This window comes from Arvicola amphibius, chromosome 12 (genome assembly GCF_903992535.2).
Source record: "Arvicola amphibius chromosome 12, mArvAmp1.2, whole genome shotgun sequence".
NCBI classification, from domain to species: domain Eukaryota; kingdom Metazoa; phylum Chordata; class Mammalia; order Rodentia; family Cricetidae; genus Arvicola; species Arvicola amphibius.
The window spans coordinates 14,940,929-15,517,644 of NC_052058.2; the positions used below are offsets into that span (position 1 = coordinate 14,940,929).

Consider the following 576,716-nt stretch of genomic DNA (forward strand, 5'->3'; position numbering starts at 1 on the left):
CCAGATGCACAGGTTCCATCGTAAACTCAAACAAGTAAGACAATAATACCCTTCCTCCAAATATTGGCATGCAGACTGTCATATTCCCTGAGAAAAGCAATTTAAGTGGCGCCCAAGACAACAATTACAAAAAAAAAAATTCTGAGCATGTTCAAGGACCTGAAAAAGCATATAACCTAATGCCTTAATGAAGATCATGAAAACACCGTAGAATGAACTAATAAAAACAATTTAAAATATAAAAATAGAATTTAACAAAGAAATAAAATTGCTAAAGAAAACTAAAACTGATAAAAAAAAAAAACCTTGAAATGTATAACTAAAGTCAAAACAATATGAGGAAAGTCTCACCAAGAGACTGGATGAAAGAGAGAATGTCAGGCCTTAAAAACAAAGTAGAAGAAATGTATCACTTGATCAAAGAAAATGTTAAATTGAAAAAAATCAGGAACAAAACATCCAAGAGCCAGGCGGTGGTGGTGCACGCTTTTAATCCCAACATTCAGGAGGCAGAGGCAGGTGGATCTCTTGAGTTCAAGGCCAGCCTGGTCTAGAAGAGCTAGTTCCAGGGCAGATTCCAAAACTACACAAAGAAACCCTGTCTCGAAAAACCAGGAAAAAAAAAAGGAAAGTAACCAACCAAGAAATCTGGGATACTCAGAAAGAACCAAATCTATCTATGAATAATTGGGGGGGGGGAGGAGAAACACCAGTTAAAAGCACAGAAAATATTTTTAATGAAATCATATGAGAAAATTTCCCCAGTCTTAAAAAAGAGAAGCCTATCATCAAGAGGTAAAGAAATATACAGAACACCAAATAGACAAGACAAAAAGAACTCCCTTCAATACATAATAATCAAATATTAAATGTAGAAAGAAAGGATATTAAAAAGCTGCAAGAGAAAAAGACCAAATCTCTAGTAAAAACTAGCCCATTAGAATAACACATGACTTTTCAATTGATATTTTGAAAGTCAGAAGGGCCAGGGCTGATGTTCTACAAGCCTTAAGAGACTAGAGAAGTCAGTCTAGACTACCATACCCAGCAAAAGTATCAGTCATAACTGAAGGGAAAAAAGTGTTTTCTTGATGAAAACAAATTTTAAGGAATTTATTTATGTTCACCAATCCAGCTCTACAGAGGAAACCAGAAGGAAAGCATCAGTCTAAAGAAGTAGTTAACCACATTGAAGAAGATACAATAGGTAATCTAGAATAGATAACCAGAGTCTTAAAGAATATAACAAAATGACAAGAATTGGTGAACGCTGTTCACTAACTCTCAATACAAATGGTTGTGGCTCCTCCAAACTCACAAACTAACAGATTGGATTAGGAAAAAGGACCCATCTTCCTGCTGTCTCTCCAGAAGCACACCTCATCATCAAGAACAGATACCACTTTAGAGTAAAAAGATGAAAACAGGATACTTCAAGCAAACAGAACCAATTTGAAGCAAGCAGGCTTGGTTATTTCAGTATCTAACAAAATAACTGCAATTCAAAATTAGTTAGAAAAAAAGACATTACACACTCATTAAAGGAAAAAAATCCACGAAGAGGAATTACAATTTTAAATATTTATATACCAAAACAAAGGCACCCAAATTCATAAAAGAAGCACTATTATATAAAATCATATCCTGACCCTAACTCATTGATGATGAGTAAATTCAATGCTTCACTTTCATCAATAGAAAGGTCATCCAGACAAATACTGCATAGAGAAACTCTAGATTTAAATAATGTAAGTGACAAACATCCACAGAATATTCCACCCAAACACTGAAAAATACACTTTCTTGTAAGTCACCTATAGAACTTTCCCCAAAAATTGAATGCATATTAGGATACAAAGCAAATCAGAACAAATATAGGAAAATTTGAATAACATCCTGACCACCATTGATTAAAGCTGAATATCAACAATAGAAACCAGCAGAAAGTACACAAAATAACTGAAATTAAACAACTCACTAATGAATGAAAACTGAGTCAATAAGGAAATTAAAAACTTTTAGAATTGAATGAAAATGAAAACATAACATCTATGGAAAACAATGAAAGCAGTTTTAATAAGAAAGTTCACAGTATAAAGTGCCTATATAAAAGAAAATGGAAATATATTTGTAACTTAATAATACAGTTGAAAGCTTTAGAAAAACAAGAATCAACCCCCAAAAAGTGTAGACGGGAAAAAATAATCAAACACAGGTCCGAAATTGATGAATGAGAAATGGGGCAAAAATACTAAGAACCAATGAAACTGAGTTAATCCTTTAAAAAGAAAATCAACAAACTTAACGAACATTTAGCCAAATTAACAAAAAGAACAAGAGGATCCAAATTAATACAACTAGAGATGGAAAGGAAGAGATTATAACAGATATTGAGGAAATTCAGAGAACCATAAAAATACTTTTAAAAATTGTATTCTACAAACTGGAAAACTTAAAGGAGTGGATTTTTAATATGTATATACAAATCTAATCAAAGTTAAAACATCAAGATAAAAGAATTTAAACAAATCCAGAACCCTTCATGAAATAAAAACAATAATTGAAAGTCTTCCAACTTAAAAGAAAGACAGGGCTAGATAACTAACGTCAAAAGAAATGGAAGGAACATTTCCAAACTCTTTTATGAAATCACTATTACCCAAATACCAAAACTATACAAAGAAACAACGAAAAAGAAAAATATGGACCAATATCCCTTATAAGCATAAATTCTCAATAAAATACTTGCAAACTGAATCCAAGAATACATAAAAAAGATCACCCACAATGATCAAGTTGACTTCATCCCAGAGATGCAAAGATAGTGCAACATATGCAAATCAATAAATGTAACCCACCATATAAACAGACTGAAAGACAAAAACCACATGATCATCTCATTAGATGCAGAAAAGGCCCTTGACAGAAGCAACATCCCTTCATGATAAAAGTCCTGAAGAGACCAGACAAACAAGGACATATCTCAACATAATAAAAGTAAATTACAGTCAACATCATTATACATGAAGAGAAACTCAAAGTATTTCCACTAAAATCACCAACAAGACAAGGATGTCCACTCTCTTCATACCTGTCCAATATAGTACTTGAAGTTAGCTAGAACAATAAGGCAATTGAAGGAGATCAAATGGGATACAAACAGGAAAGGAAAGAGCCAAAGTATCTTTATTTGCAGATATGACTGTACACATAAGTGACCCTAAAAATTCCACCAGTAAATTCTTACAGCCCATATACACTTTTAGAAAAGTATCAGGATACAAAATCAATATATAGAAATCAGTAGCCTTCCTATATACAAATGACAAATGGGCTGAACAAGAAATGGAAATACCACCTCTCACAACAGCCTTGAAGGAAAAAAAAAACAGCACCACACCTCGGAATAACTCTCACTCACTGTGCAAGTGAAAGATTTGTATGCTAAAAACTTTAAGAGATTAAAGAAGCCATCATAAGGAAAATGGATAACCTCTCATGCTCATAGATTGTATCAATGATATTGCGAAGCTGTCCATCACACCAAAAACTTCAGATTCTATGCAACTCTCTTCAAAATTCCAAAACAATATTCTGAGATTCTCGGAGGCAGGATCGCCATTTCAGACTGAGATAGAGGTAAGAGCCAGTGACTGGATGTTTTGCTTTTCTGACCTTCAGATTGAACCCCCCTAAAAAAAAATCCAAAACAATTCTACCTAGAAATTAAAAATATAATCTTAAACTTCACATGGAAATACAAAAAAAAACCAAAAAGTAAAACAAAACAAGAAAGCAAAAAAAACCCCATAAACAATAAAAGAGCTGCTGAAGATATTACTATGTCTTATTTTAAGCTGTGCTACAGAGCTATAGAAATAAAGACAGTGGTATTGGCCTAAAAATAAACACACTGATCTATGGAATAGAATTGAAGTCTAGGCATAAGTCCATACATATATAGCCATCTGACTTCTAACAAAGAAGCCAAAAATATACAGTGGAAAAAAAGAGAGCATCTTCAATAATTGGTGCTGGTAAATCTGGACAGCTGTATGTTAGAAAAATGAAAATAGATTTTTATCTAATTCCCTGCATAAAACTCAATCCCAAATGGGTCAAAGACCTCAATATAACTTTGAATACCCCAAGTCTGACAAAAAGAGAAAGCAGAGAGTATTCCTGAACACTGTGGCAAAGGAAAAACTTTCTGAACAGGCATTAAGACTAATAAATAATAAATAATAAATGGGACCTCGTAAAACTAAAAAGGTTTTGTACAGCAAAAATTACCAACTATTTGAGTAAGAAGACAGTCTACAGTATGGGTAAAAATCCTTACTAATATATACTTGATAAGGTTAGTGCAATAGTATATACAAAGAACTAAAAAAAGAACTTCAAAAAAAACCCATATAACCCAATTAAAAATGTATTATAGCACTCCACAGAAAGATCTCAAAAGATGAAACACAACTGGATGAAAAACAAAGAGAAAATGTTCAACATCCTCAACCATCAGGGAAATGCAAATTCAAACTACTTTTGAGATTTTTTCTACCCGAATCAGAATGGTCAACACTAATAAAATAAATGACAGCAGATGCTGGTGAGAATGCAGGGAAAACAGAACTCTCACTGCTGGCGAGAGTACAAACTGGTACAGTCACTGCACTATGTAGGTTTCAATGATAATGTTCCACAGGCTCTTATGTTTGAATGCTGGTGGAACTGTTTGGAAAGGATTAGGAAGTAGCCTTGTTGAAGGATGTGTGTCACTGAGGACAGGTGTTAAAGTTTCAAAACCCTACATCATTTCCAGTCAGCTCTCTGCCTTATAGTTGTGTCTCAAGACAAAAGCTCTCAGGTACTTTTCCAGCATCACGCCAAGCCTGGCTGGCTGCTGCTGTGCTCCTTGATATGATTATCAGGAGTTCTTCTAACCTCTGAAACCGTAAGTCCCAAATTAAACACTTTCTTTTATAAATTACCTTAATTATAGTGTTATATCACAAAAGAAAAGTAATTAAGATAGTCACTATGGAAATCAGTTTGGAGGTTCCTCAAAAAAGCTGCCAATCCAACTATATCACTCTTAGGCATAAATTCAAAGGACCACAGAGATACTTGCTGTTGTTTATTGCTGCTCTTTCCATAACAGCCAGAAACTGCAAACAGTCAAGACACCTATCAACTCAAGAGTCAATAATGAAAAAGTAGTACTTTTATACAATGTAGTATTTTTTTGGATGTTAAGAAAAAATATGATATGAAATCTTTATGTGAATAGAGAGAACCAGAAACAATAATGCTGAGTGAAGTAGCCCAGTTCCAGACAGACAAAGGTTGCATACTTTTCCTTATATGTGGATGTTAGCGTTATGTGTGTATTTAGAATATCCACAAAGGTTAGAACTAATAAAGAACTGGGGAGGGGTAAGGGGCAAATCTTCCAAGAAGAAAAGAACATACTGTCATAAAAGGATAAAGAGATAATTACAGCAGGAAGATTAAATGGGGTGGTGAATGGGAGGTCAGAAAAGGGGGATAATGGGGAGGGATAACTATCACTAAAAGCTTTTTTAAAAGCCATATGGAAACCTTTCACTGTAGAAGCTCCCTAAAATATATAAAAGGGATTAAAATGGAGTTAGCATACATGGGAAAGCCAATACCCCAACTAGACATCACGTGCTATGAAATAAAACCCAGTACCAGGAAATAGTTATATATTTTTAAGTAATTGATCAAAGGGATCATCCATAGGCCACCACCCCTCAAAGATTTACAGGCTATTACAAATATTACTATTACCCCCACACAACTACTGCTGAAGACACCACATAAATATGGCATAAAATATGAAGAAGTTGAGTTGGTTCCTACTAGAAGCTTCATCTCTACTAGCTAGCATTCAGTGCTGGAAGGTGCTATAAGCTAACAGAAAAGAAAAGTAGTCATCAACTTCACCCAGTTATAATCCTGTGAACTATAATAACAATAATAACCTTCCTGCAAGATATACCAACTGATACAATAATGGGATTAAACAACACTTTTTAAAAATTAGATTAAAGGCCTTCTCCATGAAACATAACCCATACCTGATACTGTTAATGAGGCTAAGAACCTGAAACTAGAGAGATCATGGCCCTAGAGAGAAACCCATTGCTGTTATTCTGATAAGTGAACATAGCAATAAAATGACTTATAATGACATACTGCTATACCCAGTATAGCACTCAACCCTCATCAGAGAAGCTTCTTTCAGTAAGATGGTAATTAACACAGGACCCCACAACTGGCCAAGGTGCAGACAGTAAGAACTTTGGAGTGCTCAGCATTAAATGGTACATCTAAATCACATCTCTCCATTCAAGGATCTATGCAGAAGAGGAGGGAAAACTGATAGATGATCCAGACACAATAGAGCAGATACAAAAATGTTCACAAAAACTGTAATAGCATGCAACAAGCTCAAGCCACACAAAAATCTCAGCATGGAAGAGAAAAAATAGGCACAAAGCTCCACCCCTAGCCAGGAAATTTTGTTAACAGCTGCTGGGAGAGGGAAAATCAGCTTTCTTCAATGCAGGACCATTGCTCATGAGTAGTTTCCAATGTAAATCTGATTCCATCTTTTGTTTGTGTTTTAGTTTGATTTTAGGTTTTTTTTTCTTTTTAAGAGGGAGAAAAAACATGAAGTTGGATGGGTAGGAAAGTGGGGAATGTTCTGGAAAAAGTTGGAGGAAGGGAAATATGATCAAAATATATAAAATTGTCAAAGGATAAATTAAAACATTTTTAAAACTAGTATAATAATTAGAAATTGCAAACCTAGCTTTTGAGCCTCTGCTTGTAATCCCAACTACTCAAGAAGCTGACACAAGTGGATTATCTGAGCTACAAAGTGAGTTTAAAGCTTGGCTGGGCAGCTTAGGGAGACTGTGAACAAACTAAAAGTAAGGAAGAATACAACTAGGATGAACGAGTCCCTAGGTGTATGAGCCGAAGTACATGTAAAGTTCCCATCTCTCTTCTGAAGTTATAAATCATATTATAATCAACCCAAAGAAGGATGGGTAATAATTCTTTGGTTGATCTGTAACTCTGATATTCTAATGAAAGAAATCCTTTTTTAAGTCAACAAGCTGGTTTTAATATTCATGCAAAGAAAGGAGAGAGAACATTAATATGCCTCTACTGACAGTGTGGAAGATTGGACAGATGCCATGAATGACTTTCCTAAAATCATAAATGTATAATCTAGGAAAATTGTGATAGAAGAAACTAAGCAACATCAAAACAGCATGTATCTATGAACACTGAAGAACTAGCAAACCTGCAAGTAAGTGTTAACCATGAAAGTTTGCGTCAAGACAGAATTCTCACTTTGGTGGTAATAATCCAAGTAGAAACAGGAAATAAGAAAAAGTAACAACTGAAGTTGAACTAAATATATTAAAACTCTTTCAAGCCTAATTAACAAGCAGATTTATAAAGATTATAGATTATAAAAACCCATAAACAATAACAAAAGCAAAACAATCAGCAAATCTATGCATTAGTAAATGGTAGTTAATACTGCAATTGGCTTTTTTTGCAATTGGCATTTTTAAAATCTGAGACATTCAACAATTCTACACGTTTCGGTGGTTTTGAAATATATGGCAGATTGTGATGGATTACAGTCATCCTAGTTCCTACCCTACCATCTTTGGGTTCTCATTATCTAAGTGTTGTCCAAGGTTTCTGTCCTACCTGGTTTCCACAGTCATTAAGTCCCAAAGAAATCACACAGAGGTCTACATTAGTTATAAACTGATTGGCCCATTAGCTCAGGCTTCTTATTAACTCTTATAACTTATATTAGCCCATTATTCTTGTCTATGCTAGCCACGTGGCTCAGTACCTTATTCAGCGAGGCAGTCACATCTTACTTCTTATGTGGTTGGGTCACAACTGCAGACTAGGACTTCTTTCTTCCCAGAATTCTCCTGCCTCTACTTCCTATCTGGTTGTCGCACCTATACTTCCTGCCTGGCTACTGGCCAATCAGCGTTTATTTAAAATATAACTGACAGAATACAGACCACTGTCCCACACCATTTAAGCAAACTTTCTCTACTCTCATCCCATTCTCGTACTTTAGTGACCACTATTTCTTATCTTTCCCTCTCTTCTTTTTCTCCCCTTCTTTCCTATTCTATGAACTGAAACTTTTTAGCTTTCACTCATGACTGAAAACAATGTTTTCTGTGCCTGGTGTATTTCACTAAGAACAATGTCCCCAAGTTCCATCCATGTTGCCACAAGTGACAGCATTTCATTATTCTTGTGTTTGATAACATCACAGTGTGTGTGTGTGTGTACATGTGTGCTAGCTAATGCACACCCATGTGCTTGACATTTCCTTTAAATATTCATCCATCAGTTAGTTCCTGATCTTGGCTAGTGTGAACATACTGTAATGCAGGTATCTCTGTACTATGTTGAGTTTATTTCTTTTAGATAAGTATCAAATGGGACTGCTGTTTAGAATGACAATTCCATTTCTGGTTTTGTTTGTTTGTTTGTTTGTTTGTTTGTTCTGTGCAACCTCTACACTGTTTTCAGGAAAGGCTACACTAATCAAATCCATATCAAAATGTGTCAAAAACTTCTCATTTCTCTACATCCATTGAGCGTTTGCAAGTTTTATGTCATTCTGGTCCTAGCCCTTCTAAGATGTTATCTTATCAGGACCCATAGGTGCAATGGGTATGTAAAAGACGAATAGTGGACTTATATACCGTTATTTCTCTCAGTACTGGGTAATATAAAGCTTTATATAATATAAAGCACATGCACCCACACACCTAGTCCTTTTTCCTTCCACCTTGTGATACAGCCAAAAACACTCACTACCAGTTAACTGGACAGATTTTAGATTTCAGCCTCCAAACTATGACTTTTACTTATTCAGTATGCAGTTTCAGTTATTTACATCACATATGAGCAACATTTCAATGGCTCCCAACATCCTGAGGATGGAGGCAGGAATATACTTTTGAGTACAGCCAAGTGTCCAAGCCTAGCTACACTGCTTCCTAGATGATAAACTTTCTGGTGACAGGATCCACAGCATTCTTCCAAAGCAGAAATCAAAGTTCTTATATATAAGAATTTACTGGCAGATGAAGCCTTCAGTGTATATGCCGACTTCCTGCAGCTCAAATCTGAAGTAGCTACATGAAGTAAACAAACTGTCAAGAGACCAAAACCACTGGCAACCTACTGATGGCTAGTTGCCTGCTCCTAGAATTGACTGGGTAATCAAGGTATTTCCAAGAAAATAGCTACTATACAATCAAACTGGGCATCCTAGTTAGAATCCACAAGGTCTGGAAAAAGTCAGGGTCTACCACAGCCCTCAAACAAGACTTCCAAGCATTTTAACTTACATATGACAAGTTGGATTAGCATGGTGATGAAAATGGGAATTTCTGATCCCCATCTATCATCCCCACCAACAGACAACATCTCAGAATACAGACCAAGCTGGACTCAAAGTCTCCTGTCTCAGCCTCCTAAGTACTGGAATTAAAGGTGTGCACCACAATTCCTTGCTTTGTTTTTCATTAAATTTCTTTCAGTTCAGATAGTATTCAAGAAATTACACAATGACTAATGGGGTTTCTGGAGCAGAAGCTCTGGACTAGACCAAACCTTATGTTAACAATTTGAGTTGATCTCATGTGAGACACACACAAAAATAACTCTAACTCCTGGCTTATCCATCAGCCTCCTCCTAGGACTGACCCAAACTGCTGACAAAGCAGAGCGACCTTTTAAGTTTCCTAATAAGGACTTTCATATATACTAGCATTCTAAGCAGTGCCTGCTGCTCCAAACACTCCCCTGCCAACACATCACTACAGAGCAAAACTGAGTGAGAGGCTGAAGGATGTGACTTCACCTTTTCCTAAGTATAATATGGAATTCTTAGCAGCCCACAGTTTCTCTTAATAAGTAGCTACTTTCTAGATGTGGAATGAGGTAAGAGGAGAGATGGGCAGGCACCATATTAAATAAAGAAAGTACTTTCTGAAGTGACTAGATCTGTTGAGACTCCAAGGGCACACCCTCTCTCTGTTCTGTAGAATAAATACAATTTTTTAAATACAAGATTCATTACTGGTGTACCAGAGCTGACCGTGCAAAAAAAAAAAAAATAATTCTAAACATAGCTAGAAATATGTTAATTGTAGACTTTATATTCCAATAGGGTAACTTCAAATAAAGGTGGATAGCCACTACCAAAAACAAAGTTGATTCAATGACAACTAATTTCTATCTACTGGTAAAAACCAGCTTTTACTGTTTTTAAAGGACACTGCTTTATTATAATAACAGTTTCAACATGGAGTGAAATAACTTTCATAAAAAGGTTTACCTACAAAAAAGAAACAGTCCTAAGTATTGGTATGTTCATCTGCTTTACTTACAATTTCTAATATTGCATAGGAAAAAGTTTTAGTTTTGTTTGATTTTTTGTTTGGTTTGTTTGGTTTTGGTTTGGTTTTTCAAGACAGGGTTTCTCTGTGTAACAAACCTAGCTGTCCTGGAACTAGCTCTTGTAGACCAAACTGGTCTTGAACTCACAGAGATCTGCCTGCCTCTGCCTCCGAAGTTCTGGGATTGAAGGCGTACAAGGAACGTTTTCTTAAAAGCAGTGCCATTGTCCTTGACTTCTCAGTCAGCTCTCATTGTCCACCATGTTCGGAGAGTCCGGTTTGATCACATGCTCCATCAGTCCCAGTCCAGCTGGCCTTGGTGAGCTCCCATTAGATCAGCTCCACTGTCTCAGTGGGTGGACACATGCCTCAAGGTCCTGACTTCCTTGTTCATGTTCTCCCTCCTTCTGCTCCTCATTTGGACCTTGGGAGCTCAGTCCAGTGCTCCAGTGTGGGTCTCTGTCTCTATCTCCATCCATCGCCAGATGAAGGTTCTATGGTGATATGCAAGATATTCATCAGTATGGCTATAGGATAGGGCCATTTCAGGCTCCCTTTCCTCAGCTGCCCAAGGAACTAGCTGGGGACATCTCCATGGACACCTGGGAACACCTCTAGAGTCAAGCAGATTTATCCATATCCTCTTTAAAGTAATAGCTATTTTGTTGTCCATTCATAATAGCTATTCTGTCATAATCCAGCTATATTGCTATATTTCTCTTGACCTACTAGAGTAGGGTTGTTTGGCTTTAGTGATGACATACTGTTCTTGCTGCTTTTATGATAGATTTGGGGCATCTGGATTTGGGATGATTGTAATTCTAGGTGCTGGTTGGTACCCAGTCTTGTCTTTGTTGGGTGGGTGTTTTGTTGCTTGGTTTCTGTTGCCATCTCCAGTTCATTGGAGTTTGGTGGCTTTGAGTTGCCTGGTAGGAAATGTTTCTAAGATCCTGCCAGGTGTGGCCACTGGAGGTCCTGGTAGAAAATGATTCTAGGTATTGGGAACTGATACTACTGAACAGGAATGGGGTACGGGTGGCTGAGAGAGTCCACATATGAAGGAAAGCAGGGTGGTCCAGGATCTGCACAGACCCCTGGGGTGGGGACAGAGAGGAAGGGGAAAACAAAGCAGAAGGTCTACTACAAAGCTGGGAATAAGAGTGAGGGAAAGAAATTGGAGGGGAGAAGGGAAAGTGAAGATCAATAAAACAAAGAGTTCATTCTCTCAGAAAAACTAGTAAGATTGACAAACCCTTGTCAAACTTTATGAAAATGTGGAGAGAAAATCCAAATTACCAAAATTAGAGGCAAAGGGGGGACATAACAAGAGACACTGTGGAAATCCAAAGAATCATAAGGATATATTTTAAAAATCCAGGACAGGCTCTAAAGCTGCAGAGAAACCCTGTCTCAAAAAACCAAAAAAAAAAAAAATCTGAACTCCACTGAATTAGAAAATGTAAAGGAAATGAATAATTTTCTTGATATAGAAAAGTTAAATCAACAATAACCCATGTAAGCATACCTATAGCCCCTAGTGAATTAGAAGCATTAAAGTCTGCCATAAATAAATAAATAGATAAATAAATAAATAAATAAATTGCCCAGAGCCAGGTAGTTTTAGCACAAAATTCTATCAAATCTAAAGAAGTAATGCCAATACTCAATTTATTAAAAAAAAATAGAAACAAAAGGAACACTACTCAATTCTTTTCATGAGGCCAGTTACCCTAATACCTGATACCTTTCATGACCCAACAGAGAAAGAGAATTACTGTGGAATGATTTTTGTACACTGTAAATATGTACTACTCTCATTGATTAATAAAGGGCTGGTTGGTCAATGGCTAGGCAGGATAAGGTTAGGCAGGAGAACCAAACAAAGAGAATGCTGAGAAGAAGAGGAGAGGGAATTTGAGTAAATGCCATAAGACACAGAGTGAGCAGGTTGGAAAGTAAATATAGGACATAAATGAGCCTCAGAGTAACACAAAGATTAACAGAAATGGGTTAATTTAAGTTCTAAGAGCTAGCTAACAACTAGCCTAAGCTATCAGCTGAGCATTTATAATTAATAGTAAGTTTCTCTGTGGTTATTTGGGGAGTGGCTGGTGGGACATAAAAGTCTGCCTACAGAGAATTACAGACCAATTTTTCATATGAACACAGATGCAAACATTCTCAATAAAATACTTGCAAACTAGCCGGGCGGTGGTGGCACACGCCTTTAATCCCAGCACTCGGGAGGCAGAGGCAGGCGGATCTCTGTGAGTTCGAGGCCAGCCTGGTCTACAAGAGCTAGTTCCAGGACAGGCTCCAAAAAAGCTGCAGAGAAACCCTGTCTCGAAAAACCAAAAAAAAAAAAAAAAAAAAAAAAAAAATACTTGCAAACTGAATCCAAGAATACATCAAAAAGTTCAACCACTATAATCAAGTAGATGCAAGGATTGTTCAACATATGCAAATCAATAAATGTAACCTACTATATAAACAAACTGAAAGACAAAAACCACATGATCATCTCATTAGATGCAGAAAAGGCCCTTGACAGAAGCAACATCCCTCATGATAAAAGTCCTGATGAGACTAAGCATACAAAGACATATCTCAACATAATAAAAGTAATTTACATGGATCTAAGAACATGAAGCCTTGGAAAAGAGGATCTTCTTTTGTTTTCACAGAAGATAACACCCTGTGGATTGCTTCTATTCCAATATGATATGATAGACCATGCCCTCCTGAAAGGTTGCTGTGAATACCCTCAAAAATTACTTCACTCGACTGCTGACTGAGATAAACCTGGCACACAGGTTACACCATGAAAGATCTGATTAACAGCCCCCCCTCCCCATTCAGCAGGAAGCAGTTTGGAGAGAAAAAACTGCACCCATTTTCCCAAATATTATTTATAAATGTTCTTTTTTTTTTTTCGAGACAGGGTTTCCCTGTAGTTTCTAGAGCCTGTCCTGGAGCTAGCTCTTGTAGACCAGGCTGGCCTCGAACTCAGAGATCCGCCTGCCTCTGCCTCCCGAGTGCTGGGATTAAAGGCGTGCGCCACCACCGCCCGGCTTATAAATGTTCTTTTACATTTAAAGGGGGATATGATATAGATATGAATAATTTGCATTGGTATAGATTTTAAGGTCAATTTTATTATATGTATATATATTTCTGATATTAAGGTATTTTGATTGTGTAGTTCATTTAAAAAACTGTAATGTATAATTAGGAAATATAGGTTGTTACTGGATAGTCATCGATAATAATAAAACTTGTAGTTATGTTAATTAGACTTTCTAGATATATAGAGATATATTTCAGTTAGGCATTCTTTATATCTTTTAAAGGCTACAGAATATGGCATTTTAAATGTTTTAATAACTTAGGGTTTTCATGACAATGAGACACGTCTGCTCCTGGCAACACCAATCTACTTCAAAAGGAAGATGGGCATTGAAGAGGCTCCTTATGGAGTTTGATAGCCATTTGGGCAAGAAACTGCTCTTGCCTGGACTGTTGCATAAACTTGACACAAAGAACCCACAGAGAGAGGACTGCTGAACTTGCCTAAGGGTGAGATGGTCTTTTGGGGTTCCTGATTCGTGAGGGAGTCTGCAAGACATTCTACAGGACACAACAGAAAGTGACTGAACTGTCTTTGGAATTTTGTGCTTCATGGAAATGTCTGCTGGATACTATGGGCCTGAAGGCCGAAGATGGATGCTCCAATGGTACAGAAGAACTTTGGGTGACTGTCCAGATGAGTTGTCTCTGTCATTTCTAGAATTTAAAAGTTGCATATTTCTTGTTTACTTAGATAGTATTATATCCTTCTGGAGTCTTGATGGAATTGAAGAATAAATAGATAGTTATAGCTTTCCTTAGTTATGGTAAAAGATAAAATAGATCTAAATATTGTAACTGTAATTCTTGCTTGATAACTGTTTTGTTATATGTAATTTTGCTATGTTAAAGTTAAAGCCTTCTTTTTTTGTTTAAACAGAAAAAGGGGAAATGATGTGGGAGAGTCTTCTGTTTGTGTTGATTTCATTTGTTAATAAAGAAACTGCCTTGGCCCATTTAATAGGCCATCCCTTAGGTGGGTGGAGTAGACAGAACAGGAAGAAGGAAGTGAGGTAAATGGCTCAGGCAGTCGTCATGCCTCTCCTCTCTGAGATGGATGCAGGTTAAGACCTCTCCTGGTAAGCGACCACCTCGTGGTGCTACATGGATTATTAAATATGGGTTAATTAGCCAATAAGAGGCTGAAACTAATGGGCCAGGCAGTGTTTAAAAGAGAAAAAAAAAGTAATTTACAGCACGCCTACAGTCAGCGTCATTATACATTGAGAGAAACTCAAAGTATTTCCACTAAAATCAGCAACAAGACAAGAATGTCCACTCTTTCCCATACCCATATTATATTAATATAATACTTAACGTCTTAGCTAGAGCAATAAGACAACTAAAGGAGATCAAAGGAACACAAACAGGAAAGGAAAGAGCCAAAGTATCTTTATTTGCAGATATGACTGTACACATAAGTGTCCCTGAAAATTCCACCAGTAAATTCCTAGGCCTATACACACTTTTAAAAAATCAGTAGCCTTCCTAAATACAAATGACAAATGGGCTGAACCAGAAATCAGGGAAACACCACCTCTCATAATAGCCTCAAGTAATATAAAATATCTTGGGTTAATTCTAACCAAGCAAGTGAAAAACTTACATAATTAAAACTTTAAGAAACTTAAAAAGATATCAGAAGATGGAAAGATCTCCCATGCTGCCAAAAAGAATCTACAGATTCAATACTATCCCCCATTAAAATTCCAGCAAAATTATTTACAGAACTTGAAAGGACAATTCTTGACTTCATGTGGAGAAACGTGCGTGTGTGTGTGTGTGTGTGTGTGTGTGTGTGTGTGTGTGTGCGCGCGCACGCACACACACATACACATAAGCAACAAAAAAAAACAGGATAGCGAAAACAATTCTGGATAACAAAAGAACTGCTAGAGATATCACCATCCCCCATCTCAAATTGTACTTCAGAGCTATAGCAAGAAGGATGGCAGAGTACTGGCACAAAAATACAGACATATTTATCAATGGAACTAATTGAAAACCAACATATAAATCCACATACCTATGTACAGCTAATTTTTAATAAAGAAATCAGAAATATACACTGGTAAAAAGCAAACATCTTTAACAAATGGTGCTGGTCAAATTGGAAGGATGCATGTAGAAGAATGCAAGTAGACCCATAACATATCACCCTGCACAAAACTCAACTCCAAATGGATCAACATAAGACCAGACATACTGAATCTGACAGAAGAGAAGGTGGGGAATAATCTTGAACTCGCTGGCACAATAAAGACTTTCTGAACAGAACACTGATAGCACAGACACCAAGACCAACAATTAATAAATGGAACCTCATGAAACTGAAAAGGTCTGACAGCAAAAGACACCATCATTTAGAAAAAGCAGCAGGCTACAGAACTGGGAAAATTTTTGACACCTACACATCCAGTGGAGAGCTAATATTCAAAATATATAAAGAACTCAAAAATCTGGACATAAAGAAAACAAACAACTCAATTTAAAAATGTGGTACATGTCTAAACAGAGAATTCTCAAAAGAGGAAATGCATATGGTTGAGACTATGTTACAGAAATGTTCAACATCCTTAGTCATCAAAAAAATGAAAATCACAACGTTAAGATACCATCTTACACCTGTCAGAATGGCTAAAATCAAAAACACCAATGATAGCCTTTGCTGGAGAGGATGTGGAGTAAGGGGTACACTCATCCATTGCTGGTGGGAATGCAAACTTGTGCAACCGCTTTGGAAAGCAGTGTGGAGGTTTCTCAGGAAATTTGGGATCCACCTACCCCAGGACCCAGCAATCCCACTCTTGGGAATTTACCCAAGAGATACCCAAGCATATTACAAAAGCATCTGTTCAACTATGTTTATAGCAGCATTATTTGTAATAGCCAGAACCTGGAAACAACCTAGATGCCCTTCAGTGAAAGAATGGTTGAAGAAAGTGTGGAATATATACATGCTAGAATACTACTCAGCGGTAAAAAAAAATGACATCTTGAATTTTGCATGCAAATGGAGGGAAATAGAAAACACCATCCTGAGTGAGGTAACCCAGGCCCAAAAAGATGAACATGGGATGTACTCACTCATAATTGGTTTCTAGCCATAAATAAAGGACATCGAGCCTATAATTCGTAAAAATCCTAGAGAAGCTATATAAGAAGGTGAACCCAAAGAAAAACATATAGTTATCCTCCTGGATACTGGAAGTAGACAAGATTGCCGGACAAAAAAATGGGAACATAGGGGTGGGGTGGGATGGGGGGAGGGGGGATGGGGCGAGAAAAGTGTGAAGTGGAGGATGGGAAGAGCTTGGGGGAATAGGATGGTTGGGATATAGGAAGGGTGGATATGGGAACAAGGAATTATATATCTTACTTAAGGGAGCCATTCTAGGGTTGGCAGAGGCTTGACTCTAGAGGGGTTCCCAGGTGTCCAGGAAGACACCCCCAGCTAGGTCCTTGGGCAGCTGAGGATAGGGTGCCAGAAATGTCCAGATCCTATTGCCATACTCATGAATATCTTGCATATCACCATAGAACCTTCACCTGGCATTGGATGGAGAAAATGACAGAGCCCCACATAGGAGCACTGGACTGAGCTCCCAAGGTCCCGATGAGGAGCTAAAGGAGGGAGATCATGAGCAAGGAAGTCAGGACCATGAGGAGTGTGTTTACCCATTGAGATGGTGGGACAGATCTAACGGGAGACCACCAAGTCCAGTTGGAATGGAACTGATGGAACAGGGGACCAAACCGGGCTCTCTGAATGTGGCTGACAGTGGAGGAGGACTGAGAAACCAAGGACAACGGCAATGAATGTGAACTCTACAGCATGGACGGGCTCACTGTGAGCCTTAACCTTCACCGGGCGATGGATGGAGATAGAGACAGAGCCCCACATTGGAGCACCGGACTGAGTTCCCAAAGTTCTGATGAGGAGCGGATGGAGAGAGATCATGAGAAAGAAAGTCAGAACCATGAGGGATGCGTTCACCCACTGAGACGGCAGGACAGAACTAATGGGAGACCACCAAGTCCACTTGGAATGGGACTGATGGAACATGCGACCAAATCGGACTCTCTGAGGGTGGCTGATGGTGGAGGCTGACAGAGGAGCCAAGGACAATGGCGATGGGCTTGGTCTCTACGACATGGACGGGCTCTGTGTGAGCCTTGTCAGTTTGGTTGCTCACCTTCCTGGACCTGGGGGGTGTTGGGAGGACCTTGGACTCAACATAGTGTAGAGAACCCTGATGGCTGTTTGGCCTCAAGAGGGAGGGAGTGGGGGTGTGGGTGGAGGGGAGGGGAGGGAAGGGGGAGGAGGAGGGGAGGAGATGGCAATTTTTAATAAAAAATAAATAAACTGGAAAAAAAAAAAAGAAAAGGCTGCTACCAAACCATGCTTAACTCTGTTCTTTTTGTGTCTAGGATTCCTTTTTAAGCTTTCTCAGGTTTTTACATGGATTTAGTCAACCACGTTGGAGAGACAATTTGTTGTAATGAGGCCACTTATTTGTTTCCCGGCTGCCAGGAAGCTCAGATTCAAAATATATATTATATTTAAATATATATTATTTAAATCAATGATTGGCCCATTAGCTCTAGCTTCTTATTGGCTAACTCTTACATATTAACTGTTATTTGTTTAATTTGTTCTATTCTGGTTTGTTTTGGTTTATATTATTACTATTATTTAAATGCCTGTTTTCTAATTAGAGTCAGAAAGGTGTGGATTCAGATAGGAGGGAAGGTGGAGAGGATATAGAAGGAGTTGGGGAGGAGAATTGTAATCAGAACATATTGTGTAAAAAATCTGACTTCAATAAAATAGAAAAAATAAAATTTATAACTTTTATAATTTTTAATGATGGATATAAAATTTAAAATATATATACAGAGAATTAGACATGATTATAAAGTGCACAATGAATGAAAGCTAGATCAAGAAATACAGTCTTGCAGCAAATCAGAAATGCAGCTAGGTTGCACACTAACCCAGGAATACGCCTATATGCACAGCCCAGAAACACTTCTATGTGCACTACAACCCAGAAGTGTTCCTACGTGTGCTAAAACTCTACCGTCCCAAAAGAAAGTCATATCCTTGACTTTGGTGATATGTAGTCCTTTCTGTGTTGCTTCCTTCACCAAACATATTGTCAAGTTTTAGAACAAGGTTGGTTACTCTAGTCTCAAAGTGAACTGGGCACTGTATCCCTCTATCTAATAACCAACAAAGTTACAATGATTAAGAGAAATTGCAGATAAATTCACCTCAAACTGCAAGGTTCTTTTATATGACTTTCCTCTTCTATCTTCTGAGGCTAAAATATGTTAAATATTTCTACATATATATTTATTAGTGAATATATATATTCACTAATTATATTATATTATATTAGTGAATATATATATATATTTCTCTTATAGTTGTAGTATGTTTCATTACTATTTTAGGTTTATGTCATCTTAGGATAATATTGCTGTTTGGTGGGAGTTGCCTAACTCGTACAATACCCTGAGCAAAATGCCCAGCATAATAGGGGAAGTGTGTATATAGCACCACACTTGTAAACTGTGCAATTAATCGATGGCAATTCTTCCTAACTTTCACACTCATAGTATAAACAGTCCAATAAAAGTACAGATATTAATGGGATGTATTAATATGCAAAACATAACTGCATACATCTACAACAGATTTAAGTACAACTGCTAAAAGACAGGATTCAAGCCATAGGAAAGCTGACTAATAGCAGGAACCAAGTACAAGATATGAAATATTGCCTTACATAAAAGTCCATAATGATGAGCATCAAGAAGACATAGTTACTTTGAATGTGCACGTACCTCCTATAACAATTTTCAAAATCAGGGAATATATATAACTATAGGAGAGAAATAAACATACCTTTAGTCACTGACAGAACTAAACGATGATCAGTAAATCATGGAAAATCTTAATAACAACATTGATTATCTTAATAACAACATTGATTATCTCAATCACACTGCCATTGCTAAAACGCAGCAAGAAATAAATGTAGAATAAATATTATTTTAAGGACATGTGAAGTATTCATTAAAATAGTTCATATTCTGATAAAAAACAAATTATGAAATTATAGAAAAATCAAGAGTATATTATCTCACTGTATGTAACTCAAACAACCAAACTTTTAAAAGCAAAGAATAACCTCCTGAATGGAGGTTTAAATAGTATTTAGACATCAATAATAATATAAAATAATCTTTGGAGGCCAGGAGGTAATGGTGCAGGCCTTTAATCCTAGTACTCTGGAGGCAGAGGCAGATAGATCTCTATGAGTTCAAGGCCAGGCTGCTCTACAGAGTGAGTACCAGGACAGCCAGGGATACACAGAGAAACCCTGTTTTGAAAAAAAAAATAATGATAATAATAATCTTTGGGATGAACTTAATCACCATTATAAGCAGAATCTATGCTTCTGTGCTTAAACTGGAATGTAAAAGAAGCAAAGATCTAGATTTGTCTCTTGAGAAGGTAGAAGACAAATGAGTAAACTAAATCTAAAGAAAAGGGGAAGTCCTGCTCTGGCCTCTAAATACATGCACAGACATGCACATCTGCACATTCACATGCAATGCACACACAACATGCATATGAGTGCATGTGTATACACACATAGAGAGAAAACTCATACAGACAAAAGTAGCTTTGATATTTACTTGCATTGAAAAACCTCTAGTAAGACTCAAGGAAAAAGATAGCATGCACTATTATCGTGAAAGAAGGAACTTCACCTCAGACTCTGTAGACAGTAAAATTAATAAAAGGATATTTTAAACAATCTCATGATAACAAACTTGATAGTTTAAATGCTAGCAGACATAGTCCATGAAAAATAAATCATACCAAAGCTAACGCCAACTAAAACAGAAAAAACTAACTAACTCCATAACATTAAGTGTTAATCAACTATGAGTATTTAAAACCCAAGTACACACAGTTGCAACATTAAATTCCACCAAACATTTAAGGAAAAAGACAGTGCTGTACAAAGCCTTCAAACAATAGGGGGAAAAACACCCCCCCAACTCCTTACTTAAATACATCACAACCCTAATATCAATGCTTGAAAATGATAACAACAAAAAGTTATAGGTCAATGTTCTCCATGAACACACATGTAAAACTAACAAAATACTGATTAACTGAAGAGAAAAACATCTTGAAAGACAATCCATACCTAATTGATCCCATACCAGGAATTGCTTTAATAGTTGCAAAATCAAAGGCATTAATCCATGAATATAATTAGTAAAAAGAAATTTATCTAAAAAATTCTGTAATACAAAAGGTAATGTTGAAATTTGCATGGCAAACACATACACACACACTCTCTTCAACAAAAATCAATGCAGCAAGTACCACAGTACCTAACTTCAAGTACACTACAGAGCTGTCTTAGAGTTTCTATTGCTGCAGTGAAACACCATGACCAAAAAGAAAGTTGGGAAGGAAACGATTTATCCGGCTTACAGTTCCACATTGTAGTCCATCACTGGGGAAGTCAGGGCAGGAACTTAAGCAGGGCAGAAACCTGAAGGCAGGAGCTGCTACAGAAGCCATAGAGGGAACTGCTTACTGGCTTGCTTCTCATGACTTTCTCAGTCCGCTTTCCAATAAAATCCAGGACCACCATCCCAGGGATAACATCACCCACAATGGGCTGAGCCCTCACGCATCAATCACTAATTAAGAAAATGTTCTACAGCTGAACCTTATAGAGGCATTTTCTCAATTGAGGTTACCCGCTTTCAGATAACTCTACCTTGTGTCAAGCTGACAAAACTAGCCTGGTCAAGTGTCATACTTAACTATTAAAATAATATAGAGGAACCAGCACCAAACCTTTGCAGCTATAGCCATCTAATATTCTGCATAAATACCAAAATTTACTCTGGAGAAAAGTACAGTCTCTTCAACAAATGGTGCTAGGAATACTAGATATTCACGTGGAGAAAAACAAGACTGGATTTGTAATTCTCATCCTGCATAAAAAATCCATTACAAATGGGTCAAAGTCCTTAAGGTAATGTCTGAAGGAAAACTAGAAAAATACTTCAAAATATTGACACAGCCAAGGGTTTTGTGAATAAGACTCTTAACAGCTCATGAAATAATCTAAGTCATGACAGATGGGGCTGAATCAAGTCAAGATTCTGCACAGCAAAGGAAACATTACATACAAAGGGAAGGAGGGGAGTATTGTCAGCTATCAATCTGATGGGATTCATAACAAGAATATATAAAGAACTCAAAAAACTAAATACATATACACAAAAACACCAAATAATAAATTAATAAGTGGCTAAAAATCAAAATAGATCATTATAGTAAGTTAATAAAAGGGGAAATCCATACAACTATTTCAGTAGATGCACTGATTAATGATTAAAATTTTAAAACTCCAGAAACTAGTATTTAAACACATTTTTTAAACAGGACACATCTACCAAAGCACCTACAATTAGTATCCATATTTAACACTGAACACTGAATTATTAAAATCTTAAAAATACTTAATCCTAAATCCTTTTTAAAAAAATCCTTCACCCTAAATTTCAGTGGAGGGTAAGTATATCCATCTCATGACGTATGCACAACACTGCATTAGCCACCTAAGTAGCTGACATAAGAAGAGACAAGGAAATGGGATGTATAGTCTGGAAAGTTAAAAAAGAAACTGTTCTTCTCAAACACATTACCAAAACATGACATCAGGAAATAAAAGGCAGACATAAAAATCAATAGTACCTACATATCAGAAACATAATACTTGATATAAAAATTTTATAGGAATCTGCCATCAAATCAAAAAACATCAATACTTGGGAATAAATTGAACAAATGATGCATAATACCTACAATCTAAAATTTAAATAAATCAGACCTTAAGAAACAAGAAGGCTGAGAAAATGGCTCAGTGGGAAAGGTTCTAACCATGCAAGTATGAGGACCAGAGTTCAAATCACTAGGACCCAGGTAAAGTTGAGCTAAGAAGCAATCTGTGATCTCGGTGCTCCTATAGCCAGTAGGGAGGTGAAGACAGAACCCCTAGTAGCTCACAGTCTGCTAGTTGAGTATAGAAGCAGCGAAAAAAAAGAGACCTGGTCTCAAACAAGGAGGAAGGCAAGATTTGACACTGAGATTCAAACCTGTCTACACACACACACACACACACACACACACACACACACACACACACCACTACACAAGTGCTCCACCATACACACAGATTTTTTTTAAAAAGAAACTCCTTGTCTGTGAACTAGATTTAATAATATTAGATGTCAGTTTTCCTGAACTCTATCTCTATACACTCAATGGCTCAACTCCATCTAGCAGGCATGGATGGAAACTGAACATGCTGGTTCTAAATCGCAAACGCCCTAGAATTACTAACACAACCCTACACTCCCACGCTATTGACTGAATGCTCTAAACTTTTTAGTATAAAGTCAGGGGAATCAATTTTCTGTGCTGCTGGCACAAGCAAGACCAAGTGATAAACAGAACAGGCAGCACACAACACATACACACTTATAAAGCCAAGTGAATTTCTTTTCTTTATCTAAGTGCTAGCAAATTTGTTTCAATAAAAGCAAAGTATGTTTAAATAATACTTCAGAAAACAAAGAATAATCAATACCAATTGAATCACAGAAACAGATCTAAATGGGAAAGGTTTTTTAAAGATTACAGAAAGAATTTCTCTTTGTGGAGGGTGGACGGGGAGGAGGGTTGAGACAGGGTCTCATGTAGTCCAGGCTAGCCTCAAACTCACTAGGTATCCAAGAATGGTACTTAATTCTTGCCTCCCCCTTCCAAGTGTTGGGATTACAAGTGTACATCATCGTGCTTGCATTTTATAGGAAGAATTTCTAAAAAGATGAAAGTAGGTAGGATGATGGATTAGAACTTAAAAGCACTTACTGCTTTTGCAGAGCGCTGGTTCCAGTTCCCAGCACCCACATGGAGGTTCACAACCTTCAGTAACTCCAGTTTCAGAGATCCAACACCATCTTTTGACAATTTCAGGCACTATGGTGTACATACATACATGCAGACAAACCATTCACACAATTAAATGAAAAATAAATGTCTTTTTTAATGAAATAAAAATATTAATAATCTTCAGGTTAGTAAAAAATTCTTAAACACAAAAATCACTGATCATTACAGTTTAATTACTGAATTTAATTTTAATACAAGACCTACCTGGAAAAAGACAAACCCACTTTTTGTACATATATATCCATGAAATAATTTACATCCAGAATATATCAATAATATCCAACTCCTACCTCCCTAATCCAAAAATTTATCTTGTCCAAAGGATATCCACATGATATGATACAAAAAGTTACTGAATTTTAATGACTTAACAGGAAATGCAAAATGGAGTCACAATGAACACCACTACACACCTACCAAAAATGGCTTACGTTAGGAAAATGAGACTAGTGAGAAAGTGAGATGAGAGAGTATAAGTGTGACTCAGTACTTAGAAAATTATTTGGTACTGTCTACTAAAGCTAACTATGCCTACCCTAGGACACGGGAATTTCACTCCTAGGTTTATACAAAATATAAATGAATGCTTATATGTCACCAAAGATGTAAGTAAGAATGTTTCTGACAGCAATATTCTGAATAGCCAAAAACCATAAGTAATTTTTGTAATCAACAATGCTATTATAAATGAAAAACATATGACATATAATGTGGGATTCCCCTCTGCATGCTATGAATATGTTTTACTGCCATTGGTTAATAAGGAAGTTGCTTTTGGCCAATGGCTTCACAGAATATAGCCAGGCTGGAAAAGATATATAGAGAGAGTAGGCAGAGTCAGAGAGAATCCATGTAGCTGCAGAAGAAAGATGCCTGTTGAAGTCCACCAGAACCTTCCTGGTAGGCTGCGACCTCGTGGTGATGCACAGATTAATAGAGATAGGTTAATTTAAGATGTAAGAGTTAGCTGGAAATATGCATAAGCTATTGGCCAAGCAGTAATTTAATTAATACAGTTTCTATGCAATTATTTTGGGTCTGGGTGGCTGGAAATGAACGAGCAGACTCCATCAACAGGCATAGTCATACAAAGAAATATGGTGAGCTAGTTAGTGGAAAACTAGAATATGGAGCCAGTATGACAGCTCAATGGGTAAAGGCATTTTCTGCCAATCCTGATGATCTGAGTTTAGTTTCTAGAACCCACATGGTGGAAAGTGAGAAATGACTCTACAGTTGCCCTCTGACCTCCACATGTCCACATGCATGCCATGGCACATCCACACACATACATGCATGCATATGCACACATACAGAGCAGAGACACACACAAATAAAGACATAAAAGTTAAAGAACAGACAAAAAGAAAAACAAGGGTGTGACAGATAAGTATAACCTAATAAATTCCAATCATATAATATATGCTATCTGATCACTTTATAGCTCAAAAGCAAAAACAGAGTCAGAAAATCCTCAAGGCACTTAGAAACAGAAGAACTTCTAAAGTCACAGATAAAACAGAACAAACTGAACTGTAAACCACACTGGGAACTGGAGTGGACAACAGTGGAGCATGACAGCACTGCTCGGAGGAAACAGCCTGATGCACATTTTAAAAGAAGAAACCAATATTCTAAATTGTTTACATCAGTAAATTAGAAAAATGGACAATAGGTTAATACCAAAGAAAATAAATTATTGAAGAGTGGGAATTTAATCTACAACAGCAAAACTAACTAAAGAAGCTAAAAGTCAACTCATTGAAAAACAAAGAAAACTGACCAACTCCCTAACAAGACTAAGAATTAAGAATGAGATCAACCAGTGATCATATGAATCAGTAACTTCTAAAAGTTACATGAGGTGAACAAACCGACACATAATTTTTTAAAACTCCATTGTAAAAATTAAATATAATGACTATCTCAGTCAAACTCCAGGCTCAGAAGGCTTCACCTGTGAAACATGAGAAGCATGTAAAGAAAATGGCAACCACTCCAGAAGCTTGCAGAAAGCAGTGAGAGAAAACACTCCTCCCAAGAGACCAGCAGCACCAAAACCCCAAAATCTGATAGAGGTATTAGAAGAAAATAACAGGCCAATTTCTGTTAAAAAAATTCGTGAAAAAATTAAATACACACATATTTTTAAAGCATGCCAAATCAACTGATGCAAAGAACAATAATACTTTAGATATTATAATACTTATAGATAAATGGAATCATTTAATAAAATTAGTTTAACATTTGAAATTAACAAGTGGAGCTCAACACATTAATTAATTAAAGGAGAAAACTGACTGGTGTCTCAACTGATACGATGAAGCATTTTATTAATACTCAACACATTTCATTATTTTAAAAGTAAAATTAATACAATTACTGGCCATGAGGTTAATAAATAAAATTCAGGTAATTGCAATATTTGTATTTTCAACAATTAGAAAATGAAACAAAGCCATTTTAATTAAAATAACCTCAGGAATACCAGACATCTAGTAAACCAGCTAAAAGATGTGGAATCCTTTGTACTAAATGAAGTTACAATCTTATAAAGTCCTAAATAAAGGAGACATATATTATGTATATGTATTAGCTGACTCAATCTTAAAATTTCAATTAATTATTAACTCATCTCCAGTTTTAATGAGATCCTATCCCAAACTTCAGATCTCTCTAGTTACCTGCTTCCTCTCTTCCCCCCCACCTGTGTGTGTGTCTGTGTCTGTGTGTTTGTGTGTCTGTGTGTGTGTGTGTGTGCATGTGTGAAAACAAGATTCTAAAATAATATGAAAACACAAGGAAGGAAAGACAGGATCAGGAGGAAGAAACTCTACCAGACACACCAAGACTTCTTAGGAGATGAGGTAACATGAGATAGTGTGGCCTTGTCACAAGAAGGAAACAGACTAGAAACAAAATTCAGTACACATGAAAATGTGAAGCATCATAGAAAGCAATCCATGCAAAATGCTTTATTCACAACTTTAATCTATTTTCTGATAAGTCATATCAATTATAACAGCAAATAGATATCGCTCACCATTGTATTCTAAAACAATTAGCAAACATTCTATAAAATCATCTCTTACCTCCCCAAAGGCTCCTCGACCAATCACCTTTAATATTTCAAAGTCCTCTCTGTGTAATCGCATTTGTTTCACTTTAGAAGTAAATGGTTTAGCTGAAACAAAAAAAAAATCAGTTACTTTCTTAATGAAATGTGATGCAAATTAGATGTACAACAGATGAGCATTTCTTAAACAATAAAAATTCAAATTATAATTAAGAACTAAACCAAAGCATTAGAGCAAAAACAAAAGTTCAACTAATCATAGTAAGATGATAAACATGTATGTACCCAATAATAAAACCTCAAAATGCATAAAGCCAAAACAGAATAAGCACAGTTTCCTGGAAAGACATTTTATTTCAAAACTCTGTGTAACTGACACCTCAAACAGACCCTAAAATAACAATATATTTAAATAACAAACATACACATATAGCACTGTAACTGCTGGACAATATTATCTTCAAACACATTCAATTCTATAGATTTTGGTAATATCAAGTCATAAAACAACTGCCAAAAAAATTCAAAATTCAAAACATGAAAGCCAAATCATATTATATCATGCAATTAACCATAAAGCAATAAAAAATAAACAGTGCTTACAAAAAATTAATAAAAAAAACAAGCCTGAAATAGTCTACTTTTAAAAGGGTAGGTTCCAGAACACAGAACCAGCCTGCACAGCACAGTAAGACCTGTCTGTGCCCCACACACACCAATAGAATTCAAAACATAAAGAGAAAGCAAAGTGATTTAAATTGCTTAAATTGAAAATAAGCACATAATAGAAAGTCTTGGAACTGGCCTTAATGTCTAAGAACCCGTACTGCCCTTCCATAAGACTCAAACTTATATCCCACCATCCAAGCTAGGCAGCTCACAACTGCCTGTAATTCCAGCTCCAGGAGAATCAAATGCTTCTGGACTTTGAAGGCACTAGCATTCTTAAGCACACACCCACAAACAGATATACACACAGGAATTCACAAAATAATTTTTTAAGTAAGGGCTTAAAAAGTTATTAAAAGTGAATTTTTAAAAATACCACAAATAAGAAATTAGACAAAATTACAATATTACTGAGATTATGGTATGGGAGGTACTTCTATGTGCTGCTTTTATTGGTTAATGAATAAAGAACTGCTTTGAGCCAAAGGCAGGGAAAAACAGAACTAGGCGGGGAAAGCTAGGCTGTATGCTGGGAGAAAGAAGGGCAGAGTCAGAGAGAAGCCACGGAGCAATTGGAAATACATGTCGGGAACTTTTACCCAGTAAGCCACAGCCATGTGGTGATATACAGATTAATAGAAATTGGTTAAATTCATATGTAAGAGTTAGCCAATAAGAAGCTAGAGCTAATGGGCCAAGCAGTGATTTGATTAATACAGTTTCTGTGTGATTGTTTCGGGGCTGAGCAGCTGGGAACAAACAAGCAACCTCCCTCTAACAAGATTAACAAAATTGTCATAAGCAACCTGTGTTGCCAAATTTATTGTGACAAACTGTCCTTACAGAGTAGCTAATTGGTTTTCAAAACTGAAAGTGTAAACCATTGAATAAATAAATTAAATAAGTATGTTAGGCTTCCACAAAGAAACCAATAGTTAACACCTTTACAAGTTCTAGTAAAAAAAAATGTACAAGCCATGACACACTCTGAAGGCACAGAAGAAATCACTGGCACACAGGTATCTCCCAGGAACAAGAAAATATACAGTATCCAAAATGGAGCTTTCTAATTATCATTCTTCCAGAAGACTCATGGCCCTGGAGAAATAGTTACAACTAGCACCATGCAGAAGAAAGCGGTGACTCCAAGTGGGGAGCAGTAGCAAGCAATACAACATCACTGTGGACCCTGCACCTGCCCAAGGCAAACCAACGGACTCCTGAGGGAACAAGACTACAAGACAAGTGACTTGTGGAATAACAAGTTTCAAAATAGAACAATGAAAGATGAAAGATGACGCCTGCTGTTCCTAATGAGACAAGCAACTAAATGCAGGGAATAACTACAGACTGGATTCTGAATCAAAACATTAAAAATGGAGGTTGCTGTAAGTATATTATTGGGACAATAGTTAAATTTCAACATTGGATGAAGAATAAACAAAATTATTATACCAGATAAAATGGCTCAGTGGGCAAGGGCACTCTTCACCAAGCCTGACAACTGAGTTCAATCCCCAGAAACCACATTGTGGAAAGAGAGAACAGACTCCAGCAAGTTGTCCTCAGACTCCACACAAGTCACTATGGCACATAAATGGAGCATGTGTGTACACACACACACACACACACACAGACACACACACACACACAAACTGAATGTAATTTTTAATTTTTTTTCCGAGACAAGGTTTCTCTGTAGCTTTGGAGCCTGTCCTGGAACTCGCTCTGACCTCGAACTCACAGAGATCCACCAGCCTCTGCCTCCTGAGTGCTGGAATTAAAGGTGTATGCCACCACTGCCCAGCATAATTTTTAAAATTTTTAATTATTACAAAGTTAAGTGTTAAGTTGATAATTATACTACACAGTAATGGAAGACAGTATCTTTATTCTAGGGAACTAGGTGAAAAACTATGTAAAATTACAGAGTCTGAATATAAATAATTTATCCTTAGAAAGTTCAGCCAAAATAATGTATTCATGTTTGTGAACAGAGAGAATAAAGAGCAGCACAAATACGACACAATGTCCAAAACCAAAGCCAAACAGATAAATATAGAAAAGTATATGGAAGTTCATTAAGCTGTTTTTGCAACTTTTAACCCCTCAATTTTTTTAAGAAGTCTATAGTTGCTTTACCTGACAAACATATATACTGTTTGCAATGGCATGTAAATAGTCATTTTGTGGGACATTCCTTCAAAGGGATATTATTCATATGCACAAAAGAAATGAAGGATCGAGTCACAGACAGATATGAAGGACTCTGCAATGCATACTGTTGAGTCTAAGACTGATTTCAACAACACATCCTGCTCACAAATCTTCAGTAGATAATAATACATTATCATGGTAATTTTCAAAATATAAAGTTTTAAAATAAGACTCAACACTTATAAAAAGTAAAGAAAGTATTAAGAAATCAAACATACGTGTGAGGAATAAAAATCTGAAATATCAAATAATAGAAAAATTCAAATTCGCTGCTCATGCAGTTACAAAATATCACAGTTAATGGAGAAAAAATTCCCCAAGATCAGAAACATGGAAAGAATGCCTGGCTTTGGACACTTCTATTCAGAATGAGAGTACAAGTTAAAGGCTGAGCAAGTAAATCAGAAAAAAAATGAATAAATAATGGAAGTTATCTAAACAGAACAGGAGAAAATGTTCGCAGGAGACATGGAAACACTACAGAATACGTACAAAAGTGAAAAGTAAATACAGGAATTCAGCAAAGCTATAGGATATAAAATCAATACATAAAAGTCAGCTGCATTCCATACTTTACATGATCCCATTTTAACAAAATAGACAAACCCATAAACAAAACAGTAAGTTAGTTGCTGCTTAGGAGCTAATGCTATTTATATGACAACTAATGGATGTAGGATTTTCTTAGTATGTGGTAAAAAAAAATTAAAAAGCCTAAAATTGAGCTGTGGTGATAATAACACAACCACCGTAAACACATTAAACTGTATACTTCAAATCAGTGGATTCTGTCAAATCTAAATGTAAATCTCATTAAAACTACTTTAACAATCAGTTTGTAAAGGCAGGCTAGCGGGACAAGCCTGCATAACTACACAGAGGGCTGAGGACCAGAAGCCTAAGGCTTGCCTGGGCTATAGACTGAGTTCAAGCCAGCCTGGACAACTTAAACTTTGACTCAAGAAGTAAGGTGAAGAGTGCGTTTACCCACTGAGACGGTGGGACAGATCTAACGGGAGACCACCAAGTCCAGTTGGAATGGGACTGATGGAACAGGGGACCAAACCGGACTCTCTGAATGTGGCTGACGGTGGAGGAGACTGAGAAACCAAGGACAATGGCAATGAGCATGAAATCTACAGCATGGACGGGCTCACTGTGAGCCTTGTCAGTTTGGTTGCTCACCTTCCTGGACTTAGGGGGAGCTGGGAGGACCTTGGACTTAACATAGTGAAGGGAACCCTGATGGCTCTTTGTCTCGGAGAGGGGCGGAGTGGGGGTATGGGTGGAAGGGAGGGGAGGGAAGGGGGAGGAGGCGGGGAGGAGATGGAAATTTTTAATAAAAAAATGAGGGGAAAAAAGACCAAAAAAAGAAGTAAGAGGATGAATGGAGATTTTCTACATGTTTGCAATAAACAATTAGAAAATATTTAAGTTACATTTGCAATGAAATAAAAAGCAATAAAGCAGTCAAGTGTGGTGGTATATATCTTTAATCACAGCGTTAGGTAGGCAGAAGTGGGCTGGTCACTCTGAGTTTGAGGCTAGCCATGATTATATATAAGAGAGGTTCAAGTCAACCATGTTTACATAGTGGGAACCTGTCTTAAACAAGCAAAAACAATAAATTAATTAGAAATAAATTTAACAAAAAATATGAAACACTTAAATACTGAAAAGTGTAAAATGTTGTTTAAAAATTAAATGCAGCCTGAATGAATGGAAAGACAGTCCATATTCTGAATTGAAAAGATTTAATACTGCTAAGATGCAATACACCCAAGCAACTAACTGAGTCAGGACAATACTTACAACGCAATAATGGCACTTTTAGTAAAAACAGAAAAATCTATTCTAAAATCTATGAAATCTCAATGTAGACTGATAGCCAAAACAATCTGTAAATGAGAGAAACCTCACATCATAATATTAAAACTCACTACAAAACTACAATAGTCAAAAGAGTATGGTGCTGGTATAAAGACAGTGCCAGGACAATCCAAAGAGAAAAAGAAAGTCAATATATTTGAGCATATACATGCATTAATAACATTTCAAAATAATGTAAATGATGGTTGAAGATACATGACATTAACCTCTGACCTCCATGTGCACCTGCACACATACATGCACAAGCATAAACACGCATGCACACATCCGTGCTCTCTCTCTCTCTCTCTCTCTCTCTCTCTCTCTCTCTCTCTCTCTCTCTCTCTCTCACACACACACACACACACACAAAATGAACTTAGGTCCTTACTGTGTATTATACACAAAACTAAATTGAAATAAATCAAAGACCTAAAATGAAATAATATGGAATTGGGTGAGTGGGGAGAGGAAGAGGATCTGAGAGGAGTTGGAAGATGGGAAAGTATGATCAGAATACACTGCATGAAATAAATTTCAATTAAAAAAATTTAAAGCTGAAACTATAAAAGTCTTAGAAGAAAACACATGGGAAAATCTGTATGACAACAGATATGACAATAATTTCTTATATAAAAAACAAAATAGCTGTACCAGGAGATCCATCAGGAGGGGTAGGTGTGTGCCCGACCGCCAGCTGGATGCCCCAGGAACAGAGCACAGGCACCCTCCAATCCCCTAAAACTTTCTGGCCATTCAGCGGGGCTTCTCCCTGGCTACTGCCTTTCTCTACTTATCCCATCCTAGCTTTCCCCTCAAGCTCTTCTTTCCATCTGCAGGGACCTTAGATCCACCACCACAGCCTACTTCAGGGTGGAGAGGATCTGAGAGCCAACTCCAGAGCTGAGGGGACATAAGAGAGGGCAAACCAAGAAAAACTCCCAAGTACACAGTTACCCCACCCGCAGCAAAGATCAGACCAAGCCGCCAAGACTCTCTGAACAGCATTTAAAGAGATGGGCAGGAGCCAATGCAAGAATTCCTCCAACAATCTGAAAAGCAACATAATAACACCAGAATCCAGCGAACATACAACAGAAGACTTGAACACCCTAATCCAGAAGAAGTAGAAGAAACAAAACATAACATTATGAAAGTGTTAGAGACCATTAAACAGAATGTGGAAAACTCCTTTAAAGAAATGGATGAGAAGACTAACAAAAAGTTAGAAAAAATGAATAAATCCCTCAAAGATACCTAAGGAAACCAAGAAAAAGCAATCAAACAGGTAATGGAAACAGTTCAAGACTTGAAAACTGAAGTGGAGGCAATGAAGAAAACACAAACCGAGAGATGGAAGGATATGGAAAATCTGGGTAAACAAACAGAAACTACAGAGACAAGTATAACCAACAGAATACAAGAGATAGAAGAAAGAATCTCAGATGCTGAAGATACTATAGAGAAAATAAACACACTAATCAAAGAAAACAGCAAATCTAACAAATTCTTAACACAAAACATCCAGGAAATCTGGGACACCATGAAAAGCCCAAACCTAAGTATAATAGGAGTATAAGAAGGAGAAGAATTACAGCTCAAAGGCCCAGAAAATATATTTAACAAAATTATACAAGAAAACTTTTCCAACCTAAAGAAGGATATTCCTATGAAGATACAAGAAGCGTACAGAACACCGAATAGACTGGATCAAAAAAACAAAACAAAACAAAAACCATCCCCTCGCCACATAATAATCAAAACACAAAACATACAGAATAAAGAAAGAATATTAAGAGCTGCAAAGGAAAAAGGTCAAGTAACATATAAAGGTAAACCTATCAGAATTACACCTGACTTCTCTATGGAAACCATGAAAGTCAGAAGGTCTTGGATAGATGTGTTACAGACACTAAGAGACCATGGATGCAAGCCCAGACTACTATACCCAGACAAGCATTCTTTTACCATCAATGGAGAAAAAAAAATATTCCAGGATAAAAACAAATTTAAACAATACATAGCCACAAACCCAGCCTTACAAAAAGTAATAGAAGGAAAATCACAACCCAAGGAAGCCAACAACACCCACAATAACTCAGACATCTAACAACCCTCCACTAGCACAACTAACTCAAAGAAGGGAAACACACAAACTCTACCACCAAAAAAATAAAATAAAATAAAATAAATAACTGGAGTTAACAACCACTGGTCCTTAATATCACTTAATATCAATTGACTCAATTCACCTATAAAAAAAGCACAGGTTGGGGCTGGAGAGATGGCTCAGCGGTTAAGAGCATTGCCTGCTCTTCCAAAGGTCCTGAGTTCAATTCCCAGCAACCACATGGTGACTCACAACCATCTGTAATGAGGTCTGGTGCCCTTTTCTGGCATGCAAGCATACACACAGACAGAACATTGTATACATAGTAAATAAATATTTTTTTAAAAAAGAATAGCTTTTCAAAAAGAGCACAGGTTAAGAGAATGGACATGAAAACAGGATCCAACATTCTGCTGTTTACAAGAAACAAACCTCAACCACAAAGACAGACATTACCTCAGAGTAAAGGGTTGGGAAAAGGATTTGCAATCAAACGGACGTAAGAAACAAGCAGGTGTGGCTATATTAAAATCTAACATAATTAACTTCAAACTAAAATAAATAAGAAGAGATGAAGATGGACACTTTATACTCATAACAGGAACAATTCATCAGGATGAAGTCTCAATCCTGAATATCTATGCCCCTGATATAAAAGCGACCACTTATGTAAAAGAAACATTACTAGAACTCAAAGCACACATCAAACCCCACACACTAATAGTAGGAGACTTCAACACTCCTCTCTCACCAATAGACAGGTCAACCAGACAGAAACCTAACAGAGAAATAAGAGAACTAAATGGAGGTAATGAATCAAATGGACTTAACAGACATCTATAGAACATTCCACCCAAATAGGAAAGAATATATCTTCTTCTCAGCATCTCATGGAACTTTCTCAAAAACCGATCACCTACTTGGTATCAAAGCAAACTTCCACAGATACAAAAAAAATTTAGTAACCACCTGTGTCTTATCAGATTACCATGGAATAAAGTTAGAATTTAACAACAATTCTACCCCCAGAAAGCCTACAAACTCACGGAAGCTGAACAGTCAACTACTGAACCACCCCTGGGTCAGGGAAGAAATAAAGAAAGAAATTAAAGTCTTCCTGGAATTCAACAAAAATAAAGACACAACATACACAAACCTATGGGACACTATGAAAGCAGTGCTAAGAGGAAAGTTCATAGCACTAAGTGCCCACATTAAAAAAAAAAAACGGAGAAAGCTCACATTATAGACTTAACAGCGCAGCTGAAAGCTCTAGAAAAAAGAAGAGAAGGAGGAGGAGGAGGAGGAGGAGAAGGAGAAGAAGACGGAGAAGAAGAAGAGGAGGAGGAGAAGGAGAAGAAGACGGAGAAGAAGAGGAGGAGGAGGAGGAGGAGGAGGAGGAGGAGGACGAGGAGAGGAAGAGGAAGAGGAAGAGGAAGAGGAGGAGGAGAAAAGAAGAAGAAGAGCAGGAGGAGGAAGAGGAGGAGGAGGAGGAGGAGGAAGAGGAGGAGAAGGGAGAGGAGGAGGAGGAAGAGGAGGAGGAAGAGGAGGAGGAGGAAGAGGAGGAGGAGGAGGAGGAGGAGGAAGAGGACAAGGAGTAGGAGGAAGAGGAGGAGGAGGAGGAGGAGAAGAAGAAGAAGAAGGAGGAGGAGGAGGAGGAGGAGGAGGAGAAGGAGAAGAAGAAGAAGAAGAAGAAGAAGAAGAAGAAGAAGAAGAAGAAGAAGAAGAAGAAGAAGAAGAAGAAGAAGAAGACTCACCCAGGAGGACAGGAGGAGTAGAAGACTGGAAATAATCAAACTGAGGGCTGAAATCAACAAAGTAGAAACACAGAAAACAATCCAAAGAATCAATGAAACAAAGAGCTGGTTCTTTGAAAAAAATCAAGATTGGCAAACCCCTATCCAAACTATTCAAAAGGCACAGAGAGAACACGCAAATTAACAAGATCAGAAATGAAATGGGGACATAACAACAGACACTGAGGAAATTCAGAGAATCATTAGGTCTTACTACAAAAAGCCTATATACCACAAAGTTGGAAAATGTAAAAGAAATAGACTTGTTTTTAGATAAATACCATATACCAAAATTAAATCAAGACCAGGTGAACAATTTAAATAGACCTATACGTCGCAAGGAAATAGAAGCTGTCAAAAAAAAAAAAAAAAAAAAAAAAACTCCCAACCAAAAAAAGCTCAAGACCAGATGGTTTTAATGCAGAATTTTACCAGAACTTCCAAGAAGAGCTGATACCTATACTCCTTAATGTGTTTCACATAATAGAAATTGAAGAGACATTGCCAAATTCTTTTTATGAAGCTACAGTTACCCTGATACCAAAACCACATAAAGACTCAACCAAGAAAGAGAATTACAAACCAATCTCGCTCATGAACATCGATGCAAAAATTCTCAATAAAATACTGGCAAACCGAATCCAAGAACACATCAAAAAAAATTATCCATTACGATCAAGTAGGCTTCATTCCACAGATGCAGGGCTGGTTCAACATATGAAAATCTATCAATATAATCCATCATATAAATACTGAAAGAAAAAATGATCATTTCATTAGATGCTGAAAAAGCATTTGACAAAATTCAACACCCCTTTATGATAAAGGTCTTGGAGAGATGAGGGATACAAGGATCATATCTAAATATAATAAAAGCAATACACAGCAAGCTGACAGCTAATATCAAATTAAATGGAGAGAAACTTAAAGCCATTCCACTAAAATAAGGAACAAGACAAGACTGTACACTCACTCCATATCTCTTCAACATAGGGCTTGAAGTTCTAGCAATAGCAATAAGACAACATAAGGAGATCAAGGGGATTCGAATTGGAAAGGAAAAAGTCAAACTTTTGTTATATGCAGATGATATGATAGTGTACATCAGTGACCCCAAAAACTCTACCAAAGAACTCCTACAGCTGATAAATACCTTCAGTGATGTGGCAGGATACAAGATCAACTCAAAAAATCAGTAGCCCTCCTATACACAAAGGATAGAGAAGCAGAGAGGAAATCAGAGAAACTTCACCTTTCACGATAGCCACAAATAGCATAAAGTATCTTGGGGTAACACTAACCAAGGGAGTGAAAGATCTATTTGACAAGAACTTTGAGGCTTTAAAGAAAGAAATTAAAGAGGACACCAGAAAATGGAAGGTTCTCCCTTGCTCTTGGATGGGTAGGATCAACATAGTAAAAATGGCAATTCTACCAAAGGCAATCTATAAATTCAATGCAATCCCCATCAAAATCCCCCAAAACTTCTTCACAGACCTTGAGAGAACAATAATCAACTTTATATGGAAAAACAAAAAACCCAGGATAGCCAAAACAATCTTATACAATAAAGGAATTTCTGGAGGCATTACCATCCCTGACTTCAAACTCTATTACAGAGCTACAATAATAAAAACAGCTTGGTATTGGCGTAAAAACAGAGACATCACCAATGGAGTCGAATAAAAGACCAGGATAGTAACCCACAAACCTATGAACACCTGATTTTTTGACAAAGGAGCTAAAATTATACAATGGAAGAAAGAAAGCATCTTCAACAATTGGTGCTGGCATAACTGGATGTCAACCTGTAGAAGAATGAAATAGATCCATATCTATCACCATGCACAAAATTCAAGTCCAAATGGATTAAAGACCTCAATATAAATCCTACCACACTGAACCTGATAGAAGAGAAAGTGGGAAGTAGACTGCAACACATGGGCAGAGGAGACCACTTCCTACGTATAACCCCAGTAGCACAGACAATAAGAGCAACAATGAATAAATGGGACCTCCTGAAACTGAGAAACTTCTGTAAAGCAAAGGACACTGTCATTAAGACAAAAAAGGCATCCTACTTAATGGTAGAAGATCTTCACCAACCCCACATCAGACAAAGGTCTCACCTCCAAAATATATAAAAAAAACTCAGAAACTAGACATTAAAATTCTAATTAACCCAATTAAAAATGGGATACTGAACTGAACAGAGAATTCTCAACAGAAGAAGTTCAAATGGCCAAAAGACACTTAAGGTCATGTTCAACTTCCTTAGCGATCAAGGAAATGCAAATCAAAACATCTCTGAGATACCATCTTACACCTGTCAGAATGGCTAAAATCAAAAACACCAATGATAACCTAACCTATGCTGGCGAGGATATGGAGTAGGGGAACACTCATCCATTGCTGGTGGAAATGCAAACTTGTGCAACCACTTTGGAAATCAGTGTGTCAGTTTCTCAGGAAATTGGGAATCAACCTACCTCAGGATCTAGCAATACCACTCATGGGAATATACCCAAGAGATGCCAAATCATACTACAAAAGCATTTGTTCAACTATGTTCATAGCAGCATTATTTGTAATAGCCAGAACCTGGAAACAACCTAAATGTCCCTCAATGGAAGAATGGATAAAGTATATATACACATTATATATACACATTAGAGAACAGCTCAGCTGGCGGGGGGGGGGGGAGAACGACACAATGACATCTTGAATTTTGCATGCAAATGGATGAAAATAGAAAACACTGTCCTGAGTGAGATAACCCAGACCCAAAAAGATGAATATGGTATGTACTCACTCATTAGTGGACTCTAGCTATAAACAAAGGACATTAAGCCTATAGTTCACAGCCTAGAGAAGCCAAATAACAAGGTGAACCCAAAGAAAAACATATACAGACCCTCCTGGAAATTGGAAGCAGACAATATCGCCGGGCAAAAGTTGGGAGCATGGGGGTGGGGATAGGGGTGAGGACGGGGTTGGGGGAAGGAGAAAGGGGGAGAGGGAAGGGAGAAGGGAAAGACTGGGAAGAGCTTTGGGGAGTGGGAGGGTGGAGATGGAGGAAGGGCGGATATAGGAGCAGGGAAGAAGATATCTACATTAAGGGAGCCATTTTAGGGTTGGCAAGAGACTTGGCTCTAGAGGGGATCCCAGGTGTCCACGGGATGTCCCCAGCTAGGTCCTTGGACAGCAGAGGAGAGGGTGCCTGAACTGGCCTTGCCCCACTATCACACTGATGATTATTTCGAATATCACCATAGAATCTTCGTCTGGTGACAGACAGACACAGAGACCCTCATCAGAGCAATGGACTGAGCTCCCAAGGTCCAGTTGAAGGGCAGAAGGAGGGAGAAGATGAGCAAGGAAGTCAGGACCACAAGGGGTTGGTCCACCCACTGAGTCGGGGTGCCTGATCTAATGGGAGCTCATCAAATCTAGCTGGACTGGGACTGAATGTGCATGTGATCAAACCAGACTCTCTAAATGTGGCTGCCAATGGGGGCAGACTGAAAAGCCATCAATAATGACACTGGGACCTGTTTCTACTGCATGTACTGGCTTTTTAGGACCCTAGTCTATTTGGATGCACAACTTCCTAGGCCTGGATGTAGTGGGGAGGGCCATGGACTTCCCACAGGGCAGGGTACCCTGCCCTCTCTTAAGGAGGGAGGAGGAGGAAGGAGGGTGAGTCGAGGAGCAGGAGGGGAATGGGAGGAGGGGAGGAAGTGTAAATTTTTTAATGGAAAAATAAAAAAACAGATGGTTATGAGATCTGTAGTAGTGAGAGCGAGCAGTGGGCTGCATTCCCACCTGGTGCCTGCATAGCAAGCTTAGCCCCAGAAATAACAACACACAAACTGTATTCATTTAAACACTGCCTGGCCCATTAGTTTCAGCCTCTTATTCACATCTTGACTAACCCATATCTAATAATCCATGTAACACCACGAGTGGTGTCTTACTGGGAAAGATTCAGCATGTCTGACCTGGCGGCTGGCTCCATCGCATCTGTCTCAGAGCGGAGAGGCATGACGACTGCCCGAGGCCTCTGCCTCATTCCCAGCATCCTGTTCTATCTACTCCACCTATCTAAATCCTGCCCTATCAAAAAGCCAAGGCAATTTCTTTATTAACACATGAGAGTCCGCCATCAGAGATCAAAAAAAAAAAAAATGAAAAAGAAACAAAATAAACCAGCAAAAAGAGAAACAGGATTTCATCAAAATTTAAACTTTTATTGTAAGACACTATTAAGATATTGTCAAGAGAGGAGGAAAGGTCCAAAACAAAAGTAAAAGCATTTCAAGAAATATATCAAATAAAGAATTAATACTAGAACATGTAAAAATACAGTAACAAAAATATCCAATTCAAAATCAGGCTAAGTTTGAATAACATTTCTCCAAACAAGGTACATATAGCCAACAAATCCATACAAAGATGTTCACCACCACTAGTCATTAGAGAAATGCAAATCTAACCACAACGATCTATCACTTCACACTCTAGTTTTATTAAATAATTAAACAAAATTAAATCAAAAATAGCAAATGTTTGCAAAGGTGTAAAAAACTCAGAATGTTGCTAGTGGGACTACCTAGGGTACTGTTGCTTTGAAAAAAAAAAAAAAACAAATGGCTCCTCAGAAAGCTAAAAATAGGTTCACCATATGACCCAACAATTCCACTTCTAGATATCCAAAAGAATTGAAAGAAAAATTCACCCTATCTGCTCACCAATGTTCATTACATGGTTATTCACAAAAGCCAAAAGTGGAAAATAATTCAATCTATCACAAATGAATGCATAAGGAAAATGCAGGATAACACAAAACACATACAGCAGAATTATCATTAAGCCTTAAAATAAAATAAAAATCTGATATGTGCTACAATATAGCTGAATCTTGAAAAAATTCTAACTAAAATAAGTCAGACATCAGATATTATGTTATGTGATTTACTTTTTATTAAATACTAAGGATGGGAAAATTCATAGAGACTGAAAATAGAGTTTACTACCAAGAGTCAAGGAGCAGGAAAAACAGGGAATTATCATCAAAGTATAGTATTTCACTTTGCTATAATGATACAATTTTTTGGAAATAAGACAGCAATAACAGTTGTTCAATGTCATGTATGTTGTTGGAGCCTGCTCATTCGTTCTCTGGCAGCTCAGACCCAAATAAACATGCAGAAACTATATTTGCAATACTGTTTGGCCAATATCTTAAGCATATTTCTAGCTAGCTCTTATATCCTAACCTAACCCAATTAATCTGGGCATCATCACGAGGTCATGGTCTACTGGCAAGGTTCCAGTGTCTGTCTCCTCCGGTGGCAGCTACATGGCATTTCACTGACTCTGCCTTCTATCTCCCTGCATTGTTTGATTTTCCTGCCTAGCTCTACTCTGCCCTATCACAGGCCAAAGTAGCTTCTTTATTCATTAACCAATAAAAGCAACACATATACAGAAGGACTTCTCACATAACACATATACACTGTCTCTGAAATGTACATTTTAAATGGTTACAGTGGAGTCAGGCACAGTAGTGCACACCTGAAATCCCAGCATTTACGAAGTGGAGGCAAGAGGATCAGGAACTCAGAGTCAAACTCAGCTTTGTAGCAAGTTCAATGCCTACTTGTGATACATGAGACTGTCTCAAAAAACACCACCAGCCATAAAATGAAAAAACTGGCAAACTTACATTATATACATTTTATAATTTTTTAATTCATAAGATATCAAAACCACTGAATTATAAATTTCAGATAGATGAGCTATTAATCCACAAACCAAACATCGATAAAAACTTTTAAATAAAACTATAACAAGTTTGATAAGGAAAACTGACATATACAAGACTTGTTAGAACTGAAAACAAAAGCTAACCCTAAAAAATTATACCAGTTACAGTAAGCAGCGAGTTTAACCTCAACTATATCACAGAATCACAAAACAAGCCTTTATTAATTTTATCCTGAGGTTGAATTAAAAGGAGGGGAATGAAGAAAAATGTATAGCTCAGTAAAAACGATAAAAGAAAAAGAAAAAAAGAAGTCCAAAAGAAAGAATATTGAAGGACACTTTAGATTAAGTATACGTTTAGCTATTGACTATTCTAATTCTGATTTTTTTTTTAAAAAAAAAAAAGGAACAAGAAACAGCCAATACCTATTGACTATTCTAATTTCTGATTAAAAGGAACAAAGAACAATAACTAGTAAATGTGTATATATGGGCATACAGTTATCTTATTATTATCTATTAGCAATATAAAGAAAATGAACCACAACACAGCTGAGAGTTATAAAATTACTGAGAACTCTATCACAATGCCTAGAAGAATTAAAAGACTATGTCTTTAAAGCTGAGCATTTAGAAACTCAGTAGTAGAACCATGAGACTGACATGTCAATTACTTGAATGTTGCCTATTTCTCCACTGCATTTGAAAAACAATTCACTTCTAAAGGTCACCAGCAATGTTTAACAAAAATGTCTTATACAAATACATGTACATCTTTAAAACTACGAGAAAACTTACTAAAATTCTGCCAGGAACTTTACTGATGAGAATAACTAGATACTAGTGACAACTTGCAAAAAACACCCTAAAAAATGACTTAAAAACTGAAAAAGATTTAATAATCACTACACCATCAAAGAGATTCACTGGGTCTGTTCTACTGACAGACAAATTAATGCTTTTCTGACTACATGTTGTACTTAATGACATTTGACAAAGTACTTACTACATCAGCTAATGATGGCAATACCTTGACCTTTCTAGTGCAGGCAAGTTAAGCACCTTCACTTGTGGCATATACTTTTTGAAGGCTTTGCAATGCTCCCTCCCCTCTGAAAATTTTCCATCGATTCTTAAGGATGCAAGTGTATATGATGAGGCCCTACTTTACTTGCCAGAGTTATGTGAACCAGTGTGAAAAAATTACCCTAAGTTGGAGAACAAATAATTCAAAACTGAGCTCCATTTCTGCAGATGTCCCAAGAATTAACATACAAGTTTAAAGAGTACTAGTGCAAACATTCTACCATGAGACTAAAAATTAAAAAACAGTTGTGCAAAGTGAGGCAAAGTTAAAGCAGAAAGGAAGAATGGAGGGCTCAGGGCACTCTGATGTCCCCGCTCCAGGAGCAGGTGCAGTACCAGATGAAGGCACTGAATCCCCTCAAACTGAAGTGACAGGCAGTTGTGAGCCACTATGTGGGTGCTGAGAACTGAAACTGGGTTCTAAGGAAAAGTACCCAGTGCTCTTAACCACTAAGTCATCTCTCCAGCCATTCTCTCTTATCCTTTCTAGCATATGTTTTACCTTATGGCTGCTGATGTTAATCTTCAGTGGAATACTAAAAATTAAAGATAATGCAAAAATAAAAAGAGAATAAACCATGCTAAGGAAGATGAAGAGCAATGAAGAACAATTAAAAGAAGAGTAATTACCAAAGCCATATTAATAGCTAGATGTGGTGACACAGACTTCTAATATCAGTTCCTAGAAATGCTAACACATAACAGCACAGCATGGGAGGGGGGATGCATATGCTTAGCCTATTGAGGGAAAAACTTTATGTTCTTAGACTATAATACAGGATTCTGAAATGTATCACAACCATATTACAACTGGCTGTCTTACAAGAGAACCTGGGTTTGATGCCCGGCATACAAATGGTGGCTCACAATCATTTGTACCAAGAATAAAGTTACAGCGGAGCAGTGGTGGCACACGCTTTTAATCCTAGCACTCGCGGAGGCAGAGGCAGATGGACCTTAATGAGTTCAAGGACATCCTGATCTACAAAGTGAGTTCCAGAACAGTCAGGACTGTTACACAGAGAAACCCTGTCTTGAAAAACAAACAAAGTTACAAGTTTCTGAGATATTTGGCAATGATGGTGCTTAAGTTAAAACTATTTTATTCATCTTTCAAAGTGGATACTAAAAAAATCGTTTGATAAGAAATCACTGAACAAAGCTTTAAAAAAGAGTCCATATGTATATAAGGTTTTGTCAATAAACCTTATTATATAGAATAAGCAGAGGTAACAAAGATCAGCACACACACAAGACACAGAAATGCTAAATATGAGGCTGGGGTGATGGCTCTGTAGGTAAAGAACAAGCCACACAAGACTTAAAACCTGAGTTCAGATCCCTGAAACTCACAGAAAGCTGTGCATGGTGCACAGATTTGTAACCCAGTGTTTCTACAGCAAGATTGGGAACAGAGATAGGAGACTCCCAAGGAGTTCACCATCAAGCTAGCCTGGTGTGTGCAGCAGCTAACAAAAACAGATCCTGTCTCAAACAAGATGGTGGGCAAAAACCCTGAGGTTGTCACCTGTCCTCCATATGTGCACTGTGCCAACATTCACAATCACAATATACACACAAGAAACGCTAAGTTAAATGAACAACCATAAAAAAATTAAATATAAGATGAAAAGTATAAGAGAGGAGCCCCAACACAGAGGTTAATTTAAAGTGTCAACTTGAGTGAGAGATGCTGAATTAGTAAAGTATACTTCTAGTGTATCTGTAAGAGTGTTTCCTGAAAGACTAGCATGTGAATCAGCTAAGTGGGAATGACTAGCCCTGATTATGGGAAGGCACCATGCAATTCGCTGGGCACCCAGATGAAAAGGAAAGTGAGAGAAAGGTAATAATTACCATGCCTATATAATCTCTTGCTTTCTCATCTCTCTCTCTAGCTCTAACTTCCAGAACTTTTTTCTGCTGCTGCCATCACCATCATTCTAGTACATCATTTTGGGTTCCTTGATCTTTATATCTGAGATTTAGACCAACTTCACCTCCCATGCTGACCCAAAGGACTCTTGGGTCTTTAGTCTTGATTCAGAACTGTATCATCATCCTCCTTCATTCCAAGGCTTTGAAGTTTAAAGACAATTCCATAACTGGGTTCCCCAGCTATCCAGCCTGCAGGCAGTCATCACAAAATATTTCAGCCTCTACAGTTAGTAATTATTTAAACTAACTGAACAAATCCAGACACTGACACAGATAAAATAGATAGAAATCTGGACACTGACACAGATAAGACAGACAGACAGACACAGACACAGACACACAGAGACACACACATGCACGCACCTTGTGACCCAATCTAACAATATATGACATTTCTTTTTCTCTATCAACATGGACTAATACAACCAAGAAGCAGAAATACATACAGGCAAAACATGTACGCACATTAAGATAAAAAACAATTAATTTAAAACCTAAAGGACTACTGGTCCTGGCACACCCTAAAATCTAGAACCACAAAGAAATGAGAGAATGCTGGTGACCTACAAGGGAGAGAACTGAAATCAGCAACCCCATTAAAGGAAGACCTTATAACACTTTCTTCAGATAATGAGATAATATCAATTCTAATCCTCAAGGCCTAGGACAGAACAGCGGTGCCAAAAGAGATGAACATATATATGAGTTTGTAGGCATGATGATACACCTTAGCAATTCTGTTACTGGGAAGGCTGAGGTAGAAAAACTATGAGTTCGAAGCCAGCCTGGGATATATAGCAACCACTTGTATTAAAAATAAAACCAATCTGATAATCCAGTGAAAGATTCTTTGAGCTGTAAGACTTACAAGCACTCTGGGGACTAGGAAATGCCTAAGCTGAGGCTACAACTCAATGATAGAATGCTTGCTTAGGATGTGTAAGGGTCCTAGGTTCCAGTCTCAGCACCACCAAAGATAAGCAGTGGAAAGGAAGAAAAACTAATTCTCATGAATTCAGGGGATCTTGCTTACCACTGGTCTGTTTGCTACTTTAAAGCCTAAGTCATGTGCCAGGCATGGCAATCACTTTCCTCTTGTCTAATAGTAAAGTCTAAGTGTAAAACTTGTTTTCTATCACTTGAACCAATGAGATAAAAGGACTTGAGAGCTCCTAGAAGGGCCTTCCCAGAGGAGTAAAAACAAGGACTTTTCCAGAGTCACTTTTCTTTCCACTTAAGATGCTACTATAATGATGTGGTCTTTATGAGCTAGTTGTCTGTGCCAAGTAACAGAACTAAGGAGACTTCACAGATCTGCTAATCCAGTACTCTGGTTGGCTGAGCTAGTGAACCAAGTCTGGGACCACCTGCCTCAGAATTTCATCCTTAGTGATAAATGTCCTGGGTTTGAAGCCACTGTCAGCTGGACTCTTTAGAACTTACAATCAAGCACATCCAGTTACAAATACTAAAAATAAACTCAAAATGTAATTTTCTCTCTCCTGTGACAGACAACCTATAAAAGCTCTGGCAACTTTACATTGGTCAAAAATTTGTTTCCATGTATCTAAACAGAAACTACATGTTTGAGCATTTTTCTAATTTCTTCTTACTTAGAATAGAACTAACTCATCATTTTTCAGACTCAGTCCTTATCTAACAAACTCAGTATATTTTATATTCATTTACCTGCTATGTAGATTTTTAAAAATTCAAAGCATAACATAACCTCTATTGTACCTCTACTTCTAAAGGACTGTAATATAAGCACACTAAATTGAGACAATGCTTCAAACTCTGCACAAGTAATTCTTAAACAAGAAAACTCAGTGATGATACTAATAGTGACCAGGACATAAAAGAATGCCCACTGAACAGTCAAATAATGAGGGGCAATTTCTGTAATGGAAAGAGTAAATAGAGCCTCTATGCGAAGGGAATTCTATTTTTACTACTGAAAACACATAAACCCCAAGTTTTTAGTTTCAGCCACTAAGATGCAGTTTAAGGGACAGGAATGCTGGTGTGTAGGAAGAGGAGGGAGACAAAGACATGGGAGAAAAAAGGAGAGATGGAAACAGGAGGAGATGAGTGGATTCCACGTTTTAAAAATCTTACAGAAAGACTACTGGTACTAGATAATTTTGGCTTTACAGTAGTTGATATATGTACCTCCTAAAACAGCTGATAAACAACGTAAGGTGGGAAGGTGGATGACGAGTGGGGTACAGAGAAGGGGGAAGTCCCTTAGTGGCCGCACTGCTACAAATTCTTTCATTCTACTCTTTACAAGAGCTGTGATCCAGCAGTGAACATTCCACCCATGTTATCCCAATCATATTCTGTCTTCCCAATTAAAAGAAACAGAGTAGGAGTTATGAAACAGGAGTCTCGGAAAAAGCCTAAGAGACAGCAACTGACCTTACACCCACAACATATATGTGCAAGCTTTGACTGGCTGACCACTAGAGGGAGAAAATGCCAAATAATCAAAAAGGAAAACTGGATCTGGAAAATACATTGAATTAATCAGTATGTACAAAAGGAAATACAGAAAACTTATTTAAATGATAAAATGTATGTTCACATGAATTTGTACTTCCAATAAATATAAATAGTTTGCATGTACCAGCTAAAAATATAAAGATTTCACACTGAGGAACAAATAATATCCAGTTATATGCTATTTCCAAAAGCCACTCATATTCAATAATACAAAAAAAGCAAGAAAATGAAAGGGTTTGAAAAGCCAAATGCATAATAATAAAATAAAGATATATTACTTAGATTTTTTTAAAAGATAAAAGATGAAGTTTATAGCGAAAACCCCACTACACATGATCATTAAATAAAAAGTGCAATACACCAGGAAAAATAATCATTCTACAAATTATGGATCTAATTACTCTTGCCTCAAAATGTACGATGAAAAAACTGAAAATTACATAGAAAACTGGCAAAGCTTACATTGTATACTTTTTTTGGTTTTTTTGGTTTTGGTTTTTCTGTAGCTTTAGAACCTGTCCTAGAACTCGCTCTTGTAGACCTCAAACTCACAGAGATCTGCCTGCCTCGGCCTCCTGTGTGCTGGGATTAAAAGCATGTGTCACCACTGCCTGGCTCCATTTTATACCCTTCCATTTTAATACACACCTCTCAGTAATTGGCAGATAAAGCAAACAAAAATTTGAGCAACCTAAGCAACAAGCTAGATCTAGAAGACAAGAAGTAAAAGAAAACTAACTAGAATAACTTTATATCAAATAAAGAGATAGATTTTAATCTAATCTCCAATCATCCCAAAAAGAACATTCAAGGATGAGATAGATTTGGCACTAAATTCTTTCAAAGTTCCCAGTATTGATTTGTTTTGCTTTGATTTTGAGACAGGGTCTCATTATGTAGCCCTAGCTGTCCTGGAACTCACTTTGTAGGCCAGGCTGGCCTTAAATTCACAGAGATCTGCCTGCCTCTGCCTTCCAGGTGCTGGGATAAAGGCATACAACACTATGCCTGGCTTCCCAGTATTGTTGAGAAAGGATACTTGCTGTGAGACAATAGTCTTTTATCCTGTCACTTATATTATTTTGAATAAAATGCTGATTGGCCAGTAGTCAGGCAGAAAGTATAGGTGGGACAACCAGGCAGGAAGTAGAAGAGGGGCAACGAGAATTCTGGAAAGAGGGAAGTTTAAGTCTGTAGTCGTAACCCAGCCTCAGAGGAAGCAGGATATGACTGCCTCACCGAAAATGGTATCAAGCCACATGGCTAACTCAGACAAGAATTATGGGCTAATGTAAGTTAAAGAATTAGTTAATAAGAATCCTGAGCTAATGGGCCAATCAGTTTATAACTAATATAGACCTCTGTGTGATTCTTTAGGACTCAACGGCTGCAGGACCAGGTAGGACAGGAAAACCTCGGTCAAGAGATACTAACATTATTTGGAGAAATGTGTCCTCTTTTATTTCTTTGGTTTTCCGAAACCAATGTCAAAATTGAGAAAATTTGTAGAAACACATCTTTAATTCTTTACTCAAATAAATGTATTACCATATATAGCCAGGATCCCAAGTAGTACCAGAGTTTCCAGGGAGATAGATGCTAGGGCTTGGCCACTAACTATCAAAATAAAACAGAGATTCAAGACTTGACAGCAGCTCCTTTTTCGTTTACCTTCCCTAGAGAGTTAGTATTTTCAAACAGTCCCTTCTGTTTCACACCCCCACATCTTTCAGAAGCAACATGGATCTCAGAAGTAGCTGCCTGAGGGCTCCTACAGCAGCCCAGAGCCTCCAGATTTGTCTACCCCAATGCCGAGACCTGTGGCAGGTTCCTGCCCTGCTCTGAGGCAGAGATTTGGCTCCAAAGCAAGGTACCACATATAGCCCTTATTGAAGATGGGTGGAAAGTATGCTTTACTTTACAAAGTGGGAGATGGGCAAGTCAAGCGGAGGTAGAAAAATCAGCTGATTTCAGAGTGCTCTCAAGCAGATGGGTTTTTAAAAAGAGTACTTAAGGAAGTGGAAGATTTATAAATTGACACCCTTAAAAACTCTGTATACCCACATATGCCCTCAGAAGTCTTCACATACCATGGCTAGAAATACTTCACTGGGAAGATACACAGGATTATTTCCTGACCATTGGTAGGTATTTTAAGAAGAAATTACCAGTTTATATTTTAATTTAATTTTAACTGACTCAGATACAAATCAATGACAATACCTTAGAAATAGACTCCAGAGGGTTGTTTCCCAGTAGAGACATTTACAGTATGTGGGGCATATTATTTCACATGGAAGTGAAGAATTTTTTTGGTCTGTCTCTCTTTTCCTCACCCTAAGGAAAAGCTTCCCATAAAGGGGACCGAGTACAGCAACTACAGTTACCACCACCTATCTAGAACTGTGTCTCTATCTGCAGAGGTTCAGACCCTACCAGTGCTGCCCGGTGCCTGTCCCACAGACAAGATACTCAGCCAGACCTGCTGCTTCTCACCTCATCACCTTCTCTCAACTTCCAGTCCTCTCTGCCAATACCATGGCCTGGAGGAGGCTGGAGAACACTGACTGTGTATGAAAATGTAGGCCACCCCAAACTGAAGAAGTCATTTTCATACTCTCTCAAACCTTTTAAATGCTACAATATTCTATTTTCTAAGTCATTTTAATCATTAGAATTTTTTTCCTGGTTGGTTATTCTGGTTTTATCCAGAATCAGATGGAGGTGGTAGATTCCATGCCCTAACCTTCAGCCTTTTTTGTCCACAACCATTCAAGAGAAACCCCCAAAGTACCTCAGACCACAGATCAAGTACATCATCAAGCTGAAATCCCACAAGCTATCAGCCAAAGACTACTACTAATCTTGACCCAACCTTACAATTCCAAGAAAAGGCCCCTCTCTTGAACCTGACAATCCAGAAGAAACATAACTCTCAGAAGTAGCAGTCTGAGGGCTTCTTGGGCAGCCTAGAGCCTCCACACTTGCCTATGTTCTTTCTGAGTCCAATAGCAGGTTCCTGGCCTACACTGAGCCTGAGCAGGTGAATCCTGGAAGACCTGAACACCTGGCAATAATTAAGATTCCACGCGTGACGAGTAAGCCTGAGCTAGGTCCTCTGAGGGTCCTGGCGCACCCAAGTCTGGGACCTCCGAGGGAGCAGATCGGAACCAGAGACTTTTGCAGGACCAACCTCAAGTCAGGGACCTCCGCAGGAGCAGATCCAGACCAGGGATATTTACAGAAACAGGTCTGAGCCAGCAACCTAGACCAGAGCAGGCCTGAGACAGCAAACTCCACAGGAGGAAAGCAATTCTGGGAGCATTGAGCGGCTTCCAGGAACATGGAGTGACCAACGGTAACTAGAACCATGGCACTGACTGTACCACAAGGAACAACCATCTGAGCCTTGGATCCACTGGCACCTAGAAGATTAATCACCAGAGTCACAGACAGCCCCAATCACAACAATTAGGGATAAAAATGAGTAGACAAGATAAAAACACACTTGATACCACAAAGAGCAACACGACACCAGTAAAATCTAGAGACCCTACAACAGCAAGACTTGAACAACCAAATATAGATGAAGCAGAAGAAAATGACCTAAAAAAATAACTTCAGGAGAATGTTTGAGACTCCTAAAGAGGAAATGAGAAATTCCCTCAAAGAAATGAAGCAAAAGACAAACAAAAAATTGGAAGACATCAGCAAATCCTTTAAGAAAACCAAGGAAAGCAATCAAGCATGTGAAAGAAACTATTCAAGACTTTAAAAACTGAAATAGAAACAGTAAAGAAAATACAATCCGAGGGAATTATAGAAACAGAAATCATGGGAAAATGATCAAGAACCACAAATGCAAACATAAACAGCAGAATACAAGAAATGATAGACAGAATCTCAAGCGCTGAAGATGCAATAGAGGAAATGAGATTCATCCGTCAAAGAAAACATTAAATCTAACAAGAGCTTAACAAAAAACTATCCAGGAAATATGGGACACCATGAAAAGACGAAATCTAAGAATGATGGGTAGAAGGAGAAAAAGTTCAACTCAAAAGCACAGAAAATATATTTAACAAAATCATAGAAGAAACCTTTCCCAGTCTAAAGATAGATAAACCTATGAAGATTCAAGAAGCCTACAAAACACCAAATAGGCTGGATCAAAAAAAAATGTCCCCTCACCACATAATAATCAAAACCCTAATAATACAAAATAAAGAAAGACTATTAAAAGCTGCAAAGGAAAAAGGCCAAGTAACATATATAGGCAGACATATCAGAATTACATCATTGAAGACAATGAAAGCCAGATGGTTGTGGCCAAGCGTTATGCAGACATTAAGAGACCATGGATGCCAGCCCAGACTACTATACCCAGCAAAACTTTTAATCACCATAGAAGAACAAAACAAGATATTCCATGACAAAACCAGATTTAACCAATACCTACCCACAAATCCAGCCCGACGCAAAGTACTAGAAGGAAAACTCCAACCCAAGGAAGTTGGCTACATCAACAAAAACACAGACAATAGATGATCTCACAGCAGCAAATCCCAAAGAAGGAAAAAACATAAAAATTAATATCACCACAACCAAAACTAAATTAACAGGAGATAGCAATCACTGGTCATTAACATCCCTTAATATAAATGGACTCAACTCACCTATAAAAAGACACAGGCTAACAGATTGGATACAAAAACAGAATCCATCCTTCTGTTGCATACCACTGATGAAGAAATAAAAACATACATCAAAAATCTCCCAACCAAAAAGAGGTCTGGACCAGATGGTTTCAGCTCAGAATTCTACAAGATTCTCAAAGATGAACTAATACCAATACTCCTCAAATTGTTCCACACAATAGAAACAGAAGGAACATTGCCGAACTCTTTTTCTGAGGCTACAATTACCCTGATACCCAAACCACATAAAGACATTACTAAGAAAGAGAATTACCAATCTCACTCATGAACATTGATGCAAAAATACTAAATAAAATACTAAGAAACTGAATCCAAGAACACATCAGAACCATCATCTACCATGATCAAGTCAGCTTCATCCCAGAGATGAAGGGATGGTTCAACATATGAAAATCTGTCAGCATAATCCATCATATAAACAAACTGAAAAATAAAAACCACATGATCATCTCATTAGATGCCAAAAAACCTTTCAACAAAATACAACATCCCTTCATGATAAAGGTCTTGGAGAGAGCAGGGATACAAGGAACATACCTAAACATAATAAAGGCAATTTACAGCAAGCCAACAGCCAACATCAAACTAAATGGAGAGAAATCCACAGCAACCCCCCGAAGTCAGGAACAACACAAGGTTGTCCATTCTCTCCATATCTATTCAATATAGTTCTTGAGATCCTAGCTAGAGCAATAAGACACCAAAAGGAGATCAAGGGATACAAATGGGAAAAGAAGTCAAACTCTTACTATTTGCTGATGATATGATAGTTTACATAAACGACTCCAAAAATTCTACTAAGGAACTTCTACAACTCATAAACACTTTCAGTAATGTAGCAGGATACAAGATAGCCCTCCTGTACACAAATGATAAATGGGCTGAGAAAGAAATCAGAGAAACATAACCCTTCACAATAGCCACAAATACCATAAAATATCTTGGAGTAACTCTAACCAAACAAGTGGAAGACTTGTATGACAAGAACTTTAAATCTTTGAAGAAAGAAATTAAAGAAGACAACAGAAAGTGGAAAGATCCCCCATGTTCTTGGGTAGGTAGAATTAACATAGTAAAAAATGGCAATCTAACCAAAAGCAATGTACAGATTCAATGCAATGCCTAGCAAACTTTTTCACAGACCTCGAAAGAAAAGTACCCAACTTTATATGGAAAAGCAAAAAACCCAAGATAGCCAAACAAGCCTGTACAATAAAAGAATTTCTGAGCCGGGCGGTGGTGGCACAAGCCTTTAATCCCAGCACTCGGGAGGCAGAGGCAGGTGGATCTCTGAGTTCGAGGCCAGCCTGGTCTACAAGAGCTAGTTCCAGGACAGGCTCTAGAAACTACAGGGAAACCCTGTCTCGAAAAACAAAAAACAAACAAACAAAAAAAGAAATGCAAATGGATGGAGCTAAAAAACATCATTTTGAGTGAGGTAACCCAGACCCAGAAAGACAATTATCATATTACTCACTCATAAGTGGTTTTTAAACATAAAGCAAAGAAAACCAGTGTAGAAATCACAATCCCAGAGAACCTAGACAACAATGGGGACCCTAAGAGAGACATACATAGATCTAATCTACATGGGAAGTAGAAAAAGACAAGATCTCCTGAGTAAATTGGAGCATGGGAACCTTAGGAAAGGGTTGAAGGGGAGGGGAGAGGCAGAGAGAGGCAGGGACAGGAGTAGAGAAAAATGTAGAGCTCAATAAAAATCAATTTTAAAAAAAAGATTCCGCATGTGTGAGTGATTGAGCACACATACACACACTATACAGACTTAGAATTTTTGCAAGTACTTCCCATTAAAAACAACTGAACGAAGTCAAAGCCTGAAGCAATCAGAGGAGGAGAAATAGTGTGCCAGACTCAGTACCCTAACTTCTCTTCTGGCCCCTAAGAACTCTTAAAAAAACAAAACAAAACAAAAAAAACTGGGCAGTGCATGCTTCTTTTTAAGAGAGTATGAGGGAGGTTGGAGTAGTTCCATTCGCAGCACCCACCTCTGTATCTCTGTAACTCCAGTTCTAACGGATCCAACACCCTCTTCTTGCCTCCACAGGAAATGCACACATGTGGTTCACAGACATACATGCAGGCAAAATAACCATACATGTAAATTTAAGATGAAAATAAGGGGAAGGATGAGAGAGACTACCTGGCAACTAGAACACTCAGGAAAATGACTTCTGAGTCAGGGCAGGAATTCAAGATCGGATCCTGAAAGCAAGAACTGAAGGAGAGACCATGGAGGTTTCCTGTTTACTGACTTGCTCTCTCTGCTCACTCAGGTTGCTTTTCTTTACAACCTAGGACCACCTGCCTAGGGGTGGCACGGCCCACAGTGGGCTAGGGCCCTCCAACATCAATCATTAATCAAGAAATGCTACAAGTCAATTTAATGAAGGCATTTTCTCAACTGGGGCTACTTCCTCCCAGATGACTCTAGCTATATCAAGTTGACAAAAAAAAAAAAACTAACAAACATGTACACGTAACATTTATTTTGCACAAGAAATTTATTAAACTGATTTTAAACAAACCCCCTAACTACAGCATCTATAGTTATCACTAACAATAAAAACGTTGAAATTTGTGCTAGACATGATATGACCCTAGTATGACATATATTAAAAAGACAATTAATAATCCAAGATTCATACTGCTGGCCAAAGAAGCACTATAAGGAAGTTTTATAAGCATTCAGAGGAAGAATAAATCGACAAAAAAAGGCAAGACTGTGAAAAGTAACATTTCAATGAACATTTGCAATTTTTAATTAAAATTTAATCACAGATATTTTGAATGCATTCCATTCTCTGTTCCACATAGCAGCCCTGGCCCAGAATCCCTAGAACAAAAGTATATTATTAGAGAAGGCATCTCTTATAGGTGACCAGGAAAAGGCAAAAAGTAATTTCAAACTTTATGTAGCACTAATAATTTCTAATGAAAATGCCTCAATAAATGATAAACCACAAAGCCCAATTGCAGTAGAGACTGCCTGTGTCCTAGACAGAACCCAGATTATCCTCCTAATTAAAATTCTAATTTGTGTATTGCTACACATATATGTGTGTATTGTACCTATGTATTTATGCAAGACTATGTGCATGCATGGAGAGGCCAGAGGTCTACGTTAGGTGTATTCTACAATCACTCTCCTCCTCTTTTTCATTTTTTCTTTTATTTTTAAGGTTATAAATAATTACATCATATCTCCCTTCCCTTTCCTTCCTCCAAATCCTCCCATAATTTTTGACAGGGCTTCTCACTGAAACTGGAGCTCACCAATTTGACTAGAGTAACTGGCCAACACACTCTGGGGTCTATCTGTGTTCTACCCATTTTCTGCTGCTATCTCAAAACACTGACTGAAACCTACAAAAGGAAGAAAGAATTTATTTCACCTTACAGCTTATAGTCCCCATCACAGTCCATAATTGAAGGCAGCTGAAACAGAGGTCAGGGAGAGATACTCCTTCTTGGCTAGCTTTCCAGACTCACATAGTTACCATTCTTTTATGTCCCAAGCCCACCTGTACACAAGTAGCATTGCTCACAGTGGCTGGGCCTTCCCATACCAATCATTAATCATGAAATGTCCCACACACTTGCCTGCAGGACAATCTGATGCAGCATTTTTTCAATTGAGGTTCTCTCTTCACAGATGACCCAGTCTGTGTGAAGCGGAGAAAAAAAGCCTAACCAGCATAACCTATCTAAACCACACACCACTTCATCCCTTATCCCTGAGTGCTGGAGTGTACAAATGCACACATGCCTGGCTTTTACATGGGTGCCCAGTATCCAAACTCAAGTTCTCTTATTTGCATAGCAAGAACTTTAAATAAATGAAACATCTCACCACCTCCCTAGATTCTAAATTTGTTTAAAAATCTTATTCTTCCTTCACACAGCTCAAGTACCTCAACAATCCCATCACCACTAGCATAAAGACTGCCTCACAAATACATAGATCTAATTCTGGCTATTTGAGACCAGAGCAGAAGTTTTTCTGGGTATTGGGAAGTCATTTCTCTTTCCTTCCCCACCTAACTTTGGAGTTTGCGGCTCCAGTGCCATCCTTTGGGAAGTGGTAAAGAATTCTACATTGCAGTAGATTCTCAGAGCCTGGATATTTGCTGAACCTGGATATTTGGACTGAACCAAAAGGCTCAATCCATCTTTGTTCTTGATAGGTCAGCAAAAAGTAAAACTTTTCTTACCTTTGAAACCAATTTGCATTGAATTTTCACTCACTTATAACCCAAAACATAATTTACATCATTTATGTGATTCATTTTGTCTTTACTGCTCTGTTGGAATTCATTTACTAGGTGTTTGATTCCATAAACAGCTTAGATTATATATGTGCCTTGTATAACTTTAGAAGTAGCTATGTAAACGTTTAAAAGCATATTTAAAGGATTTAACCTACATAGCTTTTTCCCAGAATAAACTACCTTCCTAAATTAGATAAGAGCTACTTACAATTGCCATCTGAACAGAGCAATCACTAAAAAAAGAAAAAACACTGATCTGCTCAAAAAATATACTCAATATTTTTTTCCAAGACAGGGTTTCTCTGTATAGCTCTGGCTGACCTGGAACTCACTATATAGACCAGGCTGGCCTCAATCTCACAGAGATCTGCCTCCCTGAGTGCTGGGATTAAAGGTATGCATTACCACCTCCCGGCATACTCATGAATTCTAATACAACTATATTCACACTGTCCAGTTTTGACAACTTAGCTGCAAAACTTGAAGTAACTCAAAAAGGAAAGAATTTCAAAATAAGACCAACAAGGAAGTATTAAATAACTGTACTTTTTAATTCTATAAAGGCTAAAACTATGTCTTAACTTTTCATTTTTATCCATTATTCAGAAATAGTCATTACTTAAGACTTAAGGCAAGTATCAGGTCCTAACAACCCCCCCAATATAATTACAGTATAATTTTGGTTAGATCTATATTCAATGCCTCCACTACTAGTAACCATGTAAATTACTGTTACTTTTTCCTTCCTTCACAATTCTTTTCTTAACAGCTCTTTTTCAACTTGCCTCATTTTCTAAGCAACTTTAAATTCTCCCCGAGGTGTTCGACATTTGAAGTCTGCACTGTTCTATGCCTGGTGTCACTCAACCCAGAAGAGCAGATTGTCTTGAGAAAGAGAGCAGGAGCTCTAGACTTCTGTCTCTGAACAGCTTAGTTGGTCCCTGTGTCTCAGCCATGCCCACATCTCAACTTCCAGGACATTCTGAAGACATCAGCTTCTACAACTACTCATCTTCTATTAACTCCTGCCAATTTAGCAGGGCAGGTCCTCGGCTTCACTCACTGCTGACTTAGATCGATGTTCTCAGGTCTCCGAAGTTGGGGTCACTCGTGTTCTCAGCATCACAAATGGAACTGCTTTAAGTCTCCTTTTGGAACACTTATGACTATTAAAAATCTTTATTATAGTTTTAGTAGGGCTCCAGAGAAAATAAAATTCAATTTATATGTTTAATTCATCAATACTAGGCTCTGAAGTTTATTCTGGATACAGTGCAAATAAGGTCAAACACAGACTTGCTGAAAGAAAACGCTGATTGACAAATTAGGCTGTCTGCATTTACCCTAGGCCTTACTCAGTCTCTCATTACCTCAGTCTACTAATTATTTATAAACTGTCAACTGCTATGAAGGAAATCATAAACCATCATTTAAGAACTCACTTTCTAATCTTTATTTGCCCATTAAAATTAATTAAGTTTTTTAAGGAAAAAATCACTTTTGAAATAAAACAGGGTAAATAAAAGAGGTAACAAGTTCCTGACATGAGTTTCAAGCAATGTTTCAAGATTAGATAGATGGCTTATAGCCTTGGGTATAACAAGTATGATGGCATTACCAAATTTCAGATATGTGCTATGCATTTGCTATGATAGGCAAGGGGTAGCAGAGGGAGTTAAAGAGTCTCTTTTTAAAAAATTAAATACAATCTTTTCTCATTTTACATAGCTATCCTGTTCCCATTCTCCCCCCCTCCTCCCACCTTCTCCTCACCTCCCCATCCACTCCTCAGAAAGGGTAAGGCTTCCCATGGGGAGTCAACAAAGTCTGACACTTCACTCTGAGGCAAGACCAAGGCCCTCCCCCTATATCTAGGCTGAGCAAGGTATCACTCCAAAAAGAAGGTGCTCCTAGATGCCAGTTCAAGCACTCGGGATAAATCCTGGTCCCACTGCCAGTGGCCCCACAGACTGCCCAAGCCTCACCACTGTAAACATTAACCAACATGTAAAAACTCATAGACTAGCCAGATGTTCCTTAATTACTAGCAGTTTTCCTTTATAGCTAAATAATAGCTGACTGTAGTACAAAAGGGGAGCAACAAGAGAACTGTGGAACTGATACAAACTGCTCCATACTTTAGTCATATTAGCTGCCCCACGATTCTGCATTTGTTGAAGCTCGGAGGAGCTACATCAAAAAGATTGCTATATTTTATAAATTTTTAAAGGATTTCTCTTAAATTTTTTAAGTAGGGGAAGCAGACACGGCACTGCATGCCTGTAACTGGCTGTGAAAGAAAATTTGAGCTCAAAACCAGCTTAGGCTTTTTAGTAAGATTCTAGCTCTCAAAAAAAGGTTATAAATAAAATTATACACATATACATATATGCATATAACTGAGCATTGCTAGATGACAGTCATCTACAATAGTGGCCCCACATGACTGTATCATCTGGTGACATCTATGCATCTTTAGTCTGTAAATGCACTCCATGAAGTTCATGCCACAAAATCATTCAATTAAACCTTTCTCAGACCCTGTTCCTATTCTAAAGAGGCATGAATTAGGTAAATAGCCATTCCCTCTTCCTCACACCCAAGGCCAATAGGCATGGCAGATCAAAGTAGAGAAAAAAGAAGTCATAGCAGATCACAGTAGGTGCTACTAGCTGAGCTCATGCACAGAAAATCCACAAAGGGCTTACTGGCACTGGGAATGTCAGAGCCTATGGAACACAAAGAACACCCAAGGGTGAAGGAAAGTCTGGGATGAAAAGAGAAGCTTGGTGTGGTGGTCAGACGGAACACAGAGAGGAGCATGGCTTCTTTAGAGACAAGAATAGCAGCAATCCAGCAGAGTGAATAAATTATCTGGATGAGGGAGGGAATGAAGTATTGATGAGTGATCACTTAAATACTCACAGACAAGTAAGTGGGGCTGAAGAGATGACCCAACACTTAAAACACCTACTGTTCTAGCAGAGGGCCTGAGGTCAATTTCTAGTACCTACATCAAGCACCTCACAATTGCCTTTATCTCCAGTTCCTGGGGGATTCGATACCTCTAACCTCTTAGAGAGTATCTTCCACTCATCTATATTCCCTCTCTCTCTCTCAAAAAAAATTACAGATAGATTAGATAGATAGATAGATAGATAGATAGATAGATAGATAGATAGATAGATTGATTCATGTTTCTCACTGGCTGCTGGCAAGGAGATTTAAAACACAGAAAAACAAGACAAAAGAAGCTAGAATGAACCCTGTAGTGTGTTAGATTGGAATTAGGGATACTGGTGCAAATAATGATCTTTCCCATATAATAAAGATAGAAACTAGTATCTACCAAAGTAAATTCAGATCTGTAATACAGATAGAGATATATACATAAAATTTGTAGACAACTAGGTAGTGCAACAGATCTAGACAGGCTAAAGAAAGACAGCACTGTTTACAAGAAGAGCAGCAATGACACAGGGAGACCTTCTTCTGTTGCCTACTGAGTAACTTCATCTACTAAAAGGTGCCAGGAGTCCTTAAAAACTCGCTGACTCTCCAGGCGGTGGTGGCGCACGCCTTTAATCCCAGCACTTGGGAGGCAGAGGCAGGCGGATCTCTGTGAGTTCGAGGCCAGCCTGGTCTACAAGAGCTAGTTCCAGGACAGGCTCTAAAACTACAGTGAAACCCTGTCTCAAAAAACCAAAAAAAAAAAAAAAAAAAAAAAAAACTCGCTGACTCCTCCAAGACAGGGTCAAGGACAGAACAGGACAAGCCTAAGGCATTGTTTATACCAGAAAGCAAAAAAAAAAAAAAAAAAAAAAAAACCTGCTCAAGAAGTGGCGACATGTCTGTCAAAGGGCACACAATTCAACTTGAAGGGGTTCCTATTGACTCAATCTGGGTCAAATCTCCATAATGAAGCTGACAGCTTTCAGAATAACATTTAAACAGTTGAGTATGGCATATACAACTCATATATGGTCCTTGGCTACTTCACTTTAATTTTATTTGAAATATTCTCAGACATAGAAAAACTGCAGGTACAGTATAAGGTGTTCTTTCCTGAAGCACTTGAGGGTTATTCCTCTTGTAGGGAAGGGTTGCTACACTTGATATAAGCTACACTAGATATAAGCACAATTTAATGAGCCAAAGAGATACACAATTTAAAATACCTCTCCAATAGCTATAATAGGAAAAAAAGTAACTTGTTTTGTCATGATTTAGTTTTTGTTTTGTGTTACTTTAGTTAAGATGAGGTTTCACTATGTTGCCCTGGCCTTCCTCAGACTCACTTATATAGCCCAGCAAACCTTTCACTCATGATCCTCCTACCTCAGCCTCTTTAGTGCCAGGATTACAGGCATGTGCCACCACACCCACCCAAAGAATAACTACCGTGGAGAAACCCTGCCAGTGCCGGCATAACAAGTAATAAGGCAGCATGGAGTCTGTGCCTCATTTGATGGGACTGCAACCAAAAGAACAAAACATCATTTCTGTGATACTGACAAAATTTTGTCTAAATCTAACTGTGAGGAAAATTCAAATAGAGTTACTGCAAATGACCTGCAATCATTAAAAGAGCCAAAGTTGAGAAAGTCAAGGAAAACTTAAAGACCTGGCTCAACCAACACTGCAAAATAAAATATTCACATCTGACACAGGATTCCAGACTGAATCCTTCTGCTGTAACAAAATGATTACAGCAACTGTTAAAACTCAAATAAAGTTTTAAAGGTCAGATGACAGTATCTCATCAACGCTAATTTCTTGATTTTAACAGCTACATTATAGTTATATAAAAGTATGTAGATTATATATACAAACACACTGGGAAGGAACGGACATCAGTAAACAAATTATTCTCAAGGTTCAGGATAAAAAAGTATACTATACTTGTATTTTTCTATACATTGTGGTTATTTCAATTTTTAAAAAATATGCTAGCTCCAGGACAGGCTCTAGAAACTACAGGAAAACCCTGTCTCGAAAAACCAAAAAAAAAAAAAATATATATATATATATATATTTTTTTTTTTTAAAGTTAAATATATAAGGTTGTAGATAAGAAGTATATAAAAGTTGTGACTGGGTATATATACCTGTAATTTTAGCACTCAGAAGACAGAAGGAGCACAAGTCAAGGCCAATCTGAACTATAGAGGGAGACCATGTCTCAAAAATACAAGAAAAAGTATGTACCATGTTAATAAGTTTAAATAAAGATATCCTGAGAAGCTTTCCATAGTCACTGAAGGATATTAAGCATGTTAACGTAATTTTAAAAATCATGTATAAATTTGTGTGTGTTTTATTAAATTCTGGGATGTGTAAGAACCTCATATTTTCAAAGTAAAGACACATATGTGTTAAAGGCTACTTGGCATTTGAAAGAAAAACTAAGTGCAAACAGTAAGACCCTGGAATGTACAAATCCATATTTACAAGTTTAATACAAATAAATCAAGCCAGGTGCACAGAAACAGAAAAAAGCTGGGATTAACTCATGCAGTACTTAACCGGTGCAACCTCACAGTAACCAAGGCAAAAGAAACCATATAATGATCGCATCAGTCACAATTTCAAGCAACTACCACAAAAACACACTTCTGGAAGAAGCTGTTAGCTTCTCAGAAACAGTGACACATTACAAAGGCATGCAGTTTTTTTTTTCTTGTTAAGTCAGTAAAAGAAATTATGCTAATTTCAAAATACTGTAGTTCTAACCATAAACGCTAAGAAGATGTAAGCATGCATATAGAATGCTTTCCGGTGCCACATTAATATGCAAGGATCGCCATATACCTGAGCTCTTAGTCTGCTTTTAAATGTCTCTTTATGGTACTTTTTGGTCAGGACAAAACCACAGGGAGTTCAAGATGCAATTTCAAATGAGGATTTAGTCACACCAAGCAAGAATTTTTTTCTAAGTAGGGCTGACTGCTTTTCACCATATATGGGTTAACTTGGGGTATTAGCCACCCCTAGTAAGTGCTGACACTTAAGGACAAGATTCTTGCTATCACTGGACAATTATACCACTTTTACAAACTTATCATAAAATCCAATTAGCTTTGTTCTACTTTACAGTTTCTCTGTACCAGTGACTAGAACATGACCGTGCTTTACTGGAAAAAAAAAAGAAAGAAAGAAAAAACAAAAACAAAAAATTCACTATGTTAGAAGAAGCAACTCTGCAAACCAGAAGCTGCATGTATGAACTTCCCAACACAGGTAAGAGCCTCCTGTCCAGGGCTGAAACCCATCCCAACTTAAATCCGGCTACCCTGGTTTCCAGATGACATAAATGAGCCAAACTCTCACCTGTGCTTGTGCTCTGAGTACACTGTGACAATATTTTTTAATATGCTTTTATATAACCTGCTTAAAGACTCTGGACATTGCCTGTATTTTCCTAATGTGGCCACAATGTCTCAAATTCAGTCAGTGTTCCTCTCATAGTTCCACAGTTAAAATAATGTGGGCCAACTGTACACAACGAAGTTAAGGTTTCTGTTCAGAACTTTTAGAAACTTTTTCTATGATAATGTGCTTTGTAAAAAGGCATGTCTCAAAGCACTATTCCCTGGCCTTACACGTCCAATTAACCCATAATTTGTGGAATATTCAGTATGTCTCTTGAAATACAGTTTAGGAAATACTTGTGGAAAGTGTTCATTTTCTTCATACTTACTGAAAGACCACATGAATCTGTGGGTGCTGCATAATTTTAGTCCATAAAAGGTACTATGTGAACAACACATCAATAAAAATTTTTAAGCTTCTGAGTTGAGGTTTAGAACTCTACCACTAATTTGCAGATTGAAGCCATAAAAATACAAAAATAAAGTGTAACTAGTCACTACATAATAGCTGTTACTGGTGGTGGAAAGACTGTGTGTTAGTTTAATATTTACCCCCCAAATTTCTTAGCTAAAAAGAACAAAACACTAATGCAAAGTATCCTAAAGTAATGCCTAAGACTGTTTGCACAGTCATGCAAAGAAAGACAGCAGCAATAAATACAATTTTAGAGGGTCTGAAGCCTTCCTCTGGCCTCTGTGGGCACCAGACATGTACATAGTGCACAGAAATGCATACAGGTAAAATATACATGCACATACAATTAAATAAAATTTAAAAGTAACAACAATAACTTAATAAGATATTTTTAAGACGATGCAAATGATTGGCAGTAAAGTGAATTTATTTATGTACTTTCTTTTTTTTGGTTTTTTTTTTTTTCAAGACAGGGTTTCCCTGTAGTTTCTAGAGCCTGTCCTGGAACTAGCTCTTGTAGACCAGGCTGGCCTCGAACTCAGAGATCCGCCTGCCTCTGCCTCCCGAGTGCTGGGATTAAAGGTGTGCGCCACCACCGCCTGGCCTATGTACTTTCATTAGTATCACTATACACTTAACTTGAACTTAATCCCCAAAGTGGCATTTTAGTTGTTCCTTCGTTTTAAGGCTAAATAGAATAGAAATTTAAAAATCAGAATGGAAGCAAGGGATATAACTCAGTGGGTAAATTGCTTGCCTAGCATACACAAGGCCCTGGGTTCAATTTCCAGCACCACAGAATCCAGACATGATAGTGCACAACTCTAGTCCTAGCACTTAGGAAGTAGAGACAAGAGAATCAGAAGCTCAAGTCATATTAAGCTCAAGGACTCCATGAGACCCTGTATCAAAAATGAAAAAAAAAAATCAAAGTGGGACTGAAATCAACACTGGCTTTCATCTTTTGGTAAATATTGTGATAATGTCCATTTCTTTAGAGCTGATATATAGATTCAAGAGATTAAGCAACTTTCCTAGATAACCTAGCCAATATTAAAGGATTCCGTTTAAATCCAAAGCTCTTCACTTGTTTTTAAACCATCAAGTTGAACTGTCCTCCAGTATTATTATCTGCCATGGTATATAACTCAGAATAAAACTTTACAGCAATCACAATGTTCTAACTGTTCACACAAAATAACACCAGTTATATATGGTTTCTCCTTTATTAAAAGGAGAGAATGTCTGCTTTCTTTATAATACATATATACAAAGAGATGCTGTCACATAAAAACTATAAAATTAAAGTGAGAATTTCTGTATTTAATGTAGTAAAAATGCCACTACAGGGGGAGGAAGCTCAAATTAGAACAAGGGTGGCATAGAAACATCCACCATCCAGGAGCTGTCAGCACAGGCTCACCAGGATACTGCCCATAGGTGTGACTCAACAGCATCGCCACTCTGCCACCATTAATTTTACTTCTCAGGTCACATGGCTTTCACACACAAACACTTAAGTCTACAGGCACTAAGTAACATATAACTTCCTCAAAATTAGATTCTCCTTCTAAACTACAAGTTTCTCAAAATTTCTCTCTAACTCCAATAAGGAGTTTACAAAGGAAACAACACTTCCCTAAGAATATGCATTAGAATACTGATTGCCATTTACCCCACAGATACTCTTCAAAATGATGATTCTATAATCTGATAAACCTTGTAAATTCAAGGATAACCTGCAATATTTTACTTAAGTTGTATCTGCGATAATTTTCCAAACTTATAAGCCTCTGTGCTCTGTGCACATTCACTCACTCACACACACACACACACACACACAGAGAGAGAGAGAGAGAGAGAGAGAGAGAGAGAGAGAGAGAGAGAAAGCACTTAGTAAAAGCCCATTTATAAGACATACTTTGAAACTAGAGAAGAAAACCAGATGAAAAAAGCCCTGATTCCAAAATAGAAGCAAGTAGTTCACGAGGAAGATGTCAACAGAGTATTGAGAATGAGGAGCCAGGTCCATGTGCTTCCTGTTTTGATGAAAACCAACGCAGCTCTATCCCAGTGGCAGATCCAAGACCACCAGATGAGAGGCTGATCAACTGGAGGCTAGCCATTCTCACCTACTGCCCCATAAAAGGAATGAAAATCATCTAGCAAAGTGTGAGAAGCTTGAGAGAAGAGCAGCCCTGGAAATCTGAGCAGCATCAATGGGGAAGAAACAAAGATCCCTGCATCTGGGCGTTTTCTATGCAATGACAGCAAAGGACACTCATTCTTGACTCTAGAATAGCTTATACTTAAGAGTACAGGCCATTCATAACAAATCATTTTAGAAAGAATTTAACTTAGGCAGACTCCGCTAAAACAGCTGAGCAATTCACAGTCTTCAATACTTAAAACACGAAATCATTTTCACTGATAGTCTGTGAGGGACAAAAATGAGAACGCTGGCAAATTCTCACGCATTCACCTGGAATAGGAAAAGCTAGCTAAGACACTACTACCATTATCCCTCAAGTTCAAAAAGCTAATAAACTTCTGACAATCAAAGGCAATTAATCACTGCCACAAAAGAAAAATAAAAGAGGCTATAACCATTTTTAATAACACAAAAGATTGAGATTAATTCTTATATCCAGTATATTCCTCTAAATTAAAAATACCCAATCATTCAGTCAGACTGAAGTAGCAATGTTGGAACACAAGGCAGTCGCTCTCACTCCTTCTCACTCATTCATTCCTCTCCCCACAAGCTCTCCTCTGCCTCTTCCCTCTCCCTTTCCCACATCTTGTCCCTATGCACATTCCCCTTCGTTAAATTATCTATTTGCTGTCCTGAATCTACTACATGTACTTTCTGAAAATGGAAACATGCCTCTGATATTTTCATTATTAGCTAATATACATATCTTCATCACACAACATTTCAAACTCCTTTGGTCTCAATCTGTAAGATGTAAGAGTAAGAAATAAAAAACAGCATAAATGATTCACATAACATTATTTCCTCTTTCTGCGTATAATGAACTTGTTTTCTATTTTAGTCTAACTTTTAAATGTTGGTTTGATTTTTGAAACTATCACAACCAACAGGATAAAAAAGAACAAGCTTTACATACAATTTCCTGGCCCTAAGTCTACCAGACAAGAAAACCTCTGAGTAGCATACTAAAACTGCATCAAGTTCAGTTCTTTACCATGGGATAGACTGGGCTTACTGGGGAACAGCAACCACGACCTAAGATTTATGGGATAGTTCATAAAATTTCCAACATATTACATATTTATTTTCACAATTCTACAATAAGATATGCCTTACATTTCCATATAAAGTACTTCTAAAATTCTTAAAATATTAATCTTGATATACTGTTCTCACTCACAAAACAATACTGCTTTAAATCACTTATTAACCAAGTAATCCATACTTCAAGATGGCGCAGTAACCAATATTATTGGTAACTACCTCAGGGAGAAGGAAAGGAGAGAGAGAAAGGAGGAAGGGAGGAAATGGTACAGCAGCTCCTACCACTCACTATGTTCCCAGTGTGTTCCTCAGGTGTCAGCACTGCCTCAGCTAAACCACATGCATTCTTAAAACAGAATAGGACATGTCTAGTGTAAAGGAAGCAAGTATTTCGTACCTACATTTTCAATACATTTACAATGATCCCAAATGAAGACATTTTAAAATAAATTTAATCATCTGTATTCAATGATTATCTTAATTCTGTGTGATTAATAATTCTACACAGAATAACTTAACAGTGAGGAAAAGCAGACACAAAGAATAAATAAAGTATTCTAGAAACAATTCAATTCCTTCCAATCAAGCCATCATTATTCCAACTCACATAAGAAAAAAATGATACTAAACTTTAAAACAACTCTAACAAAAGGAAATGTTTATACCACAATACCTGTTGACCTGTCCTAGGAATAAGTTTAATAATCAGATTATTCTCTGGGTTTAGCATAAAATCTGATTTAAGCTATAAAACAGTTATATAATGAAAACTTACATGAAATGTTATAAAATCAGGATCAGAAAGAATTGAAAATTAATCCACATACAGAGAATGCTGCCAGTTCCTTTTGTACTGAGTAATATTATCCTACATCCTTTTAAATAAATTTTTTAATATTTAAATTTCCCATTTCAAAGCAGAGGGAAACCAATTTAATGAGCAGTAAATGTACTAGTCATCACTAACAAGCTAGTTTATAATGTCACAACTACTTTACTTCTATAGCTCCGCTATAACTTAAGAGTCCTACTACTATTATATAAACAAACATAGAAACCATAATCTTTCCAACAACTTAAAAAAAATCAAAGAAGGCTTTCAAATATTACTGACTATAATAGATATCTTTTCAACAACATAAAAAATCAAAGGAAAGAAAGCTTTTCAAATATTGCTGGCTGTAACTAGAAAATAATATACACTATTAAACTCGGAAGTGACCTATGGTCTTAGGATGCTGTTATCCTCTTGGGCTAGCACTCGCCAACTTAATTCCTTCTTCCTCTCTGCTGCTCCTACTTTTCTCCTTCAAGTAATCAACACCAAAACCAAGAAATGCTATAAAAGAAAAACAGCATGCCTGACTCAGAATAGTCAGTTTTCTTACTGAGGACTGTTAATAACAAAATATTAACTGTACCACTACAAAGATGAAATGAACCATAACAAGGAATCAAATGAAATTGATGGAAGCGAAATACATACAGGCTCTTGACTACATATTTAAAAGTAACCAATCATCCCCTTATAAAAATATGGAGTGCCCAGGTAGTATTTCCATTAATGCAAATACCAAACAAAACTATTTAGCATGTAATATGGAATATTCAACTATATTATGCTATTTCAATTACTGTGTCTTTTAAAGAGTTAAAGACAATACTTTGAATTATTAAAATCAAACCAAAGATGACATCTTGAAGTAAATTTAAATTGTCAAATTTAACCTTAATGATATTCCTGTAAATTTTCATCCCCAAAAGTTAATGATTCATTAAAAAATTAAACTGAAGTCACTTTACAATCTTAAACCCTAACCTATATAATCTAGATATTCTTACACATTTTTTGCAACAGGAATGAAATAGAACATTTTCCAAAAATGTAGTGACAGACTAATAAATGAAGAAGGAATGATTCGTTGCAATACTTTAGTGAAAAGATACTATATCCTTCATCTAAATTCCCCAAGAGCTTGAAGACAGTAAATGAAACCACATATGACGCGTCTTTTGAAACACCTCCACGCTTTAATTCTTATGGAGGGAAGAACATGTCAGAGGCTTACGAGTCCAAACTATACAAAACAATTCCTTAAAAATTCCATCATCTCTTCCCCAGGAAAGAGCACACCAATTGGTCATCCAAAACCAAAGGTTCAGCCCTGAAAGCATACATAGAAGTAACATTATGCAGACTAAGCATGCTGTAATTACGAATTTAGAAATACATGAATTTGAAAGAGAGTAAGAAATATAAAGGAATGGGTTGGAGGGAGGGAAAAAAGGAGGAAATGATGTAATAATAATCTAAAAACATGAAATAATTTTTTAAAAAATTTTAAACTACTTTCTTGAAGAGATGGTTCAGTAGCTTAGAGAGCTTAGAGGACCTGAGTTTGAGTCCCAGCACCCATGTCAGGAAGCTCACGACCACCAGCATCCGGCTCCAAGGGGATGATCAGATGTCTGGGGCTTTCTCCAGAGTTCACACTTACAACACATACCTACACAAAGACCCATACATACATACATAATTTAAAATAATAAAAGTAACCATTTCTTAAAACTCCAATGACTGTTTATGAGACTGATTCATGACACTATATATCAGACAACAAAAAAGGTAAGACAAGAAATTATTACTAAGAATACAGGGAATGTGGACTGGGGCTGGAACTCAGTACTTGCCTAGCGTGAATAAAGCCTTTGGTTTAGTCCCCAGCACTGTATCACCTGCACATGGCGGTGCATACCAGTAATGTTACATAGCATCTCAAGACCACCCTGAGCTACATATTATGATCATCTCCCAAAAAATATAATATAGTGAATGCAGTCAAACACTTGGTTTTTGTTTAACTTTCTGGTGTAAATAAATATGTGTTTACAAAGTGTTCATAAACATAAGAAAACAAGATTCAAGAAAAGATACTTAATGGAAGATACACAGATTATTTTAATAATGTGACAAAATATTCCACGGCATAAAACTACTATATAACAGGAAATCAGCAAATACAGCTTTCTCTGTACACTATTTAACTTATACTTGCCACAGGGACATACAAAGAGTTCTCCTACTGTTTTGCAAATGAAAAAGATATTAAATGACAATCATAATCACAGACTAGAGTATCACTAAGGGGCCATAATTCAAGGACTCACATTCCAACCCTAAGAGTACTGAAACCTTTTAAGTCTTCAAAAGAGAAACAGTACAGAATTCCTAAGTTTATGAAACACTGGGTGTAAAATTCCATCTGCTTCCTCAAGTACTGGATCCTACACATCAAAAGGCAGGTAGCCACAGACAAAGCCGCACCAACGGCAAAGTCCCTACTCTCAAGAGAGAAGCTGCCTGAAAAACGGTTAAGATTTCTTACATTAGCAGCAAGACGCCAGCCAGCTGTTTTGTAAAATCATTCCATGCACATTTACACATCTTTTTAACCTTGCAACATCAAGCTGCGAGCAATCAATCTTCAAATACTGGCAAGTTGTAGAATTAAAATTGCTTTGTGTGGTCATTCTTAAATTGGGGGTTGACCTAAGAGACAAATTTTGAATTAATTTGAAAACCAAAACAACAATGGGCACTTTTTACTTCAGAAAATAAAGCTTTACTTGGAAACAAAGATCTTCAATATAAAAATGATTTAGCTAACTAAAAGTATTTCAACAGCACACAATTCTAGATGGCCAAAATCCTTCCAGGTCTGCCGTACCACTCACTACCAGGCTGGGCAATGAGGGCAACTGCTAGACGTCAGACTCCTTCATCCAAGTGAGTGACATCAGAGGCACAGCACTTCAGCCAAGCCTTCTAGCTTGAAGGTCATAGGCAGAACTGCTGGCATCACTGATCCAGTCCTACTACGGGTCATCCGGGTCACATCTACACTTAGAAGACTGGGAGCCCAAACTCTCAGTAAATGCAAGTTCATTTTAGAGTAAAATCTAACGCAGGTGGAGCTGCCTCCAAAAATTCTCCAACTACTGTCTGTACACACACACACACACACACACACACACACACACACACGAAACACTTTTATTATTTCATCTCAGGAACCTAGTAATTTTTGGAAAGTCCATGTTTAGTAGTTTCCCTTGCTTGTGCTATATAGAGATGAAATTAAACCCACAGATCACCACCTCCACAGTCCTGCTGTCCTAAAATAAGCAGACTTCAACATCTCCTCCCATCTCCTGCGATTTCCAAAGCCTAGGAAGGAATGTTTTAACCAACAAATACCTTCCCACTGAATGGCTGCTGCCCGGCCATGCGCGAGACAACTGCGCTCAGTAATCCACCTCTGCTAGCCCCAGCATTTGTTTTAAAGCTCTTACGGCTGCCCGAAAACGCAGGGAGTCCACAAACAGCGAGGCCACACACCAAGGCAACAAAGACACACAGCTTTACTCCTGGCAAAAAGTCACCGAAACTAGGGGAGAAAAGTCTTAACTAACTGGCGTTTGTTCTTTTGTTATGTATTTATACATATTTCTTCATTATAATTAATAATGCTCATGCCAGCTACACATTAAGAGTTAAAAAAAAACTTACCCCATTCTAGATATTCAAGAATGTTCTTCTCTCTTCTCAACGGAGAATTATTGCATTCATCATAGAGACAGATGAGTATGTCCAGTAGAGTCTCCACACTGAAGCACTGCCCATTGGTCTGCGCTGGCCCATCCAAAATAAACTGTTCCAACTGCCTCAAACGCACTTCTCCGGACATGGTTGCTTCGATTGCTGCTGCAGGCTTTCTCTTAATTGCCCTTACGATGTCTACTGTCACTATCTGAGCCTAAAATTTTAAAGGTGTGGTTTTAAAAAATAAACCACTTGTTATTTCAACAATTGTCATGCAATGCCGGTGCTGAATTAAACATCCAACACGCCAGTCACCTCACTTAACGGAAGCGTCTTCGATTTCACCCATAAACATATATATCTTGAGGGTGTTTCCATAAAATATAGATTTAATATTTGTAAGAGAATAATACAATTAAATTGTATGCTTAAATAAAATAATAATTAAAAGTACAACGAACTAAAGAGTCAACACTTCTTTCAAAAAAAAAAAAAAACTCCTTCATTCAAAATTCAATTCGTGCAACATAATCCTGAAACGAATCCGGTTGCATCATTAATGAATAAAGTCCTCTCGGCATCGGCAATCCACTTCCCGGGAAGAAGAAAAATTGGAAAAGGGGGAGGAGGAGGGAGAGAATGTATGGAGGGGGGGGAGGGAAAGCCCAAATTTCTGCTGCAAATGCTCCCAACCTCCACTCGGAGAGCGCCTGGGCGAGTCCTCCGCGGGCAGGGAGGGCAGCTCCCGGAGCGGCTGTCTCCGCTCCCGAGCCCTTTCTCTCCTAGGGCTCTGCGGCGAGCCCTGCTAGCAGGCAACTGCGGAGAGGACGCGTCATCTTCTTCCCGGCTTCTCCAGGGCCTGGCCGGCGGCGCGGCCGGGATGTGGCGGGAGGACTGCGGGCGGCTTTCGCGCCGGGCCCCGGGGGCGGCGGCTACTGGGTCTCGCGAGCCGGCTCCATGCCGGAGGCCGCTGTGGGGCCGCGCCGTGCCGCCGGGAGCAGCGCCCGGACTCCCGCTCGCGCCCCGCGCCCGCCGCCGCCGCCGCCCCTCGGCGGAGGGGCTGCGCTGACAAATTCAAAGGACGCGGGCGACAGCCGCGGCGGCGGCGCTTCGGACGGCGGCTCCAGTCCCTTCTTCACAGCCCTGGGCTGAGGGCATCTTTCCTGACGGACGCCGGCGGCGGAGGCGCGGGAGGAGGGGGGCGCTGCCGCCGCTGAGGACACCGGAGGCTGCCGCAGCCCGGTTCCCAACCACTCCCTTCCTCCTCTGCCAGCCTCTCTCCCTCCCTCCCCCGCCTGCCCGCCCTCCCTCCCTCCCGCGCCGCTCGCGCCCGCGCCCTGTGCTCCGCGAGGCCGCTCCCGGCGCCGCGGCGCGCAGGCGGAGGCTCGCGGACCGTCCGGATCCAAAATGGCGGCGCGCCCCGCCCCCCCCTCCCCAGCCCGCGCGGAGCCGAGCGGCGCGCTGCGGCCCAGCCGAACCGGGGACCCGCGGGAGGGGGGGACTGCCTCGCTCGTGGCGCTGCGGCTGCGGCAGCGAGGGGAACCGGGAGCCCGGAGGACTCCGGTGTGCGACGGGATGTCCCGGCGAGGCACGGGCTGGGAACTGCGCCACGCTGCCTCGCCGCCGTCCCGGGTCCTCGAGGTGTCTACGGACCAATCCCCAACCGGGCTGCTTCCACGTCTGCGGAGATGCTGCCCGTCCTTCCCGGGTACCCTCGGCTTCCAACCTCTATAAGAAAACTGTTTACCTGCCCACCCTGCCCCCATTCAGCTTTCCCACGCCCCGGAGTCCTATTTCTTGGGTTCCTAATTGACATCACTTGTGTCATTTCCCAGGCTTTAAAAGATAATAAGAGCCTGCTCTGCTCCACCATCCGGATCGTGCATACGTGATCTCAAAGGAGAGAGATTCCCATTTCTGATTCCCCAAAGTTTCCCAATGTGAAGCCTGGCGTTTTCTCCTCCGGAAATATACTAGATCACGCCTATAATTCTTCAGGCAAGGTTACAGCCTACCGGGGACTGTTCACCACTGTCATCAAACCAACAGTCCCCTCCGTCAGCACTCTTTCAGGTATGCGCACAGCCGCTCTGCAACCCAGAAGCACAATGCAGCAAAAGCACCTGCTGCCTGTGGAGCCCTTTCAGGGTTTCTTGGTTTTTGAGAGAGACTTCCCTTTAAAATGCTCCTGGAAGATGCTACTTTTGATCCAGCTAAACTGGGTCATAGCATTTCTGTTTACCCCCCCCCCCCTCCTGCCACACTGCCATCTGTGATGGTCTTCCAAAACGTGATTAGTTTATATTCCTTCCCCACAGCCGTTTTCTTCCCCACACTCGTTTTCCATGGCAATGCTTATAATGATTCATTTGTACATCTCGGTAATACAAACACAGAGGAAGAATTAGAAATGAAGGCCTAGACATGAAGGCTGAGGTAAAGTTGCTGTGATTCACAGAATAGTGAGATTCTTTCCTGAAATTTCTACTTTCCAAATCAATTCTTGCCTAGCACGAATAAGGACAGCACTATTTTCAATGTGTTCTTGACATGAGTGATATTTAAATAGGTTCAGACAAAAAGCTAATCGTCCCCAGCCATGACATCTTTATATGTGTCTGTTCTGTAATTGAACAAGTAACGAAACTGTAAACGTGAAATGTAATTCTAAACTAGATAATCTTATTTGATATCAGTCACTAGTGTTATGTCATTGCCATTGGTGTGTATACTTTTTTTACATGCTTTAAGGAAAGTGTTTCATAGTGAAGGACAGTTTTATACTCTCTGTAATTATCTAGGTCCAGACATGTTCTTCAGCCACCAAGTTTTTAGGATGAAGTCACCACATTTTTAACAATTTACCCATAAGAGTAAGTAATAAAGAAGGGCACACACAGACCAGATGGTTCAGCAAGAAAAGTACCTGCTGCCAAGTCTGACAACCTGGGTTCCACCTCCGGACCAACAAGATAGAAGTAGAGAATCCACCGAGCAGTGGTGACACGCATCTTTAATCCCAGCACTTGGGAGGCAGAGGCAGGTAGATCTCTGTGAGTTCAAAGCCAGCCTGGTCTATAGCACAAATTCCAGGACAGACTCCAAAGCTACACAAAGAAACCCTGTCTCGAAAAACCAAAGAAGAAGAAGAGGAGGGAGGAGAAAGAAGAAGAAGAAAAAGAAGAGGAAAGGAAGAAGAAGGAGGAGGAGGAGGAGGAGGAGGAGGAGGAGGAGGAGGAGGAGAAGAAGAAGAAGAAGAAGAAGAAGAAGAAGAAGAAGAAGAAGAAGAAGAAGAAGAAGAAGAAGAAAGAAGGAATCAAATTTCCACTTACTGACCTCTGACATCCACACTCCTGCAGTGGCATGCACATACACATATAAAATGAAGCACAATTTTTGTTTTTGCTTTTGCTTTTTCAAGGCAGGGTTTTTCTGTAACTTTGGAGCCTTTCTTGGAACTACTAGCACTTGTAGACCAGACTGGCCTTGAACTCACAGAGAGCTGCCTGTTTCTGCCTCCTGAATGCTGGGACTAAAGGCGTGCACCACCACTGTCTAGCTAAAAGTATAATTTTTTAAAGTCTAAAGATAATTAAGAGAGGAAGGTAAAACCTGTCAGTTCTCTTTAAATGTGTAAATGATAATAGGAATGTATGAATTGCAGATGCTATTTTTATAGGACTTGGAATGGAATACAGGGTGGCAACGACACTCTGCCCACTGAGCCACCCGCCAGCCCTAAACACAGTTCTTAACAAAAGATTCAAGCTGTCTGTCCTCTCTACCTATTCTATTAACACATGGGTACCACCCACAGACCAGGGTATTGAAACTTATTAAAAACCTTTCCAAATTATTTAGAGAGTAGAGGAGAGATTTTTTTAAGCACAAAGAGAAGGAAGAAGGTTGAACCCAATCAATTTTGCTTGAATAATTCAAGGTTGGAGACTTAATAATTAACCAAACACTAAACACATTGTGCGGGTGTTATTTTAAATGTTCCAGTTGAAGTGTGAACGTGCTTGTTAATGAAACTGAGCTCAAGCCAAAGAAAGGGGCAGCCCCAGTGGTGCTAGTACAGCCCTTGAAGTGCCACAGCAAGATGCAGGCTGTCTGGCAGGGCACTCATTGGGAAAAGAGCCTGGGGGAAGGTCTTTGTGAAATTCAGCTTAAGAATCCAGAGTTAAACATGTACCATAACACACACACACAGGACTGCTGAAGTAACCAGAGAGTTTTATGAAGATGTTGAGAATTAACCCTACCGGTTATTCAGAAAAGAAAAGACAGAAGACAGACTATAGAGTGGTTAAGAAAGGGCAGACATGATTAAATGGTCCCCAATGTAGGCTTTCCAATTAATTCTCCAATTCAGGGCTTAGAATAAAAAAAAAAAAGTCATGTACCAATTAATATTTATAACAACCAGTCGTATGCTTGGTACATCTTACTCAGGAATAAATATAATTTCAATAATGGAGAACGGGGCCTGGAGAGCTAGCTCTGTAGACAGAGTAGTGCCATGCAAACATGAGGGCTGTGTTCAGTTCCCCAGAATGCATATAAAAAGCTAGCACAACCATAGACACTTGGAATCTCTGCATAAGGAAGGCAAAGTCAGAGAGCTCCCTGGGGCTCACTGGTTTGCCAGACTAGCCTACTTGACAAGTTCCATGCCAGTGAGCCCTTACAATCTTCACACAAATGTACACCTGCATACATGGAGCACATATGTTAATAATAACCGGGTCAAAAGCGAGGTTCACACATAGTAGAACTTAATGTAAAGTCAGACTTCCATATTTGAAGGTTTATGTCTGCAGTGTCAACCAACCACAGATAGAAAATATATTAACAACTTTAATATTAAGCACTTTGATGTTTGTCGGTATTCCATAAACAACTCAGTATAAGAACTAATTGCACAGCATTTTTATTATACTAGCTATATGATGGATTACATTGATAGATTTTCGTATGTTGAACCAGCCCTGCATCTCTGGGATGAAGCCTACTTGATTGTAATGGATAATTTTTCTAATGTGTTCTTGGATTCGGTTTGCCAGTATTTTATTGAGAATTTTTGCGTCAATGTTCATGAGTGAGATTGGCCTGTAATTCTCTTTCTTGGTTGAGTCTTTGTGTGGTTTAGGTATCAGGGTAACTGTAGCTTCATAGAAGGAATTTGGCAGTGACTCTTGTGTTTCTATATTATGAAATACCTTAAGGAGTATAGGTATTAGGTCTTCTTGGAAGTTCTGGTAGAATTCCGCATTGAAACCATCTGGTCCTGGGCTCTTTTTGGTAGGGAGGTTTCTGATAACAGTTTCTAATTCTTCACGACTAACAGGACGATTTAGAGCATTTACCTGGTCCTGGTTTAACTTTGGTATATGGTATTTATCTAAAAAACTGTCCATTTCTTTTACATTTTCCAATTTTGTGGCATACAGGCTTTTGTAGTAAGATCTAATGATTCTCTGAATTTCCTCTGTGTCTGTGGTTATGTCCCCCTTTTCATTTCTGATCTTATTAATTTGCGTGTTCTCCCTCTGCCGTTTGATTAGTTTGGCTAAGGGTTTGTCAATCTTGTTGATTTTCTCCAAGAACCAGCTTCTTGTTTCATTGATTCTTTGGATTGTTTTCTGTGTTTCTATTTTGTTGATTTCTGCCCTCAGTTTGACTAGGGTGTCACTTGAGTATATGTTTGACAGAATTCAGTCCCCAGCAACAATAATGAAAAATCAAAATTAAAAATTGACTTTAAAAATGGCTCTATTTCTAACCAGCCACTGTGCAGACTTTTAATTATCATGGTTTTAATGGGAGCAGTTCTTCTATTTAACATTTATTTTGTTTTTATCTGTCTGTCTGCCTCTTTGCTTTGTCTCTGTCTCTCTGTCTCTCTTGTGCACACGCACATACGTGTGTGTGTGTGTGTGTGTGTGTGTGTGTGTGTGTGTGTATGTATTTGGTTAACTTGGGTTCACAAACTAATATTTCCCATGGCTTGTCAGCAGATCTTGCCCGTTTTGTACTATCTTTTCATCTCTCATTAAAACCTCTACATAAACAAGCTCTCCTACAAACAAAATTTTTAGAACTATTTATGGTCAAACATAATACAGATAGTATCCTCTGTCAGAGCTACTTAGTAAGTTTGAATGCTGAAAAGATAATGGGAAGCAGGGAACGTTGGGAAGACAGGCTCCTATGTGGTGAGAGAATCAAAGCAGTGCCTTTCCTCTTGGTCCTGAGGCAGGGTGGAAGAGGTGCACCTGGAAGCTAGGTGCTTAAATTACATTCATTTGGCCTCTCTAGACAATAAAGCTGTCTCTTCAATCATCAGATATGTGACCAAAGATGGTGTTTTTGTTAGGGCTTCCATTTCTGTAATAAAACACTTTGACCAAAAGCAACTTGAGGAGGAAAGGGTTTATTTCAGTTTTCAGTTTTAGCCTACCATGAAGAGAATTCAGGACAGGAACTCAAGACAAGAACCTAGAGGCAGGAACTGAAGAAGAAGCCCATGGAGGACTGCTGCTTGCTGGCTGATGTTCATGGCTCATGCAGCTTGCTTTTCTGTTTAACCCAGGACTATCTGCCTGGGGAGGGCACTACTCACAGTGGACTTGACCCTTCCACATTAATCAAGAAAATGCCCCATAGGCTTGCCTACAGGCCACTCTGATCAGGCATTTTCTCAATTGAGGTTCCCTATTCTCTGATGGCTCTAGCTTTGTGTTAACTGACACACCTACTATTGTTCACAAGACCTCCATGATCTGGTCCCTGACTGATCTCTCCCCCCCCCCCCCCCCGCCAACTTCATCTACCACCATTCCCCAGCTTCTTATTCTGTCATCAGCTTCCCCTACCCACATTCCTGCCTCCAGTCTCTGCAGCTTGCCATTTTCTCTTCCTGGAAGATTCTTTGCCCATATATAGCATAGCCCCATTCAAGGTTTTGCCCAAACATCACTTCATCCACCCACCACTTCTTGCCATTTTATATCCCCTTATACTCTTTCATAACACCTTATGTATTTATGGCATCATACATTATTTGTTTGTGTGAGTGCCTGCTTATTCCCTGGATTTTTCCTCTACACAGTGGCCCTGTGAAGGTAGAAATGGATACCCGCTGTTCACCCAGCCCAGCGGCTTCGCCTACATTCTGCTTTGTCCTAGTCTTTGTGTAGCACGGAAACTCCCTCAGAGAACCAGGAGCTGGAATTGTCCATCTCTCCCTCAGCCAAGAAGACAGGCTGCCTGCTGCCCTGCCTGGCTTCTAAGGATTTCCCCGTTTCCTTTGTGCTACCTGTATGGAACCTAAGGCCTCTGTATGCTAAGCAAGCACTCTGCCACTCAACCGCACTGCCAGCCCTAGATTGTTTTTAAGTTTAGGAAAACCAGGTGTGTTGGCAATGTCTTTTCTTACACAATGACTGTCAAACAGCAGTAACGACAGCTAACATGTATTGAGCAATCCTCTCTGCTAAGCACCTGGCACGATATAGTCCCTGAGCTCTCTTTGAGATCTTACAGCATATAGAGACCGAGCTTAACGGTGCATGCCTGTAGTCACAGAACTCTAGGACAGTCGTGAATTTAAGGCTGGCCGAGAGCTACACAGCAAGATCCTGTCTCAAAGACAGTCTAGGACCTAGGAGATGGTTCTGTACGTGAACCACCTGCTGCACAAGAGTGAGAAACTGAGCTCAGATATCAGTCAATCCTATAAAATGCCAGGCACAGGGACATGTGCTTAAAATTGCAGCCCTGGGGAGACAGAGAGAGAAGGGTCACTAAGGATGGATGGCCAGTCAGTCGAACCAGATTGCTGAGCTCCAGGTTCAGCGAGAGATCCTGTTTCCAAAAATAAAGATGAGATCAACTAAGAAGGCACTCAGCATTGACCTCTGCACCCACCACTTGCCCCATTCCCTCCACCAACCTCCTCCTCTCCTGCCCTAGCTGCACATACACACATGCATGCATGCACACATGCATACACAAACATACAAACACACACACACACATACACACAAATTGAGCATACAACAGCGGTTACCACAAGATAGAGTAAGTAGAAGGGGTTGATCAGTAAATGTTAAGGTAAAATTATATAGAAGCAAGGAGTTCCCACAAGAAGGTGACTGTAGATACATACTGTAGACTATAGAGACTATGTATTATATATTTTAAAGCTGAGAAAGAATTCTGAATATTTCTACCGTAAATAACTGATGAAAGTTTAAAAAGATAAAAATGCTTGAACTTAAACATTGTACATTGTATATACATATCAAAGTGTCACATGGTACTTCATTAACATGTATAATTTTCATGTTTTTTTAAAAAATAATCTTTTCTCATTTTAAATACCAATCCCAGTTCCCACTCCCTCCCCTCCTCCTGCTCCACCCACATTCTCCCTACCCACTCCTCAGAAAGGGTAAGGCTTCCCATGGGGAGTCAACAAAGCCTGGCACATCACTTTGAAGTAGGACCAAGGCCCTCCCCCTTACATCTAGGCTGAGCAAGGGGCCTTTCTGAAAAGAATGAACTCCAAATAGTTCAAGCACTAGGGATAAATCCTGGTCCCCATGCCAGTAGCCCCACAGACTGCCCCAGACATACACCTGTCACCCATATTTAGAGGGTGAAGTTAGGTCTTATGCAGGTTCCTCCACTGTCAGTCCAGAGTCAGAGAGCTCCCACTAGCTCAGATCAGCTATTTCTGTAGGAATCCCCATTATGGTCTTGACCTCTCTACATGTCTCCTCCCTCTCTACAACTGGACTCTAGAAGCTCAGCCCAGTGCTTAGCTGTGGATCTCTGCATCTGCTTCCATCAGCTGCTGGATGAAGGGTCTATGATGACAATTAAGGTAGCCATCAACCTGATTACAGGGGAAGGCCAGTTCAGGCACCCTCTCCTCTTAGGGTCTTTGCTGGGGCCATCCTTGTGTATTGCTGGACATTTCCCTAGTACCAGGTTTCTCACTAGGCCCATAGTGACTCCTTCAATCAAGATATCTTAAGTCTGTTAAAAAATTATTAATATGAGGCTTAGTAGTACAAAACTATAGTATCAGTATATCTCAGGAGTCTGAAACAGAAAGATAATGAATGCAAGACCAGTCTGGGCTATGTAACAAGACATAACACAAAAACCAAAACTCAATTAAATTAAACTAATGAAAGAAATGTTTGTGGGGCTAAGGAATTGACGGAGTGGGTAAGAGTGTGCATTGCTCTCGCAGTGGACCTGAGCTGGGGTACCGGCACCCACACTGGACAGATCACAACTGCCTCTAACTCCAGTTCCAAGGGCTCTGATACTTCTTCTGTCTTCCTGGGGCACTGCACTAACATGCACAAACCAAGCTCACGCATGCATATATACACACAACTTAAAAATAAAAGTAGAATCTTCATAGTGAAGTTTGTGCACTTTGAGCGAACACTGTCCTAACATAGTCCATAATAATGTAAAAGAAACTACCAATTATCAATTGATCATAGACTATGCCTTATTATCAAACCGGAAAAAAAAAAAAAAACAGAGAAAACCCAAATGAGTTGACTGTAACCTTGGAGCACAGAAAACATTTTCCTGCAGAGGTTTGTGTCAACTGTTTTCCTTCTTAAAGATAAGCAAATTAAAGAGAACTATATTCTTTAGAGAAGATTGATTTTACACAGACCAAAGGGGAAACTCTCAGTTATCAAGCTTGTGAATTCCAAAATCAGACAGAGACTGTGGGACTGTAGTCCCTGAGGAACTTGCAAGTGCACACTTCAGTTCTAGCCGGCATCCTCTCAGATGTCTCAGAAACCGCATGCCAGAAGGGAAAGGGATGAGAACAGATGCTCTCTGCAGGCCCCATTCAGTGACAGGGTTCAGTGTCTCCGCACCAGTATGGGGGACTAATTAAACTCACAGTCAGATGCTGGAGCCAGCGATTACGCTTCAGAATAGACCATGACCTCTTTCTGACCCAGAGGATAGCAGTATCAGCATTTACAAGGCGAAGAAATACTGTGCCATCAGCGATGTACTTTTCAATGAGAAATGTAATGAAGAATAATACAGCAGTAACAAGTACCAAGGCAAAACTCAGACCCAGGAATTATGTCATGAGTACCTGTTATTCTTGAGAATGAGAGAAATGAAAAAATCGATCTGAGAGCTTGACTGGGGACTCCCTCAAATAAAAAAGGCCCCAAACATTGTAGAACATAAAGAAAAAATTAGGCAGAGGGTACAAAATATTGTAAAATAATTTATAATTAATAGATGTGGTACCTTATTCCAACCTCTTGCTCAGATCCTGGAATGGCTGAGGCCAGGTTAAAAACCTAGAGAACTGTATCAAGGAATGATATTAGAAGAAAAAAATATTTTTCTTTGTGGAGACAGTGTGTTAGCTTTCCATCATTATAACAAATGCTTGAGACAATTCATTTATAAAGGGAAAATGTCTAACTCACTAAGTATTGAAGCTGTCCGTCTGTGGTTGGCGGCACTGCTGCTTTGAGCCTGTGGTATCACATCATGGCAGGAATGTATGGCAGAGCAAAGTTACTCAGCTCAAGGATAGAATGTAAAAGAAAGAAAGAGGAAGGTATTGGAGCCCCGAATCTCACTTTAAGAGCTCACCCTCAGAGGGTTCATGCTAATTATTTTGCTTGTTGCTGTGACAAATTGCCTGGCAGAAGCAACAGATGGAGCAAAAGGTTTGTTTTGGCTGATGATTTCCGAGAGATTTCCGTCCATTACACCAAAGAGATATGGCAGTCGGAGCAGCGCCATCAATGCCGGCAGGAGCACATGGTGTTGCTGTTGACGGGACAGTAGCTGTTGGCATAGTACAGCCAAGGAAGCAGAGGAAGCAAGTCCAGAACCTAGGCAGCTACAACCCTCAAAGACGGACATCTAGGCTCCTACTTCCACAAGCCAAGCTCCACTTTCTGCAGACTCCACCAGCTGGGGACCCAGCCTTCAAACCTTGAGCCTCTGAGGGACATTGCAGATTCACACTGCAACAACCTCCCTGTAAGCCCCATCTATTAAAGGTTCTATCTGCCCTCATACTTCCTCCCTGGGGAGCACAAGCCTCTACCACAGGGACCTTTGGAGGAACCTTTTAGATCCAAAGCACAGCAATTAGACTTTCCAGTTCTTTGAAACTGTGTCTCCTAATGGCAATGGGTTGTCCCATAGAAACAATTGTTCATTACAGGATCATTTTCTGAGCAGTGGGCCTGAGGGATGCCTGAACTATCCACATCCTTTCCCTCATGCCGCCTTATAAGGACACAATGTACTTAACAGCCTTGAGGTAAAATATCATGTGTGACTAGGAAGCAAACGTTTCCTCTACCTAAAGATTCAAAGGGGCCAGCTCCCACTGTTGTCCTCTGACCTCCACACATGTACTATAATGCATACACACACATAAATAAATAAATAAAAATAAATAATAAAAAGTAAAAAAAATTTAAACAAAACTGTCTAGACAGTGATAAAACTACCAGCTTGCTCTCGTTAAGTAATTCGTGCTTAAGACAGTAATTAATGATCCCACAAAAGTCTTGACTAGTCACCAGTAAATGCCAAATTATTTTAACAGGATTTATTTATAAATTACATCTGTGTATATGTGTGTGTGCGTGTGTGTATGTGTGTGTGTGTGTGTGTGTGTGCATGCTCGTGACACACACATGAGCACACGTACCTCGAGAGTACAGAAGAGAACATTGGATCCCCTGGAGCTGGAGCTACAGGCAGTAGTCAACTTAGGTTGGTTTGGACTTGGGTCCAGGGAACTAAACCTGGGTCCTCTGCAAGAACCCCAAGGGCTCTTAACCTCTGAACCATTTCTCCAGCCCCCACATTGTTTTTTAAAAGATATTTCTAAAGGCTAAGAGTGTAGCTTAATGGTAGAGTGTTCATCTACCAAGAATGAGGCCCTTAGTCCCATCCACAGTACTGTTAAAAAAATAAACATAAATAAATTACTATCAAGATGGCTTAATTCCTTCAGTTATCCACAAGTACTTACCAAACCTCCAATTTCTATCAGGCACAGAGAACAAGGTATATGTAGATGATGCCCAGAGATATACTTTACTTACAGATTAGAAGCCAATGTTATCAATGTCCTTTTAGTTGGAAAGGGAAGCTGATAGTAGAAATGGATGAAGCAAAGAATTTCCCTTGAGAAGATGAGTGAGAATACACCTTTGGAAACCCTTGAAGTACACATAGAGCAGAGAAACTGTCAGAGGGTTTTTTTTTTTCCAAGAAAAGAATAAAACAACATTTATGCTGTAGGTCCCTTTAAGAGAGGACAATGGTACAGATGACCTAACCTAGCAAGCCTAACTTATGTTGCCTGTGGGTAATTGAATATTTAAAGGCCCAATTATCTGAGGACAGAGCTGGGTGGAGTCGCTTTTGAGAGGAGACAGCTGTGGCTGTCTGGTGGATTAGGGGTGTTATACACGATCGTGATTATTCCAGGTGAGAGCAGCATTGATGGCTAAAAGAGGAAGAAACCCAGGAGAGGCTCCAGGATTCGGTCAACGGGTTCAGTCTCAGCAGGGAATTGGAACAGAAACCAAGCTACAAGAGCTTTTACACACACACACACACACACACACACACACACACACGCTAACCAGGGGAAAGAACCGGGGTTAGTCAGGAGCTCTCTGAGCTGCCTGGGGACTGAATGTGGCTCTGCAGATTATGGAAGCAAAGGCCATTTTCAGCATCTTACAGACCGATGGTGTGATGAAGGAGGGTCTTCTATCAATCTGTTGATTTCATTGGTTAATTAATAAAGAAAACTGCTTGGTCTGATAGGTCAGAACATAGGTGGGTGGAGTAGACAGAACAGAATGCTAGGAAGAAGTGAAGTGAGTCAGATGCAATGAAGCTCCGACCCAAGATGGACGTAGGCTAGAATCTTCCCGGTAAGCCTCCCCTCGTGGTGCTACACACATTACTAAATATGGGTTAATCAAAATGTGAGAGTTAGCCAGTAAGAGGCTGAAGCTAATGGGCCAAGCAGTGTTTAAAAGAATACAATTTGTGTGTTGTTATTTCGGGGCATAAGCTAGCTAGGCAGCCCGGAGCCAGGCAGGACAAAAAGCAGGCCTGCCTGCTGCTCCACACTACAATGGTGCGTGCCTGAAATCCCTGCACTGGAAGCCTAGAGCAGGAGGGTCATAAGTGTGGAGCCAACTTGCCCTACACAGAGAGAAACTCATATCAAACAAGAAAGAAAAGGAAAGAAATAAAGAAAGAAAGAAAGAAAGAAAGAAAGAAAGAAAGAAAGAAAGAAAGAAAGCAAGCAAATAGGGCTAGCGAGGTGGATCAGTTAGTGGAGGACCTGAGTTTGGATCCCCAGAATCCACTTAAAAGCCAGGCACAGTAGTGCACAAGAGTAATCCCAGCTCAGGGGAAGCAGACAGAAGATGCTTGGTGCTGGCAGACTAGCTAGTCAGGTCAAACTGTGGAGCTCCAGGCTCAGTGGTAGATCCTGTCCCCTCCCCCAACATAAGGTGGAATGATTGCGGGAAACATCTGATGTTGACTTCTGACCTTTACACACAACACACACATTCACACCCACACACCCACACACTTGCATTCATACTTGCATAAGCATTTGCACACACATACATGTAAACACATGTGTACACGCACGCGCGTGCGCACACACACATACACAAATAAACAGAAAGGCATCTTGCTACATGTTGGTCAGAGTTCCTACTGTGAACATAAAATCAATCAAACCCTAGCCTAGGTCCTCTATGGAATAAGGGCTGAAGGTCATCACTGCTGGTATCTGGTTGAAACCAGAACAGCTATTGATAAATATCATCAATCTAGAACTATCTCCCTCACTACCCTGGCATGATGCCTACCACATGTCACATCTGGCCACCGTTCTGTGTGAGTCACGTCTGGGAACCTCTTTCACAGACTGCACACAATAGAAAGCTTGGGTTGGCCTGTCCGCTACCGCACCGGACTTTGGTCACTGGAGCTAAGAGAAGAGAGCTTTCTCCCCTGCCTGGCTACTGTGGAGACTGTCCACAGCGGAACCCTGAGAGTGAAATGAGGAACTATTATAGAACCATGAACTGTGGTTTACAAGCAAATTAGCTTTGTAAGGGAAAGACTCTTGAAGAGCTAGGAAAGGGATAAGGCCCTCTTCAAGGGACAATAAGGTGGCAATTAGATGCTATGGTTTTGACACTTTACTGCAGCTATTCACAGGCTCTCTCTCACACACACACGCATGCGCACGCTCATTCAGCTAACATACACTGAGCACTGACTGTATTCCAGACAGCGTGGTAGATGCTTCAGTCTCTGTGAAGTCTGAGCATCAACCCATCCTCCTCTCTCCATCTTTCTCTCATTCTCCCCATCCTCGCTTTAATCTGTGGCTACATCTTTCTGTAGCAATTTCCTCTATCCTCTTTTCTAGTCTCTCTTCCTCCTCCTCCTCTTCCTCTCCGCCCCCTCTCTTTTCTCTTCCTTTCTCCCCCTCTTTCTCCCTCTCCCTTTCTCTGTTGCATAGCCTATGCTGGCCTCAAACTCTCAATGTTCTTGCCTTGGCCTCCTGAGTACAGAAATTATAGGCTCAGACACTTCGCCCAGCTCTCTCTCTTTATTTAATTCCCTTACCTTCCCTTTACACTCTTTCCCCCTTAACTTCTCATAATTCTGAATGGAAAATAGATTAAAAGCAGTTACTATGTAATCGGTCTCAATTATTTAGAAAAAAATTTCCTCTTCAGGAAGTTCCTGGTAGATACATTAAGCTTGGGGAGTGGGGACAAATAACACAATGGGAACACTTACCAGTCTACTTCTGTGGATTGGATGAGCTAGCTACCTACAGAGACTGGATGCTGAAGGAAGACAATGAATGCCAGGGATGCATTTGCTGGCAACTGGTGGGGACAGGTGGATAAGGGAAGGCTTTACACAGGGGACTTTCCACAAGGACAGTGGGAAATGGCTCATCGATGCACATTCCACAGGGAGTCTGTCCCAAGTAAATTTCCTCTCACAACTTGTTCTGATTCCCACAACACAGCTAGGAGGGAGGCAACAGGCGAAGAAGGTAAGAGGGTGGAGCTGGAACTGGTCTGTCTGAGACCAAAGCCCACTGTGACTAAAGAGGACGGTCCTGAACCAAACAGCTCAATTTGCTAGAACTAAGTCAAGTTGTAAAAGGGGACCACCTTGCGGGGTTCTGAGGGCTTGTGGCCACAGCGTGCTACTCTCAATCAACTCTGCGCACAAGGTCCCTGGCACAGACACGTCAATAAAAGATTATTGGATGCATAAGCAGGATTCAAAACAGCCAAGTACCAGAAGCCTCTGAACTGGAAAAATCATTAGTGCACCGATTAGGGTTGGTTTTAAAGTCAACTTGTCACAAATTAGAGTCACCTGTGTAGGGAAACTGCACCTGGAAAACCATCCTGCTCACCTTAATTGATGTAGGAAACCCCACCCAATTGTGGGTGGTGCCTTCTGGTAGCAGTCTGGGTAAAGAGGAGCACAGAAGGAAGGTCTTTTGCTTGCTTGGCCTTCATGTGTGTCTTGGAGTTGAGTTGCCTTGCTGCTGCTGCTGCTGCTGGTGATGATGATGACGATGACAATAATGATGATGACGATGGTGATGGCTACTCCTTTACAGTGGCTACTCCTTCACGGTGTCGGAACCAGATTTTCTAGGCTTTCCTTATGAACTAATGACCACCAGCTCTCTAGAAGCCTTCCAGGTTTGGGGCACTAGCTTGTGAGTGTTGAGGCGCCCAGTCTTGTGGGCCAAGCAACTATTAGGTTCTCATTCCTTTCGGTGTCAGACAGCCATTGTAGGATTATTCCAATCGCTGGGACTACCAGCCTTTCACAACTGAGCAACTAACAGGCTCTTAGCACCTCAGGGGATTCATCTGTTGCTACTATTTACATGTAAGCTAACTTAACAAACTATTTAACATATACATGCCTATATGTGTGTGCATGTTCATCCCATCGGTTCTGTTCCACTAGAGCAGTGGTTCTCAACCTTCCTAACACTGTGACCCTTTAATACAGGTCCTCAGATTGTAGTGACCCAAACTATAAAATTGTTTTTGTTGCTACTTCATAGCTGTAATTTTGCTACTGTTATGAATCATAATGTAAATATTTTTGGAGATGGAGGCTTATCAAAGGGGTCGTGACCCACAGGCTGAGAACCACTGCTCTAGAGACTCCTGACTCATACAAAACCCAGATCAGGAAACAGGAATGCACAAACACTCCCAAGACAATCCTATAAAACGAGTCACAGCATGACCACATTTCCAAAACACGTCTGGGGAGCTTATGCATACAGAAACCTTAAGAATCTGCTCATTTTTATAAAAGCTCATATCATAAACTCTTAAAATTTATCAGAATGGAAACATACATGTGTTTTTGTGAGTCTTGATATCATGGACTAGTACATTATTCCTTTTCTTTCAGAAAACACTGAAATATTTTGAATAGCTAGCAAACAAGCCTATTTTTCTGAAAATGACACCTGTTAAATATGCCTGACCACCTGTAAAAGCCACTCTCTCTACAGCTATTCTTTGAAATTAATTTTATTTGTTTGACAGTACTGGGCAATCTAACCCAGCACTAATACATATTAGGCAAGCATTGTACCACTGAAACACATACCCAGATCCCGTAAATGTTAAATATTCACAATTCTTTTTCAGGCTTCTGTATAGATACAAACTTCAAAGTATTACATTAGTATGTATCTACAATAATTAAGTCAGTTTGATCATGTATGTTCTAACCTGATTATTTCTTCAGTGAAATGTTTACTTGGGGATACTCATGCCTTGAGTGACACATTTGCTATGATATTTCCCCATGTGACAGTGTTTTATAGTTATAGTAGGTCTGGAGCCCTCAACTCTTTCAAAGGGACATTTGATTAGTTTATACCAGGTCTGAAGATAGAGAACTATTTTGCCTATTTTACCATTCAGTTTCTATTAAACAAATACAAAACTAAAACTCGAGAGTAAAGGAAGAGAGAAATGCTAAGGAGATGAAACTGTGCCTTCAGAACATGCAACCTACATACGTTGGAATATGTTTCATTCCTTAAATATTACATGATTAAATTGTTTAAAGGTAGATTGAAAGAATTAACCTGGGGTCTAGCCACAACCATGGGAAGATAACTATGACTTTGAGGTTCAAGTCTGCTGTTCAGAATCTATCACATAGATTTCCACATATGTGCCAAGTTGGGGAACTGGAGAGATGGCTCAGCAGTACTTTGTCCTCTTCCAGAGACCTAGGTTTGAGTCCCAGCACCCACATAGCAGTAACTCCAGGTCCAGGGAATCGGATGCCCTCTCCTGGCCTCTTTGGGCACTGCATGCATGTGGTGCAGGCAAAACACTCATGTTATTTAAAAATTTAAAAAAGTCAACAATCACCTGTGGTTTTGTTTTCTGTTTTCATTTTTTACATAGAGTTTTACTATGTTTCCCAGGCTAACCTCAAATCCCTGAGATCAAGCAATCTTTGTACTTGGCTCCTGAGCGCCAGGACAGCAGGTATGTGTCACCACACCTCGATACTAGTTGGCTTCATGAGTCCAAGAAACTCAATAGATTCTTTATTAATTTAGGAATATTTTAATAGTAATGTTCAAAGTTTTATTCTTGTGCATAAGAAAATAACATGCTTTTCTATATTTGAAATAATAGAACAAAACCATCACACTGCAGACTTTGAGAACTATAGAATTATAGAATTGAAAAGCTCACTCACAGGCCCAGTATGGGAATCATAAAGCTGCTTGGAGATCCCACTGTTAAAGGTTTTAACACTTTACAAGATTGCCTTAATCATCCAAGCAGTCTAATTTTCCTGCACAATAACCTACAATGTCAGTTAGCTATTGCATGACAAGTCACTTTGTAGTTGGGTGGTTTGGCCTGTCATTCATTCCTGGTCATGCATTGTGTAATGAGATGGCTACATTCACGGATGTGTCATTGGGTGAGTTCATCACTATGTAAACATTGTAGAGTGCACTTGCGTAAGCCATGATGCCCACGTCAGCAGGTGATAGAATTAATGGGACCTCTATCATCTATGCAGCTCAGCATCGACTAAGACGCCATCATGTGGCACATGATCACAATATGTATCTGCGAATCTTTGCTGATAGCAGTTTCTCTGTGGGGCTCTTTTATGCATCAGTGCTCAACTACACATTGGTTTAGCCAACCTGGAGCCTCACTGGGACAAATGAGCTGACTCAGATCTCATTCACCTGGTCTTGTTTCCTCAGCAGGACAGCTTGAAGTTGCTCACATGGCAAATTTGAGGGGCCCAGAAAAGCAGGTAGCAATGCACAAGACCTCTAAAAGTCCACGATTGGATTTGATATGCCCTCACTTTTACCAGGTTACAGTAACCAAAGCAAGAATCACATGCCCAGCTTAGATTCAGGGAGCAGTGAAATGGACTTTATCTCTGAATGGAAGAAGATATGCTTGCATTTAGCTTGTATTTAGCACAATATTGAGATGATACTCCAAAGGACAACTAGTAGGATGTGAATACTACCCAATCACAATGTGTGACAACTGTAAATAATAGATATAGCCAAATGAGTATCTATGAATAACAAGAAGGTTGTGCTGTTAAGGATGGAATTGCCCAGAAAGCCAGCACTACCCAAATTCTATTTTTTCCACGAGGTGCCCAAGAGATACAGCAAGTCACTCTATCTTCATCTGGAGCTCTGACCAACGTCCTGCAAAGAACTCAAGATCAGTCTGATATCCCCAAAGCAAAGTAAGCAGAAAAGGAAGTCTAGCCTTGAGTTTCACATCATCTTGCTCTCTGCATGAATGAGTCCGCTCTACCAGGTAAGACTGAAACAGGAGATACGAAAGGGGAGAGGTAGAAGAAAGCATATGTTCCAAAAGTTAACCCTGTCTCTGGTCTTCTCAGATCATGGTTCAAGCATTTCTCAGGGTAATCAGAGAATGAAGAGGGGCAGAGCAGATGTGTGGTGAGCATCCTGATGAGAGGTAGCTTCTTAACCCTTTAGGGAATGAGGTTTCTCTTCTCTGGGTTTCTGTGAGTCTCTCTCTCTCTCTCTCTCTCTCTCTCTCTCTCTCTCTCTCTCTCTCTCTCTCTCTCTCTCTCTCTCTCTCTCTCTCTCTCTCTCTTTTTCTCTGTCTGTCTGTGTGTCTTGTCTATCTATCCATCCATCTATCTATCGATCTATGTATCGATCTATCTATCTATCCATCCATCTATGTATCGATCTATGTATCTATGTATCTATCTATCTGTCTGTCTGTCTGTCTGTCTGTCTGTCTGTCTGTCTACTATCATTTGTAGTAGGAAGTAAACCCAAAGCCTCATGAATGTTGAGCAGGCATTAGATGCAAGAGTCCAGCAGAGTCATCCTTAGTACAGTGACTGACAGATTGCATCCACTTGCACATCAGCCTACAATTCAATGTGTGTGTCTCCATTACTATTAAAGAGTTATTTGTTAAAGAATAATGGGTCATGTAAAAGGGAGTCATAAAGAGCAGAGAGCTGCTAATGCATAGCACTTACCTTACAAGTTCATTTAAAATATTTTGTATTCCCAACCTGTGTCCCTCAGGCCCCCTGGTGAAATTTACTTTAATTTCAAGTTTGCACAAAGGGTTCTTCGTCCGTTCATGAGTGCCTGTTGAGGTTCTGTGCTTGCAAGCCAAAGAGAGTAACTTTAACTTAGGACTTTACTAGTTTATAAGACAACATACAATCAGTATAGTAATACCAGAATAAACGGTCTTTTCTTCCAGGTATCAATGGCAGAATAAATCAGCTCCATCATTTCTGGCCCTTCTCTCATATGATACAGGAGCCAAATCTCATGAAAGACTTAGCTAGCCCATCTAGCCAAATACTAGCCCAGTTGTATTCCATGCTCATTCAGGGGGCAGACAAGGGCACAGAACTAAACAAAGAAATTTGAGGACAGAGGAAACTTCTCATTTCCCAAAAGAGCAGAAAAAAATTGCTGAGCCATCTGAAACCAATCGCTATGATGTCATAGCCACACCATCATGACAGCACTTAGTGAAGACATATAGTGAGGACAAAGTGGCCCAGAGACTGCCGTGTGGTAATAGGCTGATGGGCAACCTCAGGACGTATGTTCAGTTGGGACCATATATATGAATAATTGGCACATGCAGGACACTTAGAATACTATTACTCTATAAATACACCCAAGACTTATGGTGAGCGGGTACAGTGAAACACAGACCCATGTAAATAACTGCCACAGAGGAGGGAGTCACCATTCTCAGGTTTTCCAGGAGCAGGAGGCATGACGTAACATACAAGGTCACCATGGGAAACACTGACACCCAGGAAGCAGACAGGGAGGGAAAAACTGTGGGTAGACGATGCTGTCATGGTTTAGGCAGCTAGGGATGAAGGGGGCAGGCAAGTGAGCTCTATAAGCATGTGCTGAGAGTTTGAACAATTCCAGTGGGCTCTGGACTGCAGGGGTGGCTCCCACGTGCTTGGTAGCTGGCAGGGGATAGTGTTCCTGAGTGTAGCTGTCTGATGAAAATAGAATGAGAAATACAGGCTGGATTGGTTGGTTTGTTCATCAAAGGAATGCTGACAGATGAGTTTGATCTCGGTGGGATTTAGTTAAGCCTAGGACAGATGATGCTTAGGTCCACAACGTCCCCACCCCCAGATGTCAGAGCACCAAGAAAGCACACAATAGGCCTGAGTGTGGTGCATGCCGGTAATATTAGCACTTGTATGGCGGAGGTGAGATTGAAAGTTTGAAAGTATCCTGGGCAACATAGCATGACCCTGTTCCAAAACAAACAAGCTTTTTATAAAACAGAAAAAGAATATGGAAAACAGGAAAATATAATCAGGTGGACAAAAGTCATATGACAATACTAGATAAGTTATATGAAGTGTAGAATGAGGTCTACAGAACCTCACTCATGGCTGTCATGTTATACTGACCATTCAATATGCGACACATCACCTGCCGCATCTCCTTCTCTCTGTATACTCTCACCTTTTCCTCTACCCTTCTTCACCGTGCACAAGTGTTGGGGCTTGGCCAAATCATTTCTATGACCATAATTAGTATGTGAATCAATTTTTAAGCATGTCAGAATGGTATGTCCATTTGGTATGATCAAACATGATAATTTTTTAAAGTCAGGGTCGCATACACCCCAGGCTAGCCTTGAACTTCTGATCCTCCTGCCTCCACCCCTCAATCTTGGAATTACAGGCATGGACCACCACCCATTTTCATGCCGTATTTTAATTTTAAAATATAGCTCTTGATTATTGTACAGCACAACGGACGCATGACTGATGTCAACATATAATGAATTTCCAGGCACTGAAAATGTTCAGCTTATGAAACACATCCAGGTCTCTGTTTCTGCTTTTGTGGTGCCTGGGGGTTGAACTCGGGGCCTCACAGATGCTGGATGTGCACCCTACCACTGAGCTGTGTCCCCAGCCCCAGTTCTATGTTCTTTACTGTGTCTCAAGCTCCACATTTGTCTCCCTTTCTCTGCTAGTGCTAGAATCATATTCGTATTTATTTTCTCTGCATGCATTCTTGGAATGTTTCTGCTCAGTAGAGATGTAATATCAAACTTTGCCCTTTTATTAAATATATCAGACAACAGATTCTCTGGATGGTGAGCCCAAAGTTGCCAGAGGGTATGTGTCTTTTGTCTGTTGTGAGTTATGCCAACAGGCTCAGCAGAGCAGCAAAGACTGTTTTATATTATCAGCTGAGTATGCTAGAACTGGCCCTCCCAAGGATCGAGTTGTCTTCTATCTCTCCACCACCATCAGGAGAAATTTAAGTCTTTTCGACTTTTTCCATAGACCAAGTGTGTGTTTCCTTTGGCTTCCCTTCTGTTGGGTTTGGTTAATCCCTCCTAAACCAAAGAACTCAGACTTAAAGCATGGACTCCTCACTTTGCACTCTTCAATGCCTTTCATTTACTTGCCCTCTGCCCATCTGTCATGTTGAGTGTGCTCACACAAACTGTTCGGATTTCTATTTAACCATACTGCATTGCACTTGTGTTTCTGAGCCGGTTGCTTAGTTTTCCACCGCAGTAGAAAGTGAGTTGGCGTCGTACTTCAAATGATCTCTTTCATAAATAGTAATGATGGAATGCTCCCACACAACTGCCACCTTTGAAGTTGTTTAGTTTTCATGTTGATAAGGAAGGGAGCTGCTGACATTGGCTTTCTACACTTCAGATCAGTTCTCCGGGATCCTCATATGACTGTAAGTCTCCTAAATTCCAAGCTTTTCAAGTCTGATTCTTAAACTCATTCATTGCACAAAGCTGAATAAATTGCGTTTTTTTTTAAAAAAAAAAAATTTCCATTTGTCCTGAAATAACAGCGTGAATTAGTGTCACCCCACAGAGCTCATTGTGAAATTCACTGGGAAATCACAGATCTGTGGCATTCGAGGAGAGCTTCATGAATGATGGGCTGTACCCATCTCCCTCCAAACTCTGCTCTCTCAAACCCACAGTTCTGACCCATATTTCTGCAGACCCGTCTCAAGTCTTCGTTCATGATACGCCCATTCCCCATGAAGTTAGCCATAAGCTTCTTATTTTTTTTCAGCATCTCTGATTCCTACATAAAGGTATGAAATGGCTTCAACATTAAAATTCTAGGGACTGCAACAAACTGATAAATAAAAGAAGCCTTAGTCAATTGTAGGACTGCTCCACTTTCCCCAAACTGTAGAATGCCAACTTTAAAAGAAATACAGGGAACATCTGGCCCTATCTTTGTATTTTTGTACATGGAAAAGAAAGCTCATGAGAATTTGAAGAATCTTGAGAGGCAACTGAAGTGACAAGCAGATCCTCATAAATGTTTATACATGCATGATTCCAAAAATATGAAATATTAATGCTAATGTTATTTGGATTTATTCCTTTTAATAAAAACATCTTCAGACTTATGTAGATGGTTAGTCTTTTAAAATCTCAGAACATAAACTGAGCACGATGGCTCAGGTGTGTGTTCCTAAGCTGTTTGGGCAGCTAAATCAGGAGCACTGTGAGTTCAGGGCCAGCCTGAGAGACTCAGAGAGCTTCTGTCTCAAAATAAAAGAAGGGCTAGGAATGTGGCTCAGTAGTAGAATGCTTGTCAAAGATGTGCGGAGTCCTGAGTTTGATCCCTAGTACTGAAAAGAACAGTTGGAATAACCTAATTTACCTCATTTATTTGCCAAAAAATTATAATTGAGGCTTCTGTCTTTTAAAAGTAAAAAATAGGGCCAGGGAGATAGCTCAGTAGCATCTTCTGTACCCTTCCACCCAAACTGATGGTTTCTCAGAAATGGTATATTCAGAGATTATTTAAATATATTTAATGTCAGCTCAGCATGGGCATCTGTTAACAACTGATACATCTGTTTTGGTTCTAACCAGCTTCATGCAAGCCTGAACGTGTTACTATAAAATACATGTCTCGTGTTAGAAATAAGAAGTAATCTTCTTGGAGAGCCCAGGCTAGCCTCAAACTCATTGTGTAGCTGAGGATGACCTTGAATTTACGATCCTCCTTCCTTCACCTCTCAGTGCTGGGATTACAGACCTGCAACACCACACCAGTTTCCTGCAGTGCTGGAGACCAAACCCAGGACTTTCCGGATACTGGACAAGCACCTGACCCTCTGAGCATCATTCCCAGCCCACAAGAAGTGACCTTAAAGATGACGGCCTCCAGTAAAAATCTGACAGTTCCACGCTGTACTATCTTCAGGACTGTTTGTTCCACACAATGTATTCTCTGTCAAGAATTGAAAGGGCAGCCGGGTGGTGGTGGCGCATGCCTTTAATCCCAGCACTCGGGAGGCAGAGGCAGGCGGTTCTCTGTGAGTTCGAGACCAGCCTGGTCTACAAGAGCTAGTTCCAGGACAGGCTCCAAAGCCACAGAGAAACCCTGTCTCGAAAAACCAAAAAAAAAAAAAAAAAAAAAAAAAAAGGGCAAATAGGATTTTCTTTCCCTCTCAGTATTTCTAGCAGATGAACCACCATAGTGATTGGCAATGAACTAGAACTGAACCCTGGAAGCTGACAAAACCGATTACTTCCTCAAGTTAAGACTTTTAATACCCTCGAACATGAAGCCTGGCTGTAGCCACCCATGATCATTCAGAGTTGTTATATTGATTTTAGAGAGTGAAGGCAAAACAGTAACTTTATTAGCAACATTAACCAGAGTCTCGGTGTCTGCAGGCTTAATACAAAACTTTATGAACAATATGGAGATGCGCAACAGGATTTTCTTAACTGACGTGTAGCAGGACCTGTTTCAGTGCTTCTGGGTTATTTCAAAAACAAACAAACAAACGAAGAGGCACATCCCTGACATGTAACCTAGCTGCGTCTTGCATGTTATCTATGTTGGGGAGCTCATTGCTTAAGGAGATAGTCTCAAGAGCATGAGGTGCTACACGGACCTGTGTTAATACTTCATGAGGGTTTCAGAAAGTGTGGCCCCCTGACACAGCAGTAGTAGCATCACCTAGAACCTTGTCAGACAGAAATGTTATTGACCCCTCCCTTGCCAGACTTCACAAATCAGAAAGTCTAAGATAAGTTTCAACCATGTCGCTAGGTGAAACTAATACACGCTAAAGTTAGAGAACCATTGCCTTTTCTATAACTCTACAGAACCAATTTAACAAGGATACTATAGATATCAGAAATTATAGAATAGTCCCTTATATTGTATGAGTATATGTTACTGTGGTTGATTTAATAAAGAAGCTGACTGACCAATAGCTAGGCTGGAAAAGGTTAGGCGGTAGAACCAGACTAAGAGGATGCTGGGAAAAAGAACGGGACCTTGGAAGTTGCAAGAGACACAGAAAAACAAGCTGGATTCGCCATTTTGAAAAGTGGTACTGCTATGTGGCAGAATGTAAATAATATAAAATATGGGTTAATTTAAAATGAAAGAGCTAGTTGGTAATAAGTTTGAGCTATCAGTCAATCATTTATAATTAATAATAGATTTCTGTGTGGTTATTTGGGAACTGAATGGCAGGACAGACAAGTCTGCCTACAAGAAATAACTACATTTAAATATTTAAATAGCGAAAAAATATACATTTGAATTCTACAGTCCCTCTACAAATTTTTGAAATGGAACAAATATAGTAGCTTTCCTAGATATTATCCTATTTTCATTGTGATTCAGCCGCTTCTAGGGTTATTTCTAGCATAAGGCATTCTTGGTTCATATTTTATGCAGTGTGCAGATGGGACCCTAGGCCATCCAGGTTCATGTACAGCTGGTAAAATCAGGACAAACACAATGATCGTTAGCATAAAACAATGTCTTGGTGTATTAGCCAAGATCAAAAAATAGGATTTTCAGGATCTGCATTTTGTGGGTCTTTGTGCTCACTCATGAATGCACACAGGGACTCTGTCTGCCATCACCCAATGAACCTACAAGCTGTTGACCATTTCTCTCCCTCCTGGCTTATGACCCCTTCCACTGCAGACAAGCTTCTGCTGGTGGTGGGAAGATGGTCACCTCTTCACACCCTCTACCTGAACAGGAAGATGGCTGCCCCTTCACGCTCTCTACTTGCACAGGAAGATGGCCGCCCCTTACACACACACACACCCACTTGCACAGGAAGATGGTCGTCCCTTTACACCTTCCACCTGCACAGGGAGATGGCTGCCCCTTTCACACCCTCCCCTGCACAAGAATATGGCCGCCCCTTCACACCCTCTAGCTGCCCATATACCCCGCCTGCCTCCAGAATCTGAATTGCTCTTCTACAAAGAAAGGCGTTGTTACCAACCAATTCCCGAAACAAGCTGTCCCAGGAACGGACTGACTCGTAGGGCAGGAGGGGCTGGGAAAGCTTGCTGGGCAGACAAAATAGCAGCAGCTATGATAACCTGTTACATAAACTGTTGTCACTGTAACAGTGAGAAGACATTTAGGAAGCCCAGCTGCCTTGCCCAAATTGTTCAAGTCAGTGAAAACTGAAACCAGAAATTTTTAAAGCAATAACATTAACAATATCATCTTTCCTCATTCACTAAAGGCCTCCCTAGAAAATTTTAGTTTGGGTCTTAAGTCAACATATTTGAATTAAACTTTCTCTTTTCTGAAAAAAATATTTTATAAAAATAGTTGCATACATCTACAATAAAACAAGAGTTACAAAAATCTTAATTTTTCCTGTCCAGACAGACGGCTGAAATGTTTTTGGCATTCAGAAATGATTGTTACAAACTTCCAACTTGGCAGACATGTACTCCCATCAGAGGAAGAGGGAACAATCCAGCCAATATAAAGTCATGAGGGTTTCAGTGATGAGAACAGAAACAAAATGGAACACTTAGTGGATTTTTGTTAAAGCTGTGACCCAAGGCTTCCTGGTTGAAAATTTTTCACGAATGGCTCCTACTTAACATGATTATTTTTGTTAATGTGACTTCTACCTAACCACAGGGAGAGCAGATATTATTGAAGCAGACAGACTATGGATACACATAATCAAGAAAATTCAAAGGTTTGCATCATAATACTCAGTGCTCTCTCCAGCTATGATCTGCTTCTCCTATTTTCCCTTTGAACAACATCATAATATTATAATTTATATTCCTAAGGCATAATCGACACTATACTGTGTGCCCCATGAAGCTGGACCTACATAAAAATTGTCACCCTAGGACCTCCTGGCGTTTCCATATCTAAACTGACAGTGCTGGTGTAGTGTGCTGAGAGTGGATGGTTTCACTGAAACAAACATCAGTCTGAGTATGGTGTGATCTTTTCAGGCTTGCATGGCCTTCCATCAGGTGAGTCCCTGTAACTGTTGCCTGTTTATGTGGTGCTAAAGCAGAGTTCAGGTAATCGTCTGCACAGCAGAGATTCCGAAATTCAAGTCCTTGTCAACGTTCAAAGAAGATTCTAGATGAAGGGATTTTTTTTCTTAAAATTATTGTTGCCTCTTCTTCAAAATTCTGTCAAAGAATCAAACAGGACATAAGGCTGTTGCAAAAGCAAGGAGCATTATTGGGCCTTAGGCAAAGGTCAGATCTTGGTAAAACATGAGCACTCTATTTTTTCATGACCTTTTGCAATAAATGTTAAGTTTGAAAATGTAGACGAGAGGAATTAGACTTGGCTACCCTTTGCTCACAATTCCATCTTAGTAGATAGCTGAGCAAAATAAGTTCGGGGAAGCTTCACTCTCTTCTCTACATGAGATGTGAAGTATGTCCTCATATATCTGTGTGTATGCGCGTGTGTGTATACATGAGAGTGGGTGTGCATAAGTGTGTGAGTATGTATGTGTATGAGTAAATGTGAGTATGTGTGAGAGTGTGTGCAAGTGTGTGTGTGTATGGGTGCACGAGTGAGTGTGTGAGTGTATGAGTGTGTGTGTGTATGACAGAGTGTGTGTATAAGTGTGTGAATGTGTATGTGTATGAGTATATGTATGTGTCTGGGTGTGCATGAGTATGCAAGCATATGTGCATGAGTGAGTGTGTGAGTGTGTATGTGTATGAGTGTTTGTGTTTGTATGTGTGCATGAGAGTGTGTGTGTGTGTATCTGTCTGTGTGTCTATGTACGTATGTCTAGCGCCCAGAGGACAATGTCATCTCTTCTCAGGTTCTATTCATCTTGATTTTTAAGACAGGTTCTCTGACTGGCCTGAAATTCTCCCAGAAGGCTAGGCTGGTTGGCCTGAGCCCTGGGGATCCTCCTGTCTCTGCCTCCATGGTGCTGGGGTTACGAGCACACCACCATATCAGCTTTTGGAATCAGCATTCCTCTGTGGTCTCTGTTCAGTTCCTGAATCCAGGTTCCCACTTTGAGCTCCTGTCCTGGCTTCTCTTGATGATGGACTATAACCTGTGAGCCAAACAAACCCTCTCCTCCCACAAGATGCTTTTGGTCAAAGGGTTTATCTCAGCAACAGAACACTAACTAGGACAAGGTCCATAAAGGGAAATGCAGTATGTGGGTCAGTTGTCGCTGATGTCACATGAGTGAGGCTATAGAGCTCTTCGGAGGAAAAGGAAAGCCAAGCTAAACCTAACCTGGTTCTGGATTCATGGCAGCAATGCATCACTTCTCGGGGAGGGGGGGGAGATAAAGTAAAAGAATAGTACTGAACGCTAGAGAGATGACTCAGTTGTTAAGGGCATGCATTACAGAGGACCCGAGTTCAGTTCCCAGCACCCACATTGTAGCTCACAACCTGTAATTCCAGCCCCAGGAAGAAGACAAACACCCCAAGCCGCCGTGTACACCGGCACCAAGATGTACGCAGATATCACACACACACACACACACACACACACATACACACACACATAATCAAAAATAATTTCTAGCTGGGTGGTGGTAGTGCACACCTTTAATCTCAACCCTCAGGAAACAGAGGCAGACAGATCTCTAAGTTTGAGGCCAGCCTGGTCTACAGAGTGAGTTCCAAGATAGCCAGGACCACACAGAGAAACTGTGTCTTAAAATAAATCTAAAACATTTAATAATATTGAAGATTCAAATAAAAGAAACAGAATCACAGAAAAGATATTTTACCATCAAATTCCTTTTACAAATTCAATGTAATCTGAAGGAAACAGTACTGTTTTTCATTTACAGATGAAAAATAATTTTTCAAGCAATCATCTTATACAGCGTGATGCTATTTGTATTCAAACAAAGTATGTACACAAAACCTGTGGACAGCAAATATCAAAACTAGTAATGGCATTTTTTAATATCTGAATGGTAGAATTATGGGCATTCTTTCCTCTTAGCTAATTTGTAAATTTCTAAAATGCCTAAAATGAACAAAACTAATATTTCTAACAAAAATTATGGAAATTCTTTCTTGTTTGTTTGTTTTAAGATGGGGTCTCACTATGTAACACTGTCTGGCTCAGAATTGGCTATGTAGACCAGGCTGTCCTGGAATTCTCTATGTAGACCAGGCTGGCCTTGGACTCACAGAGATCTGCCTGCCCCTGTCTCCATAGTGCTGGGATTAAAGTCATGTACTAATGTGTCCATCCTTGAAAATTACTTTTAAAAGCAATATTTAGGACAAATTGTCATTTTGTTTTCTGAACTTAAATTTGCAACTGGGAAAGGTGCTAGAAAGCTTTTTAAGATGTATCAACCTTTTAAAGATTGGTGTCACTCAGCCCTGCAATGCTCCATTTAAAATGCTGCAGACTCAGCATTGAATGTTTTCCATTCTTTCAGCTTTGCATGAGACTGCATCTCTATCTTTGTGATGCCTCTCTGCCACCTCTTTTATTTTGTTCTTTTGCAGTGATGGAGATGGAACTGAGGGTCCTGCACCAGCTAGGCGAGTCTCTATCAGTGGGCCACATCACAGTCCTTCCTCACGTGACCTTACCCACAATCCCATGATTGCTGATGCTTCACTTGGTCCAGCTGTTTCTCCCTGCTTTTCACATCTCAGGCAGTCGTGTTTCCCTGGGGCCCACTGTCCTGCCGGCATTTGCATTCCCTCCCATCTTACAGTGCCAGCATCCACACCCAGTTGCCTCCCGCCTATGGTTTGTCATACCTTCATTTGTGTGATTCTCTCAGCCATAACAAGGACTGCTGGCTGTGTGTAAGATAATAACATTGTTTTGGTTTCCTTGCAGCCCCAACCAGAAGACTAAGTTCTTCCGCTGGAAATTCTAATGTGAGCTGGGTGTGGTGGCACATTTATAACGCCAGCACTGAGAGATGGAGACATGTAGTTCTCTGGGGCCCCATGGCCCTCCAGCTTAGCTTACTTGGCAAGTTCTAGATCAGCAAAATACCCTGTGTTATAAACAAGGTAGATGGCATTTAAGGATTGACATCCAAGACTGTCTTCTGGCCCCACACGCACTCACTCAGAGATGAACTCCTTTCTTGCACAGACGTGAACATGCATACATCCACACAAAGATTCTGGTGTATGCCATGGGCAACTGCCCTGTCCAGTATCACTAGCATTCCAAGCAGAAGCTAGACCTAGTTGCACTTCTACTGAGTTGTCCCTGACACCAAGGCCTGAAATCTTTGAAAGAAGGTAAAAACGAGGCATTCGTTCCCATTCTGTGACCACATGGCAACAACGTGCTCTCCTCTGAAGCCCTAGAGGCCACCTGTATTTGTACACGGTGAAAAGTGGGAACGATGGGATCTGCCCCTTCTCCACCACCCATATCAACTAGATCACCTGCTAATACCAGGACTGACGGAGTTTAGCAAGTGTACAGGATGTCTTTTGGAAGCCTTGGGAGATAATCCCCAAATCCAACCTAAACAAGCTGTGGTTTTCATCCCATCACACCACAGAACAAAGAGAATGTGTTACAATTCTTCACAGACTTTAAAAGAACAATACTCAACTTCATATGGAAAAACAAAAATCCCAGGATAGCCAAAACAATCCTGTACAATAAAGGAAATTCTGGAGGTATCACCATCCCTGACATCAAGCTCTATTATAGAGCTACAAATAGTGAAAACAGCTTGATATTGGCATGAAATTGGGAGCATGGGAATTGGGGGAGAAGGGAAAGCAGAAGGGGAGGAGGATCGGAGAAGGGGAAGGAGAACTTGAGGGAACAGGATAGTCGAAATGGAGGAAGGACAGAGATGAAGAGCAAGGAAAGAAATATTTTGATTAAGGGAGCCATTATGGGACTAGCAAGCAACCTGGTTCTAGAGAAATTCCCAGGAATTCACAAGGATGACCCCAGTTAAGACCCTAAGCCATAGTGGAGAGGATGCTTGAACTGGCCTTTCCCTGTAGTCAGATTGGTGACTATCTTTATTTTGGTTTTTCAAGACAGAGTTTTTCTGTGTCTTTGGAGCCTGTCCTGGAACTATCTCTTGTAGACCAGGCTGACCTCAAACTCACAAAGATCCGCCTACCTCTGCCTCCTGAGTGCTGGGATATGCGCCACCACCACCCAGTGACTATCTTAAATGTCACCATAGAACCTTCATCCAGCAACTGATGGAAACAGAGCCAGAGACCCACAGTGGAGCACTGATCTGAGCTTCCAGAGTCCAGTCAAAGAGTAGGAGGCGTGAGAATAATTGCAAAGAGGTCAAGACCATAATGGGGTCACCCACTGAAACAGTTTACCTGAACTAATGGAAGCTCACGAACTCTAGCCAGACAGGGAAGGAACCAGCATAGGACCAAATTAGACCCTCTGAATGTAGGTGACAGTTGTATGACTGGGGCAGAATGCGGGGCCACTGGCAGTGGCACCGGGATTTATCCCTACTGCTTGTACTGGCTTTTTGGAACCCATTCTTTTTAGATAGATACCTTGCTCAGCCTAGATATAGTAGGGAGGGCCTTGGACTTCCTCAAAGCAATGTGCCTACCTTCTCTGAGGAGTGGATGAGGGGTGGGGTAGGGGTGGGGAAGGCGGCGGGAATGGGCAGAGGGAAGGGAGTGGGAATTGGGATTGGTATGAAAAAAACGATAGTTTGTTTTCTTTTTTTTTTTTACAAAATTTTAAAAAAGAAATCTCCAGTGTACAGAGAGAGAGAGAGAGAGAGAGAGAGAGAGAGAGAGAGAGAGAGAGAGAGAGAGAGAGAGAGAGAGAGAGAATGTGTTAGGCAGGGACAAATTCAAGTTCTCTGACAATCCACATGTGGGGCTTTACCGCCTTTAATCCAGATGAAGTTGAAAACTAAAAGCAGCTCACCCCAGATGGCTGCAGGGTGAAACGTGTCTGGCTGTGACTCCCTTGACAAAGAGCAGGCACCCTTCTCCTGAGGGCTGCCTCCTTGAGAGTGGACTCCGCCAATAGATCCTATCTCCTGCCCGAGCAGGAAGAGCAGCTGAGTTGTGAGGACACTACTGGAAACCTAAAGACACCCAGTGACCACACACAGCTGTGCACTGCCCTCTGGGGACCTTTGCCCTCTCTGATCGTTGTCTCCAGTGGGTGGATTCCACTAATCTCTGGACCTACCCTCAGAGGCACCTTCAGGACTGCTGTGAAAGTTGCTACAGGCTGGGCTGGATCCTGTGGTCCTCCTGCCTCCACCTCTTCTGCGTCACCTCTGCAATTGGCTGTGAAGTCTGCTATAAATGCTCAGGGCTTGTCTGTAACTTACACACTCCCATCCCGAAACCAGCAGAGCACCAACTTCCTGCTCTCTGACACACATTTTTATGAGGGCATCCAATGCTGTCACCAGTTCCTGCTCACTGAACTCAAAATGAGCGCAATGCCACTGAATTCAGTGTGATATTCTGCTTCCACAAAAAGATTGAAATGGCCAAGGTCCCTAGTGATGTGGTGGCAGAAATGGCCTAACTGCGAAAAGACAGTGAGTGTGTGACCACACTTCTGCAGCTTACAGGCATGGAAAACTGTGCGTGCATGTTTGTGTGTCTGTGTGTATGTGTGCATTTCTGTATGTCTGTGTGTATGTCTGTATGTGTACGTGTGTGTGTATGTGCATGTGTGTGTGCATGAATGAATCTGTGTGTGTGTCTGAATGTGTCTGTGTGTACACACAAGTGAATGTGGAAGTCAGACATCAGATGCTAGTGTCTTCCTTAGTATCTCTCCACTTCGGTTTTGAGTCACAGTCTCTCACTAAACCTGGAGCTTAATGGTTTGACTAGACCGACTGGCCATGGAGCTTCAGGAATTCTCTTGTCTCTACCCCTGTTTCTCAGCTCCTTTCAGTGTGGCACACTCTTTTATACTCTGTTTACATCTGTAACTACCTGGCTTGATCCATGTGCCTCTGACAAGGGTTTATACAGGTGAATTAAATGGTGCTGTGTTTGGAGTTGCCACCCTCGCATCCCTTTGCCCATTGCCACCCCCCTTCTTGAGATACAGTACTGCTTCTGTTTAGCTCACAGCTTGAGAGGACAATAGAGCATGGTGAGGAAGGCATAGCACATGGCACTGGCCATGTTACATCGATGGCCAGGGAACAGAGAGCAGTGACTCTTGGTCCCCAGCTCACTTTATTTATTTTTTTATTTTTTTACTAAGGCCAAGTCCACAGCCTACGGGTAATGCTGCCAATACTCAAAGTGGGTCTTCACTGTTCATTACACCTTTCTGGGAACACCCTCAGGTAAACGCAGAGGTGCGTTTCCATGGTGATTCTAAATCTTACCAAGTAGACAATAAAAATTAACTCTCACAGTCATGGCTGTGGGCAACCGGAGTTATCACTTGGGCATTGTGCCAAGATTCTCCCTTTCGTTTGTTACACAGTATGATCCTTTTGCCTTGGCCAAGGGCTGCTACAGGAAATGAAATCCCCTAATAAGTTTGCATAGCCACTGTGTCAGAGTGCCTGTCCAACTTCAACAGACAGTTTCGGGGCAGAACATGAGAGCAATGAACAGGAATGTGATACCGCAGAGGCAAGGTGCTGATGGACGACACTGATGGATGACGCTGATGGACTTGCTATTGGTGAGGACATCAGTGTGGCAATGTGGATCACAGCCAGAATTCCCCCAGGCTTTCCCAGAGGTACCCGGCATCCTTGTTAGGATCTGTCAGTCCTGCCAACTGACAGGAATTTTGTTTTGTTGATGTGGATTATGGGGATGATGAGTTCTAATATCAAAGGGTAGGTCTGCACTATAATGAGAAAGCCATTGTTGCTATACCTTGTAATACTACCAACACCAACCCGTAATGGCAGAATTAAACTGTGAGCCAACATACCGAAGGTCTTAGGTATGGCTTAATGGTTGTCCCTGAGTGTCATTCCCAAACCTGCAAGAGAGAGACAAAGGAGGGGAAGGGAAGGGATGAGAGGGGGAAGGGAGGGAGGGAGGGAGAGAGAGAGAGAGAACATACAAAAAGAATCCTTACCATCTCTCATAGAGCATTGGCTCCCCTTACTCCCTTGGTCCAACCCTGTATGTCACCATGCATCCCTGTGATTGTTTCAACATGAGGTTTTTCTCAACCTGTAAAGTTGACCCAACTCAAATTATCCAGCTTCCCTTTAGATGCCTTTGTGAATGACCAGATGTCCTTCTTCCAGCTGCTTCTCATGTGATTCAACTCTCTCCATATATAAATTTTCATAAATTGGGGCTGAAGGTATCTGAGATCAGGTACCCTTGAGGCACAGCTTCAGAGTCTGGTATTCATGTGACAAAGTCCATTGGGGATGAACACTAGTGGGAAGGAATCAGGACTGGGTAGAAGAAAGTGCTATGTTGGGCAGATGCAGCAAAAACCAGGCTGCAGCCAAAGAGGAGCTCAGAACAGCCTGTCTGCCCTGCATCCATGGACAATTGATGGAGAACCAGAGCAGGGCTGAGAGCACTGTATTAAAGAGCAGCTAAGAACTGAAATGGCCAGCCCTCTCAGCAGCTGGCAAAACAGATCTCAACCTTGGAGAGAGGCTCTGAACAGCAATGCTTCCCAGAACTCCTACCCTCCACCCTTTCTGCCGCTTAGCCTGATTCCATAAATTATGTCCTGTAAACAATTCCTCTAGGGCTCCAATATTTTTGTTGCTGCTGCTCTAGGAAATTTTAAAGTATTCTGTCACTACAGAAATGGATCCTAGGACACCACCACCAGCCTTGTCTTTTTCTTTTCTACTACCCATTTCAGATTTCCCATACCCTTGCCAGTATCTCTGCTCCTCTAAGTGACTTACCCAGTGGGAAGACCTAGACTTCGTCACTGCTGGTCTGAAACCTTGCAAGCCTTGTCCTCTCAATCTAAAATTGTGGCACGTGTACACTTACCATCAGAATGGTAAAGGAAGTAAAATGAGACTTGCTGAATGCCACACCTATTTTTCCTGGTGCCAGTGTACATCAGCTGTCCCACTTTCTCCCGATGACTACAATCAGTCACCCATGCTGTGTCCCCAGGTTGACACACCCTCAGAATGATAACTCCTTTTCTTCTCTTGTTTATTACAACAAACTTTAGGCAATGGAGCAGCATCTGCAGTGTTAAAGTTCAATGGGCTGAGGGTTGTCACTAATGGGAGCAGTTTCCCTTCAGCAATAAGACCTCCAGATGCACAGGGTGCAGGTCCAGGATGCATGAGTGCTGGCAGCAACAACAAATGCAACCACCTCTGTTTCTACCTTGTCTCCTCAACCTAAGTACTCTTCCTACTGGGGGCACAGCATCATACAATGGCATCTGACGTATACTGTGCTCTAAAACCTGGATGATAGTGCCCCATCCTTTCAGGTTATCATCTAAGGCTGAGCATCTGTGATCATTTCAAAGGCCATTCTATCCCATTAATAGTCTGTCAGGATCAGAGTGGTATCATATCTATAGAATCAGTTGGTTGTGGGGTCTTGTATTCACATTTACTATATGTACCCTTGCTGTAAATTAGGTCCCTTGAATGGGTACAGTGTCATGGCGTAGTATACCACATCTGTGAATCAAGTACTTGGTAATCATTCAGAAAATGCTGGCTGCTACCAGAAGGCATGAAAAGCAAATTTATAGCCATATGTGTCTCAGTTCAGGATTTTATTGCTGTGAAGAGACACCATGATCACAGCCACTCTTATAAAGAAAACATTTAACTGGGGTGGCTCGCTTACAGTTTCAGGGGTTTAGTTCATTATCATCATGGTGAGAAGTATAACAGCATGCAGGCAGATGTGGTGCTGGAGCTGAGAGTCCTACATCTTGCAGGAAACAGGAAGTTGGCTGACCCACTGGGCAGAATCCTGAGCATAAGAAACCTCAGAGCCTGCCCCCACAGTGACATACTTCCTCTAACAAGGTTATACCCACTCCAACAAAGCCACACCTCCTAATAGTGCCACTCCCTATGAGATTATGGGAGCCAATGACATTCAAACTACCACAGTATGTATTAATTCTTATCATGATTAATTGCTGACCTTTCCAATGCAAAAAAAAAGGATCCAAAGTTGCCACTGAAATGGCCTCTACATTGAATATGCTAGGTGATTTGTGTAAAAGCTAAGTCAGACACTGGGCAGTAGCAACAGCTAGATCAGCATTGCTAAGTGGGAGTCCATGCCATTAGCCTGGGTAAAGCCCAAATCCTCTGCCACTAAAGCCACTCTGTCCTGCGCCCATGCACAGGGTAGCTGATGACAAGGTAGACCTCTACAAGTCCCATCCCCAGTGACCTCCTTCTTCCAACTAGGCATCTTGTCCCAATAATGCCTCCACATTATTAATCTACCAAGGGCTTAATCCTTTGACTAGGACAGAATCCTATCAACTTGCAACCAAACCCTCAACAAAGGAGTCTAGGAGTACTTTACTGCATTACTTTATCATTGATGGCTCTGATGGTTTGGAAGAAAATGGCCCTTCAAAGAGAGTGACACTATTAGGAAGTGTGGCTTTGTTGGAGTAGGTATGGCCTTGTTGGAGGAAGTGTGTCACTGTGGAAGCAGGCTTTGAGGTCTCATATGTGCTCAAGCCACCTCTGGTGTCTTAGACCACTTCCTGTTGCCTGCAAGTCAAGATTTAGGACTCTTAGCTACTTCTCCAGCACCATGTCTGTCTGCATACCACTATGTCCCACTAAGATGATAATGAATTGAACCTCTGAACTATAAATTACCTCCAATTAAATGTTTTCCTTTTATAAAAATTGTGTGGTCATGGTATCTCTTCACAGCAGTAGAAATCCCAACAAAGACAATGGCCTATTTCAACTGACATCTAGGAAGAATTTTGCCAATTGCATGGCCCCAGGGTGATAAGCACTATCCCTGCTTCACCAACCACTAGTGGTGGTATTATCCTTGCTCACAACCTGTGGGTAATACAGCTGTAAGACCTACCTGAAAGTTGGCTCTCTCAGACCATTCCCAGAGCTGCCAACTGCCTTAGATACCACAAGAAAAGTAAGCTTTGAGATGGTAACACTGAGGGAAGTCACCAGACATGCATGAATAGAAAAAGAGTCTGACCCAGGGGAGGAAATGAATTGCATTCAACTCACACGAAGACTTAGCTGAAACCACAGAGGTTTCTGGGCTATATGTGGGCCTCTTCAAAGAGACTTTGTGAGTTGAGCAAAGTGGCTTTCTTTAGTTACTGGCAAATTATAGGAAATAATTCAGCTAAGTGCAGCCAGTCAGTTACCACCACTCCTAACAGCTGAGTGAATCAGGCTCTCAGTTTTGAACAGGCCTGTTGGCAGCACACCATTGCATCCACCACATAAAGCAAATTCTTCCTCCAATAAAAAGAACTAATAACACATAAGTTCTTCTACTGTAAGAAAGGAGACTTAGCCCAGATGAATTAGGCCTAAAAATATCAGTAGTATTATTAGTATGGTCATTATGTATGACTTCACAGATCAAAGGGGGGGAAAGTGTATCCCTCTACGACCTGAAGGGTGCTCTTTGTATGTTTTGTGTAGCCTTTCCTGAAATAACAGCTTGATGAAGGAAGAAACTCGGCCTTCTGAACTTCTCGTGGACGTGTACTGTCACCATCTGTGAGGAGACATTGTTCATCTGACACAACCTAGAAATAGATGGGAAGAGGGAGCCCCAATCGAAGAATTGCCTTGGTCAAACAGACCTTTTTCATGTCTGTGGGCAGTGAGCAGAATTGTCAGCCAGCGGGCAGCGTCAGCCAGTGGGCAGCATCAGCCAGCGGGCAGCATCAGCCAGCGAGCAGCATCAGCCAGCGGGCAGCGTCAGTCAGTGAGCAGTGTCATCATGCCTGACTCCATACATCCTTCATAGATGTATTCTCCAGCCAAGTGCTTCTGGCAGAATTGAGAACTGGTTATCTTTTCTTCTTTTCTTCCTTTCTTCGCCCTCCCTCCCTCCCTCCGCCTTCCTCCCTCCCTCCCTCCCTCCTTCCCCCTTCCTCCCTCCCTCCCTCCCTCCCCCTTTCTCCCTCCCTTCCTCCCTCCCTCCTTCCCCTCCTTTTCTTCCTTCTTTTCTTTTCATTTGATTTTTTTTCTGAGACAGGATCTCACTATGTAGCTCTGGCTGTCCTGGAACTCACTATGTAGACTGAGTGGGTCTTGAACTCACAAAAATCTCCTTCCTCTGCCTCTCAAGTGCTGAGATTAAAGGTGTGCACCACCACCAGTTCTGGCTCACTTTTCTACATAACCCTTCTCTGGATGAGCGGTACTGCCTTCACACTGTGTGCCTTTGCAAATTCGGTCAGAATGACCTCTCTTACCCCTTGTCTTCCTCCGGAATTCTATTCATTCTTCAAGACTCTGAGAGCTTATTCATCTGTAGCATTGCTAGATTTAGTAAATAAAAATACAGGACATCCAGTTACATTTCAAATAAACAACAAATAATTTTAGCCCAAGTCTACCCAAATTTCCCATGGGAATATTTATTCCCATATATCTTATTTAGCAATCCTATTTCATTCTTCAAATATTTGTTAATCATCTACCATATGATAGTAACTACTGAGCACTGGGACTAGTACCCAATAAATAAAATAACTCCAAAATCCTGCTGTCATTGAGTTTACATTCTAGTGGATGGAGTTAGGCCATAAATAAGCAGGAAAGTAAATACTCGAACGTATCATTAAAACATAGATACCGTGCAGAACAGAGTGAGGGCGGGAGAACGGGACATGTTGGTGGGAGTAGGTGTTGCCCTTCTACTGAGATCTCATGGAGACAGTGAAATCTAGCAGAGCCCTGACAGAGAAAGCACGCAAGATTAGGGGAGTGCACGTTCCAGAGCACACACTCCCTGAGATGGAGACCTATTTGGCATATTAGTGGCCAGAAAGGAGACCAGAGTAACTGAAGAACAGTGACCAGAACAGTTAACTAGGAAACAAAGTCAGAGGTGATCACTCTAGATGCTTCTGCATTAACTCTGGAGAGACAGAGCAGACATGAGATTTGGTTTCGTATTTTAGACAAAGTCAATATTCAGCTAACAGATTTGTTAAATAAGTAACTTCTATGCTGAAAACTGACTCTCTCTGTGGGAACAGGCAGGTAGGAAAGTAACAAGCAGACCAATCATGGGATCAATACTGGATCCCCAAAGAGAAATGCTAATGGCTGATGGCTGGTAGCTGGCACCATGGTTGTAGAGACAGGGCTTCCAAGTGGCTGGATCTGGATCTGAATCTACTGAAGAAGTACATTTGATAGAACTGGTTGATGATTATATGTGGGGTGTGCTATTATTTAGATCTGGAACAAGCCCCCAAAATGCAGTCCCTAGCCTGTTGTCGGGAGCTGGTAAACCCTCTGAGAGGTGGTACCTAGTGGGAGACAGTGGGTCATCTCTGTCTCTCTGTCTCTGTCTCTCTTTGTCTCTCTGTCTGTCTCTGTCTCTCTCTGTCTCTGTCTCTCTCTCTATCTCTCTCTGTCTCTCTGTCTCTCTCTCTCTCTTCAGTGTCTCCCTGTGTCACTTAGGCTGGTCCCTAACTCTTAGACCATTTTCTTCCTCACCCCCTGAGTAGCTAGTACTACAGATACATGCCACAGATCAGCATCCAACCTGATTCATTCTATATTGAATGAGGGAGATAGACAGACAGAGAGTCAGAGAATAGAAAGACGATGCTTTTAAAAGGTTTGTTTATAAAATAGGAATGATCCCATAAGACTCAGAGGGAATAATGTCATTTAAAACAAGGGTAAGAAGGCCCAGGGGCAAAGTCCAGGAGCAGGGGAGACAGGAAGGGAATTGGTGCCAAAGTGGAGAATCTGGCCAAGGTCAGGAACACAGAAAGCCCCACATTCGGAGCCAGGATGAGCAGAGAATGAAGCTGGAAAGTAGACAGGAGCTTTGGGAGGAGCCATTACAAAGGGTGGTCCTCTGCCTTGGCCAAGTCTGAAGCAAGATAGGGGTAAAGAAGGAAAGAAGGGCCTGTCCAAATACTGGAGAGGGAGCCTATGTAAAGTTGTCAGGGAGGGGAGTGTCCCGTGAACTCACGGGGCAGCCAGACAGCCCTTCGGCTGCTCGGGATCTAAATTCAAACCAACACAGCCTGGTTGTGTGTTTCTTCCATCACAGTCAGCTGTCCAAATGCAGGCAAGGAGTAGGCTGGAAACTGGATAGAGGCAGGGGTGGAATTCTGGCAAGCAAATGTGTCAAAGGGATCAAGAAGCCAGGAAGTCTAATGTGTGGGCAGGGGAATGTTTACAGTGACTGCCCGAAAACTCTAAATTGGGGTGGAGAGAAATGGGGACATCAGGGGGTGGGAAATAACAGACAGGTGGTGGAATTCATAGGCGGCTAGGGGCGGGGGTCCAGTAGGGTTGGAGGATTACCAGACTTGGTGAGAGAATAGAAATAAGAAAGAAAGAGAGCCGAAATAAGAGAGAGTCTGTGGAAAACTTGAGATTATGGATAACTAACCAAGACAGTAACAATCACGACAAGAAAGGAAAACAGGTAAGCAGAGGCTGAGAGATTAAGGTTTCTGTGCACGTGCAGGCACCAGCAACAGTTGCATGTTGGCGAGGATAATGATGAGCCACTATGTCTGTTTTCTAATGTTGCTCTAACAGGCTACCACAACCTTACAGCGCAACACAATACACATGGATTCTCTTCTCATACAGTCTCCAAGGCGTTCAAACCATCAGCAGGCTGGTTCTCAATGGCAGAGCCGTCTGCCTATGTCCAATCCTAGGCACTGCTCCATTTCCTTGGTTTCAGGCTCCTCCTTCACAGTGGCATCATCACACCCTTTGCCACTGCCCAGCCTCTCCTCTTGGTTCTGACACTCTCTTAGATTACTTTGGCTTCATGAAGATACTTCCTGCTCAATACTCTCCACAAAGTCTCCCTTGCTATCCACATAGCCTCAGCTCCTGGAGATGAGGGCATTGATGTTGGTTTTCTGTCTGCTTAGCAGCCACACATGAATCTACTGATATTTTAACTACCTATACCCGCAAGGTCCAGCAGTTAGCTCCCGACCATTCAGATTGTGGCCTGGAGAAACTTCCAGTTGAAGGGGCGTGGTCGATCGGCAATTATGATTAACCAGACTAGCTTTAATATATAATATTCAGCCTTAATAAAGGAAAGAAAAGGGAACTTGCAAAAGCCAAGGTTCCAGCGAGGAGCCCAGGAAAACAAAGAGAGCAAACAAAAGCACACGGCTGTTTTTAAAGGTATTCGGAGCCCCGAGGGGTCACGCCCCTCAGACAAAGAGATGAGTCAGCTCCCCCATCATCCAGTCCTGCTGGCATCGGCTGGGCCATGACTGCCACCACCAAATGTAGTTTTTAACTAAATCTCTATAATTTGATTTGCCAATAAAGACTCGGGAGTCAGATGCCGGGGTGAAAATTTGCTAGATCAGAGAAACTGAGAAGCAACCAGCTGACTTTTTGGCCAGAGACCCAGTCTCTCCAGTCATCCCAAACCAAAAAAGACTTTGAATCTCCAAGTCCCTCCCTACTCCTTCCTGTGCAACTCTCTATCCACATTCCTGGTTCCTCTGTCTAGTTCCTGTCAACTAGTTGCTGGCTCTGCCCCCTGGTCCACAGTAGGCATTATATTATATTATTATATTAACACAGTCTCGGAGTTTCACAGTGGGATCAAATAGCCCATAACACATGGCTATCTTTGGAGGGTCATCCTTTTGCCTCCCTCGATCTGCTTGAAGAGTCTCCACTTCTAGCTGCTCTACCCCACTCCACCCAGACTGCATTTATAAGATTCCCACATACTAGGAGCTGTGCCTTCTTTGAGTATTTATTGTGGTAAGTTTGGGGTTAATTTGCTATTAAGTAGATTCTGATGTCCTAAACATTTCACTCTAATTCTGGGTGTTATTTTATGTCTTTGTCTCTCCAGGGAGACTGCAAATCCAACCAGGACAGAAACCACTCAAATACACCTCTACGCTCCAAGTGCCCAACATGGCGTCTGGCATACAGGACAAGTTAATGGACCTTTCTGAATAAATGAACGAACTCTGGTTGCTTTTAGTAACAAGAGCACATTAAGTGACTTACATATATGACAAGATAAAATTTTTATAATCCTATTTGATTTTATTGTTGTTATTTTGTTTTGTTTCTGTTGTTCAGAGAGGCTCTTACCTCATACCCAGGCTAGCCTCAGATTCACCATGTACTCAGGCTGTCCTTGCACTCACAACAATCCTCCTGCCTCGGTTTCTTGAGTGTTTGGAGGCATATAAATCAAGTCCTATCTGGTTTCTTGAAAAATACTAAATTAATTTGCTGTAATGCATGTAGGTATCATCTCTAGTCTTCACACCCATCCCCCAGATGTCTGAAACCAATGGGATGCTTTTTGTATGTTACGTATTTTTTAATATCCACCAGTTAAATATATCCATTCAAGAGCACTTAGATATGAAAGCTGTCAGTGTTTCTACCAAGGCAAAATTTAGTAACTTAGATTGGGCCATGTCTCCATCTCTGGATCAAACAACAATTAGAGAATGAGAAAATATGAAAGTAATTGAACAAAGTCCCAAATTCCTCCAAAGGAAGCCTGGCAAAGTAATAATATTCCAAACAAAAATCAACTGTGTGGACTGGGGATTAGTTCTTTTGGTGGAGTGTTTGCTTAGCACACATGAAGCTCTGGGTACAATGCTCAGTGCTCTGTGGGGGGGGGGAGCGGAAGTGGTAGTGCACACCTACAATCCTGGCACTTCGAGGTGGAGCCGGGAGGATCAGGATTTGAAAGTCATACTCACTACATAGTGAGTTCAAGGCCAGCCTAAGCTACATGAGGCCCTGCTTCAAAAACAACAACAAAAAAAAAACTGTAGACTTTTATAATATCCTCTTATAAAAATTACCATAAAGAAGTAGAGAACAGAGAGACTCTTATATCTACAGTTACAGATGATGGGAAATTATGTTCTGGGTCACTGAGTCCATTACAAATCTTTCGTAATCCGAATCATCAAAGTATAGGGGTTTTTTTGTTGTTGTTTTTGTTTTTTTGTTTCATCAGACAGCTTGTCTCTTTTGGCTGTGTGATCCCCCTCCTGTGGGGCACTTTGTAGATTATGTAGGCCAGCATCAGAGATGCATCCCAGGGTAGATGTGGCTCACTAGTAGAGCACTTGCCTAACACGTATGAAGTCTTGGGATCTGTCTCCAGCACCACAACTGACCCACCCAAACAACTGATCAGCCACTAAACTGAATAAATGCCAGGAGATTTTTGTTATCAAAATTATTGGGACTCTATCCTAATTTACAAATCCTGCCCTTGCCAAACTGTGCTACCTAAGTATTTCTAAAAATGATAGATCATATAGACACATGTTTTCACACATCACAGTTTAAGGAAATAATCCCTGCATTGGTTGTTCTGCTCATCGCCATCACAAAATACCCTGCGAAAGCATCTTAAGGAAGTGTTTACTTTGGCTCACTGCTGGGGAATAGAGTTCAGCATGAACAAGGAAGCCACAGTGGTAGCACCTTGAGTCGGCCAGCTACAGGCCACTCTGGCTCCACAACACTGGGACTCAGCTCGTTTGCTCCTTTTTATTCATTCAGGGTGGGTCTTCCTACCTCTACCCAGGTTAGACAACATCTCACAGACATGCCCAGAGACTTGCATCACAGGTGACTCTGGATCCTGACAAGTTGACAATAAATATTAAATAGCACACTTCTCAAACTATAAATGTGTATACAAGATATGCCTTAAAAATGCCAGGCCAATTGATTGGAGAGATGGCTTATGAGTGAAGCCACTTGCCACTAAACCTAATAACCTGAGTTGGATCTGCGGACCCACATGATAGAAGGAGAGAATCAACCCCTGCAAACTGTCCTCTGACCTCCACATGCATGCTGCCATGGCACATTCATGCATAAATATAATTTTTAAAATGATAACAGGCCCACCTTTTGTCAACAATTTCTACAGTCTTAGCTTCCAGATTTAGGCCTTGGATAATGCCTAAACACATTTTAGGCATTGGAGGAACACTGGTCACAGGTATTTTGTTTATCTCTTCAAGAAAACCTAAGTGGTTTTCTTCTATCAATCGTTCATCAGGCTTTGATCCATCCAAAGACCGAGCCATGCTGAATTCGAGGCAGGCACTGGTGCTTGGGGAGCACCATCTCGCCATTGCAATCAGAACGAGGCTGGGTACATGCTCCGGAGGAAGGCATGCACGGCCTCGGCAATCTTCTCCAAGTGTTCACTGGAGTGTTGCTGCCAACAACAGAAGCGAATGAGGTCATCTGCCTTTTACCTTTGTGGGAAATGAGAGCCTCCAGGGCTCCTGCGCATTTGACTGTACTCTAGCTTTGATCCAGGGGCTGACTATCCCCATGTCTTAGCTGCTTGGAAATGCATTGAGCTGTGATTTATGCGTATTTGCATACATATGTTATACTTCTATAATAAGGTTAGTAAAAATTGAAAAGAGCAAGAGATTTTTGTTCAACTCTCAGATGTTTCTTTTTTTTTTTTCACTTGTGACAGTAAGGATTGGAGCCTAGGGCTTTGCACATCCTAAATAATTGAGTTACATCCCCAGCCTCTTGCCATGGAGTTAACCTTACTACAGCTCCATCAGATGGGCTCCCTCAGCTACACAGCACTAAGTTCTCATAAGTGTACCCCAGAAAAGCAGATTCTCCCAAACTGAATCAGAAACTGCAATTTAAACAAGATTCCCCCAGCTTAGTTTATTTTGATTTTTTAAATTCAAATTTAACTGGTAGACAGACATATTAAAAACTGAAAGTAGTCACAGAAGAATCACATAATTTTTTTTTCCAAGACAGGGTTTCTATATAAACAGCTCTGGCTGTCTTGGAACTCTCTTCATAGGCCAGGATAGCCTCGAACTCACAGAGACTGCCTGCCTCTGCCTCTTGAGTACTGGGATTAAAGGCGTGTGCCACCACTTCCCAGCTCGCCATATAATATTTTATTATACGTTAACTTTGTTATTGTAAGCTTGGAATGTGGTAGTGCTTCCACTGGTCTCTCGGCTCCTTCCGTTTTTTGTTTGCTTGTTTGTTTATTTAAGGCTGAACTGATGGAAACAGCAGAAATGATGACACAGGCCCTGGCTCACCAGCCACTGTTTTCATGCAGGAATCACTGCCCAGAAGCCCACAGCCCACTCTTCAGTTTGGTTTTGCCATAGGAGTCAGTGCACTGAAATCACTGCTGGCTGACTTCAATTTTGCCAACATTTGCTCAAGCTCAGCAATTCAGAGATTTGAGGCCTCAACGGCCTTCCTTATTTATGGTTTATCATCTTAGGCAAGAGCAGTAACCGATTAAAACCCATTCAGAAGAAGCCTGAATTCTGGGCTAGGAAGTACTGGTGTGTGCCGGCATTCATTTGAAAAGATAAATGGTCTCTATAGCTAGGGACAGAGAAAACTGGGCCAAACACAAGGAGAACGTGCCAGAGGAGGGCTCCGCAAATAATTAGCAACTAATTTTAGCCCACCGGCTTACCTATTTTTTCATTATTCGGTGAAACTGTTTCACAGTTGTGAAATACGATCCTGCCAGAAGAGCGGCCCCAAATAATACTTGAGATCCAGCAACACTGTCTCAGATGACGGGCACCTGAAGCAGGGCAGCATCCCAGGTGCACAGACAGGCCGCTGCCTCTTCTTCGCTTTCTCCAGCCTGTCATCACTATTGCTGAATTTGCTCTTTTTATTTATTTTAAATAAGATTATAAGGAAACAAACTCCTAGTGCACACACTTCTAAGCCCCGTGGAGAGACGATGTCTTGTATCTCTATGGCATACTCTTTAGTTTATCCTTGAGCCACCGGGATTGTTTGCTTAAGAGTGCTGTGCTGCTAACTCGTTTTGCCTGTGCCTCCCTCTGACCTGGGGAACACTTTCTCCTGCATTAGTGGTTCCCCTCCGTCTGCATTTCCGATTCCTCCAGGTTCCCCTGTGTGTTGGTCTCTGCTGAAGCTAAAAGCAGATTCTGTTGTTAATGGACACTTACTGGTATTTCAAAGTCACATTGAGTTCCATTCTGAACATCCAAATTGATGGCATTCTGTCCCTGCAAATGGGTGCCCTTTCCAAATCTGGTGATTTTGAGACCCCTGTCAAAGTTAGTGATAAAATACATTCGACCAGGATGTCCTTAGATTAGCTAATGAAGAAGCTAAAGAGCAGCCTTGCTTAGAGATTCTCAGCAGACTTATCATTACCAGTGGCTCAGCTCCTGGCTTTCGGTCTCCTATGGCATAGAATCAACCACCCTATTCATATTCCCTTAGGTTACTTCACCCCACTGTCTACCACCACCTCCCACCATCATAGATCCTGCCCCTTTAGCGCAAGAGGAAATAGCATTGGTCTGGCATAATCCTCTTTTTACCGAGCCATGCCTTGGCATTCAAAACGTAAGGAAATAGGACCAGTTTCTCTGCCCGCTGGCCAAGGCACTCCGCAGAGAGCCCAGTGTGGTTTCCAAGTGGCATTCCGTAAGTGGGACAGAGAACAGGCAGGGTCACCCGATGCCCAGAAACACGCATGAGTGAAGATATCTGTTAGCAAAACTGGCAAGAATGATTCAAGATCTGAGGTCACAAGGGACCGAGAACAGCAGATTAGGCGGACAGGCAGCCACCATAGATAAAATCTGACCTTTTTCCACAACCCCACTCCACAGTTTTCTCCAGCAACCAGAGAGGAAAGCCACCCTCCACCCCTTCCAATCTAGCCAGCAAGGCAGACAATGGTCATACAAACAAAGCTACCTTACTCTGCAACAGAAGAGCAAGCTCCCTGTGGCTCTGTGTGTTTAAATGATACCTTCAACATGTGTGGGCAGCCCATCGGCGCTAAGTCTACTCTGCTTTAGCTTGTCCTGATAATTTATTTTTTGGGTTAAACACCTATCACTTTCATGGGGTTCTCTGGGGGAACTATTTTCATTCCTTAGAACCATGTCTTTTCGAGAAGTTAAATTTCATTCTTCCCTCTCTGGTTCTGACTTGACCGTGACATACTTCTTGTTTGTTCAAGGTCAAATATCTCCCGTTTATAAGTCGAGCTCCTCTGTCTCTCAGCAAGCAGCCAGACGTCAGGGACTCTGTATTCTTTTCTTAATACGAGTATTCCTCATCCCGTGGCAAAGGGAAATTTTTCTGGTAAATGTCAACACTAGAAAATAAGTAAGAAGACAAGGCTGGGTGTGGTGGGGTTTTGACCAGAGAGACTGAGGCAGGGGGGAGAGAATTTAATTGTTGCCTGGAGGCTCAGTTTCAGGATTTAGAAATTCATTTTTCATTACGATTGGTAGACTGAAAATTGCTGTGGAAAGTATGGCAGGTGGTAGTGGGGGACGCTTGTCCTCCTTCTCAGGGCTGAGCAGCCAGAGCCTGCTCTCTCCCTACCTGCTGGGACTCCTGGCACTGTCACAAAGGCTTCTCCACTCTTCCCAGAGGTCCCAGCCCTTGCTCCTTCACAATTGCCGGGAATCAAGGTCTAGAAAGCAGAAGGTTCTTCCAAGACCAGATGTTTCCCATCTCTTTCTTAAATCCAACAATAAGTTCTCCAAACCTCAGCTCCACTGATTTAGGGGTGTCCCCCTGCTCCCCTGAGGCCCCTCCACTTGCCCTATGTCCACAGGTCCCTTTTCTCTGCCTTCCCTAGAGCTCATCTCCCCAAAGCAGCTCCGATGACACAGACTCACTTTACGGGCAGCTTGGCTGGTGTATATCTGCTTTTCACACTGAATCTCATGATCAATTTGGGATTTAAATCAGTCCTAACAGCTGATCGTTGATTACCCCACAAAGCGGCAGATTTGGCACCATGAAGGACTGCCAAATCCTGCTATGTCTGATAATGTATCTACCCTCAATGGAATCTGTTTAATCCAATTTAGAGTCACCTAAAACGAGTGAGTCTCAATTGAGGAATTGCCTCCATCAGACCAAACTGTGAGCCTGTTTTTGTGGCATTTTTATAATTGCTAATTAAGGTAGGAGGGCCGAGACCCCTGTGGGCAGCACCATCCCTAGGCAAGTAGACTTGAGCTGTATAAGAAAGACAGTTAAGTAAGTCACAGAGAGCAAGCGTTTCTCCATGTCATTGCTTCAGTTCCTGCCTCTAGGTTCCTGCTTGAGTTCCTCCACTGACTTCACTTATAGAAGTATAAGCCAAATAAGTCCTTTCTCCCCACCCTCAAGTTGCTTTTGATCAGTGTTTTTCTTTTTTGTTTGTTTTGTTTTGTCTTATTTTCAATAGCAGCAAAAAGCAAATTATAAAACCTACCAGGTACAAAGCATAGAAGAAACTAAACTATTGCTTTTCTAAGAAGCCTAGAATCATAGAGTCAAATAAATAATAATAATTATACTTAGAAATCGGGGGAAGCAGGGGTCATAAAATGAAAAGGTTTTTTTTGTTTTTTTGAGTCAGGTTTCACGTAGTCCATGTCAGCCTGATACTTGCTACGCAGATGAAGATGTTCTTGAACTTTTTGTGCCCCTCCTGAGTGCTGGAATTGTGCGTGCGCCATCATCCCAACTGTTGCAAAGGGTATTTTGAAGCCTCAAAATAGAACTGTCTCACACAGCCTTAAAAATTCAGGGAAAGTTTCTGGATAAGTCTGGAGTAAGCCCCAAAGTGTTACTTTGTAAGGCAAATCTAGATCTAAGATAGCAAAGCAAAAACAAATAACAGCTCAGAAAATCAAGTTATAATCTCAGTGTGATGGCTTATACCTGTAATCCCAGCACCCAGAAGACTGAGGCAGGAGGATTGTCATGCGTTCCAGACCAGTTTGAGCTGTAGAGTAAGAGCCTGTCTGAAAATAAAAATTACAGTCCCATAAAGGTTCAGCCCCCATATGGAAAGAATTGATATCATATCCTTGACCAAACCCGTCTAGCCAGCCAACCTTCGTGCTGTAAGCACAACCTGACAGTATGGAATGCTGGCCTGTGGCAGTTGCTGTGTCCTGGGGGAAAGGATAGATTGAGGGCTCTAGGTTTATTTTATCCTGTTCTGACTCGCTAAAAATTTTTCATAACAGATCTTCAGAGGATCCAGTAAACCTAAGACTCAGTTGTTGCTAAAAAAAATGTCCTCCCAAGTCAGATAAATGGAATACAGGCTTAGGGATGGATTGTGGCCCAGCTGGCAGAATGGTACCCAAGAACCCTTTGTGTCTAAATGTTCCTTACAGAGAAGCATGAGCTGCCCATGGGTATGTGCAAACAAGTCACAGGCCTGAACTACTTAGGTCTGCTGCTTCCTACAAATAGAAACCAAAAAAAAAAAAAAAAAAAAAAAAAAAGGTAAAACAGCTTCTGGTCTAAATGAGATCAACCCACCTGACCCACAAAAAAAAATCCAATTAATTTACAATAAGACAATTAAGGAAATTCCCATGGAATAAGTGAACTTGGGCTTTTAACTCATTCTAGGTAAAACCTGGAGTGGAGGTACAATTGGTTTTAGGGAACAACATAAATATTTCTGTGTTCATTTGGATTTTTTTTTAATGATTTATTTATCTCTATCTCATGTGCATTGGTGTTTTGCCTGTGTATGTCTGTATGAGGGTGTCATATCCCCTGGAGTTGCAGACACACCTGCGACTCAGGAGGCAGGAGCTCCGAGTTTGGGGTCAGCCTGTACCCACATGCACAGGGAGTTCCAGGGCCGCACAGCAAGGCCCTGTCAAACAAAAGGAGTGTGTGAAATGGCTCAGCAGAAACGGAGGCTTGCTGCCAGGTCTGATGACCTGAGTTCGATCCCCAGGATCCGCACTGTGGAAGGAGGGAACTGACTCTTGAAAATGTCCTGTGGTGCTCCCACCCCACCCCTGCATAAACACACGTACGTAAATAAATAATAAATAAACAAAAGCAACTTAAACTTGCTTTTAATATTTAAAAGAGGAATAAATGTTTATTGAATGAATTTCAAAACCCCATATTTGGAGAGAGGGAGGTTAATCACCCAGTCTGTGTTTGCACAGGGTAGTGACTCACAGACTCCTGGCCTGGTTCCAACCGTCTTAACCCAGAATGTAAGAACAAGCCCTAAGTCCTGCTCAGAATCTCCACCATTTCAAATCGTGTTTGTTTTCTGGGTAGGGTCCGTTATTTATTTCTCTCTCAATTTGTGTTGTTCTCTTTGTCTGTCCTTCAACCTGTTTGTCCATGCTGGTGGACAGCTTGCACAGAGTGGAAGGGACACACGCTTTAAGGCTTCGTGGCACTCGAGTGGGTGCTTCAAGATGATGGTTTGAGCGGAGCCTTTGGGAGATCGTAATGACTGACACTGGCCTAAACAAACTGAAGAACCACAAGAAACAGCCTCTCTCTAGAAGAATATTGAATGACATCAGTAGTGTATGTGTGTGTGTGTTTACATGAAGCACCATCATTTAAGTAAACAGTCTTCACTGCTTTGAAAATCTTTCTCTGTGCTGGGGGTGGGCGGGTGGAAGGGATGGGGAAGTTTAGGGGTGAGAGTTGGGGAGCAGGGGGATTCCCCAATGCTCTGTGCAGCTTCTCCGTTTTATACATTCCATCATCTCCTGCCTAAAGAACATTCTGCACATAGTCAATTAGCATTCTCAAGATAATCCCCCACAGGCGTGCCCAGAGGCTCACCTCTCAGGTGAGTCTAGAGTCAGTGAAATTGACAATTAACTTCAACCACGACACACTGCATTATTGCTTTGTCCCAAAGCCATGGCACTGCTATGTATTTCCAGCATAAAAATGACCACCCTGTGCATACTTCATGAGCCTCCTCTGACAAACCTCCCAGGCCCTGGACACAGGCTAGAACAGCTGGGGACTCTTCAGTTTGGTTGGGCTTCTACCTTGTATAAAGATGGCTGCAATGCGGGGAGGCTCACTGGACAGCATGGGTTAAATCAGCAGTTCCCAAGGGTCCCCAAAGACTGATCCAGGCCCCTGGGGCTCAAGAAGAGCAGCAGCAGCTTGTCAGCTTAGAAGTTCTAGGTGTGCTGATGTTCGTCCAACCATTGGATATTTTTAAATAATTTGATTTGTATGCATGTGGCCATGCATGCCATAGCACATATGTGAGGACCAGAAGATAACGTGAAGGAGGTGGTGTCTCCTTCCATCGTGTGGAACCCAGGATCAAGCTCAGGTTGTCAGGTTTGGTGGCGGGTGCCTTTACCCACTGAGCCATCTCACTGATCACAACGATTTGATTTTACAGGTGAAGAGATTGCAATTAGAAGTGATTTGACCAAGGTCACAGAACAAACCTATGACTGAGCCTCAATTAGACCATTAGAAATCACCTTTTTCACTTTATCCACTAAGGATAGTACATGAATGTTATAAATGACTAATCCTGAATGGAATATATATATATATATATATATATATATATATATATATTCACATATATATTCACATACATATATATATGCGCAAAAAATATGAAGGTCGACCTTCAGAACGCATATGTAAGTTGTGTTACATGTGCCATTTCATGTGGTTTATTCTCACACAAGTGGCTACACAAGACAAAAAACGTCTCCTTTGGTAGTATCTGATTCCAGGATGTACACAATTAAAGCAATTTTTAAGAGCCAGTCAATCATATGTAGAGGGATTTGCAGAGAGAGGGCAGCTAGAAAAGCAGTCAAAAACGGGCTCTCTCCTCTTCCAGCTCCACCCAATAACATTTACAGTTACTTTCTGTATTGTTCTGCTTTCGGTTACTGTAGCAAAACACCCGAGACAGTCAACTTTAAAACGGGAAATGGTTTTTTGTATCTTACTGCTTTGGCGGCTTCAGTGGGCGGTTAGTTGGCCCCATAGTTTTTGGGTCTGTGGGGAGGTAGGAAGTCACCAAGAGAGCACACACTGGAACCAGATGCTGTCCATACAGCAAATAGGAAACGGAAGCGAGAGGAGAGAGCGGGTTTCAGTAGCCCTCCAAGAGCGCTCCACTCGTGACCTCACTTCCTCCACCGGGTCCTCTTAAAGGTCCTGTCACTATTCAAGAGCACCAACTTGAAAACTAAGTCTACAGCACAGGGGCCTCTGAGGGGCTTTCCAGACTCTCCGTTCTAATTGCAGACTCCCACTTCTAGCACCTTCCTTTCCTTTCACCTGGTTCCCTTTGCTGTTGTGTTGCAGTTGGCGAGTTCCTCGTATCGAATATCAATCCGTTTTCTGCTACTATAATGAAGTACCTGAAGCTTGGTGGTGGAAAGAGAAAAAAGCTTCTTTTAGCCCGTGTTTTTTGAGTCTGAGTGTCGAAACGAGACAGTACCAACTCTTACAAAAGTCACCCCAACTCCAACATATCTCTTTATGACGTTATCATGACAGGAGAGACAGGAAGCCAGAGCATAAAGAAAGACCTCATTCTCAGAACTAGCGTCCTCAACAAACTCCCACCAAGTCCCCCCTGTTAATGGTCCCACCAGCTTTCAACATTGCTGCCCCGGAGACCAAGCGTCCAACATATGAACCCCTGGGGGGGGGGGGGATGATGCTCAAGCCACTGTCACACTGGCGCACGGGGTCCTTCAGCCTAGCTTTGCTATGATTCTGCCAAACCTCTCACCATCTCCCCAGCCGACCAGCTCTGTGCCAACTGGATTTCCTGTGCTCTGAACGCTGCCCCCTCTCCTACAGATCTGGTCCTTCACGTTTGCCTATCCGGGGCCTGGAATTCTCCACTGCAACCCTCTGGGATGCTCTCATTCGTCTTCCATTCTCTAACAAACTCTTACTTGGCCAAGATAACTCCAATGAAGCACCATCTCCTCTAAAGGGTACCTCAAGGGTGCTGGGCATAGTGACTCAGTTTGCCTTCCTGGGTCCAACAAATCTCTGCTGGAATTTCAGCTTTTCTTTATATGTATTTGAATCCATGTAGTTGTGGATTAAGGGACCAAGGATAGCCTGCGGCTCTAGTGCTCTTGATAACTGCTGTATGTAACCCATCAGCAAATGCTGGAGAAACACAACACTGAAGCCAATGTCTCCATTACAAACCTTTCAAAACATACTATATTAAGATACAATTTAAAATACCATACAATTCACCCACTTGACATATACAATTAGGCCGGATGACAATGGCACACGCCTTTAATCCTAGCACTTGGAGACAGAGGCAGGTGGGTCTCTTAGTTTGAGGCCAGTCTGATCTACAGAGTAAGTTCCAGAACAACCAGAGCTACACAGAGATGACCCATTTGAACATTGCACAAAGATGGAATCATATCAGATACAACCTTTCATGACTGGCATCTTTAACTTAATGTAACTTTTCAAAGCAGTACCAAAATTTCGTGTGTGTGTGTGTGTGTGTGTGTGTGTGTGTGTGTGTGTGTGTGTGTTTTCATTTTCATGGTTAGGTAGAATTGTTTGGGTGGAATTGGTGGGCCATGTAGAAAGTATGTGTTCAAACTTTTGGAGAGATTTTGGGCCATTGTCCAAAGCAACAGTTGCCATTTTACATTCCCACCAGTGGTGCAGCGGTTTCAATTTCTCTGCAACCTCACTGATTCCTGTTATTGCCCCCTCCCATCACCTCCGCCATCCTGTAGAGTGCGACATGGCATCTGATTATGGATTTTCTCTGCCACTCTCTGTGACTAATAATTCTAAGCACATTTTCATGTTCTTCGTGGCAACTTGTTCATTTTCTTTGGAGAGATATCGCAAATTATTTGCCCATTTTCAAAGTGGGTTATTCATCTTTTTATTGTTGCAAGAATTCTTTTTATGTTTTAGATATGTCTCTTGCCAGACGTGTGGTTTGCAAACGTTTGTCTCTAATTCCATGGATTCTCCTTTTACTTCCCTAACATTGTTCTTGGAAGCACAGAAGTTGTCTTGTTTTTCAAGCCCAATTTATCCAAAGCCTCCAGAAGTACCTTTATTGTATAAGATTTTTTTGGCTATCCTGGGTTTCTTGTTTTTCCATATAAAGTTGATTACTGTCCTCTCAAGATATGTGAAGAATTTTGATGAGACCTTGATGGGGATTGCATTGAATCTATAGATTGCCTTTGGTAGAATTGCCATTTTTACTATGTTGATCCTCCCAATCCATGAGCAAGGGAGATCCTTCCATTTTCTGGTATCCTCTTCAGTTTCTTTCTTCAAAGACTTAAAGTTCTTGTCAAATAGATCTTTCACTTCCTTGGTTAGAATTACCCCAAGATATTTTATGCTATTTGTGGCTATCGTGAAAGGTGATACTTCTCTGATTTCCCTCTCTGCTTCCTTATCCTTTGTATATAGGAGGGCAACTGATTTTTTGGAATTGATCTTGTATCCTGCCATGTTACTAAAGGAGTTTATCAGCTGTAGGAGTTCTTTGGTGGAGTTTTTGGGGTCGCTTATGTACACTATCATATCATCTGCAAATAACGAAAGTTTATCTTCTTCCTTTCCAATTTGAATCCCTTTGATCCCCTTATGTTGCCTTATTGCTATTGCTAGAACTTCAAGCAATATATTGAAGAGATAAGGAGAGAGTGGACAGCCTTGTCGTGTTCCTGAATTTAGTGGGATGGCCTTGAGTTTCTCTCTGTTTAATTTGATGTTAGCTGTTGGCTTGCTGTAAATAACCTTTATTATATTTAGGAATGACCCTTGTATCCCTAATCTCTCCAAGACCTTTATCATAAAGGGGTGTTGAATTTTGTCAAATGCTTTTTTGGCATCTAATGAGATGATCATATGGTTTTTTTCTTTCAGTTTATTTATATGATGGATTACATTGATAGATTTTCGTATGTTGAACCAGTCCTGCATCTCTGGGGTAAAGCCTACTTGATCGTAGTGGATAATTTTTCTAATATGTTCTTGGATTCATTTTGCCAGTATTTTATTGAGAATTTTTGCATCGATGTTCATGAGTGAGATTGGCCTGTAATTCTCTTTTTTGGTTGAGTCTTTGTGTGTTTAGGTATCAGGGTAACTGTAGCTTCATAAAAGGAATTTGGCAATGACTCTTCTGTTTCTATATTATGAAATACCTTAAGGAGTATAGGTATTAGGTCTTCTTGGAAGTTCTGGTAGAATTCTGCATTGAAACCATCTGGTCCTGGGCTTTTTTTTTTTTTTTTTTTTTTTTTTTTTTTTTTTTTTTTTTGGTAAGGAGGTTTTGGATAACAGTTTCTAATTTTTCGCGACTAACAGGACTATTTAGATTGTTCACCTGGTCCTGGTTTAACTTTGGTATATGGTACTTATCTAGAAAAATGTCCATTTCTTTTACATTTTCCAATTTTGTGGCATACAGGCTTTTGTAGTAAGATCTAATGATTCTCTGAATTTCCTCTGTGTCTGTGGTTATGTCCCCTTTTCATTTCTGATCTTATTAATTTGCGTGTTCTCTCTCTGCCATTTGATGAGTTTGGCTAGGGGCTTGTCAATCTTGTTGATTTTCTCCAAGAACCAGCTTTTTGTTTCATTGATGTTTGGATTGTTTTCTGTGTTTCTATTTTGTTGATTTCAGCCCTCAGTTTGATTATTTCCAGTCTTCTACTCCTCCTAGGTGAGTCTGCTTCCTTTTTTTCTAGAGCTTTCAGGTGTGCTGTTAAATATCCAGTGAGTGCTTTCTCCGTTTTCTTTAAGTGGGCACTTAGCGCTATGAACTTTCCTCTTAGCACTGCTTTCATTGTGTCCCATAGGTTTGAGTATGTTGTGTCTTTATTTTCATTAAATTCAAGGAAGACTTTAATTTCTTTCTTTATTTCTTCCTTGACCCAGGTGTGGTTCAGTAGTTGACTGTTCAGTTTCCATGAGTTTGTGGGCTTTCTGGGGGTAGCATTGTTGTTGAATTCTAATTTTAATCCATGGTGATACGATAAGACACAGGTGGTTACTAATATTTTTTTGTAACTGTGGAAGTTTGCTTTGTTACCGAGTATGTGGTTAATTTTCAAAAAGGTTCCATGAGCCGCAGAGAAGAAGGTATATTCTTTCCTATTTGGGTGGAATGTTCTATAGATATCTGTTAAGTCCATTTGGTTCATTACCTCCATTAATTCTTTTAATTCTCTGTTAAGTTTCTGTCTGGTTGACCTGTCCATTGGTGAGAGAGGAGTGTTGAAGTCTCCTACTATTAGTGTGTGTGGTTTGAAGGCTGCCTTGAGTTCTAGTAATGTTTCTTTTACATAAGTGGGTGCTTTTATATTAGGGGCATAGATATTCAGGATTGAGACTTCATTCTGAAGGATTTTTCCTGTTATGAGTATAAAGTGTCCCTTTCCATCTCTTCTGATTGATTTTAGTTTGAAGTCAACTTTGTTAGAAATTAGTATGGCCACACCGGCTTGTTTCTTAGGTCCATTTGCTTGATAAACCTTTTCCCAACCCTTTACTCTGAGTAGATGTCTGTCTTTGTGGTTGAGGTGTGTTTCTTGTAAACAGCAGAATGTTGGATCCTGTTTACATATCCAATCTCTTAGCCTGTGCCTTTTTATAGGTGAATTGAGTCCATTGATATTAAGTGATATTAATGACCAGTGGTTGTTAACTCCGGTCGTCATTTTCTTTTTTTGGTAGTAGAGATTGTGTGTTTCCCTTCTTTGAGATGTGCTGGTGAAGGGTCGCTAGATGTCTGAGTTATTGTGGGCATTGTTGGACTCCTTGGTTTGTGATTTTCCTTTTATTACTTTCTGTAAGGCTGGATTTGTGGCTACATATTGTTTAAATTTATTTTTATCCTGGAAAATTTTGTTTTCTCCATTTATAGTGAATGAAAGCTTGGCTGGGTATAGTAGTCTGGGCTTGCATACATGGTCTCTTAGTTTCTGCAGTACATCTATCCAGGACCTTCTGGCTTTCATGGTTTCCATAGAGAAGTCGGGTGTAAGTCTGATAGGTTTACCTTTATAAGTTACTTGACCTTTTTCCTTTGCAGCTCTTAATATTCTTTCTTTATTCTGTATGTTTTGTGTTTTGATTATTATATGGATAGGGGATGGTTTTTTTTGATCAAGTCTATTTGGTGTTCTGTATGCTTCTTGAACCTTCATAGGAATATCTTTCTTTAGATTGGGAAAGTTTTCTTCTATAATTTTATTAAATATATTTTCTGGACCATTGAGCTGTACTTCTCCTTCTTCCACCCCTATTATTCTTAGGTTTGGTCTTTTTATTGTGTCCCAGATTTTCTGAATGTTTTGTGATGAGAATTTGTTTGATTTGCTGTTTTCTTTAATCAGTGCATTTATTTTCTCTATGGTATTTTCAGTATCTGAGAGTCTTTCTTCTATCTCTTGTATTCTGTTGGTTATTCTTGTTACTTTAGTCTCTATTCTTTTACCTAGACTTTCCATATTCAGCCGGCCCCCGGATTGTGTTTTCTTCCTTGCCTCCATTTCAGTTTTCAAGTCTTGAACTGTTTCCATTATCTGTCTGTTTTTCCTTGGTTTCCTAGGATATCACTTACAGATTTACTCTTCAAACTTTTTGTTATTCTTCTCATCCATTTCTTTAAGGGAGTTTTTCACCTCCTGTTTAAGGGCCTCTATCACTTTCATAAAGTCAATTTTTCTACTTCTTCTTGATTGAGGTGTTCAAATCCTCCTGTTGTAAGATTGCTGGGTTCTGGTGATTTCATGTTGTTTTTCAGATTGTTAGAGGAATTCTTGCATTGGCGCCTGCCCATCTCTTCTTCCAAATGCTCCTCTATGGATCTTCTTTTACAGGATCAGGTGTCCTTGCTTGCCAAGCAGCTCACAGACAAAGGGCCTACCTTGCTGCAGGCAGGCTATTGAAACAAAGAAACTCCCGCCCGCCCGGTTGCACTCCCTATCCAGTCCCAGCGCCCCGATAGGGCTGAGCTGGAGATGTTATGAACCCGAAGAGGGGAGGAAGAGGGGAGGGTTTTTCTGGATGCAAGCTGGGTAGGGTAGGAAGAGAGAGGCAGTAGCCAGGGAGAATAGCCCCAGCAGGAAGAACTACTGTTGCCTTTTCTGTCTAACTCTTACATCTTAAATTAACCCATATCTAGTAATCTGTGTGCCAGCACAAGGCTGTGACTTACTGGTAAGAATTAGGCATCTGTCTCCTTCAGCAGCTACATGACATCTCTCTGACTTCACCTACTTTCTCTATATATCTCTTCCAGCCTGGCCATATTCTGCCTTGCTATAGGCCAAAGCAGGTTCTTTATTAACCAATGGTAATAAAAATATTCATAGCATACAGAGGGGAATCCTGCATCAGAGAGGGAATGAAAATGTATGTTCCTTTGAGTGTATTTATTATTTATGTTAAGAATCACCAAAGGGTATGACTGAGCCTGTAGCTCAGGGGTACATAGCATGCATGAAAGTCCTAGGTTCAATCTTCAGCATTGCAAGGGTTAAAAATAAATAAAAGTGGAAAGCATTTTCTTGCAGTTGCCTTGAAAAGAACTATTCAAACCTGTAAACAACCTAAATGTCCTTCTGCAGGCAAATGGATATACGAACTATGGTAGGTCTACACCACAGACTACTACTCAGTAACAAAGAAGCATATACCATGGAAACACAACACAAATGAATCTCAAAAGCCTTGTAAGCAAAGGGCAAGAAAGAATAACACATGCTGTGTTACTCTACTATAGAACATTCTGGAAAAGGCACTACTTTGAAGGTGGAAGGTAGACTAGCATTTGCCTGTGGCTGGTGCTCGGAAGAGGGATGGACTGTAAGGATATGGGAGAGTATTTTAGGTGGGGCTCTTCTGTAGCTTTGTGGTAGTGGTTACAGAACATACAGATTTGCTGAACTAGGATCTCCAGCCAGGTGAATGATGGTGCTGGTGCCTAACACAAGACTTGCTGGGAGAAGAGCAGGTTTCCAGGGTGTGAACCCTATGGTTCTTTTTCAGGCTGTTGAGTTTTGAAGCCCATTTGTATCTTTCTTTCTGTTCTGTTGCTGTGATAAAATAATTTTCTTTCCTGCTGCAGTGATGATAAAAATAAAATTATCGTGACAAAAGCAACTGGCGGGAGAAAGGGTGTGTTCTGGCTCACAGTTCCGGGGTCCAGTCCATCACAGCAGGGAAGTCACAGCAGCAGATATCGGAGAGAGCTGGTCATGTTACAGCCACAATCAAGAGCATGGAACAACAAATTAATACAGGCAGACTAAGGCTCACCTTGCTCTTCCAATTTTCACAGTCCAGAATCTCCTGCTTAGGGAATGGTTCTACCCACAACGGGCAGGTCTTCCTACCTCAATTATATCCCTCACTGACATCCCCAGAGGTTAATCTTCATCTCAACAATCCTCATAGGTATGCCCAGAAGCCTACTTTTTGGGTGTTAAGTTGATTGTGACCATCAAAGACACCTAAGTGAAAAGTGTATCTGTGACCATAGAATTTAGGTTAGAAGTCCAAAGCAGAATAAGTTGGGAGTTAAAATCATTTTGATAATATTTTTATGACATAACCACACCATCAGCAATCAGCAAGTAACTGTCACCTGTTACTTCTGTCCTGGGCAATAGATATAGACTAGAGAGTGTGTTCTCTTGATCGGTGTTGCTAGAGATGGAGATAAGAGGGAAGCTATTGGCTCAGGGTGAGTATGCATCTAGGCAAAGGCAAACTGCCTACAAACAGAACCTTCACTGTAACCCACTTACTTTGTGAGCACTGAGTTCAAATCAGGAATAAATGCCTCAAAATTTTGAACTACTTTGAGCTAGAGAGGAATGCCACAGTTGATAAGTCTTATGAAAATAATTTATTGTCCATCTGCATATGGTGTAATTCATAAGCACTGCAGAGAAAATTGAAAGCATATTTTTAATGTATGAAAACTGGTAGAACAGATAGTAGAGAAAATAATATACTATATTTTGTGGTGTCGGGAAGTAAGAAAGAAAGAGAAGGCTTTAAGCAAACCCATCCCACATAAATAAAAAAATTAAAGGAAGTCAGTTCCAATTAGTTCTGTGCTTTTACTTTATAGACAAAGCATTTTATGTTTTGTTTTGTCTTGGAATTGGTTCCCTTATATAACACATGTCAAATAGCTGGAGAGATGTGGTTAGCTATTGCCAGCTGAAATTCCTGTCCCACAAGAACACTCCCTTCTGGCCCCTTCTTTTCTTCTCAGACTTTGGACACCGTGAGCTAGTGTTCAGAGAACAGGCCAAAGAACAGCTCCACAGAGAGGGCATTTCCAGGGTTGGCCCTCTAACTCTGAAGCTCTTATTAAGTCCTGCCCGAGCTCAATCAGGACCCGCTGTGTGGGTGTTGAGGACTGCTCACACAAGGTATGGTCAGCAGAGACTTGGTCCTAAGCTGGGTTCCCAAAGAACACAATCTTGCTGAAGTGGGATGAGGGGAAAGAGAAGCCAAAATGTTTTCACAGAGTCGGGTAAAACTAGTTTCTTCTATTTGATTATCTCATCCACCAAAAATAAAGGTGTCATTCAGAATCTTGCTTTAGCTAGGTGTTGGGGCAAGCTCGTAGTCCCAGAACTCAGGAAACTGAGGCAAGAGGAATGCTTGAGCCCAGGAGTTTGGGGCCAGTTTGGGCAGCATAGTGACACCCCAACTCTTAAATGAAAAAAAGAAAAAGAAAAACTTCCCTGAAAGAGAAAGGTTTAAGTCAAGCAGTGGTGGGGCATACCTTTAGTCCCAGCACTTAGGAGCCTGAGGGCAGGTGGATATCTGAGAGTTCAATATCTTCATAGAGTGTTCCAGGATAATGAGACCCTGTCTCAAAAACAAAAAGAAAGGAAAGAAGGAAGAAAGGAAGAAAGGGAGAAAGAAAGAGACAAAGAGAGAAAGAGAAAGAGAGAAAGAGAGAAAGAGAAAGAGAGAAAGAAAGTTTTAAATAAACATACAAATTCTTACCCATTTCCACCAAATGTTCTTTTTTTTTTTTTTGTTTTTTGTTTTTTGTTTTTCGAGACAGGGTTTCCCTGTAGTTTCTAGAGCCTGTCCTGGAGCTAGCTCTTGTAGACCAGGCTGGCCTCGAACTCAGAGATCCGCCTGCCTCTGCCTCCCGAGTGCTGGGATTAAAGGCGTGCGCCACCACCGCCCGGCCCAAATGTTCTTTTAGGCAACTCACAACCTCTCAATTTTTCAGCAAATCTTCTGCAGTGAGACTCACAGACTTGGCCACAATAGGAAAAATGGATAATGACATATGTCTGAAAATTCCTTACTGAAAACTATCACTGGGTGTACTGACTTTAAATATTAACAGGAAAGAAGAAAGTTGGAGCTCTTTTGAGAGAGGAGACCACCCCCACCCTTTTTTTGAGCCCGGATCTCTTATACGCCAGGCTGTCCTCAAACTGGCTACGTAGCTCAGGATAGTCTTGACCTTCTGGTCAGCCTACATCTACCACAAGATGGACGGCAGGGACATGAGAGTCCCCAAGAAGCTCAGGTGCCAGTTAACCTGTAGTATACGATTTCATAGCAAACAATAAAAGAGACTGCCCCAAAAGCAACGTGGAAGGTGAGGACTACCACCCAAAGCTGCCCTTTGACCTCCACAAGTGTGTTGTGCATGCATATGCCCTCACAGAGAAAAACATACACAAAAATAACCAACTAACTAAATAAATAATCTTCTATTTAAAAAGAGAAAAGTTTGAGATTCAAAACAACAGCAAATAGCGTCGGGGTGCAGTTTGGTGGGCGAGCATGAACTGGGCATGCGCAAAACATGGGCCTCAGTGGGCAAGCATAAACCGGGCATGCGCGAGACATGGGTTTTAAAGCTCTGAAAACAACACTGGTAAACAACGGCATACCACCTACACCGCGTCATATCTACACTGCACAAAGCAAACCTGAGTGCGGGGGTCAGGGGAGGCAAGAGCACCTATGAAGCTCCAGGAGCTCGTCTCTCTCCTAGGAAGCCATGAAGAATGTGGAGTTGGGGGCCTGGAGGGTGATGAATCCATATCTTACCAGGCAAGCAAGGTTTAGTTTTTCAAATGAATGCAAAGGAACAAGACAAGAAGACTCGACGACAGCAACAAAAGCCAAGCCAAACAAACAAATGAAAACTCAAGTGCCAAGATAGTCTAAAACTATGATATCTGATGTGGTAGCCACATGTGTGACTTTTTAGAAATAAATCTGTTTAAATTGCATAAAATTAAACTCTCATTTCTTTGATCTCGTGCAATAGTCGCATGCGGCTGCTGTAACACATTGGGTTACACAGATATAAAACATTTTCACTGTTACACAAAGTCCAGAACCACAGAAATGTGGGTACAGCGCCATGAAGGCATAACTTGAAAGGATTCCCTAGTTAACTGGCATGCTGCCGTGCCCGGTTTTATATATTTTCCATGGCCACAAATTATCCAGAATCTGAAAGGCATTCCATTAATTTAATAAGTATACAACGAGTCTCTACCAATATAAGACTAGGTAATATGAGAAGCCCAAGACTGAATAGAATAGGTTCTGGCCTAATAACAGAAAGGAAAACATGATCCACATGAATCATCTTTCTGTTACTAAGACAAATAACTGATATGATCAACTTCTAAAGAGTAAAGGCAGATTTGGGCTCACCGCGCTGGATGTTTCTATCCATGGCTTATTGGCCCCGTTGCTTTGGGGGCTGAGGGTGAAGCAGCACCTCATGGCCTGGGTGTATGGCAGAGCAGAACCACATAGTGAACCAGGGAACAAAGAGAAAGAGAAAAGGACTGGAGCACCACAGTCCTCTTCAAGTGACTTTAAGACTTCACAGTAGGGCCTCCTCTAAAAGATTACATCCCCCCCCCCAGAAGCACCATTCTATGATCAAACCACTATCACACAAGTCTTTGGGGGGACATAGCGCTTGTACACAAATAACTACAGTGCAAAATAAAGAATGATAATCTCCAAAGAGGATAACACCAATAAACATATATGATATATGATATCAAAGAAGGGACAGGCTACTAGGAAGTTCCAAGAAATTCTCTTAGATGGGAATTTTTTTAAGTTGGCCCTTGGGGAAGACAGTTGGTATGGTGGGAAGATCCCAGCAGTGCAGAGGCCATCTCTAGTTGAATCCTGTCCTCTGTGAGGTCTTGGCTCCAGTCCTCAGGTTTTCAGTTGGGAAACGGAGCTTTAGAAGCAATAAATACTCAGATGGAGAGGCTGTTAAAAGCAAAGGCACAGTGACGGATGTGCACACAGGAAACGGAACAGCACATAAGCCTGGAGCCCAGCCATGGCACCGCTCTCTTACAACTGGGCATGATATCAATTCTAGGACAAACTTGTGCAGACAATGAGGTCACCTTTGCAAAAACACAAAAGCTAGATTTGGCAATGCCTTGATTGTTTGGGTCAAATATGGGAAGCACACAGATAGTTTTAAATGTCAACTTGCCATGACTTAGAATTACTTGGGGAAAGAGTCTCTGATAAGGAAGTGTCTAGATCAAGTTGGCTTATGGGAGACAGATTTGATTTGATTGTTAATTGACGTGGGAGAACCTAGGCCATCCTGGGCAGCATTGCCTCAGAGATTGGGTTTTGAATTGTGTAAGAGTAGAGAAAGCTAGCTGAGCAGAGTGAGGGCAAGCAGACCACATGGGTGTGTTCATTTGCTTTGCTCTTGACTGTGGATGTAATGTGACCAGCTGTTTTAAGCATCTGCTTTGATTTTTCTCTCCATGGTGGATGGGGACTTGAAACTGTAAACTAAAATAGACCCCTTTCTTCTCTGAGGTGCTTTTTGTTTGGATATTTATCATAGAAACAGATATGAAACTAGAACACACAGGGAAAAAGGAACCACTGTATTTTCATTTAAATACAGTTTTTAAGAAGAACTGAAGAATAGTGCCATTAATTTTCCCTCCTTTGAGAACAGCCTGTCATTTGTAAAAAAATATGAGCAAGAGAACATTCTAGAACACAATTAAGAAACCTATGGGACATTTCTGAGTGGGGAAGGGAAGTAAATTAGAAGCTGAAGGTGAGGGAGCGTGAATGGACAGACCACTAAACAGTTAAGCTGATGTGGACAGAGCAAAGCCAGAACCACAAGGTGGGAACACAGTGCAGATCAGATGTGGAACACGCTGTCCCTTGCTAAGAAGCAGACAGAAAACAGTGCGTAGGTGAAATGCCAGCTCAGCGGGCTTGCGGATGTCTAATTGGATAGGAATACACGTAGATGAGAGATACTTGCAAACTGAGCTGAACCACAGATCTGTCAGCAATCCCGTTATTATTCCTCCTATGTGCATTTTATAGAAACACTGAAATATTTGTGTAAGTGCGAAGATGTTTTTGGTGTATCCAAATAAAAGAAAGTATTTGCCTAATGATTAGAATTGACACCTCCTAGAATTTTTTTCTAACCCACAGGTCACTGCTGACTATTAGCACCTTTTCCAGTCACTTTTGCTTCTAAAATATTGAAAATGAGATCCAGTGTGAGCCTGGGGAAGAGGCACTGCTCGTGGGGAGGCACTTACCATGCAAGATCTTTAAAACAGCCCTGATGTGCTATTCCCTCCCAGATGAGCACAAGTTGCCCTAAAAATAAACGTGAATCATATGCTGAGTCCACGTCCATATTTGTGCATGTCCCTTAAATTCGACTATGCAACTTCTCGGTGAGCTGTCACTCTAGGGGACCATCCTCACTCTGTGAAGCTACCATAAATCATTAGGCACCACACTCCAGGGAGTAGAATGAATTTTTATTTGGCAAAATCTCTAACTCAATTGCAAGCTCCCTTCTACTTCATTTTTTCACAGTTTAAGAACCAGAAGATAGAAGTCAACATCTAGCTAGACATGATTTCTGTCTGTGGTGGCGCTAGTGATGGAGCCTGGGCCCAGCACATATTCATCAAGAACTCTGCCACTGTGCTTCATCCCCAGCCCTGGGATGTTGACTCTGAACTGTGGTATTTCAGCTCAAATTGATTCTGACTAGACACTACTGGCTAGGGGTGCAGCTCAGTGTCAGAGAACTTGCCTAGCATGCATAACATTCCAAAGCTGATCCCCAACACACCAATAAGTCAAAACAATGACAAAAGAACCCTCATATGTTGGGCAAGACTGTCGACTCACATTTTAAAGAGAAGCGTTTATTAATCTGAGCACAGTGATACATGCCTATAATTTGAGTACTCTGGGTATGGAGTGGAGACAGAAGGATCAGGAGGTCAAGATCATCCTTGGCTACACAGTTCAAGACCAGCCTGGACTACATGAGACCCTGTCTCAAAAAGAAAGAAAGAAAAGCATTCACGTTTTCTAGTTTTTCTCATTGGTTGAGAAGCTATGACTACTAAAGGTGTTCTAGCATCTTCTTCATGCCACAGTGGTTCCTGACTCTTCACACACTGACCACCTTCACGATTCCTGATGTCCATGTGAATCTTTTTGTTTCATTTTTCACCAGACTCATTAAAAATTCTGTATTCACGTTGTATTTCTTTTTCCCAAATAGAATTAGTTAAGTCAGGGTTCAGTCAAATTGGAATATGGTGAGCCCCTAATCTAACATGTCCAATAGCCTCATGAGAAAAGGTAGGGAGGGGGCTTGCAAGATGTCTCACAGGAAGAGCTGCTTGCTGCCAAGACTGGCGACTGGAGTTCATCCCTGGGATCCACGTGATAGGAGAAAAATGACTCCCAAAAGCTGTCCTCTGACTTCCACAGCAGGTTGTGTCACGCATATGAGTGTGCGTGTGCACACACAATCTAAATAAATACATGTAATAGAATATTTAAACAATGGCAGAACATTTACTAGCATGTGTCAGACCCAAGGTTCATTCAATCACAGAAGAAGAAAGAAAGGAGGAGGAGGAGGAGAAGGAGGAGGAGGACGAGGAGGAGGAGGAGGAGGAAGGAGGAGGAGGAGGAGGAAGGAGAGAAAATGTGGACCCAGAAGTAAGGGGGAGTAAGGACACATGGAGAGACGTCCATGACAGGGCCAAGGTGGAAAGATGGCACCACAAGCCAAGGGTGTCATGCGACTATGGAGCTCCAGAAGTCGTGAGAGAGGCATGGGGGATTTCCTTCCCAAGCGCCTGGCAAGGGAGTGTGACCCAGAAGACACCTTGATTTCAAACTCCGACCTCTAGAACTACAGAACAATAAACGTCTGTTGTGTTCTGCCCTCCACCTGTGGCAGCCCTCAGGAACCAATAGGCTTTCTTCTCCATTCTTTAAATTTGGTGTTACCCTGGTGTTTTCCAAAAAGAACTTATTTTGTTTCCAACCTTTTTTTGTCTAGCAACTACAATTAAGGCATACACTTAAGGCATACAATTAAGGCATGCACACGCGCGCACACACACACATGTGCCACCTTATAGGTGAAAAGGTCAGAGGACAACTTAGTGGGGTTGGTTCTCTCCTTTCATTTTTTACGTGAGTTCTGGGGCTGAACCTCTGTCTCCCAGTTTGTGTGACAAAGTGACTTTACTTTCTGAGATATCCTGCCATTGTCTATGCTCATGTCTAAATATTTTTACCTATGAATGTTTGAGTTGTTATTGTTGGAATATCTTCTTCAGCCTCCCGAGGACAGGCATTGTGGAATACACCACCATGTCCAACCTCTTTTTAAACAGTTTCCTTTTTGTTGGGTCTTCCTTTTGTGTTCAGTGCAGAGCCTCACATAAGCACCAGGCAGGTGCTCTACCACTGTGCTGTACTCTCAGCCCCCTGGGTGGGAATTTTACGATTCAAAGTGACAAATTTAAATAATAGCCTTAGTATTAATTTCTTGTTCAAATGAATTACAGCCATGCTATAGTCTATATGATAGCAACTTTTAAAAGAAAAATTTTGCTGAGACTAAATTACATGTGAATTTTTTCTATTATAAAAGTTCTAAATATACTTGAAAACAAAGAACTATATTTTCTTTGGAAGTTTGAAATATTGTATGTATTCAAGATGTGTGTTAAATCAAACCTTTAAATGTAACCTTCCTGTCTTCTTGGTAGTCACTGATTTCATTCATTTTGCTTGACCTATTTTTGGAAATGCCTTTAATTGGCTCATACAATTGGATCATTATCTTTAAAGGTGTGCATTTCATACTATCAGTTATTTTCCCTTGGTGATGTAAAAGACTTATTTCACTGTCTTCTGGTACCAGATTTTGCCAAGGGGATGTCAGCAATCAGTCAGATTCTCATTTCTCTGTTGCGGGAGCTCCTTCTGCTCCTTCAGCCAATAGCCGCTGAGATACCAGCCCATTGGGGCGTGGTCTCTCTTTTTAAAAATGCGGCCACTTCCCTCCGCTCGCTCTCTGGCTTCCGGCTCCGCTTCGGACGACTAGGCTCCCTTCCTGATTGCGCAGACGGCTGTTGTCTGGGACGGTGATCTGTAAGTTTTTTCCCCTTTAAATAAATAACCATTCTATTAATCATAATTCCAAACTGGTGTGGGATTGTTTGTGATTTACACCATCATCTGGCGCCCAACGTTTGGTTTTAGGACCCCTCCTTTCCCGGCTCGGCTGCCTGCCGCCAGCGCGGCTTGGCGCGAGCCCTCCCTCCCTCAGCGGCGGCCTGTGCCTTGTGCGTGGAGACAGCGTTTAATGTAAATTACACACAGTGGCTTTTCTTGCTGAAATTCTTTATATTTTCTCTTTACACACCTCAGATTGACTCCAAGTCCCCACGCACCCTATCGTTTGCCTCCCCACGTGGATTTAAACTCCACAGGCCGGCACAGTCTCTGCCCGCCTGGCCTACTCTTTTCTGAGACGCTTTTAAATCTCCCTTGCAAGTGCAGCGCTTGGGTGGCGCAAACCAGTTTGCAGGCGGTTGCCGAAAAACTGCAACCCCTCAGGGCGACTCTGTCACGTGGAGGCCATACACAGCTGCGGCTTCCAGGTTGCTCTTCTTTTCCCTTGGATTCTGGGTTTCTAGTTCTGTGTGTGGAATTGATTTAATTCCATTTTCTTTGTTGAGCAACTCGCATTTCCCAGTTTTTAACAAATACTTAGGCGGACACTGAAACAGGACCCCGTTTTAATCAACTTTGCAGTGGTTCTAGTCGCGACTCTGCAACAGCACCACCGGCTGGATAATAGGTAATATGGCAGTTTTCGTTTCCAACGCAAATTTTACTGTTTTGTTTATTAATACATTGGACTATATCATGCAAGGTTTATATGATTATGGGGATACCTTAATTTGCTTGTTACTAGGTTTCAGTTTTATTTTCCATATTCTATCATTAAGGAAGAATAAGGCACTCGTAAGAACGATACAATCTCTACGGACTAATAATGAACAACTAGTAGAAAGGATTAAAATTATTGAAAATCAGAGGTTATCTGAACAAGTGGATACTATGATAGACAAAATTGACTCCATATCCAAGGGTACTAGGAAGTTACCTGAAAGGGTTCAGGCTGTTGAATTTGATGTTCAGACGTTATCACAAAGTTTTGATAAGGTAACAGACAGAATGTACCTCCAAGATGGGAATCTACATGATATACAAGAAAAGTTTAAAGAGGACATATTATCTTTGAAGGAAAAAATTAAAACTTTGGAAACACAAGTACAGAATAGAGACCAAAAATTTGATACCTTAGTGAAATCACTAGAAACACATACAGGTCAGGAGATTCAGGATTTAAGAGAGATGATGATAAAAAGATTCGAAAAGATTGAAGAACTTATTGGAGCTGGTGAACATAGTAAGGAGGCACAAGGACAGGCTACAATGCCACCACCAGCTATTAGAACTGGCTTACCCAGGGTTTTAGCGACATACCCTGTAATTAATTCTGACAAAGCATCAACTTCCAAAGGCTCAAAGGGAGTCAAAGATGCTAGATGGAAGCCAATAGAACTGAATGATCTAAAAGAAATTAAGCAGGCTGTTGTTAATTATGGCTTGCATTCTGCATTTGTTAAGGAAATGATAAAGACTTGGGCCTCTAATGTCAGAGCTACCCCCCATGATTTCTCTCAGTTAGTGTCTGCAGTTTTAGATGATGGACCTTCCTTGATGTTTGGAATTTATTTCAGAGAAGAATCCAAACATATGGAACAGCAAGGAAGAGCAAAAGGTGTGGAGGTTTCCCAAGATCAAATTCTTGGTGTAGGAGCATATGCTGATCCACAGGTCCAAGCTCTTTACGACGAAGAAGTATTATGTCTATGTCACCAAGCAGCCTTAAATGCTTGGAATAGAATACAAGATCCAGCGAAAAGGGTCGAATCATATACAAGGATTAGGCAGGGACAGAGAGAACCCTTTATTGACTTTTTGCAAAGATTAATTAAGGCTCTGGACATAGGGGTAACAGACCCAGAAGCTAGACGAATACTTCTTGAATCTCTAGCTTTTGAAAATGCAAATGTAGATTGCAAAAAGATAATTGGGCCTTTAAAGTCTAGATCAGCACCTATGGATGAATGGATTCAGCATACGATGAATGTTGAGACATTTAGCTATAATGATGAATCTTGGGTAGGAGAAGCAATTTCCAAAGCAATGAGGAGACATCAAACTGCCAGGTGTTTTAATTGTGGTAAATTAGGGCATCTGCAAAGGGATTGTAGACAAAGAACTTCTAGGAATAATATCTCTTCTGGGAATGACAAAAATAGGAGACCTCGGCCTTCAGGTATATGTAGGAGATGCGGTAAAGGCCGACATTGGTCCAACGAATGCAGGTCAACAACAGACAGACAAGGAAACCCGATACCATCGGGAAACCCCTTGAGGGGCCTCTCGCAGGCCCCCAAGCCAACAGTGGCCCAGTCATTCCCAGTCACAGTGGAGAACGTGCCTCACCAAGAAAACTAAAAGCTCCAATTTCTGCTGTAAAAAGTAATACTGGTCTAAATAATGAATTACATGTGGAGGACGAGTCAAAAAATCCAGTAGGACAGAGTAAACGTATATTTTGGCAGACTTCTATTAATGATCAAAGACCAAAGCTAAGAGTCTGTATAAATGGCATTTTTATTGAAGGCTTATTAGACACAGGTGCGGATGTAAGTATCATTACTCCAGAATCTTGGCATCCGAATTGGCCTCTTCAAGAGGTAGATGTTCAGTTCCTGGGAATTGGAACCCTGTCTCGTGTAAAACAAAGCACAAGATGGGTCGAATGCATAGGGCCTGAAGGGCAAATAGGAAGACTAAGGCCATATATAGCCAATATTGCAATAAATTTATGGGGCCGTGACCTGCTACAACAATGGAATACCCAGATTAACATTCCTGCAGTCTCAGGAACTCATAATTCTGGGAAGGATGTAATAAAGTACCATGCACAAAGGTCACCAGCCATTCAGGCTGTACAAGAACATAAAGCAACTAACAAACCTTTAGAGGTACCAACAGCCCTACCTTTAAAATGGCTAACTGAGAAGCCAATATGGGTTAAACAATGGCCTTTAGCTGAAGAGAAATTACAGGCATTGGAACAGCTGGTACAAGAGCAACTAGATGCTCACCATATTGAGGAATCAACCAGCCCTTGGAATTCTCCTGTGTTTGTTGTAAAAAAGAAATCTGGTAAATGGAGAATGGTGACAGATCTAAGAGCTGTCAACAAGGTAATTCAACCTATGGGCCCACTACAATCTGGAATTCCTTTGCCTTCTCTATTACCAAAAGGATGGCCTCTTATAGTTATTGATTTGAAAGATTGTTTTTTCACTATACCTTTACAAGAAAAGGATAGAGAAAAATTTGCCTTCACAGTGCCTACTTATAATAATTCTCAGCCTACTAAGAGATATCAATGGACTGTCCTCCCACAGGGAATGCTCAATAGTCCCACATTGTGCCAATATTTTGTAAGTAAGCCATTGGAAATAATTCGTAAACAATTTCCCAAGTCAATAATTTATCATTATATGGATGACATTTTGTTATCTGATTCAAATAAAGATACTTTAGAAAGGATGTTTGAAGAAGTAAAGAAAGTCTTGCCTAAATGGGGATTACAGATTGCCCCTGAAAAAATTCAAAGAGGAAATTCTATTAATTACCTAGGTTACAGAATAGGGTTAGAGAAAATTAAAACGCAAAAGGCACAAATTAGGAGAGACAGGTTACAGACTCTTAATGACTTCCAAAGATTGTTAGGAGACATTTCCAGTCTACGACCAGCTGTTGGGATAACACCTGATCTAATAGTTCATTTAAACAAAACCTTAGATGGTGATAAAGATTTGAATAGTCCCAGAAAACTGACAGCTGAAGCAGAAAAGGAACTGACAATGATTGAGGAAAAATTACAGGAAGCACATGTGGATAGGGTGAACCCAAATCTTAGCTGCATCCTAGTCATCTTGCCTTCCAGAATTTCTCCTACAGGGATTTTAATGCAGAGGGAAGATACTATTTTAGAGTGGATATTTATGCCTAATAAACCAAGTAAAAAATTAAAAACTTATGTGGAAAAAGTCTCTGAATTAATTATAAAAGGTAAGCTGAGACTTCGTCAACTAGCAGGTATAGACCCAGCAGAAATTATAGTGCCTTTTACTTCTGAGGAAATAAAAAAGTTATGGGAAGACAATGAACCATGGCAAAGAGCTTGTGCTAATTTTTTGGGAGAAATTAATAGCAACTATCCCAAAAGTGATAGACTTAACCTCATAAAGAGAACTTCTTGGATTCTTCCTAGAATTGTACGTGATGCTCCAATAACTGGAGCCCGTACGTTTTATACTGATGCGAACAAATCAGGGAAAGCTGGTTACAAGTCAGATGAATTGAGTAAGGTGGAACAAAGCCCTTATAATTCTGTCCAAAAGGCAGAATTATATGCCATTCTTATGGTGCTAAGGGACTTTAAAGAACCTCTTAATATAGTTACAGATTCACAATATGCTGAAAGAGTTATCTTGCATATTGAAACTGCTGAATTTATTCCAGATGACACAGAGTTGACTTCATTGTTTATCCAGGTACAAGATATAATTAGGAATAGGCTTTGTCCAATGTACATAACACACATCCGGTCCCATACGGGTCTGCCTGGTCCTCTAGCACAAGGTAATGCAGAGATTGATCAATTATTGATTGGAAGTGTGTTGAAGGCCTCAGAATTTCATAAAAAGCATCATGTCAATAGTAAAGGCCTAAAGAAAGAATTTTCCATTACATGGCAACAAGCTAAGGACATTATAAAGAGATGTCCTACTTGTTCTTTCTATAATCAAACACCGTTGCCTGCAGGGAGTAACCCAAAGGGTACTCAAAGGAATGAAATCTGGCAGATGGATGTGTTTCACTTTATGGAATTTGGTAAATTAAAATATGTACATCACACCATAGACACATATTCAGGTTTTCAATGGGCTACTGCCCTGAGCTCAGAAAAGGCCGATTCAGTAATCACACATTTATTAGAAGTTATGGCCATCATGGGTATACCTGCACAAATAAAGACAGACAATGGTCCAGCATATGTATCTAAGAAAATGAAACGCTTTTTTGATTATTATAATATAAAACACATTACAGGTATACCAAATAATCCTACAGGTCAGGCAGTTATAGAAAGATCAAATCGTACTATAAAGGATATGCTGAACAAACAAAAAGGGACGGAAAATACCCCTAGAAATAGATTGCATAATGCTTTATTAACCTTGAATTTTCTTAACGCTAATGAGAAAGGAACAACAGCGGCAGAAAGACATTGGATAATGGAAAAGTCTGCTGAACTAAATCAACCAATTTATTTCAAAGATGTGCTGACCTCTCAATGGAAGCCAGGAGATGTGCTACGTTGGGGAAGGGGTTTTGCTCTTGTTTCCACAGGAGAAGAAAAATTGTGGATACCATCAAAATTAATAAAGGTTCGATTTGAAGAGGAGAAGCCTCTTGGAAAGGTGAAATGACAGCTCATCCACAATGATGATATTCATACAGGTGGTAAGAAAAACATATAGAATGGGGGCAGGGTTCTGTTCTTATCTCCACAGGTAAACATTCATCTTTGAAAAATTCAAGGGACCCTGGATGTTTGACTACTGACAGATGGGAAAATAACTGCCCAATAGGGATTATCAAGAAAACTGAATGGATTCTGTAAGTAGAATATACTAAATTATATTTCTAAATTTATAGAGCTGGTTTTGGAGTTGGACTATGGCTCAGTCCCTCTTCAATTCCAAGCCTGTTGATAAGAGATATCTCAGAGATTCTGTCTCAGGTCAGGAGCCATGAAATGGGACAGAATAATAATAGTTATAATAATGATGATGATGATGATGATGATGATGATGATACTTGATAAACTTTCTTTGCCTTTCCTCATATCTGTGTCTGTCTTTATTATACCTTCCATCAAATATATATGTCTGTATATGTCTTTGTAGATAATGTTTACCTTTCCTGTAACAAACAACAAATTTTCCTTCAGTAATCTTTGAAGTTTCCAGGATGAAGATGGGGCCCCACAACATCAATTTCACCTGGTTACTATGACGTCATGTTTTTAATAGCGCTAAAATTAGACCTTTTTTTTTTTTTGGTTTTTTTTGGTACCAACTACACAAGACAGTTTCAAATGGTGTACAATTTTGACAACACTCTGGCCGGACCTCCTCAAAACACTCAGAGGCTAGTTACAATTTCCTCGACCAAATGTTATTCTGGGAATTTTACCATCATTTGCTTTCATGGGACCCCCCTGAGAAGAACGTCGCCCCCATGTCAGCTAGAAGCAATCTTAGAGGACGACGCCCCCTCTCCCAACAGAGTTTGCCCTCTGGTTTAGGGACATCATTTAGTAGTTGGTATAGGGTTGAGGGGATGGGGGAGGTATTATATGGACTCAGGGGTGTTTATGAAAAAAAAAAGGGGGGGAATTACCTGGTTTGATGGGATGATTGGTATTTGTGAATTATTGTTATTAGAAAATTGCATTGGTGTTGATTCTTGTATATTGAACATTGTATGTGAGTATGCTTCTACCTCTATTGTATGAGAGTATGCTTCTAACTCTGTTTAAAACAATTGTCATATTGAGATATTTATCATATTGCAATGTACATTTCTACCTCTGATATTATTTGTATAATGACATTGTTTACATTTGGGGATATTGTCCTCATTTATTGCACAGTTGTTTATTGTCTTAGTCTTTACGTTAGATAGGTATTGAGAATTATATAGATCAGTAGTCATCTATGTTTGTCATTTATAATTAGACTAATCAGGTTCGTTAGATAAATAGAGATTATACTCAGAATAGATAGATAATCTTCAACCTCTTCAAAGAGCTGTAGAAAATGGCCTTTAATTTAACTCAGAGTTCCATGGTAGACAAATAATTTGGTAGTGAGACACAATTGCTCCTGGCAACACCAATCTATTCCCGAGAGAATGTTGAGCACCAAAGACACTCCACGTGGAGCCTTTCTTCTTGGCAGAACTGGCCTTTGGGCAAAGAAATGCCCATACCTCAACCACTGACAGATACAGAGCATCCATAAATGGATAAAACAGGACTGTCATATCCTGCCAAGACAGGGTAAGATAGTTCTGAAAAGTTTCTTGCCTTTGAAAATGGTATGTCAGTTACGTTAGGCCTTAGCCAAAGTTGGTTGCTTCAACGCTGCAAACGTGACTTTGGGTGATTGTCCAGGTAGCTAGTTGTCTCTGTGATTTGTTGCATGTTTTAGAAGTTGTTCGAATGCACTTCCTAATTACTCAGGTAACATTATTTTCCTTCTCAGATCTTCGATGGGGTTGAAGACTATATAAATGTAGTTACTTTCCTCTCATGACTTGGCCAAGTTATTTATTATACAAGACTTAAGCTAGTTGGAATAGGATATTTGTGCTTATTGTATATAATTTCATAGTAGGTTTAGAACTCTCTTACTTAAACAAAAGGGGGAGGTGTTGCGGGAGCTCCTTCTGCTCCTTCAGCCAATAGCCGCTGAGATACCAGCCCATTGGGGCGTGGTCTCTCTTTTTAAAAATGCGGCCACTTCCCTCCGCTCGCTCTCTGGCTTCCGGCTCCGCTTCGGACGACTAGGCTCCCTTCCTGATTGCGCAGACGGCTGTTGTCTGGGACGGTGATCTGTAAGTTTTTTCCCCTTTAAATAAATAACCATTCTATTAATCATAATTCCAAACTGGTGTGGGATTGTTTGTGATTTACACCATCATTTCTCTTCCCTATAATGGCTGTTATGCTTTCTCTTTATCTCTAACACTACATAATTTTACTGAGATGTATAGATTTATAATATATATTCTACTTAGAGTTCTACATGAGACCTCATTTGTGTGTGTGTGTGTGTGTGTGTGTGTGTGTGTGTGTAGCTTGTACACACACGTATGTGAGTTTCTACACCCACATGCTGAAGGAGGATGTTGGGTGTCCTATTCCTTCACTCTCTGACTTATTCCCTTGGAACAGTCTCTCACTGAAACTGAAGCTAGGGTGACAGCCAGCAAATCTGCCTCTTTCCCACAGAACCAAGTTACAGCCACACATGTGGTCACATATGGCTTTTTACATGGGTGCCAAGGATTCAAACTTGTGTTCTAATGCTTGAGCAACACACTCACTCCCTTACACACTGAGCTGTCTCACAAGCCCTCATTTCTTTTTAAATTGGGATTTATTTTAGCTTATGTGTACGAGTGTTTTGCCTGCCCCCATGTGCATGTCTGGTGTCTTTGGAGATGAGAAGAAGGTAGCAGTTCCCATGGAACTGGAGTTATGGATTATTATAAGCCACCATGTGGGTGCTGGGAACTGAAGCCAGGTCCTCTGCAAGACCAACAAGTGCTCTTAACTTAAGTGATCTCTCTGGTCCCTTCTTTTTTTTCAATAATAAAAAGCATATTTACTATGATCGCTTTAGATACTACTTCTCTGTAATCCCATTCATTCCCATCTCTGAAGCTCCTAACAAACACATGTCATATCCTATAGATAAACCCCCAGTTCCCTGACTGCTCTTCTTTGTTTCTCTGCCCTGTTTCCATGGTGAAAGGTTCAGCATTATCATCAATTTTTTAAATTTTCTCTTGAAACTATGTTCAGTCTATAACATATTATCTACTGGATTTTTATTTTAATGAGTATGTATTTCGGACTGAGCCAGACACCTGGGCCAGAGCAGGCCTGGCATGGCGAACTCCACAGGAGCAGGAGCAGATCCAGACCAAGGACATTTACAGAAACAGGACTGAACCAGCAAACTGTGTTGTGATGGGAGTGGCAGGCTGCTTCCCGCCACCCAGCTAGCTTTACCGGAAATAATTACATGGAAACTGTATTCATTTAAACACTGCCTGGCCCATTAGTCTCAGCCTCTTATTGGCTAATTCTCACATCTTGCTTTAACCCATATTTAGTAATCTGTGTAGCACCACGAGGTGGTGGCTTACCAGAAGAGATCTTAAACTGCATCCGACTCAGAGAGGAGAGGCATGGCATCTGCCTGAGGCATCTTCCTGACTCTGCTTTCTTTCTCCCAGAATTCTGTTCTGTCTACTCTGCCTACCTAATTTTCTGTCCTATTAAAGGGCCAAGGCAGTTTCTTTATTAACCAATGAAAGTAACACATAGACAGATGACCCTCCCCCATCATTTCCCCCTTTTCTGTTTAAACAAGAAAGAAAGGCTTTAACTTTAACATAGTAAAATTACATATAACAAATTGTGGGCCAGAGCAGGCCTGAGACAGCGAACTCCACAGGAGCAGAGGAAACCCCAGGAACACCAAGAAACCTCCAGAAACACGGAGTGACCAACAGGATGACTGGAACTATGGCACTGACTGCACCAAGAAGAGAAACCATCTGAGCCTTGGATCCACTGGCACATGGAAGATTGCTGACCAGAGTAACAGACAGAACACACTACATCAATCAGAGGAAAAGATGAGTAGACAAGGTAAGAACAGACAAGAAAGAGCGCATAACACTAGTTAAAACTAGTGACCCTACAGTAGCAAGACTTGAACAACCAAATATAGATGAAGCAGAAAAAAAACTGACCTAAAAATAACTTCACGAGAATGTTTGAGGCCCTTAAAGAGAAAATGAAAAATTCTCTCAAGAAATAGAGGAAAAGAAAAATAAAAAATTGGAAGACATCAACAAATCCCTTAAAGAAAACCAAGAAAAAGCAATCAAACATATGAATGAAACTATTCAAGACTTGAAAACTGAAATAGAGACAAAAAAAGAAAACACAAGTTGAGGGGATTATAGAGACAGAAATCATGAGAAAACAATCAGGAACCACAAATGCAAGCATAAACAGCAGAATACAAGAGATAGAAGAGAGAGTCTCAAGCTCTGAAGATACAATAAAAGAAATAGACTCATCAGTCAAAGAAAACATTAAATCTAACAAAAGCTTAACACATAATATCCAGGAAATATGGGACACCATGAAAAGATCAAAGCTAAGAATAATAGGTATAGAAGAAGGAGAAGTTCAACTCAAAAGCACAGAAAACATATTTAACAAAATCATAGAAGAAAACTCTCCCAACCTAAAGAAAGGTATGCCTGTGAAGATACAAGAAGCTTACAAAATGCCAAATAGACTGGATCAAACAAAAAGTCCCCAAATCACATAATAATCAAAACCCTAAACATACAGAATAAAGAAAGACTATTAAGAGCTGCAAAGGAAAAAGGCCAAGTAACATATAAAAGCAGACCTATCAGAATTACATCTGACTTCTCAATGGAGACAAAGAAAGCCAGAAGGTCTGGTCAAGCATTATGCAGACATTAAGAGACCAGTGATGCCAGCCCAGACTACTATACCCAGCAAAACTTTCAGTCACCATAGACGGACAAAACAAGATATTCCATGACAAAACCAGATTTCACCAATACCTAACCACAAACCCAGCCCTACACAAAGTACTAGAAGGAAAACGCCAACCGAAGGAAGTTGGCTACATCAACAACAACACAGACAATTGATGATCTCACAGCAGCAAATCCCAAAGAAAGGAAAAACATACAAAATAACATCAACAACAGTGAAAACTAAATTAACAGGAGATAGCAATCACTGGTCATTAATATGCCTTAATATAAATGGACTCAACTCCCCTATAAAAAGGCACAGGCTAACAGATTGGATACGAAAACAGAATCCATACATCTACTGCATACAAGAAATGTATCTCAACCCCAAAGACAGACCTCACCTTAGATTAAAGGGTTGAGAAAAATTTTTCCAAGCAAAGGGACCTAAGAAACAAGCTGGTATAGCTACCTTAATATCTAACAAAATAGACTTCAAGCTAAAATCTATCCAAAGAGGCAAAGAAGGACGTTTCATATTGGTCAAAGGCAAAGTCCATCAAGAGGAAATCTCAATACTGAACATCTATGCCCCAAGTACAAGGGCACTCTCATATGTAAAAGAAACACTTCTGAAGCTTAAATCACACATTAAACCCCATACACTAATAGTGAGAGCCTTAAACACTCCACTCTCACTACTGGACAGGTCAGTCAGACAAAAAATTAATAGAGAAATAAGGGAACTAACAGATATTATGACTCAAATAGACTTAACAGACATATATAGAACATTCCATCCAAACATAAAAAAAGATACCTTCTTAGCACCTCATGTAACCTTCTCAAAATTGACCACATATGGGCTGGAGAGATGGCTCAGAGGTTAAGAGCATTGCCTGCTCTTCCAAAGGTCCTGAGTTCAATTCCCAGCAACCACATGGTGGCTCACAACCATCTGTAATGGGGTCTGGTGCCCTCTTCTGGCCTGTAGGTATACACCCAGACAGAATATTGTATACATAATAAATAAATAAATATTTTGTAAAAATTGACCACATACTTGGTAACAAAACAAACCTCAACAGATAAGAAAAAAATTGGAATAACCCCATGTATCTTATCGGATCACCATGGCTAAAATTCAGCAACAACACTAATTCCAGAAAACCCACAAACACATGGAAATTACAATGCTCACCTGAATCATCATCAATGGGTCAAGAAAGAAATAAAAGAAGAAATTAAAGATTTCTTAAAATTCAATGATAATGACCACACAACATACCCAAATTTATGGAACACAATGAAAGCAGTGTTAAGAGGAAAGTTCATAGCACCAAATGTCTAGATAAAGAAACCGGAAAAATCCCACACTAGTAAATTAACAGAACATTTAAAAACTTTAGAAAAAAAAGCAAACTTATCCAAGAGAACTAGACAGCAGGAAATAATCAAAGTGAGAGCTGAAAACAACAAAATAGAAACAAAGAAAACAACACAAAGAATCAATGAGACAAAGAGCTGGTTCTTTGAGAAAATCAACGAAATAGACAAACCTTTATTCAAACTAACTAAAAGCCAGAGAGAGAGAGAATATCCAAATTAACAAAATCAGAAATGAAAAGAAGGACATAACAACAGACAGGAAGGAAGTGCAGAGAATCATCAGGTCATATTTTGAAAACCTGTACTCCACAAAACTGGAAAACTTAAAGGAAATGAACAACTTTCTGGATAAATATCACTTACCAAAATTAAATCAAGACCAGATAAGCAAATTAAACAGACCTATCACTGCTGAAGAAATAGAAACAGACATCAAAAGTCTCCCAACCAAAAGAAGCCCGGGACCAAATGGTTTCAGCTCAGAATTTTACAGGATTTTCAAAGAACTAATACCAATACTCCTCAAATTGTTCCACAGAATAGAAACAGAAGGAAATTGCCAAACTCTTTTCATGGGGCTATAATTACCTTGATATCCAAACCACATAAAGACATTACTAAGAGAGAGAATTACAGATAACTCTCACTTATGAACATTAATGCAAATATACTAAATAAAATACTGGCAAATCGAATCCAAGAACACATCAGAATCATCATCCACCATGATCAAGTCAGCTTCATCCCAGAGATGCACGGATGGTTTAACATACGAAAATCTGTCAACATAATCCACCATATAAACAAACTGTAAAATAAAAACCACATGATCATCCCATTAGATGCCAAAAAAGCTTTCGACAAAATACAACATACCTTCATGATAAAGGTCTTGGAGAGAGCAGGGATACAAGGAACACACCTAAACATAATAAATGCAAGATACAGCAAGCCAACAGCCAACATCAAACTAAATGGAGAGAAACCCACAGCGACCCCACTGAAATCAGGAATAAGACAAGGTTGTCCACTCTCTCCATATATATTCAAAATAGTTCTTGAGGTCCTAGCTAGAGCAATAAGACACCAAAAGGAGATCAAAGAGATACAAATTGGAAAAGAAGAAGTCAAACTCTTACTATTTGCTGATTATATGATAGTTTACATAAGTGACCCCCCTAAATTCTACCATGGAACTTCTAAAACTCATAAACACTTTCAGTAATGTAGCAGGATACAAGATTAACTCAAAAAAATCAGTAGCCCTCCTTTACACAGATCATAAATGTGCTGAAGAAGAAATCAGAGGAACATTACCCTTCACAATAGCCACAAATAGCATAAAATGTCTCAGAGTAACTCTAACCAAACAAGTGGAAGATTTGTATAACAAGAACTTTAAATCTTTGAAAAAGAAATTAAAGAAGACACAAGAAAATGGAAAGATCTCCCATGCTCTTGAATAGATAGAATTAACATAGTAAAAATGGCAATCTTACCAAAAGCAATGTACAGATTCAATGCAATGCCCAGAAAAATTCTTCACAGATCTTGAAAGAAAAGTACTCAACTTCATATGGAAAAGAAAAAAAAAAAACAGGATAGCCAAAATAATCCTGTACAATAAAAGAACTTCTGGAGGCATCACAATCCCTGACTTCAAACTCTACTATAGAGCTATAGTACTGAAAGCAGCCTGGTATTGGCATAAAAACAGACAGGGGGATCAATGGAACCAAATTGAAGACCCGGATATTAATTCACACACCTTCTAACACCTGATTTTTAACAAAGAAGCAAAAAGTATCAAATGGAAAAAAAAGAAAGCATATTTAACAAATGGTGCTGGTATAGCTGGATATTAACATGTAGAAGAATTAAAATAGACCCATATCTATCACCATACACAAAACTCAAGTCCAAATAGATCAAAGACCTCAATATAAAGCCAGCCATACTGAACATCATAGATGAGAAAGTGGGAAGTACACTTGAACTCATTGACACAGGAGACCACTTCCTAAATATAACCCCAGCAGCACAGACACTGAGAGAAACAATTAATAAATAGGACCTCTTGAAACTGAAAAGTTTCTGTAAAGCAAAGGACAGAGTCAACAAGACAAACCGACAGCTTACAGAATGAGAAAAGATCTTCACTAACCCCACATCAAACAGAGGTCTGATCTTCAAAATATACAAAGAACTCAAGAAATTGGCCATCAAAAGAACAAATAATCCAGTTTTTAAAAAAAAATGGAGTACAAACCTAAACAGAGAACTCTCAACAGAGGAATCTAAAATGACTGAAAGACATGTAAGAATATGCTCAACATCCTTAGTCTTTAGAGAAATGCAAATCAAAACAACTCTGAGATTCCATCTTACACCTATAAGAATGGCCAAGATTAAAAACACTGATGACAACTTATGCTGGAGAGGATGTGGGGTAAAGGGAACACTCCTGCATTGCTGGTGGGAATTCAAGCCGGCACAGCCCCTTTGGATATCAGTATGGCAATTTCTCAGAAAATTAGGAAACAACCTTCCTCAAGACCCAGCTATATCACTTTGGGGTATATATCCAAAGGATGCTCAATCGTGCCACAAGGACATGTGCTCAATTATGTTCATAGAAGCATTGTTTGTCATAGCCAGAACCTGGATACAACATAAATGCCCTCGACCAAAGAATAAATAAGGAAAATGTGGTACATTTACACAATGGAGTACTACACAGCAGAAAAAAATAACAACATCTTGAATTTTGCAGGCAAATGGATGGAGCTAAAAAACATCATTTTGAGTGAGGTAACCCAGACCCAGAAAGACAATTATCATATTACTCACTCATAAGTGGTTTTTAAACATAAAGCAAAGAAAACCAGCCTGCAAATCACAATCCCAGAGAACCTAGACAACAATGAGGACCCTAAGAGAGACATAGATGGATCTAATCTACATGGGAAGTAGACAAAGACAAGATTTCCTAAATAAATTAGGAGCATGGGTACCATGGGAAAGGGCTGAAGGGGACGGGAGGGGAGAGGGACAGAGGGAAGCAGGAAAAATGTATAGCTCAATAAAATCAATTAAAAATTGCTATAACAAAAAAATGAGTATGTATTTTATTTCTAAGATTTCTAATTCTTTTCACTATCTATTCTGGTTTCATTGAATTTTTCTCATAATGTTTTGCTTTGCTCAGTGAAAATTATGCTTTCATGCCTTTTCCCCCATCTCTGTGCATGCACACATATGTGTGTGCATGTGCATGTGTGTGTGTATCTGTCAGTGTGTCTTGTGTCTGTGTCTGTGTATATGTGTGTCCGTGTATATGTCTATGTGTCCTCTCGTGTGTCTGTCTGTGTCTGTGACTGTGTTTGGTGTAAGCCTGTATGTGTGTGTATCTGTGTATGTGTGCACCTTCCTACACAGCCCTGTCTGATCTGAAACTCACTGTTTAGAGCAGAACAGGCTGGCCTTAACCTTGTGACCCTCCTGCCTCTGCTTCCTGAGTACTGGATTATAGGTTATAGACCAGAGCCACCACTCCTGTCAGCTGCCTTATATGTCTCGTGCACATTTCTGCATATTTCAAGCTTTTTCTCAAGTTACTCTATAAAATTAATTCCAATAGGAGTGTTGTGGTTTGGGTAAACATGCTTCCCATAGGCTAACATATTTGAATGCTTAGCAACCAGGGTATGGAACTATTTGAAAGAATTGTAAGGACTATGCACCCTTGTTGGAGTGGGTGTGGCTTTTTTGGAGGAAGTGTGTCACTAGGGGTGGGCTTTATGATTTCAAAAGCCTATGTCAGACCCAGGCCTAGTCAGGCTCTCTCCTCTCTCTGTCTCTGTCTCTCTCTGTCTGTCTCTCTGTCTGTCTCTCTCCCTCTCCCCCTCCCTCTCTCCCCTTCCTCTTCCCCTCCCCCTCCTCCTCCACCTCCCCCTCCGCCCCCCCCCCTCTCTCTCCCCCTGTAGATCAGGCTATAGCTCTCAGCTATTATATTAAAGTAAAAATCACGGGTGCTGCCCTGCTCCCACCATGCTTCTCACCATGATAATGGACTAACCTCTGAAATGCTAAGCAAGTCCCCAGTTTTCTTTTGTGAGCATTGCCTTGGTCATGGTGTCTCTTCACCGCAATAGAACAGAGACTCAGACAAGGAGTAAATGCATGTTCTTATATTTTTGTTGTTGACTTTCTTGGCTTTGAATTTGGTTGAGAAGCTCATTTAGAAACTAGGCTTGAATATTCTCTCTCTCTCTCTCTCTCTCTCTCTCTCTCTCTCTCTCTCTCTCTCTCTCTTTCTCCCTCCCTCCCTCCCTCCCTCTCTCCATTCCATCTCTCCCATTAATACCCCCGTCCCAGTTTCCCCTCTGTGTGCAGTGGGCTTGGATTTGCCTTCATTCTACACTTGGTTATAGGAAGCATCCATTCAGACTCCAACCTACTAGTGGTGCTTCCAAGGCCCCACTCCCAGTGACCCAGAAGACAACACAGATTAGGCTGCCTTTCCTGCTGGCCATAGGTGGTAGCTGTGTCCTCCCTGCCCAGTAAGTCCAGGGTTGGCTAATGCTGCAGCCCTGGGCAGTAGTAACTCTCTCTGTCAGCCTCCTTTCGTGAGCTCCTCCTGAAGCCTGCCATTCCTGTGGCTTCAGGCAGCGAGTTTGGCTTCAGTTTCCCATCTGGGCAAGAAGCTCTTTGATTTTCATTTCCTTGGGATGAGCCAAACTCTAGTTAATATTGCCTGGTTCCAGCCCCTGAATCCCACAAGCTTGTGGCTTCCGCTTAGCTCGCAGTTCTGTGTTTCTGTTCCAGATTTGAACTACAGGAGTGTTTATTTAAATTTTAGTCTTGATAAACTTCATCGTTGCTGCATGTTTGGAGTAAAGATCTGTTAAAGAGCAAATTTTCAGGACTGCCTGGACTCCCTTAGCAGACGGAAGCATCTACAATGCCTTCGCTTCTATCCTCAGCTCCCCTTTAGATGACAGCACAATCTAGAATATTACTTCATAAACAAGCAATTCTTTAATAAGCACATGATTACTGTTTAGAAAGAATAATGGCTCTCGGGCTGGGAGAACAGTTCAGTGGTAAAGTGCTTGCCTAGGATGTGCGAGACCCTGGATTTCATCCCCAGCCCTGAGGGGGAAAAAAGCAATAGTTCTTTAAATAATTTTGTCTTTCATCTGCTTATCTAATTAGCTTACCAAATGTTCTAATTCAGTTGTTATGGTATTGAAAATATTAAGCTCTTTACCTTCCAGCTAATCTTCACAGAATAGCACTTTTTTAAAAAAGAAAAATACTGAGGAATATTTCTTAGTCCCTGAGTCCCAGAATTTCCTAATGATTATTTTTTTTTACCATGTAAACAAGCCCAGGAGTAAATGAAATGTGGTTTATTGCTTATACTTCCTGGAATGTCTGCAGCCATTGCAGAATTATAGCATCTCAGTGTTGGGAGACATTCTTCATATGACCACACTGAATCTTTTCTTCCCCTGTTGGTCTGCATTAAATTTGTGAAGGTTAGTCACTAATGGGCTAAGACTGTAGAGAATTCTGTGGCAAAGGTAAAATCCCACTTCAAAGGAAGCTTAGACACCCAGCTGGCCCCTTTGAAGAGAACTTATACCCATGGAAAATCTTTTGAAACTTTCTGATGGAACCTGATAGAGTAAGAAGGCCAGTGCCCCCTCCTCATCGCAAACGGGGCTGGGCCACTCATGACATGCCGGTGCTGTCATGTTTAAGAAACAGCCGTCGAAAAGAACAAGGGGGACTGGAGGGACGGTTCTGAGGTCAAAAGGACTTGACGCTCTAGCAGAGAACCCAGGCTCTGTTCCCAGCACCCACATCGTCGCTCACAACCATCTTACCTCCAGCTCCAAGGGATTTAATGCCCTCTTCTGACCTCCTAAGGTGTCAGGCATCCATGTGGTGCACACACATACATGCAGATGAAATATTCATACACTAAATAAAAAATCTAAACCCAAATTAAAAAAAAAAACACAGAAACAACCAAAAGCTTGGGAAAACATTTGCCAATTTCCATGATGCAAATACTTGCACCATGGCTGAATTCAAGTTATCAGCTTGTCGTTGCTGATTACAGAATTGGGAAGAGGTGCCCACAGTCGGTTCTCTGGGCTGGCAAGAGTCAGTTTCAACGCATGAAATAGCTACGATATGAACTCCAGTTCTCTCCAGACCACCACTTAAGCCCTCAGAGGGATGAGTGGGGTGACCACCCCTCCACCGCCATCGAGTCTTCACGTCACGCGGTCCTCCATTCTCCTAGGCTTGGCTGATGTAAAACCCACTGCCAGGCCTTTCTCCTTGTCTCTGCCTCCACGTGTGTCTCCAAAGAGACGCTCTGCACTCTCTCTGAAGCCCATTTCTCTTCTCTCCCCACGCTTTTCATTGTATCATCGCACCCGGTCCTGTAGCCTTAAACACTGTCAAGCACTGCTAACGAATACATATTTATCTGAGTTCCAGGCTGCTGTAAGCCAACTGGCTGCTCAAATATCTCAGCAACTCATATTTAAATTATCTGAAGCAGAAGTTTTGCTCCTACTCCTCCCATCTTCTTTGTCTAAACAGAATTCCCTCTGGCTGCTCATTTGCTAAGTCCCAGACCTACCAGGGATCTTTTTGGAAAGTTCCCTGCCCATAATAGCCATTATGAAATACTATTGAATCCACTCTCAACAGGCTTCTCAACTCTCTCTGTAGCTCCCCCCATATCATCTCTCCAATGGAACACTGCCATTCAGCACCCAAGCCCCATCCCAACCTCTTCTGCCCTCCTTCCTGTGTCTCCTCCCCACCCACCACCAGCTAGAGAGACTTCAGAGAACATGCTTAAGCCTTTCTTAGCTTCTCATTGCAGTGATTCATTCATTCATTCATTCATTCATTCACATCAGTAGTCTGGAACCCAGTCTCACACACAGTAAGCAAGCACTCTAACACTTGGCTTCTCCCCAGCCTCCACTGAAGAGTTAATTTTCTTTCCCTTTTAGTGTTTGTGAGGGGTATGTCTCACCTTGTAGCTTTGACTGGCCTAGAACTCATTTGTAGACCAGGGTGGCCTTGAACTCACAGAGTTCCACCTGCCTCTGCCTCCCAAGTGCTGGGACTAAAGGTGTGTGTCACCTCATCTGCCTTATTTTAATTTTTCAGCTTCACCTCCTGTCATTTCTCTGTCTACAGCACTATAATCAGTTGAATTGTTTCCTGTCTTAACACATGGTTTCTTGTCTTCACTTACACATCCATTAAGAGCATGGCTACTCCTGCATAGGACCTGAATTCCATTCCCAGCACTCGGGACCCCTCACAACTATTTGTAACTCCAATTTTGGGGACTCTGGTGACCTCTTCTGGCCTCCTCGAGAACTGCACATTTATGGTGCACATACCTTTCTGCTGACAAAATAATCATGCACACAAAATTAGAATAAATCAATCTTCAAAAGCAAAAGAACACCCTCACCATTTGCTTCCAACTTATCTTTTTGGTCTTGGCTCTTGGGTTTTTCTCAGAGATCAAAACATGGTTTTTTCTCATGGTTTCCAACAATGTGGATGGAAATTCATTTCCTTCATGGTGTTTCATATGATTTGCAGTCCTAAGCATTGAACGGTTTATTTCATGTCTTTAGCCCCCTCAGTCAGCTATCAGCACAGTGAGTGCCAGGACTGTGTCTGGTATGCTAGTTGTAAGGTCACAGTATGTCAAGGTCACAGTGAGTGCTCAGTGACAAGGTCATGTGTTAGATGGTAAAAGGGGCAAAGAAGTGAAAAGGATAAAGCATCAGGTTTAGGTTGTAAAACATGAATAGAATTAGTTATTGGCATTGTAGCTTTTAGGGTACTGTCATGGGGGCAAGAGGGAACAATTGAAGTCCCTTTGATGATAGGACTCTTATAACAATGTGAAGTTGGCTTGTTTGTTCCTAGAAAGCAAATTAAGAAAAAGAAAAGGTATGCCAACTATGGTTACACTCAGAACAAAGGATCAAGTAATTTGAATTGATTTCATTCATCAAGTGGGCCCCAGAGACCCTAATAATTATGTTTTACAGCACACAAAGAAAGTTTTAATATGATTTTATGGGAGCAACAGACACAGTCTGAGTGTGAGAGCCCCCTAGGAGAGCTATCAACTGTTAACTTAGACAAAGGCATGAACACAAGAAGCTATAGACAACACAGTGTAGCTCTGACTTTATGATGGGCAGGACCTAGGAGACACTTCTGGCCATTTCTTCCCCTTTGATAGTGGCTCAGAATCCCCCATGACACTCTTCTGAGTTGCACACGGTCCCAGGTCACACACTCATTGTTTATATTCACTGCAAAGAACTCTGTGTCTCGGTCCACTGTAGCTCCTCTAAACAGCCTGGACATGCACACGGGTTCTTGGTGATGCTTATTCCCAGGTCCTTCTGGAGAATTCGCCCTCCGTCTGAAGCACAGAGATCTGCTTTACTCAAAGCTTTCGGTATTTGCCTCTTTCCTGGGAATACCTTTCCCGGTTAGCTTTCTCTGTGTCACATGGTACTGAGATAGACTCTCAAGTTTTGTAAAAGAGAATGCCTTCTGTTTCCCGGGGGTAATCTGTTGGGGAATATTATTTTAAGGTGTGTTGTTTTTGCTTATGCTGCATTTGTTTAACTCTGTGAAGCTGTGATTCTTTGCCTGCCTAAAACACCTGATGGTCTCATAAAGAGCTAATGTGAATAGAGAATAGTGAGGCTGGAGCAAGGGTGGGTGGGGCTGGCAGGCAAAGTATAAATAGTGGGAGAAATGAGGACGAGGAGGAGCAAGAGAACAAGGAGAGGAGGATATCAGGGGCCAGTCACCCAGCTACACGGCCAGCCACGAAGAAAGAAGTAAAGGAAGATATACAGAAATAGAGAAAGATAAAAGCCTAAAGGCAAAAGATAGTCGGGATAATTTAAGATAAGACAAGCTGGCAACAAACAAGCCAATCTAAGGCTGGGCATTCATAACTAAGAATAAGCCTCTACATGTAATTTCTTTGGGAGCAGGGTGGTGGGCCCCCAGAAAAGCCAAAAGACTAAAATATCACATAACAGTAATCATCATTGATTTGTTAAGGGTGTGACATAGGAGAGAGACATGAAATAGACCTTACAATGCATTTTATAGCTGACGTTCACTGACAAGAGTGGGGTTAGGATGAATAGCACTTCCCTGCTCGGTGGTTTGGGATAGGTTGTAAATTAAAATAACTTGTGGTAAGACGATTTAAGTTCTAATCTGCCCCAGCGAGTGTTAATGATTTCACTAAAGCATCCCACATCTGGTCCAGATATGCCCAGGGAGGACTCGTGCCCATGGCTCACCATGCACCTTTGGGCTTCAATGCCTTCAAAAACTTTGCTTTTGTGGACCAGGTTTGCAGAGTTTTGAAGGACGACATGAAAATTACAAGTTCCTGATTCAGAGTCTTCATCCAATTTGCTGGGAGGCCTTCCACGAATCACCTCCCGTCATTCTTTCACCTTGGCCTGTTGTGAGCAGAGGCCAGCCAGCGCACCAAAGGAGAGAACCTGAAAATCTCACAGTCCAGTCACGGCTGCCGACCTACAGCAAGGAGAGACTCAAAGCATGTACGCAGTCCTACCAGAGGCTTGCTTTTTATAAAGAAAGAGAACACTGTCTGAATTTAACAGTCACACATTCCAAGCTACAGTCTTCCAGGCTTTTCTTCCCAGCCAAACCTGATGGCAGGAGCCAGAATAATTAAAAAAAAATTCCAGAAAGCAGATTTTGGCATAGGTTACCTTTAAAATCTTCAGAGAATGAGGTTCAAGCCTTTTTTGTTTTAAATTTTGTTTTCTGTTGTTTCAGAGACCATCTTCATTCCTTCTGTCACGGAATGTCACAGGCTTTGCTTACTTTTTCGTTTTTAGGTCACAGTAAGTAATTTTTTGGTCAGAAGTTAGGAACAGTTCTACCTCTTGATACTCTTTCTTTCTTAAAATTCTTTGTTGGAGCTGAAGTCTGACTCTGTTTTAAGAGGTGTGTTCTTCTGATGTGATCGTTAAATCACTCAGAGAAGGGGGTGCAGTCCAATTCTGACTGCTTGGAGAAAATTTAACACATGCCAAGTGGAAAGGTTTTGGTTTTAATTACCACCCCTGGACAAACAGCCCATGTGGCCAAGGCTCTGCCACCCAGAGACATCAGCGGCCCCTGCTCTGTCTGGGAAAGTTTTATGAACCAAAAACAAAACAAAAAACCACGACGCGTATTCTAGTTTGAGAGGAACGTCCAAGAAAATTGCCCTTCTTCTTCCCTCAACGCAACATGTCATTACAGAAAGATGGAAGCCTGGGCATTCCAGTGAGATTTCCTCATGAGGCTGCAATCCTGAAAGTGTGGCAGTGAGGTAAGGGGCAGAGTCAAAGCGCCAGACTCCCTTTAGGGCCATAGACCTCGTTCTAAAATGGATATTCCTTTGGGCTCCTTGGTGTTAGTCTGTGGGGGTCATGAAATCAATGGGGCTCTGTCTGCCTAAGAACTCTTAAGTTCTGACAATTAGGAACCAACTGGTTTGTCTGGTAGCCAAAGGAGCTGCCTATGTTTTAAAGGTTAGGAGTTCAAATCCTGTGGGCTTGCTCCTGGATTTAGGTATGCACACATCTTAGTTGAAGAAGTCATAACACTGCACCGTGGAATCTGGCTTGCCAACAACTAAGTCCTAGCTATGATTAATTAAACAAATGCTGCCTATGGAATTCTTTACCTCAAAGTTTCTGGACAAAAGGGCCCACATTCCAGAAGGCACCAGAGAGTTGCTTTCCACACTTCCTGCTTCCCACAGAGTACATAGCCTTGACTTTCATCACCTAGACACAGTCTGTATTTCCAGTCTCTAAACTCTGATACAGCAGCAGCCCCAGGCCTTGCCCCACTTCAGTTTCTCATCTCCTGATTGGTCCAGAAAGTAATAATTTACAGATTTGAAAGTATGAGAAACAGGTGTCATAGGCAGAAAGTACAACGTGTTAGAACACGTGATTTTGGCAATTAATATACATACTACCTTGTTTTTATGGTGCTTTACTATTCAGAAGGCATTTTATATAGATGGTCTCCTATCATCATCATAGTTATTGGATAAGGAAATATTGTGCCCATTCCACAGACAAGAAAAATGAGGCAGGGGAATGAGGAAAGGCCAATCAGTAACTATTAAGCCAGATGATAAGTAAGCACAGGTGTTCCATTACACAGCGGTGACCACAGATAGTGACAATATTCCATGTTTCAAAGGAGGCAGAAGATGTGGGAGTGAGACCTCAGACATGTAACCTCAGCACTTGGGGAGCTGAGGCAGGAGAATTGTTGTTAGTTCAAAGCCAGGGTAGGTTACAGTGATACTCAGTCTTGACATTAACAACAACAAAAAGGTAGAAGAAAATATATTGTATATTTTCCTGAGAAGGAAATGAGAAATGAGAAAAAAATGGTTGCTCTCACTGGTGCATTCTGCAATACACACACACGTCAACACACCCCAGGATTATGCACAATGGTATGTATCAATTTTTATAATTTTAAACAAAAATAGGGATCAGGAATGTAGTTCAATTTGTAGCAAGCAGGAAGCCCTGGGTTTGATCTGTAGCACACCATGAACCAGACATGGTGGTGCACACCTAGAGTGCAGCACTGGGGAGGTAGAGGCAAAAAGATCAGAAGTTCAGAGTTATCCTCAGATATATAGTGAGTTCAAGGCCAGCCTAGGATACATGAGACTTTGTCTCAAAAAAAGGAAAAGTTTTAAGAAAATAAGAATAAATTTTTTTTTTAAAAAGGTGAAATTCAGAGAGGTTAGTGAACTTCTTTAGTGGACTGGGGTGCAGCTTGGGGAGTGAGACCTTGCTTGGCATGGACAAGACTCTGCACACCATCCCCAGAATTGCCAGAACATGAGACTAAACTAAAATACCCACAAACTTCCTCAAAATCACAGAGCTAATTAGTGTCAAAGTTCTTGATCTCGGCTTTACCCCTCCTTAAGCTTCCAACAGCACAGAACTATCTTCTTATTTATTTTATTTATCTATGGGGAGAGGGCTGTTGATCAAATCTAGGATCGCACACATCCTAGGCCAGCGTTGTTCCAATGAGCTACATCCCTGCCTTAGAATCACTTCTAGTACAATAAATAAATAAATAGGTAAACAAATAAAAGCCACCAAATTTGAATGCTTCACAGTGTTTTTGTATCCCAGTTTCTGCCGTGGAGCCTGCTTTACTGAGCTGTATTTGCAATGCCCCTGCCTTCTTGGAAAGAAAGAAAAGAAAGGACATACTGACTATCCCTATTAACTCAACAACACACTGCTGAAAGTGAGTTCATTAAGTTATCTTGTACTCAGGTCCTTCCTATACATCACAAATGAAGGAAACAATGAGCCCTCCGTGCCCTCTGGCGCTGAGGATGCCAGAAGTTAGAAATATCCCAGCACCTGGGACCTGGAGCTGCCACTACAGGAAGTCCTGTCTTTTAAATTAAGGCTCCAGCCATTTCCTTTCCAGTGACTCTTACTGCCAATGGGACTTTGGACAGATCACTCCCGTTAAAGCTTTTCCGAAAAGTATGGGATGAAGACAATAGTGTGGCCTGCTCCCTACCTACCCGACCAAAGTGAAGGGCAAAGCAATGTGATAATGTCTGTCACATGCTTTGAATGCATAGAAAGACGGGGTTTAGGAGCAAGGGTGTAATTATATTGAGTCACCAGTGGCATCATCGTCTGTAGTTTACAGATGTGGCTGTTGCCTAAGATGCAGCTGAGTGTGTGGCTACCATGGTTGATGTTTTAAGGACATGAACATGCTACAGAAATTAGCAGAAAAGTTTGTGTTGAGAAAGGCAAATATCCTTTTCTTTTAAATTCCTATACAACCATAATTTATTTAAGGTTATCCGCTTCAGCTCAGCGTGCAATGGGCACCACACCCTAGCTTTGCATAGTCCTCCCTCCATTTCTTTGTCAGGCGATGTCTCCTATAGTTGGGTCAGAATGCCATGGTGGGAGGATGCCCTACGGAAGAAAGAAAATGTATCTTCAAGCAACAATCAAAATTTGGAAGCCCAAATAGTCATGACTTCTATGGCCATGATTCTAGAAACCCTCCGGCTGTAGACTCTGTACCCCAGCAATGTCCTGGCCTATGTCTAAGAGAGCTGAGCCAGGCCGTCCTCTGATAACCCACCATTGGAACTAGCTAAAAAGAATCCTCAAACTTAAAAACCACAGTCCATAACCAAATTGATCATCTCTTGGTATGTGCTGAGGCCATGAGCATTAAATTGTTATTTCCAGAGCTGGGGATATGGTTTTGCTGGTAAAGTGTTTGCAGCACAACCATGAAGACTCAGGTTCAAATCCCCAACACCCATGTAGAAAGGAGTGTAGTGACTCACACAAGTCTGAGCAGAAGCAAGAGGGCCCCAGGCATTTGCTGACAAGATGAATTAACAGAATCAGGGAGCTCTGGGTTCAGGGAGAGGCCCTAACTCAAAATTGATTAATAAAAAGGTAGAGAGCTAGGGAGATGAATCATAAGATGAAGGTGCCTGTCCCCAAGCCTAAAAACATCAGTTTGGTCTCTAGGAGCCATGTGGCAGAAAGAGAGAAAACTAACTCCTGTGGGTTGTCCTCTGACCTCCACATGGGACAACAGCTACTATATATGACCATCCTACCCTGTGCATAAATAAATAAACATGATTTTAAAAAATGACAGGCACAGGCGAGAATGTGGTCCCCTGCACCAAGGATGAAGATGCTGATGGGCACAGGTGAGAATGTGGTCCATACACCAAGGATGAAGATGCTGACGGGCACAGGTGAGAATGTGGTCCATACACCAAGGATGAAGATGCTGACGGGCACAGGTGAGAATGTGGTCTATACACCAAGGATGAAGATGCTGACGGGCACAGGTGAGAATGTGGTCTATACACCAAGGATGACACCTGTCAAAAAAAGGAGGGGGGCATAGAGGGGGAAAAAAAGAAACAGCCTGCTTAGGAGCCCTTGGGTTCCTGTCATGAGATGTACTCTTTTCCCTTCATCTCAACCATTTTCTTGACACAGTCATGACCGACCTCTGTACTAGTTTCCTGCAGCTGCTGTAACAAGCAGTTAAAAACAAATTTATTCTCTCAAGCATTCAAAGATCTAAAACCACTTTCCCTTCACTAGGCCAAGAACAAGGTGCCAACAGGTAGCATCCTTGGCCACTTTGCAGCTCCCCGGACTCACAATCGTCCTCAGCCTGTGGACACATTCATACAATGTTTCTCTGATCACTGTCTTGTCATCTTCTGTTTGGGTCACACACGACTGCTATGAGTCATTGTGAAAACATCTGATAATCAAGAGATCTGATACGTGACACCCCCCCACACACACAACGGGTCGCTACCCACAGGTTGAGAACCACTACTCTAGCTAGATGGGACTGCATTGAGAGACTTGGACTGCAGAAGGTAAACTCATCCTGTAGTCTGCGACCTTTCTTGAGAACACATGCCCTTAACTCATGGACTAGTCAAGGTGAAAGGTGCGATGATTATAAAATTATCGTCTGCTGTATCTACCAGCCGTGCCCCATGCACCAGACACAACAGTCCCCTCCACATTGTTCCCACCCTAATATCCCAGCCCCTTCAGAGATTTCCTTACACAGATACAAAGTTTGGGAGAGGCACCACGCACCTCATCTCAACCTTCCTAGGAATCACTAGGCCCCTATTGCAGGAGGTCCCTGAGTCCTTAGTGGTTTTTCGGTTATAGCCTGGGCATTCTGTCACACTGGTCACTGAACCTTGTCTGCTCAATGGAATCAGCTGCAGTGGGGATTGAGGCCCAGGTGGCCGGCCTCCTGCACACAGCCACACTACAGTTCAAAACCTTCTGCCTTGCTTAGACCCCATCTTCTGCTTCTAACTTGTGTTCCTAGTAAAAACAAGATTCCATGTCAACCCTGTAGGAATACATTCAACCCAAAGACATAGACTTGATTTAGTTTCTTGGTTTTTTTTCTTGTTTTATAATTTTATGTGCATTGGTGTTTTGCCTGCATGTGTCTGTGTGAGGGTGCTGGATCCCCTGGAACTGGAATAACAGACAGTTGTAAGCTGCCATGTGGGTACTGGGACTTGAATCCAGATCCTCTGGAAGAGCAGCCAGTGCTCTTAGCCACTGAGCCATCTCTCCAGCCCCTGATTTGGTTTCTTGTTTTCATTTCTGGTATGCCTATTCCTGGTCCCTAACTGAAGAACCTAATTACCTAGGCTCAGAATCCTTTTCCTACTGGATGTGATGTTGCACTCAGGAGGCTGAGACAAGAGGGTGGTTCCACGAAGGCCAGCCTGGGCTACACTGTGAACCTATGAATGAATGAAGGGATGGGGAGAGAGGAGGAAAAACCCCTCTTCTATGAATATACTTCTGTGATATGATGATCCTCAAAAGGCCCAAAACAACCATAAAAACTGCATATTTACTGACACTGGGAAAGCAGACCACTAGTTTTAAAAAATTATTATAATCCAGAGATTACATAAAGCCAGTATCCCAAAGCTCTCAAATTATACCTCTCCGTGATGTGAATGGATCCCGATCCAGTCCAAAATGACGGGATTTTTCTCATGCAATACTCACTCCCAGTTCCACACCTAAGATTCCACTCTCGTGGGGCCAACCCACTGGTTCCCAGGGGCACAGGCTAGGTTTGCATCTATATTTGGCACCTATGAATCCAGTCAGGGCCACAATAATACCAAGTTTGTCCTTGAACTTCATGTTTTTGGTCTCTGCACTCCACCTCAGTGTTTGGACATTTACAAGCAAAAGATATGTTTCCAAAGAAGGAAGTCAATAAAAAGATCCATGTTTACATTGTCCATGCCTTTCCCATTCCCTGCACTTGCAGGCCCTTCTTTAGGGTCATACCAATCTATTTATTTGGCTTCTCTAAGCTGTGCCTTCATTAAAGAAAGAAAAAAAGGCCTCCAAGCATCCTGCCACTCCTTTGTCTCCCTGGAAAGCCATCCATGCAGCTGACAAACTGGACCTCTAGTTGTTCTGAACACAAAAGCAATTCTTAGTTTATTATTCAGTATGATTTTCATTACGTGAGGTCAGTTCTTCCAAAGAGGGTATTTCCAACCACATGAAAATGGAGGCTTTTCTAAGAGGGATGGAAGTTGAAGAGAAGCCACACTGTCTGTTACTTTCCGGAGGAGGTTCACTACTGAACACAGTTGGTCTGCTTTGGGTCCTGTCTTTCCAAGCTCTTGAACAGCTGAACGTGATGAATTCACATCTTGGTGAATCCAAGCCAACATAAGCACAACTAACACATAACTGAGTAAACATAGGTGTGTTACCCGTAGCAGGCAAGGAACGTGTGGGAGAGGACCTATAAGTATTCATATAGGGATCAGTCTGCTCCATTCCCAGGCATGCTCAGTCTGCAGTCACAAAGATTAAAGTGATGGACAAGAATGCTTCTGGATATGCTCAGTTCACACCATGAAGTTTAGCTAAAAACAAGGGAAGGCTTCTTTGAAAGTACATTAACACAGGCGTCTGCCTTTGACGGTGCGTGCCTTGCCATATACTGCTCTTTAAGTGATACCTAAACCACAGGTACCACTCCACGTACATATATGTATATGTGTATGTGTGTGTACATATACTTGTAATAGTTTGTTATATATAACATACATAAAATCATATATATAATCTATATATACTTATGATAAAGATTTTAGGTTCAGAAATAAATACTAATAATATCTAATACTGAAACAGAATATAATGATACATTATAATAAAGTTTACTTTTAGGATATATAACCTGTTTTTTTCTAGGATTTTCCATTTTTTATTTTTGGATTGTGGTTGACCACAAGTTACTGAAACTGTGGTCACCGAGAAACTGCTGTACATAAATATGCACACTGGTCATTCTTGGCCACCCAGTCTTTAAATGTCCTTCTTCTTTGCAAGCAAGACCCAGAAAAGGAGAGGTAAGACTCCATTACCACTTTAGAAGGCAAAGAGGGCACAGAGCGTTACTCTTGCCCAGCAACTCGGAAGCCAGCACATCGCTGGTGCCCAGTTGGTCAGAGGCCCTGCTGGGATGCAATGGCCCTAGGGAGGCAGAAGTCATCTGTGACGGCTGTGTCAGAGGGATTGTGTGTCAGGCAGCTCTGTGATGAATACACAGGATGCCAGGGACCAGCAACATGATGGCCAAGGTCCAGCAGTGACAGCCCTCCATGATTTCTTTCCTGATCATTTATTGTCTTTTTCTTTAAAAATTAAAATTAAGACATTTATTGTGTATGCATGTGTGAAGGTCAGAGGACAACTTATAGGAGGTAGTTATCTCCTTTTACCGTGAGGGTTCCAGAAATCAGCTTGGGTTGTCAGGCATGGTGACAAGCGCCTTTACCCACTGAACCATCTTAGAAACCTCTAGTTATTCACTTGTATCACCTGGTTCCCTGGCTTTCCCATGGATTCTGAGAGCGAAGTAACATTTCTCCACTAAATCCATCTCCCACTTGAGATTTACACAGTTGTTACCAAGAATTCCAAGCAAGGTCAGAAGGTGGTTGACTCACGCCTTTAATCCCAGTACTCAAGAGGCAGAGGCAGGTGGATCTCTGTGAGTTTGAGGTCAGCCTGGTCTACAGAGCGATTTCCGGGACAGTCAAGGCTACAGAGAAACCCTGTTTTTAAAAACTGAATAATAATAGTAAGGATAATTCCAACTGATATCCAAGAGTGGAACCCTGGAAGCAAGCCTCCTTTGCTGTTGTACTAGACCTTCGAGAAGAGGCCAGAGGGGCTGCAGCTCATAGACCAATATCACAGATTCACACCAGGGAGAAGTGAGAATATATTGCTGCTTGTTCCTGCAGCCTGCCTTGTCTTGGGAAATGTTGCTGTATAATGGGTCTGCTCTCATTTAAGTAGAAAATCCAATTAATTTAATAGACACTGTTCTCACAGACTAAAGGTGATCAGCTTAACGCCACCCAGTATCACTCAAGTACCCCCCCGCAATGACACGACAGTTATGACTATTTTTTTAAGGGAGACAAATGAGGATAAAAGGGAAAAACAGATGAAGAAGGCAGCAGCATCAGAACCATGAGAAGACCCTCAGGGGACCAAAACACTTCCAGGAGAAACCCCTCTTCTGCCCACGCTGGACAGTTTTTCATTGCTATAACAAATGTTTGAAATCAATAATTTTCTGAAGAAGAAAAAGAAAACATGATTTTGGTTCAGGGCTTCAGAGGCTTGGTTCACCGCAGTGCTTTGGAGCCTGAAGGCAGCATACGGTGGCAGAAATTCAGGACAAAGTTAATTACTAGAAAGCCAAAGAGAGAAAGGGGTGTCACCAGGATCCCGCAATCCATAGCCCCGATGACCCATTTCCCTCACATTACACCTGTCTGAAGGTTCCACTGCCTCCTGATAGCCCCATAAACTGGGGAGCAAGCCTTTAACACTGAGTTCTTTGAGGGGTACTGACAATCTAAATGGTAGTACTGTCCCCTCTGTTTCTCAAATGGTCAGACTCCAAATGGAGTCTGCCTCCAAATCTGCCTCCAGCCAGAGTTAAGTATGAAAACATGGCTTCGTCCATCAAGGCAATAACTCTGAAAGCCAAACTGTCATCTGAACGTATATAGGAAATGAGGAAAACAGGAAGTGGGGAGGATCCCTGAAATGGGCGATGTCCCCTCAACAAACATCTCATTCAGCACCTTGCTAGGTCAAAACCTAGCCGCAAGACTACCCGGCACTCCTCGGGCTGGTGGCTGGCGTTTGTGGAGCACGCTAAGTGTTTAGGAAAGTCTGGGAAATCCCAGAATTCAAAAATACCTTCCAGAAGATATGTGGGGCAATTTCCTTTTGCTTCAGGTAAAACTTATATCAAGCTTTTGTTCAGTAGATTTTCAGGTGCCTCCCATAACTGAGCTGCCCCATGAAGGAAATAGAACCTGAGAACCAAAGCTGGAGGGAGCTGCTGCTCATCTCCCCTGGTCCAGCCCCTCTCTGTCTACGGTTGGCAAACGGGGAGCCTGAAGCCCACCCGACATTCAGAGCGTGAATGTGTTTCTCTCCTTTCTATTTTTGTGCAGTGTTCCCATGGCATCCCGCCAGAGTGTCCACACCAGTAATGTCTAGAGGATTTATGAGGCCGGCCAGTCTTTGGGTTTCTGCGCAGACCTAAACAGGAAATCCACACAAGGAAATGCCCTTTCTGTTTGCAGGCCAAATTCCCAGGATGCCTTCACCAGAGTGCCTGGCTGGGACAAAACAAAGGCCTGGTACAATAAATGCCCTTAGATTCAAAGGCTGAGGTGCCCCGACTGCCCCCCGGCACTTCCTCCAAATCCAGGAGACCCTTTGCTCATTTAAGAAGAGCAAGCTTTTCTTTTCTCAACCCTCAGCTGAACCTTGCTCTGGTTGCTGGATGGGATCAGTAAAGAGACACACATGCTCTGACCTCCAGCTAAGTTTCAGGGTGTTTCATCTGACTTGCGCAGAACACATTAATTTGGGCCACGCCTCCGGCTCCATTAGCTGGGCACCCCATCACATATTTCTTGTTCCTTCTTCATATTGCACCTATCACCGTGAGGGAGCTTAAGAAAAAGGTTGATTTGGGTTGGGGTGTGACTCAGCGGTAGAGTGCTCACCTGGCCTATACGAAGCCCAAGGACCCTAGGAAAAGTAAAAGGGACAGCCAGATGCCACTAAGTCCCTCTGTGCTACCACTCTACATTGTGACAGCCGCTCAGCCTTATGCAACGATCTCAGTTTTGCTGCCACTTCAACACATAACATCCTGACGAACCTCTCCTCCCAGCTCAGCCTGTCCATGTGTCCTGAACCCAGCCCCTCCAGCCCATTTTCAAATCTCTTCGGCCCTCCGCGAAAGATTCCAACTTTACAGAGACTGTTACTGAGCTGGACAGGAAGGAAGCTTGTGTCTCTGTCCCAGAATAGGACTGTATTGCTCGTGACCCTCTGCCCCCTGCTCAAGGCATCCCCATGGCTGACCACCAAAAATAGACTCTATCCTCCTTGGTTCTCACCCCCTACCTCCCTCGGGAAAAAGATACAAGCTTCCAAGGAGCCAGCAACATCACCAGGGCTTGACTGTGTTTCAGAAATGACCGGATGTGGGGGAAAGGATAACGTGTGGTTTCCTTTAGCAAATGGTCTGCGCAGCCATGCATTTCCTCTTGAGCCAGCCCGAGGAGAACCCGAGGCAGCGAAATGGAAGGACAAATCACTCTGGCTTCTGCTTCTGCTCGGGATCCTGGCAGCCTCCTCTAGAAGTTTTCAAGTCCAAGCCCTCTGATGTTAGTTGGTCTTTTACTCTTTTGGTTCTTTGAGGGGCCTGTCACCCAGCTCCCCAATAATCACACAGAAACTTATTCTTTCTTATGAATGCCGGGCCTTAGCTTGCCTTGTTTCTAGCAAGCTTTTCTTAAGTTATTCCATCTACCTTTTTCCTCTGGGTTTTTACCTTTCTCTATTCTATATACCTTTCTTTACTTCCTACTCCATAGAGGGCTGTGTGGCTGAGTGGCTGGCCCCTTGCATCCTCCTCTTCTTCTCCTTTTTTTATCTCCCCTTCTTCTCTTTTTCTCCTATTTATTCTCTCCACCTGCCCAGGCCCGCCTATCCTTTTTCCTGCCTAGCTATTAGTTGTTCTACTCTTTATTAGACCCATCAGGTGTTTTAAGCAAAGTAACACAGCTTCACAGAGTTAAACAAATGCAACATAAAAGAATGCAACACATCTTTGCATCATTAAACAAATGTTCCACAGCATAAACAAATGTAATACATCTTCAACTAATATTCCACACCACTCCTTGCTAAGAATTTTATCTCTATTATTTTTGTGGTATTTATTTGATTTGATTTTGGGTGCTGGAAATGGAACCTGGGGTCTTTAGAATGTTGCACACACACTATTGAACTGTATGTCCAACCTGAAGAAAACATTGCCTTCTGTTCATATGAACAAGGACACAGAAGAAGCTGCGATTCAGTGGAGAATTTTGGAGACAAGATAAATATAAGGAAATGAGCTTGTAAGAAAGCAGTGTTGGCGGGTGGCTTCGGGTAGTCAAATTGGTCACCCCTTCTTCTGTATCAGCAACTCTCCATGATGGACCAACAAGGTGATGTTTCTCGGGGTCTTGCCTACCAACCCAGCCCTACCAGGAAGAAGCCCAGCAATCTCTTGCCAAGCTTTCCAGCAGACTGAAATTCTTACTCAAGTTTGAAAGCCACTGGTCCAAACAGATAAAACTTAAGAGATGCCACAGAGCCAAAGGAGCAAGGGCTGATATGAGATGGCTGAGAAGGAAATGTGTCTGGTACCTTGCAGAGGTGGGAAGAAGGTATGCTAACTCGATTTATGTCAACTTGACACAAGCTAGAGTCATCTGAGAGGAGGGAGTCTTGACTGAGACAATGCCTCCATGAGTTCAGGCTGTAGGCAAGCGTGTAGAGCATTTTCTTAATGAGTGATTGATGGGGGAGGGCTCAGCCCATTGTGGGTGGTGCCATCCCTGGGCTGGTGGTCCTGGGTTCTGTAAGAAAGCAGGCTGAGCAAGCCACAAGGAGCAAGCCAGTAAGCAGCATCCCTCCATGGCCTCTGCATCAGCTTCTGCCTCAAGGTTCCTTCCCTGTTTGAGCTCCTGTCCTGACTTCCTTCAAGGATGGGCTATGATATGGAAGTGTAAGACAGATAAGCCCTTTCCTCCCCAGATTGATTTTCGGTCACGGTATCTCCTTGCAGCAAAAGAAATCCTTAGACAACAGGGAAGGAGATAACCCAGAAATGGACACTGACAGAGCTGGGGATGTGGTTCAGTGGTAGAGTACTTACCTAGCATGCACAGGGCCCTAGGTTCAATTCTTCAGTAACACACACATACACACACACACACGCACACACACACACACACCAGGTCATGGCAGAAAACAAAGACATAACTTTATCCATACCTTTACACATACCACACTAATTTACAGCACTTCTAAAATATGGCTTAATAATATAGGGATATTTTTCATTTAATGAAATGTATAATGTGAACCCAATTATTATAAGTAAATATGTGTGTGTCAAATGATATATGGGGAGAATGGAATATTGCACACTGAAAGAGCAGTTTGGCACCGTGGTTTCTACTTGTAACCCCATTACCTGAGAGGTAAAGGCAGGAAGGAGTTCAGGGTCACTCTTTGAGCTACATAGGGTTCAAGGTCAACCTGAGCAACATGAGACCCTGGCTCAAAAAACAAAAACCAAGACTTTTCTGATGATCCCAGTCAACATACTGACTCAGGTAGGGGAAATTTCACAAAGCCCCACCCCTAGATGAAGAGCTACAGGCAACGCATGGCTGCTCAGAGAGGGAGACTCTCCAGGGACAAAGCCACTGGTGATTACCCACTCCCAAGGGATCGGCCCTAAGCATAAGAACACAATAACATTACATAGGCTCAGTAGATTTTATATTTTTCTTATATAGCCCAGGCTGGCCTTGATGTGTGTGTGTGTGTGTGTGTGTGTGTATGTGTCTATCACAATACAATTATTAACTAAAAAGTCATGAGTTTGAGGGGTATGATAAAAATTGGAGGAAGGGTAATTAAGTACAGCACTCACATATGAAATTCTCAAAAATATAAAAATTGTAAACAAAAAAAGAAAATGGATAAAATGACACATTTGTTAAAGTAAAAAAAAGTCAACTGTGATCATTGTTGAGTGATGGGCTATTGTTGAGTGATGGGCTATTGTTGAGTGATGGGCTATGGACAGTTTTGTGAGAAGGGAGTTACTGAGAACTGAAGCCATGGAGTATAAATTTGTTGGAGGGGGTTGGCATATAGGTGTGTGTACGTGCCTAATTTTTACTTCATCTTTATGCTTTCCTGTCGACCCCACCACTGTGCTACTTTACATAATAAATTTTAAAAGGTTAATAAAATGGCAAACTTGTTAGGCAAAAGTGGCCATTTAAACAAATATGTTTAGCCCTCTTCAGGCTCTGCTTCTCCGAGAACTTGTGTCACACAGATATTTTCAGCCCGCCTCTTACACTTGTCCTCATAGGAGTGTGCAAGGACATCGGATTCTGAGGCTCCAGTCGAAACTAGCACAGCAGTGAGAACTGCAGAAAGATGTGAACCTCTGCCCACACCCGCCCCCAGGCACGTGCCCAGGCTGGGGCGGCACCTTCTACCGCCATCTGGGGTGCAGGGTGTTCTCAAAGACCCGGTGGTCACCAGCGGTCGCGCTAGAGCGATTTGCTCAGAAACCTGGCAGCCTCTGGTTTTTACACTCTGATTTCCTGGCAGGGCTAGGCCCCAGGCAAACACAAAACAAAACAAAAACACCTACCCGAAAGAAAGGACAATGGCGTGATGTAAGGGTCGCTGAGCAGCCGGTGACTCAGCGCTTCTGCTCCATCAACACCAGCTGTAGCCTGCGGTGCTGACGGTGGCCTGGCCTGGGCATGGAAAAACAAAATGGGACATACACACACACACACACACACACACACACACACACACACACCGCTGCAGCACATCACATTCCCTGAAGAGTGGCAAAGATACTAATAGTTGTACCATATGGGACCCTGGACCTTAATTCAGTTTCTGTTAACATCTTTCATCAAGATCCCAAAGGCGGGGACACTTGACAGGAGAGCCCAATTCTCCAGACTGGAACCATTTTCTGCCTTCAGGCTCTATCTCATGTTGTTAATTCTCTTGACCTGTCTTATTCTTTTCAAAATCCCACCGGGTGAAATTTGGTTAGTGTGGTAGCTGTCAGGACAGGGTTCTCAAGACTGTGGGAAGAAATTCCCACCCTCTGTGAGTCACGGGGGCCTGAGAGACTTTTGTACAGGCTACAGAAGAGAGTGAGAAAATGCTCTCTGCAAATGTGTGCTTTATTAAAAGATGGTGTCCAGAGGGCTGGTCCCATTTCCTCAGCGCTGCTGCTCCCTCCTGACCCAAGACAAGGAACCCTACAGGTTGGGCTGGTCCTGGCAGGGTCAACAGCTACCACCAAGCCCCAAATCCACCCTTTGGTCTGGCAGTACTCACTGATGTGGACCGAATAAATGGATCCTGTCAGTCACTGCTGCCTTGAGAACTGTCTATGAGAAAGGTTTGTCATTTGATTAAAAACTCCAGGCAAGATAGCTCAGCCTGTAAAGGTGCTTGCTTGCCTCATGACCTGAACTTGACTCCCAGGAGAAGGTGAGAACCAACTTCCAAAAACTGTCCTCTGATCTCACACACAATATAATAATAATAATAATAATAATAATAATAATAATAATAATAATAATAATAATAATACTTTAAGAACTCCAGAGCCTGGAGAGATGGCTTAGCAGTTAAGAGTACTTGCTTTTGTAGAGGACCAGGGTTCTGTTACTAGCAGTCACATGGTGGCTCACAACTATCTGTAACACTAGTCCTCAGGGTCTGACTCCCTCTTCTCTCTTCCCCAGACAGTAGGCATGCATATGGTACACACACATACATGCATACATGCAGACAAAACACTCATGCACATAAAATGAAAATAAATAAATCTTTTAAAAAAAACCTCCAAGGACTTCAGAATTTTCTTGCTCACTCTGAAATATCAGATCACTGTGTGGACATTTAACTTATATGTACATATGTACATATATGTATTTTTATAATGGTTCTAGGGAAGAGCTCGGGTCCTTATGGATGCTACCAGGCAAGACTTTACCACTGACCTCTATCCCCTTTATAGACATTTTCAATCACAAAACATACTCTCTTTTCAGAAATGAGGTATCTCGGGCCAAGCATCCCTATCGCTGCAATATTCCTTCTTAGTCTCCCAGCAATTCCCCTGCCAGCCTAGAGGGAAAATCAGAGCTGGGGGCACACGTTATTGCCCCAGTTTGCATCTCAGACTCCCTTTGGAGCAAATGGAGACTATCTCTCAATCTCTCCATGCCTGAAGGACTCCACTCGTGGACCCCGCTCTCTGTTGAAGCCCAGTGCTTTCACAAATGCAGCCCCACTTCCTCTCCCTCTACCTCTACCAACTCCCTCCCAAGGCCCCTGTGCAGCCTTCTGGGAAGCTCCTCCCAAATGCAGGTCCCAGAGCTATCATACCATGGAAAGAAGCAAAGGCTACACATTAGAAATTTCATCCCATCTTCCCCACCCAAAGCTAACACTTAGCAGTCTTTCACCAAAGGCTGCTGTATCTACAATAAATTTGTTAGCTATTTCCATATCCTATTTCTTTGTGGGCCATGACTAGAGAAAGTTAGGCTCCCTGGTAAAGCCACAATAAAGAGCACAGGAGCCATGCCCTTTCCACTCAGGAAGGTCCCTGCAGCGGCTACCCTGGGTATGATGGAAAGGAAACTCAGTGGATTTCCCAGGGTCTTGAGGAAACCCCTATTTCCTAGGACAGCAATTTCTCAGGAAACGTGGGGAAGGAGTGAGGCTGTATTTAGAGACAGACTGAGTGATCTGGACGGCTGCGCCAATCTAGGACCTAGAGAAGCCTTGGTTCCCACCAGTCTTTCCCAGTGCTCCAAAGCAGGGACAGCATCCTCCAGAGCATCCAGGTGTCTAGCAAGAGACTCCGTGATGGTGACAACCACTTCGCAAGCAAACAGCAGAAAGGGTCTCGGTAGCCACCTGTGATGGCGGACACCATCCTGAAAGCTAGAAGAGCCAGGAGGTTCTTTGCTGTCTGTCCACGGTGGGCATGCAGGCAAGGTTTTCGCTCATTTGCCTTGGCAACTTTCCCACTGTCATGAAATGTACCAGACTAGCAGGACAAGGCCAGGATTGATGGAGCCCCAGCTCAGAACACAGAGAGCCAGTTCCTGGCTGTGATAATGACATGGTCCCTGAAAAGGGTAGCATAACAGTGGAGCCTGTGATCAAACTGAGACACCCTTTGTCAACGGGCTGGTGAGTGGGTGGTTGACAAGCTGAGCTCCTGATTTGTCCCAGCAGGTCTAGGTCCCTCAAGGCCCTGTGAGAGGCCATCACCTTGGTTCCTAAGGCAGGAAAACGTTTATAAATCAAATGCACTCTGTTCTCTCTGTTTCACTGGGTGCCTTTTCTTCTCGGACTCATTTTCTTTTCTGAAAGTAGGTCTAATTGGATTTGTTTCTATTTCCACAGCCCCATTAGCTTTCTAATACCATTAGAGCCTTTCAATTATGTGAGAAATTAAACCAAACGTGCCATTCTTAAAAACCTTTAAACGTCCATGCAAATTCCCTTGACCTAGTTTTCTTGTGTCCTCTACGGACAAGGAATCCCAGACGAGGACACCTTGTGACTCACTGTAGAAAACAAAACGGGAATGTCAAAGGGCAGGTAGCTTGAAACGGAGGAGGAACAAGATCAGGGAAGAGCCATTCCTTTCTTTCCCACATCCCAAATGTGGGAAAGCACTAGCCCTGCTTCTTAAAAGAAACACCAATTTGAGAAAGTATCGACGCAGGGATGGGAAATTAAACTAGTGGGGAAAATGTATAGGATATGAATGTTGGATAAAGAAAGGAGCCCTCTTAAGAGGAAGCAACAAAGTATGTATTTTTAGCAGGGGATGATAGTATGGGACTGTAATTCCACCACTTAGGAAGCAAAGACAGGAGGATCCAGAGTTCAAGGACACCTAGACTATATACTGACACTCTATCTCAAAACACCAAAACCATAAAAGAATTATCCTTCTAACATTTGTATTAAGAAGAATAGCAAAGCCAAAAGTCATGCTAAGATGCCTCACAACAATGCCTCCCACCCCATCTCACCACTCTTGAGTTTAAAGGGTCATTATCCCAAATCTGGGGGGCACCCTAAAGTCAAAAGTAAAATTCTACATCCCCATCTCAGTAGCTGAGTGACTGAATGAGGTCCTGAGTTTCATTCCCAGAACAAAGGAGGGTGGAGAAGAGGAGAAAGGGAAGAAGGGAGGGGAGGAGGAAGAGGGAGTCTACAGTTAAAAGTCTGTACTGTTCTTCCAGAGAAGCCCTGTGAGGATGACCGCACCCACATAGGGACACTCATGACCACCTGTAACTCCAGCTCCAGGGCATCCAAGGCCTCAGTGAGCACCCATACGCACATATTGCATACACATAACTAATTTTGTATATATCTTTTTAAAAATTAGAAGAGAAAGTCCTGTTTCTAACATTCACTTCATCTAACTTGCCATGGAGACTTTCAACAGAGATTTTCGAAGCAAATCTACTTGGCTAAGCTGACAAAGACCAATTTAGAATTCTCTGAACCTATTTAAAGTGAAGGAAGAGGCCAGGCTTGTGTCCCTGGGTTGTTATATCTATTACTATACCACCATCTAATGGTGAGGTACATTAAAACACAAATGTAACCCACATGGGGACTGCTAGTACCCATAGCATCTTTTTACCATGTCAAATGCCAATGCAGACAGCCCCTACCTCCACGATTTTCCAGCTTTATGATTATGTGAAAGCGTGGCCGTCAGTAGACATCTCACTTCTGAGTTTTGAGTTTTGATCTCTCCCTCGCACAGCCCCGGCCTTGACTAGGAAGTGTAATACTCTGCCACAGTGCTGGGCAGGAGCAGGAAGTCGTGGCTCCCCGTCTGCCCCACGATCCTGAGGGTAAACCCCTGTGACTCTAGACATGCTGCCTTGCTAAGCAAGCTGCTTGGTAGGTTAGTAGTCATGGATACATTTTCCAGTCACCATGCTCTCAGCTATCAATGGGTTAATCAGGATATAACCCCATCAGAAGGCGAGAAGCATCCAGACAAACCATTTGCCCCCTTTTCATTTGTGTACATTAACTATACAGAATAACAGGTTTCGTCGTGACATTTTCATACATGCATATAAAGTACTGTAACTACATTTACCCCTCCTTATGAATTTCTTTTGTCCTGGTCCCCTTCTTCTTTCCAAATAGTTCCATTTCTACTTTAATGCCCTTTTTTAAAAAAATGCTTTGCTTGTGAAAGAAATTATGCCGACACCCTCATGGGAAGTCTGGCAATACCTGACACAGAAGGATCCAGAGTTCAAAACCATACTCTGCTCCATAGTAAATTCTGCCCAGTTCAAGGACAGCCTGGGCGCTTGTTCTTTATGGCTAAATAACACTCCAGTGTGTACATACACTATATCTTCTCTGTTCGTTCACCATGGTAGGACCTATGCTGATTGCATAACTTGGTTATTGTAAATAGCACCATGATAAACATATATATGCAAGTATCTCTATTGTATGCTGTAGATTCCCATAGATCATTTTTTAAAATGTAAGAGTCCCAGATCTAATGTCCTTGGAAGGAAGAAAATAATGAAGTCTCTAATTTTATTATGGGGGGGGGGGGGAGGCATGCAACAATAGTGAAGACAAAAAATTTTCTCTAAAAAAAAAACAAAACTCAAAAAAATAAATTTAAAAACTCCAAAGCATACTATAAAAAATAAAATTATCAGTTTAAGACATTGTTTAAGATAGATATGGTGGCTCATGCCTTTAATCTCAGCATTTGGGAGGCAGAGGCAGGTGGATCTCTGTGAGTTCAAGACCAGCCTGGTCTATAGAGTTCCAGAACAGCCAGGAATGTTGCACATAGAAACCTTGTCACAAAACAAAAACTAGAGAAACCCTGTCTCGAAAAACCAAAAAAAAAAAAAAAAAAAAAAAAAAAAAAAAAAAAAAAAAAAAAAAAACCAAAAAAAAAAAAACAAAAACTAAAACAAAAACAAACAAAGAAACAAAACCACTGTTTGATCTTCCCTATAAATGAGAACTTAACAACAATAGAAAGATTAGTACAGTGTAGTGTGTACACAGTATATTATCATAGAAAGAACAACAAATTAAACCCAGCTCTATGCAGAGACTATCCACTAAAATTAAAGACCCAGAGCTAGGGAAATGTCTCAGAGGTTAAGACTGCTTGCTGCTCTTCCAGAAGACTTGGTTCAATTCCTGGTACTCACTTGGAAACTAACAACCATCTATAACTCCAGTTTCAAAGGCTCTGATTCCCTCTTTTGGCCATTGAGGGCACTGGGTATATACATGGTACGCAAACATACAGACAGGCAAAATACTCATACACATAAAATACAATTTAAGGTTTTTTTTTTCAACTAAATTAAAGTCATAGCAAAAATTAGATTGTGTTGTTATATAAGAAGAAAGAGGGAAAATTACCAACAATTTGCCTTCTGTTCTTCTTGGTAAAGAATGTAAACCACAATTTGTTTAGGATCAAAACACTATCTAGGAATTTTCTCCCAGCACCAAATGTTGGCAGTGTAAATGGTCTGGGGAAATTTAGCGACCAATGAAAACAAAGCCCATCTCTCCTGACCCCAAGCTCTCTCTTGTCTCTAAACACAGAGGCTGGACATCCAGGGTTTGCTTTCTAGCTGTTCTTGTAACCCCAACTCTAAACTATGTCAGAAAACAGCAGTATACGCTGAGCCTGGCTGCAGAGAGGGGTCCTCCACGGCTGGGAGAGTGGCATGGAAGATGACAACGGGATACTCATCTAGTTTGTAGAGGAGGAATTGCCATGGGAACAGCAGCAAGATGAGAAAATAAAATGGGGATCCCCTGAAGCACGGCTTCAAACACCAGGTTTACTGTCAAATTCTGAGGCATACTTGTACTTTTTTTTTTTTTTTTTTTTTTTTTGGTTTTTCGAGACAGGGTTTCTCTGCAGCTTTTCTAGACCCTGTCCTGGAACTAGCTCTTGTAGACCAGGCTGGCCTCGAACTCACAGAGATCCGCCTGCCTCTGCCTCCCGAGTGCTGGGATTAAAGGCGTGCGCCACCACCGCCCGGCCGCATACTTGTACTTTTAAAAATAACATACACTCACTGAGTACAGTAGCATAGGCTTGTGGTCCCCGCTACAAGGAAAGCAGAGGCGGAAAGATGACTTGAGCCCGTGAGTTTGGGGACAGCTTGGGCAACACAGCGTGGGAAATGATCTAGGGTGTCATTCTTCAGTCAGGACAACGGGAAGGGGCTGCCATAAGACTAGAGAGCAGCGCTTCTGCGTGGAGTCACACTGGTGCACCTCCCAAGCAGTACCGCCCACTCTCTGTCTGCTAGCTCACAGACTCCACGCAGTTAGAAGTGTGACTAAAACGGAAATGCACAAAGCTACCCAGCCTATCTCTATCTATAATATCTATAATGTTCGTGACATTATTTACACTTTGTTTACTTTTATTTTCATTGCAACAGATAAGACCTAGCCACCAACCATAGAATTGTATCACAACTGGTCTTCTTTTGATGTATGCTTAGCTCTTTTATTTTTTGAGGCAAGGTGTAGCCCCCAGATGGCCTGAAATTTGATTTGTAGATTATATTTGCCTTGAATTTACAATGATCCTCGTAGATTCCCATAGATCATTTTTTAAAATGTACTAGTCCCAGATCTGAAGTCCTTGGAAGGAAGAAAATAATGAAGTCTCTAATTTGATTATGGGGGGAAGCATGCAACAATAGTGAAGACAAAAAAATTACTTTTAAAAAAACAAAACTTGCCGGGCGGTGGTGGCGCACGCCTTTAATCCCAGCACTCGGGAGGCAGAGGCAGGCGAATCTCTGAGTTCGAGGCCAGCCTGGTCTACAAGAGCTAGTTCCAGGACAGGCTCTAGAAACTACAGGGAAACCCTGTCTCAAAAAACAAACAAAATAAAAATAAAAAAATAAAAAAAAACAAAACTTGCTTACAGTTTCAGAGGTTCAGTCCATTATCATAATGGCAAGCAGCATGGCAACATTCAGGCAGACATGGTGCTCGAGGAATAGCTAAGAGTCCTACATCTTGCAGGCAACAGGAAGTAGACTGAGACACTGTGCAGTATCCTGAGCATAGGAAACCTCAAAGCCCGCACCCACATTGACACACTTCCTTCAATAAGGCTATTCCCACTCCAACAAAGCCACACCTCCTAATAGTGCCACTCCCTATGAGATTATGGGAGTTAATTACATTCAAACTATCACATTCCACTCCCTAACCCTCATAAGATTGTAACAATATCATAATGCAAAATGCATTTAGTTCAACTTCAAAAGTCCCCATATTCTATCACAGTCTCAACAATGTTTAAAAGTCCAAAGTTCAAAATCTCTTCTGAGATTCATGAAATCTCTTAACTGTAATGACTTGTAAAAGTCAAAATCAAATAGGAGATCACATACTTCCAACACACAATAGCACAGGCTATACATTACCATTCCAAAATGCAGGGAAGGGAGATAGCGGAGAAATACTGAACCAAAGTAAGACCAAAAACCAACTAGGAAAACCCCAAACTGTGACTCTCCATGTCTGATGTCAAAACACTCTTTAAATTTTCAACTCCATTTAGCTTTGTTGACTGCAACACATTTCTTTCTCTTGGGTTAGTTCCACTCCCTGTTAGCGTCTCTCCTCAGCAGGTGTCCCATGACTCTGGTTCTTTAAGAACATCTGGGTTCTCAAAAGCAATCTAGGCTTTAACTTCACAGCTTCATGCAATGGCCTCTCTACTAGGCCTCCATTCGGGGACACCCCTGACACATGCACATGGCCTTAGCAGCTTTCTTTAGGCACAGAGACAAAGTCCATAAACCATTTCTTACATTCTTAACTCTAAAGTCAGAGTCACATGGCCGAAGCTGCCACGTTCTGCTGCCCCCTTACTCAATTACGTCTCTACCAGTTTCCCGTCACTCACTGCCTAAGCTTGGCTGTCCTGAACTTGCTCTGTAGACCAGGCTGGGCTCAGACTCCTCAGTCTGCCAGTCTCTGCCTTCACAGTGCTGGGATTAAAGGTGTGCACCACCACACCCAGATCTAAGCTTTTCTCTAGTTCCTTTTCACAATTTGGAAACTTAGCTGGGTGGGATCTTGCCCTGACATCACCACTTCCTATATTGTATTTCTTTTGTTTTTTATTCAAGATTTACTTATTCATTTATTATCTATACAATATTCTGCTGGCATGTATGCCTACAGGCCAGAAGAGGGCACCACATCCCATTATAAATGGTTGTGAGCCACCATGTGGTTACTGGGAATTGAGTTTTGGACCTCTGGAAGAGCAGCCAGTGCTCTTAACCTCTGAGTCATCTCTCCAGCCCCTATATTCTATTTCTTAGTCTACCTATCTCGTTGAACACAGAATTTATCTCCATTCCACTTTCTGGTATTCTATTTATCCTCAAATATTTTCCCTTGCTTGGCTTACTCCTTTTCATTATAAATCTTCATTAGAGTTAACACTAATAACCACGTAACAGAGTCTATACTAGGCTGTTTTGAAATTTCCTCTGCCAACATAATTAATGGAAAATTCTTCACTTTAGTCTCAGGCAGACTCTTTAGATGAAGGCAAAAAGTAGCCACTTTCTTCACCAAAATCTCACACGAACAATCTCTAGGCAACAACACTAAAATTCTTCCCCTGTAAGCTCTCTGATCCCCAGTCATCAAATCACACTCAACACCACTGACTTCCACGTTCCTTCCTGTGTGCCCCATTAAACAGCACTTAAAGTGTTCAACTGCTTTTCTAAACCATAGTTCTGAGGCCCATAATCCTTGAAACAAAAGTATAGTTAGGCCTATCACACTAATACCCCAGTCCCTGGTACCAACTTCTGTCTTAGGGTTTCTATTGCTGTGAAGAGACACCATGACCATGGCAGCTCTTATAAGGAAAACATTTGATTAAGGGGGCTTGCTTATAATTTCAGAGGTTCAGCCCATTATCTGTCAAGGACCAGCCTCGACAAAATCACTTCTTACCAGGGTAGGGGCACAGGAATAGAAAAATTATATGACTACACATAAAAATAATAAGACAGGCTGGGCGGTGGTGGCGCACGCCTTTAATCCCAGCACTCGGGAGGCAGAGGCAGACAGATCTCTGTGAGTTCGAGGCCAGCCTGGTCTACAAGAGCTAGTTCCAGGACAGGCTCTAGAAACTACAGGGAAACCCTGTCTCGAAAAACCAAAAAAAAATTAAAAAAAAAATAATAAGACAGAAAACATAAGACAGAATCGGGAGGGTATTTCAAGACTCACGCAGACCCTGAAATCCGCCTGCGTTTATTTTTCCAAAGCTTTTATACCCAAGGTAAACTGGGGGAGAAGGTAACGAAAGACCTCATTAACATGATACAACAAGGTTAATTCACACAGACAACTCTGAGACTTCCCATCACTAGCATTCTGTTGCCTAGGTGACGAGGTACCCCCCCCCTACCTTGAAGACAGCTCTTCCCTGGGTGACCTCATTGTTGCGAGGGAGGGAGCAGAAGTACAGCTGCATTTCCTGACCACCTGCTGTCAGGATCACCGAGCTCCACTTCAGAAAGGGCCAGGCAGCCACCTCCTGAGTTAGAAGGTGCAGTTACACCTGTTAGTCTCAAAAACTCTCTGACCGTTAGACAAGGCGTGTGGGCCTGCACTTCTTGGCCTCCACAATTATCATCATGATGGAGATCATGGTGGCGTGCAAGCAGATGTGGCGCTGGAGGAAGAGCTGAGTGTCCTACATCTTGCAGGCGACAGGAAGTTGACTGAGACATAGGGCCATATGCCTAGCATAGGAAACCTCAGAGCCCACCCCCACAGTGACACACTTCCTCCAGCAAGACCATTTCTACTCCAACAAAGCCACACCTGCTAATGGTGTCACTCTCTATGAGACTGTGGGGGCCAATTACATTTAAACTGCCACACGTATGCAGGTGTGTGTACACCCATGCATGAATGTTCAGAGGCCGGAGGTCAATGTCAGGGCATCTCCCTCCGTTGTTCTCCGCCTTATCTTTTTGTTTAATTTTTTATTACATGTATTTATACATGTATATGTGTGAGTACCTGCATGCCATGGCACATGTGTGGAGGTCAAAGAGCACCTTGCAGGAAACCGTTTCCTTCTTTTGCCATGCAACTGAACTCATGCCATGAACTGAGCTCAGGTTGTCGGGGTGGGCGGCATTTAACCCTGAGCCATCTTGCCAGCCCTACCTTGTTTTTCAAAGGCAGATGCGCTCTCTCATTGAACGTGACGCTCACTGGTGCAGCTACACGGTCTTACATCCAGCCCCAGAATCCCCTGTCTCCACCCCCAGTGCTGATGTGGGTGCTGGGGATCTGAACTCGGGATGCTCACACAGTAAGCATTCACCACGTGCATTCCTGACCCCCAGTCTATTCAGTGGTGCTGAGAGTGTCGTCTCGAATCAGCAACATTTGCATCATCTAAGAACCTGGAGAAAGCGAATGTTCAGGCCTCATCCCTACTGAATCAGGAATTCGGGGATGTGTTTTACAGATTTTCCCATGTGATTCAGACACACTTGTCAGCTTGAGAACCACTATCCTAAAACAAAGGCACGAAGGAAGTAAACGGGTATGACTTGTTAGTTAAGAGATAGCTAATGAGGGTGGTCCCGGTCTCACTCTAACCAGAAGCTCAACACCTTCATCCTGCTTCTGCGGCTCCTCCGCGTGTCAAGCCGTATGCTGCTTCAGCCCAGATCAGTCCATCTGCCTCACAACCTAGTGATTCTGCCTGGGAAAAGGAGCAAGGCCATGGAGGCACAGCTAGTTAGTACCTGTGGTGGAGCTCTGTGGAGAGATCCCTAGGGAGCCTGCATCCCCTCGTTTTGTTTGCTAATCTCTGGGATCGGTGGTTCACTTCCTAGCCTAGCAAGAATGGTTGGCAAGCGTCCGTGGTTTGGTGGGAGAAACTGTGCCTTGGAACACTGAGATCTGACCAAGCACAAAGGAAGCAGTGTGAACCTGCTAACAGCTTGGGAACCGAGATAGCGCAGAACCACCAGCGAGCCCCAGGAAGGAGGCGGGGAGCCATTCATTCTCTGTTCTGATAAATATACAAGTTACAGAAAAAGTGTAAACAATACCATAACTAAAGCCCATATTCCCACACCTAGGACTATGAACTGCCAGCTCACAGCAGAAGCTGTGAGGAGATGGCATCTCGGGTGCTCTGGGGAGAGGGTGGGAGAGCGAGAAGAGAGCCTTCGGGACGGGGAGAGACGAAGTATGCCTGAAATCTTTTTAAATAGAGTCCCCCTTTTATCAGAAAACATTCTGAACAGGAGGCTTCCGCAGTACTAACAACAGCTCAGAAACGTACCTAGTTGGAGGCTAGGAAGTTAGAATTTACACATAAAGATGAGCAGAAAAGTAGCCAGAAAGCAAACCAGCTCCTTTGGGTTCGGGATAATTCAGTTTCGTTTTACAGATCTGGAGGTTGAACCCAGGCCCTTGCATAGGCTAGGCATAGGTAGGCTAGGCCTACCACCGGGCTATATTCCCAGCCCTTTCTGCAATCTGCTTTTGGATCACCCTCACACCCGTCTAAGGGAGAGTGGGAAAGGAATCAGAACAATCCAAAAGAAAATGGCTGAGAAAAGTACATGCTTTTTCCAGTTTTTATGAGGTTGGAGCTCAAAGTTGGACTACCCAGAGGGAGCCATTGCCAATGGTAACCATGACTGCCTGGCCTTGGACTGCTGCACCTTGCTACCCAGCAAAGCAGACAGGAAGCAAGAGCCTGTGCTAAAGGTACCTTATTAGCAGGGTAGGAAAAGGATGAAGGTGAAAACTTGGAGGGCTAGTTTCCACAGAGGACAGAGACGGCTAGTGTAGATCCCGCCAAGGAGTGGGTGGGAGGTGCTATCTCTGCTCCCATCCAACCAGTTTTACAGCCACCAGGCACCACTTAAGGCAATGTCCAGAGCCTCTGAAAAGATACCACCCACATTAGCTGGGCAGTGGTGGCACAGGCCTTTAATCCTAGCACTCAGGAGGCAGAGACAGGAGGATCTCTGAGTTTGAGGCTAGCCTGGTCTACAGAGCGAGTTCCAAGGCAGTCAGAGGTACACAGAGAAATCCTGTCTTTAAAAAACAACAACAAAAGAAAAAAAATTCACAGTATAGAGGTACAGAGGGTACTGTTTCTGATCCTTGATAAGCTCAGTCTATCAAGAAAGCAAGAAAAGCTGGGGAGGGGGGGACAACTCACCCTTCCCTCCCCCATCTCAGAGCCATTTCCCCTGCAGCCAGGGCAACTGTGGTTGAGCGAAATTTACTCTGCTGAACGAGAGACCCGGAGGACTGGGCTGGGGCTGGGGCTCAGCTGGTAGAGAGCTTGCCTAGCATGCATGAAGTCCTAGGTTCAGTCCCAGCACTGCATAGAACTGGGTGCCGTGGAGCACAGGGCAAGGGGATCAAAAGTTCAAGGCAATTCTCAGCTACATAGAGAGCTTGAGGCCTGCTTGGACCCCGTGAGACTGTCTGGTGTTGGGGCGGCGTGGGTCTCATGTTGGAGCGGCGTGGGTGGCAACTACCAACGTAAGAGAGAGAGAATATCAGAAGCTAGGAAAGCTGCACCAGGAACCTCCCCTTGTGTATGTTTGTACTTTTGGATAAATCTAAAATCCTCCTTGGAGATCTGGCCAAGGAAAACGCACAAGGCAGCTGGGTAGACGCAACCCATTTCCCTTCTCCTCTCCCCACCCAAGAGCATCACTGTGCTTTACAGCCGTCAGGGCCACCCTGAAGCATGCTACATGTCTCGTGTACATACTATAGTACATGCTACATGACAGCACAGTCACAGCCTTGTGAGAGAGCTCAGCACACGGACCCCACAGTGGACCCCGCTGGGAGCTATGCTGTTCCCAGGCCCTTGAATCTCCATCAGTGCAAGAGCAGCCTCTTTGCCAGAACAAACCAACAAGGAAGTCTGCAGAAGCATTCAGGCCCATTAGAAACCAGTAACGAGAAATGGATTTTTCACCTGTTTTCCGACGAGAAAAAAAATACTGGGGGAAGAAAATTAAAGTGATGTTCTGTCCACTGTCACTTTAGCGTCCCCCACCGAAAAAAAGGCAGAAAACAAAAACAAAGCAAGGACTAAAACTGCATTTCCAAGCTTTAAATAGCACATTTTCTGTTGTGATAGAGATAGAAGAGAGAACGTGTGAACTGTTTTCACTTCGATACCTTGCCTAGAAATTCATCCTCTCAGGGTCAGCAAGGTGACACCCAACGACCTGAGTGTGATTCCCCCAGAACCCGAAGAGTGGGGAGAAGACCAACTCACAACATCGCCCTCTGACCCTTTCAAACACGCGCTGTAGCATGCTCACACCATCACACAAACACAGACACTCTATACACACAATATTAACAGTAAATGAAATGAAATCCATTCTTTCTGACAAACAGCAATCTGACACCTACACCGTACAAAGCTCTGTGTAAGATCCCGTCAACAAACACGAGCGAGGCAGAATCCTTGACTTCCAAGCGCTCACAATCTGAAATAGAAAAAAAAAAAACCACAACTCATATATAGAAACGGGGGGGGGGATATCATAGTATAAGTTCTATGATAGAGGAGCACTCATCCACTCAACAAAGATTTATTGTGTACAGTACGCCAGCCTCGGGTGTGAGCAAGTAATGTTGAGAGCGCAGAGGCCAAGCAGAATGGCTGCTTCTCTTTTAACCAAAAAGGTGAGGCTGGTGTAGAGCTCAGTGGTTGAATGTGGGCTTAGCGTGTGTTAGGTTCTGAGTTCAAGCCTCAGGACCAACCAACCAACCAAAACACACACACATACACACCATACACAGTACACACACACAGAAACACACACACCCCACACAACACACAGAGATACACACTCACAGAGGAAAGATGAAACAAATGAGCTCCTTCATATAAGCTATTTAAGGGTAGGGCCCACATCTTCTATCTATTTCAACATACTTGCTAAGTATTGGCAAACATTCAAATAAATATTTCTTACTCAGCTGGCATGGCTTACTCAGTTAGCATGGTGGCATGCATCTAGCTACTTAGGAGACTGAGGCGGGGGATTACTTCAGTTCAGGAGACTGAGATCCAACATCAAATAAGGGGGAGGGGCTGGAGATGTAGCTCTGTGGCAGAGTGCTTGCCTTTCGTGCAGAAGTCTGGGTTCAGTTCCCAGCACTGTGTAACCGAGGTGTGGTGGCGTCCACTGGTGATTCCTACACACGAGAGGTGAAGGCAGGAATATCAGAAGAGAACTAATTCCTGAAAACTGTCCTCTGACTTCCACACACACCAGCAGTGGCACACCAGTGCACACATCACACACACAATAACAGTAAAGAAAATAAAAAGAAATAGGCTCCTTCTGCCAATCAATGCTGACATTTGCTGTGTGCCATGCTCTAGAGTCTGTGAAGGAGGATGGGCAGGGCAGCATCCCTGTCTCCAAGAACTCACAATCTGGAAGAGAGAGAGAGAAAAAAAATCACACATCATCCCCAACTACACAGTGACCTCAAGGCTAACCTAGGCAATACAAGACCCTGTCTCAAAATTGTATGTGTGTTCCTAACAAAATACAAAACATAACAAATGAAATAACTGTATGTAAGAAAAGAAAGAAGAAAAATAAACAACATTTGAAAACAAATTTTCTGTTCCATGATTCATTAAGCAATTATTAGCTTATTACAACCCTCTTTTTCCATCTATTCTCAGTTTTATAAACATTTACTGAGCATCTACAACACACTGGAGCAGGGCTACTATAAACAAGAAGCCCACTGGGGATGCACAGCTCTGTGGGAGAGAATGAGGTAAAGCTCAGGGGAGTCTCTAAGGGTGCATGATGTCAGAGGAGGGCATTCAACAGAGGGGAGAGACTGAGAAGGAAGACGATGCCACAGAGCACTTCACTTCCTGAGCTCTGCACCTGTGAAAACTTTTGACAGAGCCATTTGGAGTCTGCCATGCTTTCTTGAGTAAACCAAACACAGGAGATGCTGTACCTAACCAGAATGCCAGTTTCTTAAGCAGTTACTTTGGTGAGCCAGAAGTTCCCATGGCTGTTGGAATCTGGATACACCCTAGACGGCCTTGCAGCTTCTCTCCCGGAGGCTCGCTTCCTCCCTGCACCTCTAGGCTGGATCACCTTCCCTTTTGCACCCGTTTCTTCTCCCTTCTCTGACTCTACCAGCTCTGCAGCTCTTAGCTTCCCACCACCATTCTGTCTATGTGAAACAACAATTTCAATATTCATAATTATTATCTGTGACTCTAATTGCTTTTTATTAAAAAAAAAATATATGATATGGCCTGGTGTGATATCATATAGAGCTAGGCGGGGGGGGGGGACTAAACTGAATGCTGGGAGAAAGAAGGCTGAATTAGAGAGAGGCCATGGAGCCACCAGAGGGGAAAGACACAAGCTGCCAGCTGGAACCTTGCAAGTAGGCCATGAGCCTTGTGGTAAAACATAAAATAATAGAAATGGGTTAATTTAATATGTAAGAGCTTGCTAGGAATATGCTATAGTGATTGGCCAAGCAGTGATTTAATTAATATAGTTTCTGTGTGGTTATTTCAGTCAGGAAATGAACAAGCAGCTTCCTTACACACATTGGCATGCCAACATGGCCAACTTAATCCGTTTAAAACATGAGAGTGCTTAAAAAAGAAATTCTAGACACAAAAGAACAGAGTTTAGCACAATTTCTTGGTAGCCACATTTTTTTTTCTAAATGGTCTCACAGAGAGCAAGAGTGCTGCAGCTGTTTTAAGAGAGGTGCAGTAAAAACTGCACGGCTTCTTTAAAAAATGGCAGCTTCCTGGTTCGCCAGCACAAACGGCTCTGACTATTTTGGGAGGTCCAACTACAGAGCATTTAAATAAGGTTTGTGAGCAGAGTGCTACAACTTGCTTAATGGTGACATAGACCTGCCATGTGCCTGAAAATGGGCTGTGAGCATGGCTCATGCTAAACAGACCTCCACCCCACCATGTTGGACTAGGTAGAGCCAAAAGGCAAAGCAGCCTTAATCTTAGTAAGGATGCTTAGATGCTTAACATGTTAAGAAGTGCTCCTGAATAGAAAAGGATTTCAGTTACACAATAGGACCAATTCAGACATAAGAGACCTCTAAATGAGACACAGTGTGTTTAAAAATTATGTAGGCTTGGGAGAGAAAAGAAAAAGAGTAAAGAGACAGTAAATGCAGTATAAAATAGTAGAGAGGGTCATAGATTAAAGAAGTAAAGATAATAAAATAATTATTAAACTTGTAAGAAAAAGTAATAGAGTAAGAAAAATAAGCCATGAAAAGATGGAATATACACAAAGAGTCTGAATTATGTATACTATTGTGTTTTCTTTTAATTTTTTGATGCAAAAGAGCTAAGTACAGAGAGACATTTCATTGTATGGGCTGCTAAGCTAAACCAACATATATACTTTAAAAGTATCTTATCTTTAAATTTTGGGTCTAAGGATATGTTGCTTTGGAAAAGAAGTTCTTGTTTTGTTTCCACAGAGGATGAGAACCTATGGAATCCTTCCAGGCTAATGTGGTTTGATGGACCAAGATCACCAAAAGGTTGCTGTGAACACCCCCAAAAATGCTTTGCCCAACAAAAAGCAGGAAGCAGTTTGGAGAGAACTATGTCCAAATTCCCTAAAAGATTGTTTATAAATATTTGTTTTCATTTAAAGGGTGATATGCTATAGAGTTGGATACTTTGCATTGGTGCAGATCTTGGTTTATTAATATAAATTTAGGCCAGTCTTATTAAATGTATATTTCTGCTCCTGATTAAGGTATTGTGTTTGTGCAGCTCATTTAAAAATATAATGTATAATTAAGAAATATAGGTTAATAGAGATTCATCTATAATAGCCAAGCTTGTAGTCATGTTAGGTTTTCTATATATATAAAAATATATTTCAGTTAGATAGGTATTCTTCAAATCTTTCAGAGACCTTCAGAATATGGCATTAAAAATGTTTTAAGAGCTTAAGACTTTTCATGACAGTGAGAAAAGAAGGAGAGAGGACTCCTACTATACAGCATGCCACAGAGTAAGAAGTAAAGAAAGGTATATAGACTAGAGAAAGATAAAAGTCCAGAGGGAAATGTAGATAGGATAATTTAAGTTAAGAAAAGCTGGCTAGAAACAAGCCAAGCTAAGGTCAGGCAATTTATAAGAATAAGATTCCATATGATTTATTTTGGGAGTTGGGTGGCTGCCCCACAGAAGGAGCCAAAGAGTAAAACAACCAATAACACCAGAGTTATGGTTTTGGGTTTTTTTTTAAGATTTGCTTATTTTATATGTGCAGGTGTTTTGTTTGCATGCATGTCTGTGCACCATGTGTGTACAGTGCCAGTGGAGGCCAAAGAGGGTGTTGGGTCCACTGGATCTGGCATTATAGGCAGCTGTGAACATCCATGTGGGTACTGGGAATTGAACTCAGGTCCTCTGTAAGAGTAGCCAGTGTTCTTAACCATGGAACCATCTTTTCAGTCACTTTTATTTTAAGACAGGATCTTGTTATGTGGTGATGGCTGGTCTCAAACCTGTGGCAGTCTTCCTGCTTCAGCTTCCTGGGTATTAGCACTATAGACATGCACTAGCACACTCAGTCCAGAGTTAGTCTTTATTTTTAAATTTCATTTGTTTGTTGAGATAGCCCAGGCTGGCCTCACACTTACTTATTGATGAAGATCACCTTTAATTCCCATTCTCCTACCTCTGCTTCTTAAGTGCTGGGACCACAGTATGGGATACTAACTCTCTTAGAGTTTCTATTGCTGCGAAGAGACATCATGACCATGGCAACTCTAACAAAGGAAAACATTTAAATGGGGTTGCTCACTTACAGTTCAGAGATTCAGTCCATTATTGTCATAGGGGAACATGGCAGCATGCTGGCAGACATGGTGCTGGAGAAGTAGCTGAGAGTTCTTCTACATTTTGCAGGCAACAGGAAGTGATCTGAGACACTGGGCATGGCTTGAGCATATGTAAGATCTCAAAGCCCACCTCAATAGTGTCATACTTCCTCCAACAAGGCCATACCTACTTCAACAAAGCCACACCTCCTAATAGTGATACTCCCTTTAGGGACCTTTTTCTTTCAAACCACCACACCCACCCCTACATACAGGCATATCAGCTTTGGTCAGTGTTATCCTTTAAATCCCAGTTTTGATCCCATCCTCCCCTTTTCAAAGTCCTTTAGGATAAAAGCTCGAAACCATTAGAATGGAAGGTATCTGTTGCAAGCTTGCATAAATGAGTCCAGCCTTATCTCTCATTATATCTCACTTGATCTTTGGAGTTTGTGCCGAACAGTCTGCAGTGGCCCAAATATGATACAGTTCTTCCTAGTAATTCTTGATACAAACATTTTCTCCCTCTCTGCTTCCTCTCTTGTCTAACTCAGTGTCATCTCTGGTCCTCCTTCTGGGCTAGGTTCTCCTACTTGTCTCTTAATGTTTCTTTTTTTTTTTTTTTTTTTGGTTTTTCGAGACAGGGTTTCTCTGTGGCTTTGGAGCCTGTCCTGGAACTAGCTCTTGTAGACCAGGCTGGCCTCGAACTCACAGAGATCCGCCTGCCTCTGCCTCCCGAGTGCTGGGATTAAAGGCGTGCGCCACCACCGCCCGGCTTTAATGTTTCTATACCCTGTGGTTAAGGTCAATGGAAAGCTACAAAGACCCAAAGACTGCTAATAACTCAGACCCTTCAGGGACGAAGGCTCCTGTCACTCAACCTGTATGGAATCAAAACCAGTTTTGGTGTTCTTCTGAAGGCAGAGGAGATGCAGACAAGCAATAGAAGGTAGTTATAAACACCAGCCGTGGGAGCTGGAGAGGCAGCTCAGCAGTAAGAGCATTTGCTGCAGTTGCAGAGGACCTGGATTTGGTTCCCATACAGCTCACAACCATCCACAGCTCCAGTTCCAGGGGATTCCAGCATCCTCTTCTGTCCTCTCTGGCCACCAGGCATGCATGAAGTGCACAGCAGGCATCACTCAAGGACTTTACCCTCTCTTCCAGGAAGGGTCAAAGCCTTTTCAATTATATGCAATATAAACATGCCATATTGAGTGGAACAATGACTTTTTAATGCCTTTATTTGGAGATTAAGCATGACTAAAGAGAAGAAGTCGAATGAGTGCCAAGTTAACAGAGGGGGTGACTTAGTTATGATATAGTTGCTGTGTCGGTTTGAGGGATGTCCAGGTAGCCAATAAAGCATTACTTTGGGGTGTGTCTAGAAGAGATTAGCACAGCAGTGCACCCATTCCAAAAGACCCACCCTTCCCAGTGTAGGAGGAAACATCCCTTGAACAGAGTCCTGACTCAAACAAAAGGGTAGAGGAAGGATGCCTTTGCTCCCTTTCTTGCTGCTGTGATAAAATACCCAGACAAAAATATGCTCGAGGGGAAAGGGGATTATTTCCCTGACAGTTCAAGGAGCTAGTGACAGCACATGTGTAGTCAGGAAGCAGAGTGGAACGAAGCCATGCCATTGCTTGTGCAGCTCTTTCTCCAGTTACACAACCCAGGACCACCACCACGGAATGGCTCGCCCACAGCATCTTCCCTGGGTGAGTGCACACACACTCAGACACACATACACATATACCACCCAACACAGGTAAGTGCGTACACGTGCACACACACACACACACAGACACACACACGTTGGTAGAGACTGCTTGTTCATTTCCCAGCTGCACAGACCTGAAATAACCACATATAAACTGTATTAATTAAAACACTGCTTGACCAATAGCATAAGCATCTTTCTAGCTAGCTCTTACATCTTAAATTAACCCATTTCTATTAATTTGTGGATCACCACGAGGCTCATGGTTTACCGGTAAAGTTCCCTAGCATCTGTTTCCTTCAGTGGAGGCTACATGGCGTCTCCCTTTGACTCCGCCTTCTTTCTCCTAGTAAAAAAGGAGTATCAGGAGATCCGGGCTACCAAAACATGAAAATATTATACAAGGCCAGCTAGAGATGACCTGTGAGCATCAGGGTTCAAGATTCAGTAGTCTCTGCCTCTCAGAGTACTTGGACTAAGGGATGGATGGGCCACCACCATAGTTTAAGTCCCTAAAGCTCCTCAAAGGTCTGTGTGTTAGAAACTTGGCCACCAGCCTGTGATGTTGCTGGGGATGGTGGTACCTTTAAGAGGTGGTACCTACTGGAAGGAAGTTAGGTCACCAAGGGTGTGCTCTTGAAGTGGGACCTCAACTCCTTCCTCCTCTGCTTCCCAGATGCAGTGATGTGAATAAAAACCTCCTCCACCATATGCCACCACCATTATGCCCAGTGCCACCAGAGACTCAAAACCAAGGGCTGACAACCATGGACTGAAACTTCTGAAATCATGAGTCCGAGGAACGCTTTCCTCTTTTAAGTGGACTCTCTCTGGTATCTCGTTAGAGTGATGTAGAGGTGACGCACACAGCTGCACACCGCAGATCTTCCTCACTCATTTGACAAACTGGATAGACTAGCAGAGTCCGTGAAAACCGACACTGAAGACTAGGGACGTAACTCTGTTGGTCGAGCACTTCCGTAGATGTAGAGCACGCACGTCTACGGTGGAGCTCTTCCGTAGCACACACAGATCCCCACGCCCAACCCCCAGCGCTGAATAACCCTGGTGCATACCTACAATCTCAGCGCTCAGTGGGTAGAGGCTAGAGGATCAGAAGTTCATAGTGAGTTTGAGGTCCGCCTGGGCTACGGGAGACCTGATAACCAAAAAAGGAGAAGGAGGAAGTAAAAAAAAAAAAGACCTGTCAGACAGGGAAGACATGTCCTGGAGGGGTCATCATACGGTAGGTTCAGATCTGCACGCTGGTCCACAGAAACCAGTCCCGGCGCTAAGGGGAGGCCCTGGATTCTGACATTTGCTTCTCCGGAATAGCCCCTAACCTGACCTCAGGGTTTTTGTCCTTTGTGCAGGGGGGGTGGGGGGAGAAGGTTAGTGGAGCGGGAGGGGTGGAGTTGAGTGGTTAATACTTCTTCATCTGCTACCCAACCCTCTCTTTCTCTGCCCCTTACCCTACTTGATGAATCTCAGTCTGCTGCTGACACACCTTTGAGCCTGTTGACAACAGCCTCTCCTCAGATTCTAACAGGGTTCCCAGATCAGCTCCCGGCTCCGTCATCACCTGGGCTCAGCCTGTCTCATTCTTTGACCCTCAGGTCTGAGTTAGTGAAGGAAGAATGTCCCCGTGGGTCCGTGGCTTGGCTCCGAAAGGACAGCAACCGCCTCACAGGAAGCCTGTGCAAACCGGGCCACAGCCAAAAAGAAAGAGGGAGGCCCCGCCACAAAAATCACTGAGTCAGTCTAGGCCTCTACCCCAGGAAAGATTCGCTGGTTAAGCCATGCCCTCCGCCCTCTGAGGCCGCTCAGAAAGACGGTTTTTAAAGACGTTTTAAAGAAATGTGGGGAAATATCCCAATGAAGCCCAGGGCCAGCGGCGGGAAGCCAGGCTAGGCGACAGCGAAAGTGACCGGCTTGTTTCCGTTTGCTGCCACCTCCCGGGAGAGGTGCGAACTGCAAGCCTGCCATGTGGGAGGTGGTGTCCTGAGGAGCAGAGCCAAGGTAAAATGCACCTTTGTTGGAGGGAGGGTGACAGTCAGGGACCATTTTGTTGCAAAGGGGGAAAGGAAACGTTCAGGCTAGGAGCCCTCCACCTGCAAGAGGTTATCAAGTCTGACATGTGGGCAGAAAACTATATACATAATAATAAATCTTTTTTTAAAAGCAACTAAAGGAAGGAACTGGAGATTTATTCTGGCTCACAGTTTGAGGGCGCAGGAGTGTGAGAGGCAGTTGTCACATTGTTTCTTCAAGGGAGGAAGCACACAGACATGAATGTCCTTGCTCAGCTTGCTTTTCTCTTTTTCTTCAGTCCAGGACCCCAGCCTGTGGAATGGTGCAGCCCGCATTTAGGGTTGGTCTCCCCACCTCAGTTACCCCGTCCTAGGAAACACCCTACAGGCCCACGGAGGAAAGCCCAAGCCCTGCCAGGTTGTCAGTCAGTATAAAGCATGGCAGAGGAGCATTGGTGGATACAGGGGAAATGAAGTGTAGAATCGCTGCAGCATATTTGATCACACTGAGAGCCCCAGGATTGTGTTATTTACTGGAAAAACTCGTTTCTAGTTGTGGTGTGGCTCAACCCTACGACACACCTTTAATCCAAGGGCTTTCTGTTGAATATTGTGAAGAGGGTTAAATAAAGTCAACCAGAGGTCAGGAGGCAGACAAGCAACCAATTGACAGGAAGTGAAGATTAAATTATTTGAAAAACAACAACAACAAAACAGAGAGAAAGACCGAGTCAGGAGGGCAGCTAGGGAGACCGAGTCAGGAGGGCAGCTAGGGAGGTGCCAGGAAGTAGAAGGGAGGGACATTGAGTTTGAGGAGGTTGCTTGGAGACAGTGGAGAAAGAGAGGAGACTTCTTCTTCTGGAGCATCAGCAGAGGAAGAAAGTCAGCTGACTCCTCTCTCTCCTCTCTGAGCTAGCAGGCTTTCACCCCAGCGTCTGACTCCTGAGTCAAATTTGAACAATTGAAATTTTGTTAAAATAGCATAGGATAAATGGGGCAGAGCTGAGCCATGAAGTGATGAGACTCCCGCTGGGCGGATGACTTCTAAAACCCCGACGGGGCCAAGGGTGTAGCTCAGTGGCTGGGTGCTTTGCCAACATGTGTGAGGCCCTGGGTTTAATCCGTGGTACCACAGAAAAAGTCATAAAAGAAAACACTAAAGCCCTCTGCTCTGGCTTAATTCATGTTGCTATGATAAAACATTCTGACCAAAAGCAACTTAGGGGAGGAAAGGATTTATTTGTGACATGTCACAGTCCCTCACTGAGGGAAGTCAGGCAGGGACCATGGAGGGACCCTGCTTGATGACTCACCCTCTCGCTTATACTTAGCCAGCTTTCTTACATAGCCCAGGCCCACTTTCTTAGGGATGGTGCCATCCATGGTGGGCTGAGACCGTCCACATCAGTCATCCCTCCTTCTTACACGCGGTCACAGGCCAATCTGACTTAGGCTATCTATCCCTCAACTGAGGCTCCCTCGGGTGACTCTAGGCTGTGCCAAGCCATAGCTAAAGCTAACGAGGGCACGGCTCAGGTGCTCTCTCCAGGTTTCAGAATTGGCCATGCCATTTATACAGTGGGAGGGAGTCAGACCTGTGTGCCCTGTCCTGAGGCCCAGGCAGGTGGGATTCATTTTCTCTTCTCGAAGTGGTTGTGACTCCTCTCAGACACCAGAGGGCACTCTTGAGACTTTTTCTGGGCAGCTTGTCGAGGACACAGGCACTGAGTAAGACTTGACCGCTGCTGGAGTCAAACCGGTTATCTACGCAATAGGTCGGCACAGGAGTTTGGGAGAGGTGCAGTGTACAGTGGCAGGCAGGTGACTCCACAGACATCTGCAGTGGTTGTTTGCTTTAATTGCTTACTGTGTTTTTTAATCCCCTTCCATTGGGAAAAAAACAGCACCTTACTTTTTGGTTTTAGAATTAATCTTTCCCCCTTATATTTTGGTGGGGCAGTAAATCAAGGAACTTTTATCATAGCCAAGAGGTGGGCAGACAATCTAGCGGAGATGCTCACCAAAGCTCTGAAATGGACTATGTGTGCGCTGTGTGTATGTATGTTAAAAGGTCTGCAGACATATGTGGCATCTGCCTCAATAGCTCCCCACCTTATATTCTGAGATAGAGTCTCTCCATACATGGAACCCCCTAGGAAGGGGAAATAGACAAGATCTCCTGAGTAAATTGGGAGCATGGAGGGGGGGTGAAAACAGAGAGGGGAAGGGAGAAGAAAAGGGGAGAGGAGAATAGGAGGGATCAGGAAGGTTGAGTTGGGGGAAGGACAGAGGGAAAACAAGGAAAGAGACATCTTGATAGAGGAAACCATTATGGGGTTAGCGAGAAACCTGCCACTAGAAAAATTCCCAGGATTCCACGAAGATGACCCCAGCTAAGAATCTAAGCAATTGGAGAGGGTGCCTTAACTGGCCTTCCCCCATAATCCGATTACAATTACTACCTTAATTGACATGATAGAATCCTCACTCAGAAACTGACGGAAGCAGACACAGAGATCCACAACTAACCACTTGGCTGAGCTCCCAGAGTACAATCGAAGAGGAGAAGCGATATTAATTAGAACAAAGGGGTCAAGAGCATGATGGGGAAACCCACGGAATCAGCTGACCCAAACTAGTGGGAGCTCACTGACTCCAAACTGACTACTGGGGAACCTGTATGGGACTGAACTAGGCTCCCTGAAGGCAGGTGGCAATGGTGGGGCCACTGGCAGTGCGACCAGCATCTAACCCATCGCAACTTTGAGGGACCTAACAGGGGGGTGCTAATTGGCAAGAGGAGGAAGATGGGTACACAATCTTTTCTTTAAAAAGATGTGTGTGTGTGTGTGTGTGTGTGTATGAGTGCGTGCGTGCTTGTGTGCGTGCGTGTGTGTGTGTGATGTACATGCATGCCCTTGGAGGCCAGAAGAGTGCATCAGATCCCCTGAAGCTGAAGTCACAAGCAATTATGACACATCCGAAGTAGGTGCTGGGAACTGAACCCTCTGGAAGAGCAGCAAGCCCTCGTAACCACTGGTTCCTAACTATACTATCACACTGAAACTCTCCTACCCACAGAGACAAGCCAGAATCTACGAGCAAGGAAGATTAGAAACAGAGCTCAGAAAATCCCATATTTGTGAGATATTGGGAGACACAGCATTGCAAAGATTCTCAGCCTTCCCCAGGGACTGATGACTGAGATGGCACCACAAGTCAGGATGTCATCAGGCAGATGACTAAGAAAAAAAATGCCCCTTTCTATAATAAACAATGTCTGGTCCTTATTACTGCCAGAGTCAGAGAGTGGGAGGTACCTGAACCCCCCTCCCCAGGTTGAGGAAGTATTGCTTTTTCTCTTTTGTTTTTTCTTTAAAGATTTTATGTATCTGTGTCTACATGTATGTGTATATATGTCTTGCAGGTGCCTATGAAGGTTGAAAGAGGGTACTGAATCCCCTGAAGCTGGGCTAAAAGTGGATGAGTTGGGGCTGGAGAGATGGCGCAGGGGTTAAGAGCACTGGCTGCTCTTCTGGAGTTCCTGAGTGGTGTAGGAGGTCCTTCTGTTTATGTATTGCTTTCATTGGTTAATCAATAAACCATCTACAGTGATACCTGGTGCCCCTTTCTGGTCTGCAAGCATACATGTAGGCAGACCACTATATATAACAAATCAAAAGAATCTTTTAAAAAAAAAAGATAAATCTTTTAAAAACGAAAAAAAAGTGGATGAGTTACCCAATGCAGGTGCTGGGAATAGAACTCCAGTCTTTTGCAGGAGCAGCTAGTGCTCTTAGCTGCTGAATGTCTCTCCAGCTCCAAGTCTTGTATTTTCAATGGCACAGGCTAGAGTAGGTCAAGATGAGCAGAGCCACAGCAGAGACAGAAACAGGAATCTCAGTGGGGTCCCTGAGGTGACAGAATCCCTTGACATAGAGTTAGGCCAGTGGATAATGTCACCAAGCTCTTGCCACACTCCTCCGAGAAGCTAGATGAGAAAAGGGGCCCCTTCGTCAGAGGATTTGTGCTGACCGTGTTGGTGTCCACCAGGGTCCCCCTGGGTCACGATGAAAACCTGCTCTAGCAAGTGAGAGCTTGCTCGTCAGTCTCCCATGTTCTGAAACCACAAATGTGTTGCTGTAAAGAGAATCTCCCAGTAGCCACAAACTGGTAACAGGATCAGGAACTTCGTGGCTGGCACCAGGCCCAGGTTAATCCTGGAAAGACATTGAGCAATACACAGAATTGCTAGAAAGACGGAAGTATCCGAAGAGTCAAAAACAGAAACAAAGATAGACTACTGTACGGGGTCGACAAGAACACTGCTCACCAGGACAGTGGGCAACAAGGCCACCACTGCTGACTCGTGACCCTGGAGGCGGGGTATTACTGTGGTCCTGTCACCATGAGGCCAGACCCCCTTCCTCGCCTCCTCCTCATTCCCATTCGACTCTAACTGCTTCCAATGGTCCCTCTAACTTGCTGAGTCTAAAAGGATAGGAGAACGAAAGGAATGTACAGTAAAATGTCAAATTTCCCTCTTTGTTTGTTGTTGTTGTGGTCCAGGATGGCTTCCAACTAACTCATTCTGCAGCCCAGGTGTCCTCAAACAGGCAGGCTTCGCAATCCTCCTCTTGACTGACAGGGATGCAAACGTGTGCTCCGTACCTCGCTGCCCTCTGCCTACCTTTAATCTTATTCTTTAGGTTTTCTTTACTGGAATTCTTCTATGCTTTTCTTTCTTTTTGTTTTGTTTTTGTTTCTTTTTTGTTTTGTTTTGTTTATCAGGGCATGATTTGTCTGTGTAGCCCTGGCTATCCTTGAACTAGCTCTGTAGACCAGGCTGACCTCAAACTCAGGGATCCACCTGCCTCTGCCTCTCAAGTGCTGGGATTAAACGTGTGCACCACCATGCTCGGCTTCCATGTATTAAAAAAAACAAACAAACAAAATCCAGAAAAACAAAACACAAAAACAAGAGAGTCTTGCTATGCTGGCTGGCTAGGCTGGCCTCAAATTATCCTGCCTTCTCGGCTGACCAGATGGCTGGGACTTATGGGTGGCGGCACACCCCACATTTTGTGATAACCCTGAGAAGGTAATCCAGGTCCTGGGTCACCCATACCATGAGCTCTGCCATGGAGCTGCACTCCCAGCCCACCATGCATGCTTCGTAAGAAAAGCTTTTCACTGCCAATCTGGAGTGGATACCACGGCACCTGGCCAGATCCCCAACCCAGCTGTGTAAATGTCTGTAGCTAACCCATAACAGCTGCTCACCTTTACTTGCCCTCCCCAGGACCACTTTCCTTGGTGAGAAGTTAGGAATCCTTTCTACCCAAGAGAAGTATCAGGGGTGGTGGGGCCAGTCATGAACTGAGGAATATAGGGATATATATATTCTTTGCCTCAGGGTTGGCTGCCCTCACCTGTCAGACTCTAGAAGAAGTCACATCCTTGCTTGATCCCCATTCCTAACCTACTTTCCCTCCTCCCTTGCAGCTTTCCCTAAGACAATTTGCTTCCCCTCCTCCCTTGCAGCTTTCCCTAAGACAACCTTTTCCCCTCCTCCCTTGCAGCTTTCCCTAAGACAACCTGCTTCCCCTCCTCCCTTGCAGCTTTCCCTAAGACAACCTGCTTCCCCTCCTCCCTTGCAGCTTTCCCTAAGACAACCTGCTTCCCCTCCTCCCTTGCAGCTTTGCCTAAGACAGCCCCTCAAAGAACCCCCAATCAACCACTACCCTGTCACAGGTCCCACCTCCAGAGAACAGAGACTTATTCATCCTTGCTGACATAATTGTCAGTCTTCATCACACATACCCCACTCCCCTTCTAGTAACAGCTTTACAGTCTAACTCATCTCTGCTTTCCCAGAAGTCAATCAGCAGGATGCTGGAGCCTCCCTGACCAGTGCCAGGGAGGTGGGCTTTAACCTATAGCCACACAGGTCCTATGCAGGGCCGAGTGTGACACTCTCTGTAAAGGAAAGGTATTTACCACTGCTGGGGAAGGGGAGCCGCCCTAATTAAGAGGTCAGGGATAGTGTCTCTGAGGAAGCAATGATGAACAGTTGTGATAACTAATATTGATTGTCAACTTGATAATTTATCCATTCTAACTCAGTCAGGATTTGATCAAAGGCTTAGTGCAGTCCACAAAGGATTGGGTCTCCCAAATCAATTAATATAAACGAGGCAAGCTCTACAGATGTTCCTGCAGGCCAAACTAATCAAGACAACCGGAAGTTTCTGCAGACCAAACTGATCTAGACAAGCCCATCTTCCCCGTAACTTTAGATTGTGTCAAGCTGACAAGAGGTGCCTTATCTGTGTTCGTGGCTACTCAGGAAGATAAGGTAGAGGAATCATGGAGCCCAGAAGTTTTAAGGCCAGCCTAGGAAATAGAGAAAGACCTTGTCTCAAACATCAAACAAATAAAAGAATGCATAAATAAATACTTTTAAATTAAAGTTCATGATTTAGGACCCTGGCGTTAGGATACCTGTCTGGAGCGGCAACCAGTGTGACTTGCTTCACTGACTCAGCTTTATCTCTCGTTTTTTAAATTTTTTCATATGTATGTGTGTGTGTACACATGAAGGTGAGTATAAAGGGCATGTGTACATTTTTGTATGTGCAGAGAGCATGTGTGAGGATGCATGTCGACACCTCAGGTGTGGTTCCTCAAGAGTCATCTGCCTTGTTCTTTGAGACAGGGTTCCCACTGGCACTGGGCAAACCCTAGAGAGCTTTCTGTTTCTGCCTCCCTGGCACTGGGATTGCAACCATACAGCACCACACCAGGCTTCTGACAGGTGCTGGGGATCAAACTCGGGCCCTCACAGTAAGATCGCTCCCTAGCTTCTTAGCTATTTCTTTAGAATGCTTTCGTGTTTATTTGTTTGTTTGTTTTGCGTGCATAAGTATGTGTGTATTGGGGGGAAGATGAGACAGGGTTTCTGTATGTAGCCCTGGCTGTCCTGGAACTCAATTTGTAGACCAGGCTGGCCTCGAACTCACAGAAATCCACCTGCCTCTGCCTCCCGCCTTTAACTCTGCTGGAATTAAAGTCATGAGCCACCATATCTGGCTGAGTACGTGTATTTAAGCAAATGTCACGGTATATATGTGAAGTCAGATGATAACTTACTTGAAGTCTGTTCCTTCCTTCCACCGTGTGGGCCCCAGGGTTGGAACACAAATCCTCAGACTTGGCAGCAAGTATTTTTACTCACCGAGTCATCCTGCTGGCCTTGTGTTTACTTATTTACTTAAAACAGGGTCTCTTGTAGCCTAGGCTGGCCTCAAACTCATCAAGTATCTGAGGATAACTTTGAATTTCTGATCCCCCTGCCTCAACCTCTCAAGTACTGGGATTACAGGCCTGTGCCGTCATGCCCAGTCTTATGTGGTGCTGAAGATGGAAGCCAGAGTTTTGGACATGCTAGGGGAGCCCTCTATCAACTGAGCCACCTCCACAGTCCCCACCTGTGGTTGATTAAACTTGATTGGCCCCCATAAGCTCATAGGGAGTGGCACTAGTAGGAGGTATGGCTTTGTTGGAGTGGGTGTGGCCTCGTTGGAGGGAGTGTATCAATGTGGGGGAGGGTTTTGAGGTTTCCTTATGTTCAGTATACCGCCCAGTGTCTCAGTCGACTTCCTATTGCCTGCCTATCAAAATGTAAGAACTCTCAGCTCCAGCACCATGCCTACCTGTACAGCATCATGCTCCCCACCATGCTGATAATGGACCGAACCTCTTAAACTGTAAGCCATCCCAGTGAAACGTTTTCCTTGTAAGAGTTGCCATGGCCATGGTCTCTTCACAGCCATAGAAACCCTAAGACAACACCCCTAACTTTTATTTATTTGTTTATTGAATTGCTACAGGCAGAACTTGGTCTTATTAACAGACGTTCAGGCTGTTCCTCTTTGGGTCAGTTATGGTTTCCCAGAATTCCATGCTACTCTACTGTGGCAGTTGATAGACCTTCGAGTCCCTCCCCTCACTTTAACCCATTCTCTTAAGAGAAACCAGAGGGATTTGATCAGGTCTCACCTCTGCTTAAAATCTGTGGCAGTGGTTCTCAGCCTTCCTAACACTGCCGCCCAACCATAAATTACTTCTGTTGCTACTTTATAACTGTAACTTTGCTACTGCTATGGATCATAATGTAAATATCTGTGTTTCCCAGTGGTCTTAGGCAACCCCTGTGAAGGGGTCATGACCCACAGGTTGAAAACCATTGTTCTATGGCTTCCTTATGTCTCAGAATAAAGGAAGATCAAAGGTCTACCCATGCCTTTGAGGCTAGTGTGGGACAGCTCCTGTCCATGTCTGTGATGGACCCTCCCACTCTGGGTTTGATTCTTCTCAACTACACCAACGTTTTAATACACCAGGGCCTCTGGCGTTGAGGTTTCCTTGCCTCTGCATTCTCCTTCCTCTATTCTTTGCCCTCAGCATTTAGTTGAGGTCTCCAGAGAGGCTCTTACTACTTACCCGATCCAAAATTTTGTTTGCCACACCTACATACCACCACCTCAATTATTTTCATTATCCCTAGCACTGAGACCCATCACAGGGGATGAGACACCTACTTCATGGTGACAAAAAAAAAAAAAAGGAAAAAGTATTTACTAAGCACCTAGTATATACCAGAACATATGCTAAGTGCAAATGGCCCTGAGACGTGGAGGCTGTTTTAAGAGGAGGAAACCAACAGTTTAAAAACTAAGCAAATAAATAAATAATCCAGGCAGTGGTGGCATACACCTTTAATCCCAGCACTTGGGAGGCAGAGGCAGGCGGATCTCTGTGAGTTCGAGGCCAACCTGATCGAGTTCCAGGGCAGGCTCCAAAGCTACACAGAGAAACCCTGTCTCAAAAATAAATAAATACATACATACATAAATAAGCAAGCAAACAATAACAAGGCCGGACATTTAACCCCGACACTTCAGAGGCAGAAGCAGACAGATCTCTGTGAGTTCAAGAGTAGCCTGATCTACATAGTGAGTTCCAGGACAGTCAGGGCTTTGTAGAGAGATCCTGTCTATAAATAAATAAATACCAACAATAATTATCTATCCTGTTAAGTCATATAAAGAAACATGTAGCCGGGCGGTGGTGGCGCACGCCTTTAATCCCAGCACTCGGGAGGCAGAGGCAGGCGGATCTCTGTGAGTTCGAGGCCAGCCTGGTCTACAAGAGCTCGTTCCAGGCCAGGCTCTAAAAAGCTGCAGAGAAACCCTGTCTCGAAAAACCAAAAAAAGAAAAAGAAACATGTAGACAGGTGTGGAGGGCCTTCGAGCACTTTAGAAAGAACTGTTGGAGCTGGCAGTGGTGGTGCACACCTTTAGTCCCAGCACTTGGAAAGCAGAGGCAGGCAGATCTTAGTGAGTTCAAACCAGTCTGGTCTATAAAGCAAGTTCCAGGGCAGCCAGAACTGTTACACAGAAAAACCCGGTCTCAAAAAAAAAAAAAAAAAATAGGAAAAAAAAAGGAAAAAGAAAGAAAGAACTTTGGACTTTGGGGATGGGTTGGGGAGTAACTAGTTGGTAAAGTACTTGCCTAGCACATATTAAGCCCTGAGTTCATAAACAGGCACAGACACACAGACACAGACACACACACACACACACACACACACACAGGGAGGGGGCACAGAGACAGACACACGCAGACAGACAGAGAACACACTCAAGGATGCTGAGTGAGTGACTGTTCAGCATACCTAGCAGAAGGGAAAAGCCTTATCTCATTAAGCCGAGAGAATGCACCCCATCAGCTGCATTTCAGGCAGAGGGGAAAGGACCCAGAGGACAGAAAAGGGCTTTCTAAGGAGAAAAGAAATGAAAGCGGTGGGCCTGGAGACCCTTGACATGTGGTCCATAAAGTAGGTAGAGACAGATCACAAAGGCTTTCGTCAAGCTCCATCTATGCACCAGGCCCTGGGCTCCATCAGCAGCACTGAGGGGTGGGGAAGGAAGCAATTATGGTCTAATTAGCATCGTGGGGTTCCATACTGAGACGTCCCAAAACTGTATTAGAAGAATGCAGTTCCTTAGCTGCTCCTGTGTCACCAGGAGTCACATGGAGCCAGCTGTGAGCTAAAGCTCTCACTGTCTTCAAAGGAGCAACAGTCAGGCCTGATTGTCTTTGTTAATCTGAGTAAACGCCTGTTGTCTGCAAGGGCCCGCGTAACCCAAGCAGTGGGTTTTCTTGCTTGCTGTTGTTTTAGTAGGAAAAGGAGGCTCTCTGTGAGAGGAGTGGAACACGCAGGAGTGGGTCTTGAATGCACATTCCACCTGTCTCTTCCACCATGTCCAGCTCTGGCTTCTGCTTCACTCCTGCAGTGACAGCGCCTTCTAATGCACTGAATGCATCTGGCTTGTAGCTTTTCTAACATGCCCTGAACCATCTCGTCATGACCCACAGAAATGCAGTACCGAGCAGGGATCCCCGTCTCCGGAGACATCACCACCAGCCCAACAGTATTCTTATTACAGAGCTCTTGACCTTCAGCTCTGTGGGCTCCTTCCTCCAAACTACTTTTAAGTGTTAATACTCCACCCCCATGTGAACACGCACACTCTGTCCAATAAGAACCCACATCTGACTCCGGCTGTTCTTTGCCATGCTTGGAGAGTTTCTTCCCACATATGTCCAGGTTAACATTGTCCTCTTCAAGACTGCCCTATGAATCGCCATTTGGGTCCTCAACTCTTTGGGATCTGCGTTTGCTCCTACCCCTTACTGTATCAGTTCAAAATCTGCCTCCAGGCAAAAGCTGGGGTGATTGGGGTTGACCCTACCTGTTCCATCTCAGAGATCACACTTGGCACTGACTATGGGTCCTTGTTGGGATACAGTTGCTTCCTGTATGTGTCCAGTTTTCTAGCTGATAATTCCAGAAAGCCAAGTTCCACTTCAAGGTTTTTCACAGACAAGTCTTTGGCTTGACTTTCAGTCCGAATCAATAACTTACCTAAAACACCTATATTAAAAGATGTATATTCTAGCTGGGCAGTGGTGGCACATGCCTTTAATTCCAGCACTCAGGAGACAGAGGCAGGTGGATCTCTGAGTTTGAGGCCAGTCTGATCTACAGAGCAAGTTCCAGAACAGCCAGGCTACACAGAGAAACCCTGTCTCAAAAAAACCAAAAAAAACCCCAGATGTATATTCAGAGAGTTTAGAGACCAGCTCAGTGATGACATATTCACCCAGTGGGCACAAGGTCCTGGTTCAATCCCTGACATAGAAAATATATAAAATTAAGAACCTGATTTCTAATGAGAGCTTTGAAAGCATAGAAACTGAATTATGGGGCATGGGGTTGTATTGATTAATAGTCACTGTCAACTTGTTGGGATTTATCTCTTTTTTTAAGACAGGGTTTCACTATGTAGCCCTGGCTATCCTTGAACTCATTCTGTAGACCACCAGGCTGACCTCCAGCATAAAATTAAAAGCATTCACCACCATGCCTGGTACTTGCTGAGGATTAGAATCACCATGGAAATACACTGTTGGGTGAGTCTGTAATGGCTTTTCCAGGAAAGTTTAACTCAAGGGGGAAGACCCATCCTCCATGTGGGCATCACCATACTCTGGGCTGGGGTCCTAGACTGACTAAAAAGCAAGAAATGAGCTGAGCGTTGGTCTTCATCACTCTCTGCTCTCTGACAGTGGATATGATGTGGCCCACTGTCCCACATCCCTGTCACCATGCCTTCCCTGCTCTGATGCACTGCACCCTTAAACTGTGAGGCAAAATAAAACCCTTCTGCAGCTAGAAGTGATCTCAGGGTATCAATGCAATGTCTAGGTTCTTAGTATCTCAAAAAAAAAGAATTGAGCAGCAGCAATGAAAATATAGATTTACCTAAAGAGAAGATAAAAGCATAGGGTATATTCCTAGGGTAGAAGCAAGCTCAAGCAATTGTATGATTCTGTTATGGGGAACCTAAAGATAAAAACCCCAGAGATGCCTGCCTGAATAAGTCTTATGGCATCTTTATCACCAGGGTGACTGTCCCAAGCAGAGAAGCAGGAAGCTCCCTCTACCCCAGTCTGAGTTTTTAAAGGCAAAACCCACAATTGTGACATGTACAGAAAGGCAGCCCCAGACATCTGCAACAAGCAAGCATTGCTTCCAGCAGCAGAGAGAGCAGTTAAATGGTCAGGCTGTTCTCATAACCGTTAGGTCAGGAACTCGTTGTATAGGAATTTATGGCTGGCCCAGAGACCAATTTGTTCAAGGAATTTATGGTTGGTCTAAGTGACCAGAGACCAATTTACCCAAGATAGTTGCTAGCACTTAAAGTATTCTTGGAATACTTTGGTGAGATGGCATATCTATAGTTCAGTATCCCACTGCATTCAAGAGCCCCACTTACTGGGTCCAAGGCTTTTCATTAGCAAAGGGAAGGGACCAGTCCTCTGAAGAAGTATATCTGTTTCCTTGGTTGTCACAGGTGATGGATTTTCTTTGTTTGCTGGAGGGAAACATACAGTCCTTGGGGTGATAGTCTCAAGTAGTCCCAGGGATCATCTTTCTTCCCCGCTGGAGTCCAGTGTTAACCTTGGTACTTGCAGTCATAAATGCTGGAGCATCTTCCTCCCCACCCCCTCGTCTTCTTAGTCAGATATTTTGTCGCAGCAGTGAGAACAATACACAGGGGACCTTGAAGATGCCCTAAAAGGACAAGATGTTCAGGGTGAGTTCTGACATGTCTCAAATGTTATAAGGCCCAAACAAAACTGATCATCCCTGGAATCTGTCCCTGCAAGTCTTCTTCCCTTACCCAACAGAAGCGCCTTCCAGCGGTGGCTCAGACCCTATGATGTCATCCTCATCACCTCACTTCTTCCCTTACCTTCTATTCAGGTCTTGTCAGACCTATCTCTAAGTTTTAGCCAAAATTCAGCCATGTTCTACCACCCTGGACAGCATTGTGATTGCTGTGTTCAGTGAATGGGGACTGACACGGATCAAGCATTTTATGAATCAGTGAGAGCTGAAGCTGTAGCCGGGGAAGATTGCCAGTGAAGCACGGGCTTTTGGGGGGGGTGAGGGAGCACCAAAGAGGCAAAGAGTGCATATGATCAGGAAATCAGATTAGAAGGGCTATCGGTGGGTTGAAGGTGTGATGGCTGTTATTGGTTGTGAGCTTCACTATGTCTGGAATGAACTACGATCCAGGAATGGAGGGTACATCTGTCAGAGGGGTTTTGTTTTTGTTTTTTTTGGGGGGGGGGAGTCTTGGTTTGAAGTGGGTGAATCCACTTTTAGTTAGGATCTTTGAGGTAGAAAGACACACATCTTTGCTCTGGATCTTGAAGCGGGAAGACACACCTTTAAACTGGGCCACACCTTCTGCTGCAAGTCTATATAAGAACGTGGAAGAAGGAAACTTCTGCTCTTTGCCCTCTTGCTCTGGTCTCACTAGCACACACATTCCTTCACAGGCACTGAAGCCTTCTTCTCTGAAATTCTAGCACACGCTGAAGACCAGCTAAGACTTCCAGCCTTGTAAACTGAGAAACTACAAGATTCTTGGCCTTTCTGTCACTAGCTGGCCACTGTTGGATTAGCTGACTAATACAGAGGGCATGTAGAAATGTGGCCAAGAGCCAGGGCTGGTATGTCAATCTAAAGTATTTGAGCTTCAGTTAAAAGCCAGAAGGAGATACTTGCAAGATGGTTCACTGGGTAAAGGCTCTTGCTGCCAAGTGTAATGACCGAGTTTCATCTCCAAAACCCACACGGTAGAAGACTCCACATTGTGTCCTGACTTCTATATGTGTTCTGTAGCACACATGTACCCATGCACACACAACAAGTAAATGTAATAAAAGCTGGGGCAGGAAGGTGAAGACAGAATATGAAACCTGATCATATTAGTAAATGTAAATTAGTAATTAGTAAAGCCCATTCTCAAAAAACACCAATGGAGGGGTCAAAAGGAGTCAGATATGAAGAAACCAGTTGGTCCTTATTTAAATAATGTTGATCATTGATGAGGTCAATATCCAGAGCTATTCAGCGAAAAGGCTATGGAGTCTGGAGGTCATAAAAAGTGAGACCTTCAGGACCGGGTAGATAAATCCATTGTGAGGTATGAGGCAGAATCTAGGGTAACAACTGTATTTCTAGCCTGGGTCACTTGAGGGTGTCAGAGTCATTCCCTAGACGCTAATTTCAGTCTCATTGGTCATTTCCTGCCACTGGGCTGCAAAGTTCCAGTGATGATGAAGTACAGAGCTTAAGCCACGCATCTGAATTCACCACATGCACACGCCCAGCTGGTGGCAGAAGCCTGACTTAGCACTGTTAGTCAGCAACTTCCTGTCCATTATGAAAGGTCATGCCTATAATACAAACATCATTTGGGGCCGGGTTTTTGTGGTTTCTTGCCCCACCCTTTTTCTAAATTTTATTTAATTTTATTTTATGTTCATTGATTTGAAGGTTCCAGATTCCCTGGAACTGGAGTTACAGACAGTTGTGAGCTGCTATGTAGCAGCCAGAGAAGAATCATGTGCAGGTTTCCCTAAAGAAAGGTTCAGATTTGTGGCAGTGGCATGAAACTCAACCTCCTTGCCTCAAGTCTCCCATGTCCTGGGTTTACAGGCATGCTCCATCAAGCCAACTTTGCTTCTTACTTTAAAGTGTGTGTGTGTGTGTGTGTGTGTGTATGCACGTGCGCACGCACGCACATGTGCATATACACATGTGTGTTTGTTTTATCTATATGTATGTGTCTGTTTTCCACATGTGTTCAGTGCCCACAGAGGACAGAAGAGATGGTTGCATCCCCTGTGGAACTGGCGTTACAGACAGTTGGGAGCCATCATGTGGGTGCTGGGAATTGAACGCAAGACCTCTGAAAGAGAAGGCAGTGCTCTTATCTCTCCGGGCTCTGCTTCTCACTTCTTCTTCTTTTTTGTATTTACATTTATTTTGTCTTGATTTTTTAAAAAATTTACTTATGTATATGAGAGCTCTATCTTCATGTATGACTTTATGCCAAAGACAGCATTAGATCCCACTATAAATGGTTGTGAGCCACCACGTGGTTGCTGGGTGGGAATTGAACCCAGAACCACTGGAAGAATAGCCAGTGTTCTTAACCTCTGAGCCGTCTCCTCTCTGCATCTCCCTCCCCACTTCTTTTTTATATATTTATTTATTTATTATGTATACAATATTCTGTCTGCATGTATGCCTGCAGGCCAGAAGAGGGCACCAGACTCCATTTACAGATGGTTGTGAGCCACCATGTGGTTGCTGGGAATTGAACTCAGGACCTTTGGAAGAGCAGGCAATGCTCTTAACCACTGAGCCATCTCTCCAACCCCCTCCCTCTCCACTTCTTAAGAAGACCTTTTCCCTTGAGTGGTGAGGGGAACAGTTAAAAGGACACTTTGTTAATCTGGTCACAGCAGCCAGAGTCCCTTCACCAGAAAAGCTGAGATAGCTAAAGGTTCTTCCCAGGCTCGGCCGACTGGAGCAGTTGGGTAGGATACTGAGCCCGGGATGGTGGTCATGGACTGAGTAGGATGCACATTTCGTTCACCCAAAGGAGCAGGTTGATGAGAAGCAAGGGGATCTGTCTCGAGTCAGAGAAGTGGGGCTAGCAACAGGCAGTACGTAGGTTTAGGAGGCTGAGTAGCAGACATTTTGGAATCATCTCTGAAAACGTATCTATAAGGAGGAACAGAACTTGAAGATCACTGTCAAAGCTAGTCACTTGGACATAAGTAGTTTATATAGCAATGGCCCTCCCTTTTATGGAGTGGGGGCAGTAATACAGCAGGGCAATAATGGGAGCTCAACTCTTAAAACATACACTGTAAAGAGGTAAAATAATTGCATTCATATACTAAACAGCCTTTATTAAGCTCCTATATGCTTATGGAATAGTAGGTAGTAATACATGATTACCACATGAATGAATAAACAGACCATTATAGGCTAGTGCAGTTGGAGGTGGCTTTTAATGTAATGAGGTGTTATGTGTAGTTATAGGAATGGTATGTGTGTAAATTTTTAATCATGATGCTAAAGATGGCACTTGGAATTAAGCATGTACTCTTTGATTTTAAGAGTGGCTTTGAAATGACTGATTTTTTGACCTTCAGTTGACCCTACAAAGCATGAATCAAGTCAGGAAGTCCACCTTTTTGATGGACATTTAAAAAATAATGAGTGAGTCTAATTGGAGACATATCCTGGTTAGTCCTAGCTACTTAGAAGATGAGACTCGGTGAATTCAAGACCAGCCTGGATAATATGGTGAAACCCTATCTCCAAACAAACAAAACATTCTGAACTGAAAGAGCTTCATAGATCCTTTACTTTTTTAAAGATTTACTTACTTAGGTTTTTTTGGGCCAGGGTTTTTCTGCCTGTCCTGGAACTCCTCTGTAGACCAGGCTGGCCTTGAACTCATAGAAATCCACCTGCCTCTGCCTCCTGAGTGCTGGGACTAAAGGCATGCACCACCACAACCCAAGATTTTATTATTGTGTCTGGGTATGTGTATATGGGGGGGTGTCTGGAGATCAGAGGGGGGCACAGGATGCCCTGGAGCTGGTGTTAAAGCAGTGGGGGGGAACCACTCAGTGTGGGTGCTGGGAAATGAACTCGGAACCTCCAAAAGAACAGCAAGCACTCTTAACCACTGAGCTGCCTTTCCAGCCCTCAAGGTCCTTTGTTTCTCGGAACTATTTGTACTATCTACTGATACAAAACCTGAGTTAGTGGACAGAATGAAAACTTCATGGCTGAGATCTTCTAGGATGGCCTTATCACTTGAAAGGGAACTAAATTATTACACCCAGTACCCTGTCTTGACGGTTCGAGTAAGATAACTGGCATCAGAGTAAGCAGGGGGTCACTGCAAAAAACAAGTATACACTATGTACAGTGTACTATATTGTATAACATTCTATATGCATACGATTTCCCCCAAGTCCTCTTCCCTGCTTGAGAAGGAAGTTTTAGAATGGCAGTGTCAACCTCTGGATATTCCAGACACAGTTCCCTATTTGCTGATATGTTTACAGTTTCTTCAAATGGAAAACAGGAAGTATTACACTCTGTTTCTTACATAATGACATGGCAAAACCTGACAGGAAAAACAAACAATTCTAAGTTAGTTATGAAACTCAGTTTCTTAAATCAGTAACAGACAAGATTTAGGTTCATTTGTTACAGCAAACCAGGATAGTCTGCAGCACAGTTACCTCTTAATGTGCCATGTCTGACCTTTCTCTGACTCCACAGCCGGAAATGCACAGCAAGCTGGAAGGGCCACGCTTTCTGTTCTGGCACTCATGAGGCCGGTGCAGGACGGCCTTGAGTCTGAAATAAGACTGGACTCCATAACAAGTACTAGGGCAGCCTGAACTGCACACCAAGGCTCTGGTCCTCAAGTGTATGCCACCACGCTCAACTGTAGTTTGATTTGGGGCACTTTTGAGACAAGGTAGGTGGCCCAGGCTTGCTAGAACTTACTATGAAACCCAGTCTGGCTTTGTCTTTCATGTATTTGGGTGTTTTGTCTTCATGTATGTCTGTACACCAGAAGACGGTATTGCTGGGCAGTGGTAGTGTATGCCTTTAATTCCAGCACTCTGGAGGCAGAGGCAGGCAGATCTCTGTGAGTTCGAGGCCAGCCAGGTCTACAGGGTGAACTCCAGTAAAGCCTAGGTCATTACACAGAGAAACCCTGTCTCGAGAAAACAAAAAACAAAAAGACAAAAAAAGAGGAGGGTATTAGGCCAGGTGGTGATGGAGCACGCCTTTAATCCCAGCAGTCAGGAGGTAGAGGCAGGCGGATCTCTGTGAGTTCAAGACCAGCCTGGTCTACAAGAGCTAGTTCCAGGACAGGCTCCAAAGCTACAGAGAAACCCTGTCCCGAAAAACAAAAAACAAAAACGAAGAAGAAGGAGGAGGAGGAGGAGGAGGAGGAGGAGGAGGAGGAGGAGGAGGAAAGAGGGTTATGTATAAGGATTATGAGTGATGAAAAGACGGGGAGGTATTGGACCTCCTGTGTTTCTTACGTTCCTTTGCTTCTTTCTTTCTTTTCTTCTCTCTACGTCCTCTTTTCTCCTCCTCCTCCTCCTCCTCCTCCTCCTCCTCCTCCTCCTCCTCCTCCTACGAATGAAAGAAGAAGAAGAAGGACCGCCTCCTCCTAAGAAGAAGAAGAAGGTGGTATTGGATCCCATAAGACAGCAGTTACAGATGGTTGTGAGCTCCCATCTGGCAGGTGCTGGGAATTGAACTCAGGACCTCTGGCAGAGTATCAGTAGCTCTTAACCACCCAGATATCTCTTGGGCCCCCAGGCTTGTTTTGAACTCACAGTAATCCTCCTCATTTAGTCTACTTAGTATTAGGATTACAAGCCTGTGCTACCAGGCTTAGCTCATAGTCTTTAAATCATTTTATAATGAGCTAATATTTTATATACTTTTTATTTTTATTTCATTTTTGGTTTTTCGAGACTGGGTTTCTCCATAGCTTTGGAGCCTGTCCTGAAACTTGCTGTGTAGACCAGGTTGGCCTCAAACTCACAGAGATCCGCCTGCCTTTTCCTCCTAGGTGCTGGAATTAAAGGTGTGACCTGCCAACTTCCCCTCCCCCCAGTTCTTCACAGATCCCCCACAGACCCAACTCCATGCCCTTTCTTCCTCTCTTTAGAAAACAAGCAAGCAACAAACAAAGAAACAAATTAAGTTTAAAAAAAAAAAACCAACTTGAGACAGGGTTTCCCATTGGCCTCTAGCTTAGAGAGTAGGCTGAACCCCAGAAATCCTCGTGCCTCCATCTCCCCAGCACTGAGGTTACAAGTATACACAACCATGCCTGGCTTTAAAAAAAAACAAACAACATGAGTTCTGTGACCACACTAAGGTCCTATGTCTGTGTGGCCACTTTATAGAGTTTATGTTTTAGTTTTTTACTTTCTTTCTTTTTTTTGAGACAAGTCCTTATTATATATAGTTCAGGCTAGACTCTAACTTGCAGCAATCCTCCTGTCTCCACCTCCCAAGTGCTTAGATTATGGGCATGTTGATATACTCATCTTATGTGTAGGCTCTTAATTGCTAAACTATCTCTCCCATTCTTTGCCATAGTTTTATAGCATCTAAGGCATGTTAAGAGAAGCAATAGTAATTAGAATTATTCTATTAGAGTCATAGAATAATATGACATTAGCATGGGTCATTCACCAAAGTCTGGGGACATATATACATGGTGAATAACACCGCCTTTTGAAAATTAAACAAATGAAACCACAGAAGATTAAACAGACAACGTCACAGATACACTTGACCATCAGTGGCTGTCAATCAAGCAACTGAGAGTGTGGGTGGTTGAGAAGCATAAACACCCATCACACTACTGCCAGTGCCCCAAAAACAATCACAAGAGATGAACCTGACTGTGGCTCCATCAGCAAAACCTATCTGTTGTGATGTGCCACATCTCACCAGCCTGGCGCTCAGAATGACCGAGGCACACGCGGTACAGTACAGGAAGTCAGAAGCCTGGAGTTGGCAGTTCACACAGCACAGACTGTTCTCTACTTAGAGGCAACTGTGAGTCATCTGGCTTCCCAGCCCTGGATGAAATCTCCCTCCAGAACAGCCCCCTTCACACTTAGATTTCGTGATCTCCAAGTAATATTTCATTTACTTGGTTTGCTAAGTGTTTTGTGAAGAAAAAAAAAAAAAGCCGTGGATTGAGTGAGCATCTAGGGAAGGTAGGAAATAGCACCAGAATTGCAAATCTGTAGGCTAGATTCCCCATCCACCCAACAGTGCTGGGGATGAAACCTAAATCTCCTGTGAGCCATTGAGCTACACTCCCAGCCTTGGTTTGTTTTGATTTAGGATCTGATCTCACTATGTAATGGAGGCTGGACTTGAACTCACAATCCTATGGCCTCTGCCACCAGAGTGCTGGGGTTAGAGACGCAAAGCACGATGCTGCTAGAATCTTTATACATCAACTTCTAGGATGCGTTAACCACAAGCCCGTGTCCTTGAGACAAGGGAGCTCTGGCAAGCCCTGGAGCCAAAGTTCCAAGTGCAATGGTCTGGATTTCATGCCTAGGAAGGTGGATCTCTACAGGGTCCAGCCCAGCCCAGCATGAGATATAGATTAAAACATAGCTAGTTCCTGCAGGCTCCAATGGACAGTTCCAATCCAACAGCTGCGCAGATGGCCCTGGTTAAACTAAATCAGTCACAGAGCAAAACCAAAAGGCATGAACTTGGGAAAGGGATAGGAGGGAGGGGGTAGGGGTGGGCAGGAAACAGAGGGTATTGGGAGAGTGACTAGAATATATACAGGTACGAAGCTATTAAAATCCTAACTTAATTTTTTTGAACTTAAGAATAGCCAGGTGTGGTGGCACATACATTTAAATTCAGTACTATGGAAGCAGAGGCAGATGGGATCGCTATGAGTTCTAGGATAGCCTGATCTACCTAGTGAATTCCAGGACAATCAGGGCTATGTTTGAGAGAGAGAGAGAGAGAGAGAGAGAGAGAGAGAGAGAGAGAGAGAGAGAGAGAGAGAGAGAGAGAGAGAGAGAGAAAGAGAGAATGAAAAAATAATTGGAGCAGGGAGCCAGACTCATACTATAGTCCTAGCACTTGGGAGCCAATGTCAGAAAGATTTCTGTAAGTCTGAGGTCAGCTTGGAATATATGTTAAGTAGTAGGCAGCCAGGAATACAGTAGAAAGAAAGGGAGGAAGAAAGGAAGGAAGGAAAGAGGGAGGGAAGGAAAGAGGGAGGGAGGGAAGGAAGAACTTAGGGAAGGAAGGAAAGAAGGAAGGAAGGAATCATGACAGATGTTCCACTGTGCCTTTGGCCCCTCCCTATTTCAGGGCAGCAGTCTTGTAGACAGGTGGGAATACCATTCATTAACTACTTTTGCCCAGAGCATCCACTGGATGAGTGTATTGCTGACATCGGATACCTGCAGCGAGTCTATAGCAGCGTGAGATAGTTTTCTGGTTTCTTAAACTGGAAATGCTTTATTTCCTTCTCACATTTTCCGAGTCTTATTTCCACATTATCCTTATTTGTATTTTAAACTGGGCAGGACAATACATTTTACTTATTTTGTTTGCAGTTGTGTGATAAGATTTATTTTAACTAGTAGATGGTGGCACATACCTTTCTTTAATCCAGGCACTTAGGAGGCAGAAGGATCTTTGTGAGTTTGAGGCCAGCCTGGTCTCAAAGCAAATTCCAGGGCAGGCAGGACTACACAAAGAAACCCTATCTCACAAAAAAGAAAACTAAGGAAAGAAAAGGAAAGGAAGAAAGGAAGAAAAAGAAAAAAGAAAATTATGAAAAAAAAGAAAGATTCATTTTCTTTTCTTTTTTTTTTTTTTTTTTGGTGGTGGTGTTTAATCAGGACGACTTACTAACGATACACTCTATACTCTCCCTCTTCCAGCTGCGTGAACAACCATGACCCTCAGGGAACCATGGAGCCTTGCGCTCATCCACCCACCCTTGGTGACAGACTGTTGATAGCCCAATCCTGACAGAAGTTAGTTCAAGAGGGCAGTGGCCTCTTCATGAACATAAAACAGTGTTCCACAACATTCTACCCTTTCTCTTGCTCTTATATTCTTTAAGTCACTGTTTAATTTTTTTTAATCTAAAAAAATGGTTTTGTTTGTTTTTTTGAGAGTGGGTTTCTAGCTATCCTGGAACTCACTCTGTAGACCAGGCTGGCCTTGAACTCACAGAGATCCATCTGCCTCTGCCTCCTGAGAGATGGGTCTAAAGGTGTGCCACTGCATCTGGCCAAAAGAAGAAAAATAAATAAAAATAAAAATAAAATAAAAATTTAACAAACTCATTTATTTCTTCCTGTAGTGCGAAGCGGCGGGCTGACACCCGCCGCCGGCTAGCTTTACACCCGAAATAATTACACGGAAACTGTATTCTTTTAAAACACTGCCTGGCCCATAGTTTCAGCCTCTTATTGGTTAATTCTCACATCTTCCTTTAACCCATATTTAGTAATCTGGGTAGCACCACGAGGTGTGGCTTACCAGGAGAGATCTTAACCTGCGTCCATCTCAGAGAGGAGCAGCATGGAGACTCACTAAGGCGAATGCCTGAAGCGTCTCCCCCACTCTACTTCCTTGTTCCCACAATTCTGTTCTGTCTACTCCACCTACCTAATTTTCTGTTCTCTTAAAGGGCCAAGGCAGTTTTCTTTATTAATTAACCAATGAAAGAAACATAGACAGATAACTCTCCTCCATCATTTCCCCTTTTTCTGTTTAAACAAAAAAGAAAGGCTTCAAATTTAACATAGCAAAATTACATATAACAAAACAGTTATCAAGCAAGTATTACAGTTACAATATTTAAATCTATTTTATCTTTTATCATAACTAAGGAAATCTATAACTATCTATTTATTCTTCAACTCCATCAAAGACTCCAGAAGGATATAATATTACCTAAGTAAACAAGTCATTTGTAACTTATAAAACTCTAGAAATGACAGAGACAACTCACTGCCTGGACAGTCACCCAAAGTTCCTCTGTACCGTTGGGGCATCCATCTTCGGGCTTCAGGCCCACAGTATCCAGCAGACATTTCCATGAAGCAGAAAAATTCCAAAGACAGTTCAGTCACTTTCTGCTGTGTCCTGCAGAATGTCTCGAAGACTCTTTCATGAATCAGGAACCCCGAAAGACCATCTCACCTTTAGGCAAGTTCAGCAGTCCTCTCTCTGCGGGTTCTTTGTGTCCAGTCTATGCAACAGTCCAGGCAAGAGCAGTTTCTTGCCCAAATGGCTAACAAACTCCATAAGTAGCCTCTTCGATGCTCATCTTCCTCTCGAAGTAGATTGGTGCTGCCAGGAGCAGACGTGTCTCATTGTCATGAAAAACCCTAAGTTATTAAAACATTAAATGCCATATTCTGCAGTCTTTGAAAGATATGAAGAATGTTTATCTAACTGAAATATATCTCTACATATCTAGAAAATCTAATAACTTGACTACAAGCTTAACTATTATCAATGATTATCCATTAACAACCTATATTTCCTAATTATACATTACAGTTTTTAAAATGAACTACAATCACAATAGCTTAATCAAGATCAGAAATACATATACATATAACAAAATTGACCTTAAAATCTATACCAATGCAAATTCATATCTATATCATCTCCCCCTTTAAATGTAAAAGAACATTTATAAGCAATATTTGGGAAAATGGGCGCAGTTTTTTCTCTCCAAACTGCTTCCTGCTGAATGGGGGCGCTGTTATTTAGGTCTTTCATGGTGTAACCTGTGTGCTAGGTTCCTCTCAGTTGGCAGTTGAGTGAAGTAATTTTTTGAAGATGTTCACAGCAACCTTTCAGGAGGGCGTGGTCTATCATACCATATTGGGATAGAAGCAATCCACAGAGTCTCATCCTCTGTGAAAACAAAAGAAGAAACTCTTTTCCAAAGCATCATGTTCTTAGATCCAAATCCTGAAGTCATACCGTTAAGATGTCCATTCTGGTCTAGCCTGGCAGCCCATATAATGAAATGTCTCTCTGTACTTAGCTCCTTTACAGTCAAAAAAATCAAAGAAAACACAACAAAATACATAATCCAGACTCTCTGTGAATTTTCCATTTTTACGTGGCTTATTTTTACTCTATCACTTTACTTCTTTTAATCTATAACTATCTGTACTCTGTCTCTTTAAAGACTTTAACCTTTTCTTTTTAAGGCATTAACTTTATTTTTTATATTTTTTTCTTCTCTCAAGCCTACGTACATTTATATGTCTGAATCTGTCCTATTGTGAATCTGTAATTTTTTAATATCCAGGAGCACTTCTTAAAAGGTTAACCACTTTTTAAAAACTTAAGTTGCGCCATGTACAGGTAATATGGTACTGCCTGTTTTCAGCCAAGTCTAAACCTTAACTGCACTGTTATCATGGTAATTACGATAGTTCCTGCCTGAGGTCAGCACAATTCAGCATGGCGGAGCAGAGCCAAAGCCTCTCCTGCCTCAGTCATTTGGTGCCCCTGAGCCGCACACAGTTCCAGGCACACAGCAGTCCACATTGGAGCTGCACTCAGCAGTTTAATTCTGAGACTGAGCATGCAGCACAGAAACTCTTTTCATCCAAGTTACAGCCAAATCTGACACGCAGAGCACCGCGCAGTCTGAAAACATCTCTATGGCGGCAGGAATCCGCCATGCTCTCCCGCTCGCCTAAGCCTGATTCCGCCATCTGCCCAGGTGCAGGAAGGGAGCAGTGAGCCATTGGCATGGTCTCAGAGAACTTTCTTTCCGATCCCAAGTGGGCAAGGTTTTTAAGTGGATTTAGTCACCACGTTGGAGCGCCAATCTGTAGTGGGAAGCGGCGGGCTGCCACCCGCTAGCTTTACACCCGAAATAATTACACGGAAACTGTATTCTTTTAAAACACTGCCTGGCCCATAGTTTCAGCCTCTTATTGGTTAATTCTCACATCTTCCTTTAACCCATATTTAGTAATCTGGGTAGCACCACGAGGTGTGGCTTACCAGGAGAGATCTTAACCTGCGTCCATCTCGGAGAGGAGAAGCATGGAGACTCACTAAGGCGAATGCCTGAAGCGTCTCCCCCACTCTACTTCCTTGTTCCCACAATTCTGTTCTGTCTACTCCACCTACCTAATTTTCTGTTCTCTTAAAGGGCCAAGGCAGTTTTCTTTATTAATTAACCAATGAAAGAAACATAGACAGATAACTCTCCTCCATCATCTTCCTACAGAACAAATGAGAGGATGGACCTTGGGGACCATGATGATTGTCTAGGCTTGCTAATGTTTACATATGATTTTGATCAAAAATCTTGTCGTTGAAACAATTATGATTAGGTGGTTTCTAAGAAACTTTCTGATTCTGCCAATCTATTATTTGTATATGAAACTACACATGAGATGGGTTAACCTTCAAAATCAATGGTCAAGCTGGGTGCAGGGATGCACACTGTGAGGAGGCACTTGGCTGCTAAGGCCGGAGAATCACTTGAGCCTAGGAATTCAAGGACATCTTGAGCAACATAGTGTGACCCTGTGTCTAAAAGGGATGAACAGGGGAAAGAGAGAAAGAGGGGGAGGGGAAATAGAAAAGCAAACAACAAAAATAACCACAAAAAAACTTAGAAGAAGAATGAAGGGCCGGGCTGTAGCTCAGGGGTAAAATGCTTACCTGGGACAGATAGGTCCTGGCTTTGGTCAGTAGCACCACGGAATAAAATAATAAGTGTGCAGATAATACAGTGATAGAATATAGTTCCAGATTTATTAGAACAGTCAGCCAAATGGTGAAGAAAACATTACATTCCATGTTGCCATAGATTGCATTTATTTGTTTGTTTGCTGGCTGGGAGTCGGGGGTAGAATCAAGGGCCCCAAGCTCAAGTGTCATAGACAAGCTTTCTACCACTGCCTGTATCCCCAGTCTCCATAGTCCCCCTGCATCCACACCTCCTCCTCTATGTGTCAGGGTTTTGCTGTGTAAGCCAGGCTGTTCTCTATAGTTCTCTATATAGCCCAGGCCATATACTCCTGACTCAGCTTTCTGAGGGGCTTGACCACAGGTGTGTGCCACCTCGCCTAGCCCCCTGCTCTTGATGGCTCTAATCAGTCAATTCAACAAGCAGATGGTAGCTCTCAGGATTTACTAAAATAGTGACATTTAATCCTTACAGTAGGTAAGGAAACCCTGCCGTGAAGCCCTCTAGCATTGAAGGTGAGGATTCAAACTTAAGCCTTTTTCATCTCAATTCTGTGCATTTTATGACATTTCCCGAAGTGTTTGTTGTCTGTAGTTACAGGGACGGCTGGGTCTGTTGCACTGTGTTACAAATCTGCCCTAGAATATGATTGCTTGTCCGGTCCTGGCCCGTGGGCCTTTGATGATCTGGGGAGACAGAAGGCAGGTGAAGCTAGGAAATAAAAACAGACTGCAGAGGCCAGAAGAGGGACTGGAACCCCTAAAGCTGGAGTTAAAGTCATTATAAGCTACCCATTGGAATGCTGGGAACAGGACTAGAGCTCACTGGAAGAGTAGCAAATACTCTTAACTTCTGAGTCATCTCTCCAGCCGCCAAAACAGGACAATTCTGACTGGTGGATAAGTGAGAGGCTGAAGCCGGTCTCCGTAGCCTGTAACCCTCGCACTTGGAAGATGGAGTCAGGAGAATCAGGGATTTGAAGCAAGCTCTGGTTACACAGTGTGTTCTAGTGCTAAATTCATTCTAGGCCAGTCTAGGCTACAGGAGACCCTTTCTGAAAGAAAGGAGAGAGAGACTGAGTCTTACGACTCAATAGTGTTAAAATAAGTTCAAGAGGTAAAAGAGGCTGAAATTCCATGTACTACACTTGCCGCGAGGTGGTGTTTTAAAGCAGATGACTGGTTTCCTAGGCGGACTATCACACGGTTCTCTTGTCTCTCAATTTCTCGCTGCATCTTTTCCTTACCTAGATTTCCTTAGAGACAGAGTTTTTAGGAAGTAAGCGATTTACAATAAATGAACCAGACTTGCCATACTACAGCCTCAAGGAAGCCTAACTCCCAAGTCTTTGCTAGGATCTGATGTGGCAGTGATTGGAGGCCAGGGTGAGTGGGAGGAGCTAGAGATGGAAAGTAAAAGTGCTGGGGGCAGGCTTCATGGCTCAGGGAAAAAGCAAATATAAATAATATATAAATAGACAAAAAGGAAAGAACTAGAGGAAGTTCAGTAGCAAATAGAAAACAAACAAACAAAAATCAAAATACTGCGATAAATCACTTGATTCATTTATTCCAGCTATAAAACAAGGTCTTTGGTCTAGAATATCTCTAGAGATAGAGAATCTCTAGATTGTGGGGATATCTCACTATCTCACAATGTAGCTCTTGCTGTTCTGGACCTCACTATATAGAGCTGTGATGTGTAAAGATTTGTCACTCAAATTGGTTTAATAAAATGCTGACTAGCCGGGCGGTGGTGGTGCACACCTTTAATCCCAGCACTTGGGAGGCAGAGGCAAGGGGGGGATCTCTGTGAGTTCAAGGCCAGCCTGATCTACAAGAGCTAGTTCCAGGACAGGCTCCAAAGCTACGGAGAAACCCTGTCTTGGAAAACAAAAACAAAAAACAAACAAGAATGCTGACTGGTCAGTAGTCAGGCAGGAAGGATGAGGGGAGGAACAAACTAAGGATGATGGGAAGGAGAAGGGCGGAGTCAGAAGTTGCCATTGAGATGCAGAGGGAGCAGGAGATGAATGTGCCATGCTAATAAAAGCACCACAACATGGCAGAGCATAAATAAGAAATATGGATTAGCTTAAAACGTAAGAGCTAGTTAGTAATAGGCCTGAGCTACTGGCAAAGCATTTGTAAGTAATATTAATTAAGCTTTGTGTTGGTTATTTGGAAGCAAGTGGTCAGAACAGGAAAAGTCTGTTTACAGATCTGCCTGCCTCTGCCTTCTCGGTGCTAGGATTAAAGGTGTGTGCCTCTGCACTTGGCTCTCTTTTGTATTTTTAAGATTTATTTTAAATGATGTGGGGGGGGAAGTGCAGGTAAGTGGAAAGACCCTTGGAGGCCACAGGCCTCTGATTCTCATGGAGCTGGAGTTACAGGAGCTGTAAGCCCCCTGACACAGTGAGTAGAAACTGGGTTCTCTGCAGGAGCAGTAGGCTCTGAGCCGTCTTACTATGTACTTTTTGTTTTGAATGATAAAACTGATACTTGCTCATTTATAAAATGATTACTTTAGCCAACCATTTCACCCTTATGAGAAATGTAACATGAAACAAGAAAAATGGGACTCATTGTTAACCCTGTGAATGGTTAATTGGCAAAATCCCAGATGGGAACCACTTGCTGTGACCCATATTTTCCACAAAAGATGATGAAAATGTAGCTGCTCGAATAAAGACCCTTATCTTTATTTCGGACAGAGCAGCCCTATTTTTGTTGTTAATGATGAAGTAACGGTGCCGTCCCGTTACTTTGCCAAACAAATGGACCTTCATGCACATCCTGTCAATGAGGTTCGAAGGTCTCTCAAATAAGACAGCTGTCAGTCACTCCTGGGATGAAAGGCTGGAACAGAAGCCGTTTCTTGAATCGAATACTTCCGTGGAGGCCCCGGGGCCTGCACCAGCTATTGTCATGTCCTAGGCTGTTCAGCTTTATATTGAACACGGTTACATGGGTGAAAAGGGAGCGGATCAGGAGCATGCTCACTTCTAGTCTTCCTCACAGGCCTGCAGAGGTAACAGTTTCTCTCCTTAGCTGAGAAAATAGTCTCAGAGAGGGAAGCAATCCAATTAAAAGTATGTAGTTAGAAGCAGTGAGAAGCATTACAACTTAGTTTAGCTCCAAATAATCACATTCTTCTGTTTTTCTTTCTTTGTTCAGATCTGGGCATTGAACTGAGAGTCTGGAACAAGCCAGGCAAGCACTCTGCTGCCAAGACATACTCAGCCCTTTGACCATTTTAAAGATCATTTTATTTGTTTGTTTAGACAGGGTCTCAATGTGTACTTCAGGCCATCCTGGAAGTCAAGCTGACCTCAAACCAATGGCAATCCTCCTGCCTCAGACTCCCAAGTACTGGGGTAGTACACATAAGCCATTGCTTCTGGTTTCCTAGCCCTTTTCTTACTTCTGAGTGTTTAAGATCATGGCTCACTAAATTGTCCAAGATAGACTGGAACTCACTTTCAGCTCAGATACAATTCGAACTTGTTATCCTACTGTCTCAGACTCCTGAGTGGCTGGAACTACAGGCCTATGTCCACAGGTTCAGGGGTCACATTCTTACTTCCAAAAGGAGAACACTTTGCAGCTGTATTTGCCCAGTCTATTCTGTGACCCACCAATGACACAAGATCTACCCCAAATATAAGTGAACGTCACAGCCAAGCAATTTTGATAAACACCAAGCATGTCAAAGACATTGAAGTATTATATAAAAGAAACAATTTATTGAATCAGCTTTTCTGTAGTCACTGTTAACTACCAAGCCTATGTTCTTCTCTTTACACTTGACATTTATTACTGCAGATGACTGAAACTAATTAAAATAATCTGGTGTATGCTTAAAGGACTGAAAGACGAGGAAAAGTTGGAGAGCTTTACATTGGAAATTAAGCTTACAAAGTAATTAAGGTTAAAAAGCAACAGGGAAGCATTTTCAAAAGATGCAGTCTGTGCTCCTGGGGTAGCTGTGGGACAGGGTGGTGGGTGGGTGGAGAGAGTCAGAGGCAAAAAGGGAAACAGGCATGAAATAATGCAGCATATTTCCAATGCAAGTTTGTGGTTATGTGGGTTGAAGTGACAGAGAGGATTTGCCATAGAAAGGAAAGCTTGAGCTAGCCAGACGGATATTCAGATTTTGATGTGAGGCCAGGTGTGGTGACATATTCCTGTAATAAGTGGAGAGAAGCAGGGGATCCTAAGTTTACGACCAGTCTAGACAATTAGCAAGAATGTCTCAAAAAACAAACAAATGGAGCTAAAGATGTAGTTCAGTGTTTGTCTAGCATGTGTCATGCCTGAATTCAATCCCTGGCAACACATAAAGCCTCCTGCAGTGGTACACAGCAATAATTCCAACTTGGGGGGGGGGGGGCAGGGAGATCAGCAGTTTAAAGTCATCCCAGGCAACATTAGGAGGTAGAGTCTGTATCAAAACAAACAAACAAGAGGTGCGGATCTGCCGGGTGATGGTGGCTCACATCACACTTTTAAAAAAATCCCAGTAGGTGCTGGAGAGATGGCTCAGAGGTTAAGAGCATTGCCTGCTCTTCCAAAAGTCCTGAGTTCAATTCCCAGCAACCACATGGAGGCTCACAACCATCTGTAATGAGGTCTGGTGCCCTCTTCTGGCCTGCAGGTATACACACAGACAGAATATTGTATACATAATAAATAAATAAATATTTTTAAAATCCCAGTATTTAGAAGGCAGAGGCAGGCAGAGTTGGAGGTCAGCCAAGTCTACAAAATTAGTTCCAGGACAGCCAGGGCTGAAACACAGAGAAACCCTGTCTCAAAAAATAAAAACTAACAAACAAACAAGAGGTGAGGATGTAATTAAGTGGTAGAAAATAAAATAAAATGGGGAAAGAAAAGGATGCAAAAAGGCAAAACATGTTGGGAAAAAAAGGAAAAAAATTATTCTCAGGAGGTTTGTAGGTAAATAGAACAGGTACAGTGCCATGGAATAATCCTCTTGTGCACTGTCAAGATTTGTCACTCAAATTGGTTTAATAAAATGCTGACTGCCTAGTATCCAGGCAGGAAATACAGGTGGGGTAACCAAAGTAAGGATGATGGGAAGAAGAAGGGCAGAGTCAGAGGAGTCGCCAGTCAGCCTCGGAGCAGAAGATGAACGTGCCATGCTGGTAAAGGTACTACCACACGGCAAGGCATAAATAGAAATATGGGTTAATTTAAGTGTAAGAGTTAGCTAGTAATAAGCCTAAGCACTTGTAACTCACATTTAGCCTTTGAGTCAGTTATTTGGAACCAGGTAGTTGGGAAAGAAATTTCCGTTTACAGTATGATTGATTCAGTTATTTGATAGTCAATCACAGAAAAAAAATCAGTCTGTTGTAATGATGGAAGAAAAGATTAAAATCTGAAAGACTGTGTATTGGTCATATTAGGTATGATGGGACAGATTATTGAATTTTAAAATCTAAAGGGATTTTTAATATTTTTAATTTTTTATATGTATAAGTATTTTGCCTGTATGTGTGTCTGTGTACCAGAAGGGTGCCTGGTGCCAGTGGAGGTCAGAGGGAATGCTGGATTCCGGGAACTGGAGTTACAGAAGGCAAGCCACCCTTTGGATGCTAGAAATCCAATTCTGGTCCTCTTGGAGAACAGCCAGTACTTTTAATTGCTGAGCAATCACTCTGTAGAACTCTAGGATAAGTCTGAAGCCATTTCTGACAACTCTGAGGCCATTTCTGAGGCCTCTCAGCAGTAGTGCTCCCCTCTCCTGGGAACCTAATACTGCACTAGAATGTTGGGAACTTTCCATCTCCCTGAGTCCTTGTGAGTGTTCTCCAAATAGAGCTCCGTTCCTGGAATTGGGAAAAGATAACCCACAGATGTCCACAGATGTTTTGACTCAGTCCCTGGGAAGGGGGCAAAGTGACCCTCAGATGTTCCCTCTTACCTCACCTGATCTGGCAACCACTCTCCAGCCAATTATTGTTAATAGCCCTTTGAATAAGCCAATCCCAATAGTTAAAAAACAACCCCTGAGTCCCCCCCCCCCTTGTTTCTATGGCTTTTTGCTTTAAAAATAGCTTGTAACAGTAGTTTGGGGTCTTTTGGCTTCTCGAATGCTGAAAGACCCTGTCGCAACAGAATTACATCCTCTTGCTTTTACATCAACTTCAGTATGAGAGTGTTTTCTTGGGGCAACTCCTCCTCAGTAATTGGACTCTAGGGTCCAACAACTCCAGCTACTTTTACTACCCCGGGACTTTGCTAACATTAATATATGTCAGCCTAAAGAATCAGTCAGTTCTTCACTTTGGTTCCCTTGGTCTTCAGATGATTGACAGCTAAAGCCCAGAAATCAGCTGATTTCCCTGTCACACCAGCAGAATTTCCGGGCTGAAAATCTTTGTCTTCTTCCCAAAGATGGAAATGTAGACTGTGGAGGAAGGCAAGGACAGAAACTAATATGTATATGGGACAAAGGGATGCTTTCTGTTTGAAGAGTCTGTTTAATGGGGCTCAAGGTGATTAGATGTCCTGAGCTCAATCCCCAGCATCAAATGGGTGTAACTCGGTTGGTAGAGTGTTTAGCATTCATGAATTTGGTCCTCAGAAGCACCCAAAACTGGGGATGGGGTGGGGGTACATTATTGTAATCCCAACACTGTGGTTAAGGCCAACGGTACACAAGACAGTCCTTCCTTCCTTCCTTCCTTCCTTCCTTCCTTCCTTCCTTCCTTCCTTCCTTCCTTTCTTTCTCCCTCCCTCCCTCCCTCCCTCCCTTCCTTCCTTCCTTCCTTCCTTCCTTCCTTCCTCCCTCCCTCCCTCCCTTCCTACTTTCCTTTCTCCCTCCCTCCCTCCCTCCCTCCCTCCCTCCCTCCCTCCCTTCCTTCTTTCCTTTCTTTCTCCCTCCCTTCCTTCCTCCCTTCCTTCTTCCCTCCCTCCCTCCCTCTCTTCCCTCCCTCCCTCCCTCCCTCCCTCCCTCCCTCCCTCCCTCCCTCCCTCCCTTCTTTCTTTTCTCTTTTCCCCGAGACAGGTTTTCTCTGTGTCACAGTCCTAGCTGTCTTGGAACTAATTTTGTAGACGAGAATGGCCTTGTACTCCCAGAGATCCTCCTGCCTTTGACTCTCCCCAATGCTGGGATTAAAGGTGTGTGCAATCACCACCTGTCCTAACACAACCCCGTCACCACCAGCAACACCACACCAGTCCACACAGCTCTTACTGTGAAGCCATCCTCTTTAACTTTGTCCTGCCACGATTTAGAATACTACCTTGGGCAAACAAGCACCATGACTTTGTAGCTTGCTGTGGCTAAAGAAAAAATATAAAGGTAAAAATAGTACATTTCTAAGAGGCAGCTTTATCTCAAAAAACACATAGGGAGAAAGTAACAAAGATAGGCTTTACTGATTAAACAGCCCACTAATATCCCCTCCCCACTCTCTTTCCTGATCCCTCTGTTTGTTTGAGACCTGTAACCCTGGAACTCGAAATGCAGAGCAGGCTGGCCTTGAACACATAGATATTCTCCCGACTCTGTCGGAGTTTTCTGCCTCATTATAATTCTTTATTATAACTCAGTATTTGTTTGAAAAGTATTTGGTGCTAGAAGTATCTTTTCAAGGAAAAAAAAACCTAATAATCTACAGAAGAAATCCCTGAGGGGAACTGCCAAAATGATACAGTCTAGAAATGATACAGTCTAGGGATCTTAATTGAGTTCATTTTCACTGCAGTTAAAGAATTAAAATGTGGGCCGGGCGATGGTGGTGCACGCCTTTAATCCCAGCACTCGGGAGGCAGAGGCAGGCGGATCTCTGTGAATTTGAGGCCAGCCTGGTCTACAAGACTAGTTCCAGGACAGGCTCTAGAAACTACAGGGAAACCCTGTCTCAAAAAACAAACAAACAAAAAAAAGAATTAAAATGTGGCACAGGCCTTTAATCCCAGAACTGGGGAGGCAGAGTCAGGCATATCTCTGTGAGTTTGAGGCCAACCTGGTCTACAAAGAAGGTTTAAAGACAGCCAGTGCTGTTACCAGAGAAACCCTGTCTCGAAATAAATAAATAAATAAATAAATAAATAAATAAATAAATAAATAAATAAATAAAAAGGCGAGAGAATTAAAAGGCAAAACGCAACAAGTAGGAGAATTAGCAGTTAAGAAGGGCATTTATTGGGGGCAGAGAAGACACACACATGCAGCAGACACACATAGAAGACGACCCTCTGCAAAGCAAAGGAGGGACTAGTGAAGCTGAAAAATCCACTCCCATCTCGAGGTCAGAGTTTTTTTTTTTGTTTTGGTTTGGTTTGGTTTGGTTTTTCTAGACAGGTTTTCTCTGTAGCTTTGGAGCCTGTCCTGGAACTAGCTCTTGTAGACCAGGTTGGCCTCGAACTCACAGAGATCCGCCTGCCTCTGCCTCCCGAGTGCTGGGATTAAAGGCGTGCAACACCACGGCCCGGCTCAGAGTTTTTTTTTTTTTTTTTTAAGGCTATATGTAAACCGGGCAGTGGTGGCACACGCCTTTAATCCCAGCACTTGGAAGGCAGAGGCAGGCGGATCTCTGTGAGTTCGAGGCCAGCCTGGTCTACAAGAGCTAGTTCCAGGACAGGCTCCAAAGCTACAGAGAAACCCTGTCTCGGCAGGAAAAAAAAAAAAAAAAAAGCTATATGTAGTCTTCCTCCCTAGGGTCAGTCAGTTTGAAGACAGACAAGACAGTTGATTGCCTGATCCCATATGGTTGTGTGATGTGTCCTAATCTGGCCTTAACTTTACCAAACCAGGCCATCGGCATGGGGTTGAGGAAGAAGCTGGCTCCTTGGAAATTCGCCACAGCCATTCTCCCTATCTGTCTGCCTACTAAGGAGTCTAATCCTGGTCTCAATACTAACAAATGAAAAAACAAATCAAAAAGGCAACATAGGTTTGGCGTCTTGGAACCCAGAGCTTCGTGCAAGCTAAGCACGTGCGCTAGCAGAATACACCCAGGATCTGATAGATGACAATAAAGATTAGACTTTTTGAAAAAAATGAGTAAACGTTTCTTAGGTCTGGGGTATGCTTTTTGCATGAAAAGTCGGAGCACAGGATGGCAAACACGAGGCAAGTGTAGCATAGCAGTCAAAGAGGAAAGATGATCACTTGGCTGCCAGCAGAAACCGCCGCCAGAACACCCGGGGCCACGAGCTTGGCGAAGCCTGCCACTCCCTACGCCACGCCCATCACGCAGAGCACCATGGGACTTGTAGTCTTTCTCCCATCCACTCCTAGGAGGCGGGGAGACCCTGCCTTTTACGTAAATGAACCTTTCTTCCCAAAGCAGTCTGCCATTTCTCCCTTTCCGCAAGGCCAGCAGGGAGAGTTTGAAAATTCCCGCGGAGTGGGCACCCGAGGCCGGAACCCTCGCGAGAAGTCCGGGCCCCGCAGCGCGATCTGCGCTCGGCTCCCCGCCCTGGCCGCGATCCTTCTCTCGGTGGAGTGGCGGTGTGTGGGGTTCGGGCAGTGCGCCCGGGGTAGTGCGCAGAGCGCGGCCCGCGCAGTGCCAGCCCAGTAAGTCGAGTCGCCAGCGGCGCGGACGCGGCGCGGGCAGCGACCGAGTTCGAAGCCGGGATTGGACGGCCGGGCCGAGGCGCTCCCCGGGGCCTGAGGGGGTTGGAGAGTGGCTGAGCGAGAAGCGGCTTCCGCGGGCGGGGGCGCGCGCCGGGCCGTGTCTCCCGGGAGATGCTGTGACGGACTGCACGGAAGCAGCAGGCGCCTCGGCTCTCGGCGGCCTGGCCCGCGGGCTCAGGTAGGACGGGGAGCCGCAGGCCCGCGCGCCGAGGGCGGGGCGGGCGGGACGGTGAGGCCCGGGCCTAGGCCGGGCGCTCCGCCGCGCGGGGAAAACGGCGTCCGCGAGCCGCGACCGGTGCGGCTCGTTCCGGCGCTCGGGCGTTAGTTACATAACCTCGGTGGCGAGCGCTGGCACATGGCGGCAGAGTCGCGGCTCCGCGCTTATCTCCCGCGCCTGTGGTCCGGATCTCCGCTGCCCGGGGCGGGCCTGACTCAAGACCCCGACCCGTCTTGGAGCGGGTCGATGGAGACCTTTGTGGGGCGTTCCCCGCGAACAGCGGCGGGCGCTCTGAGTCTCTCCTACGTTGGCGTGTGCTCCACATGGTCCTGTGCTTGGCTCCGGTGAGTCCGGGGCGGGGAAGAAAGTTTGACTCGCGGTGGCGGGTCGTGCGGGCCCCAGGAGTGAATGGATCTGGTACAGCACCTTTAAGATGACCGTGTCAAGACCCAGTCTGCGAGCTTTAGGGGCGATTACTTTTGCCTTTGGTTGACTTTTCGGGGAGTCGGTTATATTTGCTTTTAGAATTGATAGGTGGACGCGATCTGTTTGAGACAGGTGGTTTTTGTTGACTTTGTGGAACAGTTCTTTTTGATACCGTGGAGGATCGCATTCTGGTCCTCACATGCCAGGCAAGCCCTCTGCCATTGAGTTGTGTCCCCAGCATGGGATCGGTTGATTTTGGGTTCCCCAAAGGAACGGCATTCATTCTAGAGATGTGTTGTTGTAGGAAAATGAGCGTTGTTATTTTGTTTATTTTTGATGCCAGTGATCGAAAAGCTACCACCTCGCGCATGTTAAGCACGCGCTCCGCGCTCCACCACCGATCTCTAATTCAAGCCGCTGGCTTTTTGTTTTTGTTTTTAAACAACTTAACAGTTGGAGACACATTTTAAAGAATGTGGGTTGTTTAGAACGAAACATAATTTGACTCTTGATATCCTAAAGAATCCGCGGGATTTAAGAACTGTCTTTGAGCTTAAACTGTCAGCTTCTTGGAAGACGGAAGTTACTGGAGTGAGTTTACTTATTTCATGTGGTGTTGGACAAACGCTATGTGAAGACTATTCTGTGATTTATTTTGTACTTTTGGTGGTTCTGGGGATTGAATCTATGACCTCACACTACACTGCTAGGCGCAGGAACCACCATTAAGCTACTTTTTTTACTTTTCTCTCTCCTTTTAGAGACAGTCATCCTACGTAGACCAGGCTATGCACTCCCCTTCGCTCATCCTGGGAAATAGTGGGGATTACAGGCGTGAGGCACATAGTAACTTAGTATTCAAATGTTACCAATTTGTAAGGCAGCCTAATTACTTTGTAAACATTTAAAGTTGGGGCATATATTTCCATTTAAATAAAACATTGCCCTTTTAGATCCTAACTTCATAAATTACAGGACTCCAAGAATGAAGTGTTCTCCGGTCTTGCTTGTCTGTGAGCATCTCTGTAGCCAGTCTATTCCGGCCAGCCTTAACTCACGTATTTTCTATTTCAGCCGTACAGAAGCAGCACCAGTCCTAGGCTCGCATTCTTCAAAAGGTGTTTGACCTTCAGTTTGGCATGCCAGCTTAACTTTTTTAAATTCTCACGTTTTAAATCCTGCCCCTAACTACCATCTTTTGGCTGTATTTTTTTTTATCTCAGTTTGTTTCTTTCACAGCATATGTATCTCTATTGTAGCATTTATTCCTGTGTCTGCTAGTGTGATTATGAATGCCCTCTTGTAGAATGTGAACTTCTGGAGGCCAGGATGTAGATCTCTGCCCTGGAGTCTACTTTTCCCAGCACAGTGTTTTCAAAGTTGATGCTAGGAATGATGGTGGGAATTAGAGTTCAAGTCCAGCCCTGGCTTCATGAAATTCCGCCTGAAAATGACAAGCAAAAAGTAAAGCAGTGGGTGATTAATATTTGGATTAAAATAGAACTGGTTCACTTGCTTTTAGATCAGATACTGTCTTTGGTGGTAGAATTTATTTACTTTGGAGATGTATATATTTCACTTCAAAAACTGGTTTGTGGTATTTTGTTTAAATGTCTTAGCCTTATAGATTTTGTTCTTCATAATAAAATAGTGATATTTAAAAATAAAAGAAGCCAGGCAGGGGTGGCACACTCCTTTAATTCCAGCACTCGGGAGACAGAGGCAAGCAGATCTCTTGAGTTTCGAGTTCAGCCTGGTCTTCAGAATGAGTTCCAGGGCAGGCTCCAAAGCTACAGAGAAACTCTGTCTCAAAACACCAAAAGTAAATAAATAAAAGTAAAAGAAGCTAAATATTGAGGGTTTTTAAAATTACATTTATAATTTATTTTGACACATACCTTTAATCTCAGTGGTTAGGGGGCAGGAGGAGGTTATCTGAGAATTTGAGGACAGTTTGTTTTACAAAGCAAGTTCTTTCTCCCTTTTTTTTATCTGATTATACATAGTAGGCTGCTTCAGATTGGATTCTAATTCACCCTGCCCTGTCTTTTTCCTGTTACGAGTCTTGAAATTCGTGAATGAAAATCTAGTGTATTTTTCCCCTCTCTACATTAAACTTAGTCTTGCTGTCTCTTTCAAGTAATTTTTTTTTAAAACCTGCTTCTTTACCTTTTGGACATTGAAGCTGTTGCTGAAGCAGCAAGCTTGTATATTAATTTTGACAGCATAGACTGGCATTAATAGTTTTGAACTTTATTTTTAGCTAAGGTCTTGTAGTACATCCTTAGCTGGTCTAAAACTTACCATCTAGGCCAGACTGACCTGGAAGTTGTGCCTCCCAAACATCAAGATTATAGGTCGGTGACACCAGGTTTAGCCTGAGGAGTCTGCCTCTTTGGAACTCAGAGTGCATTAAACAAGATAGGCTCACCAGGACTAGATTTGATAAGTAATATTCAAGACCAAAGCCAACTTGTCTCGGGCTTCTATTGTCTATCCCCCTATCCTCTCTGCTTTTCATCTCAATCATTCAGAAAGATGCTCTTGTATTTAACCAGAATTTTTGGTTTTATTTTGTATGTATGGGTGTTTTGCCTGCATGTATATATGTGAACCACAGACGTGCTGCAAACCTGGTGCCTGTGGAGGTCAGAAGAATGCATTGGATCCCCTGGAACTGGAGTTGTATTGGTGGTTGTGAGCCACCATGGTGGTACTGAGAACCAAACCTGTGTCTTCCCCCAAAAGCAAAAAGTGTTCTTAACCACTGAACTGTATATCACAGCCCTACTTTTTGGTTATTTACAACAGAAGTCACAAAGGGACTTTAGTCTTGTATAAGAAATTAAAGATAGGGCTGGAGAGATGGCTCAGAGGTTAAGAGCATTGCCTGCTCTTCCAAAGGTCCTGAGTTCAATTCCCAGCAACCACATGGTGGTCACAACCATCTGTAATGGGGTCTGGTGCCCTCTTCTGGCCTGCAGGCAAACACACAGACAGAATATTGTATACATAATAAATAAATATATTAAAAAAAGAAATTAAAGATAATTTAGATTTTTTTCCTTTCTATCTAGTAAAAGATAGATATTAGATTCAATTTTTGAGGTTTTGCTGGGGATTCTGAACATTACAGAGTCCCCCCCCCTTTTTTTTTTAAACTGAAAAATTAACTTTTTCAGGGTTGAAAATGTTAGTTCAGAGGTATTGGGTTCAATTCCCAGCATATTAAAAGGAAAAGGAAAGAAGTGTGGAAAAGTGGTAACTCCTTGGGATCATCCCCTATTTACCTGAAATATTTTTTTAGGACGTAGATTTTTATAGGCGAGACTATGTTAGACCCATATGTACACACTTACCTTACTTTGTTTACTTTTGTATGTGGTTCACTTTCCCTCACTTTAATCTGACAAAAAATAATGAAATGTTCAATAGAACAAATATACTGATTTTATTTTTAAAAAAATATTTACAGTGGAAGCATGCAAGACTTAACAGCTCATGTGACAAGTGATCTCCTGCATTTCCCAGAAGTGACTATTGAAGCTCTTGGAGAAGATGAGATAACATTAGAGTCTGTGCTTCGTGGAAAGTTTGCTGCAGGTAAATAACATCGGTGAAGATTCACTATTTTGGGACTACAGCTCAGTGGTAAAGCGTTTGCTGCCTGGCTCTACTCACAGTCCTAGATTTAGTTTCCATTACACCTCACACGGCCATGCACACCTATACATACATGCGCATACATATACACATAACACACATGTGTTCACACAAATGACCGCATGCACGAATACAGAAGGGTCTCAATCAACAGTTAAGAGCACTTGCTACCTAATCATGAGATCAGAAGGTGGGATGTTGGGCCACTCATAAACCAATAATTTCAGCTTCAAGAGATCTGACTTTCTTTTGGCCTCCACTGGTAATCCCATACTCTCACACAGAGACAAATACACCCACACATAAGAACAATAAAATTAGTCTTTGTTTTTATTTTTCAAGACATGGTTTCTCTGTGCAACAGCCCTGGTTGTCCTGGAACTAGCTCTTGGAGACTAGGCTGGCCTCGAACTCACAGAGATTCTCCTATCTCTGCCTCTTGAGTGCTGGGATTAAAGGCATACGCCACCACTGCCTGGCTAAATCTTTTTTTTTTTTTTTTTTTTAAGAAATTTACCAGTTAACTTTGTAAAAAAGTATTTATTAGTATCTATTAAAAAAGCAACTTAGAATATTATGTAATATCTATAGTTATGTATGTAAAACTATATTCTTTGGAACAATCATTAAATTTATGGGGCAGTGTATTCTAATTGTTTTTCTTTTTAAGACTCAGTGGAATGGGGAGACAATTTATTATAGGCATGAAGACCTGAGTTCCAAATCTGCAACATATATGTAAAAGTAGGGCATAGTAGTATATACCTAATCTCAACATTGCTGTGAGGAGACAGGTCCTCCCCAGCCATTGTAGTCAAAATGGGGAGCTCCAGATTCAATGAAAGACACAAAAATAAAGTGGAGAACCGTAAAAGATACCCATAGTTAACTCCTGGTCTCCTTATGAGCAATTACATCTACACACATATATATACACATGCCTAGCTATACACCTATAACCCTGGCGCTGTGTGGGTGGGGGCAGAAAGATCACTGGGGCTTGCTGTCTGTCATCCTAGTGCCAAATTCAGTGAGAGGCCTTGTCCCAGTACCTTTCTCTGGCTTATGCACTCATTGATAATGTGCAAATGCCTATAACCTCATTTTCTTATCTGGGAAGAAGTTAATAGTTCTAAAAATATTTCCCTGCAAAAAATTAGAATGCTTATTATAAATTTTTAGGGTTTTTGTAGTTTTTATTATAAACTTTTCTAGGAAACTCTTAGTTTATTTTTGTTAGGGTGCCTTAAATCTCAGGAGTCCACCTGCAGCTGGCCTTCCAGGGAACAAGGCCATTTTGGCTTCTTAACATAGGTACATTTTAACATTTTCTTCTCTCAGCAATAGAAGAAGAAATGACAAATGAAACAAAACCAACTAAACATCCAAAACTAAAGGATATACCAGCCACCTGACATTGTCATATTCATTTCCTGAAGAGACTGTATGTCAAAATGTAATAGGTGTGCATTTATTTCAAATGGTACAAAGTAACGCTAGATTCAAATTAGAAGATGGCCGTTCATCATGAATCTCTAAAATTTCCACTGAGAAGAACTATATATATGGATTTATTTGTTTAGGGGTTTTGGGGATAGGAGTGTCATGTGCCATGACATATATGTACATGGAGGTCAGAGGACAGCTTGTCAGAGTAGTCCTGTTATTCTAAATGTGAGTCTCAGGGATTGAAATCAAATTGTCAGGTCTTTACACACTGAGTCATCTTACCAGCCTGAAAATTCTCTCTTTAAAAAGCCATTTTTGCTTTTATCTCTTTAGTTCGATACTAGACTGGTCTACATAGTGAGTTCCAGAAGAGTCAGGACTACATAGAGAAACCCTGTCTCAAAACAAAACAAAAAGCCATTTTCTTTTCTCCACCCCTTCCCCCCGCCCAACCCCCACGACAGGGTTTCTCTGTAGATTTGGAGCCTGTCCTGGAACTAGCTCTTGTAGACCAGGCTGGCCTCTAACTCACAGAGATCAGCCTGCCTCTGCCTCCTGAGTGCTGGGATTAAAGGTGTGCACCACCACTGCTCAGCAAAAGCCATTTTCGATGGTGTTGTCAAAAAAATTGAGTCTTATTTGCTATGGGATGTCTAATTAGACACAGTAGCTAGTCATACATAAAGATTTATTTTTTATGTTTTGAATGTTTTAGATGTATATATGCATGTGTACAGTGTCAGTACAGGGCCCTTGGAGGTCACAATTTGCTGGTGACTCCTTGTCAGATCTTCTGGTCAGAGTCTCCCCAGCAGTTTTAGCTTTCCCTACTGAGTACAGCTTGTTTACTTCTTTGAATCCCCTGGGGATAGGGTTTCCATTAGAAGAAGATTGTTACAGGGTAAGAATGGGCATTTCCATGGTGGTAGTAAAGTTACCATCATTCATCTTCTTACTCACATGAAAGTGTAGGATCTGTTTAGTTTGGGTTTTGTTTTTCCTTGACACAAGGTCTTACTACGTAGTTCCCTTCTTTGTGTCTCCTAAATACTGGGATTACAAGCATGCCCCACCATATCCAGTTTAGGGTTTATTCTTAATTCTTTTTGTTTGTTTTTTGTTTTTAAGATTTGCTTAGTGGATGAGTAACATTCAACAAATTAGATTGGTATTTACCTACTTTGGGCTACCCAGTGACTTTAAAGACAGAGGAATGCAATTTGGATAGGATTAGGAGACAGGGGATTCTGATATTTTCATTTGTTATCTTCTAAGTTTATAAACTCTAAGATTACCACAGCTCCTGTTTTGTAGTTCTTATTGTCTCTGAAGTGTTGGGTTTTCCAGTTTGTGCCACAATACCTGGTCTTAGGAGCTACTTATGTAGACTTGGTTTAATTTTGTACCTGTATGACTTTAGATAAGTTAAAATGCGTTAAACTTGAGGTTATTTTATGTTCTACTGAGCTGTGATAAGGAGTAAATAAAACGATGAATTTGGGTACCATATGTTCTCTTTAGTGCTTGATTTTATTTATTTGTTTGTTTGTTTGGTTTGGTTTTTTGAGACAGGGTTTCTCTGTGTAGCTTTGGAGTCTGTCCTGGATCTAGCTGTTGTAGACCAGGCTGGCCTTGAACTCACAGAAATCCGCCTGCCTCTGCCTCCCAAGTGCTGGGATTAAAGGCGTGCGCCACCACTGCCCAGCTAGTGCTTGATTTTATATGTTGTAGTTGATCTTTATTTTATTTATATTTGAGGATCGCTGTACTCTGTAAATGCTTTACTTTCCATTCAGTAGGGATTTGTAATTGTTTGTGTAATAAAGTTAAGTATTCATATCTAAAAGAGCTAATTACTAGATTTGTTATATTGCAGTGGCATTGCAATAAACATTGATTTTGCTTTTCTTTTCTCCATAGGGAAAAATGGACTAGCATACTTAGCTTGTGGTCCACAACTTGAAGTTGTAAACTCTCTAACCGGAGAGCGGTTATCTGCGTATAGATTCAATGGAGTAAATGAACAGCCTCCTGTAGTCCTTGCAGTGAAAGAATTCTCTTGGCATAAGAGAACTGGATTGTTAATAGGATTGGAAGAAGCAGAAGGGAGCGTTCTGTGTCTTTATGACCTTGGAATATCAAGAGTGGTCAAAGCTGTTGTTCTTCCTGGAAGGGTATGTACTATTTAAGACAGTTTTGCTCTCTAGACTGAAAGCTTGCAAGATGTGTTTACCTTAAAGACTATTTGAACTGTACCTGTACAATCGATATTTTCATGTAATTATCACCTTCAGTATTAGTTAGGGGTGGTGTGCGTGTGTGCGCATGCATCACATGCTCATGTGGAGGTCAGGACAACCTGTGGGACTCAACCCTCTCCTTTGCCTTTGTGTGGATCCTAGGCATCAGATTCAGGTTGTCAGACTTGTATCATTGTCACCATCTTACCAGCCCCTTCAAAAATTCTAATCTAAGATGATCAGGCATGGTGGTACACACATTTTATCCTCACTCCGGAGCAGAGACAGGTGCACCTCTTGAGTTCAAGGCAAGCCTCATCTATGTATATAGTAAGTTCCAGGTAAGTTAGGGCTACACAGTGAGACCCTGTCTTATAAAAATAAAGTAAAACAATAAAAAAGCTGAGTATAAGTCATTTAGATTGTCTGTACCCCCCTTTTAAAAGATTTTGAAATTTATTCTGAGCAGTGGTGGTGCAGGCCTTTAGTCCTAGCACTCAGGAGGCAGAGGCAGGGGGATCTTTGTGAGTTGAGACCAGCCAGGTCTACAAGAGCTAGTTCCAGGACAGGCACCAAAGCAACACACAGAAACCCTGTCTCAAAAAAACCAAGATTTTGAAATTTAATTTGTTATGACTGTTTTGTATATATGTATGTCTGTATACTATATGCCTGCAATAACCATAGAGGCTAAAAGAAGGTGTTGAATTTTCTGGAACTGAAGTTAAAGGTGGCTATTAGCCATCATTTGGGTACTGGGAATTGAACCCTGCACCTCTGGAAGAGCAGACTAATTAGCCATTTCTTCAGACCTGGTTTTACCGCCTTTGGTAGAAAATACAACAAATATCTTGTCTGGGGTGGTCTGCACATTACATTGGCTCTTTTGCCATTGTGTTATTTGGAAGGTTTCCTAGTCACTGTTCAGTTGTTGTTGTTGAAGAGACACTATAACCAAGGCAACTCTTTTCAGAGGCTTAATCTTTATAATATGGAGGGAGCATGGTGGCAGGCAGGTAGGCATGGGGAAGTATTTAAGAGCTACATACATCCTGATCCATAAGCAGAGAGGAAGACAATCTGAGTCTATTGTGGGCTTTTGAAACCTCCCCATCTCTCCCCTGTGACACCCTTCTTCCTACAAGGCCAGATCCACTCCAACAGGGAAATACTTCCTAATCCTTTTATTCTTTTCAAACAGGTCTACTTTCTGGTGACTAATCAAATAGATGAGTCTGTGGGGGCCATTCTTATTCAAACCACCACAGAAGGTTAAACTAAAATTTTCTGGACTGGTTAGTTTACATTGGGTGACTCTAAAGCGACTGCTTAAGAGTGATAAAATGCAACATAGGTTACGTTGTATAGTTAACAAGTTTATGATTTTTAGGTTTGTGTTACAAGCTTCATTTCATCTTTAAACAGATAATTGTATATAGTTCAGTAAAAAGATTATATAAACATTAAGTGAGCCAATTATTAAATGACAAACATAGACTAAGCTATCAATAAACATCAGTTAATTTTCTTTTATTTGTTTGTTTATTCTGTTTTTTGAGAGAGGGTTTCTCTGTAGCTTTGGTGCCTGTCCTGGTAATTGCTCTGTAGATCAGGCTGGCCTCAAACTCAGAGATCCACCTGTCTCTGCCTCCCAAGTTCTGAGATTAAAGGCGTGCACCACCACTGCCTGGCCAGTTTTTTATTATATTGAAATAATAGCATAATTGTGTAGTATAACTGAGAATTCAACTATGTTTAGAATTTATAAATGTCATGCAGTTATGATTCTATATAATGTTTAAGTCTGTTAAAGTTACTAATATCAATTCTTATTTGTTGTACAGTTGGTTGTATTTCCTCACTTTAGAAAAGCTAACCACATATTCTGGTTCCTAGGTAACAGCTATTGAGCCTATAATTAATCATGGAGGAGCCAGCGCTAGTACCCAGCATTTACATCCAAGTCTTCGATGGCTTTTTGGAGTGGCAGCTGTGGTAACTGATGTTGGACAGATCCTTCTTATTGACCTATGTTTGGATGACTTGTCATGTAGTCAGAATGAAGTAGAGGCATCAGGTAATTGAGTTACTTTTTGGAGGCATGGTTTCTCTGTGTAACCCTTTCTGTCCTGGGACATGCTTTGTAGACCAGGCTGGCATTGAACTTACAGAGATCTGCCTGCCTCTGCCTTCCAAGCCTATTTAATGAGACTTTCTCAAGAAAAATGGAAGGAGATGGTAAAAGATGACATTAGCATTCTGGGAGCTGGAGTTGTATACGTGTGAAGAGAGCTCAGGAACATCTTTGTGGATTCAGTTCTCTTCATCTTGTCTTTATTTTAAAATCTTTTATTTTGTATACATATATGTGTGCATGTATAAGAGGACATGTGTGCCATGGCATACATGTGGAGGCCAGAGGACAACTTGCAGGAGTTGGTTCTCTCCTACCATGTGGATCCCAGGAATTGAACTCAGGTCATTGTTCTTAGTGGCAGGTGTTTTTTATCAGGTGAGCCATCTCGACAAGCCCTGTGTACACCGTTACATGGAGTCTAGGAATTGTACTGCTGGCTCTTACTTAGTTTCTTAATCTTATTTTTTTTTTTTTATTTTAGACCTTGAAGTTATAACTGGTATCCCAGCTGAAGTACCACACATCAGAGAGAGTGTAATGAGAGAAGGGCGCCACCTGTGTTTCCAGTTAGTAAGCCCATCAGGAATAGCCATTTCTACTCTGAGTTACATCAACAGGACAAATCAGCTTGCTGTAGGCTTTTCTGATGGCTACTTAGCACTTTGGAATATGAAAAGCATGAAAAGAGAGTAAGTATAATTCTTTCTCTTAGTTGATTGCTTTTTTTAAAATATGTGTTATTTGAAAATTACTATGAGAAAAATGACAGGATAGTTTTATTGAATTAAGTCATGGTTTGATAAAGGAATTAGTTAACCTGTGAGTTTAGGTTGGTGTGTGTGCATACATGTGTCACAATGTGCATATGACTGTTAGGACAACTTGCAGGAGTCTTTTCTCTCCTTATACCATGTAGATCCTAGGGATTAAATTTAGGCCATCAGACTTCATAATATATTGTCTATAGGCTGAGCCATCTCATAAGCCCATGTCTACTGTTTTTATAATAGAAAATTGATTTAAACCCAAAAGGCAGCTAGTTATGGATGAAGGTCATCATGTCTCTAGCACTGAGGAAATAGAGGCAGAAGGACCAGGAGTTTCAGGCTGGCTAGCTTCAGCTACTTAGCTAATCTGAGAACAGCTTGGGTGACGTGAGACTATCTTGAAAAAGCCGGTGAACAAACAGCAGCGATGATAAAATCCCCAGTGGTTAAGCTGGAATTCTGTGGCAGTTCTAGCTCTCCTACTCTTTGAGGAGTGATATAGTATGGTGTGTATTCATGTGACTCTTAAAAGCTAGTTATCACATAAGTATACGCACGTGATTTAGCCGTTGTCATCCCTGTTCTACCTGGGAGTGATAGATAACTTGGTATTGTCTTACCCTCCCTTGTGTTCTTGAAGGTAAGACGACTTGAGTCCCCAAATCACTGAATTTAGGAACATCTTAACTTCTTAACTCAGATTTTTATACGAGGCACATTTTCCCCAAAGATAAAATTTTAACTTAAAAGTAAGCAATGAATTATTTTGTTTGTTTTAGGTATTATACACAGCTAGAAGGTGGAAGGATTCCTGTCTATGCAGTTGTTTTTCAAGAACCTGAGAATGATCCTCGTAATTGCTGTTACTTATGGGCTGTTCAGTCCACACAAGATAGGTTCGTATGCCTGTGGTTTTTAAAAATACATATCATGAAGTCTGAGGGTGTAGCAGGAGAGGAGTCAAACTGGAACAATTTATTTCTTGTGAAGTTTGAATATATTACTACTGCCAGATGTGATGGTACCACACTTTGTGCTCTGTGCGCATTGTACCTCATTCATTTGGTGTCTTGTTTCATGTCCTTGTTGTACTCTTCTCTTTCGTGTAGAGCTTGCTCTTCTTAGGTAAGAGTGTGGAGGAAAAAGAACATGTCTCTGAAGGGATGCTCTCTGTAGTTGCCATGGGATGGTTCTATTCATACTTAGTGTGGTGCAAAGGAAGGTAGGAAATGCAGTTGATAGTTTTAGGTAGCCATATATTTAAAATATACTTACTGAAGGAGGAATATCCAGTAGACTGCCGCATATTACATTAATTGCATTTTGTACAAACAAGAAAATCTATTCTGTACAACTATAGATGCATTCAATGTGTTAATGTGTTATTGTTATGTAAGCTCCATGTTTTAGTGTTGTGGGTAATTTTTCTTTTTCAGTGAAGGGGATGTTTTGAGTTTGCATCTGCTTCAGCTGGCCTTTGGTGACAGAAAATGTTTGGCGTCAGGGCAAATCTTATACGAGGTAAGTGGTTAATTAAAATATTACCATTTGGGGGGTTTAGTTTTGTTTTCTGTTCTTTGCTTTGTCGTACTGAAGTTTCTTATTCAAATGAAAGTTGTATTTATCCTATAGTGGAAGAAATACTAGGTTAGTGAGCTTGAGCTTTCTAATAGTTTTCACCTAGTTTGCCATTGCAGTTCTCTAAATTTTTCTGAGTATTTTCCCCCCAGAATAGAGAAAATGGACTAGATTGATGTTTGTGACCTAACTGTAATACCCAGCAGACTTTTTCCTAGCAGGTCAAGCAATATATGCCATGGTGTAAACTTTGGGTATAGACATCAGAATGCTCAGGTGACTTTTAAATTTTCTAACAAAATTTATAAAATTGAAAAAGAGGAATGTTACCAATAGCTACATTTTCTCAACTCTTTAACAGGCTTTCAGAACTTAGTGTTTTGGTATCTGAATGGGTTTTAAGGCATCCATGAACTTTAATAACTATGAATTTTCCTGGGAAACATCTCAGCCTTTTGTTAGATCTAAAGAATCTGTCATTTAAGAAAGAATTCTAGCTGGGCGGGTGGTGCATTCCTTTAATCCTAGTACTCTGGAGGCAGAGGCAGGTGGATCTCTGAAGTTGAGGCCAGCCTGGTCTCTAAGAACTAGTTCCAGGACAGGCTCTAAAGATACAGAGAAACCCTGTCTTGAAAAATTAAAAACAATAAACAAAAAAGAGAAAGAATTCTAAGCCTTTAATTCCAGCACTGGGCAGAGGCAGGCAGATCTCTGTGACCTCGAGGCCAGTCTTATCTACATATTGAGTTCCAGGGTAGCCAGAGCTACATAGTGATCCCGTCTCAGAAAAAAGAAAGAGGGGGGGGGGAGTGTTAAAAATTGATCTTGCTTATTGAATAAAAGTTTCTCCTTTGATTAAGAATTAATGTTCCATCTTTTGAGGCAAGGCAAGTTGTAGGATGACAGTCAGGGCTATGTAGTGAGACCTTGTCTCAAAAAAATAAGAAATAAATATAATCCTATTCTTAAGAATTTATATGAGAACACAGAAATAGAGTTGCTGGCCTAGGGTATTCCACTTTATACTCCAGCTGCTAGTGCATGAGTACTCCCAAGTTTTATTCAGCTTTACAACAGTTATTGGTGATTATTTTGAGAGGGGAAATCTAGCTTAATATGTGTATATAATTTTATAAGCCTTCAGAGTGATTAGTTCTTTAAAGCTTTTCTGTGCAAAAACTTTTAGCATGGAAGTACATTATTATAGAACACTTTTATTCAGCTAATGTTAAAATTTGTGCTTTATGTTGCAGGGATTAGAATACTGCGAAGAAAGATATACACTGGATCTATCGGGTGGCTTGTTCCCCTTAAGGGGACAGACTAGCAATACTAAATTGTTGGGATGCCAAAGTATAGAGAGATTCCCATCTCATGGTGACAGGGAAGAAAGTATGAGAGAAGGTTGGTTAAAAGTACTCTTAATATTTTGTGTGATGACTTAAGATTTATGACAGATTTCTAGCTGAAAAATTAAGATTCTGGTTATGTCATTTATTTAGGCTCTTAGGTCTTTCTTGCTTTCTGGATTGCTATACAGAAGTGTTTGACTCTAATTCAACACAAAGACAAGCTCCATTTTAATTAGTGTAACTTGTCTTTGGATGTTTTTCTTTGTGGTTTGTTTTTGTTATTTATTTTTAGCTATGCTGCATTGGCCTTCATTTCCCCCCTTCCCCAATTTTTCTTAATATTTCTTCCTTCTGGGCAAAGATCCTGGGGTAGATTTCTTTAAATGCCACATTGATCCATTTTCCATTTTTTTTTCCCTTAGATGTAGCCTTTGGAGATGCCTCAGGGCCTTTGACTGTACATGTATCTAGATACCTTATTTTAGTGAGTTCATTCATCCCAGAGATGTCCTGGGTCATAGATCGCATATTTTAATTTGTGATTTTGTTTCCACATCCAAATGAACATGTCAGAAACTTAACATTCCATCTCTCTTCTCATTCCCTGTCCACGTCTTCCTTCCTTTTTCAGTTGCCTTTAGGGGTATCTGAGGTTTTTGCTTTTCTCTTCCTGCCAAGTCCCCTTCTGGTGCCGTTCCACTGCCACAGTCTAGGTATTTGTTTGTTTTGCCTTCACCATTTGGCTAGATCTGTCTTTTTCAACTAAGTTCCTCTAAAGAAATAAACCTCAGTAGTTAATGGCTCAGAGGTTAAGAGCACTGCCTGCTCTTCCAAAGGTCCTGAGTTCAATTCCCAGCAACCACATGGTGGCTCACAACTGTCAGTAATTAGATCTGGTGCCCTCTTGAGGAAGAGGTCAGTCGTCCTCATCAACTTAGACCATGAAACCCACTTTGGACAAGTTTCAACAGATAAGGGCTGCCCATGCATGTTGAGCATTGCCAGGGCATAAATTTCAGTGTTTACTTAAAGACATAAATTTGATATATTAGATTAACTTCTGTGCTAGCTGTGTACCATTCTTGGGGAAATATTCTTTGAAATCGCTTTGTATTTTCTACTTTGGTGTCTCAAAATCACTGAAGTATTATTAGCTGAAACAAAGCCTTCTCATGAGAACTTCCTAATAGCTAACGAGGAACATCAGGGTATAAGTGAGACTCAAATGATAGAAATGTTTTTGATAAGTCTATTGAAATATGAATTGAATGTTACAGTGAATTTTGTTTTGGTGTACTTTTAGATTCTTTATTCTGTTTTTGAAAAATAGTTGAGTTTTTTTGTTTGTTTGTTTGTTTGCAGCTCTCTCCCCTGATACTAGTGTTTCTGTCTTTACCTGGCAAGTGAATATATATGGACAGGGAAAGCCTTCTGTGTATTTAGGACTATTTGACATAAATCGTTGGTATCATGCACAGATGCCAGATTCATTAAGGTATGATTTCTGTGTTTTCTCACCCCCTTCTCCCTCAGGTATTGTTATGCATAACTGATCAGTGTTTCAGTACTTTTTAAATTTTCTTTTAGGTCAGGAGAATCTCTCCATAATTGCTCTTACTTTGCATTGTGGTCATTGGATTCAGTTGTGAGTAGAACTGCTCCACATGACATCTTGGACATACTAGTACACGAGAGGAGTTTAAATCGAGGGGTGCCTCCTTCATACCCACCTCCAGAGCAGTTTTTTAACCCAAGTACTTTTAATTTTGGTATGTATTTTCATAATATTTTGAGGAAAATAATGTATAAATGTATGTCAGTTGTATATTGGTTTAGTTCATATAGTGTCATCTGTTCATATCTCATTGGCATTTAACTTAGATAGCTTCTTTAATACACATATTTGCATGTGCATGAGAAATTTAGTGTGTTTGTAAGCTAATGCTATTGTGAATCTTTTAGAATGTCAGTTAATGTGTTAATGATTGTCACTGTCTCAGTAGAAAATATCTGAAGAGGTTTACTTAAGAATTTATTCTTGCTGGGTGTGGTGGCACATGCCTTTAATCCCAGCACAGGCAGAGGCAGGAAGATCTCTTGAACATTTAAGATTCACGTAGAGTTCAGCCTGGTTCACGTAGAGTTCCAGGCCAGCCAGGAATACACAGTGAGACCCTGTCTTTTTTTTTTTTTTTTTTAAAGAGGGTGGTGATTTATTCTATATAATAATTTAGTTACTTGCAGTAAACATTTAATTTGAATTTTAAAATCTTTTTTTTTCTTTTTAAGATGCCACTTGTTTGTTAAACTCTGGAGTTATCCATGTAACTTGTACTGGATTTCAGAAGGAGGTATGTATGAATTAACAACACACAGAAGGAGTGGTAATTGAACTGAAGTTGCATATTAGAATATACATAATTTCATGGTATTTTTATAATCGTACTCATCTTAAATAGTAGTTTCTGCTAGGTTTATGAGGTTAGCATCTTTAATACCTGTTTTAATGACAGCTTTCAAGAAGAGGCACTGAAGTGCTTTAGTAACTTTATGTGGATGTTATCTCCTTGAATGCCAAGTAAGTGAATAGGTCAGGCCGGTGCCTTCTCACAGCTGGGTGGTTGCCTAGGAGACAGTGATGGATGTTCTGGAACTCATAGGTCCTCCCAAGTGCTGGGGTTAAAGACTGCACCGCAACTGTAGCCTATCCTTTGTGTGGTGACCTGGGGAGGGCTTCTCCTTGGTTCTTCTCAGAAATAATACAATGTTGACACGGGAATGATGCAAAAAATAGTTTTGGGGGGGTAACGTGATGTGCAAATGGGGTGGTCAGCCACTCGTAAATAGTTGCTGTAACTTGAGCTTTAGTAATACCATGCTAAAAAAATATTTCTTGTTCAAGAAAGCCTATAAGCCTCTTAACTTGATCCTGAAAGTTAGTCAGTCTTCCATTATTTCCGGTTTTTTTTTTTTTTTTTTTTCAAGACAAGGTTTCTCTATATAACAGCCCTAGCTGTCCTGGAACTAGCTCTTTTAGACCAGGCTGGCCTCGAACTCACAAAGATCCACCTGCCTCTGCCTCCCAGTACTGGGATTAAGGAGGTGCACCACTACTGCCTGGCTTCCTTCCATAGGTATTTTTAAGTTTTACTCAAATTTTAGGTATAAAGTATTTCTTAAATTAGATTTGAATTGATTGTTGGTTGATGTTAGACTAATTTCTCTATTACAGACTTTGACATTTTTAAAGAAATCGGGACCATCTCTCAATGAAGTCATTCCTGATAGTTATAATCGATGTCTTGTTGCTGGCCTTCTCTCACCAAGGCTTATTGACATTCAGCCTTCCAGTTTAAGTCAAGTGAGATATATTACTGTATTCTTTCTTTTCAATTGTATGTTATTATCTCTATTGCAATATAAATATAAATCTTTTTCTTTTTTTTCAAAAGTGAATAATGTGGTACCATGCTCATTTTAGATCCTCATGCTGTTGATCATGCTTGGGATTTGGCTTCCAAGTCACTTAACTTTGCTAGAGAAATGGCTAGTGTAAGAACACTGTTGCTCTTGCAGAGGACCCAGGTTCAGTTCCCAGGATTTTCATATGGTGACTTAGAACCATCTGCAACTCCAGTTCCAAGGGGACCTGATGCCCTCTTTTGACTGCTGCAGGCACCATGAATTCATACACATGGTGCATGTATATACATGTAGGCAAAATACCTTGGTTTTTTTTTTTTTTTGTTGTTGTTCTTTGTTTTGTTTTTAAAAAGCAGTCACACAGGGGTAGGCCTGGCAATGTAAGCATGTAATCCTAATTACTGAGGCAGCAAAATCATGAGTTAAAAGTTGGGCTGGGCCACAGTGAATTCAAGGCTTGCTTGTCCAATTTAGTGAGACTATTTTAAAATAAAAGAGGACTGAGAATATATAGCTCAATGGTAGAGTGCTTGCCTAACATATCCTGGGCTCCAGTTTCAGTGTCTACTGCTGCCAATAAAAGTAAAAACAAGGCCGGGTAGTGGTAGCGCACGCCTTTAATCCCAGCACTCGGGAGGCAGAGGCAAGTGGATCTCTGAGTTCGAGGCCAGCCTGGTCTACAGAGCTAGTTCCAGGACAGGCTCCAAAGCTACAAAGAAACCCTGTCTCGAAACAAAACAAAACAAAACAAAAAGTAAAAACAAACAGCTTTGAATTCCCATAGCTGTCAAGTCTTCGTCCAGCATGTCTTCTGGGTGTTCCGATTGCTGCTTATTACTGTCTGCTTTTCTCACTGTTTTGCCCAGGTTGGCCTCAAACTTGTGATCCTCTCGTCTAAGCCTCCCAAATACTGGATCTAGGCATGTGATTTATTGTCTCTTTGCCTGTAGCCAAACTGGGGAGTCATAACTACTTTCCAGCCTTTCATTGCTTATGATTTCATACTATCTTTTTTCTTTAATATGGTTTAGGAAGAACAATTAGAAGCTATATTGTCAGCAGCAATTCAGACAAGTTCCCTAGGACTTTTGACTGGTTCCATCAGAACATGGATAACAGAAGGTAACAGTTTGACTTTGTAAATACATATTTTTAAAATTACATTTGTGGTTTCACTTTTTTTTTTTTCCCGAGACAGGGTTTCCCTGTAGTTTCTAGAGCCTGTCCTGGAACCAGCTCTTGTAGTCCAGGCTGGCCTTGAACTCAGAGATCCGCCAGCCTCTGCCTCCCAAGTGCTGGGATTAAAGGCGTGCGCCACAACCGCCCGGCTGTGGTTTCACTTTTTAGTAAAACTTTCTGTGAGATAATTGTGAATTCACATAAACTTGCATGGCATAATAAAGTGAATCTGTGTATGCTTTATACCATTTTTCTCCCCTAAGTGAGGAAAGCAATCTAGCAGACCTCTTGATCACATTATCACATCCAAGATTCTGAACATTGCCTTTCATATCTGCTTCCTTCTTGCCCAGTACCTGGGCACTAATCTGTTCAATACTGTTAAAAATTTTGTTATTTCTCATATTCATAAACTGAATCATGCAGTATATAACTTTTATATACTTTTTCTGCTCAGCTAAATTTCCTAGAGATACATTGTATTGTGTGTATCTTTTTTGCACTTTACCATATATATTGTCCTATACCATATATATATATATATATATATATATATGTACATACACATGTGTATACTCTGTCCCCATATTCTGTTATAAACCATTTGAAAGAAAACATTTTTTCTTAACTCATTTCAGTTTTATCTGAAAATAAGGTGCTCATCTATAAAATCTTTGATTTAAAAACGAAGGTTAACACTAATTGAGAACTTTCCAGTTCTGTTATATACCAGAATGTTTTATAGCTAGAGGGGTTTGGAGAAATAGAGCATCTTTTGTGTTTTTGAGTTGTTTGAGGGATTTTGTTTGTTTATTTTTCTAGATATGGTTCCTCTGAGCAGTCCTGGCTGTCCTGAAACACTATGTAGACCAGGCTTACCTCAAACTCAGATTTGAATACTTCAGCCTCCTGAGTGCTGGAATTAAAGACATGGACCTCTATACCTAGCATGTTTTGATTCTTAATATTCCTTAATCTGGTGAAATTTCTAAAATCAAATTTAAAAAACTATAGGCCTCGGCGGGTTTTTTGTTTGTTTCTTTTTTGTTGTTTTGTTTGGTTGGTTGGTTTTAGTTTTTCCAGGCAGGGTTTTTCTTTTAGGGGCCTGTCCTAGAACTCAAACTTGTGTAGACCAGGGTGGCCTCAAACTCATAGAGATCTGCCTGCCTCTGCCATCGAGTACTGGGATTAAAGGTGTGCGCCACCACTTGTTTTGATTTGTTTTTTGGATTGCTTATTGGTCTTCCTCATACGCCTTCTCAACCTCATTAGGTTTTTTTTTCTTTTTTCTTTTTTTTTTTTTTTTTTTTTTGGTTTTTCGAGACAGGGTTTCTCTGCAGCTTTTTTAGAGCCTGTCCTGGAACTAGCTCTTGTAGACCAGGCTGGCCTCGAACTCAGAGATCCGCCTGCCTCTGCCTCCCGAGTGCTGGGATTAAAGGCGTGCGCCACCACCGCCCGGCCCTCATTAGGTTTTGTACCTTATGCAGCACAGTTCATACGATAAAGTGCACTAAGATACATTTGGTACAAATTGTTAAATTCATTAGCTTTGTTAAGGTGCTTCCTGTCTGGTTCCTCCTACAAGGAACTAATTTTCATTTTGGAGTTTGTAATCATTCTTTTCTTTTTCTTTTATACAATAAGAACAACCAAATTCTGCTGCTAATCTTCGATTTGTTCTTCAATGGACATGGAATAAGGTGGTTCTCACAAAAGAAGAATTTGACAGACTTTGTAAGTATAAGTCTGGATTCAGGGCAAATTTTAACAGTTAAAAGCTAATCTTGATTAATGTTTTATTTACAGGTAGGACATTTGTTTGAAACAAGGTTTCAGTAATATAGGCTGTCAGGAGCCTCACTATGTAGTTCATGCTTGCCTTGAACTCGAGCCCTCTAGCCTCCAAGTGCTTGAATTTCAGGCATGAACTACCACATCTAGCTCAAGTAATAGTTTTACTATTTTGGGGATGTAAAATATTAAGATTTACTGTCCTGGAAGAAAGCATTTAATTAAAGTAGTTGAAACAAGTTTAACAAAATGTTTTCCCTGACAGCACATTATTAATCAGCTACATTACCATATCATCACAGCTCTGTGCTGGAGCTGCAGCTCTGTGCCTCCACACCTGCCTGTATGTAACTCAGCTGTTGCTGAACTTTTAAAAGTTTGTCTTGGTTAATGGAAACATTATTGTTTTTTAACCTCTTAAGATAATTCAAATGCAGATACAATGTTACAAAATTTTTAGAAGAAAATTAGAATTTGACTCAGGGGATTTAGAAACTAAAATAGTTGTTTAGATAAATCACATGTTAAATATTGATGGGATTAAATGGTTTTTTGTTTTTTGTGTTTTGTGGGGTTTTTTTTTTTTTTTTTTGGTTTTTTTGAGGCAGGGTTTCTCTGCAGCTTTAGAGCCTGTCCTGGAGCTAGCTCTTGTAGACCAGGCTGGTCTCGAACTCAAGAGATCCGCCTGCCTCTGCCTCCCAAATGCTGGCGCCACCACCGCCTGGCTCTAAATGGTTTATTAAAGTAAAGTCATATCTTACAGCACATAGTAGTTAGGAGGATAAGCTGTAGACCTGTATAGAGTTTAGAATAATTTTACTTTGGCTCTGGTTTTATATTGAAAGCACTTTCTCCAAGTCCCTTGATATTTTCCAATTCTAGCCTATATTTTTAAAGCCTATAATTTGTTAAAGTAATGGAACTTGAAGAAAATGTACATTGCTCTAATTTTGTATTTTATCCTTGGAAGGCACACCATTATTTGATGGTTCATGTCAGTTCATCGATCCGCAAACTATACAGTCTATCCAGCAGTGCCATTTACTTCTTAGCAACCTTAATACAGTCTTGAGCTGCTTTGCAATGGAGGCCCAGGGCATCACTGAAAGAGGTGTGTACTTTATACAAATGAGTGTTTTATTACATTTATTTAATTCAGTTAAAGTTCTTTTTTACTTTGTGAGGCATTGTGTAAAGAGGAAATTATTTCTTCCAGATGGAATATTTTTATGTGTGTGGTGTATGTGAATGTGCATGCACATATGGCATATTGTGCAGGCATCATGACACCTGTGCCTTGGTTCTACTCAAATGGGTGTTAGGGTTTGAACTCAGGTCTCCTGGCTTTTTCAACAGGTGTCAGCCATCTTGCTGTCCTTAGAATTTACAACCAGTAGAATTCGAGGTTAACGTGTCTTTTTTTTTTTATTGAAAAACATGACTTTTTGGTTTTTGCTTTATTTTGCCATTTCAAAAAAAGAAAAAGAACAATTTTATTTATAGGCCTAATTTGAACAATCTATTTTCAGTCTATTTTAATGGCACTTTGTAGAAAACAACTAATTGTAGTTTCCATAAAATGTCTATTTTAGTTATCTTAACATTTTAGAGATTTGCTTAACCTCACGTAGGCTTAATGTATACTAAATGCAAACTAAATTTATATATACACACACACGCGCGTGCGCGCACGCAAATGTATGCACGCTGTTGATTGATTTGTCATTTGTGGTCAATAAAATGAAAGTTAAACAACCAGTGTTAATTCTTTATTATAGGACTGATGGACTTGACCAATAAGCATATGGTTACCCAACTTATCTGTCAATATGCACAAATGGTTCTGTGGTTTTCTCATTCTGGACTTTTACCTGAAGGCTTAGGTAAAGTATTTGATACATTAATATTGATTGAAGCATCCTAACTCCACAATGTTATTGTTCTGTTCTGAGTCTTCATATTATGTTTTCTGGTCTTCATTCTCCCTTTGTACCTTCATCGCCTCACAGGGGCTCTGTGTATGTTCATTGGATTATCATGTAAAATAACAGCAAATTTGAGAAAACGTGGCTTCTAAAATATCACTACCTATAACTTAGACCCTTGGGTCTATGATTTTTATAACCTAATTTGCTTGTTTAGGGCTTTTGTTGTTATTTTGTTCAGTTTTAAAAAATGGTCTCACTGCTTATCCCTATGTGGTCTGAAATTTATGTACACTAGACTAATCTCAGAAATCATAGTTTCATCTGCCTTTAAATGCTGGGATTATAACTAAATGAATTGACCAGGCTGGCTTTGAACTCATAGAGATCTGCCTGCCTCCGCCTTCTGAGTACTGTGATTAAAAGTTCGAGGCCAGCCTGGTCTACAAGATCTAGTTATAGTACAGGCTCCAAAGCTACAGAGAAACCTTGTCACAAAAACAAACAAAAAAAAGTGTATACCCCATTCTGGCATTAATATGGTTTTGTTTTTTTTTTTTTATTGTTTTGTTTGTTTTTGTTTTTTGAGACAGGGTTTCTCTGTAACTTTGGATCCTGTCTTGGAACTAGCTCTTGTAGACCAGGCTGGCCTCGAGCTCACAGAGATTTTTTTACCTCTGCCTTCTGAGTGCTAGGATCAAAAGTGTGTACTCCATGCTGGCATTAGTATGGTTATGCTTTGGTTTGGCCATTTTTTGATTTTTTTTTTGGTTTGGTTGTTTTTTTGTTTTTGGTTGGTTGGTTTTGCCACCACCACCCAGCTCAGTACTGACTTCTATAGAGTTTGTTTACAACAAAGACCAGACTTGTATTTCTAGGAAGTACAGTAGATATGTTCAAAGTTGCCCTGCTTACACATGTGTAATTGTTGGTTATACTCTTTGTTTGCATTCTAACTTGAGTAAATGGTGAATATTACTTGTTTTCAAATGCCTTTTTGTGCTGCAGGAGTAAAATTACGAGGACGACTCTCTAGTCTGTTAAGTCCCATCAGCATCCTTATCAAAACTTCATGAGAGAAGTTTTCCTTACTTGACCATTTAGTTATTTGGTTGTTAGATGTATACTATACATTTTGGTTATATTTAACCTGTGCTCTTTCTCAAACTCCTTTCAGATCCATTTTCCCCACTCCTCCCAACTTTATACATACATACATACATACATACATACATACATACATACATACATATTTTTTTAAAAGATTGTGTTCTTGATTAAATTTTAGCAACATTAGTGGGGGTAGTGGTAGTGCATGCCTTTAATCCCAGCACTCGGGAGACAGAGGCAGGCAGATCTCTGAGTTCAAGGTCAGCTTGATCCTACAGAGCAAGTTTCAGGACAGCCAGGGTTATGCAGGAACTCTGTTTCAATAATAAGCAAATAAATTTTAGCAAGACTAAAAGTTTATTTTGCAATTACAGTAAAATCGATTGGTATAACCTAAATTTTGAGATATTTGGCAATCTTACTAACTTTTTCCCCAACTTTAATAAAACCTCCAGATGATGCTCTGCAGATGTCAAGGCTACGCTACAATTACTCTGTTATTCAGAATTACTATACCAGTCGTCGGCAGAAGTGTGAACGCTTGCCCAGGTACAGTGCAGCCTGACTACACTCAGACTGTAAAATGACTAGTTGAACTTCTTGGTCTAATTTTGTCATAATTGACATTACTAGTTTAGATTGTTTGCTTTAGTTTAATGTCTGTACTTTTTATTGAAATAGTTTTTCATGCAATATATTCTGATTGTTACTCCTCTTCCTGCAACTTTTCCAGATACTCCTATCCTCCTAAATCCACATCTCTTCTTTCTCTATCTCATTAGAAAGCAAACAGACATCTAAAACAAAACAAATAAGATAAAAGCAAAACTGATTAGGACAGAACAAACAAATAAGCCAAATAACTTAAAGAGCCAAAGAAAAATCACAAGAAACACACATTGTCAATCACAGAAACCCTCTAAAAACACACAATTGGGAACTATAATATACAGACAAAAGACATTAGGGCAAGAAGAAAATGCCTAGACAAAGCATTATGGAGCTTGTTTCATGATAGGCATCTACTGCTGGTAATATATAAACATTTGTATATTACCAAAAATCATAAAATTCCAGTAGTAGGACTCTCAAATATCTAACCCAGTCTCATGAAATATTTTCTGCCCCCCCTCAACCTAAGTTTGTATTCTTAACTTAGGATGTGGGGTCTTACAGGTGTTATGATAGTCTTCAGAATAACCCTAAGAATTCCAACAAGTGCCGGGCGGTGGTGGCGCACGCCTTTAATCCCAGCACTCGGGAGGCAGAGGCAGGCGGATCTCTGTGAGTTCGAGACCAGCCTGGTCTACAAGAGCTAGCTCCAGGACAGGCTCTAAAGCTGCAGAGAAACCCTGTCTCGAAAAATCAAAAAAAAAAAAAGAATTCCAACAAGTAAACCATATAGCTAATAAACAGTTTCAATGGCATAGCAGGAGACAAAGCTAATACACAGATCAGTTATCTTCCTTTGTATAAAGTATCTTGGGGTACTTTAGTCAAGCAAGTGTAAGACTTGTATACTAAAAACTTTTTTTTTTTTTTTTTTTTTTTTTTTTTTTTTTTTTTTTTGAGACAGGGTTTCTCTGCAGCTCTTTTAGAGCCTGTCCTGGAACTAGCTCTTGTAGACCAGGCTGGCCTCGAACTCACAGAGATCCGCCTGCTTCTGCCTCCCGAGTGCTGGGATTAAAGGCGTGCGCCACCACCGCCCGGCCTAAAAACTTTTCTTAAGACATTGAAGAAAGAAATTGAAGACAATTCAGAAGCTAGAGCAGTTTCCCATGCTTGTTGATTGGCAGGATTAATGTAGTAAAAATGACTTCCAACCTAATGCCTACACTAAAAAATACTATCATTATTTTCTAAATAAAATGATATTCATGAGTGACTTCTCACAGGCGTTTGTAGACTCACTCTTCTGTTCCCCGGGAATTCTTATTTGGAAAAGAGACCGGAATCTTCAATTCATTGAAAACCTGTAAATACGTAGTGAATTGGTTATTTTAACAATTTTCAAAATTTCAATCTTGTTTTCCTTTTCTTATTTTTTGTAGTTTTCTCTTAAAAGTAAAAAAACAAAATGTATAGCCCAGTTAGTTGCTTTGAAATTTAAAAACTAAAAGTTATGGTAGAAGAAACATTTAGAACCTGAATCCTGTCTGGAATTAGTCTTCCTCAGATTGACCAAGTAGCATTTAGGGTGTGGCTTACAAGCACTGACTCCAGATTTCTTTGGTCAGATTATCCTGGGAATGAGCTATAATTCTAATTTGCTGTGAATTTTGGAAAGCAATCCCTTTAGTGTAATTATTCTAGGATAATGGACATGAGTTTGGGAAATTGTTTGTGTTTTGGGCTTTAATATTCTTTATTCTCTTGTATCTTGAGGCAGTGATTCATGTGTGTTAAAGGCATGCACTATCACCACCCAACTATGATGTAGACCATAACTGTAGCTGAGCATAACCTTAAACTTGATTCTCTGCCTCAAAAATTCTAGATGTGGTTCACGACTCCTGGTTCTGATTAGGCATATTTAAAAGTTTTATAGCCATTATTTTGTAAGTGTATGTTCTTTGGAAGATTTGCTTTATTTGTAAGCTACAATATAAAAATTAAATGTGTAGGGCACTAAGTATGTCTGACTCTTAGGATGGTTTCAGTAAATAAAAACTGCAGCTGCTATTTATAGGTGAGGAAATAGGCAGGGGGAGTATCTGTTATCACATTGAAAGTATTCAGTAATATGTTTTTGAATGAATAAATCAGGATTCAACTCTCGGTTGGAACAGAAATATTTTTTATCACGTGGGTCTGCTAGTAGTTAATTCAGAATGGTGAGAAATACAAGAGTCTCATCCATTTTGCTGGTTAGACCCCATTCTTTCCTAGTATTTAGTCTCTTCACTGGCTGGCTTGGTAATGACTGAACTTGACACAACTTAGAGATTTTTCTGACAAATAATACTTTATTTCTGCAGTCTCATGATACTGAGTGAAGTCTGCTTCTCACCTATCTTCTGATAATTGTATAGTTTTTGAGCATTTGATGCTGACTGTTTTGATATCAAAAGTAAACATTAATGCAGATCATCTTTAATGTTTCCCATATTGCAGAGGGAAGTGGAACCATGATTGCTTGATGATTGATGGATTAGTTTCTCAGCTAGGAGATCAAGTTGAGAAGTTGTGGAAACGGGATGAAGGAGGCACAGGAAAATATCCTCCTGCTAGCATCCATGTAGGTTACAGTAATATGGAATCATTTAAAGAGTCTGAGTGGAGGGAGGAAGAGTTCATAACTGAATGAATTTTTCATGCCTGACAGACTAGAGAAAGTGGGACATGAAGAAAAGTCTATAAAATGCACTGACATTTTTATCTTTTTCTTTTATAGGCACTACTTGACATATATTTATTAGACAACATTACTGAAACAAGCAAACATGCTATTGTATCCTTTAAACTTTTAATAAGTATTTGTATATCATCAAAATCATAAAATTCCAGTAGCAGGACTCTCAAATAGCTAACCCAGTCTCATGAAATGTTCGTCCCCTACCTCTGGCTCTTCTAGAACTCACTCTGTATGCCAGCCTGGCTTCAAACTCACAGATATCCTCCTGCCTCTGCCTCCCTGAGTGCTGGAATTAAAGGCAGCACCACCATCGCCTGGCTATTTCATTCCTTTGTTGTAGCAATAAAATACAGGTTAAAGGAAGTTGGCATGCTACTTACTCCCTTTGCCTATCTGTAATGAACTAAAGCCATAGTTGGATATTTCTAATGGCCTTGTAAACATAAATTTTTAAAACCTCTTAATTCTACATCTATTCCCTATTCTAGGTATACATGTATTTTTTTCATTCTGCTTATTGTCCTTAACCCCTTTTTTAAAAGACCATTTATTTGCTACTTGATATTATGTATTCCTTTCCAAACAAAACGGATACTCCCATTGAATCTTTTCCAACTGCCTTTGCTATTTCTTGGGGCCAAGTTAAGTTAGTTCAAGGATTTTGGCTGTTAGATCACAATGACTATGAGGTAAGTATTTCACTTGGAATATAAGCTTTTGTAAGTTAGTACACAGGAAAGATGTAAAACTAGATTATCTTGACATAAGGTGATGTTGTCTATTTCTAGAGGTGATAGCTTTTTAACTAGTGCTCTCACCCAAGCAGCAAGAATACCAGTTAATAATCTCAGGTTACTTGCTATTAAAAAGGGGATCATACAGATAGATGGTTGGGAATGGTGCAGCACTGACTGTTGTGTTTGGGTTTTGGCATGATCCAAAGAAGACAAAATTTGTTAATGGGGCATGAAATTGGTGTAAAAAGAATTTTATATACGAGATCTCAAAGGTATGACATTTTTGTTCTTTGAACTCTACCATAGATTAGCTCCTTTTAACTTACATTAAACTTACTTAATTTTGATTTCTGTGAATTTTAGTACTACTTGCCCTTTTTAAGGGCCAACTACTTTGTCTAAATACAAACACTTCATCATTTTGCAGAATGGTTTAGACCTTTTGTTCCACCCGGTTACTGCAAAACCTGTGTCGTGGCAGCATTCAAAGATAATTGAAGCCTTTATGAGTCAGGGAGAGCACAAACAGGCTCTCCGGTATCTTCAGACAATGAAGCCCACAGTGTCCAATAGCAGTGATATCATCCTTCACCTCACTGTTTTGCTTTTTAATAGGTAAGTACATCTTAAAAACAGAAGCTCTTGATCACATTTTAATAAATGGAATTGGTTAATAATGTAGAAGCTTTACCCAAAATAGTTACACGGAAACTGTATTCATTTAAACACTGCTTGGCCCATTAGCTCTAGCCTCTTACTGGCCAACTCTTACATCTTGATTAACCCATTTCTATTAATGTGTGTAGCACCACGAGATGGTAGCTTTCCGGGAAGATTATAACCTGCGTCCATCTCGGAGAGGAGAGCTATGGCGTTTGCCTCACTGCCTTCTTCCTCCCAGCATTCTGTTCTGTCTTCCCCGCCTACCTATGCTCTGACCTATCAGGCCAAGCAGTTTTCTTTAATTAACCAATAAAATCAACAGATAGATAAAAAGACCCTCCTCCATCATAATAAATGGAATAAATAGTGAAAAAATAGAACTAGGTGAGGTGGCATATATTTGAATTATGGATTCTAGCCCAGCCCTAGATACATGAGACCCTGCCTCAAAAAAAAAAAAAATTTACGTAAAGGAGAGTGCTTGGCTGAAACTAACACCCCTCTTTGCAGCTCATTGATGACATTTATAGTCTCCTGCAAGAAGAGTTTGTTAGGTATGGACTTAAGAAAAGAGCAACTTTCATACCTTACTGCTTAAACTAGATCCAGATTTGAGCTAATGACCCCCCCAGAGAGCTTTTATTCTTAATTATTTTCATGCTTGTGCATGTACACTGTGTGTTATATATATTTACATATTTTGTACATAGCATCTGTACATGCATGTTAAAGCCATGCACTTCTTGAAGAGGTCAACATTGGATGTCTTCCTTTCCTGCTCCAGACTGAATACTCCGGGATTCAGTCCCCAACAAGGCCCCCTTCCCTCCCTTACCGCCACCTTCATTGCTGGCCTCATAAACCCGGAGTAAAGAGTGACTTGAATGTTGCTAAAAAGTTGGAGAATGTTATGTCAGTGGAGGTGATTGTTCTTTTAAAAATAAAAAATACTTTTAGGAAAAGTAGCTGTAGCTTCACTTAGTGAAATGGGAAGGGATATCTTTATTTCATTGAGCAAGAAACCATTCCTAAGTGTGATCTGAGGAAGAAGACGATAACCACCAAGCAAAGCACATTGCTTTACAGCGAGTTATTCAGTAAAATAAAAGTCCAGGGCGTGTTCTGTGGTAAGCTAATTTTTCCCATCTACCTGTGTCTCTAATCCAAGTGTTTAATCACTAAGTCTTTAAACCATAACAGTTATATTTGGGAAGTTTGAACTTAAAGGTTGGGCCACATAGTAATTTTTCTAGTATTCAAAGCTCAGTGATTGCATAATCATTGTTAAAAATAGCCGGTAGCTAAAAATAATCAGTATTTCAAACATAAGAACAATAACCCCTTTGCTGAGACTGTGCAATACAAATAAGTAATCCTGTGGCTTTTTAACTATATTAGTGCTGCTGCTTATTAGTTATGCTGAATCTTTACAAAGTCCTACTGGGACCAACCAGGTATCTCAAGCCAGCAAAAATGCCTGTTGTGCAAGCCTGATAAACGTGAATTTGATCCCTGGAACCCTCACAAAGGTAGAAGAAGAGAAGTGACTGCACCAAGTTGTTTTGACCTCCATAACACATAGTCCCACATTCACATGTCCCGTATGCACAAATACTCATGCAGTAAGAGGAAAATGTCATTAGAATAGCTACTTAACTATGGCAAAAATTTTAAGAGGATAATCTTTGTACTTGAATAGATTTTAACTCTAAAACTACCACTTTCTCTTGTACATTTGTCATTTCAGCTTTTGGGAAGTTAAGCTAACCACTTTCTAAACTGAAGTTTATACTGCAGGTGTTTCATGAGGTTAATGCCCACCTTGGAATATTCCGAGGGTTCGGTGCATAGTGTCATTACAGCTGTTGGCAGAGTGTGATTCATTAGCAAATGGCAGTAGTGATTGATAGTGGGATCCATGTTAAGTTCCTTTTCTGTGACTGATAGAACACTCTGACTAAGGCAACTTACAGAAGAGTGGTTTGGGGGCTGATGTTTTCAGGAAGTCATCATGGCAGGAAGGTATGGTGGCTGGAGAGTAATGCTAAGAGTTCTTATCCTTTACCATAAGCTGAGAATGGCAGCTCAAGTCTTTAAATATTAAACCTACTTCCTTCAGCCAGGCTGCACCTCCTAGACCTCTCCCAACAAATGCCACTAACTGGTGACCAAAATGTTAATGCCTGGGCCTATGAGAGACATTCTTATTTAAATTACCACAAACACAAGATTTTTACCCCCAGAGTATACAGAATTCCAGGCTGATGTTTAGGAGACTCTGTGTAAGAAACACTTCTTCATTATATGGTGTTACTGCTCACAGAAGAACATTTCAGATCTTCCACTTGATGGTTTGAAGTTGATCCAAGTTTTCCGATTAGATCTTGGTATAGATCAGCGAAAATCACTTATACTCGGGTCTTCACAATTTGTTCCCGTGTTCTGTTCAACCCTGACTTCTGTGTGATGCCACGTAAACCTTCAGTTCTTTCCAGGCCACCTTAAGATTTTGCCACCTTGTCAGCTTTATTTTTTACTACATAACACTTAAATATTGGAAAACTGCCTAAAATTGAGGTTCCCAGTTGTAGCTGGGAATGAAGAGGCAGGCATATCTCTGTGAGTTTAAGGCCATCTTGGTCTACATAGTAAATTTCAGGATAGCTAGGGCTACATAGTAAAACTTCATTTTTTAGGGGAGGGGTGCCCAGTTGTCTTTTTGACATTAGCAAGACTCATTGTGTACGAGTATTAAATAAAAATTTCAAGTATTTTATAATTGCACATGCATATTATCTTTGAAATGCTATAAGCAGGTGACTTTTCTATGTATTATATAGTTCTTTGAATCTTTGTTACCGATTTCAGATGCATGGTTGAGGCCTGGAACTTACTGCGACAGAATTCAAACAGAGTGAATATAGAGGAACTACTAAAGCATGCTTATGAAGTTTGTCAGGAGATGGGCTTAATGGAGGATTTACTAAAGCTACCACTTACAGACACTGAGCAGGTAATCAGTCACCAGTCAGTAAAGACGTAAAGAAATTTACAGTAAATTGATAGTTTACAAATCTCTTTTGTTCTTCCTAGGAATGTTTAGTGAAATTTTTACAATCCAGCACCAGTGTTCAGAATCAAGAATTCCTTCTAGTTCACCATTTGCAGCGTGCTAATTATATTTCTGCCTTGAAACTAAACCAGACTCTGAAGAATACTCTCATGGTATGATTAAAGTTGTCTCATTGTGTGAAATGAGAATGAGGAAAGCTGAAGCCTTTTTTTGCTTGTTTTACAAGAACTTATAGTTTAATGGTCGTTTGCTTTACATTGTCTTGAACTCGGAGAATCCTCATTGTTACGGTTATCACTGGGACCTGGGTATTACTATTTACAGAATTCTGCGTGTGCCACAGTGTTGTGATAGAGACCCCCTCACTTACAGAAAATGAAAGGAAGACTCCTAGAGAGTAGGAGTTGTGTAGTACAGAAAATATTCAGAGGTCAGACTAACTCGTAGCTTGTTCTGTGCACATAGGGCCCCCTTTGAACCTGGTTCTTGATCTATAAAATGACAGTATCTGAGAGTTTGTCTGCCTGGATGCCATATCCAACATGACTCCAGAGATGGACCTTACTGGAGCATTGGGAGAATGAAGAATGATGAAATATACCTAATGACAAGAAAAGCAGGAATCCGGCGGACTGGGCTTTTTTAAGGAGAAATCACTGCACCCTGGAAATTCAGCTTGTTTATTATATGCAGTTAAACAGGGAGATGGGGTTATTGCATATAGCTGAACTAGAAGGTTTGGTTATTATGTATAGATAAATAAGGAAAGGGTAGGGTTTATAGTGTACAACCGAATCAAGGAGAGAGGTTTATTTAAACTTGGTAGAAGCAGTCTTCAGGCCATAAACATCCAGAGGAAGAAAGCTGTATTCTCTGTATACACCATTAACATTCACACATGAACCAGAGGAGGCCTTTGCCTCTATGTGTGTGGTGGGGGTGTTTGCTATCTTCCCATGCACCCTAGGCTTTTGGTTCTTGACATGCCTGTGGCAATGTCAACATTGCACACTCACTCAGAACTTAACACACTCAGGGCTTCCTCTACTCCCCACACATGAAGATGCATGTAAAGGAGTGTATTTCATGGTACATTGTTTATATTCATTGTGAAGGATCAAGGCTTGGTACTGGATATTTGAGTGTATAGATGTGTACACAATTTTAAGGAAGTATATGAAGTCTAAGCTGAAAAATGTAGCTATAAGACACTCATAATTAAAATTTAAGTGATATAGTTATAGCTAACATTATGAAGATAAAATTTTTGTTAATTATAATGTATTCAATAGAGTGATCATGATCCACGTTTGCGGGAGAGATCAGTGGCTCGAAATTCTATATTAGACCAGTATGGGAAAATCCTACCCAGAGTCCAGAGAAAATTAGCCGTTGAGCGAGCTAAGCCTTACCATCTGTCAACATCGTCAGTTTTTCACGAAGGTAAGACTTCATTGCAGATGTACTGGCTTTTTGGGAGCCTAGTCTGTTTGGATACACACCTTTTTAGACCTGGATGGAGAGGGGAGGGCCTTGGACTTCCCACAGGGCTGGGCACCCTGACTTCTCTTAGGACTAGAGGGGCAGGGGGGAATGGGAGGAGGGAAGGAGGGGGAAATTTTAATAAATAAATAAATTTTAAAAAAGAAAAGATTTCATTGCAGAATACTTAGACTCTGGCTAGAAAAGATACTGAATGATTCCCTTCCTGGAGTAACCACCATCATTTCCTCGTGTTGTACATTCATGTTAACTTTTTTCTTTTTATAAAAAGCTTGTTAGGAAAAAAAAAAAGTTTGTTAGAGATGAAACTGAGTCCTGTTTTGTTTATTTTTCAGTTCCTAGGCCCAAGCCATTGTCAGCATTTCCAAAGAAAGCTGTAACTGGAACAGTGTTAACAAGATCTTCTTTCATCAGTAATGTGTTGTCTAAAATTGGAGAGGTGTGGGCAAGTCGTGAACCTAGAAATGGCATTTCATTTTACAATAGGTATTGTTTTTAATTACCTTTACATTTTATGTGTGTGTAGAGGGATAAGGCATGCAGCTCACAGAGCCTGTGTGGAGGTCAGAGAACTGTTTACAAGAGGTGGTTCTTTCCTTCCACCATATTGGTCCCAGGGACCAAACTTGGTGTCAGCCAAGTCCTTCTGTACTCTTTCTAAAAGAGCAGCAGTGTTCATCAGCAAGGCACCCTCATCCTTACCAAGTTTATTATAGAATATAAAAAATGAAACTTCTTTAGTTAGCTACTTTGTTAAAGGATTGTTTTGTCATTAAGTTTGCATTTTTTGTGAGGTAGTTCTCTCCACCATGTGGGTTCTGGAGATTGAAGTCAGTCACTAGGACAGATTTGCCTGCTGAGCCTTCTTTCTAGCCCCATTTCATGTTTTCAGGTGACTATTGTTATTTGTAAACAGTGCAGAGATGTACAGAGTTCAAGACAGAAGCCTTTTCTTCCCTCTCCCATCTAATCTCATAGCATTTTTGCCATAATCCATATGATACATAACTTAAAATTGAATTTTTACTTCTCTGTAGTCCTAAAACAGAACAACCGACTCCTGTAGTACGTCCTTTCCTGCGTCCAGAGCTTCCTGAGGCATTTGTTGGAACGCCAATTTCAAAATCATCCCAGAGAATTTCTAGGTGAGAATTTCTTGGATTGTATTGAAAAAACTGTAATTGTCTTAAGCTTTTAAAAGGTGCAGGCAGACAAATCTCTGTGAGTTCAAGGCCAGCCTGGTCTACAAGAGCTAGTTCCAGGATAGGCTCCAAAGCCACAGAGAAACCCTGTCTTGAAAAAAAAAAAAAAAAAAAAGTAACAAAAGGTGCTATTTTTAAGTAAAAATTTAAATACTTTCTGTTTTTATTTGGACAAGAGTACAGTTATTTTAGCACATTATAAATATCTATTAGTATATTTAACATTTCTGTTTACTTACCTCCTGTGGCTTAGTGAAAATAAGCAAACCATATTAAAACCTTTAGGAAAGCAATCTGTCAAACTTAATTTTGTGTTGTTTATCTTTAAAAGAACGTTGTTTCTATAATTAGTTACAAAATCTTGGTTGACTTGGTGAAGATTTCTCCTGGGCTTCACTCAAGTATCTTGTGTTGCTTAGTTGCAGAGTTGCAGTAATACTTTCATCTTACCTAAATATTTGAAATTATTAAGTTATTAAACTCTTAATGAATGAAATTACCGGACAGAAATAAATACATAATGAATCATCTTTTGAAGAAGTAGAATCAAATAGGTACTATCATTCAACTCTGGCATTTTCTTAAGGCTTACGTGCTGTTTTCTGTGCTTGGTTTTTTTTTTTTTTTTTTTTAATGTATATCCTAGAAAGTCCATTCTTGGATCACACCAAAAAACTTGAAAATATCCCAAGACCTACTATGATGTTTAGCATTTCTTTTATAACATTTCTTAATCAATAATACCTTTTCTTGATTCTTTTTTAAAAGTATAATTTTAGTGATCTGGGGGTGGTGGGAATGGTTTCTCCCAATATTTCCCCCACTAAGTAAAAGTTTGGTGCCCCCTCTAATAATGAGAAGTTGAACCAAATTTTTGGCTGAGGTCACCCTTGCATTTTGGAGGAAATAAATTATGCTGGTTTTTGTTTGTTTTGGTGTATATGTGTGTGTTTTCTAGACAGGTTTCTCCATGTAGCCCTGGCTGTTCTAGAACTTGATCAGTTGACTAGGTTGGCTTTAAATTCACAAAGATCCACCTGTCACTGCCTCCTAAGTGTTGGGATTAAAGGCATGCACTACTGCTACATGGCAGTGATGCTAGTTTTATCATGAAACATTTTAATCATAATCTGGGGTGGAGGTGATTGTATATGCTATAATCTTTGCACTTGGGAGGCAAAGGCTACAGGATCAGGAATTGAAGAGCATCCTTAGCTCTGTACACAAACACACTAGTCACTAAAACATAGCAAGAAGAACCACCTGTACAAGTGGTCCACCATTTATTGTAACCTGGAGGTTGAAGTTACATGTAAATGGAAGGTGGGAAACTGAAGTCTTTGTTTTTAAATTGCTGTTTACAATTCCTAATTCCCTTTGCTTTGGAAAGAACTTCAGACTTTTTAAACTAATACTTTTTTATTACATTACTATACTTGTCTAAAATTATTTACATGTTACGGTGTTTTAGTAGTGAGTGCTCAAATATGAGTAATTGTTTTGAACTTAATAAAGAACTTAATTTTTTTCTATTTAATTTTAGATTACTGGATTTGGTTGTTCATCCTATCCCCCAGCCTTCTCACTGTTTGGAGTTAATTCAGCAAAGTCCCACAAGATCTCCTTTGTGTTTGCTATCCAGTTCATTGCCATTAAGTTCACAACTAAAAAGGCCCCATCAGAATACCTCCAGGCCTGCAGAATTGCTTTTACTTGAAACTCCTCCTGTAGTTAAGGTTAGTATTACCTGTCTGTCGCCCTGCGGCATTAGCATTTTTCTTGTAGCTTGGAGAAATTAAGCTGTTTGTGGCATAACTATGGGAAGTCAAAGGCTTTACTTTTAATTTTTTTTCTTTCAATAAAATTTATATTTATTTATTTTGAGGCAGTGTTTCTCTATGTATCCCTGGCTGTGCTTGAACTAGCTCTCTAGACCAAGCTGGCCTAGAACTTTGGCTTTGCTTATATTTTCAAAGTACTATATAGAGTATAATATAAATCTGTATATGATTACCTTAAAATATCCTTTATAAAGTGCTTTCAGGTTTTTGAGTGATATATAATATATCCTTTATTGCTGATAATTGTCATGTTTATATTTTTTTCTTCCAAATACTTTGGTTTTAGGCTTGTTTTTACTTGTTTTACTTTAAACTACTGTTATAGGTGATCTTTAAAAGACTTTTCTCCCACCATTCTTGATAAATTACTAAGAGAAGAAGAAATCCAACTTGTGATAGTTGGTAGTAATGGGCTTACACATTTTTCATTTTCCAAGTATTTTTGCATATAGTATCTCATCTTTTTTTATTAGTTAAAGAAGAAAGTGTCATGGCCTTTAGAAAGAGTGTAAAAATAATTTTGTCTCACCAACTTAACATAAAGTTCTAACTGAATTTTGTATTTTCCCACCAATCTGAAATAAAATTTTCTACTTGTTTTATGAAGATAAAATTGTATATGCTTTGAAATTACTGTCTGCCCTTGTGGAAGTTACTTACTAACACTAATAATGGGATTCTCTTTGCTCTTCACCATAGAAAGCTAAATCTTTGGCACTGTCAGCTACTTCTTCTGGATTTGCCGAGTTCACTCCTCCATCCATCCTTAGATCTGGTCTTCGAACAACACCTTTAGCATCTCCCTCTGTGTCACCTGGGAGATCTCTCACCCCACCTTTCAGACTGAAAGAAACCAGGATTTCTTTCATGGAAGAAGGCATGAGCACACACTGGACTGATAGAGTAAGTTTATTAACATCACAGGTTTTGTGTGCAATCTGTTGGGTAGTCTTGAAACTAAAAAATCGCCCAGGAAAAAAAAAAAAAAAAACCTTAACATGAACTAAGCCGTCATATCTTCTACAAGTAAAATACAATAGGGGTGTGTGTATGTGTTTTGCTATTATGCTATTAAAGTAAAAGGCCTCAGAAGCTACATGTTTGGTAACAGAAGTAATTCTAAAATATGTGCCTCCTGGTGGTTTGGTTTTCACTCAATATCTTGTTGCTTTTCTTACCTAATTGGTTTATGTATAGAAAGAGTGTCTGTGGAGTTATTAATAGAAGTCTACCCACTTTATAGTTTTTAGTTGTCTTATACATTATATTTTGTTTTAGTTGGTGATAAATTATTGATTAGAGAAATGTTAACAGCAGTTCACTTTTAGTTAAACAACTAAAATATTTTAATTTGAAACATGAATTGTAATTAAGAAAGTTCCAAAAAACATGAAGTATGGAAAAGGTGGGTGGGTGTGATTGGAATGGATAACTAGAGACTCTGCTGCTTTAACTTTCTTCTCATAATCCCAGGCTACAGATGACCATAATGCAAAAGCATTTGTTAGTACATCTTTCCATAAGTGTGGACTCCCTGCAGAGACTGAATGGATGAAGACTAGTGATAAGAATCCATATTTTCCTCTGGATACCCCTGCAAAAGACCATCAGAAAGTGGTTACAGGGACATTGGACACCCACTCTCAAAGTCTGGAGAGACTGGATGTGAACAAGGATGACAGCATTGCTTCAACCAGATCAGACCAGACTTCCTTAGAATATCATGATGCACCATTGCCAGAAGACTTAGAAGATGGTGTTTTTGTGTCCCCCAAGCAAGCAAGTGCTTCTACTGAACTAACTACTAACTCGACTCTACAAATTGAGAAGGAGAATGATAAAGATTTGTTTAAGTCAGAAGGTACTCCTTCAGCTGTGGAGAAGCAAATGGGTAGGAACTCTTTGTACACACTCAAAATTTCATAATAGAGTATTTTCTTCTAGGAAAGCATGAATGCTAAACAATTCTTTTCTCACAGTGTACTATGTCCTAGACAAAGTAAATTTTATTTCAGCTTGGAAAAATGCCTTGTGTTCTTAAGTAGATAAGACATTTGATGGCAAGAGAACTTGTATGTGCTACCTTTTTATTTAGCCATGACATTTGGCAAGCAGCAATAGTAGTGTTTAAGGAAGGGACTTGACATGCTGTAGTCTGCCTTGAAGGTTTTCAGTAACTATGAGAAGTAATAATGCCAACTTTATAGTCTGGGAGTGCACTGTAATTTTAGACTGTCCTAGCAGCCTGTTTGCTAGAAACCAGGAATTTGATTCTGCTCTCTGCCCTCACCTCTGAAGTAAGCACCTGGAGGTCATGAATGTCTTCAGGCCCTTGAATCTATTGTCTTAATACTCATTTATCTATTGAAAATTTTGTTATTTTTCACTGATGGGGATTGTTGTTTGTTTAAAGTTTTGCTTTTTTCTTTCTTTTTTTTTTTTTTTTTTTTGAGCCCCTAAAGTATGTGCTCTAGTAGAAAATCACCTCCCTCCCTACACACACACACACACACAGTAAGTGCTGGCTGCTGACTATCAGTGGTGAGTGCACTAGATAGAATACTTGCCTGCACATTGAGTAGAACAGAGTAGGCCTATTGACAGACAACTTGGTTAATATTTTTTTGGGATATGGGGCCAAGTGAACATCATAAACTTGGCTTAGAATTGGTGGATCAGTTGCCTATTTTACATTAAAGAATTTTTCGAGCAACTTTATGAAAGGTATTTCTTCTGCTCTATAAAATTAAATGCATGCAATAAAAATCTGTCATTTGGCCAGGGGTAGATGTAGCTCAATTGTAATCCCACTTAAGAGGTAGAGCAGGAAAACCAAGTTTCAAGTCCTCCTTGGCTACTTAGTATTTGAAACTAGCTTGGAATATATGAAACTTTACCTCCTTAAAAGAAAAAAGTCTGTGTCATAAGTAGATTCTATTTAATGTTTTAACCAAGGCAAAATGAAGATTTTATAACAGGTGATTGTGTCTATTTAGATTGTGGTGTCTTTAGTGAACATAGGCATTAATTGTTCTAAGTCTTAGGATTTGACTCATAAATAGAAAATGTGTAGAATTTCATGCTGCTTTCTTTTTTTTAATGTGCTTTATTCTTCCAAAATATTTAAATGATCGCCCTTAGATAAGAATACTCATAGCAGTATCTTCATTATTTCTACAATATAGTAAGCAGTCTCGAGTAGAAATCTTTTTGAAGGGATAGCATATAACATTAAACCCTAGACTGTAATAGGTTAAGTTTGAATCTTAGCCCAGCATCTAAACATGGTTTGTGATCTGAGCTAAGCATGTAGCTTTATGCTTCAGATTTTTCTCAAGGCCGGGCGGTGGTGGCACACGCCTTTAATCCCAGCACTCGGGAGGCAGAGGCAGGTGGATCTCTGAGTTCGAGGCCAGCCTGGTCTACAAGAGCTAGCTCCAGGACAGGCTCTAGAAACTACAGGGAAACCCTGTCTCGAAAAACAAAAAAAAAAAAAACAGATTTTTCTCAATTATCTCTTTGGATATTGAGGGTTGAGTTAATTTAGTGGGAGATCACCTGTTAAACCACAAATGAGAAGTAGAAAGTTAAGAGGGGGCCCTTGAGCTAGGCTCAAAGAATTAGAAGCAAATGCTAGCAACCTGATGCCAAGGAATTAAAACAAATTAGAACAAAAGAAATAGGATCAGCAGTTTCTTTAAAGTGATGGTAAGTAAGATATTTCATGTGACATCATCTGTATGGTTTACAGGCAGTGAAGAGGTTGCAGTGGAGGCACTTTCAGAATTCAGTCATTTAAGCCCTGTTCAAAGAGTTGAAGCCTCTGTGTGTGTGACATCAGTCTGTGAAGGGTAAGTTAATGGAAACAAATGAGGGGGTTGAGATAATAACTTAGTGGTAAGGGTATGTACAGCTCCTCCAAGGGACCCAACTTCAACTCCAAGCCACCTGCATTGGGTAGCACAAAACTGCCAGTAATTCCAGCTCCAGACATCTGATGCCTCTGACTTCATTAGATACTCTCACATACCCACCCACAGATAGACACATATTTAAAGTAAATCAGGGCTGGAGAGATGGCTTATCATTTAAGAGCACTTGCTGTTCTTCCGTAGTACCCATGTCCTGTTCCCAGCACCTAATGTATAAGATGCTTCACAGCTGTGTATAAACTCCAGTTTCTGGAGTTCTAATCTCCTGCATCTATATATATATAATATCATAGTGTATGCCTGGATAGAGTACCAGCTACGGACACACAAGAGGATCCTGGGGCCTGAAGGTGATGGTGCATGCCTCTAATCCCAGTACTTGGAAGACAGAGGCCAGCCTGGTCTGTTGAGCAAATTTCAGAGAAACAAAGAAACCTTGTCTGGAAACTAAAAGAAAGGGAAAGAAAAGTATCCTGGAGTCTTACTGGTCCAGCATACTAGCTAGTCATTGAACTCCAGGACTATACACAGAGAAACCTTGTCTCAAAAAAAAAAAAAAAAAAAAAAAAGTGAAAATCATAGACATCTGAAATTGGCCTTCATGTGCATGCAGCTGTACACATGTGTGTACACACACATCCCAAATGGGAACATAATGAAGGTGATGGTGATTAGATAGTTGGTCCATTTAACCCCAGCCCTCGGGAGGCAGAGGCCAGCAGATCTCTGAGATCAAGGCCAGCCTGGTCTACAGAGTGAGTTCCAGGACAGCCAGAGCAGTTACACAGACAAAAATGAATGAGTGAAGAAAAGGAAATTTATGCCCTGGCAATGCTGAAACATGCATGGGCAGCCTGTATGGTGGTTCTATTGAACTTGTCCATATTGAGTTTAATGGTCTAAGTTGATGAGAACATCTGACCAGGTCTTTTTCTCAAGAGGGCACCAGATCTCATTATGGATGATTGTGAGCTACCATGTGGTTGCTGGGAACTGAACTCCAGACCTTTGGAAGAGCAGGCAGTGCTCTTAACCACTGAACCATCTCTCCAGCCCTGTCATGAAAATCAAAACAGCAAAAAATAACAACAAAAACAACAACAAAACCATAAAAGACAGTTGGTCTATTCCCTGTCTCTTCCCGTCTATGTCCTCACCTCCCCCAGTTTTATTCCTATTTGAGTGTGATAGAAGACCCAAAAATGGGTTAGACATGGTAGCATGTGCCTTTAATCTCAGCACTTGACTGTCAGACGCAGGCATATCTCTTTGAGTTAAAGGCCAGACTGGTCTGCATAGTGAATTCCAGGACAGCTAAAGCTACATACATACATGCCTGTGTCAAAAAACAAAAGAAACAAAACATGTGTTTCTGATGGTACTTTGAAAATATGCTTCTAGTGCCAGCAAAGCCAAGGTGTTGAAGATGACATGCATCAGCACTTGAGAGGCTAGGGAGGAGTTCCAGGTCAGTTTGGGTTATTACATGGAACTTGTCTCCAGTAGTGAGAGAGAAAAAAAAAAACCCAGTCTAGCAAATTAGTTGTAGCTTTCAGATTATAGTCAGTTGTAAAGTTACATTAAAATATATACCAGCCTACTGCTTCCACTATTGAAAGTCATTGTTTCAGTTCAACACTTGGAGTAGCCCCGTTGTAGAGCATATAAAACAGTGACAGCTTTAATTCTGTAGAAAAAAATAAGATAAAGTTAATAAAACTAGCCCACATAAAATATGATTTTTTTATAAGATACAAGAATAGTTCATTACTTTGAATAAGCCATGGGTATGACAATACAAGCCATCTACAAAGCTTGGAGTGTCACCTCTATCAAACTCAGCCATATATTTTCTGCTGAGAATAAAAATTCAATAACTAAAATCTTCCAGGACTTAAATTTTTTTAAAAAAAAAAGTAGGAAAAATAAAGGATTTTCTTGTTTTTTTTTAATTGCTTATTTTGTCATTTTTCATTTTAATAAAAGTTAATGTTACTTATTTCAGTAGGTTTAATGGGCAGTAGAAAAAAATCAAAATGCAAATGATCATATCAAGAAAAGTTATTGTCAATGAGAATCTAGGTGAATATTAATATTTTGGCAAGTTAGTTTCTTTTAAGTAAACTTATCGGGAAGGTTGTGGGGATTTATTGTGTATTAGTGATCATTGCTGTAAATATTGTAATCAAGATAATCTCATAAACATCTACAGATATTTATGTACATCAGAAACTGCTTTCTTGGTAATATAGTGTTTGTCCTCTCTTTAAAACTCAGCATACAGCCAGGTGGTGGTGGTGCACGCCTTTAATCCCAGCACTCAAGAGGTAGAGACAAGGCGGATCTTTGTGAGTTCCAGCCAACCTAGTCTACAAGAGCTAGTTCCAGGACACTGAGGGCTGTTACATAGAGAAACCCTGTCTCAAAAAAACGACAAACAAAAAGACTCACCATGCTTTAGTTGGGACTTAGAGAAAAACCAGTAACAGATCACTGCCAGGATATTTACAACTTAATTTTATTTGCTGTCCATTCTGAGTCATTTATCTTAATATTTCCAGTTAGCATTGAAGTGCTGATGCTGAGCCCACCAAGCTGTAGGAAATCCTGTACACCTGATAGATTTATTTGAAAAATATAGTGACTGGTTATTTTTAATGCCTGAAATTAATTTATGTACTGACACTTGGAAATCATCTTACTGTACTTTTAAGACCATACTTTTACTTAAATAGGAAAAACAAGTACAACAGTAATTCTCTGTAAATTTTATAAAACCTTAGCTGTGCTTGATAGTGGCTTCTGAGTTTTGATTTGTAACAAAGTAGCAAGTAGAAAGGAAGAAGGTGGGACATGTGGGTCTCATACACTCAAGTGTGCATTTCTGTTTCTCAAGGAAAACCCCCACCTCAAGATTCAAGACATCAGTTTTGGATGGCATAGTGTCTGTTGAAAGCCGAACCTCCACAGTCAGGGCAGACCACGGGGAATGTACGTATCATTTCAGTGTTTTGAATCAGGACTTCAGTACTTAATATTACTAGATTTTTCTTTTCTCAATTCTCCTCTGGCCAGCTTCCCTGGAGTAAAACATTCTAATATCAAGAGACTTTAAAGAATAGGAATCTCAGCCGAGCATAGTGACACATAGCTTTAATCCCAGCACTCAGGAGGCAGAGGCCCATGGATCTCTGTGACTTCAAGGACAGCCTGGTCTACAGAACAAGTTCCAAGACAGCCAGGAATGTCAAACAGAGAAACCCTGCTTGAAAAACCAAAATAATAATAGGATAAGAATCTCAGTGAATTTTTTTGGACATAGTTTTATACTTTCCTTTGGAACAGGAAGAAATAGCAAAATAAATCACCAGTTTATAGCAGTGTATTCAGGAAATCAGTAAATATATTAAGTACTTAAAATTTTTAATATAGTTTGTTTCATACAAATAAGAGCATGGTATTTTTACTCTGTGGGTTCTAGTCAGATCAAGGGAAAGCAGACATGGAATATCTACTCCCAGACACATTTCACATTTATCAGCTCATTTAATCTTCCTAACACTGCTTTGATGAGGTTGTCCAGGTCTAGAGCTCATACCCCTCCTGACCTATCATAGTATGAGTAATATATGGGGCAAGCATGAGAATTTTGTCCCAAGATTAAGAATATGAAATGCATTGGGCATAGTGTCTCATGCCTTTAATCCTAATACTTTATAAATCCTGGACCATTCTGGATTCTGGATTGTATAATATTTTGTTTGTGTCCTCACAAACAAAAGTTGTTTGGAGGGCAGAGCTTTCACTAATTAACCATAGAGGCCAGGAAGTGGTGTCGCACACCTGTAAGCACTTGGGAGGAGGAAGCAGGGAGATTAGGCGTTAGCTGGGCAGCTGTGTGCATGCCTTTAGTCCCAGCACTAGGGAGTTACAGGCAGGAATATAAGACGCAGGAATATGAGGCGTAGAGAGACAGGATCTCGTCCATTCAGTCTGAGGATTCACAGAGACAGGGCTTGTCCCCATTTGGTCTGAGATTTCTGAGAGGTAAGAAGTCTAGTGGCTGCTGCTCTGCTTCTCTGATCTCCAAGCAAGCCTTATTTGTCAGAATACAAACAAAATATCATACTACACTGGTCTGCATGGTAACTCCAATACAGCCAGGACTATTTCATATAGAGACCCTGTCTGAAAAATAAACAGCAACAACAAAAAGAATGTGAGATGTGATGTATGTTTATTGTAAACTAGTTTAGTGGAAATTCCCAACATGTAAAAGCCAGATTCTTTCGACTCTTTAGTTAGCAATTTAAGTTGTCTTCTTCCTGAACTTCGTTGTTGTGTTTTTCTCCATGTGTGGAAAGAGAAGATAGTAATGTAACTGCAGAACTGGCAGATCTAGCTGAGACTGCTTCAGTTTATTAACTCAGGTCTGTACTGATTGAGCTATTCCTGGGTGTGTTTTGTCTGATGAATATTATTTTCATGTGAAATGTTAGAGTAATGTTTGGCACTCATTAAAAACTAGTGCATGCTACCTGCTATTATGAATATCATTACATCATCAGTACATTGTATTAAACGAAAAAAAACTTTTAGAATATTTAATACTTTTTCCATAGCAGTAATTCACATCTTATTTTGTCCTTTAGTATTGTACCCTGTCATTGAATGAGGATGTTCTATGATAAGTTTAACTAGCTTTTGCTAAACACTTGATCATGATATTTTTGTTAGTTATTGTTTCATTATTTTTTAGTGGGTGTCATATTTCTTTCGGTTAGACATAGCTTAGAGGGTCAAAGACCACACACAGACTTCTGGTATTTTATTGGGTTTTTCTCCCCATAATGGTTGATGTACTTCGTGTATTGAGAGGGGGAGGCGAGTTATGGTGCCAAAGAAGGGTATGAATCATTTCTTGTTGCACTAATAATTACATTCTAGGGATACAAACGCCATTGTGTTAAAAAGTATAGGGGTATTTAATTAGGCTAAATATAGACACCGTTTTCCCCCTTGAGGGTATTGTGTTTTGTATCAGTCACAAATTTCAAGCCTCATACAAAACTTAGATTAAAAGAAAAATGGAAGGGATTTCCTCTGAAGTGGGCCAGAAACTTATGAAGTGCCAAAGAAGACATCTGTGCTTACTTGAGTGCTTCCTACCAAGAGAAGACGCCTCCATTAAGTTCAGGTGCAGATCTCTTGTAGCGTTCTGATGACGCGGTGAGGATGACTGGTTTTCTAGACGTCTGAGTCCCCTTAGAGTAGTTTTCACCATAGTAAACGTTCCCAAGGATTGTCTTCCAGTTGAGGAAGGCCAGTGTGGTTTGCAAGTGTGAAGTTTATCTTCTGTGTTTGCCTTTGTGGGGAGTATGTACATATTGTTTCAACTTGATACTGTGCAAGAAAATGGGGACCCACAGATATGTCTTCCTGAAGATGTCGCAAACCTCCTGACAGCATATTCAGATACTCTCAAATTTAGGTAATCTGTTGCTTTCTGAATTATGTGAATCAAGGTTTTGGTTTGGAATAAGAGAAGTTACTCTTTTGTTTGTTTTTTCCAGCTGTTGCCAACATGGTTGAAGATGGTGAAAGCTCTGGGCCTGCTGCCTCCAAGTGCCCTGTTACCTCTGATCAGAAACAAGCATTGAACCTAAAAGAAGATGATGCAACAGAAGCTGATGTACATGTTGGCTTACCAGAAGAAAACCCTCAAGTTTCTGTCAGTCCTCCTGATACTCAAGAAATTCATGTAAAAATATTAATTTTTTAATGCTTTATAAATTTTCATTTAGTTGGGCTTTAAAGATGATCACTTAAACTTAGTGTATTCATTTGACAACAGCATAAAGATCTGCTCAAAAAATAAATATATAAATATTTTCTGGAATATAAAATAGCATAATCTTTAAGAGATTTTTTTATGAAAAACCAAAGGATTTTTTAAGATACAATTTATCAATTTATTTTTTTGCTTATTTATTTTAAATGGAAGTTTTTTAGCTATTAGTGAACATAGTGATTATTGACATTTAGAGTCCATCTGTGATAAATGAATATAGTGAAACAGGATCTCCTGCATTTCTGTGGGAGAAAGACACTAAGTTTCTTTACTGCTTGATAGGACTTCCTGCTTCCATAAAATCCCTTTCATTATCAAGGGAACTTTCAGTAAATGAATTTGAGATTAAAGGCCAGCTCTTCTAATCATTCTAATTTCTTATAGAAATCTAATTATATGGAATTTGGGGGCATTAGTTATAAATCCATCCACATTTATCTTTATAAGCTTTCTCTCCCTGAAATAACACTGAATTTCCTATTTCTTCAGTTGAGAGGCTAACAGATGTGGGTGTAGTGTAACGGAACTCCTCACTTCTAGGTTGTGTCCAGCCTATCAGCTCACTGTGGGGAGTGGGAAAATGTCTTTGTCTAGGTGGGTGATAATGTCTTCCTTCTTGGTCAGGAGATCTCTCTGTTACTTTCTACCTCCTCCTTTTTCTCCCCTTCCCTTACCAAAAGGTAAATGCAAGGACCATTCCTTCTTCCACCAAACCCTTGCAGGAGAGTTACTGAACTTGACAGCCTTAGGAATTTCATGGTTTGTGCAACCCCAGCAAAGGGAAGAAGATTGAGTCTAGCCCAAGGGAGCTTATGTAGGTGAATCGTTCTTCAACCTTATGGGGATCATGCTGTTTAGAAAAGTGTGGATAGTTAGGTGATTTGGGAATTATTATATGGGGTTATTTCCTTTTTTTCTGATTAAGTTTATTTTTGTTTTTTGTTTTGGATAAGAGTCTAAGTCTTTAATTTTCTTAGAATTTAGCATAGTGATTTTCAAGATTTTATTACTACTATCTTTTTAGCTAAAGAAATGTGAAATTTCTAATTTAATTCCAATCGTAATCTCAATATTTTTTTCTGTGTAGTTATTTTGACTGAGTTTTCATTTCTTAAGTGAATATTTCATGGCGTAAACCCATTAACATATGCCATAAGTATAGTTTGTATTGTAAAATGGACACACAAAGAATGAGATCGTCATTAAAATCCTGTATGCTTTAGGTTAAAATGTATTTTATAGTTCATTAACTAGTTTCTTACCTTTAATTTATTTTAGCAAATTGAACATGAAAAACCTGAAGCTCAAAATTCAGAAGAAGAAGTCAAGAGCGTTTCATTTAATGAGTTGTATCCCTCAGGAACACTTAAACTCCAGTATAATTTTGATACTATTGAGCGGCAGTTTTGTGACATGCCTGACGATAAAGACTCTGCTGAATGTGATATCGCTGAAGTAGATGGGGAACTTTTTGTGGCCCAGAGCAACTTTACCTTGATATTGGAAGGTGAAGAAGGAGATGTTGAGGCAAGTGACTCTTCAGCAATGAATCCATCATCAAAAGCAGCTAACTTAGCAACCAAGGAAAAACTTGTGTCCCGAGCTGAACCTGATAATCAAGAACATGTTACAGATTTGCCATCTGCAGTAATAGGTGACCAAGAATCCCACAAGGTGGAGACTTTACCATATGTGCCTGAACCAATTAAAGTGGCAATTGCAGAAAATTTGTTGGATGTAATTAAAGACACAAGAAGTAAAGAAGCAACTTCAGCAGCAGTGGAACAGGTTGTTCATGAAGAGGTAGTGTTAATAAGCCCAAAGGTTACACGTTCTTCCACGTTAACAGAATCTTCACTGAAGACTATACAGAAAACAGGTGCCGAGACTAAAAACACCAGCCAGGGTGATGATATGGTTTCTAGTAGAACTCGCACAAGAAGGCAGCGTGCCCAAAACTTGGATGTCACATCAGAGCAACAGGAGTCCTCAGCAATTGCTACTCCTAAGAAGAAAGCAAGAAAAGTGAAAGAACTTGCTGGGTCTTATGACAGTGCCTATTCGAGTATAAATGTAACGTCTGAGACCCAGCTAACCTCTCAGAATTCTCTTACTCCTAGGAGAGGAAGGAAGAAAAGGGAAGTTAGCCAAGGCACACTAGCAAGCCTTGGCGCCATAGAGCAGGAGCCACAGGATCCACCAGAGCCAGCCTCTGAAATAACACCTTCTAGAACAGAAGTCAAACTCTCATCTGCTAGAAAAGGGACTCCGAGAAGACTTGAGAAATCTATAGAAAATGGGCAAAGTGCCAAAATTGTAAAAGATACAAACGTTAGTAAAGCAGCAATCCATAGCGGTACTATCAAAAAGATGAGGAATGCTAACTTAGAAGATTCTCAAAATGTGGGATATAAACAAGAGGAGGAACTCAGTGACCAACAACTGCCTCTAAAACGAAGAAGGGTCAGACAAGGAGAAGTCAGTGTGTCGAGTGTGGTAGAAGAGCCTACACTTGATTCATCCCAGTTGCCAATTCAAACAAAATTTGATGTCCCAGCAACACCTAGGAAACGTGGTAGACCAAGGAAGGTAGTGTCATTAGAAGAGGGCAGCTCCACGGATGTTGGGGGACAGACAAGCCCCCAGAAGAAAGAAGTTCCAAGTGTCCGAAGATCTACACGAAACACCCCAGCTAGAAATGTGAGTACTTCAGAAAAATCCATTTTGGTGCCAAATGAGGAAGTTGCTATAGTGATGACCTCGAATAAAAAGCCTAGAAAGAAGTCTGCAAATGAAAGCCAAAAGGGTCTGTTACCAGCAATATCAGACTTCGAGACTGAAACAGCCAACAAAGAGCCAGCTGACCAAGAGGAAAGATTGCTTGCCGCTGCGACTTTGACTAAATCTTCCCGGAGCATAAGGACTAGGTCTAGAAAAAACATGTTGTTGATGGACCTTTCCGAACCCAAAGCTAAGCCGTCATTTTCTCCTCCTTTGGTGAAGGATGCAAAAAAAGTAAAAGGTATCTCATTTTACTCATTGTTATCTTATTTAGAATGCACAGCCTAATATTTGGTAGTTTAAAAGCACTATTTGAGTTCATTATTTGATTTGAAGCATTAAATGTTTTTCCTTAGGAAAAAAAAGTTTGTAATTGAGAGGCAACACCCCCACCCCCAAAAAAATAAACCCTCAGATAAAATTGATCTAAATGTTTGTTTCCTAGTTGATCTTCAGAGTCAAGATTATCCAGAGATGGTCTGTCTAGCTTCCTGTATCCAACAGTCCATTCTACCTAGGCTTTATTTTGTTCTGTTTCTCTTCATTCTGCCCTTAATATCTAAGTGACTTAATTTTGTTTCCCTTTAAATACAACTCTTTTTGAGCTGGATAATGGTGGCACATAGTTTGATCCCAGCTGGTCTCCATGAGTTCAAGGCCAGCCTGGTCTACAGATCAAGTTCCAGGGCATCCAGGGCTTCACAGAGAAACCCTGTCTAGAAAAACTGAGACAGAGAGAGAAGAGGAGAGAAGAAAACCAAGGAAAGGTCTTTTGTAGCCCATGCTAGTCTTGAACTCACCGTGTAACTGAGAATTACTTTGAATTCCTGATCCTTCTTCTGCTTCCCAAGTGCTAGGATTACAGGTATGTGCCACCTATGTGGCCTAGAATCGTCTTTTTGTTGTTGTTGTTGTTGTTGAAATACCATAGTTTTTGGCTTATATCTCAGTGATAGCCACAGATCCAAATTGTTTTGTGGGCAACTATCAACATTTTATGGCTGGATCAACAGAAATAAGTCTGTACTCACTGTTGCCGTGTCTCATGCATAATTTCTCATTGTCTTTAATGAGCATGTCACATGGTTGATGAAACTAGCACTTTCTCAAGGGTGATAACTCTCCTTGTACATCAAGTAAGAAGTAGGTGTAGAGGGTATCTGTGGGAGAAGTGCTGTGCAGATGTCCAGAGGGTGATGAGGAAGAGGCTCAAACTAGTGTAGCTGACCAGCTGTCATTAGAGTAATACTTCATAAAGTTTGTCATACAATATATGATTGTCTCCTGACGTGAATTTCAGAAAAGCAATTGATAGCTGTATTCATTTAAGAACTGTAATAATGTATAAGGCAACTCCTGGGTAGTTGCCGCCTTGCCACGTGGAAAATGAGCTACCATGGACTAATGGAGAGCAAGCTCCTAGACTGCATCCAAGGTACTGAAAGAAGTCCATGATACCTGAGCAGGTTAGGAGACAGGAACAAGCACACACTTTCCCGATGGCATCACACTTTCATGTTGGAGTCTGTTCTGCCTCAAGTTTCTGCCAGCTCTCTTTGTTCTTCTAGCTGATAAAGACCTACATATCTTTCAGGAATTACATCTGAAGGTCACATACCATTTCCTGAGTAAATGGTAAGAAACAGTCATTCCAACAGCTCACAGAGCAGTAAATCCAGATAACCTGTCACATAGCAAGAAGAGAGCACTTTCTTCAAGTTAACTCTCTAATTAATGAACTGCAACCCTCGGCTACAAAGGAAATCTTTGTTATCTGTACAGGTAGCCTTATAAAACTAAACTACTGAGGAGACTAAAAGAAATAAGGATTGTGTGCTAGATCCTATACTTCTAAGTGTATAGCCATCTTAAACACATGGTTAGTGGTCGTAGAGGCCGGACTTTTCTCCAACTGGAGACAATTTACAAAGAGATTGTGTTGTCAGAGCCACGCTGCAGGGCAGGGGGTGGGGCACAAGTGCAGATAAGCCTACTTGACACTCACCAAGGTACAGTGACATTAAAAGCATTTTTTTTTTTTTTTTTTTTTTTTTTTTTGGTTTTTCGAGACAGGGTTTCTCTGTAGTTTCTAGAGTCTGTCCTGGAACTAGCTCTTGTAGACCAGGCTGGCCTCGAACTCAGAGATCCGCCTGCCTCTCCCTCCCAAGTGCTGGGATTAAAGGCGTGCGCCACCACTGCCCGGCCATTAAAAGCATTTTAAATCTTAAAGTATTTTTGTCCTACATGTAACCCTTGATCATAAAAAAAGACTTGTAACTCTTTCTCAGGGCTATGAAGTTAGTTTATATTTTGTTCAGTTAGAGAATCTTTTCTCATGGAATCTGAACAAAGACCAATAAAACCTAGGCAAGACTTTGTACAGAGAAGTAATTGCTGTCCTCTGGCATTGCAGTTAAGTTGCTTCACACTATTTACCTTAGCTCAACAAATCAGACAGCTGGCTACACGTCCTTGTAAATAAGATTGTATTTTTTCTGCAAATAGTTTATCTTAAAACCAATTAGCAAGGCACCTGGTCTGATCTAAAGCTACTTTGAAGTTTTATATCAGTTGATAAGTATATAACTATCTTGGCAACTGGGGAAAATACAGCTGTTTTCTTTTTTTTTTTTTTTTTTTTTTTTTTTGGTTTTTCAAGACAGGGTTTCTCTGCAGCATTTTTAGAGCCTGTCCTGGACCTAGCTCTTGTAGACCAGGCTGGCCTCGAACTCACAGAGATCCGCCTGCCTCTGCCTCCCAAGTGCTAGGATTAAAGGCGTGCGCCACCACCGCCCGGCTACAGCTGTTTTCTTAAGCTTTGTTCCAAGATAGTTCTTAATGGAAACTTATAACCTCTGACTTGGGTAGCATCTTTTTGTATTTATTTTATTCATCAAAATTCTGTATAAGCTGTATGGGCTAACATTATTAATTAATATCAATTAGACAATACAGCTAAGGAGGAGCCACCTTCTTGATAATCTACAGATAAAGATGCCCAGTAGATCAGGATAGTATTCATGAGATATACAGACTACAGACTGGGGATTTCCCCATAGCCACTAGGGAAAGAATGCAATTTAGCATATGTAAAGTTATGGACAGAAGCAAAAGATATTCCTGAGTGTCTATTTCTTGCAGGCTTTGCAAAGAATGAATTTCCTCCATCAGAAGTTATTTCTAGTGAGTTGACACCTTGAATATTAGTTGTGATCTGCTGTAATAAATGATAATGGCTCTCAGCATTAAGCCATTTAAAAATCTTCCATTGTCAGGTGATAGTAGAGCACACCTTTAATCCCAGGACTTGGGAGGCAGAAGCAGGTGGATCTCTGTGAGTTTGAGGCCAGCCTGGTCTACAGAGTGAGTTCCAGGACAGCCAGGGCTACACAGAGAAACTCTTGTCTTGAAAAGGCACAAAACAACAAAGCTAAAAAAAGAAAGCTTGAAAATGAAAAACAGTGAAATTGGTAAAATATTGTTAATATTTGTATTTTATCTAGAGTTTAAAGTATAGGAAATAACATTTTTGTTATGCTAACTTAGAATAATATAACATCTTAGTTATTTTTTGTTATCTTAACATAATTTTCTATATAGCTGTTTTTCTGTTAAAAATAGTACACATCTACTATTGAAAAATAGATAATAAAACATATCTTCTAGTACATGGATGATCTTAGCAGTCATAAATGTTCTTCGCTTAAAGAGTAAACAGAATAAGCCAAGCATGTTACACCTGTAGTCCCAGTGCCGAGACCCTATATGAAAACACACACTGCAGTTTCATGAACACGTGCATTTCCCTTATTTCATCATCTTTCTCAGATACCCATGAAAGAGTTTGCATTTGAGCGGGTTCTCTAGCCTTGTGCAGAGATGGACATTAGGTGCTTTTCCAGTGAACCTGGAGCTAACTAACTGGCTGGTCAGCAGCCTTCGGGATCCTACTATTTTTGCCTCCCAGCACCGGAGTATCGGCACTTAGCACTTTGTCCAGCGTTATAAATGACTGCTGGGGCTCTAAACTCAGGTCCTCGTGCTTGCACAGGTTTACCCCATGAGCCACCTCCCCAGTCCTCAGTTCCAGATAATCATAGTCTTCAAAACCCTGAGCATTTATGGCACTGTGGTTTTGGGGTCTGCTTGGATTTTGTCACACGTGGCATTTAATTTCACTAATATTCCACAGGTGCTTAAACATCTTCCTATTGGATATTTTCATGTTTTGAGGTTTTCTGTGTTGAAAATAGGTACCTTTTATTAGGTAGGTGGAGGTAGTACTGTACATAAAGCATTTGAAAATCAGGGTCTCATTTTGTTCGAAGTTGGTCATAATGGAATCGTTTGACCACAAAAAGTAGTTAATGTTGCCAATCAGAGCTACCTTTTTTCTGCCTTTTCCCAGAGAGCTGTTTCCCAGCACAATACTGGATTTGCATTTTGGTCTTGTAATTTTAGTTTGTTAATCCTAACTAGTCCTGGTTGTCAAAGTGTTTGCCAGATGTTTGAAGAGGTAGATTTGAAGCATTGGCTCACAATATAGTAAAATTTTGTCCATGCCCTAAAAGAGGCATGTGGGAGAAACAGTGAATAGGCCAAACATTTTCATACATGATACTGAATTGTTAAATTTCTCTTCTGAGTCCCAAGAAATGAATGGGGAAACTTAAGTGGACTGTGAGGTGCTCTGAGAAAGCCAAAGTTGTTGTTCCAGGTGGCCTACCTAGGAAGAGCGTTATGAAATCGGGCAGATTTGTATTTTTAGCGGTAGGAAGGGTATCTCACCATTAGTGGCCTGAAGTGAAATTTTGCCTCTTATAAGCTGGAAGTGAGGATGTCAGATGCTGCCAGTGTTTTTCTTTTTTGTTAAGAGCCATGGCTTTTGTGGGCTGGGGAGAGAGCTCAGTCAGTAAAACACTTGACTCTCAAACTTGAAAACCTGAGTCTGGATCCCCACGATCCATGGCAAAAGCTGGCATGGTGCACACACCCAACAGTGGTGAGATGCAGGGGCAGAAACAGGATGCTCCTGTACCTGGTCTAGCTGTGGTAAAGTTCCAGTGAGAGACCTGTGTCAACCAAGATTGTCCTCTGACATCCATAGATGCACACCTACATCCGCACAAGAATATGTAGAGTCATGGCTGGGGTTTGTTTCTGTTGGTTTGGTGAGTAGTGGGGGCATTTGCTTTGTTTGAGGTAAGATCGGGCCAGCTGGGCCCCAGACTTGTCATTTTCTTGCCTCTACTTCCACTGAAACTTTTAAGTATGGACCTTCTTGTCCAGCAAGAGTCACAATAGCAGGATTTGACATCTGATGTTGGTCCACCAGTCCATTGTCTGTGTGCCTGCCGATCATACAGACTTCTTGTTTATAAAGCTCTTGCTATATGCATCAGATTGCTCTGATCTTCTCCTGACAATGCTGAAATCATTGTCGTCTGTATCTGTTTTTTTATTAGCTGAGGCACTGCTAGTGAGTCCAAACTCTGGCAGGTAATGTCTGAGTGGCACACAGCTCTGCTGCTTCCACAGTCAGAGTGTCATGCTAGGGAGACACTATTTCAAAGGTTCAAAGTAGAGTCAGCGTGTACATACTTTAATTGTATGTTGAGTCAATTTCTCTTTAAAATGTCATTAACATGTATTAGTTATACATATGTATTTTATTATATTTTCATATATGTACATAATGTATTTTGATCATATTCAGCCCACCTCACTTACCTTTTTCTCCCCTTTCCCTTCTCAGCTGGTTCCCCTGCTTGTTTTACTTTTTTATTTTTATTTTCTGTGATTCAATTAGAAAGTGGTTTACAGGAACATGACCACCTTATTACCACAGGCTACACCATTGGGTGAAAACTATCTCTACCTCCCCCATCAACTTAAAACCTCAGGGAGGGGTAGGGCCCATGAGCCCCTCCCCCAAATCAATTCTTAAACTAGTCTCCATCTGTGTTACAGCCTCCTGTTTCTCGCTTAACTTTTGGTTGTTCGAGACAGGGTTTTTCTGTATTGCTTTGGAGCCAGTCCTGGAACTAGCTCTTGTAGACCAGGCTGGCCTCAAACTTGCAGCGATCTGCCTGCCTCTCCCGAGTGCTGGGATTAAAGGTATGCGCCACCACCGCCCGGCTAGCTTTTTGCTTTTCTGGTGTGAACTTTTTTGTTGCCCCTGCTTGACTAGACCAAGTAGCTCAGAATAAGGTAGCTAGAAAGAGATTTTAAAGTGAGTCTTTTTTTGCAAATAAAATGCGCTGTGTAATACAAACCTCATCTGGAAACTGAGACTCACACTTTCTCATGGGATTCATGCTTTCCTGAGAGTAGCCAAGGAGTGCTGAGGGTCAAACTAATAGGAATAGTTTATACTGCCTAGAGTCCCATCTTTATGTGGTGGCAATTATTTAGTTTGGAGCCTAAAATATTTATGAACATTTGATTGACATAAGTGATAATGGGATTTTTTACATCATTTCTCTCTGCCGACATGGGTAATAAATTTATATGTTGTACTTTCTTGGTTGGGGATTTTTTTTTCTAGTGTGTATCATTTATTTCAAGATTTTTGATGTATATAATTGCCTTATGTTATCATTGTTTTTAAACCATGTATAGTTATAGGTAAATGTTTTGTTTGTTTCCCATTTGTCTTTAGATAAAAAATTGGAGGCTGCTGCCCAGCTGAAAGAACTGGTATCAGATTTATCTTCTCAGTTTGTTGTTTCCCCTCCTGCTTTGAGAACCAGGAGGAAAAATGTGTCCAGCACATCTAGGCTTCTAGATGAACTGGTAAGAAATGCTTGAATATATATTTATTTAAACATCCTCTATGCATATTTATTATTATTCTGTTTTGTTTATTTGAGATTGACATTATACCTCAGGATTGTCTTGAAGTTATGATCTTGCCTCAGGTTCCTGAGTGTTGAAATTGCAAAAATTTTAAGTGAATTTCTCCTAAGTAAAATTTTTTGAAAAATAAATTTATTTAAGTATAATGTGTGCCGGAGAGACAGCTCAGCAGTAAGCACACTTAGCTATTCTTGCAAGGGACTCAGGTTCAGTTTTCAGCTCACAGCCTCTAGCTCCATCCACTTCTAGGATAGGAGATCCAGTGCTCTCTTTTGGGACACCAGACATGGATGTGGTACACATGTAGGCAAAATACTCAAGACACATAAAATAAAAAAATACATATATTATTTAAGAAGGGTTATTTGCGGCTGGTGGTGGTGCATGCCTTTAGTCCCAGCACTTGGGAGACAGAGGCAGGGGGATCTCTGTGAGTGTAAGGAGAGCCAGCGCTACACAGATAAACCTGACTCAAAAACAAAGAAGAAAGGTAATTTGCATTTATATTAAAAGTACGAAACTCCAGTTTACTACCTTCAGGACAGACCTATGGTGTGTTATTCCAGGCACCCATTAGAATGAATGACAGTTTTAAAATTAAAGTGATTGCCTGGGACGATGACATGCACCCATAATCCCAAGGCTCAAGGCAGACCTAGGCAGCTCTCTTTAGTTCAACTCCAGCTTGCTCTACATACTAAGTCTTATTAGGCCAACCAGGGATGTGTAGTGAGACCACCTCAAAATTATCTGGGTGTTTTTGTAAGATAATGTATTTCATTCAAAGAGTATCCTTAAAGAGAAAGTTTCAGAATTGAGTACACAGCCTTAAGATGGACATTTTTCATAGATTAAATGTCGGTTATTACTTATGTCAGTTCATAAGCATGAATTAGATTATATTCCATGAGCCAGTTACTATGCAACAAAAATAATTGATTAAAATGCAGTTTAATTGACAAAATGAGTAATTTGTTGAATAAAATCTCTCAGCCCAAATATCTCTCTTCATGTATAGGGAGATAGAGGGGATAGGCCTTTCTGGCAGAAAAAGCAACAGCAGGCAGGGATTCAGAAGCATGGCCGGGTGGTGGCTACAGAGCAAGACGTGTACAGGTTTCAGGTAGTTTCTGTACAAAGTATTCTGGGAAGGAAGAAACCCATCTCTGGTGACGGTGAGAGCCTGGAGTTGGAGCTGAAGCTGTGTTAGCTCAGGGAGGTGGACAGTGGGCACATTCCAAGTGAGGCTGTGACAAGTCTTGGGGAGCAAGAGGGCTTTCTAGGACCTAGGGTTTTTAGAGATGGTTGACTCCTCTAAGCAGGATACTTTTTTTTGGTTTGTTTTTATTTTGTTTTTTGTTGTTTGTTTTGTTTTGTTTTCCACGGTTTCTCTGTAGCCCTGGCTGGCCGGGAACTTGCTCTATAGAGCGGACTGAACTCAGACTCAGAGATTTGCCTCTCAAGTGCTATGGTTAAAGGTGTGGGCCAAGCAGGATACTTTTAAAATCAGACTTTAGGTGTTGCCTTTAATCCCAGCACTCAGGGGAGGCAGGTGGATCTCTGGGTTTGAGGCCAGCTTGGTCTACAGAGTAAGTTCCAGGTCAGCCAGAGAAAGAGAAACTGACAGAGAAACCCTGTCTTAGAAATTAAAAACAGAAAATTTTTAATTGCTTAGACAATTTATATTCTAATTTTTAATCCATAGGAGAGTGACCCTCAACCATTAGAAATCATAGAACAAAAAGCAAAAAGAAGCAGGACCATGAAGACAAGAGCAAGCAGGTAAGCAGCTGTGCTCTGTGGTCTCTCCATTCATTGTTAGGGGCTTCTCAGACATGCCTGGCACTAGTAGAGAGAGCCCAGTGCTGATGGGCAGCCTAAAGATAGTTTGTTGTCGACTAGGTGTGATTGGGAGAGAAGACTGTTACCTTTTTATTAGTAAGGAATTATAACTTTAGAATCTACGGTTGTTTTCCTGCTAGCAATATACTGCATCTGTGGTCAAGTTAGATATTTTTGTTTGACCGTGTTCTGTTCCTGTTGTATTTAGGCATGGGAAAATTTAATAAACATACAAATTAATAAATATGATGCAGTTGACTAATAACCCTGCTCACATGTAAAATTGTCTGTGTTTATTGACACACACTCGCCAGTTGCTCCTGTTTTTGAGTACTGTCGCATCCCACCCCATCCCTTTTGTGGCACCCAAAGCTGAGCCCTGTTTCCTTTTGATTTTCTCTAGACTGGGTCTTTAGAACATGTAGCCGTGGCTAGGCTGGAACTTGCTAGGTAAAGCAGGCTAACCTCAGACTTAACAGCTGTCCTCCTGCCTCTCTTACTGAGCACTGGAATTTCATGAGTTCTCTGGCCTGCTGGCTCTCCTTCCGTGAACTAACCATAGGACAGCACAGCAGTGTCTTACATGGACATGTATGAGTATGTCAGCACATACTGGGAAGGGTTGTGGGGTTGACACCTTAACCTTGCCTGCCCTTAGCCTCACCTCTCTGCAGTGCTGCGCTGTGCCTGCTCCTACTTGAGGGTATCTCTCTTTCAGAAACACGGAAAAAGAAAGTTCTTGGTCGCCTCCCCCTGTGGAAATTAAGCTGATATCTCCCTTGGCCAGCCCAGTTGATGAAATAAAGATCAGCAAACGAAGAAAAACTACAGAAGTAGCAGGAAAAACTCTTGGAAGGGGCAAAAAGAAGCTGTCTTCCTTTCCAAAGCAAATTTTACGCAGGAAAATGCTGTAATTTTTAGTCCAAGATTTTAACATGCACCTGTTTGTGATGTCATCAGTATTTGTGTGGGTTATTAAAGGTCACCTAATTTGAAAGGAAATAATTTATATAAATTGTACAATTTTGTAAACAAGTAAATAAGTAAAGTAGCTCCATATGGAGTATGGTTCTTCTAGTCCAGGCATTTTATAAAACTTCATACGTTTATATGATATGTAAATATGGCTTATTATTGGGATGTTAAATAAACTACTGTAAAGTATACACTGTGTGTCGTTAGATTTTTGAGAGGGAATTTGTCTTAGTCGTGATTTTATATGCTACTAGGTATTTGTCCATTTTCTTTCTCTGTTGATACTAGAACCAGTCTTAAATGAGGGTGATTGACTGTTGGTTATTTTTTAAAGTTGCTCTTTTATAATTTATGCACTTTGAACCTGTTACTCAGATTTCTAATCGTCACATGTACTTTCCTGGGCTTTGCCTGGCACTGTGTTGAATTTGGTTTGTGGGCATGTGATTTTGCCTTTTTATAGTTTTACAAATTTTGTGTAATCTACCTCAAAAGAGTAATTTTCCAGTAATGCATTGGTTAACTATAATGCTGGCATTTCTTGTTCAGTAACTTTAAAGACTATCCTGTCTCTCAATTTAGAGACTAGTTATCCAGGTTAGATTGACCGGTTCACTGCTTCTTAGCAACCTCATGAAAGGATTTGAGAAATAAATGTGAATACTCAGTCCACCTGGTGTGTGCCTGGCGTTGAGAAGAGGAGCCCGGACAGACTGTAGACACCCATGCTGTGCAAGCTACGGAATCACAGAAGCCTCCTAGTATTCAGGTTTAAACTGCAATCACCAAGGACCTCAGGCCCAGATCTGGAGAGTGGAAGAGTGTGAGTAGATGTGGAAGGAGAGACAGACGCCCTCTTCTGCAGTGTGAGTGTGCACAAGTTATGGCACTCGATGGAGGCTATGAAATCCATCAATAAATAAGTGTTGTTGAATAATTTATGACAGGTAATTGATAGTGTAATGAATGGACCCTTAATAATTGATACCTAGAAACAGACTGCCTTTGTCAGCTGAGCTTTGGATGTTTTCGTGTGAAGTGTAGCAGTGTGCTTTGTATGTTATTTTTCTATCAAATAGCATTATGGATAATGAGGAAATGGGGAAAACGCCTGTGCGGAGCACGGACAGTGTGAGAGTAGCAGTGCGCGTGCGGCCTTTCAGCCAGGTCAGTCCATGTTCATTGCCTTGGTGACAATAACTGCCTGATTTTATTCATTTTTTAATAACAGTTCCTGAATTTGTATTTAAGCTGCTTGTCATTTATGAAATATTAAACTTATTTAAATGAATTTGTCAAATGAATAACAAAGATCTAAGCATAATTTAGTGAATAATTTCATTCCTTGGTACAAGTAGCACAATAAAAAAAAAACTGACAAGAGAAATACTGTCAAGTTAATAATTATTTAAGCCAATGCAGTTTGGTACATAGAAATGTGTGGTATCTGCTTTTAATACATGTATGGGGGCAGAGATGTAGCTCAGTCAATAGAGTGGTCACCATGTGTTGACCCTAGGGTGACTCTCCAGCACTCTGTCAAACTAGGCATGAGGAGGCAGAGGCAGCCGACTGGAAGCTGTCATCCTTGGCTGTGTTGGGCATTCAAGACCAGCTTGGGTTAGGCTACATGAAGCCCTGTCTCAAAAACACTTTATCTGCTTTCATAAAAGTAGGTCTTGTCATGTGTGGACACATGTGATCCCCACACAGCATACTGAGGTAGGAGAATCAAGTTTAAGACCTAAGTCATAATGAGACCATGCAGAGCCACAATGTTAATGGGTTTGTGTGCAAATTGATAGCTTTTGTGGAATCTGCTGCTCTTGAGATCTCGTGTATATGAGGCCTCCCCTTCCCTTTGGCTGTGCCCCATCCTGCACTGCCCATACCTCACAGATCAGAAGCCTCCAGGCCTAAGCCCCTCTGCAGGAATAGAGAGGATACTGTGCTGTAGTGAGCTTGCCAGGTAGAGAACTGCGCTGTGCCCGTTGTGACCACTGGAACCAGTGAAGTTTTGTTGCTTTACAACTACCAGAAACTGGGTTCCGGGGTGCTGGAGAGATGGCTCCGTGGTTAAGGGCACTGGCTGCTCCTGGAGAAGACCGGCTCCTCCATGGGGACCAGCAGCTCTCTATAACTCCAGTTCAGGACATTTGCTGCCCTCTTTTAACCTCCCTGGGCACCAGGCATGCACATAATACCGGCAAAACACACACAAACAAGTCTAGGAATTTTTAAATCAATAAAGGGTAAGTGTCTAGTGATTTTCTGCTTCTTTCCGAAGCTGGGACCAAAAACCTAGAGGTAATTTTTTGTTCCGTTCTTGCCTGAAAGCCCAGCTCATAAATCTGCAAATGGCGCTAACTTGACTAACTGGCAAGGAGGCACTCGGTTACCTCCTGTGGCGTGTGCCTTTTAAAATGCTTCCTATGGAGACCATCCCAGCCCCATGTGGCTCCTGTTTCATTAGCTCCTGCTGTAGGCATAGACATCACACTACATGAGCAAGGAGGATCTTAAGGGAATGTGTACACCCTGTACATCTTTGCCATACAGGAGATGAGTTCCTTGGGAGGTCTGTGACACCCTCTAAAGCTTATTCTGAGATAAAATCTTGGCTCCACTTCTTATAATATGGAATTGGGAGCCCATTCCTATGCCCCACAAGAAGCTTCATCCTTTGCGAGGTAGCAGACAGGAAAGGTGATTATTACGATTTGGACTTACGTCCCGTCTGCTCAGCTACCAAGATTACACTGGGTTATCTTTTTCCTGGAGTCTGGGAATGGAACAAATCATACACCACCATTCCTGTTCTGTAGCCTACATGCCACCCACCCTCCCTTTTTTTTCCTTTGCATTTTTGCCTGTTCTTTCTATGGTCAAGTTTTATGGCAGGTTCTGCCCAGTTTCTCAAAGGCCACCAATAATAACCTTGTCCACATCATGGAAACTGGGCTTTGTTACTTATGGTGACAAAACACCATGGCCAAGGCCACTTATGAAAGGTAGCATTAAATTTGGGGACTCATGGGACTGGAGCGGTAGCTGAGAGACATTCTAAGACAACAACCACAGGCAGAAGAGAGCCAACCAGAACGATGGGATTTTTGAAATCTCAAAGCTCACCCCGAGTGACACAGCTCCTAAGTCCAAGCAGGTCAAGCATTCAAATGTGAGCCTGTAGGGGTCATTCTCATTTAAAAACCACGTGAGCAGAGGGCGGGGACAGGGTGGGAGCTCTCCATCCTCAGGAAGTAAATGGTAAGCTTGTTTTTCTTCTACTCAGAAAAGTGGCTATCTTGAGCTAGTGAGATGGCTCAGTGGGTAAAGCTCTTGTGCACAAGCCTGATGTCGTGTTTGACCCCTGGGACCCATAGTGGAAGGAGAGAAATGGTTCCCAAAAGTTGTTCTCTGATCTCCACATGCACTGTGGTGAGGGTGCATGCAAGCACACACTCACGCATTCATGTAGTGCATACATCAGACGTACTAATAATAAAATGGAATATAATAAAAATGGTTTTTCCAAACCAAGAAAGGTGGTGGTGCATGCCTTTAATCCCAGCACTTGGGAGGTAGAGGCAGGTGGATCCCTGTGAGTTCGAGGCCAGCCTGGTCCACAGAGCAAGTTCCAGGACAGGCACCAAAGCTACTCAGAGAAACCTTATATTAAAAAATAAATAAAAATTTTTTTAAAGAGTGATTTCCCAGGTTGTTGAATTGCCTGAGTATAAATGGTTTCTCCTATACATGCACAGTTCCCAGAAAATACTCAAGACTTCCCTGAGCTACCTGCCCTGGCACGCCTCTCTCATGGCCGCAAAGATCTGTTCTGCTGTGGACCAAGTTCCTTGGATCTGGCAGGCAGTTTGGATGCTCTTCCTCAGGCCAGATGTTGGGTGATATTACTCCCAAATCAGCTCAGTTTCTTCTCACAGAAATGCCGTTTCCATATCCCGGAGTAGTCACCCAAGTAGGCAAGGTTCTCAGGAATGCTTGTTGAAAAGATTGTGTTAGCCAGGTAGTGGTGGCGCATGCCTTTAATCCCAGCACTTGGGAGGCAGAGGCAGGTGGATCTCTGGCCTGGTCTACAGAGTGAGTTCCAGGACAGCCAGGGCTCCACGGGAAAACCCTGTGATTTTGCTAGCTGTCTAGAAATCCTCCAACAGTGCCATCTTGAAGAGTCCTGATTTTTGTCTCTATTGGCACATTCTACACCTTTAAGTAAGTAGTCACAGAAAAGCAAGAATCCGGTCACAGTCCATTTCCTTCAATGTGTTGATGAGGTGGCGGTTTCCCCCGATTCCATTCCCATTTTTACTGCACAAAGCTGGTCACTGGGATTTTTTTCCTTAATGTCCCAGCCGTCCATTTTCCTAGCATTATGCAGGCTGTAACTCTTTTGAGACAGGGTTTCTTTGTCTCATTTTGGAGCCTGTCCTGGAACTAGCTCTGTTGATCAGGCTGGCCTTGAACTCACTGAGATCCATCTACCTCTGCCTCCCTAGTGCTAGGATTAAGCACCACCACCACCGGGTGCTTTTCTGATTTTTGAGCTCTTTTGTCCCTAGCTATCTGGATAATGGAGGCCATCCAGTCCACAGAAACAACCCCACTACAGTAGCAAGACACTGCCCTTCCTTTTGACAGTGGTGTGATTGGCATTTAGCAAAACAGCTGTTCCAAACCAGCAACGCCTTTGAGGTGTATTCACACACATTACAACGGTCACACATTTACCATACAGAGGACCCCTTCCCATATAAAAATATGTGTCTTATTTGTGTGCCCTCTTGCTCAAGCTTCTATTCTCTTGTCCAGTCTCTCAGTTTTCTGGTTGGCTTGCCAAGTTTTCCAGAAAAAAAATCCCAGCACATGAGAACCAGTCACAAGGTGCCATGAGACAAAAGGAAGCAGAGACTGGTTACCAAGTGAGTCTTACCAGCAGAAGCATGGGGCTGGGCAGATCCTACAACTCTGGTCAGAGAATGAGGCTTTAAATCAGGCTTTCTCACTGTTCTGTTGCTGTGAAGAGACACCAGGGCCAAGGCAACTCATAAAAAAAAAGTGTACAAGCCGGGCGGTGGTGGCTCACGCCTTTAATCCCAGCACTCGGGAGGCAGAGGCAGGCAGATCTCTGTGAGTTCGAGGCCAGCCTGGTCTACAAGAGCTAGTTCCAGGACAGGCTCTTAAAAAAAGCTGCAGAGAAACCCTGTCTCGAAAAACCAAAAAAAAAAAAAAAAAAAAAGTGTACAATCCGTTGCTTATAGTTTGAAAGGGTTGAGTCCATGACCATCAGGTCGGTGGGGAGGGGGAAGCAGGGTGGCAGGCAGACAGGCAGGCAGGCAGGCGTGGCCCTGAAGCAGTAACTGAGAGTTTAACATCAGCAAGTTAGAGGCAGAGAAATGGAAACTGGAGTGGGTGTGGCCTTGTTGGAGGAAGTGGGTCACTAGGGTGGGCTTTAAGGTTTCAAAAGCCCATGCCATACCAATTGGGAACTAAACATTCAAATATGAGTCTATGGGGGCCATTCTCATCCAAACCACCACAAGTGGTCGGGACACGTGACTTCTTCCAGCAGGAGTGCACTATGATTCTGAATTTATAACCCGACTATAGAGAGAGAAGAGCTCTGGAAGCCAATGTGTGATTTCCATGCATTCCCAAAGCACCACCATCCGAGACCCAAAGAACAGAGAGCATCTGAAGACCTTCACCTTTGACCTGGCCTATTGGTCTCATGATGGCTTTCAAAAGGACAAAGATGGTGTCCTTATTCCATCTAATCCGACCAGTAAATTTGCAGGTCAGGTAAGTTGCATAGAAACATCAATGGTAGATTTTGTGGTTTGTGTTTTCCCTTATAATGCACTGTGAACTTTTCAGTATTCAATATCGTCCCTGCCAGAGTAATGAGATGGCTTGGTTGGCAAAGCACTTGCTCCCGGAGCATGAGGACCTGAGTTCAGATCCTCAGAATCATGTGATTGCCAAGCCTTGCTCCTCAGTGTACAGGGCTTTGGAGAGGAGAGACTGTGTAGAAGGAGCTCTGGGTACTAGCATGTCCTTGAAGGAAATGTGGGGACCCCTGCCCCTCCTCTCTCTCACTTTACTTTCTAGCTTCAGGAGACAAGTCTGTCGTATGCTCCTGCCATGGTACATTGTGCCACCACAGATCCACAGCAATGGGGCCAGCTGAGCATGAACTGAAACCATGAGCCCAAACCAATCTTTCCTCCATAAACTGATTATCTTGGGTTTATAACATGGAAAGCCAATTAACAAAGAAGTACAAAATGAAGACAAATCTTCTCTCTGGTCACAGAACGATGTGTTGGAAAGAAACTGGAAATGTAACTCCAAGATGTCCCAGATTTCTCAGCATACAGATTATAGCCACACCACATCCCAGTGGAAGACTACACCCTAAAATGTTTATGAAATGTTTCTATTCTTTACCTAGTACTTAACAAAATGTTGAACTTTCGATTTATGAAAATTAAGGAAAACAGCTGGTGAGATGCCGCCTACACCATATCTGATGACCTGAACTCAATTCTGAGGACCAACATGGTGGGAAGAGAGGACCAAGTCTGACACGTTGTCCTCTGACCTCCACACATGTACTGTGGTGAGCACACGCACCTCCACAAACACAAATACACATGTGCACACAAAATAAATGTAATTTTAAAAATTGCAACTAAGAACAAAAAACTCTAAGATTCCAACAGTGTCATCAAGAAGGAGTCCAGTTACTAAACTTGGCAATCACGTCTGAGGTTTGCTGAGCAGCTGCTAAACCACCAGGCTGGACAGAAAGATGCTGAGCGGGTCGTGGCACTGGCTGCTCTTGCCCAGCACCTGCGTTGAATGGTTTACAATCACCTGTGACTCCATCTCCAGGGCATCCAACAACCCACTCTGGCCTCCTAGGGTACCTGCATACACACACACACACACAAACCTTTAAAAAAAAGAGCTGCAGATAACTTCATTCACTTCATTCAGATACATTCTGAGCAAAAGTACAGACACCGTGTTCTTGAAAACTACAGTCAAATTTCATTAATCCTATAGACCACACAACCCTTATAGTACAACAATTTTTTATTCCTATTTTTGTTTTGTTTTTTGATACAATGTCTCTCTGTGCAGCCCTGGCTAGTGTAGAAGTTATTATATGGACCAGGTTGGCCTCAAACTCACAGAGATCCTCCTGCCTCTGCCTCCTGAGTGCTGGTATCAAAGGCATGCAGCTTTTTATTCCTTCCTATGAGAAACAAATACATTTTCTGTTGTTGGTTTTCTGGTTTTCAAGACAGAGTTTCTCTATGTAGCTCTAACTGTCCTGGAATTAACTCTGTGCACCAGGCTGGCCTCGAACTCAGTGATTCGCCTGCCTCTGCCTCCCGAGTGCTGGGATGAAAGGCTTACCCTGCCATCACCTGGTTAGAAACAAATAGTAGTAAAATTAGTTATTTTCAATTTTGCCTTAGTAGATCATGCTATGTTGGTGTGTCTTTCTCAGAATTAAAAACTATATAAATTCCATAAATGTACATATTGCGACAGATGGATTCCATGATTCTCCCTGTTTTATTCTTTGATAACTCTTGCCGCAGCAGCCATGACCAGAAAGAAAAGGAGCCAGGCCACACTGCCTTTTGAGCAATTGTGGTGCAAGCATCTTTTGATTCCACTTTTAAAAATTGTTCCTTTTTTTTCTGCTCTGTCTCCCAAAGCACTCTACCATCATGCCTGCTTTTCAAGCTTTGTTGTTATTGTTGTTTTCATACATTCTTAGGGGCTGGAGAGGTGACTCAGTGACTGCTCTTCCACAGGACCTGGGCTCAATCCCAGCAGTCACATGATGGCTCACGGTTGTCTGTAAACTCCAGTTCTAGGAGATCTGATGCTCTCTTCTGGTCTCCAAGAACACCAGGCACACATGGGGCACATAAACATACAATGATAAAAATAGAATAATAAAAATTTAAACAGATTTTATAATATATTTTTATTAATTCTTTTAAAATTTCATGTATGCACGCACTGTATTTTTATGGAATTCACCCCTTGCTCCTTCTAAACTAGATCCTCCCCAACACTCTCACACCCCTCCCAATTTTGTCCCTTTCTCTTTTTTTCTCTCTTCCTTCCTTCCTTCCTTCCTTCTTCCCTCCCTCTCTCCCTTCCTCCCTTCTCTCCCTCTTTTCCTCCCTCCCTCCCTCCCTCCCTCCCTCCTTTCTTCCTTTCTTTATCCGTAGAGACCTGTGTTAGCTGTCCATCTATTCAGGAATATGGGGCCATTGACTGGAACCTCTCAACTTACCAGGGGTCATACCCTTAAAGAAAATTTTTCCCCCAGAAGCCATTAACTGTCAGTATCTCCTCGGCTGGGAGTGAAGCTCATGAGCCCCTCTGCACTCGGTGCTGGACTGGCAACTGCTGGCTGTTGTGCGGGTCTTGTGAGTCCTGCCATGTCTTAAATGCACCATTGCTTGCATCCTCCCTGACCTCTGGCTCTTACTGTCTTTCCGCTCCTTTCTCCAGTAGGCACTGAGCACTGAGGGGAGGTTCGTTTTTTAAGGGTGTGTGCATGAGGCAACTTTCTGTTCATATAAAAAAACACCTGAGATAACTCACTTTGAAGAGTCAAGGCCTATTTGTTCATTTCGTAGGCTCTAGCCCATCGCTTTCTCAGCCTGTGGTGAAGCAACGCATCAGAGCAGGGAGTGCTGGGGGAGGCAACACTACAGATCTCACGGCAGGAAATAGAGGCCAGGGTGTTCCCACAGCCTCGGTGTGCTACTAACCTGGGAGGCTAAACCTTTGGGCGGCAACCTGGGTACAAACTACAGTTCTGTGGAGGGGTCTGTGGTGTGTGACTGTTTGCACACGTTCATATGTGTGTTGAAGAAATGCTTTAGAGCCACCGTGGCTGGTGACAGTTACGATTTCCTTTCTAGCTCCATGTCTTCCATGATATTGGACGGGGAATTCTAGACAGTGCCTGGCGAGGCTACAACGCTACTCTCCTGGCCTATGGCCAGACCGGCTCTGGAAAAAGCTACTCCATGATCGGCTTTGGCACAAACAAGGGTATTATTCCAAGGGTGTGTGAAGAGCTCTTCCAAGCCATTAAGATGCAAAAGAACAACATAGAACTCCAGGTGTGCATCCGTTATTCTAGAACCCTTCCTCTTGGGAGCTGAGCCTTTTCTTTTTCCACACGTGGAAGGCCCCAGTGTCTGTATTTTCAGATTGCTGTGTGTGTTGGGGGAATAGTCAATCACATTGGGCCCGAGTTTGCATTTGCGTTAATTAAATAAAATTAACCTTGGGTCAGGAGGCTGTGTTAGCCACTAGTTAACAAAAAATAATTCCAGAGCCTCAGAGGGCATCTGGGAGAGACAGACCCAGAAAGTAGTAGGGTGGGATTTGGAGTAGCGCAGGCTTTTCTGGTTTGGCGAGGAGGAAGCGTGGGTCTTCTATGATGCCAGCAAAGAGAGAGGACTAGCTAGTTGTTACTCAACCTCTCTGAGCTCTCAGATTTTCACCCAGCCTTTGAATCTCTAGTCTTATTCATAATTAGAACAGTAGAGATCTAGTTAAAGCTACCTTTAGTGGCAGCAACAGGGCTGGCGCCTAAGGGAGCAGAATTCTTGCCGGGCTATGGTCTGAGAAAGCTGAAACTCAAACAAACAAATAAACAAAGCAATACAGCTCCTTTAGGAGGACTTACCGTGACGCAGAGCCCTTGAGCAGCCAGCACACAAAGCAGAAATAACAAGCTAAGTAAAACCGCCCGCCAGTGCGGGCACCAACTTCCTAGAGCTGGGGCCGTGAAATGCAGCTACGTAACAGGCACAGTGGTTAGGGATTGGCTCTCACAGACCTGAGAAGGGGGTGGAGCCCAATGCAAAGGGCCTAGCTGTTGCTTAGGTTTAAGATTTTAGCTCATGGGGTCAGAGAATGCCACAGGTACTCAATAAAAAAGACCCAGACTGAAAACCCTTTAAACAGGTTATAGTGTGGACTGGTGCTTACGAAAGAAAAGAAAATGCCAACTACATGTGTGTCCTGAAATAGGTACCTATGTCACATATGGTGATGGGACTTGAACCCAGTCTGATGCTGGCATAAGCACATATTCTACCCCTAAATTACACCTAAGCACCAAGGATGGTCTTACTGTCCCCCACATAGAAGACTCCAGAGCAAACTTTGAATGCTGTTGGCAGTCATTGATGTGACCAGCTCCGGAACACAACAGTAAGATGTCAGGAAACACCTGTAGGCACAGCCTTTGTCTCTGTTCGTCCTAGATGGCAGAGATCAGACTCAAAAGAAAGAAGACAAGAGCCTCAGCGTTTGGTGCAGACGGTGTTTTTATGTGACTGCTTCTGACCCATTGTTGGCTGTGCACACAGATGCAGAACCTGTGGGTTGGTAGTGAGACCCCATTCTAGAAACTACTGGATCACCTGGGTTGGTAGATGAAGTATATACAGTGCCAGTCACTCTGTAAAGCCCATCCTAAAACCTGCCAACAGCACCCAGTGGCAGAAGCCACCTCCTCCCCTCCCATCCAAGCTCTCATGAGTCTTCTGGCCTTAGCCTCCTGAGAGCTGGAACTGCAGGCCTGCCCACAACCCCTGTTTTGTGCATTTTTCTTTTTGTATATGTGCGTGTATGAGTATGTAATATAAAAGTACATGCACATGTATTATACATGCTTCTGTGTCCATGTGTGGAGGCCAGAGGAGGCCATGGGTGTTCCCTCCATCACCCTTCACCTTGTTTCTTTGAGAGAGTGCCTCTCACTGAAGCTGGGGTTTGATGTTTTTTAGATAGACTGGCAGGCAGCAAGCCCAGAGCTCTTCCTGTCTGCACCCCTACCATTGCAGGTGAGCACAGTCCTACCTGGCCTTGTGTGTGGGTGCTGGGGATCCAAGCTCAGGTCCCCATGCTTGAGTGGCCAGTATTCCTGCCCACTGAGCAGCTCCCCAGGCAGGTTTGAGGTTTTTTTTTTCTTTTGAATTTATATTGAGAGGTTTTCCAGTACCATAAGATCCCTTGAGCACCAAGCAGCTTGAAACAGCTTTTGCAGCTAATGTTAGTTAACTTTTCCTTTGCTGAGCGTTTATGTTCTGGCTGCATCGTTCCGGAACTTCAGGACAACACTGACTCTCTGTTCTCTCTGCAGGTCATGTTTAGCATGCTGGAAATCTACAATGAACAGGTAACATCCTGCGTCTCTCTGTCTCTCTGTCTCTCTGTCTGTCTGTCTGTCTCTATCTGTCTGTCTGCCCAGATCCTTGCACACCCTAAGCACAAGCTTTATCACTGAGCCATGCCCATCCCAAGAGTCTGTGCTAACACACACACCTGAGTGAGTCCATGGATTATTAGCACCGAGGACTCTGGTCAGCGGTCATCCCATGTTGGATGTGGCCCACAGGCCTCCCCAGCCCCGTCTCAGATTCCTTGTTCTTCACTGTCAGGAACCTCAGAGTCAGCTCAAAACCAAGACCAAGTTCTCAGCAAGAGAAGGGACAAAGGGCAGCAAACAAGAGACAAAGACATGAACTAGAGGACAAGAGAGAAGAGGAAAGGAACAGAGAAGGGGGAAGGGGTGTTTGTCCTGAGGACAAGGGACTGCCTCTGGGTAGAGAGGACAGATGTGGCCCATAGGAAAACCCTGTGTTAGAATGAGGTGTGTAATTTTGATTGTGTATTTAATTAAAGCAGCCAAAGGGAGCTTTTGATTGCTGAACTTTAATACTTTGATAACTGGACCTTGGTAGTCAGTCTCAGGAGAAGGGAGTGGTCAAATAAGGGAATAGACCTTGCTGTCTAGCTTCAGGTATATAATCTAATGGATTTTAGTAAGGCCATGCTCACCAGGCCTGGGCTGGCCAGAGGCCCTTCATTCACCCTCTATGCCACACACAGCCGCTGTCTCAGTTACTTTCCCACTGCTGTGATAAAATGCCACGATAAAGCAATTTATGGAAGGAAAGGCTTATTTGGGGCTGACAGTTCCAGGGAGGTAAAAGTCCATTGTCACTAATTGGGGGAGCATGACAGTAGGCAGGCAGGCAGGGAAGCTGAGAGCTCATATCTGAACCCACCAATGGGAAGCCAAGAGCACACTAGGGACAGTAGGAGGATTTGGAAGACTCAGAAACCACCTCCTGGTCCTTCTCAAAAGGTCCCACCCACTGGGGACCAACTATCCAAGCATACAAACCTATGGAGGCCATTTTCATTCAAACTATCACAGCGAATCCCCACCTTTCCAGACGTGCCTTTCTCTTAGACTCTGTCCTTTCTCTGCTGCTGAAGAAACCACTTGACCTCCAGGCCGTCGCTCTATGCGCCCTGAAATCTGAAATCGTTATGGTCAATGGGTGAGATGCTGCTGGGGACCAAAAGGAAACTCTTTTTTGTTGTTCTTTGTTTTGGTTTTGGTTTTTTTGGTTTTGGTTTTGTTTTCTTTTGGTTTTTTGAGACAAGGTTTCTCTGTAACTTTGGAGCCTGTCCTGGAACTTGCTCTGAAGACCAGGCTGGTCTCGAACTCACAGAGATCCGCCTGTCTCTGCCTCCTGAGTGCTGGGATTAAAGGCGTGCACTGGCACTGCCCAGCCGTTCTCGTCTTCCTTTTACATTTCCCGGTTTCTTACTTAGCTCACTTACAAGGCTGTCTGGTACCTTTGGAAACTCAGTATTAATTTGACACCTAACACATATTTACTGAGCACCAATTATTTTGCAGGCAGTGATAAGGAAGGAAATGAAATTTTCATATTTTTAAATTGGATGACATTTTTTCTTCTCTTTCCTCCTACAGATAAGAGATTTGCTGTCCAGAACCAAGATTCCTGGAGGGTTAAAAATCAGGGAAGATCAACAGCTGGGGTTTTTTGTGGAAGGTCTAAAGTGGGTGCCTTGTGAGAATTATGCACAAATCGAAAAGCTGATGGAGCAGGCCTCAAAAACCAGGATGACAGCTTCGACCAACATGAATGCCAGCAGCAGCCGGTCCCACATGGTCACCACCATCCAGTTTAAGCAGGTAGGAGTCCTCATATGTGGGACAGGCTCCCAGAGGCAGGGTAGGGGTGGTATGGCGGAATTCATCCAGAGTGGACCAGTGGGCTGAAGTAACTGTTTCCAACCATAAAACACGGGTCTTGGATAGGAAGAGCTGAGGGCCTTGCTCTCCCTGCTTACCCTCCATTATCACAACTGTCACTGCACATGGATGGCACCTTCAGTGACAGCTGCCACTACTTCATTATATTTGGAGTATGTGATATACCTTGAAGAGCCACATAAGATCACGGGACAGTCTGTCTCTGAGGCATCAGTCAACAGCCCAGGGTCTGTCTCTACAGGTTTTCCTGGACACGGCTCTCACCAAACAATCCAGCATCAACATGGTCGACTTGGCAGGGAGCGAGAGGCAGAAATCATCAGGAGCTGAAGGAGACCGGCTGAGGGAAGGATCCAGGGTCAATTTAAGCCTAACCAGTTTAGGGAATGTCATCAGGTATGTGGCCAGCACCCAGATATTCTTGTGTCTTAGTTATGTTTCTATGGCTCTGAAGAGACACCATGACCAAGGCAACTTCCCCTTGGGAGCTGCGCCTTTTCTTTTTCCACGCGTGGAAGGCCCCAGTGTCTGTATTTTCAGATTGCTGTGTGTGTTGGGGGAATAGTCAATCACACTGGGCCTGAGTTTGCATTTGCGTTAATTAAATAAAATTAACCTTGGGTCAGGAGGCTGTGTTAGCCACTAGTTAACAAAAAATAATTCCAGAGCCTCAGAGGGCATCTGGGAGAGACAGACCCAGAAAGTAGTAGGGTGGGATTTGGAGTAGCGCAGGCTTTCCTGGTTTGGCAAGGAGGAAGCGTGGGTCTTCTATGATGCCGGCAAAGAGAGAGAATTAGCTAGTTGTTACTCAACCTCTCAAGCTGCTGCACCTGCCTGGCTTTTAATCACGTGAATATGAGTGCATATATGCAATAATTTTTAACTTCAGGAAAGAGGTAAATAATAGGTTTTCTGTATACCCACCCCCATAGTAAGTTTCTCCACTGATGCAATAAGCCAGATCAAGCTGAATTAAAAATGTTTATCAGCAGGTTTGTCCTGGCCGAGTGCACCGGCCTCATAGATCCAGGCCAGAGAGGTCCTTCACTGGAACTAAAGTAGGAAGATTGTATAGCTTGTGGGCAAGGCAAGCTGGTACTTATTGGCGGGCCCTGCCAAGTTATGTCGTTAAGCGAACGTGCCAGGTGCAACAGATTTAGTCCAAGAGGTTTACTGGGGGAGGGGAAGAAGGGGTGAAAGAGCGAAGGGGGGCAGGCAGGCAGGCAGAGAGAACAAGCGAGAAAGAGGAGCAGCGAGGACAGGAGAGGCAAGAGAGGGAGCTGTGAGGGGCGGGCACTGTTAAAGGGGGCAGCGCATGCAGGTGATGACGGAATCCTTCCTCTGCCCATGTAGGCTGCTGACCACCTGCCCCGGTGGGAACAATGAGGCCCTGTCTGCCACAAGCTGGGTTTGTGCCCAAAGGTTTGGGCAGTGGGAGGCATCATGGAAGGAAGCTACAGTAGGCCCAAGAATGCGGAACTGGGCTTTTTGGCAACTTTTTTGTGTTTAGAGACTCTGAGCGGCGAGGTTCAGAGAGAGAGAGAGAGAGAGAGAGAGAGAGAGAGAGAGAGAGAGAGGACAGGAGTGGGGCTCCAACCGAAGACTAAGATGCTATAATTTTTTTTTCTGAGAGAAACTTTAAAAAACTCTTTAGTTATGGTATGAATCCCAGTGAAGTACATAGTTTTTCCTTGTTTTGTTTTTAGTTTTGAAGTATATACATCTTAAATGCTCCGTTTAATGAATTTATATATATAAGTTCACATACACACACATATAATTTGCACCCAGGTCAAAATGTAGAACACTTTCAGAAGCCACAAGTCTCCATCATACCCTGTCCCCACTGAGGCACACCCCTCCCTGTTGACACACTACCAAAACAAGTGAACCTTTGCCATCTGATTCATCTTTGCTTGACTGTCTTGAGTTTTGTAATTAATTTTTTAAATTATGTGTATGTCTATGTGTATGCATGTGGGTATGTGTACCTGTGAGTGCAGGTACCCATGACAGCCAGAAGAGGGAGCCAGATCCCCTAGAGCTGGAGTTCCAGGTGGCTGTGAACTACCTGTTGTGGGTGTAGGATCAAACTGGAGTTTTCTGCAAGAGCAGGCCATATTCTTAAGCTCAGTGTTGTCTTTCTCTCCAGTCCCTGTGTTTTGAGGGTCTCTGGCTTACGTCCTGTCTTGCCTGGGCATCCTTGTACAGGTGTCGGCTACTCTGTTCTATTATTGCCACAGAGTGGATTAGTCAACTTCTCTCTGACCTGAAGCCGCTTCAGGGAGGAAGGATTTCTCTTGGTGCATGGTTCGAGTGAGGAAAAGCATGGTGGCTCCCTGGAGGCAGAAATAAAGAGTGGCTTACCCACGGTGGGGGGGGGGGGGACGGGACGGGACGGGACCGTCCAACCACACACAACACAGAGCCACCGCAGGGATGTGTGAGCCATCTCTAGTTACCCATGGAGACTCGGTTTCTTCCTAATCCCTTCCATTGATTATTTAATGTTTTCTCCTTCTCGCAGTGCTCTGGCTGACTCAGCCATGGGGAAGAAAGTCCTGCACGTTCCCTACAGAGATTCTGTTCTGACCAAATTGCTCCAGTCGGCTCTGGGCGGGAACAGCCGGACAACGCTGGTAAGATCGCTTTCTTAGAACACCGGATGCTGGCTGAGCTCTTAGTGCTCCGTGGCTAAAATCTAACACACCCAGGACTCGGTGGCGCTAGGCCCCGTCCACTTCATCACCTCACAGCCCTGATGCCTGCCTGCTCCCTGTGGTGTGTGACGAGGCTCCATCACATTGATATCTTATTCTTCGCTGCAGCTTTCGGGGCTGCTACTGGAATGTATATTGCTTTCCATTTTGACTCTGTTTAGTGATGGGGCACAGAAACCAACACCTAACACACACCAGGCAAGTGCTCTGCCACCGAGCCACGCCTCCAGCCTGGTGTTAGGAATATTTTTAAGACAGCCTCTCTGCTGATGCAAATAATTCAAATCAGACCAAATTAGACCAAATAAAAGATGCCTACATTTACGGCAGCGCTCCCGCGTGACTGGGAGAGCATGGGGGCGGGGGAACCACGCAAAACCCCCAAACCACGTGTTTCTTCTCTGGGCAGCAGCCTAAATAGCCTGTGGGAGTGGTCTGCAGCTTGGCGGACTCTTGGAGGTTGTGTCTGGACCAAGACAACTCCCAGGGGGACGGGGCTTCCAAAGATGGATGCTGGGTATTACATTCCAGACTCTGCATAACGGGTAACAGGGAGCTGAGGTGATGCTTATGACCAACATTTTAGGCTCTCTTTGGATAAAGGGGCATTGGCTCAAGTCTGGCTACTTCCTGCGGGCATGAAGTAACATGGGGGAGGGGAGAGCTGGGAGTTGATGGGCTCAAGTTCAGCAAGAGGAGTGGCGGGAGTGGCATCTGGTTTACTGTCATCCTGGAGTCCTCAGGCAGCTGCTTTTTGAGGGAGATGAGAAGGCAGGTGGCTAGGAGAAAAAAAATGTTGTTATTATTGGCCCTATAAAATGGGGTTAGTCATGAGAAGTCATTAACTGCCAGAAAGAATGGGACAGAGAAGTGCCCTTATTGTACAGGTGAGGCTTGTGTGTATACAACCAGATTTTAGTTGGTACACACACACACAGGCAAAACATTCATAGACATAAAAGAATTAAACAAATCCAAAAAGTAAACAATTTAAACTTCAAATAATACTGAAAATTAATTGATATAAGCTGCTTTGTGAAGATTAGTTTTTTTATTAGCATGTACATGTATGAGGTCCATGTATGTACAGGCAGGACTGCGAACGTGTCTCTGTGTGTGCGTGTGTGAAGGCCAGACAACAACCTTGAGTGTCATCCTCAGAAATGTCATCCACTTCCTTTAAGATGGGGTCCCTCACCAGCCTAAAGCTCACAAATTAGACTAGACCACTGGCCAGTAAGCTCCATGGATCCTCCTGCCTCTGCCTCCCAGGGCAAGGATTACAAGTGGGTGCCAGCATGCGTGGCATTTTTATGTGGGTTTTGGCATCAAACTCAGTTCTTCTTGCTTGCAAAGCAAGTACTTGACTGGCAGGGCCATCCCCTCAATCCGATATTAGCCATTTTAATAGCATCAATGTTAAAAAAAATATCCAAAACCCCTGGATGACGAAAGTCTGCATGGATGGTTCCAGATTGCAGCCATAAGCCCAGCTGATATCTGCTATGAGGAAACCTTGTCGACACTGAGATACGCTGAGCGGTAAGTGCTCTGTTGAGCAGCAGCCCGTCATGGTGTTCCGTGTCCTGCATCACAGCTCCCTTGGCACTCTGCTATTTGATGGCTTGGTGTTTGCGGTGGGAGTCCAGGAGGAGACTCAGGTGACTGGTGAGACAGGAATGAGACTATAATGAATGAGAGCAGGAGGAGGGCCTGGAGAGGGGGGTCCGCAGCAAGACACTTACTGTGCCCGCTGCTCTCTCAGGGACGCTCAAAAACTAAAACTACCCGTTGGGCTTCGCGTGGTGGCACACCTTTAATCCCAGCTCGTGGGAGTCAGATGCAGGTGGATCTCTGTGAGTTCAAGAGCTCCATCCAGGTGAGATCTCATCTCAAAAAACAAAACAAAACAACAATAAAACCCGACATTCAGATTATGCCTCCAGTGAACCCACTCTCCTGATCTGCCCTTCAGATACTTCTCAGCCAGGAATCACTTTCCTGGGAGTGAAAACACACACACACACACACACACACACACACACACCCATCCATTCTTCACCGTACTGTTGCATGCCATGCCATTTTCTCCCAGGATCTGAGTGCGAGCTCAGATCTGTAGGTGGAGCTTCTGCTTTCGCAGCATCTAGAATGTTCCCTTTCTCCTGCCTACTGCTGCAATCTTGCTGTCAGCAGATTTCGGGAGGGGTTGTACACAGAGAGACACTGTGTTCTCTAAACTCTGTTCCTGACTTTGTGCTTGGAACAAGCCTCACTGGAATCTTTAAATTTCTTTTGTAAAGTAAAAGGGCAAAGCCTAAAACACCTGTTGGGGTGAAGCCCTGTGGTAAAGCCCTGGTGTTTAATCCTGACATCAAGATAATAATGGCATACGATTCACCGCTAAGTTTGAATTTCTCACAGAGAATAAGTCATGTTATGGTATGTCTGAGCTTTCTGTGGTGACACTGGGAGTAGGGACAGGAACAGAAATCCCTGAGTTGACTGCAGCCTGTTGTAGGATATTATTTTAAGATATATTTTACATTTGTTTATGCTGTGGAACATTCGTTTAATGATGCAAACATGTGTTGCGTTCTTTTACGTTGCATTTGTTTAACTCAGTGAAGCTGTGTTATTTTGCCTGTCCAAAACACCTGGTTGGGCTAATAAAGAGCTAAACAACCAATAGCAAGGCAGGAGAAAGGATAGGCGGGGCTGGCAGGCAGAGAGGATAAATAGGAGGAGACGTCTAGGAAGAGAAGATCAAGGAGCAAGAAAAGAAGGAGAGGAGGTCGTCAGGGGCAGCCACCCAGCTACACAGCCAGCCACAGAGTGAGAAGTAAAGAAAGGAAAACAGAAATAGAGAACGGTAAAATCCCAGAGGCAAAAGATAAATGGGGTAATTTAAGAAAAGCCGGCAAGAAACAAAATAAGCTAAGGCCGGGCCTTTATAAGTAAAAATAGGCCTCTGTGTGCTTTTTTTGAAAGCCGGGTGACGGGCCCCCAAAGAGTTAAAAACAACAACAGCCTCTGGTTTCCAGGGTTTTGATTATTGATGAATCATATTCTTGAATTAGCCAAGTGTGTTCAGGACCCGGGACATTCAGAAGCCTAGCACGGGACTCAGCTGAGCTTTGTGAGTTTGTGGGAATCGTGTAGGTTACTGAGGTCAGTTTGGGTCTCAATGGTTGCAGACATGTCTAGCCTTTGGCCCGTGGGCCCACGATGCGCCCCTGGCTAGTGATGCACGTGGCCCAGGAATTTCTAGATGAGACAGCGGTGAAAGGCTGGGCACTCCTCGTAGTGAAAACTAGCCTGGTTCTGCCTGGGGTCTGGGCTTTCCCGCTGGTAGCCCTGGCTGCAAAAGGGCCTGAGAGAGTGTTTGTCATTGCATGTGACAGGGCTAAAAATGTTCAGAACAGAGCTACGATCAACACGTGCACACTGGTGAGAGCATCCAGGGCTGAGAACAAGCAGCTGCTCAGATCCGGGGGCGCCGGAGCAGAAGGTAAATCAAGTCGGGAGGCTACGCTCAGCCACGCCTGACTCCCAGACACTAGCTGGAAGGACTGAGTGGTGGCCTGTGCAGCAGCTGGGCTGGCCAGGGAGCCCGGGTGGGAGGGAAGGGCCACGTTTTGTTAAGGATCTTCTGGCTCAACCTTGAAACTTTCCAGCTTTGACGTCAGTGTGGTCTTATTTGCCACTGGCATGAAACAACGGCCTTGTGCTTTCCCACACGGCTCAGGCACAGGGCAGACACGCCTACGAGGACGCACGTCCAGGCTTCGTATGCTGCTGACCTGCTGATCTCATGTATTCATGCCAACAAGACGCTGCCTGAATTAGAGCAGACACATACGGTGGCCAGAGTTCTGGATGTGCTGGGTGTCTATACACACGTAGCATCTAATTCTCGCTGTTTATAAACCCAGGCATGAGACATGAAAAAACAAGACAAATCTATTATTCTTTCAAAACCTCTGGGCAGTTGGGAATTCCCAGGTCACATGCCTGCATACGTGAAAAGGAAAAAAGGGGACCTCTGAGCTCCAGGCTTCCCAGTGAATCGTCCTGAGTTACCCCAGGGTACCACCTGCCGCAGAACTGAGCCCATGAGTCTTGGCACAGGAACAGTTCGGTGTCCCCTTCTCCCGGCTCCTCTGCAGTCACTCTACATCTCCCTTTGGATGCCCCATGCTTAAAGTCCCTCCCTCCCTCTAGAGCACTCGACTTGTTTCCTGGCAGAATGGCAGCTGGGCACTCGAACCTGGGCCCACCTGCTGGAGCAGGCACGGAAGGAATGGGAGGAGCAGTGCGTGGCTCTCTCGCAGGTGAGGCTCAGGCTGTCCACGGGTGGTAATCTCTCCACACAGCTGATAGCCTGTGCTGCTGTCAGGCTCCAGCCTGCAGTGAGGGCAGAGTTGGGACCTGAAGGGATCAAAGAGATCATGGCGTACTGGCGAGTGAAGACAGATGTTGGTGATTCAGTTTTGAAGGACTAAGGAGTGTGAATGTCCTCTGGGGACAGCAGATCGGCCTGAGCTATTGCATCCCACCTGGCTAGTATTCACTTTCATGGCCAGTTCCTAACAGACCCTATTGTGCATACAATATTCATTATTTTGGGGTGCTAGGGGTGAAATCCAGGGCCTTGCAAATGCTAGGCAAGCCTCTGTGCAGCATTGAGCCACACCCCAGCTTCTGAGCCAGGCTGTGAACATCATCCACAGGTGAGAAACACGCCCTTCCTGCCTCTCCAGAACCTTATTCTTAGCCACAAGGCTCCAAGCAAATGCCCAAGTCTTGGACTAGACCTGGAACTCTTGAGAGAGAAGGGAAGGTTCCTGAAGCCCAAAATGAAGCCTCAGGGGGTAGAAGTAGAATAGGGTGTGGTCTGTAGCGTCAACAGTCTAAAGGTCTAGGCAAAACTTGGGTGCCAGCGGAAGCTCTATTAAATAGCATCCTGTGGCGGGGTGGCCCTGTGTGACTCCGGGCTTGAGTGGGATTCGGGGTGCAGGTCTACAGAACTTTACTTCAGTGAACTATAACCACCAAGGCTTTCATGTTCTCTACTCTTAATCAGAGGAACTTCAGGGTCTAAACACCACCCTAAGGCACTAGTTCTGCTCGTCCACCCTCTGTGAGCACAGCAGGGTCCCACCCTGCGTGGGAGAGGAAGACTGAAATGTGCTTGGGCACCACTGAGGGAGAATGCAGTGTTTTATTCTTTACTAGACATTCTAGCTGAGGCTTAGTCAGATAGCAGCAAGTTAAGATACCCAGGGAGGGGCCACCCAGAGGGGAGCAAGGGGCCTGAGGAGAAAAGGTGAGGTAGAATAAAGGGCAGAGGAACAGGAGAAGATGACTGGGGGCGGGGGAGACAGGAAGGGAGGCCCCTGGGCCTTGGAACAGGCATGTCCGGACAGCTCCCCTCCCTCTTGAGGACCTGGGGCCTTAGGTATCTACAGGCTTTTCCGTGTCTTCTTAGGAGCAGCAGATGGTGAAGGCGCTCCCACACCTTCTCAATGTCAACGAGGACCCACAGCTCACAGGTGTTCTCAAGTTCTTCATCCATAACGGTACTTGATCCTCCTGCACCCCTCACACACACACCCCCGCCAACCAGGCCAGCTCTAATTCCATTTTCTTCTCCCTCTCTTCCCCCCTTCTCCCTCTTCCCTTCTCCTCTCTCCCTCCATCCCTTTCTCTCCCTTTCCTTTTTTGATGTTTTAATTTTGTATTCCAAAACATCTAACATAAAGCTCACCTCTCTAACCACTCTTGAGTGCACAGTGCATAGGCACTAAATCATCTCTATATTTCCAGAACTTTCCACCATCACCTTATATGGAAACTCTGTACCCATTAAAAGCCAACTCCCCACTCCCCTTCCTGACATGTGTGGTGCCTCATAGCAGCGAGATCACACCACGCTTGTCTTTTGTGCCTGCTCAGTTCACTGATATCATTAAACTTATTCAAGCTGTAGCGTGGTTGGGAATTTCTTTCCTTGCTAAGATAAATGGTCCCTATCATTTACCTATACTGCATGTTATTTATCCACCACCCACACGTGGTCACATCACATGTTTGTCTAGTGATTTCTGAGGAGGTGGCAGCCTTTGGAATGTCTCTCCAATATGGATGCTACTGAATGGGTTGGTATTCAATGCCCAGAGTTGGCCCAATCCCTGTTCTCCCCTCCCTGAGCACTATTCATGGCTAAGCCCTGTGCAGGATGGTGGCTGGAGGACAGCCAGAAGCACCCAGGAGCTGCAGGGGACATGGTACACCCTGAAGGGCTGGTCACCATAGAAACAGAGCTTCTAAGAGCCTTTGCTGTCTCAGCTTCAGTGGGTCACTGAGGACTAAGGACCATGAAAAAGATGGCATTTTCACAAAGTTGGGGATCCTAAGACAAAAAGAGCAGAAAGTAAAACAATTATCCATAAAGCAAGGTCATATCCAGGTGCTGTTATGATTGACAGCTCCAGTGGGGGGGGGGAGACTCTTTGCACACTCTTATTGAAGAAAAAATGTCACTTTCAGACTGTCAAGCACATTACTTCATCAAGGCCAAATGCTGCCAATTGGAAGATAAACTCTCCCAACTCTTTCCAGGCTCCTGTGACGCTGGTCAGGCTGCTTCAAACGCTATCCGACTTCAAGGCCTGGGGTAAGAATAGTGCCCGTCCCAAACTAGAGGACCAGACCTCCTCAACCCAGAGATCTGTCTGTTTGGCATTTTGCTTTTTGTTTTGTTTTGAGACAGGATCTCACTATGTAGCCCAGGTTGGCCTCAAACACGAAATCCCCCTGCCTCCTCCTCTGAGTGTTGGGTTGTCAGGATTGTGCTAACATGATTCACTGGAGTAGATTCTGGAAAGTCATCTGGTTGTAGGTAAGCCACTCCGTAAGTCCTGCTGCATGGACAATATTAAAAAGTCCCCAGACCTCCCTCGGTACCTCCTCCAGTGCTCATGCAGGAGGGCTTGCTGAAGTCCAGTGTGTGGTGCACACCTGTTTCTTCTGCTCATCTTGGGAGAAAAGGGATGGCAGCGGAAATCCTGTAAGGCAGAACCACATGAGCAGAAGTAAGGTGACCCTGCCAAAATCAAGGGGAGATGAAAGGCCAGGCACATCGTGGAGGGTCTTTCATGATTGTATCTTCAGGTGGCTGTCTCCTCAACTGTTTGAAGTCCTTATTTTGAAGCAGCTTTTAAAAATTTTAAGCTAGGCATGGTGGCGCATGCCTTTAATCCTGGCACTTGGAAGGCAGAGGCAAGTGGATTTCTGAGTTCGAGGCCAGCCTGGTCTACAAAAGAGTTCCAGGACAGCCAGTGCTACACAGAGAAACCCTGTCTTGAAAAAAAAAAAAAAAAAAGCAAAAACCAAATGAACAAAAGCAGAAAACAAAAAGTAATTTTAAAGTTACATATATGTTTTAATTGGCACCATAGTTATGTGTATTTGTGCTCTGTAGAGATTTCCAGAACATACATACAATGGCTGGTGGTCAGATGTACTAGGGATTTTAAAACTTTCAGCTAATGACTTTGAGCCTCATAAGCTTATGCTGTAGAATACCAGATGCTCTCTTCCTATTAAGATCTACCCCTGTGGTCATTAACCATTCCTTCACCCCCGGCTATGGCAAGCATTCTTCTGTTCTTCAAGACCAGTGTCTTGACCTCCATGTATGGGTGAGAACATGTGGTTATTTGTCTTTCTGTACCTGGTTGATTTAATAATGCTCTCCAGTTGCACCCATGTTGCTGACATCCTGGGAATCCATTCCTCCTTTCTGGTGGATTGTTTCCCCTGGTGTACACACACCACAGCTCTTTACTACCTTTTGATACACAATCTTGGCTAATGAAACATGTTTTCATTTCTCCATTGCTAGCTGTAGCATTCATGGACTTGTGATGGTCTCAGCAGCTGGTGGTTCCTGGCAGCTGCAGGCCCTCAGCTAGAGTTTGCTCTGTCAATAGAAAAGCATCTTTGTTATCTTCCAACTCCTTGCCCTCTCGGGCCCTGCAGCTTCAGTGTGGGGTGAGGGAAAGTGGGAGCTTCCCCATTGACAGCTGTGGGTCTCATTGTGCAACTCAACCAGCCTTGAAATCATAATCTACTGGGTGACCCTGACAGACTCTTTTTCTTAGGATTTCAGATAAGCACGCTTCCTTCGTGAATCTGGATGGTAAAGTGACAGTCGCACCACATGGCAAGTGCAAGGTGATTGTTAACGGGGTCCCTGTCACCAGCAGGACAAAGCTGCAGCACTTGGTACGTCCCCTGCCCAGCCACAGAAGTGCTTCCATGCTACCTTCAAGATGGTGACAAGGGCGGGGGGTGGGGAGAACAGGACTCTCTTGTGAAATGTCTCCTGTCAACAGTGAGAGGGACTGGCCAGACCTGGGGCTTCCTACCTCTGCCAGATTGCACAGGCTGGGGGCCAGACTGGCTCCCAAACTTACTGTATCTTGGGAACATCCCCTATAACACAAGGAGGGTGGAAACGGCTGTTCTTCAAGACCCTTCTTGGTGCTCACCTTTGAAGTCTGAGGCCTAAGAGAGCCTGCCCCGGGGAAGTGACAAGTTATCTGCCTACATCAGTCCCTCTTTGTTCCCATTTGTCTGCCACCCTGGTTGGAGTCTCTACTGGCTGCCCAAAAGCCTTCTCCCTCCCTCAATCGCTATACACAGAAGCCACAAGCCTCTGAGACAGGCAGGAGGCTCAGTCCCCTTTTAGAAGCGCTGGGTGAGCCCTCCCTAGCTTCACTGTCCCAAGGACTTCCCTTCAGTGGCCCATCAGCAGTGTGGTCAGCCTCACTGAAAAGCCCCCGCATAACGTCTGCACTTAAACCTCTGCCCTCTCAGAGGATCTCCGATAACCTAATCTGAATCAGACCCCAGTGCACGCTACAGAACCCCACCCCCACCCCGTGCTTTTCTTCTGAGACTCAGCCCACACAGATCACGGTGGTTCCACATCCTGGCAGAGGGCTGAATCTGGGTGGTCACGGACTCAAGATTGTTCTCGGCTCTCTCCACTCCTGCTCGAGAAGCCTGGACTCTGGAGCAGGCCAGGCCTTTCCTCCCTACGCTCTCCCTCCCAGGACCGCATCATCTTGGGATCCAACAGTGCCTTCCTCTACATCGGGTTTCCCTCAGAGCGAGGCGAAGATGATTTGAGTAGATACGATTATGACTTCTTCCAGCTGGAGCGGGCAGCTGCTGAAGGAGTGAGTGTGGACATGCTTGGTAAGCATCCTGGACCTGCCTTCCTGGGGACATAAAAGCAACTGCTTCCATGGAGTCAGAGTACAGGATGCAGAAAGTTAAAATCTCAGAGCGCTCTCTCTCTCTCTCTCTCTCTCTCTCTCTCTCTCTCTCTCTCTCTCTCTCTCTGTGTGTGTATGTGTAGCTACATCATCAGCCCCAAAATAGAAATAGAGAAATAGAAATATAGAAAACTGAATAGATGTCAACAGTGTGTTAAGGTCACTGGCCCTTCCCTAGGGATGAGGATGAAGACAGTCCATGATATGAAGCTTGGTATGGGAGCGTGTTCCGTGCAGCAAGTGGAAGCAAGAATGCTGAGGAGATGGGTGGGTTAGATAAAAGCCTTCAGCCAGTGGGGGGGAGCGCTATAGCACACACTGAGAGCCTGCTCTGGCCTGGAGAGATGGGGAGGGGCGAGGTCCAGGCCCTGGTCTGGAAGAAGCTGCAGCTCTGGATTTCTGAGTGGAATATAATCCTTTGCCCCTCAACCCACCCTCCACTCCTGCACTATCTAGGATTCCCACGGGTTCCTAGAGGTTCCACTCTCTGCCCGTCCACCTCCCCTTACTCCTCAGGCAGAGCTCCTTAACACCTTCCCACACCTCCTCCCCCAGCCCCAAGTCATATACACAGAGTTGGCTGGATCCCACTGAGGTCTTTGTGATGTACTGGCTTCTTGGGGCTAGACTCTGTTTACCTTAATAAAGCCACAGCTGAGGGACAGTGGGGTGCTGAGATGACAGGTATGAGCCACCATACTTTGTTTCAGATCTCACGAGGGTACCTAAGGCTAGCTTGAAACTCACTATATAGTGTAAGGTGATCTCAAGGTGTTAACTTGCCTCAGCCTATTGAGAACTGGGATTACCACACACATTCTTCTCAAGTTCTAGATATAAACCCAAGGCTAGGGTTAGCCATGAGGACTTAGAGGACTTAGGTTTATACTGTCATCCACGTAAAGAGCTGAGTGTTGGCTCATGAGGGACAGAGACAAGAGGGTTGTCTGGGGCTTGGTGACTGCTTGTCTAGGTTCATGGATAGATGCTGCCACAGGGGAATAAGGTAGAAAGTGATAGACGACATAACCCCTTTCTTTGTTTGGTCTCTGTATGCACACTGTACACACACACACACACACACACACACACACACACACACACACAGCGCCATAGTAAGACCATCCACAAATAACCCTTTCCATTTAGTTCTCCATAACTGACTGTGCAGATGCCTTCCCAGCATAGGGGCAGTGGTCACAGAAAGTTCGTCAAACCTCAGGCCCTGGGCTGAAGCACTCTGGTCCCGGTGACAATAGCAGGTTCTCAAGGCAGCCTGGTGGGAAGTTCTGAGGCATCGGTGCCATGTGACCCATGGTGGGAAGTCTCTAAGGAGCAGACAGGGCCTAACACGAGGCAGTACTCGCCCAAGTCTGGAGAGGGGCTCAGGACCCCCATAGTCGCTATGACCCTTCCTCCATAGCACCCAGACTCAACTGAAGGAGATCAGATTACTTGCTGGGTCCCGAGGACTCAGCCCTTCCTCTGGCCCATTGGCTTCTACTTCCTTTAACCCTCCTTCCTGGACAGTCCAGAACTACACTGGACTGAGGGCCTTGAAGCCAAGATTTTGAGGCAGTGTAAGTGAACAGCTGAGTGTGTGTGTTTCGTGAAGGAGAAAAGTGTCACTGAACAAACAGACTCACTTCCTCCATGACTCTCGCTAGGTACTGGGAGCCCCGGAGATGGCCAAGCTGACCCCAGCGTCTTAGCTGTGGTCCAGGACTACATCAAACTCATGCCACTGGTTGTGGAGGCAAATCAGATGAGCGAGGAGCTAAAGAAGGTGACCTTTCACCCCCAGTGATGGCAGAACATCAGGTCTCCAAAGGTCTGAGGTTGGAGAAGGATGAGGCTTTTCCCACAGGGCACTGAGAGCTAGGGACAGAGGTAAACTAACCCTCAGGCCTTCCCAGCCAGCTGAGTGCCTGGTACTAGCACCCCAGACCAGCACTTACTGGCCATAACTGACCACCTCTGGAGTCCCTGTGCCCTCCAGCACCTCAGTGGCTGATATACCACAGAGTGGACCTGGGCTGGGGTTAGCTCCTGAGAGCACAAGATCCCAGTCAGCAGGAGCCTTGAAAGGGAGTTAACCAACTTAGGAAGTATAAACGTTAGTTCCAGGATACCACTGGGAGATACTGGTGTTCTGTTTGGTGGGGCAGAAACTCCAAGGAACAGGAAGAGCCAGGCTGTGTTCTTTTACGAAGCCTGGGGCTGGGAAGAATGGGGAAGAGACTGTAAAAGGAATAGGAACAAGGGGATTGTTTAGTGAGCTGTCTCTTTACCAGGGACTTAAAATGGAATTGAAGGTGAAGAACTTGGCATCATCAGATTCCAGGGGCTTCGACCTCCAGAAAGAGGTCATGGTGAAGGTGACCAAACCAATGACTCATGAGGTAAGACCCATCAGTGGGGAGGCATGAGTTGTCTCTTTTTAAGGCAACTTCAGCAGTCATTTTTCTGTGGGTCCTGCAAGTCCAGTTCATACAGCATAATATCAAGTCGTCCAGGCAAGAGCAGTTCCTTGCCCAAATGTCTAACCAACTTCATAAGGAGCCTCTTTGGTGCCCATCATTCTCTTGAAGTAATTTGTGCTGCCAGGAACAGATGTGTCTCAGTGTCAAGAAAAGCCCTAAGTTCTTAAAACACTTTAAATGCCATATTCTATAGTCTTTTAAAAGGTTTGAAGAATAACTATCCATCTGAAATATCTCTGTACATCTATAAAACCTAACTAACATGATTACAAGCTTGACTTTTATAGATGACTTTCTATTAACCTGTATTTCTTAATTATATATTACATTTAAAAAATATTTATTTATTATGTATACAATATTCTGTCTGTGTGTGCCTGCAGGCTAGAAGAGGGCATCAGACCCCATTACAGATGGTTGTGAGCCACCATGTGGTTGCTGGGAATTGAACTCAGGACCTTAGGAAGAGCAGGCAACCTCTGAGCCATCTCTCCAGCCCCTATATATTACATTTTTAAAGGGGCTGCACAAAAATAATACTGTAATCAAGAGCAGAAGTATAATATAACAAAATTGACCTTAAATTTGTATAAATAAACCAAGATCCATAATACAAAATATTCATATCTACAGCCTATCCCCCTTTCAATGTAAACAAACATTATAAGCAATATTTGGGAATTTGGGTGTAGTTCTCTCCAAATTGCTTCCTGTTTTTTGTTGGGTGAAGTATTTTTGGTGGTGGTTGGCCTTTTGTGTGATCTTGGCCCATCAAACCACATTAGTCTAGAAGAATTCCACAGGTTCTCATCCTCTGTGGAAACAAAAGAAGAACCTCTTTTCCAAAATAACATTTCCTTAGACCCAAATTCTGAAGTCCTGATACCTTTAAAATGGGTAGGTTGGTTTAGCTTAGCAGCTCATACAATGAAATATCTCTATGTACTTAGCTCCTTCACAGTCAAAAAATTCAAAGAAAACACCATAATATACATAATCTAGACTTTCTGTATTTTCTGTCTTTATGTGGTTTATTTTTCTTTATTTAATCTATGACTGTATTTTCTCTTTATAGAGTTTTTTTAAATGATTTACTTTTCATAACTCTTTGTACTCTTTTTCTTCTCTCTCCCAAGCCTATGTACATTTATCCAACACTGTGACCCATTTAGGTCTTTTTTATCTGAATCTGTCGTTATTGTGTATCTGTAATTATTTTCTGACCAGAAGCGCCTCCCTTTTTTGATGCTAAGTGGATGTGGCTAGAGCCAACATGGCCCTGCCTGCTTGCTCCGCCCAGTCCAACATGGAGGAAGCATGTTTACAGCCTGGTGGGAGCCATCCTCACCACCTCAACTCTGGGGAGCACCGTGCAGCATATAAGCCCTTTTTATCTGAGTAAAAGCTAAATCTGCCATGCAGCACACTGCATAGCCTGGAAATATCTCTCTGTATGGTGACGGGAATCCACCATGATCTCCTGCCTTTGTAAGCCTTGCAGACCTGATTCTCAGCCTGCCTAGGTGGGGAGTGCTGAGCCATGGGCATGGTCTCAGCTAGTTTCCTACTGACCCTGAGTGGACACATAAGCATCTGGACCTGAAGTGGGTGGCAGGCATCAGCCCCCCAAAAGAGCCACGAATCAGGAAGTCTTTCCTTAAACCGCGCAGTTCTTGCCACTAAAGCTGAGTCAGGAAACCTCTTAAAGGAGCCGTGTCTCTGCTTGCTGCCATCAACAGAGTAAGAAACTGCATTAAACTGTTGTGTGTGTGTCTAGAACTCCTTCCCAAACTCCCTTAGGTTTTAAGTGAATTTAGTTGGCCACACCAATCTGTTGTAAGGAGACTTGTTCATTCCTGGATGCTCAGCCCCAAAATAATCACACAGAAACAATATTATTTAAAACACTGCTTGGCCAATGACTCTGGCATATTTCTAGCATGCTCTTGCATATTAAATTAATCCATTTCTATTTTATATTTTACCATGAGGCTTGTAGCCTACCAACAAGGTTCCAGCTGGCAGCTTGTCTCTCTGGGGGCTCCATGGCATCGCTTGACTCCGCCTTCTTTCTCTCAGCATTCAGTTTAGTCCCTCCCAGCTCTACCCTACCCTATCACAGGCCAAGGCAGATTCTTTATTCATTAACGAGTAAAAATAACACATACAAAAGGACTTCACACACCAAGGCAGTCAGGAATCTGGAGGCCACAGAGGAGTGCTTCTTACTGACCTGCTGCTCATGTCTACTCGGCTTGTTCTCTTATAGAACGCAGGACCACCAGCGCAAGGTGGTCCCACCAACCATGTGCTCAGTCCTCTTATATCAATCACTAGTTAAGAAATGCTCTACAGACCTGCCGACAGCCTGATTCTATTTTTTGAGACAGAGTTTCTGTGTAGCCCTACCTGTAGACCAGAAACCCAAGGTGGTGGTGCACACCTTTAATCCAGCACTCAGGAGGCAGAGGCAGGTGGGTCTCCAAGGCTAGCCTGGTCTATATAATGAGCTCCAGGATAGCCAGCAGGAATAGAGATAATAAAGACCTGACTCAAAAAAAAAAAAAAACCCGGAAGCTTACCCAGATGGTATAGGTAGGTAGGTGAGCATGGGACAGAAACATACATCTCTGTGGTGCTTCCTTGCGTGCCTGGAGGCCAGAGAGACAGAAAAATCTGTCATGCAACTTTCCCATTGAAGGTGATGTTCATGGAGACAAGGCCTTATCCATTGGCTTTTGTTTTTATTCTAGTTGTCAAAGGGGTTGTTGGTTTTACTTCATATCCCTTCTGATATGACATTTTCAGTCAAGAAAATTTCCAACTGGATTTCTCTTAAGTTTCTCTCCATAGCAGGTATTTAAAGAGGCCCTGCTTTTGCCCAGTGAGGCAGTAACTCCTGTCCTGGACTTGTTGCTCACTGGTGAACCCCTGAACAAGAATGGAACCCCCTTTGTGGGCTTCTGAGAAATGGAGCTAACGTGCCTGTGTGCTTAGCTACAGGGAAGGTGGAAGGGGTTGTCCACCCAGCACTTGGCTTTGCATTTGCTGTAGAGCCGCTCGGCTTTCCGGTAGACCAGTTGTTCAGTATTTGTCATCTATCGTCCATGACAAGCGCTGTCACTCACTGACTCCAAGGTCTAACTTAGCTCTCTGTGGGCTGTGAGTCCAACACAGGTCTTGCTGAGCCATGGTGTTCTGTGGAAAACCAGTGGTTAAATCTATTTCCTTGCTTTTTCCAACTTCTAGACACCACCAAGCCGCCTTGGTTCATGGCCTCTCTTTAATCAGCCATAATTATCTCTCTGGCTCTACTGCCATCACTAAAATGTGGTTCTGGTAGGGCCTCTAAAAGTTAAGTTTGATGAAAATAGTATGTGGTCTTCTCAAAACTCCACCCATTAGGAGGCGCAGGCTGGATAAAAGATGGGTTGTTTAAGCAGCAAATGAAGCAGGACATGGCCTGGTGGTTTGGATAATATTGGCCCTCATAGGCTTATGCATGTGAATGTTTAGATTCCAGTTGGTGGAACTGTGTTAGGAAGGATTAGGTGTCTCCCTGTGGGAGGAGGTGTGTCACAGGACGTTCATGCCAGGCCCAGTCTTTCTCTGCCTCCAATTGGTGGATCAGAATGTGACGCTCCAGCTACTGCTCAGGGCCATGCCTGCTGACCTGCTGCCAGCTTCTCCTGATGATCATGGACTAGCCCTCTGAATCCGCAAGGAAGCCCCCAGCTGAGTATGTTCATTTTCAGGCTGCCTCGGTCATGGTGTCTCTTCACAGAAATACAAAAGTAACTAAGATGCTGGGTGACCCCATTTGCATCCCCAGGTATGGATTTGGTCAAAAGCAAAGTTTATCAATAGGAAATTCCTGATGGAGGAACTTTACCAGCACTTTCTAGAGAGTGAAGAGAGCCAGGTGGCTCAGGAAGATGACCCTTTCTGGGACCCTGTGGAAGTTGTCCACTTGGGCTCGGCACACATTTGGCTGCAGTCTCTGGCTTACCGCATGATGCTGGAGGAGCAGGTGGAGTTTCTGAACTGTGACGGGCTGGAGGAGGCAGTATTGCACATCCGCATCACTCCCTGCTCCCCGGAGGGATGGTGAGTCTTGGTCCCCTCCCAGGACGCTCAAAAGAGCCCCATTCTCATGAAGGGGGGAGGGAAATCAACTTGGTCCCTTAAGGGTTTACCCATGAGCTCATTTATGACTTGACCTCGTTGAATCTGATTCTTGCCAAATGGCTAACATTAGAGACAGCTCAGCACTGTCCTGGGGACCCAGGGAATCAGGAGGACATCCCACAAAACAGCAGATGGCGTGAGGAACACAGGACCCAAAGCCTGGGCTGGTCCATGAGGGGACCCTGGGAACGAAGCCTGTGTTGTGGACATCACCCTCAGCCACAGCCTGCTCCTGGCACCTTGCAGGTCTGCCATCCACTCCACAGGGTGTTTGTCACACTTGGCAGGCATCAGGGCCAGAAGCAGAAAGTTGGTTTCTGTTCTCCCGTCTCCATTCTTGGCAGAGGCCAGAGCTTTGCTCCTTGGTGGTGGTGGGGGGAAGGGGGGTCGCTAGGTGTCTGGATCCTTCTGTGCTGTCCCTAAACTCATGTTTTATTATGTTTTAGGCCATAGGATGTTTATATAACAGTATTTCAGCAATTGTAATCACAGAGGCTGACAGGAGTCCTGGGCTGGGTACAAACATCCAATGTGACCTTTTGTCTTGATGAAGAGGAAACCCCCTTGAGAAGGGTGTAGGAGAGTCTTGTAGTTCTGGGTCCAAAAGGCCAAGCTGACCAAAAGCAGTGTCTGTAGGGACTTCAGGCCATTGGCTCGTCACTTGTTTGTGCTAGCCACCTAGGTGCCCAATGGTCACACTGAAAACATGATATTCTTATGTGTGAGTTTCAGCCTTTAAGAGCTTGGTTGTCATAAGAGAGGTCCCAGTCGGAAAGCTGTCCCAGTCAGCTTCCAAGGACAGAGGGATCATGTTGACTCTGGACTCTGACTGACTCACCAAGGCAGATGACAAATTAGGCTGCAGCCTCTGAGCAGACAGCTGGCCCTTCCTCCTCCCCAGTGGGACCAACCATCTTCAGTTTGAGTTTAGCATCTTACCCACACACATTTGCCACACGGAGATGTTTGGCTTCTTCTCTGGGCTGTGAGCTCTCTTTGCCAGAAGCACCATCCAGAACTGGCTCTTTGGTGAATGGATTCTACAGCAAATACTACCATCTAGCCCTCCAGAGCAATTGTCTATCTCTCTTAAGGACTCTTTCATTTCTGTGACATTTGAATGCTAACTAGCCTGAGTCCAGCCTAATCCAGAGACTGATGTTCAACTCTCGTCTGTAGGGCCCGTGGGGAGGAAGATATGGTTATTGATCCCCTGGAGCTACTGGGCAAGAGGCTTGACTTCCAGATTCACATTGTCGGATGCCTTGGTGTCAAATGGCTAAAGGAAGATGCACGCCGGGGCATCCAGCTGGGGTACGGATCCACACTACACGTCCATGAACACACAAATGTGTGGCTCCTGGTAGATGAGTTTATCACAAACTTCTTTTTGTTTGTTCAACTGCAAAATGGCTACTCTCTCCATCACGTAGAGAAGCCACACGGCCCTCCACATGCCTAGGATGGCTGCTGAGTCTCTTATGTGATTAAAGCAACAGGGTCAGATATTTGAAATGCTACAAGAAATATCCACCAAAACCATGTTGTTTAAGAACAGACACAACCAGAAAGGGTTAGATTCGTTCGGTTCAAAGGATATTGAAAGGTAAAGAAAGAATGCTTTGGAGGAGTAAAAAATGTGCTGGGCGGTGGTGGCGCACACCCTAGATCCCAGCACTCAGGAGGCAGAGGCAGGTGGATCTCTGAGTTCGAGCCTAGCCTGGTCTACAGAGTGCATTCCAGGACGGTTCCAAAGCTACACAGAGAAACTGTCTCAAAAAAAAAAATCATACCGAACACTTCCCAAGGAAACCTAGCACTTTAAACACTGATTAACCCCTTCTTGCCTGTTGGACTTACCTACTCGATGGTGATGGTGTTCATGCTGAGTGACAGCGCTGGAGGCGGAAAACCGCTTCTCAACTGCACTGTGACTCTGTGGCTCATCTGCTTATTTTCTTCATAGATATGCCCCTTCTGGTTTTCAATTATGTTTTATATCCTCGGCTCAGGTACAGAATCTATGATCTCCCAAACACTCTGTATACCAAGCCTGTGTGGAAGAGCGTGAACCCCCGGATCGAAGAGACTGTCCACGTTGTAGCCTTGAGTGCATCTCGCAAGTTTCTGGATTACTTACTGACAAATGCCCTGGTCGTTGACTTGTGGGGCCTCCAAGGTACTCTGCTTGTTCATCCTTTCTGAGGTGTGCTGTTCAACCAGATTTCATGCTAAGAGGGAGCGGAGGGAGGCAGGCGGGTCTGGGGAGCAGTGGGTAAGCGTCATCTTCTGCCAGACCTGGGGTTCCACGTTCACTTTAGCTCACTGGGGTCTTTCTGGTCCTCTCTCCCACGCTGCAGAAGGCTGTGCTGAATTAGGCTTTTCTCAGCTGGACAGCCTGCTCCCAGGTGAAGGCCACATTGTGGTAGATACCAAGAAATTGTCCAGTGTGAAGAGTGTGAGCCAGGTGTGTACTCGTGGCAGATGACAAGGGGGAAACAATCTCGGTGACAGCCCCTAAAAATCATCCCTCCTATGAAAGTGTGTCCCAAGGGATTAAAACCTCTCCTTGCCCCTGCCCCCATTCCATCCTTGTTTACACGAGGTGGTATGAACCTCTAGTCTGGAACATTGTGCAGGTAATTCCACAAAAGCTGAGCTGACATATCTTCTGTAGAGCATGTCAAACCAGGTACCAGAAATTTATCAGAAACTGCTCACATTAGAGCGGGAGACGGAGCTGCTCAGAGACGTTAACCGAGCCCTCAGAGAAGAAAACGTGTTTCTCAAGGCATCGCTGGAAAAAACTGGCTCTGCTCAACAGGGTGAGAGACAGTACCATTTGCTGGCTCATCTCATTCCCAAATCCCATATTTGGAATGTGCTATTTGTCTTTAAAACACATTTGCTTATTTTTATGTGTACATGTGTGTGCCTGAGTGCATGTGTGCCCACAGAGGCCAGCAGAGGCTGTCAGGAGCATCACCACCCCACCCCCCCCCGGAACTGCAGTTACAGACACCATGTGGGCATTTGGAATCGAACCTAGGTTCTCTGGAAGAGCAGTCAGTGCTCTTAACTGTTGAGCCATACCTCCAGCTCCAGAAGAATAGAAAATTGTTATGAGTTACTTCATATCTTAGTCCATAAACAAAAAACCAGAACACTTTCTCTTTTGCCCTCTAAGATTTCTTAGAGTGGCTCCAAAGGAAATATGCTGATAAGTGAAAACATAAAATGTCCCCAATGCTGGGCCTGGTGGCACACACCTTAAATCTGAGCACTCAGGAGGTAGAGGCAGAGACAGGTAGATCTCTAAGTTTGATGCCAATCTGGTCGAGGGAGTGAGTTTCAGGACAGCCAAATCTACACAGAGAAACCCATACTTTTTTCTTTTGTACCCCAGCCCAGAGGGCAGATAACCCAGAGGGAGCTGAGGTGAGAGCACAGCTGCCGGCAGTCAGAGAGGCCAAGCAGATGTGTGCTCATCAAGCCGGCTGCGATGCACAGCTGGCCAGAGCCCTGAAGGTGTTCTATGGAGGCATGAGCATGGCCAGACGACAGCTGCTCAGACTGCGGCAGTGCAGACCCCCCGTGAGTACTCGGCCTCCCTGCAACACCCAGACAGCACTCCATTGAGCCTACAGATTTGACGGCACAGAGACGGGAGGTGTATGTGTGAGCAGATGAGCAAAAATAGTGCTTTAACAGTGTGGATCCTGGCCAGGCAATGGTGGCACATGCCCTTAATCCCAGCACTCGGGAGGCAGAGGAAGGTGGGTGGATCTCTGTGAGTTTGAGGCCAGCCTGGTCTACAGAGTGAGTTCTGGGACAACTAGGGCTACATAGAGAAACCCTGTTCAAAAATCCAAAATAAAATAAAATGATATAAGCCGGGCGGTGGTGGCGCACGCCTTTAATCCCAGCACTCGGGAGGCAGAGGCAGGCGGATCTCTGTGAGTTCGAGGCCAGCCTGGTCTATAAGAGCTAGTTCCAGGACAGGCTCTAAAGCTGCAGAGAAACCCTGTCTCGAAAAACCAAAAAAAGAAATAAGAAAAAGAAAAAAAAAAAAAAAAAAAAAAATAAAATGATATAAATAAAGTACCGTGTAACCTATCCTGGTTAGGGTTTCTATTGTTTCCATGAAACACCATGACCAAAAGCAAGTTGGGGAAGAAGGGTTTGACTTACCAAAGGAAGTCAGCATAGGAAGCCAAACAGGGCAGGGTTCTGGAGGCAGGAGATGGAGGCCATAGAGGAGGGGTGCTGCTTACTGGCTTGCTTCCCATGGCTTGCTTTGCCCACCTTCTTATAGATCTTGGGACCAAGAGGGTCCCACCGTGGGCTGGACCCTCTCCCATTGATCACTAAATGAGAAAATGCCTTACAGCTGGATCTCATGGAGGCATTTCCTCAACTGAGGCTCCTTCCACTCTGACGAATCTAGCTTGTGTCAAGCTGACACACAAAACCAGGCAGTGCACCATCTCTGGGGCGTTTATTACCCCTTCCTGTTTATTAAGCATACCTTTTTAGTATGATTAGATCTTTCTATAACTGCTTGTCCTGTAGGATTGTGTAGTATACTTATATGTAATATGCTTTATGTTGTAATGTACAAAAAACTTGATTCATTGTTTCACTTTTACTAGAGACGTATGTTGGAACACTGTCAATCTTAATTTATGCAGGTGTACCCATAATAGCCATAACTTCTAGCAAACATGAGATCACAGAAGTAGCCTTTTCAGAACTTAAAGCAGTTGCCCACTGAAATCCTAAAAATGTATCTCTAGTATGGTGCACATCCGTTAATTTTCCAAACTGCAAAATGAAACACATCATTTGCCAAATTTCATGTCTTTGGGTACCTTTTGGGTTACTTCCTTTAGGTAATGGAGTTTGGTTATACAAAGAACAATTTCCTTGGTTTGTTGCCAAATGATAGAAAACTCTTTCTTTACAAATCTTTGCTATTAAAGTGGTTGCTTATGAAATTGAGGCTTCTAGCCCATTTCCTATTAATGGCTGATCAATTTCATCATTATCTTGTGCTAGAAGACCTGGTAGGCCTATATGGGATCTGATATATGTTATGTACAAAGGATGAATTCTATTTCTGATTGCTTGTTGTAGTTGAATACATAGCAAAATTAATTCTGAATCATCTGGAATAAGTTCTGTTTCTGAATGTTGACAGTCAGTAATTATATTAAGAGATCCAGGAAAATCTATTAATACCCACAAGAATGGCTTACAGATCTGATTTTTGAACCCAATCATAAGGACTTTGAGCCACTTATTTTTCCTGACTCAAAACCTGCCTTTCCTGATTTATTTATTTGCATCAGTATAGAATGTAGGGGGGCTCCAGAAATTGGTATCCATCTTACTATACAAGGGGGAATCCAATTAGTTATTTTTAAAAACTGAAGTCTCTCGCTTTTGGGATATTTATTGCTAATCTCTCCCAAAACTTACTGCAAGCTCTTTGTCAATGTTCAATTTCTGCCCATAATAAGGCACTTTCAGCATTAGTAAAAGGTATCACAATTTCTGCTAGGTTTATTCCTACTAATTGACGAAGTCTTAATTTTTCTTTCAGAATCAGTTTTGAAACCTTTTCTACATAGGTCTTTAATTTTTTTACTATGTTTGCTAATAATAATAATATCAATTCTAAGATATCTTCTCTCTGCAATCTCCTGTGGAAGACCGAGTAGAAGATAAAATAACTAGAATACAGTCAAGCTATGGATCCATGCAATCCACATATGCATCCTGTAATTTCTATTCTACCGAAGCCAATTCTCTCTCAGCCTCAGCTGAAAACTTCCTTGAACTATTTAAATTGTTATAACCTTGTAAGGTTCAAAATAAATTACTTAGCTCTTGAGTTCAATTCAATTGTGGGCCATAGCCAGTTAATATCTCACAGCAATTCTTGAAAATCATGGAGTTTGTAATTGATCTCTCCTGATTTGTACTTTCTATGGTTTAATTTTCTGTAAACCTATCTTATATCCTAGATAACTGATAGGATCTCCTCGTATTTTTTTTTCAGGAGTAATTTGTAATCCCCAGCAAGGCAAAATTCTCTTTACATCATCAAACATTTTTCCTAAGGTATCTGAGTCTGAATCAGCTAGTAAGATATCATCCATATAATGGTAAATTATAGATTGAAGAAACTTTATGAATTAGTTCTAATGGCTGTTGTACAAAATATTGACACAAGGTGGGACTGTTCAACTTTCCTTGTGAAAGAATTTTCCAGTAGTACCTGTTAATATGTTGAACATTATTTTATATTTATTTATTTATCCATTGGTTTTTCGAGACAGGGTTTCTCTGTGTTGCTTTGGAGCCAGTCCTGGAACTAGCTCTTATAGACCAGTCTGGCCTTGGATTTACAAAGATCTGCCTGCCTCTGCCTCCCAATGAACATTATTTTAATTAAGCACTGGGAAGGCAAATTTTCCTTTGTTCTTGTAAAGGCATAGTAAAAAAGCAGTCTTTTAAATCAATATAATAGATCACCCCTTAGGCAATAGAGGGTAAGGGAATTCCAGGCTGTAAAGAGCCCATTGACTGAATCACCTTATTTAGGACTCTCAAATCTGCTAACATTCTCCATTTTCCAGATTTCTTTTTAATGAAGAATATAGGAGAATTTCAAGGACTGGTTGATTATTCAATGTTTATCACTGAGCTGTTCCTGTACTAGATGTTCTAATGCCTGTAATTTTTCTGATGTCAAAGGTCGTTGTTCCACACAGATGGATTTGTCAGTTACCCATTTTAAACAGGGTGGTTGGTACCTTTGAAAGACCAACAGCCACTGTGCTCTGCTTAGGTATAACCTGAACTGTCTGTGACTGTTCCTGATAATACCTTTTACTACTTTTTTTTTCTAGAAGTATTCATTTTATGGTTTGTTTCTGAGATTGGAGGAATAGTAAATCTTTGTTTCCATTGCTGCTACAAATCATGTCCCCATAAATTCATGGCCACGTATGGCTTTACTTTTCCTATCTCTCTTTCTGGCCCTATACACTTGATCATCTTTGACTTTGTTTTACCTGAGATAAAGTTCCAATCCCTAGAAACCAAATATTTACCTCCTGAAGAGGTCAATTTGGATGCCAAGATTTTGGTGAAACTATTGTTACATATGCTCCTGTGTCTGTTAACCCTTCAATTTCAATGTCATTGATTTGTATTTTTAGCTTTGATCTCTGATCATTTATAGCAGCTTGCAGAAATACTTCTTTTCTGGTCTCTCCTGAGTTTTTGTTTTATCTGTTGAAGCTGTTTTGCCCTTGATTATACCCAGAGCAGTGTTGTTTTTTAACAACAGGCTTGTCCATTTTTATGCTCTGTGAATGATTTTCAATGTTGACAGGGAATGACTGAGTCAAATTTGATCTTGGGGCCTGTAGGAGGTTCTTAGGGTACTTCCTGATGGCAGAGATTACCTTGCCTGGTCCTTATTGATCTGCATTCCTTAGTCCAATGCTGGTCTTTACCACACCTTCTGCATATTCCAGAAAAAAAAAATCTCTGGAAAAAAAATACTGTTTCTAGGAATGCCTTGCTTACCATCCCTTTTCAAATGACCTTGCTTACCACAATTAAAACATTTCACATTTTGATTTTTCTTAAAACTTTTAGAAATGCTTCTATTAGAGTAGTATCATAAATGAGAGATCCAATATCAGCCATATTCCTAATCCATTCAACTATTGGTGCTGTTCTTTTAAAGGCCCAATCACCCTTTTGCATACTGAATTAGCATTCTCAAAAGACAAAGATTTGATTGTCGTCTGACTCTGGATCTGATACTAAATCTGTTTATAGCTGAAGTCAATTGTTGCAAAAAAATAGTGAAAGCTTCTTTTGGACCTTGCATAATTTTAGTAAATGATTCAGACCTCTGATTCGTCAACCTTGTCCCAAGCATTTGAAACTGCTAAATGATATAGTGCCACGTCATGATCATCAAATTCAAGCTGCCTTTGTAATTCAGCATACTGACCATCATCTAGCGACTGATCTTGGGGAATATTATTAATACCTCAAGCTCTGATTTTTGTTCTATGACTCTTTTCACCATGTTCATCATTGTAACTGGGGATAGCCTCCAATATTATTGTTGCCAAACCTTTCCAGTCTTGTGAGATACTTCTGCTCCTAGTTGCCTGTGAATTCACCACATAGGGTGAATACATAAAACATGAACAACTGCTTCCTTAAATCTCCTCAAATCTAATAGGACTCCATTTAACTCCCTGATAACCTTAGGGGTGCCTATTGTATATTGGTAATTCTTGTCCAGTAACTGGATAAAAACTAAGGCTGGTTTTCTAACAACCTTGGGCCACCCCTCTTCAGTTTCATCATGAGTACTTTCTTATTTTCATTTATAAATCTTCCTAAGGCTTGTATCCTATCAACCCACTTTCCACATTTGAACACAAAAACCACCCTGCCTCTTAAGGATAAAATATCAATGACCAGACTGGTAGGAATTATAAATTGGTATGTCAATCTCAAGTCAGTCATCTTTTCATTTTCTCTATTTCCATGTCATTTAAAGTAGCCCTATGCAGGGGCCTAACACCCTGAGTATTATGATATTTCCCATTCTTAATGTGGGAAAATTTTTTCCTTTTAGTAGATTTAACTCTCTCCTTGAGGATTTCCCAGGTATCCTACCAAATCTGATGGCTTCTCAGGAGCCAGATGCTGGCATGAAAGCCTACTAGCTCAGAGGCAGAGCAAGCACCCAGCTGACTTTCTTCCTCTGCCAATGTCGCCCCCAAAAGAACCTTGCTCCTATGCCAACTGAACAAAACTCTCCCAACTAGATGTCCTTCCTACTTCCTGTGTCTCTCTCCATCCTCTTGACTTCCTCTTACTGTTTTATTCCCTGTCAACTGGTTACTTGCTCCACCTCTTGACCTATGGTTGGTTTTATTTTACAATATTCAAGCAGAAAGTTCTCGGATTACAGGTGTGTGCTCAGGTAGAGCTAACACCACAACTAGAAGCAGGGTTTTTCCATAAATGATCCAATCTCTGGGTTCACAGTGTGATCAAATATCCTACAACAGGACTGGCACCACTAGGAGGTGTGGCCTTGTTGGAGTAGGTGTGGCCTTATTGGAGGAAGGGTCTCAGTTTTTTGCTCTCTGTGGATCAAGATGTAGAATTCAACTCCTTCTCTAGCACCATGTTGGCCTGTATCCCTCCATGTTTCCTGCCATGATAAAGGAATAAACTGGAAGCCAGCCCCAATTGAATGTTTTCATGTGGGCTTGGTGTGTCTTCACAGCAATAGAAATCCTTCCTTTTTTTTTGAAGGGAAAATAACATCTTCATTTATTTTTTTCAGCATGAAGGAGGAGCTCAGCAAACATGAGTTCTTGTCATCAGTGCCCAGCTGTGAGCAGGCTGGCTTGCTCGCTCAGCACTCAGAATACCCTTTTCTATTTTTTATTTTATTTAAATAACGTTTTCATTTATTTTACATACCAACTGAAGTTCCCCCCACCACTCCTCCATCTTCATTCAGAAAGGGGTAGGCCTCCCAAGGGCTTCAACAAAGCTGGCACAATAAGTTGAGGCAGGACATAGATAGCTCTTCCCTTTGCGTCAAGGTTGGGCAAGGTAATCCAGCATGGGGAACAGGTTTCCAAAAGCCAGCCAAGCATCAGGGACAGGTCCTGATCTTGGAGCCTTACAAAGAGACCAAACTATATAACTCACACACATGCAGAGGGCCTAGGTTGATCCTATGGAGATTCTCTGTTGGTCCAGAATCCATGGGCTCACATGAGCTCAGGTCAGCTGTCTCTGTGGGTTCCCCATCATGACCCCCCTGGTTTGTACAATCCCTCCTTCAAGACTCCCAGAGCTCAGCCCAGTGCTTGTCTGTGGATCTCTATCTCTGCTTCCATCAGTTACTGAACAGAGTACCTCTGATAGCAATTAAGTCACCAATCTGCTTACAGTAAGTGACCAGTTCAGGCATCCTCTCCACTATTGCTAGGGGTCTTAGCTAGGGTTATCCTTTTGGATTCCTAGGGGTTTCCTTGGCACCAGGTCTCTCCCTAACCCCAAATTATCCCTCATCAAGACTCCTTCAATGCTCTTCCCCACCATCCTGTCTCCAACCCACCTCCCACACCCAGCCCAACCAAACCACTCCCTCAAGCTTCCATCCCTCCATTCCTCAGTCCCTTGTCCCCAGTTTTCTAGGAGATCTCTTCTATTTCCCCTTCTCAGGGAAATTCATGCTTCCCTCTTTTGGCTCTCCTTATTATCTAGTCTCTGGGGCTGTGGATTTAAGTTGGTATCCTTTACTTCACAGCTAATATTCACTTATGAGTGGGTACATACCATGTCTGTCTTTTGGGGTTTGAGTCACCTCGTTCAGAATTATTTTTTTTCTAGTTCCATCAATTTGCCTGCAAATTTCATGAAGTCAATTTTTTTTTTTTTTTTTTTTTTACAGCTGGGTAATACTGTTGTGTAAATGTACCAGCTTTTCCTTATCCATTCTTTGATTGAGGGACATCTAGTTTGTTTCTAGGTCCTGGCTATTAAGAATAATGCTGTCATTAACATAGTTGAGCATGTGTCCTTAAAGTATAATTGAATATCCTTTGGGTGAACACCTAAGATCGGTATAGCTGGGTCTTGAAAGTAGGTTGATTCCCAATTTTCTGAGAAACCACCATATTGACTTCTAGAGTGGCTGTACAAGTTTGCACTCCCACCAGCAGTGGAGGAGTGTTCCCCTTACTCTACATTCAACATAAGCTGTCATCACTGTTTTTGATCTTAGCCATTCTGACAAGTATAAGATGGTATCTGAGTCGTTTTGATTTGCATTTCCCTGATGACTTAAGGATGTTAAGAAATTCCCTAAATATCTTTTGGCCATTTGAGAGTTTTCAGTTGAGGATTCTGTTTAGATCTGTACCCCATTTTCTAATTGGATTATTTTGTATTTTGATGTCTACTTTCTTGAGTTATTTATATGTTTTGGAGATCAGCCCTCTGTCAAATGTGGGGTTGGTGAACATCTTTTCCCATTCCATAGGTTGCCGTTTTGTCTTATTGACTGTGTCCATTCCTTACAGAAACTTTTCAGTTTCAGGAGGCCCTATGTATTAATTGTCGATCTCAGTGTCTGTGCTACTGGTGGTATATTCAGGAAGTAGTCTCTTCTGCCAATGTATTCATGGCTACTTCCCATTTTCTCTTCTATCAGGTTCAGTGTAAATGGATTTATGTTGAGGTCTTTGATCCACTTGGGCAGTTTTGTGCAGGACAACAGATAGGGATCTACTTGCAATCTTTTACATGTCAACATCCAATTATGCCAGCACCATTTGTTGTTGTCTTTTTCCTCATTGTATAATTTTGGCTTCTTTCTCAAAAACCAGGTGTTCATAGGTGTGTGTGTGTGGATTTGTTAGGGTCTTCAATTTGATTCCATTGATCCATGTGTCTGTTTCTATGCCAATACCAAGGTGTTTTTTTTTTTTTTTTCTATAGCTCTATAGCAGAGCTTGATTGAAGTCAGGGATGGCGATACCTCTGGAAGTTCCTTTATTGTACAGGATTGTTTTAGGTATCCCAGGTTTTTTGTTTTTCCATATGAAGTTGAGTATTCCTTCAAGGTCTGTGAAGAATTGTGTTGGGATTTTGATGTGGAATGAATAGACTCAGGCCCCATAAATAAAGTTAAGCACTGGAGGCTGGAAAGTTGGCTTAGCCAGTAAAATGCCTACAGCACAAGTATGAGGACCTGAGTTTAACCCCAGGGACCAAATAAAAAGTCAAGCATGGCAGTGACTATGTAAAATTCTAGTCCTAGGGAGAAGCAGGCAGGGGATCCCTGAAGCTCACTGGCCAGTCAGCCTTGCCTATTCAGTGGGCTTCACAGCAGAAATCCACCTCAAAAATAAAACAAGGTGGACTGCTCCTCATGAACAACTTGAGACTAACTCCAGGCTCCCACAGCACACCTGTCAATAACCTCCTCCACACTCTAAGTACAAACCAATTTGTATCATAGGTTGACTATCCCTTATCTAACATGTCTCAGGATTTTTTGATTTGGGGGATATTTTTATGGACTTTAACTGGATGAATGCCTCTCACTCAAAAAGCCAAAGTGCTCTCTAGCATCTGAAATTTCCTGACTGCTAACCCATAACTATCCTCATGGATTAATGTTCAGAATATATAATTAGCTTTGAAATAGGAAAAAGAAACATGGAAAATTCACTGGGGAAATAGTGGGCAAAGGATCCAAACAGGCAGGAATCTACTGATAATCCAGGAAACAAATCGAAGCCCAGTGCCATGTCACCTGTCTGCCCCATCCTCCTCTGCCGATGCTCCCCGGACTCTGGAATCCTTTCTAGGGGTGCTTCCACCGGGCAGGGGAGACAGCAGTAAATGCCTTCGTCTGGGAATTCTTGTGCAAGTCTCAATGTCTGCAGCACTGAAAGAACAGGGCATTCCAGTCTGAAACTGTGGACTTCTATCTCATCCTGTTCCTGGTGGATTCCAACAGCCTTCTGAAGCGCCTGCTCCAGGTCCCCACTGACTGCTCGAAGGGTCCAGTGCAGCTCTTCAGCCACATGGACATTTGCTGGACACCTCGTCCACACGCACCAAGTATTTTCACTCCAGTCATGACATCTACTGTCATTTTTTTCCTTTTATTTTTTAGGAAGACGATCAAATGCTTCGACCTTTTGTGCACCAACGGTCACAGATGCTAAATGATTTGGAGGACCTGCTCGAGTCCAGCTTACGGAGGCTGAAAAATGATGTTGCTTTCATAGTGAAGAAGAAGAAAGAGTATCTACTGCACAGCAAACAGTGAGGACGAGCAAACGACAAACACGCTCTGAGTTCGTGAGCTTCACTGACTCATGCAATTCCATCTCCCATTTTTAGGTGAGATACCTCCACTTGCCTCTTTCCTGATAAGGACCTGCTATATGGACCAGATTGGCCTATCTTGCCTCTGTACACCCTAACCCCCTGGCCAATATGGGGAATCACAGGCCTGTGCCACCACCATGCTGGACCTTAACTGGATTTAAAAATTCTATAAAAATCAATACATATACAGATCTGTCTGGAGACAGATGTCTGTGGTAGATGTTCAGAACCTAAGGCTCTGGGTTTGTGTGCCCACAGTTCAATCCTGGCTAAATCTATCACTCACACATTGTACAACGTGGGGCCACTCACTCACCCTCTTTCCTCATCAATTATCTGGGATGGTTAATGATTACCAACATTTATATTAGTGCTTTCCTGGGAAGTAGCTCACATTCTTTTTTCCTTTTTAAAAAATAATTTTTATGGTTATCTATGTATGTGTGTCTATACATGCGTGTGGTACCTTTTTGGACTAGAAGAGGGAGCTGGATCATCTGGAGCTAGAATTACTGGCAGCTTGCAGCCCCACCCTGGGTACTGGGCACTGATCTTGGGTCTTCTGCGAGACCAGTACATTCTTTTAAGCACTGAGCCACTTCTCCTCAGTTTTCTTTTTATTTTTTTTGAGACAGGGTTTCATCTTAACCTAGGCTGCCCTGGTCCTTGGCTTCATATCCCCAGTGCTACTATTGCAGGTGTGAGACAACATGCCAGGCTTTTCCATTCTACACTTTAAATAAAGCCTGTCTGGTTAGTTTGCTTCTGTTGTCAGAATAGACAATGGTTGGTTCACATTTATTTTGTACTCCTGCTCTGACCAAGTCTACCCGTCCACAAGTTGCCTCCACTTGTTTTCTATTCATGTGCTTTCTGAAACACAACCAGTCGGCTCAGCAGCAGTAGTGCAGTACGCGGTGCAGAGCCAACTGTTGGCAAACTCCCTCCAGCAGACAGCCCGTCCTGTAGTGGACACTGATTCCACCAATGGTTGGTGAGTCTTACAGACTGACAGACACCAAGTACTCTAGGAAGAATCTATGAGGAAACCTTTCAGGGCCAGGGGGACATCTAGTAACAAAGTCACAAGAATAGTTAACCCTTGGGGCTGTAGAGGTGGCTCAAGTGTTTAGAACACTATCTGCTCTTCCAAAAGACCCAGGTTCAATTCTCAGCACCTACATGGCAGCTCACAATTGTCTGTAACTCAAGTTAAAGGGGATCCAACAACACATGCAGGCAAAACAGCAATGCACATAAAATCTTAATTTTAAAAAAGTTTTAAAAATAGTGAGGTGTAACACACATTTACCAGGTACCAGACTCTAATAATCATAATTCCAAACATTTGTTAACTTGTTCAGTTCTCACAATTTTATCACTTAATGTGTGCAGGACTTCCTTGAAGGTTCCTAAAAAAACAGAATTACCTTATGATCAAGCGATCCCATTGCTGCGTGTGTACTCAAAGGGGCTGGAATAAGCATGTCGAAAGCTAGCCATACTTCACATTCACTGCAGCGTTAGTCAAGCTGAGTTAGGGCTTAGGTGCCCACCAATGCACAACCAGGATTTTAAATATGGCGTGTGTGTGCACAAAAAAGCTACTCCACCTTAAGAAAAACAAGATCTTTTAACTAAATTGATATATCAAACCACCTTCTAAATATTCCTATTTATACCTTTGCACAAATGACAATCACAGAGAAGCTTCTCTTAGCAGTGAGTGGTTGTGAATGCAGAGAATCATGGCTGGCCAAAGAGCTGACGTTAAGTGACAATGGAATGCTCATCCCTAAACATAATTCACACCACTCCCCTCTAAAGCTCAGGAACACAGTGGAGGGAGGGGCTGGAAGAGAGGAAGAATGACAGTGGGTGCTGTGTTCTGGGCATGACAGCCACTGCAACCAGGATCACAGAGCTCTGGCTGCCGGCACTGGGCCTGGCAGCTATCAGTCACAGACTGGTAGGTGCTCGCAGGGCCCTGGCGCTCCCTGCTGAACTACTGACAGACTTGGGGCCAGTCACTGTCTTCAGCTGTGGACTCACTGAGAAGCCCCTGGGCTCCAATCCAAAACCATGGGTGCCCAGAAGGCCATGGTCACAGAACAAAACGGAAAGCGTGAGTGTGGGGAAGGGACTGGAAGGGCTGACAGGGTTGAAGGGCAATGAAGAGGTGGGTGAGAGAAACCAGAATGTATTATATACTTGTGTGAAATTGTTAAAGAACAAATAAAAGTTTTCTTTAAAAGTGGGAAATTCTAATTTGTGACAACACAGATAAGCTTAGAGGACATTGTGTTAAGTGAATAATCAAACTATATAGGGAATGCCATTATATAATTTCATATCTACAAAAAATAACTACAGAACGGACAGCGGGATGGTGTCCTCCAGGAGCTTGAGGACTCTGTTGAATGGGGAAAGGAGTCTTTCTTCATCAATGGTACAAGATACAAGGCATGGGTCTGTGTGTTCTGTTCCAGGCTAACTGACCATAGTAAACAGTGTCTAACTAAAGGGGGTTTTGTGTTCTCATCACAAAGAAATGGTAAATAATCTGAGGTGATGGATGCTATTACTTTTATTTGCTTATTCTATAATGTGTGCATGTATTTAAATGCCTCTTTTTTTCCCCCTTCAGACAGGGTCTTACTATACAGCCCTGGCTGTCCTGGAACTTGCTCTGTAGACCAGGCTGGCCTCAAACTCAGAGATCTACCTGCCTCTTCCGTGTACCACCACCCAGCCATCATCCCCAATCTTTCAGCATATGTATCTCAGGTGGTTATTACGAGAGGAAATGCTCTTTTTATTTTAGCGTTTCAGTGCCAACTGTGTCTGAAATGCAAATTCGAGAAAAATTCTGCTGAGGCTGTCAAGATCAATAAAGTCAAAAGTCATTTAAGACTAATCAGTTATGAAATCAGGGACAAAAAGTAAATAGGTCAGGCCACTTTAAGTAGTACCAATGTACAAAAATAAGCATGGAAATCCAAACCAAAAAGCCCACCATTCAACTAACAACCCTTTATTATCCAACTTGGGTAAACAATCCAAATGAGTCCATATAGATGGATGAGAAAGTAGACTAAAATAGAAAAAGTACAGTTTTACTTAGCAAATGCTCACAGACCATGCAGGAGCTCCCAGGGGGGTGAGATTCCACACCACCATGGCAAGGGAACTGCGTGCTGCCTCCCACCAGTGGAACCCCATCACTAAGGATGCTGTCAGCACATAAACAGGGACCCTTCCCTATCTGACTTTCCAGTTCATTTGTCACTAAGCAGAGGAGAATTAGTTTTCTCTTACAAGCAATAAAACCATAAAAACAGCTGAGCTAGGAAGTCTGGAATAAGCTAGTATAGTTTCCTGCTTTTAATGCATAGATATTTAGACTTGACATTTAGACTTGAGTCTTCCACATACAGTCAGATAGGTTTATAGAAGAATTTCACATAATAGCAAATACAGAAGTTGTTCGTGCATTTTATGATTCAGTTAATCTTCGAATGTTTAGACTTCAGAGCTGCTAATGACACTAAATTCAATGCCATGTTGGTTGAGTCTGTCAATCAACTTTGTTCTGGAGAAAGCGGCTCCAGGTGTAAAGACACCGCCCCTGTAAAACAGTAACAAGAGAACACAGTGCCTGTGGCTCCTCTCTAAGATGACTGTCAACTGAGTCACTGCACAACTCCTGAAAACCAGTTCTTCCCTGTTAGCCACTTCTGGCTCCATCCCTAAAACCAGCTAAATGAGCACATGGCATTTACTTCAAAGAAATTAGAGCATGGCTGTTTCTCATGAGACTTCCATACTACAGGTGTGCTCAAGGGGCTCTGAGCATCGCACAGCTGAGATTTCACTCAAGAGGACTAAAAACCACGAATGGGATTCATTCAGCTGGCCAACTATTATTAAACAGCACTTAAACTTCTTTTTCATCAACTTTAACATAATGACCAATAATTTGCAAAAATGCCAATGATGAGTACCAGAAAATTTTAATTACATTTTCTAACACTCCAAATCTATCTGTATTAATACTGTTTGAGTTATAGGTTATGCCTGATTTGCTTTTCAGTCATGGGATTCTGTGCCCTGGTGAGGTTGGCTTTGTCCCAAGGGCACCAACTAAATCCTCAGCACATTCCACAGGCACCGCTGCATGACTCAGTGTTCCATGTGCACCCCCCCACTCAGCCAGGCTCCCCTGCCACCAAGGTGTATGTATACTCAGCACTGATGCGGAGCCGCGGATAACACTGCTAGCCAGCTTATATGGCTCTTATTCACCTTCACAGTAAATCCACCAAAGGCAGATAAGGAACTGTCTTTGGCATTGCTTTAATATTTATTTGGTCCAAAGGAACACAAAAACTTGTGTGTAGACCCAAGACTAAAAATCAACTCAAAAAAAAAAAAAAATCAACTCAAAAGTAGCTAAACTGTCACATGGTTGAAAACACACTTTCTCACTAGAAGAAAGCAAAACTTACCCTTTAGGTAGGTCAGAGGCATCATTCAGAAGAGTCATGGCAGCCTGAACCATGGCTATGGGGGTAGCGATGTATCCAGCCTCTGCAGAAAAAAAAAAGTTCATGAAGTGAGCATCACCATAATCAATAGTGTACCTCATGTCTAGCACAGAAGTTTTTACCAATAAATATTCTGGCCTCTTAACAAAAGTGATTAACATTTATGTAGTTCACGTGGAATATCCTTTATCCAAACTGCTTGGGACTTCTGTACAGACACATACATTAAAATTATTAGCCTGTTTTGTTTTGTAACAGGGTCTTATGTAGGCTGGCCAGTGCCAGCCTGGAACTCAGAGATCTGCCAGCTTTTTTCTTCCTTAATGTTGAGATTAAAGGCGTGTACCACTATGCCTGGCCTTGAAGATAATCTTATAAAATATTTTGAGCACACCTGAAATTTGACATTATGCAGAACCCTGCACTTGTGTCGCTCTTGGTGTTCAACAGTCACAGTGGTCTGATTTTGGAGAATTCCAATGTGGATCTCCAGGTTACAGCTCCCCACCTGTACTTACCATTAGGAACTGCTTGTACTAAGTGCTTAAGAACTAAAATCGGTTTGCACCACAGTTGTATGTGAGCAACACCATTCCATCTCCACTTCACAGGCAGGGCAATAACCATGCGTCATGTCACCTGGTCTCACAAAGCTAAAGCCAAGCAGCAGCTAAGCCAGTCACTCTCAGCCAGGGCTCACCACCCACACTGCTGAGGCCTCTCATCTCTGTTAGTCCTCTAAACTGATCCCTCCTTCCACACTTAACTCAGTATCTTAAAAAAAACCACCATGGGGGCTAGACAGACTGCTCGGCAGGTAAGAGCACCGCTGCTCTTCCAAAGGACCCAGGTTCAGTTCCCAGCACCCACATGCAGCTCACAACTACCTGTAACTCCAGTTCCAGGGGACCCAACACCCTCACATTGACATACATGCAGAGAAAATACCAGTGTACATAAAATGAAAACAATAAAAACTGACTGCATCCAGTAACTCAGTCTATAATGAAGTGAGACACCAGCACTTACAGTCCTGCCAACACCGTCTAAAAGCCAAGCTGTAAATCAAAGTGATGCAGAAACCTGTCACCTGCCTTGACGAGACTGGTGATGCACACTTCTCCTGTGTCGCATGAGGGCCTGTCTGCACAGTGCTCTATCTAGAAAGTTCTTCAGTCTTATGGGCAATGGACACTTAACAACCCATCACAAGTTATTATGCTCCTTTATAAAATGTGTATAAAGCTATTCACAGAATTGGAAACCTTGGGCCAAAGATTTGACTCATAAACAATTACACTAAGATACTGTAGCAGGTAAACATATCAGCTAACTTTCTTATTAATAATAAAATTTGCCATTCTCAAATTTGAATTATTATCATAAAAAAGGTTAGATGTGTTAATAAAATTGGCTAATAACAATGTCAACCCATCTATAGACAGAATAATTTCAAAATACTTAATCCATGCAGATGTAGTTCTAAAACATACCACTTTAAAGTCTAAGACCGTGTAAAACCCTGAACCATCCTTCTGCTGTATGCACAGTACCTGGTCCTTTCACTTGGGTGCAGATTCTGATATTTGGTTTGTTCTTATCAGTACTAAAACCGTGGCTGTATCCTTGCCCGAAGAACGTCATTGTAAATGATGCGCTATCCATCTGGGAAAGAAAAAGCAAACGCTGTGCTTAGTGACAGGTTTCCTTCTAGAACACAAGAGACCCTCTGTCCTTCACATGAGGCATTTTTTTCTCACTAAATTTAATGGGTCTCAAAATCCTGTGACAGATTTTTAGTTATTTCTATTAAAAAGTACTGATTTTGAACACTAATAATGCTAAGCGCTCTCTCTCTCTCTCTCACACACACACACACACACACACACACACACACACACACACACACAGACAGACAATGGCCCACAAAATATTCTCCTTTCCTTCTGAAGGTTTTGTGATGCACGGTATCATAAACCAGGTTTTTACTATTAAACATCAATGGCCAACTGTGACCACTCTTCCAGCACTGATTAACCCTGGGGTGGCAGGTTAGGGATAATATCCACTTAGCCTTCTGAGCTTTCTGGGCAGACCTGGTGACTGTCGGCTCTGCCAGCCTTCTGTTCACACCTTTGACAGCACCACAGCAACTGTTTGCCTCATGTTATGAAAAGCAAAATGGCACAGTGGAGGAGAGTCAGAGAAGCTCTCCACACACATGGGCTTGTTTTGTTTTGTTTTTCAAAACAGAGCTTTTCTGTATAACACTCCTGGCTGTCCTTGAACTCGCAGAGATCTGCCTGCCTCTGCCTCCCAAGTGCTGGGGCTAAAGGTGTGCACCACCATGCCTGGTGCATGCACAAGGTATTTTTTTTACAAGATATTTTTAACAGATAAACACATCAATGTATTCTCTGCCATATGTATCATCTTATAACACGGGGCAAAAATGCCTTCTCTGAACTATAAATTCTTATGATTGGTGTGATGTTAGCGAAGGGAAGGTGACAGGAATGGGTAACAGGAGGATGAGGGCTAGAGAGATGGCTCAGTGCTGGGAGCACTTGCTGCTGTGCCTGGCACTTGTGCTGGGTGGCTCACAACTGCCTGCAACTCCAGCTCCAGGAGATACGATGCTCTCTCCTAGCCCCGCAGGCACCCTCATGCGCATATACCTATACACATAATTAAAAGGAAAACAATTTTAGGATGATTCCTACACAGTGATTTTAAAGAATGGCAGCACTAGTGACCTTGGCAAGAAAAGGTGTTAATGTTTACGTCAGGAGCACAGAGCATGGCTGTGTGGTTTAGAGTCTAGGTGACAAGGCACAAAGAGCAAGCAGTGAGCAGAACTGCAACCGCTGAGAAGACGTCAGAAATCAGCTCAGGCACTGCGTTCAGACGGGCTCTTAGCATCTTTTTACCATCACTAACCCTATGAAAAGAGCGACAAAGATTCTGCCAAGTTTAATACACTTTGACTAAGTATAACTAAGGGTCAAGAGAATAGGTTAGGTCCTGAGATGTAAATATAATAGGTCCTTTCTTACAATGCATTGACAGGACATTTAACAACAAAAGGAGATATGGACTAGCAGAAGTTCAGAAGATGGCATATCAAATCTCTGGGGCAAAGGGCAAGATTTTTAAATGTATATATGTCTTTTTTAAAGATCATTTTAAGTGTATGAACATTTGCCTACATTTCTACAACATGTATCCCTGGCTCCAGCAGAGGCAGAAGATGGCATCAGATCCCCTGGAATTAGAGTTACAGACCACCACTGTGAGCCACCACATGGGGCTGGGAACTAATCGCACTTCTTTTGCAAAAGTAGCAGAGTTTTTAACCACTAGGCCATCTTTCCAGCCTCATATCTTATTTTTGTGTATTTGAAATAGGGTCTCACTATGTTGCCCAAGGCAGACTAGAACTCATGGTCATGCTACCTCAGCCCCCATGTGCTGGGATGATAAATGTTTTACAGTATAGCCCATTAGGGAAGGTCATTTCTGTGGCCTGGATGGAGAATATTCCAAGCTACACAAAGCAGAGTTAATCCAGTTGGACCTGTCAATTGCCTGGTCAAGGGACCACATCTCAGGAAGGTGGGTTCACCTTAAATCATGTAAAGGAGATAGGAGGAATAATTATCCCTTTAATGATACACCATACTTTTCTTCCCAGAATCTCCTTGATTATACTGCCATCATGTAGTTCCATCAAATCTGCCCACTCTTGTGAATTACTCAGAAAAGTTTACCTTCCCCACCCTGTATAGTTTGAATGCAATTGCCCCCCCCCCCTAAGCCCACAGGAAATGGCACAATTGGGAGGTGTGACTTTGTTGGAGTAGGTGTGGCCTTGCTGGAGGAAGTCTGTCACTTGAGGGTCAGGCTTTGAGGTCTCCTTTGCTCAAGTTTTGCTCCCTGTGATAGACCACTTCCTGTTGCCTTCTGAACAAGATGTAGCCAGCACAATGTCTGCCTGCATGTTTCCTTGCTTCCCACCATGACAGTATTGGACTAAATCTCCGAACTGTAAGCCAGCCAACACAATGAAATGTTTTTTTCATAAGTGTTGCCATGTAATGGTGTCTCTTCACAGCAACAGAAATCCTAAGACACACCCTTCTTTCATCTTTTCTCAAAGCATGCTTTCCCCAACATTTGGGCCACATTTTTTCTCTAAAACTTTTCTTCCTGCCATGTGGTGGGCCTCCATGCCAACTTAACTAAATGGCTTTCTTCCCACTTTCCTCAGGGTGGAGGCTGTGACTTCAGCTTGCTACCCTTCAGGTTTTTCTTTTAGCCTCTAACAAAATCATCCTTGAGTGTGTCTGGAGAGACTTGCACTGTGAGGCAGGAAGGACAATCGACAGATGGGGAACATCAGGGCATCACTCAGCCTTCATCAGAGAAGCATCTTCTTTTAGTGGATGGGGATTGAGGGGGACCCACAACTGGACAGTGTGCAGAGTAAGAGATGCTGAAGTGCTCCATCCTAAATGGAGCATCTTCATAAAACCCCTCCCCTCGAGGCTCAGGGATCCTTGTGGAAGAAGAGGTAGAAAGATTACAGGAGCCAGAGGTAGTAGATTATTCCAAGGAAGCAGTCTCTTCCTGATACAATGGAACTGAGACACATATGAACTCAGAGACTGACAGAACTGACAGAACTTATGCAGGTTCAAACCGAGAAGGGGAGGTGGGCACAACGTTCCAACCCTAAGAATCCAACTATGAAGCTATTTGATATTGATAGATACAGGGGAAGTGAAAATCAGTTTTCTGCAATAGAGTGTACCTGTGTATGTCAACCACACTCTAAGGCAGGCACAGGAGTAACTGGCCAATACAAAACTGACTCCATTTAGTGGGTGGGTGACTTTTTCGTTTTTGTTTTTTCTTTGCCCTGTTGGTTCTTTTTTGTTATTTGATTATCATTTCCTATTCTGTTTTGAGAGAAAGCAAGAGAGAACATAAGATTGGGTGGGATGGGAAGAGGAGAGGATCTGGGAGGAGTTTGGGGTAAGGGAAAGAATATGATCCAAGTCTTTAAAAAATTTTTCCTTGAGCTTTCTTCTGATTCCATTCTTAAATATTTTCACTATTGAGATTAAGAGCCTCAGGAGGGACCCTGTTTCTCCTAGAAATATATGGCAACTCTCTAGGATTTCCCAGATTTTCAGTAAGAGATGTATGCTACCCTGTCTGGCAAGACACACTTTAATAAACTGTTAAGTCCAGTCGCATGCACTCATTCCCCAGGGCTCACACGGTGGAAGGAGAGAACCAACTCCAGCACGCTGCTCTCTAACCTCCCATACATACTGTGGCACATGGTACCCACAACACAGACACAAAAAAAACACAAACAAATGTATTAAAGAGAGAAAATTCCAGAAAAAGAATGCATTAATTAAAAGCAAGAAGGGACACAGTAGGACGCTGCATCTGGCAAATATTATTCAAAAGGTACAAACAAAGTCAGGACACACAGGACACACCTGACCCTCCACTGCCGTGTGTGCCACATACACTATATGATCATACCATAGTCCTTCAAGCTAGGCACACATTCAGCCTCAGAACTATTTTTAACATGGTTTCTGAGTTGCTGCTCCAAGTAATCAGAGGTGGATACAAAACGAAACCATCCAGAACCAGATCATGAGGGGCCCAAGGTGGCCTCAAAGCTCGGGAAGGAATTCATTCTAGCAGTGCTCTAGCAGTGCACACACAGGCCGCCCAGACCTGACCAGGAGCTTTCTGCCTCCACAGAAGTGATCTCAACCATTCAGTGCTCCGGCATCACTGGGAGGCTGGCTTCTGAAAACCTCAATGCTCGGTAGGAATCTTTAGTCATCAGCTCAGGATTCTCTCTGGAAATTGAAAACTGCTTTCTGTATTTTGAGGCCCCTCTCCAGATCTACCTAGTGTGGGCTAGGTTAATTCTACTAGAAAAAAGAAGACTCAGACGTGATTCAAATTCAGAACCTCTGCAAAATAGCCAGAAGCAGTGAGTCAGAAGTGTTTTAAACAAGGCGATTAACAAGGCCAAATTTTTGTATGTGTTATATCTTTTGGACAGCAGTGGGAACATGGATTAGAAACACAAGAAAAACACATGAAAAGCTTAGTCCAAGGATAAGGCCTAAAACAGCAAGTTTAAAAAAAAAGCAACACAGAATGGAAGATATTTGCAGATCATCATCTGATAAGAGATGTTTATTTAGAAAATATGTAAGATCTTCTATCCAAACTAACAATGGACAAAGAGGAATAGACATTTCTCCAAAGAAGATACACAAAATGTTCAATCACAGCAGTCATCAGTGAAATGAAAACCAAAACCATGATACCAATGCATACCCACTAGATGGCTGCTGTAAGGGAGAAAAGTAAGCACAGTTGGTAAGGGGGCTGGAGAGACAGCTCAGAGTTAACAGCACTTGCTACTCTTGCAGAGGATCCAAGTTCATTCTCAGCATTCCTGTTAGACAACTAATAACTATCTGTACTCTAATTCAGGGGCACACACACACACACACACACACACACATAGCATATATTTACACAGATATAAACACTACATAAGAGCCGGGCGGTGGTGGCGCACGCCTTTAATCCCAGCACTCGGGAGGCAGAGGCAGGCGGATCTCTGTGAGTTCGAGGCCAGCCTGGTCTACAAGAGCTAGTTTCAGGACAGGCTCCAAAGCTGCAGAGAAACCCTGTCTCAAATAAATAAATAAATAAATAAATAAACACTACATAAAAATAATAATCTTTCTAAGTTGATGAGGCTATGGAGAAGGCAGAATACTGAAGTAATAATGGGAGCTAAGTAATGCCATTTTATCAAAGAGTTAACAGTTCTTCAAAAATTAAAAATAGAATTAATATGTAACCCAGGCACTCTATTTCTGAATACATAGCTAAAAAATATCTGGAGCACAATTTACATAGATATGTGTTCATCCATGTTCATAGCAGCATGCTCACAACAGGTAAAAGCTGGAAGATAATCCATATCCATCCATAGATAAATAAAAAGTAGCATATACATACAGTGAGTTAACCATTCACTCTTAAAAGGAGAAGAAATTCTAACATGTTATACCCTGGATGAACCTTGAGGACTACAGCTAAGAGAAGTAGGCCAGACACAAAAGGACAAGTACTTTATGATTCCATTAATATGAACTATCTAGTAATAGCAAATAAAATGACAGTTCCTGGGGAGCTGGGGGAACTAGGAAATGAGAGTGGCTATTTAAAGAGTATGGTACAGTTTTACAAGACAAAAAAAAGTGGATGGAGGGTGTGGAGGTTGCACAAAAATACAAATGTACTTAATACCACTCAATAATGAGAAATGAAAATTTTTGTTTTGTATATTTTATAATTCGATTTTTTTTTTAAAAAAAAAGGAAACTGGGTCTGAACCAAGGCACATGAGATACATCTAGAGGAAAATCTATAATGACACCTGCTTAAGGCTGGAGAAATGGGTAGTGCCATCGAACAAGATAAACTATAGAGGATGTGTCAGGAGAAAGAACTCTAGATTTTGGCACACTGAACTTCAAGTATCCACAGGATGTGGAACTGCTACAGGTAGACGTGTGCCCTAACCCTGCTCAGAGCTCTGCTGGGAACGAGTACCATGGTTCCCGGGAACCTCCAACCTTTAGGGACGAGACAAGACTAGAGCACAGCGAGCAGAAAAACAATGAGGGAACCTAGAGGAGCCCTATCTCTGACGTCCCCACCCCCAACACAAGGATGGAAAGTTTAGAGACCTAGACATAAAAAAACTATTACCTGTTTTTGTGTTGGACCTTGTTTTGAAAAATAACCAAACGAAAAGAGCCATGGGAACTAAAAGAAAAATAAAACAAAAAAACAAACTTAGTCATATTTTCAAAGCTTCATGGGAATATTTCTAGAGCTCTTATTTTATAAAAAAGCTTACTTACTTTTATGAGAAGGTGTCTTCCAATGCTAAACTTCACAAAGAATAAAAAGAAAAGTCCTGCAAACATCAGCTTAATAACAGAGGTGATGCCTCCCACAGTTACGTAAGCAGCATACTGAACCTAGGTGTACAATACAAAGTCAAGTATTAACCTAGTACAAAGAATAGTGTCTGCGCTACGCTTCTTTAGTTACAAACCGTGAACAAAGTACTTTCCATTTAATGTCTGCATTATATTTTGAAAGTTTGTTCAGAACATGACATTAGGGCCTATGTTTTAAAGGAATTGTTACAAATGGCAATTATCTTGCTCTACTTGAACACCAAAGTTCATATAATCTACAATTTATCTGAGTCTTCTAATAATACATCATTGCTCTCCCTAAGAGACAATACATTTCACCCTTTATTTCACCTTCCATTCCCTTCCCTTTCTTTTTCTCTCCTTTCCTCTCCTCCCTTCCCCTCCCCTCCTCTTCTCTTTTTTGCGGTAGGGTCTCATTCTGTAACCCAGGTTGCTAGTCTTAAACTCACTATGTAGTCCAATGACTACAACCACTGGATTTACTATGTAGCCCAGGCTGGCCTTGAACTCATATAAATCCTCCTGCCTCAGCTTCCTGAATGCTGAAATTACAGGCATAAGCCACCATATCTAGTTCATTCTCCACTTTTTAACCTGAGATAGTTTCCCCTTGACATCTCAGTATGAACAATAAAATACTTCACCAAAAGGAGTATGCTGGTATTCTAGCAGGGGAAAGGAGACCCAAGGGAGGGGGCCAAGACATCTCCAAAACTCACTACAAAAAAAACTTCTAGCAGCTGAAACATGAAGCAGAAAGAGCTGGGTGGTTTTTGCTGACTCTGCAGCAGGCCAGATTTGAATCATACACAAGGCTAGTACCATGGCCATGATCTAACCTTATACACATTATTTACAAACTCTTTTTTTATTTATAAACATGGACATCAAAATCTTAAGATATTAACTTATTGAGGAACTAAGACAAACATAGGCTTACTCCTTATTAATCAATAGGCCATGTTTACTTACTGGGGATTCTTCTAAATTTTCATGTAAGTAACGCTGAGTCCTCTTCACAACAGACATATCAGATCCCAAAAAAGGAATGGAATATGAGTTCAGCTCTCTACAGTAGGAAACTGGCCACCTGCACGACAGAATCATAAAAGTGTTGCATTTCCTCCAATCACTTCAACTTCAGCTAATATATTTCCAGATTTAAAAAATCAGAAACCTTTCTTGGGGTGATTAATAACAATAAGGCAAAGAGTGTGCCTTAATTAAATTGTTTCTAGTAGTTTTCTTTGTTCTCCATGCATACACCTATAGAAGTAACAATGATACTTTGTTATTCTTCATACTGCCCACACATACATGCAGTGCTTGATCCCATCAGCTTCTCACTTATCCTCTGCAACTCTCACATCTCATCTGCTAAAGTTCTCACATACAAGGGCCACTCACATTGATTATGTTAAATGATCACTTGGGGAAGGCTGGTTAGAGACAGACTTTCTCTATCCCTAGAACTCATACTGTAGACCAAGATGGCCTCAAACTCAGAGACCTGCCTGCTTCTGTCTCCTGAGTGCTGGGATTAAAGGCATGTGCCACCACCACCCACCTAAGATGTAATTTTATAACATAAATTGGAACTGTAATTTAATTTTGATGGTGACAATGATGTGCCATAAAATTCAGAAAAAAGTATGTGTGTAAAGTAATATTAAGTACTTAAATTTAGTATAACATGCTAGCTAAATTTTAATTTTGAAAATAATTTGGAACTTATCAAAAGCATCTCCAAGCTTTTCCTAGTAAAACATTAATAGCCAGCCAGGTGGTGGTGGCACATGGCTTTAATACCAGCACTCGGGAGGCAGAGGCGGGCAGATCTCTGAGTTTGAAGCCAGCCTGGTCTGCAAAGTGACTTCCAGGACAGCCAGGACTGTTACACAGATAAACCCTGTCTCAAAAAACAAAATGAAACAAAAAAACCACCCAAACAAAGAAAAAGCATCAATAGCCAGCCAATGGGAATGCAACACATAGACTAAAAATAGTAAAGAATAGATTTTAAATTAATATACCTTCTTTTCAACTTTGAACCAACAATTGGGACAGGTTTCAGACAGGATGCACTCCGTAGTTTTCTTAAAGTACCCTTATCTCCAAATCCATAGATTGCTGACTTCCAGGTACCATCATGAACACATAACCCCTAAGAAAATATTCTACAAGTTAAACATGTCTTATGGGTAATTACTGAAAGGTAAGATCAAGTAACTTAGAGTTATTACATTCCACCTCCATTTGTGCAATTAATAATCCTGACATGAATTTTCACGGCTGACTAGGCAGTGATAATACCCATTGACTTGGTTATATCACCATTTACCCCAACACAAGTTCGTTCTTCTTTCCCGATTATTCATGCTGACTGGCACTAATCTGACAGTCCTCTGAACTGATTTTTATTACAGATAGATGTCTCAGCAGAGGGACCACAATAATTCATGCTAATATATCAGAATAATTCACTATCTTAACTTTCTAAAATTAAGTGACTTTCACACTAAAAAGGACAAACACATAAAATTAAGTCTAAATCTTTTTTGAGAGCCATGTATCATTTGCAAAATATTTTTCTTATTAGCTTGAAAAGAGAGCCAAAACAGGACACTGACCTCCGGTCCTGTGTGGATAGTCAGGAAGCTTTCCACAGCAGTCAAAGTACCTAGAGGAGTAAGAGATGGTAAAGGTCAGATCAAATCAAATCTCCATTGCTCAACCAGAACAAGAAATAAACTGTAAATTTAGGTGGGGATATTTTTATTAAGCTTACAGCTGAAAAAAATCTGAAAATCTGCACAGACAACAGTTTTATTATGTTATTATCCACAGATCAAAACAGTTAAGGCCAGAAGAACTCCCAGAAAGAAGACTTTAGCATGACTCTAACTGGTAGTATTGACAAACTCTCCTGTAGCATTTAAATTAACAATGCTAAGACTTTTCTCCAGATAGACAACAGCTCAACCTGCTCACCCTGGAAGGCTCATTACAGACCTCAGTGGCAATGATTCTGCCTTAAACACCACTGTTTTCCAGGACCTTTCAGAAGTAACTGAAATTTACTGCAAATATTCAGAAAAACACTAAATACTCCTTGTGGTGGCTTCTAAAATACTTAAAACATGGGCTGGGAATATGGCTCAGTGGTAGAGCTCTTGCCTAGCATGTGTGAGGCCCTAAGTTCAATTCCCAGCACCACAAAAAACAAAGACAAAAAAATACTTAAAGCTGTTAAGATAAAAGCATATATAACTGGGCTAGGGATGATGTAGCTCAGGGTAAAGAGAGCACTGGCCTAGTTCATCACGGCTACAAACAAGAGGTTCTTCTGCTGTGAGATTTAAGTACCCTTATTAACCAGTAATTACCGTTCATTTGATTTCTGGTGTATAACACTCCTAGATCTGCTGGAATGGAGTCAAAGCCACTGCTTCCAATGATATAAACCCCTTTCTCTGCAGCTTTCTCATGATACTTCGCATGCATTAGTTCCAGAAACTAAAAAATCCAGGACAAAAATGTGAATCAGAGTTTATAGAAACACCTAGATCAATATTAAATGATTTCTCTTCAAGACAAAGCCATTAAACTGGAAATAACAACATATGATCTGCAAAGCGGTACTAACTGTCCAATGGTTTTCACATATTCTGCAAATACTAACCCCAAGCCACAATGTAACAGAAAGCACAGGGAATGTGCTCGTCTAACTAAAAAAGATGATTATCTTAGGATGTGTTTTGACTATGAGGTAATACCTGTCATAATTTTTTTAAATCAAAAAACTTGTTCAGACTGTATTACCCAAATGAGCTTTCCAGACGTTATCTATACATGGGGAGGGGTGCTAGAAGGGGCAGAAGACGTTATCTATACATGTGGAGGGGTGACAGAGGCAGAGGAATGCCTGTTCAGACCCTGTCCAAACTGTGTGGGTTTTGTTTTGTTGTGTGCTAGGATTGAACACAGGGCTTGCTATGTTAGGCAAGGGCTCTATCACTGGATACAGCTTCAGCCAAACCAAATTTTAGAACAGACTTAGATTTATAGGGGAAAAAAAGATTAGAGAGCTCCATGTTAACTGAAACCCAGTTTCTCCCATTAACACTTTTTATACTGGCATTTGTTAGAAATAATGAACCAAAACTAATACACTGGTAACTAAACCCTTTTATTTAAAAAAATTACTTTCATTTTGCATATGTGTGTGTGTTGCCTGCATGTATGTCTATGTACCACATGTGTGTTTGGTGCCCATGGACGTCAGAAGAGGGCATGAGATTCCCCAGGAACTGGAGCTATAGCTGTTAGCCACCATGTGGGTACTGAGAATCAAACCCAGGTCCTCTGGAAGAAGTCCTCTTAACCACCAAGCCATGTCTCCAGTCCCTCTCCAACCCCTTTGTTAATGGCAGTACTAGGGAACACACTCAGGCAAGTGCTCTACCACTGGAGCTACTCCCTATCCCTCTGTACTATTCATTTTGGCATAGGGTCTCACCACGTTACCAAGGCTGGTCCTGAGCTCACTCTATCTGAGGCAGGTTTTGAATTTTTGATATTCCTGCCTCAATTTACTGAGTAGCTGGGATTACAAGCCTGGTTTAAAGTTTATTCCTAATTTGTTCCTGTAGATTTTACCCAATGTTCATTTTCTGTCCCAAGATTCCATCCTGAATACCACATCACATGTAGATGTTAAGTTTTCCTGGACTCTTTTTGGCAAAAACAGTTTTTTGTGTTTTCATTTATTTTTACAATCTTGGTTGTTTTGAGGAACACAGATCAGCAATTTTGTAGATTATCTATCTACTAGAATTTTCTGCTGTTTTTCTTAAGATTAAACTAGTTTAGGAAGACAACATAACGTATTAACTTACATTTCTAAGTTCACTGTCGTGTGTCTACGTGCATGAGGTAGTGACACATGTGTCACTGTGTGTGTGGAGTCAGTTCTTTCCACCCACCCTTACATGAGATCCAGAGATCAAATGCAGGTCACTAGGCTTTGCGTCCAGCACCTTCACTCACTGAGCCATCTTGTTAGCTGAGCTTCCCTGTGTTCGTGTCAACGTTAGACACCTGGCTGAGGCCTGTGTGTCAGGCTTCTGTGCTGTAGAGATATGCACTCTTCCTGAGGGCAAGGCAGCTGCCTATCTGAGATTCTTGTCTCTTATCTTTTACTCTTTTTCTTTTTTCTTTCTTTCTTCTTTCTTTCTTATTTTTTGTACTGGGGGCTGAACTCAGCACTGAGCTAAATTCTCAACCCTTTCTGTATCTTCTCATCGTTAGTTCTAAACTGGGTTGTGTTTGTATTTTTATATTTCCCTTATTGGTATATAATAGTTCTCCAGGGCTGGAGAGAGGGCTCAGCAGTTAAGAATATTGGCTGCTCTCCCAGAGGAGCCAGATTCAATTCTTAGCACCACATGGCAACTCACAACCATCTATAACTCCAGTTCCAGAGTATTAGATACCCTTTTCTGGCCTCCACAGCTATCAGGCATGGCACACAAATAGTACATAGACATGCATGCAGGAAAAATACCCATACACTTAAGGTAAAATAATCTTTAAAAGTCCAGGATCTTTAAAAGTACATTCTGGACCTTTATTGGGCTTAGGGAGGTTATGTGTGTTTCTGTCTGTTTGTTCTGGTCTTTTTTCAATGCCTCTGAAGCCCCAAGAATGCTATACCCCCTGGACACACTTTATAAATGCATCACAGCTAGGAAAGCAGACTGAGAGGCAGTTCTGAGTGCCAGGGTAATCCCTGATTCTGGACTTGTTTTGCACCAAGTGAATAAACAACCAGAAGCGAGACTGGGACAAAGGGAACGAGAAAGAGAGGGGGGCGGACAAAGTACAGACGTGTTAGCTCTGACACTACTCCTTTGGTAGATGATAAAATAACTTACAAGGCTGTCACCATTTTCTGTTCTCTGGATTATTTTAAACAACACAGAATTGGTTTTTAAGCCACGTGTCCTTTCTGCTCTCATCCAATTCTGATAATTCAAACTTTCCTAGTACTTCCCATCTATAACACCAGTTGATAATTTTTAACCATAGATTATTCAGCATGCTGATGATGATCAGTAGATCATATGAATTTACATTCTGAAGGTGGTAAGGGAAGGTTAGTTCTGTTAACACAGGACTCCCACAGTACGGCAGACCAAATCCTACTTCTATTTACTAGGTATAGGGCAAAGATCAAATTACTTAACCTTCTAAGCTTCAATTTTTTCATCTACAAAATAGGGAAGAAGAAAGTGCAGATATGATTCACAGAGTTATATAAGATGCTTAGCAGTGTTTGGCAAATGGCAAGCATTAAATATGAGACCATTTAAATTTAATTATATAATATATACATTATAACACACACACACATACACACATTTGCTGGGGACTGAACTCAGAACCTCACACAGAATAAGTACATGGCCTACCACTGAGTTAATCGCCTAACCTACATCAGCCCTCATATAAAACTTTTAAGTTGAGAGGATTCCCCTCACTTTTTTTTTTTTTTAAATAGGGTTTCACTGTGTAGCCCTGGCTGGCCTGGAACTTGCTATTTAGACCAGACTGGCCTCAACTCACAAGGATCCTCCTGCTTCCTTTGCTTTTTGTTATTTTGAGTCAGGGTACTTTGTAGTCCATCTTGGGCTTGAATAGGATATCCTTGAACATCTGATCCTCCTGCCTCCACATCCAGAAAGCTAGGATGCTACGCATGTGCCACTATAGCAAGTTTAAGCACTACAGTGAATGGAACCCAAGGTCTTGTGCATGTGAATCAAACATTCTACCAACTAAGCTACCTCCCCAGCCCAGGTGAGGGAACTTCACATCTATTTTTCTGTAATGTTGGAAATGTACCTAGTTTTAAAAAGGGAAATCACAACAAAAAAGTTACTAAGAGACACAGTCTGAGCATTATAACATACTCTATTAATAATTCAGCTTATAGCATCCAGTAACTATAAAAACCAGCACATCCACACACAGAGAAATAACATAAGATGAACAATGAAGCTAAGATCTGACCAGTGCTCTTCCTTGATCTAGGAACAGAACACCAGCTCTAAAACCTAGAAGTGTAGCCATCAGCTTCCAAATGTCTACAAAATGATACTGAATATGCCTGCACTTCACAGAACAATTATGGATTGCTAGTTTTGTTTTCTCCTTTTTGATTTACATACCTGAGGCTCCCCACAGATGTCGATGCAACTTGTTCCATTTTCAATACATGCTTTTACTACAGGTTCTCCATAAAATCGATACTGGGGAAATAAAGAAAACCAATGAATTATTCTCACTTCATAAGCTTAACTGAACCAAAGGTCATTTTACAGCTGGGGAAAAGGCCCAGTCTGTAAGCACCTGCCAAGCATGCATGAAGACTTATGTTCAAACCCACAGAACCCTTGTAAAGAAACTGACATGGTATTGCAAGTCTGTAATCTACAACATTATGTGTATAACCTCAGCGCTCTGACGGTGAAATGAGAGGTAACCAGAGGACGTCTGGAAGCTTGTGGGACGGCTAGCCTGATATGTGCAGTGACAGAAAAGGAACCCTGTCTCAAACAAGGCAGAAGGTTGTTCTCTGACCATAACTGTACATGGTGCATACACACACACACCAAGATTTCACAAGCTAAATGCCACTTTACTCTTGAAAGTACAGTATTAAATTATCAAGAAATCAAATGCTGGGCTTATAAGACAGTTTGTCAGGTAAAAGCACCTGCTGTCAATCCTGAGAACCTGAGTTCAATGCTAGGGACCCACACGGTAGGACAGAATAGTAACATACTGATAAACTGGAAAAATAAGGTAACTGTACTGTACTGCCTCACTACACGTAAAGGCACAATGGAATCAGAGGCATACAGGCTGGAGAGATGGCTCAGAGGCTGAGCATGCTGACTGCTCTTTGAGAGGACCTGGGTTCAATTCCAGCACTCACATGGCAGTTCACACCTGTCTGTAACTCCAAGATCTGACTCTCACACAGAAAGACTGATGTAGGATGTCCTTCTGTATTCTGTGAATGTGTTTCACTGGTTGATGAATAAATATGTTTCGCAGAATAGAGCCAGGCAGGAAATCCAAATAAAGACACACACAGAGAGAAAGCAGAGTCGGGGAGATGGCATGTAGCCACCGAAAGAGTAACACATACCAGGGCATTACCTGTAAGCCACAGCCATGTGGCGATACACAGATTAATAGAAATGGGCTAATTGTTAGAGCCTAAGCCACTGGCCAAATAATTACAATTAATGTTAAGCCTCTGTATGGTTATCTTTTAAGCGGTTGTGGAGACCAGCAGGCAGGAGGAAAACCAGTCCAGTGGGCCTGGTCAAGACAGAGAAAAGCCTCCATTTACAACAAATATACACACAGGCAAAACACCAATGCACACAGAATAAAACAAATAAATTATTTAAAAAAATAAAGAGGAATCTCCAACTAAAGATAAAATGGTCAGTTTACATAAAAAGTAATTTACTTGAGTTAGATCCAAAAGAACAAGGATTTATATTGAAAAAGAAAAAAAAAGTGAAAATATATGAACAGATATAAGAAAAGAGAGCTATTAAAGCTAAAAGCACAGGCTGGTTGAGTCAGAAGTAGTAAGAGATTAGTTTAGAAAGAAATACAAGGCCAGATAAGGAGGGAGCAGGAGTGTGAGTCAGCAGTTTGAACTTCATCTGTACTGGATTACTCAAGTCTCCTGGAAGGTTTTAAGACGGCACACGTGCATGCACACACACGTACACGCACACGCACAGAAAGCTCCAAAACAGCAGCACTTTCTCCATGGGGCTGCTCAGATGAGAAGCAGTACAGGCACACAGCACTCACATTCGCTGTCTTTCCTTTAGTAACAGCATCACTCTGCATACTGTGCTTAGGCTTGAAACCGCAAGTTTTCTTTCAACCCACCTCCCCTGTAAGTCAGCAAATTTTGTCAAATCTGTCTCCTAAAAATCTGTCAAGACCACATTATATTACCTCTCACCTAATTTTCTACACAAAACCCCCAATCACTTCACAGTAACCCATCTAGCCAATTTCCAAGGAAATATCAAATTATTATTTTAAAATAAAAGTCTGATACAACCTCTCCTTTTCCCCCAATTATATTATTTCATCTACCCAGAATCCTTTACCAGCTGTCCAGTGTCTACATTTAAAGTCTACACTTATCTTGTCACAAGTTCTTAAGCAGTTCTAAAGACAGTGCAATGTCACACACAGCGGTGTGTGCTTCCCCACCTGGGACCAGCTCCTCCTCCTCCGCACTGCTGGGCTAGCTCCATGTCTCAGCTGTGTGAAACCCACAAATACTAACAAGCCACATGTGAAGCACTAATAACCACTTAAAAACAGCAACAGTTCTTTAAAGAAAGTGCCCGTTAGCCGGGCGGTGGTGGCGCACGCCTTTAATCCCAGCACTCGGGAGGCAGAGGCAGGCGGATCTCTGTGAGTTCGAGACCAGCCTGGTCTACAAGAGCTAGTTCCAGGACAGGCTCCAAAGCCGCAGAGAAACCCTGTCTCAAAAAAACAAAAAAAAAAAAAAGAAAGTGCCCGTTTTCCTATTGCCACAACACACGCTCCTTACACTGTTTCGTCCCACGCAGCCACTTATCCACTGGGTGATCTGAGAAAGTTCCCACTAACTTATCTCTATTTTACTATGCTGTTAAGAATCTTTCTTTATTGGGACTGGAGAGAAGTCAGTGGTTAGAGCACTTGCTGCTCTTGCAGAGGGACCTAAGTTCAGTTCTAAGCACCCACATCAGGCAGCTTTCAAATTCCTGCAGCTCCAGCTCCAGGGGATCCAACACCCTCTTCTGGCCTCCACAAGATCCTACACACAGTGTACATGCATATACATATAAATAAAAATAAAATAGAGATTTTCTTTATTAGACCCCTGAGTAATAAATAACCTTTGATCTAATCAGTTCTCAACACTGCATGTTCTAAGCCAGTGGGCTCCCAGATAGGTGGACCTCCACCAGGGGTATATAAAATGATCCACTGAGTGTGAGAATAAATATAAGAACATTTATTTATGTGAATTTAGGATATAAAAATGTCATTAATAGTTGGTTTGTGTTTATAATTATTTATTAATTATAAGTATTAATAATTTATTAATAATTGAAATGTGGGTTAACACCTGGGTCACGTCAAGTGGTCAAATACCAAACAGAGGATACAAGTGGTATTCTTAGTAGCATGGGAGAGTTCCATAACACCAAGGGCATCACCGTGATACATCATCCATTTAGCTCTTTCCTCCTGCTGCTACCTAACGCTGCTTACGCATTCTAACAGAGGAGTCTGCTTGAGCTCTGAAGCCTCAGGCACTCGAGAGACAAGATACAAAGACTAACACCGAAGACAGATGAACCTGACAGGTAGGAGAAAAACTAGAAGAGAATTAAAAAATCAAGTAAAGAATGGGGGAAACGAGCCAGTTGTGATGGCTCACAACTGTAATCCTAGCACTCAGGAAGCTGAGGCAGGTGGATTACCATGAATCTAAACACAGCCAAAGTTAATAATGAGTTTCAGGACAGCTGGGGGTTATCAAATAAGATTATATCTTAAAAATTAAAGAAAAATTTAAGAAAAGGAAGAAAATTCCAGAACAAATGGAGAGAGGGGTTCAGGATGAAAGTGAGGTGAGTGCATCTGCAGAGACCTGGAAGAGGCCAGGCCTGGAAGGACTGGTCAGAGCAGGAGCCAGGGAGGCAACAGGAGCGCTTCCAAGGAGCTCGCTTTAAAGAGGGACGCACAAAATCAGAGAGCAAGAAGGGTTTATGAAATCAAGGGGGGTTTTTTAAAAAGAAGACTGATATAACCACATAAGTGCTGACAGAGAAAATCCAACGGGGGCCTGATAACCACCTGAACCCCTGAGAAAATGACTGAATGAACCATGCTGTCACTGTGGACTCCCCTGCCACCGGGATCAGGCCTTTTCTGGCCTGCGAGCATGCGCGCACACATACCACAACACTATTATCTTAAAAAGAAAGAATCCGATAAAAACAAAAAATATACCACTCAATAAAGATAAGAAAACATGTAAACAAAGCCTTCAGATGGAGGCATAAGAGTTTTCTCTTGTGACATGTCAGGGTGCTATGTGGAGGTAGACAAGTCAATATGCAGATCTGGTAGCATGAAAACAAAAACCTTCTGTCCTGGCAGTTTCTAGTTTCATAGGAAAAATGGCTCATTCCTATAACCCTAGCAGTCAGGAGAAACTGTGGCTGAACGATTGTGAATTTGAGGATAATCTGGGCTATACAGCAATATCCATCCAAAGGTAAAAAGGAAGGGCTGGAGAAGAGGAGGGAAAAGAGAGGTGTTGCGGGAGCTCCTTCCGCCCCTTCAGCCAATAGCCGCTGAGATACCAGCCCATTGGGGCGTGGTCTCTCTTTTTAAAAATGCGGCTACTTCCCTCCACGAGCGCTCGGGCTTCTGGCTCCACTTCCAGCGACTAGGTTCCCTTCCTGATTGCGCAGAGGGCTGTTGGCTGGGACCGTGATCTGTAAGTTTTTCCCCTTTAAATAAATAACCATTCTATTAATCATAATTCCAAACTGGTGTGGGACTGTTTGTGACTTACGCCTTCAGAGAGGAGCTGGAAAGTAATCAGGTAAAAGTGAGGGATGGGGTCAGAGTGAAAAGGAAGAGGTGTGAGCCATCCATGTGCTTCAGAGTAGATGAGAACAGGCAGGGGAAACAGACGTTCTCGGGTCCGGGACGTAACACAGTGCTTCTAACTGTGTGATTTAATGCAGGAATTGGCACAGACGGGCTCATGTTCAGGTGAGGAATTCTGTTAGGTTAGGGTTTTCTATAGTACTGAAGAAAGAAGGACAAAGGAATTGTTCCCAGTGTTACAGTGATTACAACAATGTACTTGATAGAATCTAAGCTGGCTAACAACGAGAAAAATATAAACAACATTAACATTTTATGTTTGGTTTTCCAACATATTGTCAATTATGATGGCTTCTTCAGATCAATAAATATTATCAAGTCATCTTGTAAAGGTCAAAAATTTAGAAGTGGCCTTTTTCTTTCTTTTTTCTTTTTTTTAAGAGACAGGGTCTCTGTTTATCCCTGGCTGAAACTCTAAGTAGACCAACTCACAGAGATCCTCCTGCCTCTGCCTCCTGAGTGCTGGAATTAAAGGCATGCGCCACCACTGCCCAGTTCAGAAGTGACCTTTTTCATACCCAATATCTAATATAAGGGCAAGAGCTGTTTTCCTTTGAAAATACTAAAATACACTTCAATCACTTTTTTTTTCTGTCTTGCTAGCTTGAGAAAGAAGCAACTTCGGTCTCCAAAGTGCTGGATTACAAGCATACACCACCAACCACTTTTAACCACCTCTGCTGCTACTACCTCCATGTCTGTCTGGCCTAGATCATCCTGTTGTTGGTCCCTTAGCTACTTTTTGTCTCAGAAACTGAAAAACTTAAAAATGAGGTCTTAAATAACTCTTGCTCACCTTAAAAAAAAAATCTAATTCCTAAACACAACCTGTTAAGAGTGCACAGGACCTAGCTCCACGTATATTCTCCCTCAGCCTGGATGGGTCACGAGTATCCACATATCCTCATACATATTCTCTGTTTCTCTCCCCCCCCCCATCTCTGCCTGTCCCCCCCCTCACCTGGCTACATACATTCTACCTCGGCCTGGTCCCCAGATCCAGCCACAGCATCTTCTCTCACTTTCTTCAGTCTTTCCAAACACAGGCTCATCTGGGACCTCTGTAACTACTCCACAGAACAGGGCTCTTCTCAAATAATCATCCAGTTTTCTCTCTCCCTTCATCTTGACCTCTGTTCAAATGTCAATTCCTTAGAAACATGTCTTGAGAGACTAAGAGAGCTGGTGGCACATGCCTTTAAACCCAGCACTCAGGAGGCAGAAGCAGGCGGATCTCTGAGTTCTAGGCCAGCCTGGTCTACAGGTCTACAGTGTGAGTTCCAGGACAACCAGGGCTACACAGAGAAACCCTATGGGGGGGGGGGGAGAGTAGAATATGAAAAACTATTGTGCCAATTCCTATATCTGATTATTCTGATGCATCTGACTTCCTACTTCCTACTTCTATAATATTATATTCCTATCTGCTCCACAAAATTGTAAACACCACACAGAATTTTCTGTTCATGATTATGTCCTGGTTGCCAGAATAATACACTTTTATATAGTAAACATTAAATAAATTAATCTGCTTTTCGTTTCTACCTAGTCTGTCTTTTAACATGCTATATAATAATACAAGAATTTGAAGATTTAAAATTACATTTGTTTAATGTGTGTGTGTGTGTGCACATGCATGTGCACATGCTATGGTGAAAGTGTGCAAATCAGAGGACAACTTTCAGAATCAATTCTCTCCTTCCACTGTATAGGTCTTAGAGACAGAACTCATCTTTCTGGTTCGTCAAACTTTATATATATTAAAAAAAGAGATGGGTAGGGTAGGGGGATCCCATCAGCATATTCTCCAAAAACAGTGTCACAAAAAGCCTGACACAATTTTGGAAGACTTTGGTCCTATCAATCAAAAGACTGCCCCTTATGCAATCAAGGCCTTCAAACAAGTCATCAGTCTTCTGCCCTTATGTTCCTCTGGAATAGAAAATGCCAGTTTTTGCTAGAAATGAAAGGGCTGTTTGTTCTGACACAAAGAAGGGTTGATTACTTACAGGTCCTACACAGTTGAGGACAAGCGCTGTCTTTGTAGCCATTTCGTCAAGTGAGGCTGGGTTACTGATATCACAGATAATTATTCCAACTTCAGATGGCAGTGTTGGTCGTCCTAAAGTTAAAAAAAGTCATTTCAAGCAAGTTCATGTCAATATGAGACCTCCTAGACCACCTTTCTATCTCAGTAACTGCTAAGTTACTAAATGTACTAACATACTAAAGCTTCCAACCATGACAACTTTACGATCTAGTTTAGGTGCTGAGCGGGTGACTGCTGTCTTCCACACCAGGGTGTTTCTATCACAGAACGAGCTACTACACAACTATATACGATCTAATCATAGGAAGTGGAAGGAGACCATCAAGAGCCAACACCATGAGAACTAAGGAGGACTCAGGCCAATTCACTTTTTAGCATTTTTAAAGACTTTTTAAATTATTTTTGTTTTATCTGAGACAGGGTTTTTCTGTGTAACAGATCTGGTTGTCCTGAAACTTGCCTTGAACTCACAGAAATCCACTTGCCTCTGCTTCCCAAATGCTGAGATTAATGGCATGTGCCACGGATACCACCACCACCTGGCTATTATTTTTCTAATGTGTGTGTATCTGTATGCATGTATGTGCACTTCAGTGCAGGTGCCCAAGGAGACCAGAGGTATTGGGTATTTCCTGAAGCCAGAGTTACAGGGGGTTGTGAATCACTCAACTTGGGTGCTAGGAACTGAACATGGATCCTCAGCAAGATCAGTACATGCTCTTAACTGCTGAGACATTTCTCCGGCCCTGTGAATTCATTGTTAAGTAGTTCAGCCTACATAAAACCATTCAAGTGTATAAGGAAATAACTGGAATCAATCGACTCAACAGAGCAATGCAAGTCTCCATTAACCCCTACTCTCCAGTCACCAAACTTTGGCAATGCAGATGGGTTATAACTATAGATCAGTGGTTCTCCTCCGTCCCAATGCAGTTCCTCTTGTTGTGGTGACCCCCAACCATAAAATTACTTTCATTGCTACTTCACAACTGTAATTTTGCTGCTGTTATGAAGTTATGTGAGTACTTGTGTTTTCCTATGGTCTCAGGTGACCCCTGTGAAAGGGTCATTTACTCCCAAACTGGTCTCAACCCACAGGTTGAGAACCACCACCCCTACTACTACAGAGTCTCACTGACGAAGGAAAATAAAAGGAAGAATGTATTTTAGCAATGATATACTTTCCAGAAAACAATAAGTAAACATCCAAAACGTTCCGTGTTAGCAGTGGCAGCATTAAGCATTGTAATCGTAAACGTCTAACCAGAGAACAAAAGACTGTGTTCTCACTCTAGCCAAGGCTCTAGTGGAACTGCAAGATTAAATAGAAAGAATGCAGAACAAGTGTGGCTTGTCTTAGGTGGACATTTAGTTGCCAAACTCCAAGGCTATTGGGTTCTAAGTCAAGTGCTTAGAACTAGAAGAAGTGTGTGTGTGTGTGTTCTCACTCCCAGTGTGCATGACATAACTCAGGAGCCGGCCTAGCAAGGAAAACACTACTCAATAAATACATGTTGAACAGAAGTCGAAGGAATAAGTAAATTTCCAAAACATAAAAAGCAAAGCGGGATGTCCACATTTTTATGAAGAATAAAATGCCTGCAGGAGGTGTGGCAGTGCTAAGGTCAGCTTTTGGGAAGATGAAGAAAGAGGATCACCTGGTCCAGGCCAGCCTACACTGCCTCAAACAATTAGTATAAGGACGGCGGGAGGATTTCTACACGCAAAAACACAAACTAAAAACCAAAAACACAACAAATAAAACGAGTAGCTAAGTGAGATAACTCAGGAGCACAGTGCTTAGCACATTCAGAGGTGCTGATGAATCCTTATCACCAAAATAAATAAACAGGCGCACTATAATGTGATTGGTACAACTCAAGCTTTCTTTCTCGTTCCCAAACACAAACTCCAAAGGACCTCTGAGAAATCAGTAGCTTATTTCTCTTTCCGACCCAAAGTACCAAGAACCCTCCAAACCCAACAGAACGCCAGAGATGGACCAAGGCGCTACCAAAGTTCTTATTTCGACAGCGGGGCTCCCCAAACTGGGGGAGAAAAGCCTTTCTTTTCTTTCTTTCACTCAGGGGCGGGCCAGGCCGGGGCCAGGCCAGGCGTCCCGTCCGCGGTCAGGGTTCGCTGCAGTCGCACACGGGGAGCCGCACCCCGGCGACATGCGCCCGGCCCAGCCCGGCGCTGCCCAGCCCGCCGCGTTACCCAGCTTCAGGGCCGCCTTCTCCAGCACTTGCTGCAGCTTCTCCTTGGAGCGGCCCGCCACGGCCCAGGGCAGGCGGGAGCTCTGCTCCGCTGCCACCTGCTCCCGGGCCACCTCCTCCGTCACGAACTGGCCGGTGAAGCCAGAGGCGCCGAACACCACCAGGTGGTAAGGCCTCTGCTCCGTCGCCATGACGAGTCCACAGCGAGCCGCAGCCCGGGGCGGACTGAGTCCACCGCGCCTGCGCCTCAGGCCGCGACCCCAGTACCGGGCGCAGCAACCGCCGCTGGCCTGGCCGCCGTCGCCGCGCCGAGAGCGCTCGGCTCCCTTCGGCCCGCGCGCGGGCCACGCCCACGCCCACGGCCACGCCTCCTCGCGCCTCCGCGGCTGCGCGGTCTCCCGGGCCGGCGGCGGGTGCTGCCGGTTGGCCTCGTCGAGCTCGGGCTGCAAGTCGGCGTCGCTGGCTGACAGAAGCGGCCGGCGACCCATGTTGCCCGTGGCGCGGCGACCCGCACGGCTCTGGCCGCCCGAGGCGTCGCGTTCTCTCTGAGGCCGGACCGGGGCGGGCCGGTTATTCCCGCTTCTCCAGGGGATTGCGAAAAGTGGCAGCCGAGGGGTCGCCCACGCTGAGCGCTCCCTGGAGCCCTGGAAGCCCGTGGGCCCCGAGTGTTTGGGAAGCCCGGGTGGAGGCGGAGGTGAAGCGTATTAGCAATAAGGAACGCCGGTGACGGGGCTCAGTGCCCTCGACTGTCATCCAGGCTTTCTGCTGGTGAATTTGTCAGAGACAGTTGCTTTGGACTAGGTTTTTTAAGGAGGAAAAAAAAGTGCATTTACTTGTTCATTTGTGTGTCTTGTCTGTGGACATGTGTCGGAGCTGGAGAACTTTCAGGAGTCAGGGATCAAACTCAAGATGTCAGCCTCAGCAGTAATTGCCTATACCTACTGAGCTATTCTGGGAGCTACTACACACCAAACCCATCCCTGCTAATTGAGATGCATTTATTATACAGATAGCAATATGTCCTTGGGGACAGTAGCTGGGCCAGTTTATATTTAAATGACCCGTGCCTGATGAAGTCACTTATTTTGCTCCATTTACAGTTTTGCTTTATAAATCTCACTTGACTTGAATGCTGTTCTGGGTTTCTTGGAAGCTGTTCTGGTTTTGAGGGCTGCCCAAATTACTGATTATTGTTGAGTGGTTTGTTCGGTGTTTTGTTTTTGCTTTTTGTGTGTCTTAAACTTGCTTAACATTTTGTTGTCCCTTTTGTTTTGAGACACGTTCTGGATCCCAAATGGCCCCAGGCTCTGGGTCCTCTTGCAGCCACCCTTGAGTCCAGGAATTACAAGCTTGTGACCCTTATATTCCCAACCCCCTTCTTCCTCCCCCTTTAAAATGCTTTAGTTGGTTTTCTGTCTGAGAGATGGCTCAGCAATTAAGCACATCGGATAATCTTCCAGAGAATCCAAGTTCGATTCCCAGCAGCACCCGCTTACATGATGTAGACATAAAACACCCACACATACATCAATAACAATAATAGTAATAAAAAAAGATATCTGACAAATTAGCTTGTGAAGAGGGAAATGCTTATTTGGTTTGCAGTTTGTGTATTCCCAGGCTTTAATCTGCTGTGCCTATTGATTTAGGCCTCTGGGCCTCTGCTGGTCATTCTGATGGCAATGACTGTGGCTCAAAGCAGAGAAAATTACTCACTTCATGCCAAGAAACAAAGATAGAAGGGGGTGGCTGCTATGCTCTCCCTTTTAGTCATTCCCCCAGTGATTTAAGGGCGTCAAACCCCCTCCCCCCACAAAGTTTCCACTACCTCCACACAGTTTCCCAGAACCTCAGGCCCAGAGCTAACACAGGCACCCACCATCGGCAGAGATACAAGACTGGGAGGAGGACTTTGAGAGTTCTGTACATACCTACTACCCAGGGCCCACCTTTTAACACAAGGATCTTCGCTGGATGCTCAACACCCAAGCTGTAGATATAAAACTATTCCTAAGCTTAATTGCGTGATTGTGTTATTTGTATTCAGAACATGTAAAAAGTCATTTAAAGCATTCCCAGGGAGCCTCCTGTGTGTTCCCGTTCTGAAACAGGATCTATGAATACATGGCTAAGACAGAGCATTGCTAGCTTTAACTAGGGTGTAGATGGCTTAATTGCTGTATATGTGGCAAATGAGGAGAGGAAGTAACTCTAGGCAGAATAAGCAAGAGAAGGCACTTGTCCCAGGTTGTACTGTTGGTAGTGGCAAGCCCTATGCTGACGACCCTTGTGCTAATTCACTGAAGAAGAAGCCAGTACTGGGCCAGATTAGCAGGGGTTAGATATGAAAAAAAATCAAGAATGAGATCATAACTGTTTGAAGAAACATTTTTTTTAAAAAATCACAATGAACAAATCAAAAATTTAAATAAAGTCAGTGATTCTGAGCCAAGGTTTTCTGCGCAACAAGTGAAGACATCAATAACACAGCATCAGATGTGAACAAAGAGCCACGTGGTAGATCAAGCGAGGAGAGAAGCATGCTCATCAGCCTAGGGGAGAAATGTGTGTTGCCCGAGGTAAGGAGACACCTGGCTAGTTACTGTCTGCTTGTAACAGGGAGGAAAACTGAAGGAAGAAAAGACAGGTGGTGTGGCCGGCACCAGCCGGCGGGGCCAATGCAAACGGAGCGGTGGCTCTCAGGAAAGGCTGGCTGTGTAAGCATGAGGGACCTGAGTTCCATCCCAGCATTCACGGTTGGGTCTGCTGGCCACTGCCGTGGGAAGGTAGAGACGAGGTAGGGCCACTCTAGCTGAAGCTGAGAGTTCCAGGTTCACTGGGGAAAGCACTGCCAAAAGCAAGGCTAGCAAGTTGGTTGAGCAGGTTTTGGCACCTGGCTTTAAGCCTGGACCCTACTTCAATCCCAGAGACATATGGTGGACAGAGAGAACCAACTTTTGTCAGCTGTCCTCTGAGTCACACTCACACGTACACCACACACAATAAATAAGTGTAAGAAATAGAGGCGCCAGAACTGTGAGATGCCTACCATGAAAGCCGCAGACCAGGAGTGTTGAGCAAGAGAGAGGTGTGTTGCAGGGAGCAGAACTCAAAGGACAGAGCCACCCAGGTCCTTTGACATTAGACATGGAGCTACAGGAAGTGGCGTTTTCACTGTTGGACGCATGTAATTTGCCCTTTGATTTTACATGGGGTTCCAATTAAGAAATTGTAGCCGGGCGGTGGTGGCGCACGCCTTTAATCCCAGCACTCGGGAGGCAGAGGCAGGCGGATCTCTGTGAGTTCGAGGCCAGCCTGGTCTACAAGAGCTAGTTCCAGGACAGGCTCTAAAAAAGCTGCAGAGAAACCCTGTCTCAAAAAACCAAAAAAAGAAAAAAGAAAAAAAAAAGAAATTGCTTTGAGTCTTGGGAGAGACTTTGAGTTTGGACTTTAGAACAGCCACTGAGAATGTGAAAGTTGACAGGGACTTTGAAGTTGGACTGAATGCATCTGTATTATGACAGGGCCCTGAGCTATGGGAGCTAAGGAGTGAAATGTGGTGGTTTGCATGAGAATGGCCCCCATAGGCTAGTTTGTTCGAATATTTGGTCCCCAGTTGGTGCCTGTCTGAGAGAGGATTAGGACATGTGGCCTTGTAGAAGGAAGTATATCACTCCAGGTAGGCTTTGAGGTTTCAAAAGACTATTATATTACCATTTTGAGTTCTCTCTGTCACTACTTGCGGATCAAGAAATGAGCCCTCAGCTGTTCCTGCCTCTGTCTCTAGTTGCTCCACTGTCATGAATCCTGAACCTCTAGAACCACAGGACCAGTTAAATGCTTTTTATAAGTAGCCTCCTTGGTCATGGTGGGTTTTGTTTTTTGTTTTTCAGCAATAGAAAAGTAACTAAGGCAGCTGTTTCCTGTTGCTATGATAAATGTCTAAAGCTAAGAACTTTAAAAACAACAAAAATCACTTAGTTCAAGATTAAAGACCAAAAGTTTGCTGGGCCGTGGTAGTGCACACCTTTAAATCCCAGCTCTCGGGAGGCAGAAGCAGGCAGTTTTCTTGTGCATTTGACGCCACCCTGGTCTACAGAGCAAGTTCCAGGACAGCCAAGACTACACAGAGAAACTGTGAGGACATGACTTTGCAAACTCCATTTTAAAGAAGGGGCTTCATCTTAAGCCATACAATGAGCTGGGGGGTGGACGATCTCAGCTCCAGAAATGTGCTGCAACATTTGAACAGATACCCTAAAAATGGCCAATTAAGGAGATAGGGAGCAGGGCCATAAAATTTAACAAGGTCCAGATGTTCTAGTCCTTGAAGATACCTTGTCAGTAATTTATGGCTGTTAGGTTTCGCACCCAAAAACTGACCAATGGTTTCAGAAACTACTCTACCCTATGCCCTCCTTACCCAATTCCAAGGTGACAGGACATGAACTCCCCTGATTACGGCATTTCCCCTTTAAAAGTTTTCCCTCCCAGGGCTCCAGGAACACTTTCTACACCCACTATGCTGGGGTGTGGGAAAGGTATTGGTCCAAACTTAAATTTGATTATTATATATTGCAAATAAATTGTAATTTGCATTGGAAATCCATCTCCATGAATTCATTTGGGGACCAGAAACTTGGTCATAACAAAACCCTGTCTCAAAAAACAACAACAAAAAATAAGCAAACAAAGACCAAACATTCAAGTTCAGGCAGCCCTAACTGTTTAGTCTCTGGCTCAGGTTAGCCATCTGTTTATGTCACGGAGAAGCAGAAAGGAAAATGGCGAGCTAAGAGTTTAACTCTGCATCAGAGTGCTTGCTCAGCATGCATGAGGGGCTCTGAGCTGAAAATAGAAAAAAGAAAAACAGAAGAGTACAGACAAGAGAAAGAAAGACGGGCTTCACTCTGTCCACTCTGATGAGAACTAATAGGAGTTCTCATCAGCTCACTGATCTGCCCGGGAGCGAGGCCTGAGAACCTGGCTCCTGCTGGCTCTGCTTTCCATGGTTTCAACACTTTTCTCATCACTGCCCGTGGACCGAGTTCCAACACAGGAACCCTTGGGAACATGTCCAAACCACATCTAAACCACAGCACAGATAGTGTCTTGTAGTGATGTTTTGTTTGTAATCTAACAAATTAAGTTTGCCTGAAGATCAGAGTGCAGAGCTAAGCCACTAGTTAGCCACAGAGGCCAGTGGGGGTCCACACCTTTAATCCCAGCACTCAGGAGACAGAGGCAAAGGGATTTCTGTGAGTTCAAGGCCACCCTGGCGCAATATTGATCCAGTCTTAAAGAGAAACAGAGCCGTGAGGTGGTGACTGGCACCTTTAATCCCCAGTACTTTCAAGTCCCAGGCTTTTAATCCCAGCACTAGGGAGGTGGAGACAGGAGTGTTAGGGCTGGGCAGAGAGAACAGTATAAGGCAGGAGGAGACAGGAGCTCAAAGACAGTCTGAGGTTTCTCAGAGACAGGATCACCCTCTGGTCTAAGCATTGATAGAGCTAAGAACTCTCTAGTGGCTGGCTGCTCTGCTTCTCTGATCTTCAGTATTTACTAACCCCTATATGTGAATCTGGAGTGTTTGTATGTTTATTTGTTTTTCGAGGCAGGATTTCTCTGTGTAACAGCCTTAGCTGTCCTGGAACTTACTCTGTAGACCAGACTGGCCTCAAACTCACAGAGATTTGCCTGCCTCTGCCTCCCATGTGCTGGGATTAAAGGCGTGCGCCACCACCACCTGGCTCTGACTCTGGGTTTGTTTTTGTTTTTGTTTTTTGTTTTTTGTTTTTTGAGACAGGGTTTCCCTGTAGTTTCTAGAGTCTGTCCTGGAACTAGCTCTTATAGACCAGGCTGGTCTCGAACTCACAGAGATCCGCCTGCCTCTGCCTCCCGAGTGCTGGGATTAAAGGCGTGCGCCACCACCGCCCGGCTGGGTTTGTATTATTAATACCAATTCGAATTCATGCTACAGTGTCTGGGTCTGCTGACATATACTGGCGTCTATTATTAAGAATATCCCTGTTTCCCAGATATGACAGTTACTTGTTATCTGGATGATATTTAAATGAAAATTCTAAATATCCCTAAGACAATTAATCACAACAATGTATACTGGGCTGGCTAGTTTTATGTCCACTGTCACAAACTAGAGTCATTTTGAAAGAGGGAAATTCAGTTGAGAAGATGTCCCCACCAGATTGGCCTGTGGTGAATTTTCTTGATTGATTGCTGATGTGGGAGGGTCCAGCTCACTGAGGTAGGTGTTGCCCCTGGGCTGGTGGTCCTGGGTGCTGTATAAGAAGGCAGGTTGAGGCTGGGCGGTGGTGGCGCACGCCTTTAATCCCAGCACTCGGGAGGCAGAGGCAGGCGGATCTCTGTGAGTTCGAGACCAGCCTGGTCTACAAGAGCTAGTTCCAGGACAGGCTCTAGAAACTACAGGGAAACCCTGTCTCAAAAAACTAAAAAAAAAAAAAAAAAAAAAAAAAAAAAAAAAAAGAAGGCAGGCTGAGCAGGTCATGAGGAACAAGCCTTTAGGCGGCACTCTTCATTCTTCTCCGGGTTCTGCCCCCAGGTTCCTGCCCTGCTTGACTTTCCGCCCTGACTTCCCTCGGTGATGGACTATCATGGACCGTGATGCAGAAGTGTAAGCCAAATAAACCCTTTCCTCCCCGAGTTGCTTCTGGCCTTGGTGTTTTATTGCAGCAATAGAAACCCTTACTAAGACCGTACTTATTTTTATCATATGTTGACTTCAGCTAATTACACACTCCCACCTAGCTGTCAGACACACTATTTCTGAAGTTGCCATCTGTTGCTCCCACATGTGAGTTGCCGAGTTCCATATGCCATGTGACTCATGCTCCTCAGCGAAGACTGTATTTCGTTTGTCTGTCAGTGGCACCCATCTCTGTCTTCCAGGAACATACTCGACAGACAAAGGCTCCAGCCCAGCCCCCCCCCCCCCCCCTGCTTGCCCCAGACTCTGCTATCCATCCCCTAGGTCATAACTTGTAGCGGTTGTGATAGCTCAGGAGGTGCCGGATCCCCCGGCGCTAGGCCTTCCTTTGTCTTTTCTCTTCCACACTCTCGCTTTCTCATACACACAAGTGAATGCTTCACCCCCCAAATAGCTTATGTTTTTCTCTGTGTTACATGAACTTAATAACATGAATGCATGCAAAACCCTAAGTGCCTGTAAGAAGGAAAAGCATAAATATTGTAAAGAATGTTTGAAACGATGCCCGTTCTGTAATTACAAGGGTGATACAGCCTACAGAAAGGGATGGCGCCAATACAGGGGGTCATGTGGTGAGGGCTGGTGTTCTTAAATTAATGAAAACTGTTTATTTGCCAGTGAAGTTTTATGAGCAAAACTTTTCACATAAAATATTTTAGTTCTTTATATATAAAAAACCTTGGGAAAAAAACAAACAACAACAACAAAAAAAACTTGGATTTACACGTGTTAGAGGTCCTGTTTGGAATGCTCTGGGGCTTTGTGTATTCTGGCTCTCATCTGTGACGAGGAATCTTGCTTCCTCTACTGATTTTAGCATGAGAAGAGCTCAGTCACTAGATGGAGCTCTTTGGTTCTCTTTGCCCAAATGCTGTGTTTTCCTTGGCACATACACTTCCCAAATCCTAAGGCCTCCGGGCACTCTCCGACAGCACCTCCCACCAGGCTGATTAGCTGTGGGACTCTGTGCCTGCCCCTGGGCATCCTTAGCCTAAAGTTCCTTAGAAGGCCTTCTGTTTCAATATGTTGGGTCCAGGGGGTCGCACAAAGATGAGAACACCACCAAGTTTAATAAACCAGAAACAAACTTTATTCCAGAAACCAGATCCTAGGAAAACCAGAAGCAAACTAAAAAAAAAAAAAAAAAAAAAAAATTGCTGGGCACAGAAGCTTATCAGCTAGCTAAGACCACAGGCAAAGATGGTGTTTGTTAGGCTGTGGCCAAAGGCCAGTTTCTGAAGCCTTCTTTTATAGTTAAGGCACCAAGCATTAGGTCTGAACAAAGGAATTTTTACAATCTTACCTTGACCCTGCATCAGTCAATGAAGACCCTAAGGAGGGGAGTAAGTTCTAACGTCAGTGGGTAACTAGGCAGCTATCATGAAATATGTTTCAGAGTAGATTACAGCGAAAGTCACTAATTGTAAGAAAACAGATGTCTTTAGCAATAGTCAGAAAAGGGACTGCTAGTAATAGTAGAAGGTTAATAAATTAGAATTAATTGGTTCTTAGGCCGAGAACCTAGGAAGTAGCAGAAAGCTTTTCACACTATTTCAAGGTAAAACTCAGATACAGACTGCCATACTTTACAACCTCTATTATTAGAGCTCATTAGTCAAACCCGTGTTTTCACCTTGTCCACTGTCTCTCCTGGTACCCCCAGGCAGTGTATACTGAAGCCCCATGCCTCCCCTTTGATAGTTCCAGTTTCTCATATCAGAGACAGTGCCTAACCCAGAGGTCAGTATCTCTGTCTCCTAAAGGTTAACTCAGTTCACATCTGTCTTTTATCAAGGATGGCCAGGACATTACTCTCAATTTGAAGGGAGAAGCTCTGGCCCTGTAAATAAAACAGCCAGTTGTAAACTGAAATGACCTAAGCTGATGGGTCTTCCCAAGCATCCGAGAAAATAGCTCACTGTGAATGACTGATCCTTGATCTGCTGAGAAAGCTGCTGACAGACTGTTCTCATTCTCCTAGACTTATAACTTTATCTTTATTTCTACAATCTAATTTTTGGAAACTACATTTTTATTTTCTTATTCTTGGACTCTTCAAGTGCACAGATGACATCTGGTTCACTGTCTTGGAGAGATCAACTTCATAAACTAAGCTTTTCTTTTTTCTCCCTCCTTTCTTCCTCCTCCTGTCCCTTTCCTTCCTCCTTTTACCCCTCCTCTTCAAGACCATTCTCACCATGTAGTCCAGGCTGCCCATTTTTCTGTCTCAGTGTACTAATGCTGGGGTCACATGTGTATGTCACCCCTTCTAACGAAGCACTGTTTAGACCAGCAGAAGCATTGGCTAAACACAAAAGGCCAGTTTTGGCTTTTGGTCGTTTTGCCTATTTGTGTTACTGTGTGAGGGACATATGAACACAGCGTAAGCGCCAGTAGCTGCAGGTGCCATTCCTCTTCCCGATGAGCCACAGAATTGAGCGTGCCTGGCTTAGAAGATGTGCAAGACCCCCTGGAGACACTGTAAAGCACTTACTAATATCTAGCAATCAATAGTAATGTGAAATTAATTTTTTATCTATTTGCCACTCCTCTCTGAGGCACCTGGACATCTGCATTAGTTGGGGTTCTCTAGAAGAACAGAACTGACAAAAGGAGGTGCCACAGGGCTCAAAGGCCAGTACAGATGCTCCTGATTCCTTCCTGCAGTGGCCAAGAAACACATGCCTACAAGGCTAATGCTCCGTTTTGTTCACATATATTCCCCTCTGTCCTACACACATTGAGTGCTACCAAGAGCCAAGAAATAGAAACTGGTAATAGTGAACCCTGATTTCCTGACGCTTGCTTGGGGCTGCCAGTCTCAGTGGAGCTGGAGTTGGGACACTCGTGACTTGAGAAAAGGTCTGTTGTACAGGGGGATGGAACCTGGGGTGACTTATGTAGGTCAGGAACAGCCAGACCAGGGCAAAGGATAGCCTTAGTTTTCAGTCTGTAGCAGCAGGGGCAGAACGGTAAGGACCTCAGAAGTGAGAAGCAGCTGCCTCATCTGCTTCACCATGCCACTTCACGGGCAGTGCCACTGGTGACAGCATCATCTGACATAAGGAAAGAAGAGCGTGGGAACAGGTGATGAGCTAAGGAGATGCCAAAGAACATGGGATGGACATTTAGTACTAGCTCAACCTGTGGCAATTTCAGTGACCCTGGACATACCCCCCACGGACTCTGGCCTGTTATTTCTGGAAGGCAGAGTTAACTTTTGCTCTGTTCCGGAGGATGTATTTTTGCAGGAATTAGGGCATGAAAGTCTGAGTTCATTTTCTGACTCAGCCACTTTCTGAGTGTGTGCCTGTGGGATGTCACCGAATCTCGCTGAGTTACTTCAGTTCTTATGTAAGGATGTACAGCCTCACAGACGGATGTGAACATAAGTCAGGTAACAGTTCTCACCAGCGCTGCAACACAGTGGGACCCAGCTAGTGTTTTTCCCTGCTTAACCCAAGCAGCCCTGGCGACCAAGAGACAGGACAAACATGTAGCCTGCTTGTATTCCTCAGGAATGGTGTTTATTGGTCTTGTTGCCACAAAATTTTAAATATCAGGAGGTCATGGATCATGTTGCCTAGCACTGAGCCCAGACAGAGAAAGCACAGAATAAACAAATCTCTGCTAAACAGGGGCAGAAATACACAGGCCTTGACACATTCCACCCATCCATCAGGCCGATCCTGGAGGAACTATTATCTCTAGGCCTATGAATTCCAGAACTTTTCCTTTCCTGAGGTACTCTTGGAAATAGAGCGGATCTGTGGCTAATAGTAATGGGAAGGGGAGGGAGAGCGTGGAGAAGCAAGCATAGGCTGACAGTCATCCACATAACAGCGTGAGTAGAAAACCTTTCTCCTCTGTGCTGCGTACTTTTGTGGCAAAATGCTGCAACCAGGAGCAAGTTATAGAAGAAGGAGGGTTGTGGTTGCTGTTGTTTCCTTTTGACTTATGGTTCCAGGGGATTGGTTGTCTGTCATGGCAGCAGGAATAGAAAGCTGAGGGAAGTAGAGAGAACTGGAAGTGGGGTGTGGCCACAAACTCGGATGCCCTTCCTCCAGCATGGCTCTACATCCTGAAAGGGACCTTCTCAAACAGCTGCCAACTGTGGAACAAACGTTAAAATACACGAGTCTTTAAGGGACATGTTTTCAAACCACCACATCCTGCTCTCAGGTGTTACAGCTGGGTTTGGGGGGGGGGGGAGGGTTGTTTGTTTTCCCGGACAGGGTCTCCTATAACCCAGACTGGCTTTGAACTCACTAAGAATGACCTTGAACTTCTGATCCTCCAGCCCTACCCACTGCTGCTGGGACAGCCCTGTATCACCACGCCCAGATGTGTGCACTGGCACCCAGGGCTTCACAAATGCTAGGGCACCTCTCTCTGTGAACTTGAGCTAGATCCCTCCAGTCCTGAAAGAGCCTCAGCTGAGCGTCCTGGAAGCTTTGTTTCCCGCAGTGTGGGAGACACTGTGGTCCCTTATGCATTGTGTGATGTGTCATCTCAAGATGAGACTTTTCCAGGAGATCTGTTTCCCAGGGGAGGACATTAGAAGGCAAGGGGACAGACAGAGGCCTCTGTGCCCTGTCTCAAACCTGCAGCCTCTGGCTGTCATGATTGACAGTCAGTCCTCAGCCCAGGCCTGGCCTTGGGAATCAGCTGCTTTGCAGAAAGCAACTGGTGCCTGCCACTGAGCACAAGTGCACAGGGCTATTTTGAGCCGCCGCTCTCTGGAATCATGACAGCCTAACTTGTGTAACTAGAAGTAGGTTAACTAATCTCTTCAAAGTGACAGGGAAAAAATGCATCTGCAGAACCCATGACGATGACGAGAGTGAAGCCCAACTTCACCTTTTGCTAACCCACCCACACTCCCCTGGAAACAGGAGACACAACAGAGCTTGGTTAAGTGGGCTGTGCATTTGCCTTCAGAATACATCTGGTCCCATCTGGCTGCACATACACAGAAAGTGGTAAGATGACCAAATCCCCTGGTTCTTTTGTTGGCATTACCATGGCTGTTGATGGTTGTCATAGAAACCAGCAGAGGTGTCATGGCTTCTCTCTCCTAGCCAGAGGAAGACCTGTAGTTATTCTAATCTGAGCCTTTTAAAAATAGAAACTAGATCAACAGCCTTGGAGTTCTGTCTGCTTTGAAAATGTTTGCCCATGGGGTTTTTCTTATTTGTAATTTGTTTGTCGCACATTTTAATTAAAAAAAAATAAAAGAAAACATGTTTGGGGGCTGAGGAGATGGCCCAGCCAGTACAGCATTTGCCTTGTAAACATAAGGACCTTAATTTGTTTCCGAGAACCCATGTTTAAAATCCTATATTGTGACATGCATGTAATTCCAGCACTGGGGAGGCAGGTAAAGGCCAGTGACCCGAGCTTAGCCCTGGAACCTGACGGGGAAGGAAAGAACAACTCCTAAAAGCTGTCCTTATCTGGCTTGTGAGGGTGTGCCCACACTCACACAGACACACACACACAAAATAAAAGTACATGCTTGGAAAGGAAAGGAGAGGAAAGATAGGCATGAAAGAAGAGATGAATGGCAGGACCCAACCTTTCCTCTTTGATTTTTTGCTTCATACCTGGCCAGGAGGTAAAGAGGTCTCTGCAGCCATGTGCTCCCGCCAGGATCTACTGTTCCATCCCATGTCTAAAGCTCCAGGCAAAATGATCATGGACTGAACCTCAAAATTATAAGCCGAGGGCTGAGAAAACTGAGAGAAGGCACAGAGGTTAAGAGCACTGGCTGCTCTTGCAGAGGTCCTGAGTTCAGTTCCTAGTAACCACATGGTGGCTCACAGCCATCCACAATGAGACCTGATATCCAAGAGGCATACAAGCAGGCAGAACACTGTGTACATAATAAATAAATCTTAAAAAGAAGAAACTAGAAAAACTGTTAAGTATTAAAAAAAAAATCATGAGTCAAATAAACCTTTCTTCTTTCCAAGATGATTTCTCCGGCATCTGTTGCAATAACGAACAGTTGACTGAAAAACTGAGCAATGGCATTGCTGCGTTTCCTTTCGGCCCTTGGGACATCTAGGACCCCATGAGATGTCACAGTAACTAGGTCTCAGATCTCACATTCATTCAGCTTTAGTTAGGGGTGGGCGTGAGATGGGTTCTGGGTGCCTCTGGGCAGTATCTTTGCCAGCACGTGAACCAGCTGCCAGGAGGGAAGTGTGGGGGGCAGGGCTATGGGGTGGGATGGGCAGGGACCGCATCTACACGTTCGCGTCCCCTGCCCAGAGCTCATCTATCCCATTGAGAGTCCCCTTAGATAGCCGGGTGCTGTAAAGGACCTCTAGACTGATTCTGTCTCTGGTGCGTTTACACAAGTTAGACAAATCTGTTTTCTTTCCAGGGCTCCAATATCTGTACCTGCCAGGAGAAAGAAACCACGGATTTATGCAGAGGTGAATCTGAGGGGATTACAGTTGTGGGGAGAATTGGCTAGAAAAACACTGAAAATCCGAATGAACACAGAAAACTAGGCGTGGAAACCAACCCGAGGGCTGAAAGAAGCACAGGCTCCCGACTCACACCCCAGGGGTGAGGTTTGGACATGTGCAGATGTGACTCACTGAACGGCCCAGAAACTGTTGTGGGGCCTCTCGAAGAAATTTCAACAACTCTTCTTCAGAAGGTGCCATTCACAGCTGTTTGTGGGGTCTTGTCCCGATCCCGGGGTTGTGCTATAAACAGCGCTGAGGAGAAAGGACTCCGGAGGAAGCTGGTGCCACGGAACTGACCTGAACACCCCCGGTTACACCTACTCTCCCGGTGGAACTGTGAGTTAGTGTCCAGCTTGGTGTAGTCAGGAAGCTCTCATAAGTGGTTTATGTTTAGCTCGCCCTCTAGTGGTAAGAGAGGCTAATCACCTGCATCCCAGCCAGTGAGGGCCCTGGAGGGACCTTCAGGAGAATGTCAAGAATGTCAAGAGTGGGAGGAAGGGCCGGGCGGTGGTGGCGCACGCCTTTAATCCCAGCACTCAGGAGTTCGAGGCCAGCCTGGTCTACAAGAGCTAGTTCCAGGACAGGCTCTAAAAAAGCTGCAGAGAAACCCTGTCTGGAAAAAACCAAAAAAAAAAAAAAAAAAAGAGTGGGAGGAGGGAAGACAGGTGAGCCTCCGGAAACGGGGCTGGAGCCTACTCCAGGAAAGGCCTCTAAGAGTCACTCAACACCAAGAGCGACTGTCATGATTATTAATAAACTTCCAGAAACTTCTAATCAGATCGAGACAGTCTAAGTTCAGTGCACTATAGTGTGTGTGTGCCAAGTCTCTACATTTATTGAATCACTAATTAACCCAGCTAATATGTGTTGGAATATTGTAAGCCGGTGCTGGGGGCCAACACCCTGGTGTGGTCCGCAGTGGGGGTGGTAACTGTTTCGTGCCAGATTGATGACGGCTCACCTGAACCGCCGTAGACAGCTTTCTTCTAGCACAACCAACACCCGAGGCAAATCACTTTTAAAGGAAGGAAGGTTTGTTTTGGTTCACAGTTTTGGGGGTCACCCAGGTTGCTCTGGACCTGTGGCAGCATGGTGTATCGTGGGGGGAACATGCCATTTACCTCAAGACATCGGAGAAACAAGAGAGAAAGCGCAGGGGCTAGGGTCTCAAATCTTCAAGGGCATACCTCTAATGACTTAAGACCTCCCACAAAAGTTGACCTTCTCTGTGTAGCCCTGGCTGTCCTGGAACTCGCTCTGTAGACCAACCAGGCTGCTTCAATCTCACAGATCCGCCTGCCTCTGCCTCACAAGTACTCGGAATGCACCACCACCACCTTTCAAAAAATTTTAATTACCCTTTTCTATTTTTTTTAAAAAATATTTTTTATGTGTATGAAAGTTTTGCCTGTATGTATGTATGTGCACCACATGTGTGCAGTGCCCAAGGCGGGCTCTGGATCCCCTGGAACCGGGGGTGAGATACAGATGGTGTGAGCTATCATATGGAAACCAAACTGGGTCCCCTGCAGCAGTCACAAGTGTTCTTAACTGCTGAGCATCTCTCCAGCCCAAGATTCTGCCTTGTAAAGCATCTACCACCTCTCCAGAGTTGAAAAGAGAAATCATGTTTTCACTGTATTCCCGTGATCTCTGAGACATTTACTGACTGATGGAACAGTGAGCTGCCTGATGGGTCCTGTATCAATCTGGCTTTATGGAAACACAAAGCCATATATTCCCCAAAACATAGGGATTTTAACTTGACTGGAGTCGAGCCAAACACCCCCCAACAGCACTAGTCCAAAGGGCTGGAAGAAGGAAACGGGATTAGGAAATGTGGCCCACTTGGCCCAGAGGGCAGGCCACGCCTGGAAATGAAGCCTCACTCTTAATGGTACACTCTCCTCAATCACCAGACAAGGCTCTGGAGTTGGTTGGTCAACGGCTTGTTAAAGGCTAGCTCCAGGACATTCACCTTGTGCCCAGTTTTGGAGCCCAGCCATTAACTCCCAGAGGTCAGCAGCAGCCTATTCAGGACCACTCAGACTCAGGAAAGATGGCAGGCATTAAGATGACTCGTCAGTAATTCTACAGCCAATTTCTTAGGGACGATGAAAATCTAACTGTAGTGTTAAGAAGCATTGCTAGTGGAGACAAAGCAATTCCTCCACCCCATGCCTGGCCCTCACTGCCTTAATTGTCATTTCAAAAGCATAGTAGTTGCTGGAGACAGGCTCTTCTGCGCCTCCCAACTTTGGGCAGAGTCTTGGTTCAGATTGGAAAGTCTTTGTACTTCCAATGCAAGAGCCACCATTTCCAAAAGGCACAAAGTGGATGCCAGATCTCCCTCTGGAGCTCTTAAGGCATTCTGACCTGCCTGTTTGTTCTTGTTGAAGTAAGTAAGAACACTTTTCTTTTTTAAAGATCTATCTATCTATCTATCTATCTATCTATCTATCTATCTATCTATCTATTATGTACACAGTGTTCAGCCTCCATGTATGCCTGCAGGCCAGAAGAGGGCACCAGATCTCATTACATATGGTCGTGAGCCACCATGTGGTTGCTGGGAATTGAACTCAAGACCTCCGGAAAAGCAGTCAGTGCTCTTAGCCTCTGAGCCATCTCTCTAGCCCCTCAATTCTTCTTTTAACAAGTTTGGGGGGGGCTTTGTGGATGAGTGGGCAAATGTGATAGGGGCTGTACCCCTGTGGTCCAGTGGGTAAAAGGTGCTTGTCACCAAGCCTGAACCTGAGCTCTGTCTCAGGGACGCTCATGGTGGAGGGAGTGAATCAACTCCTGAAAGACATTCTGACTTCCAAATGCAGTCCACACCTGCACACACACACACACACACACACACACACACACACACACACAGAGAGAGAGAGAGAGAGAGAGAGAGACAGACAGACAGACAGACAGACAGAGACAGAGAGAGAGAGAGAGCAGTGAATAAATAAATCCAATTAAAATCAATAAAGTGATGCAAAGCGAATCAGTAAGCCATTGCTTTTACTTCCCTTGGTGCCGAAGGAGTTCCAGGAAGGGGACCTCTCAGGTTATGGCTCATTCTGTTTTGGGAGCCCCGTGTCACCAGAGGCTGTGGCTCTGTAGAGACCTCACTGCCTACCCCTGTCCCTTCCTTTCTCGCTCTTTAGTCAATTCATCACTCTGAAGAAGAGGAGAGGCCAGCTGGGACCTAGGTCACACTAATGCACTTCTCTTTCTGAGTAATGACTTTAAACACAAGATGGGATTAGTCTCTGACAAAGAGGTCAGGGAAGAGCAAATTTCTCATCAAGAGGGACTTTCTCCCAGCGAAAAATACAAGGGCACATGGCATGCCTGGCTGGGGAGTAGTAGCTGGGAGAGGAGGCCTACCATAATCCTTTTTCACAATGAATGATCAGGTGTTGGATCCAGGTGCACAGAATGCCAACGAGAAGGCCTGGGAACCATAGCAAAATGGGTCGCCATGCCAACCTCACGTCTGCATGTTTAGCTGACGTTGCCTGAAAACCGAGAGCAGATCACAGTCCTGCATCCAGAACAACAGTGCACACATGTGGGGACACATTTGCCAGATTTTTTAAATTTCAGGTACATTCTTTTTCATTTTTTGAGTGTGTATGTGCGTGCTGTGTATGTGTGTGTGTGTGTGTGTGTGTGTGTGTGTGTGGCCAGAGGACAATCTCAGCGGCTCACTCCTCAGGGGCTGACTTGTTAGACTCCACGGTGAATACCTTTACTCTCTCCAGCCGGATTAGATTTTTGGTATTAGGGCGGGAGTCCTTGGCCTTGAGTGTGCTAAGCAGTTAAGCACAAAATCTTCCACTGCGCTGTAATCTCAGCTTCCTGGGGGTATTTTCAATTTCTCAACCCAAAGTGGAAAAGCTTCCATTTTCTGTTGCTCCTGATCTTACGTGGGTCACCGACTGTCCTTGAATTGCAGCTTTATTCTGGATACAACAGAGCCAACTGGACAGTGTTTGTACTGCCCCGGATCTGTAAAATAGCAGGATTCTAAAGAGCCAGGCGATGTTACACAAGAAACTGCTGAGCGGCTTGGCTTCAGTTTACAGGGAACAAGACTCTCAGGGGACTTGTGTCAGGAGCACGGGTAGTGAAAAAGTCACCTTGCTCTAGCCGTCTGGAGCTAGAATGCTTTTTGGTTACATCTTGGTGACTATATATATATATATATATATATATATATATATATATATATATATATATAATCATGTTGGAGATGGAATAACGACAGCGTTGGTTAAAAGCACTAGCTGTTCTTCTAGAAGGTACAGGTTCAATTCCCAGCACCCACATGGATCTGACGGCCTCTTCTGGCCTGTTCTGACATGCAGCAGGAACTGCATGCATTGACACACAGACATACATACAGGCAAAACACTCATGCAAATAAAATAAATAAATCTCAAGGAAAACTTTAAAAAGTGTTTATCATTTGTGTGTGTGCACAAGACACAGGTGGAGGTCGAGAGACAGCCATGTGGATCCAGTTCTGTCCTCTCTCATTTCAGGACTGAACTCAGGTTACCAGGCTTATGCCGCTAGCACCTTTACCATCTGTGACCTTTGAGGCAAAGCCTTGTGGATGTCTACCTGGTAACTCTGCTGTCCCTGGTCATTTGGATCCGTGCTCTTTTCTGCCACTGCAAGGTGCCTATGCCTTCCATTGTCAGAGCTAGACACAGAGTCTGTGTTGGGCTCCCGTGGTCAGAGAGGACCTTCTTCTCGGGTTCCCTCTGCCAAGCCCCCGTCTAAACCCGTCCTCACCCAGGTCACCAGTCCTAGCATGTGAGAGTCAAAGACTGCATCACCCTAAGGCACCCTCCAATCTAAGCAACTGTAAGTAGGATGGCAGGATTAGGCTCTGCAAAGCTCCATGCTTTCCAGAGAAGGAACCATTTGTTGCAGGCTCTTGGAATGGCCCATGGGCATGGCAGATGACTGGAAAATCTGTGCATCAGGTCTCAGCTTCTACCTCTCACCTCCTGAGATATGCGGAGAAATCCTTTTACAAAAAAAGGAAAAAGATTACCTTCATTCAGAGCCCCTTGTGGACCCATTCTAGTCTCGGAAGCACAGGGTGTTTTTCTTGCTTGGTTTATAGAGTGTCAACCCCAGGTCATGCACTTGGAAAGTGAGAGTCGGCCACTTAGGGCTCCATCATCTTGATGGGTGAGGGGATGATGTAAGCTCCTTCTGCTCCTTAAGTGCATATCTCCTTCCTGACCTTTGATCCAAATCAATTAAGCAATGAAATTATGAAACCTCACTTTTGATCAATACCTTCCATCCAGAGGGACACTGTGTTCTCCTTACAGATATTATTAGATTGGGTTTGGAATGTGAAATGCTGCATCATGTAGAATTAAAAAAAAAACTTAAAAGAAATCTCCAGGGTCTCTATTGTAACCCAAGCTGGCCTGGACCTTGTCATCCTCCTGCCTCATCCTCCTGAGAGCTGAGAAGATAATTGTGCTCCAGAGTTGTCTGAAGTCAGCAGCTCAGCATTCAAGGAGGAACTGGAGAGATCTGCAAACATTAAACACAGGTAGGACTGGGGTGGGGCATTTGGAACTAATGAGTTTATCAAAACATCCTTTTAGCAGCTCCTGGGTAGCTAGGTCTTGCATGTTTGAGGTACCTGGAAGTCACCAAAGTTTTTGGCTTTTCTAATTAAGCCACAGTGTTGAAACAGAGTAAGTCATCTGAAGGACAGACTTTTCCTTGCCTCACGTAGTCTCATAACCCTTCAGAGCCTCCTACTCTTGTCCTAATCTTCATTTAACCTGAGTTCTAGTCACTAAAGGACGTTTAATACTTCTCTACACCCATAGAGTGACCATCATTTCCCCCTTTGTTCTACCACTGATACACTGAATTCCTTATGTCGTGAGCCCTTGTTGCCAAGCCTGCTGACCTGAGCTTACTTCCCAGGACTCACACGGTGGCAGGAGAGGACTGACTCAGAAACTGCCCTCTGGCCTCCACACACACCCCAGCAGGCACCCACTGCGCAGCCCACAAAACTTAAGAAATATTATGAATATCTTCTTCCATTTGAGAACTTGCCTCTAAGTTTCCTAACCACATTATGTCAAAAGCACATTTTAAAAAGCCCAATTGTGAGTTTTCCTCTTATAATTTGTACACTCTGGATTTGAAGGAATTCTTTTTAAGGAAAAGTGACAAGGGCGACCCTGGTTTCTTCTAGTTACCCTAGAGTTTTAGGATTTAGACTTAAAACCAAGTCTCTTCAGATTTTAGTTGTTTCTGCTAGCTTTTCCCGATTGCACACGCAATTCTGCCAGCATTATTTGCTGAACGAGTTCCTCTTTCCTAAGTTGGCCTGGCTCCCTCATGGATCACTGGAACATGCACACGTGGCTCCCTGTGTAGGTCTCCTTGGACACCACTTTGATAACCACGGGATGCAGCCTTGAGGACAGGAGCAAGGGGCCTCCAACTCTGCTCCCACAATTCCACTAGCTTCTAGGTCATCTGCATCACACACATTTTAAACTGTCAATTCCTAAAAATTGCTGCAATTTTGATTTGAATTTCTATCTGTCACATCTATAGTAGTCCTGGGGCTTGAACTCTAGACCTTGTGAGTGGCAAACACTCTATTTTGAGCTATATATACTCAGCTGGCTTGGACATCTGAGATAGGGTCTCACCATGTTAACCCAGTCTTGAGTTGTCTCCCTCGGAAACACAGTCTACTGTCTATGAGACAGTCTCTGATTGGTCTGGAAATCACCAATCAGGCTGCCTGGCTAGAGACCTAGAGATTCTCCCGTCTCCACTCCCCTAGAGCTGGGATTAAAGAGCACACTTTTGTGGGTTCTGGAGATCAAACTGAGGTCCTTGCACTTGCCAGGCAAGCGCCTTACCAGCTGAGTTCTCCCTGCCTCCCATGCCCTCTCTTATCAGCTATTTTCTAGAAGAGATTTTGGTGTCTAAGCTCACTAGTGTCCTTAGTTTCCTGTACTTTATCTTGTTTTGCTACCAGAGTGATACTGGTCTCCTATAAAGGACCAGCAGCACTTTCTTTGTAAACAAGCATTTTGTGGAATGGGCATTTCTTTCTTAAATAATTGACGGATTGACTGGGCACACCCTCTGTACTGGTTTCCTTTGTGAGACAGTTTTTAATTCAAAGGCATTAAGACTTCCTTTTTCTTTTGTGGTACTGAGTATTAAGCCCAGGGTTTGTGCTCAAGAGGCAAGCACTCTACTTCTGAGCTACACCCAGCTCCAGAGCTTCAGGTTTGAGCAGAAAGTTTTTGCTGAGCTGATTTCCGTTGCTGGAAGAACGCCTGCTATGAACTCTCGGAGTGCTCAAGGCAGGTGCGAAGCAGTGAGGGCTGGCTGGCAGGAGAGACTGATGTTGATTTTCGTATTAGTTGTGCATTTCTCTTATTTCTAACAGTTCACGACACATTACGGCGGGGGTGGGGTGGCTGTGGGGGGGGATGAACTCAGGTTCCCAAGCCCGTAGGTAGCTCATTATCTAGTTTTTCTTTGCAAAGTACATTCCCTTACCAGACACAAGCTCTTTAAGCTGGGTGGGGTCATGCCCAAAGTGCTTACACTGCAGGCAATCGGATGTGTGTCAGGGTGCAGAGGGCAGCCAGTACCACTGTGCAAAGTTCTGTACAGGTCTCCGCACCAGGCACAAAGCTCTGTCCAGCTTACTAAGTAGTTATTAGAGGGTCAATGCAGAGTTCATAGGTCCCAGAACCACTCTTCCTGTCTCTGAAGGTACAGGTCACGTGATAGGAACAGAAAGTGTGGTGGATTTGGGCATCATGAGACCTGTGACTGAGAGCCATATGTGTTCTAATCTAGGTCTTGAATGGACAGATGTTAAAGTACTACAAATACCACATCAAGTTCTACCTGAGACCAAGTGCAGATCAACTGTGTCCACATTAAAGAGAGGGTTACACAGGGTTACAGCTAGCAGGAGGATGAAGGGCCAGTCATTGAAGGGGGGACCAGCGGGGGAACAGGAGTATACCAGGAAGTGAAGATGCTCAAAATGCTCTACCTACATGTATGCAGATGTCATAGTGAAACCCATTACGGATAATTAGCATATGCTAATAAAGTAAAAAGCTGCCTGTGTACAGGGAGCACATGCCACACAACAGGTCAGCAAAGGACTTCTTTGTTCTCCATGTTCCCTCTGCTTAGCTCCTCCCAGTCCTTTATCCCTGTTCCTCTCGGGCTGCCCTTGCGAAACAAGCCTGATCTTCAGATTTTAGATCCATGACACATCTCTCAATAAAGTAAGACTTTAGACTTGATGTTCATGTCTAAAAGGAGGCACCTGAGAGCGGAGTTTGGCTTACCATGTCAGGCAGATGCAAGAGATAGTTTAGAAGCTGAGAAGCCGTTACTGAGGGAATTGCTAAGACATCTTCAGAAGAGGGTCAATAAGACGGCTCAGTGGGGAAGGTGCTGGCTGTCAAGTGGGTGAGAATCCTGAGTATGACTCTTTGGACTGTACTGATGGAAGGGGAGAGCGAGCGACTCGCTTACAGGTACAGTGTGGCACACACGTGACCTCCCCCCAAATGAATATATAAATGCAATTTTAAAATAAAGACTTGTTGGGACCATTTGGAGTCCTGGCCTCCAGCTGCTCTTCCCTGCTAGATATCTTTACTTTCCTTCTGATTTGAGTTACTGAAGGCTGTGTCAAAGTTGTTTACCAGCTCTGCTTCACGACCACGTGTTGCCTTGCCTTGAGGATCAGAGGATAAGGTTTTCACGTGTTGGCCCACCTGACTGTTGGGTATATAAGCCTCTGTGGTGCTACTGAATAAGGGGCTTCTTACCAGTGACTAGAGGTCCCTGTCTCTGTCTGTGTGTGTTTGTGTGTTTCAATCTCCAGCCCCTTGCCCAAAGCTCGCGAACTGTATGGTAGCACATAGAGCGCAGACAGGCGTTGTGTGTTGCAAAGACTTCCCCAAAATAGATGGCATCTCCTTCATATTTTGTTTTCAAGCAGTTCCTTTAACACCAAGTGTTCAAATAAATTCTCTGAGACATTTTTGTTGGTATAGCTTTTAAATTACACACTAGTTTTCACACCCTCAAACACGGTTCTTAGGAAGGCTAGTTATAGGTAGTTGTTGGTACTTTCCAAGGAGAGGAGACATGACATTTCAGTCCAACGGAAGTATCCTCTCATCTCCAGGTGGGCGACTCCGATTCATGCAGTAAATGACTGTTACGCTTTAAAAGGTGCCCTAGTTCTTCTACATGACATTTCATGCCCACTTTAGGTCAAGAGGTCAGCCTACTTGCGATCACTCTGCGGTTCCTGAAGTGGTGAGCACCCGGGCTCCTCTGACACACAACTGGGCCCCTGGTCAGCGAGGTGTCATGTCAGGCCTCTCGATGATGGCTCCCAGGAAACCTTGGGTTTTAGAAGTGACCAAGGTAGCTGAGAGCCAAGTGTAACACCAGAGATCACACAAGACTCTGAGTGACCTGAAAGAGGTACATGGGAGGAGATTTTTAACTTCTCTTGACGTAAAACTGGCAGAAACAAGAATCACCAAATCCCTGCAACTAGAAATCATGAGGGTTAAACATGTTTGTGCATCATGACGAGGCCCGCACAGACCACCTCCCTCGCGGCTTCCACAGAACCGCGATGGCAGTACCGGGACAATGGGACCTGGTTTACAGATGATGTGAATACAAAGTCTTAAAATTTATAATAGGACATTAAAATAATCTTCTAATAAAATCAGCCTTCGGTATAAAGGAATCTAAATTTCAGTATTCTGTATACTTCTAAATAAATAACTCTGATCTATAACCATTGAAAATATTACAGTTTACGGTGACATCGGAAGAAATAAGCCACATGGCATTATAAGTGAAAATAAAATGTCAATTTAGAAATAAGCCTAAAACACACGGAGCTAAAATAATAGAAAATCAAAACACTCAGTATCTAATTAAATAGGTAGCGGTGGGATGACCACATACATGCTCAACAACACGCACGCGCTCAATTCATATAAAAGCCCTTAAATTCACAAGTTCCAAATAAATAAGTGGAAACACAAAGAAAGGTACTGTGCCAGCCAGTAATAACTACAAAGCAATGTCTCTCTTTTCCTCCAAATGATTCTAACAGGAAAACAGAACATAAAGATCACTTGCTAAAAAACTATAATTCATGATTTTTTTTTAACAAAAAGATGTTGCCTAGAATATACAAAAGTCAAAGCAAGGCTTCCTAAACATTTCATCACTGTACCGTAAATAAGGAAAGGCCACCTAATGACAGATTTAAACAAAACTAGACATTTAAAGTTGTCTTTTGAAGGTAGACATTTAAAGTTGTCTTTTGAAGGTATGATTGAATTTCCGCTTCATGACCACATGATGGGGTCCCAAACGAGTCCATGATAGACATGCACATTCCACATACCCGAGCGTATGGCCTGCGGCCACTCAGCCACACGTGGTGACCTGTTTCACTCAACAAAGTAAGGGTTTGCCTTCCAAGAACACCCACACAGTAGAAACTACCCCTTACTTGGATTCCTAGTTTTAGGTTCCAAAATGTAATAGATGCTCAGGAAGTCTCTCTTGAGCTGTGGAACCAGGACTCATTGCTTCCGGCAGCATAGAAGCCACAGCGAAATCTCACCTGAGACTTGGGAGTTCTGTCATGGTGCCTTCAGGCCTGTCAAATTCATTGCCACAGATCTACCAGTTTCTAATTCAAGGCCAGCAGTCTACAGTTTATCTAGTTCACAGGTAAGCCTTCTCCAAAGATGTGTGCCTGCACATTGTAGTCGAGTTAAAAGAATAAAGGTCATCTTTGTACTCTGTGCTGAATTTCCACTTGCAATAACTGCTTCAGACACACACACCCACACAAGCATTTCACAAATGGAGAAAAGGATCTAGAGTAATGCCCACAGCTTAAATTACACAGCTCCCAGGATTAACTAAAAAATGGCATTGAAACCATAAGGAAACTCTCTGATTACAAAGAAACTTATTGCATGATGGCAGGAAGCAATGACTGTAAACTGGGAGTGGTCTTTAGCCCTCAGTGGGAGCTCGGAGTACCCTGCTCAGAGCGCTTCACTACACAAGCAAGCAGCAAGGAGAGGGGCGTGCGCTCCACAGCTCCCTCCCACTGTTCTCAGTGCCTACACTGTATTTGCCTTCTTCTGTGGACCATTCTAAAAGAGTTCTCTGGGCTGTTTCTAAAGTCCGTCCTTGGGTCCTCGCTGCAGGGGAGGGGGAATGTTTCATGGTTCCTGAAATAAAAGCTGTTGGGGAAGTTTGCACTTTGTCTGTCTGTCAGCACGCCTGTCAGTCCCACCTGCTGCTAGGAGAGGTAGACCCAGTGTTTAAGTCCTGCCACCCCCTGCAGCAGCTTAGTGTAATAGAAGTCCATGTTGTCGGCAAAGTCTGTACAAACAGGTGACTCCATGTTGCCCAGAGTGCAGTAGAGCGCGGTCCCTCCCACGCTGAGGAAGACTGTGGCTATGCACAGCAAGATGAGCAGGATGCAGGAGCCACTGCCGACTTCATCTGAAACAAGAGAACAGGGTCAGAGGTCACACAGCCATGGTCAGCTCAGGCTCCTTACCTGCCTTCCTGTAGCTGCAAGTCTCTTGGCCTGTTAATCGACGCTAACAACCTAGTTGCTGTACCCCAACACTTCTTCTTTATACCGTGAACAGTTCCATCCTCCATATCTGTGGGTTCTGCAGCTGTGGGCCAAATACTCTGAGGAAATTTCATCTGTGCTAAGTATGTACTCGTTTCTTACTGTATTCCCTTAAAACAAAACTGTGTAATAATTACTTACAAATTATTTAAACTCATGAGACAGTATATGCAATGTGGATGACTCCAATTGCTGAGCCAACTCTCTGACCCAAGACACTCTTTAACAAAGAATAACAGCCAGGCGGTGGTGGCACTAGCCCTTAATCCTCGGGAGCACTTGGGAGGCAGAGGCAGGCGGATCTCTGTGAGTTTGAGGCCAGCCTGGTCTACCGAGTGAGTTCCAAGACAGCCAGGGCTACACAGAGAAACCCTGTCTCAAAAAGGATAAAAAGCAAACAAACAAAAAGAATAAACAAAGTATGCAGGAAGGATTGGTGAGACGGCTTAGCGGGTAAAAGCACTTGGCTTGCAAGCCTGGTAGCCTGAGTTCAATCCCTGGAATTAATGGTGAGAGAAGAGATCGAGCTCCCAGAAGTTGTGGCACAGGTGTGAAATGGACAGTAATCATCATCATCATCATCAAAGCACACAGCGGTGTGAACGGATCCTATGAAAACAATATGTCGCCTTATATAAAGGTCTTGAGAACACCTGCAGATTTTATTATTATGGAGTCTTGGAGCCTGTGGTCCATTGAGAGATGATATCTATGTTGTTTAAATGAAATACTTTATGAGCTGGGATGGGAACAAGCCATGAGCTGCTGCTGAGTACCCGACAAGTGACTGATACAGAAAAGACGCAACGTGTGCACGAAGCAGATTCCAGCCCTGGAGGACAGAGTGTGGGACACGCTCACCAGCATTTCCCACACTGACTAAGCACGTGTTGCAATATTTCTGATACACTAAGTTAAATGAGATCTACTACTGAAGCACATTTCATATATTTCCAAGCTTGTTGTGTGGCTGTCATAAATTTAAAATCACCTATGAGGGCTGGAGCAATGACTCAGTGTTTGAGAGCACTGACTGCTCTTCCAGAAGACCCAGCTTTGAGTCCCAGGCACCAGGAGAGGGTTCACAGCCCTCTGTAACTCCAGTTCCAGGGGATCTGATGACCTCCTCTAGCCTTCTCAAGCACTGCACACCTGTGATGCACAGACACACATGAGGCAAAACACCCATGCACATAAAAAAAAATCACCTATGAGCATCCACATTGTATTTCTAGGCCACAGTGCTGACTAATGGAAGGATGGGCCTCTTTAGGGAGCTCCAGGCAGGAGGTGAGATTTGCAGCTGTACATGTGTAAGCTTCACGTGAAGGTCTCATGACTGTTGAGATCAATTCATACACTAGCTACATGTTTGTTATTGTCCTTAGTGGCAGAGTAGCGATTATTATTTTGTATTTTAAGGAGGATGATGTTGAGAACATGGTGAAGGGTGAGGTGGCCCGAGAGTCCCAGACCCAGGTGCACCATGGGATGGGGATGGGGCGTGGAGGCTGTGCTGGTTACAACAAGATGCCTGGATAAAAATGAAGCATTTCCAAGGCTTTTCAGTTTCACAGTTGAAAATCCCAGGCAGCTCTCCCGCTATCTTAGAAATGTAGCTCGGCGTTCACACTCAGGGCATAGCGAAGCACACTGACAGACGCTGAGCTGGTTTCCACTTCCCTTACTCACTCCTGCCTCAGGTAACTCTTTCTGAAGCCACACAAGGCAGCACTACTGTGACAGCAGGGCCTCGGTGCTGGCCAGGGGCTGAGAGGCTCAGTCACAACCATGAGGAGCAGACGGACTTGGAAGGCACTCAGCTTCCATTCAGAGGAGAGAATGCCTCAAATAAAAGAGGGACATTTACTTGTCCCTAAAAACAAAATAAAAAAAGCAAGTTCACTAGAGAAGAAAAAAAGAAAAGAGGAAAATACTAAAGAAAAAAACCTGAGGTGAGTTCTTAACTTTGACCATTTCTGGACTGGAGAGACCACAAGGTCAATTTTGCAACTTGCTCAGTTATTTCAGCAAAAAAATGTTTCAAAACTTTAAGATCTAACTTGATTTCTTTTTGTTTCTCTGCTAGAAGATGGAGCAAGTCCACAGCCCTTACAAACCCTGCTGGCAAACATGTCACAGAGCTGTGAGCACCGTGTGCACTCGCAGACGGGGCGGAGCACTCGCAGACGGGGGCGGAGCACTCGCAGAAGGGGGCGGAGCACTCGCAGACGGGGGCGGAGCACTCGCAGACGGGGCGGTGCGCACCTTGATCCAGGTTATCATCTATTTCCTGGAACCGCACTCTCCGCTTAGCTGGCTTCTGCTGCATTTGGGCGGGGTGGTCTCCTACCGGGTCATTCCTCTTCTTCAGTATGGACACCAGCCCTTCCGTAGGAACAGCCTGTCGGGCATCAGAAGGACCAGTTACGTTAAGCGGGTGGGACTTAGGAGTTATCCGTTATACATACAACCATAGAACACCATTGCAGTGATTTATACTCTATCTCTCTACACTTAACAATAGGGTGTTCTCTCTCTCTCTCTCTCTCTCTCTCTCTCTCTCTCTCTCTCTCTCTCTCTCTCTCTCTCTCTCTCTCTCTCTCTCTCTCTCTCTCTCTTTCTATAGCTTAGGACTGCTTGGAACTTGCTATAGCCCAGGCTGGCCCTGAATTTGAGATCTTCTCGGAGCTCCTGAATGCTATCACACCTAGCTTACCTTCACGGCCTGTTTTTGTAAATTTAATTGTCCAATTCTGCACAGCTTTGGGGGGCTTTAAGGCGGAACGGGAAGCTGTGACAGACCGGAACACTCTGCATCAGGCACCTCCAACCCACACTACCCATGTTATGCAGCCTTCTGGTTTTCACGCAGGCCACCGCTCTCCTTCCTACCCCCCCATTTCATACCAGAGGCACCTGCTTGACATTTAGGAGCCAAAGCTTCCAAGGTACAAAGGCTGCCGGGGTCGGGGGAGGCAAAGAGAGTCAGTGGAAGAGGGGGAGGGGAAGCAGTTGCTCACTTGTGCACATCCCAGCCGACTGGTAGGAGGTGCCTGCTTGCTCCACGCAATAGGTGATGACATGGGTGGGCTATGGGCTCGGCACTGTGGATGTCAGTGCTGTACGCTAGGATGGCCAGCAATGCCATTTATCCGATCAATGGCATAAAACTCTTAATATGATTTCCAGTTCCAGGCAGCAATCTCGGACAATTACGGATTCCATTAGTTCTTTTCATAATTCAGAGCTCTTAGGGGCAAATGACTCTAGACAGTCTTCTACTGGGGTTCTCTGAACGTGGGTCTATAGAAACCATTATCTTAAAAAAATCAATAAGTTGGCAACTTATTCTTTTTATAGAAAATACATATCTCAGATAGCCTGATTCTGAGAAAACAAAAGGACTTCAGTGACATTAAAATGCTAAGTACAGGGCTGGCAAGATGGCTCAGTGGGTAAGAGTGCTTGCCACCGAGCCTGAAGATGTCCCTGAGTTTGGTCCCTGGAGCTCATATAGTGGAAATAGAGAACTGATTCCCTCAAGCTGCCCTCTGACCTCCACATATCTGGGGCACAAGCATGCCCCTCTCAATACAGAAATAAATATAATTTTTATAAACGTGTAGGAGTAGATTTTTTTCCTAAATTTTGCTTTAGAAAAGAATTCCTTCACAAAACAATGGAAAATGATTTGACAAGTGCCTTTCTTAAAGCGTGAGACAAACACATACTGTTAAGTTATTAAAGAGCAAGGACTGGAGCCAGCGAGGCTGCAAAGCAGGAAGAGCACTTGGGTTTGATTCCTGGATCCCACCCCAGAGGGAGAGAACTGACGTTCAGGCGGTGTGCTCCGACTCTGACACGCCCTGCGGCATGTCTGCACTCACACCCATGTATCATATGTGTACAAAATAAGTAAATGCATGTCAAAAACCTTAAAAAACAGGGGGCAGAAAATAGAAATTAGTTTTAATGAAAGATGTACAACTGGCAATCTTCTTATCTCTAGAAAAATATAAAACTAAAAGCAAGAAGTCTCATGGAACCTTCGTTATCTTTTCCATTAAATATTTCTCTGCTCTGTTTGTCAGTGGTAAATTTACCAACCACAGGAAGGCTTTGTTTTTGTTTTCAGAGAGTCTTGCTGTTTTCCGGAGCTGGTCTTAAACGCCTGGACTTAAATGATAGACTACTGCATGCCAGGCGAGAGAGAGAGAGAGAGAGAGAGAGAGAGAGAGAGAGAGAGAGAGAGAGAGAGAGAGAGAGAGAGAGAGAGAGAACATGTGCGAGTATCCTGCAGGAGTTAGTCCTTTCCCTCCACTGTGTGGGTTCCAGAGACTGAACTCAGGACTCTCAGGCTTGGCAGCAAGCACCTTTACCTGCTGAACCATTAGCCAGCCCTTAAGGTACAGTTTTAATTTAGAAAAAAAAAATCCTATTTATTAAGAGCAGCCCTAAGATGGGCGATGATGGCACATGCCTTTAATCCCAGCAGAGGCAGAGGCAGAGGCAGAGGCAGGCAGATCTCTGAGTTTATTTGAGGTCACCACTAGATACACAGAGAAATGCTGTCTCAAAAAACAACAACAAACCAAACCAAACCAAAAGAAGTGTTAAACCACGCTGAGCAAGCATGAAGGCCTGCTTGAGTCTGGATCCCCAACACCCAAACCAACAGCTGGTTGTGTCCATGCACCTGTAACCCCAACACTGGGTGTGGAAGACACCTAACATCCCTTCTGGCACACACACAAAGGGACAGTGAGAAGGGTGAGCCCAGGAGCCCCAACTCTGTCAAGTGTATCGTTGGGACATTAATTCGGATTTGCAAGTTCAAGAAACAAACTATAATCAAATGATGTTGGAACTACGGCAGACTGAGAGGTCCCCGGAACGGTACAGCTGGTCTCAGTGTGGCAGGAGAGTTTGTCTCTGGAGGCCGTCAAGGGATGCAAGCCTTTTTGAGGGCCCTATCTTATTTCCTTTGGAGGGCAGAGGCAGAGTCTGAGAAAGCAGTGGCATGGGATAATTCAGAGTCTGCTGTGACTTCCCTACTCCCTATGCTATGAATCAGACCCTCCCCTCTTTACCAGCAAAGCTCTGTCATTTCCACCCCCACTTCTGGTTCCGCTGTTCCAAAGTGAAGGAGGATGTTCTTCTCTCAGGTTCTTTTGGAGTATCTTGTCTAGGTTTTCTTTCTTTCTTTCTTTCTTCCTTCTTTCCTTTCTCCCTTTCTTTTTTTATTTGAGACAGGGTTTCTGATGTGGAATGTCCTTCTGTATATGTGTTGCTCTTATTGGATAATGAATAAAGCTGTTTTGACCAATGGCTTAGCAGAATAAAGTCAGGCAGGAAATCTAAACAGAGATATATAGAGTAGGCACAGTCAAAGAGATGCCATGTAGCTGCCAAAGGAGAAGATGCTAGAACTTACCGGTATGCCACAGCCCTCATGGTGATACACAGATTAATAGAAATGGGTTAATTTAAGATTAAAAGCTAGCTAGAAATACGCCTAAGCTATTGGCCAACAGTATTGTAATCAATATAGTTTTGTGTGATTATTTGGGTCAGGGTGGCAGGGAAATGAACATGCAGTCTCCGCTTACAGGGTTTTTCTGTAGCTTTGGAGCCTGTCCTGGCAGTTGCTCTGTAGGCCAGCCTGGCCTCGAACTCATAGAGATCCACCTGCCTCTTGCCTCCCTAGTGCTGGGATTAAAGGCCTGTGCCACCACCATTTCTGTCTTTTGGGCATATTTTCTGGTTCCTACAGCACACACATGGGAAACAAAGCACACTGGGTCTAAGCACAGGAGATGCCGCTAAAGGAGGGCAAATCCTAGATGCAGGAGGTATAATACTTAGGTTAGGATGTATCATTTGTGTGTATGTGGGTTTGTTTTTTTTCTGCAATAGTTTGGAACAAAGAGTTTGTACTTGTTCGAAACAGAATTCCTACTTCCTACAGCATGGCAGCCAGAATCAGACCTCACCTCAGAATTCCTGCCTCATATGGATTTCCTACCCCTCACTCAGAATTTCTATTATCATAGCATGGCAGTCAAACACCTAGAGTTTAAGAAAGAACTTGCCTTAATTTGAATTTGCTGGGTAGAATTTGCTATACTTCCATGGCTGATGGGTAAGTAATCTGAAATAAGGGCATGGCCTTGTTCATGGTGTCACCTAATGATGCCAAACACGTCTATACAGAGTCTCTATATACAGCTCACAACCATGCGTCTCCTGGAAACTACTCCATGACTGTTGTTGTTGCTATGATAAAGTAAGAGGGCTAAGTGTGGTGCACACTTTAATCCCAGCACACTTGGGGGGGTAGAGGTAAGAGATCTCTGTGAGTTCAGGGCCAGCTGGTCTACATAGTTAGTCCCAGGACTCAAGGGACTCAAGGCAGCGTGGGCCTCATGAGCATGGCTCTGGCAGGCCTTGCCCTTTTGCCCCATTCCCTCTGTCTTGCTACAAACCATTAGATTAGATACCTGAAGCTAGACACCAAGGTCTATTCCTTTATTTGACCACTTCCTCCTCCTGAGACTGACTACCAGGGTCCAGCTATCAAAGTATTAAAGTCAAGCAATCAAAAGCCCCCTTTGGCTACCCTAATTAACATGGCCAATTAAACTTAAACACCTCATCCTAACACAGAGGTTCCCTTTCTACTTTTATAAACTGCCATTTTCCTATGCTCAACTCCTCTCTATCCAGAGGCAGTTCCTTGTCCTTACAGGATAAATACCCCTGCCCCCTTTTTCTTGTACCCTCCCCCCCCTCGCTCATCCTCTCTCTTTACCAGCACATCCTTGCCCATTCTAACACAGACCTCTCTTTTCTTGCCTCTTAAAAATCACACCTGCAAGGTCATTTGCCGCTGTTTTTCTGCCAGAGTCAGAAAGCAGCCACTTTGACTTTTCTTCCCTGTTTAATAAATCATCTCACCGTGAAAACAGGTGTTTGGGTGTGGTCTGTGCCTAATCCAAGTCTGGGATGTGGCTGCAGCTATGTGTGTGTAGGGGGTGAGAGTGGGGGTGGGGACTGTCCTCCTTCAAGGACAGCTAGGGCTACACAGTAACACTGTCTAAAAAAAAGGATATAAAGAATTTCAGTCTGTCCTCACTCCTTCCTTTATGGTACTGGGAACAGGACCAGGACCTTCCCTAATATAGAAGAATGTAAAGAAAATTTAAATCTCCAAGAGAGCTTCATCAGTAATAGCAAATTAAATTCCCTGTTTCAATTAGCAAATTGTTTTGGTACCCAAACAATATCTACCCAGCCCATCCACTCGGAACGTCTGAGTGTAATACTGTAATTGGTGGCGTTTGGATAGATGCAGGGCTGGAAAACATCCATCTGGCCTAGTCCTGCACATCCGTACATAAACGGCTCACCCTGCTCGGCAATCAACAGTCACTTTAAACAGCAGATCAGAGGGTACAAAACAAGGTGGTTCTATGACCCCCGGAACTGCAGTTACTAACAGGAGAAGAGGGCAGAGCACGCTGTAGTCCCTCCTCACCAGATTATGGAGGAAATGGGCCAAAATTAGACTATTTTCACCTGGAACCTCAAGCCTTGCTTGACTTCCAACTAACTTGACAATGAAAACCCACAAGCCACATCTGTATATTGTGTGTAACTTTTGTTTTGTTTGTTTTTGTTTTTTAAGACAGGGTTTCCACCTGCCTCTGCCTCCTGAGTGCTGAGGTTAAAGATGTGTGCCACCACTGTCCGGCTTTATTGTGGGTATCTTAAATGCTAGCAATTTCACTATGGATGAACGTGTGTTTTAACAGCCAACTCCACACTACGCCCTGTTCCGTCCTCACAACAGTTTCAGATGACATCAGAGGAAAAGCCAAATGTAAAGAGCCCAGGAGTGTGGCCACAGGCAGAGTCAAGAACAAACTCAGGGCTAAATACGGAGACCTGTCTGTACTATCAGGATTTTATTTTTGTATGCATTTGTTACCATTAGAGTGAAATAAATGGAGTTTTCCAATAAGATTTACAAGGCTTTGGCTTCCCAGAAGTTGTTTATATTTTCTACCTGAAATTTTTATCTTTTATATTCCCTTGTCAAGAGATACTTAAACGAATGGCTATTCTTGTCATGGGAGCAGCAGATCAATGTCACAGCTACTGTCACAGCTAACTGACAGAACAGGTCATTGCTGAACCTGGTGGTGACAGCTGATTTGGGAAAGCCATTTCACAGAAGAGCCTGTGGCTTCCTCAGGCCTCCCAAGGCTAAATCTGGGAACACTGCGACAGGATGTGCCAAGTGGGAAAACAGACCGCGGGGGACACACACTATGCTGAATTTCTAAGCGCTTAAGAAGGAAAAAGCATATTGTTAAAAGCAAAACCAGGAACTTTCTGATGCATCTGAACACCTAGATCAGGTGGTGCTGTACGCACTTGCTCTTGTAACTAGCTCCTGCTTGCAGAACAGATGATTTAGTAAGCACAAGATGGGAAAGGGAATGTGCGCGTGCTGGGCAGCATCCTCCTTTCGCATCTCCAGAAGCCTGTTTGAAGAGCTGCCACTTTCAGTATTACAGCCCCCCACTCTGCTGGGAGGATTTCACAGATTTTAACATTGCATTTTACATTATTTACTCTCTCTCTCTCTTTCTCTCTCTCTCTCTGTATGTGTGTGTGTGTGTGTGTGTGTGTGTGTGTGTGGCGTATGCAAGTCACAGCACACATGTTAGGTCGAAGGACAACTTGAGGGAATGAGTTCTCCTTTCCCACTATGTGGGTGGGATAGATCGAGTGATCAGGCTTGGCAGCAGCTGCCTATACCAGCTGAGCATCTTGCTGGCCCCTTTACTAATACTTGAAACTACACTGTTTATTCTTATGTGAATTTGGTTACAATAATCTCTCTATCCAGAAAGCAAGCTTCACAAAGACAGGGACTTGATTTCTGCTTACTGCTGTCCCCTGGTTTCTATCAAGTAGGAGATGCCTAAGAAGCATGCTGGAGAGAAAAATGAAGACACCCAGCATAGAGGCTAGACACAGATACAGAGACGTTGCCAACAGGAGCCTTATCTTTCAGGGCCTGGTAGTTTGGTACAGAGGAAAGTATGCCTGTGTCCTATGGTAACTAGGGAAGATCACAATGGACAAGGCCTTAGGAGGAATGCTGCCCCACCCCGCCATCATCAGAAGTTCAGAGAGGTAGTTCCAAGGGAACAGCAACGTCACGGAGTTGGGCACTGTATGTAAAGTATGTGAGATCTAGATGTTGAGGCTTGGGAAGAAGGCTCACCACTGGAAAGCAACACAGACTTACACAGACAGCAAGGAGCAGAGGTCAGGAAGTGCAAAGCATGTCTAGAGGCGGCGAGGGGCCAGTCTGGTTGCAGCTGAAAACACAGGACAGCAGGTAGGAAGGAGATGACGCAGAAAAGCGGATGGGCCAGACCACCAAGAATTCTGAATTTCAGGCTGCATAGCACAGCCTTTCCCATGAAGCTATAGGGAGTCCTGGGAAGAGGCTGGTGGCTCAAAGATATTTTATGACAGAAGTTTAAGTTAGCAGGCCCTGTTAGAGAGCTGGGCTCTGTCTTTGACTTAAGAGCATAATGTTTTCTATCATTTCTCCTCCTTCCCTCCCTCCCTCCTTCCCTTCCTTCCTTCCGAGGCAGGGTTTCACTATGTAGTTCTAAATGTCCTTGAACTCACAGAGATCTGCCTGCCTTTACCTTCCAAGTTGGGATTAAAGGTATATGGCACTGTGCCTAGGTCTATTAGAGGTTTTGCATTTTATTATATTGTATTTACTTTATTTTAATTGTTTTGCCTACATGTATGTATATGCACCTGTGTGTACCCAGTATCTGAGGAGTTCAGAGGAGGGGCTTGAATTCCCTGGAACTAGAGTTATAGATGTTTTCAAGCCTCTATGCAGGTGCTAAAAATCAAACCTGGGTTCTTGGAAGAACAAGGGCTCTTAATCATTGAGCTATTTCTCCAGTCTTACCAGAGAGTTTTAAAAAGATGGAAACTTTGACAGGTACAGGAGCATCTCTGCTGCCCTACAGTCAAGTTGTTTCGTTCATTTTTATGACCTGTTTGGCCCTTTTGAGTATCAGCTTGAGTTCAGGTCTACACAGTGCTAAGGTGAGATCACTGGAGTGGAGAAGGGATAAAACAAGAAGAAGAAGCTTATAAAATTGCTAATGCAAATGTCCAGGAAGAACAGTAAATATGGAAATTTGAAATGTAATTAAAACAGGAAAGGAACTTGGTAAAAGAAACACGTCAATCAAGAAGCATTAACTAACTAGAAATGTAAAAAGCAGTCTAAAAACAAGAGGCAAAAAATGACACCATCTGGCACAAATAAAAAATGGGCAATCTCAGGGTTCTCCCTAGGGACTAGTTAGAGAGCTACATAAATCAGGGGTCAACCATTCCCACCCTTGGTGTTCTTCAGTGAGCAAGCTATACCTCTGCTTCCCTTGGAAGATCCACTCTGAGCAAAACTGCCATGGCCACTGTTTCTAAGACTCTTTACCTAAGACACAGAATAGCCATTTCCACAACCCCCTCCCCCAACACTGCTGCTTAACATGGGCCTCCCATCTTTTTTTTTTTTTTTTTTTTTTTTTTTTTTTTTTTTTTTTTTTTTTGGTTTTTCGAGACAGGGTTTCTCTGTGGCTTGGGCCTCCCATCTTTATTTGTAAATGATTCCCACAGCAGCTAACCTTTTTAAAAATTATAATTTTAAAATTGTGTGCGTGTGTGTCTGTGTCTGTATGTGCACACAGGCACATATGCAGAGGATAGATCAGGACAGCTTGAAGCAAGATCTCTTACTGAACATGGGACTTGCCAAATTTTAGCAAGTTCCAGTAATCTTCCTGCCTCCCTGCGCCGCATGCCCACAGGCTCAGCACTAGGGCTAAAGGTCTTATCCACTAAGATATCTCCCCATGTGCCTGCAGTGGTGATGCACGCCTTTAATCCCAGCACTTGGGATGCAGAAGATCTCTGAGAGTTCGAGGCCAGCCTGGTCTACAAAGCGAGTGCCAGGACAGGCTCCAAAGCTGTGCCTGTCTTGAAAAACCAAACAACAAAAACAACATCAAAGATATCTCTCTAGTCCCAATGGTTAATTCAAAAGGTTTATTTTAGCTAGTTTTGAGGCAGGGTCTAACTATGCAGTCCCAGGTGGCCTCAAACTCACAGCCTGTTTCTGAGTGCTGGGGTTGAAGGTGTGTGCCACCACGCCCAGCTTCACCTGTGGTTTCAATCATCACATCTATAGCACTATAGAATTCAGTGGACGTCAATCATAAAAGTTATTGCATGTGGGAATAATGAGTGGCCATAACTTGTGCCTGACACTACAAAGTACTAGCTTTTTCTCTTACAAAATCTATAAAATCAACCAGGCATGATGTCACCCACTCATAAAGTCAGTACTAGGAGGGGCAGGAGGACTGCAGGCTAAAGAACAGCAGCTTAAGTCACACAGTGAGACTCTCCCAGAAAAGCAAAACTCTGGTCCAGAGTTAGGTCAGTAGGGAAATGTGCGTGCTATCAAACCTTATAGCATAGTCAACCCCCAGGTTCCATGGGATGGAAGGACAGAACAGGCTCCCACAAGTTGTCCTCAGACCCGTGGCACATGTATACCCAAACCCACACACAATAAATAAATGAGGAGAAATCAAAATGAAAATAAAAACCCAACAATCTATGGAATAGAGATGTGTGTCTAATTTTTTTTCTTAAAACAGTGGAGACAGCACTGGGTGACAATGGGTCATATAATTTTTAATACAAAAAAAACCCCAGCAGTGCTTCAGATATTAAACTTTTATTTGGAAAAATTATTTCTGGGTTACCAAGTCTAGAAAGCCCCATTTACACATGCATCTATGCTCAGAAACCAAAATTCTGGAGACATTTTTCCTTCTCTCTGAAGTGAACATTATTTCATCTTATAAGATGAATCTTAGTCTAAAACAACATAACAAGTGACTGCCGATTAGTTGCAAAACCAAGTCTACTGGAGCCCAAATTGAGCAATGCAGAGTGACCAAAAAGAAAACAGCTGGAAAGAGAGGATACCAGGACCTATGAGGTTGCTAAGAGCATCAAGCAGCAGGGGACAGAGGGCAGATGCCAGGAGGAGAGGAGGGACCAACAGTGACAGGCAGCAACATGGAGACAGGCAAGTGAGCTGCTCCCAGAGCTGGAAAACTACCAGCCTATGCACTGTTACAGAACTGTGAAGGCAAGAGCAGGGAACCCCACACAGTCAGGTTAGTCAGCAGCAGCAGCAGGAGGCCCCTACAAACTCAAGATTCTCTTTAGACTCCACAGCACCCAACAGTGCCAGGCAGATGACTCTGTAGAAGTTTGCTGTAAGCACAAAGTAAAAGCTAGTTTAAAGTTACTTTTGTTTTTTAACTTTACTTATTTATTTAAATCTATTTATTGTGTATACAGTGTTCTGTCTGCATTTTGCCTGCACAACAGGACATCAGATCTCATTACAGAAGGTTGCGAGCCACCATGTGGTAGCTAGGAGCTGAACTCAGGACCTTTAGAAGAGCAGCCAGGACTCTTAACCTCTGGGCCATCTCTCTAGGTCCTAAAGTTACTTTTGTACTTAAGTCAAAACTAAGGTTTTAGAATTTAATTGTTAAAAATTAGGGGCCAGGGTGCGTGTTGTCGGCAATAGAGTGTTGCCTACCATATACAAGACTCTGTGATCTGTCCCCAACACAAACAGATAAACAGACCAAAAATGGGTAATTTTAAGTTACAGTAATCCTAGCACTTGAGAGTGGGGCAGGAGAATCAAGAGTTTAAGGCTACCTCGAATGTTGGAAGCCAGCCTGGGCTACATGAGACTCTGTCTCAAAACAGAGACAAACAAATAATGCATGTGGTGTGGGATTCCCCTCTGTATGCTGTGAATACCATTGGTAAATAAAGAAACTGTCTTGGCCTGTGATAGGGCAGAGTAGAGTTAGGCAGGGAAAACTAAACTGAATGCTGGGAGAAAGAAGGCAGAGTCAGTGAGATGTCATATAGCCACTGCCAGGAACAGACATGCCGAACCTTGCTGGTAAGCCACAGCCACATGGTGATACACAGATTACTAGAAATGGGTTAAATTAAGATGTACGAGCTAGCCAATAAGAAACTAGAGCTAATAGGCCAAGCAGTGATTTAATTAATACAGTTTCTGTGTGGGGCTGAGCAGCTGGGAACAAACAAGTGGTCTCCTACAACATACATGTGTCTGTGTGTGGAAATAATTACATTTATAAGGAAACCTATGGCCAACCTGTATGTTTTACTTAACCTAAAGCCTCACTTTTTTATGGTATTAAGAAAACAGTAAAATACTAGTGATTTATTTTATCTTAAGACTCTTGCATCCAGGACAGGCTCTAGAAACTACAGGGAAACCCTGTCTCAAAAAACCACAAAAAAAAAAAAAAAGACTCTTGCAGACAGGCAGATTTTATTAAAATACACAGAACAGATACTGGAATATGTATTTGGAAAGTATGTTTACTGGCCTATTTGGCACAACCATAGTGTATGTTGTATTTATTAACGGAATATAGCTCTAGGCGTTCTTATACAGCAAAACTTAACAGACAATTACATTTTTTAAAAGGAGACCATTATGTACTAACTGTTAAGTCTGGAGCATAGCTTCCAGCCCCTGGCTGCCATCCCAGTCCCCCTGGCCTGGGAGTTGCTTTGGTCTGGACTCCAAATCCCAGCATGCCAGGTCCTGACCCCTCCCTGGGGGAGGCTCAGGACCACTCCCACAGGGTATTTAAGTGGGCTCCCTGAGGAGAAACACACGGTTCCAGGTTTGCAAGGGCTCTCCGCTGTCCTGTCTCCCCACCATGCCCTCAGACACCTGAGAGTGCCGTATCTAAGAAAACTATGGGCATTTTGATTTGGTATGATCTGACCTAATTGGATTTCTTTGCGCCGCTGGCAGAGCCTCTCTTTTCTTATTATTTTTTCTTACCAGTAACTTCTCAAAGAGACAACTTTCAACTCTACAGTTTCCTAGCCATGGCTGCATGGGCGAAGAGACACTGCCCCCATCCGAGGAAGGGACACCCCCTTCGACTGTGACATCACTAGCTTGATGACCCCGTACGGAGCTGTCCCCAGGACAGAACTCTGGTCTAGTGTTTCACTACCAGTTTTGCTGTTTCTCAGAAAACACTTTGAAAACTGTGCTAGGATGTATAACATAGAAATACCATTTTATCCCTTTTTATATATACAGTTCAGTCTCCCTCTGCAGCCAAGGCTGGCCTCAAACTCACAGTGCCTCTCCTGCCACAGCCCGCCCAAGGCAGGGTTTACAGGTGTGAGTGAGGACAAGGGCCAACTTCAAGGGAGAAAAAGAACAGAAAAAGCCTCCCCACTTTCCCAGCAGAAGGAGGTTCAGAGAACCAGAGCAAAGGCCCAGGGGACAGATGAGCCTGAGGCCCCGCCCTGGATCCGCCCACCATGAGTCTGCTCTTCCCACCCATCTCCCTCCCCTAGGGCAGGACACCTGCTGTGGCTTTTTATCTTTGTCTTTGACTTACCTTTTGTATTAATCTTTTCTTCCCAGGACTTTTAAAATTCTCTTATTAAACAAAGGACGACAGTCCTCGTTCTTTAATTTTTCTTTCTACTTAATAGCTTACAAGTCCACCCAGTATCTCCCAGTGCCATTATTCTGCAGTTCTATTCTGTGAAGCCGGTTTCTAATCATCTAAGATGGATGCGAATACACTGAAGGAGCAGTGAGCACACACCAGCTTTCATTTTCTGTGGCTCTGAGGAGAAAGATTTCCTCCTCAAGTGTGACCAGTCTTGTCTTCATCTGAGCCCTGAGAATGCTACACTGAATCCACAAGGCTGAAGTGGAAGAATGGCGCTCTTCCCTGCCTGTGTCTAGAGCCAGGCGGCGCGGTTCCTGAGCAGTAAACACTCACACTGACCAAAAGCCATCTGATTCAACATGCATAACTTAACAACTAACGTTTTTGCTAGCTTAAAACCAGAAAAAAATTCATAAAATCAAAGCAACATTTTGCACATGTGAGAATTCATCTTCCTCTAGCTGCTACTTCCTGCCTTACCTCTGCGATCTCTATTTTCTTGGCCAGATCATCAAGGGAGAGCGAGCTCTCATCAGGAGGCAGGCTCTCCTGGAGACTGTAGGAGGCTTCTTCAGGAGAGAGGTCTTGGAGAAGGTCAGAGTCGTCGTCCTGGGTATCTTCATAGGAGAGGGACTCTTCAGCGTCTTTTAAGCATCCTTCCAGGAGGCTGTGCAGATAGTCTTCCGTTTCCTTACTGACTTGGTCTTCCTTATCCCGCCCTTCTTCTGGGGCCATACACACTTCTGGACGCGGTGCACTTACGTCAGACGCTTCACCGTCGCCACAAAGTGCATTCTCAGAGCCAGGCTCCAAGTCAGTCTGACTCTGTGGTGATTTCCCGTCGACGGCTGGGCGACGGGATTCAGCTAACTCACCGCTCTGCAGCTGCTCCCTGGGCAGTGCTTCAAAGGCACCCTGAACTGGCAGGCATAGCTCTTTTCGGTGTGCCTGTGAATATTCAATCTCTGAAATCAACACAGGAGGTAAAGTGTCACCACTAGCGAAGAGCTGCGACTCTGTCACTGACTCACTAGGAGGAGACACCTTAGGGTCTTCGGCCACGTCAGGGTGGTCCTCCGTGGGAGGTGCCTGCGAGCCGCCGTCCTCCTCAGAGGCATTCTCAGCAGCATCTGGCCCTGACCTGCTCCTGGCAGTCTCTGGGGACGGGGTGTGGAGCTCCAGGGAGGCATTGTTGCTGCGAAGCGGCTCCTCCTCCCCCTCCGTGTGGTCCTTCCCTGCAGTTACTGGAAGGTCCGGGGAAGCCGCCTGCCAATCCATTTGATGAGAGCCGGGGCTGCCCTCCTGGGGCTGCTCTTCATGCTGGCCTCCACTAGGTTCCATGGCAGAACTGGCTTCAATTTCTGAAGATGAAGAAAAATGAGCTGCATTTGAATTCCAAACAATGCTTTGCATATCAAGGTAGAGAAGGGACAGATGAGTCCATGTGTAACAAAAAATTATCTCACCCTCTCGGACAGAAATGCTGCCTGTTGCACTGCAATGGCCTTAGGTAGAACATGCATGCTCAGTATTTAATAAATAGCATTAGTGCAATAAAAATAATAAAGATTCTTCAAAAGAATGTTAAAATAAATGAATGAGTCAGTCTTTATTACAAATGAAAATGTTTACATTCTGAATTTTTTGGTCTTTTACATTTAAATGAATACACTTATTGGTCTTTTTGTATACTGAAGTTAGAAAGGTTTTTTTTTCCCTTCTACTTAAGGCATAGCATATCAAGTAGATATTTTTAGGACACCTTAATAATAATATAATATGTAAGTAGAACTACATCTAATCAGGATGAACAAAAGTTTGCTCAGATCAAATTTGCAATCTGAACAGAGTACCCTTAGAAACGTGCTTTCAAAGACAACTGCTTACTTACTACATGGTCACAAAGGGGACATAAAAGGGACACATTCTGACACAAAGTAGAAACAAGTTTGAACTGCAGCCTCACTATCTCTCTTTACTAGAATAAAATAAACTTAAAATACTTTTTAAAAAAACCTTAAGACAGTTAAAACCCTTTATGTAAATAACGAGTGGATGTTGCCCACTGGTTAACAAGGAAGCCTTCTCTCCTTGTTAAATATTTCAGGAAGGAATATAATTCCCACAAATAAGGGTCAGAAGTGCAAGATAAATTAGTAATTTTATTGCTTCTTTTTTTTTTTAAAGTTTATTGGGATTTCAATTACCAACTGACAATCCAAGTTGAGTCTCTGTTACAGATCAGGCATTTTTAAAGTACTGTCTCAGATGCCAAAGAAGCCAGAACTGGGCTGGCATCCTCAGCTCTCAATGCAGAAGTGGCACTAGGAGTTAGGATTCTCCCCACCCCCAGCTTCAAATATCAAAGAAGACTGAGAAGAACTGGCCATCTCTGGGGAGCTCTATGTCCCTGCTCTCTCCCACTCTCATGGTTTGACTGCAAGAAAGCAGGTAGGCAGCTGGTTCCCAGCGGTTGTGTGCTTTGCCCTGTACTTCCTGGCATCACCCTATCAGATGGCGGGTGTGGGGTTAGGGTCACAACAAGGAAGGCCACAGCTGGGGAAAAGGGTCAAGCTCAGCATAAATTCCCAGTACTGCCTTCAAAACACATCTATAGGATCCAGAGACTCAGTGAGACTGGGAGCACATTCCCTAAGTCCTGGTGAGCCACAAGGTTGGGGGATCATCACATATGGGAGGGGGTGATAAACAACAATGACAAAATATAATGTAAGAGGCAGGGGGAAGTCGCCCGCAGCATTGACAGTGCTCTTCCCTGTCCAGGATTCGGTCCACACTTCATAAGATGGATATTAGCTTATGTTTGGATTGCTAAAGCCAGTGATAATCCCTACAGTTTACACAGCCGAAGCATGAAGTATTCAGTTAGAAGTCAGAAGATCCAGGCTCTACCTAAGAATCAGGGCACCAAACAAATGGCTGTGAACGGGGTGCCTCAGTTTCCCCATCTGTACCACACAGACCACAGCAGAGGCCAAGCCAGAGGCCCTAAGCCCTAAGCCAGCCCTAAGCTGGGTGTAACAGTGTCCTCACACAGCCCAGACCAGGCTGGAACTCACGGGGTAAAGGAGGATGACTTTGAACGTCTGTGCCGCTCAGTTCTGGGGAGATGTCTATTACATGTCTATGAAGTTGTAACAAAGCTTATTTTACCCTGCTTCTGATATAAAAATGACCAGAAAAGAGACACAAAGAACAGAGCATGTGGGACTGACACACAGCAATGTGCTGACTTTGTGTCAGGAGAGAAAGGGGATGAAGATTTCAGGATGACTTTACAAGAGCTTCACGGAGGAGAGCGCTGATGGATGCCAACAGCCACATCCGCATCATCAGGGCGCTCACTCAAAACTCCTGTCATCTCTTTTCAGATCAGGGCTCTCAGGCCCAGGATCATAAAGCTCAAAATATAAAATCACAATAAAATCATCCATCAGAATAAAAAATACCCTGAAAACATCAGTTATTCCTAAAACTTCATAAATTCATTTAGAAGTTTCCAAGTCTTTTGTATTGAGGCACAAATTGATATAAAACACATCTTAAATGGTTAAGAAACACACACATGGTACACACACAGCACACATACACCACACAAACACATGCATACATAAATACAATGTATGTTAGTGCTATAAATTATCCAGACAGAACTTCTCATTATCTAGATTTATAGAAAAGGTCGGTACCTGATTAGTCCATTTAGAAATGGTTGTTTTTTTCCTTTAGCAAGAAAGAATATATAAATATACCAAAGCCATTTCATTTTTGTATTTTTGTGAGTCATAACCATTTTTGTATAATCTTTTTATATTCTGTTTTCCTTACTAACAACACAGAAATTATTTTGCTTTTTAAAAGATTTTATATTCTATTACTTCTAGTTATCTAAAAATGGAAATATATAAAAAAATGTGGGCTTTATACTTTTCATAAGTATTTATACAAAAAAACTAAATACAAAAAAAAATCTCAACACAACAATTCAGATCTAATACTTTAAAATGCCACAGGTAACCGGACTCTTGTCTATTCCTCTCCAGTATAATCTGCAACGGACCTGGTCCTTTGGTTGTTGCTCCTCTTTCCTTTGGCTCTTCAGGCACTGCCGGCCGGGTAAGGCATTTTCTTCCCAGTGACTTTTCCACAGGTGCGATCTAAAACGTTTTTAAAAGGAAAAACATAATCACAGCTTTTTTGAGAAACTGTTGCATTAAAACAGAAAACTGCAAGCGTGCTGAGGAAAGGTTTCTCTAGGATGGCCTGGCCCCAGATGTAAGATGCTGACATGCCCCTGCCCCTAAAGGTGGCCAGAAGAACACCTCTTACCTTATGCTTGGACAAGAGAGGGCTGTGGAAAAGAAGAAAAACATAGTTTTAAAAGTACAGCATGCTTCCAAACAAATGTCACGGAAATGGATATAAAAAATAGAGCCTCTCTGCATTCTAATATTAGCGCAGAACATTCCCAGGGCGCAAACAGTGCCACCGGCTCCCGTGGCTCACAGGACAGCTAATCACTGCTGAAAGACCCCAAACAAGTTACATGTGCTTCTTGCACCCATAAATGTTTTACAATTTCAGTTTAAAACAGATTATGGCAGAACATAATTATGTTGGAATTACTTGTGGACAGACAACTTTCAAGTGTTAGGGTTTCTTCTAATAGTATGCCAATAAAGGCATGGATAAAATAAATCCTGGCTATATTATTATCATAATACTTAGAATCAAGAAATGGCTCAAATGTCTACAAGTAAGTGAAATGGGCATGTAAGCTGCCACACGTTCATGCGATAAATTGGTATAACAGTAAAACAGCAAACTGATACTGAATGTGATAAAATATAACCCAGAAATAATGATGGACTGAAGGATCTATACCAATAACTGTATTCTCCACGATCTGTTTGTATGAAATCATATAGCATGTAAAGCTACAGTTACAGAACTCAGTTGTGATCACAGGAGAGGGCAGCGGGAAAGGTCAACGTGGTAACTCAATGAAGGGGCCTTCTGAGAGGTTAGAATGTTCATGTTTTGGATTCTGTTAGTGGCTAGTCATAGTTGGTGGTAGGGAAACATTTACCAGGCTCATACACTGAACTATAAATATGAGGCATAATTTGGGGTACAATGATCTAAAGATACCATGCACATAGCACGTTCAAGTAAATACTCCAAACAGGACACGGTAACAGGACACGCTAACAAGTTTTGAGTTCCTTCAGGAGGGCAGTGGGTGGTGCTGCATTGAGTATATTGAAAAATATAAATAAGTTATCTTTACTTTAAAGGCTTCTAATCTTTTAAATAGGTTATAAAGATGAAAATATAAAGTAGAAAGCTAACATAGGAGTTTCCTAAGAAAATGAGTTACAATTCAGAATCCCTGAAAAGGTTGTTTGCAAAGGTTCAAACTGCCTAGCACAGGGAAACCATCTTCGGAGAGCTGACTGAACACTTCCATCAGAACCTCTATTGCTCTTCCAAGGTTGGTCTCCAGGGCATCCAGATCCCCAGGCAAATGGCTTCTCTTCTGCATGGCTAAGCAGCAACCACTCAGGACTGTTCCCTTATCAACACACGGAGCTTTAGTTTACTGCCCATTATTCTGAAGAGGAGACAAAGTTACCGGCAAAACAGACCGCCCTTTATCCTTTGTACAGCGGACTTGGGATCCAAGTCCGGAAATGGGCACTATTTAAACACCATGCTCCCTTCCCCTTCAGAGCTCTGAGTGATCCAATGAGCAATTCACAGCAAAGATGGGCAGAACAAAAAATAACAAGCTTTATTATTAGGATAATTTAGTTTTGAAAAACCTATCTCCTTGACACAAGTTGAGAAATTGGAAAGTACCCGGTAATGAAGCTTTCCTTCAGTTAGGTTAAATATGAAATACCGAGCTTTTTAGAACTGCTCTTAGGAAGGGTACAGCTCTCCTTATCACAAACAGACACTGGAAAACAGCCAAAATAGCAATAATCAATATACAGAAATAAATACATATTTAATAAAATTAAAGTAATAAGTAATGATTAAAAAACAAGCAGAACGAAAGTCCTAACGTGCAGCTTAGATAGTTTGGCTTGCTGATCTCCTAATTAAACAGTATCAAAAGTAACAATGTGTCTGAGCCCATGGAGACCTAGTGAGGTTGGTGAGAAGGAAAAGAAGAGCCGAGAAAGAATCCTTAAAATTTCATTATACTCAGTTCAGTTCAACTTCTTACGCTGAAAACAGCAAGAAAACAAAGAAATGGATCATACATTTCCATACTTAAGATAATGCATATCTTCAACAGTCTCCAACTTACTTTAAATAAATTATGACATACTTACTCTTGATGTGTTGCACAAATTTTAGCAAGCTGTTCAAAATCTTCACCATTGAATCCCTTTTCTGAATTCCTCAGAGGCGTCACTGTATGTGGCTGGACCGCTCTCCATTTTGTTTCTAAATTTAAAATACTTGTTAATCACTCTGGCTCTTACAAAAAATGTATTTAGGCTTCACTATAATAATTAATATGCTGCTACCTTCCCAAGCAACCCCAAGGTTAACAAAGTTAGAAAGAGCTAAGTGATTCCTTCACAGTACACATAAACACCATTCTACAAACAAAACTAGCCAGGAGCGCAAGCAGAAAAATGAAAACAGAGCTATGGGGAGCAAGACACGGAGAAAACACCGTCTGCCTTCCCTCTCATGCTGCTGGGGAAACCCCTGGCCTTGCACACGCTAGGCAAGCTCTCAGATGTGAAGCGCATCCCCGGCCTGTGCTTTGCAACAGAAACTTGACTGTGTGACTTCTTTTCTTTTAACATGCAAAACCAGGACACTACGCTCCCTTTCTAGATAGCGGGTTGTAAGATTGCTTTGAGTTCTGAGTTCCAGGTCAGTCTGTACTTACCCCACTGTTCCTGAATGGCAGAAAGATTCGCGAGCAGCTGCTCATGGTACAGTCGTTCAAGCTGAATGAATTTCATTGCTTTCTCGTCTGAATAGAAAAACTGAGGAAAATAGAAATCGAGACTATATCTGCAAAGGAATGTCCTAGAGAAGCCAAGAAATGTGCTCCTCTGACCAAAACAACGAGAAGGCTCGAAATATTTCTAAACCTAAGCACACCTGACGGGAGGGTTCCTGGCTTTGGGTGAGTACATTTTATGGTGACAAACGATGCAGAGGTACTTGGGCTCCACAAGCAGCAGACTTGAATGGTTTTACTCAAGGACTGCCTGCCTGGCAAGACATTGGCAGCATCATTAAAGCATCTAACTGGAAAGAGGACCACAGGGGATCCCGGAGTCTGTGGTTTCCTTCATTTCTCTCCTTAAATGACTCCCTGACTAGGAGATCCTTCAGGTCAGGGTTTCTCTTTGGTTTCATGATTCTTTACTTACTTCTCATTGGACATTTTTCTCCATTGAGCCAAAAAGTATCAAATGTTAAATAATGGAAACATGGCATGGGTCTTTTACAAAAAATTAATTTACCCCAGTGACTTTCCTAATTATAACATAATTCCTTTTTTTTTTTTTGGTTGATCTTATGACATTTTGGCCTCCCATCTGTGCCACACAAACTTGCATCTTAGGAGGTTTGAGAAATACTGTCCAAATGCCCAGCTTCCTCTGGGTAGTGTTCTAAATGTTGACCCAGAAAAAAGGAAAAGACGATCGGAAGGTTTAGCTTTGTGTCCTTCCCATGAACACTGAGAGTTCGGCTCTCCCTCTCGTCACCTTAATGAGCCCTGGGGCCAGGAGAAGCAGAACCACTCCTCTGCTCCCTCTGCCCAGGCACGAACGCTTCCTATTCACGTAGATTTCAGTATGTGTCGGATCTACGTGAAAACAGTATTTGATGGTTGCTAGTGAAGACCTAATCTTTCCTTGGCAGCTACACACAGCCGTGCATCATGAAACATTTCTGTCAGGGAGGAACCATTAAAGGATAAATTTAAATTGCCCAGTGATGCATACGCATCTTGACGTGATGCTCTCCAAACAACAAAGCCATCGAATGACGCCTTTCTCTAAGCACTGCTGCACTGAGCAGTCAAGAGCTGCTGTCCCAGGATGCTCCGACTGCATGCTTGAGCAAGGGAATCTAACAGACTTTCGGACGTTTCGCCTTCAGCAGTGTGTGTTTTCCCCATTCTCCTGAACATAATGTTTTTAATGTTGGTAAAATTAGGCCTCCTTGATGAAAGCCAAATTTAGGAGGCTTTAGGGGATTTTCTGGAGTGACCTATTTCCTACACTTTGCTCTTTTGAGGCGGTTACAAGGGCACACACAACTGCCAAAACCCACCAAAATCATCATATGGTCTTCACATTTTGTTGCATAGACTTTCAGCTTAAAAAAAAATAAAAAGATGGGTTCCTTAAGCATTCTATAAATTTCTGTCTGTAGTTAAGAAAGGATACAGTCCTCTTCCTGGAAATAGGTCTCAGCTACCTATAAAGACAAAAGAAGAAATTAATATTTGAGTAAAAGGACAAACTTGGGAGCCAGCAAGATTTTGAAAGGTTGCTTTGATAGATTACTAACAAAAACACTTTTGCTACATTCAAAGTTCAGAGGATCTATAGGCACAGGACACAATCCTTAGGTCTCCGTCAGCAACTGTGCACAGGCCTTTCTCAGTCCATGCCACCAAGTCCTGCTAGTCTAGCTCCAGTCGGAACAAGCATCAACTAGCCCCTAAAGTTTGATTCTTAAGGATGAGGGGAAAACTAAAGATTTACAAAAGTCGGAACAAGCATCACCTAGCCCCTAAAGTTTGATTCTTAAGGATGAGGGGAAAACTAAAGATTTACAAAGGTACAACAGGGGTGAAAAGGTTAAAAAGATTATTCTGCTTGTTTATTTATTTTGGCTTTTGAGACAGGGTTTCTCTGTGTAGCTTCAAAGCCTGTCCTGGAATTCACTCTGTAGAAACAGGCTGGCCTCGATCTCATAGAGATCCACCTGCCTCAGCCTCCTGAGTGCTGGGATTAAAGACATGCGCCACCACCGCCTGGCGATTATTGTTTATTATAAATTAAAAGTTAGAAACGGGGTCAGTGAGATGAGATGGCTCAGCAGGGAAAGATGTGCACCAAGGCTGACAACCTGAGTTCAATCCATGAGATCCACACAGTGGAAGGAGAGAACAACTTCCCTAAGCTGTCCTCTGACCTCTACATGAACACACACACAGACATGCACACACAAATAAATGAGATTACACAAGCCCTTCCACCATTCATTTCATTTCTAGTTTAAAAACTACCAGCTCGGAACCTCATGGGACACTGGTTTTGGTGTCTGTACGTAGCCCAGGTTGGTCTTGAACGCCACATGCAGCGAGGAGGACCATAGCTCCTGATCCTCTTGCTCCTGCCTCTCAAGTGGGGGAGGGGGGGTTGTAAGTAGTACTACTGCTGCAGCAGGCAAATGTGTTGTGATGTTTTTATTTGTTAATCATTTTTTTTTCGGTGAACATGTTTGTGTGTGTGCACACATGTGCACGCACTAGAGCTTGACATGGTGTACTGTGGTGGTTTGAATGTGTTTGGCCCCCATAAGTTCATAGAGAGTGGCAGTATTAGGAGGTGTGGCTATGTTGGAGTAGGTATGGCCTTGTTGGAAGAGGTCTGTCATTGTGAGGGTGGGCTTTGAGGTTTCATATATGCTCAGGTCATGCCCAGTGTCTGAGACCACTTCCTGTTTCCTGCAGGTCAAGATGTAAGAACTCTCAGCTCTTTCTCCAGCACCATCTCTGCCTGCATGCTGCCTTGTCCTGCCATGATGATAATGAACTAAACCTCTGAACTGTTGAGTGAGCCACTCTAGTGAAACGTTTTCCTTTCTATGAGTTGCTGTGGTCATGGTGTCTCTTCACAGCAGTAGAAACTCTGACGAAGGCAGCTGCCTTCTGCAGTTGCTCTCCACATTTATGATTGGTATTATTTTTGAGATTGGGTCTCACTATGTAGCCCAGGCTAGCCTCAACCTCACAGAGATCCACCTGCCTCTGCTTCCCGAGTGCTGGGATTAAAGGTGCGCACCACCACGCACGGCCAGACCCCTTATTATTTTTTGACTCAAGGTGCCTCACTGGACTTGGGGCTCAGCAGCTGGCTAGACAGACTGGCCAGTTAGCTCTGGGGTCAGCTCTGGCCTTGTGTTTTTACACATCTACATGCTTGCACAGCAGCTGCTTTCCCATCGGCACCATCACTTCAGTCCTGTTTATTTTTTGAGACAAGATCTCTTGTAGCACAGGCTAGCCTGGAATTCATTATGTAGTCAAGGATGACGCTGAACTGCTGATCTTTTGGCTTCTACTTCCTGATGGCTAATCACAAACCCGGTGCTGTATTGCTGTTTTTTAAAAGGCCAAGCTAACTCGGTGATAGTGCTTGCCCAGCATGCTGCAGGCTCTGAATCTAGGTCCTATCACCATAAACATAGCTTGGGGATGTAGCTCAGTGGCAGCGTGCATGTCTACTGTGTGCGGGGACCTGGGTTCAATTCCCAGCACAAAGGGAGAGAGAACGAGGGCAAATGAAATGTCAACAGTTGGACATGCGCAATGCCACACTTAAACCAAACACTAGAGACATTAGTCCCAGGAGCTGATGCCTCATATACTAGTTTCCTTCTAAAGGATCTTCAAAACAAAACAAAACAAAACTGAACCAGGCATGCACTTTAACCTCAGATACTGAGGATAAGGCAAAACAACAGCTTAATCCCATGAGTTTAGGACCAGCCTGGACAGAAAGCCCTGTCACAAACAGAATTAATTAAGTTAATTAATTAGTTAAGAATTTATTTTATTAAAAATCTCTAAACTCCTAAAATGTCTTCATTATATTTTTGATCCTCAGTCTCACACTTGTTACCTTCCTACATCTGGCCTGGTCTTGCAATCATCACATGTGGCATCAATTTTCCACTAAATGTTCCCGAATCCAAGAGTCATCTAGCAAGTGTCTTTATCTTAGACTCAAGAATGTACAAAAGTGAGTAAAATGTCATTTTAAACTTTAGAAACAACATTTAATTCCATATATCCAACTTCAGAAAGCAGGACAGTTCTGGGGCACGACGGCCTCTGCTCTCTGCGGGGAATGGCATGTACTGATGCCCTCTTCACGTGGTGGAGCGCTGTGCTCTGTGTGGAGCCGGTCCCAGGCTCACCCTCTGCAGCTACCGTACTTGCAGATGAAGAGTGGAACGCATCAATTCCTTGCCTTCCCACTAAATATGCATTTTAAATAATTTCATTTGGTGCTGGCAGTTTAGTAATTGTGTTACATAAAGTCCAAGTTTGCCTTTCCTCTAATAAGCAGCAACCTTTGCTGTGGATTTCAAAACCGCCTCGCAGAGCTCTGAGAAATGGGGTGACAGCAGGGCTGACACAATGCATCAAGAACGTCTTAAAGAACTAACGCATGCTCTGTGTTCAAACAACGGTACGGGCCAGGAAGGGAGCTTGTGGGAGAGCACTCGCCTGGCACAGTTCAAGGCCCTGTGTCAACACACAGCACAGGAAAATATGTAATAAAAGATAACTGTGCTCTGTGGTGATTACCTCAGCTCTGGGCCCTGCAATGCCACAACTGCTTTTTAGGAGTTCTCACCAGTGTTTATACTGTATATGGATTTTGGTTGAGAAGTAGAATTTTAAGAAGTAAACAGATCCACTGCACATTTATATGTGTCCACATATAAACTATGTTTTTATATCTGAAAAAAAAAACCTAGGACTTTTTTAGGACCTTGATGAAAAGGTATTTATAACTAAGACAAGTAAGCTCTAAACTATTGATAAAGTTTGGCATAATTTGTAATATGTAAAATATTCCACATAAGTATTGTTTTACATTACACTACATTGCCTTTACATTAGTTATTATGTATGTGTACATGTGTGGAGATTAGAGGACGGTTTGCAGGAGTTGGTTTCTCTCTTCCACCATCAGAGTTCTGGGGACTGTCGCAGGTTTGCTGACAAGCACCTTTGTGTGCTGAGCCATTGAGAACAGTGTCTACAAAGTCCTCTAAGTTTCTAGTAAAAATAAATAAATAAATAAAGGGCTTCATTTGTAGATCACTATCTCTATTTTCTAGGGACCTGCCAGGATAAAGAACAATAAAGTAGCTGTTAAACTTAAATAACTTTAAATACTCAAAGAGTATAAAAAGGTCTAGATCGTCTTTCGATACATTCAGGTTCAGTAGTATGCAGAAACAAAGCAATGACCGGAGAGTCTGTCCCAAGATCTGATCTGCTGGGAGCAGTACCAACTGCCCTCCTGGGATGCAGCTGTCACCTTCAAATTTCCCTTCACCTAGACCAGCAGTTCTCAACCTACAGTTAGAGATATCAGATGTCAGGCCCTGAAGCAGGAATATTTTCAGTCTGAGAGAGTCTGGTAGGAATCAAGGGCCGAGAAGTAACAGGCACAGATCACAGGAAGTCATGGTGAGGGCTTTGCTTGATTTTTTACTATGAATGAGAAGAGATGTCACTGGAAGGCCCTCAGCAGTGAAGTGACAGGGTCTAAGCTGTGTTTTATCTAAGTCACGGTAACTTCCAGGTAGAGGGGAAAATCTAAACAACACTGGAGTAAATGTAGGGAGGTTTGCACAGATGGGAATCAATGAAGGGACACAACACTTGCTATTACAGAGAAAGGGCCCACGGAAGGACTCTGCAGGTCAAAAGGCTCTGCCTGCTGTGTAAGCCTGACAGCTTGATCCCTGGAACCCATGCAGGTGAGAGGTTGTCCCTGGGGTTGTCCTCAGACCTCCATATGCATATGGTGGCATGCCCTTCGCATCCCCTCATACACATATATGCCATAATCAAATTAATTTGAAATATTTAAATGGAAAAAGCATTTGAACATGTACAAACCATAATGAGAAAACTACAAACATTTGTTGAAATGTTTACAACTGATGAATGTAGGTGAAAGGCACAAGGTGATGGACTGGGAATTACTAAAATGAACGAAACCACTTCCACCCCTCTCTGGCTGTGTCTCCTGGGAAGTGACAGGGTCTTCTGCATTCTTCACAGAGGTGATGACCTCAGCTGATTCCTGTGGTTCATCAGCATCCTTTGCAGCTACTCGGCAGGGACTTCGCAAGCATATATATCCAGTGGCATATGTGTGTGAGGACAGAGCTGTATGGCAGAGTAGTCGTAGGCTTTTACTGTGTACCTACCAAACACTGCATGGCATGCTCATGTTCATTAATGCAACTCATCTTCCACCAGCTTTCTCATGATAAAGAAGCCAAAGCCACAAGCTCAGCAAAAGCCTCTCTGCTCACTGAGCTCCCTCCGAGCATGCTGACTGTGGGATGTGGAGGAACAGCAGTTTGAGGGCTACGACACTGTGCGCTTCTGGGAAAGGGGGCAGAGTTCTTCAGTGAAATAGAAGCGGATAATCTTTAGGTCCAGTCAAAATTATTTTTGTCTTTCAGACTCAAATGGGGCTTTTCTTTCCTGCCTGATTTGCCCTTGCCCAAGGTCAAATGCCATAGAAAAGAACCTTCTTAATTCTAATGCAACCGTGGCTTAAGGATAGAAACTCCATAAAAAGATGTCTGCCTTGCTATTTCCATTTTTATCTGAAATATTCTTTCCCTGACATTTTACTGAAATTCTTCAGCGGAGCTCAGACCACAGGAAAACCAGTAGCCACATACTTTCACCCCTGATTTGGCAATGACTGTCACACTGTCACATTCACTTTCTCTCCCAACAAACTCCTTCCAGAACTGCAGGGCTCGCTTCAAATAGCTCTACACTTGTGCTTCTATCACTCAGGAACAAGGAGTCTCCTATATAACCCATAACCTAATCATCCTTAGGAAAAAATAAGGCTTGGGGCTTGAGAGAGGCTCTGAGGAGAAGGGTGGCTTCAAGTACTGGCACACACGATGGGCGGATCACAATGTTCTGCATCTCCAGCTTCAGGGGATCCAACACCTTCTTCTGGTCTCCAAGAGCACACACACACACACACACTTAAAAAAAGCTTTTAAAAATGATGCTTTACTCCAATGGTATTTAAATGCAGCCTATATCCAAACTTCTTCAGGTTATTTTAAACACAAATGCATCCCATCTGATAGCAAATTCTAGTACTAGTGTTGAGGAACGCTATGAGAGCAAATGGTAATAAGGAGGACCAAACAGCTGTGAACACTTCTTACAAACTCAGTCCACTGCGTGAATGTAACAAAGGCTGGGCGCCAAGGGAGGGCTGCCTGGGTGAGGTGCTCTTCAATGATGGCAAGTCAGTAATGCTTTAGAGGCCAGGTGCAGGCCATGCTTCCTTAACAGTCATACAGTAAACAATATAAATCTGTAAAAACATACAACTTGGTGCCTTGGAACAAAACATATTTTACTTAAAAATATTATGACTTCTCACTGTAACAGATGAAACAGAAGTAAACGAGAGGAAAACCTAAGGCTAAGGCTGTAGTTCAGTTTGGCAGAGTGCTGGCTCAGTCAGCCCTGGACTTGATCCCTCGCACCGAGTGCTGGCTCAGTCAGCCCTGGACTTGATCCCTCGCACCGAGTGCTTGCTCAGCCCTGAACTTTGTCCCTCACACCACATAAACTGCGCATGTTGGTTCATGACGGGAATCATGTCACTTGAAGGGAGGAGGCAGGGGATCAGAAATTCAAGGCATCTTGAGCTACACAGCTAGGACACAAGAAACACCATCTCAAAAAAGAAAAAAAGAAAAAAAGGAAAACAAAAATCTTTCTCTAGTCCCAAGTACCAATTATTTTCATTTTAACTGCAAATAAAAGGCAAATCACAAATATTTAAATTTTTCCCAGTGATCTCATTTGTGAGAAGGCTTTCCGCTGCTGTCCTGAAGGCCTCCTCTCTCCACGTTCTCCCCATTCAACACACCCCATCTCCCAATCTTGAGAAGATTCTGTTTCCAGAAGTAAAGTTTCACTCTGGGTACTGCGGTGTCACTAGGCAGCTGAGAGCCTACAATTATCCCCAGACTCACAAGACAACAACAACAGCAACACCCCACCCCAGTGCAAGACGACGACAACAACAACAACAGCAACAACCCCCAGCAAAGGCATTCTCAGTGACAATGGCTTCTCGCCCACATCTCGCCTGCCTCTTTCCAACTCTGCTACCCCAGCTACGTCTTCACAGCCTAGTCCCTCGGCTGTGACTGCTCATTTTTCTTGTAAAACCCTTTAAAACTGACACACATGGGTGTTTTGCCTGCATGAGTTATGTCTGTATACCTCTTATGTGTTTGATGCCTGCAGGAGCCAGAGGGTGTTGGGATTCCCTGGAACTGGAGTTTCGGACAGTTGTGAGCTGCCCTGTGGATGCTGGGAATTGAACCAAGTCCTCTGGGAGAGCAGCCAGTGCTTTTAACCGTTCCAGCACCCGCTCACCCTGAACCTCCCTTTAGGAGCTGCCTTCTTTTCTCTGTTGCTGACTGGGCCAAGTTAACTGCTGAACCTTAGACTTGTCCATTCTACAGCGCAAACCCCACACTTGTGTCTACGTACTTATTTCTGCATTTCACATGGCTCTCCTTAGAACATGCCTTAGGAAATCTAGCAGGCCTCTTGGCATCCTGCTGGAGCTTACTAAACTCTCGCCATATTGATTTCTCCTTAGCCTTAGCTGAGTCACCGAATAAAGGCATTGGCTACTGTCCAAACGACCAATCATCCAGGTCACAGTGTGTCCACCTCCCAGAAGAGGTCAGACTTTCTACCGGCCATGCGTTTAGGGTCAACAATAGGTGGGAGGGGTCAGTCATGGAGAAGCGGATTTTAGATGCCTCCAGACACTGGCAGCGGCGCTGGTGAGGCTGCGAACACAGGGTGTGGTCTTACCTGGTGGAGGAAGAGGGGCAGTGCTCTGGAGTCCATCTGCTCCACCTCGCCTCGGATCAGCGAGAAGAGCGGCTGCAGCGCTGGCGCTGGAGCTTTTGGGGGTTCATTCGCGTTCACTCCGGCAGCCTCCTCACCAACAGCCTGCAGCTCTGCATTCACTGTCTGCATTAAAGGTACGGCAGCTCCTACTGGACAGGAAGGAAATGACTACATCAGGCTAGACCCTGTCGTGGAGGAATGTTTTTAAACTATCACTCCCACAGGTGAGAAAAAGTTCAAGTAAACTAACCACACGGGGAAAAAAACAGAAACCATAAACGACTGTCTTCCAGTGAGCGATTAGTGCTTTGCTGTTGCTAGGAGCCCCGATGGAGCCATTTCTGCAGAACTAGAACTGAGTATCAGCGAGAAGAGGCTGAGGAGACAGGGAGCTCGGTTAGTCAGGGGTTTGCTTTACAAGCATGAAAACCCAAGTCAATGCCCAGAAGTCACATAAAAAAAAAGTCGGGCATGGTAGTACAGGCTGGTAATCCCCCTGCTGGAGACAGGTGAGCTCCTGAAGGCTTGCTGGCCAGCCGGCCTACCCCTTGATGAGGGTCAACCTAGTAAGAGACTGTGGAAGAAAAAAAAGTGGTGGTATCTGAGGGCTAACATTTAATATTGTCCTCCAGCCTCAATATGGACACACACACAAAATCGTGAACTTCAGAGATGTAAAACACACACCTCTATTTTACCTCTTGAGACAATGTTCCCTACTCAGACAGAGCCCATAAGGCAAAGAGCTTTGGACAAGGAAGGAGCCAGGACCTAGTTACTACATTATTTTTCAGGTGACCTTAGATTAGAATATTACTCACTGTAAATGGAGATAAGTTCTCCACTCTCTACTAGATCTGATCAACTAAAACAGTCAAGATCCTCACAGAGATTCCGAGGATTAAGAAACGCACAGAGTGCTAGGCTCAGTGGTGCACATCTGTAATCCCATCAGTTGGCAAGCAGAAGTTGCAAGGTCTGAGGATTCATGCTATCTTGAGCTACACAAGGAGTTTGGAGCCAGACTGGGCTACAGCAGAATCTGTCTCAAAAGAACAGTCATACCGGAGAGCTAGATACAGGAAAATAACTGAGGCTTGCTGGCCTCCCAATCTAAACAACCAGCCTTGGGTTCAACGAGAGACTGTTGCAGTTACCACTGCTGTGATGGAACACCATGATCAAAAGCAAGCTGCGGGGGAAGGGCTGATTTGGCTTATGCTTCCATATCACAGTTCATCAATGAAGGAAATCAGGACAGGAACTAAATCAGGCAGGAACCTAAAGGCAGGAGTTGATGTAGAGACTACAGAGGGGTGCTGCTTACTAATTTGCTCTTCATGACTTGCTCAGCCTGCTTTCTTATAGAACCTGGGACCACCAGTTGAGGGGTGGCACCACCCACAATAGGCTGGACCCTCCCACATCAATCACTAATTTAGAAAATATCCCACAGTCTTGTCTATGGCCCGATTTTATGGAGGGCTTTTCTCAACTGGGGTTCCCTCCTCTCTGGTAACTCTAGCTTGTATCAAGTTGGCATAAAAGAAACATGCACAGAAACTCAGTCTCAAAATCTCTCTCTCTATGTTTCTCTCTCCCTATATACAATATAAAATAATAAGGGGGACAGCAATTGAGGAAGATACTGACATAGATAATGGGCCTCAACAAATATACATTCACGCAAAATAAACAATAACATTTGTTTAAAAGAAAGAAATATAAGGCAGTGGGTGTTGTTTAATGGTGTAAGGCCTAGGACTCCATTCTTTGCACAGAAAAAAAAGGAGGAAGGAGGAGAATTTAAATGCCATTGTTCAGACAAGTGTGAACAATTGTTTTAAAACCCGAAAATGAGGCTATCGTTCCCCAACCCAATGAAGTGCTCTCCAGTTCCCTTACATCCAACATGGAAGGTTTCCCAGCAGGGAGACAGACTTTTGCAGGAAGAGTTAGTTCTACAGCATTTCCACATAGTGGGTTTTTGTTTGTAGTTCTGCCAAAAGTTTTCAGCAGAGGTCTACCATGGCTTATATAATCATGCCACTAAACAAGGACATATAAAGGAGACATTAATATTCTAACTACATGGAGTTGTACTTAAAATATGCTCTTACTGGCTTCATGCCATCAACAGGACAAAGAATTCATATTAGAAAACTATTTGCCAGGCGTGGTGGTGCATGCCTTTAATAACACCAGCAGAGGAAGAGGCACAGGCAGGGGGATCTCTGTGAGTTCCAGGACAGCTAGGGCTGTTACACAGAGAAATTCTGTCTTGAAAAACTGAGAGAGAGAGAGAGAGAGAGATCAAACTATCTGTTGCCAAAATGGATGCTTGGAAGCCAGGCAGCCTGCTTACAACCCTTATTTCCTGAACTTCTGCCAAGTTACTTAAACTCCGATTCCCTAGCTTTGTTTTGATTTCTCTGCAGCACAGGGAGATAGCATCTACCTTCTAAGATGATGTGAACACTAAGTGAGCTGGTAAGTGTGCTCCCCACTCTCACGGTCATTTAACAGACAGGTTTACCTCTGAGACTGGCTCTTTCTGTTCTTTTCTTTTTTTTTAAGAAAATATTTGCAGGCAAAGGCTACTAAAGGCTAATATAACATCCTTAATGTTGCAGCGATAACAGAAATGGTAACAGCTATGCTGGAAGTCAGACAGGGTGGCACTCTCCAGTGGCCTCAGCATTTGGAGGCAGAGAGCAGTTCAAGGTCATCCTTTACTACGAAGGAAATTTAAATCCACACTGGGCTACATGAGAGATGTTCCCCCAAAAAGCAAAACACAAGAATAACAAACAAAAACAGACACATAAAGAGTCACATGGAAGAGTTAAACCGTTCAATGTTCAACACTTTTAGTTAAAACACAAGTGGACTCCCCATATAGCAACATGTGATTGCCTTTCAGCTTGGCTTCTTCTGCTTAGTCAGGACTGAAGTTTCCTTCACATCTTTCCATAGCTTCAGATCTCATTTCTTCTCAGCGCTGAATAATCCTTCATGGGCTTGTTTTAATCAGAGAAACAATTACAAAGAGAAACACTGGCATAGTCGCAGACTTACGAACTAACACAGTGTGAGCCTCTACTGTACTGACTTTACAATAGCTACTGAGCTTTCACACTTGCAATATGGAAGCTCGTGGTTGTCCATGTGTCTTCCGAGGTAATTTTGATATTGCTACTTTTAACGATGCCCTATGAGTCTTATAAATGCTTTGCTTTTAGTAGATTAATTATGCTTCATGAATTACCACTAAATTTCTTTGTGTTACATAAAAATTTTCTGGTGAAAACACATTTCTAGTTAAGCAAGAAAATCAAAACACAGACTGCCACTGCAATTTCCCCTTCACTATAATGTCCCACTCAGTATAAATAAACCTCTCTGCTGCGGTGCATGAATCCAGACGCCGAGAGACGAGAAACTCTATTTACCTTCCTCTGCAAAACCACGTGCGTTTTAGTTAAAATACCCACCAAGCAATTCGGTGATGCTATTTATACATTTTGCAGCTGACAGGCAGATTCATAAGCCCTAATTTAACTTAACACCTGTCAACTTTATTAAGCTCCGACAAAGAGACTGCAGTTCAACATTTGTCTGTTAACGTTTCATGTAGATTTTATACTTGATTTTAGCAGAATTCTAAGAAACCATTGTAGTCGATTTAAAAAAATTGTAACAACTTTGGGGCAGAGATTGGGCAGCTTATCTTGACTGAGATAAGTTTATTCAGTTCTGTGTCTCATTCAGCTTAGAGCCTCAGCCTAAGGGGTGTCAAGAGGCACTCCGCAGAGCCCCTTGATATCTTCTATCAGCTTTTGTTCTCAAATGCCTGGATTGCACCCTGGTACTCATGCCCCTTCAGTAATCTGCCATCTGTGAACACAGCCTAGATGCGGCTGTTTGGCTCCAGGCTGGGGGAACAGTGTGACTGGATCATGGCAAAAACCATGAGCGTGAAGCATTATCACCGACAAACGAGACCTCAAGGAAGCCAGCAATGACAAGGTAGACAGTGGCGGTGGGATTCCGAGAATTAGGGTTTCGAAAGCAAAATGGCAGAAGAGGCAGTCCGCTCTCCCTTTTATCTAACTTGTCTTTATTACATGAAGGACGGTCTTTGTTTACCTCATTAGGAACCCCTCCAAAGCAGGAAAGTGGCGGGTATTATTGAAAATATTGTCAGGCGATCAGAAAGTCAAATGGTCACAAAATGACATCTGAAGCCATAGAGGAAAAGCCAGGAATAAAGTTACCCCTGAGAAACCAGGCCGTTTGAGAGTGCTTGTGTAATTGGCAAACTACAAAGCCTCCCCCAGGTGCTGGGAAAGATAAAAGCTTAGAGGAACTGAGGAGACCTTGGCTTTCACCTCAATGTACTAAGCTCTGCATGGAGCAGGGGGTGAACGCTGAGGCAGAACCATACACAGCTTGTTGGAGGAGAGCCTAGAGCCAAGCTGTACAGCCCTGAAGAGGAACCCCAGCTAACCAAACTATGCAGTGCCACCTCTGCTTCCAGAGACACTGCCATCACAGGACTCACCGGGTCCATTCAGTAACCAAAATCTCAGAGTGCGCAAAGAAACAGCGCAGAATGGCTTTCGTAAGGAGAGACATCAAATGGCGGAGAACATCCCGGAGGAAGACTGAATGTCAGACCTACCAAAGAATTTAAGTTAACAATCTCCAAGATGCTCAAAAATTTAAGGAAGTTATGAACAAACCACGAAGGGAAAAAAACAAGAAAGAACTCAAAGGGAGACTGTGAAAGAGACACGGGAATTAGCTTACTGCTCATCCACGCTCTGTTTGGGTGACTTGAGTTTAGAAATAGGCAGTAGTGAAGACTAAGCGCATTAAGAATATAATTAATGCCACTGAAAGAACAGAACCATTTGGGCAATGAGTGGTTAGTAGAGCAAATTTATGTTTGCAACAGTAAAGATAGTGGAAGAAAAAGAATACTTCTAGTTCCATGACTTTGTGAATTTACTCTTCACACTGCTGCACCCAAAAATGCTGTGTCCATCCTGGCCGTGATCTTGCAGACTGATCAGGTGGAAGCACAAATATGAGGTCTAACTTCTAACAGACAAAACCGAGGAAAGCGCTCTCCGCCCAAATACCGTAGTCTCGGTCTAAACACACTGAAGTAGTCTCAGCACTAGGAAGATAATCTGAAACAGTCTTCCGGCCTGACCTGGGGTCAAAGGGATGTATATGTAATTAGGGCATAATTACCACTTGCTCCAAGGCTGGGTCTCCTCCCATACCCTCAGGCCACAGCCTGTACTGTCACAGGGAACCAGGCACCAGCAGGGTTGTGGTGAAGAGGTTGGGCTGAGGTCATGCTATGCTATTAACACGATAATAAAGTAATTAATGATAAAGAGTAAAGGAGATGACACATATGGTGTTCCCAGGCACTGGAGCTGTCACCAGGCCTTATTTTAGGTAGCATCTTTTGTTACTGTTCGTTTTGAAACAGGATCTCACCAGGGAGCTACAGCTGGTCTGGGACTCACCACATAACCCAGGAAGGCCTTAAACTCATGAGGGACCCCCTTGCCTGCTTCTCCTAAGTGCTGGGATTGCAGGCATGAACCACTGTGCCAGCTTTAGGTGACAATCTAAACATGACTGTCTACACTTAGGACTGATTTGAAGGACACATCTCTCATCTGCTAAATTCTCTGCTTATAAGCTGCCATCCCAGCAGACACTGGATGGCTGCACATACACCTCCAAAAGAACCCTCTCTTTCGTCGCTGGTAGCTGTGGCAAAGGGCCCTTTTCCTGAGCAAAAGTTCAAGCCTTTTTATGATTTGTTTGCTTTGCAGAGCACTTAAAGAGAATGGGCTCTAATTAAAATCTGCAACTGGTCATGCTGCGCTGCAGCCTAGGTGTACCTTAGTATACTTCCTTCAGCTAGGCTAATCTTGAACTTAAAAGATATTTTTTTTCCTTTCAAATACAGGGCTCCTTACATCGGACACATCATTCTGAACTCAGTGTTTAGTGGATTTGAGAAAACATTTCACAAAATGAACATTATGAAGACTCGAAGGGGATTTAGCATTTAGCAAATGCCTGCGGATGAGAGAGCTCATGGCCTGGTCTTTAAGTCCTTAACCCTGGGGTGGGGGGGTTGGGGGGAGTGTGCATTTTAAAGCAGGTGCCCCTCCCCCCAGCTGTGCCCCTCCCCCCACAGTGCTCGCTAGGCTCCCCTCCAGTTTTGTCACTTTCTAGAGCTTGCTGCAGGCAGTTTTCATTCCGTATTCATAGCACAATTAGTACACACAAATATTGCCAGGAATTAGACTCTAAATTATGTAGAACATGCCAATTAGCACTAATGTTGGGAATCTCTAATTTTCCTCTTAGACGTTTGATTAGCTGTTCAATACTCCAACAGGTCTTATTAAACCTAAAAATATGCAAGGGGCTTGCTTTGCCCAAGCATGCAACTAGTTATGCAAATTCCTAAGCCTTAAATTAATAAGTTCTTTAAGTCCTTGTCCACAAACAACTCAGGTGCCAAAGTTTCATGTGAAGTTAAAACAGAGTTTTTCAAATCTGGCACGTGACTTGGTTAATATCAAAATGGCTAAGTTCCACCATGTTATCAAGTCCATTCCAAGAAAACTAAACTCATCAGCTGCCAAATACAAAATGTTTCGAGGATCTCTAGGATATCTAAAGGTGAACAAGATGCTTAAAATTTAATGACCTTATACAGAAGTATATAATCAGGAAAGGGTGTAAGTAAAGGCACTCGTGAGCAAGCCTGGAGACTTTAGTTCAATCCCCAGACCCCATGTAAAGGTGGAAGGAGAGAACTGAGCCACGAAGCCCTCTGATTTCCATATGAGCACTGTCTGCACCGTAATAAGTGAACTTTAAAAGGTAAATGAACTTCCTAGATGAGCAATTCTTTGTAGAAGGGAGAGAGACTAATTCCCCGAGGAAACAAACAGAAAAATCTTTTAAAATCATTCTCTGTTTTAGTTTCTAATTCTCTTAAAGCTCCTGACAATGGATTATCTTTGGAATAACAAAATCAAATGAGAACGGAAGATTTAGAAAGCAGGGAGCTATGTCTGAAGAAAAGCAAAGAGAAACACATGTAACAGCACTCTACACAGTCTAGAGGAAATGTGTTACATTGGACTGTCCTTTAGCAGGAATCTTTACATTTGTGGGGCTGTGGGCTATATCCTGTTTCTTCAAATCACTAACCCACCCACGCACTGCCTCCATATTCTTTTCTAAAATAGTTTTACTGAAATGTAATTTACATGGCTTACAATTCATCTGTTCAGATATAGAATTCAACAGCTTTACTATCCAGCTAGTGTTGTCTACTGTGGAGAGTCCATATTTGTGGCTTCTCTCATTAAGCACAACCAATGCTTTCAATATTCATCTGGTGGCTTGTATCAGTTCTTCATTTTTAGTGCCAAGCGATATTCTGTTGTATGTATGTACCTTGATTTGTGTGGCTCTTTCCAATGTTCACTATGTGCTTTTTTCCCTCCTTCCTCCCTCCCTCCCTCCTTTCTTCTTTTCCTTCCTTTTTTACAATTAGAGTCAAGTACGCTGAATAACCATTTAAAAAAAACACAGACAAGAAACTTTTAATCAAATGTGTTTTGACCTATTACCTGGAAGCAATTATCTTAAATAAATGAAAACAAGACATTATCTTTTTGTAGAGATCATGATTCAGTAAAAACCTGAAATAAAGAAAGAGAAAAACAAAGGAGATACTTAGAAAACACTGTAACATGGCACATTTACTGTTAGCACCTGGGGACTGAGAAGAGAACAGGCATGGTTGTCCACACCTGCGTCAATCTCAGCAGTTGGGAAGAGCGGTCAGGTGGATTTCCGTGAGTGTGAGGTCAATCTGAGCTACATGAGTAGTCTGGGACAGCCCGCTCTCCTTCGCTCTGGGTTACTCTGACATCCTTCATCCTCATCCCTCCTGTCCTAGCTCAGCTTAGACGTCAGTTCCTCCTGGAAGCTTCCACAGCTCTCCCTGGACATTTCAGTCCACTGCTAAGGGCATGCTCGACTCTGTCAGGAGCTCCTCTGCTAGACTGCCCCCATTTGTTACTTAGCTCTCTCACCCAAACGTAAGAAACTGAAAGGCGGGTTCAGCAGCAGCTGAAGAGTGAGCGCATGGAATACAAAACTCAACAAACACCTGCTGACTAAGCAGTCCTCTATGGTTCTATAAATTAATGTAATGACACTATTTACAAAGTACAAACTTTGTTGCTATGTAAAGCATTATCATTGTGCCTTAGTTAAAACATTTGCAGGAGTTGCAGAATAAAGTCTCCCCAAAATGCTTATGTCCCGATTCCATGAATCTGTCCATTCCCTCATGTTACACAGAGAACAGAAACAGCAGGAGGATATAAGTCTGCTCATCAGTTGTCTCTGAACAGGGAGGTTGCTCTGGATCACCTTGTGGGACTTGTGGGACCATGGGGGGCCCTTAAATAACCTAAGATGTGGGCAGCAAAGTTGAAGCAGCATTGCGAGGCCTCTACAAGCCATCGCTGGCTGGAAAGATGGAGGAAGACAGCAACACACTGGGCGAGAAGCTGGAAGAACGTAATTAGCTGACAGAGAGCAAGGGCAGACCTCTCATTCTTTCTTCTTTCTTTCTTTCCTTCCTTTTCTTCCTTTCTTCCTCTTTCTGAGACAAGGCTGATGATGGATAAAATGGTTGTCACACAAGACAAGCGTGAGGACCAGAATGTGGATCCCCAGAACCCACATGTGACTTGAGTAGACACATGGCTTTGGTGGCCAGTTAGAAAAGTTCTTCTCTAAGCCAAAGTCAAACACAGAAGATGCAAATGGAGTCCATATCTTATGGCATCACCAGCTGTTATTTTAGACATCAGTAACACACCACCGTGTACCTTCTACCTAACACTAAACAGAGGACAAGGTCCCAGGTTCAATTCTCAGTACCACCAAAGAGAGAGAGAACACGAGAAAAACTCCAGGACTTAAAAGAAGTACAGACAAAAGAGCTAAGGCAGACTCACAGTCAGATTTATTTCTTAATCGTGAACTCCCTAAGAGATGTCACCCAAAGAATGCTCTTGTCTCCTGGCTGCTCTGCACAGACTACTGTCCCGAGGACAGTGCCGCGGGATGTGCAGTGTCAGCTTCCTTGTAGATAGGCAGAGACAAGGACTCGGTTCCCACCTCAGACCACAGGGTCGCACCAGGCAGAGCACAGCTTCAAACCCAGCGCTCTCCTGACTCCCAATTCCCGACTCCAGGCTGCAGATCCTTTCCAGGTTTTGTCTCCCCCCTGCTTCCATCCTTTCTTGTCTTGGACCAGCTGATAGATGGTGAAGCCAGAAGTAAAGCAAGATAAGGTGCTGCACGTGGCAGCTCCACTTAGAAGAGGCTTCCTTCCTCAGTCTCCACCTCTGCTTCTGGCTGTTTCCTGAGCTGTTTTGCCTAATTCGTAGATACCATGGTGACGAGGGCTGAGTAAACACCAAATGTTAAGGCAATCTTTAGACACTTAATCTGAACTTGTCTGCTAAGTCATACGAAATTTATGAGCCATTGATCGCCAGGGGCTGAGGAGCAGGAGAAATGGGGAGTGACTGCTAATGGGTGTATAGTTTCTTCTACAGGGGATCCAATACTGATGATGGCTGCACAGTTCTGTGGCTATAATTAAACCACTGTGCCGTATGCTTTGAAAGGCAAACTTTGTGGCTTGTTAATTATATCTCCATCTTAACAACTTGCTATTATAAAGAAACCAGACATTAACAAATGTTGGCGAAGAGACAGAAACTGCATCTCTCCCATGTTTTGTGGGGATATAAACTGGTGGATCCACATTGGAGAACAGTTTGCCACTTAAACAGAACGCTACCTGTCATGCAGAACCACCTCCCATTGATCAGAGAGAAATAAAAACATGGTCATAGAGGCATCACAGTAGACAAAAGTGTAATAACCAGCATGCTCACCAGTGCAGACATGAATGCCTGAGAAATGTGCTCTGTTCATCCATGCAATGGAGCATTTTGACCATAAAAAGGAAGGGGGTATAAATATATATATTACAACCTGAGTAAACCAGGGAAATGCATCATATGAAAGAAATCACCAAGAAAGAGCATCTCCTGTATGATTCCACTGATAACAGTATGTCCAGAGAGGGCAAAGTTATAGAGAAAAAAATAAATAAATTAGCAATTGCCTACAAGTGGGATGTCCCTAACAAAATGACTGCTAACGGGTATGGGGTTTATTGAGGTTTCTGGCTAGTTCTACAATCAGCTGATCTGGAACTCATTATGTAACCAAGGTTGGCAATTCTACTTCTAGCTCCCAAATGCTGGGATTAGAGGTATGAGCCACCTTTCCCAGTAGGCTTTGGTTCTTAAAGATAGCACTCTGTCTCTCAGACTGGAGAGACAGACTCAGTGTGCCTTAACTTTTATTTATACAATAAATCAATTTAATGCATAAAGCACTGTGTATATCATATGTTTACCATCAGATCTTTTGCAAAAAACATTCATACCCCTTAACCAAAATTATATGTTTTAAGTCAACACAGAAAAAACAAAGGAACATGAACAGTCAAGTTATGAGTTATCTTTACTAGAGCCAAATTATGAGTTATTTCATTAAATAAGGAACAATTAACAGGCACATGTGTATATAGGTATGTATGTGCAGCTCTGTGTATACAGAGGTTGATAGGCCAGAAGTTAAAAGGCTGGGTGCTTTCCTCAATCAGTTTCTACTTTACCTACTGAGGCAGGGTCTCTCACTGAACCCAGAGCTTGTCAATCAGCTGCTCTGTACAGCCAGCTTGCCCAAGAATCCTTTCTCTACCTACCTAATAACATAGGGGTACATGCAGCCCTCCAGACCAGCCCAATATTATGTGGGTGCCAAGAAGCTGAACGCTGGGGGCTGGAGAGATGGCTCAGTGGTTAAGAGCAATGGTAGCTCTTCCAGAGGACCTGAGTTCAATTCCCAGCACCCACATGGCAGCTCACAACTGTCTGTAACTCCAGTTCCAGGGGATTCGACATGCTCATACAACATACATGCAGGCAAAAAAAAAAAAAAAAACAGTGCACATAAAATTTAAAAAAGAAAACAATGAAAAATAAAGCAATCTGAATGCTGGCTCTTGTGTTTGTTCAGCAAGGACTTCATCTACAGAGTTGTTCCATGTAGAGCTCACATCTATGGGACTCAGCCTCACAGTTTTATAGTTTACTCTAAATCTTAAAACTACAAATGAAACCCAGGATACAGAGTAACTACTTCTTAGCAGCCAAAGGAAAAGAGAGCAGAAGGGAGGAGGAGACACTTGCTTAATTCACTAGGCCTCTTGCAAACACTGCTGGCCTGGGTACAGTGGGTTCCAGTAAGGACTTCCAACCGATAGCATGCCAGCACTGTCATGTTCCTGACAAAACAAAACAACAACAAAAAACCCAAGCAACCAAACAAACAAACAAGCAAATGAAAACAGGCCCCCAAACCACCAGTGGTTTCCCACGAGTACACGGTGAATCAGACAAGAAACTCCACAGCTGGACTCTTACCTGCCAAACTATATTCTGAAGAAAATTCTGACTTACTTTGTGACCAAAGATATGCAGATGTCAAAACCAGGTGCCTCACAACACTGGTACAAGACATGTGTTGGTATAGGTTCACGATACTGCTCACCTACAGGGCGAGGCAGAAAAAGCCCATCCGAAGTTTACTAGCACAGAGCATCACAGGCCAGAGACCAAGGCCACGGTGATGGAGAAGGAAGGTTTAAGGGCAGCAGACAACCGTGGGCTTTATAAGGGAAGTAGACTAAATCGCCATGATTCAGCTACAGACTGTGACCTTGTAAAGAAGCACACAGTGGGACCTACAGATGCTGCTGCAAACAAGACTGAAAGAAGAGGAGCAAGTAGAAATGCTGATTTTGTTAAAGGACAGTAAGATAACTTGAAGGCCTTACCTGGAGGTATGTTTTTAGGAGTGCCTCTTTTGGCTCTTGGACTTCTTTTCCCAGGTGTTTTTTTGTCCTGTCCTAAGGAAGACTGATCATCTTTGGGCCCTTCACACAGAGTGTGTTCTGCGGTCTCACGGGGGGCTACCTCGCAGACGGACAGGCAGCTTTCATTATTGTTGAGACTGTCCTGGTCAAACACCGTGGCTCTTCCCATTGTGCTGCCACTGCCAGTCAGAGCTGCAGGCCCGTCCCCGTCAAGCTGATTCTCATTTTCATCTGCGACAGAAGGCAAGGGTGTCACTCTCCCTTCCACGCTGTCACCCGGATGACATCCATCTTGCGGTTCTATCTGAAGACTGGATGCAGGACTGTCGCCGTCATCCATTAGCGCATCTTTTGTGGAACTGTTTAAAGTTTCATCAAAGTCCTTCCATGCCTACAAAGACAGAAGAATAAAGGCTACTTCATTCTGTGGCCTCTGGGGACACACGCGGTTTAGTTTCCCGCTTCTTTTTATTTCACTGATGTCAGGGAAGGAATGAGCTCCATTCCTCCCTCTACACCTGCAGTCTCATCCGAGTCTCACCAGCTCTGCATGTCAGTACACTGGTTCTCCCAGCCGCTCTCATGCACAGAATGGCCCACTAACCAGAGCATAAAGGCTGCCTGCACACTGCGCTTCCTAGGTGCTCTAGTTGGTTCTCACCGTGCATGGGACTGGGGCTGCTGACTTGAGGAAGGAAATTCCTGGCTTTGCAGGTTGTCTGCTATCACCAATCACTCATGCTATCCCTGGACATGGGCCAGGAAAGTAGGAGCCAGCGGTGCATATACGTCTTTGGCTAAACAGCAGCAACATTTACAAATGAAAACAAGGGAAGCCATATCGCTTGTTTATTTATTTATTTTCTAGAAACGTGCATGGGGGAAGATTCACCACAGGTATTTACTCAACTGGTTCACTACACCTTCTTTTACTTTCCGAGAATAAGCACTGGGCGGGCGAACCTTACAATTTCCAACAAAATCATTTTAAACGATCACATTTTCAAAAGAGAGAGCGGTAATAATTAACTCCAGGCTATTTAATGTGGAGCTTTAGGGACACAGTTAACGGTCCCAAGGACTTGGGAGGTTGAGGCAGGAGAATGGTTTGACCCTAGGGATCTGAGGTCAGCCTGAACATGAGAACAGGCCTTGAAACACAAGCCAAAGAGATGACAAAAGATCAAAAGCCAGTTAGTCATCAGCCATCCTTTATCTTATCATTCAAAGGTACATTTTGAGGGAAAGTATGCCAGCCAGCTTTACTTATGCTTGCTTAGCATTATTTCTGGGTTTGAGCCAACCATTCCAACAATTCTGAAAGAAAAAAAAAATCCCCTACCCCTTAGATAATAGTACTTCAAAAAAAATCTTCAAATAGGTAAGCAGAAATTCTTACTCATTAAAAAATACATAAATAGGTGCTGGAGAGATACTTTTGGGGTTAAGAGCACTCACTGCTCTTGCAGAGGACCCAGGTTCAATCCCTGGCACCCACACAGAAGCTCACAAATATCTGTATCCCCAGTTCTAGGAGATCTAGTGGTCTCTCTGGGCCTTTGCAGGCACCAGGCACAGCTATGATGCATGCCCATGCAGGCAACACATACATAAGATAAAAACAATCACAATAGAGCCGTTTGGTGGTGCACAGCTTTAATCCCAGCACTTGGGAGGCAGCGGCAGCTAGATCTCTGTGAATTTGAGGTCAGCCTGGTCCACAAAGCGAGTTTCAGGACTGCGACACAGAGAAACCTTGTCTCGCAAAAACAAAAATAAGTATAAAATAAATAAAATCTAAAAGAAAAACAAACAAACAAAAAGTATGAAAATAAAGTACAATTCTCTTTAAAATACATAAGCAAAGTCAGGCAGTGGTGGCACATACCTTAATCCCAGCATTCGGGAGGGAGAGGCAAGTGGGTTTCTGAGTTTGAGATCAGCTTGGTCTACAAAGAGAGTTCCAGGACAGCCAAGACTTCACAAAGAATACAGTTAATAAAAAAATAAAACTAACAACAACAACAAAAAAAAATCCTAAAAACAAAAAACAAAAAACCAAACGAAGCCAAAGCAACTACAATGAAACATAAACAAGGGCTGAGGATGTAGAGCAGTTGGTAGAGTACTTGCCTAGAAGGTGAGAAGCCCTGGTTGGATCCCTAGATCTACAGATTGGACAGAGCAGCACATCCCAGTCATCCCAGTACTTGGGAGGCAGAGGGAGGCAAATCAGAAATTTACTGTCCTTCTCAGCTATGGAGCAAGTCAGAGGCCAGACTGGATTCGTGAAACCCATCTCAAAAATATATATACACAGATATATCATACACATAAACATATATATCACATATATTCACACAAAGGTCTACAATATTAATCCTATACAAATGTATTTCATATTTGCAACATATTTTGTGACTGAGATGTATTATTTCATACATAAGGGCATTCTTAGAAAACATAAAAATGTCTAAATCTGGCTGGTTTCATTTTCCCTAAAACATGCACAGCAGGTCTCTAATGAATCTACTTCTACTGGGTTATTATTCTTTGGTTTTTTTTTTTTTTTATGAGACAAGGTCTCTCTACATAGCCTTGGCTGTCCTGGAACTCACTCTGTGGACCAGGCTGGCCTTGAACTCACAGAGATCCGATTGCCTCTGCCTCCTGAGTGCTGGGATTAAAGGTGTGCGCCTCTATACCTGAATTTTTAGTTCTACTTTAAGTAGCCTGAGCTGCTTTCTAGTTAAGACCATCAGCAGGTACTGTAGCAAGTTTACAGCTTGAGTACAGGATTTTATCTTCTAACTGTATGAGACCCAGAGGCTGGCCACACACTAAGAGGACCTAAGACAGAAGAAACAGAGCAGCTGAGGGAGCCCTTACTGTGGCAGCCACTTCACACGTCTGACCTCTGGTCTTCAAAGCAAGGCTACACCAGAAGTATTCACCTTGTGTTTGAAATGGAGAAATAAAATACTAAGGTCATAATCCTGGAACAGAGCAGAGTTGGACCTGAAACTGTCTTCCTGGTTCAGGTCCTATGAAGTTCAATACAATGTCTGAGGACAGAGGCACACCTAGGTTCAAATTGCATCCTTGACATTTTATAAGTCATGTGGTAAACAGTAGGTGAGTTACCTAGCAACCACACTCTCTTTTCTCATCTGTAGGACTGTAGGACTGTGGAGAACCTGTCTCAAAGGGTTGCGATTTCTTCTGTTCTTGGTGATGCCAGGGATTAAACCCAGGGCTCTCATAGGTGAACGTATCACTAATAAGCTACGTGCTCCCAGCCATTTTTCACTTTACACACTTAGTGTCTCTGTGTGTTCACATGCATGCACACCTGACTGCCTATTTCTCTATATGAGCTGTGTGTGCCACAACACATATATAAGGGCCAGAGAATAACTTGTAGGCGTTGGCTCTCTCCTTCTACCATGTGGGTCCTGGGTAGTGAGCTCCGGCCGTCAGGCTTGGCTGAAGCACTTTTATCCGCTCATCGTTCTGTTCCTAATGTTCTTGAATTTTCACCTGAGACATGATATTGCCAAGTTGCCCAGGCAGACTTCAGAGCTGCTATGTAGTCCTGGCTGGCCTTGAACTCATGATGCTAATGCTCAGCCTTCTGGCATGTTATCTATGACACCTGACAAAAGGTCATTTGTGATGTTTAGGTAACAGGACAGGTAAGGCACTTTGGAGGGTCCTTGGTCCACACAGCAGATGTTTAGGAAATGTCACTTCCCAAGTGGACTCACGAGCATCACACACTGGTGGTTGACTCAAGGGATGCGCGGCCTTACTGTATATACAGAAAGAGCTTTCCAAACAGTCTAGAAATGACCAGGCTCTGGACGATAAACAATGCTAACTGGCTTCACTATAGAATACTTAGGTATCAATTTATAATGGAGGATCCACTCTCATTCAGTCCCCGTAGTCCTTACACATCTCTTGTGAATGTCCTGTTTCAGATGACTAAGGTATTTAGAAGCTAGTGGTTGGAACTACTTGGTAAGGGTCGGGGAGATAGTTCAGTGGGTAAAATGCTTGCCTTCCAAACATGAGGACATGAATTGATTCCTAGAACCCAAATTTTAAAAGCCAGGAATACTGCTAGATATGGTGGCATACACCTTTAATCGCAGCACTGGGGAGGCAGACGCTGGCAGATTTCTGAGTGTAAGGCCAGCCAGGGTTACATAGTGAACCCTTGTTTCAAACTAATAACCAAAAAGAAAGAAAAAAAAAAGTCACGTGTGGTTGCATGTATTTCTAATTCCCACTGTGGGAGGCTGGAGGCAAAAGCAAGGGGATCACCCAGGCCCACTGGCCAGCTAACCTAGCTCGTCCAGCAAGTACATGTATGTCTATATGTAAAGGTACACAGCTCCTAAGGAACATTCTGAGGTCTGGTCTCCACATGCATGAATGAGCACAGAAACACATACACACAAGACTCCCGGGCGAGCTGGGCATGATGCACGCACTGGTAATCCCAACATGAGAAAGACAGAGGTAGGAGGATCAGCCCAGCTACATGAGACCCTGTCTCAAAAACAAATGACAAGTTTATATGTATTTGAAGCTTTGCTACACACCAGGCTCCAACTTAGAAGTATTCATACAATAGACTCAATTTTCATAATCACCCAGCAGATGGTCACTTCTAGTCCTGTTACACAGTTGAAGAAGAGACTCTTAACCATAGTGTTCTGAGGACAAAGAAACTAAAAAAGACCTTTACCCCAGTGTCCTACCCGCCACCCACCCCAGACAGAGACATGCGCCCAATGACCAAGTTCAAGTTTTTTTGACATGCTTTTCTCCTCTATGGAAAATGCTACATTACTGAATAAATGGTTTCCCAGGAATAAATGGTTTTTTCTTCCTTCTGTTGAGAGCCTTTCTGGGTGGTCTTGGGGGAAGTCCACACCATCTAAATGAAATAGCCACTCCCAGAAACAGCAACATTCCTTTCCTTGGGCCTCACAATGTCCCTCCTACTCTTTCGTGGTCACACAATCAGTTTAACTATTTTTAAAAGGAAAGCCTTCAAACTGTTTTCCCAACACTGGGTCTCTTGCTCTTTCTAAGGTTTTATTTTTCTAATTTTATCTTTGTGAGACACCTAATAACCCATCATGGCCTGCCTCAAAAGCCACTTAACTCCAGTTTGCCTGGCTGATTTCTCTGTCCTCAAAGACTCCCATATAAGGTGCTCCTCTCCAGCACTGTGCCAGTCAGAGTCCTCCCCCAGAATTGCCCTGCTCGAGTCCTCCCCCAGTATCGTCCTGCACCAGAGTCCTCCCCCAGTATCGTCCTGCTCCAGAGTCCTCCCCCAGTATCGTCCTGCTCCAGAGTCCTCCCCCAGTATCGTCCTGCTCCAGAGTCCTCCCCCAGTATCGTCCTGCTCCAGAGTCCTCCCCTAGAATCATCCTGTACCATTTCTGCATGTGTTTTTACACATAAGCTTTTTGAATGTTCACTAAGTTTACTCCCAAGCCATTTGTCAGTGTCTGGCTCTGGCTCCTACGGCTATCAGACACATGGATTCAGGTTTTACTATTTTCTTACAAAAGGAGGAGTCAGACACTGACTGCCATTTGCAGCCTAACCCTGTTCTGAAAGGTAAAGGGACCTGATACACAATACTTGGCACCTGTTTGAATTCTTCTTCTTTTTTTGTGGGGAGGGGTGGTTTCTAAGACAAGGTTTCTCCATATAACAGTCCTAGCTGTCCTGGAACTCTCTCTGTAGGCCAGGCTGGCCTCAAACTCATAGAGGCATCGCCTGTCTCTGCCTCCCGAGTGCTGGGATTAAAGGCGTGCACCACTACCACCTAGCACCTGTCTGAATTCTTACTGTCTTGTGATTAGAATGCTTTAATTTGAATAATGGGCTAAGCTGTTAGTGGAATTTTAATCATTAGCAAACTCTGCCAGTTTTGGAGTTAAAAGTAAAATGTCATATTTCTCTCTTTTTCTTCCAGCAATGGGAGAAAGGACTGAGGAGGCCCAGGCAAACACAACAGTGGTTCAAAACCTGGACTGTTGTCAAAACCAACAAAACTTCAGTAAAACATCTCTGGTTCTTTCAAAGCTTGTGTTTTAAGGAGCAGTGTCAACTGCTTTGGGTCTTGGGATTTTGCTTATAATGACAACTACCAATTCTTTTGCCTTTAAGTTACATTAAAATTTTTTCATTTAACGGTAGCTGAAGGGCCATTTTCAATTGGAAAAATTCATTTACATTTGTGGTAAACTTTATTTTGATGAGAAATTGCACTAGTATTTTACTACGAAATGAGAAAAATTAGATGAGCATCATTTTAAAATTAATGCATTTAAAATAAAGTACAGAAGAAATGTATATATCAGGCTTTGTTTTGAATGAAATTCTCCCCATCCTTAAAAGATTTTGTGCTATAACTTTTAAAGCCATACAAATAAGAGTGCTAAACTATGGGCTTAAAATAGGTGTGCAAATATTTTCACTTTTTTTGTTTACTTTATCTTTTCTCTAATTTCTTTTTGTAAAATTTTTGTTGAGCTATATATTTTTCTCCATTTCCCTTCCTTTTTACCCCCTCCCCTTCTACTCTCTCCCATGATCCCCATGCTCCCAATTTACTCAGGACATCTTTTCTTTTTCTACTTGGAAAATAAAAGTGTAACAACCACAAAAGCAAAACAAAATAAAACAAAAATCCCGGGCTAACACTGCAATTGACGTGGGGCCATCAGGACAGTGAGTTTGCATTCAAATTTACTCTACCCACACATACGGCTGTTCTATGAGAGCACCCAAGCCTACAATTCCCTCCAAAGTAGCAGAAACGCTGAATCACGGCTACAACACAGACACTAGCACATTTGCCTTTTAAAAGCATGACAGTAAGTCTGCCCGTTTCCAGACTCTTGTGGCAGAATAGCATTCCAAATATGTACACGGTGTGAGTCATCTGACACGTTGACTCTTCAGCTGAAGACTTTCAAGCAAATATATTCAAGGAAGTCCTATACAAAACATGAAGGCCAGAAAACCTTAAGGAAGAAATATCAAACAAACAAACATTCTAAATTAACAGTCTAAGAAGGAAATCTTTACTTTGTTAAATGCGCAAACTTAATCGCATATAAAATTTTAATTCATTTTTACATTTGAATAGATGTAGTGATATTAAACACTAGGTGTTATGAAAGTGAGGAACAACGCACAGGGATAGTTAAGTGCATGCTGGTGACTCCCTTTAGAAAGGAGACTGCAAATGCCATACTTTAATCCATTCAAATCAGACTGAAATACTCTAACTTCCACACACCAAGTTTCATCATAAGAAAAAGGTTGGCTGGGTGGTGGTGGCACACGTCTTTAATCCCAGCATTCAGGAGGCAGAGGCAGGCTGATCTCTGTGAGTTCCAGATGGTCTGTTCTACAGAGTGAGTTCTAGTACACAGAGAAAGGTCTCAAAAATAAAAAAACCATAAATAAATAAATAAATAAATAAATAAATAAATAAATAAATAAATAAAATAAATGCTGGCTTCTAAGTCTGAATTTGTCAGTTTACAGGCAGGTCAGGAGTTGGAGACAGTGAGCCAAGGAGCTGCCCTATTACCCTCAAATCCAGATCTGCCCATCCCTCACCAGCTCAAGAAGAAATGCTCCTCCTCCATGTTATTCCACAATGCTTATACATATGGTCACTCTATCACCCTCTCATCAGAGACTCCAGCACACACCTGTACCCGAAAGTCTCAAGCCACACGCGTGGAGTATTCTAGTGCACACATGTACCCGAAAGTCTCAAGCCACACGCGTGGAGTACTCTAGTGCACACACGTACTCGAAAGTCTCAAGCCACACGCGTGGAGCACTCCAGAGCACTCCAGCACACACCTGTACTCGAAAGTCTCAAGCCACACGCATGGAGTACTCTAGCACACACATGTACCCGAAAGTCTCAAGCCACACGCGTGGAGTACTCTAGTGCACACACGTACTCGAAAGTCTCAAGCCACACGCGTGGAGCACTCCAGAGCACTCCAGCACACACCTGTACTCGAAAGTCTCAAGCCACACGCATGCAGTACTCTAGCACACACATGTACCCGAAAGTCTCAAGCCACACGCGTGGAGTACTCTAGTGCACACATGTATCCGAAAGTCTCAAGTCACATGCGTGGAGTATTCTAGTGCACACCTGTACCCGAAAGTCTCAAGTCACATGTGTGGAGTACTCTAGTGCACACCTGTACCCAAAAGTCTCAAGTCACATGCGTGGAGTACTCTAGTGCACACCTGTACCCGAAAGTCTCAAGTCACATGTGTGGAGTATTCTGACATGCTCTGCACTGCATTTCATACCGTTTCATTTAGCTTCTGCTCAGGCTTGTTTTCTTTCTTGGGATTTTGTTTTGTTTTTTTTGAGACAAGGTCTCAGTATAGCAGCCTGGGATCCTGGAGTCTCTGGGATGGCCTGGAATACGCTCTGTAGCTCAGGCTAGTCTCAAACTCAATCTTTAGTGTGAAGGCTGAAATTACAGCATGCTCTACCATACTCAGTCTATTTCAAATAGTCTTCAAATGCAGGACAAAATCTCAATTTCAAACTGGGCAATGGTGGTACACACATTTAATCCTAGGATTTGGGAAGCAGAGGCAGGTAGATCTTAGAGGCCAGCCTGGTCTACAGAGCGAGTTCCAGAATAGCCAAGGCTACATAGAGAAAACCTGTCTCAAAAAAACAATGCAAAACAAAATACAATTTCACATTTTAGTAATGAGTGTTCACTGCAGCACTGTGCCAGCAGGAAGTTCCTAGAAGTGAACAGTATCTCAGCCTGAGGGCTGACTGAGAGAGACATCAGAAGACTGGTTTCTAAAAGAATGCAGAACATAGGAAACTTAGAAAATGCCTCTTAAAATGAAATTCTCATAACTTTGACTCATTGCTAGCAGGACTAGAATTAGGTGCTGTGGAATATTCCTTTATACTGCAAATATATGTCGCTGTGATTGGTTTAATAAAGAAGCTGACTGGCCAATAGCTGGACAGCAAAGGTTATGTAGGTGAAGCAGACTAAGAATGCTGGGAAGAATGGCAGAGTCAGAAGTCATGAGGAGAAGCAGAGGGAGCAGCACATGCTGGAGGATGGGTAAAGCCATGAGCCACGTGGCAATACCTACATTAATGGAAATGGGTTAATTTAAGTCATAAGAGCTAGTTAGTAAAAAGTCTGGGCTATTGGTTGAGCATTTCTAATTAATATTAAGTTTCTGCGGTTACTTGTAACTGGGCTGACAGGAGAGAAAAGTCTACCTACAGGGTGAAGCCACTATGGAAAGCAGGATGGGGTTTCTCAAAAAACTACAAACAAACTAGGTATTATGGCATTTACCTACGATCTCAGCATTCGGTAGGGAAAGGCATAAGGGTCAGATGTTCAAGCTATCCTTGGCTACATAGTAAGCCTGAGGTCAGCCTAGGCTATATGACACCCTGTCTCAAACAACAACAACAACAACAACAACCCACTTAAAAGTAGAAGTACCAAATGACCTAACTATATGTCTCCTGGGTATATCCTTCAAGGACTCTAAGCTCTACCACAGGGATATTTTGCACACTCATGCTTACTGCCACACTAGTCACAACAGCTAAGAAATGGAACCAGCACCTCATTCCATCAACAGATGAGTGGACGAGAAAAAAATGTGGCACACATACCCAAGGGAATTTTTCAAAAAAGAATGAAAACATGACATTTGCAGAAAAGTGGATGGAACTAGAAAGTATGTTAAGTGAAAAAAGAAAAAAAAAACAAGTACTGCCTGTTGCCCGGGATCCTAGATTTCAATGTGTGTAGGTGCACACATGGAGTATGAAGGCCAGGAGCTGACGCTGGGATTTTTCCTCAATGACTTTCCACTTATTTTTTAAGAGAGTTCTCTCACTGGACCTAAGCTCATTGATTTGTCTAGACTAGCTGGCCAGCAAGTCCCAGGGGATCCACCTGTCCCCTTCTCCCCATTGCTGGGATTACAGGTGTGTGCTACCATGCTCAGCTTCTTACAGACGTTCTGGGGATTCCAACTCAGGTCCTCAGCACTTTACCCATGGGGCCAACATCAGTATTAATGCCTGTGTGTGTGGTTGTGTGTGGTCCTGAAACTAGAAAAAGGTCTGTCTATGAGAAATGCTAAGGTGGTAGTAGGGATAACAGTACATACTGGACATGAATGCAGAGCAAGGGACCAATGGGAAAGAGGAAGGATACACGGGAGGGGACAGGAAAAGAATGATCAATAAGAACAATGCATAAAAATGTCATAATGAAATCTATTTCATGTACACCAATTTTTAAAATGAATGAAAAAAATATAGTCTTCATAAGTTCTACATACTAATGCTTATCAGTCCCCTCTCCTTAAAATGTAGCTAAAATTTTACCCTCAGGGCTCCTTCACTTATAATCTCAACCCTGCCAGTAACCACATATGGCTCCCCAGGAACTGTGAATTCACACAGTTTGGTTGTTGGTTCACGGGATGTTGCCTATGCATGTCCAAACAATGGCAGCATCAGTCACATGACACCACCAGATCAAAAGGATGTGATGAGTGAGGTGGTTTGATACATGGCAAGTGGTATGAGTAACAGGATATTCAGGAACTGACATTTTCATTTTATATAACCAAATTAAAATGGAAATCAATTCAGTAGCAGAAAGTGCCAAGTATATGTGGAACATTGAATTTGAACCTTTTACACCTGAATATTGTATGAATTTTCAAAATACAGATCAAGGGCTGGAGAGATGTCTCAGAGGTTAAGAGCACTGACTGCTCTCCCAGAGGTCCCGAGTTCAATTCCCAGCAACCACATGGTGGCTAACAACCATTATTACGGGGTCCGATGTCTTCTTCTGGCATGTACGCATACATGTAGATCGAGCACTCATACAGAAAATACACACATAAATAAAAGTAAGCAATAATAGCAACAAAAAACCAAAATGCAGATCAAGCACTGGGCATGGCGGCGTACACCCAGGGAGTGGAGCTGGCACTAGGAGCGCAGCTTGAGGTCAGCCTCAGTGAAACAGTGAGTGAGGCCCTGTCTCACAACAAGGCCAGTGAGACGGCTCAGCGGGCCATGGCACTTGCTGCCAAGCTTACGAGCAAGCACCCACACACTAAATAAATGTTAAGTTTTTAAAAAGCTTATTAGTTGAGTTTGGTGGTTGTCTTGGTGTGGTTTTTAATCACCGTGAAAAGACACCACGACTATGGCAACTTTTATAAAGAAAACAGTTCAGAGGTTCAGGCAATTATCATCACAGCGGGGAGCATGGTGGCATACATGCAGACATGCTGCTGGAGCTGAGAGTCCTACATCTTACAGGAATAGGAAGTCGCCTGCCTGTCACACTGAGCAAAAGAGATCTCAAAATCCACCCCCACAGTGACACGCTTCCTCTAATAAGGCTACACCTGCTAACAATGCCACTCCCTTTGAGGCCATTTTCTTTCAACCCACCACAGAGGTGTACACCTGTAAACTCAGTACTAGAGGCTGAGGCACAAGGACTGCTGTGAGTTCGAGACTAACCTGGGCTACAAGACTCTGTGTTTCACTCCAACACCTACCAAAAAAGGGAGGGGCTTTTCACAGTGCAGTCTCTAGAAGCAATATTACATGTATGGCTTGTGCTGTATTTCTATTGGTCCATGCTGCTCTGTGACACTGCCTTGAGAGCGTCATAGTCACGGTTCATGGTGACTCATTCCATGCTAATTCATTCTTGATAATACAAGCTACGCTACAGGCATTTCCTGGTGTAGACGATTATAATTAGTCTAATATGACAATGTAAATACTTACTGACAGAAATAGATGCTATACGCCTTTAAAACTAATTTCTACTACTTGTTATTTTCAAAATGTCATCAGAATTACGGTGTCTTCCTTTTTGTTATTTCCTCATTCATTAAAGCAGTATATCAAAAACAAAAACAGGAAGAAAACAAAAACAGAAACAGACTCACAGAAGATGCCTATACTGAAGAAATGGGGTGCTCTGTAGGGAGAGGGCCTTGGGACTTTTCTGGAAAGTATAAAGCAGCCAATGTGGGAAACTGGAAAAGTAGCGGCTGCTGCCACAGCCCTCTTAGAGGAATACTATCATAAATCCATAGGCTCCATTCTGCTCTCTATATGCACACTGTCTAGAGATGAATTCTGCCATAGACCCATAGTGTCCATTATGCTCCATGGTATACACACTGTCTTTAAACCAAATAAGTCAAACTGCAGTGCAATTAATGTACAAAATTGTCGCTAAACACCTAATTGTAGCTGCACCCTAACCTTCTACAGGAGAAACTATCAATGGGAACGCTGGAATTTTCGAAGATAACAGAGTTATCTTCAGTCTATCTTAACACCAACTTCCATTTATACTGCATCCTACAAAACTTAAGTCATTTCTTTTTCCTGCTTCTTCATGTGGACAACTGAATGACATCTCTAAAATCTTGCCTCTGTTCATCCGTGTTTAACGAAGGAGGACTGGTGGATGCTGATCATACAGCATATGCTTATCTGCCTAAGGCCTTGGGTGTGTTTGCTCTCCAGCACCCTGCACCCAAAAAGAGATGACTACATTTCTTTTTAATCTGTAGGAATCGCACAAATGTTATCAATCTTTTATGACTTCGTACTGTGTAGAGACTCTTGTATTCTAAAATTGCCACTTTTTGTTTGTCAGGTCCCAGAGAAACCCAGGCCAAGGCTCACGGGGTAGCTGTGGCCCCTCCCAGCTCTTCCTAGCCCACTCCTACTCTAAACCCCTCCCTCCCACAGGCTGAGCTCCCCTTCCCTCCCCAGGCTTCTCATTCCTATATAACTTTGCCATTTTGGCTACTTGCCCTCTTGGTTCTTCTCTTGGCTCCTGGCCGGCCCTGTTCTCTTGGTTCCCATCTCTCCACCTCCTCTTCCCCTTCCCCTCTCCTCTTTCTCCCCAGTTCTTCCCTGCCCTAAGTCTCTCATCTGTCTGCCTTTTCTGTCTGCTGGTCAAATTCAGTCTGGACCCTTCCCAATGCCTCTGGCTAAATTCTCTCGCATCCACAATAAACCCTTCTCCTCAACCATACCTAGGAATGGTCAGTACTCATTTCCTTCATTGTTGTTGTTACCAAGTTTGCCTAACACAGATACCACAATGGACCTACGGAAGAACAACAGCTGACTTAGAGATTTCAGAACCACGGCTTTAGAGCTCTGATGTCATCTCATTCTTTCAAGGATACAACACCGAGCCTGTGCAGAACAACAGCTGACTTAGACTTATACGGCTCTCAGGAGCTCTGATGTTACTCCTCCAGGTCTAAGACTCCTTTGTTTTAATTTTGTTCACAAAATCACTGTCATTTCTCTGTTTCCCTCCTGCTCCAACCAAGTGCTGCACTGTCTGCGTTCAAAGAGCTGCTCTCGGGCAAGTTTGCACACTTCCTTCTGACGTCCTATTGTCTGCCTTATCTTGAAAAACAATGACACAATGTTGGCCTTGGAGTGGGAACACCTAGATCCTGGTCCAAATAAAGAAGGCCGCCCACTTTGAACTGCGAACGCAGTCCAGGTGTTACACCTAGTGCTCTTAGTACCCAAAAGCCCACATCTGGCCAGCATTAAGGACTTACTGTGAGGACACAAACAAAACAAAGTAAGTCTCCACAAGGCAGCTGAACTCTGACCCCGGAAGGTGAGCGTTTTTTGCCTGAGCTCCCAGACAATAACGCACTCAACTGTAACCGACTCTTAAGAACAAGCCATATTTACTAAGTGAGGATGAGGTACACCAGCCCTTCACAGCTCACACTGCACTCTAAAACTGAATGAGGTTTCTACTTCAATAGGAAATAAATTATAAGTTCTACCTACAAGCTCTGTCCTAAACTTCCTTCTCCCTTACAAATCTTTGCGAAGATTTGGTGAAGGGCAGGCACACTCCCTAGGTGCCAGAGGAGGCTACTTGTGTAGGACAGTAGTAACATGTGAAGATATTAAGACTATTGGATTTTTAAAGCTTTTCAAATTTTATTTTTTCCTTATTACATTTAGTGTGTGTGTGAAGGGGTCAGCAGCTTGTGGAGGTCAGAGACGGCTTAAGTGCGTCAGTTCAGTTCTCCTCTTTCACCACGTGGGTCCCCAGGAGGGACTCTGATGGTCAGATTTAGTGGCACATGCCTTTACCTGATCTTGTCACACAAAGGAAAAGAAATAAGAGCCAGGAATGACACATTCAGGAAGAATTCAAAGCCAGCCTGGGCTTCAGGGCAGGCGAGGGAAAATAAGAACAGAAGCCAACAGTATGAAAGATTTCAGTCAGAAAACACAAGCAGAGCAAAATGCCAAAGAGAGCCAAAGAATATTCACGGCAACACAGGGGAGACATCAATTATTAATGAAGGGATTGACATTCACGAGGAGTCAGCATCCCAGTGTGACATCCATTTCTGGACCTCCATGGCCTTTTACTAAGAAACAGATGAAATCTGTTCACCACACCACCTGGCAAGAAACAGCACCAGCCAGATGTACCCGTCCCTGCCTTCTCTAAGATGGCCACGAGGATCCCGAACTTTCCTCTTGTCCATATCTGCTCTGGCCAGAGAATGCTAATGTGACAGAGACAGAGACAATGTGTGAATGTTGCATTACCTGCAGCTGAGGTGGGCGTTTCTCCCATAGCACTTGTACCAATGCCCTGAGGAGAGAGGCAAGAGAAGGAACAAGCCAGCAAGCTACAAAGGTGAGCAAGCAGGGGGTGCACAGCTTTAACTGCTGCACTGCGGAGCAGGATGTGGGGGAGGGGAGCAGGTTGTGAGAACTCTAAACTGATGCAGGCCTACAGCATGAAAAAGAATTCATTAACACTATTTTTATCTATATGTACATATGCATCTGTGTGAATGTGTGCTACATGTGTGCAGGAAGCAGAAAAGGGTGTCATATTCCCTGGAGCTGGAATTATGGGTGGTTGTGAGCCACCCTATGTGGGTGCAGGGAACCGAACTCATGTCCTCTGAAGAGCAGGAAGTGCTCTTGGCCACTGTGACAGCCCCATGAAAAGGTGCAGGGATTTCAGATGTGCTCCCCCATTCTTAGCGTAAACCCACCTCCTAAAATTTCATTCATATAAAGTATATGTTAAAATACTATGAACTTTCTAAACATCTTTCTTTTCTTCCTGCCTCCCTTCCTTTCTTTCTTTTTGGCATAGTTGGGGGTAGAACCTAGGGCCTCACAGACATTTGGTCAGCAGTTGTAATGGTTAGTTTGATACAATAAAGACAGTCTCAATGAAGGATTGTTTAATCGAGGCACATGAGGACAGGCATGTCTGCAAGAGATTGTCTTGACTGCTGTAATGAATGTGAAAAGACCCATTCTAAATACCAGTGGCATCACTGCATGGATGGGGCTCTGGACCATGTAAGAGCAGAGCTGGGCATGCATGCAATTACTCTTGAGACAGGTTCCTCTGTGTAGCCTTGGCTGGCCTCGAACTCACAGAGACCCACCTGCCTCTGCCTCCTAAGTGCTGAGATTAAACGCGTGCTCCACCACCACCCGGCTCTCTCTCTATTCTTGACTGTGGCTGTGACTAGCTATTTCAGTTCTTGTCTTGACTTCTGTGCAGTGATGGACTGTAACCTGGAATTGTAAGCCAAATAAGCCATTTGTCCTCTTAGTGCTTTTTGTCAGTGTGTGTGTTTTAGCACAGCAACAGAAAGGGGTGGTCCCCTTCCACATGTATACACCATATACACACAAATGGTAATATCACATGTATACACCATATACACACAAATGGTAATATCACATGTATACACCATATGCACACAAATGGTAATATCACATGTATACGCCATATGCACACAAATGGTAATATCACATGTATACACCATATACACGCAAAGATAATATCACATGTATATACCATATACACACAAATGGTAATATCACATGTATATACCATATATATACAAATAATAATAACATGTACTTTTCATTTAAGTTACTTCTTATAGGCATTTTATCATAGCAGCAAGGAAGTAAACAACACATATGTCAAGAATGAAATCTACCCTAGAGGGTTTGAACTGGATTTAACCTGAAAGTCTCCTTCCTTCCTGAGCACTAATTTTCATGGTACCAGAAGACCCCATGCAAGCTTCCAAGGGAGGGAAACAACCAATAATCCTACCCAGTGACGAAGCCTTGGAACCACAATAATGACCAGCATGTCACGATAACCCTAGGGATCAACAGTGGCATGCATACCTTGTTTGGTACCCGACAGCGATTTATTCAGTCTTACGGCCTGCTCAATAAGAGGGAAACCACGTTTGCTACTGGAAACCTAGCCAAGTACCTAGGGTCAGTGAAGTCATGGATCTTGGAGGAAAACCTACATAACTACTTTACTAACCCAGCATTATCCCTAACTACATTCTAAATATTTATCCTTATACCCACAGACAAATGTAGTTCTCAGCCCTCATCAAAGAAATTTTCTTTGCAACAGAGATCATTACAGAAAGCCAAAACCAATCAAAATGCAGAGATGAAAGACTATGCAGTGCCCAGTCCCAAAGGACACATCTACTAAACACTTCTGCATCCACAGCTTGGGGAACATTACAGAAGAGGGCCTGGAAGGATGGTAAGATCAAGAGGAACATAAGTTTGCGATAAGACTGTGTCTTCTAGAAACATGACAGAGGCTATACCCATGAAGACTCATCAACATGCCTGCCTAAACAAGACCTGAATGGCACCAATGGACATGCTAACACATTAGGGGGAAAGCTCACAGGACTTCAACACTAGACAAGGAGCCACGGGCAACCTGGCAACGCTGAGAGCAGGAGAAATGGTCTTCCCAAGGAAGACACTCCCAATTGGCTAACCAATGCCAAGTGGTCAGCTCTGAGATCATAACATATACAGACAGGTAATATGGACCAGCCAGGTTTTATTTACATATTTAGGGTGTGTGTGTGTGTGTGCATGCACACAACAACTAAAGAAAAAGAGGCCATGAATTTGAGAAAGAATAAGGAGGGTGGGTACATGAGAGGGGTTGGAGGAAAAAAAAGGAAGGGGGCTTGATATAAGTTTAAAAAATAAAAATTTTTGAATTATTCTGAAATAGAATTTTGTGTTAATAGCAGAGAACCAAATTATTTGGTTTAATTTGCTTTATCAGTGGTAAATGTATACGAAGAATGTTTTACACTTGGAAATAGATGCTCATGATTTCTTAATTTCTAGGTTATTCTTGTTATATACTGTTCCAGGGTATAACTTTTTAAAGGGAGGTTATATTGTGGCAGTTGTCTTTGACAAATATCATAGTACATGATAATCATTACAAAATAAATCATATATCAGAAACCTATAAATCATTATAATGATTATATATGCAAATATACTATTAAAAAAGAATGAAATAGACTGGGCAGTGGTGGCACATGCCTTTAATCCCAGCACTCAGGAGGCAGAGACAGGCAGATTTCTGTAAATTAAAGGTCAACCTGGTCTACAGAGCAAGTGCAAGGACAGGCTCCAAAGCTACACAGAGAAACCCTGTCTCAAAAAAAAAAAAAAAAAAAAGAAAAAAGAATGAAATCTTCATATAGACCTCAACAATAGCACATGGTTATTTTCAAAAATTAAAGGAAAGCATCAGTTAAAAACAGAGAACTGGCAATGTTATCTATCACTTAAATTTAGAAATTTGGTACAGTTTATAACCATTCTCAAGAAGGCTAAGTCCTAGTTAGACATGGTGGTGGACATCTTTAATCCAAGCACTTGGGAGGTAGAGGCAGGTGGATCTCTGTGAGTTCGAGGCCAGCCTGGTCTACAGAGTGAGTTCCTGGACAGACAGGGCTACACAGAGAAAAATGCTGTCTCATCTCCCTCCAATAAAAAATAAATAAGAATGTGAGTCAGAAGTCAGACATGCTGTTGCAGATCTTTAATCCTAGCGCGCGGAAGGCAGAGGCAGGTGGCTAGGCACCTAGTCTCCATAACAAGTTCCACGCCAGTCAGGGCTAGCTACAGAGTGAGACTCTGTCTCAAAAACAAGGGGAGGGGAGAGAGAAACATTCACTAGGTAATCCACAGATCCCGGAAGAGGCATTTCAAAGCAAGAAACCAGTACTGGAGAGAAGATGGGTCAGTAGGAGGCCAGGCTGTTTTTGGAGTCACTCCCTCCAGTCACCTACAGGAGCCCTGGCCTGCCAGCTGTGAAGTCTTAAGTCACACGAGCTCAGATCTCTGAGTCTCTGTTTCTTTGTTAGAAGAATGGAATCAGGTAACACATGGGAAATGGATAAGGCAGCCCATAAAGACAAAAGATTACTCACACCCTTGTAAGAAGGCCTGGCTGTCAGGGCCTTTATAAAATTCTGCTTTCCTGGAAAGGCACAGTGCCTGACCAAAGACATTTCCTGCTGTGCATTCTAAGCAGCAATTCACTTTTATCACACACTCAGGACTCCGTGTGCTCTCAATCCTAAAACTAACCAGTATTTCTGTGATTCTCTCCCCCGTTCTCATTGCTTTCCTTCGCCATCTCCTGTTACATTCTCTTATCCTAAGATCTCCATTTCTTAACAGGTCTTTTGTAATTTCTCCGTATAGTTTTGCTGAAATCTTTTTTAAAAAAGATTATATATATAGATATTTTGCCTTCATTCTGTGCACCATTTGTGTTCCTCTTGCTCAAGGAGGCCAGGAAAGGGCGGTTGTGAGTCACTCACCATGTAGGTGCTGGGAATTGAACCCAAGTCATCTGGAAGAGCATGAAATGATCTTAACCACTGAGTTCTCTCTCCAACCCCCCTGAATATGCCACTTCCTGCCCCAATATGCTCACTTTTAAGTTGCTTTTGCCAGCTCTTGCTCTGTACTTTTTTTGGAGGGGGCGGGGTTCGAGACAGGGTTTCGCTGTAGCTTTGGAGCCTATCCTGGAACTGTTCTGTAGACCAGGCTGGCCTTGTACTCACAGAGATCTGCCTGCCTCTGCCTCCTGAGTGCTGGGATTAAAGGCATGCGTCACTACCGCCTGGCGCTCTGTACTTTCTTATTGTGAGCCCCTCTATAATGTATAGCGTTACCTGTGGGACCCTTGCACAGGCTGATTAAGGACCACTTTTTCTGAGTGCTTTGCTCTTACAAGGCATCCCACCTTGTTACCAGCCAGGACTACTTTGTATCTGGCTCAGCATGGAGCCACGGTTACAAGTGGTTACAAGAGCTCAGGGTCGACTATCTTCAAAAGGATGCTCAGCAAGAGACAGGAAAGCTCTCTGCCCCTTCTAAGGGCTAGGTTCCTACACTGCCACCCATCCCACCACTTCCAAAAACAGAGATGCCCTAGTGCTGTGTGACATATTCCGTTCCAATGCTCTACTTGGGTTCCTTGCTTCAGATACAGGGAGTCCTTTTCAGTTCCCACAGGCCAGTTAAACTCAAGCCCACTGGGTAAATACCCCACATGCTAGTCTCTAAAATAGCTGTTGAAACATGTAACAGTTGTTGAACATTTAATGAGTGTTGGGTATATGCTAACATTCTGGGCATGTTTTACTCCATTTGCATAGGAACTCTATTATCATTCCCATCTTATAGATAAGGAAACAGACAAAAAAAAAAGTAACCTGCTCAGGCTTATCTAGCAAGCAAGCAAGCAAGCAAGCAAGCAAGCAAGCAAGCAAGCAAGCAAACCTCAGATCTGGGATCAACCCAGATGTAAGTATTGACCACCTCCCACCCCACCCCCCACCCCGTAAACAGCCACTCCTTCCGAGTTCTTGTGCTCTAACCATCTCGGCAAGGAGGAATGGCTGCAGAATGAACACACTTTCTCTTTTAGTGAGAAACCCTGAGACCAGTTACTTTATTTGGGGGGAAGGGATGGGAAAGGGTGTGAGTGTGTGTGTAAGTGCACACCATGGTATGTGTATGGGTGAGGTCAGAGGTCAACCTTGAGTGTCAGTCTTTACCTTCTACCTTGAGACAGGGCTTCTTGTCCTCCACTGGAATCGCCAGACTCCCTGGCCCATGAGCTTTCAGGATTTCTCCCTGTTTCCTCCTATGTCTCTGCAGAAATTCTGGGTTATGGCTGTGGACTGTCTGGCTTCATGTCCTCCCATTTCTCGGCAGACGTTCTGGGACTACAGATGTGCACCACCGTGTCTGGCTTCACGGAGGTTCTTGGGATCACATCTCAGGTCCCTGTGCTTGTGGGACAAGTCCTTTACCTCTGAGCCAACTTCCCAGACGCCTCAGTAGATTTTTTTTAAAAAACCAGTAGAAACATTAGATGACAGTCTCAGTTATATTTTATACTGCATTACAGTATTAAAATATCTGATTGGTCATTTGTGAAACTGTTAATTTTCTACTGTAATTCAGAAGATGTTTGGCATTTTCAAGATACATTAACACATTCCTATTTAATTTAAAACAGGATTCCCCTTTGAGAACTCACAGTGAAGGGTAACCACAATATCAGAGTGGAGAGAATAACACCCAAAATTTTTACGGTGCTTACTTGGTACCATGCTCATCGTAAATTATTTATTTTCACAGTAATCCAAGTAGGCCACTGTTATAAACGTGGCCATGGCCTAGATGAGGAAACTGAGGCAGTAACAGGTTAGGTTACTCGTTCACAGCCACGCTGGTCTTAGAATCAGGACTTAAACACAACAGAGAGCTCCGCAGCCTGTAATTCAGTCTCTGAATGCAAAGACTCCATAACCAAGGTAGACTGTGAGCCATACATGGAAGGTTCCAGAACCAACAAGGTAGACTGTGAGCCATACATGGAAGGTTCCAGAACCAACAAGGTAGACTGTGAGCCATACGTTGAAGGTTCCAGAACCAAGGTAGACTGTGAGCTATGATTAAGAGTTTGGGCAAGTTAGGGGAGGCAGGAAGGGAAACTGACAATATAAACCCTAGTAAAGTCTGGACATAACATGAGACATGGCTGATACTGAGTCCCCATGGAAGTATCTCAGAGACCTATTTTTAAACGGAATGAGCAGTGTATTGCAGGCTGCAAGACGCACGACCTCAGTTTTGCTCCTTTCTTGCTGTAGGGTTTCTTTCAAGTTCTTTCATGCATGTGCGGCTATTGTTGCCCAACTGGAACTGAAGCTTTTATGGCAACAGAAACATGTCTTTTGCAATCCTCACCACAACACAGCCCAGGGCGCATAAAAAGTACTAAATATATGTTTGTCCAATTGAACTGTAACACTAAAATTTCACTTTTACTGCCTCTTACCTAAGGACACAGATGCAAAAACTAAAAATATTACACAAGATGACATTTTAAACTTATTTAACAAACCCACAAATATTATCTGGTGGGAAACAGAGAGACAAGGGAAGCTTGAGAACAGAGTACTTACGTTCCTGAAAGATTAAATATGATCTGGACAAGGCAGCAAATTCACAAAAGAACATAGGAATTAGTTGCTTTTAAAATGAATTAAATTAGTGGACCCACTCTGCTTTCTGACACCACAATGTGGGAAAATTCTGAGTTTGTAATTACAAACATCTATGCTATGGTGATGAACGAATAAGCTTACAAATAAGGGACTGCTTCAAGTTCCATTCTAAAATAAAGGAATGGAATTAGGGCGGGGTCAACTTTAACCTGAGCTTCTTATTTTGTTTCCCCTCCAGTTTTACTAGAAGCATCCGTCCCATTCTTGGCTGTTTTTCCACGACATACAAACGCAACCTAGGCAATTCAACACCGTGACAAAAGGCAAAGGGACAGGCTGTAAACCAGTGGTTCCACACAAGAATGACCATGCTCAGTGACACTAAATAAAGTTAGTAACATAAGTCTTATTAGTAGAATGCTCCTGACATTTTAAAGGCAAACAAGTAAAATAAAGTGACAACTTGTGATACCAGGTAAAAATGGAGCCAGTCTTGGAGAATTTGAATATAAGGCATCAAACCGTGGACTGGGAAAACAACAGTATCATTCTTATTGATTTCTGAAGAATTTATAATCCAAAATTAGCTCAAAACCAGATCCAAGCTGGTATAATGGTGCAGTCTATAACCTCAACACATGGGAGGCAGAGGCAGGGGGAAAACCCTGAGTTCCAGGTCAATGAGGGCTACACAGAGAGCTCAAAAGTGAATCCTAGTCTCAAACCAAATTAACTGAAAATAGAAATTGAGGGTGAGAAGGAAGGGAAAAGGAGGAGGAAGGCAGAGAGGGAGGGGGGAGGAATAAAATAAAGAAGGAGGTAAACTCGGCCAGCTCTGAAGAGTTGGTGGGTGTGGCGGCACATGCCTGTAATTCCAGCACTCGGGAGGGTCAGGAGTTCAAAGTAGGGGTGGGCTACATACATAGCAAGACCCTATTAAAGAAGAAAAACAGTCAGGAACAAATAGCTTAATGGTAGGTAACTTGGCCTAGGATGTACAAAGCCCCAGGTTCTATTCTCAGTCACACACACACACACACACACACACACACACACACACACACACCCCAGGAAAATAGAAAGAACTGATTTGAAGATCTTTAGCCACAAAAGCATTTTCTCCTGAATGATTTTCTAGCATTTTTCATTTCCTTATTATGATTCAAAATAGCTACCTTAAAAAAATCATCTTCCTAAGGGGTTGGAGAGATGGTTCAGTGGTTAAGAGCACTCGCTGCTCTTCCAAAGGTCCTGAGTTCAATTCCCAGCACCCACATGGCAGCTCACGACTGTCTGATGTCTTCTTCTGGTGTGTAGATGTACATACAGATAAAGTACCCATATACATAAAATATATGAACAAATAAAATTTAAAAGAAAAATCTTCTTAAAAGTTATATAACTTGGCAGTGTTCCATCAAAATAGAAGGGGGGAGGGAAATGAATCCTAAAAACAGAAAAACCTAACTCATTGAAACTTTTCAAAATAAAGCATGTTGGAACAAGGCTGCCAAATGTTTCCATGTTGGCGCGCCCATGAATTTTAAAGACCAAGTTTCCATGGATTGATGCTAACGGCAAAATTAACTATTGTTGGTTGTTTTAACTCTTGACTCTTTTGGGGGCCTGCCACCCAGGTCCCAAATATATCACAAGGAGGCTTATTCTTAGTTATAAATGCCCAGCCTTAGCTTGGCTTGTTTCTAGTCAGCATTTCCTAATTTAAATTATCCTGTCTATCCTTTGCTTCTGGGCTTTTATCTTTCTCTATTTCTGTATACCTTTCTTCACTTCTTACTCCGTGGCTTGCTGTATAGTTGAGAGACAACCTCTTTTCCTCCTCCTTTTCTTGCTCCTCAATCTTTTTTTTTTTTTTTTTTTTTTTTTTTGAGACAGGGTTTCTCTGTGTAGCTTTGAAGCCTGTCCTGGAACTCACTCTGTATACCAGGCTGGCCTCGAACTTACAGATCAGCCTGCCTCTGCCTCCCAAGTGCTGGGATTAAAGGCGCGCACCACTACCACTCAGTTCTTCCTTCCTTCCTTCCTTCCTTCCTTCCTTCCTTCCTTCCTTCCTTCCTTTCTTTTGGTTTTTCAAGATAGGGTTTCCCTATGTAACAGTCCTAGCTATACTGAAACTAGTTATTGTAGACCAGGGTGGCCTTGAACTCGCAGAAATCCACCTGCCTCTTCCTCCCAAGTGCTGGGAATAAAGGTGTGTGCTACCCCCATCCATTCCTTGATCTTTTTCTCTCTCTTTCCCCCCTTCTATTTATTCCCTCTGCCTGCCAGCCCAACCTATCCTTTCTCCTGCCTTGCTATTGGTCATTCAGCTCTTTATGAAGCCAATCAGGTATTTCGGACAGGCAAAGTAACACAGCTTCAGAATTAAATGCAGCATAAAAGAATGCAACACATCTTTGCATCATTAAACAAGTGTTCCACAGCATAAATAAATGTAACACATCTTAAAATAATATTCCACGACAATTAATGTTCTTTACCAAACTTCCCTTGAGTGCCTACTGAGTATACTCTACCAGGTCCACTACAGAGTGAGGTGGGAAGGAAGACTAATAGGGTCAAGGGATAGCAGAGTTGAGACACACGTAGCTAGTGTCCTAGAATATCCTAGTTCAAGAGACAAACAGGTACAAACACCATCAGCAAAGGCTATAGTAAGGGCTGGGAATAAGCAGAGGGTGTGGGGGAAATTCAACAAACAAAAGCACAACAAATGTCATCCAGGCTGGCTCTGAACTCGATTCCCCTGCATGAGCCTTCACGGAGCTTGATTACGGGCCTGCAACACCATGCTAGCGACACGTCTATGTGTGGTTATGTGCACGTGAGTGCAGGAGCCCACAGAGGCCAGAGGCATGGGATCCTCTGACTGAGGTGTGAACTGCAATTGTGAGCCATCTGATGTGGGTACTAGGAACCAAACTTGGGTCCTCTGCAGGAGCAATACATACTTTTAACCTCCAAGCCCTGAGATTAAAGGCATGTATCACCACGCCTGGCTCAGCAGCCTGTGCTCTGAACTGCAGAACCTCTTCTAGGTCATAGGAGCCTATTTTAAAGAATCACAATATAATTGTTGTAACCTACAGAATGGGGAAATTCTACAGTGCCAGTTCTCAAGAGCCCCAGTGGAGACCTTCGGGTAGAGGTGAACTGATCACAGAAACAACCACAACTGGATTGTTTCAGAACTTTCCCCTCTGTTTTCAGGAGTCTAAAATGAAAAGGTAGCATTTGAAGATCAGTCTGGTGATGGCTCAGCAGATGAAAACATGAGGCACAAGCCTCATGTCCTGAACTCCACCCCAGAACCCACATAAAGGTCAAAAAGGACAGAAAGGACTTAACAAACTTGTCCTCTGACCTTAACTTCATATGCACACCTTAACTACACACACACACACACACACACACACACACACACACACACACACACACACAAAACAGCATCTAGTTTTTGCTAAACTGGCATGCAGGAGACAGAGGCAGGAAGAATTTTGTGAGTTTAAGGCCAGCCTGGTCTAAATGGCGAGCTCCAGGCCAATCAGGCAACACAGTGAGACATAGGCTATAATAATAAGAATCCGCTAAAAGAAATCGAATTCTATATACTACCTATTGTATTATAAATTATAATAACCAAAAGGTTTCATATGCATTTCCTTTCTTAAAAAAAATTAAGTTAAACTGAGTGTGGTGACGCAGGTCTTTAATTCCAGCACTTGGGAGGCAGAGGCAGGCGGATCTCTGTGAGTTCAAGGCCAATGTGGTCTACAAAGCAAATTGCAGGACAGCTAAGGCTGTCTTGAAAAACAACATCAACAACAAAAATTACTTCAAATTTATATAAAAATCATTAATTGGGGCTGGAGAGATGGCTCAGAGGTTAAGAGCATTGACTGCTCTTCCAAAGGTCCTGAGTTCAATTCCCAGAAACCACATGGTGGCTCACAACCATCTGTAGTAGGGTCTGGTGCCCTCTTCTGGCCTGCAGACATACACACAGACAGAATATTGTATACATAATAAATAAATAAATATTTAAAAAATCATTGTTTTAAAAGAAACAAATTACTTTTTAAAAAATTACTCTTGTGTGAATGTGGATGTGTGAGTGTGAGTGTTGTGTATGCACAAGTACCACACATGGTGATTAGAGGACAACCTTGGGAATCAATTTGCTCCCTCCACGTTGGTCCCCAGGATGGAACTCAGGTCTTCATGCTTGGTGGCAAGCCTCTTGACCTGTCGAGCCTTGTCACTGGCCCATGTCTATATCTGAGGGACTTGATTTCTCACCAAATGTTCTGGTAGAGACTTACCCAAAGTGTTCTGTGTTGCGTCTGCACCATAATCCCAGCATACTTAGTAACAGTCTGCATACCTACAGCACCAACACCGGCCATCAAGTTCACCAGGCCCAGAATCTCTCATGAGCCTACGCATTTCGAAGTTATTCACCAAAGTGGCGGATTTAGTTATATATGTATAGCATGATATGTTCTCTTGCATGGATTAGGGTTACTTAAAATTCATTTCTTTAATTCATCTAGGGTAAAGTATAATACTTCATATGGCAAACACAATTTTAACTGTATTATAAATCCTAAGTGAAGAGCTCGTCAGCTTCTCTCATAGTCTTCCAAATAAGGAGCAGAAACTTAGTGCTATCGTTTCGGGAGCAAAGAAATTACAGCGTCCAGGATAATTCTACTTTTAATTAAAGGCTCTCAGCATCTCGCATATCCCTTTCAATCTCTCCCGCATACCAGAGGCAGATTAATCTTCAGAAAACACTACCTTTCTGTCTTGCACAATAAAAACAGTGGCTCCACATACTTGTGGAACAAACAGTTCTTCATGTCTCAAAAATCCATAATGACATGTTACTGTCTGCTGCTCAGTTTAGCTCATGTCATCCCACCTTCTATTTTTACTGAGCATCAAAACATTCTCTTGGACACACTCAAATAAATCTCAGCATCTGCAACATTCCACTACCAATAGCTCCGCATCTCTTACAGCCGGTCCACACGCTGTAAGGAAAAGGTGACTGTATGAACCAGCAGAGCATCGACCCAGCTTCAGCTGCATCCCCAGTGTTGGTTAGATAGGCTTTCTAATACAGCAGTCAGAGCCAAAGACCACCCCAGAGCTGCTCTAGGCCTGCCTACCCCTCGCCCCCCACAGTTTGCCTCAACTGGACCACAACAGAAACTACTGGAAGCTACTCGGCAGCCAGCGCTTTCCTCTCATCTCAGAGGAATGCCTCCACATCTGCTATTCTACAATAATCTTTCTGCCTGTATCCGCTTTTGCACCTCCTTTATAATTCATTACAGAGCATGCCTGTAAGCAAACCTAGTTCCAGCTCCATCTGCACACTGGGAAGCTATTGAATATAAATCCTTTACCCTAATCCTACACCAATGAATAACTAAACTTTCCATGAAAACTCATCCACGGGAATGACTCTTGACTACAAAACACACAGAAGACAAAGACTGATGTTTAAAACAAATTTCTTAAACTATAAAGGATACAAGACAGTCAGGCATGGTAGAATTCCCTTTAATCCAGCACTTAGGAGGCCAGAGACAGGCCAGCCTGGTCTATATAACTGGTTCCAGGCCAGCCAGGGTTACACAGTGAATCCTGTCTCAAAACAAACACAACAAAAGGCACTTTTTAAAATACGAGTTATCCCAAATACTGTATTTGGATAGGAGCTTTGGGGGAAAAATAGTAAGACAGGTTATCCTGAGCTACACATTCAAAGAAAAGGGAAAACCAATAATAAAAATGATACTGGAGAACACTTCCCAGTGCCTTTTCTTTTTCAAGGACTGCTGGAAGATGACACCTTTTCATTTTCCCCTCAAAAAGATGTGTAGATGTGCATAGGTGGTCTGGAACTGTCCTCATGTCCCCTGGAGTGTGTCCCTCTTCCTGACGAATTAACCACACTATCAATACAGACTCTGGCTGCTAAAGAAGCTTTTATTTAACTTTCTGAGACAAGAAAAAAGTTGTCTCAATACTCAGGTTTTCTCTGCATTAAAATTCAATTACCTTTTTCTCTTTGGAGAATTACTTTTTTATAATTGAGGAGAGGAACGAGGTAAATACGGTTTTTAAGATTTACACAAGCCAGAGTGCTCTTGGCAGGCACAACAGGCACCAGTCAGGAGAGAGAATGTGCTACAGTGGGCTTGAGGCTCTCCTTTCAAGAGCTGGTCTCACACACTCCTAAGCCAAGGCCCACTGGGAACTTCCCAACAAGGCTTCCCTGGCACTGAGTCTTATGGGAAGCATTGTGCATGCATGGCAGAGCCCTGGGTTCGAAAGCAGACATTCCTGGAATATTTTCTGCTTCAGGCCCCATGAGAGCTCCTGAAGCAGGACTTTGGCTTTGTACTAGGCAAACCTTCAGAGGCTGTCAGTGACCATGAGCCTTGCACAAAAGCAAAGCTCTCCACAGCGTGGGGGTGGGGGGGGGCTGTAAGAATCAAAATAAACAAACTCCTGTCAGCCAAGAGGGAACCTGCAGGAACAGTAATCAGCCTTATGAAGTAAATGCTTCTTCAGCCTAGAGGTTACTCAGTGACAGATTGTTCTTGCTAAGAAAAGACGGGCTTCCATGATGAATTAAATGCCCTGAAACTGGGCTTAACATGCAATACTAAGAAGAAAAACCTCCCATCCTCTTCTGATTCAAATGTTTGGTATATGACTAAAGTAGGAAAGACACATGACGTTGCTCCTATTTTGGACACTGTTTACCTAATGTTTTAGGTATATCTCTGACACAGTAAAAAAAAAAACCCACAACAAATCTAAAAATAGTTGGAGCAAAACATCTAGGACACTAGGGATATAGCTCAGTGGTAGAGCTCTTGCCTAGACTATATAAATTCCTAGTTGGGCCAGTGAGAAGTTCAGGGGGTAAAAGCACCTGTCACCAGCCCTGACAATCTGAGTTCAAGGCCCTGGACCCACACGGCCCAGAAAGAACCAGAAGCAAAGAACCAACTCTCACAAGTTGTCCTTTGACCTCCATATGTGTCTGTATTACACGTATGTCCCCTGACCTGTGTACTTATACACAAATAAATGCAATTTTAAAGTGTTTTTTTTTAAAATTCCTGTATTCAATTCCCAGCACTCAAAGCAAAACACAACAAAACAAACTACTCACTGTGTGGCATAAAAGGATGCCGCCAACTCGAGACAATTTTCCTGCTCATCCTCCTAAATTCTAGGTTACAGGCTTTATGAACAAGCTGTCACTTCCTCCTTTTATCTAAGTTGAATATGCAAGAAATAATGTGGAATACTTTCTCAAATCCTTAGAAGTTATGGACTTTATATTTGGATTAAATAAACCTTTTCCATATTTGATAAGTGTGTGTAAGGGAACAAACCCTAAAAATCTTTGTATATTCATAAGGTAAAAATTAATTACATTAAGCTTTAGTGAATAAAAGCCGTTTTTTAAAAAGTAAGTACTCATTGAAAAATCTTTAACAATGACTTTTAGTTCACTCTGTAATTCTATTAAATTTACAGTAATACGAACTGTACCTGCAAAAGACAGAGACTAGGAAGAACTAGGCATGCATATAACATGAGAAACAGCAGAGCCAAATTGCCTTAGAGTATAGGATATTTAAAAGTTCTCAAACACCCAGGAAAACATATACCCAATACTCTTAAATACTCAGGAAAATAATGTTCTGTTGAATCACAAGGTGTATTTTTTTTTATTTTATTTTGTTTTTGAGACAGGTCCTCTCTGTGTAGCTGGCCTTGAACTAAGTGAGATCTTAGCACCTGCCTCTGCCTCCCGAGTGCTGGAAGTAAAGGCGTGCGCAGCCACCACTGCCCCGCAAGATACACATATTTAAAGGGAATCATTAACTTCAAAATCTACAAGTAAATGAAGAGTTTATTATGCTTTCATTCAAGTTAGAATGCCATCCCACCACCTAATAACGCTGAGTTTTCAAATCACAGCTAAATATAAAAAAGGATATAGTGATCTCTCAGGTGGCAGTTTTCCAGGAAGAACAATGTAGATACTCTCATTAAAAAAAAAAAAATTACTTAGCCGGGCGGTGGTGGCGCACGCCTTTAATCCCAGCACTCGGGAGGCAGAGGCAGGCGGATCTCTGTGAGTTCGAGGCCAGCCTGGTCTACAAGAGCTAGGTCCAGGACAGGCTCTAAAAAAGCTGCAGAGAAACCCTGTCTTGAAAAACCAAAAAAAAAAAAAAAAAAATTACTTAGAGGAGGCTAGCCTTGGGCTCACAGAAATCCACTGCCTCTGCCTCTTAAGAGCGGAAATTAAAAGTGTTATATCATCTTAGGGACTATGATGTTAATTCGTACAATCATAGGTACTGTCAAAATGTCAATGCCCAAATGACAGTTAAGGCTGCTAATTGGCTACTGTTTCAGAATTCTGACTAGACAGTGCAACAGAGAAAATGCGGATTTGTCATTATTTTCATAGAGACACACTATCTTTCCATTCCAAATGGCCAGTGATGACAAAAAACAGGAAGTCCTAAGATAGCCTGGTGCAGTGGTGCAGTGGGGCCACGAGACGAGGGCTCTACCTCCAAATATGGCAAAATCATGCCTACAACACTTACAGAAATCTTCAACTACCATAAAACTTAAGAACTTTGAAATGTACTATATATTTTTTAAAAATACTCCAATTGTTTAAAAAATAAAAGTGTCCCTTGATGAAAGTACACCTGTTTTCCCCATGGGGATGATCACAAGGGAAAATTAGTATCAATGTAAACTTTAAAGGCCCAATAGGAGAGAAAGCAGCATAACCGTTTAAAGACATTGGACCTTCTCAGGCAGAACATCTCTTTTTGGAAGCTCTTCAAGCATTAAAGGGGCTTTTTAAAGAAACTGAAAAATCGCCAGGCTATCAGTTTTCTTCCTCAAATAACTAAAATAAATTTACTAGGGCTAACTTGCAGGAAACAAGGTGTTTTAATTTTTCTTCTTTTGCAGAGGGGATGGAGCTATGCTGTCTAGGCTGATACCCCTCCCAGTCCCCTGTGCTTGTGTTTGTGAGCCCCCTTTCTCAGCCTCTGCCATAGCTGGGACTACTGGAATATACAACTTCACCCAGCTTGGTTTTCTTTAAGAAAAAAAAAAATTTGTTTTTAATTTTCTTCTTTTAGATTTTTGGTTAGATTTTAGAGACAGGTTCTCCTTATGTTGCCTAATTTGCTCAGGCAGACTTCCAATTCACCATCCTCCTGCCTTAAAAAAAAAAAGCTTTATTACATTGTATATTTTAGCTACATAGCATGATTGTATAAGATACATGTATATTACATATGATACATGATATTAAAGTGGTTATTAGAATGAAACAAATAAACACAATCATCATGTCAGTATCCCCCATGCACCCAGGCATGGCTACAACGTACTCACTCAGCCCAAGGCTCACGTTATTCCTCACTGGCACTCCTATGCTGTCCACTAGCTCAGTCTACCTGGTCGCCCTGCAGATTCAATACTTTGTATCCTTTTGCCTATATCAATTTTCTCTTTGTGGTCCTATATTGTATTCTTTTTTTATCAAACCAACAGCCACTAATAGACAATCAATTTCTATTTTCAAATGCAAATGAAAACACTACCAAAATGTGCGCACCTTTTACACACACACACACACACACACACACACACACACACACACAAAGGCTCTCCACTTTTTCCAATTCTGTATTTTCTCTTGTAAACATTCCACAGGCTGCCTTACGGTGAGTCGGTCTATAAAGACTGGATTTTAGATAGAAAGTCTGTTTATTAATCAGGGAAGCAGATTTTTTTTTTTCTTTTTTCTTTTTGGTTTTTTGAGACAGGGTTTCTCTGTGTAGCCTTGGCTGTCCTGGAACTCACTCTGTGGACCAGGCTGGCCTCGAACTCACAGAGATCTGCCTGCCTCTGCCTCCTGAGTGCTGGAATTAAAGGCGTGTGCCACCACTGCCCTGCTCATATATGTTTCTTGCATTAAGTTATAAGGAGTCTTAATTAGGAAATGTATTGGAACAAAGTAGTCAAGACCAGACCAAGACAGGATCCCCACAGAGGTCAGCTCTAAGCCTGGTGACTTCAGCTCTAAACCACGGATGGTTTCACTTGAATTAGCGCGCCTGCTGCAAAGCAGCTCCTGTAGGCACCTAGATGATGCACCAGCAGCTTTATATAAAGCCACACTTCCCTTTAACAAACATAAATCGCATTCCCCACCACGTTTCAAAGCCAAAATACCATACCCTCTTTCCTTCTAAATTTTGCCTGAAAAATTACCTTGCCCTTGATAAGAAACACCAGGCTCAGAGAACCACATGTCCCAAACCATTAGCCGTACTTGAAAGCAGTCCAGGAAATAACACAACAAGCAGCAGGCACCCTACCTGTTTCGCGACAAAGGTCAAGCGTCTCATGGGGCCCTAAGTTCTCCCTACTCAATGCCAAGAGACTTAGCAGGCAAAGACTCATGCAGCCCTGACACACTGTTGACATATGGATAGAAAGACCTGTCACAATGACACCCCAGGAAATGACTGAGCATGCTATTCATCTGAGGATACTCCCCCAAACAAGTCCTGGACACCAGCGCTCACTAGAGAAGCAAGAGTTCAGGGTCAGCGCAGAACCTTCTCAATCTAAGAATGGAAGCACTTAGAAAGGGCCTTTCTATGTATCCCGAGACTCAGACGCCCAGGGTAGAAAGGCATTTTAAGCAGCAAACACCAAACTTAGGGCTATGTGCCAGCCAATGAGGGAGGGCAGTATCGGCTACAGGTGACTCCTGGCCATTTGCACCGGGGTCAGCCTCAATAGAGATGGGCTATGAGGGTGACCACATCAGAACTGCAGATCTAGCAGAGAGTCTTGGTAGCGATGACATGCAGAGGACTAAAGCCACCAAGGCTATTCCACCTGGTACACGGGACTGCTAGAAATGTTTTAAAATTATCTCCCATTTCTTTTGAATGGTGCAGCTCCAGCCTTGATTCTGACACAAACCAGAACTGTCATTCAGTAATTCCCAATTTCAGTTCTCGTTTAAAAGTTCCAAGCAAAAAACCAGTAGTTTCCTTTCTCAAGCAATTTGATTATGGTAACTTAATAAGAAAAACAATTTAAAGACAGCCACAAAGTAACCAGAAAGCACTATTAGAAAGAAAAATTACTTCAAAGGGGGCAAAAATAGCACAGGATACAAAACCTGCAACTGTCAAGAATGTGACTACAAATTCCTTAGCTAAGTTTGTCTAAAAATGTAAGTCTAAATGCTGAGTATAAGATTCATTTTAAGCTGGGCGATGGTGGTGAAAATCTTTAATCTCAGTACTCACAGGCAGATCTCTGAGTTTGAGGTCAGGCTGGTCTATAGTGCCCAGGACAGCCAATACTACACAGAGAAGCCCTGCCTCAAACCCCCAACCCACCAAAATCATTTTAAAAGTGAAATGACTGTTTCGTTTTTAGTATCTGGGCCCCAGGGATGGGGCTGGTTTCTGTATTACTTGCAAACACAAACAAGTAAACCATTAACACCATGAAAATGGAAACAGCTGAGCACATGACATGCCAGGCAGGAGGATGATGAATTTAAGACCAGCTTAAACCACAGTCAATCTTTCGAAAAACCAAGGGCAAGGGCTTAATCAGCAAAGTGTTTGCAAGCATGAAAACCTGTATCTTGATCCCCAAAAATACAAATCTTTAATCCCAGTGTTTACGGGATGGAGGAGGGTAGATTGTTGGAGCTCTCTGCTCAGCCAGCCTAACAGAGGCTCATAGGGAAAGAGGTTCAGGGACAGAACATGTCTCAGGAAAGTAAAGTGGACAGCAACTGAGGAAGTCATCTGACATCACACACACAGGACACACTCGCGCATGGACACACACAAACAAAAACAAGGTACTAGGGAGGTAGCTTGGAGGCAGATCATTTGCCTAGCTTGTGCAAGGCCCAGGGTTTGGCCCCTAACAAAGAAGGGGAGAAGAGGAAAAGGTAAATAAAAATAACTTCTCTTCCATCAACCGCTCAAAAGCAAAATAAACACTGCCTTACATTCTCTAGGACTGATTAGGCTGTAGTCCAAAATTATGAGATCTTCAAAAATGTACTTTTCCCACAGTGTTAAGTATATTTACCTTTTGTGGTGTCAGGTACAGAATTCAGGGCCTAAACATGCTAAGCAACTGATCTATCACTGAGCTACACTATATATCCTTGCCGTAAGAGGCTTATTTTAAATGCGGAAAAACTCAAGGATAAACTTGGTAAGTGAATTTTGTCCTTACTCTCATATAAAAAAAAAATCATTTCCTGGAGCTGGAGAGATGGCTCAGAGGTTAAGAGCACTGACTGCTCTTTCAGAGGTCCTGAGTTCAATTCCCAGCAACCATAGTGTGGCTCACAACCATCTGTACTGAGATCTGGTGCCCTCTTCTGGCCTGCAGGCAGAACACTGTATACATAAAAAATAAATAAACCTTTAAAAATCATTTTGCTATATTCATTTGTTAAAATATTGTGTTGGGAGGGTTACTAGACTACTTCTGAGTTTATGAAAATGCTCAGTTGGGGGGGGGTGATCATCTTTCCTTTTCTCCTTTCCTGAGATAGGGTCTGACTGTATCCTAAGCTAACCTTGAAATCAGAACGTATCTCAGGTGGTCCTCAAAGTCGTGGAGCCTCAGTCTCCTTAATGCTAGGATTAGAAACTTACATCACCATGCCTGGCTATATTAAACAAACAAACAAACAAACAAACTTAACAAAATTAACATTAGTGAATGAATCCTCGGGATTTCCACTACAGTTAATAGCTCCTTACAGTGTACTAACATTCAAAAAAGGCCATCTTCAGGTGTCAATTCTTTATATCCTTGAGTTTCATCAGCTAAGGATAATCTTTGGGCTACTTGGCAGGTGACACATTCCTCAGAAACTCTTTCCTTGTGCATTTAAATGCCAAGCTCAATTATGTTGCCAGCAGAGTAAGCAGAAAGGATTGTACATATTTTAAACTAGGGATTTGATTGGCCGCAGCTTGATGGAAAGGATAATGGATAAAGCTCCGAGTCCGAGCCCCCAAACATTGAAATCACTCTCAAAGAATCGGATCTTCTAACACTGCCCCAAAGACTGCCAAAATTCCCATTAGAGCATCCTATTTTTAGTCTTTGCAATCGGCCTTTTAAATTGCATTCTTCAGTACAATGTGCTTAACTAAGTTTACACAGACGAATAAAGACGCTTCCTAAGGCTTTAATCCTTTGAAACATAGGACAAAATTTTAAGCTTTCGGATCTTATTTTTTGTTCAGCCTTAAATTTAAGTCTTGCAAACATGCATATTAAAAAGAAAAGGTAAATCTTGGCCCAGAGGAAGGACAAGAAGGGGGACTAGGCGGTTCCTGGCGACCGAAGAGGTGGCAGTGGAGGGGAAACAAGGTATGGGGGCAAATAAAAACCACCCGGAGGAAAGCGAGCATAGGCGCCGGGCCACCGAGCAGGGAGACACCGACGCGGAGTAGAAGCCGCAGGATCCCCGGGGAGGCGAGCGCGCGCGGAGAAATTGGCGCGATGCACGACAACAGCGTACCCGCAGAAAAGCGGGGGAAACGGGAGAGCCGAGAGGGGGCGGATGCGAAGGGACCCTCTGCAACTCCCGGGAAGACAGCGCCCGGGGAGGAACGTGCGACTGTCCCCAGCTCCGCGGCCGCCCCAAGCCGGCGGATCCCCTGCAGCCCGGCTGCTCGTCTCACCTGGGCATCCGAGGCAACGCAAGGACTACCGCCAGGAGCCGGGTCTGTTTCCAGCCCCGCTGGCTGACATGGCGGCCGACGAGCTGTCACACAGCTGCCTCTGGTCTCCCGCGGCTCTGGAGGCTCGGACACCTCCTGCCTCCCCGCCCCGCCTCCCCCCGAGCGCCCCTCCCGGCCGGCCGCCGGACCGAGGAGCATAGAGTGCGAGAGGCTAGAGAGGCAGCGCCGAGTGCTGGCGACCATAGAGTTCCAACTCGGACACACCCGGATAGTCCACTCACAGGCGTCTGGGGGCGGAGCCTGGGCGGAAGCGGAAGCGAGTGTAGAAAGGGCCGGTGCTCCGGCGTTCGCATGCGCCGTGTGTAGTGTTTTCTTCCGCCCGGCCTGGTGTGGCGGTGTGTTGTTGCACGTGGGATGGCGTGCTCCTTGTTCTTCGCCGAAGCTGCCCTAACTGGCGGTTGTGGCGGACGATAGAGGAGGATGTGGGGCGCGGCGATGGGGCTGCCTCCGCGGCTGGCACTGTCAGTGCTGGCTGGTCCCGGTCGCTCTTGCATTCTGGGGTCTGGAGCTGCGACGCGGATGGACTGGCAAGCGAGGAACCGTCGTGACTTCTCTGACTTCTACATGCAGCCGTTATTTGATCCTGATTTAGAGGAGTCGCCCTTTTATGCATCCAAGGGTCGAGCCGAGCCTACGCGTCACGTAGCAAGTAAGAAATTGGCCAGGAACCTGGCACGAAACCTGCTGGGGTTCCAAAAACCATCCCGTCAACTTATACTAGAGTGCAACCCAGGTGAGATGAGCAGAGGTTTGCTCTTAACCTTTCCACCCCTAATTTTGTTATGTTCATTTATTGTGTTTTAGTTCAGAAAACCTAGGGAGAGTCACTTCTCTACTTTCACCATTGTAGGTCTCAATGATTGAAATGAAGCTGTCGGGCTAGACGCCCAAAGCCTTTGTCCTCTGAGCGTTCTCATTGGCCCTCAGTTGTACTTTTTCTTTTTTAAGCACCACTTCTTACAGAAAGTCGGTTCCATTTAGACTAGACAGTAGTTTTTATGACGAAACATTCAGATAGTCCATGAGTCAGAAGTAGGCTGCAATCTCATATACTGGTTTTTCTTCAAAGGAATAGTGGGATTTTTGAGGAGTGTTAAGTTTAGCTGTCACTGACATCCTACAATGCTCTGCTGCTTACCTGTTGGGATGTTGTGCCTAATCATCTTTTTACATGTGTAAAAAGAATCATATCTGGGAGTGTTGTGAGATTTAAAACTTGTGTAAAACCCTGCTTTGAAAGAGACTGTGGCCAGGCGTAGTGACACAAACCCTTGATCCCTGCAGAGGCAAGCTGATTACTGAGTTCAAGTCCAGCCTGATCGACATAGCTAGTTCCAGGACAGTCAGGGCTACATAAAGAGAGACCCTATCTCAAAAAACAAAACTAAACAAAATAACAACAGAAAAAAAACCAAGGAAAAATATTAAGATGGGCTTGATGGTGCACACCTTTAATCCCAGCACTAGGTTGACAGTGCCAGGCCCATCTCTGTGAGTTTGAGGCCAGCCTGGTCTACATAGTGAGAGACACTATGTATGTTGTTTATTTTGCAAATAAAACTTTTCTGTTAATATTCCAGGTCCTGGAGTCCTGACTGAGGCATTACTTAGAGCTGGTGCCAGAGTGGTTGCCTTTGAAAGTGAAAAGTCTTTTATTCCACATTTAAAGGTATATTTTCTAAATGTAGTTCCTAAAGTAATTTGTTGTTCCCTCCACTAACTTTGAGTGGGTTAAAGAAGTGAAATTAAGCATAGTTTCTTCTTACGGACTTTTAGGGACCATGTCTGGTATCTCCAAAGACTAGGACCCATTGTGTCTTCAGCGCTTGTTGAGTAACTAAGAGCTTTGGTGTTCTAGGATCTGTTTTCTAGTTCCTGTTGGGGCCCAGAAAATGATACCTCACAGTTTGACACATTGACATGCTGAGTATTTTGAAATAAAAGACAGTTGGAAGCCTGCAGGCGTAGCCTCAGAAAGAAGGTATCTCTACCTCCCTATTTCTTTACTTCTTTCTTTCCCCTTCAAATTGAGTCGTAAAGACCAGAACTCCTATTCCCAAAGGAGGTCCTAGAAACTAGGACCCCCTTCCGGCCAAGCAAACCATAGCCTGTGATTATTGTTAGCTGTCCGTGTGAGAGCTGCCTGTAAAGATAGTCTCTGACCTGCCTTGTTTGATAGATCACCTGTCTATGCCAGTTTCCTGACAGCAAGGAGAATGGATGACTTGACTATGAAGTGCTATGTGACAAAAAAAAAAAAAAAAAAAAAATTATGGAAATAGCTACGACAGCCAAAGATAGAATGTTTTTAAAAAATGAACTTTTGAGTAATAAGTTGTTTTTGGCCTTTGGTGCGGTTATGCTCAGTGGTAGAACAATTAATTTGGCCTCACACACACAGTCTATGATACAAACCCCAGTGGTGAAAGCAAGCCTGGCAGGTAAAGAAAGTGCCATATGCTTTTAATCCCACAAGTCTGCGCAGTGGCAGAGCCACTAGATTTCAAGGCTAACCTAGCCTACATTGGGAATTTCAGACCAGACAGGGCTACTTAGATTTTTTTTTTTAAAGCTATGATAGCCCAGGTTGGCCTCAGCTTCACAGACCTCCTCTTCCTTCTGCCTCCCAAGTGCAAGTACCTGTTATGTGGGGGCAGAGGCAGAAGAATCACCCAAAGAGGTCAGTCTCATCTACATAGTGAGTTCCAGCCCAGCCAACGCTACCTAGGGAAGCCCAGTTTTAACATTCATTTCCCACACCCTCCAAAGGAGACAGTTTTATAAACAGCTAATGCAATTAACAAAAAGAAAGGAAAAATTGTTGTGATTTTTTTTATTTCAGTGGTTTTTTTTTTTTTTTTTTTTTTTTTTTTTTTTTGAAACAAGGTTTCTCTGTGTGTTCTGATTGTCCTGGAACTCCCTGTGTAGACCAGGCTCACCTCACCCACCTGCCTCTATCTTTTGAGTCTGGGCTACCATGCCTGGCTTGGTTTTGTTTTTTAATGTACTTGTGGTTGAATCCAGGGCCTGTGCGTGCTATGTAAGTACTGTGCTTCTAATCTCCTCAGGTCCTGGGGAAGGTTACTTTTGTTTCAAAGCTGTTGCCCTTTGGTCATTTTTTCCTGCAGCAGTTGATTTTTAGGTCCTCTGTTAAATTCACGGTACATTAAGAATATTTGTACCCTCACATAGGATCGTTGGATTTCTTATTTGAGGTGCCTTGTGTGTATTTGGTGTAGGTTCTGTCACTGAGCTTTATACATCCCAGCCCTTGGGATTTAAGACCAGATCTTACTATATTATATAGTCTGGTCTTAAACTTACTGTGTAACCCAGGCCCTCCTAGAGTTCGTAATTCTCCTGTCTCAGTTTCCTGAGTGATGAGATTGCAGATATGCCCCATTGTGCTCAGCTATTTTTTAAATTTTTTTTTAAAATTTTTTGGGGGATAGAGCTTTGACTTGTAGCATGGTGTACATGATAGAACTTCTAATGTCTCCTCCTCGTCTCTTCAGTCCTTAAGGAAGTATATGGAAGGAGAGCTGCAAGTGGTTCACTGTGACTTCTTTAAGATGGATCCTAGACATCAGGAAATAATAAGACCGGAATACAGCTCACAGGCCATTTTTCAGAATTTGGGAATAAAAGCGGTTCCTTGGTCAGGAGGTAATTTTTGTCATTCACTAAAGCTAATTCTTTATAAACAGCCATTTCTTTACCAGTATGGCTCATTTGTTTACTGTATGTACATGCAATATATAGAGAGATTTAGATTGTTCAGTTAATAAGCAAATGGTCTTACACTAAGCGTGCCATTCTTTTTTTCTGCTTGTGAATAACCATTTTATTTCTGTACAGGATAAGTTATGTACTAAGAGGGAGGCTTGGTAATTGAGTTCTATTTGTATATAGTCATTGCTCATGAGACTGTATTACATAATAATTTTCTTGTAAATATATATTTAAATAAGTGTTGTTCATATAGATTCCCTTTCATATCACCTTGTCTTAGGGTTTATATTGCTGTGAAGAGACACCGTGACAACCGTGGAACGCTTATAAAGGAAAACATTTATTGAGGTGGCAGCTTACAGTTTCAGAGATTTAGTCCATTATCATCATGATGGGGACATGGTGGCTGGGAGTTATGGCATTGTGCAGGCAGACATGCTGCTGGAAAATTCTACATGTAGATCCAAAGGCAGCAGGAAGTGAACTGTCTCCTGGGTTTGGCTTAAGCATATATGAGACGTCAAAGCCCGCCTCTGCACTGACCACATCTACTCCAGAAAGGCCATACTTCCTAATAGTGCTATTCCCAAACCACCACATACCTTTTTATTTAAAATTCTTTTAAAGATTTATTTATTTTGTGTGTATACATGTTCTGCCTGTATGTTTGTCTATACGCCATATTCATGTAGTGCCCATGGAAGCCAGAAAAGGGCTTGATTTCCCGGAACTGGAATTTTAGATAGTTATAAACAGTTGTCAGCCACCATGTGGGTGCAAGGAATTGATTAATGTCCTACAAGAGCAGCTTGTCTTCTTGAACCTCTGAGCCATCTCTGCAGCCCCTCCATATCCTCTTTCACCTGTTATGCTACTGTACTTCATTCTCTTGCAGCTTTGCTTCTATTTTCAGATCATAGTATGTATACATGATTTTATGTTCCTATGTAAAATCTAATAACTACATATGAGGAAAACAAGATATTTGTCTTCTAGGACTGGCTTAATTTGCTTAATATGATAATCTCCAGTTTCTTCATTTCCTTGCAAATGACATAACTTTGCTTTTTGTATGTTGTTTTTGTTTTATTTTTTGTTTTTTGAGACAGATTTTCTCTATGTAACAGTCCTAGCTGCCCTGGAACTAGCTCTTGTAGACCAGGCTAGCCTCAAACTCACAGAGATCAGCCTGCCTCTTCCTCCTGAGTGCTGGGATTAAAGGCGTGCGCCACTATTACCCAGCTCATAACTTTTGTTTTTATATCTGAAAAAAATGGCCTTGTGTATTGTAGTTAGTTTGAATGCATTCATAATAAATTATGATGCCTTCTTGATGGATTGTTCCATTAATCAGTACAAAGTGACCTTTAATCTCTTCCAACTTGTTTGTGTTTGAAGTCTGTTCTGTCTGTCCGGACGGAAGCATTTGCTTGGAGCACCTTCTCCATTCTTTCACCCTAGGTTTGCATCTGTCTGTCTTTGATCTGAGGTCTGGTTCTTAGCAGCAACAAATAATGAGATCCTGTTTTTGTTGTTGCTTTTTGGTTTCTTGGGGTGTGAAGAGTGGTGTTTTGGTTTGTTTGTTTGTTTGCTTGCTTGTTTAGAAAGGGTCTCACTATGTAGCCTTGACTGGTCTGAACTAAGCCTCAAACTCATAAAGATCCATTTGCCTGTGTCTTGATGCTGGGATTAAAAGTATGCCCACCACACCTGACTTAGGTCCTGTTTTTAAATGCAGTTGACTGATCTATATCTTTTGATTGGGGAATTTAGGCTACTAACACTTAGTTTTATTATTGAAAAGTATGTATCCCTGCTATTTTATTGATCTTGTGGTGTTTTCTTTCTCTCCTTTGCTTAACTGCTGTTTCTAGTGTAATTATTCTTCCCTTTAGCCTCCTGGATGTTTTATCTTTCTCTTCAGTCTGAAATTCCTTCAAGCATCTTCTGTAGGAGTGGCTGGCTTAGTGGCTATGATTCCTTTAGTCTGCTCTTATGTAATGCTTTTCTTTCTCTTTTGGTTGTGATAAAGCTTTGTTGGGTGCAATATTCTGGGTTCACAGTTGTCATCTTTTGGAGACTGAAATGTCACCCCAAGCCCTCCTGTCGTAGTTTCTGTTGAGACATCTGCTGTTTCTCTGCTGGCTTCATTTACGTGCAGCCTGCCATTTCTCTCTTGCAGCTTTCAAAAGCTTTCTTTGTTCTCTATATTGAGTGGATTTTTTGTTTGTTTGGTTTGGTTTTGGTTTCTTGAGACAGAGATTCTCTGTGTAGTCCTGGCTGTCCTAGAACTCACTCACTATGTAGTTCAGGCTGTCCTAGAACTCAGAGATCATCCTGCCTTTGCTTCCCAGATTAAAAGCATGTACAACCACCCAGCTGAGCATTTTGACTGTTGTGAAATGGGAAAGTTCTTCTCTGGTCTTGTCTGTTTGGTGCTCTAAATGCATTATTAATTGAGTGGGTATGTTTTTCCCTAGATTCTGCTATGATTTTAATTAAAATATTTTCTATGCCTTCAGCATGAATCATTCTTTTATGCACATGATTTGTAGATTTGTTTTTTTATAGTTTCTGCAGATATCACATGTTCTGTTGATACCTTCCAATTAATTTATTTGTATCATTTTTCTGAATATTTCAATTTCTCTACTTTGTCTTGAGCCCAGATAGTGCATCTTCACTTCGGTCTTCTACCCGTCAGGCTTTCCGTGGAGATTTTTGTTTGACTTACTGAGTTTAATATTTCAAGTATTTTTTTTAAGTATTTCTATCTACTTACTGAATTTCAATTTATATTCTTACTTAACCATATTTCATTAAGTCGTTGTGTTCTCTTGGAATTTGTCCAGGAATTTATTGGTATCCTCTTTTGATTTCTTTGGCTATACTTGCAATCCCTAGTGTATCCCTAAAAGTAGAACAGTGTCTGCAGAAATAATCACTATCAAAGGGTAGGCCCACTGTGAATGTATAGGAGTCAAATACACAATTCCTTTTAAGTGCCAGTCATTTTAGTAAGTACAGGAACACTTATGCTGTCTGTATTAAGATATTAATCACAGTGAGTATGCATGAAAAGGAAAAGGTAAAGATTGATGATTAGTATTGAGTGGTTGAGAAAAGAAGAGGGGGAAATAAAAGGGTAAAAACAGGAACTGCAGGATTTCTGTGAAGCAATTTTAGCTAAGGTTAGACTAAGTAGAGGTAAAGAAATCCAGTGGTGGAGAGTGGCTGGAGAGATGGGTGGTTAACAGCACTTGCTGCTCCTCGTGAGTCCTAGAGTTCGGTTCCTAGCATTCATGTGGGCAGCTCACAGCTGTGTGTACTAACTCTAGGAGAATCCTTGCGCACCTGCAACCAACATGTGTGCCTGTGTGCAGAAACACACATCTGAGCATAACTTTGAAATAATGAAAATAAATATTAAAAATAGACAAATTATCAAACAACCTAAAAGATGAAATGAGTCCCAGCTGTTCGGAGGCTGAGACACAGGAACCCTACAAGCTAGTTTATATCCTGTGTGCTTTGGAGAAACCTGTGGAAATAAAGAAGAGTGGAGAGCAGGGTGGAAGGACAAAATTAGCCTGCTAAATCATGGTTGAGTATTAAACAGATGAGCGTGAAGGGGAAAGAGCTGGATGGGGATAGAGAAACTGCCCGCAGTCTCTCCTGATTGCTGCCTTGCACCTGGATGCCTGTTGCTGTCCAGGGTATCCTTCCATATCAGGTCACCGATGCTCATTCCGTTGGGCATCCTTCACAGGTCTGCTCATACATAACGTCACACCTAAGGTAGGCCTTCAGGAGTCCAGCTCCTGGGCTGCACTTCCAGGTGTCTAGGGTGTGCCGCCTGACATAAGCATCTGTGTTCTCATAAAGACTCTCAACCAGGGATCCATCTCACTGAATACTGCATGGTTCTAATTCAGAGTTTTTCCCCCACTCTAGTTCCATGACTCTTTCTGGGGGAAAATTGGGGCAAATGAGGGACAGAACTGAGCTGCTAGCTCAGCAGGAGGGTTTTGTTTTTTTTTTTTTGTTTATTTAATGTGTTTGTATGTAAGTATGTGCATGCACATATGGGTGCCCTCAAAAGCCAGAAAAAGGCATCATCAGATCTACGGGAGCTGGAATTATAGATCACCGTGAACCACCTAGGGTGGGTGTTGGAAATCAACTTTAAGTCCTCTAGAAAAGAACCAAGTGCTCTTAACTGCTGAGCCATCTCTCCAGCTCCTAGAATCTTTAAAGTGGTGGGTTTTGGCTACTCCCATGAGTGCCAAGAGGAAAGAGTATCCTTTTCTAGTATCTCCTCCTCCTGTCATTGCCATAGGCAGCTGTCTTAGTTAGGGTTTTTATTGTTGTGCTGAAACCCTATGACCAAAGCAACTTGGGGAGGAAAGGGTTTGTTTTGCCTACATTTACACTTCACTGTTCTTTGTGGAAGGAAATTAGGACAGGAGCCTAGGGGAGCCGGTGCAGAGGCCATGGAAGGGTGTTGCTTACTGGCCTGCTCCTCATGACTTGTTCAGCCTGCTTTTTTATAGAGGACCATGACCCCAGGAACAACACCACCCACAATGACTGAGCCCTCCCCATCAATCACTGTTTTAAAAAATGCTCTATTTGTTTGCCTACAGCTTGGTCTTATGGAGGCGTTTTCTCAGTTGAGACTCCCTCCTCTCTGATGACTCCAGCTTATGTCAGGTTGACTTAAACTAGCCAATACAGCAACTTTTGTGTTCTTTATTTTTTTTCCTCTTTATGTGTGTGTACATATTCATCTATGTTCACTGTACATGTGTATGCATGTGGAAGCCAGAGTTTGATGTTGAGTGTCCTCCTCCATCGCCCCATGTCTGTCTCTGTACCTGGAACCTGTTTAGGTAGACTGGACAGCAAACCCTGGGGATCTAGAATTAGGCTCTCACACCTGCACAGTAAACCCTTCTCTGAGCCCTCTCCCTAGCTCCATACAATTTCTCATTTTACTTCATTTCTAAACTAGACATCGGGGGAGGGGGTGGAGTTCCCACCTCTTCTTATAGTGTCACCCAGCTGTGGTGTTATTTCCCTGGTGATTCTAGTGCATCATACCTACATGGCATCTACCAACTTGGATCCTTAATTGAAATAAAGTTACCATTGTTAACTTGCTTTGTATCAGTAAAATGTGACCATAGGAAAAAGATTTAAGAAACTTATGCACACCTGTGCTTGTATCCCTAACAGGTGTTCCTATAAAAATATTTGGAATCATGCCTAATAAATACGAAAGACGAATACTTTGGAAAACTCTGTTCGATCTGTATTCCTGTGACTCTATATTCAGATATGGACGAGTAGAGCTGAATCTGTTTGTTACGGAAAAGGAATTCCAGGTGGGTTACAGGTGGCATGTGTGGCTGTGAGAGCGTGCTGTAGAGCATGCTGTAGAGAGTGCTGTTGTCTTCTAAGGAACTTCAGCTGAATGTTTAATTTGGGGTCCCTGACATTTGAGAGTTTTAATTATTTTACAATGTACAGTTAGTTCAGTGGCATTAAATATACTTATATTACACATTCAGTTCTTGCTGTCTGGCTCTAAATTTTTTGATTTATGTATATGAGTGTTCTGTCTTTCTAGACATCAGATCCCATTACAGATGGTTCTTAGCCACCATGTGGTTGCTGGGCTTTGAACTCAGGACCTCTGGAAGAGCAACGCATGCTCTTAACCACTGAGCCATCTCTCCAGCCCATTCAAAAAATTTTAGATTTTTCCACTGAACACTTAGCTCCCCATGCTTCCATTTCCTTAGGCTCTAGTAACCGTTGTCCTGGCACTGTCTGGCTTGGTTTGAGTCAGCCTATATTTGTCCTTTTGTGGCTGCTTTATCTCACTTAACATATCTTCAAGTTCATATGTGTAATAGTGTTGAAATTTCATTTTTTTCTTTTTTAGCTGAATATTATTCAGCTATATGAACTCAGTAACTTGTATCTATTCATTCATAAAAGAACACTTAGCTGCTTCCACCTCTCAAATATTATGATTAAAGCTTCCACAGAAGCCGGGCAGTAGTGGTGTACACCTTTAAATCCAGCACTCAGGAGGAAGAGGCAGGTGGATCTCTGTGACTTCGAGGCCAGCCTGGTCTACAAAGTGAGTTCCAGAACAGCCAGGGCTGTTACACAGAGAAACCCTGTCTCTGACGGGGGAAAAAAAACTGCCACATACACAAGTCCTTGCTTTCAGGTTGTGACAGGGTGGTGTGCAGGTGGATATAAACTTTTTTCTTTCTTTACTCTATTTTATTAATTCATTGATCTACTTATTTGAGAAGGGTCCCTCACTAGGACTATTTTCCGTTTGTCTAGACTAGTCGGCCAGTAAGCCCTGGGATCCTCCTGTCTCCAGCTCTTGATAAGATACAGGCGTGAACCTGCTGCTGCGCCTGGCTTTTCTGTGGGTGCTGAGGGTCGTCCTCAGCTTCTCATGCTTTTGTGGCATGCACTGGACCACCCGAGCTGTCTCCCCAGCTCTTGCTTTCAGTGGTTTATTTCATATATGTAGAACTAGGATTGCTAGATCATGTGGTAATTCTACATTTAATTTTTTAAGGAAGTGCCATGCTGCCTTCTTTGTAGATACATTTTACTTTTCCAACAGTAGTATACAAGTATTCAGAATTTTTCCATTATCATACTTGTGTTTGATTTTTATTTAATTTTGTGAGGTTCTTTTTGTTTGTTTAGATTTGTATTTTGTTTTTTTTACTAATCATTGCATATCTTCCCAGAAGCAGAGTCTGTGACATCTTTTGTCCTCTTCGGTTTTTCATCACCTTGACTGACGTTATCTTTGATAGGAGGGTACATCAACACTTCTTCCCAATGAAAACAGCAGAGGAAGTTGATTTTATAGACAGTGGAGAACTGGAGAAAGCTAAACCAAAACACGATAATCATTTCACAGTTAAATTCATTCCTAAAGCATAAACAGATGCAGAACAATCGAAAGATAGCAAATTGGTTACCACCATGTTCTTTCAGATGACCTTTATAATGATTAATACGGAAGGATGGTCATTATGTTGGCAAGTTGTCCCTGGCTTGTTTGGGAACTTTGGCTGCTCCTGATTTCCAGGAAAAGCAAATAAACAGCATGGGTTCACCTTGGTGGCATGGAGCTCAAGTCTGTGTGGCTCCCGTTTAACTTTTAGTCGGCTCTTCGGGAGTCTAGTGCACAGACAGCAGCCTCTCTGCCTTTTCCTTTTTAGTGAGGAGGTGTCCTGCAGTCGTGAGCAGTGCTGTTAGGATCTGCTAGGTTCACAGTGCTTCCTGTGCATGAGCTTTGCTCCAATATAATTGACAGTGCCCATTTGTCCATAATGGATCCCTAGGTATGAATGCGGTGTAAGAAATGAGGGACTGTGTCCTCACCTAGATAGTATATATTTGCTAACCATGTAGAATGAGAGTAGACAATCCTGACCCTTCATACATATGTACGTGCATACATGCATACATAATACATACATTCATATACGGTATATAAACAAAAAATGAGAGCAAGGTATGTAAGAATGCTCTTCAGGTTGTAAGTTGGCCACAGTGTGTGTGGTCCAACTATTTGGGAGGCACTTGGTGGTAGGGGAGGAAGGCTCAGGATCAAGGTCATCCTCTAATACATTGTTGCAGACCAGCCTGAGCTACATGAGACCCAAAATTTTGTCTTGCTTTCAGCTTCTTTAACATGGACTTTTCTGTGGGATCCTTTCTCAGTGATACCTTCCATTAATAATAAGAATAATACCACTGATGGTATTATCCTTAATGTCCAGCAAGAGTCAGCTTTGCTGGGATGGTGGTGGCATACCCCATAAATCCCAGCACTCAGGAGACAGAGGTCAGCCTGGTCTACAGAGTGAGTTCCAGGACAGCCAGGGTCACACAGAGAAACCCCATCTCAAAAATAAGATTAATAATTATATTTTATTAAAAAGTCATTGTGTGTGTGTGTGTGTGTGTGTGTGTGTGTGTGTGTGTGTGTGTGTATGTACGTACATCGTTGTTAGCCACGTGGGAGTCAGGAAAAAACTTGGAAGTGTCATTTCCTCCTTCCACCTTGTCAGTCCCAGGGATTGAACTCAGGTCCTCAGGCCTTTGGGCTTGGTGACCAGCACCTTTACCCAGTAAGCTATCTTACCATCCCCAGCCATAACAATTCTTGATGCACGTAATTCTAACATACCTATCTTTCTCTGTAGTACATGCTATTATGTTGTGTTGTTGTTAGATTCATAGTGTAGGAACTGTGTCGGTGGGTAAATAATGAGTTTCTCCTACTTGTGTTTGTAGTTTTTGAAACAGTCTTGCTCTGTAATATGGACTGGATATTGAACTCACTCTGTAGCCCAGGCCAGCCCTGAACTCAAAGGAACCCTGCCTTAGTTTCGCTAGTGCTGCTGTTGCAAGTGTTTGCTACCGTGTCTGGTCATTATACATTTTTTTTTCCTTTTTTTTTTTTTTTTTTTTTGGTTTTTTCGAGACAGGAGCCTGTCCTGGAACTAGCTCTTGTAGACCAGGCTGGCTTCGAACTCACAAAGATCCACCTGCCCCTGCCTCCCGAGTGCTGGGATTAAAGGCGTGCGCCACCACCGCCCGGCTTCATTATACATTTTTTAATTTCGCTTTTGTTAAATGAGATTTCCCCCTGAAAGTCACATTATTAAAAGCAATTTCATATGTAGTAATTATTTTGAGATTTTATTTTTATTTCATGTGTATAATTGTTGCAGGAATGAATGTCTGTGTACCATATGCATGTATTGCTTGAGGGGTCAGATGAGGGTTTGGAATTACAGACAGTTGTAACATGTCATGTGGGTGCTGAGAATTGAACCTGAGTCCACTGGAAGAGCATCAAGTGCTCTTAACTGCTAAGCCATCTTTTTGGCCTGTGGTTTTGTTTTGTTTACATTTTTATTTAGATGCATGTATTTATGCCGTGTGTGTGTGTGTGTGTGTGTGTGTGTGTGTACTTGGCAGAGGCTAGAAGGTGTTGGAGCTAGAGTTACAGGCTCAACAATTTTTGATGCACAATTTAATAGCTCGCAGTTTCAGTTCTGAGTGGTATTTTGTCTATGTCAGGAATCAAATTCCAGTCCTCAGGAAAAACAGCAAGTGCTCTTAACCAGCCCAGCCCCTATACAGTCAATTTTGTATGTTGATACCATATGTTTTCAAAAGGGAAAACTCTGATTGGAAATCCTTAAGGTTAATGTTTTGTGCTTAGTTCTCATCTGTTTGGTTTGTTAAGATAGGGACTCTGTATGTAGTCCTGTCTGTCCTGAAACTCACAGAGATCCTCCTGCCTCTGTCTCATGAGAACTAAGTTTAAAGGTGTGTGCAACCACACCTGAACAATTCTCATTTTTTAATTTAAATTTCTAGATGCTATTAAGATGTTAAAGTTAAGATCTGACATTTGATATTGATTATGGGTCTATGTAACATAATTTTGTCTTTTTTTTTCTTCACTAGAGACTGATAGCAACTCCTAGAAGGCCAGATTTATACCAGGTATTGAGTGTGCTTTGGCAAGTGGCTTGTAAAATTAAGTTTATTCACATGGTAAGTAAAGTCTCCGATGCTGGGACAACTTTATAACTCAGAGGCTAATTATTAAAAGACTTAATTTTAGTATTTTCCAAACATATTTAGTTTAGTTTTATTTTGAGATAAAACAAAACTAAATCTACCTGGTGTGAGTTCACAGAGATCCTCCTGCCTCAGCATCCTGAGTTCTGAGATTAAAATCATACACTATCACCAGTTATTGAAAAGAAAGTAATGTTGATACTTCTTTAGCACCTTTTTTCTCTAATCATAAAAGTAATACAACAATAAGGTGGTGGCGGCGCAGGCCTTTAATCCCAGCACTCGGGAGGCAAGGGCAGGTGGATCTCTGTGAGTTCGCGGCCAGCCTGGTCTACAGAATGAGTTCCAGTACAACTAGGATGACTCATAGAAACCCTATCTCAGGGAAAAAACAAACAAACAAACAAAAAAACCAAAAAAAACAAGTAATATGACTAGCTCATGATAAAACTAGGAAACTAACTGGGTGGTGGTAATGCACACCTTTAATTTCAGCATTGGGGAGGCAGAGGTCAGCCTGATCTACAGAGCTAATCCCAGGATAGCTAAGACTACACAATGAAACCTTGCCCCAAGAAAACAAACAAACAAACACAAGAGGATGAAACTTGGTTTGAGACATGCTCTACGAAAAGGAAATTTTGTGAATCAATACTGTAGTTCTATAGGACATACAGGACATATTTTAGTCTTCTGTTTTTGTATGCTTTTCTTTCTTTTTCTTTAATATAGTGAATATTATATTGCCTTATTTTATGAGACAGGGTTTCATTATATAACCCAGGCTCACCTCAGACTTTCCATCCTTCTGTCTCAGTATCTTAAGTGCTAGGATTATAGATGTATACCACCATATGTTTTACCCAATCTCTTACCTGTTACACAAAAGATGCTGTTTGAATATTGTAGTTCAAATAGTCATTGTTAATACTTATTTAGCAATGCCAGATAGGATTTGAACTGATTTATCCTTTTATTTGTGTGGGGGTTTTGGATTTGAACATAGAGACAAGTGCTCAAATACAGAGTTACAGCCCTAGCCCCTAGATATGGTTTGGTTTTTTATTTGGTTTTGTTAACAGGGTGGGGTTGACTGGATCTCATAGCCCAAGCTACCTCTTCCTCCTAAATACGAGGATTATATTGTATACCACCACACCCAGATTTGCATTGGTTTTTTTTTCTGTTTTTTTTTTTGTTTGGGTTTCTTTTTTTTTTTTTTTTTTTTTTTGTAGTAATAACTTGAGGTGTTTGACTAAAGAGAACAGAATTGAGGAGCCTTCGCCTCATTTGACATCTGTGTAAGCTAAAGAATGTCCTGGGGTAGGAGAGATGGTTCAGTTGGTAAAGTGCTTACAGTACAAGCATGAGAACCTGAGTTCAACTCCCAGTACCCATGTAAAAAAGAGCCCAAGCCTCTAATTCAAGGGCTTGGGAAGGCAGAGACAGAATCCAAAAATCCAGGTTCAGTGAGAGACCCTTACTCAAAACTAATGTGGAGAGAACAATAGAGGAAAAGACCTGAAAACAGCCTCCAGCCTGCACACACATGCCCATGTGCACACATACCACACAGATCTACAAAAAGAAATACCTTGTCTCTTTTTCTCCCTCCAGGAACCTTGGTCGTCGTTTAGTGTATATAGTGAAAATGAGCACTTAGAGAAGACAAAGCTTATGGTAAGAACAAATGATGCCATTCCCATGTATCACATTTATTTTCTTTAGGATTGTCTTCAGAGGCTAGAGAGATGTCCACCCCACAAAAAAGGAATATCTTTCCTGTATTAACTTAAGTTTTTCAGTAATAAAGTTATGCATGCTTATGTTTGCACACACAGTAAATAAGTATATGTTTAGAAAAAGATAAGGAAAAGCCTAGTCAATAATACATTTGTATTTTGTATGTGCTAGTGGTTTTTCTTGAACATAGCAGCAACTTGGTTCATGTTGATGTTGTGTCTGGGCTCTGATTTTACTATAACTACAACTCAGTACACTGTTGGCTGAAGTTTCCTGTCTCGGAGCCACTTGGTCCCAAATATCCAGCAGCTGCTTCCAAATTATCACACAGAGACTTAATATTACTTATAAATGCTCGACCAACAGCTCAGGCTTATTATTAACTAGCTCTTACACTTTAAGTTCTATTACTTCTTTATGCTCTGTCATGTGATAGTACCTTTTCTTATAGCATGCCCATCTTTCTCTCTCAGCTTCTGGCCAGTGTCTCTCTGCCCTTCTCTTTCCCCTCATCCTTAGTTTGGTCACCCTGCCTATACTTCCTGCCTGGCTACTGGCCAATCAGCATTTTATTAAACCAATTTGAGTGACAAAACTTTACAGTGTATGAGAAGATTATTCCACAGCAATACACTTTCGCTGTCTGTTTTAGATAAAGGACTCAGTCTGAGCTTGCAGCCCAGGAGGTGATGAGTGGTTTGCTAGACACACATTGGGTTTGCCCCATGGCTGAGCATTGGAGTAGGACCCTCACATCACCTCTGGTGGCAAATGTAAGCAAGTCATATACAGAATAAAAAGCTCGTCCTTCTAGGTTACTTTCTGCTCAGAACTCTGACATGGTCTGGGTTATAAAGTGTCAGGCCTTCAGTAAGAAAACCCAGAGACACTGGGGATGTGCAAGTGGCTTGGAGGAGTAAAGGTTAGTGCTTACCCTGCAATAGTTTATGACTAACGAAGTTATTTCTTTTCTGTCTAGGAATCATTTAAATCAGTGAAAGAAAATCTGTATTTTATTCAAATGACTCCTCGTAAAAGTTTATTTACAGAAAACTTAAGTCCGTTGAATTATGATATATTTTTCCACATGGTAAAGCACTGCTTTGGGAAGCGCAGTGCCCCAATAATACAACATTTACGGTAAGTAGAAATTCAATGAAGACAAAATGTAAAAGTAGTGATTTAATGTGACTTTCTCCTGTGTTATAAGGTGGTTTTTCACATCATGATTTAGAGTAAGATGTGCCCATGTTTCATTTGCCTGTTAAAAATACTTCCTTCTAGTGGCTGGAGACATGGCTCAATGGTTAAGAGCATTGCCTGCTTTTCCAAAGGTCCTGAGTTCAATTCCCGGCAACCACATGGTGGCTCACAACCATCTGTAAATGAGGTCTGCTGCCCTCTGCTGGCCTGCAGACATACACACAGACAGAATATTGTATGCATAATACATAAATATTAAAAAAAATAAAAATAAAAATACTTCCTTCTAGACTGGAGAAATGATTGAGAAGCAGTTCACAAATGACTGTAATTCCAGTTCCAGGGGCTACAACACCCCCTGCTTTGCCTCTGTGGGTGCTACACACACAACATGCACACACCTACCCACAAGATAAGATTTAAAAAGCAGTAAGTAAAGGTACCTTTTTCCCTGTTGTACATTTTGTTTTCTACACCTCCCTCTGACCACTTGTTTTCATCTTTAAGCAGTGAAACCTAGGATGCTCGAAAGCTCTTTTATCTTTATGCTGTAGCTGGGATTCTTTTTTCTGTCCCATCTGGCCACACTGCTCTGGTTTCTCTCTGCTTGCCAGTCCTCACAGCCACTTGTGAAATAATCATTTGGAGGCTTAATATCAATTATAATTGTTTGGCAGATGACTCAGACTTCTTACTGACTAGTTCTATATATAATTAGCCCATTTCTAGTCATCTGCATATTGCCACATGCCCCATAGTTTACCAGTCATGGTCTGGCGTCTTCTTCCTCTGGTGCCTGCTGGCATCTCCCCGACTCTGCTTTCTTTAACCCTGTCTCTCTGCTTAGACTTTCCACCTAGCTATGTTCCGCCCTGCCATAGGCCAAAGCAGCTTCTTTATTAACCAGTGGTAATAAAACATATTTACAGCATACAGAGAGGTATCCCCACATCATTATTCAGTGTATGTTTATTTTGTTTTTATGTCTGTGCACACCTGTGCTGTTCCTCTGTCTTTTGGAGATGAGAACAGCACTTGCATCCCTGGAGCTGGAGTCACAGAGCTGCCTTACATAGGTGCTGAGAACTGAGCTCAGGTCCCAAGAAGAGCATCACACACTCTTAACCACAGAGCCATCTCTCCAGTGAGTGCGATGTGTTATCTTTTCACCTTGTAACTAGCAGTCCCTAAAGTGTTGTCAGAAGATGGAAAAAGTGTTAAAATAGTTATTTTAATTAATAGTCATTTACCATATAGCCTTAATGACACTGTTAACTAGAAATATTTATTTTTAGTTAATTTATTTGTTTAGTTATTTAGAGATTCAGTTTTATATAACCCAGGCTAGCCTAACTTTCTATACAGTCAGAGATGACTGAACTTCTGACCCTCCAGCCTTTACTTCCCAATCACTGGGATTATAGGTATATAGATGTATACCACCACACTATTTACACATAAACAGTAAGCCCGTAATCTCAACTCACAGGACCTTGGGGCAGGAGAATCAGTCACATGAGTTCAAGGCCTGTGTTGTAAGTTCCAGATCAGACTGAGATATAGAGTGAAACCATCTTTAAAAAGCCTCACACATAGGGTGTTGCACACCTTTAATCCCAGGATTTGGGAGGCAGAGGCAGGTGGATCTATGTGAACTTGAGGCTAGTCTGATCTACACAGTGAGTTTCCATGCCAGCCAGGGCTATGTGGTGAGATCCTATCAAAAAAATAAAAAAATAATATGTAAACTAAAATTTTTGTGAGGTTTGATTATACTACATTAAACTTAAATTGGTGGTTAGCTCTGAAATTTTAGGAACAACTATCCAGTCTCCTGAGTGCAAAGATTGTAGGCTTAACATTTTATATAAAATATTTCTCATCCAAGCCAAGTATGGTAGTACATACCTATAATCCCAATACTTGGGAGGTTTCTGTCCCGCCCAGATCCCCTAGTTGTTAAGTCCCAAAGAAACACACAAAGGTCTACATTAATTATAAACTGGTTGGCCTATTAGCTCAGGCTTCTTATTAACTCTTATAATGTACATTAGCCCGTAATTCTTGTCTGTGTCAACCATCTGGCTTGGTACCTTTATCAGTGGAGCATTCTCATTTTGCTTCCTATGCATCTGGATGACGGCTGCAGGCTGAGCTTTCCTCTTCCCAGAATTCTCCTGTTTTCGCTGCCCTGCCTATATTTCCTGCCTGGCTACTGGACAATCAGCATTTTATTAAAATACAAGTGACAAACCTTTATAAAGTACAAGAAATTTTTCTATAGCACTCCCCCCCTTTTTTTTCCAAAACAATTCTGAATCTAATCTCCCATGTTTAGCTTTCTTCCTGACCATTATCCATAACAACTTGCAACCAACACTTAAACAAAGAAAAATATCCATAGTCCATTTTTTGGAATATGGTTTTTTAGGCTACTTTCTGCTTATTGGGGGTGCTGATAATCTTATGGGGACCTAAGGAAAATTTGCAATTATGATCAAGTCTGACTGGAGTATCCTGTGAGGCTTGATCATCTCAGCAGTCTTGAATCTGTTCTGGATGTAGAACTCAGGCATCTGGACCATCCACTCCTATTGGAGAATTCTCAGGGGGTCTTCCTTGATCAAACCTGATTTTTCTTAGCCAAGAATGAATCCACAGCCTCTCATTTCCTGTGGAAACAACCTCTTCTCCAAAGTAACATATCTTTGACTTAAAGTTTGAAGTCAAAGCATTTCCAAAATATATATGTTGTATTAATCCAACAGCATTTGTAATCAAATGTCTTTTAGCAGCTGTTGTTCCTTCCTCAGCCATCAAACCATTCAAAGACAACACAATTAACATACAGTATCCAGACTCTCTGTGTAGTTTCCATCTTTATGTGGCTTATTTTAAACTTTTTTTTTTTCCAGAATAGGTTTCGCTGTGTATCTTTGGCTATCCTGGCACTCACTCTGTAGACCAGGTTGTCCTTTAGAGATCCACCTCCTCTGCCTCTTAACTGTTGGGATTAAAGGTGTGTGCTAGCACACCCATCTACTCTCTATTTTAAGGACTTTATCCTTTTTTCTTTTATCTTCTAAGCCTACATATATTTCTAAACACACTGTAAACCATTTAGAGGTTTCTTTTGTCTGAATCTATCTTTACTGTATATCTCTCTTTTTCTGACCAAATGAGTCTCTTTTTTTTTTTTTTTTTTTTTTGCTAAGTGATAAGGCTAGGATTAAAGCTGTGGCTTTGATGGCCTTAGCTTTCTGAGAGTCTAGCCTCATGGCAGAGGTACTGGCCGGAGCAAAGTTTATTGCCATAACTCTGTGGCATTTCAAGGTCCCTTCCACCGCCAAGAAGCATGCTGTTGGTTATTCATCAACACCATTTAAGTATTTTGTAGCAGAGCTTCTTAAAAGGGCTGCAAGGTTTTTGCAGCTAAAGCTGAGCCAGAAAGCTTCTCTTAAATGAGACACACTTGCCTCTAGCAAACAACCCACCTGAGAGAATGCTACCAAGAAGCCGTGCTTAACTCTGTTCTTTTTGTGTCTAGAATTCTTTCTCAAATTCTCTCAGGTTTTAAGTGTTTAGTTGTCCACATTGGCGCCATTTATTAATAGAGGTTTCTGTCCTGCCCTGTCCCGTAGCCATTCAGTCCCAAAGGACCACACAGAGGTATACATTAATTATAAACTGGTTGACCTATTAGGAGTTCAAAGTCACCCCAGTACAGAGGATTTACATATATTATGTGTGTGTGTGTGTGTGTATTCTGAAGTATATTTAATTATATAGGTTAGTCATTTTAATTGAATTTAGGAGGCAACTCTCTTAGACTTAACTGTTATGAAAAGGGATTAATCATGTTTACTTGTTTTTTTTTTTCAGTTCACTGAGCACAGTTGATCCAATTGATGTACTGAGGCAGGTGAGACTAAGCCCTGGAGGGACAGTTCTTAAAATGTATCCTCAAGACTTCAAAAGACTGTTTGAAACTATAGAGAGTTCCGAGGACTCAGTCTTTAAATGGGTCTACGATGACAGCTTGGAGGACATTCAGATCTAGGCAAACAGTCTACAAGCCATGAGCTGGAGCTGTTTATCTATTTATTTGGAAATTATGAGACAAATGAACACTGAATTTCAAGAAGCACACCCTTTCAACAGAAGAGAAATTATCCTCATCTGGCACAAATGGGGCTGTTAATTTCTTCTAAAGCTGATACCTTTGACACACTGGAAAAGACAGTGGCTGTGGTTTTATTCAAAACTGAATAAAATATAAAGTTCTCAGTTTGATCAGATCAAAAAAAAATTTTTTTAAATTACTATCTGCAGTAGATCAGTGGTAGAACACATACCTAATGTGTCCAAGGCTCTGGTTTTGCTTCCTAGCACAGGAAATTAAAAAAAAAATCTATTTACTGAAAAGTTTATTAGGTACAGGGTATTCCAAGTTGTAATTAATTTCCTCTCTTTAAAAAGTCTTTTGGCCAAACATTTTTAAATATCGCAGTTTTCACCACTGCCAATTGCTTGCATTTTTTCCAGTTTCTGTACTGTAAAGCTTAGAAAAGGAACTGATTTGAACAGGCATGGTGGTCCTGGAACTTGGAAGGTAGCAGACCCATCAGTTCAGTGCCAGTGTTAAGTAAGGATGAATGTGAGGACACCTTGGCTAATAAGAGACCCTGTCAAACAAAACAGTATAAACTTGTTTCAGAAAGGGATGAGTTTATCTCTCTGTCTGTTGTAATGGATTATCAAGTACTATACAATGTAATTGTTTAAATTTTAGTATGTTTTAAACTTTTTTAGAAATAAAAAGGTTTTACATGATATTTATAATTTTTTGTCTCTAAATGCATAAGTGAAATATTAAATTGACTCCAAACTTATTTACCTTAGTTCTATCATATCTAGTCAGTGTGCTATCAGTGCGTAATTTGAGGAGCTACCCCTGTAGTTGCAGTGCTGGCTAAGATGGAAGGGTTCAGCAGACAAGAGTTGGAGACTAGTCTGGGGGGTGGGGTCAGGAACAGGTGGAGTGTTTATCTGATCTTTATCAATAAAAACTCAGGAGTCAGGTATCAGGGTAAGAACCTGAGTGATCAGAGAAGCAGCAGGAAACAACCCGTGACAGTACCCCTTCTACTTCCTGTGTCTGTCTGTCCTCAGTACTCCAAAACCTCTATGGTTAATTTTGGTCAGCTAGTAGCTAACCCTGCACTCTGATTCAAAGCAGACTTTATTGCCAGTCTCGGGAACATCAGAATGTGGTCACAATATTATATAACATTTCTCCCTTTTGTCTAAACAAAAAGGAAAGGTTTTAGCTTTTATGACAGAAAAACCATATACATTAAGAACAATTATCAGGTAAGAATTACATTGACACTGTCCAGTTCATTTGCACTTGGCAAATCAGAGAAAATACTCCATTATCTATCCTATATTGGTGAGTTCAATATTTGGTACCTAATTCACTTTCTATCCTAACTTGTCTTACCAACCCCAAACTATTTTTAGACCTCAAAACATTTTCTTACATAAACAATTTGAGCTTTTTTGTCTCTCAGTCTTACATACTTTACACTACTTTTGTGAGTTTTATTTCTGAATTTGGTAGCAAGGAAATCTGTAGTAATGAGCTGCGGGCAGGCCTGCTTTTCTTCCCGCCCAGCTCCCGGCTGCCTGGCTAGCTTATGCCCCGAAATAATTAAATGGAAACTGTATTCTTTTAAACACTGCTTGGCCCATTAGCTCTAGCCTCTTACTGGCTAACTCTCACATCTTGATTAACCCATATTTAGTACTCTGTGTAGCACCACAAGGTGGTGCCTTACCGGGAAGATTCTCACCTGCATCTATTTCGGAGAGGAGAGTCATGACGACTGCTTCATGGCGGTTGCCTCACTTCCCTTTTTCCCAGCATTCTGTTCTGTCTACTCTACCCACCTATGTTCTAACCTATCAGGCCACGCATTTTCTTTATTAATTAACCAATGAAACAACAGATAGAAACACTCCTACATCAGAAATCTGTAACTATTAACTATCTAGTCCTCAATTCCATCAGACACTCAAGAAGTATATAATATTTGAGTAAACAGGAAGTACAGAGCAAACGTCTAAAACTATAGAAATGACAGAGACAGCTGACTGCCTACACAGTCACCCAAGGTTCCTCTTTAATGTTGAGACATCCGTCTTCAACCTATAGGCCTAGAATATCTGACAGACTTTTCTTATAAAGCAGGAATTTTGAAGGACTGGCCTTAGAGGCAGTCCCTGAGTAGCTCAGGTGCTATGGTGACTTTGATGCCTCATTCTCCCTACACATTAAGCTTCAGTTCCTGGTTTTACCTTTATCTATGGGCTACATGGTGGTTAGGTTTAATGTCAGCTTGACACATTGTAGAGTCACCTGAGAAGAAAGGCTCAATGAAGGATTGTCTACATTTGGTTGGCCTGTGGATGGGCAGACCCAAGGCACTGTGGGCAGCACCAGTCCCTAGGAAAGAGGACTAGGAAAGCTGTGTAACAGTGGAGAAATCAAACTGAACATAGGGGAAAATGTGTGTGTTCATTTCTCTGCTCTTGACTATGGATGTTATGTAAGTCAATGTTTGAGGTCCTTGATTTTTCCACAATTATGGGCTGTAATCTAGCATTTGAAATGGAAATAAACCCTTATATTCGAAGTTGCGTTTTGTTGGTCTATTTTATCACAGCAACAGAATGAAATTAGGGTAGGTTTGTTATTTGTCTAGCTTAGAACTACGACATCCCAAACAACTTAAAGAAATTTGAACACATTACAAAGATGAAGAGATGGCTCAGTAGTTAAGAGCACTGACTGCTCTTCCAGAATTCCCAGCAATAACATGGTGGCTCACAACCATCTATAACATCTATTACCATCTATATACAATGAGGACAATTAGCCGTTGGGCAAGAGACTGCCTGTGCCTCAACTTTTGACAGTATGCTGTAAAAATTGAACAAGCAGGATACAAAGGAAATCGACTTCTGAACTTTACCAAGACAGGGTAGGCCAGTCCTTCAAAATCCTACTTCACAGAAAAGTCTGTCAGATATTCTGGGCTTGAAGTACAAATTTGGATGTTCCAACATTGTAGAGGAACCTTTGGTGACTGTCTAGGCAGTCAGTTGTCTCTATTATTTCTATAGTTTTGAAAGTAGTTTGCTCTGTGCTTCCTGTTTTATCAGGTAATATTCTGTCCATCTTGGTCTTTGATGGGATTGAAGACTAGATAATTATAGTTTTAAACTTTTCTTTGTTACCAAATTAAAAAGAGGAACTCAAAAAAGAGATGTAAAGTTTATAAAGGTTGAAAAACAAAAGCTTAAGTTGTCTAAGAAAATGTTTTAAGGTCTAAAATGATATTTTTGGATGGTAAGACATGTTATGATAGAGAGTGATTTAGGTACAAAACTTTGGACTCACCAAGACAGAATAAATAATGAAATACTCCAAAGTTGTCAAATATAAATGGACTAGACATTGTGAATGTAACTCTTATTTGATAGTTATTCTTATTGTATATAGTTTTACTATGTTAGAGTTCAAACCTTTCCTTTTTATTTAGACAAAAGGGGGGAATGTTGCTGGATATTTGATCACACTGTGAACCCCAAAATCTGTAGCAAGAATTATAAAAACCCAAAGTCAGATGTTGGGGCTCAACTCAAAAATCAGAGAAGCAAAGTAGTCAAGCCACTAGAGAAGTCTTACCTCTACAAAGACTGGGCGACTGTAGACTAAACATACTAAGAAGACTAAGCAGCCTGGGCTTCTCCCATTTTATATTCCCTCTAGTGCTAGGATTAAAGGTGTATGACTTCCTATTTCTGGGATTAAAGATGTGAGTCATCACCACCTGGGTTTGTTTCCACATTGATCTCAGAGTCCCATCTGCCTGTCTCCCAAATCCTGGAATTAAAGGTGTGTGCCACCACTGCCTAACCTCTAGTGGCTTAGCTTTGCCCTTCTGATATTCAAGCAAGCTTTATTTATTAAAACATTAATACAATATCAATATAAGAATCAACCTTAGGTTAAGAGGTGAAGCCAGCAACCACTTGACCAAAAAAAAAAAAAAAAAAAAAAAACCAGTGAGAGGAAGTCAGAAAGAAGGGTAGAGTGACACACAGGAAATAATATGGAGGGACTTCAAGTCTGGTGGCCTTTTTGGTTTGGGATGGCAAAAGCGAAGCTCTCTGAGATGCCAGCAAAGGAGGATGGTCAGCTGTTGCTCCTGTGTCTTTCTAAACTAGTAGGTTTTCACCTCAGTGTCTTGACTCCCAAGTCTTTAATGGTAAAATAATAGGGTTGAGATTTAGTTAAAAACAACATTTATGATACCTAAATAACCAATAAGCAAAGTCTACATCTTAGCAGCATTTGGTTAAACCACTTTCTCTTGGTTTTCCTCCCTGTCATTGGTTTACAGTTGAATGTTGTTGGAAATGCAGAGTGCTCTGTATCCTTATACAGTTCTCTTTTATTATATAGTCTTCTTATCCCTAGCCACATGCTTTAAACCTTGATTTCCCTTCAGCTGTCTTAACTCTGTCTTCATCCATCCATTCTCTACAAGGAATGGTCTACAATAGCTATACTTTTGATTTTGAGTGACTGAGTTGATTGAGCATCTAGTAAGCAGAAGAGCAAATAGCAACCAGACAGTGGTGGCACAAGCCTTTAATCCCAGCACTTGGGAAGCATAGGCAGGTGGATCTCTGAGTTTGAGGCCAACCTGGTCTACTACAGAGCAAGTTGTAGGACAGCTGGGGCAACACAGAGTAACCTTGCCTGGAAACAAAAAGGCAATAGCAAATAGCAGATAGTAAAATATCTTCAAATTGGAGTATCCTGATCAGGAGAGCAAACAAAAGTAACAGAATCATATCAGGCATTTGCCATATCCATTTGTGATGACTAGAGAAGCCCTCCTGGAATATTGTACTGGAGTTTTCATGGTTGAGAGATTTCCAGGCCGAGAGTTTCCTACATGGACAAGCTTTCTGGTCTCTGGTTCTCATTGCTGGCATTTTTAAATCATGTTGAACCTCTTTTGGAAATTCTTTGCCCTCTAGCTGTTCTCAAGAGTGCACTGTTTTAATACCCTTGGCTGCTTGCTCTTCTCCTTTATACTTGGTACAGTGCCAGGGGTCCAGGCTGACCCAGGACGGGGAGTCTTGAGAATACTTAGGATATGCATGCTGGGGTCACGGATGAGGGACTCTCTATTCCCAACCACTTTTTCTTTTGTTTTTGAGTCTGATCTTACTATGGTAGTCCTGGCTGGCCTAGAACCAAGCTGCCCATAAACTCACAGAACTCCACCTGTCTCATCCTTCCAAATGCTTGGATTAAAAGGGTGTACCACCCAGCCCAGCCATGACAATGTACCTATATGATTTACACAATTTTATCACTTCCATATTAATCTTTCTATCTTTCTAGTCTCTGTTTCTTTAATCTGTTCGTGATCAGCACTAGGCTTGCTTGAGCTTTCTTAACTCGGTTATACCCTGGGATAGCAACCTATGACATCACTAACCACTGGAAAATTGTGGTTGCCCAAATCTTAGCACTGGTGTTGCTCAAGAACTGATGATGAGGGCCTTAAAACACATGGTGGTACACGCCTCTAATCCAGCACTTGTGAGGCAGAGGCAGGTGAGTCTCTGTGAGTTCTAGGCCAGTCTGGTCTATACAGCAAGTCTACATAGCAACTATCAATTCTTAATCACCATGATGCTAAGCTTTGGGAACCAATTTCTACCATGTCTTTGTTAGTGTTCTATTGCTGTGAAGAGACGCCGTCACCATGACAGCTCTCGTAAAAGAAAGCATTTCAGTGAGGCTTGCTTACAGTTTCGAGGTTTAGTGCATTCTTGTCATGGTAGGGAGCCTGGCGGCATGGAGGCAGAGAAGGTGCTGGAGAGGTAGCTGAGAGTTTTACATCCAGAACCACAGGCAGCAGAAAGGCAATGGGCCTGGCTTGGGCTTCTGAAACTTTAAAGCCTGCTTCCAGTGACACACTTCTTCCACTCTGGCCACACCTCCTAATCCTTCTCAAGTAATACTATTCCATGAAGACTAAAGGTTCAGTTATGTGAGTCTATGGGGGCCATTCTCATTTAAACCACCACATAAACAACTCTTTAAGATTTTATTTTTATCTGTGTGTATATGTCTGTGTAAGTTTATGCCATGTGTATACGGGTTCCCTAGCATGGGTATTGGGAACTGAACTCTGGTCCTCTAGAAGAGCAGCAAGAATCGAATCTCACTCTGCCATCTCTCTACCCTTTCATCAGCTCGTTTTGTTTTGTCTCTGTGAGTTTTCTGCTTGTTCATTTATTTGTTTGTTGGGGTAGAGTCTCATTGTGTAGCTATGGCTGGCCTGGAACTTGCTACTTAGACCAGGCTGGCAAATATCAGCTGGGCCGTGGTGTCACACCCCCTTAATCCCATCACTCTGGAAGCAGACTCAAGTTCGAACTCTGAGTTCAAGGCCAGCCTGGCCTTCTACGGAGCGAGTTCCAGGACAGCCAGGGCTACACAGAGAGACGCTGTCTCCAAAAAATCCAACCGAACAATCAAACATTGGTGGCACAGACTTATAGTTCAGGAAGCTAAGGATCACATGTGCTCTGGAGTTTGGGAACTGTCTGGGTAATATACAGTGTAGCAAGACCTGTCTCCTGAAAAAAGGTGGGCATGGTGACTCACAGTTACAATTTTATACTTAAAAGACTAGCACAAGAGACTTGCCAAGAAGTCTATGAACTTGCGTTTCATAGTGCTTTCCAGCACATCTGGACTAGTATAGGACCGTCTTGAAAAACAAAAACAAAACAAAATCCCAAAACCTCCAAACCCTACATTATCGGTTATTGTAATGGAGTCAAGCTAAGCGAACTTTTCAGGATCGGATAGATGGTTCAGTCAGTTAAAGTACTTGCCGCAGAAACCTGATGACCTGAATTTACAGCCCCAGGTCTCGTGTAATAGTCATACATGGTGGCACATGTCTGTAATCCCAGTATTCCTATGTTAAGATGGGGAATGGGGACAGGAGAATCTGCTAGAAAGCTCAAGGGCCAGTTAACCTGGAGTACACCATGAAGCAGAAAATGAGACCCTGTCCTCCAAACAAGGTAAAAGACAAGGACTGACAACCGAGATTGCCTTCCGACCTCTATCTACATGCCATGGTATCCATACACCTTACACAGAAACACGCACACGCACGCACACACACACACACACACACACACACACACACACACACACACACACACCGTACACTTACACAAAAATAAATTTTTAAAAATGTAAGCATTGCTTTAAGAAAAGAATGGGGAAGGATGGTGAGACAGCAGGCAAAGGCACTTGCTGCCAAGCATGGGGAACAGAGGGGAGCACATTTTATTCTTTACTTAGATAAACTAAGTTGAGTATGAATGTTGTTATAAACATAGGAAAGGATAAGAAATTAATGCCTTGCAGGGTCTGCATTCTATATGAAACCACAGTATCACTTCAGACAGTGGAAGGAAGGACCCGAGGACAAACATCTGTAGGAAATGTTGTGAACAACTCCTAGAGAAAGAGCAGAGGTCCTTGCTTGGACTGGGAGCCCAAAGCTGCAAATTACTGCAAATTACTGTGCTGTGCTGAGGCTTTGAGCAGTAGGTGTGGGGCAGTGTGGGAAATGGACGAGAACATCGATAGGAAGGTGACTAAGGGGGCAGCTTTAGATCTGGGCACTGGCCTGAGTCTCATCTGCTGCCACTGAGGATTTAAAACTTGCAAAGATAATTCACCGGCTCTGGGGATGTAGCTCAGTTGTAGAGCATTTGCCTAGCGTGCATGAGTCTCTGTGTTCTAGGACCAGCCCTAGAAGAAATAACCAAAAACCAAAGAATGAGGACTGGGGAGACTGCTCAGTGCTTATGATCATTATTGCTCTTGCAGAGGACTTGGGTTCGGTTTCCACCATCCCTATAGTGTCTCATGTCAACTGTAGCTCCAATTCCAGGGGGTCAGATGCCCACTTCTGACATCTGTAGGCCCCAGACACAGATATGGCACCGAGATAATACATGTAGGCAAACACTTTTCCTCATAAATACACCTGGGAGTGGGGAGAGCTTTCCCAAAGGAACACGCTGTGGTGATAAACCTCTTTTTAATTCCCATGCTGGAAGACAGAAGCAGGACACGTTAATGACAGCATGGGCTATGTTGAGACACTCTCAGAAAGTTGGTTTTGCTTTTGTTTTGTTTCTCTGTGTAGCCCTGGGTGTCCTGAAACAAGCTCACAGAGATCTTCATGCCTCTGCCTCCCCAGTTCTGGGATTCTGATCCCCCCGCCCTTTTTTGGTTTTTCAGGACAGAGTTTTTCTGTGTAACAGCCTTGACTGTCCTGGAATTCGCTCTGTAGACAAAGGCTGGCCTCAAACTCAGAGATCTACTTGTCTCTGCCTCTGGAGTGCTGGGATTAAAGAAATGTGCCACCACCACCACCACCTGACTGGAAGTTTTTTGTTTTAAAGAGGATAATGTATGACTAGCCTGTTCATTCGACTCCCTCAGATCGGATGAATTTAGTACACTGTTCAAATACGTATGTCTTAGATCAACTGGACAAGCTGGGCTGGTATCTCAGGTTTTTCCATGCTGGAGAGATGGATCAATGGGAAAATTCCTGGGAACGCATAGGCATAGGCCAGCTAGCCCGGCATACGCAGTGGTGTGCAAGAGACTGTTTCAAACAAGGTAGAAGGTACAGGACTGACATCCCAAATTGTCCTCTGACCTCCACATAAATGCCTTTCTGGTACACATACCTGAGCAAGAATGCATCAAGCATGCGTGCACACAGGCACACACAGATTAAAAGGAAGAAATTGTTTGTCTTTGGGTTTTTTTTGTTGTTGTTGCTTTTATTTTGTTTTGAGACAGGGTTTCTCTGTATGGCTGTCCTAGTGCTCGCTCTGAGATTGAAAGTGTGTGCCACTACTGCCCAGCTCAAAATAAAAATGTTTTACCTAGGAAAATGAAATAGCTGTCCACACAATTTTCTCCTAGATAGGATCGAGGTGCTGAAAGGTCGTTGAGAGAACTAAAGGCTTGCATCATTTCAGGAGGAGACTCTTCCGGTTTTATTTAATGATACTTTGGTTTGTTTGGGAAATATCCACAATTTTGTACTAAGAAAAATAAATGACGCAGCCAGGAGTGGTGGCTCCTACCTGTAATCTCAACAAGACAGGTGCTCTGGTTAGGGGCTAGTACTTCTGCAATAAGACACCATTATCAAAAGCAAGCTGGAGAGGGAAGGGTTTATTTGGCTTATATTTCCACATCATAGTCCATCTTTGAAGTAAGTCAGAACGTGAACTCAGGTAGGGGAGGAACCTGGAGGCAGGAGCTGATGCAGAGCTTACTGGCTTGTTCCTCATGGCTTGCTCAGCCTGCTTTGTTATAGAACCCAGGATCACCAGCCCAGGGGTGGCACCACCCATAATGGGCTGGGCCTTTCCCTATCAATCACTAGTTAAGAAAATGCCCTACAGACAGATCTTCCGGAGGCATTTTCTCATCGAGGCTCCCTCTCAGATCACTTTAGCTGGTGTCAAATTGATGAAACATTAGGCAGCATAGAAGGCCTAGGAATAGTCAGGCAACCTGGGTTCCTGCTTGGCTGGAGCTATACACATGCACTTTCCCCAAAAATGCTTTTAGCAGCCAGAGAGCCCTGCCTGTATCACTGTGTACATGTGTACCCGTGCATGCACATGTGTGTGCGTGTGCGCGCACACACCCCTCTCCAATCAAAGCAGCAGGTTGTTCTGACCTGCTTCTAGCAGCCTGTTAGTGTTGGTAGCCTTTGCAAGGCAGTCCCTCATGGAAGGAAGTTAAGTACTTTGAAGTGTGTCCTTGAAGGGGGTGTTGGGACTTTGGTCCATTCTCTTTTTCTCTTTTGCTTCCTGGCTACCATGAAGGACTTCCTCTGGTCTTTGCCTCCTAAGTGCTGGGTTTACAAAGTGCGCGAGGTCATGCCTGGTTTGGTTGTGAAATTCTAAAGCTTCTAGACAAGAAAGTTTTTCCATGGCCCTCTGCCTAAGAAAAAGCTGGAGAATGAAAGCTAATGTAGGGGACACTGACACCGGTAAGTAGAGAGAAGGAGAGACTGAGCCACCCCAGTGACACCACCTCCAACAGACCACACCCACTAGAACAAGGCCACACTCGCTAGCCTTCCCAAACAGTTCCACTAACTGGGGCCCAAGTCTGCAAGCATATGAGCCTACTGCAGGTTCACAGTTTGAAATCACTGTAAGAAGTAACTGGGGCTTGAGAAATGGCTTGGTGGCTCAGAGCTGTTCTTCCAGAGGACCTAGGTTCAGTTCCAGCACCCACACAGTGGCTCTCTAAACTCCAGTCCCACAGGATCCAGTACCTTCTTCCTACCTCAGAAGACACGGCACACACACGGCACACAGCTCTATATGTGAGGTAACATACCCCCCATAATAAAAGTAAATGAAATGTTTAAAAAATTTTTAAAAGTGAGTATAAAAAAAAGAATAATTACTGAAATCAGCATGTCCTTGAAGTGACGTCTATGACGGATGATCTTCAAGATATAAAACTGGACCTTAAGATTATTAGAAAAATGAAGAATTGTGGGTTTCATGTGCAGTAAATATACATTACTTTATTGCAAAATTTGAGAAGGTATATCAAAAAGTTTTGAAATAATTCGGTAATTTTTGGTTAACTGTTCACTCAGTTTATTACTCCGATTACTGGCTGATTCTCTACTAAACATTTATAGCTACTATTTAATTTACCTCTTGCTAATAACATAGTGTATTAAACTTACAATTAGGGTTTATGGGGAACTGAGGCTTATTCCATGCGCCAGTGATTTTCATCAGATCTTTAAGAGCAACTGAGTGCGAATGATGGAAAGGGACCAAGAAGGCATTCAATTTTGTGATTATTTTCTGTGTGGTGTACGGACGTGTTCACGTGGGTGTGTACACTTGTGCACACAGACTCATGTGTGTTTGAAAACTCTATTTCTGGGTGTGGTGTTGCATGCCTTTAGTCCCAGCACTAGGGAGGCAGAGGCAGGCAGATCTCTGAGTCTGAGGCCAGCCTGGTCTATAGAGCAAGGTCCAGGATAACCAAGGCTACACAGAGAAAAAACAAAAAGTAAACAAATAAACAGGAATCCACTCCCAGTCTTCTGGGCAGGAAAAATGAGTATTTCATCTTCTCTATTGAGAAGAAGCCCCTCTGTGCTCAACATTCCTGGTTTCCCTATTGATCTGTGGGTACAAGGACCTTTGTGTCCCCAACAATTAAGTACGAACAGTTCATTGTACGTCCAGTCCCAGTGTGTTCCCCTAACTTTTTCACTGTCTTGAGTGGAAATCCACTCCATCCCATCCCTCCCTCCATCCATCCCAGCTTTCACCCTGAGTGCTATTGTGTACTGTTCTAGGTCTCTGCATTTGTTTGCTCTGATTCCGAATACTTGTTCTTTGCAGCTCATGTATTTTACCTTGCATCATGGTTTCAGGGTTTCTCTTTAATGTCACATATGTTAGGATCTCACCACTTACATTTTTGTTACATTTATTTTTGTGCGAGAGACTGTGTATGGTGGCCACAGGACCAGTTTGTGCAAGTCGGTTCTCTCCTTCTAGTCTCTGCGTCTCGGGGATGGAAGGAAGGCAGTCAGAACGGGTTGTAAGTACTTTTCCTGCTGATTTACCTTGCCAGCTCACAGTTTAATTCCTTATAAAGGCAGAACAATATTCCTGCATGTTCACGTCCACATTTTCTCTCTCCATGCCCCTGTTGATGGACATCTGGTTTGTTTCTACTCTTTGCTCCGGGGACTGAGAGTGCTGTGCTGTCAACACTGATGGAGAAGGATCCACCTGAGTCCTTGCTTTTGTTTCTTTGGTACAGTGAGACTGTTCTTAAGTTAAAGGTTACCTGCGTTGGAGGTGGCATCCCTCTGCTCCATGGAGCATTATGCCTGGTTTGTGCAAAGCCCCGAGTTCAGTCCTCGGCATTCAAAGGCTACAAAACAATAAATACAAGTTCACGTATAAAAGTGAAAGTTTGGATTGAGAAATCACATCAAACATTAAAAAGAGTGTGGGATAAACCACGTTATCATGCCTATTGTATGCGGTCAGGTCTTATTTACATATTATTGAGGAATCATGGGGGGCTTTCCTGTCATTTTTTAGGAGGCAGACGTGTAGAGAATTTTAAAGCTGAGAAAACGGTTTTTCCCCTTTACGTTGTATTAAGCCCCACAGTAATGTTAAAGAATTTGTAGTAAACTCCTTATAACAAATGTGCTTAGGACACATGAAGTTCTGGGTTCTAGTCCCAGCTTAAGCAAAACAAAACGAAGCAATCCAGATCACACACCAGATGACAAAACAGTGGGTACATGTGTAAGTGGGAAAAGTGAAGGGCTGGGGACATGGTTCAGGGCATAAATGTGGAAGGAGAGACCCTCTCCACAGCATCGCCTTCTAACTTCTACACACACACCTTGGCATGCACCCACTCACCCATCACAGACACACACTAACTCAATAATAAAGTTAAAACCTACTTTCTAAAAAAGTGAGTATTTCTGGCAGATGCCTTGGATCAGGCAGGGGCAGGGGGAGACAGATATCCGTGAATCCCAAGTCAGCCTGCTATACACAGAGAGTTCCAGGTCAGCCAGCATGACACAGTGAGATGTGGTAGAAACACATTTGGTTTGAAGTAAGAAATCACTAACAGGAAAAAAAAAACATTTTGAACAGGATTTCTCTGTTACTGAGGGTAGTCTTCAAGTTGTGGGTTTGCAGGATTCCCAGGAGGCCTGGATCCCTTGGTGGGTAGGCAAGATAGACACACCTTTAGTTTCAACCCTCAGGCTGTGGCAGGTGTATCTCTGTGAGTTCAAGGCCAGCCTGGTCTATGCGTGGAGTTCCAGGACAGCCAGGGCAACATAATAGAGAGAGCCTGTCTTAAAAAAAAATCATCTGTGAGTTCAGCTGTGGCCGCCACTCAGAAGAAGGAAGCGTCACCTGCTCCTACAATGAAGAGGTGGAACTGTCCAAGGACCAGCCATACCTGTGACACTGCCTTAGGCTACTTTGCCGAGTCCCCAGGGCCACCTGACTACTTTTCCTCCTTGGATATTCTCTGAGGAGAGTGTGACCTAATTTATAACGAATACATAGAGCTCCAGCACTCAGGAGGCAGAGGCAGGTGTGTCTGTGAGTTCAAGGCCAACCTGGTCCAGGACAGGCTCCAAAGCTACAGAGAAACAGAGTTTCGAAAAACAAAAACAAAATCTATTCTGTGGTATCGGTAACAGCTAAGTTCATGCATCAGACACGGTCAAACATGCTGCTATTTCTAGGCACGCCTTGTGCTCTCACTTTTACTGGGTAGTTTTATACCCATAATCCCAGTGCTGAAGAGGTGGAGAATAAAGGATCTCCTAGTTCAAGACCTGATTGCAACGTATTTTCAATTGGCTCAACAAAGATTACTCTGAAATGGTTTATCAGTATGAGCACATACACAAACAGATGGCGTGACTGGAAACAGCAAATGTTGAGAACTGTCCTAGGTGGTGAATTGCAGGTGATGGCCACTGTCCAATTAACTTTTCTCTATGCATTAAAATGAGCACAAGGAGCAGGGCGTGTTGGAGTGCACCTAGAATTCCAGAACTGCGGAGGCTGAGGCAGGCAGATCCTTGTGAGTTCTAGGTCTAAATAGAGAGGTTCCTCGGTCAATATAGGGAGTTCCATATCTGCATATGCTACACACATTGAGGCGCTGTCTCAAAAAAAAAAAAAAGAAAAGAAAAAAGAAAAAAACGAAAAGGAAAAAAAGAATCGCACAATAATATACGGGAAGAGATCATCCAGCCCAGGTTATAGTCGGCCCCCTTGCGCATGCTCACATGACCTACCCGCGTTCGTTCCCGCCCCCTAGTGTACGCAAGCGCTGGACGCAGGCGCGCAGTCAGAAAACACGAGACTCAAGCTGAGGTACGCGGTGCGGGTCTGAGGTGCGGATCTGTGGAAGGATGGAGTCACTGAAGGTGGAAAAGTTTACGACCGCCGACCGGGGAAATGGGCTGCGTGCCGTGGCCCCACTGCGCCCCGGGGAGCTGCTCTTCCGCTCCGACCCTTTGGCGTACACTGTGTGCAAGGGGAGTCGTGGCGTCGTCTGCGATCGCTGTCTCCTGGGGTACGTACGTAGGGGTGTGTGGGTCTGGACCTCTCGGGGTCGTCTCTGTGGGATACGTGCAGCACCGCAGGCTGCAGCAGGATTTGGGGGGAGCCAGTGGTGCAGATGGAGGAGAAGCGTTGGGCAGTAGATAATTTTGCTGGGGAATAAAACATCTATACTTTGTGCAACGAGCTTCATCGGTTGTGGAAATCAAAAGTGGCAGGGGTGGGGGTGGGGGTGGGAAGGAACGAGCAGGGGTTTGTACGCCAGGTTCAGAACTGAGGCCTCACCTGATCAGTCTTGCGGGAGGAGGGAGAAGCCTGCTGTTTAGGGTGCACTTTGATGGTCCGGGTTTTGTGTGGCTTAGGCATAGGAGGATGAATAAGACATCCTTAAAGAGCCGGTCAAATGAGAATTACAGTGTGTAACAAAAGAGCAGAATACATATCCTCTTAGCGTAAGTTACGGAGGGTTTGTCGTGTGCTTGGCCGTGTAGTGGCTACAAGGACAAACGTAATGCACCACCTATGTGTAGATGCAACAGTTTATGTGACAGTGTTTTGCAAATCTGGAAGCATAGTGTCAATGTAAGGTGATTTACTCTTTATAGAATTGTATAACATACATGTGTGTCCATAGGAATTGTAGTCCATCGGCACAAACCAGCTTCCCACTTTGCACTGGGGGTAAGGACTCAGATAGGTAGGTTGATTTTGTGTGTGGTTGGAGTAGGTAGAGGTGGGGAAGTCTAGCTTCACCATTCATTCCACAGCACGGCTCTCCCCACTCCCCCACCGTTTCTCTGTGTAGACCTGGCTGTCCTTGAACTCACTCTGTAGGCCAGGCTGGCTACCTGCCTCAGCCTCCTAAAGCCGATGGCCATCACTGCCGGCTTCTACAGTATTCTTGTTTGGTTTACATTTGAGGACTTTGGTTTGTGTTTTAAAATTAGCAGATACTAATCTTATTTGATTTGTTATTTTCTGGAGTAATGATAGCAATGACACACACAGGCACACACACACACACACACACACACACACACACACACACACGATTTGTTGAGGAGGGCAGCTTGAAGTCCGTGTAGTTAAAGCAATTCATTCCTTTCAAGACTTGGCCTCAGACACATGCACCTCTTCTCACAGACTAATTAGAGAAAGCGGGACTCTTCATTCTGCTACACACTTTGGAGTGTATTCAGAATGCGGGTGCACTGCACTCTGTAGCAGAGGGCTTGCTGCCTAAGTCCTCTAACAGGTGGTGAAGACAGTGGAGGCTTCCTCGGAGACACTGTCTGACTGCTGTGCTTTCCAGTGGGTGGAACAGAACAACTGGATCAGACACGGTGGCAGATTACTAGTGGAATTACTAGAGGTGGCATTTTAAAATAATTGTAGTGACTTATTTATTTTTATTTTATGTGCATTACTGTTTTGCCTGCACATCTGTACAGTATGTCTGTGTGAGGGTGTCATATCTCCTGGAACTGGAGTTACAGACAGTTATGACCTTCCATGTGGGTGTTGGAAATTAACCCTGGGTCCTCTGGAAGAGCAGTCAGAGCTCTTAATTGCTGAGCCATCTCTCCAACCTGAGATATTTTTTTAAAAAAATTAAAAAGAATTTTATGTGAATTCATATTTTGCTTGCATGTATGTTTATGTGAGGGTGTTGGACCCCCTGGAACTGGAGTTACAGACAGTTGTGAGCTGCCGTATAGGTGCTGGGAATTGAACCTGGGTCCTCTGGAAAAGCGGCCAGTGTTCCTAGCCTCTGAGATCCCTCCAGCCCATGAGATGTTCTTTTAAAATTTTAAGTTTATTGATATTTTTCAATTGTATGCAATATTGGATTTCACTATGACATTTTTGTACACACATATCATTGTTCTCAGAGCTGGTCTTGAGTCGTAGGCTACAAGGAACTGCCCATTTTCCAGAATAAAGTCATGCCTCTTGGTTTACCAAACTACATCATGTTGTCATTTTTTTTTTGAGAACCATGGTGATTCAACGACCAAAGGAATTTCTGGACATGCTGTGGGGGAGTGCTCTGCTTTAAGGCTGGGAGAAACCTGGACCTGAAGGTTGGCAGGAACCAAATCAGAGCTGCAGAGCCGTGGTTGGGCCGGAGTCTGGGCAGTGCCGCTTCTGGTGCCTGGCAGTCAATGGATTGTGCAGCACACTTCACTATACCGCGGACAAGGGACCCTGCTGCTGCTTTTTGGGAAAATATTTATTGTTGGCGATTTGCTCTCTTTGTTGGGTTAGCTGAGCTCAGGCCTGTTTTGGAATATTACTTTATCTAGACAAAGATGTGTTACATTTATTCATGCTGCATTTGTTAAAGATGTAAAGATGTGTTGCTTGGCCGGCCTAAGGCACTTGATTGGTCTAATAAAAAGTTGAACGGCCAATAGCTATGTGCAACTAGTGGGCAGAGGGAATAAGTAAGAGGAGAGAAGAGAGAAGAGAATGAGGGAGGAGAAAGAGAGAGAGATGCCTGCGGCAGCCACCAACCTTACACAGAGTAGAATATACAGTGTAAAAGAAAGGTCAAAAAACCCTGAGGCAAAACGTAGATGAAGAGAAATAGGTTAAAATAAGTTATAAGAGTTAGTGGAACAAGCATAAGATAAGGCCTAGCATTCATAATTAATAGTAAGTCTCCGTGTCATGATTTGGGAACTGGTTGGTGGACTCAAAGAAAGCCTGCTATGAAGGCCACTGCTTGTGCCTTAGCTAACAGAAAAGTTGAGAAAGTATACTGATCTTGGGTAAAAGATAGGAGGCAGACCAGCCTGGTCCACAAGAGCTAGTTCCAGGGTTCCAGGACAGGCTCCAAACCTACAGAAAAACCCTGTCTCAAATAACAACAACAAAAAACAAAACAAGACCAAACAAACAAAAAGGTAGGCAGCCTGTATTCAGTGTTATAAAAAATGATGTGTCCTTCATGCTGGTTTGTAGATACTTGCTTATCAATTCTTTACATAAAACAATTGATGTGTGCTTACTTTGGGTTGCCAGGTGATATGCATACTATAATTTGTGTTATAGCAGGCCCTTCGGGGAACACGCTCATTTCTGTGGTTGCCTAACTGAGAATCATCGCAGCCTGAAAATCTAGTTATTGGAATGCTGGTACATCCTTAATGAGGTTTGCCATCACTACCAAATGCCCGCCGCTGTAGGATAAATTTCTGTGTTCCTCTCTTTGTACGGGAAACCATTTATTTATTTATTATTTATTTATCCACCCATCATCACTTGTAAAATTCTTAAGGAGAAGATGATACGTTGTTAAGTTTCTATACCATAATGCAGAGAATACATAAGCTCTTATTTTGTAACATGAGTGTCTGGCAGAATTATTTTGCAAAATTTTTTTTCTTGTTTTTTTTGAGACAGGGCCTCTCTCTATAGCCCTGGCTCTCCTGAAAATCACTATGAGGACCAGGCTGGCCTCGAACTCACAGAGACTGGACTGCCTCTGCCTCCTGAGTGCTGGGATTAAAGGCATGCTATCACACCTGGTAAACCTTGCTGTCTTTTATTTGACTTATTACACAATTACATAATAAGACTTGGACTTTGTAACATTAAGGGGGAGTGGATAAAAATAGAACAAAGGAACAATTTTATAATCCATTAGTGTCTAGAAATGATTGTTAAAAGGTTCTATTTGCTTTCTGTTTGCTTTTTTTGCATTTGATTAGTGCTTTGATTAGTATATATTTACCTATTTATTTGTTCATTTGTTTTTTGTTTTTAGACAGGATTTCTTGTAGCTCAGGATGTCTTGCTACTAGCAGTGTAGCTGAGGATGACCTTGGACTCCTGATCTTGCGTCTGTCTTCCAAGTGCAGGGATTATAGGCATGTACCGGTGTGTCTGGCTTTCAAGTACTGAGCGGAAAAGACAACAAAGAGGCTGAGGGTATAGCTCCGCAGTAGAGTGATTGCCTAGCAACCAGAAAGAAACAGATGAAATTGTGAATCACTGCAGCCACGAATTGAAATCATTCATATTGTTTTTTTTCCTCTGCTGTGGCACACATTTTTAGTTTGCTGCTGATACAAAAGATGGAAGAATGAATTATGTTTACTTTCAGTTTGTTTTGGTTAAATGCAGAATGTGAAATTTCACTTTAGGGTCTGGAAAAATAGCTCAGAGGCTAAGTAAGGACACTTCCTGCTCTTCCAGAGGACCCGGCTTTGATCCCAGTGTCTGTGTCGTATGGCTCACAACCACGTGTGATTCCAGCTGCAGGGGATCTGATTCCCTCTTCCGCTCTCTGCAGGTGTCTGTATACACATGGAATACATACACACATGGTACACACACACAGCACACATAATCACATGGCACACATAAACACATGGCACACATACACACATGGCACACGCACACACACGACACACACAAACACATATACACATATGGCACACACGGCACACATACATACACGACACACATACACATTGCACACATGCGGCACACATACACACATGGCATACATACACACATAGTACACACATAGCACACACACATGGCATACATACACACATGACACAGTAAACACATGGCATACACACATGATATGCATGCACACATAGCATACATACATGGCACACATGACACAAACACATGGCATAATACACACATGACACACATAAACACATGGAACACATACACACATGACACATATACACATAGATGAAAATTTAAAAATAAATCTCCAGATAGCATTGCTGTAATCACTTATTTTTCTAAGGTACTGACTGAAGTCTAACCTTTCTACTTCAGCACATGTGGATGCTAATTGTTTATGCTGTCAAAGGACAGTATTTTGGGGATAGTTTAGAAGGGACCAGGTTGCCATCAGCTTCCACATTAGTACCGTCTGTGGACAAACACTCCCTGTTCCTTCCTTAGGTTCAGAGCTTTGTGCCTGCCATGAGGGAAGAAGAGGACTTGGAAGTGGGAAGGTCTTCCTTTTCTGCCTTTGTGGATGTGGAGAGAAGTGGGCAGATGTAGGGTAAACACATTCTGGGAATTACACGCTCCTGCTGTTCTCGTCTGGCCAACGTTGTGTGCTCATGGTGGGCATTGAATGAACGGAGGGACAGGTAATAAAAGACAGCAGTGGGCGTTTGTCTCTACTCCTTCTCTTTATTTGGGATCTCGTTTCTTCTCTTATAGTGCTGGGATGGAGGCTAGGGCTTTACACAGGGTACGTAAGTACTGTCACCAAGCCACGCCCCCAGCCCTGCTGTTTAGAGTCATGAGAAGAGATAGCCAGCTGGCCAGAGCACATAGGAAGAGGCTATGTAGGGAACCTGTGGGGCAAGGGATTCTGAAATGCTGTCTACCACAGCGAGGTAGATGGGGGAGGTTAGTGACCCAGCACAGGAACATGGTGTAGTAAGATGGTGAAGTCTGTCCTGGCTGAGGACTGGAGGACCCAGACTGGAGACAAGGGGAGATGGCTTCATGTCTTATGGTGAGAAGAGGTTCTGGAGAGGACGACAGTCGTGATTGAAAGGTAAGAGACAAAGTCAGACAGTGTCACTGCCTTTAATCCCAGCACTCGGGAGGCAGAAGCAGGCGGATCTCGGAGTTTGAGGCCAGCCTGATCTATAACACATTCCAAGCCAGTCAGGGTTACTCAGTGAGACTCCATTTCAAAGACAGACAAGCTAAAACATTGAAACGGGCATTACTTTTGGTGCCGGAGAGATGGCTCAGTGGTTAAGAGTGCTGGTTATTCTTCCAGAGGATCCAGGTTTGATTCCCAGCACCCACATGGTGGCTCACACTGTCTGTAATTCCTGTCCCAGGGAATCTAATACCATTCTCTGGCTTCTGCAGGTACAAGGTATGTGCCGTGATGCACAAACAGACACACAGGCAATCCTCCCCCTCCCATACATACGAAAGAAATACATTTAAAAACACTAAATAAGAACGTGCGAGACAGCTAAGAGGGTGGTTGCTAAGTGACTCAGGCTTAGAGGTTTGAAATAGTTTTCTAGGAGAAAAGAGGAATTTGCCTCCTGAAGTGTGAGGTTGGTGTCCAGTGTTGTGCGGTCACTAAAAACTTGTTTCCGTTTGACCTCTGAACACTTAGAGCAGTGCTTTTGCCTGTCTCAGTAGCCAGTGGCTTGGCTGTGAGCATTGCATTGACCCAGGATTGCTGGGTGAGCGTGATGGCAGAGGAAGGGTGGATGTGAAGGTTGGATCTCAGCCTCTAAGCTAGGGAATGCGGTCATAAGCAAAGCTGTGGGTTGTGAATGTGACGACGTTACATGGTTAAAGGTGTTTTTGTCATGTAGGGACAGGGTCTTAGGCCACCCAGACTGGCCTGAACTCACTGTGTAGCAGAGACTGGCAGTGAACTTCTGGTCCTCTTGACTCTACCTCCTGAGTGCTGGAATTTATAGGCAAGTTGACCAATCGAGCTACTCAGCTCAGGCTGCTCTGGAACTCCGAATGTAACTAGGCTGAACTTGAACTCAAAGAAGACCCTGCCTCAGTTTCCCCAGTGCTGTGATCGCAGGAGTAGGCCGCGGCATCCTGCAGTTTTCAGTTTTTATTTCTTAGTTACTGTTCTATTGCTGTGAAGAGACACCATGACCAAGGCAGCGCTCATAAAAGGAAACATTTAATTGGGGGCTTGCTTACAGTTTCAGGGGGTTAGTCTATTATCATGGCGAGAAACAGACAGGCACTGGAGCAGTAGGAGAGAGGGGGGGGAGAGAGAGAGAGAGAGAGAGAGAGCGCGCACGAGAGCTCAAAGCCCATCCCTAATGACACACCTACATAAGCAAGGCCACACCTCCCAGTCCTCCACAATCAATTCATCAACCTGGGACTAAGCGTGCAAATATACACGCTTATATATGGTATATGCCTATGGCGGGAGGGTATTCTCATTCAAATATACACGCTTATATATGGTATATGCCTATGGCGGGAGGGTATTCTCATTCAAACCACCACACTTTCTCTTTTGTCACCTCCCCTCCCCAGACAGAGTTTCTCTCTCTTTTTTTTTTTTTTTACAGGCTAGAACTATAGAGCTGTTTTGAAATCAGGGCTTGGACATTCCTGACGGGTTCACCCGAGGGTCAGGGTCCTGGAGTGAATGAGGTAGAGACAGATAATTAGGCGGGTTGGAAGAGGACACTGTGGATATGACTTCCCCTTCGTAGGTAGGAGTTATAATTCCTTTTGTTTTGCTTGTTTTCTTTTGCAAGGAGGTTTGGGAAAGGGCCGTGTGGCTGAGCTCTGAGCCTGAAAACCTTTGGTCTGTGTGAATGCCACATCAGAGGACGTTCATAATCAGGATGATGAAAATGTTTGGTTCGTGTGACTGCCACAGCAGAGGACGCTCTTAATCAGACAGGATGACCCGTTCTGCAGACAGCAGTAAGCTGTTGCCATCTCCAGACTGTTTGGTGCTTGTTCGGAGGGCTCAGGAACAGAACGACTTGAGATGGTGCCTGGAAGTCAGTGTAGTACGGACTTCTCCAGTACTAATCCTATCAGTACCAATTACTCCTGGCTTCCCCAAATGGTGAATGCACCCAGGACTGGCCAACTACCTGCCTTCAGGTTTTTATTTCTTTGTCTTGTCCTGGAGACTCGGATTCCTCCCATTGGACTGCCCGTTTATTCCCTGAGCCTGGATTTGCTCTCTGCTGCTTGGAATGTCGTTTCTCATGTCTGGAAATGTGTACGCTGTGGAATTCTTGTTTGCCTCTTACCTTCACGGGACAGGACTCAAAGTAGCCGGCTAATGTCTGTGATTGTGACTGCACTTCATGTATGCTGTCTTTTGAGGCAGCCCCTTTCCATGCCTAAACATTGTTCAGATAGATTCAAAAGCTGCTAACAACCATGGCGAGGTTGTTCTTGAGACAAGGTCTATGGCCCAAGCTGGCTTGGAACTCACCATGTAGCCAAGGAAGACTTTGAGCTACTGGTCCTCCTGCCTCCCTCTCCCAAGTGATGGTAACACAGGCATAGACCACCATCCTTGGCATAAAAGGTTTTGCTTATGTGGGTCTTATCTATTGATGTTTACAGCATAAGGAAATTAAGACTGGGATGGCTAGAGCTACACAGAGAAACGCTGTCTTGAAAACAAACAGAATATTGAAACTGAAATATTGCAAAAGAATTATTGAAACATACATTTATTTATTTACTTATTTATTTTTTGCTATGGAGTCAGATGCACTACTATGTAGCAAGGTCCTCTGATGTTTGCTGTGTAGTCCAGGCTGGCCTTGAACTTGAAACAACCCTCCAGCCTTCAGCCTCTGTAGTGCTGAGATTATAGGTGTGAAGCCTCACCCCAGCACATCCCTGGCTGTAGCTAGCAGTTGTGTTTTAGATTTTATTTACTTATTTTCTTTTTATACCAGGTTTCATACAGTTCAAGGTTAGTTTCAAACTCTCTAGCTGTGGATGTCCTTGACCCCACCTCCTGCTCCTGATTCCCTATATCCCAGGGCTGGGCTCACGGACCTGTTCCATCGTGGGCTTGGGACAAGCAGTTCTTCCTGCTTCAGCCTTTGGAGTCTCGGGTTTACAGGTGTTGTGCCAGCCAAGCAGGTGGATCTCTGATGTGCGAGCCCAGCCTGGTCTACAAAGTGAGTTCCAGGACATCTAGGGCAACACAGAGAAACCCTGTCTCTGGGTGGGGTGTTGGGGCCGGGGGAGACCAGCACTGAGGTGAAATCGTGAGAAGTGTTTCCTCAGAGTCAGCACGCAGAAGCTGTGCTCCAGAGGCAACTAAGGCTATACCTTGTACTCACCGCTGAAGTGGGAGTGTTTGAGTCACCCATCTAGACCTGATTTTGAAGACATGAATGGGTTGTGGAAAGCAGCTGAGACCTGGTGCTGTGTGCTGGGGCTGGAGTTCCTAAAGTAGAAGATTCCCAGCATTTTGAAGATGCCAGTACCACATGATGATTACTGAGGATGGCTACAGCAGTGGTGTGGAGCTGCCTGGAGCTTAGGAGAAGGCTGTGCTGGCTGCAGAGGGTGGAGCCGGAGGAGTGGCTCAAGCCCTTCGGAGGGGCCCAGTCCTGGGGCACCGAGTTATTTACACAGTTGTAGTTTGTGTTTGCTTTGTTCAGATTGTGACTGTGCCTTGGTTCTTCCCTCTGTGAGAAAGTATTTATTTTTTTATTATTTTACTTTTTTTTTTTTAAATAGTTTTTTGAGACAGGGTTTCTCTGTAGCTTTGGAGCCTCTTGGAACTAGCTCTTTTAGACCAAGCTGTCCTTGAACTAACAGAGATAGATCCACCAGCCTCTGTCTCCTGAGTGCTGGGATTAAAGACCTGTGCCACCATCACCCAGCTATAATACAGTCTTTAAAATATTTTATACTTGTGATATTTATTAATCTGAGATCTTGGAGATGAGCCAGCAAAGGAAAGGTTCTGTCTTGGTATGTGATGTGTTTGTATGTGAGTTGACAAGGACAGTTGTGCTGGGTAAGTTTATGTCAACTCGACACAGGCTACAGTTGTCTGAGAGGAGGGAGCCCCAACTGAGAAAATGCTTCTGTAAGATCGGACTGTAGGCAAGCCTGTAGAGTGGTTTCTTAATTAGTGATTGATAGGGGAGGACCCAGCCCGTTGTGGATGTGTTCATCCCTGGTCTGGTCCTGCGTTCTGTAAGAAAGCAGGCTGAATAAGCCATGAAGATCAAGCCAGTCAGCAGCACCCTCCGTGGCCTCTGCATCGGCTCCTATCTCCGGCCTTGGTTTTGTTAGATGGTGAACTGCGATGTGGAGGTGTAAGGCAAATGCGCCCTTTCCTCCCCGGCTCGCTTTTGGTCATGGTGTTCACCACATCACTCTCACAGTTGGGCATAAAGTTGACCACTTTTTTAGTTTTTCCTTTGTTCTCAGCGTCTTCATGTTGCAGCCAAGGTTTCGGGGGGAAAGGGTTTAAGACCGTTCAACTGTCCTGCTCACTAACACTTCCCTAGAACTCTAGCCACGGAGAGTTCTTTGCTTACTGAATCTCATAGTTGGTTGGAAAAATGTTTTTTCAGCTGTGTTGCTTCCTGCACTAAGATGATGCTCAGCTTGGGGTTCAGTTCCCAGCACATACATGACCGACCACTCTCAAACATTTGTAACACCAGTTCAAGGGGATCAGATGCCCACTTCTGACCCCTGTGGGCACTAGATACACATGTGGTGCACAGACATACATTTTGTTGTGTGACATTTTACTCTTTTGGCTTTTTGGGGGCCTGCCACCCAGCTCCCATATAAATCACACACAGAGACTTAGTTATGAATGCCCAGCCTTAACTTGGCTTGTTTCTTGTCAGTTTTTCTTGACTTATATTATCCTGACCATCTTTTGCCTCTGGGCTTTCATTTTTTTCTATTTCTGTATACCTTTCTTTCCTTCTTATTCCATGACTGACTGGGTGGCTGCCCCTGATAGCCTCCTCTCCTTGTTCTCTTGCTCTTCATTCTCTCTTTATACTCTCTGCCTGCTAACCCCGCCTGTCCTTGCTTCTGCCTTGCTGTTGGCCATTCATCTTTTGTTAAGCCCATCAGGTGTTTTAGACAGGCAAAGAATACAGCTTTACAGTTAATCAAATGCAGCATAAACAAAAGTAACACACCTGAAAATAATATTCCCCAACATTTACCCCCTTTTTCTTTCTAAACAAAAATTTTAACTTTAGCATAGTAAGACTGTAGATTACATTCACAATGTAATACCTAATTTACTCTCTATCATAACTAAGGAAAATTGCAACTATAACTATCTAGTCTTCAACTCCATCAAAGACCCTAGAAGGATAATATTATTTGAGTCAACAAAAAGTGCATTGCAAACAATTTCCAAAAACTCTAGAAATGACAGAGGCATCTGACTGTCTGGACAGTCACCCTGCATTCCTTTGCGGTATTGGGGCATCTATCTTTAGCCTACAGGCCTATAGTATCTGGCAGACTTTTCAAGAGGTAGGAAATGTTAAAGACTATTTTGCCTATATTGGCAGTTTTCAGCCACTTTCCTCTATGTCCTGCAGAATGTCTGACAGTTTCTTCTGTGAAACAGGAACCCTGAAGGATCATCCAGCCTTGTTTTGGCAAAGTTCAGTGGTCACTTTCTAGTGGGTTCTGTATGTCCAGTTTATATAACAGATTGTCAAGCAGTCCAGGCAAGAACAGTTTCTTTGCTCAGTTGCTGACCTTGCCACATTGAAAGCAAACTCCATAAGGAGTTTCTTCAGTGCCCATCATCTCTGCAGTAAATTGGTGCTGCCAGGAGCAATGTGTCTCATTGTCATGAAAATCCCTAAATTAACAAATGTCATATTCTTTAGGTCTTTAAATGGTTTGAAGACTGACATCTATCTGTCTGTCTGTCTGTCTGTCTGTCTATCTAAAACATGTCTCCATATGATCTGGAAAACATACCTAGAATAGCTACACATTTGATTGTTATAGATGACTAACTACTGACCTGTGTTTCTTGATTGTCCTATATAGTTCAAAACATCTTTCAAACTAGACTTTTACCTTAGATTTTTAAATGATCTGCATAGGTACAATATCTTAAACAAGAACATCATCATATATAAAATATGTTGTAACAAAATAACCTTACATTGGTATCAATATACCAATTACCTTTAAACAAGAGTAGAAACAATATACAGTGGGTTGTAACAAAAATTACCTTAAATTTGTATCAATATGCAAAAGTCCTTTAAATAACTTTTAAAGAGTAAAAACATCTATACAGTGTAACAAAGTTGACTTTGAGTTTGTACCCATATACCAAAATCTATGCCAGTGCAAAATATCTAAGATTAATAATTGTCTTTTTATCCTTTATTCCTCTAACTTAAAACAAACTTCCATGACCAACAAAATAACCAAAGACCTCCCACACCCCTTTTCTCTTGTGAATGTGGATGTTGTGTTCTCTAAGCTACTTCCTGCGGAATGTGGGAGAAGTATTTTTAGGGTCCCAGAGAGAAAATTTGAGATAATGGTCAAGTCCTGGGAAGACCAGTTACAGCCTTTGTTGATAGATATCACCTGTCAAGTTTCAGGTCACCCCTGATCAAACCAGATCCAAATCAACCTGGAACAATTCCACAGCCTCTTGTTTTCTGTGGAAACAAACAAACAAAAAACCCTCTTGTAGAAGGAGCGGGGGACTGTGTCCCGCCACCCGGCTAGCTTTGCCCAAAATAATTACACAGAAACTGTATTCTTTTAAAACACTGCCTGGCCCATAGTTTCAGCCTCTTATTGGCTAATTCTCACATCTTGCTTTAACCCATATTTAGTAATCTGGGTAGCACCACGAGGTGTGGCTTACCAGGAGAGATCTTAACCTGCGTCCATCTCGGAGAGGAGCAGCATGGAGACTCCCTATGGCGACTGCCTGAAGCGTCTCCCCAACTCTACTTCCTTGTTCCCACAATTCTGTTCTGTCTACTCCACCTACCTAATTTTCTGTTCTTAAAGGGCCAAGGCAGTTTTCTTTATTAATTAACCAATGAAAGAATCATAGACAGATAACTCTCCTCCATCACCCTCTTCTCCAAATCATTCTTGATTTCCATTTGACAAATACATTTTTTTTTTTGAAGTTTTTCAAGTTAAGCCACTCTTCACAATACAAACGTCCAAGGGAGGGAAGGAACCAGCTATGAGGCCTATGAGCCACACCAATGACAATCCTGGCATGATCACCATTAGGGGGCAGTAGTGGCACACATATATCGGTCCCATCAGCTCTAATTGAACTTAAGACCTGCTCAACAGGAGGGAAATCATGCCTAGTACTAGAAACCCAGCCAACCTAGGGTTAGTGAAGAGCTGCATCTTCACTAAACCAGCATACACCATGACTCCATTCTAGATATCTGTCCTTTTATGTTGTGGGAGCTCCTTTGGCCAATAGCCTTTAAGATTTGGGCTGGGAGCTTAAAGGCTATTGGCCAAAGGAGCCCCCACAGCACTTTTGCCTATAGATAAGTGTATTCCTCAACCCTGAACAAGAAAACTTCTCTTTGCAACAGATGGTGACCACTATGGAAGACCAGAACCAAACCAACTTCAGAGCTGAAGAGCTCAGTACGTATGTAAGAACAGTTAATGCAAGACAGCAAGGAGGCGAGGGGATATGGGAGGACTTGGGAGAAAGGGAATGCAGAGCTGATGAGTCTATCATAATCTCAAAAAATAAACTGTTAAAAATTAAAGTCAAGACGTTCTTAAAGTATCTAGGCTGGTTTATTTCACAGCCCCTCTTTCAATTCTAGGTCTCTGAGCCTTTGCTTCCCAGCAATCAAAACATTCAAAAATCAACACAATACTATACAGGATCCAGACTTCCTGAGTGTTTCCCATCTTTATGTGGCTTTTTTTTCTTTTACATTACTTTTATTGTCTCTTTAAAGACTTTACTATTTTTAATCTATTTATTTCTTTCTATGACTGCCTATATCCATTTTCTTTCTTAAGTCTACGTATATCTTAAAGCACACTGGAACCTGTTGAGAGGTTTGTGCTTTTCCATCTGGACTTTTTTTTAATCCTTGTCTTCTAGCCATTTTTGACTGCATGAGCAAACCTCAGACTGTTAAGCTCTACCTGAATCCCCCATATGCTCTACCAGCTCGGCCCACTCTTGGGTTGGGTTTTGAAAGCCAAGCCCAAAACTTGCAGCTAGGTCAGAGGTATGTGACCAGGAAGTGCAGTTAGCCTGCCTAGAGCTCTAGAATGCAGACGTTTGCACCGTGGGAGGTATTTTTACTACATTTTTTGTTCCTTCCTAATGTACTAGGTATTTAAGAGCTCACTAACCAGCAGAAACTGTCCGGGTGAAACCCTTAAAGGAGCTGTATCCCTTTTTTTTCTTTCATATTTCTCAGACTCTAGGTGGATATTTGAGCCCCAGATTGGTATGCCATGATGTGTAATGTTTTACTCTTTTGGCTTTTTTGGGGAACTGGCACCCATCTCCCAAATCACAAATGGAGACTTAGTCTTAGTTATGAATACCCAGCCTTAGCTTGGCTTGTTTCTTGCCGGCTTTTCTTAACATATTATCCTGACCACCTTTTGCCTCTGGGGTTTTGTCTTTCTTTTTGTGTACCTTTCGTTTCTTCTTACTCCATGACTGACTGGGTGGCTGGCCCCTGATGTCCTCCTCTCCTTATTCTCTTGCTTCTCATTCTCTCTGTCTGCTAACCCCGCCTCTCCTTGCTTCTGCCTTGCTATTGGTCATTCATCTTTTATTAGGCCCAGCAGGTGTTTTAGACAGGCAAAGAATCACAGCTTCACAGTTAATCAAATGCAGCATAAACAAAAGTAACACACCTGAAAATAATATTACCCAGCAACATGCAGTTTAAATGGCCCATACACGTAGAATCAAAATAAGTGGATCTTTAGAGAGAGAGAGAGAGAGAGAGAGAGAGAGAGAGAGAGAGAGAGAGAGAGAGAGAGAGAGAGAGAGAGAGAGAGGCTCCACTGACCCAGAATGTCATGGATGAACCTCCAAAGCTGTCGGGGAAGGAGCAGGGATGCAGTCCTGTCTCCATAACCTAGAGACTGCTACTCAGTTTGCTGATCTTGATAGCTATGGGAGAAATTTTCAGTATGAATCAGTATGAAGAAAAGTTGGAGTTTACCAAGAAGCAGTTTAAATAATTATATATATATATTTTTGTGTGTACACATGTCTATGGTGGTCAAAGGATGATTTGTGTGAGTCAGTTTTCTTGTTCCTCTATGTGGGTCTTGGAGATCAAACTAAGATTGCTAGCCCAGTGGCAAGTGCCTCTACTTGCTTAGTCGTCTCATTGACGATAAGAAGCAGTGTGAATATAGATGGGTTCGCATGGGCGTTAGAGGAGACTGCACTTAGGACAAGGACAGTATACTCCCAAGTATGGCTGTGGGCTTCCCCAGAGCCTCATTTGCCGGTTTCCCTTAGTGTTACTGTCTGAATAATTGTCAAGCCTTGAGACTTCTGCTGATCTGGTGGGTTAGAAGTGCATTAAATACGGTTTTAATTTTTAAAAGCATGTGTGTATGTCGTCATGTGTGTGTGTATATGTGTAGGCCATGAGGCAATCTTGGGTGTTGGCCTCAGTAGTTTTGCCCACTTCCTTTGAGATAGGGTCTCTACTGACCAACTCTGCTGTACTGGCTGGCCAGCTAGCTCTAAGCATCCTCTCCAGTGCTTGCCTTCCCTGTACTGGGGTTCTAAGTCTGTGCCGCCACAGAATGTTTTCCGAATCCTGCTGTTCAAATCAGCCTGTTAGTTTACCCATCTCAAAGAGTGCAGCTTCTTCCAGCATTTTCCTCCTCTTACCTATCCTTATCCGACACTCTTGGAATCACTTCCATCAGGGTCACCCAAGGTTTTGTTGACTAAATCTTGCAACCCCCCTTTTTCTTCTTCTTTTTGTGTGTGTTGGGAATGGAGCCAGAGCTTGTGCATGCAGATCAGAGCTCTGCCATGCAGCTGCCCTCAGAATGTGTCAACACTGCCTTGTGAGTCACATTTCTTCTCGTTGGTGCCATCCTTCTGAGGAGCATGGGCACAGCCTGGAAGCCCTGGCAGGCGGGGAGGGCCAGGCCTGTGTCTGAAGAGGACCACGGAGCACTTGCCCAGGGGAAGCTTAGAGGTGTTACATGCAAAGGGAGATCAACTTCTTCGGAGAACCCACAATGAGAAATTTAAGGGTGCAGAGTACAGGGCTGTGTAGACACCTCCCCAAATGTTCGCACCCCCAGTTTAGTCTTGCAGTCAGTTTCCTATCTTTATATATGAGTCAGCTGGAAATTCATTGCGCTCTTAATTCGGTTCTTGATGTTCTAGGTGATGGTCGTCAGGATGTTCTAGGTGATGGTCATCAGGATGTTCTAGGTGATGGTCACCAGGATGTTCTAGGTGATGGTCATCATCAGGATGTTCTAGGTGATGGTCATCATCAGGATGTTCTAGGTGATGGTCATCATCAGGGTGTTCTAGGTGAGGTCATCAGGAGCTTGTCAGCCAGATGCCATTTTAGGCTCTAAGATACACAGAATCAGAATATCCATTTTCTGTGACTGATTTCAAGATGACTGTGTAACTTTGCACATTAAACTAAGGTGAACTGATTTCTGTGCTTTGAAAATTTTTAGAAACCTGATTATTTAATAGCTACTTACTTTGAGAATATTTGAAGACTCTATGATTTGATTTTTACACATAATGTACATCTAAAGACCATACACATCAAATTTTAGACTTCCCATTGTCATCTTAATTGTAATAGAGGCAGAGCTCCCTCTGGTGGACATTGGGAAGAAAAGCACACAAACACTAAAGCTTATTAACTAAGCCTGGCATGGTGGCTCACACCTGTATTCCCCCAACAGTTGGGATGCAGAGGCAGAAAGATCGCTGCAAGTCTGTGGGCAGTGTCTGACCCCTCCAAAACAAACAAACAAATAAATAAACAAACAAAAAACCCAGACAAACAAAAGGAAAACAATAGTACCCTCCCAACTTATTTACTGGGTTTGACTTTGGTAAAACAATTGGCAAGCGTACAGGATTGCTGGATCCAGTCTACGGAATCATGCACACACAAGAAAATTCCATAATTAAAAAAACAACAAAAGAACCTCCACACCACCCCCAATACCATCCCCCCCCAAAAAAACCCCAAAACCAAACACCCAAACATCCCTCACCATAAGGAAAACATGGTAAATTTTTGTGGTAAAGGTGGATTATTAGCAGCGGCCATGTTTTCAGAATTAAAGTCACAACAAATGTTTGGTTGTTGATCATATTTGAACTTGGTGTGATCTGAGGGAAACAATTTTCTTGTCTATCTCTTTACAGTGAGATTTATTGGTGTGAAAGGTTTTTTTTTTCCTTCTTATTCTCCCTCCACCGTGTGTATTCTGGGATTGAACTAGGCTGTCAGGCCGGCAATAAGTGACGTTCTGTACCTGTTGCTCATTCCTGCCATTCCCTGGGTTTGTTTTTTTCTGGTAGGGTTCACTGTGTAGGCATTTTATTTGCTTCATTGGTTTATTTTGTTTTCTTTTTAAAAATTATATCTAGTTATTACTTAACTGTGTGAATTAGTTTTCTCTTGCTGTCACAAAAAAAAACCCAAAACCAATCTAACAAACACTGTAACCAAAGCAACTTATAGAAGGAAGTGTTTATTCGGTGCTCATGGTTCCAGAGGGACGAGAGTCCATCGCTGTGGTGACAGGGAGTAAGATAGGAGGCAGACACTGGTGCAGTTCCCCCCAGCGACACATGTGACACACGTCCTCCAGTGAGTTCACACTTCCTGTTCCTTCCCAAACAGTTCCACCAGCTGGATGTCCAATGTTCCACCATCCGGGTCTGTGGGGCCGTCCTCATTCACACTGCCAGATCGCGTGTGCTTGCGGAGCTCCGAGGACAGCTTGGAGAAGTCGTCTCTCAACTCAGGACCTCACGCTTGATGGCTGCATCCTTGTTCCTCTGGGCCATCTTTCCAGACCTATTTTAGTTTTTCTTTTTGATATAATTTATTTTTATTTTATGTTCATAGTGTTTTGCCTGCATGTATGTCTGGGTGAGGGTGTTAGATCCTTTGCAACTGGAGTAACAGGCAGGTGCCAGTGGGTGCTGGGAATTGAACCAGGGTCCTCTGGAAGAGCAACCAGTTCTTTTTAACTGCTGAGCCACCTCACCAGCCCCTATTTTAATTTTTCTAAACAAGCTCTTTCAGTCTGGGCTGGCCTCAGCTCACTCTGCAGACAAGGATAACCTCCTGTTCCTCCCGCCTCCACCTCCCGAGCGTTGGGACTACAAACTTGCAGCTCCTCACGGGGCGTCGTGCAGATTTTTGAGGGGAAGTGTGGGATGCGGGAAGTAATAGCAGATCAGTGTGGAATCGTTTATGTGTTGTGATCAGGAAGATGTGTAAAGCTGGACATGGTTCAGGCTGGCCTCTGGCCTTGAAGTGCTGGGAGGCGGGGCTAGGAGAGTGGCAAACAGCAAGATATTCAGGTCATGCCAACAGGTAATTTTATAAGTCTGTTCTGAAAACTCCCAGACTTACATTGCACAATGTTATCCATGTAATAACTACCTTTAATGGTTAATTTTACAGCCACAGATTAAATACTTGGATTCGATTGTAATTTGCAGCCCAACTTTTAATGGGCAAATTCGTGTGGGAGATAGATTTATTGAGAGGCCAGTGAATCACTGTACTGCTGTGTCTAGGAAATGCTAATTGGCAGGCGAGCAGAGCCAGCTTGGGTTTTATTTCCTGGTGGGGGTCCTACTTCCTGGAAGTGGTCCCTGTAGGTAGCCGCACTTCCTGTTCTTTGCCTTCTGCATTAGGTTGATGAACAAATTCCCCGGTTGTTGAGCGCTGCTTTTTCTCCTTTATTTCACGGCACTGTGTTGTTTATCTTACCCTATTGCACACTGTATATTTACTTATATAAAAGATTCTGTTTTTAAAGATTTGCTTATTTTATGCGTATGAATGTTTTGCCTTCATGTGTGTACATGCCTGGTGCCCATGGGAGCTAGACGAGGGCATCAGATCCCCTGGAAATGGAGCTCCCGGATGTGGTGAGCCTCTGCATGGGTGCTGGCAACTGAGCCCAGGCCCTAATGCTGGGGATTACAGTAGATACTACAGTACCTAACCCCATGTTGTTTTAATTGGCTATTTGAAAAATGAAGTTATTAAATTATATTCTGTTTCCTGGAAGCTCTGGAGACAGGGACTTTGGTTTGTGCTATTAATAATACTTAGCCAGTATTTATCTGTTCTCTTTGTATTTAAAATTAAAATATAAGTAATAATTTCCCCCTACAGTTCCTCCCATGCCTGCTCCCTCTCGAATTCATGACTTATTCTTCTTTGTTACTCTTACATAAATATATATAAATAAATATATTTGCATACATCTATAATTATAATTTTCTCAGGCTGTTTAGTGATGCTTGAATGTGTATGATTTCAGGACTGAATGGGGGTATTGGATAACCATTTAGGGCACTCATCCCTAGAGAATACTGTTTCTTCCATTCTCACCATTCCTTATCTAAAGTTTAAATCCAGATTAGCGTGTCTGTTGGTGGTGTTTTTGTTCGGTTCTTGTTTAGGCAGCCATGTTGTTGAGGTATCATGGGTACGGCTTCCCTGTCATTTCTATATCCGTAATTCTTATATAAACTAGATCCTTGGTATCATTCTAGGCTATAAATAGTGCATATAGATACTTTTTTCGTATATAATTTCTTCTTCTTCTTCTTCTTCTTCTTCTTCTTCTTTTTCTTCTTCTTCTTCTTCTTCTTCTTCTTCTTCTTCTTCTTCTTCTTCTTCTTCTTCTTCTTCTTCTCTTCTTCTCTCTCTCTCTCTCTTTTTTTTTGAGACAGAACCTCTTTATGTAGTTCTGGCTGTCCTGGAATTCATTATGTAGACCAGGCTGGCCTTGAACTCACAGAGATCCACCTGCCTCTGCCTCCCAAGTGGTGGGGTTAAAGTTATGCACCTCAACTGCCAGGCTTTTGGTGTGTGTATATATATATATATATATATATATATATATATATATATATATATATATACTTCTGCTTATTGATACCTTGGAGATTCTGTCTTCCTTTTAGGCCCAGGGACTAGTGTTGTATTTGAGTACATTTGTCTCTTCCCTCTCTTTCTGTCTTCCTGCTCCATGTTTTTTTTTTTCCTTTCTTTGTCTGTCTCATTGTTTATTTCAGTGGTTCTCAACCTTCCTAATGCTGGAACCCTTTAATACAGTTACTCAAGTTTTAGTGACCCCCGACCATAAAATTATCTTCGTTGCTACTTCATAACTGCAATTTTGCTACTTTTGTGAATTGCAGTATAAATATCTGATATGCAGGATGGCCTTAGGCAACTGACCCCTGTTAAAGGGCAATTTGGTCCCCAAGTGGTCACGACCCACAGGTTGAGAACCACTGGCTTATTTGATGCTGATGGAACCTAGGCCCTTATGCATGCTAGCTAAGCACTGTCACAGAGTTCCCTCCTGGCCTCATTCTTTCTTCAACAGTTGTAGTTCTGGGACCTGCATCTCTCTATTGTCTCCAGGGCGTGGATTATTGAGAAGAATGCCTTGGAGATTACTCTCTTGTGGGGGCACATTACTATATTCTGGTTGTTTGAGAGGGTCTTGCTGTGTAGGTAGATTAAGCTGGCTTAGAACTATGCAGTTTTAACCAGCCTTGGTTTTATGGTTGTTCCTTTGCCTTAGAGGCCTTGTGAGTGCTGAGATTTCAGGTGCGAGTTCACTTTTTCTTGAGGTGAGATAACTGTATTGGGGGGTGGTGCTGGGGATGGAGCACAGGAGAGCATGCATGCATGGTGAACATGTACTCAGCCACCAACCTACGGGCCACTTCTCGGCCAGTATCTCTTTATCTGTGTGTCTACGTGGCAGTGTCAAATAACTCTGTGTTTGGAACAAGACAACTTAGATTTGAGCACTTCTGCTTGCCAGATATGTGACCTTGAGCAGGACAGTGTTCATCGTCCTCATTTACAAAATGAGATAATTTCTACCTATGTGATGGGATTGTAGGGAGGCTCAAACTATGTGCTATGCCAGATTGTTATATACACACAGTATGCTCATCCCAGACAGGCTTTAGAGATGAAAGATCAATTCATTCAAGAATTAGAATTAGATGCTTTTGGTTCCCCTTTGTTTTAAAAATTTGGAAGTTTTCATAGTTGCTTACAGGTCAGCGTCTCTTGCAATGTGTTGGGTTATGAAACTGATATCACCTATTCTTCTGAGACAGTTTTGCTAGGTAGCCCAGGTTGGCCTGAACTCATGATCCTCCTGCCTTAGCAATCTACCATCACATTCAGCTAGAACATCTATTAGCTTTGAAAAAATATTTTTTAAAAGACAGGGTCTTATTATGTAGCCCTGGCTGGCCTAGAACTCTCTATGTAGACCAGACTGGTCTTGAACTCACAGAGGTCCACCTGCCTCTGCCTCCCACAAGCTGGGTTTAAAGACATGAGCCACAATGCCTCTGAGGTGGGGCCCCAGTGTAGTGATTGGGAGCGGTGGGCTGCATTCCGACCCGGCTCCTAGCTGCTTGGCTAGCTTATGCCCCAAAATAACAACACACAAACTGCATTCATTTAAACACTGCTTGGCCCATTAGTTCCAGCCTCTTACTCACATCTTGATTAACCCATATCTAATAATCTGTGTAGCACCACGAAGTGGTGCCTTACGGGGAAGATTCTAGCGTAAGTCCATCTTGGGCTGGAGCTTCATTGCGTCTGACTCAAAGAGGAGAGGCATGGCGATTTATTAACTTCCCTTCCCAGCATTCTTTTCTGTCTACTCCGCCCACCTAAGGGCTGACCAGTCAAATGAACCAGGCAGTTTCTTTATTAAACAATGAAATCAACTCAAACAGAAGACTCTCCCACATCAGCCCCAGGGACTGCATTCATGTTGTACGGTTTAGTGACAAGCACCTTTATCCACTGAGCTGTCAGCTGGCCCCCATTCATCCATTCCTGAGGACTGGTTGATAAAGTTCTCTGTGTTGAGGTGTTTATGGTTTGATACTGGTGAATGCTCTGGTTAGACTGTCTACTGATGGACGTGGTAAGTTAGGAGTGAACCCTGTTTTCCTCAATGATAAAATGGTGTTGACAGTAACAAAAACAGCTACTTTATAGGTGGTGTCCAGCACTGAGCACAAAACCTAAGATACCATTCGTATTGATAAGCAATAGTGACAGTCACAGCGGGTGTAAGGTGAGTGGAATACTTGCTGTCTGACATGATGGCACAGGTTATCTCATTGAATCTTCCAGAATTTTCTGAAGGTTTTTTTCAGTATTTGTTATATTTTATAGATTAGGAAACTGAAGACTGGAGGGGTTTTAATTTGCCCAAATTAAATAGCAAATTGTGCCTGAATTCAGAGCCTGTGGTCTTTCTGTTTCTGTAGAAACTTGTCATACATGAATAGTGATTTTGCATTCAGTGACATCCAGCATTAATAGTAAAACAGTATGGCTTTGGAGACTGGAAAAAATGGACAGACAAGATACAGGTTGAAATTGTGTGTTTTCACCAATATCTTAACACATTTTTTTCCTGGTCGACATCTGTTGAAATTATGAATAAATAATGATGCATTTAAAGATGCGCATTGTTATCTGAACCCGGAAAATTACCAGAGTTGCGTTGAGATTACTCTTCTTTCCATCAAAATGGTCTCAAACAGGGAAGGGACCTGGACTGGAGCAAAAGAGAAAAGAGTGATACTGATTGCCATGTTTACCATGAATTGTGATTTTGGCTGAATTTTTTCCTGTTCTGTGTCATCTTAATTGTGCCATGGTCTGTAGGAAAACTTCAGGAGACACACTGTATCAGAGAATATAGTACGCAAACACTATCTCCAGAGTGGCAGGGGAGCTTGCGAGCATGTGTGTGTGTGTGTGTGTGTGTGTGTGTGTGCTGCCCCTTGTGTGTGGCTGTGCTTTCTGTGTGGATGCTGGGGTTTAGGCTTGTCCAGCACTTGCTCCCCCCACCTCCCCAGCTCCTTTAGTGGCTCTCTTAATTGCCAACTCATTTCATCCCTTTATTTACTTAGTGAGACAAGATCTCATCGCTCAGGCCGACCTTGCTTTGGCTACGTAGCCAAGGCTTGCCTTAAATTCCCGATCTTTAGGCTCTACTTGTGAGAGCTGGGATTATAGGCATGAGCCACCGCACCTGGCTTCTTTGCCGTTTCAGCGTGACTCATTGTGTGATGTTCTTTAATGCTTTGCTTGAATGACCGTGAAGGTTTCATTAGCAAATCAGATTCTTAGCAATTACCACCAGCTCAACATGTCGCTTAATGTTCACGTGCATAAGCAGAGGAAAATTCTCCTTTGATCACGTTAACCTTGGTAGCCTAAAAAACATTCGAAAACAGGCTTACCTGGGTACAACAGAGATTTAGTTCTGTTATTAGGAAGAGTGAACCTTTCCCAAGTCTGCAGCAGCCCTGTGGTACAGGGCATAACAGTGTAAGTCAGAAGAATGCCATGTGGGCTCTTCAGTTTTATTAACCCTTGGGAAAGCTGCTTGTGGTTAGAAACTCTTGGGACTCTTAGTGTCCTTGGTCCGTCCATTTCTGTGATCCGTTGTTTCCCCTCTGTTTCTGACTGGTGATTTCCAGGCTCTTACTTGATATCTGCTGTGTTGAGAAGGACATGGCTTTCATTCCTTGGAACTAATTTCTTGTTTTGCCCTGTAGCTTAAGATAGGTATCATGCTCACAAAGCCCTGGGGTGACTTGGTTTAGTTTGCATGGTGTGTGGGTAGCCAGAACTCAACCTCAGCTGTCTTTCCTCGGGTGCCATTCACTTTCTTTTCTCAGGGGTGGGAGGGTGGGGTGTAAGTGTGTGTTGGGGAGAGATCTCACTGTATAGTCCTGGTAGGTGTGGCACTCGTTGTAAAGACCAGGCTTACCTGAGTGCTGGGATTAAGAGCATGCGCCACCACACCCACTCCCAACCCTGTTTTTTGAGACAGGGTCTCTTACTGAGACCAGTGTTGGAGTCACAAGCACAGATCACCACACTGAGCCTTTTTTATCTGGGGCTGGAGATTGAATTCAGGTCCTGCAGCGTGCAGGGCAAACACTACCCATTCTATTAGCTCTGTAACCCCTGGTTGCCTCAATTTCACTGGCCAAAATTATGTGGCTATTAGTTCACGGGCTGGCCACTCTCAGCTAAGATCTCTGTAGTAAAACTGAGTAACTGTGTTAAGCTGCTTTCTGTTTCTATAATGAGGTTGAGTAATTGTAGTGGCTGGTTTTTTTATGCCAACTTGACACAGGGAACCCCAATTAAGAAAATGCCTCCATAAGATCTGGCTGCAGGCAAGCTTGTAGGGCATTCTCTAAACTAGTGATTGATGGGGGAGGGCCCAGCCTACTGTGGGTGGGGCCGTCCCCGGACTGGCTGTTCTGGGTTCTATAAGAAAGCAGGCTGAGCAAGTCATGATGAGCAAACCAGTTAAGTAGCACCCCGCCATGGCCTCTGCAACAGCTCCTGCCTCCAGGTCCTTGCCTTGTTTGAGCTCCTGTCCTGACTTCCTTCAGTGATGAACTGTGATGTGGAAGTGAGAGCCAAATAAACCCTTTCCTCCCCAACTTGCTTTCGATTATGGTGTTACATCACAGCAATGTAATCTTAGTTAAGACAACAAGGCTTGATATAAATAAAAGAGGTTTTATTTGGCTTCTAGTTTTGAAGGTTGAAGTTCCAAGTGTCGTCTACCTCATTGATCTCTTCTCTGGGGAGGCCTTAGGGAGGAGAGGTTTCTTAGGAGACACCATGACCACTGCAGCTCTTATAAAGAAAACATTTAATTGGGGTAAGTTGCTTACAGTTCAGAGGTTTTGTGACGGGGAGTGAGGAAGCTTGCAGTCAGACCTGGTGCTGGAGCTGAGAGTCCTACATCTTGACTCAGAGGTAACAGGAAGTAGACTGACCGTCATGTTGAATGAAGCTTGGGAAAAAGACTTCAAAGCCCGCCCCCACAGTGACACACTTTCTCCATCAAGGCCACACCTCCTAATTGTGCCACTCTCTTTGGGGACCATTTTCTTTCAAATGACCACAGGAGGGGTGGTTGTGTAATTGAGAGGGCATCACAGTGTGCAGGATGAGTCAGGCATCACATGGTAAGGTAAGAAGCTGGAGCCCAATGAGAAGGAGTCAGGCTTGTCCTTTCATGAAAACTCTCTTGCGAGAACTAACCAGGGGTCCCATGAAAACTACCTTATTTTATTCCAAGGGCTTTATCCGTGGTGGTCTAAGTGCCCCTCACTAATTACTTCATCTTTAATGTTCCGTCACCATTTGATTGTGCCACATTGAGGGCTAACCTCCTAACACCGGAAGTTTTGGGCGACACCAAATCTAAACTATATCCTAGGGTGTGAGGGTATAGGCTCTGGTATCTCTGAGTGAAAGTTGGTTTCTAATAGGAGGTAAGGAGAAGGTTTGTATTTGTTCTCAGTCTGCGCCAGGAAAGGATGGGGTGACAGCCGTGTAGTTATACCAGAAAGTGTAATTTCCTCCTCCCCCCCTTCTTTTCAGAATATGTAGATATTTATTGTCTGGCCATCCCAAGGCTTTTGAATTTGAGTATTTGTGTGTGTGTGTTCATGCTTGTAGAGGTCAGAGGTCAACTTTAGAATCTTTTTTCAAGTGCAGTCCACCTTGATTTTTGATACCTGGTCTTACTGGCCAGGGACTCACCTTGCTGGCGATGCTGGATGGCCAGTGAGTTCCAGGGATCTATGTGTCGCCGCCTTTCCAGTGCTGGGAACACAAAAACACATCACTTTGCCTTTTTTTTTTTTCAGGTGGGTTCTGGGGACTGAACTCAGGTCCTCAGAATTTCATATCAAGCAGAGCAAGCAATTTACTGCTTGAACTCTCTCCCCAGCCCTGGCTTTGAAGCATTTTAATACAGTAAAAAAATGTTAATTGTTGAAGCAGATTTATGACTACGTGAAGGATTGTATACCCTGCTTATTTGTATGTTTGTGTGTGTGTGTGTGTGTGTGTGTGTGTGTGCGCGTGTGTGTGTGTGTGTGTATGGTGCTGGAAACTGAACTTAGGCCTTGTATGTCCTAGGCAAGCATTTACCACTTAACTACACCCTCAGATGTTTTAATTAAAAAATGTTTTATGTATGTATGTATATATCTGTATGTGAGTGTATGTGCATGTGTGCAGATATGCATGCCTGTGCAGAGGACAGAAGAGGGTGTTGCTCATCCTCCTCAATCTCTCTCTGTCTATTCCTAGGTGGTAGGGTCTCTCCCTGAACCTAGGGCTCATGTTTTCTCAACTAGACTAGCAAGCTTATCTTGTTGACTAAATTTCCCTTTTCTCTCTTGGGTGTCCCCAGGTCTGTATGTCTCAGATCGCATCTCCACACCCTTGTTTAATATACACCTTTCTCCTTTAAATCTTGAGTCATTGGGGAGATCTAGGTGCCATTGATTTGGGGCTTAGTCTTACATGAGAACATTTCTTTGGCGGTCTTGTGTGTTGTTAGGTGGTATATAATGCTTGTGTTTTAGGAAAACTCCATGGAGCCATTGGTTAGTCCTCTGTGTGTATTTCAGAGGTGGCTTTGTTTGCTGTCTTCATTATACTCCAAACACGTGGTTGTCTTGATGTCACTTAGCTGGGAAACCATCATTTTTGGGAGGATGGTACCACTGTCTTGCATTTCTGACTACAGCTAAACCCACTGCTGCCTTGGGAGAGCTTTAGAGCTGTGCCCTGCGAGTTCCCTACACACAAAATCCTTACCCATCTGTCTCAGTCCTTTCTACTGTCGGCGTCTACTCAAATTACTGACTTAAAACCCTTCTTTCCGCCTTTACTACTCACCTACTTCCAATCACAATAGTCGTTACCATGGTAACAGCAAATAACTTCCTACTCTTGATATATATCCTCCATTTTCTTGTGTTCCCTCATATTAGCTTATTGCTCTTTAAATATTTTTTTGTACCGAAATAGCATAAGGTTCGCCATTTCCCTCATTTTCAGTATGCAGTTCCGTGACATTAATTGCATGCAGAGTTGTGCAGCCATCTTCGCTTTGCTTTCAAAACCTTTCATCCCCTTGAACAAAAGAATCTTTTTTTGACTAAAAATTTATTTATTTGGTTGAAAATTCATATACTATATCCCGACTTATAGCTAATAGACGGTAGCTCATCCTCCGTTCACCCAGCCCCTGGTAGCTGCTCTCTGCAGCCTGTCTCTGTGAATTTGTCCTTTTCCACTATTTTATGCGTGTGGAATTAAACGTTTGTTCTTCTGTGTCTGGCTTATTTTATATACCACGATGTGTAGCTTTGGTGAATATTATTGGTCTGAACATTTACATATAAGCTTGTGTTGTGGACATTGCTTCGATTATTTCCTGTGTGCGCCTCTAGGATGAGGTATCGGGGTCACTCGGCATCCTCTGTTCACGCTCATTTCCACAGGTGCTTCGCCGCTTTCCATGTCTATTTTTACGTGTATTTTGGCTGTGACTGCCCTACTGGGATAACAGTTTCCGTGGCTCTGGTTTCCGTGTCCCTCATGGTCGATGAATCCCTGTTCTTGAACTGTCCAGTTCTCCTAGGTACTGCACTTTCTTGGTCTCTCACCTTCACTGCCTGCTTCTCTCTTACTGGCTCTGCCTCTCCTATCTGCCTGCTGAGTATGGAGTCCAGTCTTGGGTTTTCTTGTTTCTCTGAGCTCTTAGGTTGTCCCTTCTGGTGCCTTACATGTAAGTAACTCCAGCAGAGTGAGTCATTCTGGGCCCTCGGTTTCCCTTCCATTTTCAGGGTTGCACAACGAGACTGCCCACATGATAATCTGTGGTCCAAAATTGAGCACTTTGCTTATAAACTGTTCTGTGTGTTGGTTTGAGCTGGGAATAAGAGTGTAAACGGTAGAGGCTGAGTGGACATGGACATTTTTGGCACATCTGGTGACAGAAATTTGGAACTTTTTAGTATTTTTTTTAAACCCGTAAGGATCTATCTCCCTGTATAGAAAGCTGTTTCCCATCTCACAAAAGGAGAGTTACAGTTTGGATCTTAAATCTCACCCAAGGGCGAGGTGTTAGAGACTTAGTCCCCAGGATGGTGCTCTTGGGAGATGGTGGAACCTGGAGAAGGGAGGTATGAGTGGGAGGTCACTGAGTCCCAAGGGGACCGTGAGGCTCTTTTTGCTTCCCGGGTCATGAGGTAAGTGGTTTGTCCTGTCATGTGTGTCCTCAGGGTCATAGGCATGAGAGTGCCTGATCTAGGACCGGAGCGTCCACAGCCGTGAGCTAAAATAACCCGTTTTCTCTTTGTACGGTAATTTTGAGGAGTGTTTCGTTACAGTGCTGTGACGCTGACTCAGACAGAGACTGATGACTCGGGAACTGCTTCCTCCCCCTCCATGGGGAAATGTTGGAGAATGTGCAGTCTGTTCATCTGATTATTGTGACTGCACATGGCACTTTCTTCTGTACAGGTGCTGGCTGAGTGGACTTGTAGGAAGTCATGTGTGCATGTTCGTGTGTGTGTGCGTGTGTGACTGTGAGAACAAGAGTGTGAGTGTGTGTGCATGTCCTGAGACCTTTTGTGACTTGTGCAGTACTGGGCAATTGATCTTTGGTTTGTATTCAGCCCATTAAAAAGCAGATTTAAAGACCATGGGAATCACTGGTGAACCAGTCAGGGGCCTTGGCTGAATACTTAGGTATTTGATAAATCGTCCTAGCATCCTGGGAACACATGTCTTTTGGTTTTGTGTCCTAAGATCGAGTCAGATGTCTTCCACTTTCTGTAGCCGACCTGTGCTTCCTGCAAATTAGCTTTTACAGCCAAATTTGATACTTCTGCAGTCCCTAATCTTAAGGAACACACTTCCTGCATATTTCTAGAACTCCTTTTGGTTTGCATCTCACAGTCTATTTATGGATGAGAGATAGAGTGCTTTAATCTTACCCAGGGGGCCCCTGACACGCCTAATGAAACCCAGGCAGAACAATAAACAGAGCGCCAGCGCAGAATTGCTGTGCTCTAGTGAGCTTCAGTCCACTCATAAAATATTTATCTGCGTTTTATATCTTGCTTATTTTTAGATCTTTTTGCTGGAAAGTTTATTTTGTTGCTTTGCTAATTATAGTTGAAATTAAAGCTTCTTAGTAAATGTATTTTCTTTTTAAAGTATGTTTTATAATTGGTTAAACCTTTTTCTTTTTTAAGAAGAAGCTTTATATTGGGATAATCTCATAATTACAGGAAAGTTGAAAGTACAGAGAAGCTTCCTATGCCCTTTATCCAAAGTTAGCAAAAGTTAGCATTTCCCATGTGAGATTTATCATGTTTAATTGCTGTTTATGCACACATACTTATTTTTGATTTTTTTTTAATTTTAACTGAGCCTTAGTTTTTCCATCTGTGAAATGGAAAAAAATAGTCTTTCAGATATTTTAGAGTGACTGCCTGGACTCTTGTGACCCCAAAAGCCGGATTCAGCCAGCTGTCCTGATGTGCCAGTAAAAGAGATGAATGATGGCTGGGCATGGCAGTGCATGCCTTCAATCCCAGGCAGAGGCAGGCAGATATCTGTGAGTTCGAGGCCAGCCTGGTCAGTTCCAGGACAGGTACCAAAAGCTACAGAGAAACCCCGTCTCAAAAAACAAAACAAAAAATGTAAATAGCTCTTGCTTTGTTGTTCAAGGAAGTTCATCGGGTACCTCCAATAAGCGATTTTGCTGAAATCACTTCTGTCCTCAGTTTTTACAATGGATTACAGATTTTTGTGTGTGTGTGTGTGTGTGTGATGGGGGTGTGAGCAGTGCTAGGGATTGAACTCGGGGGCTTCATGCATGCTAGGCAAGTGATCTGCCACTGAGCCATGCCCACAGCCCTTATTGTAGACTTTAACGTGTCTGCGTTTTGTGACATTCTCCATTCTCTTAGTTAGGGTTTCGTTGTTGTGAAGAGACCCCATAACCACAGAAACTCTTATAAAGGAAGCATTTAATTGGGGTGACTAATAACAGTTCCAGAGGTTCAGTCCATTGTCATCGTGACATGGTGGTGGTGTTGGCAGACTTGGCGCTGGAGTAGTAGCTGAGAGTTGCTATATCCTGAAGGAAATAGGAAATCCACTGAGATCTGGGCGGTATTCTGAGCATAAGAGGACCTCAAAGTCCTACTCCCACAGTGACTCACTTCCTCTATTTCAATAAAGCCACACCTCCTAAGAGTCCACTCTGAGATCATGGGGGCCAATTACATTCAAAATACTGTATCCATTAACTATTTTTTCCTACCCATTGTGTGGAACAGAATTTATTCAGATGACTTACTAAGAATATCATAATGTCACTGGGCAGTGGTGGCACATGCCTTTAATCCCAGCTCTCGGGGAGCAGAGGCAGGCGAATCTTTGTGAGTTCAAGGCCAGCCTAGTCTGCAAGAGTTAGCTCCAGGACAGGCACCAAAAGCTACAGAGAAACCCTGTCTCGGAAAAAGAGAGAAAGAAAAAGAAAGGAAGAAAGAAAGAAAGAAAGAAAGAAAGAAAGAAAGGAAGAAAGGAAGAAAGGAAGGAAGGAAGCAAGAAAGGAAGGAAGGAAGGAAAAGAATATCATAATGTCTATTATCACTGACAACATTTCAGTTATAGAATAAATGTTTGAATTAACTTTCTTTGACAATGAAATAATATTCTTAGCTCCTGACACTTGGGAAATGTAAGATGAACTTAGAGCTCTCCATATAGTCTCACAGTCTTCATAACCTTTGTTTCTCATACGCTCCCTTAAACAGTTTGGAACACGGATGCCTTCTCCCTCATGCTTGTCGTTTCTCCAGACGTGTACAAGACTCCAGGTCATCGCGACATTTAGTCGATAGCCTGATAATGGCTGGGGTTTAACCTAGTTAGTATTCACTAAAGCATGGTAGAAACGTATTACATTTGTACTTAGTAATTAGGAGTTTACAGTAATTGTGACCTGCTGGCTTGAAGTTTGTACTGCTGAAAGCAAATAGAAAGGGATTTGCTTAGCTAGTTAAAACTATACAGAGAGGTTTAGTCCCAATAACTATTTTCAAACATTTGTAAAAGCAGCACAAACTAGGGATATGCCAATTAAAATTTTGTAAATTAATGAAAGTACTAATGGATTCTCTGAGGTTTACTTGACATTTGTTGAAGTTACTATGAAATAGGGACTTAAAGATATTTTTCAAATTATTTTGTTCATAACTTACATTTACATATCTTTATATAGTATATATTTAATTATATATTTACAATATAAAACATAAACTATAATATTTATGTTATGAATTATGTATATATAAAGTATATATGTTATATTCCTATCCAGTATAAACATAAGTCATCAAAACCAAAGTTTTAGAGAAAAATAATTTTGCTTGAATCAAATAAGATAATTTGTATTCTTTTATATTTTAAATATTAAAAAGGTATTTCTTGAGACCTACTAAGTTGGTTTTACAACTTGATCAAGACACACTTTGAAAAAAATACTAGACTTGGTGATAATCTTTAACTCCACTTTAACTGATTAAGTTTTTGGTGTGTGTGTGTGTGTGTGTGTGTGTGTGTGTGTGTGTGTGTATGTATGCACATGTCATAGTGCATGTATGTGGGGATTAGAGTACAACTTCTGTGAGTTAATTCTCTCCTCTTGCTGTGTGGGTTCCTGGGATTGAGTCTGTCTGTGATTGATGTGTCTTAGTTAGGGTGTCCATTGCTGTGATGAAATACCATGGCAACAGACCACCTGGGGAGGGGAGGGCTCTTGTCAGTCACGTGCGCCATCACAGTCCGTAGTGCAGGGAGGCCAGGGTGGGAGGTCAGGACAGGGACTGAGGCGGGGTCTCAGATGATTGCTCCTCTCCCTCTGGCTCCTCATGGCTTGCTCAACTTGCTTTCTTATACCATCCGGGACTATCCACCTTGGGGTGACATCAACCCCTGTGGGATGGGCCCCCCATATCAACCATTAATAAAGAAAATGCACCAATCTGATTGGTTCATTTTCTCAACTGAAGTTTCCTTTTTCAAAATTGCTCTAGCCTGTGTCAAACTGACATAAAAACTTGCCAGCGCAGGCTGCCAAGCTTGGTGGCAGGGGCCTGTATTTGCTAAGTCATCTCGCTGGCCTGTTGGTAATCTCTTGTAAGTAGTTCTGTTTTGTCAGGTATCTTCTGAGCATTTCTTATCCAAACCAGAAGACGAGCGTTAGAGCAGAAAATATGGTTCCTATCTTTGGGAAGTACAGACTGACAGAAGTAACAAAATCATGCATGCTTTTAACTGTCATAATTCAGGTTTAGACAAAGCACTGTAGGGATGTTTATGCCAGTGTCTGTCATACAGCAGGAAGGTGTATAAGACAACTTTTGGGAAGAGTCAGAAGGTGTCCATCTGGTATTGTGAAACATAGTCTTACTGAAGACGTGCAATCGAGTAGGTTTCTACAGGGTTTATAATGCTTGCATAGTACAATAGGTTGGACATTTCTGCTGTTAAAACAGCTTGAATACAAGAGACATGCTGTGAACTTATGATGAACACTTGAATGGAAATGTGTTCCTGATTACATGAAGAAGAGCCAGGCTGGGAAAGGCCATCCATAAAAGCCAGTAGAGAATTCAGATTTTGTTGTCTATGTAAGAGGAGGAGTTTTTTTTTTTTTTTTGAGATAACCATGACCAGTGTTACCCTGAGATGGCAAGAAATGGGTCTTGTGGGTATGAAATCTGTTGTTTAAAAAGATCACATAAGGGGCTGAAAGAAGTAGCTTAGTTAGTAGACTACTTACCTAGCATGCATGAGGCTCTGGATCTGATCTGCAGCATGACATAACACTGCATGGTGGCACCTACCTGTTGTCCCACCAGTTGGGAGGTGAAGGCCTCCTGGGCTACATACATATTTCAAAGCCAGCCTGGGCTACATGATGCCTTCTCTCAAAAACAAACAAACAAACAAACAAACAAAAACAATGTAAGAAATGTTGAAGTTTTGTAGTGAGAGAACAAGAATTTGTATTTGATTTCCTTTAGGGGTGTAGTTTTTGAGGACTGTTTAATCCAACATAGGGCCAGGCTGATAGCAGCTTGGGGAATTCTGAGCCCTGAGATGGAGAAAGTCAGTGCTAAGTACATCTTCCACATCCGAGTGCTCTCCTTCATGAGGAGTCCTTGATGCCATGTCTGCCTGGTTAATCTTTGATCCTGATTCTGTAGGCATAGAGCATGAGAGTCTTAATCTCAGGGCTGTGGTTTGAGCCCCACATTGGGTGCCAAAATGTAGGTATATCAAAGAGTTCCACAATGGCCCAGAATGGAGCAGTGAAAAGGTTTGTTTATTTGGGGATAAACTCACAGTAAGGGTAGTCCTCTGTGTGTGCTGGAAAATGGGAACTGAATCCAGGAGAAAAGAGGACCACACACACTTTTTGTCTGCACTTATAGTACCTAGGACCACATCCAAAATGGGCTGGTATCTAAAAGACTATTGGCTGAAGGAGTTTGCACAATATGCTTCCCAGTTTCCAATCATATATATATATAGTGTGTGTGTGTATGATTTTTTAAGAAAAATGCACATATTTTTAGAAAAATATCTATACTTAAATATATATGGTTTCTCTGTGTAACAGTCCTGGCTGCCTAGGAAGTCACTCTGTAGATCAGGATGGCCTTGAACTCACAGAGATCTGCCTGCCTTTGTCTGCCTCCTGAGTGCTGGGATCAAAGGCATGCACCACCACTACCGGACTTTTTCCTAATATTTACTGTAAAATTTCCCTCTTTCTCTTCTCTCTCTGGCTTTTTGTCTGACACACAACCTCAGTGACATCCAGTTGTGGATACTTTGGATACAGAAGCACAGAAACAAACAAAAATAGCAAAAACTAAGTCTTAAGGGGACTGCATTGTTCACAGCAAAGGGTACTTGCCCTGTGATTGTGGAAGCTGCCAAGGATTGCCTCCAGCTGCTGTGCTGAAGGCAGTGCAGGGGGCAAATGCTTTGCCATCAGAGAAGTGGGAGCAGCCTGCAGGATACGTAGGTGGGGTCCTTAGAGATGGCTAGACTGACGGACCTAGCAGAGCAGCGGTGCTCAGCCTTGGCTGACCTTTTTGGAAGCTAAACAACAACCAGCTTGGCCCCAATACAGAGAGTTTTATTTATCTGAATTAAGGAGCCAATTGGATAGGTTTTAAAAATGATGGAGGAGACACTAAAACAGCCAGGCTGGCAAATGACTGGGACCCAGGAGAGGCATTTTTCTGGAGAAGGGAGACATTAAAGAGCTGGTGATAATGCACGCCTTGGATGGGGATCAGTTTGGGAACAGGCAGAACGAGAAGATGGAAGCAGAAGGGCAAACCTACCCTGTGGCAGAGAGCAAGGAGGAGCCAGCAGAGAAAAACCCACAGAAGTAATTCTCTTGTTAACTGTGACGTGTGTTAATTCAGGTCATCAGTGTAGATTTTGTAAAGCGGCTATCTCTTATGATCTAGTGTGGGCTGTAGATCAGGATGTATCTTAAGTGACTGGTCCATACATATAAATTTATATGGATATTTAATTATTTATTTGATTGACAGACTGATGGCACCTAGGTTAGTTCTATCGCTGATGTAGAAAACATAACCTTTAATTTTTACCATCAGCAAATACCCATGTCTGCTTCCAAGTTTATTTAAAATACAAGTGCTAGAAAGTAACATTTTTCAAGACCCTAGTTTATTTTCTGGATTCAAAGTCACCTGTCACTTTTGCCATAAATTCTTTGAGGCATGAAATAGCCTGCCAGTTGTCTATTGCTCTCAAAGTTAATGAGTGGTTATCAATTTATCATGGATAATAATCTAACTGCAGATTGTGAAGAGGGCATTCTATCACTCCCAAGCACGGTGGCCTCCAGGCAGTAACTGCGCCTTTCAGGAGCAGAGTTCAGAGGCACAGCGTCCCCAGAGGCTTCACAGAGCTCCGATATTGAAATCGTTACCATTCGGTGATAGCCTACGGAAACAGTAGCTGGTTATAGCTGGCGGTGTGTCACAGATTATGGGTAGATTTTTGATGTAAGATTGTAAGTGGAATTTCCTGGACACTGTAGCAGTACAACATTTTAATCTTCTTAATGTTGCTTTAAATATCTTAGATATACTTAATTCTGGCTAATTCGCACTGTCCAAGTGTGGCTGCTTCCCAGCTCTCTGGCCTCCTGTTAGGTACTTTATGACTACGGACACAGGGCTCTTTCAGGAACCCTATTTTTGAAGGCATATTTTTTCCACCCTTGACAGACAATGTGACATCAGCATTAACATTTACTTTTTCAGATCAGGGACTTGGAATTGGCCATATCTTTTTTTCACAAAAAAAAAAAAAAAAAAAGCAACGGCCCAAGTGTTTCTCAATCTTGCAGCTCATGCCCTGAGGACAGCATCATAACTCAGGAATTTGTTGGATTCATGAGAATCATCCTCCCACATTTTCAGCTACAAACTGTTGTAGCGTGAGTTCTGTTCAGGATAGGAGGGTTTAACCTCTTAAAGGATTTTGTGTTTCACCCTGGTCAGAGCAATCCAGCAGCAGCAATGGCTGTGCAGTTAATGTGTTCATAGTTGGTCACAACCATAGTATCAGTCTTGGGCGCTTCATCTGCAAATGGAGCCTTTTAGCCTCTGTCTGATTGACTCATTCAATTAGAGTTTGGTCCAATGGCTTATATTATAGTAGTGGCTACTTAATTTTATTGTTTATTATATTTTAATGAAGAATAACAATGTTGAGAGTTGAGGCCTTACCCCGTTGCAGATAACCTCTACCAGTTATTGCCATTACTATTGATTATTTATTTGCCTGTGTACATTTAAGAGCCTCCAAGATTCCATTCTGGTTGCCTCTCAGAATTTTCTAAAGTTTATACGGGACGTTAGAGCGAATGCTCCCATTATTAGCTTGCTTCACTCCCTTCTTGTCATGAATTGCTTTGTGCTTCCCACGTGTGTCTCCCCAAGCACACAGTGAGCATTTCTCTTGCTACAGTCACAGCTCATGTACATGATTGTTGGTTGGTCCAACCGTGACGTTGGAAGCCCTCTTCCTGCCACTCAGGGTATGGTAGCTTCTCAAGGAAGTGAACTGTCTCATAAAAATATTTCCTAGAGGGAATTCCAGTTTCCTGGGGAATTTTTTAGGTGCGTGATCTGTACCCCATGTGTATGTGTGTTGCCCGGGAGCTGCTTGGCTCACTTTCTCCCCTTTTATTCAGTCAGGGCTTCAACCTACCTCAGTCAACCTAAACTGGATAATGTCTGGAGGACTCGCCCAGAGGCTAATCTATATAATCTCTTACTGGTGTGCTGGAGGCGTGGCTTCTGGGTGACTGTTAGATCTATTCCCTTTACTTCTTGCAGTGTTTTGCCTACGTGTTTGTGTGTCCACCGTGATCATGCTTCCTCCATGTTTGTGTGTCCACTGTGATCATGCTTGGTGCTCACGGAGTCAGAAGAGGACATTGGATACCCCGGAACTGGGACAGAGTTATGGATGATTGTGAACCCCACTGTAGGTGCTGTGAATTAAACCCGGGTCCTCTGGAAGAGCAACAAGTACTTACAACCCTAAACCACCTTTACATCTCCTCCTGGGTAAATCCAGATCTACTCAAGTTTTTTGTTTTAACCATTACACTGACTAAACCAGGACAGTTGTATATCTTCATTCAAATAGGAACTACAGATTAAAAAAAATTACTTTCAGTTTTAGTGACTAGTGAAACTAATATCTTTATAATATATATTCAGTTTTTACTATTTGGACATAGAAATAATGCTGATTTTTTTTTAGATATTCAAGTTTTTAGTCTACTAGTAGTTAACTTTATTTTTTCTTTTGAGTATTGTAGATAAAGTCATACTACTGGTATACACACTTTTTTTTTAACCTCGTTTTTGTGACAGAGTTTCATGTAGATGGCTCTGGCAGTCATGGGACAGCACTGATGTGGCTTTAAACTCTTCTCTACAACTTGCCAGCTGTGTGTCTGTGTCTGAGTCTCCTTGTCTGTTAAATGGGGCAGCAATATGGCACCTCATGACTAGCAGTGGGGTGAATGTTGTATCAGGGTTCTCTAGAGAAATAGAACTTCTAGAATGACTCTCTCTCTCTCTTTCTCTCTTTATGTACACACACATACATGTATATGTACACATATACATACACACATATAAAACTAAAGGGGTTTTATTGGAATGACTTACAGGCCTTCAACAATGGCAGGCTGTGAATGGAAAAGCCAAGAATCCAGTAGTTGTTCAATCTACAAGGCTGAGTGTTTCAGCTGGTCTTCAGTAGATGCTGGAATCCTGATGCCAGTAAAGGAATGGACTTGCTAGCGAGGTGAGAACTAGCAGGCACAGAGCAAAACTGTTCTTCTTCCATGTCCTACATAGGCTTCCAGCAGAAGGCCAAAATAAAAGGCATGTCTCTGTACCTCAGAGGTCTGGACTAGAAATGGATCCACCCACTTCCAACCAAGCCAAATATGTTATATTTATGTCTCACAGGAGTGCTCTCCATTTCTGAATGGTAGTTCATTCTGGGTGCGGTCAAGTTGACAAGCAAGAGTAGCCATCACAAATGTTATGTGAGTTAAATTATTTGATGTTTGCGAAATGGAGAAGACACTGTTTGATACACAGGAAGCACCAGTGTAATGTTTGATAAATAGAAAACGCATATCTCCCAAACATTGTGAAACACTTCAAAATTGGTATTAAAAATGATGGGTGGGAGGGGGGAGATGGGTCGGGGTTAAGAGCACTTGTTCCTCTTGCAGAGTGCTGGGTTTGGTTTCCAGCACTCACATGGCTACTCACAACCATTTGTAACTCCAGTTCCAGGGGATCCGATGCCCAGTGAACCTACAGACTCATACACACAAAATAAATACATCTAATAAAAATAAAATTTCATGAAATTAATTTTAAAAGGTTGGTGGGACTTCTTTGTGTCTTCTGTATTTTAACAGACATGCTTCTGTTCCTCGCTGCTCACTGGTATTCCTAGTAAAGTACTTATTAGGGTTCAATGTTACATTTTTTAATTTTCAAAGATGTTAACCAAATAGTTTTCTATTCTTTTTTTCCCTCAAGGTGAAAAGTATGGTGTGGTTTTGAAATTTTATTTGTTTTAGCACCCAGAAGATAGCCTTCTAACTGGAGCAACTGCAGGATAAACTAACGAAGCAGTTCTGTGTCAGAGAGTTTCCTAGTATTGAACTGTCCATCCTTGTGACTGCAACGAACCCTGTGTCTGTTTTCTATTCAGTGCACATCTGAATTCTTCTAGGTATTAACATTTTTGAATCAAAATTAATAAGTGAAACTTACTGTGAACTACTTTTTTCTTTTTTGGTGTGCTAAGATTTGCAGCAAGGCAAGTGCTCTACCACTGACCGCATGTTTATCTCTGCTCGTAATTATTAGTGAGTTTTGTCATATTTTGGTATTAGCATAATATTAGCATAATGTTGCAGACATTTGTCATTTTCTCTTCTTTCTCTATACTTTAACAAGATTTAAGTTTTATAGCCTATTTCAGATTCTTTTTTTTTTTTTGAGACAGAGTCTCATTGTCCTGGAACTCACTATGTAGACCAGACTGGTTTCGAACTCACAGAGATCTGCCTGTCTGTGTCTTCTGAGTGCTGGGATTAAAGGAATGAACCACCACACCTGGCTTATTATTTATTTACTTGTTTATTTGTATGTATGAGTGTTTTGTCTCTGTGTATGTTTGTGTACTGTGTGTGCCCATAGAGGTCAGAAGAAGGTGTTGGAGCCTCTGGACTGGAATTATAGACAGTTGTGAGCAATGATGTGGGAGCTGGAAATAAAACCCTGTAGGAGGAGAGAGCTGCTTGTTGGTTTTCCGGCCGCCCGGCTAGCTTAGTTCTGAAATAATCACACAGAAACTGTATTAATTAAATCACTGCTTGGCCCATTAGCTCTAACATCTTATTGGCTAACTCTTACATATTAATTTAACCCATTTCTATTAATTTTTGTATCACCACATGGCTGTGGCTTACCAGCTAAAGTTCCCAGCGTCTGTCTCAGGCAGTGGCTCCATGGCTTCCCTCTGACTCCACCCTCTTTCTCCCTGTATACAGCTTAGCTTTCCCCACCTAGTTCTGTTGTTCCCTGCCATAGGCTCAAAGCAGTTCTTTATTCATTAACCAATAAAAGCAACACATAGACAGAAGGACCTCCCACACCAAAACCCAAGTCCTCTGGAAGAGCAGCAAGTGCTCTTAACCACTGAGCAATCTCCTCAGCCAGGTATTTCAAGTTTTTAAAAGGTTGTTAAATTGGGACATGAATTGCACAGTTTAGTTCTGCTTTTAGCTTTTATGGGTGAAGAGACAATAGCTTGTTTACTGTTACCTAGCAACAGGCCTATGAGGGCTTAAGGGGCTGAGGCTGTTGTGGGGAAGAAATAACATTTATGGAGCATTTTCTTAGTGATTTACTTTGAGACAGGGTCTCATTCTGCAGGTAGGGCTGGCATAGAATTCCCTCGTGCAGAAGGCCTTGTCTCACAGCCTGGCATGCTGACTGTGGGTCCAAATCATGCAGGAGGCCATTTCTTAGGCATTTGAAAAACAATCTGCTTACTCTCCTCCTGCTCCTGTCCCTGTCTTATCCCTTCCCTCCTCACTCCTTCCCTTCTCTTCCTCATGTTTGAGCCAGGATCTCAGTATTTCTCCCAGGCTAACTGACCTTAAACTCTTTTCTTAGCCTGGTAAGTTCTCAACTTGCAGGCATATGCCACATCTAGCTAGTGTCATACTTTTAATGTTCTCATTAAATGCGTATTTTTGCATGGAGGATTCTTACGTCAGAATAAAATATTGTATGCATATATATACACATACATATATAGTGTATATATGGTGTATACCATGTATAACACACATAGTATTTGTATGTATACAAACATATATACATGCATTTATATGTATAAATACATAATACATAAGAATATTTTTTTCACCAGACAAAGGCTTGTTTTATTTTAATGACTGATCCACCTGAGGCCACAGGCAGCCCACTATGTACAGACTCGAGGGAAGCTCTATTTCTTGGTCTCTTCCTCCTTAGACAGAGTCTTGATGATCTCCTCCTTCTTGGCCTGGAGGTGCTCCTCCCAGTCTTAGACCTGCGAGCCTCAGCCTGGTCAGCCAGGAGCTTCTTGCGGGCCTTGTCTGCCTTCAGCTTGTGGATGTGCTCCATGAGAATCCGCTTGTTTTTGAAGACATTCCCTTTGACCTTCAGGTAAAGGCTGTGATATGTATGTTGGTCAATCTTCTTGGATTCATGGTATCTCCTGAGGAGGTGGCGCAGGATCTGCATCCTTCTCCTCCAGGTCACCTTCTAGGGCATTCGGGCATTGGCAGTACCCTCCTGCTTTCCTATGCCCATAGCCTGCCCTTCCGTCGAGCCAAAGTGTTTTTCCGGCATCGAGCCCGGGAATGGACAGTCACAGGTTTCCGGATGATCAGCCCATCTTTGATCAGGTTCCGGATCTGCTGATGGGAGTTGGCCTTGGCGATTTCACTGGTCTCGTTGGGGTCCAACCAGACCTTCTTTTTACCACAGCGCAGGACGCTAGAGGCAAGCGTCTTCTGTAGCCTGAGCATACTCACGGCTGCGGACGCAGCAGCAAAAGGAAAGAGCTTCATAAGAATATATTTTTTAAAAAATAATAGATTTTGTGTTTTGGACTAGTTTGATTGTAAAAGTTTAGAGTCAATGTTTGTACTGTGCTCCTCAGACACATGTAGCTGCTCTTACTGTCTACGTCCTACACCAAAGTACAGTTGTTGCAACTTTCTTTACAATTGTTACTGTTGACACATCTTCCAGTATCTGAAGTTTGCATTAAGATTCACTCAGTATTGCATATTCTCAAGATTTTGACAAGTCAGTAGTGGCATGCATCCTGTCCTGCTCATCCCTTCCTCTCCCTTAAATCCTGGCCACCACTGCTCTTTTTGCTGCCTCCACCGTTCTTGCCTTTCCCCAAATGTCACATGTGTTTGGATCATACTGTGCATAACCTTTTCAAATCCACTTCTTTCACTTTATAACACACATTGAAAGTTGATCGTTCTTTTGTGGCTTAATAGCTCATTTCCTCTTAGGACTGAATAATCCATTGTCTGCATACAATTCTGTTGCTTTTGAATGACTAAATGTCTTGTCAGTGATCTAATAAATACTTATTGAAAGCCAACAAAGTACTTTGCCAATCTCTTTGGCTCTAGACACACAAAAGTGATCGAAACAGAAAGGAATGTTCCCTTGTGGAATCTCCTGCATGTTTGTGGTTTAATTATGTTTGCCTTCTGGCCCATCAACCCTTTTGGAGAGTCTACCTTCTTTTTGGGATTTTTCAAGTGTGGTAATAGCCAGGTATTTCCACTAGGTGGCAGTAAGGTCATATATAATGAACAGTTTGCAAAGCAAGCCCACTATTTTGTTTATAAACGTAGTTCTTTTTTTTTGTTAAATTTAAATGCTTGTAATAACCCTCCAGATATAATCACTGATTAATATGGTGCTTTAAAATTATCATTTTAAAGTCAGCATATGATATAATAGATTTTGTTATGACAGGACCCCCACCAACTCCATTCCCACAGGGATTCTCCGTGTAGCCCTGACTGTCTTGGAACTCAACTCTGTAGACCAGGCTGGCTTTGAACTCAGAGATTTGCCTGTCTCTGCCTTCCAAATGCTGGGATTAAAGGCATATGCCACCACACCTGGGAATTTAAAAAGTATGTTTTTCAGGATAAATCCCAATATGTATAATTTCTTAAATTCTTTAATTTTTAAAATTTATTTTCTGTGTAGGAGCATCTTGATTGTGTATGACTGTGAACCTCTTAGGTGCTTTGTGCCTGCAGGGGCAGGAAGAGGAGAAATGTCAGATCCCCTTGAACTGGAGTTACTACGTGGGTGATGAAAATTGAACTTGGAAGAGCAACCAGTGCTCTGAACTTCTGAGCCACCTCTCCACCCTCAGTTCTTAAGATTCTTGGGTTTGTTTTCTTTTTTGATTAATGAGACATTTACTGCAGTCCTCATACAGGATAGGTATCGGTCTAGTATTGTGGGTTCAGAGCTGAATAATTGTTCCTTTTTGTCCTTGAGACATCACTGTTTGACATGGGCGACCAGCTGGGTTGAGGATATGTTACAAGTGCCTGTGCCTTACGTGTCGCGTTAGATGATGCTGACAGATGCACACCTGTGTAACCCGAAGTCCTGCTAAAGTATAGATGATTAATGCTTCGGGGTGGCCGTGTGCAGGCTGGGTAGTCAGGGGACCGTTGCGTGAAGATGGCTGAAGCCGGCATTTCTGAGAATGACCTGTGTCCTGGGTTATTATTTACCAGCTGAACTTCGGTCCCTCTGAGCCCTTCATGTGCTTTGTCCAGGTGGTTTGGTCTTTCTCTCTCACTTGTTAAAGGAGCACACACGTGTCAGGAGAGACAGACGCTAGCTTTCTTCGAGGGAGGCCTTTGTCCTCGCATTTCTGCTGACACAGCGGAAAGATTCCTCAACCCAGTAGCAACCGGCTGTTGGGTCACAGGATCAAATGGCCCCGTGAGAGCTACAGGCTTCGCTGGATGTCCTCTGTTCCAGGTGCCAGCCTGAGAGTTGAGCACCTCTGTCAGGAGCCCTAAGCCCTGGGTCCTTTTTATTCCATCTCTTGTTGAGAATGTCAGCAAGAAGACCAACTTGCAGGAGATTCTAGAACTCATGTAACCCGTCATAGCCAGAGGAGTCATGTCTTAACACCCAGGCCCTCTGACTCCACAGCAGATTTTCCCCTTCTCACAAGAAGGAATTTTAAGTTATACTGAAAAAAAAGTCACAAAAATAAAATGGAGATTTTTAAACTTGGTTTTATCCTATTTGTGGAAAATAGATGAAGATCACACAACGGCAACAGCAAATGATTACTAATTCAGGGCCTTCTCTATATGGCAAGGCCGTCAGTTACTCTCGCATTTGATAGCGGGAAAGTTTAGAGTGGAGGCAAGCAAAGTCTCCAGGTATGCCCCAACGGGAGGACAAGGGAAGCCGTCAGGTGTGCCCTGACCGGAAGCTGTTTGTGTTGAAAAGAGTACTCCGGGAAAAGCAGGGATCCCAGCACCCAGAGGCTCTAGGATTGCGAGTTCCAAGCCAAAACCAAACCAACCAAACAAAAAAACCTCAACTAACCTAAACAGACAGACAGACAGACAGACAGACAGACAAAAACCAACAGCATCCTCCGGTCAGTTCTGAATGGAAGTGGGAGAAAACCTGATTATTTAACTCCATGGCCCAGCTGCTGGAGAAAGCCGTTTGGAATCAGTGTTGCCCACATTCCTTCTAAAGCCTTTGGAGGAGGATCCTTCCATACGTGTGACTCCTGGCACACCCTGACATTCCTTGCTTTGCAGTGCCACACCTGTGGCTTAGCCTCTGTCACATGACTCTTTTTGTGCACCTGAGTCCCTTTCCCTGTCAGACCATGTCAGTGCATAGAGAGCTTGCTCTATGCAAATATGACCTCATCTCAGAGCTCCCCATACTCAAGGATGACCTCATCTCAGAGCTCCCCCTACTCAAGGATGACCTCATTTTAGCTAATTATATCTGCAGAGACTCTGTTTACAAAGAGAGTTTTGGGGGTATGTACTATTACTCTACTGCAATGCTTTGTAGAAAGTCATCTGACAATATGTAAGTGTATGTTTGAACATCCTAATCTGTTCCCTTGGTGTCCATGACTGTCACTAGGCACATCGCATGTGATCATGTTTGCCCTAACTTTCTAAGGATAAGAAATATTGACGTTAGATAGTGTCAGACTTTGCTCCTCTTGAAGGTTGTTTAAGCTACTTTAAGTGCTTTACTTTTTGGAATAAATTTTAGGATTATGTAAATTTTTTTAGAAAAGCCTGCTGGGGTTTTGATTGGGATTGCTTTCAGTCTGTTGAACAATTTGATTTCTTCTTAGTTGGAGTCTTCCGTTCCTCTGGCTAGGAGTGCTTTTCACTTGTATTCCCGAGTGGTGTGAAGTGGCTCAGGATTGTGTAGATCCACATTGCCTGCATTTTTGCATGGCTCATGGCAGTTTTTCTGCCTGCCATGAGTGTATCCTCAGCACAGACAGTCTGGCACATGACAGCGCTTACTTAGCAAGTAGCCTTGACTATAAATGACTTGATGAGTGAAAGTTCTTTGATTTTTATTTTGCTTTTCAGTAGAGAAATGGTATCTAAGAAAGGAGATGATTTGAATCATGGTGTTAAAACCCAGATTTAAAAGCAAAAAAAACAAAACAAAACAAAACAAAACAAAACAAAAAAAAAAAACAGCCGGGCATGGTGGCACATGCCTTTAATCCCAGTGCTCCTGAGCTAGAAATGGATAGATCTCTGTAAGTCTGAGCATAGCCTGGTCTACAGAGCAACTTCCAAGACAGCCAAAACTACACAGAGAAACCATGTCTTGAAAAACAAAAATAAGAACAACACATACACACAACCCCCGTCAAAAACAAAACAAACAAACAAACAAAACCCCTAAGCCAGGAAAATAAACAAAATCCAGTAGTTTACTAAAAATCTAGTAGATCCCAGCACTGGGGAGGCAGAGGCAGGTGGGTCTCTGAATTCAAGGCTAGCCTGGTCTACACAGCAATTTTTAAGCCAGCCAGGCACAAAGTGAGACCTTGTGTCACAAACAAAGAAACTAGCAAAACCACAACCCTAAAACACCCAAGTTACAAAAACTGAGCTACTTCCTGCCAAATTTGGGAAGCTTGACTAGTAAGAAGAAAAAGTTTTAATTGATTAAGCCTTAAACAACACAACACGTTTCCTCCTCCTCCTCCTCTTCCTCCTCCTCCTTCTCCTCCTCCTCTTCCTCTTTCTTTGCCATGGAAAACAGGGTCTTGAGCAGGCTAAGCAAATGCTCTAACTAGCAGAATACATCCCTAGTGAGGAAACATGTTAAGGTAAAGATCCTTTAATGCACAGTAGTGTTTAAAAAGGCTACTAGAATTTGAAAAGAGATTTTTTTTTTTTTTCCCTCTAGTGCTGAGTACTGAACACTCAGTCCTGTGCAGGCTAAGGAAACGTCCTACCACCAAGCCACATCCTTAGCCCACACTAGATGCCTCCTGGTGAGTATAGTTGAACCGCAGACAACTTGTTCTAATATGTGTAGATTCAGGCAAGGGCCATGACTGTGTGTAGAACACTGGGCCAAGGCTTTTCAGAGTGCAGAATCTGCACACAGCGTCACAGTTTCAGGGGGAATTTTACCTCTGCAATGGGGATCTGATGGCTCCTACATACAGGTGGTCCGGCTTGCCTATTATGGTGCAGTGTGAAATACACAGCGACTGTGAAGGGCCGCACAAAAATGTTTAACAGATCTAATCGAATCTCTACTGAACTTCAAGAAAGTTCAGAGAAGCAAGTGGACTGCGTCGTGAATAATCCACATAAATTCAACATGCAAGACACACCAGGACTAATTTCTGAAACTTTAAATAAAACAGAAAAGATGGGTGTGTGTGACATCTCTGGGCAACAGGAAACTAAGGAGGCAATTGCCAGCCGTGATACGTTATCCAGGCTGAAAGGGGGAAATTAGAACAGGGTTTTTGTATTTTTCTTTTTAAATCAGTTGGATGATTTTGTAGATGCACACTAGATAATACTATACATTGTGGTCGCCTAAGAGATGAGTCTTCTCTTAGGAATGACATGCTGAAGGTTTTAGGGATGGGTAAGATTTCTTCAACTTTCAATTGGATGAAGAAAAGAGCACACGTGAGTATGTGTGAGAGACGGAACAGACATGGCAAATTGCTAACACATGTTTAAGTGGGGGGGTGCGTGTTAGTGGTTATTACATCCCGAGCCCCATAACGTTCCTCCTTGAGAAGTGGGAGAAAAACAATCCCTTTAAAAAGCTGAAACAGTAGAGCTCAATAACCCACGTGATGATTACCTGGCAATTCATCCCCTGCGCAGAGGAGGCTGCCTCGCCTTTCCCAAGGTGTTGAATGAAGAATTGACTCGGAATGGAGCGGGCCTGGCTCCTGTGATTTATGATGCGTATGTGTTGTGCGAGCTCTCCTCTGAGCGTACTTCTATAGACTTTAAAGTTGAGAAAGAAATATTGGAAAGACAATCATCCCCTGGATTGAGACAATCAATCTTACAAGACAGGTGAGAGCTTTGGAATGTGGCCTCTGCTCTGTCTCTGTCGCTGCCTGTGTCTCCCTTGTGTTCTCTCCCCTCTCTTCTGTTCTCCCTGACATATTTGTGAGGGAATCTTCTAGAAGTTATGCCCCTCCAACACTTAACAAGTATTGTTAGTATTTTCATTTTGTCATAAGCTTGAAATTTTCCTCAAAAAATTGTGTCTCCAACTTTTTTTTTTTTTTTTTTGCCGTTAATCAACTATTGTATTAAAGGTATGGATTTTACAAGTCCATTTTTTTCCTCACGATGCATTTTGTCCCTTAATATTCAGAAAATTAATGTGATCAACACATTCCAGTTGACTGACTTAGCAGTCTGCCCGGTTTCTCCAGGAAGTTGGAAACCCTTGCAGATTGCCACACGTGCTGACGAGATTCGTGCCAGCTTCATGAGAGCTAGAGTCCTGTGGAGAGAGGGAGCCTCAGTTGAGAATACGCCCCCACTAGCTGGGATTATGAGATGATTGACATGGAAGTGCCCAGCTCCCTGGAGGCAGAGCTACCGCCCCTGGACTGGAGGCCCTGGGTCTGTAAGAAAGCAGGCTGAACAAGCTGCGAGGAGGCCGAACACCTTTATGGCCTCTTCTCTTGAGGCTACTTCTTCAGGTTCCTGTCCAAGTTCCTGCCCTGTTCCTCCGTGATTTAGATTTAGAAACTGTAAACTGAGACAAACCCCCTCTTCTCCAAGTTACTTTTGGTCATAGTGTTGATCACAACAATAGAAACACTAACACACCTTACTCTTAAACGTAGTTTCCAAAGGAAAACTGAACAATGCTGCATTTAACATCTTAGTAAAGTCTCCATTTTGGTGACAGTTTAAAAATTGTCAACATTCCTCTGAGTTGGGCTGTTGTGGCTGGAGTTAGAGATGGTTGTGAGCTGCCATGTGGGTGCTAGGAATTGAACCCTGGTCCTCTGTAAGAGCAGCCAGTGCTCTTAATCCCTGAGCCATCTCCCCAGCCACTAGCATAATTTTAAAAGGATTTGGAGAGATTAAATTTAATGTACTGTTAGATTTCCCCCTTTTTATGTAATATAATTTAATATAATTGTAGACTCCAACAATTGATTCATAAGAAATATACCAATTTAAGTTGCATACATTTTTTTCCTATATTGGTAAATTCTTTATATATAGAGATGTCTTGGACATACTGAAGTGTATTCTTGGATTATAATAAATTCAAAATCAGCAAAACTGAGAGAAACAAAATATTACTAAACCTAGGGTATGCTATTCTTTTTTTTTTTTTTTCGGTTTTTCGAGACAGGGTTTCTCTGCAGCTTTAGAGCCTGTCCTGGAGCTAGCTCTTGTAGACCAGGCTGGTCTCGAACTCACAGAGATCTGCCTGCCTCTGCCTCCCGAGTGCTGGGATTAAAGGCGTGTGCCACCACCGCCCACCTTGGGGTATGCTATTCTTATGACCCTACATGTTGACGTTGTACGTGGTTATTCTGGAGACAGATATGGGGGACAGACAGTGGGGTGCAGCACTTCCCAAAGCTGTGTGACAGATCCTCCTTTGTTTTTCCATAAATTTATTTATTTATTTAAGATTTTTTTTATAATTCCATATATTCATGCCTTGCATATTGATGCCCCCACCCCTTCTTTCTTTAGTTTCAAAATAGGGTTTCCCCATGTAACCCTGGTTGTCCTGGAACTCACTGTGTAGACCAGGCTGGCCTGAAACTCAGAGATCTTCCTGCCCCTGCCTCTCTGCCTCCCGAGTGCTGGGATTAAAGGTGTGTGCCACCACCGCCATATTGACTTCCCATCCTGCCAACGATCCTCTTCCCTGTATGCCTCTCTTTCTTTCTCATGTTCATGTGTTATTGTTTTGTTGCTCAACAAGATTAACTAGTGCCGCCTGTGTGATGTGGTTTTGGAGCTATCCGTTGGAACCTGATCCTGTAGCAGAGACTCACAACTAAATGCATCAGTTCCCCTTCCATAATGTCCTGAAAGCCAGTAGTTAGTTGAGAGGAAAAGGGCAAACGCCTGGTTGTTGAGAGTGTTGGTCTTGTGTGGCCCCCGTGCAGGTAGCTACAGTTGACCTGAGTTGACGATGACAGCCCCTCTGGAATCTAGGGCATGGAATTTGCAGCCTTCCCCTTACCTTCTGCCTCTTACTTCCTAGCCCCTCTTCCACAGTGAGCCCTAGATGGGGTTGTATAAATTATTGTTTTAGGGCTAGGCCTACAGTAATCACATTTCAATTTCTGCATCTTTGGCAGCTAAGAGTTTCTTTCTTTCGACAGGTCTTACTGTGTAGCTTGGGCTGATGTGGAACTCATAGTCTTTCTGCTTCTACCTCCCAAGTGCTGGGATTCCAAGTGTGTACCACCATGCCTGGGAGTCTTTTTGGTTTTTTTTTTGGTTTTTTGAGACAGGGTTTCCCTGTAGTTTCTAGAGTCTGTCCTGGAACTAGCTCTTGTAGACCAGGCTGGCCTCGAACTCAGAGATCCGCCTGCCTCTGCCTCCCGAGTGCTGGGATTAAAGGCGTGCGCCACCACCGCCCGGCTCCTGGGAGTCTTAATAATTTTTAAAAACTTTAAAATTTTATTTTACATACGGTTTGTGTATAGGTATGTTGGTGTACCACATGTGTCTGGTGCCAGCAGAGACCAGAGGATGGCATTGGATCCCCTGAAACTGGAGTTATAGACAGTTGTGAGCTGCCAGGTGGTTCCCGGGAATTGAACACAGATCCTCTGGAAGAGCAGCCAGTGCCCTTAACCTCTGAGCCACCTCTCCAGCCTCCAGTCTTAACAATTTTGCCAGTAGAATTAGCCATTACCACCACTGTCTCCAGAGTTCTTTTTCTCTCTCAAATGTGAAACTTTTCCCCTATCAAACATTGACCCTATAATCTATAAACTTGTTTGGCAGTTTCATACAGTTATATAATGAATTTAGTATTTTTCACCCCATTCCCTTTCCTCCTTCCTCCCCCAGAAATCCTTATCCCAAAGAAGCTTTTGTAATTTTTTTTGGTTTTTTTTTTTTTTTTTTTTTTTTTTTTTTTTTTCTCATGGTTTATTTTTTTTTATATTTAAAAATTTCCATCTCCTTCCCTCCTCCTCCCCCCTCCCTCCCCTCCTTCCCTCCTTCTCCCCTTTCTTTCCCCTCCTTCTCCCCCTTCCCTCCCCTCCCCTCCACCCATACCTCCCCTCCCTCCCTCTCAAGGCCAAGGAGCCATCAGGGTTCCCCACTCTATGCTAAGACCAAGGTCCTCCCAACTCCCCCCAGGTCCAGGAAGGTGATCGACCAAGCTGAGAAGGCTCCCACAGAGCCCGTCCATGAAGAACAATCAGAGCCCAGAGCCATTGTCCTTTGCTTCTCAGTCAGCCCCCGCTGTTGGCCACACTCAGAGAGACGGGTTTGGTCGCATGATCCATCAGTCCCATTCCAACTGGAGTTGGTGATCTCCCATTAGTTCTGTCCCACCGTCTCCATGAGTGAACGCACCCCTCTCGTTCCTGACTTTCTCCCTCATGTTCTCGCTCCTTCTGCTCCTCATCGGGACCTTGGGAGCTCAGTCCAGTGCTCCAATGTGGGGCTCAGTCACCTTCCCCATCTGTCGCCAGCTGGAGGTTCCCTCACGGTCCTGACTTTCTTTCTCATGTTCTCTCTCCTTCTGCTCCTCATCAGGACCTTGGGAGCACAGTCCGGTGCTCCAAGGTGGGGCTCTGTCATTTTCTTCATCTATCGTCAGGTGGAGGTTCTATGGTGATATGCAAGAAATTCATCAGTATGGCTATAGGAACTGGCCTTTTCAGGCTCCCTCTCCTCAGCTGCCCAAGGAACTAACTGGGGGCGTCTCCCTGGAAACCTGGGAACCCCTCTAGGGTCAAGTCTCTTGACAACCCTCAGGTAGCTCCTTAAATTCAGATATATGCTTCCCTGCTCTCATATCCACCCTTCCTATATCCCAAGCACCCCATTCCTCCGAGCTCCCCCCGCTCTCCCCTTCACACTTTTCTCTCCCCATCTTCCCTTGGCCCAGTCTTGCCCAACCCTCAAGTTCCCAATTTTGCCTGGCGATCGTGTCTACTTCCAATATCCAGGAGGATTACTATATCTTTTTTGGGAGTTCACCTTCTTATTATCTTCTCAAGGATCCCAAACTTATAGGCTCGATGTCCTTTAATCATGGCTAGAAACCGAATATGAGTGAGTACATCCCATGTTCATCTTTATGGGTCTGGGTTACCTCACTCAGAATAGTGTTTTCTATTTCCATCCATTTGCCTGCAAAATTCAAGATGTCATTGTTTTTTACCGCTGAGTAGTATTCTAGCATGTATATATTCCACAGTTTCTTCATCCATTCTTCCACTGAAGGGCATCTAGGCTGTCTCCAGGATTTTGAGACAGAGTTTCTCTGTAGTTTTGGTGCCTGTCCTGGAACTAGCTCTTGTAGACCAGGTTGGCCTCGAACTCACAGAGATCCGCCTGCCTCTGCTTCCTGAGTGCTAGGATTAAAACCTGGCTAAGCTTTTGTACTTTCATGGCTTCTTTCCGTGTGACCCATTGAGTGTAATTTGTTTCTTGACTAAAGGTGGGCAGGAGGCCATTTACTGGAGCAAAGACAGCTTGTGAGTGGCTACTGAAGAAAATAATACTCTGTCCCCCAGCAACTGTTACCTGCCAGTATTCCTTCAGGTACAAGGGAGGCCTCACGCTCCCCTCCCCATCTAATGTGAAATGTTTGTCAGGCCCAGTCATGTGCAGGCCTTGCGGGTATGTCAGGCCCTGTCACATGCAGGCCTTGCGTGTATGTCAGGCCCAGTCATGTGCAGTTCTTGCGTGTATGTCAGGCCCAGTCATGTGCAGGTTTTGCGTGTATGTCAGGCCCACTCATGTGCAGGCCTTGCGTGTATGTCAGGCCCTGTCATGGGCAGGTCTTGCGTGTCTAACCAAACGCACCTGCAGTGATTTCCTGAGTGCTCTGGCTGCATCATGTCTAGGAGACATCTTTTTGCAGAACATCGCTACATCCTTTGGCTCTTACATTCTTTTCTGCCCCCTCCTCTGAGATGTTCCCTGCGCTGTGGAAGTGATGCCCATACCACCAAAGGCTGAGCACGCCACCGTCGTCACATCTTACCTTGTTAATCACTGGCAGCTGCAGTCCAAAGCTTCCCTCCTGGAGCCTGGTGCAGCACTCAGCCCGGATGATGCATGGGTGCTGCTTCTCTTCTCCCACGCTCTGTGAGTTTCACCATTCTACTTAGGTTTCTGTGTTTTAGTGGATGGTATAGTTTCACTTAGGTTTGTCTATCTTGTGGCAAGTATGGGTTTTTCTTTCCGTTTTAAGAGTAATAATTCAAATACACACACACACACACACACACACACACACTATTTTGTTCATCCATTTGTCACTTAACATTTTCATTGATTCTACCTTTTGATTATTGTGAATAATATACCACAGCAGGGCTTGGTGGGCTACATGGTAAGCCACACACACTCACACACACACACACACACACACACACACACACACATACACACTCACACACACACCTCCCTCTCTCAAATGCAGCTATGCGTGTAAATATGTTTTCAGGATTTTGATGTCAATCTTTGGGTATATAATAGTATCTACTGTTTTCAGGATTTTGATGTCAATCTTTGGGTATATAATAGTATCTACTGTTTTGTTCTCCATGGTTTCAGTTGTCTGTGGCAACAGTCATCCAAAAACGTTGAATGGAAGGTCCCGGGAATACCAAATTTAAGGGCTTTAGGACTGTGCTGTTCCGGGTGATGCGCCGCTCTGGCCAGGAAGATGCATCATCTGTGTGCAGCGCACCCAAGCCATGTATTCTGTCTTGTCACCAGTGTTCGTCTAGCTCACCTGTAGAAGGAGCAGTGGGCAGGCCTGCTTTTCGTCCCGCCCGGGCCGGCTCCCGCTCGACTAGGTTAGCCCCAGAATAATTACACGGAAACTGTATTCTTTTAAACACTGCCTGGCCCATTAGCTCTAGCCTCTTACTGGCTAACTCTCACATCTTGCTTAACCCATTTCTAATAATCTGTGTAGCACAAGGTGGTGGCTTACTGGGAAAGATTCAGCATGTCTGACCTGGTGGCGGGCTTCATGGTGTCTGTCCCAGAGAGGAGAGGCATGGCGATTGTCTCACTTCCCTCTTCCTTCCAGCATTCTGTTCCGTCTACTCCACCCTCCTAAGGGCTGGCCTATCAAATGGCCAAGGCAGTTTCTTTATTAACCAATGAAATCAACACAAACAGAAGACCCACCCACATCAGTCACCCGCTCAACTGTCTCAGTCCCACAGTGCTCAATTCTTCAGAGCCTGGGGTACAAGAGGAGTGATGTTGGCAGGTCACATGCCAAAGTGTTACATATAATCATATATTATATGCAGTATAATACATATATTATATTCTATAATACATAATATATTACAGTACAGAAAAATAGTCTTAGAGACCACATTTCTTTAACTTTTATGACAGCATATTATAATTTATCTATTTTATTATTACTGTTAATTTTTTGCTATGCCTAACTTATAAATTAAGCTTTATGATAGGTATGTAGCTGTAAGGGAAAAGGAAAATATTGGAAAGTGTTAGTAATAACTGTTATTTCAGGGATCAACAGGGGAACTTGGAGCTTATCTCCAACAGATATTAGGGAGCAAATCTCCCACAGGTAGTGGAAAACAATATCACCCACAGGGGACTACTATATACCTGGAAATGGAGCTACTGATTCTGTGTCAATTCTGTTTTAACTTTTAAGAAACATCACATTTTTGACACAGCTACATCAGTTTCCATTCCCACTGGCCGTGCACAGGTTCCTTACAGCTCCATACTGTGATCCATACATTTCACCCCTCCCCTCCTCCCTCCCTCTTTCTTCTGTAGGCAGCCTTTTTTTTGTCCCATCCACCAGGTCCAAATAACCACACAGAGAGTTATTTTTAATTATAAGTGCTGGTTGATAGTTCAGTTTATCTCTAACTAGCTCTTTTTAATTGTTTTTTTTATTGATTTTATTGAACTCTACACTTCTCTCTGCTCCCCTCTCTTACTCTCCCCTCCTCCCTCAATCCCCTCCCATGGTCCCCATGCTCCCAATTTACTCAGGAGATCTTGTCTTTTTCTACTTCCCATGTAGATTAGATCCATGTATGTCTCTCTTAGGGTCCTCATTGTTGTCTAGGTTCTCCGGGATTGTGAATTGTAGGCTGGTTCTCTTTGCTTTATGTCTAAAAACCACTGATGGAGGACTCTCATTGGTTAATAAAGAAACTGCCTTGGCTTTTTGATAGGGCAGGATTTAGATAGGTGGAGTAGACAGAACAGAATGCTGGGAAAGAGGGAAGTTAGTCAGATGCCTCATGCAGTCGTCATGCCTCTCCTCTCTGAGACAGATGGAATGGAGCCAAATGCCAGGTCAGACATGCTGAATCTTTCCCGGTAAGACACCACTCGTGGTGTTACACAGATTATTAGATATGGGTTAGTCAAGATGTGAGTAAGAGGCTGAAATTAATGGGCCAGGGAGTGTTTAAATGAATGCAGTTTGCATGTTGTTATTTCAGGGCATAAGCTAGCCAGGCGGCTGGGAGCAGGGCAGTGGGAACACGGCCCGCTGCTCATCACTACAAACCACTTATGAGTAAATGTGATAATTGTCTTTCTGGGTCTGGGTTACCTCACTCAATATGATGTTTTCTAGCTTCATCCATTTGCTTGCAAATCTCAAGATGTCATTGTTTTTTTTCTGCTGTGTAATACTCCATTGTGTAAATGTACCACATATTCCTTATCCATTCTTCAGTCAAGGGTCATTTAGGTTGTTTCCAGGTTCTGGCTATGACAAACAATGCTGCTATGAACATAGTTGAGCACATGTCCTTGTGGCACGATTGAGCATCCTTTGGATATATACCCAAAAGTGGTATAGCTGGGTCTTGAGGAAGGTTGTTTCCTAATTTTCTGAGAAATCACCACACTGACATCCAAAAGGGTTGTACCAGCTTGTATTCCCACCAGCAATGCAGAAGTGTTCCCTTTACACCACAACCTCTCCAGCATAAGTTGTCTTCAGTGTTTTTGATCTTGGCCATTCTTACAGGTGTAAGATGGAATCTCAGAGTTGTTTTGGTTTGCATTTCTCTGATGTCTAACTAGCTCTTATAAGGTAAATTAACCCATAGTTCTTATCTATGTGCTGCCACGTGGTTTGGTACCTTTTCTCAGTACAGCATATTCATCTCCTGCTTCCTCTGCATCTCTTGTGACTCCCGAGACGCCTCCTCTTCTTCATGCTCTCTCTCCTCTCTCTCTCTCTCTCTCTCTCTCTCTCTCTCTCTCTCTCTCTCTCTCTCTCTCTCTCTCTCTCTCTCCGAGACAGAGTTTCTCTGCGTAACAGCCCTAGCTATCCTGGAACTCGCTCTGTAGATCAGGCTGGCCTGGACCTAACAGAGATCCACCTGCCTCTGCCTCCCGAGTGCTGAGATTAAAGGCGTGCACCACCACCTGGCTCACACTCTCTTTTTATCTGCCAGTCCTGTCTAACCTCTGCCTGACCAGCTATTGGCCAGTCAGCTTCTTTATTAACCCAATCACCGCATCATATATTCACACAGTGTAAAAGAATATCCTAAATTCTTCACCCCCCTCCTGTCTCCTCCTCTCTGGTTTCATTTATTCCTAGTAAGTTTGCCTGTACTTCCTGTTGAATGCTGTGAATGTCCTAACCCGGGCTAGAATTACCTGGGTAGTTGCCACAGATGTATTCGGTCTGAATCTCTAAGATGGGAGCCTTGGACAAGCATTCCAAAGTGATTTTTGTAACCAAACAAATTTGTGAAATACCGATTTTATTGGTCAATTTTTAAAATAGATTTTCTTATCTCCTTGGGGATCCACAGTGATCATTAGCTTGTTAGAGGATATATAGAGATTGCTCTCTCTAAAGCTATTTTATATCCTAACTTAGCCATGAATACTTGTGTGTGTGTGTGAGAGAGAGCGAGCGAGCGAGAGAGACAGAGAGAGTGTGTGTGTGAGAGATAGAGATTTTAGTTAACTTCTATGCTATGTATTGTTTTCCCTTGGAATTCTGACTCAGGCAAAGGTTTTGCAGCTCCTGTCTTGTGGGAACACTTTATTATTCTGAAGATTTTAGCATTGAAAGGTCTTGCATGGCGGTTTACAACCCCGGTCAACACATTCAAGTCTCAGCTATCAATGAATTCTCTGTGAGAAAGAGGCCTTTGATTTCCTCCTGTATGGCCACATCTGTCTGTTTATAATTAGTGAGAGCTGTTGGCCTTCTGTGGTTTATGTATTTCTAGTCTTAAAGTTTAGACTTACTGTAGTCATCTTCTACTAAGAAACACAGACCCTTTCCAGGTACAAAGTAGAAGGATCTACGGCGCCCTCCCCTGAGTGTCGGGACCACTGCAGCCAGCTTCAGCCTCATCTGACGGTGGTTGGGAAGCCCAGGCTGATGGCTGCAAGACAGCCTGGTGTGTTCCTTGTAGCAGGCAACCATCGGCTTTCTGTAGCCCTCGAAATCTGAATTAATGTCAAGGAAACCTAAAGTTCGGTACTTGAACTTGGGCACCTATGTTTCACGTCTTCAGTGGGAACCCCGGGAACTGGTTTGTGCATCAGGACAGTGCAGATCCAGGACATTTGGGCTCCTGCAGGACATTTGGCTTTCTTTGGACAGTGTCATTGTAGGGGTCTAAGCACTATTGTGATTCATCGTCTACCCCGTGGCCTTGATGGAGATTTGCTGGATAAAAACTCGAACCCACAGATGTCTCTCTATATCTAAAGTTAAAACTTTAGAATTAGAAGATAAACCCAACCAAAACCTGAAACAACACAACCACACTCTCAAAAGCTCAAATATGAGAGATGTGTTGGGAAAGCTGAAGTTCATTTAAAAGCCCGTTAGTCCAGCTAGGATTCGTAAGCAGAAAAGAGCGCAGTCCAGAAGCTCCAGGTGGCGGGGGGGTCTCAGGAGTGCACAGTGAGCGTTCCCTGTGTCTCATAGGCTTCCTTCTGCACATGCCCAAAGCACCGTGGAGCTTGCTGACGTAGTAATAAATGTATTGCTTTAAATAGTAAATGAATTTGAGATGCCATTTCCCAAAATCTTCCCTTTTCAGTTGGAATAAAAACTAATTTTTGCAGAGTAATCATCTGATAAATATAATCTTAAATTTGTGAGGTAAAATATAATATTTTTAGTTGTGAGGTAAAATAAATATAATAACATAATATGGTAATTGGGAAATATAGACATTGATTGTTTTCTGTTATTCGATAGGAATATAAGTAACAGTGGAAGTTGGGAGTGGTTTTGCACACTTGTAATCTGGAAGCGGAGGCAGGAGGATTGCAGGTCTAAAGCTAGCCTGGGCTGTGTCCAAGACAGCGTTGTGAGGAAACAGGCAAGAGAGCAACAACAAGCCACATGCTGGAAGCGCGATCTGAGAATCCTCCAGAGTGCTTCTTCTCCCCACTGCTGGGCTAGGCTGGAGACCAGAGCCAGGACCCCAGCTGGGTGTATTAGAGTGCCCCACCCTGGGTCTGCATATCCACCGCACAGTTTCCTGACTGTTTGGCGCCTGCTCTCCTGTAGAAAAAGATGGCGTACATTGGGACTTTTGAAATTACTAATTCATTTTTGTGAATTCCTAAAACATCAGTTTCCTGTACAACTAAATAGGAAAAACATGGGGCCTTATCTTTAGATTTAAGGTTTTGTTTGAAAGTAACTATAACCCGTTGGAGTGATTGCATCTCCTTAAAAGAAACAAAAAAATATTGTTTTGTCTTTTTATTTGGACTTGATCTTAGAAAAAAATAAAAAAATAAAACAACCCCCCCCCCCTGAGATTTTTTTCTTTTTTTTCCATTTTTTTTTTCTGTTTCTAAAGCAGTTTTGGGACTTGAGACTGTGAACCAGAGCATAGAGATGGTTGGTTTCCAGACATTGTGTGTCTGTGTGTGTGCGTGTGGGAGTGTGGTGTGAGTGTGCGGCGTGTGAGTGTGCCGCGTGTGAGTGTGCGACATGTGTGTGGCGTGTGAGTGTGTGGCGTGTGAGTGTGTGGTGTGTGGGAGTGTGGTGTGAGTCTGTGGTGTGTGAGTGCGGCATGTGGGAGTGTGGCTGAGTGTGTGGTGTGTGAGTGTGTGGTATGTGAGTGTGTGGTGTATGAGTGTGATGTGTGAGTGTGGTGTGTGGGAGTGTGGTTGAGTGTGTGGTGTGTGAGTGTGTGGTGTGTGAGTGTGTGGTGTGTGTGTGGCGTGTGAGTGTGCAGCATGTGAGTGTGTGGTGTGTGAGTGTGATGTGTGAGTGTGTGGCATGTGAGTGTGTGGTGTATGGGTGTGTGGTTGAGTGTGTGGTGTGTGAGTGTGGTGTGTGAGTGTGTGGCATATGTACGCAGGCCTGCAGGGGACATCAGCTGTGCTGACGTTAGTAGAGGTGTTGGAAGAAGCCCTCTTTTATTACTCTCTGTCTTTGTCTTAGGTCAGGGTCTCTTCCTGAACCTGTAGCCTGTGGTGTCGTGTTGTGTGTCACCTGCCCCCCTTACCCCAAGCTAGCAGGACTTAGAGATCTCTCATCTCCATTTCTCCCCGTGCTGAGGTTACAGACACAAATGATACCACATTTGGTTTGTTTTGTGGATGCTGGGATCCAACTCTGCAGGTCCCCATGTTTGTGCAGCACATACAGTGAACTACTGAGCCGTTTCTCCAGGTCCCAGATGATTTGTTTCTTTCTTAGTTAACTTCAAGAAGAGAAATTAACAGGAAAATAATGATGAATGTGTATTTTTGTTTGGTAGTTTAGATATTTCATGTAGCATCATGTAAAGTTTGACTACAAATGGGCTTATAAATATACACATTTTCATTTTGTGTGTGTGTGTTGTCTGTCTTGTCTGTCTGTCTGTCTGTCTGTCTTTCTGTCTGTCTGTCTGACTTTCTGTCATGGCCTGCCTTGGTTTTTGAGCCAGAGCCTGTCACTGAACATGCACCTCACCGTTCCCCCACACGCCGCCTCTTACCCAGTGCTGGGATTGCAGATAGATGCTGCCACGCCCAGCTTTTATGTGGGGGCTGGAGATTCGAACTCAGGTCCTCTTGCTTGCACAGCCACACTTTACCCACTGAGCCTTCTTTCTCATGCTTGTTTTATTTTTAATATTGAAGAATTTAATTATTTATATTTTTATAATGTTAATGGTTTATAATAGAGACTAATTTTTTTCTCAAAAATATTAGGTACTAGAATTCACAGTATACTCTGTACCTATTCTCAGTACAAACTAATATGTGTTTGTAACTGAGACCAGTAAATAATACCTTCTTACCTGAAAGCCAGTATAGATTTTATTCCATTCATCTCTATTTCCTTGCTCAGTTTACTTAATAAAAAAAAGGCCAGTAATACCCCTTTAAATTGATTTTACGGCACACTGATGGGTTGTGGCCGACTGTGAATCTCCTGCAATCTCCAAGGCAGAGGTCTGTAGTCGGCAGTTGCTAACCAGGGGCCCTGTTCCTCTGTCACTGTGCGAGACGGACGCAGATGCTCTTCCCTCAGCCACTGTGAGCATCCCGATGCGGGCTGGCCTCTGTGGACGAGCACACGGCAGTTTATACCCCGCTTCACTCTCTCATCTTGTGTTGTCCTCCCATGTTCCGTGCTGCTGTGGTCCTGGCTAGTCTCTCTAATTTCTTCATTATCCCTGCCCGCAGGAAAAGAAATTGAGATAAAATTTATGCAGTAGGAACAGAAACAGCACTGGCAATTCTAGAACATTTCCATCAGTCCTTGGAGTGGTGGTTCCTAACCTGTGGGCTGTGACCCCTTTGGGGTCGAATGGCCCTTTCACAGGGGTCACCTAAGACCATCAGAAAACAATTTACATTATGATTTATTACAAATTTATGTAATGATTCATAACCATAGCAAAATTACAGTTATGAAGTTGCAATGAAAATAATTATGGTTGGAGGTCAGCACAACACGAGGAACTGTGATAAAGGGTTGCAGTGTTAGGAAGGTGGGGAACATTGCTGTTACCTCTCAGGTCTGCCTTCCTTTTCCTTTGAAGATCACAGCTGTTTACTGTCTCTGTTGGTTCTTCCCTCCCTCCCTCCCTCCCTCCCTCCCTCCCTCCCTCCCTCCCTCCCTCCCTCCCTCCCTTCTTTCTTTCTTCCTCCCCTCTTTTCTCCCTCTCTCCCTCCTCCTCCCTCCTTCCTTCTTCCCTTCCTCCCTCTTTCTTCCCTCCCTCCCTCCCTTGCTCCCTTCTTTCCTTTTTCTTTCTTTCCAGATTCTCCCTAATAGCACTCAGGTTGGTTTGCAACTTGCTATGTGCTCCAGGCTGGACTTGAGTTCAAGATCGTCCCACCTCTGACTCCCATTGTAGGCATGTGCCCCTATGCCCATCTGGACTTCTTTCATCTGGTATAATAGTTTCAAGATTTGTCGCGGTTGTAGTTTGTATTTCCCTCATCCCTTTCTGTGGTTGGATACTATGTCATGGCCTGGACACTACATTTTGTCATCCATTCATGAGTTTATGGAGATTTGGTTATTCCTTCCTTTTGTCTATTATGAATTATACCGCCATGAAGTAAGGCTTATTGTAAAAGGCATTCTTATTTCTCTTTCTCTTCTTTATACAGCTAGGGGAACTGCAGTATCTACTTGAGTGGTGCCCACCTCTTCCCCATAGCAGCTGCACCGTGTCTCAATGTCAGTTTCTTCATGTTCATAGCAATGCTTATTTCCATTAAAAATGATTATAGCCGTCCTAGCTGGGATTGAAGTGTATCTCATTCTGATTTTGATTTGTTTCCCTAGTGACAAACACTATTAAACATCTTTTAAAAAAATACATTTATTTATCTTTAAAAATATTTATCTTTTAAAAAAGCTTTTTATTTATTTATTTAGTGTGTGTGTGCACGTGAGTGTGCGTGTGTGCGCGCGCGTGTGTGCGTGAGTGCACGTGTGTGCGCGTGTGTGCGTGAGTGCATGCACACGGAGGTTCAAATGACACCTTCAGTAGTCAGTTCTCTTCATCCTCAGTGTAGGTCCCAGGAATTGACCTTAGGTCCTCAGCCTGGGCGGCAAGTGCCTTCCTGCTAGGCCACCTTTCCAGCCCTGGATTTCTTTTCTTTTTTTTAAAGTTAGCATGCAAACTAACGGGTTTCAGTTTATATATATGTCATGCTTTGTTGAGCATCCTTTGTATAAAAATGTACAAATTCAAATTCTTTGCCTGTTTTTTTTTTAAGATTTATTTATTTATTATGTATATAGTGTTCTGTCTGCAGGTTTGCCTGCACACCAGAAAAGGGCATCAGATCTCATTACAGATGGCTGTGAGCCACCATGTAGTTGCTAGGAACTGAACTCAGAACATCTGGAAGAACAGCCAGTGCTCTTAACCTCTAAGTCATCTCTCCAGCTCCTTTGCCTATTTCTTAATTGACCTGTCTCTCCCTTGTTGAACTTAATAATTATTTTATATAAGTTAGATATAAAATTTTTTATCATATATGTGATCTTTGCATTATTTCTTCTTTTTGTTTTAGTTCTGGGTGTGATAGAAATTCGAGCCAGAGCCTCACAGTTGCTGAGCTTGGAGTGCTCTACACCGAGTTTGCCGAGGCTGCTTTCAGGCCCTTGGGCTCAAATGCTTTTCCTGCCTTCGTCTTCAGTGAACGGGACTTGAGGAGTGCACCATGTGCCTGGCTTGCTTTTCTTCCTATTAACAGTGACCTTTGATTTAGAAATGTTTACATTTGATGAGATCGATTTTATCTTTTTTTAAAAAATATTATTTATTATGTATACAGTGTTCTGCCTACATGTATGCCTATAGGCCAGCAGAGGGCACCAGATCTCATTACAGATGGTTGTGAGCCACCATGTGGTTGCTGGGAATTGAACTCAGGTCCTCTGGAAGAGCAGTCAGTGCTCTTAACCTCTGAGCCATCTCTCCAGCCCCGATTTTATCTTTAAAAATAAATACTATTTGTACTTTTGATATTGCATTCAAAGAAATTATTTACTTGAGTGGTGGCCCATGCCTGTAATCTGAGCTCCTGGAGGCAGACACTGAGGGCCACAAGTTCTAGGCCAGCCCTGGATGTGTAGTGAGTCTCTTTCTCAAAACAGAAACAAGCAACAACAACAACAACAAAGAACACAAAGAAACATCCAAATTGTTTTCTGATTCAAGGCTGTGAAGATTTATACTGACTTTCCAAGAGTTGTATGTTTAACTTTATGTTTAGGTATTGGATGCACTATTTTGAGTTAATTTCATATGCCGAGTGAAGCAGAGATTAAAATGGATTCTTTTGCAGGTGGAAATAGAGGGTGTATTCATATCTTTCTTAGAATATTCACCTCTGTATTTAGAAAGGAAATGTGAAGTTTCATGACATTACACATTAATTCAACAACAGTAGCTTTGGAGACTCCGTCTGACTGTCTGTCTGTCCGTCCGTCCGTCCGTCCATCCATCTGTCCATCCGTCCATCCATCCTAGCATGTGTGTGGTGTCCAAAGACAATTTGCATGTATTGGTTGCTTCTTCTACCGTGTGGGTTTTGGGACTGAACTCAGGCCATCAGATTTGATGGCATGTGTATTTACCCACTGAGCCGACTTGCTGGATTGTCTTTTTTTTTCTTAAACAGCTTTATTAAAGCTTCATTACATACCACAGCATTTATGTTATTAGGTGTATGACTCAGTTGCGAGAAGGGAGAAAAGGTGGAAGTATATCAAGGAAATAGACCACATTCCGACCCCGAGGGTCACCAGCAACCGTAATTGTTGGTGTGCCTCTGTGCATTTGTTTAAGGAGACAAAAACATTTAATCTCTTCCAAAAAAGCTGCCACTTCATTTGCTTCTTGGAGATTGTTTCCAGGGTTCAGACTGAGGTAGGACTGGGTTTCTGGACTTTACATAAGGGAAACCAAGGGCAGGGGCTAGTTAGCGTCTCAGAGAGCTGCGCCAGCTGTCTCCCATCACTCACTTGTGAGCTTGTGTGTAGGCCGTCTTGATGGTTGAAAACTCATTCACTATGTGCGGTTTCATGATAGAATAGAAATCGGATCCCGTGATACATCCGCAGAAGAAAGATAGAAATAAAAGAAAGTACCCTACTAACTAGATTTTATTTTCCTTTTGTTAACATCATTTATATTTTGGCAGAAAGGAGTTGGATCTCTTAAAGAATTCCCTCTGAACATTTGCCAGTTCACTGACATTTCTAGTTAAAGGGGTTTTCTGTTCTCAAACTTAACATACACCTCCTCTCTTGCACAGCAGATGGGAATGATCAATGGGGGGCTAGAGAGAGTTACAGGGCCTTTTTTTCCCCTCGCTATTTGATCTTTGATCTTAAGACAACTTTTAACCCCATAGTAATCTCCCAAGAGATTTAAGAAAATATTTTGTAAAGCAAAATTATGGGGCCTATGAATGTATAATTGGTGTTCTGAAAGCACGCTGCCAAAATGAAGCCAGTGGTTTTAAGAAATCATTATCAGCTGTTATGTGTTTTTTATTAGGCCGAGTTCTCAGTATAGTTTATGTTTAAATGCATTATTGCAATTTGGTTTTGAATTTATTGTTAGAGAAACAATGAGACCTTTCTTGATGGTATAGCAACAGCCAGAAAAATAAATCGCAACCATGAACAACTCAAACTCTCTAGTTAGGTTTTAAGATTAAAATTTACATTAGAATATTTTAATTTGGAACATTCCTTTTAAGTTGGCCCCCTAATGAACCCAGCCTTCTAGTAAACATATTCAGACATTAATAGGGACCAAATTCTGATACCGAAAGAGTGTGGCCTCTAACCTTAAAACACGACAGCAAAATGCCACCTGATCGAGCACTCATTGTTGTGTTTGAACTCCAGAGCACAGAGATTACAGGGCGGCCAGGGAGCTAGAGGCTGAATGTAGAAGGAAACGGCGGGCTGTGTCCTGCCACCCGGCTAGCTTTGCCCAAAATAATTACACGGAAACTGTATTCTTTTAAACACTGCCTGGCCTGTTATCTGTAGCTTCTTATTGGTTGATTCTCATATCTTGCTTTAACCCATATTTAGTAATTTATATAGCACCACGAGGTGTGGCTTACCAGGAGAGATCTTAACCTGCATCCATCTTGGAGAGAAGCATGGCGACTCACTATGGCGACTGCCTGAAGCGTCTCCCCACTGCCTGCTACCCCTTTTCCCACAATTCTGTTCTGTCTACTCCGCCTACCTGATTTTCTGTTCTCTTAAAGGGCCAAGGCAGTTTTCTTTATTAATTAACCAATGAAAGTAACATAGACAGATAACTCTCCTCCATCAGCTGAAGAGGAGACAGATGTGCAAGGAGGGACATGAGAACTTGCTTTCCTGGGCTACACACAGGGACACACTGTTCAGAACTCAGATGCTCATGGGTTTTGTAGCTGCAGACTGCGGTCTTACAAGAGGGTGTGGAGCCCCTGGAGGCTGCAGGGACCTAAGTGTAGACCTTTGCTCCACAGATTACCAGAAGGTCCCCAACAGGGGGACAGGGAACAGCTGCTGCACACGCAGCAAGTATTTGGCCAGGAGTCCTCTTCCTTATCTTCTTGTCCGCTACTGAAAGACGGTAGAGGGAAGGATGGTGGAGTGACTGCCAGGTAGAGCTCTTGCCTAACGTGTACAAGGCACTGTGAGTTCCATATCCCTTAAGGAAAAAGCAAAAATCGCTGTCCCTTTAGGGTACGTGTATAAACTCACAGCCCTGCAGGAGGGGGAGAAAGGCAAGCCTACCATGGAGGGAGGGTGTGAGCCCAGAGCTGCCCTGGGGAGAGGCAGAAGCACAGAGAAGGCATGTCCCTGGTACTCTCAAACTGATGCCTCATCAGAACACTGCCATTTTCACAGCAGGGAGCACTCAGTGTGGGAGCACTATTGTTAGAGGCGGGAGGACTCCCTAGAGTATGGGAGCATTATTGTTAGAGGAGGGAGGACTCTCATGGAGCCTTAGGCAGACAGCACTCAGTAGAACCCAAAGCAGGTAGCAATCACTGAGAAAAGCTTCTACAAACACGTCCTCACTCTGAAGGAAGGTCACCCCAGAGGACCCAAAGATTGTGCAACCTCAAACCCAGCCAAACAGCCTGCTCTGTCCCAGCCTAAGGGAATGGGAAGGAAGGAGCACCCGTTTCTAGGAATTAAAAACCATTACCTTAAATCTAGTTTTCTTTGCAAGATGTCTAGCTTTGGACAGAGTAGAGGAGCTGCAGAAATCAGTTCCAAGAGATAACACAGTCAATGGGGATTAGAAATATAAAATAGCCGGGCAGTGGTGGCACGCACTTCTAATCCCAGCACTCGGGAGGCAGAAGCAGGAGAATCTCTGTGACCTCAAAGCCAGCATGGTCTACAGAGTGAGTTCCAGAACAGCCAAGACTACACAGTGAAACTCTGTTTTGTGGGGAAAAAAAAAAGAAAACAAATCACAGAATGTCTTTAACAAAGGATGAAACCAGTGAGAACTAGATGGGCAGGTTTAGCGGAGAGTTAAACCTGTAGGAATAGAAAAAACCAAAACCAACCAACCAAACAAACAAAAAAAAACAACTAAAAACAGGGACTAAGTCCCATGATAGGTTGATGAACTTGAAAATGGGCTACTATAACTGATGAAAATGTGAAAAGGAAAAAGAGTAGAAACAAATAAAATCCCCTCGAGCAGGTGGAGTGTCCAAGAGCTAACACAGTGTCAGCAAGTCTAACGCGAGTGTGATGGGAAAGAACCATCTCTGCTGAAGCTCACCCTGGAGGAGGCTAGCAGGGCGGATGCGTAGTGCTGCTACCTGGCCTTGTTTCTGATTAAGATGCTGATTTTAAGGGAAACTTGACAGACACCTTACACATAAAATAAGCAAACAAATAAATGATTTTTAAAAGTCAAAAAGAAATAGATAACTGGACGAATGATGGGGGGGGGGAGCATTTCACTGGCGAATTCCAGTTAATAAGTACAGAGGGATTTGGGGAAGAGAGAATAACAGTTAAGGTACCAGGCAGTGATTGTTAACAGGGAAGTCCAGTGATGAGTACTTGAGAAGACAGCGTATTTGCAGAATTTCAGAGTCTTTCTCTCAAGATAGGAATTATAAAGGAAAAAGAGCAGCAGATGTCCTAACCCAGAGAAGCTTACGTCACCCGTGGTGTTCCTGCCCTGTTGTAGAATACTTTTATAGCGAGAAACCTCTCTCCAACCCCAAATATCTGACCATTGCTCTTTAGAAGCATTACAGCCGGGCCTGGAAGATGGCGCAGGGAGATGACCTAAAGCCGATTCCCAGAACTCACATGACATGCTGGATGTGGGGCCTGTGTACCTGTAAACCCAGCATCGTACCATGAGACGGGAGGAGGAGGCAAAAGAATTGGTGGACACTCATGGGTCAGCTAGCCTGGGGTGTGATGTTCAGGAGCAAGAGAGACCTTGCCCCAAGAAGACAGATGGCAGAAACTAATTCCTGAAAGTTGTCCTGTGGACCCCCCCCCCCCATGTGCACATGGCATGTACATGTACACACATATACACACTTTTGAAAAATTACATGTCAAAGACAAGGAAAGACTTAGGGATTGCCACAGACTGAGTGAGGTGAAGGGACTGGAAATACATCATAGACTCATGGGAAAAAACTGATGTTACTGCAGAAATTAATTTGAGTGAAGTCTTGAGTAAAGCCTATCTTGGTTAGAATTGAATTAGTGCTATTTCTTGGTTTTATTATGATTAAGACTTTTTAGGGGAAACTGGCCAAAGAATTCTTTTTTTCTACTGCAACTTCTTTGTATATTTAAAGTGATTTTAAAGTAAAATTTAAAGGAAACAAATTTAGGCTTAAAAAATTTGGTGCCTGTAGTAGTCTGTAAAACACAGTGCTCCTGTTTCTGGTTGCTGGGGTGCATCCATGCATTTTACAAGATCAAATTGCTTTTGAGCGTCTTGCTTTTGTACAGCATTCTTAGGGAATGTTTCATGGCAGATTTCCCTTTTTATCTTTCCACTGATAAAGGAGATTTGAACATGTGACTATTATTTGCTAAAGACTTTGTTTAGTCATTCATTCCAGATACAGTGCTCTGCCTGCATGTATCCCTGCAGGCCAGAAGAGGGCACCAGATCTCATTATAGATGGCTGTGAGCCATCATGTGGTTGCTGGGAGTTGAACTCCGGTCCTTTGGAAGAATAGCCAGTGCTTTTAACCACTGAGCAATCTCTCCAACCCCTCTTTTTACTTGTTATTTTGATTTAGAGTCTTATTAAGTTGCCCAAGCAAGCTGGGCGGTAGCTCAGCGTGTTAGGCGCACGGCGTCGGTGCGAGCGAGGTCCCAAGTTCGAAGCCCAGGCCCGTGAGATTCTGTCACGGTGCGGTTCCGTGTCCCACGTTTGTGTGTGTCTGTGTGCTGTGTGTGTGACCGTTCCCACGCTGTCTTGTGGGGAAAAAAAAGTTTATTAAGTTGCCCAGACTGGCCCTGAACTTTTGAACTGTAATGCTTCAGCCTATCAAGCAGCCGAGATTTCAGGCCTGTGTCATTAAGCCCTGCTGTCCCATGGTTTCATTCATACAATTAATTTTTGAGACCCAGGGCTCTTCTTTGTAGAAAGTGAAGTCACATTGTAGATAGTTTACCTGCGAGAAGAACATGAGCTCAACAGCTTATAAAGAGAGAGGTTTCCTTTGGGTTAAAGCTTTGGACTGTCTGTTCTGTCATGGTTGCCTCTGTTGCCTTGGTGACAGAACACATCGTGGTGGGAGTATGAACTGAGCAGAGCCACTCATTGGCAGCCAGAGACCAAAGAAGGACAGAGGTTGGACAAGACCCAGAACGTCTTTTAAGAGGCTGCCTTCACCTTGTAAAGGTTTGGCTACCTCCAAATAACACCATCCAAACAACCAGTCTTTCAAGGCTCTGGCCTTTAGGGATGACATTTAAGACTCACATTTTAGCAAATGGACATGGATGGCAATTACAAATGCACCGCGAAGCTCATCCATTGACCTAGGTAAAGGGACACATCTGGGCCAAAAGCTGGAGTATCAGCTTGTTTCTTTCTACTTAGCTGTTAACACATCAGGAAATAATTTTGTGGGCATTTATGATAACTCAAACACTGAAAACTTATCAAGAAAAGATTATAGAACATTTCTTGGGGTCGGGGCAGTGTTTTGTTTTGAGAGTTCCTGGCTGTCTGGAATTCACTCTGTAGACCAGGCTGGCCTTGCCCTCAGAGATCTGCCTACCCTTGCCTCCTGTGTATTGGGATTAAAGGCCTGCATCACCCCCACCCCCGGCTTTATAGAATGTTGTTTATTTTTTTGATGGTGGATGTTATGGATGTTATGTTCTATGGTAGATGAAGGCGCTTGGCAAGGCTATTGTAAAAGGCTTGGCCGCCTGCAGAGCAGGGGAGTGCTGGAGTAGTCCTCCGTGTGGCAGCCAAGCCTGGAAGCAAGTGTCTCTCATTTCCTTTAAGCAGACTGAGCAGGGACCATGTGAAAGATGGCAGGCAGGGCTGGGAAGTCTTCAGGTCACTCTGCAGTCTCCTCTGCAGCGGGCAGGATCTGCATGGATCCAGTGTGCCATCTGCCCTTACGCTCCTGCTGCGATGCTGATTGAGTTTGGTATCAGATGAGAACCTTTGAGTTCTCTGTGTTTTGATGTTTAAAGGGCTTACGTTGAATTCAGAGTCCACCAGTGGTTATCGGTCTGCTCTGTAACAGGTCTCGTGTGATCCTGCTCACTTATTTATCTCATTTGAGATGTGGGGTGGGGGGACACAGCGGGTTTTTATCGTAGGGCCAAGTCATCACGAGAGAAGAGCTATTTGGAAGGTCAGAATTGGCTTTTTTTTTTCCTGTCTGTGTGCTGTATTCTGCTTCCTACCCACCGCGGTCCCCCACTTGCAGTGGGACCTGCCAGGGTCACTCGCATACATGGTAGGAAGCCTAGCTTGATGGTAGGGCATCTGGCTTTCGTGCTCATGGAGCACAGCTGGAATGCTGATGTTTCCCGTGCTTCACCATGAACTTTTACAAGTTCTTTCTCGGCAAGCCTGTTGTGGGGAACATGTGCCCACAGCTGGCATCATGGATCATGAGGACCCTTCAGTTTCCCAAAGGGAGTTGCAGTGAGGACGTAAGTCTCCCAGGTCTGCCAGGGTCATATTCTTCTCTGTAACCCTGGTCCAAGTACCTGAAACTCAGTGGTGGGCGCTCTTGCCTGTGTCTTCAGCCCAGGCAGTTATTCCTACTGGGACTCCAAGTCTCTCTGCTCTTAGCCTGGTCCCGAGCCCCGAATTGGTATTTTAAGACATTCTAATAGGATTATGGCAGTTCATGGAAGAAGGAAATGAAGTTTGTATGGAGTAACACAAGAAAATCATTGCTACTCTGGAGACTGCATGAGTGTTTGAAAGTCACCTTTAGTACTAAGCGCTACCAATGTTACTTCGCCCCCCAACACAGCAACTGCTGGTTTACATTTTCTGATGGGGTGGAGTAGCCATCTGTAGAAACAAGTCACCTTGCTATTAATGAGTCTGCAGTGAAGGCAACACCATCTCCAGTATGCAGTTTACCTGCTGACTGGCAAAGCTGCAAATCCTGCTGTGTAAAACTCTTCTCATTTGTAGTTTAATTTGTAAGGTTTCTGAGCTAATTTTGATGTTTGTTAGTCATAGATTATGATTTTGCTTGCCTTTATCCCTCAGAAATATTTGAAGAAAAATAGTGAAGTGCTCTCTTACACAGCGAATCCTGGCCTCCCGCTGAAACGACATGGGACACAGTGAACAGAAAACCTTCTTTTAAAGCGAAAAATGGATAAACCCATTACAAAGACCCTCATTCTATGTCTCGAACCCGTGTAGATTACATGTTTTGGGCTTTTAGTGCACTTATTTCTAGAATGATCGCTCTGCCTACAGTACCCTCTAATTAACTTTTCAAAAGGAGCCACACACCCACCTGGTTACGTCCCATAGACTCTTTCTGCGAGAACAAGCAGAGTGATTAACTTTCTAATTGATATGTGGTGGCATAGCCATCTGAAATACTTCCATTAAAGCAACGTAATTTTTTAAAAAAGATAGCCAAGTTAAATATGTAATCACTCTCTGGAGTAATTAAAATAAAAGAATGGATGTAATTACAGCGTGTGCCAGTCTCCGTGTAGGGCATTCGTAACTGTAACTGATAACGCTCCTGTACACATACTGGCAATAAAGGGTTCCGACGCTCCCCTGGGAGAGGGCTCTAGGACTTTCCTGCCGACGCCGTGGTCCCATCTGAGTTTTAATGCAGCTTCGACTTTTGCTGTTGTGTCCCCATCTGCAATCAGGCACTGAGGTTACATAAGTGTGCATGTGCTGGGCTGCCAGAATGTGAGTTCCCTCCTGGAAAGGAGCTGGAGATGTGAATTCACGCTCCGAATTTTATCAGCTGCGGTAAGGAAGGGAGCATCTGAGCTTTTAAAATGGCTCATTTTATGATAAAGTAGAACCCTTTTAGGTAAAGAATAACTGAGCAAAGGTAAAATTTTGAGGTTGAATTTGGTTTCCTCGAGCCAGCTTGGCAGACAGTGGCCAAAGCAGAGAGTAATTTATTAACAGGAGACCCATAAAATGGCGTCTTCTGGACGGGGTCATGCAAAGATGTTACTTTACTTTTGTTGTTGATTTTTAAAATGGGGCTTCTCTGTGTAATAGTCCTGGCTGTCCTGGAACTCGCTCTGTAGACCAGGCTGGCGTCAAACTCACAGAGATCCGCCTGCCTCTGCTTCCCGAGTACTGGAATTAAAGTCGTGTGCCCCACCACTGCCCGACAAAGGTTTTACTTTACTGCATATTTTTTTTTAAATCAGATTTTGCTGCTCGGTTTTCTTTTTGTGTGCTGGATCGGGTTTATTTAATCAAAAAGTTAGCATTGTGGTTAAAGGAGAACATTAATTTGTGTAAAATAACAAATGAGTTATGCTGTCTAAATTAGTATAGAATTTTCAAGAATTTGTAATTTTACATGTATGTGTGTTTTGCCTGCATGTATGTCTGCGTATCCCTTGGATGCAGTACCTGTGGAGGCCAGAAGAGGGCATCATATCCTCGGGAACTGGAGTCACAGACAGTTGTGAGCTGCCTTGTGGGTGCTGGGAATTGAACCCAGGTCCTCTGCAAGAGCCGCAGCGCTCTTAACTGCTGAGCTATTTCTTCAGCTCCCTTGAAAATGATTTTATATGTGTTTTACATCTGTGTTTTGTTTAGGGTAAGCTTTTTGAATTGGATCCAGCCTACTGTTTCCTGTAATATTTCACACACCTGAGGCCTTTAGCACCGGTTACCGTCATCTCAGATCAAGGTCATTCTTTCCTGTGTGTCTTCTGACCCTGTGGGCACATCCCTCTCCCAACCCTGCTCTTTAGCCACGCTTTGGGCCAGCCCAGGGGATGGCTCTTCATATATATTTTTATTCCATCTTTAGGTGAACTTTGTTAGTATTCTCTTTTCTTTCTTTCTTTCTTTCTTTCTTTCTTTCTTTCTTTCTTTCTTCCTTCCTTCCTTCCTTCCTTCCTTCCTTCCTCCCTCCCTCCCTCCCTCCCTCTCTCTCTCTCTCTCTCTTTCTTTCTGGTCTCATAGCGCAGACAGGCCTTGAACTCCTTGATCTCCATCCCTCCACCCCAAATGATGGGATTGCAGGAGTATGCTACCATGCTCACTGCTCCGTTCTCTTGTTCTCTGTCCACATAAAAGTACCGTTTTGGCAATAAAATAAAGAGAGTCTTGTTAAACGAATTTTCATAGTTTAATCATTCAATCCAATGTCAGAAAGATTGTCTTAGCATATAACCCTTATAGCAGTTAATGATGTATTTTACATGTCCTCCACCTCCTCTTGGGGCATAGGATCTCGCCGTATTGCCCTGGCTGGCACTGAACTCAGTCTGTAGCACAGGCTGGCCACAAATCTGCCATCCTCTTGCCTCAGCCCCAAGGGTTGAGATTACAGTCATAGGCTACCCTGCCTGGCTTCTTATCAGCACAGTTAAACATTTTTATTTAAATTTAATTTTTTAAAGACAGGATCTCACTATGTAGTCCTGGCTGGCCTGGATGGAACTTACAGGGATCTACCTGCCCCCCTCCATCCCCACCCCCACCTCCGCTGTTAGTGGCGTGTACTGCCCTGCCTGGTTTCTATGCAACTTTAAAATAAAACCTGATTTCAGACTATCACATCTCAGTGGTCAGGAGCCACTCAGTCACATCATGCATGACTGTCTGGGGCTTCCTGGCTCCTAGTTCCGTCCTTGGGGTTTGAGCCCCCATCATTGTCCAGCGGTAGAGCCCAGCGTGGCTCAGCACACAGCCTCGTTCTCCAGCTCTGAGTATGGTCCTGCGGTCTTACCCTCAGTGTGCCTGGTACTCCCTGACTAGATTCCCCAGGTCAAGAGAAGTCAGAGAGGGTGGTCCCAGGTGTGCAGTCAGGAAGGGCTTTAGGGTCTAGTTCATTCCTGACCCTTCACTAGATCTCCAGAGTTTCCTCAGGCTCGGCCACTGTTCTTGTGTTCTTCACTTTCCGAGGTCTAGGACACCCCGGATCCCTGTCAGCTTGTTATTTCATCCCCCACCTCGAATGGGTCTCTTTCTAGTTAAGCCAGCTTATAGAATTATGTTTTTGTCATCTCTCACGGTGGGTTTAGTTATTCTGTTTATGCACATCCCTCTCTGTCTTACTTATGGCTTCTGTTACTGCGATAAAACACTGAGCCCAAAGCTACTTGGGGAGGAAAGGGTTTCCTTGGCTTATGCATCCACAACAACACTCTTCATTCTGAAAACACAGCAGGACAAGGACTCAAATGGGGCAGGAGCCGGGAGGCAGGAGCGGATAGAGAGGCCATGAGGAAAGCTGTTCACTGTCTTCTTCCCCATGGTTTGCTCAGTCTGCTTTATCATAGCACTCAGGATCACCAGCCCAGGAGTGGCCCCACCCACAATGGCCTGGACCCTCCTCTATCAGTCACTAATGAAGAAAATGTCCTACAGGCTTGCCTGTAGCCCGACTGATGGAGGCATTTTCTCCATGGAGGCTCCCTCCTCTCAGATGGCTCTAGCATCTGCCAAATTGACACAAAACTAGTCAACTCGTTCTCAGTCTGTTCTTCAACAAGATACGACTTTAGTGGAATTTTGAGGCAACAGTGAAGTGGGCGTTTGGTTGGGGTCTTTCACTGCCAGACAGACATAGCCTCTCTGTTCAGTCTCATGGCTCTCCTGTGGTCCGTGGTCTGCTGATTCCATATGTGCCAGGGAGAAATCCATGATAAACACTTCTTTAGGCCCTTATTTTCCACGCAGACTCACTGGTCTCTATGTTGCAAACTCCTAATTGACCCAACAAGGAATGTGCCGGCTGACTCCTCACAGAGGAAGAGAACCTGCGAAGGTCAGAGGAATTGGCAGCTGGAGACATTTGAGAAGCACGCAGGAGCAGCATGGCATCTCACTGCGATGCATGCTCTTCCCTCTGTTCTGTCTCAGTGGAACTTCTCAGCTGTCCCTCTCTTTCCCCTCTTCATCTTTATAGATGTTAAACTTGCAAGAGTTCTCAGCTTTCTCCTCCAGGCTAGCCAGCGTCTCTACAGCTGACACTCATTCCAAAGATGTTCCCTTTTCCACCCGTCTGTCTGTGGCCACCCATCTCACAGGTCTCCAACATTGCATGCAGCCCCGAGGAAGCAGGCACACAGGACTTTCTCGTGGGTCGAGGGTCTACTGCGGAATAGTCTGGGGAGCCACAGTTGCTTATTTGAGGCATCGAAGACAAAAATGTGTCAGGCTAAAGCGATGGCTCAGCATTTCAGAGCACTAGCTGCTCGTCTAGAGGACCAGGTTCCATTCCCAGCACCCGTGTGGCGCCTCGCAAACATCTACAAGTCCAGTTCCTGAGGAGCTGATTCTTTCTTCTGATCTCTGCAGGCACCAGGCATTAAGTGGTGCCTAGGCATATGTACAGGCAAATCATCTCCACACATGAAAATAATAACTAGCTAAAGAAATAGAAATTTCTCATCTCGATAACTCATGTAAATTTTAATTACATTTATTTATTTATCTATTTATTTATATTGTGTGTGTGAGTGTGTGCACATGTGCATGCCTGTGTGTGCATCCTATGGTGTGTGAGTGTGGAGGGAGATCAGAGGACAGCTTTTGGGAATTAGTTCTGAACTTTCACCATGTGGGTCCTGGGCTCTGAATTCAGCTCGCCAGGGTTGGCAGCCAGTCTTGGCCTGTTGAGCCGTCTTAACGGACCTTACGTCAGTTTTAATGTAAAATATAGGTATCGGACCAATTCCATTTTAACCCTTCTTAGTTGTGCAGTGCGCCAGCCTTGGTTATATTCACGGTATTGCACAAAAATCTCTACTGTCTGTTTTTACTTTTGTCTGGAGACATCGTCTGCCCACGCAGCACAGGCTGCTCTGAACTCAAGATTCATCTGCCTTAGGCCCTGAGTGCTGGTACGGTAGGCATGGCAGGCTAGAACTGGCTGGACGGGTCTGTAATCCCAGCTATTTCAGGATCTGAGGCAGGAGGATCACCAGTTCAATGTCTTCCCAGGCCTCAGAGTAGGTATGCACCAACCACCACGTCCGACTAATTATTGTCATTTCTAAAACATTTTAATCACCCTGAGAAAAAACTGTAACCAGTAAGATGCAATTCTCCATTTCTTTCTCTGCTCAGTGTTTTGTCTCCAGAGTAACTTGCTCCCTCTCAATATATCATTAACAATTACATCATTAGCGACCTCATACAATATCTGTCATCACGTGTTTGGCCTCCTTCACTTAGCACGTCTTCAGAGTTCTTCCACGTTGTAGCGTGTGCCAGGTTTTCATCTTCAGGCTTTGGTCTTGGATCGTGGTCCTGAGTTCCACTTGGGACATCTGTGTGGCTTTCTGTGTAAACATCAATTATTTGTCTCCTTCTTGGTTTTGGGGCTGGTGTCAGCAGCGTTCTCTACTCTCCCCAGTGGCTCGGGGGTATTGTTGGCTTGTTGAGTTGTGCTGATGAATGACAATTTCTAACACGTTATCCTTGTGTGTAAGGTTGATTTTTTATGTGGTCTGCATAAAAATAATAGTGGCAAATATTAATCAAGTAAGAATGAAGATCTGAATGCTAAGTTGAGAGAGGATGTGGGTAGGGAGAGAGCGAGCCTTAATTAGAATGTGCTGATTACATTCGTGGCCCCTCTGCAAGGAGGTATGTTTTCTAGTTCTGGATTGAATTCTTGTTTCTTTGGTTGTTTGCTTTGTTTTAGGGGCAGAATCTTGTTATGCATTATGTGGTATATGTACACAGTGAATGTAAATAAAAAGTATGTAAATGTAAATAAGAAATTGTGACATTCACTAGAAAATTGATGGAACTGGAGAGCAAACTAAGACAGACTCAGAGACAAATGTTGTATGTTTTCTGTGCAATCTATATTTAAATATATATGTTCTTCTAAACATCTATTTCTTTATCCAGAGTTTGTGTGTGTGTGTGTGTGTGTATGTGTGTGTGAGAATGGGGGCAGGCATACCACAGCATACATGTGCAGGTCAGGGAACAGCTTGTGTGTGTGTGTGTGTGTGTGTGTGTGTGTGTGTGTGTGTATGTGTATGTGTGGGGGTGGGGGTGGATGGGGGCAAGAATACAGCAGCATACATGTGTAGGTCAGGGAACAGCTTGTGTGTGTGTGTCGGGGGGCTGGGTGGATGGGGGCAGGCATACCACAGCATACATGTGCAGGTCAGGGAACAGCTTGTGTGTGTGTGTGTGTGTGTGTGTGTGTGTGTGTATGGGTGGATGGGGGCAGGCATACCGCAGCATATGTGCAGGTCAGGGAACAGCTTGTGTGTGTGTGTGTGTGTTTGTGTGGGTGTGTGTGTGGGTGGGTGGGGGCAGGCATACCGCAGCATATGTGCAGGTCAGGGAACAGCATGTGTGTGTGTGTGGGGGGGGGGCAGGCATACCACAGCACATGTGCAGGTCAGGGAACAACTTGCAGATGTTGGTTCTTTCCTTCCACTATGTGGGTTCCGGGGATGGAATTCAGGTTATAAGTCTTGGCAGCAAGCATCTTTACCTGGCATCTTGCTGGCCTTATATGTTATTCACACACATGCACGCACGCACACACATGCATGGCATTAAGTAAGAAAGAGGTCAAAGTCAAGTTGGGGGGCAAGAGAATTGACAAAATCATCTAAGGGAAAGCCCATTTCTACTGACGAGCTGAGTACTGCGTGTGCTCACTGACTGTTGGGAAAGCGGAACTGTGTGTTCTGGGTTCTGCTGTCGTGGCATCATGACGTGGAGCTGTCACGATCAGTGTGAGTGAGATGCATTTGGAGTCGCTTGCTTTCCTCTGTTCTCTGTCAACTCTCACAGCTGCCTGGATTTGTAAGTGATGGTAGGTGCCATCTCAGCCTTGGTGGTCGGTCCCTCTAAGCACTGGGTTCTCTGCTTCACATTTATTAACTGTTTCTCTCTGACTGCCTCTGGGATAGGAGGGCATGGAGACCAAGAGAAAAATGATTTCCAACTCTTCAGAGGATAGGATGTGTTCCATGTCACATAGTCACTTTCTGCTCATGTAGCAATACCAAGGAGCTGGTCTTTAATCATTTCATCTTCAATATTTTTATTAGCACAGTAGAAGAGGGGATTTATTTCCTAGGCTTAATGTCTATGTTTCTTATGAGTTTTTGTTTTTGTTTTTCAAGACAGGGTTTCTCTGTGTAACAGCCCCGGCTGTCCAGGAACTCACTCTGTAGACCAGGCTGGCCTTGAACTCATAGAGATCTACTTGCCTCTGCCTCCTGGGTGCTGGAACTGAAGACATGTTGCTACCACACATGTTGTGAGATTTAATGATTTGTAGGCTAAAAATTCTTGCTTTTATTTGTTAATGGATCTTCATAATTCAAAGGATGAGCATTGACTCAGGACCCCAAGACCAAGTTCTCAGCACAAAGGAGATTTATTTGCCCCAGAGGGACAGAGGGCAGGAAATAAAAGACTAAGACAGGAGATAGAGGCCAAGGGAGAAGGAAAAGGGGACAGGGAGAGGGGGAAGGGGTGTTTGTCCCAGAGGAGATAGGACTGCCTTTGGATGGAGAGGAGACAGATGTGGCCCATAGGAAAATGGCAGCTTATAAAGGTAAAAGGGTAAACCCCATGTTAGGATGAGGTGTTTAATTTTAATTGGGCACATTAATTAGGTGAGTCAAAGGGGGCTTTCAATTGGTGGACTTTACTACTTTAATAGTTAGACCTTCATAGTCAGCCTCAGGAGGAAGAAGTGGCCAAATAAGGCAATAGACCTTGGTGGCTAGCTTTAGGAATGTAACCTAATGGTTTTTGACAAGACAGAGGGAATGGGGGAGAAGGGTAAGGCCTGCCAGAGCCATGTTCACCATGTTCGATCTGTCCAGAGTCTCTTCAGTGATCGCCAGACTTAACCCTATTGCTCATTCCACCCTGCCCTTGTGATTAGACCTGAACCTCATCAGTATTCATGAAATTAGGAGAGCTGGCAGGCTGACTGATCCTGCCACTACCTCAGTTTGGAATCAGGTTATCAATTGGCCACCCCAGTATTCACCCCATCTGTGATCTGCTGGAGCACACGAAGGGGCCGGCCCTGCAGACGCAAAGCTGCCGGATCTCCACAACACAGAGCATCAACAGGATAACCAAGAAGAGGACCAGTGAGGGCCCAGCATGATAGCGTGACAGAAGCCAGAGGCCTCAAACCAGACCAATGACTCTGCAAGGATCTCTTGCAAGTACAGATACGGATAAAAGGGTTTACTGTGCGACCTTCTGTGCCACACTGCAGCTTCCGTGACAAGAGTTTTCCTTTTTTTCCTTTCTTTTTAAATTTTCTTTTATTTTGGGGATGGGGAGGTTGCAAGGGCAGAGGGCTGATATGAAGGGACAGGAAATGAATGGGACTG

At 42.5% G+C, this 576,716-nt stretch overlaps 7 protein-coding genes and 1 pseudogene across 14 annotated transcripts in view; 4 read left to right on the plus strand and 4 right to left on the minus strand.

Annotated features, from left to right (window-relative positions):
* Positions 1-71,228, minus strand: part of Cdc42bpa (CDC42 binding protein kinase alpha) — a 234,611-nt gene extending 163,383 nt beyond the window's left edge. For 2 of the 3 annotated variants that reach the window (XM_038349025.1, XM_038349027.1), the window contains exons 1-2: positions 70,346-71,228; positions 26,778-26,869 (exon numbers count right to left, since the gene is read on the minus strand). In XM_038349025.1, coding sequence (XP_038204953.1) covers positions 26,778-26,869; positions 70,346-70,523 — 270 coding nt within the window. In that variant the 5' untranslated portion in view covers positions 70,524-71,228. The remainder of the gene's footprint in view (positions 1-26,777; positions 26,870-70,345) is intronic. The other variant, XM_038349026.1, reaches the window with a different exon arrangement.
* A 158,865-nt stretch (positions 71,229-230,093) lies between these two features.
* On the plus strand, positions 230,094-289,501 carry Ahctf1 (AT-hook containing transcription factor 1). Its single transcript, XM_038349978.1, has 36 exons — positions 230,094-230,422; positions 234,363-234,490; positions 237,920-238,173; positions 240,136-240,316; positions 240,858-241,065; positions 241,923-242,039; positions 242,580-242,664; positions 243,975-244,125; positions 245,436-245,568; positions 245,661-245,842; positions 246,363-246,424; positions 247,306-247,434; positions 248,528-248,618; positions 250,320-250,409; positions 251,437-251,577; positions 252,245-252,349; positions 253,957-254,050; positions 256,616-256,739; positions 256,896-256,952; positions 257,399-257,545; positions 258,021-258,208; positions 261,125-261,269; positions 261,350-261,481; positions 262,622-262,772; positions 263,168-263,318; positions 263,870-263,977; positions 265,578-265,770; positions 266,575-266,778; positions 267,349-267,766; positions 269,627-269,726; positions 272,704-272,798; positions 275,381-275,568; positions 276,937-278,680; positions 285,101-285,234; positions 287,003-287,079; positions 287,858-289,501. The coding sequence occupies exons 2-36, from the start codon at positions 234,370-234,372 to the stop codon at positions 288,051-288,053; spliced, it is 6,696 nt and encodes a 2,231-aa protein (XP_038205906.1). The 5' UTR covers positions 230,094-230,422; positions 234,363-234,369; the 3' UTR covers positions 288,054-289,501.
* LOC119827984 (kinesin-like protein KIF28P) lies at positions 289,189-332,936 on the plus strand. Its single transcript, XM_038349979.1, has 23 exons — positions 289,189-289,281; positions 293,740-293,931; positions 297,093-297,296; positions 299,333-299,368; positions 300,980-301,204; positions 301,527-301,681; positions 303,813-303,924; positions 305,480-305,547; positions 307,410-307,516; positions 308,230-308,339; positions 309,497-309,587; positions 310,630-310,684; positions 312,174-312,297; positions 313,131-313,275; positions 315,023-315,141; positions 315,650-315,757; positions 319,671-319,945; positions 321,206-321,340; positions 322,039-322,205; positions 322,387-322,495; positions 322,706-322,851; positions 323,433-323,620; positions 332,781-332,936. The coding sequence occupies exons 1-23, from the start codon at positions 289,198-289,200 to the stop codon at positions 332,934-332,936; spliced, it is 3,111 nt and encodes a 1,036-aa protein (XP_038205907.1). The 5' UTR covers positions 289,189-289,197.
* Positions 332,937-336,359: 3,423 nt separating this feature from the next.
* Positions 336,360-361,988, minus strand: Sccpdh (saccharopine dehydrogenase (putative)). The gene is made up of 12 exons (XM_038349980.2): positions 361,672-361,988; positions 359,414-359,526; positions 352,850-352,930; positions 349,004-349,133; positions 348,248-348,297; positions 347,651-347,781; positions 346,590-346,707; positions 345,534-345,653; positions 345,379-345,435; positions 339,099-339,210; positions 337,507-337,588; positions 336,360-336,626 (listed from the first exon to the last, which is right to left on the minus strand). The coding sequence occupies exons 1-12, from the start codon at positions 361,859-361,861 to the stop codon at positions 336,521-336,523; spliced, it is 1,290 nt and encodes a 429-aa protein (XP_038205908.1). The 5' UTR covers positions 361,862-361,988; the 3' UTR covers positions 336,360-336,520.
* A 22,006-nt stretch (positions 361,989-383,994) lies between these two features.
* On the minus strand, positions 383,995-464,949 carry Cnst (consortin, connexin sorting protein). 4 transcript variants are annotated; one of them, XM_038349644.1, is made up of 12 exons: positions 464,806-464,949; positions 429,362-429,791; positions 417,268-417,455; positions 409,790-409,820; positions 408,271-408,357; positions 407,699-407,813; positions 405,684-405,705; positions 405,415-405,511; positions 401,814-402,694; positions 388,921-389,056; positions 386,302-386,513; positions 383,995-384,437 (listed from the first exon to the last, which is right to left on the minus strand). In XM_038349644.1, exons 2-11 carry the CDS (start codon positions 429,738-429,740, stop codon positions 386,308-386,310), a joined length of 2,142 nt encoding a protein of 713 aa, XP_038205572.1. In that variant the 5' UTR covers positions 429,741-429,791; positions 464,806-464,949; the 3' UTR covers positions 383,995-384,437; positions 386,302-386,307. The 4 variants fall into 4 exon arrangements, with proteins under 4 accessions (XP_038205572.1, XP_038205573.1, XP_038205571.1 ...); XM_038349645.1 differs by having other exon boundaries at positions 383,995-386,513; positions 417,268-417,452; XM_038349643.1 differs by having other exon boundaries at positions 383,995-386,513.
* Positions 464,950-465,124: 175 nt separating this feature from the next.
* On the plus strand, positions 465,125-486,106 carry Tfb2m (transcription factor B2, mitochondrial). Of its 3 annotated transcripts, none has more exons than XM_038350044.1 (8): positions 465,125-465,598; positions 466,446-466,534; positions 468,381-468,531; positions 473,836-473,984; positions 478,132-478,221; positions 479,866-479,928; positions 480,971-481,131; positions 485,077-486,106. In XM_038350044.1, the coding sequence occupies exons 1-8, from the start codon at positions 465,286-465,288 to the stop codon at positions 485,252-485,254; spliced, it is 1,194 nt and encodes a 397-aa protein (XP_038205972.1). In that variant the 5' UTR covers positions 465,125-465,285; the 3' UTR covers positions 485,255-486,106. The 3 variants fall into 3 exon arrangements, with proteins under 3 accessions (XP_038205972.1, XP_038205973.1, XP_038205974.1); XM_038350045.1 differs by having other exon boundaries at positions 465,125-465,514; XM_038350046.1 differs by lacking the exon at positions 465,125-465,598 and adding an exon at positions 466,724-466,846.
* Positions 486,107-499,298: 13,192 nt separating this feature from the next.
* Smyd3 (SET and MYND domain containing 3) overlaps positions 499,299-576,716 on the plus strand; it is a 560,425-nt gene continuing 483,007 nt past the window's right edge. The window contains exon 1 of the mRNA XM_038349799.1: positions 499,299-499,531. Within this exon, the coding sequence (XP_038205727.1) occupies positions 499,368-499,531 (164 nt within the window). The 5' untranslated portion in view covers positions 499,299-499,367. The remainder of the gene's footprint in view (positions 499,532-576,716) is intronic.
* On the minus strand, positions 539,367-539,931 carry LOC119827871 (annotated as a pseudogene).

Excerpts from the sequence above, each read along its gene's own strand:
- Ahctf1 (XM_038349978.1), top strand. The coding sequence starts at position 234,370 with ATGCAAGACTTAACAGCTCATGTGACAAGTGATCTCCTGCATTTCCCA. Across the intron at positions 251,578-252,244 it reads CCAGGGCATCACTGAAAGAG|GACTGATGGACTTGACCAAT; the intron begins GTGTGTACTTTA and ends TCTTTATTATAG. Across the intron at positions 265,771-266,574 it reads AAACTCCTCCTGTAGTTAAG|AAAGCTAAATCTTTGGCACT; the intron begins GTTAGTATTACC and ends TCTTCACCATAG.
- LOC119827984 (XM_038349979.1), top strand. The coding sequence starts at position 289,198 with ATGGATAATGAGGAAATGGGGAAAACGCCTGTGCGGAGCACGGACAGT. Across the intron at positions 319,946-321,205 it reads CCCTGCTCCCCGGAGGGATG|GGCCCGTGGGGAGGAAGATA; the intron begins GTGAGTCTTGGT and ends TCTCGTCTGTAG. Across the intron at positions 323,621-332,780 it reads TGCGGCAGTGCAGACCCCCC|GAAGACGATCAAATGCTTCG; the intron begins GTGAGTACTCGG and ends TTTATTTTTTAG.
- Sccpdh (XM_038349980.2), bottom strand. The coding sequence starts at position 361,861 with ATGGCGACGGAGCAGAGGCCTTACCACCTGGTGGTGTTCGGCGCCTCT. Across the intron at positions 348,298-349,003 it reads CACCAGAAATCAAATGAACG|GTACTTTGACTGCTGTGGAA; the intron begins GTAATTACTGGT and ends TTACTCCTCTAG. Across the intron at positions 337,589-339,098 it reads CACCCAAGTGAAAGGACCAG|AGGCTGGATACATCGCTACC; the intron begins GTACTGTGCATA and ends TTTTTTCTGCAG.
- Cnst (XM_038349644.1), bottom strand. The coding sequence starts at position 429,740 with ATGGATGACGGCGACAGTCCTGCATCCAGTCTTCAGATAGAACCGCAA. Across the intron at positions 417,456-429,361 it reads TCCTAAAAACATACCTCCAG|TAGGAGCTGCCGTACCTTTA; the intron begins GTAAGGCCTTCA and ends CTTCCTGTCCAG. Across the intron at positions 405,512-405,683 it reads CTCTCTTGTCCAAGCATAAG|ATCGCACCTGTGGAAAAGTC; the intron begins GTAAGAGGTGTT and ends AAAACGTTTTAG.
- Tfb2m (XM_038350044.1), top strand. The coding sequence starts at position 465,286 with ATGTGGGGCGCGGCGATGGGGCTGCCTCCGCGGCTGGCACTGTCAGTG. Across the intron at positions 465,599-466,445 it reads TATACTAGAGTGCAACCCAG|GTCCTGGAGTCCTGACTGAG; the intron begins GTGAGATGAGCA and ends TTAATATTCCAG. Across the intron at positions 473,985-478,131 it reads TTACGGAAAAGGAATTCCAG|AGACTGATAGCAACTCCTAG; the intron begins GTGGGTTACAGG and ends TTTCTTCACTAG.